The following is a 576,716-nucleotide window of genomic DNA, read 5'->3' on the forward strand; positions in this document are numbered from 1 at the left end:
CCACTACCAGTAAAACAATGCCTTGCAGCACATATTAAGATGTTTAGCCAGAGATGACATTAAGTCATCTTTGCTCTTTGTATGGTCCAGCTAGATTGAGGAAAGAAGAGAGTTTCTGGAATCAGCGTATATGTAGTTATGTATAATCACTGCCAGAGACTTGCCTATTTGGTATTATCAGAAGAGAAGGCATACAGATGAACAGTACTGTGCAGGTGCCATCGCTTGACTAACTGGCACTATAGTCAGGACAGTGCTTGTGCAGTCAGGTCTCCCTATCTCATTTACCAGACAAGATTAAAAACATCCTGTTCTGTATGTTACTACGGAAGAAAAGTTGATAGCTGTTACATGCCAGACACGATGGATACATTTTTCAATTACACATGTCATTTATTAAAAATTCATCCCAGAGAGCCAGATGATGGCTAAGGAACTATGTAGAGCCACCATCACCCAAAAGAAAATATCCGACATAAATATCCAATGAAACTGATAGTAGAAAATAGAATTTTACTGTATAACAGCTCCCTTACATACTGTTCATTACTGATTAAAAGCTACCTGTCCAAGACTAATGTTACTTTTTTGTAGAGATGATGTTGGACAGCTTTGAGGAATGTTAAGAACTGTATTATACAGTACACAGATTTATTATTTAATTCAATTTTGACTACTGATTTTGGTCAATTTCAGAGCATACATGGGTCATAAAACTTGTTCAGCTGTTTATTCCACAATTGCAATGCTTAGTCATTCTGAAATGGTCTAGTACAGTAAGTGTCATATCCAACCTGACCTAATTTGTAGAATGATGGTCCGACACCAACTGAAATTGATAGTAAAAAAATAAAGTAACTAGTACAACTGTGTTGTATAGTCGTGCTTTTAGCAATAATGACACTGACTGGAACATCAAACTCCTGTTTGTTCCTGCCTTTTCCCTCCCCTCACCCACGTACCTGTGGCTATAAATGAAACTGGAAGGACACCATCAGAAACCGACGGGAACTGCAATGCAAGGGCTGGAGGAAGTTTAGTGTAAAGGGTCCCAGGAGAGTTTCAAATGATAGAATGAATATTTGAAGAAGTGTGAGTGTGCAGTAGAAGAACACTTTGAAATATAATTTAAAATTCTGTTAATACAATACTTTGCTATTAACCAATTCCAGGAACTTTTTGACACAGACTCACTGTGACCATATTCTACAAACACACTTATGCACTTCATCTCTTAGTGTAATACGAAAGTAGAAAGCCACTGCCAATCTTTTGCAAATAAAAGTACTTCTTGAAATTCCAACAGTTTAAGCAGTGAGCAAATATTTCTGAGAAACAGAGCAAAAATGCCGAATTGAGTTAAACACAAAATTATCTAATGTCACTGTGAACATAGTATGCATAAATTTTAAGGGAAACTGCTGCATGGAGCAATAATAATTGTGGAAGTCCAAATCCAATCTTACAAAATCAAAAGCATATCATTTGTATGAGAAGTGTTGCTATTATTTTTGTACCTTAAGTCTGATAAAAAAAATGTAAGCATTTAGATTTGAGTCCATAATGACACTACTGCAACTCTCCAGAGGAAATGCACGTGTTTCAACACATTCTGCTTTTTGCTGTTGTCATAGTAATTGATTGGACAGATTAGATTAGATTAGTACTTGTTCCATAGATCATGAATACGACACTTCGTAATGATGTGGAACATGTCAGGTTAATAAAAGGTGTCTATACAAGACATTACATTACACAAAATATTACATGACACTTAATATTTTTCATATATATATATACCTAAAAACAAAGATGATGTGACTTACCAAATGAAAGCGCTGGCAGATCGACAGACACACAAACGAACACAAACATACACACAAAATTCAAGCTTTGGCAACAAACTGTTGCCTCATCAGGAAAGAGGGAAGGAGAGGGAAAGACGAAAGAATGTGGGTTTTAAGGGAGAGGGTAAGGAGTCATTCCAGTCCCGGGAGCGGAAAGACTTACCTTAGTGGGAAAAAAGGACGGGTATACACTCGCACACACACACACATATCCATCCACACATATACAGACACAAGCAGACATATTTAAAGACAAAGAGTTTGGGCTCTATATACATAATTATAATATTTGTGTGTGTGTGTGGGGGGGGGGGGGGGGGGGAATTACCCACTTACTATATCCAAAAATTCATCTAATGAGTAGAAGGAGTTGCCACTAAGAAATTCTTTTAATTTCCTTTTAAATGCTATATGGCTATCTGACAGACTTTTGATGCTATTAGGTAAGTGACCAAAGATTTTTGTGGCAGCATAATTTACCCCCTTCTGAGCCAAAGTTAGATTTAACCTTGAGTAGTGAAGAGGATCCTTTCTCCTAGTGTTGTAGCCATGTACATTGCTATTACTTTCGAATTCCTTCGGATTGTTAATAACAAATTTCATAAGTGACTATATATATTGTGAGGCTACAGTGAAGATCCCTAGCTCTTTAAGTAAATGTCTGCAGGATGATCTTGGATGAACTCCAGCAATTATTCTGATTACACGCTTTTGTGCAATGAACACTCTTTTACTCAATGATGAGTTACCCCAGAATATGATGCTGTACAAAAGCAGAGAATGAAAATAGGCGCTGTAAGCTAATTTACTGAGATGTATATCACCAAAATTTGCAATGACCCTAATAGCATAAGTAGCTGAACTCAAATGTTTCAGCAGATCCTTAGTGTGTTTTTTCCAGTACAACCCCTCATCAATGCATACACCTAGAAATTTTGAATATTCTACCTTAGCTACCAATTTCTGATCAAAGTCTATGTTTATTAATGGTGTCATTCCATTTACTGTGTGGAACTGTATATACTGTGTTTTGTCAAAGTTTAATGAGAGCCCATTTGCAGAGAACCACTTGATGATTTTCTGAAAAACATCTTTTACAATTTCACCAGTTAATTTTGTCTGTTGGGTGTGATAGCTATACTTGTATCATCGGCAAAAAGTACCAGCTTTGCATCTTTGTGAATATAGAATGGCAAGTCATTAATATATATTAAGAACAGCAGAGGTTCCAAGACCGAACCTTGCAGCAACCCATTCTTGATTGTTCCCCTGTTTGAGAACTCACCAGTTTTTTTGCATATTATGTGAACTGCTTATTTCAACTTTCTGCACTCTTCCAGTTAGATATGATTTAAACCATTTGAGCACTGTCCCATTCATACCACAGTACTTGAGCTTGTCTAGAAGTATTCCATGATTTACACTGTGGTATAGAGTCTGACATTTTAGTGTTGACTGTTTCTGACTTTTAATGTTAGATTGTATGATGTATCACAGCAAATACACTTATCTACAGACAAAAGTTCCTCATTATTCCCAAATCTTTCCAGTGTTGCTCATCAGCTGTATGAAATTTTTTCTTCATTACTGTACACATGTCCGCCGCTCGTGGTCTCGGGGTAGCGTTCTCGCTTCCCGAGCACGGGGTCCCGGGTTCGATTCCCGGCGGGGTCGGGGATTTTCCCTGCCTCGAGATGACTGGGTGTTTGTGTTGTCCTCATCATTTCATCATCATCCAGGAAAGTGGCGAAATTGGACTGAGCAAAGATTGGGTAATTGTATGGGCGCTGATAACCACGCAGTTGAGCGCCCCACAAACCAAACATCATCATCATCATTACTGTACACATCAGTGAAATTTGGTGCTACAAATCATAAAGTACAAAAATTCCAAATCTGTCAACTGTGCACTTAGCAGCTTAGTGAATTCCTTGTGAAGTATTTGTCAATGATGGTCCTCTATGTAACAGGCATCTTTCTAATTTTCTTTTTCCTTGAGTCAGCTATTGGTAAATATTGGATTGTTATGATACTGGATTATTACTTGATCAAGTAGCTTTCACATATACCATAAAAACACATGAAAATTTGCTTCCAATTTTGATGTTATGAATCTACATCTACATTTATACTCCGCAAGCCACCCAACGGTGTGTGGCGGAGGGCACTTTACGTGCCACTGTCATTATCTCCCTTTCCTGTTCCAGTCGCGTATGGTTCGCGGGAAGAACGACTGTCTGAAAGCCTCTGTGCGCACTCTAATCTCTCTAATTTTACATTCGTGATCTCCTCGGGAGGTATAAGTAGGGGGAAGCAATATATTCGATACCTCATCCAGAAACGCACCCTCTCGAAACTTGGCGAGCAAGCTACACCGCGATGCAGAGCGCCTCTCTTGCAGAGTCTGCCACTTGAGTTTGTTAAACATCTCCGTAACGCTAACACGGTTACCAAATAACCCTGTGACGAAACGCGCCGCTCTTCTTTGGATCTTCTCTATCTCCTCCGTCAACCCAATCTGGTACGGATCCCACACTGATGAGCAATACTCAAGTATAGGTCCAACGAGTGTTTTGTAAGCCACCTCCTTTGTTCCGCACGCATACTCCCAGATATTTTACAGAAGTAACTGCTACCAGTGTTTGTTCCGCTATCATATAATCATACAATAAAGGCTCCTTCTTTCTATGTATTCGCAATACATTACATTTGTCTATATTAAGGGTCAGTTGCCACTCCCTGCACCAAGTGCCTATCCACTGCAGATCTTCCTGCATTTCGCTACAATTATCTAATGCTGCAACTTCTCTGTACACTACAGCATCATCCGCGAAAAGCCGCATGGAACTTCCGACACTATCTACTAGTGTCATTTATATATATTGTGAAAAGCAATGGTCCCATAACACTCCCCTGTGGCACGCCAGAGGTTACTTTAATGTCTGTAGACGTCTCTCCGTTGATAACAACATGCTGTGTTCTGTTTGCTAAAAACTCTTCAATCCAGCCACACAGCTGGTCTGATATTCCGTAGGCTCTTACTTTGTTTATCAGGCGACAGTGTGGCACTGTATAGAACGCCTTCCGGAAGTCAAGAAAAATAGCATCTACCTGGGAGCCCGTATCTAATATTTTATGGGTCTCATGAACAAATAAAGCGAGTTGGGTTTCACACGATCGCTGTTTCCGGAATCCATGTTGATTCCTACATAGTAGATTCTGAGTTTCCAAAAACGACATGATACTCGAGCAAAAGACATGTTCTAAAATTCTACAACAGATCGACGTCAGAGATATAGGTCTATAGTTTTGCGCATCTGCTCGACGACCCTTTTTGAAGACTGGGACTACCTGTGCTCTTTTCCAATCATTTGGAACCTTCTGTTCCTCTAGAGACTTGCGGTACACAGCTGTTAGAAGGGGGGCAAGTTCTTTCGCGTACTCTGTGTAGAATCGAATTGGTATCCCGTCAGGTCCAGTGGACTTTCCTCTGTTGAGTGATTCCAGTTGCTTTTCTATTCCTTGGACACTTATTTCGATGTCAGCCATTTTTTCGTTGGTGCGAGGATTTAGAGAAGGAACTGCAGTGCGGTCTTCCTCTGTGAAACAGCTTTGGAAAAAGGTGTTTAGTATTTCAGCTTTACGCTTGTCATCCTCTGTTTCAATGCCATCATCATCCCGGAGTGTCTGGACATGATGTTTCGAGCCACTTACTGATTTAACGTAAGACCAGAACTTCCTAGGATTTTCTGTCAAGTCGGTACCTAGTATTTTACTTTCGAATTCACTGAACGCTTCACGCATAGCCCTCCTTACGCTAACTTTGACATCGTTTAGCTTCTGTTTGTCTGAGAGGTTTTGGCTGCGTTTAAACTTGGAGTGAAGCTCTCTTTGCTTTCGCAGTAGTTCCCTAACTTTGCTGTTGTACCACGGTGGGTTTTTCCCGTCCCTCACAGTTTTACTCGGCACGTACCTGTCTAAAACGCATTTTATGATTGCCTTGAACTTTTTCCATAAACACTCAACATTGTCAGTGTCGGAACAGAAATTTTCGTTTTGATCTGTTAGGTAGTCTGAAATCTGCCTTCTATTACCCTTGCTAAACAGATAAACCTTCCTCCCTTTTTTTATATTCCTATTAACTTCCATATTCAGGGATGCTGCAACGGCCTTATGATCACTGATTCCCTGCTCTGCACTTACAGAGTCGAAAAGTTCGGGTCTGTTTGTTATCAGTAGGTCCAAGATGTTATCTCCACGAGTCGGTTCTCTGTTTAATTGCTCGAGGTAATTTTCGGATAGTGCACTCAGTATAATGTCACTCGATGCTCTGTCCCTACCACCCGTCCTAAACATCTGAGTGTCCCAGTCTATAGCTGATAAATTGAAATCTCCGCCTAAGACCATACCATGCTGAGAAAATTTATGTGAAATGTATTCCAAATTTTCTCTCAGTTGTTCTGCCACTAATGCTGCTGAGTCGGGGGGTCGGTAAAAGGAGCCAATTATTAACCTAGCTCGGTTGTTGAGTGTTTGTTGAGTGTTTGAGTATTTGGGCTAATGACTATCCAAGGACAGCTAATTGTTTCTCATCATATGTATACAGCCTGGAGTTAACTGTTTTGCTGCTCAGAGCCAAGCAGTTTGTCTCCTACATGTTGTTGTTGGTAAAAGGGTTGTTGAATTTGGATAATCAGTCTTAAGCACGCACTGAAGATAGTTGATTGCCATACTGTGCCTTGAAGAGTAAGAGCAGGATTTCCTGTGAACTGCAAAACTGGTTTCTTCAATTTTATTTTTACTTCTCTCCTGAAATGTCTCACTAGGTCTGTCTACAACGTCTCACCTTTCCACTTAGTACTTGCCATGAACTGATGGGTTTAGTATGATTTATCCTAATGAAACTGTGTTAAGAGCAGAAGGATAGTTTTTCCACATACCTGTGAATTATATAAGTTTTACTATGTGTATATTTGGATATTTTTGTCTATGAAATATGTGCATGGGAAGAATTAATATACCAGCTCAACACTCCATGGAGAGTAAAAAAATATTTGGGCTAATGACTATCCAAGGACAGCTAATTGTTTCTCATCATATGTATACAGCCTGGAGTTAACTGTTTTGCTGCTCAGAGCCAAGCAGTTTGTCTCCTACATGTTGTTGTTGGTAAAAGGGTTGTTGAACTTTTATCTTTGTGTGCTACATAAACAGTGGTTTCAACAATCTTCTCCTGTCTGTGATAATTGAATACGAGAGTACATTATGATTACTTTAACTTATTTCCCAGCTAGACACCACTTGTGCATATTACAACTGGTGTGTACTAAAAAAAAAAACAAGAAATCAAAGCAGTATAATGTGGTGCCTATGCTTAAGGCAAATATGGCATGAGGAAAGACCAGCTGTTAATATAAAGTGTTTAAAAATTTTGTATTGCAAAAATACTAATGACTTGAAATTAAATTAAGAAGTGCTACTAAGTCAGTAAATTGGGATCTGCTATCTAGTAGATTATAAAATTACATAAAATATTCCAAGGTTTTTTTCTCCATTTTCACATACAAAGGAGAGCCTGGTAACTTCAGCTCACAGATTCCACAAGTCTTGAGTATAGTACCTTGAACCAAACATTGTTTGATCAAGAATTATATTGGATGTTTTCATTATTATACATTAACCCAGTATGAAGACAAACCCTCACGAGGCATGTTACTACACAACACACCATTCTGTAGACTGCACACTTTCACACATAGAACAGGGATTCACACTCTGAAATTGCATAGAACTTTGTAGTCCTGGACTTGAGGCAAGTTTACATGGCATGTTGGGAAACAGCCTGCAGAAAGAATTTAAAAAGTAACCTTTTTTCTCTTTTTTGGGAGCAGGAGGTGGAGGGTAGAGGTGAGTAGCTGGTTGATTGGGACCAAGGCAGTCCGCATTAATGTTCCCATGCTGTAAGAACTGATACACTGATTAATGTTTCTATCCTAAGCAAGCAGACTTAGAAAACTGATAAATTACTATGGGCAAAAGTCTCATTTCTTCTTTCTCCCCATTGCATCAAGTGTAAAGAATGCCTGCTTTGGTAGTTGTGCAGTCAGTGCGGCAGATTGCTAACTGAAGGGGCCCTGGTTCAGTTCTCGACTGGGTTGGAGATTTTCTTCAATTGGGGATTGGATGTTGTGCTGTCCTTACATTTGTATCATCATAACCAACAGTGCACTGTTGAGACAGCTGTAAGGGATTACCCTATAACAGTTCCTATCTAGGTACATCATGGAGTGAAGCAGTGATGAATGGAGAGAGATATACATCTCATGTATGGTGAAGTGATGTGTGATGCATCAATTGTGTGTTGTTCATTGACTCGCAAGTCGCCGATGTGGTGTCAACTAAAGAGGACTTGCAATACAGTGGCCGAACTCCCCCGCATGGGGCCTCCCGGCCAACAGTGCCATATGATCATCTCTCTGCATGTTGTTGATGGGTGGCTCACACATTGAACACATGTTGCAATCAAGTAATCTTGTTATATTCAAATTAAAGTAAATAAACCAGTAATATTAGAAGCCTGATTAGTTTTTTCATCCACTCTAACCTACCACTATTACGTAAGATTGGTTGGTTGGTTTGGGGAAGGAGACCAGACAGCGTGGTCATCGGTCTCATCGGATTAGGGTAGGATGGGGAAGGAAGTCGGCCGTGCCCTTTCAGAGGAACCATCTCGGCATTTGCCTGGAGTGATTTAGGGAAGTCACGGAAAACCTAAATCAGGATGGCCGGACGCGGGATTGAACCGTCGTCCTTCCGAATGCAAGTCCAGTGTCTAACCACTGCGCCACCTCGCTCAGTATTACGTAAGAGATTAATTATTTTTATTTTAATCAAAACGTGAAGGATGTTGTTCATGGTTTATGTCTGCCTAACTAACAGTCAACCATGTATTCACTTTCTACCAAAAAAATGTGTTTTCTGTGTGAACAGTGAGGATTAGCACTTACAACGTTGCGAACAGAGCTGGTAGTAATGAAGTAATATATTAAAATGTCACGCCTGATGTGGCAGTTCTACAGCATGTATACTGAAAATGTAGTAAGCAATAAACTTTCTTCCTTTTATCATTTTGTGGAGAGTGTTAGCGAGAAAAATTTTCATAAGGTTTTGAAATTATAAATTATGAGAAATTTGTTGTCAGTCGCTAGGTGCTCTCAATCTGAAATGATGGATGCATAAATCTGGGTATTTTTGCATGGTGGAATCTCTTTCTTTACAACTTCATATCTCCTGAACTATATATCATGCTCCTTGTGGGTGTACGGAGAACAACTCACCAAAGTTTTATGTTTGACGTATGAGTGGTTTAGGAACACATATGGGACAAACATACAAAGAACCATTCATTTTTTTTTTGTATTAATTAAGGCTCAGACTAAAATTCTGTGTCAATACAATACTAACTGCCTTGTGTGGACAGTACACACAGATTACATGTCATTGGTTTGGGCTGTATGTAATCCACTCAAATTAGTAAGTGTGTAATGATGCTCCTATGAGATTATAGGCACTGATGGAGTAATGCAATGGCAGACAGTGATGTTCTGTCATTATGTTCAATGATGGAATTTACACTCTCATTTGCCTCGCCTCACCCCCCACCCCCTCACCCCTTGCCCAGAGATTGTTGCTGTCTCCCATGTCATCATGCCATTACAGTTCTTAAACAGCTTCATTACCTTCATCCGAGTGAGGCAGCGCTGTGGTTAGCACAATGGACTCAATTCAGGAAGACGACAGTTCAAACCCGCATCTGGCCATCCAGATTTAGGTTTTCCACAATTTCCCTGAATTGCTCCATGCAAATGCCAGGATTGTTCCTTGGAAAGGGCATGGCTGATTTCCTTCCCCATCCTTGACACCAACTGTGCTTGTGCTCCATCTCTAAAGACCTCAATGCCAACAGGACATTCAACCCAATATTCCTCCCTTTCTATTCATCACAACTTGTTTCCAAAGTATTTTATCGTCTTGCATTTTCATAATCATAGTTGTAAATCACTGGTAATGGAATATTTCAAGGCATACTATGAATCATAAACTGGGCCAACTTTCACCCACTTTCCAGTTTTTCAGGACTGAAGCTTATTATGTCCATTTTATGCTTCCGAACAACTTCAGCCCATTTATCATTTTATTTTTTTGGAATTTATTTTTTGACCAGTTGATTAATATTATAAGTAGGTTCTGAAGAGGTAACGTTAATGCAGGTTCTGTAAGGTAAAGTAAGTCAGAGAAAAAGCAGTTAAAATTATGTACAGGTATACTTAACTGAATGTTTTATTCAATGAAAAAGTTATATATAGGACTGCAACACAAACAGTGGAAGTACATTTATGAGATCAGAAAAGAATGAAGTCAGCCACTTTCAAAACAGAGTAATATACTCTCCTAATTTGTATGGGTCATTTGTTTCCATTTTTATATCTGAAAAATCATAGATCATTACATCTTTCCTTTCTTCTGGCCACATCCAAAACCTCATAGTTTTCTCTATGCTCATCACTCTTACCCTTATGGGTTCCATCTTCACTGACAAAACCAACAAGTTTGGCAGGGTAGAACAGTCTGTTATAACTAATGGCAATATAGTCTTTTTCTGAATTATTTCATGATGTCTTCAGCTTCCATTCTCTTTATTTCATGTACAACTGTACAATTTCAGCCTTGCAATAACTGCTTGAAAGTGAGATGCTCCTAAGATAGTGAAAACCCTGTCTAATTTATTTTGTGAGTATAACATGCAGTCATGGGATGAAGGACGTACATGGAGTCATATACTACTAAAAAATCATTCAAAAAATACTTGAAAATGGCCCAAGGCTGTAATTGTACAATCGGACATGAAATAAAGAGAATGGCAGCTGGAGGCATCATGAAATTATTCAAAAAACTCATTGCAGCTGCAGACCCTACTGCATTGAAAATTATAGTTATTTTCTTTCAAGTCTTGTTTCTATGATTCATCATCTTTGTGAGTAGGGTTCTGATTAGTGTCACACTCCTCTTGCCCACACTCCAGGTCATTGCAGGTCAACACAGAAGCCATACTCCTCTAGTGAGCAATTTTTTCTTGTCATTTACACCTTTCTCTTCTTCTCATTTACTGATGAGTCAAGAATTTGCACTTCTAAGTCTTCAGCGGTGATTCCTTTTCCAGGCTCCACATTTATCAATTTCCTTTTTCTTCTTAAAACAGGTGTACCCTCTGCTCTCTTACTAATTACTCTTTCAAGGAATGCTTCACTGACACAGTCACAGACCTTTAAGTGCTGACAAAATTTTCAGAACTGCATTTGCATCAAAAAGATAGATACCATAACCTATAAAAACTGAAACCATATTTTATTATTTGCCTTGAAGACATTCTGTCATTAGCTTTTTAAGCAATCTTGGAAACATCCGTAGGCAAAGTCTTGGGTTCTTTTCCATTTGTAGTTTTCACATTCATATAATATTACAGGAGTAAGTGTAATTAATTGTAACTTGTGCAATTTTCATCCAGAACCAAGTTGTCCTAAATATCCTATATTACAACACAAAGTATAATTTTGAATTGTTGTATGAAAATAAACAGAAATTAAGCTATATTAAAGGAGCAATATTATTTTACACTAAATAACATAAGGGCACTGATACCTAACTTTAATATTAAAGGGTGAAATTAAGATTGTTACAATACTATACAATGACCAAAGAGGGGAAGTCCTTGTAACAATACTTCCTCCGTGAAAACACAGTTGGAAACCAGTGTGACCAGCTTAAGACTGAGACTGTACACATTAGCAAAGGGTACAGAAAACGTGGATTTCTAGCATCCTCAACATAATCTGTGGAGGAAAATAATTTATCTTTTTCCTGTATGTGGAAGAAAGTTGCCCCAAAGGGCCAAAGTTGGTACAGTTTTTGGTATTTGTTACTGCAAATATGATACGGTACAGTACATCATATGTTGTTCATATACAATTCCATACAACATTCTAATCTAATGCCTATTGCCCATAAAGCAAAAATCACCTAAAACCCTAACCAAATCTGCTTAAAAAGTAAACAGATCAATGATGCTCAAATTCCTGTATTACGAACAGCATGCACAAAACAAATGCAAATCCAAGAACTTTGGTCTCATTTCGGTCAACAGAAAGAATCCAAGAACTGAAAAGCAAGATCAAAGAAACATGAACCGAGAAGTGAGAATGGAAAACAGAGACCTCAAAAGCTAGGACCAAGAACTCTGAATTGAGAACTTCACAATTCTTGGACCACCCATCCCCAACCTGCACTTTCAGGTTACTTGCAAAGATTTTTGCTGCTTCCCATGTTGTAAGTGCTTGAAAACTTCATTATTTTTATCAGAATTTGTTTTGAATTTTCATAATATTCATGGAATATGCTACTGTGTCTACCATATTTGTTGTTGTAAATATAACATTTCATACATTTTTTAAACATCATTCAATTTGATGTTCTAATGTAACCTATTTATCAAGTGAACAAATCAAAGAGCCCAAATTCCTGTAGTAAGAGACAGCATGCACAACATGGAAACAGACCAAATCTGAGAACTTTGGTCTGGTTTTGGTCAGTGTAAACAAATACCAATCACAGAACTGTAAAATGAAAACTAGGGAACTAGAACAAAGAAGCAAGACCTAAGAAATGGGTACTGAGAAGTGAGAACTAAAAACGAGAAATGAAAACAGAACTGAAAAGCGAGCACCAAAAACTGAGAACTTAGAAGTGACAACTGAGATTGGTTCTCAAGAATGAGTTGAAATTGAGAACTTGGCAGTTCTCAGCTCTCAGATTGCTCATCACTATCAGTACCATCTAGGGTAATAGGGGTAACTACACACGAGTTGGAGAATGGGTATAAAATTTATTTCAGCTGTACCTCTACCATTACAAAGGCTGAGAATTTCTGAAATAACATAATTAAAGAAGCTATAGAGATTAAAATATATTAGAACAACATAAATAAAGATAGTGGTTTACAGCTGTTCAGAGTATGGAATGTGGCCATTGCAAGCTTAAAGTCAGTGTGGTAACTGACATGGAATGGGAACATTGCCTTATCATCCTAATGCCCAGAGGTGTTTTTCTTTACTTTTATTTAAAATATACTCTTTACGGAACTAAATACACAGAAGATACATATTACAACTACAAAAAAGTTTTTCAGTGTTTCTTTTTCCAGAATGGGTGGTGTTGTAAATTGGACTTCGAGTCTCAGGCATTGTTTTTTTAAAGTAAAATATTAAATTGCATTTTAAAATTTTTTCATGCACTAAATTTACTGTTTATGATCAGAAATATTGACAGTTAAATTTATATAGACATCCACATAAATCTCACACTTTTCTTAACATATTCCGTATTAGAATCAAAATTAATCAAAACTACTCAAATATGACATGAACATATGTTTTCATAAAAAAAAGATTACAGTATAAACTACCACTAATACAATTGCAGTTCAAATAATCTCATTCTCCAAAACAGTTTTGATACAGAACCAGACAAAGGAAAACTTTGAATATTTGTCATGGAGTTCTGGTTGTGCCTTTGCAGCCTGGCTTCCTGGGTTTAGCCTGGTCCTTTATTTCAGCTACTTCTGTCATATGATCACTTCATTTCTCCTTTTCTGTCATGTGGCAAGGGAACTGGATTACATATCTTTTTGAATGCTGGTTCTTGAAGCCCATTTTCATTTTCTGGATCACTGTTCAGTTCAAGGGAGTTTTCTTCATTACTGTAGGTAAGCATTTCCCCCTAAGAAAACTTTTCTCGTTTTATGAATCATCTTTCCAGGAACTTTTTGGCACCATTTGTCCTACCAAAGTTGCAGCCATGATTTGGCAACACTTAGGTCTAGACAGAAGATGTAACATGGTCCTAATTGTGCATTTTTCATTTCTAGCTCACATGGGGCAATAAGACATTACTCTTCTAGAAAGCCATTCTGCCCATGTTTCTATTATATCCTTATTATAATCTATCTTGTGCAAGAATCTGTGGCTTCAGCTAGTGACATCAAGGTCACAATTTCCCTATCCAGACACTTTAAAATGCAAATTTTCTCATCTTGAAAGCCAACATATCACAGAAACTTTTTCTTTCCTTTCTCATTTCTTTATCACTTTTTAGTTGCACTTTTTTCATGACCGTAAGATTTTTTGTTGCACCAGTAGATAGAAATAATTGAATCAGAAGTTCATCGACTACTTTCTCACTTGTGAAATACCAATCTTTGTAAACACCTTTACTAGATGTAAGACTTTCAGTAAGTTTGAATACAGAAGAATCTCCCAGTAAAAACACAGAAGCTGTTAATTCTGGGAAAGTTCATTCATCTTTGTGGAAAATGAAATCTAAGACAGTTACAAAAAAACAAATACTTTCAGTCCCACTGGATTTGGTTTGTTAAGAAAATATTGTTTGAGACTGCATGCACCAGAAAAAGGGACAATCATGTCACATACACATATGTATTTGTCCCTGCTTTGCATCAGACATCTATTCCTAATTCTGTCAGTTAGTGGATATTTCCAAAGGCAATCTGTTTTATGTTTATTCTGTGGAACAGTCTCATCAAACACTACTTTCCTAAGCGTTCATAGTGTTGACAATCTTGTGTATGACATTTTAACAATTACTGGAACATGCCATCTGCTCTCACAGTGTATTCTTATATTGGTATACAGTAAGCAATTTATTACTGTACCAGTTCTGATGAAAGCTTCAAGTCCTTTGAGAGTTAACTTCAGAGGGTTGTCTCACTTTAATAAATATGTGTCATTAGATTCTACAGTTATTAATTCTGGAATTTTGTCATCAACATAGGCAAATGTTCAAAAGTATTGCAAATAGCTGAACATTCCCCAGATCAATTAGCAATTATAGCATAGAGCAGTGGAGAATAATAATAAGATGATGATATTTGTTATTAGTATTATAACATATTTTTGCATGAAACTAGTATTAATGGTGACGTAACACTAGTCATTTAAGTTTTTAAATATTAAAAGCCTTATAAAATGAAACACTAAAAATCACTAGTAGCTTTTAACTACAAGAAGCCTAAAGTGCAGTATAATGGACTTTATTGTGTAGCCTGTTACCAGAGTCAATGTTTCACACATAAAAATAGTTCTGACAACTCAGAACAAGCACATACTGCTTGTAATTGTATATGGGTTACAATAACATAAAAATTTGAACTCAAAATCATATATACAAGGTGATTCACGAAGATATGCAAATATTTTAATATGTTATTGTACAAGTGAAACTAAAGAAAAAAGTTCATGTAATCATAGGTCCACAAATGTTTAGTTACAGAGCTATGGCTAATAAAAGATTTTGGCTGAAATTTAGCAGCTACGCTAATATGAAGTCATCACAAAACTGTATGAGGTTAAAGTAAAGCATGATTTCCATTTATTTTGTTGTTATTGGTCTGGCAAATCTAATAAAATATGTGCCAGGTGTGTATCTGCAGTAGTTTTCCAGAACATCAAGAGAAGCAAAGAAGTAATATTGTAAAATTTTTAATTTATTAACTACTTGGCCCAATTTGTTTTTTTAAATTACAGACAATAGCACAAAGTTTTCAACATAAATTTTAGAGAATTTAATTTTGGAAAAATGATGGTAATAACGTTAACTGGAACTGTATGAATGCATCAGATAATCCGCTTTTATGAATGCCACAGTGCATGTGTATTCACGTTAAACTGGAAAAAAACAAAGCTCATTGTTAAGGAAGTTGTACAATATACATACAATTTTACAATACATTCATAATAAATGTTCAAAAATGTCTCCACTGAGTTCAATGCATTTAGCTGCATATGTATGAACAGATTTTTTTGCTCATTTTAGTTTCACAGGGTTGTTCATAATTTCCTCTATCACATTCATAATGCAGTAAGTAATGGAAAACTACTGCAGATACCCATCTGGGACATGTTTTATTAGATTTGCCAGACCAATAAATGAAAATCGTGCTTTACTTTAACCTGATACAGTTTTGCGATGGCTTCATTTTAGCGAAGTTGCTAAACTTCATGCAGAATCTTTTATTAGCAATAGCTCCACAACTAAACATTTGCGGACCTTTGTTATATGAACTTTTTTCTTTAGTTTTACTTGTAGAATAACACATTAAAATATTTGCATACATTTGTGAATCACCCTGTATATATTTTTCTTATGTTTGTAGTATTCCCATATAAACTAGCTTTCTTGTGATGCCATTTCCATAGAATAATTGTAACAGTCCAGATTATGACTTGAAAGTTCCAAACACTTCACTCCCCAGTCATCAGATGTCAAGTGTACCTTGCCACAGAAAGAAAACAGGTTTTTGGGGCCAACAGAAATGGGGATGCTCAACTACTAAGGAATCAGATAGAGGCTCAGTTGCTAAGATGAAGAAACTAGAAAGGCAGCACTATTTTGCAAAAAGGTGTAGTTTCAGAACCAGCCCTAATAAGAGTGAGACATTCAGGAAATGTTGGTTCCACATGCAGTTCAGAACTGCGACCAGATAATGTATGAGGCCGCAAAAGTACCGAAAGTTCGATGACAAAGACTAGAGGGCACATAAACTCATCAAGAGAATCACAGGTGCCACACAAACTGCATCAATGCTATGGTCTCATCTGCCAAATGATCATTTCTCATTTTCATGCAAGACCTGCAGTCAGGTGAGCAATTCCTCATCAACATTGGACCTAAAATTGTGGGTACTTTAAGAGCAAGACTGAGAGCCAAGCAGAAACTCTGTAGCCCCTGCTGACAGTGACCAGTGATTCAAAAATTCCACATACGGGGAAACGAAACTGACCTTGCATTTGAATGATGGATTCTGCCCTATCTGGACTTTTTTAATGGCCAATGTGGGTGGTGCTATAAGTGGCACTGATTTCCTTTGACATTTTTGGCTAATGCGAGTTCCCATTAATCACTATTTAGTGCAAGAGATCTCTGTGGCATCCTCTCCTCGTCAGTCTTCTGTGCTGGGTCACATAATGTGTGAGAGGGCCATACTGCATTGCATAAAGATGTCCAACCATCTTGCGGCAAGCGCACTGGTTCAACAAGACTTGCTACCACACCCAACTCAATGAAGAATGCACATGCATGCGTTACATGAGAAGCATTCAGTATCCTGTATGTTCAAACATGCCCTGTCTGAGTCTTATCCAGAGGAACTCTCAAATTGGAGGAACACATACCATTCACTAAAAGCCAACCTCACAACAGTCAAAGTGAGGTATGATGAGGTATAGAGAAGAAAAGAATTATACAAAGAAAACATGTCCATTTGACCACAGTTGTCTGCTGCCACTAAGGAATTAGAAAGCACTATGCAGGAATTGCAACGTTTGTGCTACAAGAATGCTCTACATGAGTAAAAAAGTAGGGATCTGAATGTGCAGTCTGCTAAAGATGCTTCAGCATGTGATGACAATCCTTTTGTAGAGCTGTTACAGGAATTCCACACACTCATTCACTCTGTTGTGGTGGGTAAAACACATTGTTATTCTACACAGCATCACGTTCAGACTATGCTGAGCCAACCTGTCACTGCGTGGCCTCACAAGAGTTGCCCATGTTCATGCAGACATTATAGGCTACCATTGCCTTTTGATAATTGTTGACCATTTCTTGATGTGGCCAGAAGTGGTACCTATTACAGATATTTCTCCTGAACCAGTGTCCAGAGTGTTAGTGCAGTCATGGTTTGTGAGATTTGGCTTATCACAAACAATTACAATTGGCAGGTGCTACAGCTGTATGGCAGCACACATGTTTGCACCACTAGCTACCACCCTGCTAACAAAGGGAGAGTAGAGTGACTTCATCACACTTTAAATGTGGCTTTAATGTGTTGTGAGTGGTCATAGTTTTATACATTTCCTCTAGTACTGCTGAGGCTACGCATGGCAATTAATGAAGATACACACTATTTGCCAGCACAGATGGTGTACGGGGGGAAGCTACAGGTGCTCAATGACCTCATTAAACTTGCATCATTATTGTCAGCTTAATCAAAGGTTTATACATATTTTGTACAACAACCAAGTTCACACATGCAATATCTCAGGCTCCTAAGTCCAAAGGCACAAAAAATGGGAAGCTTTCATCCATAAGGATTTGCAAGTCTGTCAGTTTGAGTGGCTCAAAGGTAATTTTGTCTGGTCTCCACTTTCACCTCCTCCACTCCAGGCCCTACAAAGTCATTTCTAGGAGAAGAAACACTTTTGACAGTGACAAGAATGATGAGCAGGACTACATATCGATTGAATTGCTGAAGCTTGCACATACAGATGACTGAGCACTCCTCACTTTTGGCACTCCAAAACCGCCAGATTCACAGGCACTGGAACTGACAGCAGATACCTCCGAGCTTTTGCAGAGACCACCTCCTCCCACTCCTGCACATTCCCGCAGGTGAAAGGTGCTCCTCGTTTTATGATAAGGGCATCTCCTCAAGATGCTAATCCGTTTCAGCAGAGTAAGCATTCTTGCCAATGGCCAGCTGCTGGCTAGGTCCACATAAAAATTGTATGCAAAGGTGATGGTGAATTATAATAAACTGGCTTCATCTGTACACTTTGAGCATTGCTGACCCAAGTTGCTGAGAAAGAGCCCAGCTGTTTTCTACCCGTTTGGTCAGCCACAGCACAGTTCGTCATCTCCCCCAAAAAATTCCTCATGCAGGAAAGAATAAAGTGCAGTATGCATCATTTCAAGTCATTGCTTCACCATAGCTGCCTTTGCTCTTCAAAATGGGGGAGATGATATGGTGACATCGATAGATGTGTCATCACCAGTGCAATTGTCGTCGTATACTTGAACGGAATAAATTTGAGCTTTATATGACTAACTGTATCCTGTGTAATATTAGAGTGAAGCAACAAGAGCTCTGTATGTGTATAAGTAGGACCAACTTTCATTTTATCATAATACCCTGGTCTTATTGCATTTTTTCGTAGTCCCCAAACAATGTTTAATTTTTTCCTCTGTGTCAAACTCATACTCTTTTGCAACAGACTCCATGTAGACAGTTGGAACTGGCTGATTATTTTCTTCACCAACTTGCTTGGGAAGAATAATGTGGTTGGAAATTGTTAAATGGTTTCTCTGATACTTCAGAATATGAGCTATATCAGACATGAAATATACTTTCTTAACAACATCCTTGGGATTCATCTCAAATTGATCAGATGTAAAATGAAGCTAAGAAATGAAAAGAGATATTGAAATGTAATATGGTATGGAATTTCAAGCTCTTACACAACTCTATTACAAATGAAATAAACTTAAGAAGACAGTAACATTAAGCAAAGAAAGTAGGTAGAAAAATCGTATTTAGACTGAGTGAGGATCAATCTCATGAAAATTAAGTTTTTAATCCAGTGCTCTACCAGTTATGCTACAAAGGAATGCACATGTGAAATATTACATTATGTTGTATATACATTCATTTTTAAATACCAGTAATCCACAATGAGAGATATGTTTGCTTATTTCACATACTTAAGTAGACTCTTATCCAAATTCATCTTTCCTTCCAATTTAATGCAGCCATATCTTCCCTCTTTCTGTATTTCTTTTGTCTTGTGGAATTCGGTAAAACCTACTACTATGCTCTGCCCTTGAATAGCAGTTTAATGCACAACACTGCAGCACTCTTCACCACATAAAAGTTAACACATTTCATTAGGCTCTTAATTTAATATAAAATGTGTCTTTATGTTTCACATACTAAGTATGTTTCACATACTAAGATAACTGGATTTAACACCCAATCAACATTGATAACCAGTGATTAGCTCAGTTCTCCCACTAGCTGTCAGATACTGCACGGGTCCAAAATAAGTGCCTTGTACCACGTAACATTGATCTGACCAATGGCAGCAATCTGTTTTTGGCAATTCATACATAAAAGGTTGTCACTACTTTCTTTATTCAGGACATTAGCCACAGTCAGCAATGAACAGTTCATCTGGGACATCTAGCAAAAAAAAAAAAAAAAAAATGTGAAGTCCAGTACGCTGGAACATGGGCCCCATGGGGTAATACAAATATGAATAGAAGAACAACATCTCTGCCAGTGCCACAGCTATATAGGAATGAGGTTTGTAAACACATGAGAAGCTTTTATACATCATTTTTCTTTGTCTGGCAAATTTCACTCTCTGTGCATCAATAATTTTTCAGTGTTTACCATCTACTCTTATTGTTTGTTTATGTATTTAGATTCTTTGGCATCTGTTCTCATTATAGAACAATCTTGTCTCTCTGTTTAGTGATCATTTCCCCTTATTTCTGCTCGTTTTGTGTTGTTTTACTACCATTTTTCTCAGTTTAATGATCTTCTACAACCTTCTATTTTGTTTATTTGATGACTGTATCATGTAGTTATATCACCATATTTTATTATCTACTATTTTATGCATGACCTTCCATTGAGACTAAGCAGCAGAAAATTCCAAAAACCCTAGGATCCTCAGTAGGACTGACTAATGACTTCATTACACTCCTTATTCCCTTATGATGCATGCACCTGTACCTTATAACTACTTCCGAAAGTACACAAGAAAAAACAACCATCCCAGCCATTTCATTATTGCCCCTAGATCCTGCTGAAAGCATCTCAACTGTGGTAGAGTAGGAACTCCAATTTTTCACAATCAACTTTTCGTCTTATACAAAAGATGTCAACCACATCCTGGAACCTCTTATATCCATTTTAACTCCATTCCCATTTGGGATCCATCTTGTCACTATCAGTGTGACCTCTCTCTTTAAATGTAAACCATCACGTTTCCAATGTCCACCTGAAAGTCTGTCACCTTCCGTTTCTCTCCTAACATTTGTACATTCCTTCTCAAACTATATGATATTCCAAGCTACTATACCTATTCAAAGGTTCCTACCCATGAAATTATTTCCACTGTAAGACCTTATCCATGCACCCATCCACTGCCTCTTACTCCAGTCCCACCACTGGCAAATACTACAAAATGAAAAGCGAAACAAGAAGTGAAACCACATATTTTGTTTACCAGCTGCCATATATTCACTGGTCTGTTTCTTATATAGGAATGACCAAATACATGAATGGACATAGAAGAACTGTAAATTTGGGGTCATCCCGTACCTAGTTGCTGAGCATACTCTAGAGCAGGCCTGTTCAGCAATCTGCTTGTGTGAGCTGGCTCACACTCATGCCAACCAGCTGGCTTACAGGGAGTATGGGAGAGGCAGGGGAAGGAAGAGAGGAATTAGAATAAGGAAATATTGTAAGAGAAACTTTTGTCAATGAGTTTAATTCTACAGTTGTTGAAGTCATGTTCTAAGGAGATGTATCACTTTGTGGTGGCTCTTTAAGATGCTTCATGGCAAATTTAGCAGTTGTGAGAAATGACAATGAAGTGAAACTTACATTTCATTTAATATTCTGATGACATGATGATTATGGGTCAGCTAAATATGAAACATGATATTTCTTATGATTGATTTAGCCTTATGATGAATCTTGTTTTCAGATGAAGTTTAAATTGACAACTTGTATTTCATGACTATTTTATTGACACATTAAACATAAAAACACAAAATGTCAATGAACATTATTTATTTTACTTTGAACTAAAGCATCAGTATCTGCCAGGGTACTACTTTCTGAGCATAGCTAGTTTGAAGACAAGTTTTTAACTTGAAATCTGTTAATGCGATCCTGTCAGTAGATATTGTTCTCTTCACTGCAGAAGGGCTTCACAGGTATTCACTGTAGGTTTCCTATAAGTGCTAACTTAGCTCAGTTTGTGCATTATTATAAATATGTAGGCATCCTGCTCTGACATGTTCTAAAAAGATTTTGGTGTCTCTGACCTTCACTTTGAAGTTCCTTACCCTGGTTATCACTTCTTTTCATCAATTTAAAAAGAGTGACACTCTATGTTAAGCACTACACCATAATTATATATGCTGGTCTCTAAGGCTAAGGCAACATGAAAACAGCACATAATATGCACTTTCCCAGTATTTTATAATGGTCTCTGACCACCCTATTTCACCACAAGTGCTCACTTCCAAGGCCGTAAGCATGAACTAGCATTCATACTTGACTAGCTGCCTTTGAGCAGGTCTACACTATAGTGTGATTCAAGAAATTTGATTGCCTGCTACATCACATGGCTAATTTGGATCCTCCCGACCAATACTAGTTTCCCCGAACTCTAGGGATAAGAACTGTCTCCTGCCACCCACCTGGATTTATTCTCCATTAACATATACCCCTCCTCTCCCCCATTTACATTTTTTTTCATTTTTTGGCAGTATTTCTTTATGGGTTCACTGAATAATTCACTCAGTTTCTTTTTATTTTTCCATCTTCTCATTTGTCTCTTTCTCTTTTTGATTCTTCCTATCTTCTCCGCTTTCCTCCTTCTTAATAGCACCACTGATTTAACTTCTCATTTTTTTTCTGTTTACTCCGTCTTTGCCTCCCACTCTGGCCTGCTGTCATATCTGGACTGAAACTAGTTTTTTTTTTTTTTTTTTTTACCAAAACTTGATGTGCATCTTCATATTTTTGTGACACGAAGACTGTTCCATAAAAGTTTGGGCATGCAGCCACATAAATTCAACTTCTTCTTCTAATATTTTAGCTGAATACCATCCAGCCATCTTCAGAGTGAGCCGAGGTGACTGATGCTCCAGCACTTGCTCCGTCCTTTAAAACCTGAGGACCGAACCACTGCAGATGTGGCCACAGATACAGAAGGTGCCAGAGACATTGATGGTGGCAAAGAGGTATGACACGTGCATGGAATAAATCTATGGCTGCATAGATGATCCACACAGTGATATCGATGTATCACTGCAAGCTGCACCGTCACAACATCTTTGTGAGTTAATTACAGAAACTGCCAGATTCCATGATTTGTCTGAGCTGAAGCCACTATCTCTATTAATTAAATTCCCAAACTTATCCCATATTCCTCCTTGAGGAAGGGACTAACAGTTTCAAAAGTTATGACAGTTGTTTGTATTTTTACATGTGTCTGTTGTCAATACTCATAATTTTTGTAGCTGAAGGTCATTCTGTCATCTAGTAATTTTGCATTCTTTAGTTTATATCTGACTTTTTATTACTGGTCACAATACCAAGTCATTATTAGTACCTTTCATTTGTGTTAGTCTCCAAACGTTAAAAATAATCAAGATGTGAGAGCATATTTCTTGAGCAGGGTGTTAAAAGTTGTACAGAGCAAGACAAAACTTAGTTACATGGCATTTGGCATACAATGGTGTCAGCAGATGTAATTAGACAATTATGTTTACAAACACACATTATTTTTTAGTTTCAAAATCAGAAAAGTACTTCCACAACAACAAAATAATCAACAGAAGACATGGATACCCCTAGCAGCCACACATGCTTGTTAGTCTTGTGATAGACTCTCTGTGAGGTGGATTATAACTCTTACTGACAGTTGGTCTTATTCTGGTGAAAGAGCAGTTCTGAGATCCTTGGTGCAGCTGACAGGCTACACTTCCTTTCCACAGTGCAACTTAGATATGCCCTACAAGACTTATGATCCATAAAACTCAAAAACTCACTAGTCAGTCCACATGCAGGAAATTCATCCACCAGAGCAGCTCATCTGCGTACAAGAAATGTAGAGCAAATGCATCATACAAAAAGTGCAGATGTGGTTGCAGTACCTCATCTATGTACCTCTGGGTGTTGACAGTATTCCTCCAACAAGCAACAAAGATGTGAAATTCTTCATGCCCCTCTAACAGGGTACCTCTTCACACCAGTACTCCATGACCACCAAACTGGTCTTTTCATATCAGGCTCCTGAGTGTGGAGGCTAGCACTTTCCATCAAGTCAGACAAACAAAAAAAAGTCAGTCTGAAAATGGAAATGGGATTTGTTTTTACAAAAATAAATAAATAAATAAAATAAAATAAAATAAACATTCTCCATTCCTGTTACTATTTTCATATGCTACCAGATGTCTGGAATACATACTGCCATGTCACTCACTTTAAGGCCAGCAAACATTTATTGAACACAGAATTAACATTCTGGAACAACAAATGAAATTGTCCATTAACCCACAAAACCAAACAATAATAGTACCTGATTGATATTAATATAAGCCTAAGCTGTTTTGTACAAGTATTTCATTTGTGTTAAGCCCAGTTTCAGTGAAGTCTTAGATTGGTGGACACCACATGCTCATCAAATAGAAGCACTATACAGAAATATATTACCAACTTTTAGAATGCAGATAACAGGCTCAGCATTCTAGTCACATAGTAAATTGGAAAGCACAGCAGCCTCTACCTAATCACAAGTTCAGACCAATTCTAGTAAATAGCAACAGTGGTCATAGTTCACTTCAAAGAGGCATAGTCAGGTAATAGCATGTTTGTAGACATTACCAGTGTAATAATTCTTAAAAGACCCCTTGGGTTTGCTGTGGATCTGAAAACCAACATGATTCAATATTAAAATGCTCTGTCTGTCTATCATTTTCAGGGGAATGCGGCTGCTGCTGCTGAGCCCACTGAAAATGGGTGCCAAGGCTGCAAATCAATGTCTTATACAGGGTGTTACAAAAAGGTATTGCCAAACTTTCAGGAAACATTCCTCACACACAAAGAAAGAAAATATGTTATGTGGATATGTGTCCGGAAATGCTTACTTTCCATGTTAGAGCTCATTTTATTACTTCTCTTCAAATCACATTAATCATGGAATGGAAACACACAGCAACAGAACGTACCAGCATGACTTCAAACACTTTGTTACAGGAAATGTTCAAAATGTCCTCTGTTAGCGAGGATACATGCATCCACCCTCCGTCGCAGGGAATCCCTGATGCGCTGATGCAGCCGTGGAGAATGGCGTGTTGTATCACAGCCGTCCACAATACGAGCATGAAGAGTCTCTACATTTGGTACCAGGGTTGCATAGACAAGAGCTTTCAAATGCCTCCATAAATGAAAGTCAAGAGGGTTGAGGTCAGGAGAGCATAGAGGCCATGGAATTGATCTGCCTCTACCAATCCATCGGTCACTGAATCTGTTGTTGAGAAGCGTACGAACACTTTGACTGAAATGTGCAGGAGCTCCATCGTGCATGAACCACATGTTGTGTCGTACTTGTAAAGGCACATGTTCTAGCAGCACAGGTAGAGTATCCCATATGAAATCATGATAACGTGCTCCATTGAGCGCAGGTGGAAGAACATGGGGCCCAATCAAGACATCACCAACAATGCCTGCCCAAACATTCACAGAAAATCTGTGTTGATGACGTGACTGCACAATTGCGTGCGGATTCTCGTCAGCCCACACATGTTGATTGTGAAAATTTACAATTTGATCACGTTGGAATGAAGCCTCATCCGTAAAGAGAACATTTGCACTGAAATGAGGACTGACACATTGTTGGATGAACCATTCGCAGAAGTGTACCCATGGAGGCCAATCAGCTGCTGATAGTGCCTGCACATGCTGTACATGTTATGAAAACAACTGGTTCTCCTGTAGCACTGTCCATACAGTGACGTGGTCAACGTTACCTTGTACAGCAGCAACTTCTCTGACGCTGACATTAGGGTTATCTTCAACTGCACGAAGAATTGTCTCGTCCATTGCAGGTGTCCTCACCATTCTAGGTCTTCCCGAGTCGCGAGTCATAGGCTGGAATGTTCCATGCTCCATAAGATGCCAATCAATTGCTTCGAACATCTTCCTGTCAGGACACCTTTGTTCTGTAAATCTATCTCGATACAAACGTACCGCGCCACGGCTATTGCCCCGTGCTAATCCATACATCAAATGGGCATCTGCCAACCCCGCATTTGTAAACATTGCGCTTACTGCAAAATCACGTTTGTGATGAACATTAACCTGTTGATACTACATACTGATGTGCTTGATGCTAGTACTGTAGAGCAATGAATCGCATGTTAACACAAGCACTGAAGTCAACATTACCTTCCTTCAATTGGGCCAACTGGCGGTGAATCGAGGAAGTACAGTACATACTGACGAAACTCAAATGAGCTCTAACATGGAAATTAAGTGTTTCCGGACACATGTCCACATAAAATCTTTTCTTTATTTGTGTGTGAGGAATGTTTTCTGAAAGTTTGGCCGTACCTTTTTGTAACACCCCGTATAGGCCTCTGTACTGTACGAAGTGCATGCACTGCCCATTACAGCTGCTGACAACAAAGACTTGGCCGTTGGTATCGCCCTGTGAGAGACCATGCCAGTGTATGAAGGCTTACATGGACCATTCTATTTGCACAGCGCAGTGCAAATTCATGGAACACCGCCAACGTAAGAGGCTACAACAGCCAAAAAATTGCTGGTAGCATAAAAATTTCGTAAAGGAGAGCCACAGGATGAAATTTGAGGAGACTGTGATAACTGCCATCACTTACGGCTTCGGGGACGGTATTTATAAAGAGTCAATTAAAACTGGGTTGGCAGACAATTCGATTAATAGAGACAAAGGTTTTCCTCTTAGCAGGATGTGGAACCCTGTGCTATCCCACATCAAAATTCAATAGTCTTTGGTGTGGCCATCCTGAGTATTTGAAAATTGTCTTTGAATGTGGTATATTGTTGCTGCTGGTGTTCTACTAAGGGCACCAGTCTTGGAGGGCAACAATTGTGATGGGCAGCACATGAGCAATATATAGTGTGGAGGCCTATATTTGATGTCAATTTGCAGCCTTGGTGTCAGTTTTCAGTGGGGCTCAGTGGCAGCAACATTCTCCTGAAGATGGCAGACATATATATAACTGAAATATTGAATCATGTTGATTTTAAGAACCAGTAACAAACCCAAGGAGACTATCAAGAGATAATTGCAGCTAGCAAAGGAAAAACTACGAGTGGTCTTGCATTTGCCTGCTACAGAATTTTATGTGTCCAGCTTCCATCCAAAGCTTCCCCATTGGAGGAACCGTCACTGGAAGTGGGTGACATTATGCGTGTCGATACATCCATATCTTCAATTTGCACATCAACTGGGGTTCCTAGAGATAACAAAGTCTCAATGGCCTCAGCTCACCAATTCTCAACAATCTGCAAATTATGAGGCAGCTGGACATTTGGCCGACAGTTGAGTTTCAAAAGTTGTTGGACTTTATCATGAAGTTAAGTTCATATATTGATCCTACTGTGGTGTGTTTACTCTTGGTCAACCTTGTATCAGTATAGGACATATACTTTCTTTGTTTTGAAACCACTGCCAGGCCCTAAAATGGCACTTTGTGGCACATTTAACTATTCTGGATAAGTGGTCTGTGTTTGATTTGTTTTGTGGCAACCATGACTTCTACTTTGGAAAACAGCTTACAAGTGATATCTTTGTGGCATTACAATATCAGTTTCACTAAGAGACTAATCTGCTGCTTCATATGGAAAGGAAAACATGTCTGGGACATTACTGGTCTTATGCAGTGTTAACAATTATCTCTGAATTACAAATCTGCTCAAAGCAGGAACACTCCCTTCCCATACTAACAACACAATTTAATTTTGGGGGAAACTTTGACACTAGTTTACAGTGATTATTCACCTTTTCTCTTTCAGTTTTCCTCTTTTGCTAATTATGGAATACAGTTCTTCTTGAATTGATGGAATGAAGAAAGTAGATGAATAGTTCAATATAAATTCAGCGCAGAACAAAATACTAGAATATGGAGGCATTATTTAACAAAATGAAGAAAAGAATCAAGCTTTAAGGGTGGATAGCTGCTATGGGAAAACTTTTGTTCACTATATCTGAATAGTATACACTGATATCATTTCATACCATTGCATCTACAATGATTTCATTCCTATCGTCATCCAATGTGGTACACCCACCAATTGATTCATTTCATTTCAGTGCATTTAATTCATTTCATACATGTAGAGAATTCAGAATTGGCTTCCAGACTTATACTAACTTATGTCAAAAGAGACAATATTAATGTAAATGATTACTTATAGACTGTTAGATGGAGAAATTTAACATCTGAGTTCTTCTGTCAGGCAGAACTGATTGATAACATCCAGACTGCAGGAAAAGAAGGCATCAAAGGAAAAATGCAGATGATGTAGTGTTAGAGTTAATAGATGGTGAAGTAGACGATTATATTGCAGTATGTAAGACATTATTTGTTACTAAAAAACAGTTTAACAAGGAAAACATTCCAAAATAATATTTTAGATTTACCACATACCACAAATAATAAATTATGTGGCAGTTTCTATAGCTCCAGGGCATAAAATTAATGAAAAAGAGATTGGGGATATGAAAGCTACCTACAAACTAATGAAGTGGGTGGAGTTAATAATAAGCATGGTGTGGAAGATGAGGAAAAATTTGTGGCTGTAAGCAGACTTGCAGATAAATGCAACTGAATGAATTGAATGAGAGAAAAAATGAAGCTAATGAGAATGTGAATTGCCACAACTGAGTGGAGATGGATTTTGGTGGTTAAAAAGGATTCCATAACACAGTAGAGGGAGGTCTGCTGCAGATAATCTCAGAATGTACTCCATGCCACACCCTTGTGTCTGGATTCTTTGGGAGACAATAAACTTGGGTGAGGTGCTTTGATCACAGTCTATTACACTGGGATCATTTCAGCCACTTGGACCATTGCCATGAGCCAGCTTAATTTTCACACTTAGTTTCCTAGTAACACAGCAATTACACACATCACCTCAGTTACGAGAGTTCCAGAACCTGTACAGAAAACTGGAATAGAGATCAACATAAACATCAGTTCTGCCCTTTTTATTGCTCGTGAAAACCACACATTGCATGTTGTACCACCATACAGCGAGACCTTCAGAGATGATGTTCCTGATTGCTGCACACACTGGTACCTCCAATACCCAGTAGCACATCCTCTTGCACTGATGCATGCCTGTATTTGTACTATCCACAAGTTCGTCAAGGCACTGTTGGTCCAGATTGTCCCACTCCTCAACGGCGATTCGGCATAGATCCCTCAGAGTAGTTGGTGGGTCACGTTGTCCATAAACAGCTCTTTTCAGTCTATCCCAGGCATGTTCAGAAGGGTTCGTGTCTGGAGAATATGCTTGCCACTCTAGTCGAGTGATGTCATTATCCTGAAGGAAGTCATTCACAAGATGTGCACGATGGGGGTGCAAATTGTCATCCATGAAGATGAATGCTCACCAATATGCTGCCAATATGGTTGCACTATCGGTCGGAGGATAGCATTCACGTATCGTACAGCCATTCCAGTGCCTTCCATGACCACCAGTGACATACGTCGGCCCCACATAGTGCCACCCCAAAACAGCAGGGAACCTCCACCTTGCTAGACTAACTGGACAGTGTGTCTAAGGTGTTCATCCTGACCGGGTTGCCTCCAAACACGTCTCCAATGATTATCTGGTTGAAAGCATATGCGACACTCAGTGAAGAGAACATGATGCCAATCCTGAGTGGTCCATTTGGCATGTTGTTGGGTCCATCTGTACTGCACTGCATGGTGTCATGGTTGCAAAGATGAACCTTGCCATTGACGTCAAGAGTGAAGTTGCACATCATGCAGCCTATTGCGCACAGTTTGAGTCATAACACACCATCCTGTGGCTGCATGAAAAGGGAGGTAATGACAATGGCACGTAAAGTGCCCTCCGCCACACACCGTTGGGTGGCTTGCGGAGTATAAATGTAGATGTAGATTATTCAACATGGTGGTGTTGATGTCAGGGTTCCTCTGAGCCATAATCCATAAGTAGCAGTCATCCACTGCAGTCGTAGCCCTCGGGCAGCCTGAGCGAGGTATGTCATCGACAGTTCCTGTCTCTCTGTGTCTCCTCCATGTCTGAACAACATTGCTTTGGTTCCCTCTGAGACGCCTGGACACTTCCCTTGTTGAGAGCCCTTTCTGGTGCAAAGCAACAATGCAGATGTGATTGAACCATGGTTTTGACCATCTAGGCATGGTTGAACTACAGACAACATGAGCCGTGTACCTCCTTCCTGGTGGAATGACTGTAACTGATTGGCTGTTGGACCCCCTCCATCTATTTGGCTCTGCTCATGCATGGTTGTTTACATCTTTGCGTAGGTTTAGTGACATCTCAGAACAGTCAAAGGGACTGTGTCTGTGATATAATATCCACAGTCAACTTCTACCATCAGGAGTTCTGGGAACCAGGGTGATGCAAACTTTTTTCGATGTGTGTATTTTATTACAATTTAATGTTTCCAACACCCATGCAAAAAAGTAATTCTACAGTAACATTTTGCAACTGATCTGATGGAAAATCCTAAGAAGTTTAGGTTCTCATAAAACCATATATGGACCAAAATCATATATTCAACACCGCAATGACAATACTGGCACTGAAATGTAAAATGACAGCCAAAAATCTGTGCTACTGAATCTGGTCTTTGAAACTGTTTCACTTTGGAAGGTTTTCTTACTTTCAAACATTGCACAAAGATGTAAGTGACAGATAATGAGACAAGTGAGGACAGAGTAAAAAATCAACTGAAATTGCTCAGCAGAGAAAAGACACTGGAACCTGATAAAATACCAGTGTAATTCTATACAGGTAAAAGAGAAAGAACTAGTTCACATTCAGCCAGTAGCTTATATTAGGTGAATGGGACAACAAAGGGTACCAAGTGATTGGATAAAGGTGCAGGTTATTCCTATTTTTAAGCAGGATCATTAGAGAGATACATATAACTATAGGCCTACATTGCTCATGTAAATCTGTTACAGAATTATGGAACACACTTTAATCTCTTACATTATTTCCTCTATATTAATCAAAATCAGTTCTATAAACAGCGATCTTCTGAAACCTGGCTCGGTTTGTTAATCCAATAGATCCAGCATGCCGTAAACATCACCCATGTTGATTCTGTTTTCCTTGACTTCTAGAAGACATTTGATATAATTCCACACTGTTGGTGTCTGAACAATATACGAAGTTACTAAGTATCAGATCAGCACTGTAACTGCAATTAAGACTTCTCGGTGAACAGAAATCATCAGATGTAAAAGTAATTTTGGGAGTACCCAAATGGAATTTTGTAGGGATATTATTGTCCGCAATATTCAGGGTGAACATTAATAACACCAACAAACTGCAGGGACAGATTCCTGACTGGAAATGGAGGAAAAAAGGTCCTACAAACATGTGTCTGGAAATCGAGGTTGTGTGTGCGATGACAACAAATCATCCCAGAACACGGCACAGAGCTGCTTTGCATCCACATCACAACAGACGTTCAAAGTGGCCTCCATGGGATTGCAGGTGATAAGGTTAGTAGTGGTTGTCATGCAGGATACACGTAATCATGCTTCAGCTTACACTGGATCACTTGCCTGGAGCTTTTCCTAGGTTTTGTCTGAATGTACTCTAGACCCGGTTCTCCAAATCTGGGGTAAGCACAGTCCACTGACTCCCTGCACATTCATCTGTCTGGAATTGAATTGAATTTTATTTGATCCTGTAAGATTACATTGTGTACAGTAAATGTACATGTAATATAGGACATGTCAAAGTATTAACATTCTTTATCACTTATTTTTCTACACCTTTAGCTTACATTTTTACATCACTGATAATGAGTAACAATATATACAAATTTAATGGCATAAGTATTCTGCAACACTGTAAAACTCTTTTTCAATGAGATAGTCTTTAAGTTTCTTTGGAAAGTCATTATGAAGTACACTATCTTGCAGGTTTTTGGGCAGACTTCTTAGTAGTCTGATACCAGAGTACTGGGGTCCTTTTTCTAGCATTGCCAGTCGGTGGGGTATGCTCCGTACTTCATTCTTCTTTCTTGTATTGTGGGTGTTTACACTAGCATTTTTAATCTAGTCCTCACTACCTTTTGTGATGTACATTATTGTTTTGTATATATACAATGATGAAAAAGTTAAGATACCTAAATTCTTGAAACAGTTTCTGCATGTTTCAGAGTTCTTTTTTCTTAAAATGGTCCTAATTGCTTTTTTTTTGTAATGTGAACACTCGTTTTGTCTCTTGTTTGTTTGAGTTTCCCCACACAGTCACTCCATACTGTAAGTATGGTTTGAAAAGTCCATGATACACTGTACACAGAAGGTTCTTGTCTGAATACTGTGATAGCTGCATCATTAAGAATATGACAGAGCTCAGTTTCTTACAGACATTATTAATATGTTTTTTCCATTTCAGGTCATTATCCACAAGAATACCTAAGAATCTAGCAGATTCTACTTCTTCCAGCCTTGTTCCATCAACCTCTAAATCCATGTCTACAGCCTTTTCCTTGTTTTTAAACACTGCGTACATAGTCTTTTTTAGATTTATAACCAGTTCATTTTCCAACAGCCATTGAGCTGTGACATTTGCAGATATGTATGCTCTTCTCTCAAGCTGTTCCATATTTTGGTCTCTATTTAGTATTGTCATGTCATCAGCATACAATATTTTCTTTTCTTCCTCCTCAACACCTATATCATTAACAAATACATTAAATAACAATGGCCCCATTACCGAACCCTGCGGCACTCCATATTTGATGGATTTGGTTTCTGATTGGTATGAGTTTCCTAATGATACATACTGCTTGCGGTTGCACAAGTATGATTTTATCCATTCCCCTGGTTGCCCCCGAATGCCATAGTTGCCATGATCACACATATGCCCAAAATGGGCTTTAAATGTCATGTGATATAGTTGATGTTTGTGAGGGTACTTGTTTTGGTACAGCTGTGCTGCCTCTCAACTGGTTCCATCTGCTTGGCCATACACAAGCACCATCTCAGCTTGTTTCTGACATGAATACCAGACCATTCTGCTGCTTACAGTACACTGCATCAATCACACATTCTGCAACACACAAGGAACACACGGCACGTAGTCAGAGGAACTACCGTCATTCGTCAGTGCCATCTACCGTGGCAACGATGGATTTGTGGACACCTGTTCAAGGGACCTTCTTTATTTCATTTTCAATGAGAAATCTGTCCCCGCAGTTTGTCAGTTTTATTTTGTTTGTATATAAACAATATGGTTTGTTTGTTTGTATATAAACAATATGGTAGATAAGGTCACATTTTATGTGAAGCTGTTTGTGGGTAAAGTTATTGTAAACAGGAAAGCTGCAACATCAGAAAACTGTACTAGCAAGTTATAGGAAGACCAGAAGGTGTGTACAGCAACGTCAAGGAGGGGGCGCTAAAGATATCTTGACCTACCTTTACTTTTACCGCAATAAAAAGTTAGGTATGGGAAACTATTGTTACGTTATTAGTAAAAATATTGTTATGAGTCTCGTAACAATATTTTTACTGATAAATTACTAGGAATTACTATTATTAATACTTCACAATCAACAGATTACTCTCACTCTTGACTAATCTTCACACTTGCACTTGCTACAACTAGGACTTTTTACTTATTCATTCTTCAATCTTAATATTTCTGCTTCTGAATGTAAACTAGCTTCCTATTCAGTGAATAGTCCATATTTATAATGCTATGTATCGAAGGTTGTCTGTACAAGAATACAGTAGAATATTCGAGACTTTTCTCGAACAAATGCCAGACAGAATAACGTATCGAGATCACTAGAATGGCTGCGACTTTTCTCGTAGGTATCTGTTAGCTATCTATCTGCCAGACAGAAACATGCAAAATATGATGATGTGGATGCGTGTGCTACACAGGAAAGTACGACCACTCAATAACTCGATTCAGTTGATCGACTGATGAAAGAAATGAACAAATAGCGTGCGGGCTGACTGTCGAGGGTGGCGCAGGTGGCAATGCGGGCAGACCCTCTAGGGTGTGGGGAGGAGGGGGGGGGGGGCAGCCCCCCAGATGTGTCTGCCATTTCTCTCACTACTTAAGCTGCAGTTACTAAACTCTGTGACAAGACATGTATTGTTCATCAAGTCCTGTCATGGCCGCCAAGGTTGCAGTAAGGTGATAGGGAGGTGGTGGTCAGATGATGCTAGCTGGGTGAAGATGGAATAGTCTTCTGGTGTATGTTACTGTGTGTGTGAAATTAATGCACATGCAGTGAGAATGATTACATACAGTCAGTTCCACAAGAAAGTGTACACCATTATCTGTATGAAATAAAAGACACTAATATAAATATATGTTTACATGAAAATACATGTTATAATTAATTGCACAAGTACCTAATAGTTAGTCCAATCACCACTGTTATTAATTTTAGCTTGGCACATTAGCTCTCTCTCCAGTAAATCACCCATGTTTCCAACCTCTAAATATCGTTTGACCCACTTTGCAATGAATGTCTTTGGCTTTCTAAGAATTTTAGCAGCAGCTCCATATGAAAACTTTGGTCCTTTTGGATGATTTACAAGGAACACTGCCTCATGATACTTCAGATATTTTGCACTCATTTTAAAATGCAACTGACAGAGCAAAACAGTCAACTCTCACACAGTTTATCTGTACACTGTGCAAAAGCGCATTGAGTACAGATTCAACACCACTACCAGAAATGTCACTGTGGATCTTTAAAATAATGTGTACACTTTCTTGTGGAAGTGTCTGTAATGTACCTGTTGCATAAGCAATGTGAGCTTCTACAGTTACTTGCAGGATTGCAGGAGAGGTTCCTGTCCTGCAACTTTGATGGTAGTGGATTTCTTATTTACTGTAACTTGCATGAGATAAAGCATCTCCTCCCTGCCACCATTACTCAACACCATATAAAGTCATATCAACAACAGGAGAAACAAATAAAAGGAGTTTGCTGATGCATTCAGCAGTGAGAACAAGATCGAAATAGGCCTACCAGAACTGTATTCATTATATTGAAGTTAACACTTAGTTGTGGGCAAATGGTGCCTTGAAATTAAGTGGAACAATACATTGGAGCATACACACACATTTTACAGAAAATTCAGAAAAAACACATTGCCCTTCTACAGTCAGTCACTCCAAGGAATCGTTTGACAAATGCCTAACTGGAACTGAGAGGATGTAGTATCTACAAGGAAAACAATAATGAGACAGACTGACTTCATAGAAAAACTACTGGAATGTTGGAGTGACAATGTCAATATAGACAGACAGAGTGATGTGTGACATCTATAAATAATGTCAGTCTGGTGGCTTTATTGTTTAGTTGTTCAAATTTGTCCATTGAGTGACCCTATCACCACTTGGTTCAGGTTACAATCTCAGACAGGAGTGAGGTGATGGAACCACCCATAACTATTGCTTTAAACAAGCCTTGGGCAAGAATCTCCCACATTAGCAAGATAAAGTCACATAATGTAAAAAGTAGCAAATGCAACTTGTATGCTCTACCCTTGGCGCCGGGCTGTCAGGAGACCTGGTATACCTATGTCTAACAGACAAACCCATTTTACCACAGAAAGACTTTTGAAGTAGCATTTCTGCATTTATTTGCAACATTGCTGTTAATTTAAATAAATGTGCCATGGAATAGGAGGCAAACTTTTGCATGGATAGTCAGGCAGCAGTTAGAGTTGACGGTAAATTGAGCTCATGGTTCAGAGTAGTTTCAGGGGTAAGACAAGGCTGAAACCTGTCTCCACTGTTGTTCATATTATTTATGGATCATATGTTGAAAACAATAGACTGGCTGGGTGAGATTAAGATACGTGAACACACAATAAGCAGTCTTGCATATGCAGATGACTTAGTTGTGATGGCAGATTCGATTGAAAGTTTGCAAAGTAATATTTCAGAGCTCGATCAGAAATGTAAGGACTATGGTATGAAGATTAGCATCTCCAAAACGAAAGTAATGTCAGTGGGAAAGAAATATAAACGGATTGAGTGCCAAATTGGAGGAACAAAGTTAGAAAAGGTGGACGGTTTCAAGTACTTAGGATGCATATTCTCACAGGATGGCAACATAGTGAAAGAACTGGAAGCGAGGTGTAGCAAAGCTAATACAGTGAGCTCTCAGCTACGATCTACTCTCTTCTGCAAGAAGGAAGTCAGTACCAAGACTAAGTTATCTGTGCACCGTTCAATCTTTCGAGCAACTTTGTTGTATGGGAGCGGAATGGGAGATACGATACTGCGTGAAGAGTTTGACAGAGCACTGAAAGACCTGAGTCGAAACAAGGCCCCCGGAGTAGACAACATTCCATTGGAACTACTGACGGCCTTGGGAGAGCCAGTCCTGACAAAACTCTACCATCTGGTGAGCAAGATGTATGAAACAGGCGAAATACCCTCAGACTTCAAGAAGAATATAGTAATTCCAATCCCAAAGAAAGCAGGTGTTGACAGATGTGAAAATTACCGAACAATCAGTTTAATAAGCCACAGCTGCAAAATACTAACACGAATTCTTTACAGACGAATGGAAAAACTAGTAGAAGCCAATCTCGGGGAAGATCAGTTTGGATTCCGTAGAAATACTGGAACACGTGAGGCAATACTGACTTTACGACTTATCTTAGAAGAAAGATTAAGGAAAGGCAAACCTACGTTTCTAGCATTTGTAGACTTAGAGAAAGCTTTTGACAATGTTGACTGGAATACTCTCTTTCAAATTCTAAAGGTGGCAGGGGTAGAATACAGGGAGCGAAAGGCTATTTACAATTTGTACAGAAACCAGATGGCAGTTATAAGAGTTGAGGGACATGAAAGGGAAGCAGTGGTTGGGAAGGGAGTGAGACAGGGTTGTAGCCTCTCCCCAATGTTATTCAATCTGTATATTGAGCAAGCAGTAAAGGAAACAAAAGAAAAATTCGGAGTAGGTATTAAAATCCATGGAGAAGAAATAAAAACCTTGAGGTTTGCCGATGACATTGTAATTCTGTCAGAGACAGCAAAGGACCTGGAAGAACAGTTGAACGGAATGGACAGTGTCTTGAAAGGAGGATATAAGATGAACATCAACAAAAGCAAAACGAGGATAATGGAATGTAGTCGAATGAAGTCGGGTGATGCTGAGGGAATTAGATTAGGAAATGAGACACTTAAAGTAGTAAAGGAGTTTTGCTATTTGGGGAGCAAAATAACTGATGATGGACGAAGTAGAGAGGATATAAAATGTAGACTGGCAATGGCAAGGAAAGCGTTTCTGAAGAAGAGAAATTTGTTAACATCGAGTATAGATTTAAGTGTCAGGAAGTCATTTCTGAAAGTATTTGTATGGAGTGTAGCCTTGTATGGAAGTGAAACATGGACGGTAAATAGTTTGGACAAGAAGAGAATAGAAGCTTTCGAAATGTGGTGCTACAGAAGAATGCTGAAGATTAGATCGGTAGATCACATAACTAATGAGGAAGTATTGAATAGGATTGGGGAGAAGAGAAGTTTGTGGCACAACTTGACCAGAAGAAGGGATCGGTTGGTAGGACATGTTCTGAGGCATCAAGGGATCACCAATTTAATATTGGAGGGCAGCGTGGAGGGTAAAAATCGTAGGGGGAGACCAAGAGATGAATACACTAAACAGATTCAGAAGGATGTAGGTTGCAGTAGGTACTGGGAGATGAAGAAGCTTGCACAGGATAGAGTAGCATGGAGAGCTGCATCAAACCAGTCTCAGGACTGAAGACCACAACAACAACAACAACAGGTTTAACATCAGAAGAGGCACCAATGTTAGCACTGAATAGGGGATCATGGAGGAACTGTATAAGGGGGGCTATGCTCCAGACTGAACGCTGAAAGGCATAAGCAGTCGTAAATGATGATGATGATGATGATGATGGTGCCATGAATATAACACTTAATGGGGCTCAGGTAAAAGTGAGGGACAGGTTATAAGCTCTTCTGGCAATTTACAAATATTATGTTTGATTGGCTGATTTAAGTTTGGCACTAAAAGGATAAGTAATTTATTACTGATTATTTCACATGAATGAATTTGATTTATGCCAACAATTCATTCTTCCAATTGTTAATACCCTACTGCCAGAGCAAGCTGAAAAATAATGCGTCCAGATAATTTATGGGAAAACTCTCAAAGCTTTTTAAATAAGACAAACATTATTAACATATTAGACTTATGTTCTTCATGTCTACCTACTTTTAGCCCTCTGCCACTACAACCCTCTGAAATCTAGTGTGTAACATGGTGGTGTGTATAGCATTATTATTTTGGTGCATGTCAAACAGCATGCTGCAATTGAATTTCAAATTCAAAGAGTTTTTCCACACATGTAGCACCCTCTCCTCAGCATGATGATGCCAGATTACACAAGAGCCCTGCAACATCTGCAACAATCAGAAGTCTTGGGTTCACTGTCATCAATCATCTCCCATACAGTCCCAACTTTGCTCCATCTGATTTTCATCTGTTTCCTTAGCTTAAAGAACACCTTCAAGGACTTCACTTTGATAGTGATGAAGTAATGCAAGTAGTTGTGTGGTTCTGTCAATAAAGTCAAATATTCTACAATAATGGTATCAATAAACTGGTCTGTCATTGAGACAAATATGATCATTACTAGCATGGTTGTGTTGAGAAATAAATATGTAGTCATGAATAATAAAGGTGTAGAGTATTAATATTGTTTGTTTTATTTAAAAAGCTTTAAGAGCTTTTGAATAAAAATTCAGAGGTATAAATTTTCAGCACATCTTTGTAATTTGCATGTTTATATCATGTCTTTTTAAAGAAAGAAGAGCAGCTGTAGTCTCTTAAACACATTTTGGAAGTGAAGTGGAACATGATGTATCACGGAAGACAAGATTATTCATAATGTGTCACAAAAACAAGGTATGTGTTGTCAAAAGCTATTATCACCTCCAACAGTTTTTATTACTATTATTATTACATAGTTCATTATGATTAAGTTAAAGAGAATGACTTGATCATCACCTTCTCCTTTGAGTTACTTTATAAAAAAAACACAGTTGCAGGATAAATATTTATTAAAATTCTTGACCATGGTTTTGGTATATATAAATATACCTTCATCAGAAGTAAAATACCTAAAATTTCATTGTGCAATGGAGATTAATAAAACAATTGTGCCAAAGGCGTTGTCAGTAGTTAAAACATCGTCTCCATTTATACAACATGATTATGGACAGAGGGTCGATGTGAACACCTTACCTTATAAAAAAAATGGTATATAAAAATAGAAGCCATTACTGAAACTTAAAACCAGTTTGACATTGATTATAATATTCACTTTGCTAAATGTTTTATTAAAGAAGATAGAGTATATTTTTACACTCCTGGAAATGGAAAAAAGAACACATTGACACCGGTGTGTCAGACCCACCATACTTGCTCCGGACACTGCGAGAGGGCTGTACAAGCAATGATCACACGCACGGCACAGCGGACACACCAGGAACCGCGGTGTTGGCCGTCGAATGGCGCTAGCTGCGCAGCATTTGTGCACCGCCGCCGTCAGTGTCAGCCAGTTTGCCGTGGCATATAGAGCTCCATCGCAGTCTTTAACAATGGTAGCATGCCGCGACAGCATGGACGTGAACCGTATGTGCAGTTGACGGACTTTGAGCGAGGGCGTATAGTGGGCATGCGGGAGGCTGGGTGGACGTACCGCCGAATTGCTCAACACGTGGGGCGTGAGGTCTCCACAGTACATCGATGTTGTCGCCAGTGGTCAGCGGAAGGTGCACGTGCCCGTCGACCTGGGACCGGACTGCAGCGACGCACGGATGCACGCCAAGACCGTAGGATCCTACGCAGTGCCGTAGGGGACCGCACCACCACTTCCCAGCAAATTAGGGACACTGCTGCTCCTGGGGTATCGGCGAGGACCATTCGCAACCATCTCCATGAAGCTGGGCTACGGTCCCGCACACCGTTAGGCCGTCTTCCGCTCATGCCCCAACATCGTGCAGCCCGCCTCCAGTGGTGTCACGACAGGCGTGAATGGAGGGACGAATGGAGACGTGTCGTCTTCAGCGATGAGAGTCGCTTCTGCCTTGGTGCCAATGATGGTCGTATGCGTGTTTGGCGCCGTGCAGGTGAGCGCCACAATCAGGACTGCATACGACCGAGGCACACAGGGCCAACACCCGGCATCATGGTGTGGGGAGCGATCTCCTACACTGGCCGTACACCACTGGTGATCGTCGAGGGGACACTGAATAGTGCACGGTACATCCAAACCATCATCGAACCCATCGTTCTACCATTCCTAGACCGGCAAGGGAACTTGCTGTTCCAACAGGACAATGCACGTCCGCATGTATCCCGTGCCACCCAACGTGCTCTAGAAGGTGTAAGTCAACTACCCTGGCCAGCAAGATCTCCGGATCTGTCCCCCATTGAGCATGTTTGGGACTGGATGAAGCGTCGTCTCACACGGTCTGCACGTCCAGCACGAACGCTGGTCCAACTGAGGCGCCAGGTGGAAATGGCATGGCAAGCCGTTCCACAGGACTACATCCAGCATCTCTACGATCGTCTCCATGGGAGAATAGCAGCCTGCATTGCTGCGAAAGGTGGATATACACTGTACTAGTGCCGACATTGTGCATGCTCTGTTGCCTGTGTCTATGTGCCTGCGGTTCTGTCAGTGTGATCATGTGATGTATCTGACCCCAGGAATGTGTCAATAAAGTTTCCCCTTCCTGGGACAATGAATTCACGGTGTTCTTATTTCAATTTCCAGGAGTGTATATTCAAATAGAAGTTAACAAAAACCATTTAATGACAGAATCATTTGAGGATTTTAAATTTGTGTTGATGGAATCAAATGATGGATTTAGGGAGTTTTGTTTAGTAAACATATATAAAAAGATTTATGAATGTTATATGAAATTTACTTATGAAAAAAGTAATTGCAAATTTACTTTTATTGAGAAATAATATTTTGCATGTATGGAAGACCCTTGATCTTTGCATTTTCATCATCTTCATCAACCACCTAAATTTAAAGATGTCTTATAAAAATTTGTATATAAATGTATCAATTTGTATGAATGAGAAAATTAGGATTTCCGTATTTTCTATCTGTGTTATCCTTATGATGAAGATAGAGTCTCTAAATTCATAAATCAATTAACTGATGAAATTGTGAATTATTAATAGAATATCAATGTAGAAGCAATTTGTATTGTGTATGAATACTTTAAAAAACAAACCACAGGCTGATTATAAATACTTAAATTCAGTGGTCGATTTTTACAATCACTGACCTTTGTTATAATTAGAAAAGATGTATGGTGGTGGAGGGGCCGAATAGGAGCCCTCCTTTCTTTTATTAAAATGCTGATTTTTTTGAGGCGGACAAATAACAAGTTAAAATTACAACTCAGTTTGGTGAAGATTTATTATATTGTTAATCAATTGTTCTTGTGTATAGTCATCCATAATATTAAAATAATTCAGATGACAGACAATCCTCACATTTTCTTTGATTCTTTGGTATAGATTTATTGAGTTATGATCGTACTCAAGACTTAAGAATTCTTCACATTTTGAATGTCTATCTACAGTTCCACTTAACAGTCTTAGTACATCTCTTCTTTGTATTCTAATGATATAATAATCATATTCACAGTCATCATCAAAGAGTTTAAAAAAAAAACAAACATCTGTCTCAAATTAATATTTTGAGTTGGTGTAACTACATGTTGTTGTATTTCAATATTCATTTAATCTTTCTCATTGAGTTGATTTGTTAACTTTTGAATTTCTCCTCTTCTTTTCTTCAAAACTCAAATAGCTATTTTCTTATTAACCTGTAAATCTTAAATTTGCTCATGTAAATTTTCAATTGTTGACTGCAGTTTGTATCGCCCATTTTTTCTAACTGATGGTCAAACTGCTGGTAAATTTGATCCCGTAACTAGAACATATAAACTGAAGAATGATGTCATCAAAGGCTACTACTGAATTATCTAGACATTGATCTAATGGAATAATTTCTTCATTATTTTCAGTAAATGTAGTAATTTTTCCATTATGCTTAGCTTTCAATTTTTTCACATCTTTTTATAAATTGTTGATATTCTGATTGATCTAATCTTTTTGAATAAATTTACAAATGATTAATTTTACTCCAATTCAACGATCCTGGAGCTTGAATATAATTGTCGATTAATAATGTAGTTTTTCTACAAACACTTCGTCCTATGATTGCACATCGAACAGAATTTGGTAAAAGCCTATCATATTCCCTGTGAATGAGAAAAAGAAATTAAATGCACTCAACAAGGACACAGCGATTGAAATAAATATTGGTTATGGAGGCTTCATCCGAACCATGCCCTATTATACATGAACTTTAGAATTGTTATAAACAATTACGATGAATCAGAATCAGATTATTCAACAAATGACAGAAAATCCAATAAAAAATTAATAGATAATTATGTAGCAAAACTGTTTGATTTTGTGGCCATAAAAAAAGGAAATAATGTTTTTGCTAGAATCGAACATCCTTTCATTTCATCAATAGCTATGTTATGTTTGACTTTCTGTCTTACTAATAAAATAACCTTGGAAGGACATACTCTTAATAATGGAAAAATAAAGAGTAGGAAAAATGAAGTACTTTAGCCACTATCAATGCTTGGTGGATTTTTCAAAGATTGTAAAGAAAGTATGTGGGAAGGAGATTTAATAGTAATTTTTACTAGGTCTTCTAGTTCTGGAGATGCAATTCTTAAATGGCCTGATTATAATGATGCTGGAGGTGAAATTAAAGATACACTTCAAGAGGAAGGAAAAATTGTAATAGAACCATGTACCAATAGTTAAATATGAAGCAACTGATGAGTTAGAACAATGAGGAAATATTCTGAGAAATTCAAAACTTTCGATATCTTTTTATGAACTACAAATTGTAGAAGCTGCAGGATAGAGTGATAAGAAAAATTTCGAACTAGATATCACGAATGACTATAACTCACTGGAATTTGATTTGCATATTTCTTATTTGTTACATTTCAGAAAAATCGTAAAAATAATCAGTTACTTGACTCCTCATTATTCAACCACGTTAATCTACAGAACATATACTTGAAAAATGGAAGAAACGAAATTTTCCCACCAAATAATTTTCTCAAAACATGTGATGAATTCCTCGATTTTAAAAGAGTTACAATACTCAAATCAGACTCTGAGATAACTCCATATAATTTCATAATGAACCTCCTTATCTATGTGATTAACGTGGCTCATAGAAAGGATATTGTAAGTTCACAGCAAACATCTATGAAACTTTGTGCAACTTTTAATGAAAAAATTCCTAAGGATACTTTAGCGTATGTAACAATGTATGGTAAGAAAAATTTAGCTTAGAATGCACAGCACAGAATTCTTACGGAAAATATTTAACTATAAGTGAATATAAAAATTAGAAAAAGTTAAAAATCTTTACAGCATGTTTGCTTTCAATTTTGAAGTATTTTCACAAATATAGAGGGAATAAAAACTGCAAAAATTAGTATGTTAGCATTTTGAATTTTCAAAATCGGTTAATTATGGATGTTGCTGGGTTTGTAAAGAATGTAAAAATAAATACATGAAAATAAAAGTTACATGTGACAGTGGTGAACTGTAATCAAGAAATCATGAAAAAACATGAAAAATCAACAGTTCATATCAATTTAACGGCTCATCAGGAAGAAAGAATTAGGAAAATTTTGGGCATAGAATAGATTTCTTGTTTTCACCATAATTCATTTTATTTATTTTCTTATGTTCACCTTTTGCACACCTCAAAAAGTGTTTTGCATCAGCTCAGTTCTGAGAGATCCGGAACCTGTTCATAAAATTGGAATAGAGATCAACATAAACATCAGTTCTGCCCTTTTTATTGCTCATGAAAACGGCACATTGCATGTTGTACCACCATACAGTGAGACCTTCAGAGGTGGTGTTCCGGGTTGCTGCACATGGACTTCCAGTACCCAGTAGCACATCCTCTTGCACTGATGCATGTCTGTATTTCTCATGACATACTATCCACAAGTTCATAAAGGCACTGTTGGTCCAGATTGTCCCACTCCTCAACAGCGATTTGGTGTAGAGCCCTCAGAGTGGTTGGTGGGTCACGTCGTCCATAAACAGCCCCTTTCACTCTATCCCAGGCATGTTCGATAGGGTTCATGCCTGGAGAACATGGTAGCCACTTTAATCAAGCTATATCATTATCCTGAAGGAAGTCATTCACATAATGTGAACAATGAGGACACGAATTGTCGTCCACGAAGATGAATGCCTCGCCAACATGCTGCCGATATAGTTGCACTGTCAGTCGGTGGATGGCATTCACATATCGTACAGTGATTGTGGTGCCCTCCATGACCACCAGTGACGTATGTCGGTCCCACATAATGCCACCCCAAAACAGTAGGGAACCTCCACCTTGCTGCACTCGCAGGACAATGTGTCTAAGGCGTTAAGTGTGACCCTACAAACACGTCTCCGACGACTGTCTGGTTGAAAGCATATGCGACACTCATCAGTGAAGAGAACGTGATGTCAATTCTGTGCAGTCCATTGGCCATGTTGTTAGGCCCATCTGTATCGTACTGGTGTCGTGGTTGCCAAGATGGACCTCACCATGGATGTTGGGAGTGAAGTTGGGCATCATGCAGCCTGTTGTACACAGTTTGAGTCACAAAATGACGTCCTGTGGCTGCATGAAAAGCATTTTTCAACATGGTGCCATTGCTGTCAGTGTTCGTCCGAGCCATAATCCTTAGGTAATGGTCATCCACTGCAGTAGTAGCCCTTGGGTGGCCTGAGCAAGGCATGTCATCAACAGCTCCTGTCTCTCTGTATCTCCTCCATATCTGAACAACATCGCTTTGGTTCACTCTCAGATGCCTGGACACTTTCCTTGTTGAGAGCCCTTCCTGGCACAAAGTAACAATGATGACGTGATCAAACTGCAGTATTGACCGTCTAGGCATGGTTGAACTTCAGACAACATGAGCCGTGTACCTCCTTCCTGGTGGAATGACTAGAACTGATCGGCTGTCAGACCCCCTCTGTGTAATAGGCACTGCTCATGCATGGTTGTTTACATGTTTGGACAGGTTTAGTGACATCTCAGAACAGTCATAGGGACTGTGTCTGTGATACAATATCCACAGTCAACATCGATCTTGAGTTTAGAACCGGGGTTATGCAATACTTTTTTTGATGTGTGTATAAAAAAATACTAAATTTTATTTTCTTAAGTTCACCTATTGTATTAAAAAAATAATAATTTTGTAAATTAGTGAACGTAATATGAAAAAAATGATAATTTTTAATAATTTAACATGAAATAATTTAATATAAAATAGACTTTTCTAAATGAAATTATGTGTGTTAGACCTCAAAAGTGGATTATAGCATGGATTTGATTTACTGATCCACTTCATCTACAACTGCCCAATTTGCAAGAATTATTTGGATTTTTATGTTAATATTAACAATTTCATATATATATATATATATATAATTGTTACTATGCTATAAACGCAGATATAATACACAAATGTTCTTCTGTATGAGACTACATTGGGTTAAAAGATAAAAATTTATTTTGTGCATATTCATTCATTGTGTAAAAGGAGTGATCAACCAAGTGCGACTTCAATTTAGATTTGAAGTGACCAATGTTCTGTATGTGTTTAATGGTATCTTTTATTGCATTGCATAGTTTGATACCTGGATAGATAAGACTATTTTGAAATAACTTTATGTTGGCCCTTTGGATGTGTACACCCAGTTTTTGTCTTGTATCATAGCTGTGTATTGTGTGATTTTGTGTGAAGAATGGTCTCTTTGTGTTTAAGTTTTGATTTAAATACATTATATTTTCAGATGTGTGTATATATACATACAATTAAGAGGCAGGATCATCCTTTTTGAAACAATGGTCTACAAGATCTGCGATTATCTACCCCTCCATTATTCTTATACAGGGTGGTCCATTGATTAGATTAGATTAGATTAGATTTACTTTCATTCCAATTGATCCGTAGTGAGGAGATCCTCCAGGATGTGGAACATGTCAGAAAAACAACAATACATGACAAATATTTACAACTAAAACAAGTAAGCTAATGTACCATTCCACAGGTCCCAAGTGGAATGATTGTCATTTTTTTAATGAACACTAAGAGTCATTTTACAAATACTAATGCACTGAATTTAAAATAAAAAAGTTTTTTTATTTATTTATAATGTAATAAACATGTAATACAACTACTGTAATACTTATTTTCAATGAACACATTACTGCACTGAAATGGTGCAGAAGTTAGATTATACTTACACACACACACACACACACACAGACACACACACACACACACACACAAATTACCAATGAACACATTACTGCACTGAAATTGTGCAGAAGTTACGTTGTACTTATATACAAATCAGTTGGTTTTACTAAGAAATTCATCAATGGAGTAGAAGGAGTTGGCGTTCTCCACAATGAAAACTACAGAATTCGTTTTGGTAGTTGGCTGAGGGAGTCAAGATTGGTCAGAAGCACTTTCATTGCGTTTAGTAAGAACAGAAGAATTGGTGCATCCGAATTTCTTGCAACTTGGGGTGTGATAGGTAAGTGCTTTTCATATAACGTACAATTAGTATTGTGCGTGCACGTTACTCATAAGTCAGAATTTTTCTATTTCAAGATTGCAGAATAGGTAAATTTATTTTTCTTATGATCTGTTACTTCAAAAATTGACAAGTGGGCAAATAAGCACGCGTCGTTCCAATAGCTAGAATGAAAATAAAGCGAAGAAAATTGAAGTGATACGGCGATGACTAATTTGTTATCCCTTATTCCATAACCAGACACGAAAGAAGTGACACATGGAAATTACGACAGATGACGAGTGTTAGTTCTTTGAAATGAACAACTGCAGTGCTGTGAGTTAATATATTTCGACTAGCATTAGTACCCATCGATGCCCGGGTGTGTATTTATTGCATTATTATGTTACTCCATCTCCTTATTCTTCCTCTCTCCATTGTCTTCCGCCCCACCCTTTGGCCGTTTCACCTGCGTCTGTAGTGAAATTCGCCCTGAAATTCAGTTTCACGCAGCTCAGTTCTTATGACTTCATCTCCTGAACAGTGTATCCTGCAGTAATATAATTTTCCGTTTACGTGCAGTGGAATATCAGGAAATTACCTGCGAAGTGTGTTCAAAATGGCTCTGAGCACTATGGGACTTAACATCTTGTCATCAGTCCCCTAGAACTTAGAACTACTTAAACCTAACAACTAACCTAAGGACATCACACAACACCCAGTGATCACGAGGCAGAGAAAATCCCAGACCCCGCCGGGAATCGAACCCGGGCGTTGGAAGCGAGAACGCTACCGCACGACCACGAGCTGCGGACGCGAAGTGTGTAGCAGATAAAGTTCGTACACTGAGATCAACAGTTAGTTTCACATAATCGTTCTTTACAGGCTTGATCGAAACATGTCCGATGGTAGAAAAAGACTGCCTGGCAGTTAATACAGGAAAAGACGGGCGCTGAAGGAAGATGACGATAAGAAGCAAAAGGATGCACTACAGCGATATTTCAAGCCAAAGAGAGAACGACCTAGCAGCGGCGAGAGTGGAATAATAGATCCTGAAATTAGAGCAACTAGTGGAGCTACTGCAGCTACATCTTAATCTTCAGGACATGACCAGAAAGTTGACAAACACAGTACCGTGACCACCGCATACTGTAGCAATGCTGACGGTGGGCCATCCACGACATGTTCAACAGACCTCGTCTGGATTCAAGACCTGCTTTGTGACGAAAGCTCCGATATTGAAACATCAGGCAGAACTGAAATTAGGCGATCCGATTCGGAAAATACCGGAGGAACATCAGCCGAGGTACTCAGCACCAAAGAAGGGATTGAAGACGAGCCTAAACTGGAAGACACAATTGACTCAGATCCCAGAAGATAGCCGTAAATTATTACCGACTGCATTCGAACGACTTTCATCATGTGAGGTCCTCCCAAGAGCATTAAGGAAGCTGAACAATGTCCTAAAAACGCGGACAACCGGCGTGCCAGCCCTGTGCACTACAGCTATTCTTTGAAGAATTTACAAGAAGCAGATAGACTTTGGTTGGTGTACTCAAAATGGTTCAAATGGCTCTGAGCACTATGCGACTTAACTTCTGAGGTCATTAGTCGCCTAGAACTTAGAACTAACTAAACCTAACTAACCTAAGGACATCACACACATCCATGCCCGAGGCAGGATTCGAACCTGCGACCGTAACAGTCCCGCAGTTCCGAACTGCGTGCCTAGAACCACTAGACCACCGCGGCCGGCTGGTGTACTCAAAGAGCGTGGATGCTGTGTTCTGATTTTGTTGCAAACTTTTTTCGTCATCTACAGTAAAAATTGTAAAGAACGGTATAAGCGACTGGCGGCGGGTTGCTTCGTATCTCGAAAGTCACGGGACGTCTACTGAGCATTTGAATTCACATAAAAAGTGGATCGTGTTTTCCAAGGGACTGAAAAAGTCACGAACTGTCGACGCCCAACATCAAAGGCTTCTGAATACTGAAAGCGAACATTGGAAAAAATGTTCTTGAGCGCTTAATAGCAATAATTCATTTCCTGGGTCGGCAATGTCTGCCTTTGAGAGGAAGTACAGAAACACTCTTTCAGCCTGACAACGGAAACTTTTGAAACTCGTTGAATTATTCGGAAAATTATACACTGTGATGATGGAGCACCTACACAGAACAAAGCAAGGTGAGAAAAAGGGTCATCATTATCTTGGAAAAGAAACACAGAATGAAGCAATTCACCTCATTGGATCATCTATAACCAACAACATTCTATTAATGATGAAATCTGCAAAGTATTACAGTATAATTCTGGACTACTACTACTACTACTACTACTACTACTACGTGATCAGGCCCAGTGGACCGCACGCATCTACAAGTTTCCTCCTCCACTGTATTCTGTCCATTGCTGCACTGCACACCAGGTATTTCAAAAGTTGAGCAGATGACAGTTGCAGTACGTTTCGTCCAGGAGACAAGACTCGACGGGGTATACGATGTCCGAATTCGGGAGCATTTCCTGGGATTTCTTCCAGTGCCCGATACTTCAGCTCCACTTTTACGCAGGTCGTACTCAAGTTCTTGGAAGATAAAAAATTCCTATTGTGTAATATGAGAGTGGAAGGATATGACAATGGAGTAAACATTAAAGGAAAGAAGTCTTGTCTCCAGAAAAGAATTTCAGATATGAACAAGAGAGAATTTTAAGTACCATGTAGCAGTCACTCATTGAATCTTGTTGTAAATGATGCCGCTATGTCTTCTAAATATGCTGTTTCCATGTTTTCGACAGTGAAAAGCTTGTATGACTTCTTCTTGTTCCCCGTTCGACGTTGGGATGTCTTGAAGAAGTATCTGCCTAACCTGCCGCTGAAGCCACTGAGCGATACTAGGTGGGAAAGTCGCATTGATGCACTTGCTCCCCTGAGGTTTCAAACTGGAGGCATTTATGATGCACTGGTTCAGATATCAGAAGAATTCGATGGCATGACCGCTCACGAAGCAACGTCACTTCTGAATCAAATAAAAAATTACACCTTTCTCACTTCTCTGGTAATCTGGCATGATGTTCTGCTTCACATCAGTGTAGTCAGTAAGATCCCCCAGACCATTGACATAAATGTTTCTGAGGCCGTGGAAATGCTTGAAAAAACGAAAGCATATTTTGAGATCTGTTTGTGTCTTTCTTGACGGATTCCAAAGAATTGGCTTCAGAATTAGAACTAGAAGATCTAACGTTACCACAGATAAGCGTTTCCCGACGACGAGGTAAGAAGCCAATACACTTTACCTATGAAGGAAGGGATGAGACAATAGATGACCGAACAAAACGTTACAAGATTGAATTCTACTATTATCTTTTAGATATAGTAACCCCATCTTTGGATGAGAGCTTCAATCAACTGAAATCTCATTGTGATTATTTCGATTTTCTCTAAGACATCGGCGAGCTGAAGAATGCATCTTCTGACAGCATGGACACAAAGTGTAGAAACCTCGCAGCGATTTTGCAAGATAATGAGTGAAGCAACATTGATGCACTGGAGTTGAGGGAAGAACTAAAAGTGCTTTCAACATTGTTGAAACCTGGAATAGGTCCAAAAGAGACTCTGAAGTTTATAGAAAGACATAATTTTTGCCCTAATGTTAACATTGCTCTGAGAATTCTCCTAACACTCCCAGTGACAGCTGCGAGTGGAGAGAGGGGTTTCTCAAAACTGAAATTGATAAAGACATGCCTCCGATCAATGATGAGCCAAACTCGTTTGAATGATCTTGCAACAATATCGATTGAGCACGAGCTTGCAGAGTACTTAAATTACACTGATCATGTGAAAGAGTTTGCACAAGCAAAAGCCAGGAAGGTTCGATTTGTCTGGTATTTTTTTAAATTTTTATATTATGATCAGTGTCTTGGTTATTTACTGTGTCGTTTCTCATTTTGTTCAGCATTAAGTAGGTATTGTAAATATTATTGTTCAAACCAAATTATCATTAAATTGTAAATATATTTTGTTTTCCGTTGAATACATTATCTGTTCACAATCATTAAAAAATGTTTACTTACGTTAACTGTAAGTTCATGCCACGCGGTCTGCGGCGCTGCAGTCATGGACTGTGCAGCTGATCCCGGCGGAGTTTCGAGTCCTCTCTCGAGCATGGATGTGTGTGTTTGTCATTAGGATTATTTAGGTTAAGTAGCGTGTAAGCTTAGGGACTGATGACCTTAGCGTTTAAGTCCCATAAGATTTCACACACATTTGAACATTTTTGTAAATTCACAAGGCTTATTAAAATTAGCTAGATTTCCTCAGTCAGGTTTGACTGCATTTTTGAGCTGGTGTCCAGAGACTGTTTTGTACAAATCTATAGAGAATGTCAGCAATCAATCACAATTTTTGTTTCTATTTTCCAGATCTACACAGATTTCGGGACAGTGTGGATATTCTCAATGCTTTGAGTTATGTTTACATCTATACTGTCATGCCGAACGTAACTGTCAACATGACGGTAAAAAAAAAAAAAAACACGGTGGGGGGGGGGGGGGGGGGGGGGGCGGCGGCAATTTAGCAGCTCACACTTGGGCTTGCGCCGGCCCTGACCTTGACCCCCTGGCTAGAAACTAGGTGTACTAAAAAGGAAATTTCAGGTTGGGCAGACTTCACTTTGGCCAGCTTAACAGTAAACCCAGCCTTCCTAAGACACTCCAAAACCTTTCTAATATGCTCAAGATGTTGTTTGAAATTCTCAGTAAAGATCACTAGGTCATCAAGACAATGATAAATACATCTAAATTTTAACCTGTAAAAAGCATGATCTAAATTTCTGGACAGGACTGCTTCACCTCTGGAAAATCCAAATGGCACTCTGCTGTACTCATAAAGATTCCAGTTGGTAATGAAAGCTGTCACGGGTATTGGTTCTTCAGCTAATGATACCTGATAGTAAACCTGATTAAGGTTGAGAGTTGTAAAAATCTTGGCATTCTTAAACCAGCCAAAACATGTAAGCAGATCAAGTAGTGGCATTGACTGCAGCACTACCTCTTATTCAAGGCTCTGTAATCCGCTACTGGGTGTACCCCATCCTGTCCCTTGAGTACCACAAATATGGGGGTTCATAGCATGATGTAGACATCCTAATAACCCCCTCTCTCAACATTTAATCTATGCACAACTTGAGCTGCTTAATACGAGGTGGAGAAAGATGGTACATTGGGTGCCATACTGGTATGTTGCCTGTAAACTCAATCTTATATTCTTCCCCTTTCACTCCACCCAAGCAATTGGTCAATAACTGCAAAACTCATTACAGAACTGGTGCGACCCCAGTGCCTGTTCAGGGGACAGATGACCAAAATCATAACCATTCTTAACTCTTTCCATTGTAACCACTCTAGACTGATTCTCAGTACCCCTTCCTGACAGCTGCTAACAAAGAGAACTGGTCTCTTCTCCAATGAGGAATCAGACCAACATGTTGGAGCGAGTCTGCACCCACAATAGCAGAAACTGACAATTCCAAGGTATCTTCAACTTAACCCTCAACGTGAAATTTTCAATCCAGACCTTAACTGTAGGTTCCCCCAACAACAGCATCTTCTCAAAATTAGCTACTCTACACCTCTCTTCCACACCAGCACGCTGGGGAAACATATAAGGCAGCATGTGCCAAATACCAATGTTCGTTAATCATACACAAAGAACTGCCTGAATCCAAAAGCACCCGAACTGTTTCACCACTAAAACTTCCACACACAACTGGAACACTTGAAGATTGGGTTGCCACGTTCTTTCTACAAAACATCGGAAGTTGAGGTGAGGCCCCCTTCCCTTTATGTTATGTATCAGAGATGCCCCTCGGCAGCAGACAGTTCCTTGCCAAGTGCCCTTTAACCTGGCACCTATAACACCACAGATCAGACAAATGCTCTTTACTCACTGGTGCCACACTCTCGGGTGGCCATCAGACTTTTTCCTCACTCATGACTCCAGCACTATCAGCATGGCACATGGCCACAACCTCTAAGATTAACCTCTCTATCTGTCAGAAGTTCCTCAGTCTTTTGCTAAAAGTGAATCTAGACCTATCACTAGGCCACATGCCTTCCAAGATGTTACTATTTCCTGAAAAACTAAACATAAGCTTCTGATGGCATTCCTGACCCTTTTCACATATCTTTCCAATAACTTGTCATGGCCCTGCACCCCAAGGTAATGTTTCTCTATCGACTGATTATGGGCACAAGCAGACAAATAGTTTGTAAATATTTTTCATCTACATTCCACTGAACTATGCCACAGTGTGAAATCTTGCAACATACCAACTGGCAAAATCTGATCTACATTGTACTTCATGATGGAATGTGGAAACTAATGTTATGATATTTAGCAGGAGAGTATGGGGACACTGGCATATCTGAATATGTTGAACATTGGAGTATAAAAGCTTTACAGAGATTCACTGAAACCTGATAACAAATTTACAGTAAATGAACCCTGTGATTGAAATTAAAGTTAGCAAAAGGACTACCAAAACAGAATTAAGTGAGTTAGATTATACCTAACCTTAATTCCAGTGAATAGCTGTTAGACTTTGAGAGTATTCAGGATGTGTGAATATTTTGCTTCACGATCACAACTGTGCACTAACAATCCTAAACGATACTATCATTCAATAAAACTATGCTTGCATAATACTACTATTTTCAATTCTGTATTGCCAACTATTATATTTTCCCTGAAAGACAGAGAAGTGCAGCTGTGGGACCTCGAAAGCATGGGGAATGTAGCATGTAATACATGGATAAACTGCCTCTGTGCAAGAGCTGAGATGATAATTTCTCCATTCACATGACTCAAAATGTTCGAGATTGGGATTGTGAGATGATGAGCTGTGCAGAGAGATGCATGTTGATTGCTGGGAACTTGGAGCTGTCATTGTAACAGACCATATGGAAATGATAAAAGCAGCTGGCACTGTTGAAGAGTGATAGCTCCATCAAGTCAGGAAAACAGCACAGATAGAAAAAAGGACACCTCAAGCTTGTAAAAATGAAATCATAGTGACACTTTTTGAAAAGGGTTGCATGAAATGAATCCAGTATTAGGAGAGCTTCATTGGTGTGTCAGATTGCCAAGGTATTTGAGAAGATCCTGAAAAAGAGAGTAGAAGGAGGAGTAAGAAAGAAACAACATGTGTTTAGACCAAGAAGGTCGACAATGGATCTATTTTATTTTTTCCAATTTGTTTGTTTCAGGGGAGTAAAATAAAAAATTTAAACAGAAGAAGAGTACATATTTTTGAAAATAGGCCTTGCAGTTCATCAGTGCTATGGGCCTAGTGTAACCCTAAACTGTCACTGTAGATGGAATCCACTACTGGAAACAATGGTAATGCCACTGAATGAACTGAGAAAAGTTACTTAGTTTAAAATACTTTACCAGTTACCTTTCCTTTCTGTGTGACCCATTATAAATTATGATACAATCATCCAAGCCATTCCATTAGTTCAGCCAAACATCACTGTTGGGAGAAAACAGTGGAGATTTTAGACTTCTTGCTCTTCTATACACATAAACATCTCACATGGCATGCTGTAGGGATGAGTGCAGAAATGGATACTGTGTGTTTCTATTGGTCAGCAACATATGTTTCATTAACGCTATTCCCATTAGAATATTTTCTGCTAACACTGTGTCATTCAGATGCATATTAAGATCAGAAGTTCTTTTGTGAATGTGGTGTTCTTTGTTTATATTAGTTTGTATAATTAACTTCCACTATAGCGTGTAGTAGATGAAGTTTCATTATGACTCTTGTGTGCTGTCATAAGACTAGGCAGAATAACTTTGTATACCTCTGGTAGCTTAGTTACTGTTGTTGTGAGGTTACAATTAAGATGACACCAAAATTTTGCCCTGGTTGGAAGGTCGTAATGCCAAACACGAAGATGGAGCAAACAACACCACACTGATCACACATATACTGATGATTCAGAGCACAGTTGTACAAGGGGCCAAAAGGCAAAGTAAATGTTTTATAAGTCCATGAGAAACCAAGTTCTAGGAGTGAGCTATTTTTATTATTTTGTTTAACATCAGCTTTTAGTGAAAAATGACTAACATGTGTTTATGCATTAGTTTGTTGCTCATTTTGTGGCATATGTAAATGACTGTTTCTCAAAAATGTGTGAATTAGCTAACAATAAATGAGAAAGGGAGAGTTAATGCATGAAGCATGAACGGAATTTTCAAAATATCTTAGAATATGCCAGTAACAGTACAGTATTCAAGCTCTCCTTCTACCCCCCCCCCCCCCCTGCCTTCCCCTACACCCCCCCTCCAAACACACACTCCCCCACAATTTACACAAAAATAGTTGATGTAGCTGTATTTACAACTAACTGAGAAACCTGGTGTTGCCTGGATATTTATTTATTCCAATCTTCTATTAATGCATCTACACCTCCATCCTCTGTCTGTCCATCACCTCCTCTCCCTCTTCTCTGTCAATCACTCCATTATCACCCCAACCCAATGGGAGATTGGTAATTTTTACCCCCACAGTATTTCTCTCCAGATAGTAATTAATTTGCTGAAATTGATTCATGGATTTAGGAGGAGGCATTGGAAATATGCCTATGTGACATATAACAGGTGTACAAGTATGAAATGCAGATTTCAGACAACAGATGTTGCACCAATGCAGTTTGTGCTATAAACATTTGACACTGCACCATTTTGTTGTGTCATCGAGAAGTGTCATATGTGCATTAGTGATAAACTGGAAAAGCGTGTGCATAGTGTTGTGTTATTGTGTTCAATATGTTGAAATTTATACAAAAAAAGAGCATTTGCAGACAGCATTAATTTTTAGTTTTCATTTGAATAAAACTGCTGGTGAATCACACCAATTACTTCAAGAAGATCCATGCTCCATGCTCATCACAAGATACATGTGAATGATGGTTTCAGCATTTCAAAAATGGTGACTTTGATGTTGCAGACAAGTAACGTGGAAAACCACCATGAAAATATGAAGATTTGGAATCAGAATCGTTGTTGAACAAAGATGATTTGATATACAAAAACAACTCACTGAGCAATTGGGCATTAGTCAACAAACTGTTTGCAATTGGCTATGAAACATGGGAAAGATTCAGAAGATCAGTAAATGGGTAGCACATGAGTTGAATGACAGGCAAACAGAAAACTGCAAAAACACGTGCGGTTTCGCATGCTCAGTACAAAAGGAAGTCATTTTTGCATTATATAGCTACAGGGGATTACAGGTGGATTTATTTTGAGAATCCCAAGTGCAAAAAATCATGGGTAGACCAAGGCACACCATCTACACTGACTGCAAGACTGAATCGTTTTGGAAGAAAGATGATGCTTTGTGTTTGGTGGCACCAGATAGATGTGGTCTATTATGAGCAGTTAAAATGTGGAAAAATAGTTAATACTAAAAAAAAAGGCCACAATACCGAAAGAGGCAACACAAAGTGATTTTTCTTCATGGCAATGTGCCTTCAGATACAACAAAACCAGTTTGTGAGACGTTGGAGGCCCTCAGATCGGAAGTTCTACCCTATGCAGCTTACCCACCAGACTTGGCTTCTTCTGATTACCACTTGTTTGCATTGATGGCTCAAATGCTTTCTGAGCAGCACTTTTGTTCATACGAAAATGTGAAAAAATGGCTCAATGTATGGTTCGTAGCAAAAGGGGAAATTTTTAATGGCATGGTATTCATAAATTGCCTGAAAAATGGGAAAAATTATAACAAACAATGGAGCATACTTTGAATAAAGCACTATTTATCATTCTTCTGAATTTAACATTTTTTAGACAAAAAATCTGCATTTCCAACTTGTACACCAGGTATTGCACACATGTATGTCTAATACAGCAACAAAAATAATCAGTTTTTGAAAATATAATTTAATTGTATAGATAAAAAAATCTACTCACCCATGGCAGCACTATGTGGTCAAAAGTATCCCAACATGTTTCATATTAGGTGCATTGTGCTGCCACCTACTGCCAGGTTCTCTGTATCAGCAAACTCAGTAGTCATTAGACATCGTGAAAGAGTAGAATGGGGTGCTCCGCGAAACTCACGGACTTCGAATGTGGTCAGGTGGTTGGGTGTTACTTGTGTCATACGTCTGTACACGAGATTTCCACGCTCCTAAACATCCCTAGACCCACTGTTTCTGATGTGATAGTGAAGTGGAAACATGAAGGGACATGTACAGCACAAAAGCATACAGGTCAACCTCATCTGTTGACTGACAGAGACTGCCAACAGTAGAAGAGGGTCATAATGTGTAATAGGCAGACACCTATCGCATCAGGATCCACTGCATGTACTATGACAGTTAGGCAGGAGGTGAGAAAACTTGGATTTTATGGTCGAGTGGTTGCTCCTAAGCCACACATCATGCCGATAAATACTAAACGATACCTCTCTTGGTGTAAGAAGCATAAACATTGGACGATTTAACAGTGGAAAAATGTGTGGAGTGATGAATCATGGTATACAATTAGGCAATCTGATGGCAGGGTGTGGGTATGGCGAATGCCTGGTGAATGTCATCTGCCATGGTATGTGCTTCCCAGTGTTGAAAAGCAATTCAGGGATGGAAATTGCATCTTTCAACACATTCGAGCACCTGTTCGTAATACACTTCCTGTTCCAGAGTGGTTACATGACAACAACATCCCTGTAATGGACTGGCCTGCACAGAGTTCTGACCTGAATCCTATAGAACACCTCTGGGAAGTTTTGGAATGCTAACTTCGTGACAGGTCTCACCGACCAACATTGATACCTCTCCTCATTGCAGCACTCCATGAAGAATGAGCTGCCATACCTCAAGAAACCTTCCAGCACCTGATGAACATATGCCTGCAAGAATGCAAGCTGCCATCAAGGCTAAGGGTGGGCCAACACCATATTGAATTCCAGCATTACTGATGGAGGACACCGCAAACTCGTAAGTCATTTTCAGTCAGGTGTCCAGATACTTTTGATCACATAGTGTATATGTCTGATTCTTTGCACCATATGACTCCAGAGATGATGTTAAATGTACCTGTGGTATTCAGCTGTGTGGCTTGCTTTAGGTCCCAAAACACATTAACATAATTATTGGCTTGCTGCACATTCTTGTGACCTCGTTGACCCACTGAAGAGCACAAATAAGAGACTGCAAAATGATGGTCAGGTCCTGCAGAAAGTGTCATCACTTCTGTCTCTAAGCTGGTCATAGGTTGTGTTCCAAAAATGAACAGCATAGAGACAGAAGTGACGACACTTTCTGCAGGATGTGACCATCATTTTTCAGGACAATGCTCAAGCACATGTGTGCAAGCTGTTACTGATTTGTTTGACTGATGGGGCTGCTAAGTGCTATACCACCTACTGCACTCCCCTGACTTAAGCCCTCGTGAGTTCAACTCGATTTCTAAACTGAAGGAAACACTTCATGGCATTCGCTTCAGAACTGCTACAAATTAGTCGAGCAATAGACCGTGCTGCTCGAACTGTTAACTCAACTGGCTCTGCTAAGAGTATCTTACGACATCCACATCACTGGCAATGGGTTATACACAATGCTGGTGACTACTCTGAAGGTCAGTTAAACTTTGAAATACATATCTATTTTGTATGAGCTATAAATAAATAGTTGCCACTATTAAAGTTCTAACCCTCCTATCATGTCTGATGTAGCAGTACTACTGCATGATCATGAAAATCTAGCAAGTCATCAACTTTGTTCCCTTCATAATTCTTTGGGGGATGTCAGCAACAAAAAGTTTCATATTATGTGTAAAGTTTGTTACAGGTTGCTAAGTGCTCTCATTCTCAAATACTGCATGAATGTGTACTGGGTATTTGGATGTGTTACACTTCTTTTACAGCCCCACGTGCAACCCTATCCCCACAGGGCTTCTTTCCCGATAGTAAGTGAAATATGTACCAAGTTTTGATGATATCAATCCAGTAGTTTAGGAGGAATACTGAACATATATACATTTTTACAATAAGCAGAGACTAGAAATTCATCCAGATACTATATAGTCAGTTAAAAAATTACAGTTCCAATTACAAAAGTTTTAAAATGTACTTTTACAAGCCCTGTCAATGAGCCGGAATCATGGTTGACAGATACGTGATTTTAGTTTAACATCTCATTGACACTGAAGTCATTAAAGATCAAGCACAAGCTCAGGTTAGGGAAGGATGGGGAAGGAAATCAGCTTTAGCCTTTCAAAGGAACCATCCCAGAATTTGCTTTAAGCAATTTATGGAAATCACAGAAGACCTAAACCTGGAGAGGTGGACAGGGATTTGAACTGTTATCCTCCTGAATGTGAGTCCAGTTTGCTAACAGCTTTATTCAGTGCACAACTATGATTCAGTAGTAACCATGCCCAGTTTAATTTATAGGGCAGCTGGGATTTGTTATCAAATGATACGTAAGATATGTTTCACATTGACTTAAATGTAAAGGTGAACATGGGAAACTACTACATCCTAAAAAAGTTACATGGCAAATGCCCTTAGCCACTGAGAACAAAAAGTAAGATCCATAGTTGTTCTTAATATAATTATTTATTTCTGTAGCAAACACATTAAATAATTATGTGAACATACAGTTTTCATGTTGTTCCATTTCCATCTCCCAAAACTTGAAAAGCAGTTTTATGCTAACAACAATTTCTGGGTTGTCAAAATGGAACAGACATTAATTACAAATTATTCTCCTTTATTTTAAGGAAAGTATCTATTTACAAGATACATACAAATTTTACACTTTTTAATGATGGGAATCATTTAAAAAATCTGCACCATAATAGCCAATATATTTATTACAAAATGGCCTGCATCATGAATTATTTACTTGAGAACAGAACTAATCAGGTACAAATCAAGGTGTATATCATTATAAGGCTAAAAGAACACCATATACAAACACATAGATACAAACACAACAAGTTGCATACAAGCACAAAATATTTTAAGATTTACTGATGCTTCATAGGTTTACAGTCTTTGTATTTATACAAAAATGTTTCACTGCAGAAGAAAATGTATCCGTTTTGTTCCTAAAATGAACCAATATTTAATTTTATCACAGACAGTGTAAGTGAAATAACAAAAAGTTACTGCAAAGTAACCATGAGTGGCAACCAGTAAAGGGTAATTACTGTTTTCTTTCATGGCATGTTACTTATGTCCATTAAATTTTGTACAGTTGGACCTAGTTCAGTTTTCACATAGTTTGCCAGATCTTCACATTTCTTCTTGCTATTTACATCTTTTGAGCTTCCCCAAATTATGGCACCATTCATCCCAAGACTCTTTGGAATTGCGAGAGAGTTGTAAAGATCCTCCTGAAATAATTTATCATTAGCACAAATATGTCATTAATTTGTCCAACATAACTCACTCACTGACTCATGCTCTCTCTCTCTCTCTCTCTCTGTCTCTCTCTCTCTCTCTCTCTCTCACACACACAGACACACACACACACACACACAGAGCATTAGTTAACCCTTTTGAAATGGTGCCCAAGACTCACTCAGGCAGTGGCTATGCCAGTGAATGGGTAAGACTCAGGCACTGTCAGATGATAGTATGTATATTAGTTTGTAATTTTTTGGTATGGTTAGTGCCTGTAACTGTTGTATTAACAAAGATATTGAAGCAAGTATGTTGTTCTAAATGGAATAGAATGCCTTTTTAATGTAATTCAAAAATCCTTGAAGAGATAAATGTAAAGATATAGCACTCTTTAATCTTAGTGTTAAGCCTTTTTCACAGAAGTATCTGAGAAATGTGGTAAAATTATTGTGGTGTAAATGACAGGCTGCACCTTTATGTGAAGCATTTTAGCTGTTTACATGCCTACAGTACAGAACTAACAATAAATGCACAATGGGTAATGAAGCAGAATGGGACAATATTTAATGAAAAATATTATTCCAAACATTATCAGAGACTGTGATAGTACCACACAAAGTTACATAGATACAAAAGCTTGAATTGTATAACTGTATGGATGAGAATAAGTCAACTTAAGATGAATTGTGATCAATTAAGCTGAATTCTCTGTATTTTATAGAGATATTGAAATAAAAACTAGAAATATGTCAAAAATAATGTAAACAAGAGCCCAGTTTATCATTTGTGGAATTTATGTGTATAAAAGTGATAGTAATCACAATACAGCCAACTGTAACAACACAGGATTTTTTTAGGAATGAAGGTCACATTGTATTTGTAATGTAATTAACAGAAATAATAAAGACACTGTTACTGACACACATGCCACATGACTTTAGTGTGAAACCTGTTGTAGTTTAACATGCTAACTGTTTCAGAAACATTGTAATGATCTGTAAATCTAAATTCCATAACCAGTTTTGCAAAAGTGTCAAAATATTGATTGTAAATTGAAATGTTTGATTTAAGCAATGCATAATATAACTTTGTAATTGTTGGAATCTATGTTATTAGTAATGACAGTAGCCACATCAGTTCAGTGTTCTGTTAGTTTTCAGTCACAAAACCCATGTCAGTCTTGTCTGTGTTGTGACGCAAGAAACATATTTTAAAAGTATTTTGTCCATTTTGTCTATGTTATCTTTTGGTTAACACAACATAAAATTGCTTGACACATATAAAACTGGACTCTGATGTTACTATAGGTGGAGAACTTACAAGAAACCTGAGTTACTCAACTCAGTTAAATCATTTATTATCAACAAGTTAATTTATTGAAATGTAGGTATGAATCTGGATACATTTTAAGTGTATCAACCTACCTGCTGTCATATGCTACTTTCTTTCTGATTCAACATCTCTTGTGCACTGACGCCATACTAATTAAGAGCAGTTAGATATTTAACTCAAATGTCAAAGAAATCCTATCAGAACACTAAAATTGTGCAGGGATATCTACCCAAATCTTTGGTACCTGAAGTGCCAGGCACTTGCACACATTATCTGGGCACTTGTGTAATGGTCACTTTGATTGTCAGGAAGAGATAAACCCAACCAACACTACCAATGAAGGAGATTTTATGGCTATGACACTTACCAGCCTACATGGTGGTACAGGGTGTATCATCAAGGAATGTGGGATGAGTCAGATGACTGTTGTTTGCATCTTTTATCAGTATAAACTCCATACCTTTTATTATGTCAGTCACTTGAAGATAATTACTTTGAATTTTGTATAGAACTTTGTCCACATGCTTGCAGAGTACGAGAGATGATATTGTAATGCATTTTTAAATGTGTGCTCTTTACTTACGAAGCAGTTTTTACTAACCATTGTACTGTAAATTAATGTAAGATGCACTACTGGGCAACAGACGGTACTGACTGAGTTTGTCAGGTACAGCAACATTGGCTGTGGAGGATAAATGTATGGTGTAACATCATAGCAAATTTCATTGTGGGATCATATTTAATAGGTATACAACACATTTTCTTACACTCTACCCATTGTTCTAAAGAAGATAACACTGTTTTAGTGACAGTGTATAGGGTGCCAACACAATTACTGTTGAGCTTAATTTTTCTCCTGTTTTGTAACACAAATATTGCACGAATACTCCCTGACCATTGCCCAGGATGGAATGCTGTAGTAAAATGACCGTCCAGATCCACTGATTTGATTTATTTTTTTTGGGGGGGGGGGGGGGGGGGGCTCAAATGTGCAGACTAGCATGATATCCCAACAATGCCAGAGGATGTGTGTCTCCTGTTGCACATGCTGGTATATCATTAATTGAAATCATCTCATTTGTTCAGTGACAATTTCAAATATGCACTGCAGCAGATGGGAAACTTTGAGCACATATTGAAGAAAAGCAGAAACCTACATTTAATTGAGCAAAATTGTTTAGTTTGCAGAAGATAGGTAGTCACCAAATCATTTTGTATATTCATTTATATTACAGTTTCAAGTATTATCAGTTGGTACCAAGATCTGACAACAGTTCTTTACACTTCAACAGGTGATCACAGACAAGTTTCCTCCTAATTTTACTACATTTCTTAGATACTTCTGTGGAAAGTTTAAACATCAGCATTAAAAATCAGTATGTCACCATACCCATATTTTCAAGGACATTAAAGTGGCATTTAAAAAAGTACAGTTCCATCAAACAAAGCACATTTGTTTTAATATTTCAGTGTTTCAGAGTTAAAGAGTATTATCCATGCAACTGTATTACCTGCAACATTGTGTAATATCATTTGGAAAAATATATTGATATCTTGAACTAACTGCTCATCAAATAAAAGGGGTATTTATACATCTTACATGACTCACACTTTGTAGATGTATATTGTTACAATGAGGAACTCCTCAGTAGCAGGGTATTATTTACCCAAAACAGCACAAGTACTGTCTAAGGTCTGCTGATTTTAATTATTTCAGGACCACAGCAGATACTCAGTTAACAATCAGAAAAGTGAAATTTCCTCCAAAGGCAGTTCTTGTTGACAATTAAACTGCTTTAGCTGATAGAAAGTCTGTGAAGGAATATGCTACATTTCCTTTTATTCATACATTATATTAGACCACAAATTTCTCCACCACAGTCAAAAAATGCTAATTTCTATGCACATTCACTGAACATTCTGGCAAAACACCTCAAAAAAGTACAAACTATCTTTAAAGCTGCAAAACTGGAGGCACTTGTATGTTTAAAAAAATTCAAATACAAGGGGACAGATGAAAATGGTAAACGTGGTCGAAGCTTTGGGTTATTGTCATAATAATAAGAAATAGTACAAAAGTATGTGTCAGTCTACTAAAAATGTGAACTGCTGAAGAAATAAAATTGACATCTAATGGAAGAAGTCTTTGGAAGAAAATTTATGGAAGGTGGAATATAATTACATACTAAACCCTGTAGCATCCAGAATTCCTTAATTTGATAGTGTAAAAAGAAACAGAAAGTGAAAATTACACAACCAAATTAAAAATGGCTGAATCTCAAATCTGTTGACTGAAGGCATAGAAAATGAAGATATGAGTGAACAGACATCAGAGACTAGTGGTCAGAGGACTAGTCTTGATGCTTGCTGGAGAAAAGTGGCCATGTTCTATGAAGGTGGTCATCAGTAAAGAGTCAAAGAAATGATGACAAGAAGGAGAATAAAGAAAAGATGAAGGGAACATAATTAGAAACAGTGTGTGTGTGTGTGTGTGTGTGTGTGTGTGAGAGAGAGAGAGAGAGAGAGAGAGAGAGAGAGAGAGAGAGAGAGAGAGAGAGAGAGATATTTCTTCCTATCAGAGCTACTCTTGTAAATTCCTGTCAGAGCTACTCTCATAAATAGTTAAGCAGAACACATTAGTTTTACCCGGTCAAGCAAGTTCCCCTTAGTGTGAATGTCTTATATCTCAAGTAAAGACTCTATATCAAGATATGCAGTGATAATTTTGTTATTACTACATTCACCAACTATTGTTTAAAAGTTTCAGGATAATGCCAACTAACTAGCTTTAAAACAGTACAACTTTAAGGACTTTTACTTTAACTTTCATATCTGATTATTGAAGATAACTCTTACGAGGTGATCTGGTTACTCACAGCACACATCATAATTATAATGGTAGCATGTTGAATGTTCAAAGACAAAATTTTCATTGACTGGAATTAATCCTGATGAGACTGAGAGGCATGCTTTTAATTTCAGTTGGTAGATAATCAAAGTTAACTTCAGGCTGTCCCTGGACTGTCATGTCATATGACTGTTGAAACTAACGTATCTGCCATTTACCTTTGACTGGTAACCGTTTGCATCAAACATTCACAATAGTTAATTATTTATATTTGTACTTATAAGCCAGGAATATATAAGGGATTGGCCTTGGCTTTATGTAGCAAATCAACTCAGCACCTAACTGTGTCAGTGAGGGTAGTCAAAATGAGGATGTCCAGAACAGGATTTGAACTCAGATCATTTGAAATATGATTGCAGTGATTTACTAGGCAGTACAAGGGGTAGAGATCTCTTCTGAACAACACGTTACAAGGCATCCCCGATATGGTCAATAGTGTTGATGTCTGGGGAGTTCGGTGGCCAGCAGAATTGTCTAAGCTCAGTAGCAATTCTGGACGTGTGGGGTGTCGCATTGTCCTGCTGGACTTGCCCAAGTCTGTCGAAATGCATAATGGACATGAATGGATGCAGGTGATCAGACAGGATGCTTACGTACATGTCACATGTCAGAGTCATATCTAGATGTATCAGGCTCCCATACCATTCCAACTGCACATGCCGAGCACTATTACAGAGCCTCCACCAGCTTGAAATGTCCCCTGCTGAGTTGCTGGGTCCATGAATTCATAAGGTTATCTCCATATCCCTACACGTCCATCCGATCGATACAATTTGAAACGAGACTTGTCTGACCAGACAACAGGGTTCCAGTCATCAACAGTCCAGTGTTGATGTTGACTAGTCCAGGCGATGAGTAAAGCTTTGTGTTGTGTGGTCAGCAAGGGTACATGAGTGGGTCTGCAACACTGAAAGCAAATATCGATGATGTTTCAGTGATTGCTTTGCATGCTGACACTTTTTGATGGCGTAGCATTGAAATCAGTAGCAATTTGCAGAAGGATTGAACTTCCTACACGTGGAACGATTCTCTTCAGTCTTTGTTCGTCCTGTTCTTCCAGGATCTTTTTCCGGCCTCAGCGATGTCAGAGATTTGATGTTTTACCAGATTCCTGATATTCATGGTACACTCGTGAAATGGTCATACAGAAAATTCCCACTTCATTAATAACACAACATTCAAACTAACTTAAATCTTGATAACCTGCCATTGTAATATCAGTAACCAATCTAACAACTGCGCCAGACACTTGTTGTCTCATATAGGTGTTGCTGACCGCTGTGTCGTATCTGTTTACATATCTCAATATTTCGATACACATGCACCAGTTTCTCTGGCGCTTCAGTGTATGTTCTGGTACGTAACAAACTGGGTATGTTGCACAATGGCCTCCTCATTTGTCTCCTTGCACCTTAAATTCACTGACTGAAGGGGAACTGCGCTAAAACTCCTAAGAAAAGTCACAAGAATGTTGGTCAGAACTAAATCATTATTGCTAATAATGAAGGTCACTTGTTATGACTACTATTTATTTTTCATAACCTGTTAAAATGAGCAGACTCCAGTGTTCCATATATTGCATCCTAGTCACATTACAGTCACTGAATCCCTAGAGATAATTGGTGTTGTCTGCTACAAGTGGCATGAGCATTATGCACTGCACTGCCATCACAGAATTAGGGGTTCACATAGAAGAAAGCTGTGACCAGTACCGTCACAAAAAATAATGGATGCCAAAAGGGGCTGGCCCTCCCGTGTATTCGCCACTTGCTTTACAATTATGTCATACCAAATAATGTATCCACTTGCTGCCTATGTTTTTATGGTCCTTGTTTCCCCATTGTCTTCGACAAACGTTATTTGGATTTTTGGCATATACCAGTACCAGCTTTTTCTAATGAAGTACACTCTAAGACACAAAACTAATCCACCATGAAGGAATTACCCAAATGGGACAGAGACCAGTACTTGCGATGTAAATGTACATGTACCTATACAGACGAACAAATGATTACACTTTCAAAAAAACTGGATGATTTATTCGAGAGAAAGAGCTTCAGAAATTGAACAAGTCGGTAAAGCATTGGTCCACCTCTGGCCCTTATGCAAGCAGTTATTCAGGTTGGCATTGGTTGACAGAGTTGTTTGATGTTCTCCTGGAGGATGTTATGCGAACTTCTGTCCAATTGGCGCCTTAGATCATTAAAGTCTCGAGCAGGGTGGAGGGCCCAGCCCATAATCCTCCAAATATTCAGAATTGGGTAGAGATCCCACAACCTTGTTGGCCAAGGTAGGGTTTGGCAAGCACAAATTAAAGCAGTAGAAACTCTCGCCATGTGTGGGTTGGCATTATCTTGCTGAACTGTAAGCCACGAAGAGCTTGCAATGAAGGACAACAAAACTAGGTGTAGAATATCATTGATGTGCTGTAAGGGTTCCACGGATGACAACTGAAAGGGCCTTTCCGTGAAGTGAAATGTCACCCCAGGTCATCACTCCTGGTTAATGAGCCTTACAGCGCTCAATAGCCAGGTTGGTATCCCTCAGCTGTCCAGGGCATCTCCAGATACGTCTTCACTGGCCATCAGGGGTCAAATAAAAGTGGGACTCATCACTGAAGACAATTCTACTCCAATCCGTGAGATTCGAGGTCGAATGTGCCTGACAGCTCTGAAAATAGGCTTGTTGGTTTACAGAGGTCAATAGTAGTCAGTGAAAGAGGTGCCGTGAGCTCAGCCCCATTTCTGTGAGCCACCTATTAATGGCCCTTGTAATTGCTGAAGCACCAGTTGCACCTCAGATAGATGATAGTGATGAATCAGTGGCTCTGATTACCTCTCTGGTGATTACACATTCCTCTCATGTCTTCTCTCAAGTTCAATGGCATCCTTCTTGACACTGTGTTTGGTTATGGTTCAATCATTCCTTCCAACATCATCAAAAAAAGAGGCAGCGTTCCTATTCAAATGTTGAGTGGATTGCCGATTACTCCAACTGGCTTCTTTGAGCCCAAGTACACGTACTCTCTCAAATGCTAACATCTGTGTAGGTTGTTCATGCAACTGCCTGCGAGGTATAGTTACTGTTCAGCTGAGTACATGGAATGAAATTCACAAAGATTTTATGCCCTGGTATCGACGTGCCCCTGTTAACTATTCTTGCCAGCTGTGCAGTGAGATTACACTGCGGTGTCACACATTTGTCCATTGGCCACCAGAATTTACAATTTTGCATTTTCCGTTTGTGACCAAATACCACAAATCCTTCGTGGTGCATTTTTTGAGTATATTTGGTCCTAGCTTGCAACAGTCGGGCGATACTTGGACTTTGTGAGTGTGATGTCTATGTCCACATTGCAAACTAAACCCAACAGTCGAACGCTACAGTGGCATCTAGAGCACCAGTTCCATGACTTGCATGTAACATCCTCTAAATAGTAGTAATTGTTTTTCTTATTGTGGTTGACTCCATATACTTGTCTGTTATACAACCGAAGCCCATCATTCAAATTCTATAGCGTTGTCTACACCCCCATTTCGACAACTTTCGTGTAATGTCCCATAAACTGCTGCATTAGTTTTTCTTGCTGTTGTTGACATCATAGAGAGAACTGTTACGCAAACTAGGTCCATCGGTCTAATTCTTCACAGGCACAGGGTGACAGTTATTGAATATATTAAATAAAATCGTCATAACTTCTGAATGGTTTGCGTTAGGACGTTCAAACTGTACGGTTGGCCGCGGGGCACGATGGTAACTAGTATGTGCATGCACACGCGCTTTGTTGTTGTTAGCCATTTGCCCATGAGACCCTGTCGTCCAATCCCAAGCAATACTCACGTTTGAGATGCGACACTGTATCTGCAAATGGATTTGCCATGGAATACAAATTACCTTACCCAAATCGACCAATTGTGCAACACATTGTCTGTGAGATATCGCTATAGCATCACAAAAACATAGTGCTATAGCGCAAAAGCATCTATAGCGGCAATACCTCATACAGATAGGAAGGAACCAAGAGGAACGACGACAATGGTGGAACGAGCGCAAAAGGCAGTGTGGTGGTGCATGTCACTGCTGTTCTATAACGGTCACCCCCCCCCCCCCCCACCACCACCCCCCGAACCACTTCCAAGGGCGTGCTAAAAAGTAATGTCTCCGATCATTCACGTGAAAACTCTTCAAGCTTTTTAAATGAAACCAATGTTATTAACATTCTACATCTTTTCCCTTCATATTTATATACACTACTGGCCATTAAAATTGCTACACCAAGAAGAAATGCAGATGATAAACGGGTATTCATTGAACAAATATATTATACTAGAACTGACATGTTATTAGATTTTCACGCAGTTTGGGTGCATAGATCCTTACAAATCAGTACCCAGAACATCCACCAACCATCCATTACGAACGGCCTTGATACGCCTGGGCATTCAGTCAAACAGAGCTTGGATGGCGTGTACAGGTACAGCTACCCATGCAGCTCCAACACAATACCACAGTTCATCAAGAGTAGTGACTGGCGTATTGTGACGAGCCAGTTGCTCGGCCACCATTGACCAGATGTTTTCGATTGGTGAGAGATCTGGAGAATGTGCTGGCCAGGGCAGCAGTCGAACATTTTCTGTATCCACAAAGGCCCGTACAGGACCTGCAACATGCGGTCGTGCATTATCCTGCTGAATTGTAGGGTTTCGCAGGGATCGAATGAAGGTTAGAGCCACAGGTTGCAACACATCTGAAATGTAACGTCCACTGTTCAAAGTGCCGTCAATGCGAACAAGAGGTGACCGAGACGTGTAACCAGTGGCACCCCATACCATCACGTCGGGTGATACGCCAATATGACGATGACGAACACACGCTTCCAATGTGCGTTCACCGCGATGTCGCCAAACATGGATGCGACCATCATGATGCTGTAAACAGAACCTGGATTCATCCGAAAAAAATGACGTTTTGCCATTCGTGCACCCAGGTTCGTCGTTGAGTACACCTTCGCAGGCGCTCCTGTCTGTGATGCAGCGTCAAGGGTAACCGCCGCCATTGTCTCTGAGCTGATAGTCCATGCTGCTGCAAACGTCGTCGAACTGTTCGTGCAGATAGTTGTCTTGCAAACGTCCCCTTCTGTTGACTCAGGGATCGAGACGTGGCTGCACGAACCGTTACAGCCATGCGGATAAGATGCCTGTGATCTCGACTGCTAGTGATACGTGGCCGTTGGGATCCAGCACGGCGTTCCGTATTACCCTCCAGAACCCACCGATTCAATATTCTGCTAACAGTCATTGGATCTCGACCAACATGAGCAGTAATGTCGCAATACGATAAACCACAATCGCGATAGGCTACAATCTGACCTTTATCAAGTCGGAAACGTGGTGGTACGCATTTCTCCTCCTTACACGAGGCATCACAACAACGTTTCACCAGGCAATGCCGGTCAGCTGCTGTTTGTGTATGAGAAATCGGTTGGAAACTTTCCTCATGTCAGCACGTTGTAGGTGTCGCTACCGGCGCCAAGTTTGTGTGAATGCTCTGAAAAGCTAATCATTTGCATATCACAGCGTCTTCTTCCTTTCGGCTAAATTTCGCGTCTGTAGCATGTCATCTTCGTGGTGTAGCAATTTTAATGGCCAGTAATATATTTGTTTATCGACATAGTCACCCTGGCGACGAACCCATTCCTCCCAACGAGAGATCAATCTGTCGATACCGTCATTGTAGAGTGTTCATTTTGCTGACGGAGCCACAACCTAAACTCTACTTGTATTAGTTCACCACTGTCAGCGTGAAGTCTTGGGAACAGATGAAAATTGGATGGGGCCGAGTCGGTACTGTATGAAGGCTGATCGATGACAGTGAACCCAAGGCGCCGGATTGTTGCAGATTTCGCAGCGCTCGTGTGTGGTCTGGCATTGTCATGCTGAAAAATAGGGTGCTCCATGTGTGGACGAAGTCTTCAAATTCTATACCCAATTACTGTACGCTGTTTTTCACCAACCAACATAGTTACGTTAGTCAGACCACCATGTTAATGCTACAATTAGGAGCCCTTTAGCGTCAGAGGGCTGCAGTTATGTAGACATCAAGAACAAAGGTATAGAATGTTAACAACTTTTGTTTTATCTGAAAAGCTTTTGTGCGCTATGGGCTCTGGATGAGTAGCGAGCAGCATCACTGCCCTGAGAATCGGCAGAGGGACAATGTTTTGTGTTAGCCCTTAGTGCTGTCATTTTGTCTACATGTAAGTTTAGCTTAACTGAATCTCTAATTCATTTCTTAGTAGGTTTCATCTATTATAGTCTAGCTCTACATACTTTGCATATTAACGAACTGAGAGTAATTTCTCGGGGTTTGAATTTAAAAGAGTGTTTCTTTGTGATCTATAACTTTGTGATTGAGTGACATGGGGCCACGTAGGTCTATGAGTGTGATTAGTCCGTGAATTAACCGTGTAACTGGTTATGAGCAGTGCAGGCGGTTTTAACATTCGGTAGTCATGTTTAAAAAAAGCCACTGTGTTTGTGAAGATTTGAGTGAGTTTTCTTTGCCCGTTGGTTGAATACCCGTTATCACGTCTTTTTTCGTGAGATTGTACTTTTCGTATTCTATACTCATATATGAACCAGTTTTGTTTTCTTAAACAAACTCTCGTGCGCTACGGTTTGATTTTGTGACCTTTCCTCGTCGTGATTTTCATATTAATCGACGTTTCTTTGTGGTGGAAAGCCATGTGGTTACTACTGATATACCGGTACGGTGGCTCCCACCTTAGGAAGAATTGTTCACAAGACATATATACAAGACGTATCTTTGTTTCTCAACAGAAATTCCGTGTAAATTTTACTATAAATTTCCATGTAGTTTTTTGTTAAAATACGCGACCGTCGAAGATAGTCTCTCTCTAACCCAATTTAGATCTTGTTTCCATGTTGAATAATTGAATAACTTCTTTCTCTAGTCTGAACGTGTGCGTGTGTAATCCCACCACATTCCCGATTTTTAAATGACCGTATTAGTCATGTACTGATTTCCGTACGTTTTTCCAGTTATGTTCCAGCACCAACACTCGGTACTAAGTTAAGGAGTTTTTGATAATAACATGGTTGTTCTTGTACATCCTGTTAAACATCTTAATCAAAAGAATAAATGTACAGTACAACATATTCCTGATGTTTAATAATTCACCTGCTGTTTATTCAGTTCCTATCGAGCCTCTTAAAGCCCAGCTCAGATCACATGTGTATGGTTATTAGTATATTTTAAGAGCATTTCCCCAAAACCGATTCTCCTCCACAATTACTCAAGAAGTTATCTATATATACCAAGATTTCATTATTGTTCCTGAATTGAGGCCTATTCAGTAATCCTCTTGAAGCAAATGTACAGTGTGGTTAAGTGGCAGGTTCATTCAGGTGGCGACCCAAGTTAAGTTCACGTAATAATGTACCAATTTAAATTCATATAATCATGTTTCGCAGATAAGTCTAGCAAATATTTTTCCAACAGTTACGGTACACTATACCTAGGAACAAATATTCCATGTGTTCCATTATTACACTACTGCGCGCCAATAAACAGTAAGCGAAATCAAATTAAGAAGATGTATTTTTAAAAACAAATTAATTACAAGTTGAAAACTTTTTGAAATACAAGCCATTGACAACTAAATCACATCACCATTTTCAAGACTGTAAAGAACTCAGTTCATTTGCAAATATCATGTGTTGCATACTAGAAGACCTTCCGTTCCAAGGTAAAAGATGGTGCAGGACTGACGAAATACGGCTTTTGCTTGGCCGTTCCCACCTTATGTAACTAATTTTAAAGAGAAACAGAATTTTACTCGCCATAAAACTCTGTAACTGAAGAATAAACAATATCCTCCAAATAACTTCAATATTTATACAGCACTTAAAGATGGAGAACTCGTAATATCTGCAAACACAGCACATACAAAACCTCACTCACAACGACAAAAACGGTAGAAAATGCCGGAGACTTTATGGTGATCTCTAGTCCACGTTCCTGTATGTGATTATAAAATTTATCACTAATTTGAAGCACCAACCAAGTAGCATGATGTGTTGCTATGTACACTACTGGCCATTAAAATTGCTACATCGCGAAGATGACGTGCTACAGACGCGAAATTTAAACGACAGGAAGAAGCTGCTCTGATATGCAAATGATTAGCTTTTCAGAGCATTCACGCAAGGATGGAGCGGGTGGCGACACCTACAAATTGCTGACATGAGGAAAGTTTCCAACCGATTTCTCATACACAAACAGCAGTTGACCGGCGTTGCCTGGTGAAACGTTGTTGTCATGCCTCGTCTAAGGAGGAGAAATGCGTACCATCGCGTTTCCGACTTTGATAAAGGTCGGATTGTAGCCTATCGCGGTTGCGGTTTATCGTATCGCGACATTGCTGCTCGCGTTGGTCGAGATCCAATGACTGTTAGCAGAATATCGAATTGGTGGGTTCAGGAGAGAATTCGGAACGCCGTGCTGGATCCCAACGGCCTCGTATCACTAGCAGTCAAGATCACAGGCATCTTATCCGCATGGCTGTAACGGATCGTGCAGCCACGTCTCGATCCCTGAGTCAACAGATGGTGACGTAACAGTTCGACGACGTTTGCAGCAGCATGGACTATCAGCTCGGAGTCCATGGCTGCGGTTACCCTTGACGCTGCACCACAGACAGGAGCGCCTGCGATGGTGTACTCTACGACGAACCTGGGTGCACGAATGGCAAAACGTCATTTTCTCGGATGAATCCAGGTTCTGTTTACAGCATCATGATGGTCGCATCCGTGTTTGGCGACATCGCGGTGAACGCACATTGGAAGCGTGTATTCATCATCGCCATACTGGCGTATTACCCAGCGTGATGGTATGGGGGTGCCATTGGTTACACGTCTCGGTCACCTCTTGTTCGCATTGACGGCACTATGAACAGTGGACGTTACATTTCAGAAAAACTGCGAAACCCTACATTTGAACAAGATAATGCACGACCGCATGTTTCAGGTCCTGTACGGGCCTTTCTGGATACAGAAAATGTTCGACTGCTGCCCTGGTCAGCGCATTCTCCAGATCTCTCACCAATTGAAAACGTCTGGTCAATGGTGGCCGAGCAATTGGCTCGTCACAATACGCCAGTCACTACTCTTGATGAACTGTGGTATCGTGTTGAAGCTGCAAGGGCAACTGTACCTGTACACGCCATCCAAGCTTTGTTTGACTGAATGCCCAGGCGTATCAAGGCCGTTATTACGGCCAGAGGTGGTTGTTCTGGGTACTGATTTCTCAGGACCTGTGCACCCCAATTGCGTGAAAATGTAACCACATGTAAGTTCTACTATAATATATTTGTCCAATGAATACCCGTTTAACATCTGCCTTTCTTCTTGGTGTAGCAATTTTAATGGCCAGTAGTGTAAGAAGAACTACATGAACTATCGAAGCTGGCCGCAGTGGCGCAGTGGCGCTCCAGTCTGGACCCATGCGACCTCTACGGTCGCAGGTTCGAATTCTGCCTCGGGCATGGATGTGTGTGATGTCCTTAGGTTAGTTAGGTTTAAGTAATTCTAAGTTCTAGGGGACTGATGACCTCAGAAGCTAAGTCCCATAGTGCTCAGTAGTGACATTTTTTTTGAACTGTCGAACTGTCTCGGTTACAAATAATGCACGTATGATGGGCCCGCAAGATACAGGGAAAAACAGTGTAGAAAAGGTGTTACTTCCAGAGATCGCTTCTGACTTGACTTTGGGTTGGGTTGGGTTGTTTGGGGAAGGAGACCAGACAGTGAGGTCATCGGTCTTATCGGTTTAGGGAAGGATGGGGAAGGAAGTCGGCCGTGCTCTTTGAAAGGAACCATCCTGGCATTTGCCTGGAGCGATTAAGGGAAATCGCGGAAAACCTAAATCGGGATGGCCGAACGCGGGATTGAACCGTCGTCCTCCCGAATGCGAGTCCAGTGTCTAACCACTGCGCCACCTCGCTCGGTGCTCGACTTTGAATGAGGTGGCAGAAATAACTGTTCCCGCATGGTATCAATGAGAGGTTATAAGTGCACCAGGATTAATATACGCACCAGTCATTAACAAGCTAGTCAGTGGTAACTCAAGATTGACTGTAACTAACGTTGAGTTCAGGGGCGCATCATGGGCCTAAATTCTGGTTCAAAATGGCTCTGAGCACTATGGGACTTAACTGCTGTGGTCATCAGTACTCTAGAACTTAGAACTACTTAAACCTAACTAACCTAAGGACATCACACACATCCATGCCCGAGGCAGGATTCGAACCTGCGACCGTAGCGGTCGCGCGGTTCCACTAAATTCTGGAGTGACCAGGAAACATACTGAAGAATCCTCTTTCCTTCGCTTTTAATGTACGTATATCTAACGTTCCTAACGACCACTACTACTACGACTACTACTACTACTGCTAATAATAATAATAATAATAATAATAATAATAATAACGACAATCACTTTTGTTTGGAAACGAACTGGTGGAGTGGGCGTTTGAGCGTTGTTACTTGTAGAACAAGTTAACTCGACGATCCTTCCTCTTCTCGAATCTTTCGATGACGTCATCATACCATGTGCCACGGCTTCTTTCAAGTATTCGGGCAGTAATGGTTTTTCAGTTGGCGTACAAGCGAGAGCTGATAAGCGATCCTGGGCCATACTGTTCCTAAATTACGTTTTTACGCGTTAAAGCCAAGAAAAACTCCTTTCAATTGAAGCACTTGTTGCAGGAATAGCAATTATACAAAATAGTTTGAAAGCTTCTGGAAAAATTTGGTCTGTTTCATTCTCAATCATTCTTTTGATAACGTCTCCCAAACTGACAGAGTGATATGTTTTTTATGCTGATAAGAAAATACAGTCTCCAGTTCTAGACGCAACTGTGAGCGACTGAAGGACCCACCATCCGTTTGTAATAATGAATCCATTCCGCCCACAGGGAAATAATGATCATAATTGGCGAACTGGGTAGAATCGCCTAATTTAAGGAAGAGCAGTTTCCATTTGTGTTACAATATTATCCAACATCTCGAAGTACACCTGTTTGTATTGTGACATCAGTGGATTGCCAATATATTCATCCATCATTTCAGGTCTATTCATGGAAACTTAAAAAGTAGATAAATATATCTTCATTTCTTAAGTTTCTCATGTGAGACTGGACTAGGAGTATCACTTACAAAAAGGAAAACAATGGCACACTTCTTTCCGAGAGGTTGGTTGGATTCGCAAATATTCCGCACGTGGCAAGCGCCAATGAACAGTTTAGAAAAGCAAAAATATATGAATTGGATATGACTGATATATGTACAGCTATCAACAGGACATGTTTTGGTTGAGAAAACTTACGTGAGTGAGGAAGTCTGTTGAGTCATGGTACCTGTACCACACGTAAGGATAAATTCGAGGACCAACAATGCGTGGTGTCCTTTGTGCAACTCTCCGCGCTTCCAGTAGACGTCCAAGCATAAATGGTACATGTTGTGGTGTTGACTTCGATGACTTGCTCAAATACAGGGAAGGAAATAGCGCAGTGCTCTCATCGAAGAGCCACTGTATCCTGAAACACAAATATAGAAGCGAAAATAAATAATATTTACTTGTTATTTTTGGATTTAATGATTAAAATAATAATATTGTTCTAAGTTTATTTAGCAACTACTGGTAATTTCCTTACGTATCACAGATAGAATGCAACCAAGATATGGATGTATTTAGCACTTTACGCTTTGGTTTCGATGTACAAATTGAAAAATTGTGACAGTTTTTCGGAAATAGGAGAGAAATTCGGTGGCTACATTTCTTACTAAAATTCGTTTCTCAATAGCTGTTTGACTGTCAATTCTTATGGATGACACACATGGAAATGGGTTACAAAAATATTAAGGTACTTAGTCACAACAATGAACTAAAACAATTGCAACGAAATGTCGATTATATATGAAGCATTTTAAAAGCGCCTGCAAAACTTTCTCGGAACATACATTCGCACGTCTTTGCTTGTGACGTGTGAATGTATGTTGCGAGAAAGTTCTGCAGGCGCTTTTAAAATGCTACACACACATACACACACACACACACACACACACACACACACACACACACACGCACACACACGCACACGATACCCAGAACTCCTGAAGATAGCCGGCCCTTGTGGCCGAGCGGTTCTAGGCGCTACGATCTGGAACCGCGCGACTGCTGCGGTCGCAGGTTCGAATCCCGCCGCGGGCGTGGATGTGTGTGATGTCCTTAGGTTAGTTAGGTTTAAGTAGTTCTAAGTTCTAGGGGACTGATGACCTCAGATGTTAAGTCCCATAGTGCTCAGAGCCATTTGAACCATTTTGCACCATCCTGAAGATAGACGTTGACTGTGGATATTGTATCACAGACACAGTCTCTTTGGCTGTTCAGAATTAAACCCGCCCAAAGATGTAAACAAAGGGCGATGGCTCTGAGCCCTATGGGACTTAACATCTGTGGTCATCAGTCCCCTAGAACTTAGAACTACTTAAAACTAACCAACCTAAGGATATCACACACATCCATGCCCGAGGCAGGATTCTAACCGGCGACCGTAGCGGTCACGCGGTTCCAGACTGAAGCGCCTAGAACCGCACGGCCACACCGGCCGGCTAGATGTAAAAAACCGTGCATGAGTAGTGCCTATTAGACGAAGGGGTACCGGTGTGTACAGCAGTCTGGACCACCACCTCTGAAGGTGTCGCTGTATGGTGGTACAACATGCAATGTATAGTTTTCAAGAGCAATAAAAAAGGGCAGAAATGATGTTTATGTTGCTCTCTATTCCAGTTTTCTGTACAGGTTCCGGAGCTCTCGGAACCGAGGTGATGCAAACCTTTTTTTAATATCTGTGTGTGTGTGTGTGTGTGTGTGTGTGTGTGTGTGTGTGTGCGTGCGTAGCATTTTAAAAGCACCTGAAAGACTTTCTCGCAACATACATTCACACTCTTTGCTTGAAACATCATTTATCTATATCTCTTTCGATGGTAGAGTCGACAGTTCGTTGCAGTTGTTTTAGTGCATTGTTGTGACTAGGCACCTTAATATTTTTGTAAGACATTACCATGTGTGTTATCTATAAGAACTGACAGTTAAACAGCTTTTGAGAAACATATGTATAAATAATTTTATACGAGCTATGCTGGCAGCGGAGCTGAGAAATGGCCTTTGCGGAGCATTGCAGACTAGCTCTGACGTAGACGCGACAATCCGACGTCGATATGTCACTAAAGAATAGTGCGAGCGAGCAGGTTTTAGCAGCTGATAGCATCTATATCTACGACTATATGGTGACATGCTGTGTGTGAATCCAAAATCGGAGAATTCGTCTCTCCAAGATTCCAAAAACGAAATACAGATTAGAGTCATAACAATTAAATTTCTCCTCGGAGATCTTCAGGCGGTCACTTAAAAATGATAATACACCATCGGATCAAAAGCATCCGGGGACCCCAGTAAAGCAAAATTGAGCACTGGACGTCACGAGAGACGGACCCACCAGTGTAAAAGGAGGCGGGGAGTAGAGAAGCAATAACAGCAGACTGTGACGGCAGGAGAGCTCAGTGACCTCGAAGCTTCTAAAGCTGCGTGAGTGGACTGTTGCTGATGTGACTGTCAAGTGAAAATGTGAAGGAACAACCATAGCTCAACCAAGACAAGGCAGACTTCATGTACTGATGGACAGGGTCTTTCGAGCATTACGGAGAGTGGTTGGAAAAAATCGCATGAAATTAGCGGAAGGAATCACTCGTGAGTTCCAAAGTGCTACCAGCAGTCCAGCTAGCTCAGTGACTGCGAATAGGGAGTTAAAAAGAATGGGCTACAATTGTAGAACTGCCCCTCATAAGCCACATATTGCTGTAGTCAGTGTTAAGGGACGCTTGAGATGATGTAAAGAGTGACGCCACTGGGTAGCTCATGATTGGAAACTAGTATTCTGGAGTGACCAATCACGCTTTCACATTTCCATTGAAGAGTTTGCATTGTCCAAATGCCTGGAGAACGTTACCTGCCATCGTGTCTAGTGTCAAACAGTGAAGTGCAGAGGAGGTAGTATCAAGACAGGAACGCCTTTGGGGTAAGTTACAATGTCAACTTCGCTCCACACCCAGCGTTCAATATCACTACCTTCTCTGATTTCGGATCTTGAGGAAGAATGGATTGCCATTTTACTCTATGCTATCGTTTGAGCCTTGTCCCGCAGTTACACAGGGTCAGCCATCGTTAATCGGATTTGGCATCTTAATGTTTAAGGGGTGGCCGGATGCCCTTCCTGCCGCCACCCCATACCACCCCGAGACGGAATTAGTGTACCCCAACAGTCTGCGTCGAGTGTAATCCATGGAATAGTGCGAATGTGTTCAGATGTCCGCGAGCCGTGGAACTAAGGCGGAACATAGGGACCAGCCCGGTATTCACATAGCAGGATGTGGAAAACCGCCTAAAAACCACATCCAGGCTGGCCGGCACATCGGCCCTCGTCGTTAATCCGCTGGGCGGATTCGATCCGGGGCTGGCGCGCCTACCCGAGTCCAGGAAGCAGCGCGTTAGCGCTCTCGTCTACCCTGGTGGGGAAGAATGGGTTGCCATTCTTCCACAGAAATTCAGACACCTCATAAAAAGTGCTTCCAGCAGAGTTTAAGCCGCCATAAAAGCGAAGAGTGAAGGCACTCCATATTAATGTCCAGTAATAGGCGTCCGGATACTTATGATCAGAGACTTTACATCGTTTTTTAACCACGTTTCCTCTCCCATCACAGTTCTTGTAAGGAACTGATCTCCTTAATTCTCTTACTGTTTCAAAAGCTAGCTGCACACTGTCTTCCGCGTTTCGTTGTGGGCATCCGTCAAGATTCTCGGAACCCTCTTGGGAGAAACGTTTGTAGTCTTCAGCTGTCTCAATATTCTGCGCACATTCGCTTTTCTACTCGCTGTCGGATCGACAGTTCGTTCACTGTTATGCGTTTGTGAATACGTTGCACATTGTTAGCAGTCTGTGCAGTGCTCGGTCTGCCACTACGCAGAAGGTCCCGAATATTGGTGCGCCCACTTTCACCAGATAATCCGGTTGCCTAAGGAGTAAATGTACTGTGATCAACGGCGTCACCTCTATACAGATTCTTCAACCTCCTGTGCGCGCCTGTCACTGTATTGTTGTCGCAACACAGGAACTGTAGACTGATGTGACAAAAGGCATGCGATACCTCCAAATATCGTGTCGGACCTCCTTTTCCCAGGCGTAGTGGAGCAACTCCACGTGGGATGGACTCAACAAGTCATTGGAAGTCCCCTGCAGAAATACTGAGCCATGCTGCCTCTATAGCCGTCCATAACTGCGAAGTTGTTGCCAGTGAAGGATTTTGTCCGCGAACTGACCTCTCTAGTATGTCCCATAGATGTTCGATGGGATTCATGTCGGGCGATCTCCGTGGTCAGATCATTCGCTCGAACTGTCCAGAAAGTTCTTCAAATCATTCGCGAACAATTGTGACCCGGTGGCATGGCGCAATATGATCCATGAAAATTCCATCGCTGTTCGCTGCAAATGGTCTCCAAGTAGACGGTCATAACCATTTCCAGTCAATGATGGGTTCAGTTGGACCAGAGGACACAGTCCATTACATGCAAACACGACACACACCATTATAGAACCACAACCAACTTGCACAGTGCCTTATTGACAACTTGGGTCCATGGCTTCCTGGGATCTGCGCCACATTCGAACCCTACCATCAGCCTTTACCAACTGAAATCTGGACTCATGAGACCAGGTCACGAATTTCCAGTCGTCTAGGGTCCAACCGTTATGGTCACGAGACAAGGAGAGGCGCTGCAGGCGATGTGGTGCTGTTAGCAAAAGCACTCGCGTTGGTCGTTTGCTGCCATAACCCATTAGCTCCAAATTTTACCACACTGTCCTAACGGATACATTCGTCGTACGTCCCACACTGAGTTCTCCGGTTATTTCACGCAGTGCTGATTGTCAGTATGCACTGATAACTCTACGCAAACGCCGCTGCTCTCGGTCGTTAAGTGAAGGTCGTCGGCCACTGCCTTGTCCGTGGTGAGAGGTAATTCCTGAAATTTGGTACTCTCCTCACACTCTTGGCCCTGTGGATCTCAGAATATTGAATTCCCTAACGATTTTCGAAATGGAATGTCCCATACGTCTAGCTCCAACTAGCATTCCGCATTCAAAGTCTGTTAATTCCTGTCGTGCGGCCATAATGAGGCCGGAAACCTTTTCACATGACTCACCTGTGTACAAATGACAGCTTCGGCAATGCACTCGTCTTTTACAACTTTTGTACGCTATACTACCGCCATCTGTATACGTACAAATCGCTATCCGATGACATTTGTCACCTTACTGTATAATAGCACGTTGCTTCAGACGAATATCAAGTGCAGCAGCTGCCTTGAAGTGTAATGACAGTGCAACTTGCGGAAATAGGTCGAATTAAATGTGAATACAAGCTGGAAGAATGTTGCTATGATCTCTGTGAATAGCAAAAATATAGAACAGAAGTTGAATTTTTGAAAAAAAATATTGTGCATTTCTTTTGGGGTGACGCACGTATCAATGTGATGTCAAGTATGCGTAGCTGTCAATCAGTGGTGTACTGCCCACTGCTAACCTCAGGAGGAGTATTTGCAGCGAGCAGAACATGTACAGATGTACATGTGCAGAAATTCCGATTCTGAATCCACACGAGCCTGTTGTTCTCGAGAAGAATGAAGCGAACTGTTTCCAAAGTAGTGAAACAAAAGATGAAATTTCTGTTGTACCATTTCTAAACTCTAGTGTGATCCGGACATGGACGAGCTGATCAGAAAATTGATCTTCCATCACTTCACTTACAGTATCTGATCAAAAGTACCCACTGTTATGACGACGTCATCTCTGCTGGGGACATTTTTCATGAGGCGTCTAAATATCTATGGAGGAATGGCAAGCCATTCTTCCTCATGAGCCGAAACGAAAGAGGGGAATGATGTAGACCTAGAGCAAAGTCGGTGGTCTAACCCGTGCCAAAGGTGTTCCCTTAGGTTCAGGTCTGGACTCATAGCATGCCAGTCTATTTCAGGAATGTTCTTGCTCACAAACCATTGACTCGCAGATATGCTTTACGACTGGGTGCATCGTCATCCTGATACAAGCAATCATCTTCTCCAAACTGTTCGTCTACTGTAAGCAGTTCGCAGTACTGTAAAATATGTTCATAGCCTTCCGCATACACCATTTTCTTAAGCGCAGTTGGGGGGTCACATCCTAGCCACGAAAAACATCCGTACACCGTAACACTGCCTCTACCACACTTCTTTGTAGGCACGTTCTCCAGACTTTCGGGGGTTGGGGGGTTGGGTTGTCGGGGGCCAGAGACGAGACAGCGAGGTCATTGGTCTCATCGGATTAGGGAAGGAAGGGGAAGGAAGTCGGCCGAATCCTTTCAAAGGGACCATCCTGGCAGTTGCCTGGAGTGATTTAGGGATGGGTTGGGTTGTCTGGGGAAGGAGACCAGACAGCGAGGTCATCGGTCTCATCGGATTAAGGAGGGATGGGGAAGGAAGTCGACTGTGCCCTTTCAAAGGGATCATACCGGCATTTGCCTGGAGCGATTTAGGGTTGGGTTGGGTTGTCTGGGGAAAGAGACCAAACAGCGAGGTCATCGGTCTCATCGGAGTAGCGAAAGATGCGGAAGGAAGTCGGCCGTGCCCTTTCAAAGGAATCATCCCGGCGTTTGCCTGGAGTGATTTAGGGAAATCACGGAAAACCTATATCAGGATGGCCGGACGCGGGATTGGACCGTCGTCCTCCCGAATGCGAGTCCAGTGTGCTAGCCACTGTGCCACTTGGCTCGGTAGGCTTTCGGCAAATCCAAAGGGTACAGCGTGATACATCAGTCCAGATTACTCGTTTCCAGACATCCACTGTCCACTAGGGTCGCTCTTTACACCACCTCAAACGTCGCTTGGCGCTGACTCCTGAAATGTGTGTCTCCTCATGCTGCTCGACCGTTGTGGCGTACCCCATTCTTTTTAACTCCTTGCGCTTTGAATCTCTTACGATGCTGGATGCTTCATTTCTGTCAGTACAAGAGGTTTGAATGGCCCTGTATCCTTCGCATGTTCACTTCACAGTACCATCACCATTACACAAGGATGTTCGGAATTATTTTGATCACATAGTGTATACTTTACTCATACTATGTACTGTCTGTAAAAGAATGCCATGACATGCTGCAAAAATCAATAAATTAGGAACTACATTAGACGAATCTTGAAGTTCATTTAATTCGTAAAATAATGTGTCGTAAACAATACAGACGCTTCTTGACCGCCGGCCGTAGTGGCCGAGCGGTTAAAGGCGCTACAGTCTGGAACCGCACGACCGCTACGGTCGCAGGTTCGAATCCTGCCTCGGGCATGGATGTGTGTGATGTCCTTAGGTTAGTTAGGTTTAAGTAGTTCTAAGTTCTAGGGGACTTATGACCACAGCAGTTGAGTCCCATAGTGCTCAGAGCCATTTTGAACCTTTTTTTTTTTTTTTTTGCTTCTTGACCAAAGTTGTCAACATTTCTCCATACATGATTCTATTGTCGATAAAAACAACGAATTAACTTTTGTCCCTCTTCAGGAACAATATGTTGTCAGGTCCCTCTACAGATACCCTTCTGACGTGGGTGCACCTACGGTACGGTTATCTGTATTGCTGAGGCAAGAAAGTTACCGCACGCCTGTAAGATTTGTATCTCGTGGTTCCTGAGGAGAATTAAGTATACACTGAAATTAAAATTACGTTTCAGTCTAAAGAGAAATAAATTTTTACACAGTTGGTATCTGAAGTGATGAATCGTTTATATGCATTTACACTGATGAGCCAAAACATTATGACCACCTGTTTTACAGTTTGTTTGTCTGTCCTTGAAACGAAATACACCACTGATTCTCCGTATCAGAAATCCGACAGTTCGTAAGTTGGTTTGTGAAGATATGTGGCATTACATGTCAAGCGGTCCTTGATAAAGTTGATAATTACATCACTGAGTAGTGTATCAGTATCGTTACTGTGTATTACGTATTGTAATGTTATGTGGTGTATTTTATACTAATAAAATCAAGTCGTGGCACTGTAAGAACGACACGATCGATCCAATAGTACAGAGATCGTTGATGTTCGTGCTTTTGTTACGACATCTCTGGCAGTGGCCTGGATCGACAATAACTTTGTGATGATTGTTGTGCTCATTTGCTGCCGTGTCTGTCTTTATAGACTAATACCGATAACAAAAAATCGAAGTGAAAACAATTAGTGCATCATTGATAACAGGAAGAAATCTACTAGGCGTATCTAGATATACTCCAAAAAGAGGGACAGAAAGAAAAATTGTGGTTGAACGTCCCGTCGACGAAGAGGTCATTAGTGACGGAGCTACTGCAGCGTGTCACGTTACTTAATATGAAAATTAGCGTAATAATAGAAGAAAGACTGAACATATTCGTAGAAACAAGTCAGTAAAAAAAAAAAAAATGCTACCAGACCACTTTCACGAAAGCGACTGTCCAGAGCGTCCAGAGAACACAGAGACAAAGAAAACACAGTTGCAAACCAGATGAACACAAAGATGAATTTATGTGATGCAAAAAGCACAAAATTTGGACTGCTGATCAATGGAAACACATAAAATGGTATGGTGAGCTGCTTTAAAACTATTCCCTACAGCAGGAGATGTTTATGTACGGAGAACACCAAGTTTCTTTGTTACCGATACTTCCTCCTAGCCGGCCGAAGTGGCCGAGCGGTTCTAGGCGCTTCAGTCTGGGACCGCGCCACCGCTACGGTCGCAGGTTCGAATCCTGCCTCGGGCATGGATGTGTGTGATGTCCTTAGGTTAGTTAGGTTTAAGTAGTTCTAAGTTCTAGGGAACTGATGACCTCAGATGTTGAGTCCCATAGTGCTCAGAGCCATTTGAACCACTTCCTCCTATTACTGCGAAACAAATATAGGGTTATCAGAGGACTGGATATAATGGAGTATCACGGCTTATCCTGAAACGATATATTCAATTCAATGAATGGAGGTAACAGGGATGAAATCGATGGAAATGTAGTCATGAAAATATATGAGTGAAATACGCTCAGAATCTTGAATCTGCAATGTAATGGATATAATGGATATGTCGTGACTAGTGAAAATCTGTTACATGCCAGAAGCGCCTACTTATTGGGAGAAATCACTTTGGCATATTCATTACGTTGCATGGCTTGGACGTAAGATATCGTGTTTTGACTAATCATTTCACTCAGTTACCCCGTCCAAGGGTCTGCAGACCTCTCAGTCATCGGTCAGATGAACAAAGACATTCACTGAGGTGTCAGGAGTGCTAAATCTCCCATATGGACTGGATGTAGTGGCAACACAGCTCATATTAGCGAGGAACTGAGTTCAAGTTTAGACTTTTTGGGTATCTTTATTTTTTATTTAATTTTAATTCAATTGGTTACCTTAGCCAGTGACACAGTGTCATAGAACACTCCATGAGAGACATTAAACTTGTTTAAAAAGAACAAAACGAAAGTAGGAAACGTGAAACTATGAAATGTGGGAATGAAAACAATAATAATATACAACAGCATTAGTGTTGCTTCATTTTACAATTCTTAGTAATGGATAAGGAAGAGAGAAGTTGTCCCAATAGTCTATTATTAACAACAAATCCAGTGTTCACGTGCACTGATTTAGAGAAACCATAGAATCCCCAAATCAGAACTGATGAATGAAATAAACGAGCCTGTACCATCTTTTAGATGAACAATTTTCGTAGATGCCTTTGCATTTACGATTGTGAGAGCGCAAGCATTCGTTTTAATGGCGTTAGGGTATCCACGGAAAAGATAAATTTGGATGATCATGTATGAACTGGATGACCGCGGAAAGTTGTACTTAATAATTCAACCAATGTAAGCAGGGGATATTCGTCTAACTGCGAAGAAATCATTTATGGGGTCACTCCTAGATCCACTATTGTTTCTCATATAGCCTATGAAAAGACCTCCCGTCTAAAATAAAATAAGCAGTAGTTCTTTTTGCGGATGGCATTACAATTGTAAGCGAGGGAAACATACATACAGCAACAGAAGAAACGGTAAATAATGTTCTTAAAAGTATTATAGGGCGGTTTTCTGCGAATGGTCTCACTCTCAGATTAAGAAAGATACAACATATTCAGATCTTTACATGTAGAAGTACCAAACGTTGGAGGGAGACAAATAAATAAATCGACATGTTTTGAGTATTTTCATTCACTAATGGCATATGGAATAATATTCTGGGGTAACTCATCTTTAAGGCAGAAGGTTTTTGATTGCTCAGAAAAGTGCTATAATAATAACATATGATGCTCACCCATGAGCATCTTGTAGACATCTGTTTAAGGAGTCATGGAGTTCTGACTGCTGCTACACCATATATTCATAATAACAGAAGAAAAAAATGACATTCAGTACTCTGAAAAAAAAAGGGGCTCAGTACGCTACAACAAAACTTTTGATCACTTAACCAGTGATGTAAAATGGCAGACAGACAGGAAAGTGAAATTTCAAATCAAACTGAAAAATTTTATCCTTCGCAACTCCTGTTCCACAGAAAATTTGAATTTCTTATATGTGTTGAATGTAATGGGTAGTAATACTAACTCACATCTGTATTAAAAATAGAAAAAAAATTAAAGGTCTTCATGTATCCATATTTAAACATGAATATGCTATTGGGTGTAAAATGACTCATTCCACATCATTACGATTAATGCTGCTAATAATCCATGTAATATGACATTAACCAACAACTAATTTCCTTTGCTTAAGCTACCCCCGAAACCTCGCTAGCTTGTTAGAGAGTGGCTATCAAGTTTTGTAGCCACAATAAATGTAATTATAGAATTAATATCACTAATGAGTTGACTGTGATGAGATTAATCTTTTCTGCGCTATGTGTAAACAGATAGTGTATCTTACCCATCATTCTGCTTTTCCACATCACGTGAACAGTTCTGCTCTCTGTAGTTGAAGCAGTATGGGTATGCGTAATACCCCCACTGAGCCAACGGTCGCTGCTGTCTCGCCAGTTCTAGTGTTGTCTCCATAAATTCGCGAGCTCCCTTCTCAAAATCATGTCTTGCCTGCTTAAAAGAGCAAATTTTTTAAAGATTCCAGAAATTATAAATCACAGAGTTCTATCTTTAATAAAAATTATTTAGAAGATATTTTAAGAAAATGAGTGTTTGTGTTTGAAGATTACTTGAAACATAAGATCACGTACAAGAGAAGGCAATTCTTACCGCTTTTTCTACGCTTGATTTGCTCCAGAATGGATGTTGGGACCTCACTAGTTTTCTAGAAAATTCTGGATATGGTGCATAAGAACCAAACAACTGTTTCCACACTGGACGCCAAGATTCCATATCTATAACTCCAATACCTGAAAAAAGTACTGAATATGAAATTGGCTTTGATTAATATTTCAGTGTCGATTAACAATAACGATATTGCAGTGCCTGAGTTGTTCAGAAGTACGAAGCATCCCTCGGACATGAATGCGTGTCCGAAGGACCATGCACTGCGGCAACTACACCCGTTATGAAATATATGAAATGTATTCGCCGCTGCGATTATGTATGACCATCAACTGTAAAGTGGAATGACGACTATGAAAATTTGTGCCGGACCGGAACTCGAATCCATATTTCCCGGTTATGGCGAGCGGTCGCCTTATTACTAGGCTATCCGATCATGCTCCACCGTCAGATCCAAACACATCGTCAACCGTATGTCTACAACCTCTATTCGTACATTAATTACATTTAATTGAAAGTCGCTTACCTGGTGTCGGCGAATGAAAGCGGTACTGCAGTGTTTGTCCTATTCAGAACTCTGCACTGCACTATCGTATTTATTCAATTAAATGTCTGCCCTTTGCGAGAATATGCATAATACATGTAGGAATGCAGATTGTAGATACATGGTTGACGACATATGGAAGTTGGGTGTGGTTGTGAAACGTGTTGGGATAGCCCAACGGTAAGGCGACCGCTCGCGATAACCGGGAAGTCCGGGTTCGAGTACCGGTCCGGCACAAATTTTCATTGCCGTTATTCCATTGTGGAAACTTCCATACGATGGGTACGGAAACTGGCCAAAGAAGAATGGGCAGATATTTGGCGCCTAGCAATCTGTCATAAAGATCAATAGTACGCTGTCACACAACCAGTAATTAGAAACTTCACTCCTGTCGAAAATTTCAGGCAAGCAGGAAGTTGAAAATTACCTCGGTAAGAATAAGTACTAGGCATGGTTCAACTCCTTCTCACTTATATTGAACAGACATCAAAGACAACACTCATTCTGCGCCTGTTGGAAGAAAGAAGAAGGGGATGTGAATCACATGCTGTTTTCCTGGAATTTCTGTGAGGCACAGCAAAACCATTCACTGCAAAACCTCCTAAAACTGAAGATGCCCCTTCCAACAAGTGCTCCTGTTTTATTGTGCCACGAAGATCCTCAAATGTACAGAGTCCGTTTTTACTACACTACTGGAAAATGAAAAAAAGAACACCAAGAATTAGTCGACCCAGAAGAAGGAAGTTTTACTGATTCATTGTTCAGGGAGTACAAAAAAAAAAAAATAAAATAAAATAAAATAAAATAAATAAAAAATAAAATAAAAATAAACCGACAGAGTCGTACTGATCTGAGTACAATCAACAGGGCATACAAAATGTCAATTCTAGAACCCTGGACACTTTCCTTTTTTGCCGCGCGGGATTAGCCGAGCGGTCTCAGGCGCTGCAGTCATGGACTGTGCGGCTGGCCCCGGCGGAGGTTCGAGTCCTCCCTTGGGCATGGGTGCGTGTGTTTGTCCTTAGGATAATTTAGGTTAAGTAGCGTGTAAGCTTAGGGACTGATGACTTTAGCAGTTAAGTCCCATAAGATTTCACACACACTCACTTTCCTCTTTCCTTTTGCAGCAAAGCAGGCTGCAGTTCTCCCATGGAGATGATCGGAGAGGTGACGAATGTAGTCTTGCTGAAAGGTTTGCCATGCAATTTCCACCTGGTGCGTCAACTGGGCAGACTGCACAAGATGATGTTTCGTCCGGCCTCATACGTGCTAAATGGGCATCAGATCTGGGGATCGTTCTGAGCACAGTAGTTGGTATACACCTTGGGTGGCGCAGGATACATGTAGAAGTGCACTGGAGAAACACGTAGCCTTGTTTGTGCATGAACGGAAGCACAACAGGCTGAATGATGTATTGGATGTACTGTGCACTGTTCAATGTCCCCTCTACATTCAGCAGAAGAGAACAGCCATTGCCGGCCGGAGTGGCCGAGCGGTTAAAGGCGCTACAGTCTGGAACCGCACGACCGCTACGGTCGCAGGTTCGAATCCTGCCTCGGGCATGGATGTGTGTGATGTCCTTAGGTTAGTTAGGTTTAAGTAGTTCTAAGTTCTAGGGGACTTATGACCACAGCAGTTGAGTCCCATAGTGCTCAGAGCCATATGAACCATTTATTTAGAACAGCCATTGCAAGATATGGTTCCCTTCACCATGATGCTGGGTGTTGGCCCTTCATGCCACTGTCGTAGACACTCCAGAGTTGGTGCTTACCTCCACAACGGCATGCACAGAGATGATCATTACTGGCATAAAGGAAGAGGTGACTCATCACTGAAGACAAATTGTCTCCATTCATCCTTCCACCACAGCCTACCATGACACCACTGGAGGTGGGCTGTATGATGCTGGGGAATGAGAGGAAGCTGCCCTAATGGCGTGCACGATCGTAGCCCTGCTTCACAGAGACAGTTGCAAGTGGGCCTCGCTGATATTGCTGGAGCAACAGAGACCCTAATTTGTTGTTAAGTCACAGTGCAATCCAATACGGTGCTTTGCAAGATGCGACAGTCTTGGCATGAATCTGAATAGACCCAGGCTGATAAACATGTACACCACTGGCAACAACATTGATACATTGTGGACACCTCTCATTTTTTACAAAGTTCTGCAGCACGACCACCCAGTCTCCCGCATACCCGCCATACACCCTCACTCAAATTCCGCCAATCGCAAAAAGAAGTCACATCCACGCTGTTGTGGCATAACGACAATGTTGGAGGCATAGATAGAGCTCCATGTACCATATCAAACTGGCTGCTACTGGCTCTAGAGGTGAGCAACTGACGTGAAGCTTGCAACATGCCACGGCTAGTAACACAGTTCCTTGTTTGCTCCCATTGCTGCACTTTTGATCATTGCATTAACTATCCTCTCGTAGCGTCCTGTGCAAATATGAAACACCTTAGCAGCTTGAGTCAAAGTGTTCCATTTTTAATTTCCAGTAGTGTATATAGGGTGGTCCATTGATAGAGACCGGGCCAAATATCTCACGAAATAAATATCAAACGAAAAAACTACAAAGAACGAAACTCGTCTAGCTTGAAGGGGGAAACCAAATGGCGCTATGGTTGGCCCACTAGATGGCGCTGCCATAGGTCAAACAGATATCAACTACGTTTTTAAAAATAGGAACCCCTACTTTTTATGACATATTCGTGTAGTACGTAAAGGAATATGAATGTTTTAGTTGGACCACTTTTTCCGCTTAACATCTGAGGTCATCAGTCCCCTAGAACTTAGAACTACGTAAACCTAACTAACCTAAGGACATCACACACATCCATGCCCGAGGCAGGATTCGAACCTGCGACCGTAGCGGTCGCGCGGTCCCAGACTGTAGCGCCTAGAACCGCTCGGCCACACCGGCCGGCGAAATTATGTCTTTATCTTTCACAAATTAAGTACACATAATTACATCCTACACTGGTTACATAAGAAGAACTAAAATGTCCGACATGTGTCGAAAACAAAATGGAAACAATCATTCATCCCACCATTCTCGGTGCTTTTTGTTGGAGTTTGAGAGATTCAATAACGCTTAACGCTTATGCCATCCGTGAGCGTTAACCGCTGCCCTACACCTACGTGGCATGATCATTGTGAGTCTAGGGAGACCACCCGGCCTACTGCCACCATGACACATTTCACGTTAGGACCACGAAGATAAGATACGAAAAATTAGGGTTCATACGGAAGCATATAGTCAGTCGTTTTTCCCTCGCTCTTTCTGCGAGCGGAACAGGAAAGGAAGCGACTAATATTGTTACAGGGTACCCTCCGCCACACACCGCAGAATGGCTTGCAGCGTATGTAGATGTAGATGTAGCTGTATCTGTTCCCATTCTTCAATGAGAGACCATGATAGTTCTTGGAGAGTCCGCGGTGAAACAGGACGATCACGAACACGCATGTCAAGCACGTTCCATATACGCACGATGAGGCTTAGGTCGGGGCTCATCGCCGGTCGGTCTGGGTTTCGCAAGACACTCCTCACGCCCTCCACTTACGCCCTGGCATTACAACAGTGTTTCAAAAATGTGTGTGAAATCTTATGGGACTTAACTGCTAAGGTCATCAGTCCCTAAGCTTACACACTACTTAACCTAAATTATCCTATGGACAAGCACACACACACCCATGCCCGAGGGAGGATTCGAACCTTCGCCGGGACCAGCCGCACAGTCCATGACTGCAGCGCCTGAGACCGCTCGGCTAATCCCGCGCGGCAACAGTGGTTCCTGACCTTTCTGACATCTTACCCCGATTGCACTCAGATATTAGATAGTAGCAGCTCCCCCTATCCCCCACCATCGCCAATATAAGCTTCTAACTAAACTTTAGAATGAAAACAGATTTTCTTTGAAACTTCAATTTTTAAAATGACGAAAGTCAAATATTTGATTTTTCAGGTAAAGAGTCAATGAAAGAATTCGTACCGCTTATTTCTAACTACTTTCTTTTATAACTGATGAAGCAATTCTCAGTGCATCGCACCTGCAACTCCTCAGAAAGGAAAACTAACTATCCACAGTGAGGATAGACACTTGTTACAAAACATGCTTTCTCTGCACCACTCCTGTCCCTAGCGACGCTCTCTTCGCCCACACCCTGCACACCCACATAAAACCAACGAAATTAAATTGTATGTATTATACTTTGGTCTATTGTTTCTGTAAATCACTTGATTACTGGAGTCTTTACTTGTGAACCGACAGAAATTGGAAGAACTCGAGTGCCAATCCTTTGTGTCACGCTACTGTCACTAATAATAATAATAATAATAATAATAATAATAATAATAATACGATGTAAGTCCTACAGGAGTAGAGTAGCCATTAGATACTTAACTGTTGTGTTGTGCTGTCAGTTTGTTTATTTACTGTTGCGAAGTGAATGATGAAACAATTTTTGGTCTTTTCTGAAACTGCCTCTAACTGAGAGAAGGCATTTTCATGAGATACTTATGCATATGTGACGTATACGTCTCAATTTTACTATCAAAAATGCGGGGCGCAAAGTAGGTGTGGATGGACTGTGTGAGGAAGATATTCTTCATACATTCGTTTCACAAGCTGTAACGTCCACCACACTGTGTGTCATGCGTTAATGCTATTGTTTGCAAAAAAAAAAAAAATGTAGTTTGTAGTAGCTTATGAAATGAGTATTACAGTCTTACGAAATATTGATAACAGTATTGATATAGTAAAAATAAGTTAATTTCGTAACCGAAACACAACTGACCTCTTTTGTTTTCACCCCTCAGAAAATTACATTCTACCCCTCAGGGGTAATTTCCCCAGGTTGGTAACCACTGCATTAGAAGGAATTCAGGCCCACCACTGAATGATGTAGCAACCACATAGTCCAAAAGGTTCTGTTCTATGTACTGTCTGGCGGTAAGGCGACCTTGGACAACGACAAGATCCGTGTGGCGGTCAACAACGAAGCCTCCCCACAACTTTGGAAATCTGTAAATTTTCCGCACAATATTTGGCAGGTTGCGCTCACTACGGGATTGCGTCATATGATATCTGGACTCGCCTGTGAATGACACGTTTCGCCAGTGACGGAGTTTTCAGCTGACATGGGAACGACAGAACTTAAGGCGAGTTGCAAGATGTTGTCATGTAAAGCGAGGCAGTCGAAAAGGACATCTGGGTTGTTAGGTCCTATCTCGGAGCCCTTTCATTACAGTCTCAATGGACACAGCGGTCCAGTTGGTCCTTCTGGGATCGTCTTGCAGTGCTCTGGCGACATCCGTACGATGGCACAACGCAGAGATGGTCAGATATCGGTCTTCACGTGGGGCTGTATTGCGTTGGCGACCTTGTCCAGCTCGCCTTGTGTGCTGACCTGGCTCCCTGTAACGTGTCCATAACCTATGGATGACACACGGAGAGGCACTGGCATCTGAAGCAACACGACCGAAAGCCCATCTTTTTTCAATCAAACAGACCGACCTTTCAATGTGCATTGCATTAAGATGACACATTGCATATGCTTAGTAGAATACAACGTCCACGAATGACAACTGACATCTGTGTACCTCTCTAGAAAACACTGGGACACCGGTACTCACTTCTTCCTGAAGGTTCACCTCAAGCTGTAATGCATAACACAGCCAATAGGAGAAGAATGATTTTAATTGTTGCCTACATTGAAAGCGAAGGTCTAACGACATGCAATACGACCACAGGTATTGTGTGTAATGTGTATTGAACCGGGGACCTAGAAACGACGGAAAGGCTTCGTCCAACCGTAGCCCTCAGTGGTACACAAGCCCACAACAGGCCATAGCAGTCCACCCACCCTACCACCGCCCCACACCGAACCCTGGGTTATTGAGCTGACGAAGGTCACATACCAGACGAGTGTAACCCCAAATGTTTGTGGTACAGAAGTATGGTGTACGCGTATGTGGAGACAGTGGTTGCGCAGCAATCGCCGACATAGTGTAAAAGAAGCGGAATAAGGGGAACCAGCCCGCATTCACCGAGGGAGATGGAAAACCGCCTTAAAAACCATCCACAGACTGGCCGGCACACCGGACCTCGACACTAATCCGCCGGGCGAATTCGTGCCGGGGATCGGCACGCCTTCCCGTTCGGGAAGCAGTGCGTTAAACCGAGCGGCTAGCCGGAGCACAGGTGTAGTCTGTATCGAAATAGATTTAACATACCAGACGTTGATACACATGCTCCCTAAATTCTTTTGAACAGTGTAGTAACGTGTAAGTATGAAATTTGGTGTACTATTTGTCGTTGCATAAATGCTCTAAACACCAGACATACACTTCCGTGTCTCTGCTGAATTATTTTCTATATCACATTTTGTCCATACCTGTAACGTCAAAATTCATTAGCTGTAACTACTGCACTTATGCGACATAGCAAAATAATTTTATGTCATTGTTCAAACTATTTGCCGACCGAGGTGGCCGAGCGGTTCTAGGCGCTACAGTCTGGAACCGCGCGACCGCTACGGTCGCAGGTTCGAATCCTGCCTCGGGCATGGATGTGTGTGATGTCCTTAGGTTTAAGTAGTTCTAAGTTCTAGGGGACTGATGACCTCAGAAGTTAAGTCCCATAGTGCTCAGAGCCATTCGAACCATTTTTTTCAAACTATTTATATTGAAATCATATGTACATCTGATTATATATTTGTATCAAGCTGTTGACAGTATGGTTCAGTAAATCATAACCAAATTTTTAAAAAAAGTTTGTTGACGTACACAAGGTGAGTTACCGAAGTCCAGCTACTCGGCGACAGACAACCGCGCTGGCGGTGAACCGGAAAGCACGCCAGAATTACGCTCCCGTTCGCGTGCGCCACATTCCGCTGTTTACCTTGTAACAGGCCACAGCTGCTGCCTGCAATATTGACCCAGGCCGCGCACGCACTGCTACTTGGTCGTTAACCTCGGACTCGCTGAAGGCGTTTATACTGGTCTTTATGCGATACAATATTTCTCCAGCTAGTTACACTGTCGATTTGGGAGTATAAGACGCAACACGGGAAATAATACAGGAGACTTTGGCTATTCAAAATTATACAGGGTGAATCACCTGAAACTTGCACCACAAATACTGCAGAAATGGAAAGCGCTATTGATGTTCGGTTTTTACATAATGGATTGGGACTGTTGACCCTGTAGTTTGCTCCCTTTATCCCCCAAATCAACCAACCAATCAACCAGAATGGATTGTGTGGTGTGCGTACTGTAAGACCTTCGGTACACACACCATCAGATTATTTGACTTGTCGCTCTAACGAAGTAGGCGAGTGTCAGCAATATGTCTCTTGGTCATATCGTGGCGTGTTTATCTTCTGCCGTTAGGTCAGACGATAGAAATGCCACTTGCACGCTTAGAGTAGCAGATTGACGGTGACCAACTTTAAACAGAACTTGATTAATTTTCACACACATTTATTAAAATAATAAAAATTATAGACATTACGTAACTTAATTCTGGATGCTGTTTACAATATACAATCTGAAGTTCCTTTGCTCTTGGTACGTTAATCTTATTCTCACATATCTCTGATACTTGACAAAGTGTCTATACATTTCTCTTCATGGCCATGTACAGGAATATGATAATCTTATTAGGTGCAGACTGAAACTTGACTATAGATTAATGCAGACTAATGCAGACTAGTTAATCGGCGGTCTGTACACTCGTTATAATACCTCGAGCGTTCAGGTATCACTGCGCGAGTGTGATCCGCGAGGAGAAAAGGTTCTACGTTAGCACCAATCTCAGTGGCTGCGTTACATATTAATACGCGGATCGGCGGAAGCAGAATTTGGTCCGTCTTTATGGCAGCGCCATCTCGTAGAGCGGAGATGGACGGGAGGTGCGCCTGCGCTGTTGTGCTTAGCGGGGCGCGCTCTAGTGGGAAAGTTGTGTACGAGCTGACTACGCGGAACTTTGTACACAACAGATTGGTAGTCAAGGACTCGTTTTATTAGCCAATCAATAAATTGCACTAATACTTAGAAGTGTATTTTTGTGCAAACACATACTACTTTTTTAAGTTCAAATGGTTCAAATGGCTATGAGCACTATGCGACTTAACTTCTGAGGTCATCAGTCGCCTAGAACTTAGAACTAATTAAACCTAACTAACCTAAGGACATCACACACATCCATGCCCGAGGCAGGATTCTAACCTGCGACCGTAGCGGTAGCCCGGTTCCAGACTGTAGCGCCTAGAACCGCACGGCCACTCCGGGCGGCTACTTTTTTAAGTGTAATAATGTCTATCGACATTAACAAACTAAATGGAACGATGCCTATTAACATTAATAAACTTAAAGTAGGGTAAATTAGAATGTCAGTGGTGCTTGTGCAGGATTCTAGTTTACGAGGTATCGAATTTTGAAAAGTTCCCACACCGACACTTGTTTCTGCCCTTCAACCGCCGCAGTTGCTAGGTACGATGTTGTTATTTTTGCATACAACGTGCTTGTGTATTCCTTGAGTGCATTGTGACTTGCCTGTCAAGTAGTGTGTGACACTCGTGAGAGGAAGATGCGATTTACTAATGTAGAAAAAGCTAAGATGCTCATGGTGTATGTAGAGAGTAAGGAAGAATGCAGTTCGTTCTTGTATGGTGCATACAGCAAGATATCCCAATAAACGTCAACCATCTCGGCAAGTATTTATCAACATCTTCAACCAGTTACGTGAGACTGCGTACCAACTAGACAATGTAACAGAAAGAAACAAGAGGGGGAAATTAATGTTCTTGCTGCTGTTGCAGTTGATTCGCACGTTAGTTCATGCGCAATTTCACGAGGAAGTGGGATGAGTCAGGAAAGTGTCCTACGCACTCTCCACTGACATACACTATGTGATCAAAAGTATCCGGACACCCCGAAAGATATACGTTTTTCATATTAAGTGTATTGTGCTGCCACGTACTACCAGGTACTCCATATCAGCGACCTCAGTAGCTATTAGACATCGTGAGAGAGAAGAATGGGGCGCTCCGCGGAACTCACGGACTTCGAACGTTGTCAGGTAATTGGGTGTCACTTGTGTCATACATCTGTACGCGAGGTTTCCACACTCCTAAACATACCTAGATCCACTGTTTCCGATATGATAGTGAAGTAGAAACGTGAAGGGTCATGTAAAACACAAAAGCGTACAGGCCGACCTCGTCTGTTGACTGACAGAGACCGCCGACAGTTGAAGAGGGTCGCAATGTGTAATAGGCAGACATCTATCCAGACCATCACACAGGAATTCCAAACTGCATCAGGATCCACTGCAAGTACTATGACAGTTAGGCGGGAGTTGAGAAACTTGAATTTCATGGTCGAGCGGCTGCTCATAAGCCACACATCACGCCGTGAAATGCCATTCGACGACTCGCTTGATGTAAGGAGCGTAAACATTGGACGACTGAACAGTGGAAAAACGTTGTGTGGAGTGAAGAATCACGTTACACAATGCGGCGATCCGATAGCAGGGTGTGGGTATGGCGCATACCTGGTGAACGCCATCTGCTAGCGTGTGTAGTGCCAACAGTGAAATTAGGAGGCGGTTGTGTTATGGTGTGGTTGTGTTTTTTATGTAGGGGGCATGCACCCCTTGTTGTTTTTCGTGGCACTATCACAGTACAGGCCTACATTGATGTTTTAAGCACCTTCTTGCTCCCCACTGTTGAAGAGCAGTTCGTGGATGGCGACTGCATCTTTCAACACGATCAAGCACCCGTTTATAACGCACGGTCTGTGGGGGAATGGTTACACGACAATAGCATTCCTGTAATGGACTGGCCTGCACAGAGTCTTGACCTGAATCCTATAGAACACCTTTGGGATGTTTTGGAACGCCAACTTCGTGCAAGGCCTCACCGACCGAAATCGATACCTCTCCTCAGGGCAGCACTCCGTGAAGAATGGGCTGCCTTTCCCCAAGAAACCTTCCAGCACCTGACTGAACGTATACCTGCGATAATGGAAGCTGTCATCAAGACTAAGGGTGGGCCAACACCATACTGAATTCCACTACCGATGGAGGGCGCCACTAACTTGTAAGTCATTTTCACACAGGTGTCCGGATACTTTTGATCACATAGTGTAGGTTCCATCCCTATCACATCTCTCTCCATCAAGAACTGCATGGAAATGATTATGAGAATCGTGTTAACTTCTGTACATTGGCATTAAGCCAGGATACTCCAGATATATCATGTATCTTCTTTAGTAGCGAATCAACATTTACCAATGAGCGCCAGGTAAACCGCCGAAACATGCACTACTGGTCTGCTGACAATCCCCTTTGGCTTTGTCAGGTGTAACTTCAGCGTCCATGGAGTGCAAACATGTGGTGTTGGATAGTAAATCATCAGCTCATAGGCCCGTTCTTCATAGACGGAACACTGAACGCACACAAGCATCGCAGCCTCCTAACAGACCATCTTCCACAGATGCTAGAAGACGTTCCTCTGCAGACTAGGTGGAACCTGCAGTACCAACATGATGACTGTCCAGCCCACAGTGCACGAAGTACTGCAGCACGTCTTCACGAATTCTTTCCAACTCGATGGATTGGACCCAGAGGACCTGTACCTTGGCCGGCCCGTTCCCCGGGTTTGACGCCTATAGACTTTTTTCTGTGGGGATAGCTGAAAAACGCTGTCTTTCAGGACGTACCAAACACCCGATGATATGCAACTACGTATTACTGCAAGCCTGCTAGGACATCTCCGCTGCAATGCTAGCACGCGTGCAACAGTTGTTCCATACCTGACTGGAAGCGTGTATTGTCGCTGCCGGTGGTTATTCTGAACACAACCTGATGGTCAGTTGCCTCGTTACTGATCAGAATCCGCATAACTAGTGTATGCACTTGTGTTGATGAGTACCGCAGGTATTGTACATGTCTCGGTGTGGGAACTTCTCAAAATACGATATCTCGTAAACGACTCCCACTAGAATCCAGCAACGAACACCACTCACATTCTGATTTAATCTACTTTTAGTTTGTTAACGCCAGTAGCATTATTCCATTTAAAAGGGTGTATGTTTGCACAAAAAATCTACTTTCTAAGTATTATTAAAATCTGTTCATTGGCTAACGATACGAGCTCTTGACTACCAAAACATTCTCTGGAAACCGCATATCAGTAGGACTTTCATTTTCTGCAGAATTTGCGGGGCAAGATTTAGTTGTTTCACCCTGTATTCAGAGTGGGTGAAAATTGCCCTTACCCCTTATATGGAGTGCTAAGTGATTTAATTTGAATAAGCACAACTACTTATTTACGTATTAAGTTCTCTATATCGGTCTGTTCCACATCACACTGTAAAACATTTCCATACGGCTCCACGTTCTTGTTGACAAATTTTTGAACATGTTCGGTGTTATTGTGGGAAATGCGTCCACTACAGTAATGTGCAGTTCTTCGTTTGTAGCATAATGAAGTCAAATACATAAGCCTTAATGACTCCCCTTAACGTGGTGTGGCTACGACTTCTTACAAGGGAACCTCCCCATCGCACTCCCCTCAGATTTAGTTATAAGCTGGCACAGGGATAGGCCTTGAAAAACTGAACACAGATCAATCGAGAAAACAGGAAGAAGTTGTGTGGAACTATGAAAAAAATAAGCAAAATATACAAACTGAGTAGTCCATGCGCAAGATAGGCAACAACTAGGAAAGGGTCAGCTTACGAGCGCCGTGGTCCCGTGGTTAGCGTGAGCAGCTGCGGAGAGAGAGGTCTTTGGTTCAAATCTTCTCTCGAGTGAAAAGTTTAATTTTTTTATTTTCAGACAATTATTAAAGTTCAGGCACTCACACATAATCAACTTCGCTCTCCAAAATTCCAGGACATGTTAAGATTTGCTTGGACATATGCAGGATTTGACGGTCTACACACGGAAACATCTGAAAACGTAAAAAACAGATGTTTTGACAGAGCACAGGGAAAACTGTGCGACTGTGAAACTGTTGCATTAATTTGTTGCAGTTTATGTGACAAACTCCTATGTTTTCATCACTTTTTTGGGAGTGATTATCACATACACAAGAAAACCTAAAGCGGGCAAGGTAGAAGAATCTTTTTACCCATTCGCCAAGTGTGCAAGTTAGGTGGGTGGACACCATATTCCTGTCATGTGGCGCACATGCCGTCACCAGTGTCGTATAGACTATATCAGACGTGTTTTCCTGTGGAGGAATCGGTTGACCTATGACCTTGCGATCAAATGTTTTCGGTTCCTATTGGAGAGGCACGTCCTTTCGTCTACTAATCGCACGATTTTGCGGTGCGGTCGCAAAACACAGACACTAAACTTATTACAGTGAACAGAGACGTCAATGAATGAACGGACAGATCGTAACTTTGCGAAAATAAAGAAAGTAAAATTTTCACTCGAGGGAGGACTCGACCCATGGACCTCTCGTTCCCTATTTGTTCACTCTAACCACGGGACCACGGCGCTCCTCAACCCAGATTGTCCTTGATGTTGCATATGTTGCACATGGACTATTCAGTTTGTATATTTTGTTCATTTTTTTCATAGTTTCACACAACTTCTTCCTGTTTTCTCGATTGATCTGTGTTCAGTTTTTCAAGGCCTATCCACTGCGTCAATTTATAACTAAATCTGAGGGGGTGTGTGATGGGGAGGTTCCCTTGTTAGTGTCCATTTCAAGGGACTGGTGCTCCTAATGAACCACAACCTATCCACCGTCCTGGAAAGTGTTCATTTAGGAACTCGCGTAGTGCAAGAGCGTAGCGAGGAGTCGCTCCATTTCGCTGCAGCGAAATGCCGTCTTTGAAGCCCCTTTCCTTAAGCTGAGGTACTAACCATGTTTGTAACATGTGTAAATAATCTGTACCATTCACAGTCCCTTCAAAAAAGTGCAGTCCAAGCAGACGTTGTGATGTCATCACTGCCCATGTCATTACGAGAGACGGGTTCGTTTCTAGCTCGTTTTTGTAATGAGGATTCCCTTTGGCCCAAACGACAATGTTTATAGCACGTGCGCTGCGATAAATGGCGCATTAGTCTGGAAACATAATCTTGGTACGGTGCATTGCATTTTGAAGTTGATTTAACAAAGCACTGCATGCTAAAACGCGCTCATTCCGGCTGTATCCGATAACTCGTTTACGAACTCCGGTTGAAAAGGTCTGATCTTAAGATCTATTCACATGTGCTCTCACATTTTTGTCCTCGGTATACCGAGTTGCGAAGCACGTATGCGTGTCAACTTCTTAGGAGATTGTTCAATCGAAGCAAAGACTCCGGCACATTATTTCTGCTAGTGTCTTCTTCTTTCCACACCGCGGCTTTTCTTTAACACTACCAAAAGTAAATGCACGTCCTTCCCAATATAGCAGTGTTGCCTTTCGAGGTGGAGACTTGTTAAATCTTCCGTGGAATGCTGCCATAATCTGTCTCATTGCCTAAGCTGTGTGTTGTTATTGCACCAACACACTTGCCACTAAGAGCTCCTCAACAGTGTAATTATGACCGTTCACACATGCCATGGCTACAAATTAAAACTCAACTGTGAAAACACATAAATCTCAATTCCAACAGCTGATTACAACGACTGATAAGAAATAACACAGCTACCAGCTTGCATAATAACATTTGATACAAAACAGGGGTTACAGGGCTAAGGAGACTTATCGCCGAACCTGTAGTGTACCCGGTTGCGAAAAACTTGTTAAAGCTATGTGCAGACTAAGTCCAATTGTTTTAAGGAAGGAAGGGAAATTAGGGTTTAACGCCTTGTTGACAACGCGGTCATTAGCAACTGAGCACCATCTCCGATTGTTTCAACGGTTGGTAAGGAAATCTGGCTGCCATTTCAAGGCAACCATCCCGGAATTTGCATGGAGTAATTTACGGATGCGGCTGGTCCCGGAGGAGGTTCGAGTCCTCCCTCGGGCATGGGTGTGTGTGTTTGTCCTTAGGATACTTTAGGTTAAGTAATGTGTAAGCTTAGGGACTGATGACCTCAGCAGTTAAGTCCCATAAGATTTCACACACATTTGAACATTTTTTGATTTAGGGAAATCGCGAAAAACTTAGATCTCGATGGCCGGACGAGGATTTGAACCGTCGACCTCCGGAATGCGAGTCCAGGTGTTCTTAGAGATCAGACCTGATCCAAAATTGAAGGATGAAGAGTACGGTATGTGACTAAGTTTAAAACCAGGAAGAGTGAACCATTGATCTGATGGAATTAAATTTTTCTGGAGACTTATTCTATCTCATCTTTATCTTCCAGTATCGGAGAGCCTCGGCAGTGCTGACGATTTGAGAAGGGAAAAACCAAGATTGGCTGAGGCGTTAATTAAAGTTTGTGTTTGGGAAGGCGTTGGACTAGGATAATCCATGGAGGCATGGTAGCCACTATGGCAGGGTAGTGTAGTGGACAGCACATATGCTAGTAACGAGGAAACCCGTATTCAAGCCCTGGTCTTCCCACAAATTTTAATTCATTACTTCAGCTTCTACTCTTATCGAAGAAAGGGAGAAGTGCTACCAATATCTTGTTTTTAGACTGGCATAGATGACATGGAATGTGTCAGATCTTTTAGAAAAACGGTACCTGCCAGTATTTCTACACTACTGGCCATTAAAATTGCTATACCGCGAAGATGACATGCTACAGACGCGAAATTTAACCGACACGAAGAAGATGCTGTGATATGCAAATGATTAGCTTTCAGAGCATTCACACAAGGTTGGCGCCAGTGGCGACACCTACAACGTGCTCACATTAGGAAAGTTTCCAACCTATTTCTCATACACAAACACCAGTTGACCGGCGTGGCCTGGTGAAACGTTGTTGTAATGCTTCGTGTAAGGAGGAGAAGTGCGTACCATCACGTTTCCGACTTTGATAAACGTCGTCTATCGCGATTCTGGTTTATCGTATCGCGACATTGCTGCTCGCGTTGTTCGAGATCCAATGACTGTTAGCAGAATATGGAATCGGTGGGTTCACGAAGGTAATACGGAACGCCGTACTGGATTCCAACGGCCTCGTATCACTAGCAGTCGAGATGACAGGCATCTTATCCGCATGGCTGTAACGGATCGTGCAGCCACGTCTCGCACCCTGAGTCAACAGATAGAGACGACGTTTGCAAGACAACAACCATCTGCACCAACAGTTCGACGACGTTTGCAGCAGCATGGACTATCAGTTCGGAGACCATGGCTGCGGTTACCCTTGACGCTGCATCACAGACAGGAGCGCCTGCAACGGTGTACTCGACGACGAACCTGGGTGCACGAATGGAAAAACGTCATTTTTTCGGATGAATCCAGGCTCTGTTTACAGCATCATGATGGTCGGATCCGTGTTTGGCGACATCGCGGTGAATGCATATTGGAAGCGTGTATTCGTGATCGCCATACTGCCGTATCACCCGGCGTGATGGTATGGGGTGCCACTGGTTACACGTCTCGGTCACCTCTTGCTCGCATTGACGGCACTTTGAACAGTGGACGTTGCATTTCAGATGTGTCACGACCCGTGGCTCTACCCTTCATTCGATCCCTGCGAAACCCTACATTTCAGCAGGATAATGCACGACCGCATCATTTGGTGGCTCTGGAATACCTGAACCTGATGTAACTATAACCTTCGTTGTCATACTAGAGAAGATGCCACTGGGATAACTCGTATACCATCTCTCTGCAGTCTCATTTAATTATTGCAGATAGCCGGCCGGTGTGGCCGAGCGGTTCTAGGTGCGTCAGTCTGGAATCGCGCGACCGCTACGATCGCAGGTACGAATCCTGCCTCGGGCATGGATGTGTGTGATGTCCTTAGGTTAGTTAGGTTTAAGTAGTTGTAAGTTCTACGGGACTGATGATCTCAGATGTTAAGTCCCATAGTGATCAGAGCCATTTGAACCAATTATTGCAGATATTCCTCGAATGCAATAATATCTCCATTGAAAGTTGTCAGTGTTGGAGAGGGTGGTGTTGCCAGCTGTAGTCGAGTCGGTGTAAGAAGATCCCTGATACTACCCGTGGGCCAGGCAAATCAGCTTCACATGCTTACGTCAACCGATCACGTAATGCAATTTTTTAAACGTCTGTATGGCAACGCCCCAGAGTCATAGCAGCTACATAGACGACTACTGTTTTCTCCTGCAGCCGTTTGTGCTACGCAGCTGAAAGCTGGCAATAGTGCTGCCAGCTGTCAGATTTCTTCTTTCGCCGACTCGACAATAGTAAACTACACTACTGGCCATTAAAATTGCTACACCAAGAAGAAATGCAGATGACAAACGGGTATTCATTGGACACATATATCATATTAGAACTGACATGTGATTACATTTTCACGCAGTTTGGGTGCATAGATCCTGAGAAATCAGTACCCGGAACAACCACCTCTGGCCGTAATAACGGCCTTGTTACGCCTGGGCATTGAGTCAAATAGAGCTTGGATGGTGTGTACGTCCGCAGCTCGTGGTCGTGCGGTAGCGTTCTCGCTTCCCACGCCCTGGTTCCCGGGTTCGATTCCCGGCGGGGTCAGGGATTTTCCTTGCCTCCTGATGACTGGGTGTTGTGTGCTGTCATTAGGTTAGTTAGGTTTAAGTAGTTCTAAGTTCGAGGGGACTGATAACCACAGCTGTTAAGTCCCATAGTGCTGAGAGCCATTTGAACCATTTTTGATGGTGTGTACAGGTACAGCTGCCCATGCAGCTTCAACACGATACCACAGTTCATCACGAGTAGTGACTGACGTATTGTGACGAGCCAGTTGCCCGGCCACCATTGACCAGACGTTTTCAATTGGTGAGAGATCTGGAGAATGTGCAGGCCAGGGTAGCAGTCGAACATTTTCTGTATCCAGAAAGGCCCGTACAGGACCTGCAACATGCGGTCGTGCATTATCCTGCTGAAATGTAGGGTTTCGCAGGGACCGAATGAAGGGTAGAGCCACGGGTCGTAACACATCTGAAATGCAACGTCCACTGTTCAAAGTGCCGTCAATGCGAACAAGTGGTGACCGAGACGTGTAACCAATGGCACCCCATACCATCACGCCATGTGATACGCCAGTATGGCGATGACGAATACACGATTCCAATGTGCGTTCACCGCGATGTCGCGAAACATGGATGCGACCATGATGATGCTGTAAACAGAACCTGGATTCATCTGAAAAAATGACGTTTTGCCATTCGTGCACCCAGGTTCGTCGTTGAGTACACCATCGCAGGCGCTCTTGTCTGTGATGCAGCGTCAAGGGTAGCCGCAGCCATGGTCTCCGAGCTGATAGCCCATGCAGTTGCAAACGTCTTCGAAATGTTCGTGCAGATGGTTGTTGTCTTAGAAACGTCCCCCATCTGTTGACTCAGGGATCGAGACGTGGCTGCACGATCCGTTACAGCCATGCCGTAAGATGCCTGTCATCTCGACTGCTAGTGATACGAGGCGGTTGGGATCCAGCACGACGTTCCGCATTACCCTCCTGAACCCACCGATTCCATATTCTGCTAACAGTCACTGGATCTCGACCAACGCGAACAGCAATGTCGCGATACGATAAACCGCAATCGCGATAGGCTAACATCCGACCTTTATCAAAGTCGGAAACGTGATGGTACGTATTTCTCCTCCTTACAGTAGGCATCACAACAACGTTTCACCAGGCAACGCCGGTCAACTGCTGTTTGTGTATGATAAATCGGTCGGAAACTTTCCTCATGCCAGCACGTTGTAGATGTCGCCACCGGCGCTAACCTTGCGTGAATGCTTTAAAAGCCAATCATTTGCATATGACAGCATCTTCTTCCTGTCGGTGAAATTTCGCGTCTGTAGCACGTCATCTTCGTGGTGTAGCAATTTTAATGGCCAGTAGTGTATGTGCCACGTGTTTGTGCGATCAATTTAACTCGTTCCTGGTTCGGCTCTCCTCCCTTCATCCAGTGTAATCTGTCTCCCATGACAAGGTTCTACACGCATTATTTGTTCACAGCGTCCTGGACCAGGGTTCCGTAGTTCCGGAGTGGACAGAAATCGGTCGACTTGGGCATGATAATGTTTTGTGTCTGCCCGCTAGCAACAATGGCGATCTAACCCTACAGTGCATGTGCGTGTGTGTTACGATGTGTTTGATGTGTCGTGCAATGTCAAGTTATTAAGCATAATTGTAGTGCCAGCACTGTGTGACGAAAGCCCGGGTTGTTCCCTCACACCGCTTTTCACTCCTTGGCTACCCGTGTGCTGGGAGTCAGCGGGAGGAGCTTGCTTCCTACGATCCGCCCTCTTCTTCCAACCGACCCCCCCACCCCTCCCCCCACCAACCCATTCGGTCAGCACATTGTGAGCAAAATATATGGTGTATCAAAAAGAATCATCCGATTTAAAAAAGTGTTCACTATTACGATATTTGCGAATGTGCGTGAACAACTTACTGTTGGAAAGAGCAAACTCTCGAGTTTTACACGGTTTATGCTAGGTAGCAGCTGTGTGCTCCCACTTCAGTTCGAGTAAGAATGGTGTCGGGACAGCAGAAAGCGTATTGTGTTACACGTTTTGCCAGTGCGGGTCAGCAATAACTGTTCACCGTGACTTTCGTACTAGGTATGGTGTGCATCCTCCTACAGCACACAGCACTAGACGATGGCACGAACAATTCCGAGAACCAGATTGTCTGTGTAAAGGCAAATCACCGGGCCGTCCCCGAGTGCCTGACACAGACGTCGATCGCATCCTCCATAGTTTCGCGAGGAGTCTGCAGAAATCCGTTCGCCGAGCAGCTCGACAACTCAACATGCTCCCGATGTCCGTCTGGCGTGTGTTTCCAGGATGGGGCACCGCCACACTGGCATGTTGAAGTGCGGGAATTTTTAAATCAAAGGATTACTGAACGATGGATCGGTCGCACTGGACCAAATGATTCAGCCTCACATTACTGGCCTCCAAGGTCACGGAACCTGACTGTATGTGATTATTTATTGTGTGGGTTTATAAAAAAAATAAAAATAAAAAAATTGGTTCAAATGGCTCTGAGCACTATGGGACTTAACATCTCACGTCATCAGTCCCCTAGAACTTAGGACTACTTAAACCTAACTAACCTAAGGACATCACACACATCCATGCCCGAGGTAGGATTCGAACCTGCGACCGTAGCAACCGCGTTGTTCCGGAGTGAAGCGCCTAGAGCCGCTCGGCCACAGCGGACGGCTGGGGTTTATAAAAGGCTCTGTTGATGTGCCTCCGTTACCAACAACAATGAATGAACTGACACATCGCAAACAGCAGCTGTGGAAGCTGTAACTCAAGACATGCTCGCTGCAGTGTTGGAACAATTTGAATACCACGTTGACATATGCCATGCATCTCATCTATGAAAAGGTATGAAAAGTAACATGTTGAGTTTCCCGTTCACCAAAAAAAAAAAAATTCATTGTATACAGAGTGTTACGAAAAGGTACGACCAAACTTTCAGGAAACATTCCTCACACACAAAGAAGAAAATATGTTATGTGGACATGTGTCCGGAAACGCTTACTTTCCATGTTAGAGCTCATTTTATTACTTCTCTTCAAATCACATTAATTATGGAATGGAAACACACAGCAAAGAACGTACCAGCGTGACTTCAAACACTTTGTTACAGGAAATGTTCAAAATGTCCTCCGTTAGCGAGGATACATGCATCCACTCTCCGTCGCATGGTATCCCTGATGCGCTGATGCTGCCCTGGCGAATGGCGTGTTGTAATCACAGCCGTCCACAATACGAGCACGAAGAGTCTCTACATTTGGTACCGGGGTTGCGTAGACAAGAGCTTTCAAATGCCCCCATAAATGAAAGTCAAGAGGGTTGAGGTCAGGAGAGCGTGGAGGCCATGGAATAGGCACATGTTCTAGCAGCGCAGGTAGAGTATACCGTATGAAATCATGATAACGTGCTCCATTGAGCGTAGGTGGAAGAACATGGGGCCCAATCAAGACATCACCAACAATGCCTGCCCAAACGTTCAGAGAAAATCTGTTTGATGACGTGATGGCACAATTGCGCGTGGATTCTCGTCAGCCCACACATGTTGATTATGAAAATTTACAATTTGATCACGTTGGAATGAAGCCTCATCCGTAAAGAGAACATTTGCACTAAAATGAGGATTGACACATTGTTGGATGAACCATTCGCAAAAGTGTACCCGTGAAAGCCAATCAGCTGCTGATAGTGCCTCCACACGCTGTGCATGGTACGAAAACAACTGGTTCTCCCGTAGCACTCTCCATACAGTGACGTGGTCAACGGTACCTTGTACAGCAGCAACTTCTCTGACGGTGACAGTTGGGTTATCGTCAACTGTACGAAGAATTGCCTCGTCCATTGCAGGTGTCCTCGTCGTTCTAGGTCTTCCCCAGTCGCGAGTCACAGGCTGGAATGTTCCGTGCTCCCTAAGATGCCGATCAACTGCTTCGAACGTCTTCCTGTCGGGACACCTTCGTTCTGGAAATCTGTCTCGATACAAACGTACCGCGCCACGGCTATTGCCCCGTGCTAATCCGTACATCAAATGGGCATCTGCCAACTCCGCATTTGTAAACATTGCACTGACTGCAAAACCACGTTCGTGATGAACACTAACCTGTTGATGTTACGTACTGCTGTGCTTGATGCTAGTACTGTAGAGCAAAGAGTCGCATGTCAACACAAGCACCGAAGTCAACATTACCTTCCTACAATTGGGTCAACTGGCGGTGAATCGAGGAAGTACAGTACATACTGACGAATCTAAAATGAGCTCTAACATGGAAATTAAGCGTTTCCGGACGCATGTCCACATAACATATTTTCTTTATTTGTGTATGAGGAATGTTTCCTGGAAGTTTGGCCGTACCTTTTTGTAACACCCTGTAAGTTTATTAGTTTCAGAACTATAGACGTGCTAAATCGGATGATTCGTTTTGATACACCCTGTATAACTATTCGGTCTGGGTGTTCCGTTAGGTGAGGAAAGCACACTCGTATTGTGTTGTACTGACCGGCAAACTCTTGATCTGGGACGAGCTGGTCGAGCTCCGCTGAGAAGGCGGCGAGGTGCGCGGAGAGGTTTCCGGCCTGCGGCGCGCCTCCGTTGCGCGGCTGCAGCTGGCCGCTGCTGTCCTTGAGCAGCGCGGGGAACCAGCCCGGGTCGTACAGGATGGTCACCTTGTCCCCGCGGAAGTTGTCGCGCGCGTTCTGCTCGATGCCCCAGTCCTCGGTCAGCGTCGAGAACGGGTTGCTGCCTGCGCTCCAGTAGCGTCGGCACATGAAGGTAGGCACGTTCCACACCACTGAGAAGCTGCCGTCCGCTGCCGCTGACCTGTCCCAACAGTCACCCGCTGTCATGCTCGACATAAAACACCAACCAGCCGCAACGTAGTTCATTCATTACGGGCTTCGTACTGAAGAAGCCCATCTACACACGACTAACCTGCTTTAATGTTAGGGTTAGTGGCCAATGGTGAACAGAAATTATAGTTGGAACAAAAAATGGTTTGGGGTCATGCTTATTTATTAAAACATACGAGGTGTGTGAGAAAAGTAATAAGACTGGCAACATCGTGGGTGATCTGGAAATGCTGTGTTGTTCTACTTGTACAGACTCGTGTATTCATCCCTTCCAGATGCTCAGTCCGAGTTTCAGCTACGTATAGTTATCATATGATTTTTGAAAGCGCCATCAGTGAAGTTTTGTTTTTGTCGTGTGTTACGAAAATGGAACGAGGGAATTTAGAGCAACGTTATGCCATCGAGCTTTGTGTTAAACCTGGGGATTCCGCGAGTGTGGCCTTCGAAATGTTGAAACAGGCCTATGGGGAACATTTCTTATAAAGAGCACAAGTTTTTCTGGCACAAATCATTTTTTAAAGGCCCGGAACTCGTTAAAGATGAGCCTCGCTCAGGGAGACGTTTAACTTCAAAAACCGACGAAAACGTCGAAAGTGGGGTACGGGCTTTTGTGAGATCAGACTGGTGATGGGTAGCCAGTTAAACTTAAAACTTTCATCGTACGTCAAATTTCGACAGAAGTTTTCCACATGTGAAAAAAATTGTTCAGTTGCCTCTAAGCACTATGGGACTTAACATCTGAGGTCATCACTCCGCTAAACTTAGAACTACTTACACCTTAACTAACCTAAGGACATCACACACATCCATGCCCGAGGCAGGATTCGACCCTGCGATCGTAGCAGCAGCGCGGATCCGAACTGAAGCGCCTAGAACCCTAGAACCTCTCGGCCACAGCTGCCGGCGCTAGTTCTTTTTTTTTTTTAATCTTACGGGACTTAACTGCTAAGGTCATCAGTCTCTAAGCTTACACACTACTTAACCTAAATTATCCTTCACACACACACCCATGCCCGAGGGAAGACTCGAACCTCCGCCGGGACCAGCCGTACAGCGCCTAAGACCGCTCGGCTAATCCCGCGCGGCTACATTTGTTACCGGTGGGTTCAAACAACACGCAAGTATTACAGAGATGCTTCGGGAACTGAAATGGAAATCCCTGGAGGAAAGGCGACGTTCTTTTCGAGGTGCACTACTGTGAAAATTTAGAAAACCGGAATTTGAGGCTGACTGCAGAACGATTCAACTGCCGCTATGTACATTGGGTATGAGGACCGGAAGATTAGGGCTCCAACGGAGGCATATAGACAGTGAATGCGCAAATATCTATTAGGAACACTACGAATGTACGTTGTGGACAGTGGGAAATGTGGGTCTCACGGGAAGCGTGCAAGACATAAGTCCCTGCAGTCGCATTATCCTCTGTGCCCTCGGTGGATCAGATGGATAGAGCGTCCCGGTCGGGGCACACATTTTCAGCTGTCCCCATTGACGGATATCAACACCTGTCGACTAAGGGTTTCGGTTTAATTATCATTTCATTCCAGAAACGCTGCACGGTCATCAATGGTATCTGTTCTTCCGGGAAGAGATACCATCTTCATATAGACGGTCGTTCTTCCCTCGCTCTATTTGCGAGTGCAACAGGAAAGGAAATGACGAGTAGTGGTAGAGGGTACCCTCCACCACGCACCATACGGTGGCATGCGGAGATGTAGATGTAAACGGAATTCAAGGCTGGTTGGCACATAGCTACGTCAATGGCCCAGAAAAGCGTTTCCACACATTGACGTAACGTGTGGTACGTGCTGCCTGTTGGGTATGTAATCAGCTGTGTGCATTCAGGACAGTAACTGGAAAAATGTGTCCCGGATTTATTTGGCATAGCAGCTGTGCCGCAGTAAGTGGATCATTCACAGGTTAGAAAGACAGCTGGAAGATACGTGCTACAGGCTGTTATTGACAGTCAACTTGTGATATTCCTCTTAATCTGGGCTTTTATTTACTACTATTTCAACACAATAATGGGACGCTGCCGTTAATACGAATAACTAGATTTCATAAGTAGCAATATAGATCGTTACTGCAGGAAGTATGAAAGATGTTCCCACAATTGGGACTCAGCCAGAGAGACTGGCAACGACATATGGCGCTGAAACTATGCCAGTGGGGTGAGGAACTACGAGTAAACGATGAGAGTGGATCCAGTTCAGAGATGTTAAAGGGGACCCACCAACACTTAGGTGCAAAACAAAGAAATTTTCAATATCAAATATTAATTACTAAAAGCCACTTTTGGCATTTTAAATTCTAGGGGGATCCAGAGTGTCATCTAAGTTTTCTTTACCATATCCGCTATGCAGTAAACTATTTATATGAAGAAACAAATGACAGTTAATATTGTACCGACAATGCACGAATCGTTAAGAAGTTATATGAAGTGTATAAAGATTTCTTTTACGCACGAAGCACTTCAGCCGGCGTTAGGATGCAATCCGAAACTGATCTCTATGCAGACCATGATCTCAGAGAAACCATGCTCTTGAAATTAACCATGTCAAAGTGTTTAATTGTAAACTATTCTCGGTATTTTTTAACAAATGCGTTGTAATGGTATCCCATAATTATTCAAAATACACTGATGAAAAAAATCGCAACACCAAAATATAGTTAATGTAGACTAATGAAATTTCGGGAATATATTTTTCTAGGTAATATAGTTAAATGATTAACGTTACAAGATCACAGGTTAATGTAAGCGCGAGATAAGTCATTGCAAATGTGAAATGCTGGTACATTAATAACTGGAGTAACCGCCAGAATGTTGAATGCAAGCATGCAAACGTACATGCGTTGTGTCGTACTGGATACGTGCCAGTTAGTGGGATGGAGTTCAATGACTGTTCTTTATATTATTTTAAAAAAGCATTAGCAACTGTATACCAGTAAGACTGTAACAATGAGAAGTCTTCGCTAGTACACTACTGACCGTTAAAATTGCTACACCAAGAAGAAATGCAGATGATAAAAGGGCATTCATTGGACAAATATACTATACTAGAACTGGCATGTGATTACATTTTCACGCAATTTGGCTGCATAGATCCCGAGAAATCAGTACCCAGAACAACCACCTCTGGCCATAATAACGGCCTTGATACGCCTGGGCATTCAGTCAAACACAGCTTGGATGGCGTGTACAGGTCCAGCTGCCCTTGCAGCTTCAACACGATACCACAGTTCATCAAGAGTAGTGACTGGCGTATTGTGACGAGCCAGTTGCTCGGCCACCGTTGACCAGACGTTTTCAGTTCGTGAGAGATCTGGAGAATGTGCTGGCCACGGCAGCAGTCGAACATTTTCTGTATCCAGAAAGGCCCGTACAGGACCTGCAACATGCGGTCGTGCATTATCCTGCTGAAATGTAGGGTTTTTCAGGGATCGAATGAAGGGTAGAGGTGACCGACATATGTAACCAATGGCACCCCATACCATCACGCCATGTGATACGCCAGTATTGCGATGACGAATACACGCTTCCAATGGGCGTTCACCGCGATGTCGTCAAACACGGATACGACCATCATGATGCTGTAAACAGAACCTGGATTCATCCGAAAAAATGACGTTTTGCCATTCGTGCACCCAGGTTCGTCGTTGAGTACACCATCGCAGGCTCTCCTGTCTGTGATGCAGCGTCAAGAGTAATCGCAGCCATGGTCTCCGAGCTGATAGTCCATGCTGCTGCAAACGTCGTCGAACTGTTGGTGCAGATGGTTGTTGTCTTCTAAACGTCCCCATCAGTTGACTCAGGGATAGAGGCGTGGCTGCACGATCCGTTACAGACATGCTGATAAGATGCCTGTCATCTCGACTGCTAGTGATTCGAGACCGTTGGGATCCAGCACGGCGTTCCGTATTACCCTCTTGAACCACCGATTCCATATTCTGCTAACAGTCATTGGATCTCGACCAACGCAAGCAGCAATGTCGCGATACGATAAACCGCAATCGCGATAGGCTACAATCCGACCTTTATCGAAGTCAGAATCGTGGTGGTGCGCATTTCTCCTCCTTACACGAGGCATCAGAACAACGTTTCACCAGACAACGCCGGTCAACTGCTGTTTGTGTATGAGAAATAGGTTGGAAACTTTCCTCATGTGAGCACGTTGTAGATGTCGCCACTGGCGCCAATCTTGTGTGAATGCTCTGAAAAGCTAATCATTTGCATATCACAGCATCTTCTTCCTGTCGGTTAAATTTCGCGTCTGTAGCACGTCATCTTCGTGGTGTAGCAATTTTAATGGCCAGTAGTGTAGATTTAGAAGCATCCGACCCACCTTACATTTCAAGGCGGTGGGCTGCTCTGTACTGTTAATGAAATAAATAAGTCAAATAAATATGTTGCGCTTGGTCGGTCAGTACAGGGACGGTTAATGCTCGTCATAAATGATGCTGGAGTTGTCGTTCGGTGATTTCCATATGCACTCGATTGGAGACTGGATGATCAGCATGGGCAAGGTAACGTGTCGACACTCTGTAGAGCATGTTGGCTTACAACAGCTGTATGTGAGCGAGCGTTATCCTTTTGGGAAATATCCCCTGGAATGCTCTTCATGAATAGCTCCGCAACACGTCGTATCACCAGACTGACGTACAAATTTTCAGCAAGGCTGCGTGGGATGACCATGAGAGTCCTACTGCTTTCGTACGAAGTAGCACCCCAGACCATAACTCCAGAAGTATGTCCAGTGTGTCCAGCACGCAGACAGGTTGGTTGCAGGACCTCAACTGGCCTCTTTTAACCAACACACGGCCGTCACTGGCACCGAGGCAGAACCATCTTTCATCAGAAAACACAACAGATCTCCACCCCGCCCGACACCACTGAAGCCGCAAATGGAAGTGGTTGGGGGTCAGTGTAGTGCACGCTACAGAACGTCTGGCTCGGAGCTGTCCTTGAAGTAACCGATTCGTAACAGTTCTTTGTGTCACAGTGGTGCCAACTGCTGCTCAAATCGCTGCTGCAAATGCAGTACGGTGTGCCTAAGCCATACGCCGAAAAAGTTGGTCTTCCCTCTCGGTAGTGCTACGTGGCTGTCAGGAGACCGGTCTTCTTGCGACCGTACATTGCCGTGACCACCGCCGGCACCAGTCATGTACTGTGGCTACATTCCCGCCAAGTCTGTCTGCAGTATCGCGGAAGGAGCATCGAGCTTCTCGTAGCCCTATTACACGACCTCGAACTCCGTGAGGTGTTGATAATGGCGTCTTTGTCGCCTGAAAAGCATTCTTAACTAACATCAACTCAGCACGTCCAGTCTCAAAGGTAACCAACGCTCACGATCGTTACAGCGTATACTTAAAACAAACCAGTTTTGCATCCTCGTAGTGGCACTTCTAGCACTATTCTTATGCGACTGGCGCGGAAGTTGAATAGGAATCATCTTTCAAATGTAGAAACATGCCTACAAATTATCGTTGAAGTTGCACAACTCCTTGCTGTTGCGATTTCTTTTCATCAGTATAGATTAGCTAACCACACTTCAATTTATAGCCACGTGGGTAGGCTATTTGCATCTCTGAACGAATCCAGTAAGCTACGAGAACTGCTTCAAGGGACTAGATCAACGAGAGAACTGCACAGATCAAGTAGGAGGACGTCCTACACGCTGATTCATTGAGATGGTCCAACAAAGGGTTAACTTAACTTTTGCAGTCTCGAGTGGGAAGGAACAATCAGTTGTACTGTACGATATTGCAGTACTTGTGTTATTCCGAATTACGATGCAGTTTTCCTTTGGACCAATGGTGAGGCATGCATTCATGTCCAAAGGAACATTGCATCGTAATTCGGAATGACACAGGCACTGTAATATTAAATGTATCTGCAGACACCAGGAAAGTGACTTTCAAATAAAATGTCTTCCATGCATGGGGAATATACGTAATGAATGTACGAGTCAGCGGTTTCTGTGGACCCGTGGCTAGACTTAGAAACATTTATGCAGATTTAATACCACGGGGATATCTTGCAGTATGGCATCTGGTGTGGGGAAACTTTTTAAACAACTGCGTTGAGGATAGGCGATGCAATTTTGGGATAACTGTGCTGAATATGAAGAATATGATCAATGTCGCAAGTTACTAGAAAAATTTTAATTGTGGCGGGTAGCAACGTGAAGTTATAGTTTTGCGCATTGCGGAGTGTTGAAAATTGAATGTCGCAGAAAGTACTGGGTGAATCAAAAAGTAAGTATAAATTTGAAAACTGAATAAATCACGGAATAATGTAGATAGAGAGATACAAATTAACACACATGCTTGGAATGACATGGGGTTTTATTAGAACAAAAAGAAAAAAAAAATACAAAAGTTCAAAACATGTGAGACAGATGGCGCTTCATCTGATCAGAATAGCAATAATTAGCATAACAAAGTAAGACAAAGCAAAGATGATGTTCTTTACAGGAAATGCTCAATATGTCCACCATCATTCCTCAACAATAGCTGTAGTCGAGGAATAATGCTGTGAACAGCACTGTTCCAGCAGGTGTTAATCAGCCAGGCCGGGGATGATGCGATTCTATAACATATCGGCATACCTCTCACCCGTCACGGTAGCAGTTACAAAACCAGAATCACGAATTTCCTCGAAGAAAAAAGGTCCGATAACGGTAGATGTGGTAAATCCAACCCATACCGTGACTTTCTCGTCGTGCAATGGAGTTTCCACGACAGTTCTAGGATTTTCGGTAGCCCAAATTCTGCAGCTGTGGGCATTGACAGACCCTCGGAGCGTGCACAACACGTTACTCAACCAATCGTCATCTTCCGCCATCTTTTGAAACGCCCACACCTTAAATGCCCTCCGCTTCACTAAATCGCCAGGTAACGGTTCATGATGCCGATGGATTTTGTACGGATAAAAAAAAAATGGTTCAAATGGCTCTGAGCACTATGGGACTTAACAGCTGTGGTCATCAGTCCCCTAGAACTTAGAACTACTTAAACCTAACTAACCTAAGGACATCACACACATCCACGCCAGAGGCAGGATTCGAACCTGCGACCGTAGCAGTCGCGCGGTTCCGGACTGCGCGCCTAGAACCGCGAGACCACTGCGGCCGGCTTTGTACGGATAGCATCCGAGGGTGCGCCTAAGTGCCAACCAAACAGTAGTGTATGGAATGCCGGTGCGACGTGCGACTGCACGAGCGCTGACTTTCCCGTGCATAGACAAACCCGCTACAGTTTCCGTTTCTTCCTGAACTGCCTCAGCAGCATTACGCCTTGTGCTCGGTCGGCCACTACGGGGTCTATCGTCTGAAACAACCCGTGGCTTCGAACTTCGAAATCATTCTCGCCACAGCTGCATTTGTCAACGGACCTTTACCCGTTCGAATCCCCTTCCTATGGCGATAGGATCGTAACGCTGAACTAGCACATTCCTCATTCTGATAATACAGCTTCACTAAAATTACCTTTTCAGGTAACGTCAACATGCTACGACTGCTGGCGCATCTGATTTCTCTCTCTCTTTTTTTTTTTTTTTCTTTATTGTGATTTCATTCCCCTGCCCCATATGGGCAGCACAATCCGCCGCTCTTCAGCCGAGTGACACGACAACTAAAACAAGAATAAAATAATACATACATAAGGAGATAAAATAGGGGAACATAAAACAGAGTAAGGTGAGAAAATGGAGGTAAAAATACACTGACATGTAGACGTTCATTGGGAACAGTTAAAAAAGTTACCAGAAAGTTAAAAAACACAGTTGGCGATTCTTAAAACACAGAGAAGACACTGGATGCGTATGCACAGGTTAAAAGTTGGCCACAGTATTAAAAACACTACGAAACAACACACTTAAAACCCACTTGGAGCACACACGACGAAGAATAAAACTACCAGGTGGGACCTGCCGAGGGAAAGGTCAGAGAGGATGGAAAGGGAGGGGAGAGCATGGGGCAGCTGGGGAAGCGGCGGGATGAAGAGAGGTGGGGCAACCGTGGGTTCACGAAGAGGCAGGAGACACATGGGGCGGGAGAGGAAAAGGGAAGACAGGGCAGGAGGGAGCGCAGAGACACTGAAAAAAGGCGCAAGAGATGGAGGGGGAGTAGGAGGGGAAATCCGCTCAGAAGGAGGGAGGGGGATTTCTCTCTCTCATTACAGCTCCTTTTATACACGATTGTCATGTGCAGTCACTGACGTTTTGCTGTCCAGCCATCTGTCGGACATTTTGTGAACTTTGTTTATTTTGGGTCTAATAAAACCCCATGTCATTCCAAGCACGTGTGTCAATTTTTACCTCTCTATCTACATTATTCCGTGGTTTATTAAGTTTTCAAATTTATACAGACTTCTTGATCTCCCGGTAATAAGTTTGCGTCAAGGAGAAATTCAGTCCACGTCCATGGATCATGAATATTTCGCGACTGAAATATTATGAGGGCAATGCGAGTAAGAAGATGGAAGACAGCAGCAGAAAACTTGACAAGATCAGTCACATAGCTGGAGGAAGAATACATGAAACGTATTCGCAGATGCCAACACGGACAATCATCAGTTGTATAACGGAATGACGACACTGAAAATTTGTGTTATCGCAAGCGGTCGGCTTACCATTAGGCTATCCGAGTACTCTTCACGACCAGACCTAAACTCCCATATCCGTCAACCATGTGTCTACAACGTGAACTCGTACATTCATTATGTATATCCGCATACAGGGAAGATATTTTAATTGAAAGCCGCTTTTTCGGTGCTGGCTGACAAATATGATATTGCAATGCCTTTGTTCAGAGGTACGATGCAAAGTCCGAAGAAACATTGCGTCGTACATCTGCACAACACAGGCACTGCATATCGTATCGGAGGAAGAATCGCTGAAAAAAAGAAAAAAAAAGGTTCAAATGGCTCTAAGCACTATGGGACTTAAAATCTGAGGGCATCAGTCCCCTAGACTTAGAACTACTTAAACCTAATTAACCTAAGGACGTCACACATATCCATGACCGAGGCAGGATTCGAACCTGCGACCGTAGCAGCAGCGCGGTTCCGGACTGAAGCGCCTAGAACCGCTCGGCCACAGTGGCCGGCGAATCGCTGCACTCAAGGAGTGTGTTAGTTCAAGTCACAGCGGGAGTAGCGAAGAGATCCAGAATTCGCAGATTTTTTGGTTTAGCCATTTAAAAGTCAGGAAGATACGCTACTTCTAACATAACGTAGCTTTTTGTTCCGTTTCGATTTCTGTGAGGCCCACACCATCAAGATACTTGATATCGGTGAGTTCCCTCGGATCTCACCATCAGGTTGACTGATTTCGGTGTATTCTTCTGTCCAACAGCCGTAACTCCCGTGCCGATTATGGCGCCATCTACCTCGAATGGAAAAAAATTGTTTCAGATAAATCTTAGGTAATTTTCGGCGTATAATCCGAATCTCCAATAAAAAGAGGGCTTTCCCATTCGACAATAAAAAGCTGATCCCCCGATCCCACCACTGGAGGGGTGGAGGGGGGACGGGAAGGAGATGGGGGAGGTTAGTTTTAGTACAGGCAGATGTCCGCTTCAAAACATTAACTTTTCATATGGATTTTTTTTCATACGGTGCATATTTTCCGAGATATTTAGCTGTACCAAGCACTGAAAGACCTGAGTCGAAAAGCACTGAAAGACCTGAGTCGAAATAAGGCCCCGGGAGTAGACTACATTCCATTAGAATTACTGACGGCCTTGGGAGAGCCAGTCCTCACAAAACTCTACCATCTTGTGTGCAAGATGTATGAGACAGGCGAAATACCCTCAGACATCGAGAGGAATAAAATAATTTCAATCCCGAAGAAAGCAGGTGTTGACAGATGTGAAAATTACCGAACTATCAGTTTAATAAGTCACAGCTGCAAAATACTAACGCGAATTCTTTACAGACGAATGGAAAAACTGGTAGAAGTCGACCTCGGGGGAGATCAGTTTGGATTCCGTAGAAATGTTGGAACACGTGAGGCAATACTAACCTTACGCCTTATCTTAGAAGAAAGATTAAGGAAAGGCAAACCTACGTTTCTAGCATTTGTAGACTTAGAGAAAGCTATTGACAATGTTGACTGGAATACTCTCTTTCAAATTCTAAAGGTGGCAGGGGTGAAATACAGGGAGCGAAAGGCTATTTACAATTTGTACAGAAACCAGATGGCAGTTATAAGAGTCGAGGGACATGAAGGGGAAGCAGTGGTTGGGAAGGGAGTGAGACAGGGTTTTGTACCCCTCCCCAATGTTATTCAATCTGTATATTGAGCAAGCAGTAAAGGAAACGAAAGAAAAATTCGGAGTAGGTATTAAAATCCATAGAGAAGAAATAAAAACTTTGAGGTTCGCCGATGACATTGTAATTCTGTCAGAGACAGCAAAGCACTTGGGAGAGCAGTTGAACGGAATGGACAGTGTCTTGAAAGGAGGATATAAGATGAACATCAACAAGATCAAAACGAGGATCATGGAATATAGTCGAATTAAGTCAGGTGATGCTGAGGGAATTAGATTAGGAAATGAGACACTTAAAGTAGTAAAGGAGTTTTGCTGTTTGGGGAGCAAAATAACTGATGATGGTCGAAGTAGAGAGGATATAAAATGTAGACTACAATGGCAAGGAAAGCGTTTCTGAAGAAGAAAAATTTGTTAACATCGAGTATAGATTAAAGTGTCAGGAAGTCGTTTGTGAAAGTATTTGTATGAGTGTAGCCATTTATGGAAGTGAAACGTGGACGATAAATAGTTTAGACAAGAAGAGAATAGAAGCTTTCGAAATGTGGTGCTACAGAAGAATGCTAAAGATTAGATGGGTAGATCACATTACTAATGAAGAGGTATTGAATATAATTGGGGAGAAGAGGAGTTTGTGGCACAACTTGACTAGAAGAAGGGACCGGTTGTTAAGACATGTTCTGAGGCATCAAGAGATCATCAATTTAGTATTGGAGGGCAGCGTGGAGGGTAAAAATCGTAGAGGGAGACCAAGAGATGAATACACTAAGCAGATTCAGAAGGATGTAGGCTGCAGTAGGTACTGGGAGATGAAGAAGCTTGCACGGGATAGAGTAGCATGGAGATCTGCATCAAACCAGTCTCAGGACTGAAGACCACAACAACAACAACAACAAGTAAAAAATAAATAAATAACTACAAAAATCTTTATGTGACATCCGTATACGCAAGCGAAGCCGTTGGTAAGCAGTTAGTTTAGGAATAAACAGTGAACGAGTGTTGTTGCGACCGTTGACTATTATGGACAGTTTTTACCAAAATGAGCTTTTGAAATGCGTTGTTAGAGGTTGTAACTGCATCATGAAAATAAGTCGTGTGAAACTGTAATTTTTGCTATTGAGTATACTACTACTTGAGATTATTTTGAAATATTCTTTACAGAATATTTTTAATCGTGGTACGACCTGTCTTTAGCATTTATAATTAGAATCTCAGCCATAGTTTCATAAATCTGAGGCAATCAGGATGAGAAGATTAAAAAAAGCCGAACAAATGATAGATGGAACACAGGAACAGTGGGGCAATATTTAAGTATTTACCTTTCTGTCAAATAAATTCGTAACTAACCGTCTCCAGTTACAATCTGACAACCACAGCTCACTCTTTGAGTTGGACTAAACAACTCTGTAAGCGAAACCACCGACAAACTCTTCTACACTGAATGTTGTGTTTTTTACTGATATTCCCCATGTTATGTCTCACAACACGCTTCTGCAAGAGTTACGATAGCTGATAAAAAATACGTATGTCAGCTCCTTAAAGATGTGGACGGTTATGATGGTTGTGCTATTATCTCGCACAAGAATAATCACAAGGTCAAAGAAAATGCGAGTATAAACGCTTACGAAATTTCAGAAATAGTAATCGATGCTGAAAACAAGTTGCAGTGACGCTAATAACATTACTTTACATTAAAACGGCTCGTAGTGTCAAATCCGCGGCCAGAAACGAGAATGAGAAGGAAATGCTTGCACAGCGCCGTATGTCATAATGGGATGCCGGGCTTGAATGCCGCAGTAAAGGCTTTAGCATGAACGTTATCTGCTCTTGGCAGGAAAAAGGGTGGATCAGAAGCTTTAGCATGGTTCTAACATGACGTCACTTCCTCTTAAACGGTGGCACACTTTTATGAAGCAGCGTCACGTTGGCCGTGACTGTGAACTTCGCGAGATAACCTTTCCTCACTTACAGGACGTTGCATCGTCAGTAACGACGTAAATTCGACGGGGAAAATAGTTTATCACTACGGCATTCATTGATAAAATTTTGTTGTTGCGTCACGTCTGAACGAGTTCTCAAGATTTCGACGGTTTCCTCCGTCGTCATCACTAGCAACTGGCTGCCGTAGTTCACAGTTCATCTATTTAAAAAAGCTGATAAAAATGCTCTTAACGCCTTTTTAAGAGACAGTCTCCACTCCTTCCGATCTGAGCACGTAAGCGAGGAAGAGATGTGGAATGATTTCAAAGAGATAGTATCGACGGCAGTTGACAGATATATACCACATAAATTAATAAGTGATGGTACTGATTCCCGATGGTTCACAAAACGGGTCAGATCACTGTTGCAGAAGCAACGAAAAAAGCATGCTAAATTTAAAAGGACGCAAAATCCCCAAGATTGGCAAAGTTTTGCAGAATTTCGAAATATAGCGATACTTCAGTGAGAGATGCTTTTAATAATTTCCACAACAAACCTTGTCTCGGAATCTGGCACAAAACGCAAAGAGACTCTGGTCATACATAAAACACACCAGTGGCAGGACGCAATCAATATCTTCACTGTGCGATAACAACGGTGAAGTCACTGATGACAGTGCCACTAAAGCGGAGTTATTAAACACGGTTTTCCGAAATTCCTTCACCAAAGAAGACGAAGTAAATATTCCAGAATTCTAATCAAGAACAACTGGCAAAATGAGAAACATAGAAGTAGATATCCTCGATGTAGCAAAACAGTTTAAAACGCTTAATATAGACAAGGCCTCCGGTACAGATTGTATACCAGTCAGGTTCCTTTCAGAATATGCTGATACAGTAGCTCCATATTTAGTAATTATATACAACCGCTCGCTCACAGAAAGTTACGTACCTAAAGACTGGAAAATTGCTCATGTCACACCAATCCCTAAAAAGGGAAATAGGAGTAATCCGCTGAATTACAGGCCCATATCACTAACGTCGATTTGCAGTAGGGTTCTGGAACATATACTGTCTTCGAACACTATGGCCGGCTGGTGTGGCCGAGCGGTTCTAGGCGCTTCAGTCTGGAACCGCGCGACCACTATAGTCGCAGGTTCGAATCCTGCCTCGGGCATGGATGTGTGTAATGTCCTTAGGTTAATTTGGTTTAAGTAGTTCTAAGTTCTACGGAACTGATGACCTCAGCTGTTAAGTCCCATAGTGCTCAGAGCCATTTGAACCATTTTTGAACATTATGAAGAAAACGATTTATTGACACATAGTCAGCACGGATTCAGAAAACATCGGTCTTGTGAAACACAACTAGCTCTTTTGTACTCATGAAGTAATGAGTGCTATCGACAGGGGATGTCAAATTGATTCCATATTTTTGATTTCCACAAGGCTTTCGACACCGTTCCTCACAAGCGTTTTCTAACCAAACTGCGTGTCTATGGAATATCGCCTCAGTTGTGCGACTGAATTCGTGATTTCCTGTCAGAAAGATCACAGTTCGTAGTAATAGACGGAAAGTCATGGAGTAAAAGAGAAGTAATATCCGGCGTTCCCCTAGGAAGTGTTATAGGCTCTCTATTGTTCCTCATCTATATTAACGACATGGGAGGCAATCTGAGTAGCCCTATTAGATTGATTGCAGATGGTGCTATCATTTACCGTCTTGTAAAGTCATGAGATGACCAAAACTAATTGAAAAATAATTTAGATAAGATAAGATGGTGCGAAAAGTGGCAGTTGACCCTGAATAAAGAAAAGTGTGAAGTTATTCACATGAGTACTAAAAGAAATCCGCAAAGTTTTGATTACGCGATAAGTCACACAAATTTTAACGCTGACCATTCAACTATATACATAGGGATAACAATTACAAATAACATTAATTGGAAGGATCACATAGATAATGTTGTGGGTAGATCAAACCAAAGACTACGACTCATTGGCAGAACACTTAAAGGCGCAACAGGTCTACTAAAGAGACTGCTTACACCACACTTGTCCGTCATATTCTGGAGTGCGGTGTGGGATCCGCATAAGGTGGAACAGACGGATGACATCGAAAAAGTTCAAAGAAGGGCAGCTCGTTGTACTATCGCGAAATAGGGGAGACAGTGCCACAGACATGATACGTGAACTGGAGTGACAATCATAAAACAAAGGCGTTTTTCGTTGCGACGGGATCTTCTCATGAAATTTCAATCACCAGTTTTCTCCTCCGCTTGCGAAAACATTCTGTTGGCACCCACCTACATAAGAAGATATGATTATCACGATAAAATAAGAGAAATCAGGGTTTGCACAGAAAAATTTAGGAACTCGTTTTTCCCGCGCGCCGTTCGAGAGTGGAACGGTAGAGAGACACCTTGAAGGTGGTTCATTGAATCCTCTGCCAGGCACTTTATTGTGAATAGCAGAGTAATCACGTAGATGTAGATACTGTGGTGGTTTTTTATACTTAATAATAGGTTGACATACACTGTGTGATCAAAAGTATCCGGACACCCCGAAAAACATACGATTTTCGTATTAGGTGCATTGTGCTGCCACCTACTGCCAGATACTCCATATCAGCGACCTCAGCAGTCATTAGACATCGTGAGAGAGCACAATGGGGCGCTCCGCGGAATTCACGGAGTTCGAACGTGCTCAGGTGATTGGGTGTCACTTGTGTCATATGTCTGTACCCGAGATTTCCACACTCCTAAACATCCCTAGGTCCACTGTTTCCGATGTGATAGTGAGGTGGAAACGCGAAGGGACACGTACAGCACAAAAGCGTACAGGCCGACCTCGTCTGTTGATTGACAGAGACGGCCGACAGTTAAACAGGGTCGTAATGTGTAATAACTAGACATCTATCCAGACCATCACACAGGAATTCCAAACTGCATCAGGATCCACTGCTAGTACTATGACAGTTAGGCAGGAGGTGAGAAAACGTGGATTTCATGGTCGAGCGGCTGCTCATAAGCCGCACATCACGCCGGTAAATGCCAAACGACGCCTCGCTTGGTGTAAGGAGCGTAAACACTAGACGATTGAACAGTGGAAAAACGTTGTGTGGAGTGACGAATCACGGTACAAAATGTGGCGATCCCATGGCAGGGTGTGGGTATGGCGAATGCCCGGTGAACGTCATCTGCCAGTGTGTGTAGTGTCAACAGTAAAATTCGGAGGCGGTGGTGTTATGGTATGGTCGTGTTTTTCATGGAGGGGGTTTGCACCCGTTGTTGTTTTGCGTGGCACTATCACAGAATAGGCCTAAATTGATGTTTTCAGTGCTTCCCACTGTTGAAGAGCAATTCTGGAATGGCGATTGCATCTTTCAACACGATAGAGCACCTATTCTTAACGCATGGCCTGTGGCGGAGTGGTTACGCGACAATAACATCCCTGTAATGGACTGGCCTGCATAGAGTTTTGACGTGAATCCTATAGAACACCTATGGGATGTTTGGGAACGCCGCCTTCGTGCTGGGCCTCACCGACCGACATCGATACCTCTCCTCAGTGTTGCATTCCGTGAAGAATGGGCTGTCATTCCCAAGAAACCTTCCAGCAACTGATTGAACGTATGCCTGCGAGAGCGGAAGCTGTCATCGAGGCTAAGTGTGTGCCAACACGATATTGAATTCCAGCATTGTTGACGGAGGGCGCCACGAACTTGTAAGTCATTTTCAGCCAGGTGTCCGGATACTTTTGATCACATAGAGTATATCATGATGATGACATGTGAAAGGCAATAAATCTTTTTATTTACCAAGAGCAGGCATTGTCTGTTTTTTTTTAAAAAAACGGTAGTTTTGAATGCATTTTTGTACAGATATTTTTAAATATGTATTATGAAAGGTATTTTAATTTTTACAGACGTACTCGTAGTTTTTGAAAGATAAGCAAAGCAGATATGTACAGATATGGGATGCCTATATATTCGTCGATAAAAGAGGCGATTTAAGTGTAACTTTCGATTTATATAGTTGTAAATTATCTTTGGGTAAACTATAGCATGGACATTACACGTACTGTTGTACAGTCACTTTCATCTTTGGCGCTGTCAATGCCATCATTTACTACTGTACTTTAAAAGTAAATTTAAGTACTATACTACAGCCAGATTAATCTTTAGAGCTGTCAGCCAGCTTTAAAGGCAATCTTAAATGCTGTCAGCCAACTTTAGACGTAAGTCACCATACTGGAAGTAGAATATGTACTTTACATAATGTCAATGTATGTTCCGTATTATCTCAATTTGTATCTTTTACAGAGTAAATTCTGATGGTGCTCTTGTTTATTCAAAGAGCGAAACAGGTCAATAAAAAGTACAAAGTGCGGCTTGTAGCTGTTTTCAAGAACTTAAATCTACTTATGCTACCAGAGCTTGTGCCAATGTCTACTGCGATGGAGAAACGTTAGTAGCATCACCGAAACAGTAGAAAGGAAATCGATTCGTCACACTTAGACTCTCACCAGCCAATGCTCACTTCTATGCGCCAATAAAGGTATGGCAGCTATCGAGGTAAAATCTGTTGCAGCAAATTTTGGTATTTCTTGGTGACAGAATTGCAGCTGCCCGATGTTTTGTCTCATTAAACATAATTCTATGCTTGTTTGTGAGGAGCATGGTAATCACAGCATATTTTGATTGCCATCTATTTTTTTTATGGCAACAAATTTTGTGAATGCCTGTCATGTTGGCCCTTTGGTATCTAACAGTGGTCAATTTCTTTATGAACATTTCGGGAATTCCACCTTTTTCGTTGTGTTGACGATACTGGTCACATGATGTGGAAGCATTTCGGCATTTCCTAAATAATTAAAGTACTGTGAGCACTAATATCAAGATCACACTGAAATAGAAAGAAAAGGAGAGTGACCACATTTACACTACTGGCCATCAAAATTGCTACATCACGAAGATGACGTGCTACAGACGCGAAATTTAATCGACAGGAAGAAGATTCTGTGATATGCAAATAATTAGCTTTTCAGAGCTTTCATATAAGGTTGGCGCCGGTGGCGACACCTACAACGTGCTGACATGAGGAAAGTTTCCAACCGATTTCTCATACACCAACAGCAGTTGACCGGTGTTGCCTGGTGAAATGTTGTTGTGATGACCCGTGTAAGGGGGAGAAATCACGTTTCCGACTTTGATAAAGGTCGGATTGTAGCCTATCGAGATTGCGACATTGCTGCTCGCGTTGGTCGAGATCCAATGACTGTTAGCAGAATATGGAATCGGTGGGTTCAGGAGGGTAATACGGAACGTCGTGATGGATCCCTACGGCCTCGTATCACTAGCAGCCGAGATGACAGGCATCTTATCCGCATGGCTGTAACGGATCGTGCAGCCACGTCTCGATCCCTGAGTCAACAGATGGGGACGTTTGCAAGACAACAACCATCTGCACGAACAGTTCGACAACGTTTGCAGCAGCATGGACTATCAGCTCGGAGACCATGGCTGCGGTTACCCTTGACGGTGCACCACAGACAGGAGCGCCTGCGATGGTGTACTCAACGACGAACGTAATTTTTTCGGATGAATCCAGGTTCTATTTACAGCATCACGATGGTCGCAACCGTGCTTGGCGACATCGCGGGGAACGCACATTGGAAGCGTGTATTCGTTATCGCCATACTGGCGTATCACCCGACGTGATGGTATGGGGTGCCATTCAAAAATGTTTCAAATGGCTCTGAGCACTATGGGACTTAACTTCTGAGGTCATCTGTCCCCTAGAACGTAGCACTACTTAAACCTAACTAACCTAAGGACATCACACACATCCATGCCCGAGGCAGGATTCGAACCTGCGACCGTAGCGGTCGCGCGGTTCCAGACTGTAGCGCCTAGAACCGCTCGGCCACACCGGCCGGCTACAGGGCGTAGTGCAGCAGCTCGACGTCGCATTGACTCAACAAGTCGTTGGAAGTCTCTTGGAAAAATACTGAGCCATGCTGCCTCTATAGCCGTCCATAATGGCGAAAGTTGCCGGTGCAGGTTTTTGTGCACGAACTGAACTCTCGATTATGTTCCATAAATGTTCGATGGGATTCATGCCGGGCGATCTGGGTGGCCAAATCATTCGCTGGACTTGTCCAGAACATTCTTCAATCCAATCGCGAGCGGTTGTGGGCCAAGCGACTTGGCGCATTCTCATCGGTAAAAATTCTGTCCTTGTCAGGTAACTAAAGTATGCGAAAGCTTGCAAATAGCCTTCAAGTGGCCGAACATAATCATTTCCAATCAATGATCGGTTTATTTGGATGAGAGGACTCAATCAATTCCATGTAAACACAGCTCACACCATTTTGGAGCCACCACCAGCTTGCACAGTGCGTTGTTGGCAACTTGGGTCCATGGCTTCGTGGGGTACGAACCACACTCGAACCCCACCATTAGCTCTTACCAACTGAAATCGCGACTCATCTGACCAGACCATTGTTTTCCAGTCATGTGGGGTCCAACCAATATGGTCACAAGCTTAGGAGAGGTACTGCAGCCGGCCGGGGTGGTCTCGCGGTTCTAGGCGCTCAGTCCGGAACCGCGCGACTGCTACGGTCGCAGGTTCGAATCCTGCCTCGGGCATGGATGTGTGTGATGTCCTTAGATTAGTTACGTTTAAGTAGTCCTAAGTTCTATGGGACTGATGACCACAGATGTTAAGTCCCATAGTTCTCAGAGCCATTTGAAACATTTTTAGAGGTACTGCACACGATATCGTGCAGTTAACAAAGTGGCTTGCGTCGGTCGTCCGCTGACATTGCCCATTAACGCCAAATTTCGCTGTCTGTCCTCCTATAAGCAAACGCCGCTGCTCTCAGTCGTTAAATGAAGGCCGTCAGTCACTTTGTAGTCCGTCAGGAGAGATAAAGCCTGAAATTTGGTCTTCTCATCACAGTACTGACACTGTGGGTTTCGGAATACTGAATTCCCTAACGATTTCCGAAATGGAATGCCCCATGTGTCTAGCTCCAACTACCATTCCGCCTTCAAAGTCTGCTAATTCCAGTCGTGCCACCATAATCATCTCGAAAATCTTTTCACATCAATCATCTGAGTAAAAATGACAGCTCCACCAACGCACTGACCTTTCATACCCTGTGTACACCCTATTGCAGCGATTTGTATATGTGCATATCGCTATCCATGACTTTGGTCACCTCAGTGTAAATTCTTCAAAAATTCGTGTCTAAGATCGATATCCTAATCAGCCAAACATTATAGTGGCCCAGTGCTAGGGTACTAGCTTCATCTCTCAGTTCAAAACGTTTGTCATCTTCTGCTGTCATATAGTGGAAACTTAATAACTTTTTGATGGAATAGCATATCAAATAGTAACAATACACCTTTACATAGTTAAGAATGGTTTTTCTTGCTTTCAGGGCCAGCCAAATATTGTTGTGACTCCAAGATAGGGTATGAACTATATACTGCATTAGAAAAAACGTTTATCTGCTGATAATGCTAAATCATGCTGACACACAGTGGAAACTACTCGTATTGTTTTCAAACTGAATACTTTCCAGAAATTTTATACATCAGTGTTGTTCTTGGAACTTTGTGCAGTTTATTAGCACTTTTTATGGAATGCGAGCTACAGTTGGGTGTCAGCTACTGGGGGTGTCAGCTACTGTGGGTATCAGTTACAGAGAGGTCACTTTCCAGTATAAATGGGAAACGTGTATCTGGTAATGGTAAACAATAAATGGTAAATAGTAAACGTTAAAGGATAAATGGCAAAGGGCATCAGGAAATGGTAAATAGTAAGCTGCAAATGGGTAAAGGGTAACGGTAAATGGGAAACGATATACGATAAGTGGTAAATGATAGACAACAGGTAATGGTATATTGTAAACAGTAAATGGTAAATGGGTGATGGGTAATAGTAAATGGTAAATGGGTAAAGGTTAATTGGGAATGGTGTATGGTAAACAGTGAATGGGTGGCATGTCACAGTAAATGTGTAACAGCAAATGGGTAACTTAAACAGCTAGTTGAAATGCTAAATGGTAAAAGGGTAATAGGTAACAAGTAACTGTTAATGGTTAATTGTGAATGGGTAACAGGTAACAGTAAATGGTAAACAGTGAATTTGTAACATGTAACAGATAATGAGCTATGTGTAATGGGTAACCCCCAGTAGCTGACACCCAACTGTAGCTCGCATTCCATAAAAAGTGCTAATAAACTGCACAAAGTTCCAAGAACAACACTGATGTATAAAATTTCTGTAAAGTATTCAGTTTGAAAACAATACGAGTAGTTTCCACTGTAGGACAGTAAGTAGCTGATACTGGTAAATGGTTAGTGGTAAATGGTAAAAGAGTAAAGGCTAATGGGTAACAGTAAATGGTAAATGTCAGTGATAAATGGGTAACAAGTAATAGCTAATTGAAAAGTAGCAACGTGAATAGCTGCAGGGTAAAGGTTCCCAGCAAGAAGTGAAATGTCTGTGTGACCAGCGAGCTTACCATTTACCATTTAGCATTACCCATTACCCATTATGTATCCACTTACCACTACTTGTTACCTACTACATGCTACAGATTACCTGTTAGTTGTTTATGTCTCGGGAGAAACCTTTATGTTTGTGTACAATATAAAGCGACTTGAACACCTTTAGCACATGGAAACCGATTTTCCATCAACATTAAGCTTTCATCCAGTATTACTACAAGATTACTGACTGAGAAACTGAAAGGAGTTCCTGTATTACTTACAATGCTGGGTGAGAGGAATTCACCAAAAGTCAACTCATGAATCCCTTAAAAGTTCTGAAAATCGCTTGCAGTTTGGTGATCGTCATTGTAGGCGGTATGTTCTAGGTCCAGTCGTAAACAGCGTTGTGATTTTCATTAATAGTCTATAGCTACCATTCAGTTGAAGATGATCTAGAAAATGTGCTATCTGGATCGAGGTTGAGACAGTAGATTTGTATCCACAGAAGCGGGATCAAATCCTCATCCACCCACCTTGTTTAGACTTCATAAATCCTTTAAGGCGAATGCTGAGATTGTCTCTTCAAAGCGTTAATTACTTCTTGTCTAGTACGACCTGTTGTGATTGGTGTCACCAGGTCGTTAAACTGTTACTTTCGTTCCTTCCTTCCTGTCTCCATTTCTCTCACTCCTTCCGTGATGCCAAGACGATTCCCTCCTCTGTCGTTACCAATAAGATTGTGCTCTGTTTCTTACGATGGCGATGGCGACCTGTCATTAAACGCTAACCACTCTACTTTCTTGTTTAGGAAAGTCTCGTCTCACAGTGTAATGACGTATGCAGAACCTGCTTTGCATGTACCTGTACTTATATTGGCCTAGAGTCATTAGAGAAACTTAATGAAGCCCTGAATCGGGAACGCCTGCTGGGGATGGAATTAGTGGAATCTGAGTCTTCAGATTTCGCGTCCGTCGTCTTGGCAGTGCGCCACGCAGTACTGCACGAGTTCACAATGGCTGCTGAATGGAGCGCAGAACAGCTTTCTTCCTCCTTGGCGCAGTGCCCTGGCGAACAGCTGCCCACAACTACTGGCGCGACTTAATACTTGCTCTTTGCTACACGAATGGTATTATATCCAAAACAAATCTCAAGATCTATCTCTTGTGGAACGGGGTTTTGCCTTTAATTAATCAAAAGCACAGATATACGTACTGGGTGACCCAAAAGTACGTTAACATTTGAAAATTCAATATTTCACTGAATAATGTAGGTAGAGTGGTAGATATTGACATACAAGCTTGAAAAGACATGAGGCTTTACTGAAACCAAAAAGGTACTCAAAATGACAAACAGATGACGCTCAATATGACACAAAATCAATGACTAGCATAACAACTGATTTTTAGCAAAGACGATGTTATTTATGCTCACCATGTCAGCCGTCATTCATCTACAATACGTGTAGTCGAGAGACAATGTTGTGAACAGCACTGTACAGCATATCGGTAGGTGTAGCAAGAAATTGCCGTCGGATGTTTTCTTTTAGCATAATTAATGAGGTCGGACGATCGCGGTATACATGCGACTTCAAGTAACCCCACAACCAACAATAACACACATTGAGGTTTGTGGCCTGAGTGATTACGCGTAACGGAATTGACGGCTCAGTATAAAATCCTCACCAAACGATGTGCACAAGAGATCTTCACGGGTGTAGCAGTATGGGATGGAGCGCCATCCTGCATCTACATCTACATCGATACTCTGCAAATCAAATTTAAGTGCCTGGCAGACGGTTCATCGAACCACCTTCACAATTCTCTATTATTCCAATATCGTATAGCGCGCGGGAATAATGAACACCTACATCTTTCCGTACGAGCTCTGATTTCCCTTATTTTATCTTGGTGATCGTTCCTCCCTATGTAAGTCGGTGTCAGAAAAATATTTTCACATTCGCAGGAGAAAGTTGGTGATTGGAATTTAGTGAGAAGATTCCGTCGCAACGAAAAACGCCTTTCTTTTAATGATGTCCATCCCAAATCCTGTATCATTTCTGTGACACTCTCTCCCATATTTCGCGATAATACAAAACGTACTGCCTTTCTTCGAACTTTTTCGATGTACTCAATCAGTCCTATCTGGTAAGGATCCCACACCGCGCAACAGTATTCTAAAAGTGGGCGAACAAGCGTAGTGTAGGCAGTCTCCTTAGTAGGTCTGTTACATTTTCTAAGTGTCCTGCGAATAAAACGCATTCATTAGTTAGCCTTCCCCACAACATTTTCTGTTTGTTCCTTCCAATTTAAATTGTTCGTAATTGTATTACCTAGGTATTTAGTTGAATTTACGGCTTTTAGATTAGACTGATTTATCGTGTAACCTAAGTTTAACGCGTTCCTTTTAACACTCATGCGGAAGACCTCACACTTTTCGTTATTTAAGGTCAACTGCCACTTCTCGCACCTGCACTTTTCGCACCTGCATAAAGGTCGTACCTTCCAGACAAGTGAGAAATGATGCGATTCTGTAAAATATCTGTGTACCTCGCATTCGTCACGCTGACAGTTTGAAAAGCAGCACCACGCATTTCCTCGAAGAAAAAGGGTCCACTCGCGATTGATGTGGTGTATTCACACTACAACGTGATTTTCTCCTCATGCAGTGGGGTTTCCACGACAGTTATAGGATTTTCGGTAGCCCAAATTCTGCAGGTGTTGGTGTTCTCATGCGGCGTCACTGACGTGTTGCTTTTAAGTGCCATCTATTGGCCGGTTTTTGCATTCGTTTTTCCTTCCAATAAAACCCCATGTAATTTCAGGCATGATTGTTAAGTTTTACCTCTCTACCTACATTTTTCCGTAAATTACCACATTTTAAAATGTTAACGGGCTTTTGGATCACCCTGTACGTCAACATGCCAACAGCCTTGCCCCAGTGATAACAGCTCACTCATCAGATCACCGAAGTTAAGCACTCTCGGGGTGGCTAGAACTTGGATGGGTCACTGTCCGGATCTGCCGAGTGCTGTTGACAAGCGGGATGCACTCAGCCCTTGTGAGACCAATGGCGGAGCTTCACTGATAAGTAGCGACACTGGTCATGAAAACTGGCAACGGCCGGGAGAGTGGTGTGCTGACCATATGCCCCTTCGGTGCCGAATAAGGGCTGAGGTTGACACACGGCCGGTCGGTACCGTTGAGCCTTCAAGGCCTGTTCGGACCGCGTTATGTTTGTTCATCAACATAATCTTCAACCTAATATTCAGTGTATAGAGGAGTGAACTTAGTGCCATTATTATTATTATTATTATTATTACACTACTGGCCATTAAAATTGCTACACCAAAAAGGAATGTAGATAATAAACGGGTATTCATTGGACAAATATATTATACTAGAACTGACATGTGATTACATTTTTACGCAATTTGGGTGCATAGATCCTGAGAAATCAGTACCCAGAACGACCACCTCTGTCCGTAATAACGGCCTTGATACGCCTGGGCATTGAGTCAAACACGGCTTGGCTGGCGTGTACAGGTACAGCTGCCCATGCAGCTTCAACACGATACCACAGTTCATCAAGAGTAGTGACTGGCGTATTGTGACCATCCAGTTGCTCGGCCACCATTGACCAGACGTTTTCAATTGGTGAGAGATCTGGAGAATGTGCTGGCCAGGGAAGCAGTCGAACATTTTCTGTATCCAGAATGGCCCGTACAGGACCTGCAACATGCGGTCGTGCGTAATCCTGCAGAAATGTAGGGTTTCGCAGGGATCGAATCAAGGGTAGAGCCATGAGTGGTAATAAATCTGAAATGTAACGTTCACTGTTCAAAATGCCGTCAATGCGAACAAGACATGACCGAGACGTGTAACCAATGGCACCCTATACCATCACGCAGGCTCATACGCCAGTATGGCGATGACGAATACACGCTTCCAATGTGCGTTCACCGCGAGGTCGCCAAATACAGATGCGACCATCATGATGCTGTAAACAGAAACTGTATTCATCCGAAAAAATGACGTTTTGCCATTCGTGCACCCAGATTCGTCGTTGAGTACACCATCGCAGGCGCTCCTGTCTGTGATGCAGCGTCAAGGGTAACCGCAGCCATGGTCTCCGAGCTCATAGTCCAAGTTGCTCCAAACGTCGTCGAACTGTTCGTACAGATGGTTGTTGTCTGGCAAACGTCCCCATGTGTTGACTCAGGGATCGAGACGTGGCTGCACGATCCGTTACAGCCATGCGGATAAGATGCCTGTCATCTCGACTGCTGGTGATACGAGACCGTTGGGATCCAGCACGGCGTTCCGTATTACCCTCCTGAACCCACCGATTCCATATTCTGCTAACGGTCATTGGATCTCGACCAACGCGAGCAGCAATGTCGCGATACAAATGGTTCAAATGGCTCTGGGCACTATGGGACTTAACATCTATGGTCATCATTCCCCTAGAACTTAGAACTACTTAAACCTAACTAACCTAAGGACATCACACAACACCCAGTCATCACGAGGCAGAGAAAATCCCTGACCCCGCCGGGAATCGAACCCGGGAACCCGGGCGTAGGAAATGTCTCTATACGATAAACCGCAACCTCCATAGGCTGCAATCCGACCTTTATCAAAGTCGGAAACGTGGTGGTGCGCATTTCTCCTCCTTACAACGTTTCACCAGGCAACGCCGTTCAGCTGCTGTTTGTGTATGAGAAATCGGTTGGAAACTTTCCTCATGTGAGCACGTTGTAGGTGTCGCCACCGGTGCCAACCTTGTGTGAATGCTCTGAAAAGCTAATCATTTGCATATGGCAGCATCTTCTTCCTGTCGGTTAAATTTCGCGTCTGTAGCACGTCATCGTCGTGGTGCAGCAATTTTAATGGCCAGTATTATTATTATTATTCACTTCCTTTCCAATAGAACAAGCTTACGGTACGATAGAAAAATGATTCTCTGTATAGTTCTACGTGCGATGCAGTCTCTTTCATCTTGGCCATGCGTAATAGATAGAATGGAAGAAACGTAAGTTAGGGTCTAAAGTCTCGTCGATATTGAGATCATTAGATCATTTGATTAGGATTAATCGCAATATCCGCCAGAATTTGTCTGAGGTAAGCATCCGAGCGTTCACCCGAAGCGGTTTATGGAATCGGCGGATGGCTGTACGAGAATTTGAACCTCGCTGCTGCCGAATAACAGACTAGCGTTTGTTTGATATGCTGTAACCGTACTCAGCAACGTTTGACGGGAACAAACTTGCTTCCAATAATTCCAATTTAAGTTGCCGATACAGATGATCCCGTAGTTAAGGCACTGTACTCTCATTTTGGTCAAGTTCCTAGTCCAGCCACATAAATTTACATTTTCTGTGATGTTACTAAATAAATTAAGGCGACTGCCGTGATGGTTCCTTCGTAGAGGACACTGTCGATATCGTTCCCGGAGCTTGTGTTCCACCTCTAGCGAAGTCAACGTAACGGGATGCTACATCCTAACCGTCCTTCCTTCTTTTCGTGTAACTTCTATGACTAACCAAGTGGCATCTAGCGTGGACTGGACCCACTAGTTGCAAATCAAAACCCTTATCCCCCAAATCTCCCTGCCACAGAAGGTCTCTGTACACTGCCTACGTCCTTCATCAGTCTCATGGTAGGGGTAACAAATACAGCAACAGAGCTGTTGTAGATCACCTTACAGGTTTCTACGCGGTTTTCAATGACGAAGCGTCAAACTTTCTCCGAAAGCGCATAGGAATTTAATCTCTGCTCCACATATTTCGAGACTGTCACATCTACACAGCGTAAGCTCATCCCTAACCTAAAATGCAAATGTAGTGATAACTGCTTCACTATTTAAGTTAAAAAAGAAAAATTATAAATATTCTACTGATGTAAAACAAACACTCTAAGGAAAAAAAGATGCACCACGAATGAATTATCCGAATGGGACGGAAATCGGTAAATGTGATGTATATGTACACACAAATAATTGATTAGAATTTCAGAAAAAATTGAAGATTTATTCACGCGAAAGTGCTTTATAAATTGAACAAGTCGGTATTTTCCAAGAATGAGTGCCTACCGAAGTTGCGGTGTCCAAACGATACATATCGAACGTGCGATCGTATATCGATCGTGCGATTCTAGTGGCGTGCGTTGTGATCAATTATTTGTGATCGTCATTTTTATCTGTTTTCCGTCGTTCTCTTAGTTGCTCTTAATTACATACCTCCGCGAATTATTTGTGAGTTGCTAGGGAATCCCAGACGATCAATGCCGTTGGTAAGTGGGATGTCTGGTGTTCTTGACGTTTCTTCGGCGGATTCTCTCAGATGGAAAAATCTAATTCAAATGGCTCTGAGCAATATGGGACTTAACTTCTGAGGTCATCAGTCCCCTAGAACTTAGAACTACTTAAACCTAACTAACCTGAGGACATCACACACATCCATGCCCGAGGCAGGATTCGAACCTGCGACCGTAGGTCGCTCGGTTCCAGACTGTAGCGCCTAGAACCGCTCGGCCACTTCAGCCGGCTGAAAAATATAATTCAGGTTTATCCAGCGTAGAAAATTGTTCAACTTTTTGTCACAAATATGGAGTACCTCCGGACGAGGAAAGAAGGGACTATGTAGACTGTGTGGGGCGAAGTGTGTAAAACTTCGTAAGGACAGTTTCGATGCTGAAATACCGTTTACAATTTCAATGCGGGCAGTGCGGAAAACGAACGAGTATCAGGAAGAATACATGGTTTGACTCTTCCAAATTATCCATCCAGACCACCATAATGGTCTTTCGCATGATGACAACACCGATGACCAGTAAGGTAAGTCGTCTCCTTTGCAATTACAATTATTTCTGTAAGGCTCTTCTTTTGTGGTTGCTGTAGCGACCAACGTAAACATATTCATAACGCCCGTTACCAGAGTAGCATGATCGATTTACGATCGCACGTTCGATATGTATCGCTTGGACCCCACGACATCGATAGGCAATCATTCTTGGAAATTACCAACAAGTCAATAACGCGCTGGTCCACTTTTCGCAGTTATGCAGGCAGTTATTCAACTTGGCATTGATTGACAGAGTTGTCGGATGTCCTCCTGAAGGATGTTAACAACCAAAGCGGTCCTGCTATAAAAAGATATAGGACCATAGACCATCACACCAGGCTGTTGGGCCGTATGGCGGGCGGCAATCAGGTTGTTGTCACACCGCTGCCTGGGGAGGCTGCAGACACTTCTTCAGCCCCTGATCTCATTGACTGGAGTGGAATTGATCTTCAGTTATGCGTCTCGCTTCGAACTGGGCGAAGACATGTCCAGGCAGCTGTGGGATACCAACCTGACTGTCGCCAATACGGCCTGACAACCAGGAGTGATGGTCTGGGCTGTCATTTCAGTTCAGAGCAGAAACCCTCTGGTTGTCAGCCGCAGCACTCTTACAGCATAGCGGTACGTCGACGATACTCTACACCCACTTGTGTTACCTTTCAAGGAAAGCCACCGTGGTCTTACAGTTCAGCAAAATAATGCCCGCCCGCACACGACGAGAGTTTCTACTGGTTGCCATCGTGCCTGCCGAACCCTTCATTGGGCAGCGAGGCTGTAGGATCACTCTCCAATTGAGAACGTTTGGAGCATTATGGGCTGAGCCATACAACCAACTCGGGATTTTTATGATCTAACGCGACAAGTGGACAGAATTTGGAATGATATCCCACAGAACATCCGACAACCTTACCAATCAGTGCCAAGCCAAATAACTGCTTGCATAATGGCCAGAGATGGACCAGCACGTTAGTGTCTTGCTCAATTTTTGAAACTATTTCTCTCGAATAAGTCATCCAGTATTTCTGAAATTGTAATCTGTTTTTCTGTACCTGTACATCACTTTTACTAATTCTCATACTATTCGGATAATTCATTCGTGGTGCGTAATTTTGTCTTTGTATTTCCCGTATACAATCACAAGTTGACTATCTCAACAGAATGACAATCACTGTACGTATTGCTTTAAGCACTGACAGTTTACATACTTGAAATCAAAGGATGCCGCGAACTTCGGAGCATCGTAGCACTTCCCTTTCTAAAATGAGCTCGAGAGACTGCAGCTGACCTCTCTCTAACAAGACACAACGTAAATACCGTATAAAAGTTACCAGGATACTGCCAACAGGAGAATGAATTCGTTGAGTATAACATATCCGCTCAAGTGGATAATTTATTATGCACTACGAGCAATTAAAATTGCTACACCAAGAAGAAGTACAGATGATAAACGGGTATTCATTGGACAAATATATTATACTAGAACTGACATGTGATTGCATTTGCCCGCATCTCGTGGTCGTGCGGTAGCGTTCTCGCTTCCCACGCCCGGGATCCCGGGTTCGATTCCCGGCAGGGTTAGGGATTTTCTCTGCCTCGTGATGGCTGGGTGTTGTGTGCTGTCCTTAGTTTAGTTAGGTTTAAGTAGTTCTAAGTTCTAGCGGACTGATGACCATAGATGTTAGGTCCCATAGTGCTCAGAGCCATTTGAACCATTTGATTGCATTTTCACGCAATTTGGGTGCATAGATCCTGAGAAATCAATACCCAGAACAACCACCTCTGGCCGTAATAACGGCCTTGATACGCCTGGGCATTGAGTCAAACAGAGCTCGGATGGCGTGTACAGGTATAGCTGCCCATGCAGCTTCAACACGATACCACAGTTAATCAAGATTAACTGGCGTATTGTGACGAACCAGTTGCTCGGCCACCATTGACCAGACGTTTTCAATTGGTGAGAGATCTGGAGAGTGTGCTGGCCAGGGCAGCAGTCGAACATTTTCTGTATCCAGAAAGGCCCGTACAGGACCTGCAACATGCGGTCGTGAATTATCCTGCTGAAATGTAGGGTTTCACAGGGATCAAATGAAGGGTAGAACCATGTGTCGTAATACATCTGAAATGTGACGACCACGGTTCAAAGTGTCGTCAATGCGAACAAGAAGTGACTGAGACGTGTAACCAATGGCACACCATACCATCACGTCAGGTGATACGCCAGTATGGAGATGACGAATACACTCTTCCAATGTGCGTTCACCGTGATGTCGCCAAACACGGATGCGACCATCATGATGCTGTAAACAGAACCTGGATTCATCCGAAAAAATGACGTTTTGCCATTCGTGCACCCAGATTCGTCGTTGAGTACAGCATCGCAGGCGCTCCTGTCTGTGATGCAGCGTCAAGGGTAACCGCAGCCATGGTCTCCGAGTTGATAGTCCATGCTGCTCCAAACGTCGTAGAGCTGTTCGTGCAGATGGTTGTTGTCTTGCAAATGTCCCTATCTGTTGACTCAGGGATCGTGACGTGGCTGAACGATCCGTTACAGCCATGTGGATAAGATGCCTGTCATCTCGACTGCTAGTGATACGAGGCCATTGGGATCCAGCACGGCGTTCCGTATTACCCTACTGAATCCACCGATTTCATATTCGGCTAACAGTCGTTGGATCTCGACCAACACGAGCAGCAATGTCGCGATACGATAAACCACAATCACGAAAGGCTACAATCCGACCTTTATCAAAGTCGGAAACGTGATGGTACGTATTTTTGCTCCTTACACGAGTCATCACAACAACGTTTCACCAGGCAACGCCGGTCAACTGCCGTTTGTGTATGAGAAATCGGTTGGAAACTTGCCCCATGCCAGCACTTTGTAGGTGTCGCCACCGGCGCCAACCTTGTGTGAATGCTCTGAAAAGCTAATCATTTGCATATCATAGCATCTTATTCCTGTCGGTTAAATATCGCGTGTATAGCACGTCATCTTTGTAGTGTAGCAATTTTAATGGCCAGTAGTGTAAATTGTTGTGCCTAGGAATGCTGCGTAGTCAGTTCGCTGGAAAAGCAATCAAACATTTCGTATTAATTAGTTTTATTACAATTAATCAGATATAATACTTAACTTTGCCAATTATACAGATGTGTCGCAAGCAGAGGGCGAGATACGAAATAATCAGTCTTTGCAGTGGCTGCTGATCTCTAATTGACTAAAGTATGTCGTGACCTGCTATCGGGTGGCTAATCTTGAAGCAGGTATCCAAGTGGGCCGTCAGCAGTTGAGCACGGCGCTTATGTCGTCTTCATGTAGGGGCCGCTACAGTCGCGTTTTCGTCCTGGAAGGGGGTCGGTCAGGGTGCGACTGGCTAACTTCTTCTCACAGCCTTCTTTTCTTTACCGATCCCGACTGGCGTGCCGGCGCTTAGCTTTACGCCGTAACGTAAATATCTTATCCTTGTACTACCAAACTGTAATATGTCAATTCAACGTAACAACTGTAAACCGCCAGAACAGCTAGTCACCTCACTAAACTGTCCCTCACTTTTACTTTTGTGACTGCTACGGTCGCAGGTTCGAATCCTGCCTCGGGCGTGGGTGTGTGTGGTGTCCTTAGGTTAGTTAGGTTTAAGTTCAAAATGTTCAAATGGCTCTGAGCACTATGGGACATAACTTCTAAGGTCATCAGTCCCCTAGAACTTAGAACTACTTAAACCTAACTAACCTAAGGACATCACACACATCCATGCCCGAGGCAGGATTCGGACCTGCGACCGTAGCGGCCACGCGGTTCCAGACTGTAGCGCCTTTAACCGCTTGGCCACACCGGCCGGCTAGGTTTAAGTAGTTCTAAGTTCTAGGGGACTTATGACCTAAGATGTTGAGTCCCATAGTGCTCAGAGCCATTTGAACCATTTTTTTTGCTTTCGTCCTAATACGTACGACATCAATTGCACCTTTATTTAAGGTAACAGCTATGTTGCAGACACGTTGAGAAAAACTGCTACTAAAATCTTTGAGCAACAAAAATGTAGTCAGTTATGTCAATTGTGGCCGCAGGTACCAGGTTTGTCGACAGTCTGGCGCCACGGGTATAAGGCGCGTCCGCAGCTTTCAGCACTATGCGGCCGCATCCTGCCAACTGAAGTAGATAATAACTCTTGGGTTGCGCAAGGCACCAGGAGGGGCTGGTTCCTACAGGTCAAGCGGTGGGAGGGCCACTCAACCGTAAAACTTGGACGGTGAAGCTATAAAGCCGCAAGTGTATCGTTGCTTAGTGCTCAGTTACTCAGTCGCTCTCAGCCCATCTCGATGAATGCCTGGACGCCACTGCTGGCAGTTTATGAAGAGTCGCGTCAACGTGTGAGCAGCTTGTGCACTCGAGGAAAAAATGGTTCAAATGGCTCTGAGCACTATGGGACTTAACATCTGAGGTCATCAGTCCCCTAGAACTGAGAACTACTTAAACCTAACTAACCTAAGGACATCACACACATCAATGCCCGAGGCAGGATTCGAACCTGCGACCGTAACAGTCGCGCGGTTCCGGACTGAAGCGCCTAGAACCGCTCGGCCACCGCGGCTGGCTCACATTAGGAAAGCTTGTCTCGCCATTATCTTCCCTTGCTGCACACTCCACCCTCTCAACTCCGGTTTTCGTTTCTTTTTCTTTTTTTTTTTTTCAACTTACACCCTCAGTTATTTGCTAGATGTATTCCAATCTCTGTCTTCATCTACAATTTTTACCCTCTACAGCTCCCTCTAGTGCCATGGTTATTCCGTGATGTCTTAATAAATGGTCTGTCATTCTGTCCCTTCTTCTTGTCAGTGTTTTCCATATATTCCTTTCCTCGCCGTATCTGTGGGGGACCTCCTTGTTCCTTACCTTATTAGTCCACCTAATTTTCAATATTCTTCTGTAGCATCACATCTCAAATACTTCGATTCTCTTCTGTTCCGATTTTCCCACAGTCCATGTCTCATTTCCATACAATGCTATCCTCCAAACGTACATTCTCAGAAATTTCTTCTTCAGATTAAGGCCTATGTTTGAAACTAGGAGACTTATCTTGGCCAGGAATGCCCATTTTGCTAGTGTTAGTATGGTTTTTATGTCCTCCTTGGTCTGTCGGTCATGGGTTATTTTGCTGCCTATGTAGCAAAATTCCTTATCTGTATCTATTTCGTCAGCACCAGTTATAATGTCAGACTAAAATAACAGTGAAGATCGCAATAATATTTATTTTTACTGGTTTCGGCTTATGTTAAGGTCACTTAGTAGTGAATCTGCTTAAAAAAATTCGAATTGTTTCCGTCTTAAATCAAGATTTAGAGTTTTGTGAACAAAATGGTAGTTAAATGAATCGATTCGGACATCGGGAGCGTCTTTAAAAATAAATTTAAATATATGTCGGTATGCGGCAACGAGCGTGTTTCCGCTGCATTCGGATGTAAAATGGCGTCATTATTATTTTGTCACTTCGAGAAGATACACTCCGTAATCGTTTTTTGAGTTGGCAGCCCTGACGCACGCTTTCTGATGCTCCTTTGTTTTCCTTTGTATATCTATGGTTTGCGAGAGATGTTTGTGTTTAAACTTCTATACATTGTTGAGCTGTTGGTGCTGTGTCATTCTCGGAAGTAGTTATGCCTACAAAAAAGTGTTTTGGAACGGGAAAACGTAAGTTTTATGGTAATCGGTTTACTTCGTTGGAAAGTAGAGACTGTGTAATTACATTCACAAACCAACTGGATGTTATGCCGACTCCGCCAAGTGCCTCAAGACAGAAGCTAAAATATTTGAGTACCCAGAGTGACATTTCTATAAAGTATGATCAAAACACTGTAACGGAATGTGTTTCCATAATTGCTGAATGGAGTGCTTTATGTTCGCTTCTGAAGAATGCTGCTGTGTGTGCGCTTTGTGGAAAAGGTGGTATTAAAATCGTCGAAGATTTTGAAGGCAGGAAAGGTGAGGCTAGTAGGTTACAAGTGTTTTGTGATTTCTGCGGGGTAACTAAAACAGGGTAGTCCTCTGGATTGTGCAAAGGAAGAGTTTATAACACAAATATCAGACTTGCATATGGAATGAGGTGTATTGGGAAGAGTAGAAAGGCAGCTCAAAAATTTTGTGCTACCACGAATTTGCCCCCAAATACAAGATTTGAGAAGTACACACAGTTACTTCTTGAATGTCTTGGTCAAGTGAGTGCTGTGTCAATGAAGAAAGCGGTAGAAGAAACTGTGTTATGCAATGAAGGTGACACTGCTATAGCTGCAGCATGCTCTCTGCGACAGTGGTGTAGACACATGGTGTGGATACAAAGAATCAATAGCAAATGGTGAGACTGCCATTTGAAGTATTGGAAGCAATTAAGCCTATATACAGGGACCTAAGTGATACTAAACTATTGTCACGGAGCTTACATGGAAGCACACAAAATGTTAATGAATGTTTCAACCATGTGGTATGGGAACACCTGCCTAAAACTGGGTTTGTTGGTTTCACTACCATGGGATTAGGTTATTAGATGCAGTTATTTGCTTTAATGATGGGACATTTAGCAGATGTAATGTTTTAGAGTTGTTGGGACTAATTGCTGGTTTCAATATGAGACAAGAACTGTAGGCAATTGATTCCTTGAGAGTGGCCGAAGGTGAGAAATGGGTTCTTGAGGCAACTAAAGAGGCCAAAATAGCAAAGAGGAGCACAAAAAGGAAGAGAGTTCATGAGGAACACACAAACCTAGAATATTATGCAACTAGAGGGTTTTAAGAACAACAGAAGTGAGTGAACAGATGAAATGTACCTTTAAACTGAATTTCCCAAGAATCAAATTTTCTGACATGTTTATTTAATGCAAAAAAAAACTATTTGAGCTAGAGGGCTGAAATTTTTTGTGATATTTCAGGCTAACATTTGGAGAAAAGTAGACTACAGACACCAGCTTACTATCACCAGGAGGAAAAATATACCCTTATTAATTATAAAAAATTACCTTAACTTTGATTGTCTAATTTATGTATTTATAGTACAAAATTATGGATTAAAATAATTTGAGTGCAGTCTACTTTTTAGATAACAATGTCATAAATGTGTGCACAAAGTTTTAAGCATCTAAGAAAAGTAGTTAATAAGTCTATAGGCTTCAAACATAGACTGGCAGGAAAAATTTTAAATTACTGACCGACATAAATGTTTATAGAATAAAGTTTATATCAAAGCTATTCTGATTATTCTTACACCAAAATCTTCATACTTAAAACACTTTCACTGTCCTAAAATTTCTTTGTATTCAGAGTTCACATTATGTAGTTAGACCCTCATAAACTCTATGAAAATTCTTACTGTTTTTCCTGCCGTTCACTGGCAAGTTACCTTAACGCTGTCATCAGACTTTTTGGGCCCCCTGTGGCTGGTGCTCGGAGCTCCTCGGTTCTTTACGTCATACCACGATCGTACGACAGTGCACGAGGAGCCGCCAGCGCCAGCCACAGAGGGCCCAAAAAATCTGATGATAGCTATAACATAAGTCGAAACCAATAATAATAAACAAATATTATTGCAATCTCGACTGTTGTTTCAATCAAAGCTAGCACCGGATCGTTGCCTTCCAATGAAAATGTTCTTTAAATTTGTGTATTATAATGTTAAGTTTTTCGCTGTTCTCATTTCTTCTACTTCTCATGACTTTCATCTTTCTAAGATGTACTCTCGATCTACACTACTGGCCATTAAAATTGCTACACCACGAAAATGACGTGCTGCAGACGCGAAATTTAACCGACAGGAAGAAGATGCTGTGATATGCAAAGGATTAGCTTTACAGAGCATTCACACACGGTTGGCGCCGGTGGCGACACCTACAACCTGCTGACATGAGGAAAGTTTCCAACCGATTTCTCATACACAAACAGCAGTTGACCGGCGTTGCCTTGTGAAACGTTGTTGTGATGTCACGTTTCCGACTTTGATAAAGGTCGGATTGTAGCCTATCGCGATTGCGATTTATCATATCGTTCGGAGACCATGGCTGCGGTTACCCCTGACGCTGCATCACAGACAGGAGCGCCTGCGATGGTGTATTCAACGACGAACCTGGGTGCACGAATGGCAAAACGTCATTTTTTCGGATGAATCCAGGTTCTGTTTGCAACATCATGATGGTCGCATCCGTGTTTGCCGACATGACGGTGAACGCACATTGGAAGCGTGTATTCGTCATCGCCATACTGGCGTATCACCCTGCGTGATGGTATGTGGTGCCATTGGTTACCCGTCTCGCTCACCTCTTGTTCGTATTGACGGTACTTTGAACAGTGGACGTTACATTTCAGATGTGTTACGACCCGTGACTCTACCATTCATTCGATCCCTGCGAAACCCTACGTTTCAGCAGGATCATGCGCGACCGCATGTTGCAGGTCCTGTACGGTGCTTTCTGGATACAGAAAATGTTCGACTGCTGCCCTGGCCAGCACATTCTCCAGATCTCTCACCAATTGAAAACGTCTGGACAATGGTGACCGAGCAACTGGCTAGCCACAATACGCCAGTCACTACTCTTGAAGCTGCATGGGCACCTGTACCTGCACACGCCATCCAAACTCTGTTTGACTCAATGCCCAGGCGTATCAAGGCCATTATTACGGCCAGAGGTGGTTATTCTGGGTACTGATTTCTCAGGATCTATGCACCCAAATTGCTTTAAAATGTAATCACATGTCAGTTCTAGTATAATATATTTGTACAATGAATATCCGTTTATTATCTGCATTTCTTCTTGGTGTAGCAATTTTAATGGCCAGTAAGTGTATATTCTGTAGTCATAAGACTGTTCATTCCCTTCAACAAATCCTGTAATTCTTCTTCATTTCCTATGAGGATAGCAATATCATCAGCGAATCTTAACACTGATATCCTTTTATCTTGAATTTTAGTCAAGTTCTTGAATCTTTCTATTATTTCCATGATTGCTTTTTCGACGTGTAGATTGGACTGCAGGGGAGAAAGATTACATCCATGTCACACACGATTTTTTATCCGTAACTTCGTTCCTGGTCTTCCATTCCTATTATTCCCTCTTCGTTCTTGTACATAGAGTACACTGATCAACCAGAAAATTATGACCACCGACCTACTACCGATATAAATCCTTCCAGGCGATAGTAGCGTTACCTGGCGAGGAATAACTGCTAGTCAGACTCATGCAAAGTGGATGTAGTATCAGTGATTATGCTGTCTGTGTATAGAATGGGCAAGGCGCGCGACCTATCTCAGTCTGATCGAGGGCAGACTGTGATGGCTCGAAGGCTCGGCATGAGTATTTCGGAAACTGCGAGACTTGGCGGGTGTTCGAGGAGTGCTGTGGTGAGTGTCTTCAACACGTCACGAAACCAAGGTGAAACCACGTCCAGACGTCGTGGGGTTGGGGGACCACCCCTCATTACAGATGTTGGACGCTGTAGGCTGGGCAGACTGGTAAGACAGAGAACTGCGGCGGAACTTACATCAGACTTTAATTCTGAGCAGAGTACAGTGCACCGAACACTTCTAACGATGGGCCTCCTCAGCCGAGGACCCATACATATGCAAATGTTAACACCACGGCATGGGCAATTATGCCCGAAATGGGCACGTGGCCATCGGCAGTCGACGTTGCGACAGTGGCAGATCGTTGCACGGTCTGATGAATTCTGATACCTTCTTCATCGTGCCGATGGGAGGACGCAGATCCGTCGTCTTCCAAGAGAACAGCTCCTTGACACCTGTACTGCGGGACAGAGACAAGTTGGCGGCAACACCACTATGCTCTGGGGAGCATTCATGTGCGCATTCAAAGCACCATGACGTCCAAGCGTATTGTACACTCGTTATCGACCAAGTACACCTCTTCATGACGATTATGTTTCCCAACTGCCGTGAAATGTTTCAGCAAGATAATGCGCCATGTCACAAGGTCAGGAGTGTGATGGAGTGGTTCGAGGAGCACAGCGGTGAGTTCCAATTGATGTGCTGGCTCTCCATTTCGCCAGATCTGAACTCGATCGAGCACATCTAGGGTGTGATTGAAGGCGGCGTCACAGCTCATCGCACCCGTCCATTGATTTTACGGGAATTAGGTGATCTGTGGGTGTAGACGTGGTGGCAGCTCCCTTCAGTGAACTATCAAGGCCTCATTAGTTCCACGCCACGACGTGCTGCAGCTGTTTACCGTGCCAAAGGTGGGCATACCGACGCACGAGGTAGGTAGTCATAATGTTCTGGTTGATCAGTGTATAAGGCTTCCGTTTTTACTGATTTATGTGTGGAACCCTAAAAATGAAATCAAACAGTAACTAGGCCATAGTATTGCGTAAATAGTCTGGTTCAAAAATGGCTCTGAGCACTATTGGACTCAACTGCTGTGGTCATAAGTCCCCTAGAACTTAGAACTACGTAAACCTAACGAACCTAAGGACAGCACACAACACCCAGCCATCACGAGGCAGAGAAAATCTCTGACCCCGCCGGGAATCGAACCCGGGAACCCGGACGTGGGAAGCGAGAACGCTACCGCACGACCACGAGATGCGGGCGTAAATAGTCTGGAAACGAGTCATTTCCAGAAGTTGGGTTACGCCTCTAATAATGATTAAGGTAACTAATTGCTCCATAAGGCTAAGAGTTTCAAGGCAACAGTAAAGGTCCAAACAGCAATATAATAATATACTACACCAGGAACGAGGACATATCAGAATTAACGCGCGGTGAATGCTTTCGAAAACTTGACCAGGCAGAAGGATTTTTACAACTGATTTTGCTCACTGAATCACAACAAATCTTGGCAGTAAATCCGCTTTCGACTTGTTTGATTACATACGATTACCATTTCGGGTAACAAATGCCGAAGCCCATTTTAGAGATATGTGAAACAGCGAACAGCAGATATATCCTGCTGTGTTAATTACACGGATGAAATATTGGTATTATTAAGAAACTCAGGTGTAAGATCGGATCAGTGTTGAACTCCGGAAATAGGCTGCTGCAGCAATGATCTTTTTCTCAGTGTTCCAACGCTGATTCATTTATACTAGGCTGGTTCCCCTTTTCATGCTCCTGTTGAGTTAATTACAAAGCTAGAAATTAAAAGTACTGCACCAATGATGTTTGTATTAGACAGAAAAAGAGCATTGGATTAGTGTAAGTAATTTATATGCGATAAAATGTTCACTGTAGCACATTACACGCTAATTAGTTCTAAATTCCCTGTTAACACAGATGTTACAGAAGGGTGTGGAATGAAATGAACGTGTGAAAGTTGTATGGAAGCTACCCCCTCGTACCTGTGTCAGGCATCATCAGACAAGTTTGAAAGTCATTCGTGGATTTTCAGACTGTTTTAGTAACACATTTAATGCAGGCTCGGGGTTGGTTATACACATAGCAAATACACACGTTTAAATGTTTTTTTATATTTACTTTCTTTACCTTCTTTCCTGCAACGTTACTGCCGCAAATGATTAAATTTTGTCTTATTTTATGAATTTTAGTTTTCACTCAGTGTTTTGTAAGCCAGAGATTTTAAACATCATCTTAAATCTCCCGAGTCGTTACATATTTTTATAATTTTTTAACCTTTTCTAGAGATTTATCTACTTTTTCTTTTTCGAAGAGGTAGCCAAATGGAATCTGTAGGATTTACTGCTTTCTCCTTCAACTTATTTATCAGAAAGTATACGTTCCGATGTTCTTGATTTATCGAGGAAGTTAATTTGCTATGACAAATTTCGAAAGCGTATGTGGCCCAGTGCCTCTGGTTTAAACATTCCACATTTCCACTTGTTTATCAGGATTTTCCTTCCATTGTTTGATCATGTAGGCTGTGAACTGCATGATAGTTTCTCCACTTGATGTTTCTTCCATTTCATGTATTTCCATGTAGCTTCATCAATACTGTTTAGTAGACGAAGTGCCACTCCAGGACACATGCAGCAAAACAATAGGACTTTTTCTCTGACTCCGTATTCCTCCGTTAATCCCAGTTCTTCTATTTTCTTCCGCGACCATTGTCTGAAGTGAAAACTGCAACTGTGTTCATAGCTTTAACTGAAGTCATTTCAGAGTCTAACACTGCAGTTTGCGCTGACCATCCAGGCATCTTATTTTCAACACAGAAAAAATTGTTTGTGTGGATGATCGTGTTGTGCAGCCAATGGATGCCACACAATCTCATCAGGTGCTGGACCCAAATGACGGTGACGAATGCAATCTGGCAATGTTCGCTGTCCTCACAGCCCCCACAAACACATACATCCTTCATCATATTGTGCGCAGTACTGTAACTAGTCTAAAAAGACGGCATCGTGTCATTCCTGTGACCAGTGTTGTCGTTATGTGCACCAAAATTGGCACGCGTTTCTATGCTGCTGCGTCCCGGAAGTGCTTTGTGGTAAGAGTGTTCTCCAGAGGCAAGATAACTTTAGTCGGTTTGATAAAGCACTTTATACTGTCCGGTAGCAAAGTGATTACAGACGGCTTTCAATCCTACAAGACATTAAAATCAGAAGGACTCAACTACGAGTTTGTGAACCTATGTGTAGAGTTCGTGTCTTCCGATGATTCCATTGTGCACATTCAGAACTCCAGCGGCTGTGGACATCAATGAAATCTTCCATTAAAGTAGAAGGACGTCCAGGAGAACGAAACCAATTCTATTTGTTTCAGTATTTGTATTTCCATAACTTACGGTTGAAAGGAAAAGTTGACGCATGTGACACTCTTCCTATATTCTTACGTGACGTAGGCAGATTCCACCCAGGTTACGGTAGAAACGGAATGCTTTCTGTGCCATAAACATAAAGTGGAGTCTTTGATGACGGCAATGTCGATGACGACCGAGGAAAGTCATTTCCTTTGTAATTACTAATATTTTAGTCAACATTCTTCTTTCTTCGTTACTTTAGTGGCCACTGTAAACACTGCTCATAACTCCCCCCACCACGGTCACGTGGTCGATTTAGAATCTTACTTTCGATATCTATCGTTTGATGCCCGCGGCTTCAATAGGCATACATTCTTAGAAATTACCACGTTGTCCTAGACGGCGAGTGTAATCAGAGACAAGACTACCGTCAATAGTTCAAAAAATGGCTCTGAACACTACGGGACTTAACATCTCAGGTCATCAGTCCCCTAGACTTAGAACTACTTAAACCTAACTAACCTAAGGACATCAAACACATCCATGCCCGAGGCAGGATTCGAACCTGCGACCGTAGCGACCGTCAATAGTGCCCGAGGAAAATGTGGTAGGACCAAATGGCTCTGAGCACTATGGGACTTAACTTCTGAAGTCATCAGTCCCCTAGAAATTGGAACTACTTAAACCTAACTGACCTAAGGACATCACACACATCCATGCCCGAGGCAGGATTCGAACCAGCGACCGTAGCGGTCGCGCGGTTCCAGACTACAGCGCCTAGAACCGCTTGGCCATCCGGCCGGCTGTGGTAGGACCGCTATTATTTTCTGTATACCTGACTGATCTGGTGGGCAGGATGGACAGCAATCTCCGGTTGTTTGCTGATGTTGTTGTGTACGGGAAAGTGTCGTCGTTGAGTGACTGTAGGACAATGCGAGATGACTTACACAAAATTTCAAGTTGGTGTGATGAATGGCAACTAGCTGTTAACGTACAAAAGTGTAAAATGATATTGATGAGCAGGCAAAACAATTCCGTAATGTTCGAATACAACATCAGTGGTGTGCTGCTTGACGCAGTCACGTCGATTAAATATCCAGGCGTAAAGTTGCAAAGTGATATGAAATGGAACAGACATGTAAGGATTGTAGTAGGAAAGGCGAATGGCCGACTTCGGCTTATTGGGGCGAATTTTAGGAAAGTGTGGTTCATCTGTAAAGGAGACTGCATATAGGACACTTGTCCGGCCCATTCTTAAGTAATGCTTGATTATTTGCGATCTCCAGCAGGTCGGTAGGTTAAAACAGCACACAAGTATTACGGAGACCCTTTGGAAACTCAAATGAAGATCCCTGGAGAAAAGGTGGAGTTCTTTTCGAGGAACACTATTGAGAAAATTCAGAGAACCAACACCTGAAGCTGACTGTAGAACAATTCTACTGCCGGAAAAGTACATTTCGCCTAAGGATCATGAAGACGAGACTAGAGAAATCAGTGCTCGTATGGAGGCCTATAGACATTTGTTTTCCCTTCATTCCATTTACGAGTGAAACAGAAAAGGAAATTACCAGTAGTGGTACAGAGTACCCTCCGCCGCGCACCGTACGGTGGTTTGCTGAGTATGTATGTAGATGTAGATGACTCAAGGCACATGTGGCTGTATGATTCAACACAGCCGAATGAACACTATGTCTGTCCTCTTGGGTGATATTCGCGTGGGCCGCTGATATCCTGCATGGCGTTGGACAGGCACTCTTAAACTCATAGATTACGTATTTGCATCACAGTCGTGGCATCCTGACCTTCACGAGCAGCAATATCATCGAACGATAAACCGCAGTCTCGATATGTCTCGATCCTGCCGCTGTCGATTACCGACAGGTGTCGGTTGACGTTCCTGCTCACACGAGGCACAATACGATATTCTCACAAAAAAACAACATTCAAATACGATTTATGAATAAGAAACCTGTAGGTAATCTTTTATTATACACAGGCTGTAGATGTCGTTACTCCTACCTACTTTGTGCGATTGCATTAACACTAACGTAAAAAATGCGACGTATTAATGCACAGTGTACCTCCTGGCGGCAAGACAGGCGTGTATTCTCGCATACAAACGATCTTAAAGGGGACGAATGGTATACTGTCATAGACTGACTCAACTATCTTGCACCCTTTCATGCAATTCGGCATAAGTGCTTAGAGCAATTTGAACCATTTTGAACATACTAGCATCGAAGCCACGCTACGTTGCGAATACACTGGGCAACACTCTCAAACGGTAACTTTTTGATCGCCCTTATATTTGCTTGGTCTTCTGCACACTTTTGATGGGCCATCTTTACTGAGGGATATCATCCAATGGCGAAGTCAGATGGCTTTCGAAAATACGTTATTATGTTTTATCCAGTTTTATATTCGACGAACAATTTTCGGTTTTATTCATTTATTTTGCGTGGTCTGTTGAAACAATGTTCTACTTTACTCAGTTGTTAATTCACATAGAGGAGTCATAATTCTGTTCTTTCGTTTCACGCGATCTCTCAGTAAATAAGTCCATGGTAGAAAGCCATCCCACCGTCCCGCCGGAGGGTGTTTCAGTTAATTGGGAGAGAGGCCAACGCTTTTTTTTTTATTGTGGGTGGGCTTTTCGTGTACGTGCTTCAATTACGGCACTGCAGGTTTCTTAACGAGAAGCGTCTGTGCAGAGCATGCCAGCAGATGATAAAAGAAAGATGGCCAGTCTCCACGTCGCTGTGGCCTGGGAAATGACTGTTCCTGTGCTCACGAGCGCCGCGTTAGCTGTGCGTCGAGTCATCGTAGCCAGCCGTAATGCGTAAATTGTGTCGCAGTCTCGCCAGCTAGGTGAGGTCATATCAGGAGGCGTCTCAGCTGCAGCTTGCTCATCAGAGAGCAACATGGAAGCAGATGAATATTTCCCAGCCTAACAAGGGAACGTTATATTTTTAGGGACACAAAATCATTTACTTTTAAAGTAGTCCAGATGTACAGAGGTACTGAGAAATGAAATTTGACATTTACTTTTGGTAAGCATCTTACGAATACTTTATATACAGGGCGAGAAAGATACACTGCTTGACAGTTACTGAGGCACAGAGATATTGCTGGACAAGAATAATCACAGGCAGTTCTGGACGACAGGAAACATACTACATACGTAATAGAGGTGGATTGATTAGTTAATAATGAACGATGGTATAAATTTCACCAAATGTGAAAGCAGGATAAAAGATATAAATAACGTTCATGTTTGACACAGGTCAGACTCCCAACATAAAGGTCAATATCGGACTCTCAGTAAAGATTACGTCCTCCTCGGGCACTAATGCTTATTTTGCGCCTGTTATTGATGCTTACTACCAGATTCTACATCTACATCTACATCTACATCCATACTCCGAAAGCCACCTGACGGTGTGTGGCGACGGGTATTTGGGGCACCTCCATCGGTTCTCCCTTCTATTCCAGTCTCGTATTGTTCGTGGAAAGAAAAATTGTCGATATGTCTCTGTGTGGGCTCTAATCTCTCTGCTTTTATCCTCATGGTCTCTTCGCGAGATATACATAGGAGGGAGCAATATACTGCTTGACTCTTCGGTGAAGGTATGTTCTCGAAACTTCGACAAAAGCCCGTACCAAGCTACTGAGCGTCTCTCCTGCAGAGTCTTCCACTGGAGTTTATCTATCATCTCCGTAACGCTTTCGTGATTACTAAATGATCCTGTAACGAAGCGCGCTGCTCTCCGTTGGATCTTCTCTATGTCTTCTATCAGCCCTATCTGGTACTGATCCCACACTGGTGAGCAATATTTAAGCAGTGGGCGAACAAGTGTACTGTAACCTACTTCCTTTGTTTTCGGATTGCGTTTCCTTAGGATTCTTCCAATGAATCTCCTTTCTTTCTATGTATTCGCAGCATATTACACTTGTCTACATTGAGATTCAATTGCCATTCCCTGCACCATGCGTCAATTAGTTGCGGATCCTCCTGCATTTCAGTACAATTTTCCATTGTTACAACCTCTCGATATACTACAGCATCATCCGCAAAAAGCCTCAGTGAACTTCTGATGTTATCCACAAGGTCATTTATGTATATTGTGAATAGCAACGGTCCTACGACGCTCCCCTGCGGCACACCTGCAATCACTCTTATTTCGGAAGACTTCTCTCCTTTGAGAATGACATGCTGCGTTCTGTTATCTAGGAAATCTTCAATCCAATCACACAATTGGTCTGATAGTCCATATGCTCTTACTTTGTTCATTAAACGACCGTGGGGAACTGTATCGAACGCCTTGCGGAAGTCAATAAACACGGCATCTACCTGGGAACCCGTGTCAATGGCCCTCTGAGTCTCGTGGACGAATAGCGCGAGCTGGGTTTCACACGACCGTCTTTTTAGAAACCGTGCTGATTCCTACAGAGTAGATTTCTACTCTCCAGAAAAGTCATTATACTCGAACATATTACGTGTTCCAAAATTCTACAACTGTTAGAGATATAGGTCTATAGTTCTGCACATCTGTTCGACGTCCCTTCTTGAAAACGGGGATGACCTGTGCCCTTTTCCAATCCTTTGGAACGCTACGCTCTTCTAGAGACCTACGGTACACCGCTGCAAGAAGGGGGCAAGTTTCTGCTCGTACTCTGTGTAAAATCGAATTGGTATCCCGTCAGATCCAGCGACCTTTCCTCTTTCGAGCGATTTTAATTGTATCTCTATCCCTCTGTCGTCTATTTCGACATCTACCATTTTGTCATCTGTGCGACAGTCTAGAGAAGGAACTAGAGTGCAGTCTTCCTCTGTGAAACAGCTTTGGAAAAAGACATTTAGTATTTCGGCCTTTAGTCTGTCATCCTCTGTTTCAGTACCATTTTGGTCACAGAGTGTCTGGACATTCTGTTTTGATCCACCTACCGCTTTGACATAAGACCAAAATTTCTTAGCATTTTCTGCATTGGACTGTTGAGGAGTCCGTGGGGGATATTGTCCCACTCCTCTCTCAAGGTGGTTTCCAGTTCTTGCACGGTTTGGGGAGGTGTGTTCGTTGAGAAACACGTCTGACAAGAGCGTCCCAGGCACGCCTCATAGGGTTTAGGCCCGAGGAGTACGCAGGCCATTCCGTACGTTCAATATCTTCACTTTCCAGTGTGTCCAACACCTCAACGGACCTGTGTGATCGGTCGTTGTGGCACATAAACAGAAAGCCGGGACCTACCGCACCCCTAAACAGACGAACATGATCCAGAATAATCTCCCCGCAATAGCACTGTACTATAACGGTACCTCGACAAAGACATGCAGCGGTGTTCCGTCATTGTGCATAATGTCTGCCCACACCATAATGCTTAGGCCATGCCGACAACATTGATGATCATTCAGTCGTGTGTAACGTGCTGCACACTAACTGGTGGGCAAGATAACTTGCCACCATGGAGAACTTCACTCTGGACCCTTGTTGCTGACCCCATCCAACATGTGCCCTACACCAACGGACTCTTCTCTTCGGAGAACATATTTATGGATCACTGTTGCCGACCCCAAACGACATATGCCCCACATCCTCGAACCCTTTCCCGACGATGGCGTGGATGAAGTGGGATGCATTTAACAGTCTCCCGAGCATACAAACCAGCTCGATTTAGTAGCGGCGAAATGGTTCTGTCAGTCACGCGTACCGGTAGCGGTTGCAAGGTCTGCAGCAATCTGCCTAGGAGTGAGATGTCTGTTCCTGTACGCCCCTAGGGCTACGTATCGATCCTCTTGCGGTGTGATGGTCTACGATCAGCAGTATATTTCCGCATAGCACTTCTATCTTCAGGGACCTTTATTAATAGCGAGGAACCAGAGAAGCAATATTTGCTCTAAAACTAATAATAGAGAAACGACTAGATAAGAACCTGATAACATAAATAGCTTTCCTAGATGTAGAGAAAACCTTTGATAATGTTAAATGGGATAAGATGTTTGAGGTACTCCAAAAAGTAGGAATAGACTATAAAGATAGAAAAATGATATGGAACCTGTACAAAAACGAGACAGCAGTTATCCGTGGACGGACAAAACAAGAAGAGGTGCAGATACGGAAAGGTGTCCGACAAGATTGCGCACTATCCCCTGTTATCTTTAACCTATACATTGAAGAGGCGCTGAAAAAAGTAAGGGAAAATTCACAGACAGGTGTAGTAATTCATGGCCAACGAATAGATATGATAAGATATGCCGATGATATAGCTGTCCTAGCTGAAAGTGAAGAAGATCTTTTAGTCCTACTGAATAGAATGGATAAAGTTATGGGGGATGAACATAATATGAGAATTAACAAAGCAAAAACAAAAGTAATGGCACGCGACAAAAAAGATCAAGTGAAAGTCCAAGTTCATGTAGGCAATAAACTGCTTGAACAAGCTGATAAATTTACTCATCTGGGCAGTAATATTACCAGAGATGGAAGGAGCGAGACAGAAGTGAGAAGTAGAATTGCTCAAGCAAAGGCTGCTTTTAACAAGAAGAAAAACATCTTAACATCTAAGAGCATCGGCCTTGAAATCAGGGAAAGATTTTTGAAATCATATGTGTGGAGTGTGGCATGCTATGGGTGTGAAACATGGACTCTCGGGACAGAGGAAGGCCAGAAGCTAAATTCTTTTGAAATGTGGTGCTATAGACGCATACTGAAAATAAAATGTATCGACAAGGTCACAAACGAAGTGGTTCTGGAAAGAGCAGGTGAGGAGAGAAGCTTCTGGAGTTTCATTGTTAAAAGAAGAGTGCAATTTACAAGCCATCTATTAAGACATAAAGGACTCCTGAGCACAATCATAGAGGGATATGTCGAGGGAAAAAAACCAAGAGGAAGACCACGGCTGAGGTACAGGGATCAAGTCGTGAAAGATGTGGGATGTAACACCTATAAAGAAATGAAGAGAAAAGCTGAAAGACGCACAGAATGGAGACAAGCTGCCATTGTAGCTGTTGCAAACCAATCCTTGGACTGACCACTACAGAAGAAGAAGACACTCTGAGACACACCCATTAGTCTGGCCGCAGTAGTGACACTTCGACCGGCTTCGAGCCGTCCACGATTGTAAACACACAAATGACGTCTTGCAGAAATGTTGCTGTACCACACGGAATGTCGCACTAATCGGTTCCTCAACAATCTTTGTGAACCATCGTACTGCATGAAATGACGAATGCATACAGAGCATTCGTACAAAGGCTTCGCTGCAGTTAACGCGTCCATTCCTCTACCCTTCTTTTACTATCGCTGTGTGAGTGTACCGTAGCAATTGTAGCCTTGTTCCATAGCAATTGGCAGTTGTTCCTTAGCAAGTGTCACCTGTGCCTTGGTGGCTGTCAAATAGTGTAAAACTGGCCCGGGAAACATTTCATGCAAGTTAATATAAGCAAGCCTGGGGCTGGTGATGTAAGACGCCTTGCCTGCAGTAAGATGCATGAAATACACTCATGTTCAGGGAAACCAAAACGCCTTGAACGACTAGAGATAGGACGTTCATATTCACAGGACATGTACATTAGTATGTTTTGCAGAAATGATTAGTATTTCAGTCACCTCGGTTCAGCATCTGTCCTGTTGCTTTATATGCTTTGTAGGGCCCAGAGAACTTGTTCCATGCATGATGGTATCGACGCGTATAAGGCGCGAGCCATCCATGCTGCACTCACCTGATTTCGAAGTTCGCCTCTGGTGGTTGGCATTGGATCAAAGCGTCGTTTGACCATATCCCACTCACTTTCGGTTGGCAATAAGTCTCGCGATCTGGCGGGCCAGGGCAAAAGGCTGATATCCTGTGGCACCAAGAAGGCACATGTTCCTGCAGCAACACTGGTTGTGCACTGTCTTGCTGAAAACCGGCGTCTAGGGTGCTGTGCAGAAAGCGTATGGCTACAGGTCGCAGGATGTCATTACTGTAGGTCACACTGGTCACAGTGTCCTGGACACGCACCAACTGTGATTTGTTGTCGTACCCAATAGCACCCCACACCATAAGGCGTTGAGTTGGCGCCGTATGACTTGTGCGAATGCAGTCTCTATGATGCCACTTCTCCTGTGTGCGGAGAACCAAAATGCGGCCGTCATTTTCAAACAAATAGAACGCGAATTCGTCCGAAAAAACTATCTGATCCCATTCCTGTCGCCGGTCGGAGTGGCCGAGCGGTTCTAGGCGCTACAGTCTGGAACCGCGCGACCGCTACGGTCGCAGGTTCGAATCCTGCCTCGGGCATGGATGTGTGTGATGTCCTTAGGTTAGTTAGGTTTAAGTAGTTCTACGTTCTAGGGGACTGATGACCTCAGCAGTTAAGTCCCATAGTGCTCAGAGCCATTTGAACCATTCCTGTCCTCAGTGACGTCGTTCCATACACCATCGCCGTCTGGCAAGTTTCTGCACATTCGTCGAAGGAGGCGGAGAGGTTGACGACGTGTACGTAACCCATGCCGTAGTAAACGGCGACGGACCGTCACCCCTGATACTGTACGACGTGCTACTTTATTTCACTGTTGCGCCATAGCCGAGGAGGGCGCAGATATGTCCTGCAATGTCGTTCGTATGTGTCGCTCTCCTCGGGGGTGGTATGGGTGGTGCAACCTGACACATCTCGTCGTAATCAACGGCCTTCCGTCAACCATTCTGCACGCACCCGTAGCACCGTCAAAACACTTCATCCCACAAGAGCAGCAATTTTACGGATGGATGCATCACATCCTTTCATGCCACTAATGCACCCTCTTTGAATCTCACAGATTTGACTGTACGTTTCGCGCATACGTCTGCGAGGCATCATGCACGTCCTCTCAAGTCACACTAATCCATTACCTTCTGTTTATAGAGACGAGAACCGCAGGCACATTTTTATGGTAGGTGGTGTTGCACTGTGATATCGATGTTGACCTAGAACCTGCTGGCCGAACTGATTAAAATCCTAATCATTTCTGCAGAACGTACTAAACCACATATACGGTGAATATGTATGCCCTATCTCTAGTCGTTCAAGGTGTCCTATTTTTTTCTGAACATGAGTGTTTCTTCCGAGTTTTATTTTGCTCACCCTGCATATACACCGACGGAAAAAAGTAGCAACACCAAAATATAATTAATGCTAAGTAATGAAGTTGCTGGAATACATTTGTCTAGGTAATATACACTACTGGCCATTAAAATTGCTACACCACGAAGATGATCTGCTACAGACGTGAAATTTAAACGACAGGAAAAAGATGCTGTGATATGCAAACGATTAGCTTTTTAGAGCATTCACACAAGGTTGGCGCTGTTGGCGACACCTACAACGTGCTGACATGAGGAAGGTTTCCAACCGATTTCTCATACACAAACAGCAGTTGACATACGTTGCCTGGTGAAACGTTGTTGTGATGCCTCGTGTAAGGAGGAGAACTGCGTACCATCACCTTTCCGACCTTGATCAAGGTCAGATTTTAGCCTATCGCAGTTGCGGTTTATCGTATCGCAACATTGTTGATCGCATTGGTCGAGTTCCAATGATTGTTAGTAGAATATGGAATCGGTGGGTTCAGGAGGGTAATACGAAACGCCGTGCTGGATCCAAACGGCCTCGTATCACTAGCAGTCGAGATGACAGGCATCTTATCTGCATGGTTGTAGCGGATCGTGCAGCCACGTCTCGATCCCTGAGTCAACAGATGGAGACGTTTGCAAGACATAAACCATCTGCAAGAACAGTTCGACGACGTTTGCAGCAGCATGGACTATCAGCTCGGAGACCATGGCTGCGGTTACCCCTGACGCTGCATCACAGACAGGAGCGCCTGCGATGGTGTACTCAACGACGAACCTGGGTGCAAGAATGGCAAAACGTCATTTTTTCGGATGAATCCAGGTTCTGTTTACAGCATCATGATGGTCGCATCCGTGTTTGGCGACATCGCGGTGGACGCACATTGGAAGCGTGTATTCTTCATCGCCATACTGGCGTATCACTCGCGTGATGGTATGGGGTGCCATTAGTTACACGTCTCGGTCACCTCTTGTTCGCATTGACGGCACTTTGATCAGTGGACGTTACATTTCAGATGTGTTACGACCCGTGGCTCAACCCTCCATTCGATCCCTGTGAAACCCTACATTTCAGCAGGATAATGCACGACCGCATGTTGCAGGTCTTGTACGGTTCTTTCTGGATACAGAAAACGTTCGACTGCTTCCCTGGCCAGCACATTCTCCAGATCTCTCGCCTATTGAAGACGTCTGGTCAATGGTGACCGAGCAACTGGCTGGTCACAATACGCCAGTCACTACTCTTGATGAACTGTGGTATCGTGTTGAAGCTGCATGGGCAGCTGTACCCGTACACGTTATCCAAGCTCTGTTTGACTCAATGCCCAGGCGTATCAAGGCCGTTATTACGGCCAGAGGTGGTTGTTCTGGGTACTGATTTGTCAGGATCTATGCACCCAAATTGCGTGTAAATGTAATCATATGTCAGTTCTAGTATAATATATTTGTCCAATGAATGACCATTTATCATCTGCATTTCTTCTTGGTGTAGCAATTTTAATGGCCAGTAGTGTATTTAAGTGATTAACATTGCTACATCACAGGTTAATGTAGGTGCGAGATAAGCCATTGCACATGTGAAATGCTGGTACGTTAACTACAGGTGTATCCGTCAGAATGTTGAATGCAAACATGCAACCGTGCATGTATCGTGTTGTACAGCTGTCGGATGTCCGTCTGTGGGCTGGAATTTCCACGCCTGCTGCACTTGGTCGTTCAATACAAGGGCGATTAGTGCTGGTTGTGGGTGAAGTTGGTGTTGTCTACCGATGATGTCCCATAGGTGCTCTGGTGATCAAGAAGGCTAAGGCAAGACAACATGACGACACTCTGTACAGTATGTCGGGTTACAGCACAGGTATGTCGGCGAGCGTCATCCTGTTGGAAAACTGCCCTGGAATGCTGTTCATGAATGGCGGCACAACATGTCGAATCCCCAGAGTGACGTACAGATTTGCAATCAGATTGACCAGGATAACCACGAGAGTGCTCTTGCTGTCATACGAAATCGTACTCCAGATGAAAACTCCAGAAATAAGTCCAGTGTGTCTAGCACACAGATGGGTTGGTTGGAGGACCTCAACTGGCCTCCTTCTAACCAACACTCGGCCATTACTGGCACCGAGGCTAAACCGGCTTTCGTAAGAAAACACAACAGACCTCCACCCTGCCCTCCAGTGAGCTCTCGCTTGACACCACTGAAGTCGCAAATGGCGGTGCTTTAGGTTCAGTAGGATGCAGGCTACGGGGCGGCTCGGTCGAGCTGTCCTTGAAGTGAGCGATTGTAACAATTCTTTGCGTCACTGCGGTACCAACTGCTGCTCAAATTGCTGCTGAAGATGCAGTACAACGCACCAGAGCCATATGCCGAACATGATGGTCTTCCCTCTCGATAGTGTCACGTGGCCGTTCGGAGTTCGATCTTCTTGCGACCGAATGTGTATATTAATGACCTGTCATCTGTTACATTACCAGATGCCAAGTTTGTCTTATTTGTAGATGATACAAGCATTGCAATAAATAGTAAATCAAATATAAATTTAGAAAGGGCAGCTAATCAAATTTTTACTGACATTAATAAGTGGTTCATAGCCAATTCACTGTCATTAAACTTTGAAAAGACCCACTATATGCACTTTAGAACTTCCAAGCGATTTCCTTCTGGTGTGTGTATAAAATATGATGACATGGAAATAGGAGAAGTTGAGAGTGTAAAATTCTTGGGATTACAACTTGATAATAAATTTAGTTGGGAGCAACATTCTAATGAACTGCTAAAGCGCCTAAACAAGTCTGTGTTGCAATGCGAATGATGTCAGACATAGAAGATATAAATATAAAAAAACTGGCATATTTTGCTTATTTTCACTCCATTATGTCATATGGTATCATATTTTGGGGTAACTCCACAAACAGAGAAAAAATTTTTAGAGCACAGAAGCATATAATAAGAGTAATGAGTAGTGCAAATCCAAGAACATCATGTCGAAACCTATTCAAAAAATTGGCCATATTAACCACAGCTTCTCTGTATATTTATTCCTTAAAGAAGTTTGTTGTAAATAATACATCTCTTTTTCCAACTAACCGCTTCGTACACAGTATCAGTACTAGGAATAAGAACTATATACATAAAGATTTAAAATCACTTACTCTTGCCCAGATAGGAGTCCAGTATTCAGCAACGCATATTTTCAATAAGTTACCAGCAACCATTAAGAGTTTAGTTTCAGACAAGGCACAATTTAAACGTAATTTAAAAGGATTTTTGGTGGTCAACTCCTACTCCATTCGTGAGTTTCTCAAAAAGTGCAGCAGACCATTTTAATGAAAATTTATTATACTTTAATTTTTGACAATACTTGGTTGTAACAGCCAAGTAACTACCTACTGTGTGAATGATGGATGTATGGAAAGCAGATGTAAGTCTAAAGTCTGTAAATAGGGGAAGTTTAATTTTAAATCTTGTACATAAGCTGACTGCTCTTAACTGAGGATCACTGAAATGAATAATTCACTTTAATTTTTGACAATACTTGGTTGTAATAGCCAAGAAACTAGCAAATGTCTGAATGACAGGTTTAATGAAAGCAGATGTAAGTATTAAGCCTGCAAATATTAGATGTTTAAATTTATTTCATGTACATAATTTTACTGTTTATTGACTGAGGATCATTAAAATTAATGAAACTCAAGTTTTTCTAATTACATTTTTGCAATGTGTTTATCTGACATGTTCCACACCCAGGAGGATTCCCTCTTTTATGGGTCTATGGAATGAATAATTAATCTAATCTAAATGTAATCTAACATTCCCGTGCCCACCGCTGAAGGAATCAAGTACAGTCGCTACATTTTTGCCATGTCTTTCGGCAGTATCGCAGAAGGAACATCCAACTTCTCATAGCCCTATTACACGTGTCCTTCAATCTCAGATGTTGATAACGGCGTCTTTGTCGCCTTAAAGGAGTTCTTGACTAACATCAACTCACTACGTCCAGTCTCAAAGGTAACTAACGCTCAAGACCATTACAGCGTGTATTTAAATCAAACCTGATTTGCATTCTTATAGTGGAGCTACTAGCCCCGAACCTACGCGACTGGGGCGAAATTTGACTAGATGCCATCTTTCAGAAGTATAAACACGCCTACCAACTTCTGTTTATACGATCGACTCCTTCTTGGGGTTACGATTTTTTTCCCGTCAGTGCATGTGGCGTCAGAGATTTATTATGTCTGTAATCGTTGATCGGCCGAAACTTTCTCGGTGTCTTAACCACTGTGGGCACCTCTCTCTGTGGTTAACTTGAATAATATCAAGTATAGCTAAGAAGCCATTAACTGTTCGTTGGCAAACTGATAGGTTTGTTCTTTCCAGGACTCTGAGTTTTATACACTGTATAATCTGTGTGTGTAAAATTCGGTGGCTTTTTTCATGCTCAGCTTGCAGATAATGGACCAATAATACACATAAGAATGGTTAACGGCCTGTATAATATATGAATAAAGCTTTATTCATAAGGATCTGTTTCTTTAGGGGGTTTTTCTTTTTGTCGGATTCGTTTAAATCTGAAGTAATGAATTCCTCGCCTTGGGTACGCTTAATTACAGTTGCGCTTTTCTAGATAATGGTCAATAAATATCCATATCATTTGTTTGATGACTAATCTCTGACATGTTTTCAAGATACTTAACTAGATTATAATTACATGCAAATTAAGCCGGCCAGGGTGGCCGAGCGGTTCTAGGCGCTACAGTCTGGAACCGCGCAACCGCCACGGTCGCAGGTTCGAATCCTGCCTCGGGCATGGATGTGTGCGGTGTCCATAGGTTAGTTAGGTGTACTTCTAGGGGACTGATGACCTCAGAAGTTAAGTTCCATAATGCTCAGAGCCATTTGAACCAACCATGCAAATTAAAATAAAATGAGACTGTTATGTATTTGTTATCGAAAATTTGGAAATAAACTTCAACGTAATAACATGTAGTTTTTTGAAATTAACCAGATACATAATCTGTCCTATATCTGTTATTCTCACTGTTAATTAGCTCTGTGCGTTACTGATAAAAACTGTGTGTCTCCATTAACTACGTGTCTAAGTATAATATGGCTTTGGTACGCACTTTACTGCATAAACGATCATTTTATTATGCAAACTATGTGTAATACTTAGACTTAAGATTTATACTTACTGTCCTTTCAGGACTCAAACTCATCTGAAAGACATGCTTGTGTTCACCTTATCTCAACTATTAAAGCACAATCTACTGTTTTCATGTTTAACTTACTATATTTAACTTTATTTTATTATTATTTTCTAAGTCACTCTGTAATTGCAACTTCACAACTTCCAGCACTTCTTTCCCGTTTGTCTATTATGTCCTGGGTTAATAGCCCCAGACAGCAGTCACTGAGCGAACATTTGTGTCTTCCTTCCTCATAGCTGAGGTCTGTGTCTGCTATCTTCCTCATGAAGTTGAGGAGCTACGCGGATCTCCGAAAAATCTTTCCTCGTCATCCCCGAGGCTTATCTTTCGAAAATATCCTAAGCAACGTGGTGGAGTTCATGTTACTGCGACATGTTTCGGCCAGCTTGCGTCTTTATTAACAACAACTGCAGTCACTTGTCTGGTATTTTATTTGTCATAATGCTGAGCGTGTTCGTGAGATCCGTACCCATTAGCATGTGGTGAAGTGTTTTATTTCGTAGGAGGCTTTCCTCTTTATTTTACATGACTTATAAAGCCCCGCACTCCCGACCATGGCGGAAGTATGGCCGTGCCCAGTTTTGCCATTTATAGACACGAAAGGAAGACGCACATGCACAGGAGGTTCCGTTATCTAATCAAAGTGAAATAACGGAGTCCCGGCGAGCCTTAAACGAGTGTCACTTACAAGATACGGAGTTGCACGTACATGTTTTTTACGAGACCTTTGTTTAGCTTGCAACTGTCATTAGTTCCTTGCAGATACTAATTTTCACGCCCGTCGAGGCCATCTCGTAAATATCGGGCTGAAAGCAAAGGCGTTTCACATAGTACAAATAGTCTAGTTCAGTTAGCTAAGAAGAAGGCTGGTAAAAATTAACGTGTTACTCGTTCGTACGAAGAGATGTTAAGGAATATCAGGGACGTTTTAAAACTCTTCAGCGTCACAGAGATGATAAGAATGTGGCGCAGGTTGTGACTTTTGAAAGTACTACTCTTTAGATGCCTTGCTTTCAAGTCTCAGAGAATAACTTTTAGTTACCTGATTGTGACTGTCATGTAGACAATCAAGTGTTAAATTTTTGTGTGAAATTGATAAAACTGAATTATGCGATGGTATAACGTACGACGTTTTAGAAAAGGAAACCACAACGAATATAAAATAGGAGTTACATTTGGCATTAGAGGATTCACATTCACTGGTTAAAGAAGCTACTGCTAAGTTCAAGTGTGTATACTGAAGCTAATGAGCACTCAGAATACGCCTCACTGGATTTCGGTACAGGTTCATAAAACCGTACCACTTATAGCCTTTGAAAGGGTCACGAGTTCCTTGTTATTGCACACATTTAACAGGCTGTGTACGACACATTTTGTACCATGTTTTGGTGCCATTTTTGTAAGAAGAAAGGAAACGTACTTGAAGACGATATTATTCTAATAAAAATAATCAAAGATGTACAGAATGAACTTGCGCAATATTTACAGATTGTCTGCAGAGAATGATAATTCTAATTCACAAGAAAGGAGAAAGGAAAAATATAAAAAAGATTTACCTCTTAACTTCCTCTCCGTAATATACAAGATATTCCCTAAAAGTATCAGCAATTACAGAGAGTAGCATTGTATTTTAACCAAACAAAGGAACAAGCTGGGCTCAGATGTGGATGTAGCTCAACGAAACCCTTGCAAGCCATGAACGAAGTTGTTGAACTTAGAAGGTAGTATTAATTACTCCTTTCAGTGGGATTCATATACACTGGTTTAAATGGCTCTGAGCACTATGGGACTTAACTTCTGAGGTCATCAGTCCCCTAGAACTTAAAACTACTTAAGGGGGTAGGACGTCAAACGGGCCGACTTGGAGCAGGAGAGACACGACAGGACATTTTAAATTCCGCTGTCTATACTTTTACAAATAAATATATAAAACTTTGTCAGCATGACCAGGAAGAATTCAGGATTCACACTCGTAGCAGTAAAAGCTCAAAAACATAAGGAAATAATTTTTTTTGCATGTGAAATTTCATAATTTTTTCACTTACTATTGGCTTCATTTGTTGCTATAGGTACACTTTCCTTCATAAGTAAGAGAGATTCTTCCACGAATTTTGCACTGCTTGTTAAACACAAACTCCTTAATGCAAAACTCTAGAATTTTCCAAATCTATTAAAATCTATGGTAAAAGTTGAAATAAATAATTATAAAATTTGAATTTCTTCTAAACATGAAGTTTAAAATGAAACAGCTCATTCATGTTTCCATAAATTACATAAATTCTAGAGTTTCATACACCTGTAAGTATGGTTTGTATGCTGTGCAAAATTCATCGAAGAATCTCTCTTACTTATGAAGAAAAGTGTACCTATAGCAACAAATGCAGCGAACAGTAACTGAAAAAATTATGAAATTTCACTTGTAAAAAAAATTATTTGGTTATGTTTTTGAACTTTCACTGCTATGAATGTGAATCTTAAATCCTTCCTGGTCATGCTGAAAAAGTTGTAAGAATTTATTTGTGAAAGTATACACAGTGGAAATTAAAATGCCCTGTGGTGCTCTCCTGCTCCAAGTCGACCCGTTTGACGTCCTGCCCCCCTTAAACCTAACTAACCTAAGGACACCACACACATCCATGCCCGAGGCAGGATTCGAACCTGCGACCGTGGCGGTCGCGCGGTTCCAGACTGTAGCGCCTAGAACCGCTCGACCATTCCGGCCGGCTCATATACACTGATTGATAAAAAAAATGAAGCCTCCGGAAGGGGAGGTGGAAACGACGTTTGCAGCAGCATTGACTATCAGCTCAGAGACCATGACTGCGGTTACCCTTGACGCTGCATCATAGAGCGCCTGCGATGGTGTACTCAACGACGAACCTGGGTGCACGAATGGCAAAACGTTATTATTTTCGGATGAGTCCAGGTTCTGTTTACAGCATCATGATGGTTGCATCCGTGTTTGGCGACATCGCGGTGAACGCACATTGGAAGCGTGTATTCGTCATCGCCATGCTGGTGTATCACCAGGCGTGATGGTATGGAGTGCTATTGGTTACACGTCCCGGTCACCTCTTGTTAGCATTGACGGCACTTTGATCAGTGGACGTTACATTTGAGATGTGTTACGACCCGTGGCTCTACCCTTTATTCGATCCCTGCGAAACCATAAATGGCAGCAGGATAATGCACGACCGCATGTTGCAGGTCCTGTACGAGCCTTTCTGGATACAGAAAATGTTCGTCTTCAGCCCTGGCCAGCACATTCTCCAGATCTCTCACCAATTGAAAACGTCTGGTCAATGGTGACCGAGCAACTGGCTCGTCACAATACGCCAGTCACTACTCCTGATTAACTGTGGTATTGTGTTGAAGCTGCATGAGCAATTGTATCTGTACACGCCATCCAAGCTCTGTTTGACTCAATGCCCAGGCGTATCAAGGCCGTTATTACGGCCAGAGGTGGTTGTTATGGGTACTGATTTTTCAGGATCTATGCACCCAAACTGCGTGAAAATGTAATCACATGTCAGTTCTAGTGTAATATATTTGTCCAATGAATACCCGCTTATCATCTGCGTTTCTTCTTGGTGCAGCAATTTTAATGGCCAGTAGTGTATTTACAAATGACCACGTAAATTTACCCCAGCTGAAGACAGATCCAGACTGCGGTTTCTGAGGAGGAGGCTATGGGAACGTTATTGATCCACGCTTACAAAACCATCATTCGACAAATTCTTCAGTATTTTTTTGTGAATCTAGGCTCTTTAACAAGACGGATAAACGATTGCGATAGATAATATTCTAAGAAGTAGTGTGCGTTGCATCGCGAGTTTTTTTTGATCTCATGTACTGTTTAAGACAGTACACTATAGATATACGGCGTTACTCAGAGAGCACAGGTAATCTTTCTTCTCACGTATCTTTTGCGAATGGTCTGTGAAGGAGGAATGGGATGCTTCTGGTGCAAATGTACACTTTTACGCATACCATACAGTTAATATAGAGCACAAATGTAGAATTAGACAAACAACTAGCGTGGAATCAACGGAAGAAGGCAATACAACAGCGACACGTTGCGTAAGCGCTCACGTTGCCATTAGCTGCTTTCGTTGGTAAGTAGTTCACCAGGGGAGAGCGCGCTGAAACCCTAAGGCACAAGCAACCGGTTTCGCTTTATGTAATATAATGCAAATGTGTTAGTGGACGAGCGTGTAGAAGTGACGTACAGCGACGATGCAACATCAGAAACAGTTGTGCCAACCGGACCTAGGGTGGCTGGCCTTGGTTCTCGTGCTTTGCTTCTTTGCATTTTATTTTGTGTCGTGAGGAAACACACGTCTGAACAAACTGTAAGACCTTGTTCCAGGCCTCCACTTCTGATTCTGGTAGAAACGCTATGCCCTTAAAGGAATCTTCCACTCTCTCTCCTCCATTTCCAATTGCCATCGTTGGTGTTTTTGTTGTTGCTATGACCTACCATGCTTCACATGTATATCAGTAGATTTTCCGATAAGGCTACCACTTTCTTGACTTTTATCTTAAGTTTCCTTGGATTATGCTTTCTCTAGTGCATTAGTTCCTCCTCATGCAACCGAAATATGTCAGTTTCAGCATAAAGACGTTTTTCACTTTCAGAGATGGTTCATGTTTAATTTTGTGAATACTGTGGAATTATTTACTTTTAAGAAACTTCTATACTTCCTGTTGTTTTACTCAGTTGACAGAACCGCAACCATAAAGAATCACTCTTCAGAGAAAGATCGTAATTGTTGGAAGAGTCTATGGATGTGCAGAAAACGGTGATGTTATTGAGAACTGTAGCACTGTACCTACTACGTTTTAACTCAGACACCGCTACGGTGGCAGGTTCGAATCCTGCCTCGGGCATGGATGTATGTGATGTCCTTAGGTTAGTTAGGTTTAAGTAGTTCTAGGTTCTAGGGGACTGATGACCTCAGAAGTTAAGTCCCATAGTGCTCAGAGCTATTTGAACCATTTAAGTCAGACACTTGGTCTCATAGAATTCTGAAGTGACCACCGTTGAAACTAATAAGCGTTGTAGCGCTTGTTGTTGTTATAGCCTTTGCTCCGAAGTCTGGTTTGTGCAGCTCTCCGTGAAACTCAACCCTGTGCAAGCCTCTTCATCTCCAAATAACTACTGCAACTTACTTACTTCTGAATCTAATTTTTGTATTTATCTCTTGGCTACTTCTGCAATTTATAACACCCCACACTTCCTTCCAGTGCTAAATTGGTATTCCCTGATCTCTCAGAATTTGTCCTATCAACCGATCCCTTCTGTTAGTCACGATGTGTCACAAATTTCTTTTCTGCCCAATTATTTTCTGCATCTCCTCACTAGTTACGTGGTCTACCCATCTAATCTTCAGCATTCTTCTGTAGCACCACATTTCAAAAGCTTCTACTCTCATCTTGTCTGAACTGTTTATCGTCCGTGTTTCACTACCATACATAGACTATGCTCCATAAAAATACTTTAAGAAAAGTCTTCCTAACACTTAAATCCATATTCCATGTTAACAAACATCTCTTCTTCAGAAACTCCATTGCCAGGCTACATTTTATATCGTCTCAACATCGGCCATCATCAGATATTTTGCTGCCCAAATAGCAAAACTCATCTACGACTTCTAGAATCTCGTTTCCTAATCTACTTGCCTCAGCATCACCTGATTTAATTTGACTATATTTCGTTAGTCTTGTTTTTCTTTTGTTGATGTTCATTCCATAGCCTCCTTTCAAGACACTGTCCATATGCTCAACTGCTCTTCCAAGTTCTTTGCTGTCTCTGCAGAATTACAATGACATCGGCAGACCTCAAAGTTTTTATTTCTTCTCCCTGACCTTTAATACCTAGTCCAAAGACTTCTTTGGTTTACTTTACTGCTTGCTCAGCGTACAGACCGAATAAGATCGGCGATAGGCGACAACCCTGTCTGACGGCTTTCTCAACCAGTGCTTCCCTTTCATCCCCCTCGACTCTTATAACTGCCGTCTGGTTTCTGTACAAGCTGAAAATAGCCTTCCGCTCTGTGTGTTTTACCCTCGTTACCTTCAGAATTTCGAAGAGCATATCCCAGTCAACATTGTCAAAAGATTTGTCTAAGTTTACAAATGCTATAAACAAATGTTTGCATTTCCTTAACATATATTCTAAGACAAGTCGTAGTACCAGTATTGCTTCGCGTGTTCCTACATTACTTCTGAATCCCACCTGATCTTCCCCGACTGCTATCAGTTTTTCCATTCTTCTGTAAGGGATTAGTGTTAGTATTTTGCACCCATGACTTATTAACTGATAGTTTGCTAATCTTTACACCTGTCAGCACCTGCTTTCTTTGAAATTGGAATTATTAGATTCTTCTTGAAGTCTGAGGGTATTTCGCCTGTTTCATACATCTTGCACACCAGATGGAAGAGCTTTTTCTCGGCTGGCTTTCCCAAGCTCTGACGGAATGTCGTCTGCTCCAGGGGCTTGTTTGGACTTAAAGTCTTTCGGCGCTCTATACTGCTTAGTATTTAATTTTGTTCCTTCGTGCAACACAGTTCCATATTGCTAGCTTATCTTAAAAATTTAATGCCTTTCCATTTATTTTATAACTTCTTCTTCCTTGATTATCGGGTAGTGATTCATGAAATTTAGACTCGTGTAGTATTTCTGAACAGCATAGAGCTGCCACATCAGAGATTCAGTGCCTTCTGCACATCCACCTTAAAGAGTGTAGGATACAGACAGCATCCTTGTTTCTGTCCTTTAGTTCGCCTGAAGGTCTCTCTAGAAATTTATTTCTCCAGTTTCATGAAACGTTCTGCCGACTTTACGATAGCAATTGTCGAGTGGAAACAGTTTGCGTTTAGAATTGGGTAAACATAATTTTTCCCGCTGAGGGAACTGTGCACTACAGCTGAACAACGACTACTGTGCTGCGGAGCGGCGAACAAATGCACTTTACGAACTGGCGCGTCCCACTTCACGTGTTACTGACCGCCACCAAGGCACAGTAAACGCATTTGCAGTACGTATTATTCTTTAATTCGTCCTGACTTCTATAAATCCGATTGTAACGACACCGATTCTCCATTATATTACATCTCGTGTTTTGTATAATTCAGCGTCTTCGTCATGACTGTACCAACTTGGCCAAATGGAACTCAGTCAACACTCTCAGCACAGAGATATGCTTCAGTTTATGTACTGGCATACCAGCAGACATCCACCCAGTTTAAATAGGTGCTGATAGGAGCGTAACAGTTTGGTGTAGCCCATAAAAAAGTGTAACAGAAATGCTCTGGGAACTTAAATGGGAATTCTTGGAAGAAGAACGACATAGCCCTCGCGAAACCCTGTTGGGTAAATTTGGGGAACCTGCATTCAAAGAAGGCTGTGCACCGCCACAGGCGTTGGTATCATGAGAGTGAGATAAGAGAGTCTAGGGCATGTACAGAGACAAGTAGTCTCAATAGGTCAATGAAATAGGGCAGAAAGTCCTCTAGCAGGAGACGCATGCTCCTACCACGTTTTTTGACCCAACTACCGGCTAAGAAGTTATGTGGAGTGTCAATAAACAATATATGTCAGCATAGACTGATAATCTCTATAGACGAATAAGACAAAAAACTTATAATATTTGTTGGATGTACCATCCATGCACTGTGGCTTCCAGAGTGTATCTGTAGATGAAAATGTTTCTTATATGTTGTCACCTATCGAAAGCGTCATTTCGGTATCTTGAATCCAGTTGGAAGGTTGACGGCCGAATCAGCATCATATAAAACCTACCTTGCAACATTCGTTGGCTCAAAAAAGATAGACGGGGATTCTAGAAAATGTTTTCCAAATTTATCTTTCGAAACACAGTTCCTCTTACTGTATACTTGATTACATTCCTAGTAACATGACTGTAAAATACGAATAAAATACATGGTCAAAAGTGTTCACAGGCAGCCGAGAAGAGTGTCATGAGTACAGAACCGTACTCAGCCGGTTGTTGGGCCAAAACGTGGTAGGTGGTTTCTAGGAAACCTGCTTACCCAGATCGCTAGACAAACATTCAAACAAATCGTATTAATGAGTTTTATTACAAAATGAAAAGAGACAATACCTAACTTTGCAATTGCACAGATGTGTCGCAAGCAAAGGGCGACGTACAAAATAATTACTTTTCTGCAGTATAGACAATCTCAAGTTTGTGCTACATAGTGAGTACAAGCAAAGTGACTAGAGTAAACGCTGCTATGCAAGTGCCTAATCTTGAAGCTGCTATTCAACAGGCCATCACCATTTTTTTGTGTCAGTTTACTATTACACAGCGTCACCGGTTCAGATCCGGTCCAAATGTCTCGGTGGACAAGTGAGGGGATACTCAAAGCAACGGCTGAATAACAGCCGAGCATAGCAATTTGAAGGTGTGGCGGTGGTAGTACGGGGAAGGGGTGCAGTAATGCGCCAACCCTATGGTAAAGAAAGAAGTGGCTGGACGAGAACAGGCCACTGCTAGTGGCTGTACGAAAACAGACAGAAAAACGTGGTCGTATTGGGCCTATCGTCAGCCATAGCCCGAATCCGAGTCCTCCAGGATGGAGAGCGGAACGGGGAGTCGGTGCCAGCGCCGTGGAAATATAGTGCCGATGGTTTGGAGTCCTTCGACCGTGTCACGGAAGGCGTCCACTTTACTGTATAGTTGGCGAACCTTACGGCGAATGGTCGTCTTGAGAAGGGCCGTATTTGTCTCCTCATGCAGAGTGACAATCCTGGTGAGCGGAGGAGCGTCAGCTTCCGGGACTTACTAATCGTGGTCCACGCAGAGGAACCATATGTTAGTGATGATAGGACAAGGGAGTGATACAGGGTTATTACAAATGATTGAAGCGATTTCACAGCTCTACAATAAATTTATTATTTGAGATATTTTCAAAATGCTTTGCACACACATACAAAAACTCAAAAAGTTTTTTTAGGCATTCACAAATGTTCTATATGTGCCCCTTTAGTGATTCGGCAGACATCAAGCCGATAATCAAGTTCCTCCCACACTCGGCGCAGCATGTCCCCATCAATGAGTTCGAAAGCATCATTGATGCGAGCTCGCAGTTCTGGCACGTTTCTTGGTAGAGGAGGTTTAAACGCTGAATCTTTCACATAACCCCACAGAAATAAATCGCATGGGGTTAAGTCGGGAGAGCGTGGAGGCCATGACATGAATTGCTGATCATGATCTCCACCAAGACCGATCCATCGGTTTTTCCAATCTCCTGTTTAAGGAATGCCGAAAATCATGATGGAAGTGCGGTGGAGCACCATCCTGTTGAAAGATGAAGTCGGCGCTGTCGGTCTCCAATTGTGGCATGAGCCAATTTTCCGCGGGCTACGCGTGAAACTTGCCCGCACGCGTTCAACCGTTTCTTCGCTCACTGCAGGCCGACCCGTTGATTTCCCCGTACAGAGGCATCCAGAAGCTTTAAACTGCGCATACCATCGCCGAATGGAGTTAGCAGTTGGTGGATCTTTGTTGAACTTCGTCCCGAAGTGTCGTTGCACTTTTATGATTGACTGATGTGAGTGCATTTCAAGCACGACATACGCTTTCTCGGCTCCTGTCGCCATTTTGTCTCATTGCGCTCTCGAGCGCTTTGGCGGCAGAAACCTGAAGTGCGGCTTCAGCCGAACAAAACTTTATGAGTTTTTCTACGTATCTGTAGTGTGTCGTGACCATATGTCAATGAATGGAGCTACAGTGAATTTATGAAATCGCTTCAATCATTTGTAATAGCCCTGTATAGCCGAAGCTTGGTATCTATATTCAGCTCTCGGCTGGAGAAGAGCGGATACAAGGCCTTTGTCAATTTTAACCCTTTATGGGTTATGTATTCTGCGTGGCAGTGGAAGAAAAGTTTCTTATCCAACCAGACCCCGAGATACTTGGTATCTTGGGCCCACAGGACCCGGACGCCCCTGACTGAGATGTTGTGGCGGAGTATTGGACGCCGTTTAGTGAAATACACTGCCGTAGTTTTGGCGGCATTGAGGGCCATCTTATTGGAGCGACACCAGGTGGCCGTTGCGTCCACTTGCCTTTGGAGGCGAGCAATGAGTTGATCAGGATTGCGACCGGCCGTATAAAGCGCCGTGCCATCGGCGAATTGCGCAAATGGCAGTGACAGATGACGGGCATGTCATTGACTCATTGACATAGACATTAGAAAGAAGAGGGGACAGCACAGAGCCCTGAGGGGTACCCATCGACATGTGGCGTCCGCTGGAGCGCTTTCCCCGCTGAGCAACGAGGAAGGACCTCTGGTCATCACCAGTCGGTCGCGGCGCTTATGTCCTCTTCAAATTAGGGGCCGCTGCTATCGTGTAGTCGTCCTGGAGGGAGGTACGGTCAGCGTGCGATTGGCTGACTTCTTCAAAATTCAAATGGTTCAAATGGCTCTAAGGACCATGGGACTTAACATCTATGGTCATCAGCCCCCTAGACTTAGAACTACTTAAACCTAACTAACCTAAGGACATCACGCACATCCATGCCCGAGGCAGGATTCGAACCTGCGACCGTAGCAGCAGCGTGGTTCTGGACTGAAACGCCTAGAACCGCTTGGCCACAGCGGCCGGCGCTGACTTCTTCTCATAGCCTGCTCTTCCCTATCGTTTCCGACTGTCGTGCCGGCGCTTGACTTTACGCCGTAACAGTAGGAGCACGCGTCTCCTACTAGAGGACTTCCTGCCCTATTTCATTGGCCTATTGAGACTACTTGTCTCTGTTCATGCTCTAATCTCTCTTATCTTACTCTCATGATACCAACGCCAGGTATGCAGTAGTGCCAGATTGAAGGTCGCATAGTCTTCTTTGAATACAGGTTCCCTAAATTTATCCAACAGGATTTCGCGAGGACTATGTCGTCCTTCTTCCAAGAATTCCAATTTAAGTTCGTCGAGCATTTCTGTTCACTTTTATATGGGTTACACCGACCTGTTACGCTCTTATCAGCGAGTATTTGAATTGAGTGGATGTCTGTTGTTATGCCAGTACATATCCTACGTATCTGGAACTAACTGGGTGCCATCCGCACTCGCAACGAGGAAGAGCGAGAAACCAATATTTGTCGCCATGTAGGGCTCCTGGCCTTCCAGTTCGGCCTGCTGAGGTTCGTTGGTTGATTTGGGGGAGGTTAACAAACAGCGAGGTCATCAGTCCCATGAAGGATGCGGAAAGAAGTCGGTCGTGGGCTTTCAAAGGAACTATCCCGGCATTTGCCTGAAGCAGTTTAAGGAAATAACGGAAAACCTAAATGAGGATGGGCGGACGTGGGTTAGAACCGACGTCCTCCCGATGCGAGTCCAGTGTGCTAACCATTACGGCACGTCGCTCGGTCGGCCTGCCCGGTGTGATTCGTTTGCAAAAGGCTAATGTCTTGGAGAGAGGACCATTACAGTCCACAGTAACACACGTTGGTCAACTGTTTACAATTTCATCGTGAACTACGCAGTGTGTCTCAGTTCCCTTAGCACAGATCATGCGTGTGTGTTGGGCAGCAACCAGATCACAATCCGGGATAACCCGCTGTATTTGCCGGATTTGGCCCCAGCCAATTTCTGGTTGTTGCCCAAACTGAAACTGCCAATGAAAGGACACCGTTAAGATATGTTTGACACCCAAGAAAGTTGTACTACAATACTAAAAGCAGCTCCAAAAAGGGACCACAGTAAATGTTTCAAAACATTTTTCAAACTGTTTCAGCTGTGTATTGATTCAGGAGGCGACGCAGTGATTTTGTGATCATAATCCATGAATTTAATTTTTCATAGTCTCAGTCCTAATGGAAATGGGACACACTGTACGGATATGATGAAATTTGTATAACCTAAGAGACCAAGCCGAACATACGTTATAACCACCAGAGACAGTATGTGAGGTTCATAGTAAGAATTTTTTTAAACGATTCGTATTAAACTTAGTAGCAGAGCTAGATTTAATTGGGATTTTGTTGAGCGATCCCAATTAGGGTGCAGCGTTGCATTAGGACCGTTGCCGTTCAACAGTTTAGAGGTTGCAGTTTTCCTGCAGCTGACCATCTGCTGTTGGAGTTTTCAGTCAGACTAGTGTAGTATATAAAAAGCATACGATTCCATTGCAGTCTCTTTCAGAGTCATACACTGTTAATTCCTTCTTACGTTATTATATTAACGCAGTGGTACAAAATACAAATTACACACTAAGTGATTACTGCTGAGTCCATTTGAGTATGCATAATTGGATCCTGTCTGCTAAACAGTTCAGATGGCAAGCGAGTGCTAATGAGATCGCTTCTCTGTGACAGTTGGCAGCGGGATTTTGTGAATTGTTTAACCTATTACAGATTCCTAGTCAGCACTGTGATATTAATGAAACTTCTTCTGTGAGACAGCCTGACAGTTCCCTTTGTGTCACGAATTGCGATTTAATTGCAAACTTTGTGGATTAGTTTAACTGTGCTAATACAAGTCAGTGTCACTTGGAACAGTACTGCTATCGTGATAAATGTATTAATGACATCAAAATTTTTTGTGAGAGTTTTCGTTTACAAGGGGACCTTACGAACTTCCCCTTACCACTTTGATTCATACTGACAGACTGTGTAAGACACGACTAGGACTTTAACATATGTAAACAGCAAGATGCAACTCTCAGAAGTTTTCGAGCAAATCGAGTCCGAACATTTTAATGGTTCAAATGGCTCTGAGCACTATGGGACTTAACATCTGTGGTCATCAGTCCCCTAGAACTTAGAACTAATTAAACCTAACTAACCTAAGGACATCACACACATCCATGCCCGAGGCAGGATTCGAACCTGCGGCCGTAGCGGTCGCTCGGCTCCAGACTGTAGCGCCTAGAACCGCACGGCCACTCCGGCCGGCTCCCGAACATTTTACACGTGCTTACATTTGTCTTGTAGTCGCCAGTAAATAAGGGTTCCACGTCCAAGCGAGTAAGAGCTTTAATTTGGAAGTGGGAGATCTGTGGATCGAAACTCACTTGTGGTAGCCTTTTTTATGTCATTCACATATAATTCTAACAAGAGATATGCGTGGTACGTCGTGAAATTGTGTGACGACCAAGCACCGCTAACGAATGTAATCCAAGTTTGTTTTGCAAGAGACACATTGGAAAAACAACCATGACCATTCAAAGATTCAGCGTTCATTACAGATGCCGTATGTTCCAGTAATTATTGTTTCCCATGTTTCTATGATTAGTACAGTGCTCCATAGGTTCCATATTATACTTGCCACGTATGTAGATAATATAATATAAATAAAATGACTATACTGGTCCGATTCTATGGTCTACCTGGGGCCTGTGAAGCCATACGCCACACCTACAATGGGAGGTCACGAGTTTGGATCACAGATTCACTTCATACTTTGCACACCTTTAGTACGCCATTAAAACAACATAATCTGCAAGTAGTAAGGTGCACTAACCTGACAATTCCGAGAAAATCGCAAGAGAAGTTTTATGAATCTATTATGTGGGTTACATATCCGTGCGTAGGCGCTAGACGTTAAAGTTTATGGTGTTCAAGTGAAATGAAATGAAATGTCATGTGGCTAGGGCCTCCCGTCGGGTAGACCGTTCGCCTGGTGCAGGTCTTCCGAGTTGACGCCACTTCGGCGACCTGCGTGTCGATGGGGATGAAATGATGATGATTAGGACAACACAACACCCAGTCCCTGAGCGGAGAAAATCTCCGACCCAGCCGGGAATCGAACCGGGGACCTTAGGATTGACAGTATGTCACGCTGACCACTCAGCTACCGGGGCCGGACGTGTTCAAGTGAAGAGCGTTCGAGTTTCGTAAGAGGAACGTATATGAGCCGACGGTTCGACTCCTGCTCAAGCGTTAAATTGTTAATCTATTATTTTTCATGACTGGACATATTATTTAATTTATATGACATTTGAGTGACAATATAATCCAAAAAAAAACCACTTGTATTTGCACGAACTATTTGCATCAAGTTTCAGTTTATGTTTCGCATGTCTGTATGACAAATACCGTGATGTCGAGAGCGCATCCGACGAGTAATGGTACATTACACTTGTGGTCTGGCACATTGTGACTTGTTATATTACTGATTGTGAATAACGTCATTATTTATCGAGGTTTGATTTGGGCTTTCCAAGCCTGTCCCTTATCCTTGAAAACTTAATTACAAATAGTAAATATTCAAATAACATACGAAATTTACTACGACCTCATGAAAGCGCACTCGGTTTTTTTCATTATATTACCTCTCAAATGTCAAATTGAATAATGTGACCAGTGATGAAAAAAATATAGAATAAAAAATTATCTTTGGCGGGATTCAGCGCCTCGCCCACGACCGGACGCTAACTGCTTGACCACAATACTTTCTTGCGGTCGGCAATTTCACAGATTTACATCAGTTACATAATGGACGCGTAAAACTTATCTTGCGATCTTCTCGGTATTGCCAGAGTACTGTATGTTACTACTAGCACATAATGTTGTTTTAATGGACTAGTAACGGTGTAAAAATTTTGAAGTAAATCCGTGATCCCAATGTCGTGTCCTCCCCTTATTAGAATTTTTACACGGCGCCTCACACAGAGGGAGCTCCAGATCACGGCTGTTGCTGCTCACGGGCAGTCCGACCCCCGGGTATGTCACGGCGCTACTTACAACGTCTCGGTTTTGCTGGTCTTTCTCCGTATAGTGCAACATTTCATTTAGCAGTGCGATCCGACACCTTAATCCTGCATTTGATGCGGTTGATTTTAGTCGGCGCGATTTCCTTCAGTTTGGCGGAATCGTGGCGTAAGCGCTGCTTATCTTTCACTATTTGTTCGTGCTATAAACGAAGCTCACAGTTCCAGTGGCTGTTTGCGCCAAAAGAGGCAGTCTAGTGATCTACCATCGCAATCCTTTTAAAACGAATTTTAATGACCAAGGAGAAGATGAGTGTGAATCATGTGTGCTTTGGAAGTCCGATCTGGAAGCTGGAGAGATTGAATAAGAGTGCATAATCGTTCTTTCCACAAATCTGTCGTCTTCTAAAGTTGCGTCCCCAGCGCAGAAGACAGCTTGTCGGCCGTGGGATCTTCTTCGGCGGAGGCTGCTGCGCTGTCAACTAGAATCTGTGATTGTGCTTTTCATGGGATGCCACTTGCCCAGGTTACTCTCTGTATCTACAGAGGGCAAGATCTGTAGTACTGACAATGATGGTAGGCGACACCTCTCATTAACGTATCCTGTTTGTTTATACACTCCTGGAAATGGAAAAAAGAACACATTGACACCGGTGTGTCAGACCCACCATACTTGCTCCGGACACTGCGAGAGGGCTGTACAAGCAATGATCACATGCACGGCACAGCGGACACACCAGGAACCGCGGTGTTGGCCGTCGAATGGCGCTAGCTGCGCAGCATTTGTGCACCGCCGCCGTCAGTGTCAGCCAGTTTGCCGTGGCATACGGAGCTCCATCGCAGTCTTTAACACTGGTAGCATGCCGCGACAGCGTGGACGTGAACCGTATGTGCAGCTGACGGACTTTGAGCGAGGGCGTATAGTGGGCATGCGGGAGGCCGGGTGGACGTACCGCCGAATTGCTCAACACGTGGGGCGTGAGGTATCCACAGTACATCGATGTTGTCGCCAGTGGTCGGCGGAAGGTGCACGTGCCCGTCGACCCGGGACCGGACCGCAGCGACACACGGATGCACGCCAAGACCGTAGGATCCTACGCAGTGCCGTAGGGGACCGCACCGCAACTTCCCAGCAAATTAGGGACACTGTTGCTCCCGGGGTATCGGCGACGACCATTCGCAACCGTCTCCATGAAGCTGGGTTACGGTCCCGCACACCGTTAGGCCGTCTTCCGCTCACGCCCCAACATCGTGCAGCCCGCCTCCAGTGGTGTCGCGACAGGCGTGAATGGAGGGACGAATGGAGACGTGTCGTCTTCAGCGATGAGAGTCGCTTCTGCCTTGGTGCCAATAATGGTCGTATGCGTGTTTGGCGCCGTGCAGGTGAGCGCCACAATCAAGACTGCATACGACCGAGGCACTCAGGGCCAACACCCGGCATCGTGGTGTGGGGAGCGATCTCCTACACTGGCCGTACACCACTGGTGATCGTCGAGGGGACACTGAATAGTGCACGGTACATCCAAACCGTCATCGAACCCATCGTTCTACCATTCCTAGACCGGCAAGGGAACTTTCTGTTCCAACAGGACAATGCACGTCCGCATGTATCCCGTGCCACCCAACGTGCTCTAGAAGGTGTAAGTCAACTACCCTGGCCAGCAAGATCTCCGGATCTGTCCCCCATTGAGCATGTTTGGGACTGGATGAAGCGTCGTCTCACGCGGTCTGCACGACCAGCACGAACGCTGGTCCAACTGAGGCGCCAGGTGGAAATGGCATGGCAAGCCGTTCCACAGGACTACATCCAGCATCTCTACGATCGTCTCCATGGGAGAATAGCAGCCTGCATTGCTGCGAAAGGTGGATATACACTGTACTAGTGCCGACATTGTGCATGCTCTGTTGCCTGTGTCTATGTGCCTGTGGTTCTGTCAGTGTGATCATGTGATGTATCTGACCCCAGGAATGTGTCAATAAAGTTTCCCCTTCCTGGGACAATGAATTCACGGTGTTCTTATTTCAATTTCCAGGAGTGTATTTTAAATAATCACACATTTTACACTGTCTTTTACAACACTCGACAAAGCTTTCTTAACTGTACGGTAACTTTTCTAAACAACTTCCGATATAGAGTACGACATGTCCGTCACTCCAGAACCACCGAAACAGAGTTACGCGTCCGACTCTGAAACGGCTGAAAAAGTCTGACAAGTGCAACCGAAAAACTTCCTCTCCCAGGCCCACCAACGCGACCCGAAAGTGTTCGAAGCACTTCGGTTGCAATATCACTACCCTTATGTTTATCAAAACTAGTGAAATTTAGTAAAAAAAAAAGGTAGATTCGTAGAGTAACCATGGGATGTTGTCATACCAAAAACTGGGTTAAAGCTGGCCAGAGTGGCCGTGCGATTCTAGGCGCTACAGTTTGGAACCACGAGCCCGCTACGGTCACAGGTTCGAATCCTGACTCCGGCATGGATGTGTGTGATGTCCTTAGGTTAGTTAGGTTTAAGGATTTCTAAGTTCTTTGGGACTGATGACCTCAGATGTTAAGTCCCATAGTGCTCAGAGCCATTTGAACCATTTTGAACAATGAAAAGTATACAAATAATTAATTAGAGAAGTTAGGCGTTTTGGCGCCTAGCACCCGAATGTGATGACCAGCCAGAAGCAAATTCAGTACAATTGGCGGTCTCTCCCATGTGACTGGTACATACTGTACCATCTGTCGCTTGTACCTCACTCCACTTTTGTACAATATGATACTTCACGTGTATCAAGCTGCATCAAGGCGAGCTTCTAGTAAAATAAAATACTGGCGGCTACAGCCAGGAATACCACATGAGATCTCTCCATATCTATAATGTAATCACATAATCGACGTGTACCGGAGATTTGATGGATGATTTTTAGAGGATTCAATGTTGTGTACTTTAAGAAGCACTTTGTGTTAAATATGCAGGTATGGAACGCGTGTTGGAATTGGTAGTGTGAATAGTAAATTTTCTGAAGTCGCACGCATTATTACATCGTCAGTTGCAAGAGTTTTCGACGGAACTGAACGAAGAGTGTGGAGACGTTAGACAGGGAGAAGAATTATTCTCGCACTCGGACTTCGCAGCGCGATTCACCACATACTAGCGATACAAAAATGTCTCTTACAAAATTTCGTCCTGCGCATGTTTTGGACAGTAAACGGACATTAAAGACTGGCAACCTGGCAACGCTGTAATCGTGTGTATGATAAATACCTCTGGCAAGATATACCAGCATTGCAGAGCTGTTGGTGCAGTGCATAGCATTTTTGGTTAGCGAGTAGGGCGTCGAAGCTTATTTGTTTTTATTTGCTAAAAGTAGTCTGTGTGGTACAGTATCTGGCGTCTTAATCGTCATGCAGCGATTACAGCGGATCTTCTACGAAACATTTGCAGTTACGTACTACGAACACAGAAATGGAAATACAACCGTTTTCATTGGACAGCTGTTAAAGAAACCTTTTGCATGTCGTCGACGCGAATTGTTTCGCACCACTGCATCTGCTAGATTCCAAACTTGTTTTGCGTGTACCCTCACCCAGTGGTCCCATCGATTAATGCCAACTATCATTCTTGCCATGTTCAGATCCATTACATTTCGTTATGGCCTTACATCACCAATAGGACTAAGAAAGTGCTTTGTGAATAATTTCGATGGGACATTGCGGGAGCGTACACAGAAAACAGATTTGGAATCTAGTAATGCAGTGGCGCGAAACAATTCCTGCCCGCAACGGGCAAAAGGCTTCTTTAAAAGCAGACCAATGAAAGCGATTGTATTTCCATTTCTGTGTTCGTAGTGCGTAACTGCAAATGTTTTGTAGTAGACCCACAGCCATCGCTGTATCGTGATTAAGACGTCAGATGCCGCACCATAGCAAATAAAAACAAATACGCTACGACCAAGCATCGAACCCTCGATATCCTGCATGCTATCACAAGACGCTATCCTCTGCCCTAATCACACAGCACTACCTTGTTTGTTAACAGAAGTAGTTACCGTACATGTGATTACAGTGTTGCCAGATTGCCAATATTTAACGTCCGTTTCCTGCCCAAAATATGCACAGGACGATATTTTGTGAGAGACATTTTAGTATCGCTAGTGTGTGAGGAATCGCGTTGTGAAATACGAATGCACGAAGTTTTCTTCACCCTGTATATTATTGCAAAGTACGTTGATTAAGTCAAAGGAAATTCCTGAAACGAGTTTTCGATTTAAGACCCGCTACTGATGAATTTCTGAAAAAAAAGAAAGCAAGGACGAAGATTAGAAGATCCGGAATGGTTTGCAGGCCTTGCATTTTAAATAGAGCTGACTGCAGACTGCCCTCAGTAAGACACAGCAAGGTGAAAAGCAACCAATTTCTGACGTCATGACTAAAGTGGACGAAAGTAAAAAGAAAGTTGCATTGTGGAAGGTATAACTTCTGACAAGGAACACCGACCATTTCCCTAATCTCACTGGCATTAAAGGAAACGCGGATTTTGAACAATCCATTGTGGAATTGAAAGAATTACAGGAATAGCTTCCTGAACATTTGAGGGGGTTGCTAATCTTACATATGTTTTTGCCTCTTTTCGACATCTCTTGTCATTTCAGGTGAAAGCGCCCCGGTGCATCTACAGATGGACCTGGTCAGTCTGCATTGTAATTACCGCTGAAAAGACAAATAATTTTTATGTCAAAACTGTCCTGGAGCTCTAAGCTGTTTTTCTCGGGAAGCGTTTCAACATCTCTATAATGAGGCTGCAAACGTGATATCGACATTTCAATGAACATACGTGCTGAAAGGTTGTTTTTCGATTATGAAACTTAAAAAGTTACGACTACGTGAAAACCTGAGTGACGAGAAACTGCGAAACTATCTGCATCTGTCCGTATGCCGACAGTTCGTGTTTGATATATATTTTATTATATATTCAGTGCATCAAAAATAACTACCGAGCGATGTGGCGCAGTGGTTAGACACTGGACTCGCATTCGGGAGGACGACGGTTCAATCCCGCGTCCGGCCATCCTGATTTAGGTTTTCCGTGATTTCCCTAAAATCACTCCAGGCAAATACCGGGATGGTTCCTCTGAAAGGGCACGGCCGACTTCCTTCCCCATCCTTCCCTAATCCGATGAGACCGATGACCACGCTGTCTGGTCTCCTTCCCCAAACCAACCAACCAACCATCAAAAATAACTAAATAACATTACCTCGTCCTCTCCCCATTCAGGTGGCATGGCGTGGTTGAGAGGGAAGCGTGAACTTGGGCGATAGAGATTCACATGAATGCACGAGGAGAGTTCTTGGCCCTGCCTGCTCCAGATCGTGGAAAAATCTTACTGTGACAATAACGATAACGAAATATCAGCTGGTGGTACAGTGGGAAATTGAAGGAATTCGCGTAGGCAAACCAACTTAAATCAGTTGGCTGCACTTAGTTTCCAACCCGAACTTTCTGAACACAATTCCGGCCCCGCCTTGGCCGCTGGTACTGATAAACGGGCAGTTTTGGAACACTAATCAAATTTCTGCTATTTTTGGCACACTTTAAAACAAGCTTAGTCCAGAGTTCAGACTTACTTTGAGGTTAGTTACAGAGTAAAATATGTACCAATTGCTGCAATGTGATCATCTGATCCAATTCTCTGAATATGTTGAGCAAAAAGGAAGGAAAATTATAGTTTAACGTCCTGTCGACGCCGGCCGCGGTGGTCTAGCGGTTCTAGGCGCTCAGTCCGGAACCGCGAGACTACTACGGTCGCAGGTTCGAATCCTGCCTCGGGCATGGATGTGTGTGATGTCCTTACGTTAGTTAGGTTTAAGTAGTTCTAAGTTCTAGGGGACTGATGACCACAGATGTTAAGTCCCATAGTGCTCACAGCCATTTTTCGTCCTGTCGACAAAGTGGTCATTACAAATGGGATGCAAGCTCGGATTGTTTCAAGGATGCAGAAGGAAATCGGACGTGTCCTTTCAAAGGAACCATCCTAGCATTTGCCTGGAGTGATTTAGGGCAATCAGGGAACACCTATATCTGTGTGGTTCGACGCGGATTTGAACCATCATCCTCCCAAATGCGAGTCCAAATATGTTGAGCAATTTTTAAGGAAATACTCTTACTTATTAACGTTATAGTCCGCACTGAACTGGTAGATAAAGTATTTCATGTAGGTATAGTCACTTTTAGATCGGGAAAAAGGAATGATAAACAGTTGGAGTAAAAAAAGAGGGGAACTACAATTTATCTCCTAATGCACAGCCGCCGAAATTCTGGTGGTAAAATCATCAATGTAATTCGATAGGGAAACACCGAACCAAGTGACGAAGTGGGTAAAACACTGGAGACGTCATCGGGAGGAGGGCACTTCAAATCCCCGTCCGCACATCCAGATTTAGGTTGGCCGTGATTTTCCTAAATAGCTCAAGGCAAATTCCGGGATGGCTCGGTTGAATAGGAGACGACTGAATTCCTTCCCTAGTCCGAACTTGTGTTCCGTCGATAATGATCTCATCGTCGACAGGACAGTACGTTAGACCCCAAGCTTCTTTCCTTCCATACGCAAAGCTTTTTATCTATTTTTGGAGAAAATATTGAGCATTGTTTTCTTACGGATTTCTTAGAAGGTCTGTCTGAGTTTGAGTAAACAATGATCTAGTTTTCACCTTTCTGGTCATTAACAGTATGAAGAGTTCTATGGAACCATTCTGTCATTCACAAGGAGGTCCTGGCCTTGTAGTCGTTTTTCACTTAACTGGAACACACACGGTCGCTCTACTTGGCGTTATCGACTACTTTAGCTGGTTAACGGTCTTTAACTAGTATCGCTAATACGTCAGAAGGCCGCAGCAGACACTGTATTGGAAGTGTCCCTGTACTTCTTCGAGCTGATACGCATTGCGGGCAGTCTTCATACCTGTCGGCGGGTCTGTTGTGGCCATGCTCCATAGGTGGAATGTTTATTGGTATTCATTTGTCAATGATTAGGCCTAATGCAGGTTTCATGGAGGTATGTTCCGTCTATGCAACTAATTGAAGGCTGTTTGTTTACAGACATATGAGTTCCGCTTCTTTTATTTGTCAAGCATTTTCTGTGGCCTGTAATACATGTTTCTTTTTACACATATAATAAATATATTATGTGGTAGCTACAATATGTTGCTATGTTACACTTTGTCATGTTTTTCTCTTCTTTTTCAGCTTTGAATCAACTATTGTATGCCGGCCGCGGTGGTCTAGCGGTTCTAGGCGCTCAGTCCGGAACCGCGCGACCGCTACGGTCGCAGGTTCGAATCCTGCCTCGGGCATGGATGTGTGTGATGTCCTTAGGTTAGTTAGGTTTAAGTAGTTCTAAGTTCTAGGGGACTGATGACCACAGATGTTAAGTCCCATAGTGCTCAGAGCCATTTGAACCATTTTCAACTATTGTAGCACAAATTTCGTGATGTCAAATTATCTTCCGGTGTTACGATTTCCAGCCCTATTAACCCATGTGTGTGGTCCTGGCGTTGTGTTAATCAGTCTCCATGCTCCAGTTGGCCGATTACCGACGTTCTTTCACTTACATTTGTTTCAATACATCGCTTACATCACTTGCACTTTACATTTGTGTTCAACACGTGTGTGTTTACGGTGTGTAGTGTTGCCAACTGTCGCTTTGTGTTTATCTTTCGTCTTTTGTTCGTGTTGTGCGTGCGGTTTGACATTTTTCATTTGTTTTGTGTGTGTGTGTGTGTGTGTGTGTGTGTATTTTGTTGTATGTAAACGTGTCGTTCTTTTGAGAGCGTCATTTTTAAAATTTTAAATGGGTATTTGTGTGTGTGTGAGAGAGAGAGAGAGAGAGGGGGGGGGGGGGGGAGGAACATTCATTAGTTATTTATTGTGGTTGTGGTTGTGGTTCAAATGGCTCTGAGCACTATGGGACTTAACATCTATGGTCATCAGTCCCCTAGAACTTAGAACTACTTAAATCTAACTAACCTAAGGACAGCACACAACATCCAGTCATCACGAGGCAGAAAATCCCTGACCCCGCTGGGAATCGAACCCGGGAACCAGGGCGTGGGAAGCGAGAACGCTACCGCACGACCACGAGCTGCGGACATTGTGGTTGTGTTTCAGATCTCTGTTTGTTACTGTTTTTGTGGCTAACATGTATTACAGGCCATTGAAGATGCTTCACAAATAAAAGAAGAGAATCCCATACGGTTATAAACAAACTGCCTTCAATTACTTCCATGAACGAAACATATCTCCCTGAATTCTGAAGCAACTAAGGATCGACGAAAAAAAGAAAAAATGACGCTAATGTAGGATGCATCACAATTCCTATTACGGGCTTCAAGGAATTGTAAAGAAGTTCCAGTAGATGAAGTTTTAATAAGAAACCCACGTCAGGAAATGTACCGACATGGAACAAGGTTGAAGAGCGGATCACTTTGAGATCTCCAGCTTTACGATACGCACTCAAACTGAGAAGAGGGCCACGTCGTCAGTCGCCGTTGTGAACTATGACATCACATATCATTTTCGTCCAACTACAAGAACGGCTGGAAGAAACTGGTACGTCCGAACCCAGAAGGGTTGACTGTAGTGCTCCACGAACGCGCCGCACTCTTAGACTTGGAAGAGGACGCCCGTTTCCACATAGAAGAGAATCAGGTGATGAATAATTAAAACATTGCCAGTGCCATAGACTCCTGTAGACTACACAGGTCAGAGCTCACTGTCTCCGCTGCGTGCGAGCCGTTAAGGGGAGATTTGAAAGTGATCCGATCTTCAGATTTATTTTACATCCAAATGATAAATTTCTGGACATGGGTTCCTTATCAAAATTTTATCTACTAATTCCCGTCTACAGCCCCTAGAAGCCGATGATAGAAATTGTGAGGGAGGAATAACCGTTTAACGTCCCGACGAAAACGAGGTCAACAGAGACGGCAGAAATTGTGAAATACCCTGTATTTTTACAGACACTAGAGACACTGTGCGCTGATTTTGCGTAATGGAGGACGAGTTTGTAATACCATTTCCTGGTGGTAAATGTAAACAACGTGCAGCATAAATGAGTAACGCAGCATTAAAGTTTCTTTTTCTCATTTATTAAAAAAAATGGCTCTGAGCACTATGGGACTCAACATCTTAGGTCATAAGTCCCCTAGAACTTAGAACAACCTAAACCTAACTAACCTAAGGACATCACACACACCCATGCCCGAGGCAGGATTCGAACCTGCGACCGTAGCAGTCCCGCGGTTCCGGACTGCAGCGCCAGAACCGCTAGACCACCGCGGCCGGCTCTCATTTATTAACCTTTAACTTAAACTCTCAGGTTCGTACATAACTTGGTAGCGTTTTGATTTGCATGTCGGTATTGTGGTTGCTACTGGTTTATTTACCGATTGTCGTTTTTTATTTGTAGTTCACTGTTGCTATTTGAGCTTACATATTGCCAGTTTGTCATTTGGAGATAGTGAGTGGAGCAGTGGACGCTAGAAAATGGATTGCCTTGTGGAAAAACCAGAACATTTCTGATGTACTCCTCTGTTTCAGTTCAATAAAGTGGAGGTAGCCAGAAACATTTGCGCCATGTAGGGGGATAATGCCATTTAGCAGAGCATGCCAAGAAAATGGTTTTCCGTTTTAAGGAGGATCGTTTTGCCATTAGGGACTCTCCATGTTCAGGAAGACCTTCGTGGTTTGATGAACATTGTTTAAACGCATTAATCCACCATGATCCAAGTCAGTGTACTCGAGAACTTGCAAACGTGATGAATTGTAATCATTCTAGCATCTTGCGATGTTTGCATGCAATGAGTAAGGTTCAAGAATCGGTTGCATGGATACCGCATGCTCTAAGTCAAAATCACAAGAACCAGCAGGTGGCAATATGTGTATCTCTTCTTGTTCATCATCAATTGGCTCGTGAACAACACTGACTATTCATATCTTGCATCGTTACTGGTGACGAGAGATGGTGTCTTTATGCTAACAATGAAAATAAAAGAGTGGTTGAGCCCAAACAAAGCAGCAACTTGCACGTATCCGCTAAAGATAATGTTACGCATCAAGTGGAGCAGCGACGGTGTGCTGTACTACGAATTGCCTCCCTGGGGTATGGCCTTCACTGCTGACATGTACTGTCAACTGATATATCTTGCAGATGTAGTTCAAGAACAACGACCAGGAACACTGGGTGAAGTGATGTTACTCCATGATATTGCCCGCCCGTATTCTTCTGGACTTTAAAAAAAAAACAAAAAAAGAAGAAAGAAACACTATACAGGAGTTGAGTTGGGAAGTCATTCCGCACCTACCTTATTCACCTGATCTTGCGCCCTCAGATTTTCACCTTTTCCGCTCTCTATCGAACAGCCTTCAAGGAACGTCTTTTCCGGGTGAAAATGCCCTCTGAAAATGGCTCAACGAGTACTTCGCCTCAAAACAACGTGATATCTACGGTCGCAGAATTGAAAAGTTACCCCAGCGTTGGGAGACTGTAGTAAACAGTGAAAGATGGTGTGTATTATTGACGGCATGAGTATTTCTGGTGTTAAAAACGCTACAAACTTATGTGCCAACCTAATATATAGCCAGCTTATTCTTACATAAAATGTAACGAATCGATAGATCATTAATGATTCGTTTATTTCCGGCAAAACACACACACACACACACACACACACACAGTAGACAGAACTTACATAATTCCAGATAGGCAGATAAAGTAGAATTGTTATAAATTAAAAGTTGTAGAACACTTTCATTTAGCTCATTGTTTCTGAGATGATAGTCTTAGATGTAGGCACCTGCAGTAACAGTGAATCAGTACAGCGCCTTGAAAAGTCTGTAAGGTGGTGGAATAAATGAAGGTCAGTTTCACACCTTACATAAGAACTTTATACCGGGTGATCAAAAAGTCTGTATAAATTTGAAAACTGAATAAATCACGGAATAATGTAGATAGAGAGGTACAAATTGACACACATGCTTTGAATGACATGGGGTTTTATTAGAACCGAAAAAAAATACAAAAGTTCAAAAAATGTCCGACAGACGGCGCTTCATCTGATCAGAATAGCAATAATTAGCATAACAAAGTAAGACAAAGCAAAGATGATGTTCTTTACAGGAAATGCTCAATATGTCCACCACCATTCCTCAACAATAGCTGTAGTAGAGGAATAATGTTGTGAACAGCACTGTAAAGCATGTCCAGAGTTATGGTGAGGCATTGGCGTCGGATGTTGTCTTTCAGCATCCCTAGAGATGTCGGTCGATCACGATACACTTGTGACTTCAGGTAACCCCAAAGTCAATAATCGCACGGACTGAGATCTGGGGACCTGAGAGGCAAGCATGACGAAAGTGGCGGTTGAGCACACGATCATCACCAAACGATGCGTGCAAGAGATCTTTCACGCGTCTAGCAATATGGTGTGGAGCGCCATCCTAATAAAACCCCATGTCATTCCAAGCATGTGTGTCAATTTTTACCTCTCTATCTACATTATTCCGTGGTTTATTAAGTTTTCAAATTTATACTGACTTCTTGATCACCCTGTACATCGGAACGGGAAGGTGAATATGACACCTAACTTAATTCAGCAGTAATGAGCAAATTTGCCTATCTGTATGTTATGCAAAAAGGGATGACACTCAATCAACGGTACTAACACACTGATCTTATACAGGGTGTTACAAAAAGGTACGGCCAAACTTTCAGGAAACATTCCTCACACACAAAGAAAGAAAATATATTATGTGGACATGTGTCCGCAAACGCTTACTTTCCATGTTAGAGCTCATTTTATTACTTCTCTTCAAATCACATTAATCATGGAATGGAAACACACAGCAACAGAACGTACCAGCGTGACTTCAAACACTTTGTTACAGGAAATGTTCAAAATGTCCTCCGTTAGCGAGGATACATGCATCCACCCTCCGTCGCATGGAATCCCTGATGCGCTGATGCAGTCCTGGAGAATGGCGTATTGTATCACAACCGTCCACAATACGAGCACGAAGAGTCTCTACATTTGGTACCGGGGTTGCGTAGACAAGAGCTTTCAAATGCCCCTAATAAATGAAAGTCAAGAGGGTTGAGGTCAGGAGAGCGTGGAGGTCATGGAATTGGTCCGCCTCTACCAATTCATCGGTCACCGAATCTGTTGTTGAGAAGCGTACGAACACTTCGACTGAAATGTGCAGGAGCTCCATCGCGCATGAACCACACGTTGTGTCGTACTCGTAAAGGCACATGTTCTAGCAGCACAGGTAGAGTATCCCGTATGAAATCATGATAACGTGCTCCATTGAGCGTAGGTGGACGAAACTAAAATGAGCTCTAACATGGAAATTAAGCGTTTCCGGACACATGTCCACGTAACATCTTTTCTTTATTTGTGTGTGAGGAATGTTTCCTGAAAGTTTGGCCATACCTTTTTGTAACACCCTATATAATGTGTGTCTATGAGCAGAAGGTGGAATAAGCAGTGAGAGGAAACGTTTCGGTTTGGAAGCAAGGACGGGCAGAGGCGAATGCTGCGCCACAGGGGGTACCACAGAAACCACATAAGGGGCGTCCCAGGGGCGAGTCAACGACCTACCAACCAGGTGACTCGGACAGGAGAGAGAGTAAAGGGCCAGGCCACCAGGAGGAGGACAGAAAAAGCTTTATAAAACTGCATTTCAGAATTCCAAATGGATACGAACAAAACCAGTGACTCATTCGATCACGTGAACTGCAAGTGGTACACACATGATAGACACATGTAACTTTGTAGGAGTCTGGAATGGGCACAAAACGTCTGATGGTCGGACACACACTGGGAAGGAGTAAAGTGTCGAGATTTCGATGCAGTTTAATGGTAGGACCCTTACGATTAGTGGAAAGAGTTTTCACAAAATAAGAGGAACGCACCTAATGGTCTAAAAAACCTGTGACGTCGAGAACGAAAGAACCCAGGTGGGGAGACAGTTCAGCTATGAAAAAGACAAGACGGAAATTTTCAGGGACTCTTTTAACTGGCGTCTAGAGTAGAATGGGGCGCATAACGCTCTGTATGACGCAGAGGAGTAATTTGTGTGAACACTGCGTTCACAGCGGCTGACCTCCAGCTAGAAATTAGCTGTAGCATCGTTGAGCTCCAACTGTGGAGAAGCGAACCAACCAGTTACTTAATTGTTCTTGTGAGAACTGAGAGGGCATTATAATATGCACACTGCTCCAGCCATGCGCGTGTATATGGCCATAGTCTGAGACTAGGGATGAGTTCGTGTTTTCTCACATATTGGGAAACATAGGGAGAGTTTCTGCTGGAACATTCAGCAAAGGTTTAATTAGTTTTTAAGGAATTTAAGAGGGCGAGAGCAGCCAGCCAGACGACAGCTCATCGCAGCTAAGGTAAGTACCATGTGCAGTGGTGTAAACTGGTTGGTTCACCAGCTTGCGTCCACTGTAAAATCGAGCGACTTGGGTAATCTTTTGTTCAACTTGTCACAGAACTGACCATCCTCTGTAGACTTGATTTTCATCCTAAAAATAGTGTCGAACTTTGAACCGGAACCGGATGATCTATCATAGTACTTGCCAACATTGTAACGTAATTGTATGAACATCTTTGTAAAGAAACTTCCAGTTGAAATTTAATATTGTTGTGTTTAGTATTACTTAACTTTCTGAGAGTTAAAATTTAAGACTGTTATGTTTAAGATTAGTTCACTTTCAGAGTACGAGATGCGTCATTTTGACAACTGTATTAACATTGTCACATTGTAAACTGTGTAAAAGCATGTATTTCTGTGGCACAATTGCAATATTAAACAATGTCATTACAGCTTACACACTTGTGTTCAGTCATAGAATAAGAAACCACCTAACCATGACCTTTCAAGTCTGTGATCTTGTGCTCCTGAAGAAGCCTTCACACGGGTTGGGAAAGGACGATCAATGTTTACAAGTTCTTGTAAAAGAATTGCAGTACTTCTTTGTAGTCTGGGGTACTCAACGAAACGATGAACTGTGTCATCATCGTCTCTACGATGTACAGCCTGTGAAGATGTTTATGGAAACATCCATGATTAAATTTGTAAGTAGGCTGGCTGTTTAGGTTTTTGTATTGGTAACGCCTCGTAGCGCTCTGTATGAAAATCACTGGCTGTGCTGTGTGCAGTCTGTGGTTGGTTTGCATTGTTGTCTGCCGTTGTAGTGTTGGGCAGCTGGATGATAACAGCGCGTAGCGTTACGCAGTTGGAGGTGAGCCGCCAGCAGTGGTGGATGTGGGGAGAGAGATGGCGGAGTTTTGAAATTTGTAATACTGGATATCATGAAGTGCTATATACATTATGATTTTTCAACACTATTAAGGTAAATACATTGTTTGTTCTCTATTAAAATCTTTCATTTGCTAACTATGCCTATCAGTAGTTAGTGCCTTCCGTAGTTTGAATCTTTTATTTAGCTGGCAGTAGTGGCGCTCGCTGTATTGCAGTAGTTCGAGTAACGAAGATTTTTGTGAGGTAAGTGATTTGTGAAAGGTATAGGTTAATGTTAGTCAGGGCCATTCTTTTGTAGGGATTTTTAAAAGTCAGACTGCGTTGCGCTAAAAATATTGTGTGTCAGTTTAGTGTTGATCAGAATAGGAAAAGGGCGAAATGTGTGAGTACGTTCAGTTCTGCTCAGCTGTTTGAAAATCAAATAATGTAAGAGGTTTATCAGCACAGTAATTCAGAAATTTTTCTAAGGGGACGTTTCAAATTAGAGTCTGAATATTATAGAGACTAGCTGCCTAGACGCTGAATGTGTACAGGACATCGTGGAATACGAGACAGGTGGGTGAATTTGTGCACTTCTTGCTTTTGTGTCTCGTTGTTGCCTCCCAGTCCCGCTGCAGGTGTTCTATCGTTCCTCTCTGTAGTTGGGATGGCATTCAACGTAGTGTGGCTACTCACAGCAGCTCCATTGGCTCATCGGTCAACAGTTTAGTTGCCAGTGATACCACTGTGTTATTTTACGCAAGTGAAGTTCACAGTTCAAACATTTCAGTAGTCCTGTATGGCATGGATTTTTCAGTCAAAAAGGTGTTAAAATTTTTAAGTGTTGTTAGTGCTGACAGTGAGCTACCGAGCAGAGAGTATAGAGATGGTGTCATCTGCGAGCAGAAACGTAGTGCTTCTAGTACAACAACAAGTTCGGCGGTCGCAGCAGGAAAATTGAAGCCAGAGGTTAAAAACAGTCCAATAATCACAAATATACTTCTGGAGAACATTGTAAATGCTGGGCCCATATTCGCTGTCGTGCCTACACCTGATCTACCATGAACCGAGGATTGTAATCGCGTGTCACTCGCTCTTCTGTATTCAAGTGAACTTGGCAGATCAACTTTTCTCTTTGATTTCCAAATCAATGTGGACCGGGATCATTCCTTCCACAAAGCTTCGACTACTGCGTTTCCCGTCCGTATCAGACCGAAGCAGTACTTCGTCTCTACCCACCTCGTCGCTGACAAGGCGATAAAATCGAAAACCTAGTTCTTTTCCTTGCTTTCTCCCGCAAAAAAGTGATGCATCTCAGAAATATCTCTTCTGAAAGAGTCTGAGAGGGCTTCGAGTAAACTATGAAAAACACGTCGTATTTGTTGTCAGTTGGAAGAGGCTATTTCTATGAAATTCAGATACTCGAGAAAACAATCCAAAGGGCACAATTTAGCCCTATCCTACAGCTGTTCTGTGACAGACTGTATCTCAGCTTTGTAAAAGATTTCGAATAATTTAGTTGTAGCAACAGTCTTATGTTGTACACGTTGAGTATAGAAACGATTGGTTGTAGTTCTGAACTACTCACACTATCTGTCAGACCATTTATGTATACAGAGAACAGGAGCAGTCCTATTACAATTCCCTGGGCACTCTTGACAGTATCCTTGTCTCTGATGAACAGTCTCCGTCAGGGACAACTGACTGGGTTCTATTATTTAAGAAGACTTCAAGACAGTCACATATCGAGAACCTATTCCGTATTCTCGGATAATCGTTAACAGTCCGCAGTGACGCAGAAACATCGTTGCAGATGGAGTACAAACTCAGCTGGGTAAGGGGAAATATGGAGTAGTGGTTTTTTCCGCTGTTTTTTTGCATGACACATCAACAGTTCTAAAATTGGTTAAAGGAACTTCAGAGAAGGTGAATCAATATGACTGGACAGTTACTGGGATTTTGTCCTGCATGAATATGTTCAGTAGCTTAATTACTGCTGCACGTCGCTTGGTTTTAATGCTGTAAATTTTTCCTGTTACTTCAAATTAAAAAAAAAAACCATTACCACTATTTCCAACTGAATTCACGACAATCCGTCGATTTTATGTTCTTAAAAGAAAAATCCATACACGCGCCTCAAAGGGAAAGACGTGACTGGAAAGGGAGTTAAGCATAACTACAGTTAAAAAGTTTTCCACTGACTTCAGACACTTCAGTTACAACTCTTGTTTCGCAAGACGTAGAAATTCAGCAACAATTTGACTTTAGTCGACAAGCTTCCATAACGAGGATTTGCTGCGTCTCCTGACTACGTCCGTTACATCTTAACCAGTTACTCAATGTGACTCCTTGTTCAGTCACGCAGGTCAAGAGTACGTGTACGCTTCGACTATCGAGGTCGAAGCATCGAAAGCGCTGTGCGACTGATGTTAGATTTTGTGTTACTTGGGCAGTAGAAGTCAGTGATGTTGGTCGAAAGACAACGGTTGAGTATGTCGCCCTCGCCGCGGAAGGCCCTCAAAAAAAAAAAAAAAAGGTGCAAATGGCTCTGAGCACTATGGGACTTTACATCTGAGGTCATCAGTCCCCTAGAACTTAGAACTACTTAAACCTAACGACATCACACACATCCATGCCCCAGGCAGGAATCGAACCTGCGACCGTAGCGGTCACGCGGTTCCAGACTGAAGCGCCTAGAATCGCACGGCCACACCGGCCGGCTCTCAACAATAGCTTTAATTACAATGATTAATGAGAAATTACATTTTTATTAAGAGTGGATAGAAAAGAGGACTGTATAAATATTGCGTGGTTGAGGGTTACTGCAGTCCATCGCACCGGTCATTTTGGGTTGCAGTAATCTTGGATCGCAGTATTGAATATACTGTACACCGTCTGATAAAAAAATAAAGCCCCCAAATAACACGATCAGATGTAACAGAAACTTCTTACACGTCACACCAACGTGTGGTATGTAAATGATTTAGGGCTGTAACACTCTGTGACAGGTATAACGGCCACCAGAGTGCGTTAGTATTGCTCGCGTTTAGTGCTGTGGCAAGGCCTGGTAAGGTATATAAAGTATGGGAACAACGATAGATGTTGAGTAATTACTGACGAGGACACGATGATGCCGCGTACTCGTGTGAGACATCGCTATCAGCACCCGACAACGTTGGCCGGTTCGTCGAATCCTACGTCATCTACATTTCTGGGATATTCGGATGTGACAGTGGCCCGATGTTGGACTGCTTTCCCTTTACTCGCATGATACACTGCGAACTATGGATGAAGGGCAACAGATTCCATATTTCTAGAGTTCCGGAAAGCATTTGGCACTGTGCCCCATTGCAGGCTGTTAACGAAGGTGCTAGCATATGGAGTAAGTTCACAGATATGTGAGTGGCTCGGGACTGCTTAAACAATAGAACTCAGTATGTTGTCCTCGACGGTGAGTGTTCATTGGAGACAAGGGTATCGTCAGGAGTGCCACAGGGAAGAGTGATAGGACCGCTGTTGTTCTCTGTATACATAAATGACCGGGTGGGCAGCAATCTGCAGTTGTTTGCTGATGATGCCGTCGTGTACAGTACGGTGTCAAAATTGAGTGACTGTAGGAAGATACAAGAAGACTTAGACAAAATTTCCAATTGGTGTAATGAATGACAGCTAGCCCTAAACGTGGAAAAATGTAAGTTGGTGCGGATGAGTAGGAAGATCAGAGCTGTAATGTTCGGATACAGTATTACTAGCGTCCAGGTGACACAGTCACGTCGTTTAAATACGTGGGCGTAAAGTTGTAAAACGATATGAGATGGAACGAGCATGTGAGAACTGTGGTAGGGAAGGCGAATGGTCGACTTCGGTTAATTGGGAAAATTTTAGGAAAGAGTGGTTCACCTGTAAAGGAGACTGCTTATAGGACGCTGGTGCGACCTTTTCTTGAGTACTGCTCGAGTGTTTGGGATCTGTATCAGATCAGACTGAAGGAAGACGTCGAAGTAATTCAGAGGTGGGCTGCTAGATTTCTTACCGCTGGGTTCAAACAACACGGAGGTATTACGGAGATGCTTTGGGAATCCCTGGAGGGAAGGCGACGTTCTTTTCGAGAAACACTATAGAGAAAAATTAGAGAAGCGGCATTTGATGCTGACTGCCGAAGAACTCTACAGCTGCTAACGTACATGGCGTGTAAGAACCAAGAAGATAAGATACGAGAAATTACGGGTCATACGGAGGCATATAGTCAGTTTTTCTTCCCTCAAAAATGGTTCAAATGGCTCTGAGCACTATGGGACTTAACTGCAGTGGTCATCAGTCCCCTAGAACTTAGAACAACTTAAACCTAACTAACGTAAGGACATCACACACATTCATGTCGGGGCAGGATTCGAACCTGCGACCGTAGCGGTCGCGCGGTTCCAGACTGTAGCGCCTAGAACCGCTCGGCCACTCTGGCCGGCTTTCTTCCCTCGTTCTCTTTGCCAGTGGAACAGGAAAGGAAATGACTAGTGGTGGTACAGGGTACACTCCGTGACGCGCCGTACGGTGGCTTGTGGAGAATCTATGTAGATGTAGATGTAGATGTGGATGAGGGCAGGCATCTCGTCGTCAAGGTTCCAGTCGATTTCATATGGTCCATTGCAAGGGAGGATTGCGGTGTTGTACATAGAGCACATCGTACCCCCTTGACATATACACCTGCCAAATGGAAACAAATAGTGGACTCCCTGCAACATTCTGTGTCGGAGGATAGTAGCCGGGAAAGGGAACTACCGTCCTACGCGTGGGATGCGTTTGGAGAGGTGCAATGGCCAGACTGTTGATGAACGGCGTTGCATTGTGTTCAGTGCCGAATCACGTTTCTGTTGCCGGCCGCGGTGGCCGTGCGGTTCTAGGCGCTTCAGGCCGGAACCGCGAGACTGTTACGGCCGCAGGTTCGAATCCTGCCTCGGGCATGGATGTGTGTGATGTCCTTAGGTTAGTTAGGTTTAAGTAGTTCTAAGTTCTAGGGGACTGATGACCTCAGATGTTAAGTCCCATAGTGCTCAGAGCCATTTGAACCATTTGAACCATTTGAACCACGTTTCTGTTCTATTCCGGATTGCCATCGTCGGCGAATATGGCAGCGACCTGGAGATAAGGATACACTTCGGTTTCTCATAATCAGAGCGTGTCCGTAGCTCTTGGTCTACTGGCTATCGTTGCTGTCTCAGGATCACGGGGTCCCAGGTTCGATTCCCGGCTGGGATGAGGATTTTCTCTGCCCGGGGACTGAGTGTTTGTGTTATCCTCAACATTTCATCATCATCATCATCATTTGTGACAGTGGCAAGATTGGACTGTGTAAAAATTGGACTGCGTAAAAATGGGACTTTGTACGGGCGCTGATGACTGCGCAGTTGAGCGCCCCACAAACCAAATATCCTCATCAATCAGAGCGTCCAGCGTGGCTCGCGGTAATGCTTCCCATGGCTGGACATGCACCCTCTTGAGACCAGCAATGGTTCTCGGAGGCATCATTAGGACCACAGTCTATGGCCTAGAGCGTCGCTTTTAAGTCGTAGTTAACAACTCTAGACACATAGTGTCCTCACGTTGAAAAGTTCTCGTCCACCAGGCCAACACTGTATTATCCATCAAATGTAACCCGTTTCCTCATGCACTTCGAAAAACGTGCATACACAGGTGTGTAATGTCATCCCTACAGACACCTATAGTCACAGTAACCCTAATAATCAAAGGCAATAACCCTCCGAATGAAATAAGAACTCCGTCTTCAGGCCAAAAGTGGCCAATATAGACCATCCGACCGCCGTGTAATCCTCAGCTGAGGATGCGGATAGGAGGGGCGTGTGGTGAGCACATCACTGTCCCGGTCGTTACGATGGCTTTCTTTGAACGGAGTCTCTTCTGTACGGTCGAGTAGCTCCTCAATTGGCATCACGAGGCTGAGTGCACCCCGAAAAATTGCAACAGCGCATGGCGGCCCGGATGGTCACCCATCCAAGTGCCGGTCACGCCCGACAGTGCTTAACTTCCGTGATCTGACGGGAACCGGTGGGTCCACTGCGGCAAGGCCGTTGCGACGAATGAAATGCAGTGCCACATTTGTTTATAATGTGACGCAGCTCCAGATGGGAATACTGACGCTGATATAAATTCCTCATTCAAACGTTTCGGCAGTGTTGCAACGTGTTCTGCAGCACCGCAAAGGAACAGAATGCGAGAATCACTCTGCAGGCTAAACCGTGACTTTTTTACGAACACGACGCTACCTCACTGTCCCTGGGTCCACACACGGTTACGAGACAACCACATTCACGGAGTCAGTCGGTGCCGTCGTTTGAGGCAAATAAATTTGTCGGGCCTCTCTCCGTGCAGATCAAACTGTCGAAATTAACGATATGCAAACCGACGGGTGATATGTGATACAGAGGCTGCAGTACGATCCTAAGTGCAGGTGCGGTGCTGTTAGACGTCTTCACATACTGAAAGCAAGACAACGAGCCTGGGGCTGGGTTGTAACATATTTTAGATCTTGCACTTACTGCCAATGAATATTTTCATTCTCCTAGACTCTTCACAACAGCTATAAAATGACTGGCTCTACACAATCTAGTTGTTGCCATCCCAGTGCATTTGTTGTGTCATCCTGAATATATCGACCCGAAGGCACACAACAAAGAGTCTAATCCACTATATTAGAGACTTGGACCCATATGGTCAATAATAGGCATTGCAAGTTTTTCGTACCATCGTGCCATGTGTATCACGTGTTGCAGTGCTGACACTCCACAGTTCGATCCACATAATGTCGTCATAACGGAATGTTTTTCGTGGATCACTACAATTCCTTAATTGTGGGCACAAGTGTACTTCAGATCTCAAAAAAGTACAATGCTATACACTGAAAATTCTTTCTGCTGGTGAATAAAACAAGCAGAGGTCAACATGGACAATATACACTACTGGCCATTAAAATTGCTACATCAAGAAGAAATGCAGATGATAAACGGATATTCATTGGACAAATATATTATACTAGAACTGATATGTAATTACATTTTCACGCAATTTGGGTGCATAGATCGTGAGAAATCAGTACCCAGAACAACCACCTCTGGCCGTAATAACGGCCTTGATACGCCTGGGCATTGAGTCAAACACAGCTTGGGTGGCGTGTACAGGTACAGCTGCCCATGCAGCTTCAACACGATACCACAGTTCATCAAAAGTAGTGACTGGCGTATTGTGACGAGCCAGTTGCTCGGCCATCATTGACCAGACGTTTTCAAAAGGTGAGAGATCTGGAGAATGTGCTGGCCAGGGCAGCAGACGAACATTTTCTGTATCCAGAAAGGCCCGTACAGGACCTGCAACGTGCGGTCGTGCATTATCCTGCTGAAATGTACGGTTACGCAGGGATCGAATGAAGGGTAGAGCCACGGTTCGTAACACATCTGAAATGTAACGTCCACTGTTCAAACAGACGTCAATGCGAACAAGAGGTGACCGAGATGTGTAAACAATGGCACCCCATACCATCACGCCGGGTGATACGCCGGTATGGCGATGACGAATACTCGCTTCCAATGTGCGTTCACCGCGATGTCGCCAAACACGGATGCGACCATCATGATGCTGTAAACAAAACCTGGACTCGTCCGAAAATAATAACGTTTTGCCATTCGTGCACCCAGGTTCGTCGTTGAGTACACCATGCCAGGCGCTCTGTGATGCAGCATCAAGGGTAACCGCAGTCATGGTCTCTGAGCTGATAGTCAATGCTGCTGCAAACGTCGTCGACCTGTTCGTGCAGATGGTTGTTGTCTTGCAAACGTCCCCATCTGTTGACTCAGGGATCGAGACATGGCTGCACGATCCGTTACAACTATGCGGATATGATGCCTGTCATCTCGACTGCTAGTGATAAGGGGCCGTTGGGATCCAGCACGGCGTTCCGTATCACCCTCCTGAGCCCAACGATTCCATATTGTGCTAACAGTCATTGGATCTCGACCAACACGAGCAGCAATGTGGCGATACGATAAACCGCAATCGCGATAGGCTACAATCCGACCTTTATCAAAGTCGGAAACGTCATGGTGCGCATTTCTCCTCCTTACACGAGGCATCACAACATTCTACCAGGCAACGCTGGTCAACTGCTGTTTGTGTATGAGAAATCGGTTGGAAACTTTCCTCATGTCAGCCCGTTGTAGGCGTCGCCACCTGCGCCAACCTTGCGTGAATGTTCTGAAAAGCTAATCATTTGCATATTACAGCATCTTCTTCCTGTCGGTTAATTTTCACGTCTGTAGCACGTCATCTTCGTGGTGTAGCAATTTTAATGGCCAGTAGTGTAATTTAGGTATCCCGTCGTTGCTGAGCAATTCATGCACTTATATTTCGTCTTGGAAACGGCAAAGTACACGGATGATTAGTTGGAAGGAATAGATAGGGTTCTGAAATTAAACTATAAGATGAATATAAACAACAGCTGAAACGAAAGAACAATGGCCTGTAGTCAAATTAAACCAAGGAATGCTGAGGGTATTCGATCATGAAATGTGACCTTTAAAGCAGTAGACGTGTTTTACTATTTGGGTAGCAAAATAAACGACGGACGGAAGTAGAGAGGGCATAAAATTTAGACGGGTAATAGGGAGAAAAGTGTGTTTGAAAAAAGGGAAATTCGTTACTTATAATATAAATTTAAATGTTAGGAAACCTTTTCCGAAGGTATTTTATGGAGTGTATCCTTGTATGGAAGTGAAAAGTAGACGATAAACAGTTCAAATAAACAGATAATACAAACATGTGAAATGTGTTACTGCAGAAGAATGCTGCAGATTAGAATTGGGGAGAAAATAAATTTATGTCACAACTTGACTGAAATAAAGGATCGGTTAATAGGACATATCCTGATGCAACAAGGGATTGACGGTTTAGTAAGGGAGGGAGGTGTGAGTGGAAGGGAGGGAGAGGGGAGGGAAAAAGTTGTAGGTTGTAGTAGTTACGCAGGATGAAGGGGCTTGCAAAGGATAGAGTAACATGGAGATGTGCATCAAACCAGTCTTCGGACTGAAGAGAACAGCAACATGGTTTCTAAAAAATGATAGTAGTAATTTAACAAAATGCTAGAAAAACAGGAACTCTGACTTCAAGTAGTAAAAATACACTGACGGGAAAAAAATCGCAACAACAAATTATCATTCATAATGGCGAGTGGTGTTCACCTGCACACTGGGCAGATGTTGGTAAAGAGCAGCCGGTTTTGAGAGCACTTCGACGGTCTCTTCGTTCGGGACAGGAGCCATTTCGGGTGTACATTTGTTCAGGTATCATATTTAATTGATTATCATGTGCAAGATCACCGGTTAATTTAAGCACGAGATAAGCCATTGCAAATGTAAAATGCTGGTACATTAATTACCGGTGTAACTGCCAGAATGTTGAATGCAAGTATGCAAACGTGCTTGCGCTGAGCCGGACAGGTACCGGAGTTTCATGACTGTTGCGCTTTGTCAGTCAGTAAAGGGACCATAATGCTGTTTGTGGATAACGCTGGAGTTGTCGCCTGGTAATGTCCCATATGGCTGGGTTGGAGACAGCTCTGGTGATCGGCAAGGCCAAGGCAACATATCCACACTATGTAGAGCATGTTTCGTTACAACAGCGGTATGTGGACGAGCTTTATCGTGCTGGAAAACACCCTCTGGAATGTTGTTCATGAACGACAGAACAACAGGTCGAATCGCCAGACTGGCATACAGTTTTGCAGTCAGGGTGCGTGGGATAACCATGAGAGTGCTCCTGCGGTCATACGAATCGCACCCCAGACTGTAACTCCAGGTGTAGGTCCAGTGTGTCTAGCATGTAGACAGGCTGGTTGTAAGCCCTCAACTGGCCACCTTCTAACCAACACACGGCCATCACTGGCACCGAGGCAGAGCCAGCTTTAATCAGAAAACACAACAGACCTCCATCGTCCCTTCCAATGAGCTCTCGCTTGCCACCACTGAAGTCGCAAGTGCCGATAGTTTGCGGTCAGTGGAACGCACGCAACAGGGCATCTGGCTCGCGGCTATGCTTAAAGCAACCGATTTGTGACAGGTCTTCGTGTCATTGTGGTGCCGACTGCTGCTCAAATTGCTGCTGCAGATGCAGTACGACACGCCAGAGCCATACGCCGAACACGATGGTCGGCCCTCTCTGTAGTTCTACGTGGTCGTCCTGATCCTAGTCTTCTTGCGACCACACATTCCCGCGACCTTCGCTGTCAGCAATCATATACAGAGGCTACATTCTTACAAAGTTTCTCAGCACTATCGGAGAAGGAACATCAAGCTTCTCGTAGTCCTATTACGTGACCTCGTTCAAAGCCAGTGTGGTGTTGATAATGGCTTCTTTGTCGTCTGAAAGGCATTCTTGACTTTCATTAAATCGCCAAGTCCAGTCTCAAAGGTAACTGACGCTCACGACGGTTACAGCACGAATTTAAAGACAACCTGACTTGTATCCTAGCGCAACGCTCATGTGACTGGCGTGAAATCTGAATAGACATCATCTTTCAAATGTAGGAACACGCCTGCCAACTTCGGTTCATGCCGCAGAATTCCTTCTTCGTGTTGCGATATTTTCCGTCAGTGTAAGAACTATGGTACTACTAAAAGGATTTTTGCAAGACGATTACATTTCTTGTATTAGGAAATTACTTTTCCTCAGACTTTCGAGCAACTTCAAACGGCAGCTGCTTCAAGATATGTATTTCATTATGTTTATCCTACGAAAATGATTTGAAAAGTCCAGACACAAACATTTACTTCAGTGCGCGGGTCTACGTGGACTTTTCGCATGGTTTTGGAAGTGACTATGATTCTGTGTGAATTCAAAGTTTCGACTTGAAATATTTAGAATTATCCCTGTTCTACAGAACAAATTTTCCGGCAGAACATAGTACGTAAGAAATAAATTAATAAGTAGCTCCATATTCACGGATTATTGACTGTATCTTTAAAAATGGGTGCCACGCACTACATGAAACAATATTCTCTCCACTATCAACTGTAATTAATCAGAGCTTTCTTCAGTGAGTAGGAGCATAGGTCACGTCCATCTGCAGATAAAGCAGCAAAACTGCAGCACAGAACTACCGTCCCGTATCACTCGACTCTATGCGTAACAGCCTTCTAGAGTATAATGAAACACACGATAGAAATTATCTTTTCTGTGAGAACCAGCCTAAAACACGGACAAAGCGAGATACAACTCACCCTCCTCACACATCACCTCCGAAATGCCGCAGACAGGGTTAACGAGATGAATTCGATTTTTCTAGACGTTTAGATGTCTACTAAAGTAAATAGGCTCGAATGGGGATCTAGCCAAATCTTCAACAGTTTCGAAGGCTTACTGGCAAGCACAACACAACATGTTAACCTCAGTGGAGAGTCATCCACAGAAGTATAAACAATTTCAAGTTCGTCTGTGATGATGACTTCCTTGTAGATAACTCAGCAAGCTTCAAGAGATAATCTGCAAACGTCCGAAATCCCAGCCATAAAAAACTTTATTCATGGAATACAGTGGACAGTTAACGTTCATGTGATATGTACACAAGTTAGGAGATAATATTAGTTGGGAAATTGGAGTTTTCGCATATGACATTCTTATCTAAGGTTATCTACGAGGCAGTTATTAGAAGGACGTATCTCCATTCTCTGTAGCATGAGTAACTGATCAGCTTACTTAATGTTACATGGTCGATCTTTAACAACTTCTATTCACTAAAAGGAATGTTGTGCTCATCATACGGGTTAACATGACCAAAATATTTTGTCAATTTTTCAGACTGTCATTAGCTGTCTTAAGTAATAAAGTAATAGGCGGCAATATACCGCGTGAATGGAAAAAGAATACTGGCGAATCAGTGGATTTAGCTTCAACGATAAACTGAGAAGTTCTCCACCCTGCAGGGAGATGACATTGATACTAAAGAAATTTTTTCACATATTAGGACACACTTAGTCTTTATCTGAAGAATCATTTAGATTATAAGCCTTTTTAAAGTAGTTATGTTACGTCTGTGTGTGTGCTTGCGAGTTTAAGGTGCTCAACAGCGACCTCATTAGCCCCTTCTAAAATATTCTGAGACGAATGTAGTTAAATCGGGTGAAGCTAGAAGTGCATAAAACAAAAACTCACTGAAAACCGCATCACTCTCTCATCGTGTCATATTCATTCACCTACCCAGTCATAGCTAATCACGAAGAATGTAAGCACTTCAACGTTGTCAATATTAGAATGCGCTGTTAATGTCCTAACTGAATTATAGAAAAGGCTAAAAACAACTCAGAAAGTGTGACTGGTTAATCACTTAGAAAGCTACCTTGATGATACATTAAAGCCTTCTTCCTAATAATTTAAGGAACATGTCAGACATGTCACAAGAAAGTTAAAAGTCTTACTATATTCGCCTCATCATCTGCTAAAATAGAAGACAGATCAGCTTATAAATTAGCCTCTACTCTCGTGTCTGCATATAAAACACTTTCATTTACAACGTGGCTTTCTGAAATGTGTGCGCCATAAACACCACACACTGATGGGTCCTCTCGTCGGACGAAGAAGATATGCGTCATCGGACTATGCCCTATCTGTAGTTGAGTGAGGACTCCATCTAGCGTTAGTGGCCGGACGGAGTTACATCCCGGTCAAGTAGTTAACTTTACATGGCTCAGTTTATTGTCTCTCACTTCCAGTTCCCTCTTTCCACTGATGCAGGACCCTGTTGCACAACGGTCAAGATAAAACATTTGTGAGTGGGGGGGGGGGGGGGGGGGGGCCGCAGCACATTGGGTGACAGGCTTGGCCGCCTCATCATCTATTCGTTTTCCTGTATCCCTATGTCCCCGGTGTTTGAAGACGGAGAAGGGAGTCCTCGTTGTTTTTCTTTCGGTACATGTTACATGTGTTATATAGGTTTAGGGCACTCTGTGAGTCGGTGTTGACGACGGGTTTCTCATCTCAAATAATTCAGCATCAAATTTAGTACAGAGATATGGTAAATAAACCTTGCGCATGCGCTCACAGAAAACCACCCAGCAGCCGAGAGCTCTTAATTAGACTTGTCTGTAAATACAACTACATAATTATGATTTACGCTTAAAATTTGATAAGATATCGAATTAAAAGCATACATTATGTGATCAAAACTATTTGGACACCCCCAAAAACATACGTTTTTCATATAAGGTGCATTTCGCTGCCACCTAATGCCAGGTACTCCATATCAGCGACCTCATTAGTCATTAGACATCGTGAGAGAGCAGAATGGGGCGCTACGCGGAACTCACGGACTCCGAACGTGGTCACGTGACTGAGTGTCACTTGTGTCGTACATCTGTACGCGAGATTTCCACACTCCTAAACATCTCTAGATCCACTGTTTCCGATGTGATAGTCAAGTGAGAATGTGAAGGGACACGTACAGCACAAAACCGTACAGCCCGACTTCGTCTGTTGACTGACAGAGACGGCCGACAGTTGAAGAAGGTCGTAATGTGTAATAGGCTGGCATCTATCCAGACCATCACACAGGAATTCCAAACTGCATCAGGATCCACTGCAAGTACTGTGAAAGTTAGGCAGGAGGTGAGAAAACTATGATTTCTTGGTCGAGCGGCTGCTCATAAGCCACACATCACGCCGGTAAATGCCAAACGACGCCTCGCTTCATGTAAGGAGCGTAAACATTGGACGATTGAACAGTGGAAAAACGTTGTGTGGAGTGACGAATCACGGTACACAATGTGGTGAGGCGATGGCAGGGCGTGGGCGTGGCGAACGCCCAGTGAACGTCATCTGCCACAGTGTGTAGTGCCAACAGTAAAATTGGGAGGCGGTGGTGTTATGATGTGGTCGTGTTTTTCATGGAGGGGGCTTCCACCCCTTGTTGTTTTGAGTGACAATAATACAGCACAGGCCTACATTGATGTTTTAAGTACCTTCTTGCTTCCCACTGTTGAAGAGCAATTCGAGGATGGCGATTGCATCTTTTACCAAGATCGAAGACCTGTTCATAATGCAGGGCCTGTGCCGGAGTGGTTCCATGACATTAACATTCCTGTAATGGTCTGGCCTGCACAGAGTCCGGACCTGAATCCTATAGAATACCTTTGGAATGTTTTGGAACGCTGACTTCGTGCCAGGCCTCGCCGACCGACCTCGATACCTCTCCTCAGTGCAGCACTCCGTGAAGAATGGGCTGCCATTCCCCAAGAAACCTTCCAGCACCAGATTGAACGTATGCATGCGAGAGAGAAAGCTGTCATCAAGGCTAAGGATGGGCCAACACCGAATTGAATTGGGTCATTAGCGATGGAGGGCGCCACGAACTTGTAAGTCATTTTCAGCCAGGTGTCCGGATACTTTTGATCACACAATGCACTTAGGAGCACAGTTTCTCCCGGCCTAATCAATAGCCGAAGCAGAGTCGGCTCCAACGGTGGATCAGAATTGGTATTCGTTGCACGCCACAAGGTTCTACTTTTTATGGATATCAAATTCCCGGAGTTACTGTTCTCACTTCTGTTGCTATGAATCCACACGGGGGCACCACAGGTTGTTCTGCTAACTTGCAGGGTTGGACAAAAATATGGAAGGACCACGAGAAATGCATGCTTGAACATAAACGCAGATGCTATCCAAGTTGCACAGTTGTATTTGACCATGAACGGCACCTGTGCTGTGCCCTCAATACGTCGCGGTCAGAGCAGCGTACTGTGATCTTGTGAGTGCCTCACGTCGGAGATAAGTGAATTCGAAGTTGTTGGTGATCGTGTGGTGGATACTTCCGTAACCTAGGCAGCCGAAGTGTTTGGTGTTTCAAGAGGCACCGTATCGAAGATTTATAGGGAAAGCAGAAAAAACATCAACCGCTAAGTCACAACGAGGGCGAAACGGTTTGATGAGTGATCGTGACAGACGATCATTGAAGAGGACTGTAACGAAAAAAAAAGAGGACGATAGCTGCAAAAGTTACTGTAGAACTGAATGTCGCAGCCCAAAATGTTTCGAGACTGGATTAATAAAAAAACCGAGAAAAGTTAAGATGGTGGTTTTAACGGTTGGGGTGTTCTACATAGTGTTCCCCAACTTGAGTTCAAAGCGCAGAACGTTCATACAACCATATGGGACTCTCAGAAATGTCCTTCTTTAGGACGTTGTTACATTGACTTAGATATCGGTTATGTCGCCAAAGGGTTGACCCGTCATGTGAATTTCTGCACGTTGTAGTTTTTTGACAGATTGATATTGGTAACATCAAGTACTGTCACCGGTGACGATTTTTTCCAGAAGAAAATGCCCGATTTTGGCATTACAATCAAGTTGCGGCAGATGTCCACGCGTCGTTTTTCTGGTGAGTCAAAGAATGCGGGAAAGTTTGGCACACACTTTTTTGTTCTTCAAAACATTTGGAGAATATCTTGAAGACTTGATGTAGAGAAGTTACTCTACTTCGGTTTGTGACAAAACAAATTTGACTCACTACTGCTGCACGGCCACTGCTTACTGTCTGCTCGTAACTAGCCGAATGCACGTCTGTTGTTTACAGTTGTTAGTTCAAGCTGCCACTGTAGTTACTGCGCTCATGTCGCTTATACGCCAGAAATAAAATCAGTCTCGGAACTTTTGGGATGGTGGGTTTATGTTATCACATAAGTCTTGTCTATTTTTCATTACAGTTATGGTTGTATATGTGTGAATTGACTGCTATTTTTCCTTTCACACTGTGAAACATCGAGCAATACGAATAGCAGTTGCCATGCTGGGGATATCCTGCACATCACTGACAGATCCCACTAAGTTGCTCAAAAAAGTATTGCACCACTTGTGTATTTGCGAATGTGTGCGGACTTAGATTCGATGGCAGACAGGGGGCAGCAGGGAATAAAAGAATAAGGCTAATGAAACTGTAAAACAAAATCTGCTGCTGGTTAACATTCATTACTTGTTGCTCCATCACGTCCATTGTAACATGCTTTGATCCTCCTTGAAATGTCTACATTGTGGTGAAGTTGATGATTAAGACTGTCAGACTCTTCGGGGCAACACTCTGTAGCTCATCCAAGGTGTGAAGAAGGTTCCTACGATGACACATGGCAACCTGATCATGAGAATGCTCAGATGGATTCATGTAAGTGCATACCGAGTCATTTCGTCTGGGCGATTTATAGCCCCGAAAGGAAGGTGTTCTCGAGGAAGGCGTGGTGTGATTGTGCATTACCATCTCTAAAGACGAACCCAACGCCAAAATGTTGACTGTAGAGCTGGACAATAGGTTAGCGGAGCCTATGCACGGTCCTCAAATTACGCTCGATGGTGGTGAAAGGCAAACGACATCTTTTTATCCTGGCTGCCTCCACACTGTTCTGCGACGGAAGTCAGGTGTCAAGCAATCCTACACTCGTCGATGAAGACAAACGGGCGCCATCGATTTAGGTGTCATTGCAGGCGTTCCCTTGACCACTTTCTTCGTGCACTGCGGAGCTCTGAGTTTTGTGCTACGGTTCCTAATGGGCGCCTAGGGCGAAAATCATCACGTGGAGGCGGCTGTGAACTATGTGGGTCGAGACAGCCCTCTCAGTTGCCTCCAAAATCACAAAGCGTAATTCTGTGGCATCATCCTTTGAATATCTGCGATCCATAAATCGAAGGTAGTGGTAGTCAGCTGGTATTGTTGACTGTGGGCGACCATTGCGTATCAGATCTTAAGTGTTTTGTGTCTCACCATTATGGATGAATGTTCAGATATCTTCCGCAGTCAATTCTATTACATTTCGAGCTACACAATCACGCTTCTGGGTCCTTTTCATGGATCTAATTCTGATTCCACGAAGCTTCCGAACTGCAGCTAGATGACATCGACATCTTGCCACATATTTCGGCTGACAACCACTCAGCCATTGTAAAACACTCATCTAAAGATAGTTGTACGTTTGTCAGACGAAATATCGCGGCAATATGTCGACGTCATCAGGCTGCAATTTCGAAACTTCATGGAATTCTCATTACGTCGGGAAAACTTCAAGAATGAGATATAATTCTGTCAGTCCTCTGCTTAGATCTCTCGGTCGGCAAGAGTTTTTTAAGAGTACGATTCGTGCCTCAATTATGCACACAGTTTTGACCCGTCAGAAAATTTCACACGTGATGTAAGTAAGATGGCTATTTAGAAAGTAAGCTCCGATGGCGCGCGAAATGGTAACCACAATGAAAATCCGATGAAACTTTGCACAGATGTGTTGGGCAGTGTCTCTACTATTCCCGCCGATCGCATCACGTCACTCTTTTCAGTTCTGAGCACACAGTGAGAACTAAAGAGATAGTGTCTCCTGCCAAGTATGAGGGCCTGGTGAGAGATTTCGCCTGAAGTGATGCAGACCACATAACATAAGTGTCATGCGTTTCCTTCTTCATGACACTTCTAGGCCGGTCCCTGCAGTGGCAATGAAGTTGCTCCTGCAGCGTTTTCAATGGGGAGTGTTTGATCACCCACAATACAGCCCGTAATAGGCACCCCCTGAGTTTCATCTCTACTCACACGAACCGTTGGCTATGAAGACAACATTTTGGCACAGACAACGAGCTGTAGACTAGCGCAGAGAATTGATGGAAATCACAGGTGACTGCCTTCTATGACGAGGGTAATGGAAAGATGGTAAAACGTTACGACAAATACCTTAGTCGGAGAGGCGACTATGTAGAGAAGTAGTTGGAAAGTAGAGCTAACTGTTGCAAATAAAACAGTTTTGAGTTTCACAGGGGTTTCCATTTTACGACCGATCGGACCTTTCTTCCCGAATACCCTCGTGTCTTATAGATGTCACAACCAGCGAAATGTTTACTTTGAGAGAACGTGGCAGGCAGTACTTTAGAAGCACTTTACACTTGACTCATATTTGCAAGGACAGCGGTTCAAGACCGCTTCCTTCCTTTAGGATTTATGTTCCCCGTGATTTCCCTAAACTGCTAAAAGCAAATGCCGGGATGGTTCTTGTGAAAGAGCATGGTCGATTTCCTTACTCAGTCTGAGCTACTGCTCCTTATATGAGAATTTCGTTAGTGACAGAAGTTAAACCCTAATTTTCCTTCCTTCAAACGCTGTTCAAAGACTTATATGATGAAAATAAAGATTACTTGTAACACCATTAGTCACTTATGATAGAACTTTCACGTTTTCTGGTGTGTCAAACGCGGCCTTGCGGCGTTTTATCGAGTCGCGTAAAAGGAAATCTCAGTATCCAGAATCAATTTTTCATTCTGCACCGGAGCGTTCGCTGCTATGAAACTTCCTGGAAGATTAAAACGGCCCCGAGTTCGAGTCTCGGTCCGGCACACAGTTTTAATCTACCAGGAGATTTCGAAAGCTCAGTGGCTGTAGCGCTGCGAAGAATGACCGAACAAGACAAGAGACGCAGGTTTGGTTACAAGCAACACGGAGGAGAGAGTCTGGCGTAGAAACCGGTCGCTATAGCTCCGGTGCCTGATGATCAAGCCTTTTGCTGCACGTATGGTCACTTACCGACAGCCGCACATCTGACTTGTTAGAAATCTCAGCAGCTGTCCCGCAGGATAACTTGCCATGCAAACAGCTGGCTACTTCAAGCCACTGTAAGCCTACAGAAACGCACAATTTTGCCTTTAGTTATCTAGTACTAACAAGAACTTGCCTTTCTTGTTTCTTCTCAGGTCAAGGACTGAAAAATTCGATCGTCCATTCCTATACGGCAACTGAATCGACGAAATGATGTTGAATTTGTAGGTGACTAGTCCTCAAACATCACAGGTAGTTGGTACTGGCGAAAAAGCACTGTCTAAGAGCTAGATAACCCCATGAGTTTATAAATATGCTAATTATAGAATCAGACCTCTTAACTAACTATTCCTGGATTTCAACACACGGTTAAATTAACCACGGTGTATTTAATACATTTTCATTTCCGTTGCTGTTTCAGAGGCACCTCTCTGATTTCTCAAAGCATTTTTGTTTTACGTTTTTGTTTCATTGCACAGCGTTCAGTAGGTGCATGCTGAGGACGTATGCAAAAACGGAAAAGGCAGAATAGGTAGCAGATCTCCAAAGAAAGGGAGAGGAATTCAAGCTTCTGACTACAATGAAGAGTATATAGACGAAACATTAGCTTAACTTGATGTGGATAGGGATGTAATAGAGCATAGCCTGTATGAAGAAACCGTCCAAATATTGTCTTTATGTAGGAAAACGACAGAAATCTTGAATCTGGATGACTGGTCAAGCATCTGACTCTTGGTCGTACCGAGTACGAGTCCGGTGTCGGAAATAGTATGTTATTTCGCTCGGTTCATATGGACTAACGGGGTAAGGAAGACAGAACAAGAACGATGAGAGTGGGTTCTGCACATAATTCAATACTGCAGACGTGGTGAGGAGGGTACGGGAAAGATGAAGCATATAAATTTTCTTAGGCGACTACTCATTTCACCAAAGGCATACCAGCCTCCATAGCAGATGTCGTTGACGCAAGTTAAGGCGGTGACGCTAGAATAGGGAGTTAGCGATTCGAGTCCAAAGCGTGATATAAATTTTCGTCTCGTAGTACACTACTGGCCATTAAAATTGCTACATCAAGAAGAAATGCAGATGATAAATGGATATTCATTGGACAAATATATTATACTAGAACTGACATGTGATTACATTTTCACGCAATTTGGGTGCATAGATCCTGAGAAATCAGTACCCAAAACAATAACCTCTGGCCGTAATAACGGCCTTGATACGCCTTGGCATTGAGTCAAACAGAGCTTGGATGGCGTGTACAGCTACAGCTGCCCATGCAGCTTCAACACGATACCACAGTTCATCAAGAGTAGTGACTGGCGTATTGTGACCAGCCAGTTGCTCGGCCACCATTGACCAGACGTTTTCAATTGGTGAAAGATCTGGAGAATGTGCTGGCCAGGGAAGCAGTCGAACATTTTCTGTATCCAGAAAGGCCCGTACAGGACCTGCAACATGCGGTCGTGCATTATCCAGCTGAAATGTAGGGTTTCGCAGGGATCGAATGATAGGTAGAGCCAAGGGTCTGAACACATCTGAAATGTAACGTCCACTGTTCAAAGTGCCGTCAATGCGAACAAGAGGTGACCGAGACGTGTAACCAATGGCACCCCATGTGATCACGCCGGGTGATACGCCAGTATGGCGATGACGAATACACGCTTCCAATGTGCGTTCACCGCGATGTCGCAAAACACGGATGCGATCATCATGATGCTGTAAACAGACCCTGGATTCATCCGAAAAAATGACGTTTTGCCATTCTTGCACCCAAGTTCGTCGTTCAGTACACCATCGCAGGCACTCCTGTCTGTGATGCAGCGTCAAGGGTAACCACAGCCACGGTCTCCGAGCTGATAGTCCATGCTGCTGCAAACGTCGTCGAACTGTTCGTGCAGACGGTTGTTGTATCGCAAACGTCCCCATCTGTTGACTCAGGGATCGAGACGTGGCTGCACGATCCGTTACAGCCATGCGGATAACATGCCTGTCATCTCAACTGCTAGTGATACGAAGCCGTTCGGATCGAGCACGGCGTTCCGTATCACCCTCCTGAACCCACCGATTCCATATTCTGCTAACAGTCATTGGATCTCGACCAACGCGAGCAGCAATGTCGCGATACGATAAACCGTAATTGCGATAGGCTACCTTCCGACCTTTATCAAAGTCGGAAACGTGATGGTACGCATTTCTCCTCCATACACGAGGCATCACAACAACGTTTGAGCAGGCAACGCCGGTCAACTGCTGTTTGTGTACGAGAAATCGATTGGAAACTTTCCTCATGTCAGCACGTTGTAGGTGTCGCCACCGGCGCCAACCTTGTGTGAATGCTCTGAAAAGCTAATCATTAGCATATCACAGCATCTTCTTCCTGTCGGTTAAGTTTCGCGTCTGTAGCACGTCATCTTCGTGTTGTAGCAGTTTTAATGACCAGTAGTGTATCTCACCGGGCGAGAGGAGCATGGTTGATGGCCTACAGCTCTTGGTCACCAGACCAAGAATCAATATACTAAATCCAATCGATGGACCGTGCTGCGGTGTCAGGCAGTATACGACGAGACTGAATCTGAGATGGCAGGGAATGACATGGGATTAAGCAGTGTGCTAGTACCCCTGGGTACCACTGCAAATCACCTGGGCAGATTTCACGGTGTTATCAATAAAACTGTCTTTGAAGTACGCAATGTCATCTATCAAGGCGTCGGGAATATACGGATGTGCGGAAGGCGTTGGGCGTTAGTTCCTTGTCGCCGGCTCGCCAGACGCATGAGAGAAAAATTTTGAACACGTGTTCTACGTCTACGTATGTACTCTGTCAACAACTGTACAGCGAGTGGCGGGTGATACAACGTAGCAATGTTGTCGATTTTCTGTCCTATTCCATTCACGTATCGAGTGAGGGGAAATGACTGCCTATGCACTGGTGTCCAAAATAAAGCAACAAACCGCTACTTCTCCGTTCTGTATCTAATTCACGGTATAATCACACAAACTGTCAACTGCACGGAAGACAGCATTCCAGTCGATGGACAACCATCCCAACAATGACGTCAGGGCACTTATGAAATGAGGTAATGTTTGCCGGGTACCCCCGAATCCACAATCGCTGCCTACACAGTCACAGACGGTGCAGTATGGCACAGAGAAGATGCCAAGCAGACTCACTTCTGTGGAGGGTCACTGAAAGAAGGGAAGCAGGACAGTCGCAAACTAATGTGGCTCGATGGCTTAATGTGAATAGTTCCGTTGTTTCTCGGATGTGGCGTCAGTTTATAGAGACCGAAGCTGTATCCTGAAGACCAGGGCAGGGCCAATCACGTGTGACTTCACAACAGAAGACCGTCGTTTGGCTGTAAGGGCACGACAGTACCGCCTTAGTACTGCATGGCAGCTGGCAGTATGAATTGGACGTCTTGTATCGAGGCAAATGGTGTGCAGAAGGCTTCGGCATACTGGCCTTAATTGTCGGAGACCTGCTGTATGTCTACCTCTGACGCGTCTTCACAGAAGGGTAGGTGTAGAGTGGAGTCATCAACAAGGCCGCTCGGACGATCGAACAATGGGCCAATATTATTGTCACTGAGCAGTCCCGATTCAGTTTTCAGAGTGATTCTTTATGTATTCGCAACTGGAGCGAACGTGGAACACGATTCCGGTACCCAAACATTGTAGAAAGAGATCGATATCGAGGAGCATCCCTAACGGTGTGGGCAGGGATTATGTTTACCACACGAACCGCTCCTCATGAAATTGTACCGGCGAATCGGCAAGGTTTAACTGCTGTCAGGTATCGTGACGAGATCTTGGGTCCTCATTTGCGGTTGTTGCGAGGTTTTCTTGAAAATGGAAGATATTGCACTCATGGCGTCGCCTGCTCGTTCTCCAGATTTGAATCCCATAGAGGATTCTGGGATACACTATGGAGATGGTTTGCATCACGACAGCATCAACCAACCACTCTCCAAGACTGTGAACAGCTCTGCAGTAAGAATGGGCGTTATTGCCTCAGTATGAGACTGATGATATCATTGACAGCATGACCCGCCGTTGTCAGGTCCGTATTGCTGCCAGAGGTGGTCACACCCCATACTGAGCATATTAACCAGTTGTTAGAATGTGTGTGCAAATCCGTTAAGTTGGAAAAAACGAAGGACATTTTTGTCTACCGTTACGCATGTTGTAGTTGTTTACGTTTTGTATTCTTTACATTTTTCCACTGTACTATCACCTGTTTATAGTGTTTTGTGGCAAACTAAATCCAACATTGCAAAATTTTCGTTTGTTGCTTTAATTTTGGCCGCAGGTTCGAATCCTGCCTCGGGCATGGGTGTGTGTGATGTCCTTAGGTTAGTTAGGTTTAAGTAGTTCTAAGTTCTAGGGGACTTATGACCTAAGATGTTGAGTCCCATAGTGCTAAGAGCCATTTGAACCATTTTTTTCTCTCTCTCTCGTGATTTCTACTTCATATAAAGTGTGTTTAACAGTTCTCATTACACGTTTCTAGGGTTTGTCGTTGGGATTAAGTAGGTAAAACTTTGATAAAGAACCCATGTCTGGAAATGTACCGTTTGGATATTAAATAAGTTTCAAAATCGGATCACTTTCAAATCTCCAGCTTAACGGTTCTCACACAAACTGAGAAGAGGGCGTCGTTGCCACTCCCTGTGGTAATGTTGACACTCATCATCTACATGCTCCTCTATATGATTACTCACAATTCACAATTAAATGCCTGGCAGAGGGTTCGTCGAATCACCTTCAAGATATTTCTCCACCTCTCGAACAGCGAACGGGAAAAACGAACACTTAAATCTTTCTGTGCGAGCTCTGATTCCCTTATTTTATTATGATGGTCATTCCTCCCAATGTAGGTGGGCGCCAACATAATATTTTCGCCGGCCGGTGTGGCCGTGCGGTTCTAGGCGCTTCAGTCTGGAACCGCGTGACCGATACGGTCGCAGGTTCGAATCCTGCCTGGGGCATGGATGTGTGTGATGTCCTTAGGTTAGTTAGGTTTAAGTAGTTCTAAGTTCTAGGTGACTGATGACCTCAGATGTTAAGTCCCATAGTGCTCAGAGCCATAATATTTTCAGTCTCTGAAGAGAGAGTTGGTGATTGGAATTTCATGAGAAGATTCTGTCGCAACGAAAATCGTCGTTGTTTTAACGACTGCCACTCTAGTTCACGTATCATATCCGTGACGGTCTCTCCCCTATTTCGTAATAGTACAAAGAGAGCTCCCCTTCTTTGAAGTTTTTCGATGTCCTCCGTCGATCTTATCTGATGCGAATTCCACACCTGACAGCAGTACTCTAAAAGAGGGCGGACAAGCGCAGTGCAGGCAGTCTCTTTAATAGACCTGTTGCATTTTCTCAGTGTGCTGTCAATAAATCGTAGTCTTTGGTTTGCTTTACCCACATTACCTATACCATCGCTCCATCTTAAGTTATTCTTAATAGCAGTGATTAAGTATTTAGTTGAATTTACAGTCTTTAGATTTGTGTGATTTATCGTGTCACCGAAATATAGCGGTTTCCTTCTGCTACTCATGCGGATGACTTCACACTTTTCATTATTTAGAGTCAACTGCCACTTTTCGCACCATACAGTTGTCTAAATCAGTTTGCAATTTGTTTTGATCATATGATGACTTTATAAGATGGTAGATGACAGCATCATCTGCAAACACTTTAACAGTGCTGCTCAGATTGTCCCCTAATCTCCTAAATCGTTTATGTAGATCAGGAACAGCAGAAGGCCTGTAACACTTCGTTGGGGAACGCCAGATATTACTTCTGTTTTACTCGATGCCTTTCCTTCAGTTACTTCTAACTGTGAACTTTCTGACACGAAATCACTAATCCAGACGCACAACAGAGACGATAGTCCATCGGCACGCACTTACACTCCTGGAAATTGAAATAAGAACACCGTGAATTCATTGTCCCAGGAAGGGGAAACTTTATTGACACATTCCTGGGGTCAGATACATCACATCATCACACTGACAGAACCACAGGCACATAGACACAGGCAACAGAGCATGCACAATGTCGGCACTAGTACAGTGTATATCCACCTTTCGCAGCAATGCAGGCTGCTATTCTCCCATGGAGACGATCGTAGAGATGCTGGATGTAGTCCTGTGGAACGGCTTGCCATGCCATTTCCACCTGGCGCCTCAGTTGGACCAGCTTTCGTGCTGGACGTGCAGACTGCGTGAGACGACGCTTCATCCAGTCCCAAACATGCTCAATGGGGGACAGATCCGGAGATCTTGCTGGCCAGGGTAGTTGACTTACACCTTCTAGAGCACGTTGGGTGGCACGGGATACATGCGGACGTGCATTGTCCTGTTGGAACAGCAAGTTCCCTTGCCGGTCTAGGAATGGTAGAACGATGGGTTCGATGACGGTTTGGATGTACCGTGCACTATTCAGTGTCCCCTCGACGATCACCAGTGGTGTACGGCCAGTGTAGGAGATCGCTCCCCACACCATGATGCCAGGTGTTGGGCCTGTGTGCCTCGGTCGTATGCAGTCCTGATTGTGGCGCTCACCTGCACGACGCCAAACACGCATACGGCCATCATTGGCACCAAGGCAGAAGCGACTCTCATCGCTGAAGACGACACGTCTCCATTCGTCCCTCCATTCACGCCTGTCACGACACCACTGGAGGCGGTCTGCACGATGTTGGGGCGTGAGCGGAAGACGGCCTAACGGTGTGCGGGACCGTAGCCCAACTTCATGGAGACGGTTGCGAATGGTCCTCGTCGATACCCCAGGAGCAACAGTGTCCCTAATTTGCTAGGAAGTGGTGGTGCGGTCCCCTACGGCACTGCGTAGGATCCTACGGTCTTGGCGTGCATCCGTGCGTCGCTGCGGTCCGGTCCCAGGTCGACGGGCACGTGCACCTTCCGCCGACCACTGGCGACAACATCGATGTACTGTGGAGACCTCACGCCCCACGTGTTGAGCAATTCGGCGGTACGTCCACCCGGCCTCCCGCATGCCCACTATACGCCCTCGCTCAAAGTCCGTCAACTGCACATACGGTTCACGTTCACGCTGTCGCGGCATGCTACCAGTGTTAAAGACTGCGATGGAGCTCCGTATGCCACGGCAAACTGGCTGACACTGACGGCGGCGGTGCACAAATGCTGCGCAGCTAGCGCCATTCGACGGCCAACACCGCGGTTCCTGGTGTGTCCGCTGTGCCGTGCGTGTGATCATTGCTTGTACAGCCCTCTCGCAGTGTCCGGAGCAAGTATGGTGGGTCTGACACACCGGTGTCAATGTGTTCTTTTTTCCATTTCCAGGAGTGTAGATTAGAAGTCGCTTGTGAGGTACGGTGACAAAAGCCTTCTGGAAACCTAACATTATGGAATCAATTTGACATCTCCTGTCAATAGCACTCGTATCTTCGTGAGAATAAAGAGCTAGTGGTGTTTCACAGGAACGATATTTTCTGAATCCGTGTTGGCTGTTTGTCAATAAATCATTTTCATCGAGGTAACTCATAATGGTCGAACACAGAGTATGGGTTCTGCAACGTGCTCACATGGTGGCCGCAAGTTTGGTACGGTGCTGGATGGTCGTTGGTGTATGTGGACATGCTTAAACATATCTCTCCACCGCATCTCACACGTGTTCGATGGGCTTAAGTCAGAGATACGGGCAGGCTAGTCCGTTCGCCGAATATCCTCTTGTTCCAAGATCCCCTCCACATGCGCTATTCGATGAGTTCGCACATTGTCATCCATAAAAGTCATGCCAGGGCCGACTGCAGCCCTGAAAAGACGCACATGGAGAAGGAATATATTGTCGAAATACCTCTGATCGGTGAGTATACCGTGTTCATAGACTTGAAGATCAACACGCCCATGCAACATTATGGCATCTCATCCGTAATACCTGGACCGCTAAAACGATCATTTTCAACAATGTTCCCGGGTGCATTATGTCTTCCCACCCCTCTTCACATTATTTCAAGTCTAGAATCACTGCTCGGAAACGGTGCCGGCAATGTGCAGGCGTAAGCGGAACACAACGTAGTTGTGGGGCAAGGACACCACCCCCGTTCTGTCGGGGTGTCTTTGTTGAGTACGAGATTGCGTGCTTTGCAGTCCCATTGTTGGATGTGTGTCCGTTCTTGCAACGGTTGTCTGCTGCTGTAGTTGACCGTGGTCGACCATCTCTTCTCTTTCGGGTAGCAGTGCGAGTAGTTCGGAACACTCCCTGTGCACGTGACACATACTGTGAGGAATACCAAACTCCTTGGCCACACTCGTCACACACTGTCCTTCTTGCAGTTTCCTGATCATCCTTTCCCGTTTGAAGTCATGTAAATTTTGTCTCAGAGCCATGTGGTAGTGAAGAACACCATCACAGTGCACCGTAACTGCACACTAATTTACAAACTTCGTCTTTTTCCATTTCCTGCAGTGCCTCGCGTTGCGGCAGTAGCCCCATATGGCACTATAGTCACCCTGAACCCTTGCCACGCAATGTCCAACTTTTTGTGCACCTCTGAGACCTCTGGCAATATGCTCCCGCACTTTCATTCATTTCCACCAAGTAGTTCACATGTTATGTTACTTTATTTGCCTCCTCCTTAAGTTTTTTTTGCATTGCGGAATGCAGAGACGTTCACCATTAATCTTGTAATCAGATACTGTCAGCCTCTTTTTTTTTTCTCATCGTTATATGGGTTCTGGTACATTAATCCATTTTTAAAAAGAGGCTGCCATTTATTGTATCAGATGGAAATTTTATCCAAGTTTTTCTTATGTTCTTTTCGATCGTATAACGTCGGTACTTTCCTATAGACAACAGCATTATCAGAGAACCATCTTATAGTGCTGCTGATAACTATCTGATGAAGCGTTTGTGTCTATTGAGAACTTTAGAGTCTTATTACTGAGGTCTATTAACAAAATAATCGAGCCAGTCATGTTTTTCCGAAGAGACTCCTTAGAATCGTATATTGGTCAGTAGTCGACGATGTGGTGCAGTGTCAAACGTCTTTCGGTAATCTAGGAAGATGTAACCTGCCTGTTCAGCTGCGCCTGTTGTCTGGGCGATACTACACTACTGGCCATTAAAATTGCTACACCACGAAGATGACGTGCTACAGACGCGAAATTACACCGACAGGAAGAAGATGCTGTGATATGCAAATGATTAGCTTTTCAAAGCATTCACACAAGTTAGGCGCCGGTGGCGACACCTACAACGTGCTGACATGAGGAAAGTTTCCAACCGATTTCTCATACACAAACAACAGTTGACCGGCGTTGCCTGGTGAAACGTTGTTGTGATGCCTCGTGTAAGGAGGAGAAATGCGTACCATGACGTTTCCGACTTTGATAAAGGTCGGATTGTAGCCTATCGCGATTACGGTTTATCGTATCGCGACACTGCTGCTCGCGTTAGTCGAGATCCAATGACTGTTAGCAGAACATGGCATCGCTGGGTTCAGGAGGGTAATACGGAATGCCGTGCTGGATCCCAACGGCCTCGTATCACTAGTAGTCGAGATGACAGGCATCTTATCCAAAAATGGTTCAAATGGCTCTGAGCACTATGGGACTTAACTTCTGTGGTCATCAGTCCCCTAGAACTTAGAACTACTTAAACCTAACTAAGCCGGCCGGTGTGGCCGTGCGGTTAAAGGCGCTTCAGTCTGGAACCGCGTGACCGCTACGGTCGCAGGTTCGAATCCTGCCTCGGGCATGGATGTGTGTGATGTCCTTAGGTTAGTTAGCTTTAATTAGTTCTAAGTTCTAGGCGACTGATGACCTCAGAAGTTAAGTCGCATAGTGCTCAGAGCCATTTGAACCATTTTTGAAACCTAACTAACCTAAGGACATCACACACATCCATGCCCGAAGCAGGATTCGAACCTGCGACCGTAGCGGTCACGCGGTTCCAGACTGAAGCGCCTTTAACCGCACGGCCACACCGGCCGGCGCATCTTATCCGCATGGCTGTAACGGATCGTGCAGCCACGTCTCGATCCCTGAGTCAACAGGTGGGGACGTTTGCAAGACAACAACCATCTGCACGAACAGGTCGACGACGTTTGCAGCAGCATGGACGATCAGCTCGGAGACCATGGCTGCGGTTACCCTTGACGCTGCAACACAGACAGGAGCGCCTGCGATGGTGTACTCAACGACGAACCTGGGTGCACGAATGGCAAAACGTCATTTTTTGGATGAATCCAGGTTCTGTTTACAGCATCATGATGGTCGCATCCGTGTTTTGCGACATCGCGGTGAACACACATTGGAAGCGTGTATTCGTCATCGCCATACTGGCGTATCACCCGGCGTGATGGTATGGGGTGCCATTGGTTACACATCTCGGTCACCTCTTGTTCGCAATGACTATACTTTGAGCTATGGACGTTACATTTCAGATGTGTTAAGACCCGTGGCTTCACCCTTCATCCGATACCTGCGAAACCCTACATTTCAGCAGCATAATGCACGACCACCTTTCTGGATACAGAAAACGTTCGACTGCTGCCCTGGCCAGCACATTCTCCAGATCTCTCACCAATTGAAAACGTCTGGTCAGCGGTGGCCAAGCAACTGGCTCGTCACAGTAAGCCAATCACTACTCTTGATGAACTGTGGTATCGTGTTGAAGCTGCACGGGCAACTGTACCTGTACACCCCATCGGAGCTCTGTTTGACTCAATGCCCAGGCGTATGAAGGCCGTTATTACGGCCAGAGGTGGTAGTTCTGGGTACTGATTTCTCAGGATCTATGCACCCAAATTGCGTGAAAATGTAATCACTTGTCAGTTCTAGTATATTATATTTGTCCAATGAATACTCGTTTATCATCTACATTTCTTTTGGGGGAAGCATATATATGAATAAAAGAAGTTGTGTGTCGTACGAGTGGTTTTTTAGAAGTCGTGCTGAGAATCTTGTTATCCTGTAAGACAGTTATAATTCCATGGGATTCATGGGTAGTCGCTGAGGTACTGGGGATAATCTGTGCTCGAGAGTAGGTACGTTTTGCAAAGTTAGTCCGTACTCTCTGCACAGGTGTGACGTTAGTACCATCTCCGCCTAGTTCTCAGTGGCAACTGGATGGCTGTTTCATTACCATCTTTCGTGGACTAGAGGTGGCCGACACCATCGGTGGGGTAATTTTCCTGTGCTTGTTTCCAACGTGAGGTGTGGAACTGGCGTTGGACTGAATAGTGGCAGAGTGATCGCCTCCTCACAGGCAACAGTCTTCGTTGAACTACGGGCTGTGTAGTATCGAGAAGGAGCTAAAGTTCACTGAAAGTGAATGAGGGCTGCGACACTTCTGATAACGACCAATCCAACGGATGGGGACGCTTCGTTCTATGTCCACATCGTGAAATTATTTTATCAAAATGTGACCACTGTCATTCAGCCACTCATCGCGCTTGTCAAATATCATTTTATGCACACATTCTTTATTACTTACACACGACTGAGAAAGGAAATATGATATGGCCTATATGAAATAATCACCCTGGCAGTCGACTAGAGTAAATTACAGAAACCAGGGTCGGCGATGTGGCCGAGCGGTTCTAGGCGCTTCAGTTCGGAACCGCGCGACTGCTACGGTCGTAGTTTCGAATCCTGCCTCGGGCATGGATGTGTGTGACGTCCTTAGGTTAGTTAGGTTTAAGTAGTTCTAAGTTCTAGGGGACTGATGACCTCAGATGTTGAGTCCCATAGTGTTCAGAGCCATTTGAACCATTTGAGCAGAAACCAGGGAACACCTAAATCTGAAGGCTTCAGTGTTCCCAAACGCAAGTACAGTGCACCACTTGGCTCGGTCTTTCGTTGTTGTTCGAGATGAGCAGGCATCCTATGTTTTCTTCATCTTCGTTGTCTCTCTCGGCTTTATCAAAGACACAAACATGCCGCACACTCTACACTTACATGGCACATTCTCCTCCTAGAAAGAGTTACCGATGAGATACATCGCTCACACTATTCGCAAAGTAAAGGTGAGGAAGAAAACCTTTGCAATTCACGGCATTCCTTCGCTGACAACTGGATGTGACGTACATTCTCACATGGAAACATACCTACTGTCATCGTGTGCAGTCTCCCGAAAATATGTTCTGCACTTAAGTTATTAGATGGATGATGGCCTTTGGGCCGAAAATGAATATTTTCCGTTCACATAGAACAAATACAGAGATATTTATCCTAACAATGTATCAATGTGAAATTACTGTCCCGCAGCTAGTAGTTTCCGTTGTGAAGGCACAGGCCTTCGCTCGAGATGATGGCTCTCGTCACATTTACATTCCAAACCTCATGATGACCGGAAGGTTAGCTACGGGACACTATCTGAAGCTGCAGCGGACAGATGCAGTAGTACATGACACACAAATAATGGTATTGCAGTGTAGATGTATTTCATCGGGAGAGAGATTTCTACCTACTGCGATCAGAGCAGTTTTTAATTGCACTTCTGTTAGCTAACCAAGCAGGGGAGGCTAAGACTCGTGAAATTTTTCCACTAGTTATAATCAACGATCAGTTGCACTGGTGTTTCATAAGCAGCATCTCCTCTAGTAAACATTATGCACGGGAAATCCGCAGAGTCAACAGTAAATATCCCATTGTTTTTCACACAAGTGTCCATGAGTTAATACCGTGTGACGTCACTCTATTGATTAGATGATAAAATTGTATCACAAATGCAAAATGGCACGTAACATTTTCTTTGAACCAGATGGGCTTTTACATTTCATTAACGCCTAACTGTTTTTTGCATTACATTTGGCTGCAATGTTCAGTGACTTGTGAAACTGAAGCCTTTATATTAACTTACGTATTTGCTACGAGAAAATATGAAATGACCGAGGAAGCGGCTGAATAAAAATGAAAAATCATAAAGAGTGATCTTGAACGTACATTTTTTTCTATTATCAAATAAAAGTAAACTATTCTTTCATTAGTATTGTCCGCAACCATCTGTATTAAATTTTCTGGTTACAATTGGGCTAGTACTGCAAGAAATAAACACCGTTTTATTGCGGTAAAGTGTACATTTTGACCGTGGTAATTGAAGTACAAATACCAAGATCGACTGCAGTGTTTATCAATTTCGAAGCCGATGCTCGGACGCCTTATAACTTCTAAACCACGAACTGTCCAGAGCAAAAAATGTTGTTATTGCTTTAGGAAGAAAAGAAAAGTATAATCTACAGAGATTAAATGGAACAAGACGAGCACTAGCGACAAAGTACCAAACAGGCGTGCAATGCCAGCAGCTCAGTAATACATTTTTGCTGGAACACAGGCAGTGCCCGTTTCAGAATGTCCCCTTGCTCTGTACCGTACATAAGAGTAAAGTCGGTATTAGCAGACATAAGCAGCACATGATCCTATCTCCTCCTTCTCACACTTATCTTGCTTTGTTGTCAGTATCGCTAGTGACTGCAGGGACCGTTTACATCAATACACAAGAGCTATTATCTTCAGAACCTCTTTCGCTCGTTATTTCAGCAACGAAATGGAGGACACAGTTCCTGCAGAAGGATCCTCCTTTGTATGCTCTAGCGAAACAAAACAAAATATAGACTTTCGGCGAATACGGGATCTACAGTGCGGCTTGGTGGCTACGCAGGTCCTAAGATTGATATCCGGTTTGCCTTACGAGTTTTTTCCGAGCGGTAAATGGACTTTCACCCCCGGTAGCGGATTACGCACGCTAAAAAAATTTAAACTGCGCTGTGGTTGGCATTCCATGCTAAGATTTCACCATAACTGAATGGCTGAGCCTGTTCTTAGTTGGAGAAGACAATGCTTTGTAACGGAATACTTATTTAGACCAACACTCACGTCGATGGCACTTATACTTCCATAACCTACAGTTGCAAGTCAGGTGTCAATTCTTTCTATTTTATTAGAACAATATAAGTGTTCTGTAATTTTCTTAGTGTAGACCGATTTTTGTGATCTTTATATTTTTCCTGTCATTACTGATGAAAGAGAAATTTCCATATACCCAGCACGATTATTGTATCTGTTTTTGGGACAAATAATGCTGTTTCGTAACCAGCTCCGTAACAGGCCCAGTAACGAAAATTAGTGTGATGGAGGGTATGAACAAATGTTTTAATGTCCCTTTGAGGATTAGATCATTAGGGACACAGTACAAGCTCTTCATTAAACAATACGGGGAAAAAAACATGCCGTGTCCTTTTCAAAGCACTTTCTCTGCCTTAATAGATTTTTAGAAACCACGGAGAACATAAATCTGGACGACTAGAGGGGAATTTGAGTCCTATCACATCCGAATACAAGTTCATTATGTGATCTGAACGACCGTGACATCTCTAATGGGCACTGACGTGCAATCCGGAGATGGTGACGGAAGTAATGGCCCTCAATCAAAAATTAGCCTCCTACGGAATGAGAGAGATGATTCTCAATGATGTTTGCATCCATTTTCTCCGTTAAACGATAAACGTCTCCGCAGTGTCTCCTAGATCTCGGACAAGAGAAGCGTCTATCTCAAAGACAGCGATGAATTTTAGAACAACTTGATGATGGTGGTAAGTTCCTATGGGACCAAACTGCTGAGGTCATCGGTCCCTAGGTTTACATACTACTTAATCTAACTTAAACTAGCTTACGCTAAGGACAACACACATACACTCATGCCCGAGGGAGGACTCAAACCTTCGACGGGGGGAGCCACGCGAACCGTGGCAAGGCGCACCCGACCGCGCGGCTACCACGCGCGGCAGAACGACTTCACCACATGATATTCAGCACATTCTGAATGTCATTCTTGTTTATTGTTTTATATCCCTTCTACGGAAAAGAAAAGAATTTAGAATTATATATTAATACCTTCGGCTACTGACGGGCGTTGATATATATCAACGGGGATAGGTGAAAATGTGTGCCCCGACCGGGACTCGAACCCGGTATCTCCTGCTTACATGACAGACGCTCTATCCATCCTTTTTTTTTGTAATCACATTTTGTTCGTTATAGTTCGTTGCAATTGTACGTGGTGGACGTCCCCTGACGCCCGTGGAAGTTCGTTATTGATCCATTCACTCAGTTTTTTTTTATTACAGAGGGCAGCTAACCCTCTGACCCAATACACTGAGCTACCGTGCCGACATCCATCTGAGCCACCGAGGGCACAGAGGATAGTGCGACTGCAGAGACTATCTCGCGTACGCCTCCCGCGAGACCCACATTCTCACCTTGTATGTTCACATACTATATTCGTAGTGTCCCTACCCAACAGACTCATTACTCGTGGAAGACATTTTTACCAAGTCCCGTAAGAGTTCGGGTAATATGTGTGCATACGCACAGAAGAGGAAGGTCATGGCCGGTATTGCCAGAACTATATACTTGTATGGATATGGTGTCTGTTCTTTAGGACATGTCCGAAAGAACAGACACCATATATGACCTGCAGCCGTCTAGAACGATATTAGAATTATATATTAATACCTTCAGCTGCTGACCATATCCATATAAGTATAGGGAAGAATTTGGCCTGTAAAGAGCTGTAGTTGATGTTCCATTTTTCATCCGTGAATGCCTTAATAGCTCCGTTTGTTTCCTTCCGAAAGAAGTTGCTGCCCTTATCGACATCGCTTACCCGTGCTATAGAGCGAAGGGATGTGGCGTTGTCGATCATAATTGGACCATTAGGTAAGGACATTAAGATGTGTGTCAGTAAGTTGTCTGCCGTCACACGGCTTCATCCCATCTACATCTACATCTACGTGGATACTCTGCAAATCACATTTAAGTGCCTGGCAGAGGGTTCATCGAACCACCTTCACAATTCTCTATTATTCCAATCTCGTATAGCACGCGGAAAGAATGAACACCTATATCTTTCCGTACGAGCTCTGATTTCCCTTATTTTATCGTGGTGATCGTTCCACCCTATTGATGTCGGTGCCAACAAAATATTTTCGCATTCGGTGGAGAAAGTTGGTGGTTGGAATTTCGTGAGAAGATTCCATTGCAACGAAAACTGCCTTTCTTTTAATGATTTCCAGCCCAAATCCTGTATCATTTCTGTGACAATCTCTCCCATATTTCGCGATAATACAAAACGTACTGCCTTTCTTTGAACGTTTTCGATGTACTCCGTCAGTCCTACCTGGTAAGGATCCCACATCGAGCCGCAGTATTCTAAAAGAGGACGGACAGGCGAAGTGTAGGCAGTCTCCTTAGTAGGTCTGTTACATTTTCTTAGTGTCCTGCCAATAAAACGCAGCCTTTGGTTAGCCTTCCCCACAACATTTTCTGTGCGTTCTTTCCAATTTAAGTTGTTCGTAATTGTAATACCTAGTTATTTAGTTGAATTTACGGCTTTTAGATTAGACTGATTTATCGTGTAACCGAAGTTTAACGAGTTACTTTTAGTACTCATGTGGATGACCTCACACTTTTCGTTATTTAGGGTCTTTTCGCGCAATTCAGATATTTTTTCTAAATCGTTTTGCAGTTTGTTTTGATCTTTGACTTTATTAGTCGATAAACGACAGCGTCATCTGCAAACAACCGAAGATGGCTGCTCACATTGTCTCCCAAATCGTTTATATAGATAAGGAACAGCAAAGGGCCTATAACACTACCTTGGGGAACGCCTGAAATCACTTCTGTTTTACTCGATGACTTTCCGTCAATTACCACGAATTGTGACCTCTCTGACAGGAAATCATAAATCCAGTCACATAACTGAGACGATATTCCATAAGTACGCAATTTCACTACGAGCCGCCTGTGTGGTACAGCGTCAAAAGCCTTCCGGAAATCCAGGAATACGGAATCGATCTGAAATCCCTTGTCAATAGCACTCAGCACTTCATGTGAGCTAGTTGCGTGTCACAGGAACGATGTTTTCTAAACCCATGTTGACTGTGTGTCAATAGACAGTTTTCTTCGAGGTGATTCATAATGTTTGAACACAATATATGTTCTAAAATCCCGCTGCGTATCGACGTTAACGATATGGGCCTGTAATTTAGTGCATTACTCCTGGTATACAGTCTGGACCAGAAGACTTGCTTTCGTTAAGTCTTATTATTTTCGTAATCAAGAATAATAATACGACAAGAACAGTGTAGTCCACTCAACGAGAACACGCGGCATGCTGACCGTTTGACAGACGGACACACCAAGCTCTGCGGCTGGCTTACTGCTGTTGGAGGAGTATAGGCTAGGAGCCGGTGACGTAGACTTTCTGATCAAAAGTATCCAGACACCGCTATGTAATGAGCAACTGGTTATCAGATGTCACGTGAGGCACACCCACCAGCACAAAAGCTGAATGGCAGTATTGTGTTATCAGTAGAGAATGTAATAAAACTGGTTATGGTCAGATAAATGTGCTAACCGATCTCGAATCATATGAAATGACTGATACCATATTGACAACAAAAATCCAGAAATCCACTACTACATCTCTAGGCGAAAATGTTTCAATATCAACTTGTATAAACACTTAATGTAATTACAATGATGATTATGGACTTCTCAAAAAAGATAAACAATTATTTGTATTTTATTTATGAAATGCATGTTCCAAACATGATTTTGCATAAATAGATCGATATATGATAGTAATTTCTTTGCTACATGTTGTTAGAGGTAAATCTTTGTTTTAGTTATTTGTACGAGTTTGAAGTGTGACGATGGAGTACAAGTTATGTGTGTTATATTGATATGTATCGTGAAGTAATGTTGTTATTGCTATGGTCTTCAGTCCAGAGACTGGTTTGATGTACCTCTCCATGCTACTCTATCCTGTGCAAGCTTCTTCATCTCCCAATACCTACTGCAACCTACATCCTTCTGAATCTGTTTAGTGTATTCATTTCTTGGTCTCCCTCTAAGATTTTTACCCTCCACGCTGCCCTCCAATACTAAATAGGTCATCCCTTGATGCCTCAGAATACGCCCTACCAACCGATCTCTTCTTCTAGTCAATTTGTGCCACAAGTTTCTCTGCTCTCCAATTCTACTCAATACCTCCTCATTAGTTATGTGATCTACCCATCTAATCTTCATCATTCTTCTGTAGCTGTGAAGTAATAACTGAAAATGTTTGCTTTATTCACCAGAAAGTCCACCAGTGTTTACACGATTTCGTAGAAGCAACCCAAACATCCTCTATACGATCATGAAAAGTCATACAAAAAATGGATAACGAGCCTTCAACTTACAACAAAGAAGAGGAATAGAAGATGAATATTATTAATGAAACTGGTTATTCAAATTCTACCGTTGCAGTGTGTCACTATCTCAGCGTGGCAGGTGCTGTGAAAATTTGACCAAATTAGTAAATTACTTTAAAAATTAATAAAGCAGCTTTGGACAACAAGAGGGTGGTGACTGTCAGAAGAAGCAGTGTCAGCGGAATTGGTCGGTTAGAAGAACTCAGTAGCTTCGAACGTGAACTAGTCATTCGATGACTGAGCAAAAAATCCACCAGGGACATTTTAACACTTCTAAAGATTCCGCAGTCGGCTGCCGGTGACTGTGAAGTGGAAATGTGAAGGAACAACTACAGATAAACCAAAACCAGCCAGGTTTCGTGGACTGACGGACAGCGACCTTGGGGCATTGCAGAGGGTGACAGTGGAAGGTCGCAGGAAATCAGCGGGAGGAATCATTCGTGAGTTCTAAAGTGCTACCAGCAGTCCAGCTTACTGTGAATGTGTGTAGGGAGTTAAAAAGAATAGGGTAGAAGGGCCGAGCAGCCCCTCATAAGCCACGTATTTCTGTAGTCAATGCTAAGCGACGCTCGAGGTGGTGTAAAGAGGCTTGTCACTGGATGACTGGAAGCGGGTGATTTGGGGTGACGCTGTATCCTGTGGCAATCCGATGGAAGGGTTTGGGTTTGGCGAGTGCCTGGAGAACGTTACCTGGCATCATGAGCGACGCCAACAGTTAAGTACGGAGACGGTGGTGTTATGGTACGGTGGTGCTTTTTGTGGTTTGCGTGTGGTCCCTTTACTGCGCTTAAGAAAACGCTAAATTCGACGGACACACTTTACAGAATTGCGTAATGCATACAGCAGGGGAGCAGTTCGGACACGATAAGTGGAATGATCATATAAAACAATGATGTCAAATTAAACACCTTTCAGCCGTCAATTTTCAACCTTATTTTACTAAGCAACCAATTTAGGCGCTTTATTACGCCATCTCCAGGTCCCTGTTAACAGTCGGCGGGTGATGTTTGAAGTGGTCACTGTAGAGAGTAGTTATTTACTAATACCAGTATTGCTGGTCCCTGCTTCGATCACAAGCGAGGTAGATTGTCCCTACACATCGGTCAGCGGCCTGACGATGGCGTAATAAAGTGCCGAAACTGGTTACCTAATATACACTCCTGGAAATTGAAATAAGAACACCGTGAATTCATTGTCCCAGGAAGGGGAAACTTTATTGACACATTCCTGGGGTCAGATACATCACATGATCACACTGACAGAACCACAGGCACATAGACACAGGCAACAGAGCATGCACAATGTCGGCACTAGTACAGTGTATATCCACCTTTCGCAGCAATGCAGGCTGCTATTCTCCCATGGAGACGATCGTAGAGATGCTGGATGTAGTCCTGTGGAACGGCTTGCCATGCCATTTCCACCTGGCGCCTCAGTTGGACCAGCGTTCGTGCTGGACGTGCAGACCGCGTGAGACGACGCTTCATCCAGTCCCAAACATGCTCAATGGGGGACAGATCCGGAGATCTTGCTGGCCAGGGTAGTTGACTTACACCTTCTAGAGCACGTTGGGTGGCACGGGATACATGCGGACGTGCATTGTCCTGTTGGAACAGCAAGTTCCCTTGCCGGTCTAGGAATGGTAGAACGATGGGTTCGATGACGGTTTGGATGTACCGTGCACTATTAAGTGTCCCCTCGACGATCACTAGTGGTGTACGGCCAGTGTAGGAGATCGCTCCCCACACCATGATGCTGGGTGTTGGCCCTGTGTGCCTCGGTCGTATGCAGTCCTGATTGTGGCGCTCACCTGCACGGCGCCAAACACGCATACGACCATCATTGGCACCAAGGCAGAAGCGACTCTCATCGCTGAAGACGACACGTCTCCATTCGTCCCTCCATTCACGCCTGTCGCGACACCACTGGAGGCGGGCTGCACGATGTTGGGGCGTGAGCGGAAGACGGCCTAACGGTGTGCGGGACCGTAGCCCAGCTTCATGGAGACGGTTGCGAATGGTCCTCGCCGATACCCCAGGAGCAACAGTGTCCCTAATTTGCTGGGTAGTGGCGGTGCGGTCCCCTACGGCACTGCGTAGGATCCTACGGTCTTGGCATGCATCCGTGCGTCGCTGCGGTTCGGTCCCAGGTCGACGGGCACGTGCACCTTCCGCCGACCACTGGCGACAACATCGATGTACTGTGGAGACCTCACGCCCCACGTGTTGAGCAATTCGGCGGTACGTCCACCCGGCCTCCCGCATGCCCACTATACGCCCTCGCTCAAAGTCCGTCAACTGCACATACGGTTCACGTCCACGCTGTCGCGGCATGCTACCAGTGTTAAAGACTGCGATGGAGCTCCGTATGCCACGGCAAACTGGCTGACACTGACGGCGGCGGTGCACAAATGCTGCGCAGGTAGCGCCATTCGACGGCCAACACCGCGGTTCCTGGTGTGTCCGCTGTGCCGTGCGTGTGATCATTGCTTGTACAGCCCTCTCGCAGTGTCCGGAGCAAGTATGGTGGGTCTGACACACCGGTGTAAATGTGTTCTGTTTTCCATTTCCAGGAGTGTAATAAGGTTGAAAATTGAAGGTTGAAAGGTGTTTAATTTGACATCATCAATCAAACAGCCGAGTACCGCGACCATCGCTAAAAAGATGGACATACAGAGATATAAAACAATATTGAGAAAATCAGATGGCAGATTCAGATCCATAGGAAGAATCTTGAGGAACTGTAACTCATCCACGAGGGAAGTTCAAACCATTATTGAGTACTGTTGATCTGTCTGGGATCCCTATCAGATAGGACTGATAGAAAGGACATAGACGATCTACATCTACATCTACATTTACACTCCGTAAGCCACTCAACGGTGTGTGGCGGAGGGCACTTTACGTGCCACTGTCATTACATCCCTTTCCTGTTCCAGTCGCGTATGGTTCACGGGAAGGACGACTGCCGGAAAGCCTCCGTGCGTGCTCGAATCTCCCTAATTTTACATTCGTGATCTCCTCGGGAGGTATAAGTAGGGGGAAGCAATATATTCGATACCTCATCCAGAAACGCACCCTCTCAAATCCTGGACAGCAAACTACACCGCGATGCAGAGCGCCTGTCTTGCAGAGTCTGCCACTTGAGTTTGATAAACATCTATCACGCTTACCAAATAACCCTGTGACGAAACGCACCGCTCTTCTTTGGATCTTCTCTATCTCCTCTGTCAACCAGACCTGGTACGGATCCCACACTGATGAGCAATACTCAAGTATAGGTCGAACGTGTGTTTTGTAAGCCATCTCCTTTGTTGATGGACTACAATTTCTAAGGACTCTCCCAATAAATCTCAACCTGGCACCCGCCTTACCAACAATTAATTTTATGTGATCATTCCACTTCAGATCGTTCCGTATGCTTACTCCCAGATATTTTACAGAAGTAACTGCTACCAGTGTTTGTTCCGCTATCATATAATCATACAATAAAGGCAATAAAGGATCCTTCTTTCTATGTATTCGCAATGCATTACATTTGTCTATGTTAAGGGACAGTTGCCACTTCGTGCACGAAGTGCCTATCCGCTGCAGATCTTCCTGCATTTCGGTGCAATTTTCTAATGCTGCAACTTTTCTGTGTACCACAGCATCATCCGCGAAAAGCCGCATGGAACTTCCGACACTATCTACTAGGTCATTTATATGTATTGTGAAAAGCAATGGTCCCATAACACAAACCCTGTGACACGCCAGAGGTTACGTCAACGCCTGTAGACGTCTCTCCATTGAGAACAACATGCTGTGTTCTGTTTGCTAAAAGCTCTTCAATCCAACCACACAACAGGTTCAACGAAGGGCGACACGTTTCGTCACGGGGTCGTTTAATCGGCACGAGAGTGTTACGGAGATGTTTAACAAACTCCATTGGCAGACGTTACAAGAGAGGCGTTTTGCATCACGAAGAGATTTACTATTGAAATTTCGAGAGAGTGCTTTCTAGGAAGAGTCGGGTAACATATTGCTTTCCCCTACATACATTTCGCGTAATGACTAGGAGGAGAAAATTCGAGAAATTTGAGCCAATTCGAAGACTTACCGACAATCATTCTTCCCACGCGCTATTCGCGAGTGGAAAAGTGTCGAAGGGCTCAGTTAGTGATGCAAAAAGTACCCTCCGTCACACACGCCATTAGGTGGCTTGCAGAGTATGATGTAGGTGTAGACTGTTTTTATCAGTATGACAATGCACCCTGCCACAAAGCAGCATCGATTCGTGGGAAATAGCATTCCTGAATTGGAATGGTCTGCCCAGAACCTCGACCAGAACTCAGTGGAACACTTATGGGGTGTGTCAGAACGTCGACTTTGCCCCAGACCGCAACGTGCAACCTTCTCTGGTTTCGGCTCTCGAGGAAGAACGGGCTGCCATTCCTCCACAGATACTCACACACCTCATCGAAAGTGTCTCCAGCAGAGCTAAAACCGTGGACAAACCCTGTACCGATGTCCACTAATAGATGTCCTGATACTTTTGATCAGATAGTGTATTTTACCCTTTATTTTCTCTCTCAGCGACGTATGTCCACAATACAAACGCAAGACTAAAGTCTACACGTCCTCGTGCCTTTCATCGACACGGAACAGTTACAAATAAGCAACGACAATCTCGTCAAAGCAACGGTTGGCGATTAAGCACTCCTCGCCGAATCCCAGGGTCTTCCCGAGCCGAAAGTGCCGTAGAGACCTAGTAGATAGTGTCGGAAGTTCCATGCGGCTTTTCGCGGATGATGCTGTAGTATACAGAGAAGTTGTAGCATTCGAAAATTGCAGCGAAATGCAGGAAGATTTGCAGCGGATAGGCACTTGGTGCAGGGAGTGGCAACTGAGCCTTAACATAGACAAATGTAATGTATTGCGAATACATAGAAAGAAGGATCCTTTATTGTACGATTATATGATACCGGTTCAAATGGTTCAAATGGCTCTGAGCACTATTGGACTTAACTTCTGAGGTCATCAGTCCCCTAGAACTTAGAACAACTTAAACCTAACTAACCTAAGGACATCACACACATCCATGCCCGAGGCAGGATTCGAACCTGCGACCGTAGCGGTCGCGCGGTTCCAGACTGTAGCGCGTAGAACCGTTCGGCCACCCTGGCCGGCTATGATAGCGGAACAAACACTGGTAGCAGTTACTTTTGTAAAACATCTGGGAGTATGCGTACGGAACGATTTGAAGTGGAATGACCATATAAAATTAATTGTTGGTAAGGCGGGTGCCAGGTTGAGATTCATTGGGAGAGTCCTTAGAAAATGTAGTCCATCAACAAAGGAGGTGGCTTACCAAAACACTCGTTCAACCTATACTTGAGTATTGCTCATCAGTGTGGGGTCAAGGTTGGGTTGACAGGGGAGATAGAGAAGATCCAAAGAAGAGCGGCGCGTTTCGTCACAGGGTTATCTGGTAAGCGTGACAACGTTACGGAGATGTTTAGCAAACTGAAGTGGCAGACTCTGCAAGACAGGCGCTCTGCATCGCGGTGTAGCTTGCTGTCCAGGTTTCGAGAGGGTGCGTTTCTGGATGAGGTATCGAATATATTGCTTCCCCCTACTTATTTATACCTCCCGAGGAGATCACGAATGTAAAATTAGAGAGATTCGAGCACGCACGGAGGCTTTCCGGCAGTCGTTCTTCCCGCGAACCGTACGCGACTGGAACAGGAAAGGGAGGTAATGACAGTGGCACGTGAAGTGCCCTCCGCCACACACCGTTGGGTGGCTTGCGGAGTATAAATGTAGATGTAGAGGTTAACATTTTCGCCACTCGTGCACACGGCACAGTTCCAGTTCGTCGAGAAACGGGAGGAAAGCAGTGGCAACACGCCGGCTGGTGAATCGTCGGACTGGTCTGAAAAGCTTAGCGCGGCTGCGGCCGGCGTACCTGTCGGCGAGCAGCAGGAGCGGCCAGCAGCAGCAGCAGAGCCAGTAGCACAGCGCTTGCGCCCTTGCGGCATCCATGGCAGAAGGCAGTAGGCGGCAGGCAGCAGGCAGCCAGTCGCGTTATAAGCGCGTCGCCCCCTCCAGCACGCGAGTAATTGCGTCCGGAAGGCGCGCAGCTTTTGCGGTAAGCACGAGCCCCGAGCCCCCCCTCCACGCTACCCCTCTGCGCCGCCAGGCAGTTCTGCGAGCGCCAGATAAAAGCGCCGATAGTCCGTGAAAGCGCGTGCCCGCGCGGGATAACAATCGGCGTGACGGACGCCTACGTAACATGTGTCGCATTACGTCGCGCCTCCCAGTCTCGGCGGCTTCTGCGCCCGGGCACAACACGCACCTCAGGGAAGTGTGATGGGGGTCTTTCCCTCCGTATTGTACAGGGTTTATATTTGAAGAGTTCTCTGCGCATGTGGAACAAGTCGGTGGAGAAACGAAGGTAGATTCGTCACTTGCTTGGCCTTTAGGTATTCACTCCGTGTCGAGTGCGTCTCGGGAACAGACCGCATGCCGGCCGGAGTGGCCGTACGGTTCTACGCGCTACAGTCTGGAGCCGAGCGACCACTACAATCGCAGGTTCGAATCCTGCCTCGGGCATGGATGTGTGTGATGTCCTTAGGATAGTTAGGTTTAATTAGTTCTAAGTTCTAGGCGACTGATGACCTCAGAAGTTAAGTTCATAGTATCAGAGCCATTTGAACAGACTGCACTTCCTGTGTGGGAGAATTTTACAAAAACAATGATTCGGCGACTGAAGCACAGACGATATTTGGCAGTGATCGTGGATTGCGTACTCCGATACTCCAATAATCCGGAAACGGATGAAAACGTTTGAGAAGACCCGTTCGACAGTGGCCAAACCGAAATCCGACCGGCCGTGTTCATCGAGAACGGGCGAATCCGTGGTGCGTGTAAATCGGTCTGTTCGTGACGATCCTAACCTCTCCATTCGTAAGCGTCCAAGTTATTTAAATTTGCATAGATCATCACTGCAACGAATTCTGCAAAAAGACCTTAAACTGCACCCTTACCAAATAAAAATGGTGCAAAAATTAAAGCTTCAGGATGCCAGACATAGGCTAGAGTTCTTTAATGATGTGTCTGACAGGTCTTGAACGGTCACGTCAATAAGCAAAATGGAGCGAAACATATCCTAAAAAAAAGCATGAGAAACCCCTTCATTCGCCAAAAGTTACTGTATGGGCTGCGAAATCGGCTCGAGGAATAACTGGCCAGTACTGTTTCAAGGACAAGGGCGGTCATACAGTTACAGTAAATCCGGAACGTTATGTGACGTTGTTAAACGATTTTTCGATGCTTGAATTGCAAAACTTTGTACATGTGTCGCATTACGTCGCGCCTCCCAGTCGCGGTGGCTTCTGAGCCCGGGCACAACACGCACCTCAGGGAAGTGTGCTGGGACTCTTTCTGTCCGTATTGTACAGGGTGTCTCAAAAGAAAGATTATATTTGAAGAGCTCTCTGCGCACGTGTAACAAATGGGTGGAGAATCGGAGGTAGGTTCGTCACTTGCTTGGCCTTTAGGTATTCACTCCCATGTCGAGTGCTTCTCGGGAACAGACCGCACTTCCTGTGTGGGAGAATTTTACAAAAACAGTGATTCGGCGACTGAAGCACAAAGGACATTTGGCAGTGATCGTGGATTGCGTAACACAGTCTGAACGTGATCTCGGAAACACTTCGATCAGTTGTTGAACATGATGTTTCTCGATTTCAACTTGTTGCAGAAAACGGTGGACAGAATATTCAACATGTTTTGCGCCAGTCACGCGAAAATTAATAATCCGATCTGATTTTGATTCATGCTTTTTATGCGGTTTTTGGTCTCAGGAAAATTAAAAACCGATGTGATAGATGCTTTTTATGCGGCTTTTGGCCTCCGGACATTTCAAAACCGATGTGAGTGTAATGATACTCCGATAATCCGAAAACGGATGAAAACGTTTGAGAAGACCCTTTCGACAGTGGCCAAACCGAAATCCGGCCGACCGTGGTCATCGAGAACGGGCGAACCCGTGGTGCGTGTATATCGGTCTGTTCGTAACGATCCTAACCTCTCCATTCGTAAGCGTCCAAATTATTTAAATTTGCATAGATCATCAGTGCAACGAATTCTGCAAAAAGACCTTAAATTGCACCAAATCAAATGGCTCTGAGCACTATGGGACTTAACATCTGAGGTCATCAGTCCCCTAGAACTTAGAACTACTTAAACGTTACTAACCTAAGGACATCACACACATCCATGCCCGAGGCAGGATTCGAACCTGCGACCGTAGTGGTCGCGCGGTTCCAGACTGAAGCGCCTAGAACCGCACGGCCACACCGGCCGGCTAAAACTGCACCCTTACCAAATAAAACTGGTGCAAAAATTAAAGCTTCAGGATGCCAGACATAGACTAGAGTTCGTTAATGATGTGTCTGCTCTTTGAACGGTCACGTCAATACGCAAAATGGAGCGAAACGACTCCTAAGCAAAAGCATGAGAAGCCACTTCATTCGTCAAAAGTTACTGACTGTATGGGCTGCGATGTCGGCTCAAGGCATAACTGGCCCGTACTTTTTCAAGGACGAGAGTGGTCATACAGTTACAGTGAATTCGAAACGTTTTGTGACGTTGTTAAATAACTTTCCGATACCTGAACTGCAAAACTTTCATGGTTTTAGCCAAAGAACATTGTTTCAGCCAGATGGAGCTACAGTAAACACGTCCAGTGCGACTATATTGCGAATTAGTGAAATTTTCCTTGGCAAATTGATCTCCAGGAGGGGTGACATAAACTGAACATCACGCATTTTATATTTGAGCCCCGTGGATTTTTTCTAATGGGATATGACAAATCTAAAGTGTATGTCAATAATCCGACTTCTCTGGAGTAATTAAAAGAAAATATCTTTAGCGAATTGGCAGACGTCCCCGTGTCTACATGCCGAGCCATCAAGAAAAATTTTGTTCATTATTTAAATGAGTGCCGCAGGCATGCTGGTTTGCATTTAAATGAGATTATTTTTAAGAAATAAATTTCTTAACTGTATATTTCAATAATAAATAACGATTTTGTCGATATACTGCAATCTCTATTTTAGTTCGAAACATCAAAAATATACTTTCTTTTGAGGCACTCTGTATATTAATGATTGGTAGACAACATTAACAGCAACCTCAGACTTTTCGCACCTGATGCAGTTATCTTAATTGAAAAAGAAGTGTGATAGGACCTTTACTGTTTACTATGTACAGGACAATTATAATTAAAGTTAAACTTTCAAACCGCTGTAGAAATAACACCACTGGCCAGGATGATGTCAAATTGCAACGGAATATTATCGGAGAAGGGGAAAACGTATAGCAGAGGAAAAATAAATAGTTACAAAATGTAGCAACAGATGGTGCTGTAAGCATCATAATGTAATAGTGGTCGACTACAAATGACAAATGAATCACACAACAATGCCTAAGGCGTACGTTTGACGTTAAACAAACTTTACTCCTCATTGCGCATGGATGTACAGGTATGATAATGTTAGTTACACAAGCGCATCCACCACGGCGAGGTCTTCTCACATTTGATGGGAAAAAACAGTTTTTAATTGTTCTGAGGCCAAAACCCGCATAAAAAAGCATCAATCACATCGGTTTTTAGTTGTCCTGAAGCCAAAAATCGCTTAAAAAGCATCAATCAAAATCAAATCGGATTATTAATTTCCATGTGACTGGCGCAAAACATGTTCAATATTCTGTTCAAATGGTTCAAATGGCTCTGAGCACTATGGGACTCAACATCTGAGGTCATCAGTCCCCTAGAACTTAGAACTACTTAAACCTATCTAACCTAAGGGCATCAGAAACATCCATGCCCGAGGCAAGATTCGAACCTGCGACCGTAGCGGTCGTAACCTGCGACCGTAGCGGTCGCGCGGTTCCAGACTGTAGCGTCTAGAACCGATCGGCCACTACGGCCGGCCAATATTCTGTCCACCGTTTTCTGCAACAAGTTGAAATCGAGAAACATCATGTTCAACAACTGATCGAAGTGTTTCCGGGATCACGTTCGGAATGTGTTGCGCAATGCGTGCCTTTAGTGCAACTAAGTTTGCAATCGGAACACTGAACACATCTTTCAGATAGCCCCACAGCCAGAAGTCACACGGATTAAGATCAGGTGATCGGGACGGCCAGGCTGTAGAGAAATGGCGGCTAATAATTCTAGAATTTCCGAAATGGCGCTTCAGCAGCTGCTTAGCTGGATTTGCAATGTGCAGAGGTGCGCCATCTTGCAGAAAAATGACCCCATCCACACATCCACGCTGTTGGAGAGCTCGAATGACGTGGTTGCGCAAAGACACTCATAGCGTTTGCTATTGACGGTACAGGTAACAGGCCCGGAAGCACCCGTATTTTCGAAAAATATGGCCCTATGATAAATGGTGCCGTAAACCCGCACCACACAGTGACCTTTTCAGGATGAAGTGGTACTGGTTGAGTTGCGTGTGGATTTTTCGTTGCCCATATTCGACAAGTCTGTGTATGGACATGTCTTGTCAGATGAAAGTGGGCTTCGTCTGTCCACAAAATCTTCCACGGCCAGTCATTGTCCACTTCGATGCGAGCAAGAAACTCTAAAGCAAAGGTCTCTCTTGCTAGCAGGTCAACAGGAAGCAACTCGTGCACATGGGCAATTTTAAATAGATACCAAAGAAGGATGTTTCGTAGGATTTTACACTCCGTGCTCACTGGTATGTCCAGTGTTTGGGCGATTATTCGTGCACTATACGTTTGCACACCACCACTCGTCTCCCACTGCATTGCTGTGGCCACTGCTTCCACTGACGTCGAATCAATTCATTTCCTCCCTCTACCAGGTTGCACACCAAAAAAACCCGTCTTTTCGAATTTCCGAATCATTTCTCCAGACCCACGGCAGTCATCGAACCAACGCCTATTTTCAAATCCTTCAGTGTCTGTAACTTCTGCAGAGCGACGAGTGCAATACAGCTTTTCAAGCAGAGCGCGATCCTGCATTGAGACGGTCGTGGCGAACGTCGCAGGGGCGAAAGAAGGAAAAGCCGTGTACCCGACGTGTTTATAGCAACTTCAATGGGTCGCGCGCATGACAGGTGTTTTCATTTATGTATTCTGAGATATACAGCGTCAACTGTTGATCAATTTTCACACTATTTTCTTTCTTCTGCCATACGTTTCCCCCCTTCTCCGATAATATTCCGTTGCAATTTGGCGTCATTTTGACGAGGGGTGTTATTTCTACAGCGTTTTGAAAGTTTAACTCTAATTATATTTACTCTGTATATAACGATGCGTCCGAAGCACTTTAAGGCCTTTCACAAATGATGCGGTTGTCTATAACAAAGTAGCAACACCAGAAGAAAATAACGATTTGCAGGAGGACCTATGGTCCTCTATTATGCCCATCCCGCCTGGATCTCCGCCCCTCCTACCTTCTACAAGTCGCTTCAAATCCTGGAATGCCATGCGCTCCGCCTCGCCTATCGCATCTGCCTCCCTTCCCCCACGCAGATCCTCTACGACTTGATTCCTTTCCCACACCTCCTCCTCTTCCTTGAATGGATACGGATCCTTTACACATCCCGTAAACCTGATCCCCCTCACCCGCTAGTCTCTCCCATCCTTTCCCACTCCCGTCCGCTGCCGCGCCTGTACACCTGCATCCCACCCGCTCGCCATCTCTCCACTCTCCATACTCTCGCCCAAGGTCGCTTCCGCCAACTCTCCCTCCCTGATGATGCCCTCGCCCCCTCCATCTACCCCTCCATCTACCCCTCCTACCAGCTTTGATCCTCCCCTTCCTCCTCGTGTGTTTTTTCTCCAGGGCACCCACTTCCCCATCTCTACCTCCTCCCTTCCTCCCCCTCCTCTTTCCCTCCCCTCCCCCCTCCATGGGCTTCCACACACACCCCCTGCCCTCTCCCCTCCCCCACCCGTCGCTTTCTCGCTCGAGTCCGCAGAGGCTGAGTCCGTTATCAGCGCGTTACATAACGAAGGTCACGCGTTCTCTATATAAGCGGGCAGTGCACGCCAGCGGAATCATTCCGCTGTGAGCTCTATCTGCAGCAGCACTGAAGCACTACGCCTCGTCGATGTGCGTATCGTCAACGTCGCCATCGCATGCCAGTGTACAAACACATAATAAGCCTCGAGAATAAATTGGGCACAAATGGAACTGCACAAACTGTCATATAGAATGGACCCATTTTTTTCCGTGGATGTCGAGTTAATTTCAGTCTTGACGTTCCCACAGGGAGTACTGGAAGCGGATTGTTTACTCTCGCTATCGTCCGATGTGAGAATGCCTCTCAACCTGGACCCGAATCATTTGCCGACCGAGATGTCATCGCTGATGACCTCAGATGTTAAATCCCATAGTGCTCAGAACCATTTGAACCATTTCACGTATGGTGATCCGAGAGGCCAGAAACAACGGACAAGTTCTTGATGTCCACCTCTCACAATCCAGTCTATCATTTATATTGTGCTCTAGACGCCATGTTGCTACACCACTGGCCATTAAAATTGCTACACCACGAAGATGACGTACTACAGACGCGAAATTTAACCGACAGGAAGAAGATGCTGTGATATGCAAATGATTTGCTTTTCAAAGCATTCACACAAGGTTGGCGCCGGTGGCGACACCTACAACGTGGACATGAGGAAAGTTTCCAACCGATTTCTCATACGCAAACAGCAGTTGACCGGCGTTGCCTGGTGAAACGTTGTTGTGATGCCTCGTGTAAGGAGGAGAAATGCGTACCATCACGTTTCCGACTTTGATAAAGATCGGATTGTAGCCTATCGCGATTGTGGTTTATCGTATCGCCACATTGCTGCTCGCGTTGGTCGAGATCCAGTGACTGTTAGCAGAATGTGGAATCGGTGGGTTCAGGAGGGTAATACGGAACGCCGTACTGGATGCCAACGGCCTCATAACACTAGCAGTCGAGATGACAGGCATCTTATCCCCATGGCTGTAACGGATCGTGCAGCCACGTCTCGATCCCTGAGTCAACAGATGGGGACGTTAGCAAGACGACAACCATCTGCACGAACAGTTCGACGACGTTTGCAGCAGCATTGACTATCAGCTCGGAGACCATGGCTGCGGTTACCCTTGACGCTGCATCACAGATAGGAGCGCCTTTGTTGGTGTACTCAACGACGAACCAGGGTGCACCAATGGCAAAACGTCATTTTTTCAGATGAATCCAGGTTCTGTTTACAGCATCATGATGGTCGCATCCGTGTTTGGCGACATCGCGGTGAACGCACATTGGAAGCGTCTATTCGTCATCGCCATACTGGCGTATCACCCGGCGTGATGGTATGGGGTGCCATTGGTTACACGTCTCGGTCACCTCTTGTTCGCATTGACGTCTCTTTGAACAGTGGACGTTACATTTCAGATATGTTACGACCCGTGGCTCTACCCTTCATAGATCCCTGCGAAACCCTACATTTCAGCAGGATAATGCACGACCGCATGTTGCAGGTCCTGTACGGTCCTTTCGGGATACAGAAAACGTTCGATTGCTGCCCTGGGCAGCACATTCTCCAGATCTCTCACCAATTGAAAACGTCTGGTCAATGGTGGCCGAGCAAAAGGCTCGTCACAATACGCCTGTCACTACTCTTGATGAACTGTGGCCTCGTGTTGAAGCTGCATGGGCAGCTGTACCTGTACACGCCACCGAAGATCTGTTTGATTCAATGTCCAGGCGTATCAAGGCCGTTATTACGGCCAGAGGTGGTTGTTCTGAGTACTGATTTCTCAGGCTCTATGCGCCCAAGTTGCGTGAAAATGTAATCACATGTCAGTTCTAGTATACTATATTTATCCAATGAATACCCGTTTATCATCTGCATTTCTTCTTGGTGTAGCAATTTTAATGGCCAGTAGAGTAAATACCTGCATGGTCATCTAGGCATCACGTTCCTCCTGACGTTTATGAATGATACATAAGGACGGGTATTAAGCATCCATTCGCCAGTTGAGATTTAGATGTCAATGTCGTACAATCTGACTTTAAAAGAACGATCATCTGTATTAAGAGCGAATTACTTCTCACTAGTTGATTTAAGCATCGGAAATTGTAGTATCGCTCTGATTGGACTGGAGACATACAACACCAGCCCAAATATCACAGAGGTTAACACTAAACTGCATCTGGAAATTAGTGGTAAAAATGAAATTGTGGGAAACTGAACCTGGTGCATACCGTATTGACGATTTGAAAGAAGTTTTCGAATTGTCCGGTAAAGGGTTTGAGCTCCGTGTAAACATCAGTATACTTAAATCTGAAATTAGGACGGTGAATGCATCTTTTGACTTCAAGTATAAAGATTCAGTAGGACTACTACTGTGTTTCACAAAGGGACAGGTTTTGAAGACGGATCCGAGCAAATTTTACAAGTCTGATCAGACATGGATATTCTCCCTGTCAGTACAAACCGAGTTGAGTGTAACATTGCAACGAATCCATATCTCGACGAAAGAGTGTTTCATGGAATTTAGGATTATTCTCATCAGTGGGAACAGGGTATAAAATTGTTGAGACTTCTACCAACGTTATATACCTTCCTGAGACAGTTCAGCCATTGGACTACCTGGAACTGCGTATTGTGGACCAGAACAACCAACTTGTCGAATTTCGTGGTGAGGAAATCATTGTACGACTACATCTAAGACAGGATGGGCGCACAGCACAGCACTTCGCAGCAGACTGCAAGTTGATAACACGTGCGAACTACGTGTTTCTTAAATCAGGAGGCTTGAAACCTCGCATTGACGCGTCGTCAATATATTTCGCCCAGTGGAATGTGACGAGCGAATCATACGCCAGGAATACTTCTCGCATAAACCCTATGCTTCAACGACATTTAATAAGAACAATGAAATTAGGATTGTCATCCAGCACCAAGACGCTTTAACTCTTCCATGGGAGAGTTTCATATATTTGGTTGTATCATTTAAGAAACAGGATGGTAGTAATACAGTGGGATCAAAGCTTACACGTAAGGTTTTGGCATTCTTGTTCCAGGATATACGTCATGAACGTAATACTGGCATACCACCAACCCTTAAAACATATGTCTCATCATCATCACCCACGGATTTGAATGGTTTAGAAAATGGAGGATGGTTTATAGACGAGCCTGAGGGCAGAACAGCAAAAGAGTACGTCGGTTTACCGCATGCATACCTCTGGAAATGCTTATGGAGTACTTTGAGAACATGAAGCGAATTATTATGAATGCTAAAGAGGAACTTTTTCTGGTACGGAGTGTAACTGATAGCGACTCATACATTTAAGGAGCTCAAAAGGAGAATCAGATGATCATCAATAAAACTATATGGAAAATGCCACGCATCACTGTGGCAGACAAGGAGCGTTTGAAACTTTTAAAAGTTTTGTATACTGGTACATGTCTGCCAAGATAGATACTGCCTATAGGAAAATTAAAGAGACCTTTGGAGAAAAGAGAACCACTTGCATGAATATCAAGAGATCAGTTGGAAACCCAGTTCTAAGCAAAGAAGGGAAAGAAGAAAGGTGGAAGGAGTATATAGAGGGTCATTACAGGGGCGATGTTTTTGAGGACAATATGGAACTGGAAGAGGATGTAGATGAAGATGAAATGGGAGATATGATACTGCGTGAAGAGTTTGACAGAGCACTGAAAGACCTAAGTCAAAACAAGGCCCCGGGAGTAGACAACATTCCACTGGAACTACGGACGGTCTTGGGAGAGCCAGTCCTGACAAAACTCTACCATCTGGTGAGCAAGATGTATCAGACAGGCGAAATACCCTCAGACTTCAAGAAGAATATAATAATTCCAATCCCAAAGAAAGCAGGTGTTGACAGATGTGAAAATTACCGAACTATCAGTTTAATAAGTCACAGCTGCAAAACACTAACACGAATTCTTTACAGACGAATGGAAAAACTGGTAGAAGCCGACCTCGGGGAAGATCAGTTCGGATTCCGAAGATTGTTGGAACACGTGAGGCAATACTGACCTTACGACTTATCTTAGAAGAAAGATTAAGGAACGGCAAACCTACATTTCTAGCATTTGTAGACTTAGAGAAAGCTTTTGACAATGTTGACTGGAATATTCTCTTTCAAATTCTGAAGGTGGCAGGGGTAAAATACAGGGAGCGAAAGGCTATTTACAGTTTGTACAGAAACCAGATGGCAGTTATAAGAGTCAAGGGACATGAAAGGGAAGCAGTGGTTGGGAAGGGAGTGAGACAGGGTTGTAGCCTATCCCCGATGCCATTCAATCTGTATATTGAGCAAGCAGTAAAGGAAACAAAAGAAAAGTTCGGAGTAGGTATTAAAATCCATGGAGAAGAAATAAAAACTTTTAGGTTCGCCGATGACATTGTAATTCTGTCAGAGACAGCAAAAGACTTGGAAGAGCAGTTGAAGGGAATGGACAGTGTCTTAAAACGAGGGTATATCGTGAACATCAACAAAAGCAAAAAGAGGATAATGGAATGTAGTCGAATTAAGTCGGGTGATGCTTAGGGAATTAGATTAGGAAATGAGACACTTGAAGTAGTAAAGGAGTTTTGCTATTTGGGGAGCAAAATAACTGATGATGATCGAAGTAGAGAGGATATAAAATGTAGACTGGAAATGGCAAGGAAAGCGTTTTTGAAGAAGAGAAATTTGTTAACACCGGGTATTGATTTAAGTGTCAGGAAGTCGTTTGTGAAAGTATTTGTATGGAGTGTAGCCATGTATGGAAGTGAAACATGGACGATAAATAGTTTGGACAAGAAGAGAATAGAAGCTTTCGAAATGTGGTGCTACAGAAGAATGCTGAAGATGAGATGGGTAGATCACAGAACTAATGAGGAGGTATTGAATAGAATTGAGAGAAGAGGAGTTTGTGGCACAACTTGACTAGAAGAAGGGATCAGTTGGTAGGACATGTTCTGAGGCATCAAGGGATCACCAATTTAGTACTGGAGGGCAGCGTGGAGGGTAAAAATCGTAGAGGGAGACCAAGAGATGAACACACTAAGCAGATTCAGAAGGATGTAGGCAGCAGTAGGTACTGGGAGATGAAGAAGCTTGCTCAGGATAGAGTAGCATGGAGAGCTGCATCAAACCAGTCTCAGGACTGAAGACCACAACAACAACAACATGTCTGCCACTAACTTTAATGACAGCAGGCAGACAAATATTGGCTATTAAAACCTTCGTGTAGCTGGAAGCACCGGGATTCATCATACTTGCATTTTAGACCAACAGGAGGGGGAATTTAGAACATGATTCCATCGAATTTGACAATTTTAATTTAATTAATGCCAGAGTCTACTTAAATGACAATTTACTGCTACAGTGGGACCAGAATGTATATAGTCAAGCATTTGACATGTATGCAAGGTTCCGTGCTTCTTACTATGGAGAGGAAGGATGGCTACTCAGTTCACGGGAATTCAAGGAGCTGCCGCCAGTCATCGTAATAGACTGTTCTAAACAGAGTGAGATAATTAAATCAGGACCAATAGATGTACGAGTCGAATCTGATTCCTCATCAAATTTCCCAGTACATACTGCAGCGGCTGCTCTAGTTCTACATGATCGTGTGATTAACTATAGCCCACTTACTAGTGTTGTGCAGCGTGCTGTACAATTGACCAAGTGTTGTGTCATCGTTGATGATACTCATGTTTTTTATGATGACGAGTGCAGACAATTCCTGTTTAAAGATTTTGCATTCATAGCATACACAGAATACGCTGGTAAAATAGAGATATTCTTAGCAAGAATTGCATCACCTTGCCTTTCAAAGATGTGAAGTGTGCTAAAACACTGAGGAGTGCAAAGTGGTTAATATGTTTCTCCCATGGAATCCACTGAGATGATCCTGGTGTATCTTATAAAGATATGATGACTTCACTTCGAATATTCGATCATCCTGATACTATCATCTACTTCTAAGGCGAGGAAAAAATCACGTGGCTGCAGCGAATCTTCAAGTTAGCATCTATTCAAGACTTGGAATTCTACGGGTGGCCTGCTTTCCAACAGCTCGAGGAGAAGAAGATGTGTAAAAATAGTGTTGTGTCTGCTCACGAAAATCTAAAATTACTTTTAAGTTGGATTAATGAAAGTAGATGAATTTTGTACCTCACATTCTGTATTTTCTACGTAGCTTCCACTTAGATAGTATGTAGCTTTGCCAAGAACCTACGTCTGTGGCTTTGTTCAAGCGCAGATAATATAATTTCAATAGGTTTGCTTTATGTCTTTGGAAGTGGAAACGATCACGCGCCCTCTGTTTCCAAAAATTATACGTGCAGCACGATAGGCGAAATACCATGCAGTCATTACATTATTTTGTTTTCCGCCATATTATACGTCACCTCCCTCTGCTTCAAACTAATACCTTATGCATTTTGCACAGCCTTTATATACATTTGTAAGGGTACAAATTCGTGAAAAAACAACAAAAACATATGGTAAAGAATAACATTTTTTTATTCAGACGTAAATATTCACAGTAGTAATGCAGCTTTACGTATACAATGTTGTTTTTACAACACACGAAGTAACACTGCTTTTAAAGTCACAGTTCTTGTTAGTGTGTGAATATTTTTTTATTTACATTTCTTGGTTTTACTAATAATAGTACTGGGTAAAAAATGTTTTACTTTACATTCGAATACTGATTACAACTATTGCAGAGGTACAGTTTCTCTTACACTAATACTATTATTATTACTAGTGAAATTCCACCTAAGCAGAAGATTTAATTTATACGTTGAACTGGGTGACTCTAAAACATTTTCCACCTCAAGCAGCTGATCATCAATATTGGATTTTATTTATTATGGAACATCGACGCGAAATTTAAGCTGTAAGCTACACTACTGGCTGATTACCACGCAGTTCAGTACAGTTTAAACTACAAAGACAACAACGTGGCTAGGATGTAGTCACGGGAGTAAATATGTGACTTAATATACGCAATAAAGGAGCAGCAACTTTAAAAATAAGAACCATCACAACAAACATTGTCGAGCCAGGCTCTCCCGCACGTCTAACAAAGCGAAATGCATCAGGACGTCTCCAAAGAAATGCCAAACAAAATTTTTAAATGTGCGAAATCTGTCCGACGTGGAAAGTAGAGAATAAGAGAGAGCAAGAGCAGTGGAGCTGGGGCAGATGATGTAAGCATTTTAGTATTAATAGCGTATTTTATAAAACCCGATAAAATCTGCGAAAAGTGATTTTTAGTACATTTTCTCTGGTATTGTCAACTGCAGCCTATGTAGTGTTCCTCTAGCAGCAGTTCTCTGTTGAAACCATCGACTAGTCCAGAATCTCCTATTTTACGAGCGTCCATTTTTGTGAACAAAGTGTGTGGTTTACGTCCAGATACAGTCGATTACAGCCGCTGGAGAGCGTTGTAGTCGCAAAGCACGATGAGGAGCACGTTCCGTGAGATGTAACAGGACATACAGCATCTGGCGTGCTTCGCAATGAGAAACACGTCACGTGCGATGACCGCTCGAGTAAGTATGACCTACACAAGACACGTGGGGGTTACTGAACATGTACAATACTAAGCACGATGTATGGTCACAGATTTGTTTGTCTCTATGAAAATGTGTCGAGAAGACGCTGAAAACTCTGAGCTGGCAGACGACTGGAGATAGACACCAGTTACCACAAGAAGATGGTGTAGACTGAAATAATGAATTAAAATTTGTATCCGCTCCAGGATTCGATCCTGGGTCTCGTGCTTAGGAGGCAGATGCGCTAGGCAGTGTGCCACACTGGCACTATGGATACAAGGGCAGTGTGGTGCAGTGGCTAGCGTATCTGCCTCCTAAGCACGAGACCCAGGCTCGTATCCTGATGCTGGTAATAACTGTAATTTATTGCTTCAGTCTACGTGAGACTCAATATGTCTCAAGAATATCAACTATTTATAAATAGTATCCTGAGAAGGTCTATTTAAAAAGTTTCAAGAACCAGCATTACACGAGGAATCTAGAAATGTACCACAACCCTCATGTGGACCGCTCCTGCAGAGACAAAATTAGAGGAATTGCAGCGCGCACAGAGGCATTTAAGCAATCATTCTTACTGCGCTCTATTTGTGAATGGAATGGGAAGAAATGTGTGAATTCGTAAGGGACCAAACTGTTGAGCTCATCGGTCCCTAGACTTACACACTATTTAAATTAACTGCGCTCTATTTGTGAATGGAATGGGAAGAAATGTGTGAATTCGTAAGGGACCAAACTGTTGAGCTCATCGGTCCCTAGACTTACACACTATTTAAATTAACTTACGCTAAGGACAACACACACACACCCATACCGCGGGTGACTCGAACCTCTGGCGGGAGGGGCCGCGCGATTCGTGACATGGCGCCTCTAATAAAAAGGGGATAGGTCTGATGTCAACAACAACTGCCCAATCTCTCTTCTGATTACCTTATCCAAAATTCTTGAAAAAGTAATGTATTGTAGAGTAGTTTCACACCTTTGTAAAAATAAAGGTTTAACAAAATGTCAGTCTGGTTTCCAGAAGGGTTTTTCAACGGAAAGTGCTATATATACTTTCACTAATGAAATATTAAATGCTCTGAGTAACCGGAAGTCACCCGTTGGGATTTTTTGTGATCTATCAAAGGCTTTTGATTGTGTAAATCATGGAATACTTCTAGATAAGCTCAAGTACTGTGGTATGAATGGGACAGTGCTCAAATGGTTTAAATCATACCTAACTGGAAGAGTGCAGAAAGTTGAAATAAACAGTTCATATAATATGCAAAAAACTGGTGATTTCTCAAACTTGGGAACAATCAAGAATGGGTTGCCGCAAGGTTCGGTCTTGGGTCCTCTGCTGTTGTTAATATATATTAATGACTTGCCATTCTATATTCACGAAGATGCAAAGCTGGGACTTTTTGCCGATGATACAAGTATAGCTATCACACCCGACAGACAAGAATTAACTGGTGAAATGGTAAACGATGTTTTTCAGAAAATCTGCAAATGGGCTCTCATTAAAATTTGACAAAACACGGTATATACAGTTCCACACAGTAAATGGAATGACACCATTAATAAATATAGACTTCGATCAGAAATCGGTAGATAAGGTAAAATATTCAAAATTTCTGGGTGTATGCATTGATGAGGAGTTGAACTGGAAAAAACACACTGAGGATCATTGCAAATTTTGGCGATATACATCTGAGTAAATTAGCTTACCACGCCCATTGCCGGCCGCGGTGGTCTAGCGGTTCTAGGCGCTCAGTCCGGAACTGCGTGACTGCTACGGTCGCAGGTTCGAATCCTGCCTCGGGCATGGATGTGTGTGATGTCCTTAGGTTAGTAAGGTTTAAGTAGTTCTTAGGGGACTGATGACCACAGATGTTAAGTCCCATAGTGCTCAGAGCCATTTGAACCATTTGAACCACGCCCATTTTCATTCTCTGCTTTTGTATGGCATCATATTCTGGGGTAACTCATCATTGAGTAAAAGAGTGTTCATTGCACAAAAGCGTGTAATCAGAATAATTGCTGGAGCTCATCCAAGATCATCCTGCAGACATTTACTTAAAGAGCTAGAGATCTTCACTGTAGCCTCACAATATATATATTCACTTATGAAATTTGTTATTAACAATCCGAACGAATTCAAAAGTAATAGCATCGCACATGGCTACAACACTAGGAGAAAGAATGATCTTCACTACTCAAGGTTAAATCTAACTTTGGCTCAGAAGGGGGTAAATTATGTTGCCACAAAAGTCTTTGGTCACTTACCTAATAGCATAAAAAGTCTGACAGATAGCCATATAGCATTTAAAAGGAAATTAAAAGAATTTCTTAATGGCAACTCCTTCTACTCATTAGATGAATTTTTGAATGTAGTAAGCGGGTAATTTCCCCAACCCCCACAAAAAAGTCATGTAATATTTTGTGTTATGAATAGACATCTTCTATTAACCTGACATGTTCCACATCATTACGAAGTGTCGTATTCATGATCCATGGAGCAAGTACTAATCTAATCTAACCGCGCGGCGGAATGAGAAGAAGTAAGTGGTATAGTGGCAAGTATCCTCTACTGTGATCTTCAAAGTGATCCGCAGGATGTAGATGTAGATATATTGTAATGTTGTAACTCTAATTTTCTTAGCTGATGTGTAATGTTGTAACTCTAATTTGGTATGCTGAAATCGGAGCTAATAGACAATGAAAGTGGGTTAAAAGCCGTGATCTGTCTGGGGACGTTAACCGTGGATTACTGGGCAACTGTTTCATCAGATATTTAATCTAGGTTTACCAAGCAGACTAACATTAATGATAATCTTTTAATAGTCATACAAAACCGGTAATATATATATACAAAAAGGAGAATTTAAATAAAAAGAAAGAAATCAGTTTATATTTGGAAATTTATTTTAAGATTGTTCATTGAAATTTCAGCATATTATACGTGAGTTATAACTGAGCTGGTGCCTTATTTACGATTGAAAAAATGTGAGATTGTAATCTTACGGAACACATAAAATATGGAGCCAAGATTGGGAGACTGCATACAACACTGCATTCATAAAATAACACACGAAGAACATTGAAACATAAGCAAGAAGAAATTAACCACAACCAACAGATTCAGTTTCTACCCAAAGAAATTACGTTCATACCACAATCCTGTCCGTCATGTAATTACCACACACTGGTATACTAAATTCATATTAACTCTTTGTGAAGTCTTCGCAAAAAGAATAGCTGAGGGCTACTTTGATGACTACACCACATGCTTCACGTGGTCAACTTGGTTTACACAAAGCGTACAACTCCACAATAATTTTGATAATTAAAATACATTAGATCGAAAAGCAATTGACAAAAGAAAAACCTTGAACTGGTTACTAACGTCTTACTATTAACCTGATGGGTCAAACAGTTATATAAGCACGTGGTAGTGGTCTCGCAAAGTACACCCCACGTGGGCTGAACATAAAGAAAAGTTGCTATATTGAAAATATAGTCAAGACGAGACGTTATAATCACACAAGCATTCGCATTTAAGATTGATCTTAGTTAGAGTTACTGATCAACACGTAGTTCCACTTTACTCACAAAGTAGTAACAAAGCAATTACCGGAAAATAATCTGAACTTCACACGAGAATTATATTGCGCTGCAATTTAAGATAACATCGGATATTTTAGACCTAAACCCGAAATAAAGGTGATTAAATTTTCAGTTAGGCTGAACTTAAGAAATCCATTGTCCTACGGACTTAACAGACACGCGCTTAGCCGGAGATCTTACCACTTCAGACGCTCGCCACGGCCACACTGCAACTGCCCTACTGCCGAGCGTGCTTTCTGAGGGTGGCTCACAAAGACCAACGGAAGTGGCCAGAGGGGCAGCTTCCTATACCAACATGACAACGGACGGACAGGACCATACTAAGGATAGAAACCTCTTTGCTTTTAGGAAGCGTAGCTACCTGTTCCGACGTTGGTCCTACTGTTCTCTAGCAGACAGCCTTGTCTGCTACCCTCAAGCATGCAACTAGAAATACATATGCTCATTCATCCTCTCACACAAAAGGGAAGGGGGATGACAGTATCTTATCATATACAGTATATAAAAGAAAGCGGATGTAGGTTCCGTATGAGACTGTGTGACATGAATTACATATAAGAATTACCTATAAACTGTGCTTTAAAGTGTAGTAGTGTGACAGATCGTTCTTGTTTATGTGTAAAAGTAACACGTTCCACTGCTCAGTCTCCTCCCAGATAGTCAGAAACGCCACAGTACATTTAGAAGAGGAATTTATTCCATAAATGGCAACAGATTTAAGAAATTAAACATGAAAGGAATCCAACAGAGACCTTTCAATATTTTAGTTACATTTTCAAATGAGCTGTCACAGTGATTAAGACCTTGAACTCATCTTCGTCACGAATTTACTCCGAAACTCCTTTCAGCCGTCCTAATTCAGATATTCTGTGGTTTCCACAAATTCTACATGTGAATGTAAGGCTCGTTCTTCCAGTAAGGCAACAGGCAATTTTGCTGCATTTCCTGGTTTAGCTGTACTTGCAGTGTGTCTAACGATGCTAACAATAAGGTACGAACAATAGGCATAAAGTTTTAGTTACCACCACGAAAAAATCAAGCTTTGACCATTGAATTTGGTGATGGTGTTAGGCCTGCTGTCCATATTCACCCTTCAATACGATACTTTTTTTTTTTTTTTTTTTCAAACGATGAGTGACGAGGTGGAAACCTTGGTAGTGGGATAGTGCGTGTTTGGTGTCCAAGAAACGTTCCATCTCGAAAATCACCTAATTATCATTCTGGAAATGTCTGCCACACAATGGTTTCTCCATGCGAGGAAAGAAGAAGAAGTGACCTGGAGTCATGTAACAAAAATACGATGGGGGTGGGGAGAAAGAATTTGATAACGCAGAGAAGTAGCCTGTGTGACTATGTCTTGAGCGGATTGGGCTGGGGCGATGTCGTGGACCAAAAACATCCCCTTGGACAACTTCCAAAGAAATTTCCTCTTGACAGCCTCCCGTAACCTAGTCAGAAGATTTTGGTAACATGCTCTCGTAACGGTTTGCCCTTTACAAGCATAATGTCTTAGCACGATACCGTGGCAATCTCAAAAACACACAGCCTTGCCTTGTTCAGTGATGGTTTGGTATTCGACTATTTCGACAGTGGTGAATCCACATGTTTCCATTGCTCGCTCTGCTCCTTAGGCACGGGGTCATAGTAATATAACCAGCACTCACCCATTGTGATTTGTCGGCTAAGGTAGTCATCTGGATTGGCATGACGTAGCTGCATATTTGCCATTAACGCCTCGGTTCGGCAGGTATTTTGAATGGCTGTCAGCAGCCGGCTACCTTCCCGCCGACAACGTCTGTGTTCAGAACGTCGTGCACGATGTTGAAAACTGATACATGAATTATTTTTAACTTTTTCCACTATTTCAACGATTATGATACGCTGATTTTCGAGAACCAGAGCCTTCTCTAGCGATTCCAGGTTCTTCGCAGAGAGATGGTGTACCGCTTTATTCTACGTCGTTCAGATATGTTTGATCATACTGGATACTTCTGCGCCATCTAACTTCTGTATCGTATCAAGGACGCCCATATCCGTGGAAAAGTGTGTGTGGGGGAGGGGGGGGGGGTGTCTGCGGCCCCCCTTCAGATCTCATGGAAAGGAGAAAATATAGTGTAATAAGGTTTTTTCAATAATATAAGTGAAAAGTCGGTATTACGCAGTTTTATAACAGGGTCGGAAATGGAATTCTTTTTATGGCTGCTTAAAAGTCGCCATTCATCTTCCAAAATATTAAAAACACTCCATATAGTTGGGTTTTACTCCCCCACCCCTACCCCCTTACCAACTGTCGTATGGGCGCTCTTGTATCGTATGACGGTGCATTGTTGGTGTACACTGGTAGGGAAAGAAACATAAATGGATATTTAAGAGAGAAAATTGGAGCCTACGACTTACCATTTTTTGTTTTGTTTGGTTGTCTGTTTTGTACAAAATCAGAGCCGCACTGTACTCAATGTTAGGCAGTTGTGTATTTTATATCCTTACAGAATAAAAATTGCATTTTATAAGTAATAAAAATTAGTCGATCGCATAACTTTTATGTAACGCTTTTATGTAACTAAAGCCATTACTTTTGATGCAAGTACAGTTTACATGTAGACCCGCCAGGTTAGCCGTGAGTGCTAATGCGCTGCTTCCTACACTCGGGTGGGCGCGCCGGCCCCGGATCGAATCCATCCGGCGGATTGACGACGTGGGCTGGTATGTCGGCCAGCCTGCATGTGGTTTTTAGGCGGTTTTCCACATCCCGCTAGGTAAATACCGGGCTGGTCCCCACACCCCGCCTGAGTTACACGACACGCAGACATTTGTAACACTTCAGCACTATTTCATGGTTTACACGCAGACAGCTGGGGTACAACTGATTCCGTTCTGGGGGGTATGGGGTGGCGGCAGGAAGGGCATCCGGCCACCCCTTTAAATTAAGCTTGCCGAATCCGTTGTAACCACGCCGACCCTGCGAACATTGCGGGCCAAAATGGTTAAAATGGCTCTGAGGACTATGGGACTCAACATCTGAGGTCATCAGTCCCCTAGAACTTAGAACTACATCACACACATCCATGTCCGAGGCAGGATTCGAGCCTGCGACTGTAGTGGTCGCGCGGTTCCAGACTGTAGCGCCTAGAACCGCTCGGCCGCTCCGACCGGCTTATGAATAACAGAAACATGTTTTATATAAGGTCGATGAAGTATTTAAGCGATGTTTGATATATTTTGTTTTGCATTTTTTGTTATTTTATGTTTTGTTGAGAAAATAGTTTTATAGCGCTGTATCATAAATCTGTATTTATTTGCCTACAACATCCCTCTGTTTCACATTACAAATCAACAATTTTCAAGTAAAACATGAATTTAAGGTTGGAAATTTCAGTTTTGTTATAAATACTGTTTATTCTTATCTAACAGATGGAAGGGTAACTATGTAGAACAAAAATGTTCCCTAAGTTACTCAGGCCTTTATATAGCCTCACTCAGTTTCTAGACAGTTCACCGCTTCCAGTTTTTAGGGGAACCTAGTAGGACACTGATAGCGTACGTAAAAGGACAGTTATTGTGAGGTACCGCCCAACAGCTGTGCGACACACCCAACATACATGTAATGCAGGTATGACCTTAACTGAACAAACCTACTAGCAAAACTATTATAGTGTACGCTTACTTTTCGTAGTCTACAGAAGTCTACAGTGGTTTTTATCTCTAATCAGAACTGCAAACACGCACCTGCAAACAAACAAATAGTTAACTGCAGAATTTAATTATTCGGTACGATAATAAAAACTTTTTGACTACTTGGGTACGATAAACCAAAGTACGATGGATGAAGTTTTTATTTATTCATTTTATTTATTGCTTTAGCAGCCATCTGAGGACCACAGTCAGCTTACAACCATTATGAGAGTTGTTCTCATTTATTGCTGTCTTGATTTACACTAGTTGTTTTTCATCAGTGAACTGTGTCTGGCATGGCGTCCACCCGACTGTTTGGTACCAATAATCCATTCTCGTCTCGGAAAGACCTAAATGTATCTGCAGCTGTTCTGAAGATGTGTTAGTTTTCTTTTTGTGTCTTCTGGCTGCGTGCACATTTTCTCGAGATATTTTTTCGCGTTCATTTATCAGAGTATTCTTTTGAGTCAGTGATGTTGAAGATACATGGCAACGGCCTTGCCGCAGCAGAAACACCGGTTCCCGTCAGATCACCGAAGTTAAGCGCTGTCGGGCGTGGCCGGCACTTGGATGGGTGACCGTCCGGGCCGCCATGCGCTGTTGCCATTTTTCGGGGTGTACTCAGCCTCGTGATGCCAATTGAGGAGCTACTCGACAGAATAGTAGCCGCTCCGGCGGATTAGTGTCGAGGTCTGGTGTGCCGGCCAGTCTGTGTATGGTTTTTAAGGCAGTTTTCCATCTGCCTCGGCGAATGCTGGCTGGTTCCCCTTATTCTGCCTCAGTTACACTTTGTCGGCGATTGCTGCGCAAACACTTTCTCCACGTAAGCGTACACCATAATTACTCCACTACGCAAACATTGGGGTTACACTCGTCTGGTGTGAGACGTTCCCGGAGGGGTCCACTGGGGGCCGAACCGCCCAATAACCCTAGGTTCGGTGTGAGGCGGCGGTGGTGTGAGTGGACTGCTGTAGCCTGTTGTGGGATTGGGATGGCTCTGAGCACTATGGGACTTAACATCTTAGGTCATCAGTCCCCTAGAACTTAGAACTAATTAAACCTAACTAACCTAAGGCCATCACACACATCCATGCCCGAGGCAGGATTCGAACCTGCGACCGTAGCAGTCCCGCGGTTCCAGACTCCAATGTTGTGGGATTGTGTACCACTGTGGGCTCCGGCGGGGACAAAGCCTCTCCGTCTTTTCTAGGTCCCCAGTTCAATAAAATACAATTCAATTTATTTCTCAATTATTTTTTGCTATAACAGTGGGATTATAATTAGCAAAATCCACCAGTTTATTTGCGCTCGTCACAGCACTCCATTGTGGCGTTAGCATTATGTACTGGGGATGACAATAGTCATAGCAAACCTTCTAATATCGTGTCGGACCTTCTTTGCTCGGCATAGTGCCGCAAGTCGACGTGGCATGTACTCAACAAGTTGTTGGAAGCCCCTGCGGAAATGTTGAGGCATACCGCCTGTATAGCCATCCATAATTAAGAAAGTGTTGCCGGTGCATGATTTTATTCGCGCGTTGACCTCTCGTATATTTGCCATAAATGTTCGATAGGATTAATATCGGGAGATGTGGGTGGCCCAATAATTTCCCGAGTTTTCCAGGAAGTTCTTCCAACCAATCATGAACATTTGTGCCCCAGTGACACGGCGCATTGTCATCCATAAAAATTCCATTGTCGTTTGGGAAAATGATTCCATGAATGGCAGCAAATGGTCTCCAAGTAGCCTAACAGAACCATTTCCATTTCGGTTGAGGTGGACCAGAGGACCCAGTCCGTTCCATGTAAACACAGACCACGTCGTTGTGGAGCCACCACCAGCTTGCACAGTGCCTTGGCGACACATTATTGCGCCAATGGTTTCGTGAGGTCTGCGCCACACTTGAACCCTAAAATCAGCTCTGATCAACTGAAATTGGAACTCATGTGACCAGGCCATAGCTCTCCAGTCGTATGGGGTCCAACCGATGTGGTCTTGAGTTCAGGCTAGGTGCTTCAGACGATGTAGTTCTGTTAGCAAAGGCACTCGCGTCGGTCGTCTGCTGCCACAGCCCATTAACACCAATTTCGCGCATTGCCCTAACAGATACGTTCTCCGCGTGTCCCACATTGATTTCTGCGGTTATTTCACTCGTTGTTGATTTTCTGTTAGCAGTCACAACTCTACTCGAACGTCGCTGCTCTCAGTCGTTAAGTGAAGGCCGCCAGCTATTACATTGTCAGTGGTAAGACGTAATGCCTGAAATTTGGTATTCTCAGCACACATTGGCACTGTGGATCTCGGAATATTGAATTACCTAACGATTTCCGAAATAGAATGTCCATGTGTCTAGCTCCAACTACCACTTCACATTTAAAGTCTTAATTACCATATTGCAGCGACAATCACGTCGGGAACCATTCCATTTGAATCACCTGAGTGCAAATGACAGCTCCACCAATGCACTGACCTTTGCATACCTTGTGTATGCGATACTATCGCCATATGTATTGTGCATATCGCTATCCCATCACTTTTATCACCTCAGTATGGTAGTTCCCTGCATGTGTATTTTACTAATGTACTTAGCAATTGTGATAAATTAATAACGTTTATACTTAGGTTTTATTGTTATTGTCACAAACGAGGTCACACAGAAGGTCCTGCCTGAACATAGCAGCAGCAACAGTCTGTGTCGATAGTATGTCTTCCCAGCCTACTGGACCACTATGTGATAGCACTGCCGCTGCAGCAACCATTCACAACCCAAAGCACCCGTAATCCAATGCTGGCAGAACTGCTGGACCAGGATACGGTAGTGTTCCAAGAGCAACACACAGCCTTCTACATCGACTTTATTTAGGCCATCATGCAGTCAGGAGGAATATTGCATGACAATGAGTGGCTGTTATTGAAATTGTCGGTTGTAAATTAATTATGCGTATTTTTTTCCAATCCTATCAACCAAAAACTGCACACACACACACACACACATACACACACACACACACACACACACACACCGCGTCATAGCTGTGGTGCATACGTCAGTGTAACACTGGAGTTATGCTGTTATAACATACACTACTGGCCATTAAAATTGCTACACCAAGAAGAAATGCAGATGATAAACGGGTATTCGTTGGACAAATATATTATACGAGGAATGACATGTGACTACATTTTCACACAATTTGGGTGCATAGATCCTGAGAAATCAGTGCCCAGAACAAACACCTCTGGCCGTAATAACGGCCGTGATAGGCTTGGGCATTGAATCAAACAGACCTTGGATGGCGTGTACAGGTACAGCTGCCCTTGCAGCTTCAACACGATACCACAGTTCATCAAGAGTAGTGACAGGCGTATTGTGACGAGCCAGTTGCTCGGCCACCATTGACCAAACGTTTTCAGTTGGTGAGAGATCTCGGGAATGTGCTGGCCAGGGCAGCAGTCGAACATTTTCTGTATGCAGAAAGGCCCGTACAGGACCTGCAACATGCGGTCATGCATTATCCTGCTGAAATGTAGGGTTTCGCAGGGATAGAATGAAGGGTAGAGCCACGGCTCGTAAAACATCTGAAATGTAACGTCCACTGTTCCAAGTGCCGTCAATGCGAACAAGAGGCGACCGAGACGTGTAACCAATGGCACCCCATACCATCACGCCGGGTGATACGCCAATATGGCGATGACGAATACACGCTTCAAATGTGCGTTCATCGCGATGTCGCCAAACACGGATGCGACCATCATGATGCTGTAAACAGAACCTGGATTCATCCGAAAAAATGACGTTTTGCCATTCGTGCACCCAGGTTCGTCGTTGAGTACGCCAAGCAGGCGCTCCTGTCCGTGATGCAGCGTCAACGATAACCGCAGCCATGGTCTCCGAGCTGATAGTCCATGCTGCTGCAAACGTCGTCGAACAGTTCGTGCAGATAGTTTTCTTGCGAACGTCCCCATCTGTTGACTCAGGGATCGAGACGTGGCTGCACGATCCGTTACAGCGATGCGGATAAGATGCCTGTCATCTCGACTGCTAGTGATACGAGGCCGTTGGGATCCAGCACGGCATTCCGTATTACCCTCCTGAACCCACCGATTCGATATTCTGCTAACAGTCATTGGATCTCGACCAACGCGAGTAGCAATGTCGCGATACGACAAACCGCAATCGCGATAGGCTACAATCCGATCTTTATCAAAGTCGGAAACGTGATGGTACGCATTTCTTCTACTTACACGATGCATCACAACAACGTTTCACCAGCCAACTCCGGTCAACTGGTGTTTGTGTATGAGAAATCGGTTGGAAACTTTCCTCATGTCAGCACGTTGTAGGTGTCGCCACCGGCGGGCGCCTACCTTGTGTGAATGCTCTGAAAAGCTAATCATTTGCATATCACAGCATCTTCTTTCTGTCGGTTAAATTTCGCGTCTGCAGCATGCCATCTTCGTGGTGTAGCAATTTTAATGGCCAGTAGTGTTTGTGTATTTTTTTTTATTTTTCAGTGCTATCAACCAAAAGCTGCACACACACACACACACACACACACACACACACACACACGGCATAACTGTGATGTATACATCAGTGTAACTCTGGCATTGTGCTGTTATAACATACTATTCCTGCGTATTTAAGCCAACGTAACGACCTACGCTGGCATGTACACCATAGTTACGCCATACATACACAGCACGTACGTCACACTTACGAGGGGCACTCAATAAGTGATACAACAAATTTTTTTCTGAAAGCGGGTTTTTTTGTACAGGACTCCAATACACCATTGTAGTGTATAGACCTTGTCCGGTAAACAAGTATGCCAGAGCGGAAGTGATTTGCAACAGAGCCAGCCACAGACAGGCGAGATCGTTATGCATTGCAGAGCAAGCCACGCAGACGGCCATTGCGAAGCAGAGCCAGCAACAGCCGACACTGCAATACGGTAGTGGAAGGACACAAGCCTTTCCTGACTTCCCACCACGTAAGTGTTTGGAGTATGTGCCTCACGTCCTAAATGAACATAGTCTGGAGAGTATAAGTACTCAATCGCTCGTGTAAATCATTCTCTGCTCAGTACCACAGCCTACACCACGAGCCTGTGACACCCAGAGTGACATCCTGGAATGCAGTACGGGTCCGCTGTTCGATCAAGAGACGGGGCAGTCACAAGAAAGTCGGCCCCAGAGCAGGGAGCAGACCGCTCGCTGGCCGTCAGCTGCGCCGCCGCGCTGTCAGCACGGTCGCGGCCAGAGATGTCGCTGACACCGGCATTCGAGAGATGCCTCTCTCAGCTCCGCTCTTTGCGCTGTCTGGAATGCCAGCCGTTTATTGTTTCCCATGAGAGGAAACTGGGCGCTTCCACCAACCTGTTCCTGATATACTGCGGGCGAGGGCAGAATAAAGAAGTTGATTAAACTAAAGCCACTCTCGTCCTGGCGTCTTATTTCACAAACCGAGCGAGGTGGCGCAGTGGCTAGCACACTGGACTCGCATTCGGGAGGACGACGGTTCAATCCCGCGTCCGGCCATCCTGATTTAGGTTTTCCGTGATTTCCCTAAATCACTCCAGGCAAATGCCGGGATGGTTCCTTTGAAAGGGCACGGCCGACTTCGTTCTCCGTCCGTCCCTAATCCGATGAGACCGATGACCTCGCTGTTTGGTCTCTTCCCCCAAACCAACCAACCAATCTTATTTCACTTTCCACGGGTGAAGGGTTATCTAACACCATATTATTCCCCACTCTTTTAGCTACAGAATCGTATTTTTTTAAATAATCTGCGTTTAGTGCCACGACCTTTCGCCACCTTACTGGGAGAGCCGCGTCCGGCCATCCTGACGTAGATTTTCCGTGATTTCTCCAAATCGCCTCACTGGGGAACTACGACCACAACCATAGATGGAAACATAAAAGACCAAAAGACATACTTGCAAGGGCCTAACATCTATGGCCAAGCTTACGCAAACACAACGGTACAGGTGAGCCCCTGTTAATCAGACGCCATTACTGGATATCCAGCTTGAACACACTGCCGAATAACTGGCACCACGCAGGGAAGCCGTACCGTACACTGCATGCAGACAAGCTCCACACACTTCCCACACAGATGAGATGATCTATGGCCGATCTTCCACTACTATATAACGATCTTGATTGTTCCAAGAATGCTGCGGCTGCAGCAACTGAGACACATCGCCATCGCTTGCCACGGTAATGATGCATGATACCCATAATAACAAATACAACCTTGCATGAACTATCGCAGCTAGTAAGCCACTACTGCTCTTATTACCCATCCCACTGTCGCAGAGGTTTTTTTCCCACGGCACGAGCCTTGGCACTTTTTTTCCCTCTGCTCTTCAAATTGCTACCCTCATTCGCGTTTCGTCCACTATCTATCACCTGATGGACCGTGTTAATGCGCAGTCTTACCCAGACGCACGGATAACATCACAGCCCAGCATCCTGTGATCCACTTACTAGATAACTAACATGTTGACGGAGATGACAGTAGAACTTTTGGTCTGGTCACCACGTTGGTGCGGGCGTGGAGGGGCCCCATTTTATCTCCAGGCAAATGCTGGAATGGAGCCTTTGAAAGGGCACAGCCAATTTCCTTCCCCATCCTTGACACAATCCGAGCTTGTGCTCTGTCCCTAATGACCTCGTCGTGGACAGGACAGTAAACCCAATCTTCCTTCCTTCCTTTTTGCTCAGCCACTACTAGTACTTGTACTTGTCCTTCGACTGGCTTCGGGACTCCAAACTACAGCTGACACTTAGACAGTCTCCATGCCATCTATCGCTCCAGTGTGGGGCTGAGCAATTTCAGTCTCATCCAGCTGCTGGTCTGCAAGCCGCCGCCAGACATATAGGGTACAGGTTCTGAGCCAGTGTCTTCGAGTAAAGATCAACACTACGTTGTCTTTGTACACCACTCTAGGCGACTCCAAGGGTCTTTGATTCAGTGCAGGGCACTTACGTGCTTGACATGTTGTTCACGGCTGCCACCGTGTAGCCTCAACATGAGCTGGGTGCACCTTCCTTGCTTCAGCATGGACACCTCGTTGACAACAGTTCTTCTGCTGAGGCAACACCCCGCTACCTAACGTACGAGGGGCGTTCGATAAGTAATGCAACACATTTTTTATGAAAGCAGCTTAGTTTCATTTAGGAATCCAATCCACCATAATTATTCCCTACTCTTTTGACTACAGAAACCTATTTTTCAACATAACCTCCGTTCAATGCGACAGCCTTACACCACGTTACTGGGAGGTCCTGTATTCCTCCATGATACCATTCTACTTGTCGACGTCAGAGCCAATGTCTTGCTGCATTAATAACTTCCACATCATGCATGTACTGCTTCCCACAGAGTGCATCCATCTTCGGGCCAAACGGATGAAAAACGGAAGGTGTGAAATCCGGTCTGTAGGGTGGATGAGGAACAACAGTCCAGCGAAGTTTTGTGAGCTCCTATCAGGTGCTGAGAATTCTGTGAGGCCTTGCTTTGTCATGGAGAAGGAGAAGTTCGTTTGCATTTTTGTGGCGACAAACACGCTGAAGTCGTTTCATCGATTTCATGATGGCAACACAACACAATTCACAATTGATCGTTGCACCATAAGGGATGACATGAAACAGAACAACCATTCCAGAGTCCCAGAAGATCGTCGCTGTAACTTTAGGGGCCTGTGACGATGTTCGACAAAAAAATTGTCATGATCGGCCTCGTAACGCGCTAGCAATCACGTACAGATCGTTCTTCGTTGCTTTCTGTGCCATTCTGTCAGGAGGAACCCAGCGGATACACACTTTTGAGTACCCCAAATGGTGCACGAGTGTGCCAGCAGTACCAACAGAGTCAACTGCGTAGAAAAGTGTTTCATTGTGATCCGTTGATCGCGTCGAATGAACGTGTCCGCAGGTTACAACATCGCAGGAGCCACAACTATGTGAGGCCGGCCGGCAAACGGGAGATCGGACAGGTTTGCGCGACCCTTGTTGCGATGGGGACAGACGCCTCGCCCAACGACCTACCGTGCTTTTGTGCATTGACAGGCCTCCGTAGTCATTCTGCGAGCGACTCTGATTATCTGCAATGCTCTGGATTTCCGTCCAAAGGAACTCTAATACACACACCACAAAAATTATCACGGGAAAATATGATGGAAGCCTATTTTTTACTGTGGGGGCGATAAAGCAGTCCAGTGTTTACATATACACACATCAAAAAACGTTTTGCATAACCTCGGTTCCCAGAGTTCCGGAACTTGTACAGACAATTGGAACAGAGATCGACATAAACATCATTTCCCCCTTTTTATTGCTCGTGAAAACCAAACATTGCATGTTGTACCACCATATAGCGAGACCTTCAGAGGTGTTGGTCCAAACTGCTGTACGCACCGGTACCTCTAATACCCAGAACATGTCCTATTGCATTTATGTATGTCTGTATTCGTGGTCGCACACTATCCACAAGTTCATCAAGGCACTGTTAGTCCAGATTGTCTCACTCCTCAACGGCGATTCGGCGTAGGTCCCTACCCAGTAGCACGTCCTGTTGCATTGATGCATGCCTGTATTCGTCGTGGCATACTATCCACAAATTCATCAAGGCACTGTTGGTCCTGATTTTCCCACTCCTCCACGGCGATTCGGCGTAAATCCCTCAGAGTGCTTGGTGGGTCACGTCGTCCATAAGCAGCCCTTTGCAATCTGTCCCACGCATGTTCGATAGGGTTCATGTCTGGAGAACATGTTGGCCACTCAGTCGAGCGATTTCGTTATCCTGAAGGAAGTCATTCACAAGATGTGCACGATGGGGGGCGCGTATTGTCGTCCATGAAAACGAATACCTCGCCAATATGCTGCCGATATGGTTGCACTATCGGTCCGAGGATGCCATTCTCGTATCGCACAGCCGTTTCGGCGCTTTCCCTGACCACCAGCGGCGTATATCGGCCCCACATAATACAACCCCAAAACAGCAGGGAATCTCCACCTTGCTGCACTCGCTGGATAGTGTGTCTAAGGCGTTCAGCCTGACCAGGTTGCCTCGAAACACGTCTCCGACGTTTGTCTGGTTGAAGGCATATGCGACACTCAACGGTGAAGAGAACGTGATGCCAATCCTGAGCGGTCCATTCGGCGTGTTGTTAGGTCCATCTGTACCACGCTGCATGGTGTCGTGTTTGCAAAGATGGACCTCGCCATGGACGTCGGGAGTGAAGTTGCACATCATGCATTCTATTGCGCACAGTTTGAGTCGTAACACGACGTCCTGTGGCTGCACGAAAAGCATTATTCAACATGGTGGCGTTGCTGTCAGGGTTCCTTCGAGCCATAATCCGTAGGTAGCGGTTATCCACTGCAGTAGTAGCCCTTGGGCGGCCTGAGTGAGGCATGTCATCGACAGTTCCTGTTTCTCTGTATCTCCTCCATGTCCGAACAACATCGCTTTGGTTCACTCCAACACGCCTGGACACTTCCCTAGTTGAGAGCCCTTCCTGGCACAAAGTAAGAATGCGGACGCGATCCAACCGCGGTGTTGACCGTCTATGCATGGTTGAACTACAGACAACACGAGCCGTGTACCTCCTTCCCGGTGGAATGACTGGAACTGATCGGCTGTCGGACCCCCTCCGTCTAATAGGCGCTGCTGACGCATGGTTTTTCACATCTTTTGGCGGGTTTAGTGACATCTCTGAACAGTCAAAGGGACTGTGTCTGCGATACAATATCCACAGTCAACGTCTATCTTCAGGACTTCTGGGAATCAGGGTGATGCAAAACTGTTTTTGATGTGTGTAGCTCTCTGCTCTGCCATTTTGAAGACTGCACATAGCGCCTCTACCTACTGGAACTTTATAAAAGTATAGGGGCTGAAGCGGGAATATTCCAGCGATGTCCACGACAAATAACACAATGTTTCAGTCGAAAAGTTGAGAGACTCCACAGATGGAAGCTGATAGTTAAATTGTTAGGATACGCCAAAAGGCAGATATACCAGCCCACTAAAGAAAAGGGCCGAGTACTTTGCGCAGATGTGTGTCTATCTGCCTATTGCGTAGATGCAGATAGAAGACATGCCTCCAGTGTAAATAATTAACCGCTTAGCGTTAAGCGCAGGTCTTCGTCCAAACAGCACCCGAGTATGAGAGAATTACAATGTCACAACGTAAGTATCTGAGTTAGTTATCTATCATGCACTGGCCGGCCGGAGTGGCCGAGTGGTTAAAGGCGCTACAGTCTGGAACCGCACGACCGCTACGGTCACAGGTTCGAATCCTGCCTCGGGCATGGATGTGTGTGCTGTCCTTAGGTTGGTTAGGTTTAAGTAGTTCTAAGTTCTAGGGGACTTATGACCACAACAGTTAAGTCCCATAGTGCTCAGAGCCATTTGAACCATTTTTATCATGCGCTGTTGCTCTCAGCAAAGGATTAGGGTGTGGTTCTCGAGATCGAAACATTTTTAAGGGGAAACACGTCTTGCACTGTCTCTCAGCGCATCTACATTAAATATTCGACTGAACTCTCATTTCTGCAAGTCTCAGCCAGCCCCTACACACATGCATTTCTATTGAGTTAGTGACTGATAAAAGTATTGACTGGTTCGTTGGTTGGTTTGTGGGGTTGAAGGGACCAGACTACAAAGGCCGTCAAGTATTGACTGTTATGGGACTTGTGAAGATGGTGAGATACGAAATTACGTACATGGGAAAGGCAGCACCGCTGGAATAACATCGCTTGTGAGTATCGTGGTAAAAGTACACTTCTCCTGTTTTAAGTAGCACTTCTGTGTCGTATTTGTTGGAGTCAGTGTACTATATTAAAGCTATATGCAGAAAAAACAGCTAAAAATAATAATCCTGGCTATCTTGCTCGCTTACCTTCACATCATTAGACAAACCGCAGAGCGTTGCTAAACACTGTATAGCACCTGTTCTGTAAGTTAATCGTTAGCTGACACCACATGGAAACATGTAGTAAATACCGTTTGTTAGCATTAAAACAAAGCACCTATACATCCCGGCACAGATTCAAACACGTGCCTACCAATAACATTGTTCGCTCTTGGTCTTTTGATTTGACGTATGAATCCATACTACTATATGAAGTCATAGTTCAAGGTTATTACCAAAAATTTAGAAAAATTCTTGGCTAACTTACTTCAGATCTTTACACGTTAAAGGGGGAAAGGTTTTCAGCAAGAATCTCGAGAAGTAAGATTTACTTCAAACTGTTACACGATGCTCTAAGAAACTTTGTGGTATATCATAATACTGTTACCGAAAATCTAGAAGAGTTCTGACCGATTTACTTCAAATTTTACGTGATACTCTATTCAACGTTCAGACAGAAATAGATTATATATGGAATCATATAAGATATTATCAGCTTGTATTCTTGAAAGAGAACTACAACTGCTAGAATCCAACATCTTAGATTTCCACGCTGGTTTCAGGCCAAACAGATCCTGCCAAGACCAAGTTTTAAGCCTAGAATAAGGAAGGTGCTAGGAAAGCCTACAATATATGTCTTTGTCGACTTCAAAAAGACCTATGACTCAATCCACAGACAAACTATTTAAGATTCTTGAAGAAAAAGGACTGGATCGGAAAATACAGAAAATCATTCAGCAGACATTAACAAATACAATATCTAAAGTGAAATTTATGGGAGAACTTTCAAAACCATTCGACATAAAAACTGGGATTAGACAAGGTGTTGGGTTATCGCCATTGCTGTTCAATGTACTTCTAGATAGAGTCATGGAAGAATGGGAAAAGAAACTTGAAGAAGGAAATTGCTGAAAACCAATTTCATTAGGAAAAAAAAACAACGAATCCCCTACTTAGCCTTGGCGGACGATCTCACGATAACGGAAGATTCTTGTGAGATGGCTATAAAACAGATATAAACTCTAAAAGAATGCGCAGAGAAAGTCAGTCTGTAGATGTCATTTGAAAATACAGTGTTTACAACATCAATTTTAGAAATTCTCAAATTACAAACCAAATATGGAGAAATTAACAGAGTATCACACTTTAAATACCTAGATGAAATTATCTCTGAGAAATATGCACAACAAGAAAGAATACGAAAAGTTCGTAAAGGCTTAGGATTAGTGCAAAACCTCTATAATAAAAAAATGTTTATCTTTAAATGCCAAAATTAGACATTACGGAACAGTAATTAATCCATCAATGTTATATGCCAGCAAAACCTTGGAACTAAACAGGAAAACTAATATAGAAAATCTAAAGGAAGAGGAAAGAAAAATAATTAGAAAAATTTTGGGACCAAGATGGACCGAGAATGGATATAGACTACAGAAAACGTCCAGAACTGAAGAACATTCTAACATAGAGACATACATGAGGAAAAGAAGCCTCAAATTCTATGGCCACATAATGAGGCTTCCCGAACACAGACTAACAGAAAGAATAGTAAAATACGTAGATTCCCTCGCTAATGGAGGCAAATCGATCCAAAATGTTAAAAAAAAGACTTGGAATTAGCCAAAATCACCAAAGAAGAAGTAGACGTAAGGAGCAATTTTAGAATAAAAGTAAAAAAATGGGAGATTAAACCAGAGACAAAAGCCCGAAGAACCGGAACAAAATGGAGCGAAGAAAGAAGAGCTAAATTCTCGCAAAGAATGGAAAACTGGTGGGCAAATAAAAAGAACCAGAAGAACAAGAAGAACGGAACAAGAAAAACGGAAACTTAGCGTCTTCCACTCTGGGGGCTTTGCGACTAATAATAATAATAATAATAATAATAATAAATGGAATCAAATTGAACAGTACTTTGGCCAGCTGAAAAATAAGAGATCGTCACGTAAAGACGGTTTATTAGCTGAGATGTGGAAAATGGGAGGGAAGCGGGCAGCTGAAACCATTTATGAGTTTATTAAAGAACGCTGGGAGAAATAAAGAATACCGGACGACTAGAAAAAAATGGCTCTGAGCACTATGACACTTAACATCTGATGTCATCAGTCCCCTAGAACTTAGAACTACTTAAACCTAACTAACCTAAGGACGTCACACACATCCATGCCCGAGGCAGGATTCGAACCTGCGGTCGTAGCAGTCGCGCGGTTCCGGACTGCGCGCCTAGAACCGCTAGATCACCGCGGCTGGCTGACTAGAAACAAGCCACAATCCACACGCAACATAAGAAGGGTGACAGGACGGACACCAACAATTACCAAGGCATATCTCTACTCCCAGTCACCTTCAAAGTTATGTTCAAAGCTCTACTGAATAAGATTGAAGTGTTCAAATATGTGTGAATTCCTATGGGACCAAACTGCTCAGGTCATCGGTCTCTAGACTTACACACTACTTAAACTAACTTACGCTAAGAACAACACACACACCCATGGCCGAGGGAGAAATCTCCGGCGGGAGGGGCCGCACAATCCGTGACATGGCGCCTCAAACCGCGCGGTCACTCCATGTGGCATATGATAGGAGATCAAGCAGAACACATAATTGGCGATTACCAAGAAGGATTCAGAACAAATAGATTGTGTCCAGAGCAAATTTTTAACTTGAAAACTTTCCTCAGGATCAGAACAAGGCGGAACCTTAACACAATCGTTACAGTTATAGATTTAAAAGGAGCATACAATTCTGTAGACGGAGAGACCGACAGTATTTCTAACACTGGAAGAAGAAGGTATCGACAAAACCACCAGACAATTAATTGAACAGACACTTACTGATACAATTTCAAAAATTAAATTTCTAGGAGAAGTTTCTGAACCCTCCAGAATTTAACAGGTGTTTGGCAGGGCAGTGGGCTCTCACCGATTGTCTTCAATCGGGTCTCAGACGAGGTCATGATAGAGTGGGATAAAGAACTACAAGAAACAAATATCGAAGGAATCCATCGGGGACAAGGAAGAGGAAGATTTGAGATGAAATGCCTCGCTTTTGCTGATTATATTGCGGTAGTTTCTAAGAACATAACAAATGCGGAGATAGTGATAGAAGCACTTCACAAAGCTGCAGCTAAAAGCGGATTACTAAGATCGTATCAGAAAACGATATACATTGAACATCAACATAACAGAGAGAAAGTATCCAAACGCAATACGGAAACGTCAAAAGAGTTGATAAGTTTAAGTACGAGGGCAGTTCAATAAGTAATGCAACACATTTTTTTTCTCGGCCAATTTTGGTTGAAAAAACCGGAAATTTCTTGTGGAATATTTTCAAACATTCCCGCTTCGTCTCGTATAGTTTCATTGACTTCCGATAGGTGGCAGCGCTGTACGGAGCTGCTGAAATGGCGTCTGTAACGGATGTGCGTTGCAAACAACGGGCAGTGATCGAGTTTCTTTTGGCGGAAAACCAGGGCATCTCAGATATTCATAGGCGCTTGCAGAATGTCTACGGTGATCTGGCAGTGGACAAAAGCACGGTGAGTCGTTGGGCAAAGCGTGTGTCATCATCGCCGCAAGGTCAAGCAAGACTGTCTGATCTCCCGCGTGCGGGCCGGCCGTGCACAGCTGTGACTCCTGCAATGGCGGAGCGTGCGAACACACTCGTTCGAGATGATCGACGGATCACCATCAAACAACTCAGTGCTCAACTTGACATCTCTGTTGGTAGTGCTGTCACAATTGTTCACCAGTTGGGATATTCAAAGGTTTGTTCCCGCTGGGTCCCTCGTTGTCTAACCGAACACCATAAAGAGCAAAGGAGAACCATCTGTGCGGAATTGCTTGCTCGTCATGTGGCTGAGGGTGACAATTTCTTGTCAAAGATTGTTACAGGCGATGAAACATAGGTTCATCACTTCGAACCTGAAACAAAACGGCAATCAATGGAGTGGCGCCACACCCACTCCCCTACCAAGAAAAAGTTTAAAGCCATACCCTCAGCCGGTAAAGTCACGGTTACAGTCTTCTGGGACGCTGAAGGGGTTATTCTGTTCGATGTCCTTCCCCATGGTCAAACGATCAACTCTGAAGTGTATTGTGCTACTCTTCAGAAATTGAAGAAATGACTTCAGCGTGTGTGTAGGCACAAAAATCTGAACGAACTTCTCCTTCTTCATGACAACGCAAGACCTCACACAAGTCTTCGCACCCGTGAGGAGCTCACAAAACTTCGGTGGACTGTTCTTCCTCATGCACCCTACAGCCCCGATCTCGCACCGTCGGATTTCCGTATGTTTGGCCCAATGAAGGACGCAATCCGTGGGAGGCACTACGCGGATGATGAAGAAGTTATTGATGCTGTACGACGTTGGCTCCGACATCGACCAGTGGAAAGGTACCGTGCAGGCATACAGGCCCTCATTTCAAGGTGGCGTAAGGCCGTAGCATTGAATGGAGATTACGTAGAAAAATAGTGTTGTGTAGCTAAAAGATTGGGGAATAACCTGGTGTATTTCAATGCTGAATAAAACAACCCCTGTTTCAGAAAAAAATGTGTTGCATTACTTATTGAACTGCCCTCGTATTTAGGAGAATGGATACAATCAAATGTGCTATGGAACACCACAAGTAAGGAAAGATCGAAGAAAATGGAATTATCGTACAAACTCACCCAAAACCGGTATAATAAAAGATCGGTATGATTCCAGGCAAAAATTAAACACTACGCAACAGTAATTAAACAGGAAGCACTTAAGGGGTCCGAATGCCTAACACTGAATAAAAGAGGTGAACAAGAAGAACTCGAAAAGAAAGAAAGGAAAATACTCAGAAAAATTTCAGGTCACAAAAGAACAACGAAAACAACTGGGTGAAGAGGAGGAATGAAGACCTATATAGAAAAACAGAAAAAATCACAGACACAATAAGAAAAAGGAGATTAAAATTTTACCACCATAAGTACAGAATGAATGACAATAGGCTAACGAAGACAATTTTTAACTTCATTTCCAAATTAGAAAACACCACGAGATGCCTGGAAGAGGACTTAAGAAAACTTGACGTTGCAGAAAACACCATACACAACAGGGAAAATTTCAGGCTACTGATCTAGGCTGCCAAATTCCCTGGCGAACGACGAAATTCACATCCTAGGAAGGTGATGTCAAATGAACAGCCATTAGCCAAGGCATGAGGAAGTTCTGGAAAAGATTGTACCTTTGTCTTAGGTTCTAAGCGATCTATAATTGCCCAAATTCTGCAAAATAAATAAATAAATAGAAAAGTTTGTTAACAAAAATCTCGAAAAGTTCTTCGCTGATCTACTTCAAATTTTTACATGATGCTCTACTAAACGTTCAGATGGACAGAGGCTACATATTTCTTAAACATATGTTGCGTATTAATATATATGTAATGTGTAAGGAGGAAACACTGTCAGAAAAAATTTCGAAAAGTTCCTTACCTATTTATTTCAAATTTTCACACAATACTGTAATAAAATTTGTTCGGCTATAGACTACATATTTTTTAAAATAAATGTCGTTTTTAAATATATAAAACTTACATTGCGAAGACCTCGTTTGCAGAAATCTCGAAAAGTTCTTGATCGATTTACTTCAATTTTTTGCGCAGTACTCTAATAAAAACTCCGATGGACATACGCTACATACACTCCTGGAAATGGAAAAAAGAACACATTGACACCGGTGTGTCAGACCCACCATACTTGCTCCGGACACTGCGAGAGGGCTGTACAAGCAATGATCACACGCACGGCACAGCGGACACACCAGGAACCGCGGTGTTGGCCGTCGAATGGCGCTAGCTGCGCAGCATTTGTGCACCGCCGCCGTCAGTGTCAGCCAGTTTGCCGTGGCATACGGAGCTCCATCGCAGTCTTTAACACTGGTAGCATGCCGCGACAGCGTGGACGTGACCCGTATGTGCAGTTGACGGACTTTGAGCGAGGGCGTATAGTGGGCATGCGGGAGGCCGGGTGGACGTACCGCCGAATTGCTCAACACGTGGGGCGTGAGGTTTCCACAGTACATCGATGTTGTCGCCAGTGGTCGGCGGAAGGTGCACGTGCCCGTCGACCTGGGACCGGACCGCAGCGACGCACGGATGCACGCCAAGACCGTAGGATCCTACGCAGTGCCGTAGGGGACCGCACCGCCACTTCCCAGCAAATTAGGGACACTGTTGCTCCTGAGGTATCGGCGAGGACCATTCGCAACCGTCTCCATGAAGCTGGGCTACGGTCCCGCACACCGTTAGGCCGTCTTCCGCTCACGCCCCAACATCGTGCAGCCCGCCTCCAGTGGTGTCGCGACAGGCGTGAATGGAGGGACGAATGGAGACGTGTCGTCTTCAGCGATGAGAGTCGCTTCTGCCTTGGTGCCAATGATGGTCGTATGCGTGTTTGGCGCCGTGCAGGTGAGCGCCACAATCAGGACTGCATACGACCGAGGCACACAGGGTCAACACCCGGCATCATGGTGTGCGGAGCGATCTCCTACACTGGCCGTACACCACTGGTGATCGTCGAGGGGACACTGAATAGTGCACGGTACATCCAAACCGTCATCGAACCCATCGTTCTACCATTCCTAGACCGGCAAGGGAACTTGCTGTTCCAACAGGACAATGCACGTCCGCATGTATCCCGTGCCACCCAACGTGCTCTAGAAGGTGTAACTCAACTACCCTGGCCAGCAAGATCTCCGGATCTGTCCCCCATTGAGCATGTTTGGGACTGGATGAAGCGTCGTCTCACGCGGTCTGCACGTCCAGCACGAACGCTGGTCCAACTGAGGCGCCAGGTGGAAATGGCATGGCAAGCCGTTCCACAGGACTACATCCAGCATCTCTACGATCGTCTCCATGGGAGAATAGCAGCCTGCATTGCTGCGAAAGGTGGATATACACTGTACTAGTGCCGACATTGTGCATGCTCTGTTGCCTGTGTCTATGTGCCTGTGGTTCTGTCAGTGTGATCATGTGATGTATCTGACCCCAGGAATGTGTCAATAAAGTTGCCCCTTCCTGGGACAATGAATTCACGGTGTTCTTATTTCAATTTCCAGGAGTGTATTTTTTTAAAATACGATGTCAGGGCATTTAAACCATTCGAGAAATTTCTTTTCCTATACATTTTATTTCTCCTTATACACTATGTGATCAAAAGTATCCGGACACCTGGCTGAATGGCTCTGAGCACTATTGCACTTAACTGCTGAGGTCATCAGTCCCCTAGAACTTAGAACTACTTAAACCTTACTAACCTAAGGACATCACACACATCCATGCCCGAGGCATGATTCGAACCTGCGACCGTAGCGGTCGCGTGGCTCCAGACTGTAGCGCCTAGATCCGCTCGGCCACTCCGGCCGGCTCACCTGGCTGAAAATAACTTACAAGTTCGTGGCGCCCTCCGACGGTAATGCTGGAATTCAATACGGTGTTGACCCACCCTTAGCCTTGATGACAGTTTTCACTCTCGCAGGCATACGTTCAATCAGGTGCTGGAATGTGTCTTGGGGAATGGCTGCCCATTCTTCACTGAAGCAAGGAGGTGCGTAAAATATCAATGTAGGCCTGTGCTGTGATAATTACAAGCAAAACAACAAGGGGTGCAAGTCCCTTCCATGAAAAACACGACCATAGCATAACACCACCGCCTCAGAATTTTACTGTTGGCACAACACACGCTGGCAGATGACGTTCACTGATCATTCGCCATAACCACACCCTGCCATCGCATCCCCACATGATTCGTCACTCCACACAACGTTTTTCCACTGTTCAATCGTCCAATGTTTACGCTCCTTACACCAAGCGAGGCGTCGTTTGGCATTTACCGGCGTGATGAGTGGCTTATGAGCAGCCGTTCGACCATGAAATACAAGTTTTCTCACCTCCCGCATAACTGTCATAGTACTTGCAGTGGATCCTGCTGCAGTTTGGAATTCCCGTGTGATGGTCTGGGTCGATGTCTGCCTATTACACATTGCGAGCCTCTTCAACTGTCGGCGGTCTCTGTCAGTCAACAGACAAGGTCGGCCTGTACGCTTTTGTACTGTAGGTGTCCCTTCACGTTTCCACTTCACTATCACATCGGAAACAATGGACCTAGGGATGTTTAGGAGTGTGGAAATCTCCCGTACAGACGTATGACACAAGTGACACTCGATCACCTGACCACGTTCGAAGTTCGTGAGTTCCGCGGAGCGCCACATTCTGCCCTCTCACAATGTCTAATGACTGCTGAGGTCGCTGATTTGGAGTACCTGGCAATAGGTGGCAGCACAATGCACCTAATATGAGAAACGTATTTCATTGGTGGTGTCTGGATACTTTTGATCACATAGTGTATATAATTTTAAACAAAGTTTGGGTATACAGGAATGTGCTGTTTCTTTTTATTCCTCGCAGCCTGTTGTAACGGAAACCATGAATGTTGTATTTACGGCTTATCGGCTTGTGATTAGAAGGCTATTATGAATTCTGAATCATCAGAAAGTTCGTAATCCTACCCGTTTGCCCATTAAAAACATACGAAATACTGTCGTTGAAGCCCTCACGAAACTATAGTTCGATTCTTTTATCTTGGCGGTTCGCGCATGCCCGCCTAGACGTGGGAGATTGCTGCGTTGACAGTTGCACGCGCCAAGAGAAGCATCGCCATAGTATAGTTCGCAAACTTCGTTTATGGGCGAGCGCGCAATTTATGAAGTAAAGCTACCACGGCCGCATTAACTCTTTCGCTGCTACACAGACGTGCTCCCCGCATTCCGCGCGATTTTGTCATCACTGCACTGCTCGCCTGTGGAGACACATGGTGTTTCGACTGGTTTGACAGACTTTATCATTCGATTTCATAAAATCTATTTGGCCCAATTATTTGATTTTTATACATCTTTTTGACTGATACCTTCCCCCTCCCCCCATAAATGACTTAATTTTGTTTCGATTTCAACGCGGTTATTGTGCAGCATTAGATGTAGTAAACCATTGAACGAAATTTTGAAGAGTTTACAGAGGTAAAAGTCCATAGCGTATACTTTTCCGTATAGTCGATTTTAGTTGCCACTAGAAATTTCAAAAAATTACATTCAAACAAGTAAAATTCATGAAGTACGACACTTCGATATTATTTTAAATAACGAAAATATTAAGCGCCATGCAAGGTTTGAACTCAGAACCTTTCGCTTAGCAGCCAAACACTTTAACCATTTCCCTAACGCAGCACATCATTCTACAGCCCTTTTGAAGGTGTTTAACATATCACGCAAAATACTGACAAACACTGTTGGTATGACTATGAATTACTCACGTTTCGTCGAAGTACAATAGGAAATAAACAATTACCGCTGTTCTTTATTGCGAAAAAGCGGTTAGTGAGAATGATACAAACACCTTTCCTTGCTATCGCCTGAATTAGGATGCTTATTGCTTGTTTGGTTTAATTAATTAATAGAATATGAAGCAATTGGTATAAAGTATGCTTTTTCGAAACATTCTTTAAAAGAAAGTGTGCCATCAAGACATTGCTTTTGTTCAATTACTTTATTTATGACTGAACGTTTCTAAAACTGAAGACACTCGTCCATGCTCTGCACTGCAGTCGAGCTCTAGCAACGTCGTTCTCTGTTCATAGGCTGACTGTGTTTTGTGACGTCAGATGCGCAGAACGAACCTAAACTCGGCCGCCGTCGTAAATGACGCGCACTTTAGTAGCTGGAGAGGTCTCTATCATATTCCACATACCAATGATCCCAACCAGTTTACCCATTCATTTTAAGTTACTTCAGCGACTTCAATTTCAAAACAAGATTTTCATTGCAACACCAACGAACAAGACTCATAGTCAGAGAGAGGATGAAGACAAAGTGGATAGAGTGGGGGGGGGGGGGGAATGAACATAGAGGAGGAAGGAGGGGATGGACAGGTAGAGGGGGTTGGGAAGAAGGACAGGGAGAGGGAGGAAGAGGTGATTTACTGAGAGCGACGGGAGGAAGAGGAGGAGGAGGAGGAGGAGGTGGAGATGAACAAAGAGATGGGGGAGGAGGGGACAGACAGTGAGAGAAGGGAGGAGACGGAGATTAGGACGTGCATCCAGTTCCCATACATGTTTATCAACTGCGAAGCTTTGCCTGGTTCGACACTTTATTACGTATTATTACTCTAAAATTCGATATCATCCACATTAAAAAATAAGTACCGACTGTTTTATCGTTATTTACACATTGCTGTTGTGAGAAGGTTGGGATTTGTGTGTACAGCTATACATAAAACTGATTGAACTGGAAAGCCTTCCACATTCATATTATATCACCAGCAGTAAATTAAGTGGGGGTACAGACCAAAATGCTAGCATAAAATAAAATGATAGAATTAGCTGCCCAACGTTTAGATAATGCAATTAGAAGCACTGCCTCCATTATAAAGAAAGACAAATTTTTACTACGCACCCAAGGGTCGATGCATTGTCTGTAAGCACGACCATCGTCTGGCTTTTACATCCTAAACCAGCAAACCGATACCTGCAGTAAAAAGAAAAAAAAAGTTACATGTATCCACAACTTGACGCATACCTGTAAATTAATATGGAGAGAGACCATACAGCGCCAGGATGTTATGTCCTCCGCCTGAACTATCAACCCGCCAGCTGCACCGCACACGCACAAAGATGTCATTAGCCTTGACGATGCGTGTCAGATAACACGCGCGGTTGCACGCCTTGACACAGTGCGTTCTCGTTCCAGTTTATCGATATACAAATCACATAAACTATAAGTATCAGGTCATTTATATGAGAGCTAAATCTATTGCTCGAATCGGAAAGCCTTCGATACGCAAGTAAGTGCTGAATAATAGTTCGTAGTATGCCCGACGGATTAGTGTCGAGTTCCGGTGTGCCAGCCAGCCTATGGATGGTTTTTAAGGCGGTATTCCATCTGCCTCAGCGAATGCGGGCTGGTTCCTCTTATTCCGCCTCAGTTACACTATGTCGGCGATTGCTGCGCAAACACTGTCCTCACGTACGCGTACACCATGATTACTCTACCACGCAAACATTTAGGGTTACACTCGTCTAGTATGAGATGTTCCCGGGGGGAAGGGGCCGGGTGTCCACTGGGGGTCGAACCGCACAATAACCCTGGGTTCGGCGTGGGGCGGAGGTGGGATGGGTGGACTGTTTTGGCCTGTTGTGGGTTTGCGAACGGCTGAGAGCTACGGCGGGAAGAAGCCTCTCCGTCGTTTCTAGGTCCCCGATTTAATACGCAATACTCAATGCTTCTGTGATGCCGCTGCATCCCAATACACACAAACCAAGGTGTGCAGAATTAGCTGGCGTTTAAGTCTGATTGTTGTTCAAACATACGTATATGTAAACACTGGACTGGTTTATCGCCCCCACAGTCAAAAATAGGGTTCCATCATATTTTCCCGTGATAATTATACTTCACATCTATTAATACATGGCCATTATTACTATGATTAATGCCTTTTCTAGCTAGCAGCAATGTACTGGAGATTTTCTGTAGTCACTCTTCAAGAAAATGGCTCTAAGCACTACAGGACTTAACATCTGAGGTCACCAGTCCCCTAGAACTTAGAACTACTTAAACCTAACTAACCTAAGGACATCACACATATCCATGCCCGAGACAGGATTCGAACCTGCGACCGTAGCGGTCGCGCGGTTCCAGACTGTAGCGCCTAGAACCGCTCGGCCACCCCGGCCGGCGTCACTCTTCAAATACAGAGACTGTGTACCTCATTTCCATTGAATATTCGATAATGATGATGATAATCGGTTTGTGGGGCGCTCATACATAGTCCCAGTTTTTACACAGTCCATTCTAGCCACTGTCACAAATGATGATGATGATGATGATGATGATGAAATAATGAGGACAACATAAACACCCAATCCCAGGGCAGAGAAAATCCCCAACCCGGCCAGGAATCGAAACTGGGATCCCGTGATCCAGAGGCAGCAACGCTAGCCACTAGACCACGAGCAGCGGACTTAGATATTCGTGTGCTGTGAATATGGTTGGTTGGTTTGTTGGTTGGTTGATTCGGGGGAGCGGACCAAACAGCTAGGTCATCGGTCCCATCGAATTAGGGAGGATAGGAAAGGAAGTCGGCCGTGGCCTTGGAAAGGAATTATCCTGGCATTTGCCTGAAGCGATTTAGGGAAATCACGGAAAACCTAAATCAGGATGGCCGGACGTGGGTTTGGATCGTCGAATTCCCGATTGCGAGTCCCTTATGCTAACCACTACGTCAGCTCGCTAGCTGTGAATATGCGTTAGTGATCGCGTATGTCAGAGTATTGATTCGACGCAATTTCTCCATTAGGTAGCTTGCATTTTCGTAGTCTCCACACACACTGACTTCTATGAAGTCGGTGATTGCTAAAAGTCACTCAACCAGGTACTTTTGCAAGCCCCAGCTTGTCAGTACAAACATTCCTTCTACTGGTCGAATCGGATGTCGTGTGTGCCCGTGCCACTACCCCAGTGTTACATTAAACCGGCAGGAGGAACGTTTTTTCCCCACAGAACCATAACCAATGTAACTGCGTAGTTTTTAAGAAAAAAGTGCCAGTATATCAATCGCAAACTGCCTATAGTATTAATTTATAACTACAGCACTTACCCTAGAAATAAGAGGAAAAAAATTCTACACTACTGCAGTGCCGGTGCACCGAAAAAAGAAATGGCATATCCACGTGTCGCCCTTGTCAAGCCTAACCACCGAGCGAGGTGGCGCAGTGGTTACAACACTGGACTCGTATTCTGGAGGACGACTGTTGAAACCCGCGTCCGGCCATCCTGATTTGCGTTTTATGTGATTTCCCTAAATAGCTTCAGGTAAATGTCGGGACGGTTCCTTTGAAAGGGCACGGCAGATTTCCTTTCCCTTCCCTCCCTAATCCGATGAGAACGATGACCTCGTTGTTTGGTTCCCTCCCCCAAATCAACGAACCAACCAATCAAGCGCAGCCAGCTTCAAAAAATGGTAGAATGGATGAAACTGCAAGCTTAAAACATGGTAGAATTATCAGCTTGACTTGAAGATAACAAAAGTCCTATTAAGTAATACCATGGCTGCCTTTTCCAGGATTAAGGTCATTATCTCCACTAGAAAGAAAGACACACCGCGTGTCATCCCGAACACAATGTGACACCATTTATAAGCAGTCCATGCTCCCCAGTCATGGCACCACTCCAAACGGGACTCTATTCATGTGGTTGCTTATTTCTTAGTCCGGCTGCTGCTAGTCTCCGACGAATGGTACAGGCTGTTGCGTAGAGCCATCACTTATTCTCGGAAAGTAGGACCCGATTCCAAGGGGTTACGATGTGCTTGGTGCACAATACGGCGATTCTCCCTTATGGTGGTCGGCGTTGTCGACCGCGATATTGACGACGAGCCCATAATGATGCCCCTCTCAAACGATCAGACGCTGTCTCGCACGAATATGTGGCATCTCCGTTTACTTCACAGTGATCACTGATCGTCTGACACTGTTATTGTTCCCGTATACAGGGTGGTCCATTGATAGTGACCGGGCCAAATATTCACGAAATAAGCATCAAAAGAAAATAAACTACAAAGAACGAAACTCGTCTAGCTTGAAGGGAGAAACCAGATGGCGCTATGGTTGGCCCGCTAGATGGCGCTGCCATAGGTCAAACGGATAACAACTGCGGTTTTCTTTAAATAGTAACCCCCATTTTTACTACATATTCGTGTAGTACTTAAAGTGTCCGCAGCTCGTGGTCGTGCGGTAGCGTTCTCGCTTCCCGCGCCCAGGTTCCCGGGTTCGATTCCCGGCGGGTTCAGGGATATTCTCTGCCTTGTGATGACTGGGTGTTGTGTGCTGTCCTTAGGTTATTTAGGTTTAAGTAGTTCTAAGTTCTAGGGGACTGATGACCATAGATGTTAAGTCCCATAGTGCTCAGAGCCATTTTGGTAGTACTTAAAGAAATATGAATGTTTTAGTTGGATCACTTTTTTCGCTTTGTGATAGATGGCGCTGTAATAGTCACAAGCGTATAAATACGTGGTAGCTCGTAACATTCCGCCAGTGCGGGCGGTATTTGCTTCGTGATACGTTACCTGTGTTAAAATGGAACTTTACCAGTTGCGGAAAAGGTCGATATCGTATTGATGTATGGCTATTGTGATCAAAATGCCCAACGGGCGTGTGCTATGTATGTTGCTCGGTATCCTGGACGACATCATCCAAGTGTCCGGACCGTTCGCCGGATAGTTACGTTATTTAAGGAAACAGGAAGTGTTCAGCCACATGTCAAACGTCAACCACGACCTGCAACAAGTGATGATGGCCAAAGACGTGTTTTAGCTGCTGTCGCTGCTAATCCGCACATCAGTAGCAGACAAATTGCGCGAGAATCGGGAATCTCAAAAACGTCGGTACTGAGAATGCTACATCAACATCGATTGCACCCGTACCAAACTTCTATGGACCAGGAATTGCATGGCGACGACTTTGAACGTCGTGTACAGTTCTGCCACTGGACACAAGAGAAGTTACTGGACGATGACAGATTTTTTGCACGCGTTCTATTTAACGACGAAGAGTCATTCACCAACAGCGGTAACGTAAACCGGCATAATATGCACTATTGGGCAACGGAAAATCCACGATAGCTGCGACAAGTAGCCCATCAGCGAGCTTGGCGGGTTAATGTATGGTGCGGCGTTGTGGGAGGCAGGATAATTGGCCCCAATTTTATCGATGGCAACCTAAATTGTGCAGTGTATGCTGATTTCCTACGTTATGTTCTACCGATGTTACTACAAGATGTTTCACTGCATGATAGAATGGCGATGTACTTCCAACATGATGGATGTCCAGCACATAGCTCGCGTGCGGTTGAAGCGGTATCGAATATCATATTTCATGACAGGTGGATTGGTCGTCGATGCACCATACCATGGCCCGCACGTTCACCGGATCTGATGTCCACGGATTTCTTTCTGTAGGGAAAGTTGAAGGATATTTGTTATCGTGATCCACCGACAACGCCTGACAACATGCGTCAGCGCATTGTCAATGCATGTGCGGACATTACGGAAGGCGAACTGCTCGCTGTTGAGAGGAATGTTACATGTATTGCCAAATGCATTGAGGTTGACGGACATAATTTTTAGCATTTATTGCATTAATGTGGTATTTACAGGTAATCACGCTGTAACAGCATGCGTTCTCGGAAATTATAAGTTCACGAAGGTACATGTATCACATTGGAACAACAGAAATAAAATGTTCAAACGTAGCTGCGTTCTGTATTTTAATTTAAAGAACCTACCCGTTACCAACTGTTCGTCTAAAATTGTGAGCCAGTACAGGACCTGCAACATGCGGTCGTGCATTATCCTGCTGAAATGTAGGTTTTCGCAGGGATCGAATGAAGGGTAGAGCCACGGGTCGTAACATATCTGAAAAGTAATATCCACTGTTCAAAGTGCCGTCAATGCGAACAAGAAGTGACCGAGACGTGTAACCAATGGCACCCCATACCATCACGCCGGGTGATACGCCGGTATGGCGATGACGAATACACGCTTCCAATGTGTGTTCACCGCAATGTCGCCAAACACGGATGCGGCCATCATGATGCTGTAAACAGAACCTGGATTCATCCGAGAAAATGACGTTTTGCCATTGGTGCACCCAGGTTCGTCGTTGAGTACACCATCGCAGGCGCTCCTGTCTGTGATGCAGCGTCAAGGGTAACCGCAGCCATGGTCTCCGAGCTGATAGTCCATGCTGCTGCAAACGTCGTCGAACTGTTCGTGCAGATGGTTGTTGTCTTGCAAACGTCCCCATCTGTTGACTCAGGGATCGAGATGTGGCTGCACGATCTGTTACAGCCATGCGGATAAGATGCCTGTCATCTCGACTGCTAGTGATACGAGGCCGTTGGGATCCAGCACGGCGTTCCGTATTACCCTCCTGAACCCACCGATTCCATATTCTGCTAACAGTCACTGGATCTCGACCAACGCGAGCAGCAATGTGGCGATACGATAAACCACAATCGCGATAGGCTACAATCCAATCTTTATCAAAGTCGGAAACGTGATGGTACGCATTTCGCCTCCTTACACGAGCCATCACAACAACGTTTCACCAGGCAACGCCGGTCAACTGCTGTTTGCGCATGAGAAATCGGTTCGAAAGTTTCCTCATGTCAGCACGTTGTAGGTGTCGCCACCGGCGCCAACCTTGTGTGAATGCTCTGAACAGCTAATCATTTGCATATCACAGCATCTTCTTCCTGTCGGTTAAATTTCGCGTCTGTAGCACGTCATCTTCGTGGTGTAGCAGTTTGAATGGTCATTAGTGTAACTTATACTAAGAACAACACACAAACACCCATGCCCGAGGGAGGACTCGAACCTCCGGCGGGAGGGGTATACCAAAACAAGTGCCCTCACGGACATCAACTACGTCACAAAACATTTCCAGACGTTTTTGGGTGTTTGTGTGATCATGGGTCGTGTCAGACAGACGAACGTGCATGTAGGCATGCGGCGGACTGCGCGTACTTCAGATTTGGAGGACCGGGTTCCACGGGATATTGAGACTAACCTCTGGACAAGCTCCTGGAAAGTGGCCCACCAACATGGTGTAAGCCAAAGTACGACTATGTGTATCCTGCATGACAACAGCATTCCATGGAGTCCACTTTGAACATCTTTTGTGACGTGGATGCGCTGCAGTTCAGGATTGTGTTCCAGGACAATCTGGCGGGGTGGTTGGTTTTTGGGGGGAGGGGACCAAACAGCGAGGTCATCTGTCCCATCGGATTAGGGAACGATGGGGAAGGAAGTTGGTCATGCCCTTTCAAAGGAACCATTCCGGCATTTGGTTGAAGCGATTTAGGGCAATCACGGAAAACCTAAATCAGGACGTCCAGACACAGGTTTGAACCTAAGTCCGGTACGATTTGTTGTTGCACGCACACCGTCTGTTTGGGGATAAATGTTCATAGGGTTGTAGGGAAAGCGACTGGTCGACTTCGTTTCATTGGCAGAATTTTGAGAAAGTGTAGCTCATCTATAAACGAGACGGCGAACAGAACACCAGTGCGACCCATCCCTGAGCACTGCTCGAGTGTTTGGGATCCTCATCAGGTCGAACTGAAGGAAGACATCGAAGCAGTTCTGAGGTATGCTTCTTTGCCACCAATACACATTTCGTGTAAGGACCACGAAGATAAGGTAAAAGAAATTAGGTCTCGTACGGAGACTTATACTGTAGATAGTCGTTTTTCCCTTGCTATATTTGCGAGTGGAACAGGGAAGGAAACGACTAGTGATGGTACGTCGTTTCCTTGTCTACGCATCGTACGGCGGTTTGCGGAAAATGTGTGTAGATGTAGCAAGGTACATTGGCATCCTTCTTATTTTCTGGGTCCTTCACTTTTTTTGTCGGACAGTGTATGAAACTGTGAAACACTAGAAGTAAAGTTACAAACGACTCGTGTGTTGGATAAATTTAGTATCAGATTTTCATTAGGAGCGGACGTAGATACAAAATATCTGTTCCACGAATTGCTATATCTGGGAAAGGATGTACATTTACCACAGAATCATACCCCTTTAAAATATGTAGCATGAAGCTTATAGCACTATTCATTTTCCGTGGATGTAATGTGAAGGAGATAATTTTTTCACATCGTCACAGCCCGCATCTCGTGGTCGTGCGGTAGCGTTCTCGCTTCCCACGCCCGGGTTCCCGGGTTCGATTCCCGGCGGGGTCAGGGATTTTCTCTGCCTCGTGATGGCTGGGTGTTGTGTGCTGTCCTTAGGTTAGTTAGGTTTAAGTAGTTCTAAGTTCTAGGGGACTTATGACCACAGCAGTTGAGTCCCATAGTGCTCAGAGCCATTTGAACCATTTGAACATCGTCACAACACACTTTTGCGCAGACAAGAAAAATAAAACTGTTCTCTTTCTCGGTGCACTTCATCCAGATATAGAAATTGGATTCGATGCGAAACATCTTCCAAAAACTGAATGGTTTTATAATAAAGTGAAATATTGCAAGGATATATTGGACAACATGGCTAAAAAAAAATTCAGTGACAGCAACTGAGCAGAGACGGCCAGCTCAGGTGTTTCACAGTGTTATGGACTTCACCAGAATAAATACATCGATACTTTACGGTGCAGATACAAGGAATGTTATCAGTCGTTAGCTGCTTCTGAAGTATCTTAGTGAAGAACTAAGATGTCAACACGTGAAAAATAGGAGCAAAAGTGTATTTCCTGTAATCAGCAGTGGGCCACATAATGAAGTACCCACGAGTAAAGAACGTATATAGCAGCGGAGAGCATCAAAAAGAAAGAACAAAGAGATTGACATCTATGAAAAATGTATCAACATGTGGAAAATGAACTAAGGTATTCACGAAGCAATTTTCAGAACTCATGGTTCTAAGAAAACACAATTTTGTTTTCTATTGTACTCTCATCCCAAAATGAATCAAACCATAAATAAAAATGACAGCTACAAATAAAAATAATATACGACTTCAGTTAGATAAGATTTTTGCAGTTAACAATGCACTGGATTAGAAGAAAAGGGTGCATTTGCTAAAGCGGGCGCCGTTTTAAGTATGTAAAAAGTGCTGCAATTCTACTAATAAGGAGCGTATCGGAATAGTTCATTTGAAAAGGGTACGGGCAATTTCCTTCACTATCCCCTGTATCATCCGAGCTTGCGCCCTTGGCATCCACGATACTACAAATAGTCTTCTTCCTTCTTCTGAGATTTTGGGATAAACCTTTGTTTGTATCAAGCACAACTACAACATTCCCTAGAAGTGACGTTTTGGTCAGGATTATCTCTCAAATACTTAACTGAATGATAAATAGTATCTTTGAAATGAAAGAAATGAAATGATCGTATGGCATTGTTGGCCGGGAGGCCCATCCGGGGCAGTTCGGTCACCGAATGCAAGTCTAATTTCAGTCGAAGCCACACTGGGCGGCTTGAGTGCCGGTGATGAGGATGAAATGATGATGAGGACAACATAACACCCAGTCCACGAGCGAAGAAAATCTCCAACCCAAGCGGGTATCGAACCCGGGCCCGCTTGCATGGGAGGCGAGCACGTTACCTCCCAGCTAATCATGCGGACACCTTTGAAATAACTTCTCACCTTACTACAAACTTACGCACTTTATGTTTCATACAAGGTGGAACTCAGTCACACCATGCTCTGGCTGTTATTATCTCTGTTGAGAATACTTCTGTAACCAGGTCACTATTTTGTACTATTCTGAGTTTACTTGAACAACACTGTACTCGAGTCAATACTCGTCTGACCCTATTACGTCCTACATCTTTTATAGCACACTGGTTTTCCTACTAATCCTACAACACTTATTGAGTTTGAAGACCCCATTTCCGTTGTCACACGCCAGCTGGTTATTGGCAAAGCCATTGTTCGTTTGCGTCATCTGATTGTTATACAGGAGCTAGTTTTGAATTGCTTTTGATATGAGCGCAAGGGAGGCATGCACAATCATTTACTTCGTGTTCGATGGTAAAAGCCTCCAGCATTACTTGTTGTTGTGTTGATCTTCAGTCCGAAGACTGGTTTGATAGAGCTCGCCATGCTAGTCTATCCTAGGCCAGCCTCTTACACTGAGGTGACGAAGATCATGGGATAGCGACATGGCGGTGACATCGCGTACACAAGGTATAAAAGGCCAGTGCATTGGCGAAGCTGTCATTTTTACTCGCGTGATTCATGTGAAAAGGTCTCCGACGTCATTGTGGCCGCACAACGGGAATTAATAGACCTTGAACGCGGAATGGTGGTTGGAGCTAGACGCATGGAACATTCCATTTCGATATTTCGAGATTCACAGTGTCAAGAGTGTGCCGAGAATACCAGACTTCAGGCATTACCTCTCACCACGGACAACACAGTGGCCGACAGCCTTCACTTAACGACCGAGATTAGCAGCGTTTGGGTAGAGTCGTCAGTGTTAACAGACGAGCAAGACTGTGTGAAATAACTTCAGAAATCAATGTGGGACGTACGAGGAATGTATTTGTTGGGAAGAAGACGACTGGAAAGCCGTAGGTTCGTCAGATGAGTCCCGGTTTCAGTTGGTGAGAACTGATAGCAAGGATCGAGTGCGACGCAGACCCCTCAAAGCCATGGACCACAGTCGTCAACAAGGCACTGTGCAATCTGGAGGTGAAGCCGTGATGGTTTGGCTCAAATGGCTCTGAGCACTATGGGACTTAACATCTGAGGTCATCAGTCCCCTAGAACTTAGAACTACTTAAACCTAACTAACCTAAGGACATCAAACACATCCATGCCCGAGGCAGGATTCGAACCTGCGACCGTAGCGGTCGCGCGGTGCCAGACTGAAGCGCCTAGAACCGCTCGGCCACACCGGCCGGCCGTGAAGGTTTGGGGTATGTTTACAGGGAATGAACTGGGTCATATTATCCAACTGAACCAATCATTGACAGGAAGTGGCTTATTCGGCTACTTGGAAACCATATGCAGCCTTTCAGGGACTTCATGTTCCCAAACATTCAGGGAATTTTTATTGATGAAATGCGCCATGTTACTGGGCCACAGTTGTTCCCAACTGGTTGAAGAACTTTCTGAACAATTCTAGCGGATGACTTGGCCACCCATATCGCTCGACATGAATCCCATCAAACATTTATGTGACGTTAGTGAGAGATCGGTTCGTGTAAAACATCCTGCAACGGCAACACTTTTGCAGTTATGGTCAGCTAAAGACGCAGCGTGGCTCGTTGTTTCTGTAGGGGTCTTCCAATAACTTGTTGAGACAATGCCACGTCAAGCTGTTGCACTATGACGTGCAAAAGGAGGTCCGACACGTTATTAGGAGGTATCCTATGACTTTGTCAACTCAGTGTAATCTCTGCATCACTACCGCAACCTACACTACGGCCCATTAAAGTTGCTACGCCAAGAAGAAATGCAGGTGATAAACGGGTATTCATTGGACAAATATATTATACTAGAACTGACATGTGATTACATTTTCACGCAATTTGGGTGCATAGATCCTGAGAAGTCAGTACCCAGAACCACCACCTCACGCCTGGGCATTGAGTCAAAAAGAGCTTGGATGGCGTGAACAGGTACAGCTGCCCATGCAGCTTCAACACGATACCACAGTTCATCAAGAGTAGTGACTGGCGTATTGTGACGAGCCAGTTGCTCGGCCACCATTGACCAGCCGTTTTCAATTGGTGAGAGATCTGGAAAATGTGCTGGCCAGGACAGCAGTCGAACATTTTCTGAATCCAGAAAGGTCTGTACAGGACCTGCAATATGGGGTCGGGCGTTATCCTGCTGAAATGTAGGGTTTCGCAGGGATCGAATGAAGGGTAGAGCCACGACTCGTAACACATCTGAAATGTAACGTCCACTGTTCAAAGTGCCGTCAATGCGAACAACAGGTTACCGAGACGTGTAACAAATGGCACCCCATACCATCATGCCGGGTGATACACCAGTATGGCGATGACGAATACACGCTTCCAATGTGCGTTCACCGCGATGTAGCCAAACTCGGATGCGACCATCATGATGCTGTAAACAGAACTTGGGTTCATCCGAAATAAATGACGTTTTGCCATTCGTGCATCCAGGTTCGTCGTTGAGTCCACCATCGCAAGGGCTCCTGTCTGTGATGTAGCGTCAAGGGTAACCGCAGCCATGGTCTCCGAGCTGATAGTCCATGCTGCTGCAAACGTCGCCAAACTGTTCGTGCAGATGGTTGTTGTCCTACAGACGTCCCCATCTGTTGACTCAGGGATCGAGACGTGGCTGCACGAGCCGTTACAGCCATGCGGATAAGATGCCTGTCATCTCGACCGCTAGTGATACGAGGCCGTTGGGATCCAGTACGGCGTTCCGTATTACCCTTCTGAACCCACCGATTGTATATTCTGCTAACAGTCCTTGGATCTCGTGCATCCAGGTTTGCGGTTGGGTACACTAACGCAGGCGCTCCTGCAGATGGCTGTTGTCTCGCAAACGTCCCCATCTGTTGACTCAGGTATCGAGACGTGGCTACACGAGCCGTTACAGCCGTGCGGATAAGATGCCTGTCATCTCTACTGCTAGTGATACGAGGCCGTTTGGATCCAGCACGGCGTTCCGTATTACGCTCCTGAACCCACTGATTCCATATTCTGCTAACAGTCATTGCATCTCGACCAACGCGAGCAGCAATGTCGCGATACGATAAACCGAAATCGCGATAGGCTACAATCCGACCTTTATAAGAGTCGGAAACGTGATGGTACGCATTGCTCCTCCTTACACGAGGCATCACAACAACGTTTCACTAGGAAACGCCGGTCAACTGCTGTTTGTGTATGAGAAATCGGTTGGAAACTTTCCTCATGTCAGCACGTTGTAGGTGTCGCCACTGGCGCCTAACTTGTGTGACTGGTCTGAAAAGCTAATCATTTGCATATCACAGCATCTTCTTCCTGTCGGTTAAATTTCGCGTCTGTAGCACGTTATCTTCGTGGTGTAGCAATTTTAATGGCGAGTAGTGTATTACCAGTCTGCGTTTTACACCTTCCCTACTTCGGCCATTATCCGTTATTTTGCTGCCCAAACAAAAAAATCGTCTACTACTTTTACTGTGACCTCCTAATCTATGTTCTTCAGCGTAGTCTGGTTTACTTCTCCTATACTGATCAGCCAGAACACTATGTTCACCTACGTAATAACCAGTACGTGGATTTTCGCACGAAAATCACTGGCGACACATCCTGGCATGGAAGCAGTGAGGCCGTGTTAGGTCACTGAAGGAAGTTGGCAGTACATCTGCACTCACAAGTCACCTAGTTTCCGTAAATTCCTGAGAGGAGGGGGGGGGGGGGGGAGGGCGATGAGCTCTGACGTCACGTTCAATCACATACCAGGGGTATTCGATCGGGTTCAGATATGGCGAGTTGGGGGCCAACACTTCAATTGGAATTCGCCACTGTGTTCCTCGAACTACTCCATCACACTCCTCGCCTTTTAACATGCAGCATTATCATGTTGAGAAATGACACTGCCTTCGGGAAACATGATCGTCATGAAGGTGTGTACGTGGTCTGTAAGCAGTGTACGATACACCTTGGCCATCATGGTTCCTTGTACGAGCTTCACTGCACCCATGGATACCCACGTGAATGTTCCCCACAGCATAAACGAGCCGCCGCCAACTTGTTTCCGTCCCGCAGTACACGTATCAAGGAACTGTTCCCACGGAAGAAGACGGATTCGTCCTTCTCATCGGCATGGTAAAAAAGATATCGGAACTCATCAGACCATGGAACACTCTGCCATTGCGGTACCGTCCAGTGCCGGTGGTCACGTGCCCATTTCAGTCGTAGTTGCCGATGTGGTAGTGTTAACATTGGCACATGCATGGGTTGTCGGCTGCAGAGGCTCATTGTTAGGAGTGTTCGGTGCACAGTGTGTTCAGAAACAGTTGTACTCTGCCCAGCAGTAAACTCTGATGTTACTTCAGCCACAGTTCACCGCCTGTCCTGTTTTACCGATGTCCCCAGCCTACGACGTCCGACATCTGTAATGAGGGGTACCCGCTCAACCCCACGTCGCCACGTGTGGAAGTCACTCACCACGGCACTCCTCGAACACCCGACAAGTCGTGCACTTTCTCAAATGCTCGTGCCGAGCCTCCAGGTCACCACAATCTGCCCTCGGTCAAACTCAGAGAGATCGCACGCTTTCCCCATTATACATGGACCGCACGCTCGCTGATACTACACTCCTGGAAATTGAAATAAGAACACCGTGAATTCATTGTCCCAGGAAGGGGAAACTTTATTGACACATTCCTGGGGTCACATACATCACATGATCACACTGACAGAACCACAGGCACATAGACACAGGCAACAGAGCATGCACAATGTCGGCACTAGTACAGTGTATATCCACCATTCGCAGCAATGCAGGCTGCTATTCTCCCATGGAGACGATCGTAGAGATGCTGCATGTAGTCCTGTGGAACGGCTTGCCATGCCATTTCCACCTGGCGCCTCAGTTGGACCAGCGTTCGTGCTGGACGTGCAGACCGCGTGAGACGACGCTTCATCCAGTCCCAAACATGCTCAATGGGGGACAGATCCGGAGATCTTGCTGGCCAGGGTAGTTGACTTACACCTTGTAGAGCACGTTGGGTGGCACGGGATACATGCGGACGTGCATTGTCCTGTTGGAATAGCAAGTTCCCTTGCCGGTCTAGGAATGGTAGAACGATGGGTTCGATGACGGTTTGGATGTACCGTGCACTATTCAGTGTCCCCTCGACGATCACCAGTGGTGTACGGCCAGTGTAGGAGATCGCTCCCCACGCCATGATGCCGGGTGTTGGCCCTGTGTGCCTCGGTCGTATGCAGTCCTGATTGTGGCGCTCACCTGCACGGCGCCAAACACGCATACGACCATCATTGGCACCAAGGCAGAAGCGACTCTCATCGCTGAAGACGACACGTCTCCATTCGTCCCTCCATTCACGCCTGTCGCGACACCACTGGAGGCGGGCTGCACGATGTTGGGGCGTCAGTGGAAGACGGCCTAACGGTGTGCGGGACCGTAGCCCAGCTTCATGGAGACGGTTGCGAATGGTCCTCGCCGATACCCCAGGAGCAACAGTGTCCCTAATTTGCTGGGAAGTGGCGGTGCGGTCCCCTACGGCACTGCGTAGGATCCTACGGTCTTGGCGTGCATCCGTGCGTCGCTGCGGTCCGGTCCCAGGTCGACGGGCACGTGCACCTTCCGCCGACCACTGGCGACAACATCGATGTACTGTGGAGACCTCACGCCCCACGTGTTGAGCAATTCGGCGGTACGTCCACCCGGCCTCCCGCATGCCCACTATACGCCCTCGCTCAAAGTCCGTCAACTGCACATACGGTTCACGTCCACGCTGTCGCGGCATGCTACCAGTGTTAAAGACTGCGATGGAGCTCCGTATGCCACGGCAAACTGGCTGACACTGACGGCGGCGGTGCACAAATGCTGCGCAGCTAGCGCCATTCGACGGCCAACACCGCGGTTCCTGGTGTGTCCGCTGTGCCGTGCGTGTGATCATTGCTTGTACAGCCCTCTCGCAGTGTCCGGAGCAAGTATGGTGGGTCTGACACACCGGTGTCAATGTGTTCTTTTTTCCATTTCCAGGAGTGTACATACACCGTGCGTGTGTCTGACTAACGGTCATTCCGCGCCAGTTGACGCTGCTATCGCCTGGACAGGTTTATATCGATAATAAGTCGGTTGTCATTATTTTCTGGCTGATGAGTGTATATTCCATTACCCTTATTTTACTTTTATAGATGTTCATCTCATAACCTCTTTTCATAACATTATCCACTCCTTTCAAGTGCTCTTCCAAATCCTTAGCACCTTTCACAAAATTACGCCATAGTCAAACTGCAAAATTTTTAATTGTTTTCCTTAGACTTTATTTTATTTCTTTGTGTTTCCTCCACGGCTTGCTCAACGTACAGATTGAATAACATCGGGGACAGGCGACAACCCTGTCTTGCTCCCTACTCATCAATGACTTCCGTTTCATGACGTTCGGCTCTTGTAACTGCCGTCTGGTTTTGGTACATTACTATATGACATGTTGCTTCCTGCATTTTATCGTTGTTAATTTCAACATTTCAAAGAGTCTAGCCCACTACTAACTGTCAAAAGTTTTCTCTGAATCTAAGTAAAGCGGTCATCAATCTGAAGATTGTTTTGACCTCCACAGTGCTTCACTAGGCATGGTCCTGTTGGAGGTGGTATGACGTTCGCTCCTCCGACCTTTGAATGACTTACCCAGCCTCAGAGAAATTAACTACTTGCAGAAACACTTTTTCCAGTCACGTAGCCTTCACTCTTCCCGAATTTTATTTTATTTCAAAGTTAGTGAACCCTTTGTGAAACCCTCACTGCTCTTGGCTGTCCCAGGAGAAATTCGTATCAAATCTGTGCAGATCAATGTAATGCACGAGGCCATACATGTCTCTTAAATTGTTTATATGGGTAAGGAACAGCAGAGGGCCTTTCACTTTCCGTCAGGTACTACGAACTGTGACTCTCTCACAGGTTCAAATGGTTCAAATGGCTCTGAGCACTATGGGACTTAACATCTGAGGTCATCAGTCCCCTAGAACTTAGAACTACTTAAACCTAACTAACCTAAGGACATCACACGCATCCATCCCCGAGGCAGGATTCGAACCTGCGACTGTAGCAGTCACGGGATCCCGGACTGAAGCGTCTAGAACCGCTCGGCCACCGCGGCCGGCCTCTGAGAGGAAATCAATAATCCATTCGCATAACTGAGACGATATTCCATAAGCACGTAATTTGATTATAAGCCGCTTGTGAGGAACGGTGTGAAAAGCCTTCTGGAAATCTAGAAATACGGAATCAGTTTGAAATTCCTTGATACTTTTGATCAGCTAGTGCACATTGCACTTGTGAAAGAAAGTTTAAAGAAAGTACGGACTATAATTAGTTCTTTCAATTTTAATATTTTCGAATCAAAAGAACATTTTTTTTTCTTAACCGGCTGACAGTATATAGAAACTTTCGATAATTTTACTGAATGTTTAGTTCTTAATAATGAATGTGTATTTATTAGATGTTATGCACTGTTGGCCATTAACTCCTCAACGTCATGCAGGCGACATGCAACAAATATAAAATTGACATATGCTTGGATGTGCAAATTATTATCCTTTCAGCGGAACCGCACAAATTAACCCAAGGTAATGCTATCTACATGTTTGTACATGGGGGGAGAACTTGAAATGGCTTTCTCATTCAGAAATCAGATTTGTTGGTTATTTGTGAATAGATGGTTGGTTGTTTGATTCCGAGGTGCAGACCAAGCAGCGCGGTCATCTGTCCCATCGGAGTAGGAAGAATGGGGAAGGAAGTCGGCCGTGCCCTTTCCCGGCCTTTCCCTGAAACGATTTATGGAAATCAAGGAAAATCTAAATCAGGACGGCCGGACTCGGATTTGAACCGCCGTCCTCCCGAATGCGAGTCCAGTATGCTAGCCATGGCACCACTTCGCTCGGTTGGTGAGAAGATGACGTTTTGCCTTTTGTAAGGATAAACGTCTGCCAGCATGTGTCGGAATTCGAAAGCTGCAGGATCATGGCCTATTGAGACTGTGGTTTATCTTTAGGCGACACTGCTGCTCTCGTATACACGACTATCTTGGGAATATGAAATTTATGGGCACTGGAGGGCCATATTCAGTGCCATACATGGCATCAGCGGCCCCGCGCGAATAGCGCGTGGGTGGACAGATGTAAATGGTGGTCAGAAACAGTTTCAAAACCTTGTAAGGGTGTTTGTTACAGGATAGGACTACTGAGGAATAATTATTAAGAAAAATCGATACGTTGTGCCTTTTCCGAGTTAAATAGCGCTGAAAAACGCCAATCAGGCTGTTGCCAGCAAATTGAAGCGCCACGCCAGAGACAGTCTCAAAAATGGTTCAAATGGCTCTGAGCACTATGGGACTTAACATCTGAGGTCATCAGTCCCCTACAACTTAGAACTACTTAAATCTAACTAACCTAAGGACATCACACACATTCATGCCCGAGGCAGGATTCGAACCAGCGACCGTAGCGGTCACGCGGTTACAGACTGAAGCGCCTACAACCGCTCGGCCACAGCACCCGGCGAGACAGTCTCGCCAAAATTGTTTTTCGTTTGCTTTCCCAAAACCAAACTTTCCCAAAACCAAACATGAGGGTGATACAAAAATTAGACATGTGACGATAGAAACTGACACTAATTGCACGAAGGGCGTTCAATAAGTAATGCATAACCTTTTTTCTCGTCCAATTTCAGTTGAAAAAACGCGAAATGGAAAACGTGGAATATTCCCGCTTCAGCCCCTACAGTATCATAAAGTTCCTGTGTTTGGCGGCGTTATGCGTAGCCTTGGAAATGACGTTTGTAACGGAGGTGCGTTACAAGCACAGAGCTGTCACTGAGTTTCGTCTGGTGGAAAACCAGAGAATCGCAGACAATCATAGGCACTTGCAGAATGTCTACAGAGAATCAACATGGATTCCGGAAACAGCGATCGTGTGAGACCCAACTCCCTTTATTTGTTCATGAGACTCAGAAAATGTTAGATACTGGCTCCCAGGTAGATGCCATTTTCCTTGACTTCCGGAAGGCGTTCGAAATAGTTCCGCACTGTCGCCTGATAAACAAAGTAAGAGCCTACGGAATATCAGATCAGCTGTGTGGCTGGATTGAAGAGTTTTTAGCAAACAGGACACAGCATGTTGTTCTCAATGGAGAGACGTCTACAGACGATAAATTAACCTCTGGCGTGCCGCAGAGGAGTGTTATGGGACCACTGCTTTTCACAATGTATATTTAAATGACCTAGTAGATAGTGTCGGAAGTTCCATGCGGCTTTTCGCGGATGATGCTGTAGTATACAGAGAAGTTGCAGCATTAGAAAATTGCAGTGAAATGCAGGAAGATCTGCAGCGGATAGGCACTTGGTGCAGAGAGTGGCAACTGACCCTTAACATAGACAAATGCAATGTATTGCGAATACATAGAAAGAAGGATCCTTTATTGTATGATTATATGATAGCGGAACAAACACTGGTAGCAGTTACTTCTGTAAAATATCTGGGAGTATACGTGCGGATCGATTTGAAGTGGAATGATCATATAAAATTAATTGTTGGTAAGGCGGGTGCCAGGTTGAGATTCATTGAGAGAGTCCTTAGAAAATGTAGTCCATCAGCAAAGGAGGTGGCTTGCAAAACACTCGTTCGACCTATACTTGAGTATTGCTCATCAGTGTGAGATCTGTGCCAGGTCGGGTTGACGGAGGAGATAGAGAAGATCCAAAGAAGAGCGGCGCGTTTCGTCACAGGGTTGTTTGGTAAGCGTGACAGCGTTACGGAGATGTTTAGCAAGTTCAAGTCGCAGACTATGCCAGAGAGGCGCTCTGCATCACGGTGTAGTTTGCTGTCCAGGTTTTGAGAGGGTGCGTTTCTGGATGAGGTATCGAATATATTGCTTCCCCCTACTTATACCTCCCGAGGAGATCACGAATATAAAATTAGAGAGATTCGAGCGCGCACGGAGGCTTTCCGGCAGTCGTTTTTCCCGCGAACCATACGCGACTGGAACGGGAAAGGGAGGTAATGATAGTGGCACGTAAAGTGCCCTCCGCCACACACCGTTGGGTGGCTTGCGGAGTATAAATGTAAATGTAGATGTAGATGTAGACTTGGCAGCGAACAAAAGCGAGACATCTGTCACCATCGCAACAAGGTCGCACAAACCTCTACGATTTCGCGCGTGGCTGGCAGCCGCAAACAGCTGTGACCTCTGCAGTGTTGGAACGTACGGGCACTCATTCGAGGTGTACGACGGATCACAATCAAACGTCTCACTGCTCAATTGGACGTTTGTGTTGGTAATGCTGACACACTTATCCACCAGTTGGGGTACGCGAAAGTGTGTACCTGTCGGGTTCATCGCCGCCTAGCAGAAGACCATAAAGATCATCGAAGGATGATCTGTGCGGAATCCCTTGCGCGTTACGAGGCTGATCGTGACAATTTTTTGTCGAACATAATGGCTGGCTATGAAACAAAACGGCAGTCTATGGAGTGGACCACACCACCTATTCTTCGAAGAAGAAGTTGAAAGCCACAGCCTCAACCGGTAAAATCGTGGCGACTGTCTTCTGGGACTCTGACTGGGTTATTGTGTTTGATTTCCACCCTCATGGGACAACGACCAACTCTGAAGTGTATTGCGCTACCCTCAGAAAATTGAAGAAACGACCTCGGCGCGTTCATCGCCGCAAAAATGCAAACGTGCTTCTCCTTCTCCATGACAATGCAAGGCCTCACACAAGCCTGCACGCCCGAGAAAGTTCACAAACCTTCAATGGATTATTCTTATTCATCTATCCTACAGCCATGATGTCGCACCTCTTTCGACTTCCTTCTTTTTGCCTCAATGAAGGATGCACTCCGCAGCAAGCAATACATGGATGTTGTGGAGGTTATTGATGCAACAAGACGTTGGCTCTGACTTGGACCAATACAGTGGCGCCGGCCGAAGTGGCCGTGCGGTTAAAGGCGCTGCAGTCTGGAACCGCAAGACCGCTACGGTCGCAGGTTCGAGTCCTGCCTCGGGCATGGATGTTTGTGATGTCCTTAGGTTAGTTAGGTTTAACTAGTTCTAAGTTCTAGGGGACTAATGACCTCAGCAGTTGAGTCCCATAGTGCTCAGAGCCAATAGAGTGGCACCATGCTGGTGCACAGGCCCTCCCAGTAAGGTGGCGTAAGGTCGTCACGCTGAACGGAGATTATGTTCAAAAACAGGGTTTCGTAGCCAGAAGAGTGGGAATAATATTGTGTATTGGAATCCTGAATAAAACCAAACTCTTTATAGAAAAAAAAAGTTTTGCATTACTTATAGAACGCCTCTCGTATCTGGCGAGCCGCTTAAATTTGCGAACAGGATGGTCTGATTGGGTAACTTCAGTGCTCGTTAGTTCGGAAACGGCACACTGTAGCGAATTTTCTCCTTTCCAGTTATTTCTAGGCACAGTCGACCCTGCAACATCCTTACAAGTTTTTTCGACTATTTCTGACCACTGCGTACAGTACGGTGCAGAATCGTGACGCCAGCCTTAAGTCAGGAAACGGAGAAGACCAGTTCAACAATGTTCAAATGTGTGTGAAATCTTATGGGACTTAACTGCTAAGGTCATCAGTCCCTAAGCTTACACACTACTTAACCTAAATTATCCTAAGGACAAACACACCCATGCCCTAGGGAGGACTCGAATCACCGCCGGGATCGGCCACACAGTCCATGACTACAGCGCCTAAGACCGCTCGGCTAATCCCGCGGGGCGAGAAGACCAGTGTCCTCACTGCTGGTGCCTGGAGCATCAAAGACTGTCGCCACTATGGCTGTTATTGCGTCTTAGCTTGACCCGGCAGAAACAAAGAGGCGAGCCGACGGTGTTGCCCATTGGAAACAGGAGAGGCACCACGTTGTCTTTCCAGACGAGTCCCAGTTCTGCAGACAGCATCACAGTAGATACCTCGGTGGAGGCTCTGATCACAACGAATGTTGCCGGATTGCATTCATCATCGTCATACAGGCGTGATGGTATGGGGGTATAGTTGCAAAACTACTGTAGGTTACCATAGATCACAGTCAGTAAGCATAGTCTACGGTAATTTCCCTAGTAGCTTTCCTCAGTTATGACCCTGCCCGCATTACCTGTACATTAGGTGTGTTGCATACCTATCAGGCGTTACCTCATTTTGACCGGTTTTTATGGACATGCATTAGTTTCTTACTAGATTCCCCTAAAAACCGGAATCGGTGAAGCGTCTAGGTACTGAGTGAGAATATGTACAGGGTGAAGCGAAATTCGGGCACTTGGTCTTCGCAGTGCGACTCCGCACATGTCACCGATAAAAAAAAAGTCTCTCCCAAAATTTCGTCCGGCGATTAGATCCGGCAGAAAAGTACGTAAAAGACTGACAATCTGGCAACACACAACAGGATAGAAGAGCTACACAGTAACATCAACACAGTACACCCACAAATCCACTTCACAATGGAAATAGAAAGCAACAAGAAACTAAATTTCTTGGATCTTAACAATCACAAGAAACAACCACCAACATGAATTCTCCATTACAGAAAACCCACATCCACAAGCGCTGTTATCCACAGCTCATCCAACCACCCGACAGTACATAAATATGCCAGTTTCACACACATGCTCCACAGGATAAACAGAATACCTCTTAAACTAGAAACCTACATACAGGAACTAAATATAATCAAACAAGTTGATGTTGAAAACGACTACAAAACAGACATCATAAACAAACTCAACAACAAGGTAAAACGGAAACATGCAGTACACACAGACAACACAGCAGACCACACCACTTCAGAAAAAGGAGAGAGATGGTACACAGTAACATACAATAACAAAATAGCACATAGAATAGGAAACATCTTGAAAAAGCTAGGGATACCAGTAACATTCATAACAAACAATGCAGTTCAGAAAAGACTAATACCAGTCAGAAAAACCTCAGACAAATTCAGCAACGCCGGAATATATCAACTCACTTGCAACTCCTGTCAGGTCCAATACATAGGGCAAACAAGCAGAAATTTCCGAACGAGGTACACAGAGCACAGAGCTCTAAAAAGTGACAGCACACATTCAACTTTTGCAGAACATCTAATGAACGAAAACCATAACCCCACTAATATCGAAAACGATCTATACATTCTGAGAAACAGCAACAGTCTATACCGACAACTAACGATAGAAGAAAATTACTACATACAAAAGGCTATAGTCGAAGGGAAAAATGTAATAAATAAAAACACAACACTTTGCAACAACACCCACTCTTTACCGCTCTGAGAGAACTGACCAAGGACACAGAACACAAAGCACACACACGCAAAAGAACCACTTTCCCATCACACACACAGACATAAATAATGAACAGAAGTCGTCGTAATTCGCGCTACAGTTTTCATAGCCTTTCTCGCCACATGCGACACACCTCTCGCGACACGCGCGAACAGCAAGATGGGGTAACATTCTGGATTAGAAACAAAGTGCGAAAGTTTTGTTTTTCTGGGTACAAAAGCAGCCAGATACCATCCAACGAACGTGAGTACAAGTATAGCTAAGTAACAGCTCAGTACACACCAAATAATTGGTTTCCACAACACTACCACAATCCCAAGTATATATTGCTGACATGCGAAGTTCATCTTTTAGTATTTTGTTTACTAACAGCCGCTCACATGGTTGCAGATGACATGATGTTCGCTAAGTAAAAAACGGCAACAGAAAAAAAGAGCACAGAAAACATGTCGCAAACAGCGCCATTAATTGCTTAAAACATGCTGTAACATACAATAAATAAGGTAGTATGAAAATATCTATAGAAAACTATATTTCAAAAGATGAATAGTAAAAATGTAATAATGTTTTACTGTGCTTGTATAACAATGCTATTTTCTACATGTTTTAGATTTAAAAACTCCACTAATGATGGTGATATTTGTCGCCGAAACTAGTTTGGGATAATAAAGAAATAAACGAATAACAAGGTGTTTTACACCAAGGCGGACTCAATTCCTGATACTACTGTTTTACTATGCAAACACGGACCAAAATGGAAGAGTTCCAAGATAAAATCATTATTTATTAATAGTAACAGAGTTTGAACATTATTCCTAAAGCACGTTGCTAGTCCTACTGGTAACGTAAGGCCCTAACGAAATGTAATGGACCTGAACGAGGCAAGAATAATAGTTGGTATTAATCTATGGGACCATTGAAGGAGGGTACAAAGAAAATAGGTTTCGCATCTAGCAGATGAAGTGGTGCGAATAAATTCACGCCCACGACATGGAAAGGGCTTCTTTCAAAGCTGACCATTCTTCCATTTCTACGCTTGTAGTATGTAAGTGGTAATGTTTTCTAGAGGACCCGCTGCGGCAGCTGTTGACTATAGGTCAGTTCAGGGAGACAGAAGAAGTGTCAGTGATCCTGCAGTATATTCAGAAAGTAAGGTAAATAGTAACCGTAGGGAAAGAGTGTCTCCGAGAGCTGCAGACGAGAGTACGAATATTCGCAGTGTTTCAATAATTACTCCATGCGAGACATTATTCTATATAGCTATACAGTATTTCAGTCAGAAGACCAAGGCAGGGGTACAGGAATCGAGAGTAGATGTGAATAGATTCATTCCGGGTCATTGTAGAACATTCCAGAACACTCTCTAATGTTGTGTAATGTTTTGGAACATTGTGAAGCATTCGAAGCCTTCTTGGTATGGTCTAGAATTTTCCACTGGTGAGGCTAAACATTGGTAGGGGTATATACAGCTAGACCCGTCGTGGGTTCGAACGTTAGTTTCTTACCAGTGACGAAGGCAGGAACGGAAAAAGTACTGCAGTGAGTGAATAAAAACAAACAATGAAGTGTGGGTAGTCAAACTATACAGTGATTGAATATAAATCGAAAATTAAGTTTGAAAAGAGTGTAAAGTGTACTTAGTGAATTTGTTAGTAAAAAGTTGATTTGATTTATATTTTAGACAATACCCAAACGTAAAAGAGGACTAGTAGTAATCCAAACGTGTTATGAGTGTGTGTGTGTGTGTGTGTGTGTGTACACATCTCCTCCCAAACTACTGGGCTGAAAAACTTGGTACACATAAAGGGGAGCCGGCCGGAGTGGCCGTGCGGTTCTAGGCGCTACAGTCTGGAGCAGAGCGACCGCTACGGTCGCAGGTTCGAATCCTGCCTCGGGCATGGATGTGTGTGATGTCCTTAGGTTAGTTAGGTTTAATTAGTTCTAAGTTCTAGGCGACTGATGACCTCAGAAGTAGTCGCATAGTGCTCAGAGCCATTTGAACCATTTGAACCATAAAGGGGAGGGAGGGGGGCGGGGCGTGAAAGGAGAAAAAGGAGTGTAGCCCGCGACACGTGAATTCTCAGTTTTATTCATCCAGTGTTTGAGAATGACAGCACTTAGCCACTTCCAAAATTTCAAATCTTTACAAAGTTTTTTCTCGCTGGCAACTCCTGTTACAAAATAACGAAAGGAAAAACGTTCATCGCTGCTCAGGCGGTAAAAGTAGCGCATGAGACATGGTGTTATAATTTTTTAATTCGTTACAACTAACTGTATGCATGATACATTTTGCACTGTATGCACATATGCCACTGAATGTAAGTCCAAGATCATACCATTGTACACTACTGGCCATTAAAATTGCTACACCAAGAAGAAATGCAGATGATAAACGGGTATTCATTGGACAAATATACACTCCTGCAAATGGAAAAAAGAACACATTGACACCGGTGTGTCAGACCCACCATACTTGCTCCGGACACTGCGAGAGGGCTGTACAAGCAATGATCACACGCACGGCACAGCGGACACACCAGGAACCGCGGTGTTGGCCGTCGAATGGCGCTAGCTGCGCAGCATTTGTGCACCGCCGCCGTCAGTGTCAGCCAGTTTGCCGTGGCATACGGAGCTCCATCGCAGTCTTTAACACTGGTAGCATGCCGCGACAGCGTGGACGTGAACCGTATGTGCAGTTGACGGACTTTGAGCGAGGGCGTATTGTGGGCATGCGGGAGGCCGGGTGGACGTACCGCCGAATTGCTCAACACGTGGGGCGTGAGGTCTCCACAGTACATCGATGTTGTCGCCAGTGGTCGGCGGAAGGTGCACGTGCCCGTCGACCTGGGACCGGACCGCAGCGACGCACGGATGCACGCCAAGACCGTAGGATCCTACGCAGTGCCGTAGGGGACCGCACCGCCACTTCCCAGCAAATTAGGGACACTGTTGCTCCTGGGGTATCGGCGAGGACCATTCGCAACCGTCTCCATGAAGCTGGGCTACGGTCCCGCACACCGTTAGGCCGTCTTCCGCTCACGCCCCAACATCGTGCAGCCCGCCTCCAGTGGTGTCACGACAGGCGTGAATGGAGGGACGAATGGAGACGTGTCGTCTTCAGCGATGAGAGTCGCTTCTGCCTTGGTGCCAATGATGGTCGTATGCGTGTTTGGCGCCGTGCAGGTGAGCGCCACAATCAGGACTGCATACGACCGAGGCACACAGGGCCAACACCCGGCATCATGGTGTGGGGAGCGATCTCCTACACTGGCCGTACACCACTGGTGATCGTCGATCGTCGAGGGGACACTGAATAGTGCACGGTACATCCAAACCGTCATCGAACCCATCGTTCTACCATTCCTAGACCGGCAAGGGAACTTGCTGTTCCAACAGGACAATGCACGTCCGCATGTATCCCGTGCCACCCAACGTGCTCTAGATGGTGTAAGTCAACTACCCTGGCCAGCAAGATCTCCGGATCTGTCCCCCATTGAGCATGTTTGGGACTGGATGAAGCGTCGTCTCACGCGGTCTGCACGTCCAGCACGAACGCTGGTCCAACTGAGGCGCCAGGTGGAAATGGCATGGCAAGCCGTTCCACAGGACTACATCCAGCATCTCTACGATCGTCTCCATGGGAGAATAGCAGCCTGCATTGCTGCGAAAGGTGGATATACACTGTACTAGTGCCGACATTGTGCATGCTCTGTTGCCTGTGTCTATGTGCCTGTGGTTCTGTCAGTGTGATCATGTGATGTATGTGACCCCAGGAATGTGTCAATAAAGTTTCCCCTTCCTGGGACAATGAATTCACGGTGTTCTTATTTCAATTTCCAGGAGTGTATTATACTAGAACTGACATGTGATTACATGTTCACGCAATTTCGGTGCACAGATCCTGAGAAATTTGTACCCAGAACAACCACCTCTAACCGTAATAACGGCCTTCATACGCCTGGGCACTGAGTCAAACGGATGGCGTGTACAGATACAGCTGCCCATGCAGCTTCAACACGATACCACAGTTCATCAAGAGTAGAGACTGGGGTATTGAGACGAGCCAGTTGCTCGGCCAGCATTGACCAGACCTGTTCAGTTGGTGAGAGATCTGGAGAATGTGCTGGCCAGGGCAGCAGTCGAACATTTTCTGTATCCAGAAAGGCCCGTACAGGACCTGCAACTTGCGGTCGTGCATTATCCTGCTGAAATGTAGGGTTTCGCAGGGGTCGAATGAAGGGTAGAGTCACGGGTCGTAACATATCTGAAATGTAACGTCCACTGTTCAAAGTGTCGTCAATGCGACGTGTAACAAATGGCACGCCATACCATCACGTCGAGTGATACGCCATTATGGCGATGACGAATACACGCTTCCAATGTGCGTTCACCGCGATGTCGCCAAACTCGGATGCGACCATCATGATGCTGGAAACAGAACCTGAATTCATCCGAAAAAATGACGTTTTGCCATTCGTGCATCGAGGTTTGTCGTTGAGTACACCATCGTAGGCGCTCCTGTCTGTGATGCAACGTCAAGGGTAACCGCAGCCATGGTCTCCGAGCTGATAGTCCATGCTGCTGCATACGTCGTCGAACTGTTCGTGCAGATGGTTGTTGTCTTGCAAACGTCCCCATCTGTTGACTCAGGGATCGAGACGTGGCTGCACGATCCGTTACAGCCGTGCGGATAAGATGCCTGTCATCTCGACTGCTTGTGATACGAGGCCGTTGGGATCCAGCACAGCGTTCCGTATTACCCTCCTGAACCCACCGATTACATATTCTGCTAACAGTCATTGGATCTCGACCAGCGCGAGCAGAAATGTCGCGATACGATAAACAGCAATCGCGATAGGCTACAATCTGACCTTTATCAAAGTCGGAAACGTGATGGTACGCATTTCTCCTCCTTACACGAGTTATCACAACAACGTTTCACCAGGCAAGGCCGGTCAACTGCTGTTTGTGTATGAGAAATCTGTTGGAAACTTTCCTCATGTCAGCACGTTGTAGGTGTCGCCATCGGCGTCTACCTTGTGTGAATGCTCTGAAAAGGTAACCATTTGCATATGACAGCATCTTCTTCCTGTCGGTTAAATTTCGCGTCTGTAGCACGTCATCTTCGTGGTGTAGCAATTTTAATGGGCAGTAGTGTAATACACTTAGTTTAGCAGATATGATGTCACGAACAATGAGATCCATGAAGAAACGCCGCATAATGCATGACGTTTAAGTTTATTACTTCTTTGTTACTAACATTTTTCGCAATAAATTTTGCAGTGTTCACATATACTGCTGTATGAGGCTACAACATTATATCGTTCTACGACATATAGTTCAGGAGATTTAACGTCATAAACAGTAAGATGTGTGAAAAACTGCCGCATTCAACATGACTTTAAATTTATTATTTTGTTGCTACTAGTTCCATTCGCAGTATATTTTGCAGACAGTATCCATATATGTCACTGAATGTTACTATAAAATTATATCACTGTACAATACATATCTCAGGAGATACGACATCATAAACATTAAGGACAAAGCCAGACGCTGCGTGTGTGCCGAGTTTCTCCGCTAGTAATTAAAAAAACAATATATGTCTTAATGACAATATAATGACAAGCCATTGCTGACTTGACATACATCACAGCGCTTTACCGCAGCTGTAAAAATAACCATTTGGGGTGAAATGTTCAATAAACTGACGTCTGCTCTCTCGCATCTGGCCGAAGTACAACTTTCGACAACCACTTGTATAGTCTGCCAGTGTGTCACGCTCCGTGCCAGTTTAATTAAATGCCTCAAAAATATTAGTAGGCTTCTAAATCTGAGAGACGGGCACAATTAATTCACATATTATAAAGCAAGTTAATCACACAAGGATTAACATTACTATCCCGCCCAGCCGAGCAAATGGCTGCAGCTGACAGTGTAATTTAAAAAACAATTAAACTGTCTCAACAAAATTGGTTAGCAGCTCAAGAAACAAACAGAAGACAGTTTAATGCTGACAGGGCACATGCTGGAACCTAAATCTTCGTAGAGTGCAATATGCAAGAGTGAGCTTCAATTAGAGGTCCAAATACGAGGTGCATTCAAGTTCTAAGGCCTACGATTTTTTTTCTAATTAACTACTCACCCGAAATCGATGAAACTGGCGTTACTTCTCGACGTAATCGCCTTGCAGACGTACACATTTTTCACAACGCTGACGCCATGATTCCATGGCAGCGGCGAAGGCTTCTTTAGGAGTCTGTTTTGACCACTGGAAAATCGCTGAGGCAATAGCAGCACGGCTGGTGACTGTGCGGCCACGGAGAGTGTGTTTCATTGTTGGAAAAAGCCAAAAGTCGCTAGGAGCCAGGTCAGGTGAGTAGGGAGCATGAGGAATCACTTCAAAGTTGTTATCACGAAGAAACTGTTGCGTAACGTTAGCTCGATGTGCGGGTGCGTTGTCTTGGTGAAACAGCACACGCGCAGTCCTTCCCGGACGTTTTTGTTGCAGTGCAGGAAGGAATTTGTTCTTCAAAACATTTTCGTAGGATGCACCTGTTACCGTAGTGCCATTTGGAACGCAATGGGTAAGGATTACGCCCTCGCTGTCCCAGAACATGGACACCATCATTTTTTCAGCACTGGCGGTTAGCCGAAATATTTTTGGTGGCGGTGAATCTGTGTGCTTCCATTGAGCTGACTGGCGCTTTGTTTCTGGATTGAAAAATGGCATCCACGTCTCATCCATTGTCACAACCGACGAAACGAAAGTCCCATTCATGCTGTCGTTGCGCGTCAACATTGCTTGGCAACATGCCACACGGTCGTCTGTCAGCATTCGTGGCACCCACCTGGATGACACTTTTCGCATTTTCCGGTCATGCAGGATTGTGTGCACAGAACCCACAGAAATGCCAACTCTGGAGGCGATCTGTTCAACAGTCATTCAGCGATCCCCCAAAACAATTCTCTCCACTTTCTCGATCATGTCGTCAGACCGGCTTGTGCGAGCCTGAAGTTGTTTCGGTTTGTTGTCACACGATGTTCTGCCTTCATTAAACTGTCGCACCCACGAACGCACTTTCGACACATCCATAACTCCATCACATGTCTCCTTCAACTGTCGATGAATTTCAATTTGTTTCACACCACGCAAATTCAGAAAACGTATGATAGCATGCTGTTCAAGTAAGGAAAACGTCGCCAATTTAAGTATTTAAAACAGTTCTCATTCTCGCCGCTGGCGGTAAAATTCCATCTGCCATACGGTGCTGCCATCTCTGGGACGTATTGACAATGAACGCGGTCTCATTTTAAAACAATGTGCATGTTTCTATCTCTTTCCAGTCCGGAGAAAAAAAATCGGAGGCCTTAGACCTTGAATGCACCTCGTAATGACCTGTCTTTCATCACTGATACCCGATGCAATAATCACCAAGTGAATATAAGGGTTCAGCAGGCTTGAAGAAACCTAACCTGGCTGTAGTGTCCAGCAAACTATTCCTGTTCATCAGACGTCAAGGCCGAGAGTGGAACTTCAGCGTAATGTGCACAGCGGCTTGCACACCTCGCAACACGGCCGTTTGGTCCACCCACAACCTGCTGCTCTCTCTCTCTCTGTCTCTCTCTCTTCTTCCTCGCGTGTCTTCCGGACGGCGGTCCAGCAACCTGTCGGTCTTGGGCGTAAACACCAGCACGTGAGCACGAGCGCTGGCTTTCTCCTCCTCTCCAGCATACGCTCCGTTCGCTCTCAACAGGCAATATCATGTTTCGCACTTGCGTACTAATTTAGGGGACCACACCGTGGTTCAGGTCGAAAAAAATCGATTTTCGTTTTTCATCATATTTCGATAGTTTAAGGTTGCATTTAAGTACTCTGAAAAAGATTTTGCTGTTTTTTTTTCCGAGCATTAAAGAGCATTTTCCTACCACGTGTGTTAATGTGCCACGCCCACTTTTCTGTCACTCACTTCAATGCATATATTTTAGATCTTTATATCCCCTACATTGCACGTTAGGGATTTTTTAACGGTCGGTATTCTTTTGTTTCTCCTGTTTTTAAGCAACACGCTTTCAAACACGCAGTTAGTTTTGTTCAAGTGTGATAGCGAGTAGTTGTTATACTTACGTTTGCAGTGCTTGTTTACAAATGTACTCACCTCTTTCACAGCTATTTATATAGAAGCTCCTGCAAGTTAAGCCTATACCTAACGTCCTTTGCTGATGATAACCCATGTCATGGATTGTGTCCATCAGGAGAAAATTCGTGGTGCAAATACAATAGGGCTCAGGCAGCTGGAGAATCTTATTCTCACCAGCATTCTCTTCCTGCTGCTGTTATTACAGGAATTAAACCTATTTTCTGAGACTTGGCTCATCCTGACCTTCTAAGGAAATGTCTGCATGAGCAGACACAGATCCCAAGTGAATGTTTCAACAGCATAATTTGGAACCACCTTCCTAAAACTGTATTTGTAGGCATGCATACAATGAAACTAGGAGTTCATGATGCTGTTATTACATTCAATTGTGGTAATATTGGAAAGTGTTGGGTACTGAAAAAGCTGGGAATTAATCCTGGTGAAAATAGATCACTGGGCTTCAACATTGCGATAAAATGAGAATAGCCGATGCAGAGAGGTCTGCACCTTATATGGCCAAGAAAGCAAGACAAACATCCAGGAAGGTGAAAAAGAAGATGAAAGACCCGCTAGAGGCCAAAGAAGGGCCATCATATGCAGCAGGACAATTTTAATTAACTGTAAGTAACAAATTTCATAAGTTTTTTCTTTAAAGTCAATTTCTCGTAAACTAAAATTTTCAGTACATATGCCCCATTATATCAGAAACTGTCATGGATAAATGAATGAAATTTACAGAGACTCTGCATAACATAAAAAGCCATCTCTGGTACTACATTCATTAATATTGCCCCATTAGAAAGTTCACAAAAATATTTTCTGCAGAAAAACTTAATACTTTTCGTAAATAAATTTAAAAAAGTATTTCTTAAAAACTATAAACTGGATAAAGTAGATTTTAGTACAGTTGACTCTATTAGCATCATGTAACATACAGTAAAACAAACAGTAAATCAAACAGTTTTTCAGAAATGGGTCAAATACTTGCCTAAATTAACATGGGTTAGATAGGCACGGTGTGGTCCCCTTAAAAGTTCTCCCCAAACAGCGGCCCACGTCCTATCATCCGCACGAGAAGGATCAGCGATCCCTTATGCCGACGAAACCGATCCTGGGAGTAATCGATACATACGTTTCAACTCCCCCCCAAGATGAAGATTTGGGGGGGGGGGGGTTAGAGACATCTCCATCCAGCTTCACGGCATTATTCCTGGTCCATCCCCTCAGTGCTCCCCGACATGACTAAAATTAGCTCAGATCTTCCTGTGCATTTGCTGCATCTCAGTCAAGAAGCTTACTGCGGACGGAATCTTCACAGCCCTGCATCGACCCACAAAATGCGGAAGCATCTTCCCGGTGATCCTTCGAGCGGCATCATTCAGATACCAGATATTTCTTCTAAAACTACGTCACCCACTGCCACCGACGCCACATATTGTTCCCGGTTAGAATTCCGGGCTTCTCTCTGGTGTGCGAGGATAATAATTTTCCTCGCTGCTTCCCACTAGACCCTCAGATCCTCTGGCCCGACATGTTCCGGCAGTAAGTCATTAACTTACCCGGAGTTAACGGGGAATTAATCTCAAATGCAAACATTAACTTTGCTGGGGTTGTCCAGTGTGCTTCGTGGCAAGCGGTGTTGAGCGCCGAGCTAAGCCAGTTGAAAGAGCAATCCCGCCTTTTTTGGGACCTTGTAATGATAGATTATTAAAGCGGACTTAAAGATTCTATTTAAGCGTTCTGCAAAGGAGGGTTTGGGGCAATAAGACGTAGTTGTTAAATGCCTGATACCATTGATAAACCAGAACCTCTGAAACTCCCGTGAAACGAACACAGGTGCGTTGTCGCTATCATACTGGGTGACCAAAACTCGCAAAGGTAGTGGACAAATGGTGAATACTCAAGCCAATTTTGGCCCCTTTGCTAGAATAAGCCACAAGAATATTATAAAGGCTTCCACGACTTCACAAACTAAACGATACCCGCCTTTCATAGGCCGAAACTTCCTATTGGAATGCAAGAAACCCTTTTGGTCTTACTATCCCGTTTCCCTTGCTTGCATTCCTGGCAGCTACGCCCAGTTTCTGTAATTGCACGTTAGGTGTTCTCTAATTTTCATTTTGGTTTCGTGGAGCCCCAAGTGCCCGCTGCATAATGATTGATGGAAGTAACTAAAGTGGCTGGTACCAGACTCCTGGGGAGGCAGATTTTTAACTTCCCATCATATCTAGTTCTAGAACATAACACGCCCATTTCTAAAGAATCACAGGACATTCCTCTTCTAACTCCCTTTGGATACCCCTTAACTCTTCATCCGTTCTCTGCTCCTCCTCAAGTGACAATACAAGGACGTAATCTCAGCTAGGTTGGTGCCAACTACTTGGGATTCCGGCACCTCTGCACCACCCACAGATGTCGATGCTTCTTGGCTGCGTTCCAACGTTTCCTCCCATCCCTGACTAAAGCCGTCCGCACACGGACCGTGCTGTCGAACGTTAACGTTGAGCGTGCCAAGTTCAACGTGCTGCTGAACGCTCAGGAGCGATGCGACTTGTGCTTACGGTACGTGGACCCCAACGTGGTATACGCGATCGCAACGCACTCCAGCTGTGGTGTCACCGCCAGACACCACACTTGCTAGGTGGTAGCCTTTAAATCGGCCGCGGTTCGTTAGTATACGTCGGACCCGCGTGTCGCCACTATCAGTGATTGCAGACCGAGCGCCGCCACACGGCAGGTCTAGAGAGACTTCCTAGCACTCGCCCCAGTTGTACTACCGACTTTGCTAGCGATGATTCACTGACAAAATACGCTCTCATTTGCCAAGACGATAGTTAGCATAGCCTTCAGCTACGTCATTTGCTACGACCTAGCAAGGTGCCATTACTAGTTACTATTGATATTATGAATAATGTACCATCAAGAGCGACGTTCACCATTAATGGATTAAAGTTAAGTATTCCACAAGCTAGCCCGCATCTCGTGGTCGTGCGGTAGCGTTCTCGCTTCCCACGCCCGGGTTCCCGGGTTCGATTCCCGGCGGGGTCAGGGATTTTCTCTGCCTCGTGATGGCTGGGTGTTGTGTGCTGTCCTTAGGTTAGTTAGGTTTAAGTAGTTCTAAGTTCTAGGGGACTTATGACCACAGTAGTTGAGTCCCATAGTGCTCAGAGCCATTCCACAAGCTACGTCCGCTTTTCTAAAGTCTAATTTCTTTGTCCTGTTCCAGACCTCACGCCAGCCTGCGTGAGCTAAAACGCGTGCCTTTTGGCTTCCTGTAGTACCTGGTGTTGGCTCTCCTGCCAACCCACAACATTGGCGACGAGGCAACACCGCGTTCGTAACTATACTGCACTGATTTACTTGTGTAATGGCTTCGCCACCATCTCCAGATGTATTGTCCGAATTTTATCGCTTACAGAATCAGCAGACGCAGGCCTTACTGGATGCCCTTGGACAGCTCATCCAGGGTCAATGTGCAATGTAAAACGATGCGGCAGCCGCCGCTCCACCGCTAACGCATCCACAACACGCAGTTGCACCAACTTTTCATCCTTTTGATGCTGCACTGGAAAGCTGAACGGAGTGGTCACGCCAATTTGAATTCCATCTCGCCGCCTACAGAATTCAAGGTAACGAGCGGCAACCTTTTTTATTATCCTCCGTAAGGGTGCACACATACCGTGTGATAGTCAAATTATTTCCCCGACGCGACATAGCTACTCTGTCCTACGACGAAATTTTGTCTGCATTAGATGCATATTTCAAAGAATCAGTCAACGTAGCTGCCAAACGGTATACCTTCTTTCGTACAAAACGTACGGCCGGTCAGACTAATTGGGAGTGGGTTGCAACCTTGCAAGACCTTACTAGGGATTGTGCTTTTGAGTGTCAATGTGGACTCCCTTATTCAGATACTATAGTGCGTGATGCAATTGCACAGAACGTTTCTGATGTTCGTATACGGGAACAGATTTTGAAAGTAGTCAGTCCCTCCCTTCAACAAGTGATGGACATATTGGATTGGCAGGACACATTTGACTTTGCTCAGGAATCATTTGAAACTTCCCCACCCGTGTGTCAGGTTAACCGGCCCACCGGGCGAGCTGCACGGAACAGTAAACAGTCCTCGCGCCCGACCGCGCCACTGCCGCCAGGCTCTCAGCCACGTGTACCGCGCCGGCAAGCAAATGCAGTGCTAAAATAATGCCCGCAGTGTGCTACTAGACATTCGATTGAGAATTGCCCGTCACGCCAAGCTATTTGCTTTTACTGTAATAAAAAAGGACATGTTCAAAGTGTTTGCCAGAAAAAGCTCAGATTGGAAACTCAAAATCATTCCAGGCCCTTTGCTTCGCACCGGAATCGGAATCGAACCAAGGATACTCAGGCTCACAACACTTCGCCCATGGAAATTCATATAGTTCATTCCACTCCGCCCAGTGCCACTCTCTCTAACAGTGACTGTGTTCGTTCCAAAAATAGTGTGCGTCGACATCGCCGGAACTCCCGTCAAGTCGCAAGTGATTTTGTACCAGTGTCAGTCCACGTTGCACGAGACAGTCGCTCTTGTCGTCAGCAGGACAATAAACTTTTTGTGGACTTGGACATTAACGGCAAAGTGATACCATTCCAGCTCGATACCGGGGCTGCAGTTTCACTGATCAATCAAGACACTTACAAACTGCTGGGCACACCTCCGTTGCATGCCGCAACTGTTAAGTTAACTAGCTATTCGGCTCACCAGATCCCTGTGTTAGGACAGTGCAGCCTTCTTGCAACATACGAGGGTCAAACAAAACTTGTGTCATTTTACGTCCTTCGTTCTTCATCTGCAGTGAACTTGTTTGGTTTCGATTTATTTCAGTTGTTTAACTTGTCTATAGTAAATCAGGTCCTATCAGTGAACCAGACTGTGTCTTCAGACAGCGTTTCTCGTCTCTGTGAAGAATTTGCAGACTTTTTGCACCGGGCCTTGGTTGCGCTAAGAACTATAAACCACATTTGGAACTGAAAGTAAACGCGCAACCGAAATTTTTCAGAGCGCGCAATGTTCCCCACGCATTGCGTGATGAGGTCGCAAAAACATTACACGATTTGGAATCACAAGGTGTAATTGAACGTGTGCAGGCTTCTCTCTGGGCATCACCTTTAGTAATTTTGCCAAAACCTTCCGGAAAATTGAGACTTTGTGTGGACTTCAAGGCAACAGTGAATCCACAACTAGTGACTGCAACTTTTCCTTTACCCCGCCCAGAAGATCTTTTTGACAAACTGTGCCCGGGTAAATATTTTTCGAAGTTGGACCTAGCGGATGCGTACTTGCAAATACCGGTGGACGAAAAATCCCAGCGCGTTTTGGTGGTTAACACGCATCTTGGTTTGTATCGATTCAAACGACTGCCATTCGGGCGTACATCCGCCCCTGCATTGTTTCAGCAATATCTACAAACTGTTTGTGCGTCGGTCCCTACTGCAGCAAACTATCTGGACGATATTGTGATCTCCGGAAAGACGGAAGAAGAACATTTAGCCAATCTCAGAACATTATTTCAGGTCTTGCGACAAAATGGTCTTCGCTTGCGGAAGGACAAATGTGTCTTTTTTGCTCGTGACTTACCATGATTTCTTGTATGGTTGTCACTTTACCATCATCACAGACCACAAACCTTTGACATCGCTTTTTCATCCGTCCAAGCCTGTACCTCCACGTACAGCGCAGAAATTCATTCGCTGGTCTATTTACCTCTCGCAGTACCGCTACGATATCTTGTATCGGTCCACTGCTAAGCACGGAAAGCCGATGCGTTGTCCCGTTTGCCTGTTGCTGAGGATAGAGCATTCGATTCCTCCGAACTTGCTTGCATGTTCATTGATTCGGAAACCGATGACGTGGTCGAATCGTTTCCGACTGATTTTCGTCGTGTCGCTACAGCCACAGCTGCCGACCCTGTCCTTGCTACCGTTCTGCGTTTCGTTGCTACTCAATGGCCCTTGTCAAAGTCACGGTTCGGGGATCCGTTGGTTCGCCGATTTTTTGCTCACAAGGAGAGACTTTTTGTACGACGTGGTGTTTTGCTGTTGCGTTCTGATAATGATCAGTCCAGGGTCGTGGTCCCACGTTCGTTACAGTCCTCTGTCTTACAGCTTCTCCACCACGGACATTGGGGTATAGTGAGAACGAAACAACTTGCTCGTCATCACTGTACTTGGTTCGGAATCGATGCCGCGATTACGAATATGTGCTCTTCTTGCATGGTGTGTGCCGAACAACAATCAGCACCACCGCGGAAATTCTTTGCAGGGCCAAAAGCCACTTCCCCTTGGCAACGCTTACACATCGATTTTGCTGGTCCATTCTGGAATGCTCGATGGTTGGTTGTGGTAGATTCATTCAGTAATTTTCCTTTTGTTGTCCGGATGTCTTCCACGACGTCATCTGCCACCATCCAAGCGTTATCCGCTATCTTTTGCATTGAAGGTCTTCCACAGACTATTGTTTCCGACAATGGCCCACAATTCATGTCCGCAGAATTTCAGTCATTCTGCAAGGCTAATTCAAATCAACATCTGACGTCCGCGCCGTTTTCGCCACAGTCAAACGGTGCCGCTGAACGATTGGTCAGTACTTTCAAGTCACAGATGTTGAAGTTGAAAGAGTCGCATTATCGGGAGGACGCGTTATTGCTCTTTTTGTCCTCGTATCGCTCTCAGCCCCGAGATGGTCGCTCGCCGGCTGAGTTGCTCCATGGTCGCCCTCATAGAACCTTGATGTCTTTGCTACATCCGCCGCATCAGGTTCCTGTGCAGCGGCAGACACCTGCTTTTTCCCCAGGCGATGTTGTCTACTACCGCCACTATCGAGGTTCACGGCATTGGCTCGAAGGGCGCATTCTTCGCTGCCTCGGCCGCGCTATGTATCTGGTTTTGGGGGCCTCTGGTAAGGTGCGTCGGCATCTCAATCAGCTGCGCCTCTGTCGTCGCACGGGATCTGCCGCTCCCCGTCTGCTTTCAGCGACGGTGCCGTCCGGTCAGCGCCCTGGGGACCCATCTACTGGCTCGCCTCAGCCCCAGGTGTTACCGAAGCTGCCTTCCATTTTGCCCCATGGCGACGCAACGCCGCCGCCTGTTCTCCCGCCGGCGACGCCCGCAGTGGACGCGTCGCTGCAACCGCCGGGCGCCTCCCTGGGTCACGCGCCGCCGATCGCTTCCCGTGACCAGTTGTCCTCCGACATGGATCTCTTGCCCGCTCCGTACCATATGTCGTCTTCGCCCGTCGGGTGCCCCGGCCCGATGGAGGTCGACTCTTCGGCCCCTCCTGTCTCTCTGCGGGCGCATACATCGCATGTTGGCGTGCACCCTGGAGCAAGTTTTCAGGCGTTTCCTAGCTCCCCGCGGTCCGAATGGCAGGGTGCGGGTGGCACAGCCTCGCCTGTTGTTAGGCTCCCCACCTCGTCGCATACGTCGACATGGGGTCCTCCCCACGGCGGGCGGAAGCCTTATGTCACAACCGTACGCCGATTTGCGGGGGAGGAATGTGGTGTCACCGCCAGACACCACACTTGCTAGGTGGTAGCCTTTAAATCGGCCGCGGTTCGTTAGTATACGTTGGACCCGCGTGTCGCCACTATCAGTGATTGCAGACCGAGTGCCGCCACACGGCAGGTCTAGAGAGACTTCCTAGCACTCGCCCCAGTTGTACAACCGACTTTGCTAGCGATGGTTCACTGACAAAATACGCTCTCATTTGCCGAGACGATAGTTAGCATAGCCTTCAGCTACGTCATTTGCTACGACCTAGCAAGGTGCCATTACCAGTTACTATTGATATTATGAATAATGTACCGTCAAGAGCGACGTTCACCATTAATGGATTGAAGTTAAGTATTCCACAAGCTACGTCCGTTTTTCTAAAGTCTAATTTCCTTGTCCTGTTCCAGACCTCACGCCAGCCTGCGTGAGCTATAACGCGTGCCTTTCGGCTTCCTCTAGTACCCGGTGTTGGCTCTCCTGCCAACCCACAACACCAGCAACAGTTGAGGGATGTTTCTAGTTCGTAAATCACACTGTTTACTCAACGGGCGCGCGTAAAATTCCCACGTTAGCTCTATTAAAACGTACATTTCTTCCGTCGTCCACGAAAAGGAAAGTACCATGTCCAATCAATAAGGACACAGGCTTATAAAAGTTCCATTACAAACAGTGCGTTACAAATTTGGAATACTTCTCCGCGTAAGATAAACATTATTTCATAATTCCCACATTTTAGTAAAACCCCAAGGTCAGTCTTACTTGATCACTGTTCCTACCCAGTAGCACTACCCAGTAGCAGAATCTTTGCAACATGTGAATTACGAATCGTTAAAGAAGAAGGAGCAAAATATCTTTATAAAAGTAGCGCAAGCTGTCTTTTATATTAAGCCAATCCAACAGTCACCCCTCAAACAAAGGTGTAATTGTATTAAATAACATCGAATATTATAGTCTATACTTATATTAAACTAATAATAAAGTATCAGAACCTAATAAAAACGCAAATGTTAGGAAAAAACAATTGGTTGTGTGAGGACGCGAACCACCGCCCCAACAAAAAAACTCTTTGTAAGACAGTGACGCTATTCATTACGCTAAAGCAACATTACGTCTTATGTCTCTAATCATAGTATCTTACCACTTGCTAAAAACCTTAATCGTAGGTACGTTACTAACTGAAACTTAATTATAACAAATTGTACCAAGAACAATGCGTTTTGGGTGGATCTTCGTGTGTCGCTGCCTTCAAATAGCCTACTCTCATTATACGCAAGTTACAATAATTCTTTTGCCACGAATATACTATTTCTCATTGTTTTATTGTAACGAATCACACAGTTAACAACGGGTTTTGCAGTGATTTTCAATTTGCTGGAGCTCGGAACGGCATATATACATATAGGCTTGAAGTGAATGGCAATATACGGCTGAACACCCGGTTCAGAGCATGAGCCACTTGATTCTGCGGCGCCTTTATATGTATGACATCGAACTGGAAGGCTGAAATACACGTTATCCAGCAAGCTATCCCGTCTGCTTTGCATGGCCGGGCCAAGACCCAACTTATGGCCTGATTATCTGTTTCTGTTTAAACCTCCTGTGTTCCAGATAAAATCTGAATCACTCTAGAGCAAATAGCACAGTCAGAGCTATGAGTACGTATACAGAATAATGAACCTTGGGTCCAGACGGTGCTCTTAAAGTGTAGGCCAAGGGTTAGCACTCGCCTTCCTTTTCTTGGAGTAACAGAGCCGCAAAGCCTGAATTAAAGGCGTTCATCTGAACCACGAAAGATTCTAAAGATGGTCTTGTAAGCCATAAGCCGGTTAACACAATGAAAGTAATACTGTAGAACAAAAGCAAACTATTGCTTTTCATTTATCACGAAAGGTGGATTAAAATATAGATCGCTAGAACCAGGGCGTTACAAAGTGCACGATCAAGGGAATCGAAAATGTCTTGTTGGGAATCACCCTACCTACATTTCTCCTTTCCCTGCTGTAGCTGGTTAAGTGGAGCCACTAGCTGCACAAAGTTGGCCACAAACTTTCTAAAAAATTCACTGTTCCCATACCACGTGCTGTCACTTTTATTTCAGGTTTCAGGAAATTTATAAATGGCGCGGTTCCTCGAATGATCAATGCTGATCCCTCTTGCTGACAACCGCGAGGGGTAGCCGCGCGGTCTGGGGCGCCTTGTCACGGTCCGCGCGGCTCCCCTCTAGTCAGAGGTTCGAGTCCTCCCTCGGGCATGGGTGTGTGTGTTGTCCTTAGCGTCAGTTAGTTAAAGTTAGATTAAGTAGTGCGTAAGCCCAGGGACCGATGACCTCAGCAGTTTGGTCCCATAAGACCTTACCACAAATTTCCAATTTTCTTGCTGCCACAGGAACGATATTTCACTCTGAGTGAGTGTCACCTTGGTCGGTTTGACTGTCAAGCTTGCCTTTCTCAGGCATTTAAGCCCCTTCCTCTGGTGTTCCTCAAAACTGGCACTCCAAACGATCATTTCATCGAGAAAATGGTGCATACACTTGAATTTCAGGTCTCCTAACATTGAGTCCAAATGTTTTTTTGTAGCCGGTGGAGCATAAACTGAATGCTATAAATCATATTTTGCGTGTAACTTTCATTTTACTTTTATGTGATACCATTCACCGATTTTTTTAGAAGCATCTTATGTCCTCGTCTGACTGAGTAATAAACAGCTACTGCCTGATTTCAATGTAATTATTTTTCTCACTTCCGTTAAAGCATGATGATACTGTCCACTTATAACATTCGGCCCCTCAGCTAATGATTTGAAACCAGTTAAAAGAGCAGAATAATAGTTATTCAGTAATTTTCAGGTTTCGTGTTGTCTGTCTGCTATACAAATCCCACAGGGAAACGCAACTGATACGGCAACGGTGGTGTTACGTGACGTTTCCACCAAGAAACTTTATGCTGTTGAAGTAACGCAGCAACTACTATTTCTGGGTTCGTATTCGCTGGAAGCGGAATTTGAATCCCCTTGCGACCATCCAGGTGCATCTTTCCATCGTTTTCGTAAATCATATCAAGCTACTGATTCGGTAAGGTCAATGCCTTCCCCACCATTATACGTATGAAATGACCTCAATATCGACGGTACATTAAAATAGTTACCTTTTTCCTGCGACCTGCAGAAGATGTGGACATTGGTTCTTTATTTCTCTCCAAGCGCCACCAACGTTGGGACTTTCTCCGGTTGTCCAAGTAGGGATAATAAGGTGGCAGCCACCGGTTACACACGTGCAGAAAGTTTTCTCCTGGTCACTTGACGAAGAAAATCCTCCACAGCTGTTCAGGAAGTTTTCTCCTTGTGGCTTGGCCTCTTTACATAGTAGAATTAATTCTGCCTATTACTTACCTCGCAGTTCGCGTTATAACTAACTTAAAGCAGTTATTCGCCTAAACCAATGCATCAGGTGAATTAGGGACGAAATATTGCCAGAAATATTTCCATTGTTATAGTAAACGCACTGTCGCGTTACAATGATCACGCATTTTTAGCTAGAGAGAGGGCGCAGTGGTAAGACACGAGAAGACGGCAGTTCATATCCACGTCTGGTCCTCCACATTTAGGTTTTCCGTGCTTTCCCTGCATCGTTCATTGTAAGTGTTAAGAAGGTTCCTTTGAAAATGACACACAACCGGTTCCTTCTCGATCCTTCAGCAATACGAATTTGCTCTCCGTCTCTAATGACCTTGCTATCGAAGGGACGTTAAACCCTGGTCTTCATTCTTTTTACGGACATACGCAGTAACTAGAGTTGGGTTCTACATAAACTAGGGTCTGGTAGTTTTGGTACAGTACATAAATGATGTACTAAATGGTAGGACTGCCGGCAGTATTGGTAGCATTGTTGTTACAGAAAGGAAGACAAATGAGTGTGAGAGAGAGAAACTGAGAGTCAACGGTTTCTCTTTGCTTTTTCTTTCTATGTTTACTTGTTTTGTATATAATTAGAATCATAGTTCGTTCAGTGTTAGTCCATTGTGTATTTTATATCCTTGCAAAATATAAATTCATTTTATAAGTAATAAAAATTAGTTGATAGCGTAACTTCTTCGCTTTTATGTAACCAAAACAATTACTTCTGATGCAAATGCAGTTTACATGTTCAAACATAAAAATCTACATCATTATTGTTGTTATTTTGTACTCAGTAGAACCTTCTTCATCGTGATCAAACGCAAGAGTGTCCTGGTATTATTAATAAGTGTGAAAGTTGTTTATGAATAACGGAGATACGTTTTATATAATCTCTATCAAGTAATGATGCGATGTTATGTTTTTGTTTTGTGTCTCTTCTTTTTAATTTTTTTAGGAATTTGCGTTTGTGGCATTATATGAAAAATCTCTATTGCTTTTTTTATTTTTACTACAACATCCCTCTGTTTGACGTTAAAAATTATCGAATGAAAACTGAATTAGACATTAACAGTTTTAATTTTGCTATAAATACCGTTTATTTTCAAGTAACAGACGGGAGGATAACTGTAGAACAAAATGTTCTTTATGTTACGTGGCCCTTCAGTTTGCAGACGGTTCACTGGTTCCGCTTTGTAGCGGAATCTAATAAAACGCTGATCGCATATGCACCCATAAGTATCGAAAAGAGGTAACGCCCGACAGGTATCCAACACACCTATCATACAGGTAATGCGGTACGATCTTACCTGACCAAGGCTGCTAGGAAAATGACCGTAATCTACGCTTAATGATTATAGTCTACAGTAGCCTACTGTAGTTTACAGTTCTAATAGTAATGCATTCCAGCATAGCTTGTTTCATAGAAGTACCGATATAGATTCTTAATGTTACACTTCTCTGTCGATCTATTTTTTCCTAGCAGAGATTACTGGATTTTACCGACCGATCGCAATCCTTCTATTCCCATCTGGAAAGTGCAATGTTGTTAACGCAAGACAGGTATACACCTAAAATGAAATATACTTTTCAAGAAATTAGATGCGCATTCAAGATTGTGAGCCAGAGGTTCTTTTGTGTTCTCCTACTTTCAAAATGATTCAAATAATCTATTTATATTTATTTAGTGTTTGATGTTCACAAGTACAAGAGGTAGTTGTCGACGTCGTGGTGGCGTGTGTGGGGAATCCAGGCAGCGGTTCCTACCGCACCATAAATCCTGGCAGCGTGCTTGACCCGGGCCAACGCATATGTACGAGGGGCATTCAATAAGCAATGCAACACATTTTTTCTCGGCCGAATTCGTTTGTAGAACTGCCTTATTTGTTGTGTGACATCATGGAATATCCCCGCTTCTGCTCCTATAGTTACTTGAAGTTCCGATTGGTGACAGTGCTATATGTAGCCTTCAAAATTGCATGTGTAACGGATGTGCGTTCCAAACAGAGATGTCATTGAATTTCTTTTGGCTTAAAACCAGAGCATCGCACATATTCATAGGCGCTTGCAGAATGTCTATGGAGACCCGACAGAGAACAAAAGCAAGGTGAGTCGTTCGGTGAGGTATCTGTCATCATCGCAACAAGGTCGCGCAAAACTGTTTGATCTCTCTCGTGCCAACCAGCCTCACACAGCTGTGACCCTTGCAATGTTAGAACGTGCGAACATTCTCATTCAAGTTGATCGATGGATCGCAACCAAGCACCTCACTGCTCCACTGGACGTCTCTGTCTCATCTACCAGTTGGAGTACCCAGAGGTGTGTGTCCGCTTGGTTCATCGCCGGCTAACACAGAAACATACAGAAGCTCGCCCCACAGGGTCACATCTCCAGCAGAGCTGTTGCACAGTCGGAAAATGAGGACCCTTCTTACTCTCAGAGTACCTCGTCAGTGGAGCAACACCGTCACCAGAGGATTCGACAACAGAAAACGGCATTTTGAGATTGACTTCTTAAGTAATAGAATCCAGTACGTTGTCCTCGATGGTGAGTGTTCATCGGAGGTGAGGGTATCATCTGGAGTGCCCCAGGGAAGTGTGGTAGGTCCACTGTTGTTTTCTATCTACATAAATGATCTTTTGGATAGGGTGGATAGCAATGTGCTGCTGTTTGCTGATGATGCTGTGGTGTACGGGAAGGTGTCGTCGTTGAGTGACTGTAGGAGGATACAAGATGACAGAATTTGTAATTGGTGTAAAGAATGGCAGCTAACTCTAAATATAGATAAATGTAAATTAATGCAAATGAATAGGAAAATGAATCCTGTAACGTTTGAATACTACATTAGTAGTGTAGTGCTTGACTCAGTCACGTCGATTAAATATTTGGGCGTAACATTGCAGAGCGATATGAAGTGGGACAAGCATGTAATGGCAGCTGTGGGGAAGGCGGATAGTCGCCTTCGGTTGATTGGTAGAATTTTGAGAAGATGCGGTTCATCTGCAAAGGAGACCGCTTATAAAACACTAATACGACCTATTCTTGAGTCCTGCTCGAGTGACTGGGATCCCTATCAGGTCGGATTGAGGGAGGACATAGAAGCAATTCAGAGGCGGGCTCCTAGATTTTTTACTGGTAGGTTTGATCATCACGCGAGTGTTACGGAAATGCTTCAGGAACTCGGGTGGGAGTCTCTAGAGCAGAGGAGGCGTTCTTTTCGTGAATCGCTACTGAGGAAATTTAGAGAACCAGCATTTGAGGCCGACTGCAGTACAATTTTACTGCCGCCAACTTACATTTCGCAGAAAGACCACAAAGACAAGATAAGAGAGATTAGGGCTCGTACAGAGGCATATAGGCAGTCATTTTTCCCTCGTTCTGTTTGGGAGTAGAACAGGGAGAGATGCTAGTTGTGGTACGAGGTACCCTCCGCCACGCACTGTATGGTGGATTGCGGAGTATGTATGTAGATGTAGATGTAGATGTCTCATATTCAAAAGTACAGTGTGGCGAAAAAGGAATGTTGTCCGAGAACGAAGGTTTGTCCTCTTGTCAACGCCATGTACGTAGCATTGACAGCAGATGGAGACACATGACGGAATCATGTCCACGAGCTCCAACCATTTCTCTCTTCAGGGTATTATAACCCTGTTTCAGTTCCAGGTGACGACAATGTGTCTACCCTCGAAGAGGAAGGGGGAGCATCAGCACCATAGCAGCCTACCAACGCCGATCCGCTGCCACCACTAGAGCCGATGGACACACAGCCCAGCAGAGACGGTATGTATTGGGATGGAGGTGGACTTCGCCCGTCACAGCACAGTAGCAACCTCCTTCCCTTGCGGTAGGGGGAAGGGTGGATTTTGTAACTTACGTAGCCACCCCTAGCATGTAGTCCACTCCTTTATTATAGTGGTTTGTTGGTGTGTCTACTTCGAGGTGATGCCAATAGTGGCAAGGACTTCAGCGGTTGTCGCCAAATGTTGGCAGCGGTGACCACATTATTTCTCCACGCCGCGTTATATGCACCAATTGCGCCTAACAGTGGCGTCGCCCTGTTTGTAGAGCCAACTAATGGGGCACACATTATCGCCTGCAGCACCAGCCAATCACACGGATTTAGGATAGGAATCCGCGCGGCTTTGTAGCTAGCAACCCAGTGAGGCAGCTATAATTCACTGGTAGAGTTCATCGGGAGTTCAGCAGAGTACATCAATGGCAGAGCAAAGGGTTCATCATTCCTCGACATCCAGCAGTTATCGTCTTCAGCCAGGATTCTACCTGCTCTTAGTCAGATGGCATCGGGTACGCGGCCTAGAGCTCGCGATAGCAGCAGTCGGAAGTGAAATGGTGACAGCCTGGCTGAGAACTACCACAGCCTCAGCAGTGACATGGTAACTGGCTTCAACTCGGAACGGATGTTTACTTCTGGAAGTCACTGTTCTTTATGGAACTTAGATCTTAGCCTGGACAGATTCATTTGCGTTAATCCGAACTGGATATATGTTTGTGTTAATGCTGCAATAAACAATTGTTTTTGTACTTGCAGTAATTATTTGTGTGTAGCGGTGTTGCAGATGACATACAACAATTTGAATACCCAAGGCAGTAGTACACATCATACCAATGATATATTTGATATATGCTACCTTCGTGATATTGAAATTTTAATGGCTTTCTGTGATCTGCGGACTTGACAGTACCTGCGTGGCCCCTTGTGTCACCATGACCTGCCGCGCGGGATTAGCCGAGCGGTCTTAGGCCCTGCAGTCATGGGCTGTGCGTCTGGTCCCGGCGGAGGTTCGAGTCCTCCCTCGGGCATGGGTGTGTGTGTTTCTCCTTAAGATAATTTAGGTTAAGTAGTGTGTAAGTTTAAGGACTAATAATCTTAGCAGTTAAATCCCGTAAGATTTCACACACATTTGAACATCACCATGACCTCAGTCCTACTAAATTCGTCTTGAGCCCCATAGAGACACATATGCGCGTCTACAAACCAACTACGACCAATTTCCGTAGGTTATGCGCGGCGATTGAGCGCTCACAGACCAGCATGGCTTCGCAAAAGTTTCGGTGTTTCACGGAGTCCACCCCACGTATCTTAGCGCTGACATTAGGGTGAAAAGTACTTCATGCTACTAGGTAGGTGTCTCTGATTGCTCAAGAGTGTTTTGTGCAGCACACCAACTGCTCATATACATACTCCATTAAGGGCGCAGTTAAAGAATTTTATCGCAGTATCAACCGTTTGTCTCTGTGATCAGTCAGGAAAATCGACACCGAGCCTGAGTACAGCCTGCCAATATCTAGACGACGTCCGGCAGTCTATCATATACAACACGCCCTCGATCGGAAGCTCAAGACGTACTTAAAATTTTCGGTGGAAACATGAACCAGCGTGTGCAAAGTAAGAGATTGGGTCAGTGGCCCGGATATACAGAGCGTATCAAAAGAATCATCCGATTTTTAAAAAAATCGTAAGTAGTATGTTAGTTGAGTTACATGCGTGAACAACGTACTGTTGGAAAGAGCAAACTCTCGAGTTTTACATGGATCCCGCTAGATAGTAGCAGTGTGCTCCCACTTCATTTCTAGCAAAAATGGTGTTGGGACAACAGAAAGCGTTTTGTGTTCTACGTTTTGCGCAGAGCGAGTCAGTAATAGCTGTTCAGCGTGACTTTCGTACTAGGTATGGTGTGCATCCTCCTTCAGCACAGAGCATTATACGTTGGCATGAACAATTGCGAGAAGCAGGGTGTTTGTGTAAAGGCAAATCGCCGGGCCGTCCCAGAGTGTCTGGCAGACGTCGAACGCATCCGCCATAGTTTCACAAGTAGTTCGCAGAAATCCGTTCGCCGTGCAGCCCGACAGCTAAACATGCCCCCGATGTCCGTCTGGCGTTTCTTGCGTCGACGTTTACACATAAAACCATACAAAATTCAGCTACTGTAAGCTATTCGTGAAGGTGACAAAAAACAACTTGTAGAGTTGTGTAATTTCGTTCTTGGCACGATGGAGAATGACAGTTTTCTTCCACGTTTAGTGTTTAGTGACGAGGCACAATTCCATTTAAATGGAAAGGTTAACAGTCATAAAGTGAGGATATGTGGTGCGGAACAGTCACATGAAGTTGTACAACATGAGAGGGACTCTTCACAATTTAATGTGTTTTGTGCAGTTTCACGGGAAAAGGTGTATGGTCCATTTTCCTTTGCTGAGAGCACTGTTATGCTTGAGAACTTTCTTTTCCCACAGTTGAAGACTGATTCGAACGACTTCATTTACCAACAGGATGGGGTATCGCCTCATGTCACCTGGAAGTGCGGGAATTTTTTAATCAAAGGATTACTGAACGATGTATTGGTCGCACTGGACCAAATGATTCAGCCTTACATTACTGGCCCCCAAGGTCACTGGACCTGACTGTATGTGATTACTTCTTGTGGGGGTTTATAAAAGACTCTGCTTATGTTCCTCCATTACCAACAACAATGAATGAACTGAGGCACCGCGTAACAGCAGCTGTGGAAGCTGTAATTAAAGACATGCTCGCTGCAGTGTGGGAACGATTTGAATTCCGCATTCACATATGCCGGGCAACTCAAGGGGGCATATTGGACACCTATGGAAATGTATGAAAAAAACTTTTTGAGTTTCCCGTTCATCAAAAAACAAAATGCATTGTATATGTTTATAGTTTCAGAAATAGAGACGTACCAAATCGGATGAATCTTTTTGATATAGTTCATCCTCTTCCTTTTGATACGGAAGTACACTCCTGGAAATTGAAATAAGAACACCGTGAATTCATTGTCCCAGGAAGGGGAAACTTTATTGACACATTCCTGGGGTCAGATACATCACATGATCACACCGACAGAACCACAGGCATATAGACACAGGCAACAGAGCATGCACAATGTCGGCACTAGTACAGTGTATATCCACCTTTCGCAGCAATGCAGGCTGCTATTCTCCCATGGAGACGATCGTAGAGATGCTGGATGTAGTCCTGTGGAACGGCTTGCTATGCCATTTCCACCTGGCGCCTCAGTTGGACCAGCGTTCGTGCTGGACGTGCAGACCGCGTGAGACGACGCTTCATACAGTCCCAAACATGCTCAATGGGGGACAGATCCGGAGATCTTGCTGGCCAGGGTAGTTGACTTACACCTTCTAGAGCACGTTGGGTGGCACGGGATACATGCGGACGTGCATTGTCCTGTTGGAACAGCAAGTTCCCTTGCCGGTCTAGGAATGGTAGAACGATGGGTTCGATGACGGTTTGGATGTACCGTGCACTATTCAGTGTCCCCTCGACGATCACCAGTGGTGTACGGCCAGTGTAGGAGATCGCTCCCCACACCATGATGCCGGGTGTTGGCCCTGTGTGCCTCGGTCGTATGCAGTCCTGATTGTGGCGCTCACCTGCACGGCGCCAAACACGCATACGACCATCATTGGCACCAAGGCAGAAGCGACTCTCATCGCTGAAGACGACACGTCTCCATTCGTCCCTCCATTCGCGCCTGTCGCGACACCACTGGAGGCGGGCTGCACGATGTTGGGGCGTGAGCGGAAGACGGCCTAACGGTGTGCGGGACCGTAGCCCAGCTTCATGGAGACGGTTGCGAATGGTCCTCGCCGATACCCCAGGAGCAACAGTGTCCCTAATTTGCTGGGAAGTGGCGGTGCGGTCCCCTACGGCACTGCGTAGGATCCTACGGTCTTGGCGTGCATCCGTGTGTCGCTGCGGTCCGGTCCCAGGTCGACGGGCACGTGCACCTTCCGCCGACCACTGGCGACAACATCGATGTACTGTGGAGACCTCACGCCCCACGTGCTGAGCAATTCGGCGGTACGTCCACCCGGCCTCCCGCATGCCCACTATACGCCCTCGCTCAAAGTCCGTCAACTGCACATACGGTTCACGTCCACGCTGTCGCGGCGTGCTACCAGTTTTAAAGACTGCGATGGAGCTCCGTATGCCACGGCAAACTGGCTGACACTGACGGCGGCGGTGCACAAATGCTGCGCAGCTAGCGCCATTCGACGGCCAACACCGCGGTACCTGGTGTGTCCGCTGTGCCGTGCGTGTGATCATTGCTTGTACAGCCCTCTCGCAGTGTCCGGAGCAAGTATGGTGGGTCTGACACACCGGTGTCAATGTGTTCTTTTTTCCATTTCCAGGAGTGTAGATAATTTGTGGAATATTGAAACACGCTAATCTACATGCATAGCACCTCTAGATTTAGAGAAACATTTTGACAGTTTTCAGCAGAATACGGTTTTGACGTCTGAAGGGAGCAGGAATAAAATGCGAGGAGAGGAAAGTTACCTACAACTTATACAGTAACCAACATGCAGTCGAAGAACATTAAAGGGAAGCAGTTGTTGAGAAATTAGTGAGGTAGGTTGTAGTCTATCCACTATGTTACTGTAAGTGCAGAATGAGGAAGCTGTGAAGGAAACCTGGGGGAGATTTGGAAAGGGAATTAAAGTTCAGGGAAATGAAAGAAAATCTTTGAGGTCAATGACTTTGTAATTTGTTAGAGACAGCAAAGAACATGCAAGAGCAGTTGAATGGAATCGGTAGTCTCTGGAAAATACACTATAAGATGAATATCAAACACAGGTGTAATAGAATCAGACAATGCTAAGAGAATTAGATTAGGAAATAAGGCACTAAAGGAATATTTGATGATGCCCGAAATAGAAGATGTAAAATGCAGACTGGCAATTGCAAGAAAAGCGTTCCTAAGAAACAGAATTTTGTACACACTGAATACTAATCTAAGTGATTAGAAATCTTAACTGGAATTCTTTGTCTCGTGTGTGGCCTTGTATAGAAGTGAAACGAGGATGATTAACAGTTGTACCAAGAAGGAAAAAAATGGTTCAAATGGCTCTGAGCACTATGGGACTCAACTGCTGTGGTCATAAGTCCCCTAGAACTTAGAACTACTTAAACCTAACTAACCTAAGGACATCACACACATCCATGCCCGAGGCAGGATTCGAACCTGCGAGCGTAGTAGTCGTGCGGTTCCATACTGTAGCGCCTTTAACCGCTCGGCCACTCCGGCCGGCCTGTACCAAGAAGAGGACAGAAGTTTTTGAACTGTGCTGTTGCAAAAGAATGAAGAAAATTTGATGACCAGGTCAAATAACTGTTAATTGGATACATCCCTAGAAGTCGAGGAGTCGTTATTGTGGTATAATACCTGTAGATGCAGACCAAGGCTTGGCGATGGTAAATAGGTTTGCAGAATTATGATGTTTGCATAGGATACACTAGCGTGGACAGCTGCATCAAATCACTCTTCCGACTGAAGGTCCTGACAACAACCATAAAACGTGTCATAGTGTATTTGTCAGATCAAAGTACTTTTGTGTAGTCCCATATTCAGGTTAATGCAATTAGTTAAACTTTCCAAATAAGAATAATTCATCCCTGAAGATGAATGATGTAAGATCCTCCTCAATCCCTTCATTCAACTCCACAGTGTTGAAGGCAAAAATTTCTTTTAATATAAGAATACGTGGAAGACAAAGGATATCTAACCTGATGTTTCAAAAATTGTACTCATATGCGTTCATCTACTGAAAGACGATATTTCTCTTTTGCAGTCCAGAACACCTATCTAGTTTTATTCTCAGCAGTTTGTTCCAGGCGATTTGCATGGTATTCTCCAATTACTGTTTTGCTCTTTTCAAGTAAATTAAGGAAAATCCCTTTAGCGTCTTATAACACACTGACCTTAACATTTCTGGCAGATGAAATGGACTCCGAGAGTTTTAATGCTGGGCTACACGATTGGCAGCCTGATCTGATTACGGTTTAGTTTTATAATATCAAATTGTACACCAACTCATGATTACGGGGTAGAAACTGCGCAAGTGATCGTAAGAAATCAGCGGCTCTCGCAGTTTAGATACTGTCCTTTGGTTATTGCCCGAAGTTGCGACTGCCATTAAGAGGTCGTTAACTGGAATGAGTACAGTCAAGGACGTGCGAAATGGCAGTGGGCCATCTTATCAGGTCTGTTTTTCTTCAGCTTGTCAAAACACGGTATCATACGAATTGAACTGCTTCATCGATATCAGACCACCGACAGTGATTTTATCCGTTACAGGAACAAACTCTAATATAGACGTAGCTTTAAACTGTGACTATCTGCTTCGTCGAATTACAAATGACAAATCGCTGCCGTTTAAATTTTGCGGAATAACAGCGATTTCATGTAATGTGGACGGAGTAATGTGGACGGGGATTTCAACGGTAATTCTCCAAATTACTGAAGCACAATCTGACGAAATGTTACTACGTAAATTTTTCAGTCATATCTTAACTTTGAGGCGATTTTTTTTTTTACCAGAAAAACTCTTTCTCGTGCCGCTCGAATTTTCATAACAGTGAGCATATTTCCTTTCGTGGCTTCCGCTTATACCCATCATCAATGAAAAAATATCTCGTTCTGCTGTTAGTGCGTCAAAATATTCGCTATTCGTCAGAGAGTAAATCAGCCGCCCCCGGTAGCTGAATCGTCAGCGCGACAGAATGTCAATCCTAAGGGCCCGGGTTCGACTTCAGGCGATTTTCTCCGCTCGGGGACTAGATGTTGTGTTGTCCTGATCATCGTCATTTCATTCCCATCCACGACAAAGTGGCGTCGAATCGACATAGGTCAAACGAATATCAATTGCGTTTTTTTAAATAGGAATCCCCATTTTTTATTATTATTCGTGTAGTACGTAAAGGAATATGAATGTTTTAGTTGGGCCGCCGCGCGGGATTAGCGGAGCGGTCTAAGGCGCTGCAGTCATGGACTGTGCGGCTGGTCCCGGCGGAGGTTCGAGTCCTCCCTCAGGAATGGGTGCGTGTGTTTGTCCTTAGGATAGTTTACGTTCAGTAGTGTGTAAGCATAGGGATTGATGACTTAGCAGCTAAGTCCCATAAGGTTTCACACACACTTGAACATATTTCTTGGTTGGACCACTTTTTTCGCTTTGTGATAGATGGCGCTGTAATAGTCACAAAGGTATAAGTACGTGGTATCACGTAACATTCCGCCAGTGCGGACGGTATTTGCTTCGTGAACCTTGTTAAAATGGACCGTTTACCAATTGCGGAAAAGGTCGATATCGTATTGATGTATGGATATTGTGATCAAAATGCCCAACGGGCGTGTGCTATGTATGCTGCTCGGTATCCTGGACGACATCATCCCAGTATTCGGACTGTTCGCCGGATAGTTACGTTATTTAAGGGAACAGGAAGTGTTCAGCCACATGTGAAACGTCAACCACGACCTGCAACAAATGAGGATGCCCAAGTAAGTGTTTTAGCTGCTGTCGCGGCTAATCCGCACATCAGTAGCAGACAAATTGTGCGAGAATCGGGAATCTCAAAAACGTCGTGTAAGTAGGCTGTTTAGGTTTTCTTATTGGTAACGTCACGTAGCTCTCTGTATGAAAATCACTGGCTGTGCTGTGTGCAGTCTGCCTTCCGTAGTTTGAATCTTTTATTTAGCTGGCAGTAGCGGCGCTCGCTGTTTTCCTGTAGCTTGAGTAACGAAGATTTTTGTGAGGTAAGTGATTTGTGAAAGGTATAGGTTAATGTTAGTCAGGGCCATTCTTTTGTAGGGATTTTTGAAAGTCAGATTGCGTTGCGCTAAAAATATTGTATGTCAGTTTAAGCACAGTCATGTATAAATTTTTCTAAGGGGACGTTTCATATGTCGACCCTACCAGGATACCTCACTGGAATCTTCTGATTTTTTTCTTGTAGTTTGTGTAATTAGTGTAGATTTTGTTTATTGCTAGCGCGTAATTGTAGAGAGAATCTCCTTTGTAGTTGCAGCCTTTCATTGTTGTAAAGTAAAACAGTTGTGGCATGCATGTAGATTTGCACCAAGTATTTCGCAGCTGCGCTTGCAATTAACGAGATATTATTTTCAGTGCTATGTTAATGTGTTCTCTTATTGTTGCTCTTCAAATTGTGTTTTTCTGTGTTATCGTGTGAAATATTGTGACAATAATGGCGTGTGAAAAACGTAATACTAGACTCCAAAGTAAACTGAGAAATGACAGTGAAGACGAAAGCAATGTTTTAGCGCCACCATGTAATGAATTGACTAATGTTCAAAGTAGTAATTTGGTAACTGTGCATAGGGAAATGGAGCGGGCGTCAAATAATGGTGTAGACAGTGAAACAGGTAGTGAACAGGGAAGCATTATCGATCGATCGGTCGGCAACAGATCGCCTCAGGAATCGGGAATGACAGAACACAATATTGCAACTACTGTAGACTCAGGTTTTGGGTTCTCACCGTTTTCTCAAATGAGTCGAGACACATTTTCCGCTAGTCAAAATGTGAATGTTGCCGGTGCAAATTCACTGCCGAAAAGCACTGAGGAACATGTTTCAGACACCAGTGCATTGTTATTACAATTAATGCAACAAATGGGACAAAAGCTTCAAAAGTTAGACACAATGGAACTAAATCTTCAAAAGTTAGACACAATGGAACAAAATCAGAGACAAACACAGCAACAGTTAGACACAATGGAACAAAATCAGAGACAAACACAGCAAAAGCTTCAAAAGTTAGACACAATGGAACAAAAGCTTCAAAAGTTAGACTCAGTGGAACATACGCTTGAACAAACACGTGAAGATTTAACTACTGAGTTACATAAAATCGAATCGAAATGGTAAGTACATTGACTTCTGCAGAACTTAGCTTTCGGAGGACAATAACTACGACACTTCCACAGAGATTATCTTACAGCAAGACGCACATTTAGCGCTACAGGACACGTATTTGAGTGATTAATTTTGTACTTAAATCATTTATTTTTAAAGATATTTGAAGTACAATGATACAAAGGTTTTCCGTAATACATTTCATTCCATTGTTCTAATCTGTAATACCTGAGGGTATAATTACATTAATCCTCAGGGGGGTGCACGCTTACTTTGTGTACCATGTGTTTGGCAAGCACAAGAAGCCGTAGCTACTATGGTATTTGCTTATACAACTTTACACATCGGTACCATATTTCTCTAACACAGAATTACACAGCTATCTGATCATTTAACTGAGAGAGACAAACATTTATTTTACTACATCAGTGCCAGATGTTTATGTAATTACACCATTGGGTAACTTCACACTTAAGAAATTGTATTTTGTCTGTACTTTGTGAACTGTTCATATTTTTTTGGACACATTGTGATATTATGAGAGCTTTGAATGATATATTTGGTATGGGATCACGATTTTTAAAGTACGTTTGAGGCAGATGACACTTTTGACATGAGCAGAGAATTTTTTTTTAGGTTTTGAAATTATTGGAGGAAGCTACGACGATTTTGAGAGTTGACTGAGGTGTTATGATGTTATTATTACGACGACGATGTGTATTTTGCTGTTGAGGTATGTTTATGATCAATAAGCCGATGTTATATGAGGAATCTGATTATGCTATGTATTTATTATGATGAAATATTGAAGTGTCGACGAATATATATATATATATGTGTAATAAGGTAAGGAGTAATGAATAGTGGTTAGGGACTCTGACTTGTGAAAAGGATGTTGGAAACCAAGAATCGTACTTTAAGAGTTATGAAATGTATGTAAATGCGTGAATGTATTACAATACCGACGAAAATTTTTTGGACAATGTTATATTCATAAGATTTTGTTTCTACACATTTGCAACGCAAATTCTCGACCCGTGAGCCGCCAGCAGTGGTGGATGTGGGTAGAGAAATGGCGGAGTTTTGAAATTTGTAAAAATGGATGTCATGAACTGCTATGTATATTATGACTTTTGATGAATATTAAGGTAAATACATTGTTTGTTCTCTATTAAAATCTTTCATTTGCTAACTATGCCTACTAGTAGTTAGTGCCTTCCGTAGTTTGAATCTTTTATTTAGCTGGCAGTAGTGGCGCTCACTGTTTTGCTGTAGCTTGAGTAACGAAGATTTTTGTGAGGTAAGTGATTTGTGAAAGGTATAGGTTAATGTTAGTCAGGGCCATTCTTTTGTAGGGATTTTTGAAAGTCAGATTGCGTTGCGCTAAAAATATTGTATGTCAGTTTAAGCACAGTCATGTATAAATTTTTCTAAGGGGACGTTTCAGTTGGTGTTGAGAATGCTACATCAACATCGATTGAATGGCGACGTCTTTGAACGTCGTGTACAGTTCTGCTACCGGGCACAAGAGAAATTACGGGACGATGACAGATTTTTTGCACGCGCTCTATTTAGCGACGAAGCGTCATTCACCAACAACGGTAACGTAAACCGGCGTAATATTCACTATTAGGCAACGGAAAATCCACAATGGCTGCGACAAGTGGAACATCAGCGAGCTTGGCGAGTTAATGTATGGTGCGGCATTATGAGAGGAAGGATAATTGGCCCCCATTTTATCGATGGCAATCTAAATGGTGCAATGTATGCTGATTTCCTCAGTAATGTTCTACCGATGTTACTATAAGATGTTTCACTGCATGACAGCATGGCGATGTACTTCCAACATGATGGATGTCCGGCACATAGCTCACGCGCGGTTGAAGAGGTACTGAATAGCATATTTTATGACAGGTGGATTGATCGCCGAAGCACCATACCATGGCCCGCACGTTCACCGGATCTGACGTCCCCCGTTTTCTTTCTGTGGGGAAAGTTTAAGGATATTTGCTATCGTGATCCACCGACAACGCCTGACAGCATGCGTCAGCGCATTGTCATTGCATGTGCGAACATTACGGAAGGCGAACTAGTCGCTGTTGACAGGAATGTCGTTACACGTATTGCCAAATGCATTGAGGTTGACGGACATCATTTTGAGCATTTATTGCATTAATGTGGTATTTACAGGTAATCACGCTGTAACAGCATGCGTTCTCAGAAATGATAAGTTCACAAAGGTACATGTATCACATTGGAAGAACAGAAATAAAATGTTCAAACGTACCTACGTTCTGTATTTTAATTTAAAAAACCTACGTGTTACCACTGTTCGTCAAAAATTGTGAGCCATATGTTTGTGGCTATTACAGCGCCATCTGTCACAAAGCGAAAAAAGTGGTCCAACTAAAACATTCATATTTCTTTAAGTACTACACGAATATGTAATAAAAACTGGGGGTTCCTATTTAAAAAAAAAGACGCTGTTGATATCCGTTTGACCTATGGCAGCACCAACCATAGCGCCATCTGGATTCCCCCTTCAAGCTAGATAAGTTTCGTTCTTTGTAGTTTTTTCGTTTGACGCTTATTTCGTGAGATATTTGGCCCAGTCACGATCAATGGACCACCCTGTAGATTTCCTTCCTCCGACCTTTGTTCACTACACGATCGGAAGTCTCCAACACCCATTCCTGTTCATCCTGGAGATTTACAACCAGCTTGTCCAGTCATTTAACTAACCTCGTGTAGTACTACCTTTCGCTAAAGTATGACTTCTAATCTTCGAAAATAGTTTCCACATAGTTATGATACATTATAGTCCAGAATTCGTATGTACACTCCTGGAAATGGAAAAAAGAACACATTGACACCGGTGTGTCAGACCCACCATACTTGCTCCGGACACTACGAGAGGGCTGTACAAGCAATGATCACACGCACGGCACAGCGGACACACCAGGAACCGCGGTGTTGGCCGTCGAATGGCGCTAGCTGCGCAGCATTTGTGCACCGCCGCCGTCAGTGTCAGCCAGTTTGCCGTGGCATACGGAGCTCCATCGCAGTCTTTAACACTGGTAGCATGCCGCGACAGCGTGGACGTGAACCGTATGTGCAGTTGACGGACTATGAGCGAGGGCATATAGTTGGCATGCGGGAGGCCGGGTGGACGTACCGCCGAATTGCTCAACACGTGGGGTGTGAGGTCTCCACAGTACATCGATGTTGTCGCCAGTGGTCGGCGGAAGGTGCACGTGCCCGTCGACCTGGGACCGGACCGCAGCGACGCACGGATGCACGCCAAGACCGTAGGATCCTACGCAGTGCCGTAGGGGACCGCACCGCCACTTCCCAGCAAATTAGGGACACTGTTGCTCCTGGGGTATGGGCGAGGACCATTCGCAACCGTCTCCATGAAGCTGGGCTACGGTCCCGCACACCGTTAGGCCGTCTTCCGCTCACGCCCCAACATCGTGCAGCCCGCCTCCAGTGGTGTCGCGACAGGCGTGAATGGAGGGACGAATGGAGACGTGTCGTCTTCAGCGTTGAGAGTCGCTTCTGCCTTGGTGCCAATGATGGTCGTATGCGTGTTTGGCGCCGTGCAGGTGAGCGCCACAATCAGGACTGCATACGACCGAGGCACACAGGGCCAACACCCAGCATCATGGTGTGGGGAGCGATCTCCTACACTGGCCGTACACCACTGGTGATCGTCGAGGGGACACTGAATAGTGCACGGTACATCCAAACCGTCACCGAACCCATCGTTCTACCATTCCTAGACCGGCAAGGGAACTTGCTGTTCCAACAGGACAATGCACGTCCGCATGTATCCCGTGCCACCCAACGTGCTCTAGAAGGTGTAAGTCAACTACCCTGGCCAGCAAGATCTCCGGATCTGTCCCCCATTGAGCATGTTTGGGACTGTATGAAGCGTCGTCTCACGCGGTCTGCACGTCCAGCACGAACGCTGGTCCAACTGAGGCGCCAGGTGGAAATGGCATAGCAAGCCGTTCCACAGGACTACATCCAGCATCTCTACGATCGTCTCCATGGGAGAATAGCAGCCTGCATTGCTGCGAAAGGTGGATATACACTGTACTAGTGCCGACATTGTGCATGGTCTGTTGCCTGTGTCTATGTGCCTGTGGTTCTGTCAGTGTGATCATGTGATGTATCTGACCCCAGGAATGTGTCAATAAAGTTTCCCCTTCCTGGGACAATGAATTCACGGTGTTCTTATTTCAATTTCCAGGAGTGTATTTATCCCGAAAAATTAGTAGCTGTTGCCAGATTTTTGCATGAACTATTTGGATACACAGACAACATTGTTGTACATCCAATGACATTCTGTCGATTTTAGGATTGATTTGAATACGTTAGCCCACCAGGATTATTGTCTTCGAACCACAATGCACTGGTTACTGCATTGCAGGATAAAAAAAATATTAAGCTCACACAGTGACACCAACGTGTTAGCATATTGTGCAAAATGTGTTTGTTTTTGTTATGATCCTCAGCCCTAAAACCTATTCGATGCACCTCTTGATGCTATCTCCTCTGCTAGCGTCTTCATCTATACAAAAATATTGCAGCCTACATCCATTTGACTTGGACAACCCGCCAGGTTAGCCGAGAGCGCTAATGTTCTGCTTCCTGGACTCGGGTAGGTGCGCCTGCGTCGGATCGAATGCGTCTGGCCGATTAACGACGAGGACCTGTGTGCTGGCCAGCCTGGATGAGATTTTTAGGCGGTTTTCCACATCCCCCTATGTGAATACCAGGCTGGTACCCACGTCCCGCTTCAGTTACACGACTCGCAAACATTTCAAACACGTTTGTACTATTTCATGATTTACACTAGACGCAGACAGCTGGGGTACACTGATTCCATCCCAGGGGGTACAGGGTGGCGGCAGGAAGGGCATTCGACCACCCCTTTCGAAATAACAATGCTAAATCCGATTGTAACAGTGACGACCCTGCTCAAATTGCGGGACAAAGGCTCAAGCAATAGATAGATAGATCCATTTGAATTTGCTTACTATAGTCAAGCCTTAGCCTCCCTCTACAATTTTACTCCCCCCCCCCCCAAAAAAAAACGAAGATTCCTTGATGCATTAGGATGTGTCCCATCGACTGATCCCTTCTTTTAGTTGTGTTGTCCCCTAAATCATAAATTTATGTTCTCCCCATTTCGATTCAGTACCTGCTCACGAGTTATCCAAACTATCCATTAATCTTCAACATTCTTCTACAGCACCAAATTTCAAACGCCTCTTTTCTCTTTCTCTCTCAACCATTTTTTTCCAGGTGTCACTTCCACTTCTGTGCAGTGCTACACTCCAGAGAAACATCTTCAGGAAAGACTTTGTAACACTTAAACCTATCTTTTTTCAGAAACGCTTTTCTTGCTGTTGCATGTCCTCGCTTTGTACCCTCTCTGTTTCAACCATCATCAGTTATTTTGATGGCCAGACACCAAAACTCCTCTACTACTTTTGATATCTCATTTCCTAACCTAATTCCGTCAGCATTGCCTGATTAAATTCCTCTACTCTTATGCTAGTTTTGTTGATATTTCTCCTGCAACTTTTTTTCAAGACATTGTCCATTGCGTTCAGTTGAGTTTCCCCTCCGCTCTTCTATTAGATCATCTGAAAAAAATTCAGTGTTTCAGTTATCCAGTTAAAAGAATTAATCCAGTGTCAAAATTGTCCCTTTATTTGTTCTTACATTCCTGTGTCACACTACTCAGTTTTGTTATATTTTCGTTATTTGGAATATGTAAAGTCGAGTATGCCTCTGTGGTGAAAGTAGAGAATTACATCTGGAAATAATAATAATAATAGTAATATTTGATCTGCTTTTAAAGGATTCTGCACAGTCCTCAATCTCATTTCTGAAATATGTAACGTGGAGAGTAAAAATTGTCAGCAAATAGTCTTGTCGTCTTTTTGCAGCTGTACGGCGTAAATCCACAAATGGTCCATCTCTCTGCTTCTTTCTTTCTTATGAAAACTTCATCTTTCCTCTTTACATATCTAAGTAACGTTACATCTTGCAATAATTTAGCCCCTCTATTCCAAAACAGTTTTCAGTATTGCTTTTGCTCATCATAGTCAGTAGTCCAAAAATACCTGAAAAGATTACATGTACGAAATTACCATTAATATGTATTTTTACCCTTACTATTGCATATGGAGACTAGTAAAATACAGAAACAATTTTACCTTTGTCTGCAGTATTTGTCGGCTTTCGAGAACCTCTTCTTTTCCACTTCATTTCCAATCGTAAGAGAAAGTAACTTTTCCGGCGGTTTCTGTACGTTTTGCGATACTTCTTTTCCAAGCCCCAACGTCTCTTTTCCATTTTCTACGTTTACATAAAGGTTCACAAATTTCAACACCTGTGTCTTCCTTTTTACTGCAGTTAACTGAATCACCTTCACTTGGGGAGGATTCTGAGTAATTATTTATTACACTTACATCTGCAGACATCTCACATACCGCTGCCATGTTCTCCAACTAACGTTACTAATGCGACATTGTTTGGTTCCGTGAAATAATAGTGGCACGCACAGCTGTCAGCTTCGTAAGCTCATGACCTCTAGGAGAGGTATACAGAACTAAGACCCTGATTGCTGGATAGCGGATACTGAGTGTATTTCAAGAAAGATGGCACTGCAATAATAGCGTAAATAGATTTACGCTGTTGTTGTTTCCAGGTCCTCAATATCATCACATGCTCCATGCCTGCAAATTTAGCACAAAGTGCTGTCTGTAGTAATTTTTTGCTCGTTCTTCGTCAGTTAAATCTTTAAATTCTTTCTTCCTGGTGTTCTAATGTCATTCCATAGTAAATTTGCGGTATCCCTCGATTATACGACTGTATACTGCGTAACAGATATCGAGAATTCTTATACTTTTCTTTTGTTTTAGCCATTCATTTCCAAGGCACGTGACAATATATCGCTAGACTGCCTCTGTTATGTGCTAACTTCAACGTGACCTGTGAACTTATTTAATATCCTGAACAAGTAGCGAATAGTACACAGCACTGACACTACGATTCTGCCGGTCGAACCGATCGAAAACTACCGCACCGCAATGCTAAATGAAGTGCAGAGGAAAACCGAGACAGTTCGGGCCGAGCGAGTCTCGGTCTGCATGCAGCCTGCACATCGTGTCTGCGTGCAGTTTGACGCACAATGGCCGACCTTGTTCCCGGTAGAGATCAGAAAAAAGTTCCGTACACTCGCCTGAAATTCTCCAGCGAGTCCTGTAACTTCATCTCCGAACTCGTTTCTCCGTGTGATCGCTGCAGACCACTAGTCACCTGAATATGTTGTCGGGTACAAATGGACACGACTCGCTCAGAAAGAAGAGCGAGTACACGAGTTCGCAAGTATATCCCCGAACTCGCACGAATTGCCGCTAAATATGCAACCATTTTGAAGGAAATTTCTAACATTGAACTATAAATTACTGTTCATTTATTTCAGAGAATCATGATTTCGGGTTTATAGCCATTCTCAAACGCAAACTGAAATGTCAGAAAATGCCCTAGGTGCCCAAATAACGGAGGCAACCACTGAGCATGACGATTATTACACTACTGGCCATTAAAATTGCTACACCACGAAGATTACGTGCTGCAGACGAGAAATTTAACCGATAGGAAGAAGATGCTGTGATATGCAAATTATTAGCTTTCCAGAGCATTCACACAAGGTTGGCGCCGGTGGCGACACCTACAACTTGCTGACATGAGGAAAGTTTCCAACCGATTTCTCATACACAAAAACCAGTTGACCGGCGTTGCCTGGTTAAACGTTGTTGTGATGCCTCGTGTAAGGAGGCGAAATGCGTACCATCACTTTTCCGACTTTGATAAAGGTCGAATTGTAGTCTACCGCGATTGCGGTTTATCGTATCGTGACATTGCTGCTCGCGTTGGTCGAGATCCAAAGACTGTTAGTAGAATACGGAATCGGTAGGTTCTGGAGGGTAATACGGAACGCCGTGCTGGATCCCAACGGCCTCGTATCACTAGCAGTCGAGATGACTGGCATCTTATCCACATGGCTGTAACGGATCGTGCAGCCACGTCTAGATCCCTGAGTCAACAGATGGGGACGTTCCCAAGACAACAACCATCTGCACGAACAGTTCGACAACGTTTGCAGCAGCATGGACTATCAGCCCGGAGACCACGGCTGCGGTTAACCTTGACGCTGCATCACAGACAGGAGCGCCTGCGATGGTGTACTCAACGACGAACCTGGGTGCACGAATGGCAAAACGTCATTTTTTCGGATGAATCCAGATTCTGTTTACAGCATCATGATGGTCGCATCCGTGTTTGGCGACATCGCAGTGAACGCACATTGAAAGCGTGTATTCGTCATCGCCATACTGGTGTATCACCCGGCGTGATGGTATGGGGTGGCATTGGTTACACTTCTCGGTCACCTCTTGTTCGCAATGACGTCACTTTGAACAGTGGACGGTACATTTCAGATGTGTTACGACCCGTGGCTCTACCCTTCATTCGATCCTTGCAAAACCCGACATTTCAGCAGCATAATGCGCGAACGCATGTTGCAGGTCCTGTACGGGTCTTTCTGGATACAGAAAATGTTCGACTGCTACCCTGGCCAGCACATTCTCCAGATCTCTCACCAATTGAAAACGCCTGGTCAATGGTGGCCGAGCAACTGGCTCGTCCCAATACGCCAGTCACTACTCTTGATGAACTGTGGTATTGTGTTGAAGCTGTATGGGCAGCTGTACCTGTACACGCCATCCAAGCTCTGTTTGACTCAATGCCCAGGCGTATCAAGGCCGTTATTACGGCCAGAGGTGGTTGTTCTGGGTACTGATTTCTCAGGATCTATGCACCCAAATTGCGTGAAAATGTAATCACATGTCAGTTCTAGTATAATATATTTGTCCAATGAATACCCGTTTATCATCGGCATTTTTTCTTGGTGTAGCACTTTTAATGGCCAGTAGTGTACATACCAATATAATGGCTGATCGGTCACCTGTGAAAATTTTACTGTTTCTTCTTCACCTCCTGCTTTTGCTTTTACGGCTTCATTGGAGCACTTCAGTAAATCATTTTCTGCCCATCTTCCTCAATAGATTTTCTTTCCAAATTTCCCAGCCTTTTCATTTGTTCTCATCTTTTTTGTCGTTTGTCATCTGTGAATACCCTTTTTAATGCTTGTCGTTTGTCTATTTTTGGTTGAAATCTTATTTTTATGTTTTCTCAGTTTCTGAAACATTTTAAGTTTTGTTTTGCAAATCGTCCATGGTTAATTCTAGCTCTTTCAAATTTTCCCAGATTTCCCTTTTCCATCCGACTTGTTGCATCATGTTCGAAAGTTTCTCTATATTTTTTTTTTAGTGATCTTGTTTCTGGCGTCCTCATTGTGTGACCCAAAAATAGTATCTGTAATAGGCGCCTATTCACTGTGCACTACCTCATTTGGCACTAACCGCCACTGTCCAAGTTTTGGATATTTCTTATTTATGCATTTTTAACTATTCTTCTCTCTAGTTTTAGGATTCTGTCGACTCCATTTTTCTGGGTGACTTTGAAAACATTTTCCCTTCCGTATGTAATGTCTGGTTGACCACCGTTACTAATTTAGCTCTGACTGATAGAATTTTATACTGTATTTAAACCATGTTAATTTTTAAGCTTTTATCATTTTGTCAGATCTTTTTTGCCATGCACGCTTCTCGTCCAAGCTGTATGTTGTAATTCATCCTAGGTATTTTAATTGTTTCCCTGTTTTTACTCTCCTGTTATTTACTGTTATGTGGTTGATTATTAGTGTATCTGTCACCATTATCTCAGTCTTTTCGAATCATATCTCTTGTCCAATTTTTTGTACTGTATTTTGTAGGCTTGTTATTTGATTTCTGGACTCTTGAATGTTATTAGCTAGTAAAGCTAAGTCATGTGTGAAACTGTTTATACATACATTTATATAGGTAAAAAAATTTCAAAACCTACTGTAAATGTATTTTAATATTTAATATTTATTCAGAAAATGTCTGACAATTAAGTTCGCATACGCACACTTTTGAGGCGTTATCAGCCCTGTAACGGCAGTACCAGAAAATATGCGTGAGAATGAAGTGTGATCTCTAGATGGTGATTATTTATTAAAATATATTACATAAATGATTGATAAGCTATACAACTCGCTGTTAGCTTATAAACGCAAGTTGCAGTGACCAAATGAATACAGAAATAAGGCGCTCTTTGGGTCAGGGATAAAATAGTGCCTTTGCTCTGTGCAGAGTTTTCTTTGACTCTGCACATATTCTTTCTCGTAGTGAAGGTGGAATAAACAAGGATACAATCATTTTGTTTGCATTGGACCAACTTTGTATCTTTTCCATCTGAAGCGTGGACTATAGCATGAAACTTATTCCAGACATCACTCCTCTAAAGGAACGCATTTGCAATTGCGTAATTAGCATCAACTGATTTTCGTCTTACAGCCTCCATAGTCTCACAAGACACAGCTTCGCTAAAGGTCATCTAATGCCGACAATTTTTTCAGTGCTACTTTCATGTAGCCAGATCATGTACTCATCTTCCATACTAATAGTAAGTCACGACTAGCCTTACACTGTTGTATTCCTCACTAAGAGAGAACGAGTCGACAAGTATGAAGCAACCTTAGTACAACAGCTCTGACTCGTCATCCTACCTCAACTATAGTGGAAACGATGGAAGCCCGTTAGCAATGCCTCGATTTGTGAAAAATGCAACTGATAATATTAGACTCATACTCGTTGTGTTTCTGATCTCTAGTTCTAGCTGTTATGCTGTCTTTGACAATATTACAATGTCATCGATAACCTCAAAGTTTTTATTTGTTCTCCCTGAACTTCATTTTCCTTTTCAAATTTCTCCTTCATTTTCTTTAACGTTTGCTCAGTGTACAGTTTGAATATCATCAGGGATAGGCTACAGTCTTGTCGCACTCCCATCTTAATTACTGCTTCCCTATCACGTCTTTCGGCTCTTTATAAGTGCTGTGTAGATTCTGAGAGAAACGTAGTGGAGGAGAGCGTTGTGCACATGGCCTAGACGGGCACATTGTGGTGCAGTCAGTTGATGGCTGCGACCTCAGCACTCTGACATGGAGTACGGCCTTAAATGGCTGACGACACATGGTGGTGAATTTTGAGACTGTCGATGGGGTTCTCTCCCTTGTGGTGTTTATCTGAACAAAGACATAAACATTTCTATCCTTTCCCAACAGTGGATGCAGTTGTCTAACCATAGCGTAAGTGGACTCTACCATCACATGAAATGATTTTTTAATATCCCACCAGAATAGGATTCAGTACTTAGAACATATGAAATATGACAACCATATATGCTGTGCCAGTATAATCAGGTCACCCATTTTGGATTGCCATCTTGAACTCTGACATCAGAGGGCAGGATCAGTATCCCAGCGTCCACTATGTTGGATCACCATCATGAATTCTGGTGTCATAGGTCTGAGTCAGCATTCCAAGTCAGCCATTGGCATTCTGTCATCATAAGTCTGTGCAAGTATTCCAGGTCAGCAATCTTAGAGTACCTTTTACAATTATGATGTTATAGGGCTTGGTCAGTATCCCGAGTCAGCGATCTTGGATCGCTATCTTAAACTATCACGTCATAGGGCTGACTAAGCAGTGGGATCATGGCGGTGCTGGTGCACGTTTCATATCAAATTGATTTGCAAATTAATTAAATTGAGCAATTAATTATCTCCCACCTGGTCACCCACTCTGGGTCACGTCATTTGTTTTGCCCTGCAAGCACGTGGGTCCCCGCCCCTCCCCCTCCCAATACCTCCCCCTCCTCCACATACCCTATTGCCAGGAAATTCTAAATTTGGTGGGAAATTCAAAAAAATGATGGTAATTTTAAAAATAGCAGGAATTTCATTGTTCTAGGGCTGTGCTGACATCCCACCTCAACCACTCCCACAGAAATTGACGGCAAATTCAAAATAACGATGCCTTTCCGAGACTCAAAACTAGTCCTTCTGGATGGAAAGTCCAAGTGCACACACAGACACATGGAAACTGTCCAGACGCAGGAGAGGAAGGTTAGGTTACTGTAGTTCATTTATTTTGGTTGGCAAACTGAAGTAAAGATGGTCTTAATTATGTAATTAACCATTAAGATTGGACCTAATTAAACAACTATATGCGTAGTGCTCTTTACAAGGAACACCTAAAATCGCAATACAGCTCAAAAGTTAATGATGTCATAAAACTGCAGGGAAAAAAATTCACACTGCCACACGAAACCAGTAGCAGACGTACTCAAACTCTACATAGGACGATCCCCTCACCTACAAGGCAGTGGGAAAGAGGCAGAAGTGGAAGGTACTATCTTCATTTTTGGTTGAAATTGTGCGCAACTGACGAGATGCTGGTGTTGGACAGAGAGAAGTTTGATAAGTTTATTATCTGTATGCATACAGCTGTGGATTGTATCTATCGCTGTCTGATGTCAGAGTTCGCTATAGACACCTCCCGCTGCATTGCTCAACAATCATCCTGCAGCTCAGGTGATCGAAATTCAGGATGCCAATACACATTACCAAAAACGAAGGAAAATGCTTTACTGTTCTAATTACACATCGAAATGGTCGTGAAAAAAAACAGCACTCATAAACAATGGGTCATAATGCAACACATGTACCTGTGATTGGGAAAAATCAGCGTCCCAAAATATTGCACCAGGAGAGAGGGGCGGCAGATGTACATGTGTTCTCCTTCATGTGCGGTAATGAAGCAACCAGCTTAGAGCCAATCTTACCTCCCCCCTACCATCTATCTTCCCTCCCTCTCCCCACCATGGGTAGGGGATATAGGCCTGTTCTATCTTCTCACTGATGGTCGAGAAAGAGATCCATCTGGCGGCAGTGACATACTGTCTCTGGTCTGCGGCAGTCAGTCACAGATGAATGCCTCCTGCAATCTGTTAAAGATATTTTTCAGAAAGATTGTTCCCCATCTGGAACAACAACGAAATTCTGGAAAACTCTCCATATTACTTTCTTCAAATGGAGAGCTGCTACTGATTCTGCATGCCTGAAGCACCTGTCTCAGCAGATAGATGCGGCAGGCCATAGCCAGACGTCAAGGCAGTCGGTCCGTGCTGATGATGCCGACATACACAATAGGCTGCGAAGCTGGTGGGCCACAGACAAAAGCGAGATAAATGATGGATACTCCAGCTATGAGCTGTTTGCCCAAACTGCAACCGCATGCCACCTACGCCCCCGGCATACCATCCCCACAGGGGCTCACCATTCTATGAGAAAAACGCTTCATTGTAACAATTGTATTACATGTCATTACACCTCTTATAAGCGAGCATCTATTAAAAAGGAAAAAGAAAACACAATCGCAATGATAATAAATGTCATGTTGCCATGAAAATAGGTACGGTCCATTTCCTTTTACTTTCATGAGCAAAATCGGTATATTCTGACAGATTCATCATGTTCAAATTATAAATTGTTGTGCACAACATTACAATCTTTTCAGACAGTTGAATTATCAATGTACCAGTCATTCTTTTACATTCGACTGCAGGATACAATTCACATCTCTGTCTTCTCCTTTCTACAGCACTGCTGCCAATTACAGACGACCGAACTGCAGAGGTCAGTGCTATACATCTGACAGAAGTATCAATCTAGCTCACATCTCCTATACATGTCTACCCTGCGTAAAATCGAAAAAAAAACTTCCACTATTTTGCTACAAAGGCAATGGATCACTGCAGAATGCACACATTATTTCGAAACTGTCATCAGAGTAAAAAAAGCAAGAATGTAAACTCCGATGAAGAAAAAACACAGTAAAACGATTTCTTTCAGTTTGATGAGCTAACTTACATGACTTCAGAGCGTCCCTTGCGTTAAAACGAATGTCTGTAAATAAATTTCCATGCACGTATTTATTATAAACATTTCAGAATGTGAAATAATATTACAAAATACAGCCTTTCACTTCATTTGGTTCCATGTCACAAAAAATGAAATCCTTTTACGTTCGACAACGACAAGCTATACTTCAAGAGGACATTATTGTTTTGTACACTATGGCAGGTCACGTTTTACCAGTGCATTGCTATCTCCCAATGGCATTTACAAAACGTAAAGAAAAAAAAATCGTGAGAGCATGCCTTGTAATAAAACCTATTAACGTCACCTAGTAGAGAACTCTGTAAGATTTCACCAATACATCGAAAAAAATACCATATGCAGGCTGACGTCTGACTTTTTTGCTCCATAGCTCGCCTCTGGCTACCTGTGTATAAAGACCATCATTCGCAATAGCGGCAGATTCTTGTGTTGTTGTTTCATAAGCAATTTGCTCGTCACAGACCAGCCTGTTTCACACAATCTACACACATGTCGGGAAAAGCACTATCATTTCTAAGTTCCACAAGGAGCTATAATTCAAGTGGTGGCTACATTATTAGAGATTATGAAGTATGAAATAAAGTGGGATTTGCGGAAATACATATTTTTTAACACACAATACTTACAATAATAATAAAAACAGTCTTGCTTCCACGAGAATAGATACAGTCGACTTCTCTTAGTTTTATAAGCAAAATCAGTGTTGTTTGAGATCATTCTACATGGTCAAATTATAAACTATCATGCATGAGGATATTACTTTCATTGGAGATGTATGAAGTACCGATACAAATCAACGTCTATACAGTCATATATTACATTCAAGAGCACTACTTACCATTATTTTGTAACATCCAGAGTAGGTAAAAAAAGCTGCAAAATATCTGCACCCAAACTTTAACCAGTCATATCATTCCTTGTAATAGAACCTCCTTCTTTACAGACGAATGGAAAAACTGGTAGAAGCCGACCTTGGCGAAGATCAGTTTGGATTCCGTAGAAATGTTGGAACACGTGAGGCAATACTGACCCTACGACTTATCTTAGAAAATAGATTAAGGAAAGGCAAACCTACATTTCTAGCATTTGTAGACTTAGAGAAAGCTTTTGACAATGTTGACTGGAATACTCTCTTTCAAATTCTAAAGGTGGCAGGGGTAAAATACAGGGAGCGAAAGGCTATTTACAATCTGTACAGAAACCAGATGGCAGTTATAAGAGTCGAGGGACATGAAAGGGAAGCAGTGGTTGAGAAGGGAGTGAGACAGGGTTGTAGCCTGTCCCCGATGTTATTCAATCTGTATATTGAGCAAGCAGTAAAGGAAACAAAAGAAAAGTTCGGAGTAGGTACTAAAGTCCACGGAGAAGAAATAAAAACGTTGAGGTTCGCCGATGACATTGTAATTCTGTCAGAGACAGCAAAGGACTTGGAAGAGCAGTTGAACGGAATGGACAGTGTCTTGAAAGGAGGATATAAGATGAACATCAACAAAACCAAAACGAGGATAATGGAATGTAGTCGAATTAAGTTGGGTGATGCTGAGGGAATTAGATTAGGAAATGACACACTTAAAGTAGTAAAGGAGTTTTGCTATTTGGGGAGCAAAATAACTGATGATGGTCGAAGTAGAGAGGATATAAAATGTAGACTGGAAATGGCAAGGAAAGAGTTTCTGAAGAAGAGAAATTTTTTAACATCGAGTATAGATTTAAGTGCCAGGAAGTCGTTTCTGAAAGTATTTGTATGGAGTGTAGCCATGTATGGAAGTGAAACATGGACGATAAATAGTTTGGACAAGAAGAGAATAGAAGCCTTCGAAATGTGGCGCTACAGAAGAATGCTGAAGATTAGACGGGTAGATCACAGAACTAATGAGGAGGTATTGAATAGAATTGGGGAGAAGAGGAATTTGTGGCACAACTTGACAAGAAGAAGGGACCGGTTGGTAAGACATGTTCTGAGGCATCAAGGGATCACAAATTTAGCATTGTAGGGCAGCGTGGAGGGTAAAAATCGTAGAGGGAGACCAAGAGATGAATACACTAAGCAGATTCAGAAGGATGTAAGTTGCAGTAAGTACTGGAAGATGAAGGAGCTTGCACAGGATAGAGTAGCATGGAGAGCTGCATCAAACCAGTCTCAGGACTGAAGACAACAACAACAACAATAACAATTTACCACATTTCTCTCTTCTGATATATCGAAAAACAAATACTGTCTGCGTGTTGACATCGAACATATTACATATACACTCCTGGAAATGGAAAAAAGAACACATTGACACCGGTGTGTCAGACCCACCATACTTGCTCCGGACACTGCGAGAGGGCTGTACAAGCAATGATCACACGCACGGCACAGCGGACACACCAGGAACCGCGGTGTTGGCCGTCGAATGGCGCTAGCTGCGCAGCATTTGTGCACCGCCGCCGTCAGTGTCAGCCAGTTTGCCGTGGCATACGGAGCTCCATCGCAGTCTTTAACACTGGTAGCATGCTGCGACAGCGTGGACGTGAACCGTATGTGCAGCTGACGGACTTTGAGCGAGGACGTATAGTGGGCATGCGGGAGGCCGGGTGGACGTACCGCCGAATTGCTCAACACGTGGGGCGTGAGGTCTCCACAGTACATCGATGTTGTCGCCAGTGGTCGGCGGAAGGTGCACGTGCCCGTCGACCTGGGACCGGACCGCAGCGACGCACGGATGCACGCCAAGACCGTAGGATCCTACGCAGTGCCGTAGGGGACCGCACCGCCACTTCCCAGCAAATTAGGGACACTGTTGCTCCTGGGGTATCGGCGAGGACCATTCGCAACCGTCTCCATGAAGCTGGGCTACGGTCCCGCACACCGTTAGGCCGTCTTCCGCTCACGCCCCAACATCGTGCAGCCCGCCTCCAGTGGCGTCGCGACAGGCGTGAATGGAGGGACGAATGGAGACGTGTCGTCTTCAGCGATGAGAGTCGCTTCTGCCTTGGTGCCAATGATGGTCGTATGCGTGTTTGACGCCGTGCAGGTGAGCGCCACAATCAGGACTGCATACGACCGAGGCACACAGGGCCAACACCCGGCATCATGGTGTGGGGAGCGATCTCCTACACTGGCCGTACACCACTGGTGATCGTCGAGGGGACACTGAATAGTGCACGGTACATCCAAACCGTCATCGAACCCATCGTTCTACCATTCCTAGACCGGCAAGGGAACTTGCTGTTCCAACAGGACAATGCACGTCCGCATGTATCCCGTGCCACCCAACGTGCTCTAGAAGGTGTAAGTCAACTACCCTGGCCAGCAAGCTCTCCGGATCTGTCCCCCATTGAGCATGTTTGGGACTGGATGAAGCGTCGTCTCACGCGGTCTCCACGTCCAGCACGAACGCTGGTCCAACTGAGGCGCCAGGTGGAAATGGCATGGCAAGCCGTTCCACAGGACTACATCCAGCATCTCTACGATCGTCTCCATGGGAGAATAGCAGCCTGCATTGCTGCGAAAGGTGGATATACACTGTACTAGTGCCGACATTGTGCATGCTCTGTTGCCTGTGTCTATGTGCCTGTGGTTCTGTCAGTGTGATCATGTGATGTATCTGACCCCAGGAATGTGTCAATAAAGTTTCCCCTTCCTGGGACAATAAATTCACGGTGTTCTTATTTCAATTTCCAGGAGTGTACATGTACTGGGAAATTAGAGGTGACCAGTGATTGAATCGCTTGCACAGACCTGTGTAAAGTTTTGTCGCCTGTACTGGAGGAAGACCATATCCCACAAACTATCAATCACAAGAGAGGGGTCCTGTGTTGTTCTTTCATAAGCAGTTTCATACATTGTTTTTCAGCTGTAACACATCCAAGCAGTGTATGACTACAGTTTCGTACATTGCCATACATTTTGCTTTTTACTATGACTTGGCCCATGTCAGGTGCTAAACCGACATTAACACATTTCAATCCATTGACTCTCACAGAAAGCTGGACAGTGCTTGGTGTAAACTAAGCTGCTCCCACAACAAACGGGATGGTAGGAATAAAACACATAGGCGATGGCTCTTATTGATAAAAATGTGGAAGACATCGTAACATATGGAAACTGGAGTAGTTCTTGGCATTGTGGAGCATTTACAACCAGTTGTCTGAAGGTGATGACCTATACATTTAATCTCATCTTCCACAGTGACAGGGTAGCAGACGCCTCACTGTTCCATTTTGAAGAGACCATGAGCATTGTTACCTCATTTTGCAGTCATGTACATGATCACTGTTCCAGTGTTGACTACTGCTGAAGGGTGCTGTTCACAACATGCATGTGGTAGTAGAAATGAAAAAGGTACTGTCATCTTATTGGTGAAAAAATTGTGGAGGGCATTGCAGCATGTGGAAATAGGATGTGTCTGCAGCATTGAGGATTGTCTACGTTTAGACCCATGTTCCACAGTGACAAGTAGCAGATGTCCAGTGCTCATCCAAGGCACTGTTACGGAAACAAATGTGTCAAATGTGGATACCAAATTTGGTATAGTACCTGTGGGACGAGATAAACAGGAAACAGTAATGCAGAAAATAGAACCAGGAAGTATGCAAGAAATGTTTGCAGCGTTAATGGGTTGTATAAAAGATGGACATACTAATTTGGCTGAAACAATTGGTCAGAAAATTTAAAAGGAAACTAGTGATTTTAATCAGAAAATCAGTAAACATGATGAAAAACTTAAAAAGCAAACTAGTAATTTTAATGAAAAATTGAAAAGCAGACTGTTGTTTTAAAAGAAATGTGGAAAAATGATTGGAATTCGTTAGAAAGTAAAGTGGATGGAAAAATTTCTCAGGTTCAGAATAACTACCAACACGCCGGCCGCGGTGGCTGAGCGGTTCTAGGCGCCTAGTCGGGAACCACGCGACTGCTACGGTCGCAGGTTCGAATCCTGCCTCGGGCATGGATGTGTGTGATGTCCTTAGGTTATTAGGTTTAAGTAGTTCTAAGTTCTAGGGGACTGATGACAGCAGCTGTTAAGTCCTATAGTGCTCAGAGCCATTTGAACCATTTAACTACCAACACTCCACTAAAACTGTATAAAGTGAATTAACAGATGCTTTGAAAAAAGTTGCTATTAGAAAGAAACAAAGGGTAGATTTGATAAGAGAAAGTGCATACAAAGTAGAGGTCAAAATAGCGGCGGAGAGTCTATGTATGTAAATGATCACAAATTGTTAAACAGTAAAATCAGTTCTGAAAAATTCAAATGTATGAATGAAGTAAAAATGTGTGTCTGACTGAGTGGGCGTGTCTGAAGAAAATGTTCTTCAGCTCACGAACCAGGCAGAAAAGGTTGAAAATAAATTGCATGAGCATAGCAGTAGGTTATGCCAAGTTGAAACTAACCTCAGACATGGAACTAACATTAGTAGGTGTAGTTTTGTAGCAGAATCGTGTGAAATATCATATGTCGCTAACAGGCAGTATTTACGTTTTGATCCAACAGGAAATGTACGTCCAATAGAATTTTGGAATGGCTTTGAATATGTTCAACCTATTTTGTGGTCAGGCAGACAAAAAATAGGGTTTATTACGTCTAAATTCTTGGGAAAGGCTAGAATTTTGGGGATTATAGCTACTGGACAGTACCATACTGGCTAAATGAATTTACAGAGGTGGTTTTTAAAGAATATTGGGGCAAGCAAAAGCAAATGGAGTTGTTAAATAGCTTCTGGGCTGGGGAAAAGTTTAATCCCAGAATCCGTTAAACTAAATTACGTCTGGTGAAAGGGAAGTAGTAATTTTAACCCGCTGGCAAAACCCTTTGTATGTGTTAGAACTAAACCAACAGGGATTATAACTGAGGAGCAGAAGAAGGTAGTAACAACAGACGGAACGAGCTACATAAAAATATGTTTAATGAAGGTTTAGGGGAGTTTTTGGACAGACACAAACAACATAAGCACTGTATTGCAGATGAAATGGGTGTTGTATTAGCAGAAAATGTGACAGAACCTGATTGCCAGAAAGTCTTTAGCAACAATGTTGAAGTCGAGTCATTTTCTGGGGAGGGAGAAAGTACAGAAGCTGCAGAATTACAGGAGATTAGTGATGTCAGTGTAGAAGAAATACTAGTGTCTATAAATGATGACGTTTGTGAGGTTATAAGGGAAAGGCAGGAAAATGGTGACCAAAATGGGGGCCAGCCAACTAATTGTGGAAAAAAAGAAGAGAGAGAGGAAAGGGAGAATGGCGAAACGCCGAAAAAAAATGTTGAGTTGTCATTAGTGGACAGAATAGTTAGTTTGGGGGAGAAAATGATGAGAGTAATTCTACAAAAATCTGTGTAATTTCTGGAAATAGGGAGGTTTCGGTAGGAGGGCGGTGGTGAACGATTTATTGGAGGAGGGTTCCGACGCTAGCAACGAAAGGAAGGTGCTGAGTCAGCCAGTAATTAATCTGCAAGTGTGTAAATAAGAAGTGCAGTGTTTAGCAGATAGTGGCAGTGATTTATGTGCTGTCAGTAAAAGTTGGTTTGAAGTGTTGCCAAATAGAAATGAACTTGTAATAATGCCAGTAATTGGGGTGCAGATAGTGGTAGACATAGGAAAAGTTAAAAAACCTGTTAAACATGAAGTTCTGTTGCAAGTGAAAATAAATGGAGTGCAGCTACTCCATAACTTACTTATAATGCCTGATCTATGCATAAAAATGCTAATTGGGTTAGATTACTTCAACCACTACAAAGGGAGATCAAATTTTAATGGAAATGTTGTAATTTTTTAAATAAATTGGAACGATGTGGTTGTACCATTTTTTCGGAAAAATAATTTGACCAAAGAAGAAGTAGCCAGTATACCAATTATGTATTGTAGAAGGATGGATGATTTAGAAGGCTACAATGAGTATGGGAATGATGTGGGGGTGGACCCTGAGGAAATGAAACCATTGCGCTTAAGAAATATCATCGATCTGAAAAGCTACATTAGCCCAGAGTTACATGTGAGCTAAGCATGGAGATATCAGAGGTTGTTGCAACCTATGCAATGCCAGGTGTTTGACGAACACAAGGTGCTCGTGTTATTGACAATACTACTTCAGTTTCTTTTTGTATTGTCAATCTTCCTCCTCTGTCGTTGTGAGCTGAATGTATCATCTTTACGTTTCTTCTCTATCAGTGTAGGTAAAGCGTTTGAGAGCCTCAGACGGTGTTATGGTTTCTTATGACGAAATAAGTTTTATGGTGAGAGAAATGGGGGTCAAATTGTAATGAAGTGAAGTGACGACATAAGTATGTTAATGTAGGGAAATGAAAGTAACCGGATGTGACAAGTGCAGTTAATAAAGGAAATTTTGATAATGAACACGAAAGTGTAATGGTCAGAAAAAGGCATGTTGTAATGGTGAAAAGTGGTATACAGTGGCCACATAGTTAAAGGAAGTTTAACAAATATGAGGGAAAATATACGTGTATAAAGCTGAAGAACATTTACTAGGAAAGGAATATGAATGAATGAGGAATATATATATATATATATATATATATATATATATATATATATATATATATATATTGTAAATAAATTTTGTTATTTCTGTTCAATAGTGGTAAAAAATAAGAAGTGATGCAAAGATACACTGCATAAAAGTGGTAACTATGTATTATAAAATGTTTGTAAATAATTGCTTTGTGTGAAATGTGTTTCTCACAATTAAATTTCCTCCAGTTGAGTTAAAGCAAAGAAAAAGTTTAAGATTTACTTTCAATAGAAACTTATTTTTAAAAAAATGAAACTTATTAAGTCTTCTAAAGGAAATAAATGTTTGAAAAAATTTTGTAGTAGATCCTGCTGCTTAATGTAAAAAAAAGGAGTAGTCTGTTAATCTGTTTTCATTTGAAGTCAAGTTAAATGAAATATAAAATTTGTAAATAATTTCTTGTAATAATATGTGATTGTGTATTAGGATATATGAAAAGAAAGTAGTCAGATGGAAGTATGGTTTCAGGGAGAACGTTGCATGTAAACCCTGGATGGACAGATAAGTGGAGAATGGAGGAATGTTATGGATGTTACAATGCAAAACAATGAAAAACCTGGGAAAAGTATGTGACAATTATAGTGATATGCTTGTGCTAAGGTAGGATAAAATACCATTATTAAATGGGAGGACACTTTTAAAAAAGTGAAAAAAGGTAACTTAAAATGACTTTCATGAAAAAGTTATTAAAATGTTGGAAAATTGTCTTGAAAATTTGTGTTAATTTTGTCAAGTAATAAATGAGTTTTCATAAAGAAATTAAAAGATTAGGCTAGGTTAGTTGTGGACTGCATTGCCCAGAGTAAGAAATTTGTAATTTTAGCTTATAAGAATGACAATTTTTGAAAGATTTAAAGTTTGAAGTAGGGACTGATAATTTTGTATAATCCTAAAATTTTTGAAAAAAAGCTTTACAATCAGAGGGGGGGGGGGGTACCTTTATATCGGTCCCATCTGGAACCTGCGTATCAGGAGAACGACTTATGCATGCACAGTTACAGATAGTCTGAAGCGGGTTCAGTCGAGTACATAATTCTAATTTTCATCCACCAGAGTACAGTAGCAGACAGAGACGTTCAAGAAACAGGTCAAGAGAATGTTCTTTTTTTTGTGAATTGTTCTGTTTATTTCCGACCCGCCAGGTTAGCCGAGAGTGCTAATGCGCTGCTTCCTGGACGCGGGTAGGCTCTCCAGCCCCGGATCGAATCCGTCTGGTGAATTAACGACAAGGGCTCATGTGCTGGCCAGCCTGGATGTGGTTTTTAGGCGGTTTTCCACATCCCCCTAGGTGAATACTGGCCTGGTCCCCGCGTCCCGCCTCAGTTACATGACTCGCAGACATTTAGAAATGTTCGCACTATTTCATGGTTTACACTAGACGCAGACAGCTGGGGTATATTAATTCTGTCCTGGGGGGTAGGGGGTGGCGACAGGAAGGGCATCCAGCCACTCTCTGACAATAACATCACAAAATCCATAGTAACAAGGCTGACCCCCATTGAAGTGAGACAAATGCCCAAAGAAAATGATGATGATATTCTGTTTATTTCTTGAAGGCTTTTTTGTTTATTCATGTTTGTACAGTTTTGTATATGTTTTTAATAGTGTGAATGATGCGTGAATGTGATCTAAAGTAAATATGTATATCATTGTTATACTGACAAACGCTGTACGAACTAGCGTGAGAATCTTTTAAGACACTGTGAATGCAGACGACGGGGTATTTTGTATCATAATATCTTAAGTAAGTTTGTGGTAAAAGGAAAGCTAATTCTAGTGCAAATGAAAATAGCTAATAATGTAAACTATAAATAAAATATCACAATGTTAAACATTTATTTCGGGAAAAAGTACAATTCGAAAGTGTGTTATTTGTTGATGGGTTAGTCATGATAAGCGCGGACTAACGCGGGAGAATAATATTTTTCCATTGGCATTACAGAAAACTAACCAATCAGAATGGAGTATCCTTTGTGCATCTGTTCTCTTGGAGATAGAGAATGCTTACAGCAATCTAAAGTGGTCGGAGCACAGCCTTTCAATGGTACGGTCATGTGTAGTATGAGCTCCGTAGGAAGTTATAGTTTGCCGGTTTTAGTTGTGCTGCATACCTCAAAAGTGCTTTAAATTGAAGGCATATTTATTCCGGTGTGTTTTTTTTAGAAAGTACAGTGTGAGAAAAGACTGTAATTTCGCATGGCATATTGAGCAGATTGGTGACTAAAACCCTGAGTGCATTAAGCACTGATGTACTTAATAGTATGGTGAACGTTTTCATTTAAGAACAATCCGTGCTTAGTAGCTTTTCAGATTTCGGGAAATACATTACCATAAACTTGCTAACATGAGTGAAAGGGTTTGTGCATGTGTTAGGTTTAGCATGGGCCTATCAGTGAACGTGTAACTCTTGACTTCATCATATACCGAAGTTTTGCCAGTATTTCCACCTTTCATTCTAAATTAAGACCTTTTCCCGATTTTTAGAATAGTTATATTGTACGCAGCCTGGTGTGAGTCGCAGTATGGTAGGTTTCTGCTCGGCTTTCCTACCGGTGATCTGCTGTGTAGAGTTCACAGATAGGTGCTGGTAAAAAAAAAAAAAAAAAAAAAATACAGAAAGGCATCGCACCGCCGCAATGTTAACACCCCTTATCGGTATACAGTAGACATGAGAGTGTCATGGCGGTATAATGAACAGTTAAGAAAAAACGTGTGGTTTATACATGATGGAGTTTGAAACATTTTACCTAAATTAACTGTGTTATCAATTCTGGAGTATTATTCCAGTGTCTGGTTTCTGTACTTGTACGAGAGAAATGGTCATTAAGCATAAACATACTCGAATGGCTACACAGTTCTGCGCTTAAAACGCTATGATGTTAAACCCATTTGGTTTCCAAAGTATTAGTCGTGTAGAATGTAATGCTCTTAATACTCTAATGTAGGACATATATGTCCACCGCCTGACATACAACCACCATGCATGTGCAAGTTTTCTACATCAATTACTATGGTGACAAAGTTCAAGATGATAAAATTACTTCCTTCTACACTATTCTGATGTCCTAGGAAGCGACCGAGCTGTTCCTTACTATGATGTCATCGTTGACGTATATCCGGTACTCGAGCTACTTACAAACCAACTATAATGAAGGTGGGAGACTGCTGCTCTTTCTCTTACGAAACTGGTGGATTTTATATGCCTTTTTATGTCTGAAGCGTACGTATCCTCAATCACATTTCGCATGTGAGACATGGTTATTAGTAGTAGCAGTGGTTTTGACAGATGCAGCTATGCCACACTAGGAAATAGAGCGAGGGAAAAACGACATGAATATTTCCGATAGTTTATACATCGAGTTACAGCCAACGCCCAGCTCCTCGAAAATGCATATGAAGAAACACTGACTTCTTAGGATGGAGTAAGCACAATCAGTAGCCAAAGGAGATGTAACAATCTAATTGCTGTTTACAGTAGCATTATCATAGCCCTTGTAGCATTCCTCATGCACACAGAAGTACTGATCTGATGTTAGGTAGTGTGTGGAATCAATACACTCCCCTACAGAATATGCTAAGAAATGGCTTATGTCTGATAAACACATTGATTCTTCTCCTTAATGCTTATGGAATAACATTGGTTGTGAGAACCGACTGTAATCTGGTAATACCTATATTCGACTGCATGAGTGTAGACACAGTCCTGGATTTGGATGTATATGATTCCCCTGTTTCAACATAGCATTTCTGTATAATACTAATATTGCCTTTGTTGAAGTATTTGTTACGAAGACTCACGTAGTTTGCAGGGGGAGGAGGAGGGTTGAAAGTGAATGCAGTCAGAGCATAATTTTTAATGGGAGGGGGGTGGGGGAGGAGGGAGGAAGAGAGAGAGAGAAAGGGAGAGAGAGATGCGAATTGTATCCTGTAGACGAACGTACAAGAATGACTGTATAGATGCCGTTCTATATTGATAATTCAAGCATATGAAAAGAATGTAATGCCCTCATGCATGCCAATTTATAATTTGAACACTATGAATGCTCTCAAACTATACCGATATTACTCATAAACAGTAAAAGAAAATTTTCGTGGAAACAGGACATTATTATCGTCCCGATTGTGTGTTCTTTTTCTCTCTTTTTAATAGATGCTCGCTTATAAGAGGTGTCTTGACATTAAGAGGTGTGTTGACTTTAAATACACTTGTTACTATGAAGTTTTTTTTTTCGCGGGCGCTTGCGGGGACGATATGCTGGTGGCATGGGGGCGTGTAGCTGCAGTTCAGATGAACATCTAGCAGTCGAAGCAGCTGTTCGATTGAAAGAGCAATATGGGGGGTTTTTCCGGAATTTCGTTGTTGTTCCACAAGGGGTACAGTCTTTCTGAGAAATATCTTTAATAGATTGCAGGAGTCGTCCATCTGTGACTGAGTTCCGCAGACCAGAGACAGTATGTCACTGCCACCACAGGATCTCTTTCTGGACCATCAGTGATAAGATAGAACAGGCCTGTATTCCTACCTGTGGTGGGGAGAGGGAGGGATGAGGGGTGGTACGGGGGAGGAAGGTTGTCTCTAAATTGGTAAGTTCATGACCGCTCATTGAGGAGAACACATGTGCAACTGCTGCCCCTCTCTCCTGGTGAAATCATTTGGGACGATGATTTTTCCCAGTCGCAGGTACATGTGTTGCATTATGACCCATTGCTTATGGATGATGGTTTTTTTCATGACAATTTCGATGTGTAATTAGAACAGTAAAGCATTTTCCTTCATATCTGGTAGTGTGCACTGGCATCCTGAATTTCGATCACCTGAACTGCAGGATGATTGTTGAGCAATGCAGCGGGAGACATATGTAGCGAACTCTGACGCCGAACAGCGATAGACACAGCCCTCAGCTGTACGGTTACAGATAATACACTTATTAAACTTCTCTCCGTCCAACACAAGTGCTCTACCAACTGAGCTACCCAAGCACGATTCACGCCCCGTCCTCACAGCTTTACTTCTGCCAGTACCTCGTCTCCTGCCTTCCAAACTTAACAGAAGTTCTTCTGCGAACCTTCCAGAACTAGCACTTCTGAAAGAAAGGATATTGTGGAGACATGTTTTAGCCACAGCCTGAAGGATGTTTCCAGAATGATATTTTCACTCTGCAGCGGAGTGTGCCCTGATATTAAACTTCCTGGCAGATTAAAACTGTGTGCTTGGGTAGCTCAGTTGGTAGAGCATTTGCCCGCGAAAGGCAAGGGTCCCGATTTCGAGTCTCGGTCCGGCACACAGTTTTAATCTGCCAGGAAGTTACATATCAGCGCACACTCCACTGCAGAGTGAAAATCTCATTCTGGAAACATCCTTCAGGCTGTGGCTAAAACATGTCTCCGCAATATCCTTTCTTTCAGGAGTTCTAGTTCCGCAAGGTTCGCGGGAGAGGTTCTGCTAAGTTTGGAAGGTAGGAGACGAGGTACTGGCAGAAGTAAAGCTGTGAGGACGGGGGGTGCGTCGTGCTTGGGTAGCGCAGTTGGTAGAACACTTGCCCGTGAAAGGCAAAGGTCCTGAGTTCGAGTCTCGGTCCGGCACACAGTTTTAATTGTCCAGGAAGTTAGCGGATGATGTTTTCCCACTTTCCCTGTATGCAGTGTAAATCATCGGTACCGTGCCTCTTGAAACACCAAACACTGCGCCTACCTTGGTTACGGAAGCAGCCACCACATCAGCACCAAGAGTTTGCACACATTCGAATTCACTTAGTTTTGACATGGTGCACTCACAGCTACACAGAAAACTATTCTGTCTACGACTGGCGCTTGCAGCGTATTGAGAGTATTGCACAGGTACCGTTCGTGGACAAATGCAACATCAGCACCAGAAGGCTTGGCTAGCATCTACATTTATGTTCAAGCATGCATTTCTTGTGGTGTTTCCATGCTTTCGTCCAACCCTTGTAAATATCATTCCTATCCTCGTGTCTTAAACATTATCCTTTTACGTTCTTAAATTTTTCATATTTAAATTATAAATTACATAATACAATGGCTGACTTGGTCGTTGCGAGTCCACCCCCAGAAAGCTGAATAACGGTTAAATTTTTTAAAAATGAGACCTTTTTGTAATAGTCACCATTTCAAATTCTGAAACTGAATAGTTTTCCCCAATTTTACAGCTCTTTCTCATCAAGTTACTTACACTACTGGCCATTAAAATTGCTACACCACGAAGATGACGTGCTAAAGATGCGAAAATTAACCGACAGAAAGAAGATGCTGTGATATGCAAATGATTAGCTTGTCAAAGCATTCACACAAGGTTGGCGCCGGTGGCGACACCTACAACGTGCTGACATGAGGAAAGTTTCCAACCGATTTCTCATATACAAACAGCAGTTGACCGGCGTTGCCTGGTCAAACGTTGTTGTGATGCTTCGTGCAAGGAGGAGAAATGCGTACCATCACGTTTTCGACTTCGATAAAGGTCGGATTGTAGCCTATCGCGATTGCGGTTTATCGTATCGCTACATTGCTGCTCGCGTTGGTCGAGATCCAATGACTGTTAGTAGAATACGGAATAGGTGGGTTCATGAGGATAATACAGAACATCGTGCTGGATCCCAACGGCCTCGTATCACTAGCAGTCGAGATGACTGGCATCTTATCCGCATGGCTGTAACGTATCGTGCAGCCACGTCTCGATCCCTGAGTCAACAGATGGGGACGTTTGCAAGACAACAAACATCTGCACGAACAGTTCGACGACGTTTGCAGCAGCATGGACTATCAGCTCGGAGACCATGGCTGCGGTTACCCTTGACGCTGCATCACAGACAAGAGCGCCTGACGGTGTACTCAACGACGAACCTGGGTGCCCCAATGGCAAAACGTCAGTTTTTCGGATGAATCGAGGTTCTGTTTACAGCATCATGATGGTCGCATCCGTGTTTGGCGACATCGCGGTGAACGTACATTGGAAGCGTGTATTCGTCATCGTCATACTGGCGTATCACCCGACATGACGGTATGAGGTGCCATTGGTTACACGTCTCGGTCACCTCTTGTTAGTATTGACGGCACTTTGAACAGTGGCAGTTACATTTCAAATGTATTACGACCCATGGCTCTACCCTTCATTCGATCTCTGCCAAACCGTACATTTCAGCAGGGTAATGCACGACCGCATGTTGCAGGTCCTGTACGGGCCTTTCTATATACAGAAAATGTTCGACTGCTACCCTGGCCAGCACATTCTCCAGATCTCTCACCAACTGAAAACGTCTGGTCAATGGTGGCCAAGCAACTGGCTCGTCACAATACGCCAGTCACTACTCTGGAAGAACTGTGGTATCGTGTTGAAGCTGCAAGGGCAGCTGTACCAGTACACGCCATCCAAGCTCTGTTTGACTCAATGTCCAGGCGTATCAAGGCTGTTATTACGGCCAGAGGTGGTTGTCCTGGGTACCGTACTGATTTCTCAGGATCTATGCACCCAAATTGCGTGAATGTAATTACATGTCAGTTCTAGTATAATATATTTGTCCAATGAATACCCGTTTATCACCTGCATTTCTTCTTGCTGTAGCAATTTTAATGGCCAGTAGTGTAAATTCCATTTTAGCCGAAAAAGATCGGACTCATCGTCTGCGCAAAAAAATGTCGCGTGGTAAGTCTGAAGCACGGAAACGTGGAAGCCTTCTTCAAAGGACGACATGTAGCACTACTTCCCTGGATTGCACGTTCCCGTGACATGCCATCCATCAAACGCATTTGGAAAATGATTGGTTGGTATCTTGTTGATCATGGTCCTGCATCCACAGTTGCTTATGATTTGTGGACCCGCGTTTCAACAGCTAGTTAGAAAATACCCCCTAAAATATTCATACCCGCCTTTCGCGTCATACCACGAACTGTAGAGACTCAGACAGTAATGTCGGATAATCAGAGTTTACGTACAGTTCTTTAATCTTACAATCGAATTACTAATCTATTGTAATGTACATAATACCTTGTATAAAATTAATCTTAGTTACATGTTTTCTTTTCTGTGTTGCAGTTTTTAGGAGCGATTCTGGTGGCGGTGCGCAGTCTGCGTGTCACTGATAAAGTCGCGATCTTCCAGTTCCGCCGCTTACCTTCCGTTACGTCACGCCGTCACTTACCTTGTTCTTGTTGTCCTCGTGTACAGCATAGCGCTCGGTTTCCTACGTCAGAACATATTTCCGCGATGTTTCTTATCTGAATACCCGAGCGACGACGTATTCAAAAGATTTCATTGTGATTCACTCGAGGACTAGACTTGGCTGCGCACACTGTCTTTGCAGCGAAGGAATTCGTTGCTAATCTCAGCGGCTTCTTTGCACTGCACTTCTTTTCTCAGTATTTTTCCTCGCTAAGTATTGTTTCTGGTAGAAATGTGCTTTTAACATTCCGTCCCGCTGCGTGAATAAAACGCTATCCAGCGAGGTGGCACAATGATTAAGTTACTGGATCCGCTTAATCTGACGAAGAACTTGTGAGAATATGCGTTTAGGACACAGCATTGTATAGTAGTGAATCATGATCGGTGGGAACCGGAACAGAAGAGAATCGAGCTATAGAAAGATGTTGAAAATCAGGTCCCCAGATATGAGAGGCTCGAATGCTTTTTAGGTAATAGAACCCAGTACGTTAGTAGTGGGGCAAAAAGAGTACCACCCCAATTTTGATACCAAATTGGTATGACATCATGGGTTTTCCCCAGCTGGCACGTGGGTCCCCACCCCCTCCCCTTCCCTTACCCCTCCCTCTCCCCTACCTGTCGTATTGCTAGGAATTTCGAATTTTAGCGGAAAATCTTAAAAAATGATGAGGATTTCAAAATGCCGGGAATTTCTTTGTTCCAAGGCTGAGATGACGTCACACCCCACGCTCTCTCCAGAAATTGACAGGAAACTCAACTTTATGTGGGAATTTTTTTTCTCAACTCACGTGACCAGAATTGGTGGCAAAAGTTCAGTCTATGCTGAGCTGTCATTGTGGAAGCACCTCAATGTGCTTGATCAATGAGATGAATACGAAAGATAGAGTGGCTTTCGATAGTTGTATTACATGTACACATTCGAAGGAGGACTGTAGTCATAGCTCACAGTACAGGGGGAGGGGGGAGGGGGGGAGGGGTGGAAGGCAATGATAATAGAAGAGTGTAGGAGAAAGAGACAGAAGTATTCTGTTCAACAGATTGTGGCAATGCAGCAGGGTGGAACCAAGATGCATGTTGCAGCCAATCCATGCTCATTCACATGCACAAACTGTTTATATATCCCACATGAAGCATTCACTCTTCCAAAACTGAAGAGGCAGGCAGTTGATGCTAATTCGCTACAGTGGAAGCATAAACATATATGTAATACACATCACTGAAGAGCATCCAATGCCCAGCTCCATCCACTTCGCCCTCCACCAATCCATCCTCGGCGCTGTGTGGAATGTGTTCCATCGAAGAGCTGTTGGTGTCTGACCAGGAGTACTTTAACAGCCATGTTACCTATAAACATACAGCCGAGGACTGCGCTCATAGGCTCCTACATGGGTATGTAAAGTACTTATACTGGATGAGTGCCTGCAGAAGAAGAGGAATACTGTCCAGCAGATGATGGCTCTGCAGCAGAATGGTATCAAGATGCATTCTGCACATCACACAGACCGATGCTGTTGTTGTAACTGCTTGCAATTTTTGAAACTCACAATCACTGTTATTCTCGGCTGGAGACACACAGCCAGTCCCTGACTCGCAAAATTGCACCAGGGATAGTAAACAGCATGACGCAAATCGTCATATACGCCATCGCAGAATATTCCCATGATACTGCATGGACAAAGTGAGGATATAGAGGATCAGAAGATACCAATTTTACGCCCTGTGCACTGCTACTGCTCACTTCAGTGTATAATTTATCTGCTAGGGGTTCGAAGCGTTTACATATTAGTATTGAAGCAACCACAGGCAGAGACTGTTGTGTTGTGACAGAGATCGAGAATGCAGCTAAAAGTGTTAAAGTGTGGTATACGGAGATGTAATGGGATGAACTGTGTCGTGGAAAAGCATAGGTCAAGCAGCAGTTGACAACCGAGTATCATCCGAGACGTCGCTCGCTGGACATTTACTGTGCTGCTCTAAACCTGTCCTTTAGAACAATGTATGATGACTAGGTGTGAAATCGTGCGACACATTCATTTATCCCAGCACTCTACGGTAAAAAAATTGATCGGTCTATAGATGGTTGGAAAGACTGAACAGATGGCTGAAATCAAAATGTGTATTACCGTGTATGTATTTTATTTCTACTTCTCATTTAATTGCAAGAACTAAAGCTATTGCTACCAGTATTTTCAGTGCAATCATGCAACAGCAGACAATTATATCATATAACTAAATTCTCTGTCAAAGCCCATTGCTCGCCCATAGCTGACATAGTCGGCATCATGACAGGAGGTAGTGTTCTTTATTTTTCTATAAAAACCCATTGCACGCCAGTACCTGACATAAACGTTATCATGGCAGGGTGGGCGAAGCATCAAGGCTTAATTGTAAACGACTGGAGCTATGACGGCGCGCAAGAAGACTGGAAGAAGAGTGGCGTACTCCTTCCCGACAATATATGTACAGTAATCGTAGGTTTCTCCAACTGTAGCACGACAAATGTTCTCACGTCGATGCTAACATGTCATGATGAAGTAGGCTTTGAGCATGTATGTGTATTTTCAAAAAAAACTGTTTCAGCCCAAATACCAACGATTACAGGAGATACTGCAGGGTGTCGATGGTGTGACGTACACGACATTCAGTGGAGCATTCATATCCATCCATTGGAAAAAGTAAAACCAAACGGTGTCCATATTTGACAATGATCCTGTAAAAACCAAGATCAAATTCGACAATATTTCTGTTTAGGTCACCATATGGCTGTTGACGTATTTTATCTGAGTCAGATATATTCCAGAATCCCAAAACAGCTGGTGACGAATAATACAAACCTAATTATAACATTCAAATAGAACAGTCTGAATTTAAAACACATTTACCACGATTGAGTAGGAACTAATATGTCATTCAATGATTTTCTGAAGATATGTGCAGATAGCTGCAATGACTGACACTATGGGTTTGTTGTTATTGATAAAACAAAGAAACTGAATGATGGCAGGTACAGACGGAACTTCCAGGAGTTCCTAAATATATATCGATATGGAAAAAGGTGAGTATGTCAGTATATGCATCACCATGGATAAATTCGCACACATGTCGGGCGCTCTGTGTGATAAGATGGGTGTTCACAGCAAAATATTCACTTCAGCATGGATGCGAAAATTCAAACTCTCGAATGTAAAGTTGGAGGCATATGTAAGGAATTGGAGATGTATTGTCATACCCTTCTGAGAATGAACAATAGACTGAATAATCGGGTTACTGCAACCAAAAAGGAAGTAAACAACTTAAATAAAGGGGAAACAGCCATTATTGAAAAGAGGACATCTTATGAATAGTTTAATGCAGTTGAAAATAAAGTATGCGACTTAACTGAAGGGAAAATACCTGTTACCAACAAGGGGGAGCAGCATAAGAAGAAGAAGAAGAGGGGAAACATGAAGCCTCACGCAGCACAGTTGTCCGATTAGAATACAATGAGATGTCAACTAAACATAAAGTCATCCAGACATGGAAGGCTGTTCGAGGGAAACTATAGCTGCTAAGCTTAGGGCATTTGAAGCGGAAGTAAACACTAAGAGAAACCTTTAACGTGCTTACAGATTCTCTCCGTCAACCCCCAGCAGAATTATACAATGACTATGATGCTATTGCCGAGAGTCACAATGATGCTACGATAGACAAAGTATTCAGTGTCAGCAGAGTAAAACTATACATGCTAGGCACACACCTTAAAAGTCTAACTGAGAAGACAACACAAACTGGTAAAAGTTTCAGGGAACACGCAGTCTACTGAATTGATTTTCTTAAGACCCACAGAAAATCTATATTATTCGCCTAAAGATCTGGAAATGAATCATGAAATATTGCATTTTACTGATAGTAGATACCTTTTGTATGTTCTGGCTCACTAGCTCAATTTTGTAAAAAATAAAAAATTGCTCATTAACACTCACAGTTTTGTTATTTTCCATAAAATTAACATAATTATCCAGAACATACAAAATGTATCTACTTACTTTACTTGTTAAGTAGAACCTTTACTAAGTACTTTACTAAGTAAAATCATTTTAGTAAAGTACTAAAAATCACTTATTTTACATATATTTCCCATAGGTGAATCTAATACATATATAATATATAATAAATTAAAAGTATATACTTACTTTACTTGTTAAGTAGAACCTTTACTAAGTACTTTACTAAGTAAAATCATTTTAGTAAAGTACTAAAAATCACTTATTTTACATATATTTCCCATAGGTGAATCTAATACATATGTAATATATAATAAATTAAATATAAAAATTATTTACTTTCTGCTTATAGTGGCCATTACATTATTATGATTTGTTGTTTTTAAATGTTTTTGAGTTAATACTTATTTACAGTTCTACCACATTCATCTACCTAGTTTCAGCTACTTTTTGAAGACAATTAATTTTTATGTAAGTAAGTTAATTAAAATACATTAGTCAACAAAAGTAAATTAGATTAAAATTAAACAGACAACAGGAAATGGACAACAATAAATAAGTAAATAAAATGAGTTACTTAAGAAAGTACATAAATTTAAAAATCGCATTGTGAATGTAAGTAAATAATTAATATGTATTAGTTAACAAAAGTAAATAATTAAAATAAATTAGTTATCAAAAGTAAGTTATTTTTAGCAATCGCTTTATATTTTTGATATATTACTTAAAATGCTTTAGAAAGTCTATAAACATAAAGCTAAGATTTTTATAAATATTTTAAGTATTTCGTTCATTTATATAGAAGCCAATGTTATTAATTTAAAAATTTTCAGTAAGTATTCTATGTTGTGCATCATATGTAAGATTCTTTTTACCATACATAATTACATAAGGAAGTGTATCATTTAGAATTTTGCACAAAGTTTCATAGTTGTTTTTTGTGCAGTTACAGCACTCTTTCTACATGTCATATTGATTACATAAATAGGATAATTGTTTATAAAACTAAATGGACTAATATCAATATCTGATTTTAGTAAAGTAATTCTTTTAAAATCAAGAAATGCATCATATGCTTTTAGAAAATTATTTGGTGGATTAATATTCCACATCTCTTGAGGAAAAATTCATTTCTACCTTCTTTAAATAAATATTCTGTAGTTTAGCATGATCAAATAATGATGAATCAACTAACTGATCATTTTTACGATTTGTTTAAAATACAACAAATACAAAATATGGCATATCAAATTCTGTGGAGTTATAGTAATGTGTAAGACCTAGTTCAAAACTGTTTTTATTAGATAAACCAGCAACTTCATCAGTTTGAAGTTCATAAACAGAAACAGGAATTTTAGAATTTTTAAAAATATTCTCACGGTGTTCAAGTTCGTAATTTGTTTCATATTTAACAACAGGTACATGTATTCCCATAGATTCTATAACAATTTTACCTTCTTTCGGAAGTGTATCTTTTATTTCAATTCCAGCATCGTTTGTATCAAACCAACATAGAATTACATCTCCAGAAGATGAAATACGTGCAAAAACTACAGTTAAGTCTCCTTCAAACTTAATTTCTTTATAATCTTTAAAATACCACCAAGTAATGATAATGGATAAAGTACTTCATTTCTTCTACTATTTCTTTTTCCTGTATTTAGAATTCATCCTTCTAAACTTATATTATCACTGACAGATGAAGTTAAATGTAATCAAGCTGTTGATGAAATAAAAGAATGTTCAATTCTAGATAATATATTATTTCCTTTTTTATTGTTACAAAGTCAAACAATTTAGCCACATAATTATCAATTAATTTTTTATTTGATTTTCCATCATAAGCTGGATAATTTGTACCATCATTCCCAATTACACTAAAATTCATGTATAATTGTGCATGATTTGGATGTAGCCAAACATCACCAATATTTATTTCAATTTCTGTATCTTTATTAGGAATATTTAAATTTTTTTTAGTTTTCTCATTCACAAGAATTAGTAAAACTGATAACTTCCAATTTTATTCATGATTGTTTAGCAATTACTTACACATTAAGTAAAAAATTTATTAATATATTAAGATATTTCTGAAGTAACTGTTACTGTAGCACCATTAAAATCAATTAAATTACCATTTTCATCTGTTATAGTAAATTCTAAATTTTGAATTGTATTAAAAATACGAACATTTACAGGGTACTTTGGTTCATAAATTATTGGTTCACCAAATTCTGCAATATGTTTAAACGAAGCAACAATATTAGTTTCTTTATGAAAATGATCATTATGTTTTACATACATTCCGTCAGCAAGATTAAAATTTATATTTATTAGTTCAAAAGGAATTATTGTAGGAACATCGTTAACTACAGCTTCTTCATTGGGTAAAACAACTTCATTATTAAAACCAAGTGAACTTACAAAAATATTATTTTATATTCATAAACAATTTTACATCACTTTCAGTAACAATTCTGTTTAAAATCTAATCTACCTTAATGTCTATAATAGGTTTTTTAAAGGAATATTTTTTTAAAAACTGTATTGACCTACAAGAATATCTATGGTTTCACCATCACAATAATGTTTATTATTTTTTGTTGTAATATTTTATGATAAAAAAAGTAGAATAAAAGCCAACTAATGAAACATTAGTATAATTATCATTTATTGGAACAGTTAATCTTTTTCTAACTACAGACGATTTATCACTAAGTTGAAATAGGCAACAGCCAAAGCAGTCTTTAGAACTGCATCAGGCGGCACATTCCCTATTGCAAAATTATTAACAAATACAAAAATTATAAATAAATGAAAAATATAAATAAATGTAAAATATAAATAAATGAAAAAGTTAAATGAAAAATATAAATGAAAAATATAAATATATGAAAAATATAAATAAATGAAAAATTATAAATAAATAAAAATTATTAAGTAAATGATCAAAAGAGATTGGGAGCCTAAAGTAAGAATTCCACAATATAATTTAAAAAACACGCATGGTAAACATTTACCCAATTCTATAAGATGTGCAATAATTGGATCAAGTGGTTTTGGAAAAACAACATTAATGATTGATAATTAAAATTTAGCTCCAGGATAGTTAATTGGAATAAAATTAAACCTTTGTATATTTATTCAAAGAGTTTTGAACAACCAAAGTATCAAGACTTTATGAAACCATGTAAAAAATTAAATATAAAATTAATGGAAAAAAGGTTAGTTTTATTGAAAATAATGAAGAAATTTGTCCTTTAGAAGAATATGAATATAATTCAGTTGTTGAATTTGATGATGTCATTTTAGGAAATCGAGATATTGTTCGAGATTATTATACTAGAGGCAGACACAAAGGTGTAGATTATTTTTATTCAGCTCAAAGATATTGAAAAATACCTAAACAGTTAGTTATAGACAATTCAAATTTTTTAAATATATTTGGACAAGATGATACAACTTTAAATCATATTTATCATGATTTTGTTGGTGGAGATTTAAAGTTTGATGTTTTTAAGGAAACGTGTTTTAAATGTTGGAATGATGACCTTGGTTTTGAACAATAGATATGTCTAGAAAATTAAGTGAAGGTAAATTTAGAAATAAAATGCAACATTTTTTAACAACATAAACATTAAAACATTAACTTTAACATTAATATTAAATATTAAAGCAAAACAAAAGCATAAGACATAAACTTATAACATAAACATAAAACATAAACAAAAACATAATTAATGTTTTTTCTTCCTTAATAAGTGTTTTAACTGAAACACGAATTACTATGGAAGATTTAAATAAAAAGTTTGATGCTATAGATTTATCAAATTATACAGATATATTATTTAATTCAGGGGAATTATATTCTGTTAATAATACAAATAAAGTAAGATCAAGTTGAGGTAATAAATATTATTACTTAATAAAAGAAATTGTTGATGTTTATTTTCCAAATTTAAGAAAACAACCATTAGATTCTTCCATTAATAGTTCTCCAGAATGAAAAGGTAAAGGTTTAATTAAAAGATAAGCAGATAAATCAATTGAATATGTTTGGGTAAATGATGTTAGACAATTAATTGACAGATGAGCAGTAATTCATGGTGAAGAACTAGCTGGAAATAAGAATTATCATAATGAAATAGTTAGTATTGCACAAATGTTAACAAATAAATTTAGAGATTTTACAGCTGATAATCCAGAAGGAATTCCATATTTGATTAGATGTTAAAATAATCTTCCACATACATTTTGGAAAAGTGATAAATATGGAAAAGGATTAGTAAATACTTTAATTAATAAATTACAATTTGAATTGCATCTCCCAGGTTATAATTGTTGTGGTTATAGAAAATTAGAGGAAAAATTGGGCAAAGGTGATAAGGGTATAAATCCTTTAGATGAAGCTTATAAAAAACATGATGTAGCTTATAGAGATAATAAAGGTTTAGAAAGAAGACATATAGCTGATAAAGAACTTAAATTACCTGCAAAAGTAAGAATTCATGCAAATAATGCTACATTTGCTGAAAAAGTAGCAGCAACAGCAGACAGAGGAGTTATGTATGGTACACGAAAATTAGGTTTGGGACTTAATGTTGATGAATATGGTTGAGGATTATAAAATTTTAAAATATATACAAAGTATTTATTAATTTTTAAACTATATAAATTTTTAACTATATAAAAACTTTATTAAATTTTTAACAATATAAATGAATAACTTTACAATTGATGATACCTAGTGGCAAAAGAAAACCAAAATCAATTAAATTAAAGTTAAATAATGAACAGTTAAATGTAATTGAACCACTTTTAACTGAACCACAAAAATGTAAAAAAAGATAAAACACAGGTGAAAATATATTATTATATTAGGTATAACTATTTTTACAAAAAAATGTTAAGTATTTAACAAAAAAGAAAGAAGGTAATGGACTAACACAATATGAAGATGGATTTTTACCATTATTATTAGCTGCTTTACCATATTTAGCAACAGTTGGTTCTTTAGCTGGTGGTTCTGCAGCAATTGCAAATGCAGTATTATATAAAAAGCAAAATTATAAAGAATTAGAAGAACAAAAAAGACATAACTTAGAAATGGAAAAGAAAGCTACTGGCGCTGGAATAATGAAACCAAAAGAAATATCAAAAAATAATTACTAAATATCCTAATGCATTGAGTAATTTTGATATATAAACCATGGTGTATACATGATTGATGAAGTCCTATAACTTCTTCAGCTGTCTATTTAAAATTGAATGTGGCATAGTTAATTTAGATACATCTGATAATCCTGGTTACTCATTGGATTTGTTATTATAAAAATAATGAGCAACAGCTAAAGCAGTCTTCAGACTGAAACTATAAAAATTGTTTTTGATTCATTTGGTGGTAATATACCAAAACAATTAATTAATTATTTAGGAAAAACTGAAATATACCACAATACAGAAAGAATACAAAATTTTGATGTAGTAATATGTTTATTTGTTCTAAAATTGCTATGTGAGAAATATAATTTTAATGACATTTTAGATTTAGTAAATGGGCATTTTTGGAAAGAAGATGCATCTAATTTAAAAAAATGAACAAGCACTTAATACATCTAAATTAAAACTAGAAAATATTTAAAAAATATTAAACAACTACAAGAATCAATAGATCCAAAAATAACTAATGCAATTAAAGAAATTCAAAAAGAATTTAATGATATTTTTAAAATAACTAAAGGGTATAGTGGTTATAAAAAAAGAACACTTGGTAATGAAAATGATCCAGTTGATTTAAAAGATGTAGTTAATAAACAATTCTCAGAAAAAGAATAGGTTACAAACCAGAATACACAAGCAATTTTACACAATTTAAGAATAATATTACTAGAAAAGAAGTAGAAAAAGCAGATTTCACTCAATACTCAAATAAGTTAAGTAATCATAAAGATAAAGTATGTTATAAACAAATAATTGAATTTACTTTTATGACAGGTGGTGAACAAAAAATTAAAATTTTGAATATGACTTCATACTTAAAAGGATTATTATTGTAGGTAAAATTATAAACAAAGATTTAAAATTTGATGATTTTGATATAACAGCATATCACATAAATAATAATAACCAATCAATAATGGTAAGCAAATCCAATTTTATAACCTTAACATTGAACGATTCTGTTAAAACTGTACCAGTAGATGTAAATATAATTATATTTGGTGAAATAATTTCATATTTAATAAATTTTTTATCTATATAAATGAATAATCACAATTCACATTTAGTTCTTAAAGATGTCATATTTATAGTTTAAAATGTAAAAACTTTACAGAAACACTTAATCCACATAGTGTAACAACTAAAAATGGAAGACAAATTATTGAAGATATTTGTACAATTCGTAAATCTAAGAAAAGTACGTTTGTTAAAACTTATTTTGTAAATGGTGAAGGTTTAAATATTACTAATATTCGTGAAAATGTAATTAATGAATTACATAAACCAAATACAAAGAATTTTAAAAGAAGGAATGTTGTTACTTTTAATAAAGATGATTTATGGCTAGCTGATTTAGTTAAAATGGATTCTGGACATATAAAAGGAATTTCAAAAATAAACAAACCTTGTAAATATTTATTAACAATAACTGATTTTTTCAAAATATGCATTTCCTGTTCCTATTAAATAGGAAACAAGTAAGAATGTAGTTGACACTCTACAAAAAAATTTATAGATAGAAAGCCAAATAATTTACAAACACATAGGTAAAGAATTCTATTATGAAGAATTTAAAGAATTAATGAAGTAATATAACATCAATCATTATTGAACTTTTTCAGCATTAAAACTATCTGTTCTTGGACATTTTGACAGAACACTTAAGGAAAAGATGTAGAAGAAATTTTCTTTACAGGGTAATTATAAATGGTTAAATTTAAGGTTTATAATTTATAAAAAAAACTGCTACCAGCCACATGTATCGTTTAAAAAGGTTTATTATCTTCAGACCATGACCGGTTTCGGATTTTTCTTTACAAATCCATCTTCAGACGGCAGTTACAAGCATTCTAAGTTGGACCTAGTTTTGTTTTTGTTATTCGTTTGCTGCACTGAGAAAGAATAGAAATATTTTTGTTGTCATATCGGTAATGGTACTTTTACAAAAGATTTACTGCTTTTACAAAATCTAATTGCTCATGAGATAGTTTTCTTTTTGAAACTTAGTAAACATGCAGGTTATTGTACTTACGAGCTATGTAGTTCTGCCTGACAAAATATTCGTGCGTTTATGTTTTCGAGTGCAAGCTTAATACACTTTTCAATATGCACTATGTCAGTGCTATTCCAGTCAATGGACGTCACTTTCAACCTCATCATCTTAATTACACACGCAGCACATACGAATAACGTTTACAAAACGTGGCCCAGCTTCATATTACAAACGATAACAATATTTGCAAAGAGCTTACAGTCATAACGATGTTAACTAACAGTTGCTGTATAATCGATATGGGTACAGTAAAATATCTCTTTGCTATTTTATGAGATTAATCTAAAATGGAATAAATAAAATTACATACAAATAAGATTACAAACATTATATGTAGTACAGAAATACTGTGTGATACTAATTAGTTGTTACAATTTTAGGAGATAAATTCTAATATATGACATGATAAGCAATGCACATGTTTACATTATGCAATGTTTCAATGACATATAAGCAGTTTTTGGGGGCCTATATACTGAATGTTTTTAATGGAATATTAGGCTTAAGTTATTTTAAAAAAGTGAAAGCTTCTTCAAAGTTGTTTAGGAAGGGGGTGTTAACTGACTCTGTCTGTTCATTCAGAATGAGATCAGGGAACCTGTTTTTATGTGTATGAATCTGAATCTCCTCTAAGAGATTAAATATGAAACCCTTGTCTTTGAGGTGTAATATCTGCAGGTTGTTTTCTGTATTCTCAGCTGTATGATTATTTTCTGCAAGATGGGTGGTAAAAGCAGATTTGCTTAGGTTTTTCAGACATAGGGCATCAAGGTGTTCCTTGAATCTTGTTTCAAAAGCTCTACCTGTATGGCCAATGCAGAATTTAGGACAGTTGTTACACTTAAGTTTATAAATTCCAGATCTTTTATGGGGTATGCTATTGTGTGGGAGTGAGTGTATGACTCTTTGTTGGAGTTTGTTATTGGTAGAGAGACTGATTTTGACATTCTTCTTCTTGAATAGGTTGGAAATTTTGTATGAAAGTGGGCCTATATATGGTAGGGCTACATATTTTACTGATTTTTTGTCTTTCATAGTTACTGTGGCTGTTGCTTGTTGCAAAGACTTATTGCTAGCAAGTTTTTCTTTTGTTTTTTGAGAGAGTGTGTCTATGATTGAAGCATCATAGCCATTATTTTGGGCAATTGATTTGATTATGGTGATTTCTTTGTGCTGTTCAGTGGGGGTGAGGGGGACTTTATGCATACGATGTAGCATTGACCGGAAATTAGCCATCTTATGTTGGTTCGGGTGGCAGGATGTGTTATTGATGGTAACATCTGTGGTTGTTGGTTTTCAAAAGATACCAAAATGGTGTTTGTTATTTATGTTTGATATTTTGAGATCCAGAAAATTGATGCTACTATTTATTCTATGCTCCACTGTGAATTTGATGTTGTTGTGTAATTTTCTCAGATCTTCAGCTAAGGTGTCAATTTCGCTGCTGTTACCATCAAAAAGTAATAGAGAGTCATCTACGTATCGCTTGTAGTAAATTATTTTACTGTTCGTTTGGTTATTGGATGAGAAGAACTTTTGCTCAAGATGGTTAATGTAAATATCAGCTAATAATCCAGCAAGACTGCTACCCATTGCAAGGCCATCATTTTGTTTATAGACATTATTATTGAAGGTGAAGTAATTATTAGACAAGACGAGTGTGAGGATCTCTATTAACTCATATATATCTGGTAGATTGATCTTTCTGGGTTTTAAGAGGTTGCTTTGTATTATGTTAATTGTTTCATCTACTGGGATGTTAGTGTATAGGTTTACAATATCTAGTGAGGCAAATCTAGCTGTTGGTGGTATGTGGATGTCTTTGATATGTTCTAAAAGGTCCACTGTGTTTTTAACTGTATAACTATGTTCGAACATGTAGTAGGTGGTAAGGAGATCCTTCAATTTTTTTCCTATGTAGTATGCTGGGCTGCTTCTTGAGTTCACAACAGGGCGTATGGGGGAATTTTCTTTGTGGATCTTAGGCTGTGACCGAAGTTTCAGTGCAGTTGGATTCATGGTAATGCAGTCCCAAATTTCATGTTTATTTAAGAGGAATTCAAAACTGTTGAGTAATTTACGAAGTTGAGCTTGAAATTTTGCTGTGGGGTCTGATTCTAGTTCTGTGAAGTTATTGGAATGAAAACATTCTAGAGTTTTTTCAATGTATTCTGATTCATACAAAACAACAACTGGATTTCCTTTATCAGCCTTTACCATGAGAGCTTTGTTAGCAGTAAGTTTATCATTGATATCTTTAAGAATTTTTTGTTCATTATTAATTATATTATTTTTTGAAAGCATGTGTCGGTAATGGTATTTTTACAAAAGATTTACTTCTTTTACAAAATCTAATTGCTCATGAGATAGTCTTCTGTTTTAAACTTAGTAAACGTGCTGGTTATTGTACTTACGAGCTATGTAGTTCTGCCTGACGAAATATTCGTGTGTTTATGTTTTCGAGTGCAAGCTTAATACACTTTTCAATATGCACTATGTGAGTGCTATTCCAGTCAATGGACGTCACTTTCAACCTCATCATCTTAATTAAACATGCAGCACACACGAATAACGTTTACAATACGTGGTCCAGCTTCATATTACAAACGAGAACAATATTTGCAAAGAGCTTACAGTCATAACGATGTTAACTAACAGTTGCTGTATAGTCGATATAGGTACAGTAAAATATCTCTTTGCTATTTTATGAGATTAATCTAAAACAGAATAAATAAAATTACATACAAACATGATATGTAGTACAGAAATACTGTGTGATACTAATTAGTTGTTACAATTTTAGAAGATAAATTCTAATATATGACATGATAAGCAATACACATGTTTACATTATGCAATGTTTCAATGACATATAAGCACGTTTACTAAGTTTAAAACGGAAAACAATCTAATGAGCAATTAGATTTTGTAAAAGAAGTAAATCTTTTGTAAAAATACCATTACCGATATGACAACAAAAATATTTCTTTTCTTTCTCAGTGCAGCAACGAATAACAAAAACAAAACTAGGTCCAACTTAGAATGCTTGTAACTGCCATCTGAAGATGGATTTGTAAAGAAAAATCAGAAACCGGTCATGGTCTGAAGAAAATAAAACTTTTTAAACCATACATATGGCTGGTAGTTGTTTTTTATAAATTATAAACCTTAGTACAACAGCCACATTTCTCAACATGTCGACTTTCGACAAAATAGCATATGGTTAAATTTTGATAAAAATCTAATTGATGAATACAATAATACAAAACATTCTACAATACATGAAACCAATAGAAGTAAATGAAGAGAATTTAAAAATGAGTAATATTATATCTAATGAAGAACTAAGTTGCAGACTGAAGTCAGCTTTAGCTCTCGCTAAATTAAATAAAGGTGATAAAGTTAGAATTAGTAAATTTAAATATCTTTTTGAAAAAGGATTCAATGGTCAACAGAAATATTTGAAATTCAAGATGTTATTCATTCCAATATACTTACTTATAAATTTAGACATATAAAAGGAAATTTTTATGAACAAGAACTAAATATCCAGATGTATACACAGTTGCAAAAACATTAACATAATAAGGTTTATGTTAAATTGTTACAATTTGTTCATACACACAACAGTTGGGTAAATAGAGATAACGTAATTTTATAAAGACATTGTCTGAAGACAGCTTTTTGCTATCGCAAAGAATTTGTTGATCAATCAATTATGATTTAAAAAATGAGTATCAAGCATTTCTATCAAATTTTGAATTTGAAAATCTTTTGAATTAATTATTTCATGTTTTATTTTAATTCTTTCATATTTACTTTAATACTTTCATCCTTCATTTTAATTCTATCGTCTTTTATTTCATTGTTTAATTTAGTTAATCTTTGTAGTTTTTGTATACAATAATCTTTATATTTTATTTGACTTTCGTAAATGTCATATCTTTTGTAAAAAGAGTTCATTTATATAAAAAAATTATTCATACATTTTTTTATTAATTTTATGTAGAAATAATTTTATTAATTTAATAACTGTTAATTACCATATGGTAATATATCTATTTTATTTTCCTATATATATCTTTTGCTATCATGACGACTTAATGCTTTCTTATTTACTTGATTTTTTATGTATTACACGTTTTTCACTTTTAATTAATTAAATTTTCTATATTGTTCTATATTGTTAAACAATCTTCATAATCTTCTAAACTTATACCATTTTTAAGAACACATTTTTTAATTCCTTTAAGTTTCTTTTCAATTTTGTCACCAACTTTATAAGCATACATCTTTGCTCTAAACAACAAAATTCTTCCATTATTTTTCCATTACATTCATCTTTCATTTTACCAACACCTTTCTTGTTTACTTGTGGAAAACCATATATATTATCTGTTGGATAATCGCATGTATCAAAGTAATCAATCATCGTTTTCATATCTTCATAGAAATCTTAAGTTTTAATATTATAAATATAATTAACAGTATCTTGATAACACAATTCAATATTTTCTTCATATCTAAATTCCATAACCCTATAGTGAAAATCATACATTAATTCTTTAGATATATCAAGTATAATTAATCAACTATAAATAGGTTAATTAAATATTATTTTAGTTTTATATGTATGAACAGAACTATCAGTTTCATAAGTCACAGCTGAAAAATACTAACGCGAATTCTTTACAGACGAATGGAAAAACTGGTAGAAGCCGACCTTGGCGAAGATCAGTTTGGATTCCGTAGAAATGTTGGAACACGTGAGGCAATACTGACCCTACGACTTATCTTAGAAAATAGATTAAGGAAAGGCAAACCTACATTTCTAGCATTTGTAGACTTAGAGAAAGCTTTTGACAATGTTGACTGGAATACTCTCTTTCAAATTCTAAAGGTGGCAGGGGTAAAATACAGGGAGCGAAAGGCTATTTACAATCTGTACAGAAACCAGATGGCAGTTATAAGAGTCGAGGGACATGAAAGGGAAGCAGTGGTTGAGAAGGGAGTGAGACAGGGTTGTAGCCTGTCCCCGATGTTATTCAATCTGTATATTGAGCAAGCAGTAAAGGAAACAAAAGAAAAGTTCGGAGTAGGTACTAAAGTCCACGGAGAAGAAATAAAAACGTTGAGGTTCGCCGATGACATTGTAATTCTGTCAGAGACAGCAAAGGACTTGGAAGAGCAGTTGAACGGAATGGACAGTGTCTTGAAAGGAGGATATAAGATGAACATCAACAAAACCAAAACGAGGATAATGGAATGTAGTCGAATTAAGTTGGGTGATGCTGAGGGAATTAGATTAGGAAATGCGACACTTAAAGTAGTAAAGGAGTTTTGCTATTTGGGGAGCAAAATAACTGATGATGGTCGAAGTAGAGAGGATATAAAATGTAGACTGGAAATGGCAAGGAAAGAGTTTCTGAAGAAGAGAAATTTTTTAACATCGAGTATAGATTTAAGTGCCAGGAAGTCATTTCTGAAAGTATTTGTATGGAGTGTAGCCATGTATGGAAGTGAAACATGGACGATAAATAGTTTGGACAAGAAGAGAATAGAAGCCTTCGAAATGTGGCGCTACAGAAGAATGCTGAAGATTAGACGGGTAGATCACAGAACTAATGAGGAGGTATTGAATAGAATTGGGGAGAAGAGGAATTTGTGGCACAACTTGACAAGAAGAAGGGACCGGTTGGTAAGACATGTTCTGAGGCATCAAGGGATCACAAATTTAGCATTGTAGGGCAGCGTGGAGGGTAAAAATCGTAGAGGAAGACCAAGAGATGAATACACTAAGCAGATTCAGAAGGATGTAGATTGCAGTAAGTACTGGGAGATGAAGAAGCTTGCACAGGACAGAGTAGCATGGAGAGCTGCATCAAACCAGTCTCAGGACTCAAGACAACAACAACAACATGTATGAATAGCAGCAAGATTTTCATTAAATATAGTTCTATTTTTAAAGTTTGTCACATATTTTACTATTTGAAACAACTTTTATATCTTGTTTGTTTCTTATATTTTCCATTGTTTATCCAAATACAGTATTATTCATTAATTTACACATATCTTTTTCAAAATCATTTGTGGCTTTAGTTCTTAAGTGTGTATTTAAATGTATATGATTATTTAACCATTTAGATTGTTTAAATTTTAAAACTTTATTTATTTTTGTGTGTTGCATTCCTAAAGATAAATAATGTTAAACATTTCTGTAATGTACTACATAATTACACTTTTTATCTAAAGTAGTTATTAATTTACTTTCATTTCTACCTGAAACAAGTTTTGATCCAGGAGTAAATGGTAAATCTTTATGTTAATCATATAATTCTTTTGGATATTCTAGATCTACTTCAAATATATAACCTTTTTCACAATTGTTTGAAATTTCATTTATTGTTGTACAATTAAAATTTCTTGGTTCTTCCCATTTAAATCCACCATATAGAAAATATTGGTTCATAGCATAACCATAAAAGTTTTGCATCTAGATACATTATACGATTTGATATATTTTTATTGTTGTAATCTTTTAAATATTTTTTATTTCTTTTTCCATATCTTTTACAACATTGTGAAATTCCACCTCTTATTCCTTTTTCAACTATTAGAAGCATGTCATAATAATATAATAATTCAAGTTTTTGTTCAGTAGTTTTTAACATTACATCCCAAGCTAAACCTGGTGCTGTAATATAGCAAGAAGGATCTAAATTATATTTATTTAAACATGTTTCTCTAAAATTTTCAAAACCATCATTTAACAGTAATACATTAGTTTTAAGATATAAATCATGATATTCACCAAGATTTTTTATATTGAATGCTCCCCAAACTAATTTTGCATGTTTATAATCTTTACCAGTCATATCACAATCATTTAAGTTACTATAAAGTTTTTCTTTTGTTGGTAATTGTATTTCTTCAAATTTATTCCAAGAATAGATATAATCATGTGGATAAATACCTTTTCTAATTACTAAATTAAACAATTCTGAATAAAATAGCTTTTAATATTTATTAATTAATTTTTCTTTAAATGAGATGGAAGTTAAATCTAAATGTATCAACCAATCTCATTTATAAGTTTTTGAAATGTTTGCCAAAAGTAATATATGTAGTTCATTATTTGGTATTAGTTTTATTTCTTTATAATCAAAACCGACTTCTTTTACAAAAATATGTCAATCATAACCAGATAAATTATGTAAGTAAATAGGTACAAAATCGGCTTGTTTTAGTTTTAAATTACAATTATTCCATAATGGAGCAATATATTTTCCAGATAAATGTTCATGATATGAACTTTTTATTCATTTTTGTATAATAATGTTTACATAATGTACAATATTTAGAATTATTATGTATTTTATATTCTTCTTGTTTAGTAGTTTCATTTCTTCGATTTCAGAATATATTTTTCCAAAGTCTTCAGCTTCTTGTTTAAGACATTCTATAAATTTTTATGACAATTTGGTCCTCTATAAACAACTGGATCCTTATAATTTCCATATATACAAGGTGTTACAAAAAGGTACGGCCAAACTTTCAGGAAACATTCCTCACACACGAATAAAGAAAAGATCTTATGTGTACATGTGTCCGGAAATGCTTAATTTCCATGTTAGAGCTCATTTTAGTTTCGTCAGTATGTACTGTACTTCCTCGATTCACTGCCAGTTTGCCCAATTGAAGAAAGGTAATGTTGACTTTGGCGCTTGTGTTGACATGCGACTCATTGCTCTACAGTACTATCATCAAGCACATCAGTACGTAGCATCAACAGGTTAGTGTTCATCACAAACGTGGTTTTGCACTCTGTGCAATGTTTACAAATGCAGAGTTGGCAGATGCCCATTTGATGTATGGATTAGCATGGGGCAATAGCCGTGGCGCTCTACGATTGTATCGAGACAGATTTCCAAAACGAAGGTGTCCCGACAGGAAGACGATCGAAGCAATTGATCGGCGTCTTAGGGGGCATGGAACATTCCAGCCTATGACTCACGACTGGGGATGACCTAGAACGACGAGGACACCAGCAATGGACGAGACAGTTCTTCGTGCAGTTGACGATAACCCTAACGTCAGCGTCAGAGAAGTTGCTGCTGTACAAGGTAACGTTGACCACGTCTCTGTATGGAGAGTGCTACGGGAAAACCAGTTGTTTCAGTACCATGCACAGCGTGTGCAGGCACTATCAGCAGCCGATTGGCCTCACGGGTACACTTCTGTGTATGGTTCATCCAACAATGTGTCAATCCTCATTTCATTGCAAATGTTCTCTTTACCGATGAGGCTTCATTCCAACGTGATCAAATTGTAAATTTTCACAATCGACATGTGTGGGCTGACGAGAATCCGCACGCAATTGTGCAATCACGTCATCAACACAGATTTTCTGCAATGTTTGGGCAGGCATTGTTGGTGATGTCTTGATTGGGCCCCATGTTCTTCCACCTACGCTCAATCTAGCACGTTATCATGATTTCATATGGGATACTCTACCTGTTCTGCTAGAACATGTGCCTTTACAAGTACGACACCACATGTGGTTCATGCACGATGAAGCTCCTGCACATTTCAGTCAAAGTGTTCGTACGCTTCTCAACAACAGATACAGTGACCGATGGATTAGTAGAGACGGACCAATTCCATGGCCTCCACGCTCTCCTGTCCTCAACCCTCTTCACTTTCATTTATGGGGGCATTTGAAAGCTCTTGTCTACACAACCCCGGTACCTGTGATAGAGACTCTTCGCGCTCGTATTGTGGATACAATACGCCATTCTCTGGGGCTGCATCAGCGCATCAGGGATTCCATGCAACGGAGGGTGGATGCATGTATCCTCAACATTTTGAACATTTCCTGTAACACAGTGTTTGAAGTCACGCTGGTATGTTCTTTGCTGTGTGTTTCCATTCCATGATTAATGTGATTTGAAGAGAAGTAATAAAATGAGCTCTAACATGGAAAGTAAGCGTTTCCAGACACATGTTCACATAACATATTTTCTTTCCTTGTGTGTGAGGAATGTTTTTTGAATGTTTGGCTGTACTTTTTTTTACTCCCTGTATATATTTAATATAACAACTAAATCCACTTGATTCATGTTTTTTATAATTCTTTGTATGTGGATTTTCTGGATTTGGTTCACAATTGTCTATATTTAAAAGTAAACTTTCAAAATCGGCATAAATAACAAATGCAACTTTTTGTGTAAATTGATAATTTTTAAAATAAACATATTCTCTTTCACCTTGCATCTCAAATTTTAATGGTTTGTTAGTTAAACAATTTGGTGTATGATTACCTAATTTTTCTTTACTATTAAAATGTAATAAACATAAATCACAAATAACTCTTACTTCAGTATGTTTAGTCATTTGACTTGATACAAGTCCAGATAAATTTTATTATATAATGGTAATTTGAATTATTATCTTTCTTGAAATAAAGTAGATTTACATGTTTCCCTTTTTTTGATTTTGTAATTTTTAATGGGTACACTTGATATTTTCCATCATCATCATCAAACGAATAAACATTAATAGATACATTAATTATATTTTCTAGTTTTGGAATATGATCGACTAATATAGGAAATCCAATATTTTCAAGTTTTTTATCAAGATCAAGACCAACATATTCATATTTTGTTATTCTTTCTGCGTTTTTATCTACAGGAAACATAGCTGATTTTATAGCCCACAAAAAACATTTTTGATCTTATTTTTTCACATTGACACATCCTTTTTCATTTTTAATATTATCTGGAAAATCAATATAAGATGATCCTTTTAGTTTAATATACTTATTAATTTCTAATTGTAAACCAATAATTCTGTTTAGTGACCATGCTGTTAGTGGTGCTTGAAAATTCGATATCCTTTCTAAAATATGTCTTTTACCATATTCAATTTTTTTATTAAAATCTTTTTCTGTTAAAATAATGTAGCTTGGTGTTTGTAGCCCAAAATCTTGAACTTTTTCATCTATTTCACCTGATTTTAGTATATATTCACAATATAAATTGAAATTTATCTTTACACCATGATGAACTTTCAAATATTCTTCCACAGTTTTAAAAATTTTTGTTTTCACTGTGTTTAAGAAATGTTTAGGACCAAGTACATCTATACTATTTTCTAAAATTATAGTTTGTAATCTTTTTTCAAATGCTTTATCAACTAAGTAATCTTTAACTTTTTTCTATCCTTTGGTTTTACAAATATATTTGTAGAAAATGGAAATATCCTTAATAATGGTTTATCCTCTTCAGTTAGAAAAACATCATATATATATATATATATATATATATATATATATATATATATATAATCATAAATATTAAAGTAGTGAAAATCTTTGGAAAAAGTCATATATATATATATATATATATATATATATATATATATATATATATTATTTAATAAATATTTAATCAAAAAGAGGATTAGTATATTCTTTTGTTTAACAATCAGTTAGTTTTGAAACAATTAAATTATTATTTAGTTTAACATTCAATTAGTTTTCAAACAATTAGTTTTTATTCATTTTAACAATCATTTACTTTGCTCTTCTAATTATTACAAAAAATCATTAAATTTGTAAAAATTACTTTTATTAATAAAATGATTATTATTTAATAGATAGGTAAGTAATACTATGTAATAGATAATCAATCATAAAGGATTAAAGGATTATTGTTTAATAAATAATAATTCATAAACTTAAAGCTTTTTTATTCTTAATATATTCTAAAGTACATTTCTTACATTTATTATTATGTTTATCTTTATGTGACGGATTTATACAAAAACAATGTAAATCTTTAATTTCTTGACAAATTTTACATTTCTTTGCAGATGTTTGTTCAGTTAAAACTTCTTCATTATTCATTTTAGTTTTAGCTTTTTCTTCATTATCCATTGTTAATAAAAGTTTTGTGTGTTCTTCACTTGGATTTCGTCTTAAGTGTTCTTTAAAATAATAGATAGCAACACTTTTCCCACATACACAAGGAATTCGGATTTTATTGTAATTTTGTACATGATATTTATTTATACATGGTCTATATATAGTTCTATAACGTCCTTTTGTAAATTTTTGTGAAGTAAAACTATCAAATGATTTCTCTGTATTACAATATTTACAAAATTTAGTTTTCACACAACAATCTTGTTAAACTTGAACTTCCTGTAATTGTTTAACATTGTATAAATTGTTTAAACAGTTTTCCACACTGTAAATAAACAACAACAATATTCCAAAACCAGTATCAGTTTTCAGGTGTTAACTGATTTTAGAAATATACAATATTCTACACATTGTGTAAATTGTCGAAACACGAGCATCAGTTTCGGGGTGTTTTGTGATTTCAGAACTAAATAAATAATATTCTTAAACAAATGCACGCTATATTAGCCTATCATCATGAGGTGTCCTCCGAGTCCAACACCCCAACACAGACTGAGCGAATTTTCCCACCATTTCCAGGGGCAAGGGGGTGACATCAGAGGAGACAGGGGAGGATTTCCCATAGGAGTGGTCATGGAGGGGACACATGCTAGTCAGATAAAACACACGACATCATCAACATGTGGGGGCAATTAATTGATATGAAAATTGGAGTGGTACCTTCTTTGCTCCACTACGTACATTCTCCTCAATGATGAATGTTCCTGATGGACGAGAGTGTCGTTAAAAGTTTGGAATATCAAAGATTTGAATACAATGAATTCTTATAGTACATCCATTGAGGTTTGTAGAGCCTTCCGAAAACAAGAACGATTTTGGTTGGTTACAAAAAATTTATAAAACAAAGCAGGCTCTCTCCTAAGTGTATATCTTGAAACAAAACAGTGAAAATATTTTTTCGTGATGATGATTATCAGTATTTAGTAGAGAGTCTGTCCTCCCTGCACACAGGTGAGTTCTTGCACTATGGGAGGCATACTCTGGATGAGATCATCAAGTTTATATTGGGGTATGAGGTGCCACCCTCAATGGCAAGTTCAGTGAGGTCTTGAAGATTCTCAGGTGGATTGAGACACTGTGCAATAGCTACCTTCAACAAGTCTCATGCATGCTCAGTTGCATTCATGTCTGGGAACTGAGCTGGCAGTGCATTCGGTTGATGTTGCATCTTTGAACATACCGAGACACTGTTAGAGTACAGTGCTGTCTTGCATTGTCATCGACTATGATGAAGTTGTCACCGACACCATGTCTGCAGGGTCTTCCACTTGTTTTCAGAACCTCTTGGCAGTATCGGAGACCAGTGATATTGCCTTATATGGAAATTAGAGGGGTTCACCATCCCATCATTATTGTCGCCCAGAACACTAAACTTGCACCTGCAGACAGGTGGATCTTCTGAACGTATCGGCGTTCCTGATATCGTCTAGCGCTTCTCAAACCCTAACACGTCTAGTTTCCAGTCGCCAACAAATTTTTGTCTCGTCAGCTAACATGACGTTACTCCATTTTGCAGTGGTCCAATGTTGATGTGCAAGAGCCCAGGTCCTTCGACTGCGTCGGTTCAGTTGGTTCAGTGCAAAAATTGGTCTTCTGCAATGAAGATCACCCTGATGCAATCTTCTGCGCATTGTCTAGTCTGAGATACGAATCTCTCTTGCCCGGGAGCAGTCATTTCCAATATCTCTGGCATCTGATGTTGGGCGCTTGCGAGCCCCCAGCTGGAGGAAACGATAATGCATTGCTGTTGTCATACAAGGACGACCACTGCGGGATCTATCTTTCACATTTCCAGTCTCTCTGTACTTTCTCCACACCTTGCATACACCACTCTGAGTGACATGTAGCCGATCGGCAAACACCTTGCTGTGTATGACCTGCTGAAAGTGGTACTGCAGTGCTAAACACGAACTGAATGAAGCTGTTGTTGATACTAGACTGCTCGCGGTGTACCACTGCTCCATCGGTATGTTTACGTGACCGAGAATTGGCCACAAAGCATGCCACTAGTAAACACCGTCCAGTAATGGACTCTAACTGGATAATGCATGATGTGCCTAGGTCAATGAAGTCTGTAGTATCGCAGACTAAATTTTACAATAGTATTCCAAAATTTTATTGAGAAGTGTACAAAATAATCTGATGGACAGAGTGAGCAGCAAGTTACGGTTTCGAACCTGCGACCGTAGCAGCAGCGCGGTTCCGCACTGAAGCGCCTAGAACCGCTCGGCCACAGAGGCCGGCGAGCAAGTTACGGCTGTTTGCTGACGACTGACGACGTTGTGGTGTACGGAAAGGTGTCGTCTTTCAGTGACTGTAGGAGAATACAACTTTACTGAGACAAAATTTCTAGATGGTGTGATAAATGTCAGCTTGCTCTAAATATAATAGAATGAAAGATAATGCGAATGAGTCACAAAACAGTCCTGTAACATTTGAATACAGCATTAGTAATGTACTGCTTGACACAATCACATATACAGACATAACGTTGCAAAGCGATATGAAATGGAAGGTGCATGTAAGGATTATAGTAGGGAAGGCGAACTGTCGACTTCGGTTTATTGGGAGAATTTGAGGAAAGTGTGGTTAATCTGTAAAGGAGACTGCATATAGGGCACTAGCACGACCCATTCTTGAGTGCTGCTCAAGTGTTTGGCGTTCCCACCAGGTAGGATTAAAGGAAAACATCGAAGAAGTTCGATGGCGTGCTGCTGGATTTGTTAACGGTAGTTTCGATCAGCTCGCAAGTATTACGAGGATGCTTCGTGGACTCAAATTGGAATCCCTGGAGGGGAGACGACACTCTTTTCGCAAGGCGCTAATGTAAAAATTTAGAAACCCGGCATTTGAGACCGACTGCAGCACAATTCTACTGCCGCCAAAGTACAATACGGGGAAGGATCACGAAGATAAGGAACGAGAGATTAGGGCTCGTACGGAGGCAATAGAGAGTCATTTTTCTCTCGCTCTGTTTGCGAGTGGAACGGGAAAGGAAATGAACAACAGTGGCACGTGTACCCACTGCCATGCACTTAACAATGGCTTGCGGTGTATGCATATACACTCCTGGCCATTAAAATTGCTACACCAAGAAGAAATGCAGATGATAAACGGGTATTCATTGGACAAATATATTATTCTAGAACTGACATGTGATTACATGTTCACGCAATTTCGGTGCACAGATCCTGAGAAATTTGTACCCAGAACAACCACCTCCAACCGTAATAACGGCCTTCATACGCCTGGACACTGAGTCAAACGGATGGCGTGTACAGATACAGCTGCCCATGCAGCTTCAACACGATACCACAGTTCATCAAGAGTAGTGACTGGCGTATTGTGACGAGCCAGTTGCTTGGCCACCATTGACCAGACGTTTTCAGTTGGTAAGAGATCTGGAGAATGTGCTGGCCAGGGCAGCAGTCGAACATTTTCTGTATCCAGAAAGGCCCGTACAGGACCTGCAAAACGCGGTCGTGCATTATCCTGCTGAAATGTAAGGTTTCGCAGGGATCGAGTGAAGGGTAGAGCCATGGGTCGTAACACATCTGAAATGTAACGTCCACTATTCAAAGTCTCGTTAATGCGAACAAGAGGTGACCGAGACGTGTAACCAATGGCACCCCATACCATCACGCCGGGTGATACGTCAGTACGGCGATGACGAATACACGCTTCCAATGTGCGTTCACCGCGATGTCGCCAAACACGGATGCGACCATCATGATGCTGTAAACAGAACCTGGATTCATCCGAAAAAATGACGTTTTGCCATTCGTGCACCCAGGTTCGTCGTTGAGTACACCATCGCAGGTGTCATCACAACAACGTTTCACCAGGCAACGCCGGTCAACTACTGTTTGTGTATGAGAAATCGGTTGGAAAGTTTCCTCATGCCAGCTCGTTGTAGATGTCGCCACAGGCGCCAACCTTGTGTGAATGCTCTGAAAAGCTAATCATTTGCTTTTCACAGCATCTTCTTCCCGTCGGTTAATTTTCGCGTCTGTAGCACGTCATCTTCGTGGTGTAGCAATTTTATTGGCCAGTAGTGTAGATGTAGACTGATAAGGTAAGTAATGAGGATCTTCTCCACAGGAACATAAAACAAAGGAACGTATGGAGAACACTGACTATGAGAATGGGCAGCATGTCAAGGTGTGTGTTAAGGCATCAGGGAATAACCGCCACTTTACTAGAGGGAGCGATACCCAGATCATGCAATACTATTTGGACGCGACAACAACCTACCGAGTATACACTGGGATTGTTCTGGATTCATTGCTGGGGGTACAGACAGGCCGTCGTGCGAAGTACTTTCGAACAGGTTTTCTGAAATCTGTCTCGAGCAGTTAGTTCGGTAACCCACACGCAGTGGAAATATGCTAGACCTCGTTACTACAAACTGGCTGGAAGCTATCGATAACGTCAGTATAGAAATGGGGATTAGCGATCATGATGTCATTATAGCAACTACGGTTACGATAGTTAATAAATCAATCAAGACCGAGCGAGGTGGCACAGTGGTAGCACACTGGACTCGCATTTGGGAGGACGACGGTTCAATCCCGTCTCCAGCCATCCTGATTTAGGTTTTCCGTGATTTCCCTAAATCGTTTCAGGCAAATGCCGGGATGGTTCCTTTGAAAGGGCACGGCCGATTTCCTTCCCAATCCTTCCCTATCCCGAGCTTGCGCTCCGTCTCTAATGGCCTCGTTGTCGACGGGACGTTAAACATTAACCTAACCTAACCTAAAATCAATCAAGAGGTCAGGGAGAGAATTTCTTCTAGAAAGAGCAGATAATCGGTTGTTGACATCTCACTTAGACACTGAACTAACATCACTTAGTTCCAGTAAGAAGGACGTAAAGGAATTATGGGCAAAATTTAAGCAGATTGTAAATCGTAGTGTGGAGAGTTATGTGCCTAGTAAGTGGATTAAGGATAGAAAAGATCCACAATGGTTTAATAACGAAATTCGGAAAAATGCTGAGGAAGCAAATGCTGAGGAAGCAGAGGTTGTTACACTTACGATTCAAAAGAGAACGCATAAATGACGACAAGCAAAGGTTAATAGAGATTAGTTCGTCTGTGAAAAACCACCGTTATACCTTAGCAAAAGATGCTCAGACGGTTCTGCGAACGTCTAGGCTGCAGGTTCCTCGACTTGCGCCAAAGGGTGGTTGGATTTCGGGTTCCGCTGAAAAGATCAGGTGTCCACTATACGTAGGATGCGGCTACACGGGTAGCAGGGGCTGTGTGGCGTGGACTGGGCGGTTTTTTAGGTTAGAGGGTCTCGGGAAAACACAAGAAGGGCTTCGGTCACAAAGGGTGCAGGCCGAACACAGGAAGAACGTAGATACAGGAAACATTGGTGTAACAGTTGTAAATTGTCGTAGCTCTGATGTGAAAGTACCAGAACTCTAAGCGCTAATAGAAAGCACCGATGCTCAAATCTTTATAGGAACTGAAAGCTTGCTAAAGCCGGATATTAGCTCAGTCGAAATTTTTGCGAAGAACCTAACAGTGTTCCGAAAGGATAGGCTAAACACGGTTGGCAGTGGTGCTTAGAAGTAGTTTATCTTGTCGCGAAATTGAAGTAGATAGTTCCTGTGAGTCAGTATGGGCAGAGGTTATTATTGGCAACAGGATTAAAATAATAATTGGATCCTTTTACCGACCTCCCAAGTCAGATGACCTCCCAAGTCAGATGATACAGTTGCTGAAAGATTCAAAGGAAACTTCAGTTTTATTTCAAACACGTACCCGACTCATACGATTATACACTCCTGGAAATGGAAAAAAGAACACATTGACACCGGTGTGTCAGACCCACCATACTTGCTCCGGTCACTGCGAGAGGGCTGTACAAGCAATGATCACACGCACGGCACAGCGGACACACCAGGAACCGCGGTGTTGGCCGTCGAATGGCGCTAGCTGCGCAGCATTTGTGCACCGCCGCCGTCAGTGTCAGCCAGTTTGCCGTGGCATACGGAGCTCCATCGCAGTCTTTAACACTGGTAGCATGCCGCGACAGCGTGGACGTGAACCGTATGTGCAGTTGACGGACTTTGAGCGAGGGCGTATAGTGGGCATGCGGGAGGCCGGGTGGACGTACCGCCGAATTGCTCAACACGTGGGGCGTGAGGTCTCCACAGTACATCGATGTTGTCGCCAGTGGTCGGCGGAAGGTGCACGTGCCCATCGACCTGGGACCGGACCGCAGCGACGCACGGATGCACGCCAAGACCGTAGGATCCTACGCAGTGCCGTAGGGGACCGCACCGCCACTTCCCAGCAAATTAGGGACACTGTTGCTCCTGGGGTATCGGCGAGGACCATTCGCAACCGTCTCCATGAAGCTGGGCTACGGTCCCGCACACCGTTAGGCCGTCTTCCGCTCACGCCCCAACATCGTGCAGCCCGCCTCCAGTGGTGTCGCGACAGGCGTGAATGGAGGGACGAATGGAGACGTGTCGTCTTCAGCGATAAGAGTCGCTTCTGCCTTGGTGCCAATGATGGTCGTATGCGTGTTTGACGCCGTGCAGGTGAGCGCCACAATCAGGACTGCATACGACCGAGGCACACAGGGCCAACACCCGGCATCATGGTGTGGGGAGCGATCTCCTACACTGGCCGTACACCACTGGTGATCGTCGAGGGGACACTGAATAGTGCACGGTACATCCAAACCGTCATCGAACCCATCGTTCTACCATTCCTAGACCGGCAAGGGAACTTGCTGTTCCAACAGGACAATGCACGTCCGCATGTATCCCGTGCCACCCAACGTGCTCTAGAAGGTGTAAGTCAACTACCCTGGCCAGCAAGATCTCCGGATCTGTCCCCCATTGAGCATGTTTGGGACTGGATGAAGCGTCGTCTCACGCGGTCTGCACGTCCAGCACGAACGCTGGTCCAACTGAGGCGCCAGGTGGAAATGGCATGGCAAGCCGTTCCACAGGACTACATCCAGCATCTCTACGATCGTCTCCATGGGAGAATAGCAGCCTGCATTGCTGCGAAAGGTGGATATGCACTGTACTAGTGCCGACATTGTGCATGCTCTGTTGCCTGCGTCTATGTGCCTGTGGTTCTGTCAGTGTGATCATGTGATGTATCTGACCCCAGGAATGTGTCAATAAAGTTTCCCCTTCCTGGGACAATGAATTCACGGTGTTCTTATTTCAATTTCCAGGAGTGTAGTTGGTGGTGACTTTAATTTACCCTCGATATGTTGGCGAAATTACATGTTTAATTACGGAGCTACGCATAAAACATCATCCGAAATTGTGCTAAACGCATTCTCTGAAAATTATTTCGAGCAGTTAGTACACCAGCACACGTGAGTAGTAAACGGTTGTGAAAACACACTTGACCAACTAGCAACAAATAATCTTGAGTTAGTAACGAGCATCAAAACGGTTACAGGGATTAGTGAACACAGGATTGTAGTAGCGAGATTGAATATTGTAACCCCCAAATCCTCCAAAAGTAAACGAAAAATATTCCTATTCAAAAAAGCAGATAAAAATTCACTTGACGCCTTCCTGAGAGACAATCTCCACTCCTTCCAGATTAATAATATAGTTGTAGACCAGATGTGGCTTGAATTCAAAGAAATAGTATTGGCAGAAATTGAGAGATTTATGCCAAATAAATTAACAAACGACGGAGCTGATCCTCCTTGGTACACAAGACGGGTTAGAAGACTGTTGCAGAAACAACGAAACAAACATGCCAAATTTAAACAGATGCAAAATCCCCAAGACTGGTGATCATTTACAGAAGCTAGAAATTTAGTGCGGACTTCAATGCGAGATACTTATAACAGTTTCCACAACGAAACTTTGTCGCGAAACCTGCTAGAAAATCCGACGAGATTCTGGTCGTAGGTGAAGTACGTTAGCGGCAAGAAACAATCAATGCCTTCTCTGCGCGATAGCAATACAGATACCAACGAAGACAGTGCTGCCAAAGCAGAGTTACTAAATACAGCCTTCCGAAATGCCTTTGCAAAAGACGACGAAGTAAATACTCCAGAATTCGAATCTAGAATAGCTGCTAAGATGAGTAACGTAGAAATAAATATCCTCCCAGTAGTGAAGCAACTTAAATCACTTCTGGTCCAGACTGTATACCGACTAGGTTCCTTTCAGAGTATGCTGATACAATAGCTCCATACTTAACAATCATATACAACCGTTCGCTCGACGAAAGATCCGTACCCAAAGACTGGAAAGTTATATAGGTCACGCCATTATTCTAGAAGGGCAGTAGGAGTAATCCACTTAATTACAGACTCATATCGTTAGCGTCGATATGCAGCAGGATTCTGGAACATTATTGTGTTCGAACATTATGAACTACCTCGAAGAAAACGATCTATTGACACACAGTAAACATAAGTTTAGAAAACATCGTTCCTGTGAAACACAGATAGCTCTTTATTCGCATGAAGTGTTGAGTGCTATTGACAAGGGATTTCAGATCGAGTCCGTATTTCTCGATTTCCGGAAGGCTTTTGACACTGTACCACACAAGCGGCTTGCAGTGAAATTACGTGCTTATGCAATATCGTCTGAGTTATGTGACTGGATTTTTTATTTTTTTGTCAGAGAGGTCACAGTTCGTAGTAATTGACAGAAAGTCATCGAGTAAAACAGAAGTCTTTTCTAGCGTTCCCCAAGGCAGTCGTATTGGCCCTTTTCTGTTTCTTATTTATATAAACGATTTTGGAGACAATATGAGCAGCCATCTTAGGTTGTTTGCAGATGACGCTGTCGTTTATCGAGCAATAAAGTCATCAGAAGATCAAAACAAATTGCAAAACGATTTAGGAAAGATATCTGAATTGCGTGAAAATTTGAAGTTGACCCTAAATAAGGAAAAGTGTGAGGTCATTCACATGAGTGCTAAAAGGAATTCATTAAACTTCGATTACACGATAAATGAGTCAAGTCTAACGGCAGTAAATTCAACTAAATACCTAGGAATTATAATTACCAACAACTTAAATTGGAAGGAACACATAGAAAATATTGTGGGGAAGGCTAACCAAAGACTGCCTTTTATTTGCAGGACACTTAGAAAAGTAACAAATCTACTAAGGAGACTGCCTACAGTACGCTTGTCCATAGTCTTTTAGAATACTGCTGCGCGGTGTGGGATCCTTACTAGATAGGAGTGATGGAGTACATCGAAAAAGTTAAAAGAAGGGCAGTACGTTTTGTATTATCGCGAAGTATGGGAGAGAGTGTCACTGAAATGGTACGGGATTTCGGCTAGACATCATTAAAAGAAACGCGTTTTTCGTTGCAACAGAATCTTCTTACGAAATTCCAATCACCAACTATCTTCTCCACATGCGAAAATATTTTGTTGACACCGACCTAAAAAAGGGGGCAACTTCCTTTCTTTCTTCCTTTCTCGGGGCCTGTGTCCCGCTCCAACGCGGGGTCGGCCTTGTTATTGCGGATTTGGCAGTGTTAGATGCAGAGGTGGCAGGGGTAAAATACAGGGAGCGAAAGGCTATTTGCAATTTGTGCAGAAACCAGATGGCAGTTATAAGAGTCGAGGGGCATGAAAGGGAAGCAGTGGTTTGGAAGGGAGTGAGACAGGATTGTAGCCTCTCCCCAGTGTTATTCAATCTGTATATTGAGCAAGCAGTAAAGGAAACAAAAGAAAAATTTGGAGTAGGTATTAAGATCAGGGAGAAGAAATAAAAACTTTGAGGTTGGCCGATGACATTGTAATTCTGTCAGAGACAGCAAAGGATTTGGAAGAGCAGTTGAATGGAATGGACAGTGTCTTGAAAGGAGGATATAAGATGAACATCAACAAAACCAAAACAAGGATAATGGAATGCAGTCGAATTAAGTCGGGTGATGCTGAGGGAATTAGATTAGGAAATGAGACACTTAAAGTAGTAAAGGAGTTTTTCTATTTGGGGAGCAAAATAACTGATGATGGTCGAAGTAGAGTGGATATAAAATGTAGACTGGCAATGGCAAGGAAAGCGTTTCTGAAGAAGAGAAATTTGTTAACATCGAGTATAGGTTTAAGTGTCAGGAAGTCGTTTCTGAAAGTATTTGTATGGAGTGTAGCCATGTATGGAAATGAAACATGGACAATAAATAGTTTGGACAAGAAGAGAATAGAAGCTTTCGAAACGTGGTGCTACAGAAGAATGTTGAAGATTAGGTGGGTAGATCACGTAACTAATGAGGAGGTATTGAATAGGATTGGGGAGAAGAGAAGTTTGTGGCACAACTTGACTAGAAGAAGGGATCGGTTGGTAGGACATGTCCTGAGGCATCAAGGGATCACAAATTTAGCATTGGAGGGCAGCGTGGAGGGTAAAAATCGTAGAGGGATCCAAGAGATGAATACACTAAGCAGATTCAGAAGGATGCAGGTTGCAGTAGGTACTGGGAGAGGAAGGAGCTTGCATAGGATAGATTAGCATGGAGAGCTGCAGCAAACCAGTCTCAGGACTGAAGACCACAACAACAACAACAACAGATGCAGAGGGTGGCTGGACGCCCTTCCTGCCGCCACCCCGAACGCCCCTGGTCGTAATTAGTGTACCCCAACTGCCTGCGTCTAGTGTAAGCCTTGCAAGACTGTAAACATCTGCAAATGTCTGTGAGTCGTGTATCTGAGGCGGAACGTGGGGACCAGCCCGGCATTCACCAAGTGGGATGTGGAAAACCACCTAAAACCACGTCCGGGCTGGCTGGCACACTGGCTCTCGTCGTTAATCTGCTGGGCGGATTCGATCCGGGGCCGGTGCTCCTACCCGAGTCCAGGAAGCTGCACATTAGCACTTAGGGAGAAATGATCACCACGATAGAATAAGGGAAATCAGAGCTCGTACGGAAAGATATAGGTATTTGTTCTTTCCGTGCGCTATACGAGATTAGAATAATAGAGAATTGTGAAGGTGGTTCTATGAACCATCTACCAAGCACTTAAATGTGATTTGCAGAGTATCCATGTAGATGTAGATGCAGGTGTAGATCTGGCAGAGAGCTCGAGACAATTTTGGTTCTGTGTAAAATCACTAAGCAGGTGTAAGGTTTCCATCCTGTACCTTGTTGATCAGTCTTATGTGGCAAAAATCGTTCACGTACGAGAGTGGTACAAACATATCATCATTTGACCACCGGACAGACTCCTCTATGGACGAAATAGTAATAAGCTTCCCTGACGTTCAGGAACAACTGAAAGCTTTGAAAGCAAATACGTCACCAGGTTCGGATGGAATCCCAAATCGGTTTTACAAAGAATACAGTGTGGCATTTTCCCCTTACCTAGCTTGCATTTATCGCGAATCTGTCGCCCAACGCATAGTCCCAAGCGACTGGAAAAGAAAAGGGCAGATGACTCCTGTAAATAAGAAGAATAAAAGAACGGACCTTCAAAATTACAGGCAAATATCCCTAGCTTCGGTTTCCTGCAGAATCCTTGAACATATTCTGAGTTCGAGTATAATAAATTTCCTTAACCCCGAAAATCTTATGTCCACGAATCAACATGGTTTTAAAAAGCATTGTTCGGGCGAATCTCACCCGCCCTTTTCTCACATGATATACTGCGAACTATGAAAGAAGGACAACAGGTAAATTCAGTACTTCTAAATTTCCATAAGCATACGGAATAGGTTCACAGATACAAATATGTGAGTGTCTCGACGTCTTTTTCAGTTGTAGAACCCAATATATTGTCCTCGAGTGTTCATCAGAGACAAGGTTATCGTCAGGAGTACCCAGGGAAGTGTGATAGGATCGCTGTTGTTCTCTATATACATAAATGATATTGTTAACAGGATGGGCATCAACCTGCGGATGTTTGCTGAGATGCTGTGATGTACGGTAAGGTGTCGAAGTTGAACACTTGCAGATTACATAAATAAAGAGACATTGGCGATTAAAAGCAAATGAAAAGAAACCAAAACCGTTAACTATTGCATCATTATTATTAGTAACTATCGTTTGGAACAATGACTGTATAGGAAATTAATGGGTTTGTAAAGTTATTATGGTTATGAAAAGAAATAATTAAATGAGTGAAGCCAAGTTTAGCTACTGTTCTGTATGTTTTTGATAATAAAGCTGAATAGTACAGTAACAGTTAACACGAATCCGAAGGGACCGAAAAATCAGGAGTTCGTGTTAAAAACATTCGTATTAAGTGAAAAACACAGATTTTAATATGTATACATGTAAAGCAGTACACTAATGTGTAATACACTACACTATCAATCACGTTATTGTAGACTTATAACACTATAAAGTGATTGTAAATGTACAAGTACTCACAAATTATGTACGTTACTGTCTTGGAAAAAATTCGGTCATGGTTCGCTGACGTTCATGGGAACGATAATATTTTGTAATTTCACAACCAATTGTAATGATTGCGTCCGTAAACCCAGCAGTGACGTCGGATGTTGAAGCGAACCGTTCTAAACAGTCCACGGCTGTAAACATCTCCTGACGGGTAGGTGGAATGGTATCTGTAATCTCTTCCTCTTCACTTTCTTCTGATGGCCCTTCTTGCACCTCGTTCACAGCTTTTGGCACATCCGATTCTATAGCAGCACATACGTCAACATCGTCGTCTACACTAATGAATTCTTCGAAACTAATCCCAGCGTTCGCAACGTCCTGCAGAACTGTCCATTCATCAGGTGAATTGGCATCTTCTAATTCGTGGACATCTTCGGTGTTGCTATGTCTCCAAGCTCTGTTGAAGCATTTCCCTCACTTACCTATATGATGTGGCGATACTGAGTTCCAGGCTGCTGCGATGGCTTTTATTGCGTCAAGCAGATTCCAATTTGGGGTTGCACTATTGTTTCCAGCAGCACGAACTGCAGCTCTTACAAGTCGCTTACGATAAGCTTTGTTTATGAGAGAGATTATACCTTGGTCCAAAGGCTGAAGGTGGCTTGTGGCGTTGGGTGGAAACAACTGAACCTTCACGTTGGATAGGTACAGATCATGAACGTTATGGGCAGTACATCTGTCCACTGTAAGAAGAACATGTCTATTTTGAGCAACCATTCGACTGTTGAAACGAAGAAGCCACTTGCAAAATGATGTGCCATCGATCCAAACTTTCTTGTGGTGAGAATAGATGCAAGGTAAAGTGTCCATATTTATGTTTTTAAAACAACGTGGTTTCTCGGATTTACCGATAACCAAGGGACGAAACTTCTCACTGCCGTCAGCATTACAGCACAGTACAACAGTCACACGTTGTTTGCTTCGTGCTCCACCGTGACACTTATCTCCTTTTATCCCCAGGGTGTGATTTGGAAAAAGATTGTAGAAAAATCCAGTTTCATCCATATTAAACACATCACACGAGGCATACTTTTCCCTCACTCGGTTGAATTCATGCAACCAGTTCTTCGCACTTTCTTCATCAACTTTATTTGCTTCACCACAAATTTGTACAGATGAAATTGAATGTCTGTTTTGGAACCGATGCAACCAACCAGCAGAACAACGGAAGTCTTCAATGCCCATATCTTTAGCGATATCAAACTTCCTGGCAGATTAAAACTGTGTGCCCGACCGAGACTCGAACTCGGGTCCTTTGCCTTTCGCGGGCAAGTGCTCTACCAACTGAGCTACCGAAGCACGACTCACGTCCGGTACTCACAGCTTTACTTCTGCCAGTACCTCGTCTCCTACCTTCCAAACTTTACAGAAGCTCTCCTGCGAACCTTGCAGAACCTTTAGCGATATCATTTGCTTTTGACTGAATCACAGGGCCAATTAAAGGTATGTTGGATGCACGCATATGATTGAACCATTTTAGCAGTAACGTCTCGATGTCTTCATACTTGGTGGTACGAAGTCGTTTAGATTCGTTTCCAGAACCTGATGCCGCAGCATTAATAATTTTTTCTCGATTCTTAACAATCGTAGATAAAGTAGATTTAGGTATTCCAAACTGCTCTGCAATTGCTGTTTTCTTGGTACCACGGTCCACTTCATCTAGAATCTTAAGCTTTAACTGTGCATTTAGACCAGTCTGTTTCCTCTTTGCCATTTTCGCGTGCTACGGTACCGGTTGTAGCTGTAGTTTTTATGCAGTATTCCAACTCGATACGGCTATGACTAACAGAACACCTGTCAAATCTGGCACTGAGTACGTTCCTAAATGCTGCTGCACACTTTATTGAATGTCTTATAATGTACAGCATACGCTGATTGTTGAGGTGATAATCGCGGCTACCGACCTCCAATACGTTAAAAACGAGTCAACAATAAGTATAATTACCTCTGTAGCTACATTTCCAACATTCATTTCGGAAAAAAATTACCCTTTAGAATACTCTAAAGTCGGAAGTTTGTGTTACAGCGAAATTTAATTACGCTAGGAACTGAAACAGAGTTCGTAATTCGCCTTAACCGAAATTCGTGTTAACCGATAAAACATACCATAAGAACTAATGTATTTCTGGAGGGATCAATATTTATCACGTTAACCGCGAGTTCGTCTTATGCGAGTCCGCGCTAACGAGGTTATACTGTATTACAATATTACAATTTACAATTACGTAAACTGAATGACAAAGAAATGTTATTGTTGTTCCTATACAGAGAGTTTTTACATCGCTGATTTGAATGATGTAGTTCGCATTGTCTCTTAGCCAACGTTCCTTCAAAACGGTTTCCATTAAGCTGATGCTGCCGGCGAGCCGTCGACATCTTCGTCGTTAGTCTATGAAGCTTGAGCGTCTATAGGTCGCGCAGGATTCGCTGGCCGATGCGCAGTGAGCAGTTTTCGTCTAAGTGGGCGAGTTCATTTGTTTGTTTTGAAGGGGAGGCCGATAAGTGTTTTCCACCTTACGGCCGGTCACCGATAACAGAATCGAGTCGCTCACCCTACATTTCTGAAACGATTTTACAGAAATTACTCGGTAAAAAAAATTCATTTCTGATTTACTTATAGCTTTATTCGTCAGGTTCATGACGATGTGCCCATTAATTCGTTAATGGTCATAGTTATTGTGATATTTACGTGAAAGTAGCACACAGTGCGAAATTCGGAAAAGTGTGCAATGAAAAATAGAGGTCGCTATGATTTTGCTTGGTGCATATAACATAATATGTTGTTGCAAATGAAATTTGGCAAACATATTAAATTTTTCTTTAGATTAGATTAGATTAGATTTACTTTCATTCCAATTGATCCATAGTGAGGAGGTACTCCAGGATGTGGAACATGTCAGGAAAACAACAATACATGACAAATATTTACATCTAAAACAAATAAGCTAATGTACCATTCCACAGGTCCCAAGTGGAATGACCGTCATTTTTTAATGAACACTGTATGAAAGAGTCATTTTACAAATACTAATGCACTGAATTTAAAATAAAAATGTTTATTTATTTATTTATAAGGTAATAAACATGTAATACAACTACTATAATACTTATTTACAATGAACACATTACTGCACTGAAATGGTGCAAAAGTTAGATTGTACTTACACACACACACACACACACACACACACACTCGAAACATTCCTCGTACACAAAGAAAGAAAATATGTTATGTGGACATGTGTCTGGAAATGATTACTTTCCATGTTAGAGCTCATTTTATTACTTCTCTTCAAATCAAATTAATCATGGAATGGAAACACACAGCAACAGAACGTACCAGCGTGACTTCAAACACTTTGTTACAGGAAATGTTCAAAATGACCTCCGTTAGCGAGGATACATGCATCCACCCTCCGTCGCATGGAATCCCTGACGCACTGATGCAGCCCTGGAGAATGGCGTATTGTATCACAGCCGTCCACAATACGAGCACGAAGAGTCTCTACATTTGGTACCGGGGTTGCGTAGACAAGAGCTTTCAAATGCACCCATAAATGAAAGTGAAGAGGGTTGAGGTCCAATCCATCGGTCACCGAATCTGTTGTTGAGAAGCGTACGAACACTCCGACTGAAATGTGCAGGAGCTCCATCGTGCATGAACCACATGTGGTGTCGTACTTGTAAAGGCACAAGTGTTAGCAGCACAGGTAGAGTATCCCGTATGAAATCATGATAACGTGCTCCATTGAGCATAGGTGGTAGAACATGGGGACCAATCAAGACGTCACCAACAATGGCCGGCCGGTGTGGCCAAGCGGTTAAAGGTTCTACAGTCTGGAACTGCGTGACCGCTACGGTCGCAGGTTCGAATCCTGCCTCGGGCATGGATGTGTGTGATGTCCTTAGGTTAGTTAGGTTTAAGTAGTTCTAAGTTCTAAGGGACTGATGACCTTAGAAGTTAAGTCCCATAGTGCTCAGAGCCATTTGAACCACCAACAATGCCTGTCCAAACGTTCACAAAAATCTTTGTTGATGACGTGATTGCACAATTGCGTGCGGATTCTCGTAAGCCCACACATGTTGATTGTGAAAATTTACAATTTGATCACGTTGGAATGAAACCTCATCCTTAAAGAGAACACTTGCACTAAAATGAGGATTGACACATTGTCGATGAACCATTCGCAGAAGTGTATCTGTGGAGGCCAATCAGCTGCTGATGGTGCCTGCACATGCTGTGCATGGTACGGAAACAACTGGTTCTCCCGTAGCACTCTCCATACATAGACGTGGTCTACGTTACCTTGTACAGCAGCAACTTCTCTGACGCTGACATTAGGGTTATCGTCAACTGCACGAAGAATTACCTCGTCCATTGCTGGTGTCCTCGTCGTTCTATGTCATCCCCAGTCGTGAGTCATAGGCTGGAATGTTACGTGCTCCCTAAGACGCCGATCAATTGCTTCGAACGTCTTCCTGTCGGGACACCTTCGTTCTGGAAATCTGTCTCGATACAAACGTACCGTGCCACGGCTATTTCCCCATGCTAATCCATACATCAAATGGGCATCTGCCAACTCCGCAGCCGGTCGGAGTGGCCGAGCGGTTCTAGGCGCTACAGTCTGGAACCGAGCGACCGCTACGGTCGCAGGTTAGAATCCTGCCTCGGGCATGGATGTGTGTGATGTCCTTAGGTTAGTTAGGTTTAATTAGTTCTAAGTTCTAGGCGACTGATGACCTCAGAAGTTAAGTCGCCCAGTGCTCAGAGCCAACAAACTCCGCATTTGTAAACATTGCACTGACTGCAAAACCACGTTCGTGATGAACACTACCCTGTTGATGCTACGTACTGATTTGCTTGATGCTAGTACTGTAGAGCAATGAGTCGCATGTCAACACAAGCACCGAAGTCAACATTACCTTCCTCAATTGGGCCAACTGGCAGTGAATCGAGGAAGTACAGTACATACTGACGAAACTAAAATGAGCTCTAACAGGGAAATTAAGCGTTTCCGGAAACATGTCCACATAACATCTTTTCTTTATTTGTGTGTGAGGAATGTTTCCTGAAAGTTCGGCCATATCTTTTTGTAACACCCTGTATATACACAAATCAGCTGGTTTTACTGAGAAATTCATCAATGGAGTAGGAGTTGGCCACCAATAAATCCTTTAGGTTTCTCTTAAACTGAATTTCATTGGTTGTTAAGCTTTTTATGGTTGCTGGCAAGTTATTGAAAATGTGTGTTCCTGAATAATGCACGCCTTTTTGTACAAGACCAAGTGACTTTAAATCCTTGTGAAGATTATTCTTATTTCTAGTATTGATTCCATGAATTGTGCTGTTGGTTTGAAAAAGTGATATATTTTAACGACAAATTTCATTAAGGAATAAATATATTGGGAAGCAGTAGTTAGTATCCCTAGTTCCCTAAACAGGCTTCTGCAGGATGTTCTTGAGTTCACACCACATATAACTCTTACTGCACGTTTTTGTGCCCGGAAAACTTTAGCTTGGCTTGATGAATTACCCCAAAAAATAATCCCATATGACATTATGGAATGAAAGTAAGCATAGTATGCCAGCTTTTTCATTTTTATATCCCCTATGTCTGACAAAATTCGCATTGCAAACAGAGATTTGTTAAGACGCTTCAGCAGTTCTGTGCTGTGCTCCTCCCAGTTGAATTTATTATCAAGCTGTAATCCCAAGAATTTAACACTGTCCACTTCTTCTATCTTCTTGTCATCATATGTGAAACATATACTTGTGGGACACCCCTTACAAGGTCTGAACTGCATGTGGTGTGTTTTTACAAAGTTTAGTGACAAAGAATTGGTTAGGAACCAGTGATTAATGGCCACAAATATTTTATTAGCTGATCTTTCTAAGACTACACTTGATTTGCTATTTATTGCAATGTTTGTATCATCGGCAAACAAAACGAACTTGGTATCTGGTAACGTTACTGATGAAAGGACATTGATATACACAAGAAAAAGTAAGGGCCCCAAAATGGAACCTTGTGGGACACCACATGTAATTAGTTCCCAGTTGGATGATGCCTGATAGCTTGATACATGTCTCTTTCCTAATAACACCCTTTGTTTCCTGCCAGAGATATAAGACTTGAACCATTTTGCAGCATTTCCTGTTACACTATAATATTCTAATTTACTTAAAAGGATATTGTGATTTACACAGTCAAATGCCATTGACAGATCACAAAATATACCAGTTGCCTGCAATTTTTTGTCTAATGAATTAAGCACATTTTCACTGTAAGTGTAGATAGCCTTCTCAATATCAAACCTTTTAGAAATCCAAACTGTGACTTTGACAGTATGTTATTTGAGATAAGTTGGTTAAAATGCCGACTGTACATTACTTTTTCTAAAATTTTTGAGTATGCTGGCAACAGTGAAATTGGACGGAAATTTGATGCTATTTCTTTATCTCCCTCCTTAAGCAGTGGCTTAACTTCAGCATGTTTCAACCATTCAGGAAATATTCCACTGATAAACGACTGCTTACACAGATAGCTTAATATGTTACTTAGCTCAGAATCACATTCTTTAATTAACTTTGTTGATATTTCATCATTCCCACTAGATGTTTTTGATTTTAAAGATTTTATGATGGACATTATTTCTGTTCGGGTAGTGAGGGTCAAATTCATATTATGGAAGTTACTTGAAATGTCTGGTCTGAGGTATTCCATAGCAGCATCAACCGAACCTGACAACCCTATCTTTTCAGTAACAGTTATAAAATGTTTGTTAAAAAGTTCTGCAACACTATACACACCTGTCACCAATGTATCATTTACTCTTAATGCTATTTGTTCCTCTTCATGTCTGGTTCTATCGGTCTCCTCCTTCACTATATCCCATATTGTCTTTATTTTTTTATTTGATATGACTACGTTTTCCTTGTAATATATTTGTTTTGACATCCATATTACAGTCTTTAATATTTTTCAGTATTTCTTGTAATGTGCTATAGCATCAACATCGGAAGTGTCACTGTCACTGTCACCAGTCTCAAGAAAATTGATCTGATGTTGCACACTCATTTGCGATCGCGCAGCGCCAGCGATAAAGCAAGAGTGAAATATCCACAACATTCCTCATATTTCATAAACGATTTCACATATCGAAACGAGATTTTGGTAAATAATAGTTCGCAAAGAGGAGAGTATTTGACCATATCGTTATCATGAAAAACTTTATTATCCACCTTGTTATTCCAATAACTACAGACGTTTTCCGTGAAAGAATGTAATTCTTAAGGTCCGTCGATAACTGGCGAAACGAGAAATGCCATGTGTTTTCGAACAACATATGTGAAGACTTTACAGGTTTTTTTTCTTTTTTTCTTTCTTTTTCCGAGGATATGCTTCCTCAGAAGCTACTGACTTTACTTCTCCTCAGTTCCTGGCTTAATAAACTTAATAAACCACTGTCTCAGAATTCTCTCGCACTCGCGTCTGCACAACACGTTAGTGAAGTGAGACAGTGTATACTCCGCGCCGCCCGTGTGGCCGAACGGTTCTAGGCGCTTCAGTCTGGAACCGCGCGACCGCTACGGTCGCAGGTTCGAGTCCTGCCTCGGGCATGGATGTGTGTGGTGTCCTTAGGTTAGTTACGTTTAAGTAGTTCTAAGTTCTAGGGGACAGATGACCTCAGATGTTAAGTCCCATAGCGCTCAGAGCCATTTGAACATTTTTTTGTAAACTCCGCTGTTTTGGCAAAAGAAACGAATTTTGACATGACAACCAGAGACAAGTATAGGTTTTACTCAAAATTCGCCACTCATTACGATTTTCTGAAAATTGCAAATGGTTAACAAGCCAGGTGAAAATAAATCGCTGCATTTTCGGCGGAATTCTTTTTAGATATTAACCAAAGCAGAGGTGACAGTACATCTTCCTCAATGGTCCACGCAAGTGTGGGCGTGGAGTGGTCCACTTAATATTCACAAAAACTGTGAGTGAAGGCTTCAGTTTAGAACGGCATTTCCCCTGCAACGTTCTGAGCGACCACCTACCCTCATCCCTCCGCCCCTTCCCCCCGCCCCCCACCACCAGTGCCGTTCTCCACACGTTTCCCCAGCCGACTGCGCATCTAGCGGTCACGACATTTTGTGCGCACTATAATCCAGTAATTGGTGTTGTCTCGCTGATCTCCTTGCTCGTGAGTGCCAGTTGTGAATGTAATAGGGACGCTCGGCGTTTCCAGAATTAATTCCACTCTGCCTACCTTTATACAACGACGAAAATAAAACACGCTTCTTTTCATTAATGCGTGACGTAATCTGATATTATAATGTTTGTTACACAGTTTAGCCACAGTTTTCAGATATATGGTTTTAAAATCGCGGCGCAGCACTTTTCACAGTATATCTGCCCGCACTATAAAAGTAAATAAGGTCGATCATAGTGTAAATCATTAGTCCTTGGTTTAAACCGAATAATAAGAGCCGTGCACAACTGTCTACGTTATCACTTCAATTACGCGACAATCAGCACATCGTACATTGGCAGTTAAAGTTCTTCGTTCAAATGGCTCTGAGCACTATTGGATTTAACTTCTGAGGTCATCAGTCCCCTAGAACTTAGAACTACTTAAACCTAACGAACCTAAGGACATCACACATACCCATGCCTGAGGCAGGATTCGAACCTGCGACCGTAGCGGTCGCGCGGTTCCAGACTGTAGCGCCTAGAACCGCCTGGCCACCCCGGCCGGCAAATTTCTTCGTTTCAATATACGACACGAAAATGTGTTACTATATTTTCTCCTCCATTCCACAGTCTGTGGCTTGCATTAAACATTTTGTGCTGTCTACAATCGAAAACAGTATCTTTACGGCGTGCACATAGCTTACCGGTCTGCATAGCAAAGTTTTTATGCTTAATGAGTCAAAACTCAGGTCCGGCAAATGAGCAACAAGACAGGTAAAGTCACTAGTTCTTTAATCACGGTACGCACCGAGATCATAAATTTAGCGCTGCGCAAACAATGACTCTTTCACTGGGCACGAACACAATGGGCCAGCCGCTGTGGCCGAGCGGTTCTAGGCGTTTCAGTCCGGAACCGCGCTGCTGCTACGGTTGCAGGTTCGAATCCTGCCTCGGGTATGGTTGTGTGTGATGTCCTTAGGTTAGTTAGGTTTAAGTAGTTCTAAGTTTAGGGGACTGACGACCTCAGATGTTAAGTCCCATAGTGCTTGGAGCCATTTGAACCATTTGAACGAATGTATAGCAGTGCACCTGCAGCGCGACAATCACCCCTACTCCTTTCTGATCGCTCCCGACTCTTTGTTGATCCAGAATGTCAAATGAAACACCTTCCAGCAGTGTAATTTGCAAACTGTTATTTTATTGGGCTACCGGTTTCGGCGACATATTACGCCATATTCAGGCCCTTTGACCGACGTGTAGTAAGATTCCAACCTCGGGTACGGTCAAAACAATGGCCAGCATTCAAAGACTGATATCTGTAGATTTCTGCTTAATGCAGTCATCACTTCAAACGTCATCTACAGACAGTCTTTGAATTCTGACCCCTATTTTGACCAGAACCGAGTTTGTAATCTTCCGACACGTCGGTCCGAGGGCCTGAAGATGGCGTAATATATCGCCGAAACTGATAGCCCAATAAAATAACAGTTTGCAAATTAGACGGCTGAAAGGTGTTTCATTTGACATTCTGTACAGAACAGCCGAGTCCCAAAATCATCTCTGGAAAGATGGAAATACAGAGACTTTGTTGACGCCTCCTCTATCTATGATTCCACATAGCCCATACACCTCGCTTCACATAGCACTTTGAAAAATTATGACTAGATCGATTTGCAGTTTTATACAAAATCACAATTTGATATTACTCTTCCATAGAGAATGAATCCAAATAACATGTTAACAATAAGAAAGTATACATCAAAATAATTGTAAATGGCAGTCATATTCATAACAAGTACGTTATGTAAATGGCTCTGAGCACTATGGGACTTAACATTTGTGGTCATCAGTCCCCTAGAACTTAGAACTACTTAAACCTAACTAACCTAAGGACATCACACACATCCATGCCCGAGGCAGGATTCGAACCTGCGACCGTAGCAGTCCCGCGGTTCCGGACTCTGCGCCTAGAACCGCTAGACCACCGCGGCCGGCTACGTTATGTAAACAGAAGCCTAATTATACCAAGAATTTTGAAATAATCCTTTCAATGTATGACGAAAATAAAGCTGGAAAGAAGTAAAATAAAATATAGTAAAAGTGAAAAAATTGTACATCAGCCTGTAGTGTAATCTTCACAGACGATACAAGATAACATAGACAAAATTTCTAACCGGTGGGGTGAATGGCAGATAGCTCTAAATGTAGTAAAATGTAAGTTAATGAGGATGAATCGGGAAAAAAACCCTTAATGTTCGGATACTGCGTTATCAGTGTACTGCTTGACTCAGTCGCGTCGTCTAAATATCTGAACGAAAAGTTGTAAAGTTATACGAAATGCAACGAGCGTGTAAGGACTGTGGTAGGGAAGACGAATGGACGACTTCGGTTTATTGGGTGAATTTTAGGAAGAAGACCGCATACAGGACGTTGGTGTGACGTATTCTCGAGTATTTGGGATCCGTACCCTATCGGATTAAAGGAAGACATCGAAGCAACAGAGAGGTGGGCTGCTAGATTTGCTACCGGTAGGTTGGAAATCACGTAAATATTACGGAAATGCTTCAAGAATTAAAATGGGAATCCCTGGAGGGAAAGCAACGTTCTTTTGGAAGAATGCTATTGAAAAAATTTAGAGAACCGGTATTTGAAGCTGACTGCCGAACGATTCTACTGCCGCGAACATACATTGCTCTTAAGGACCACGAAGTAAGATACGAGAAATTAGTGCTTGTACGGACGCATATAGATAGCCGTTTTTCCTGAGCTCTACTTGCGAGTGGAACAGGAAAGGTACAGGGTACCCTCCGCCAAGCACGGTGTGGTAGCTTGCGAAGTATGTATGTAGACGTAGGACGTAGAGTGCATGTGCTACTCTGAAACGAAGAGGTGGTGCACAGTACAACGCAACTCAACACTACGCATTTCAAGGCATCACAGCTTGATGACGTACACGAATGCTATAATTAAATTATGACTTACATAAGCGTTCGGGTCGACACATTCAACATATTCAAGCAATACATATTAATTTAACAAGCAATTAAGGACCAAAAACAACCTCGATGATCAAGCGAGACTGACAACGAAATCAAATTGCTAATGAATAAATAATGCTATAAAGTTCAATGGCAGTAAATTAAGCCCGTTTTGAAATAATAACTTGAATTGATGCTGGCGATTTCTCGGTGTTTATCAACACTAGTACACTACTGGCCAAGAAATGCATGTAATACACGGGTATTCATTGGACACATATACAGGGTGAGTCACCTAACATTACCGCTGGATATATTTCTTAAACCACATCAAATACTGACGAATCGATTCCACAGACCGAACGTGAGGAGAGGGGCTAGTGTAATTGGTTAATACAAACCATAAAAAATGCACGGAAGTATGTTTTTTAACACAAACCTACGTTTTTAAATGGAACCCCATTAGTTTTGTTAGCACATCTGAACATATAAACAAATACGTAATCAGTTCCGTTTGTTGCATTGTCAAATGTTAATTACATCCGGAGATATTGTAACCTAAAGTTGACGCTTGAGTACCACTCCTCCGCTGTTCGATCGTGTGTATCGGAGAGCACCGAATTACGTAGGGATCCAAAGGGAACGGTGATGGAGCTTAGGTACAGAAGAGACTGGAACAGCACATTACGTCCACATGCTAACACCTTTTTATTGGTCTTTTTCACTGACGCACATGTACACTACCATGAGGGGTGAGGTACACGTTTGACGTTTACGAAATATATCCAGCGGTAATGTTAGGTGACTCGCCCTGTATATGTGTATAAAGCCCTTCCCTCTAAAATCTCTCTCCTTCAAACCGCATCTGTGTTACCACAGATGACGTGTCACTGTCTCATTTGCACTAAGACTGCAGTACATTCGAGGTGCCTATTTGCTTCCACCGCCCTGAGTGGAGTGCATAAGATCTAATTAATGTTCCACCAACTTGGATTCTTCTGTAGTTGTTGTCTCCTGCGTAGAAAACAGCACGTATGTCGTGAATCCGTTATCTTGAAGCTGTAATAAACTCTTAGCGAGGAACAAATATTTTACCAATAGTTAAATTTCTTATTAGTTTGTTTATTTGGGATGCTACTCGCTTTTTATTAGTAAAACACGAGAAGCTGCACAGTTGCATTCCACTTTAGAGTCACAAATAATTTCCATTCTTCAACAAAATAATGAACTGCGTATTTCCCTAATTACTATCACACTTGTCTCAATAATATGCCCAAATAACCAAAGTTTGCTAATAAAGTATTGACACCGTCTGTCCTCCCAGACTGCCAGTCCAGCTCCTACATTAATAAACCATAGATTGCTAATAAAGTCTTAACCGACACTGATTGCTGCAGAGATGTCTCTCCTCCGACACTGCCGAACCAGCTATGATCTTACAGCCGAACCACTCCGCCCGCCATCCAAGTTAGGCGCGATCCGTAGATCGCCGAAGTGCTTCGTTTGTCTTTTCGTTTAGCAGTTGTTTATTATTCTGCTGGTTGTTAACACTTTTGAAGTAACGGAATGATAGTACTCTAATGAGAGATGTTTTAATATGAAATGCAAGTAAATAAGTTGTTTAATTTTGCTAATGTTAATAACAGAAGTTTATCATTTTGGCTCGGAACTTCCGAAAGCAGCAGCCAATCGCGGAGAAGGGTCACAATTTAGGCGGTGTTTCTCACGATACCCGTACCCAACAAATCATCTGTCATCGGTATCTCACACCAAAATACGTCAGCTTTCTACTTCTGCCTGCTGAACTGCTCTAAGAAAAGCTTCTTGTAACCGAGTACGATAGCTGTAAGGCCAGAAATATTACAATATGTTCTCAATTTACTCGAAATATTAGACGATCGTCTCACAATCAACGTCCAAAAGCTATTTTTGAACCATCTGTATAATACTTTTACATACAGACTGCAGATGACGTTACTGCTACCTGCTTTGTGTGGTAGTGCTCGCTGATACACTGATATTTGCATATCCAAGCATGTAGTACATTTCATGCTAGTAGTCAGTTTGTTAACTGCCTTCATGGTGTTGCAATTTTAATGGCAATCATTGTCTTTTTGGTATTAATTAGATCTAAAAAATGAGTATGTGAAACATTTAAAAGGATCTAAAGCTGTCTAGTGTGGTGGCCTAAACTAATGAGACAATGATTTCGGCTAAGGCTGGCTGAATTTCTGGGCACTATTACGATCTCGAGATGTTAACTACGTTAAAACACACAAACAATTAAGAAGCATAACTCAACATGGTCAAATAAACAGTAACAGTTCACTTCAACATAGAATCATCTAATAAAACGACTGAACTAAACGTCCTGCATATTGCTCACACTGGCTACTTCTCATTAATCAATGACTCGAGCACTCTGCGTGCATGCATCACATACTAACAACGACCATGGATACTCACTATAAATTATAAGAAATGTATGCACAAAATGAATTGTTCTGCACTCTTCGTCCGTAGGTCGCGTATTAACAATGACCAAATCTAAAACGAATTGGAAAAAATGAAGAAGATGTATATGTATACGCATACGCTGACGACATAGCCGTAGGTTCAACAGATATACAGAAGCTGCAGAAAATCATTGAGAAAATAGACAAATGATGCAGTGAAGACAAACTAAACATAAACATAACAAAGACAGAAATAGTGATTTTCAGAAAAGGAGGCAAAACATCCAAGAAAGCGGAAATCAACATCAGAGGACAAAAAATAAAAATCCCATCAGACTTTAAATACCTAGGGGTTGTGATGTTACAAAATAGAAGTGATGTTGTTATTCAATGGAAAGTTGGAAATTGAGATTTAACTAACTGTTTTATCAATCACAATTGGCGTAAGAATCATGGATTGACCATTGTCATAAAATATTGCATTATGAGATGTGAATAGTTTTTTACTTGCGGTTTCGCGTGGCTTGAGGCAGTCACAACTAGCGTGCTATTGATTAAGAAGTTGCGTTATCGTCTTTCTAATTACTTCATGATCGTAGATACGGTCATACCCGGTTGTGAAGTTATTGTTATGACAAAACAATTTCCTAAGGGACCAGAAAGTTCTTAAGGGCGCAAAAACAACTGTAACATCACACAAAAGGGAAATTCAATATTAAAGCTGATGCAAGAAGACGATAAAACAGTTTTCTTTTTATCAATGTAACACGCACATTGGACTGCTGATCTTGGAGTCTGTAATATTAGCAAAATGCATAATTAAAATGAAAATAATACTGAGGAGATAATAGAAATGAGCACTGCTAAATGATTCAGTATTCCCAGAACAAATATTTATTATAACTAAAACATATATCGTACCTTAAGCTTAATACTACAATGACGGTAGATTTTTATGTCCATATCATGTCCATTGAGCGCTCTTTTATATAGCCATTGTCCTCTTGAGTCGCTCGTGCTTCGTCACGGTAAGTTACCACAGTTCTTCTTCCTACACTTCACTCAAAACTTAGACGGAACACGTTTTTATTTATTTAGTAAAAATAATTAGATCGGACCGCCACAAATCTGCGTCCGTCTTACTCGAGAAAAACAGTAAAAGTCTTTTTAGCGCTCAAGGCTTCATTTGTTCTCCAGCGAACAAAATAGTGAAGGATCGCATACCTATCCGTATTTTCCTGTTTATATTGCCGCCCAAAGACGACAAATTACATTATTTAGAAAATTCCACCGTCGCTATGCGACGCCTTATTATATATTAATCATTCTTTATAAACAAGTATTTGCCTTCTGGCTGAATTTGCTATTTTAATTAAGCCAAAAATAGCGAATATCACATTGCCTCCCATGAGGAGAGAGGGAATGCCGAAGGATTACCTCGATCCTCATGTCCTCATGAGATATTCGTGATTTTTGGTGTGACATTTACATAATGTTACTGGCGTACAAAGTACATAAATTGAAATTACATTTATAAACATATATCAGATATTTATCATTTTTCAAAATAAAGTTTTTCATTCTTTGTTCATCAGTCACTTCATTCCATAATACCAAGATTAACATTTATGTGCATATTTAAGTTTGGTCCATATTTGCTTATAACAATAAGTGAACGTTCATTTCGCACTTCAGGGGATAGAATTCAGAAATTACTTTCTCTTGAGCTTAACAACTAATACATGAGTACAGTGAGTGCTTATTTTCACTAAACTAGAGTGGACAATGTTCGAGCATCTGTTGACTCCTTGTGGTTCAATTACAGTTTTATAACGTAGCACTACACTTCGTGATGCTTTCACTTTCTGTGTCAGCTGTCTACGGCGTTCATCATGCAGTACATCTGTCCTTTCCACTGTGGTGCCAGGAATTCAAGTGGCTTCCCGGGTTTTTATTTACAATATGAAACAGAAGAAGTGGAAAATTATTAGTATAACTTACAACCTATTGGATACATTTGTTAAGGATCGGGACTGGTCTGGAGTTTAGGGTCTTCCTATAGTGCACATTCATTTTCTTTGTCCATCAAGGGACAGGATTATAATTCATTTTAGCAGTGTTCAGGAGTGCCGGTATTAATGGCTTTAAGGCCTGAGTAATCTAACAATCTACTTCTCACTCATCTTAACTTCAACTCAAGAAAATTGCTTAATTTACATATGAAAATGTAGTCACACAAGTGTACAAATGTCTTTCCTCCAGTATGTACGATTGAAGTCATGGCGGTTAGCAGTTTAAAGTTTGGATTGTTTCGTCACCCACACGTCAGCCACTCACAGCGGCTGCACAGTGTTGCGTGAGCTCCAATACTTAGTATCCGTTCGCGCTCAGGCTGTAACAGAGCTGCTGGTCGTCGATTGCTCCCCTTTTTTTTTTTGTGAACTTCGTATCACACGAGTGCATCGATACAAACACCTCGCGCGCGTTTTCCATCGGAGGAGCCGAACACTGAAGCTGCCTCCACACTTCCCTGTCAACTGCCTCCCATGAGGCTCACAGGTAAGTGACGACGAATGTTTTAGCTGTCGCTGCACTTAGAACAACACTGAACTTTGCGTTGCACCTGTTGTCGTAGCCTTGACTTCTTTTTACACTTGCAGTACAACACTACCACTAGTATACAGTGAACAGTTATTTTTATTATGCACGTCGCACTTTAGTGTGCATCTTCACACAGCATTCGTGCTTAGTTCCTTCGCCGATAGAGTTCATTTACAAAACAATCAATTTTGCAGGTTTCCTCCACTGGTATAGAAAGACTTATATTCTACTATTTACAAAAGATCACTTACGAGCTAATATTTACAATTAATGGTCACTCCTTTTGTTAAGTCCAGTGAACAACTGCTTTATGAATGGACTCCTTATATCTCAAGGTTTACTTTCACTAGTGAACCTAAAAATATTCTTTCAAACTTTCTTTTAAGTGCTCATCTCCTCATTATGAAAACTACAGGTTTCGCAACACTCGTTGCATTTATTCTTTAGTGCACCCAAGATCATTTTCTACTGCCACGCAGCATATCTACTACTTAACGAGTACACATTTAACGCTGAATCTTTTTTTTGTGCTTTCCTTTGTGCTTGCCAATTTTTTTTTATATTTGAGGGCAGACTGGATAACAATAAGTCTCCCTCTTCGCTTCATGTACTCAGCAATCGTTCTCTGTTAAAAAAAAAAAAATAGGGTAACGCGTGTCTACTATTTTTCGCATGAATGGAACTACCGACAGTTCATTGGGTTTACGCAACCGGTCCATAACAAACATTACCAAAGCTAGCGAAGTTCATCACGCTACGTGTCTCATTTCTCATAAGCACTGCTTTGCTTCGAAGCACACGTGCCTTTTACAAGTCGACCCTTGGTCTGGGTTAATGAACCAGAATCAAAAGGAACGGGCACAAGGAAAATGGCTTTCATAAGAGGAGTGTCTTAGGAGACATTTTTGCAATAAAATCTGCATGTAAATAAAATTATCATAATAAACATAGGCACATATATAAATTTCAACCTCTTTCATTACAGCATGCTTTGCTACTTCTACGTCTTACTCTGGTTATAGTCAATATTAAGTTTAAATATCACTGCATTGCTTGTTCTTTAGATTAGCCTTCAATTAGGGTATTGAATGGTCACTAGATTACTCTACAAATCTTCTGAAGATCTTTACTTGGACTTATTTATGATACAGGGGGCTTGCTGTGTAGTTATTTAGTACCTTGATTCTACTGAAATCAATTCGTCAGCTAACATTCCTCATATACTCTTTACATTGGGCTCAGATCACAGGGAAATAGTTTACTTTCATAGCAATTAGTGGCCTCGTGGAGTACTTACGCTACTTTATTGATGCTTCATGGTTTGCCTCTATTTGTACTGTATTTCACCTAACTTAGTTTACTACAGCTTATTGTCTCCTTGCGTGAACACATGTGGGTTACCACTTGTTTTTCCATTTAACAGCACGCTTTAACTGAACTTTAAGCTATTTCTTCTACTCCTGTCCACTGTCTGGACTGTTTGAACATGTACCTTTTTTTTAAGCAGGTAATTTGGGCTTTTACAACAGAACTTCAAGTACTTACATTACTAAAAATAAATCTATAAATATTCTTGTACCTTGAGAGAAGTGCTTATTTACGCATCCTCCTCCATTTCTCACCTTTACATATTTTATTTAGCTCCGGGCAATCACCTCGCAAGCACTTTTTTTTTTCTTAATACTAACTTAAAATTAAATTGAAATTCTTGGTGCAACCTCAATTTCCTGCTTCAGCTTGTTGAAGAAATATCAGTTCATGTTCATCACTATAAACAATTTTTCCATACATAGCATTTAATACTTAAAGATGACATGTAGTAGCCGTTACCATGTAGTCAGTGCGCTGTTCAACACAATACTTATCATTAACAGTTCACACAAGGGAATTTCCAGTAAGCAAGAATTCATTTCCACGACAGTATTTAACCACTACCATTATAAAATTTCTTTAAGTCTTGGTGGTGAAATAAGCCTTTTACTCTCCCCGTAGCCGGGTCAGTTAATAAATAACTCCCTATGTGCGGTTTCCTTAAAATAAGGTAAGGACCTTGGTACATGTGTTGCCACTTGCGATTTTTTTTACATATTAAGGATGGCTTGAAATGAGTCTTAAGTAATACCTTTTCACCTACATGGTAATTTACAACTTTGTTTACTTTTTTATCATAGACTTTCTTCCTTAACTGAGCATTGGTGGTAATGGAACTTAAAGCTTCTCGAATTTTGACATCTAGATCTATCTCAGGGCTAGGTATCTTGGGAAGAGGGTCAACCCACTCATTCTGTTCCTTCTTTCGAGATATCAGCTCGTGTGGAGTAAAACCTGTGGAAGTGTGTGGCAAATTATTAACTATCTCCTCAAAAGGTGTCACAAAATCAACCCAACGTGTTTGCTTGTCTGGAATGTACGTCCGAACAAATCTGTTAAACTCCTTGAAGATCCGCTCAGTCAAATTCGACTGAGGCCTAAAACGTGATATTAAGATCTGCTTGACATTGTGATGGGCCAAAAACTCACGCCATTTGCGGCAAGTAAAGTTGGATGCATTATCTGAAAGTATAGATTCGGGGACTCCGAATCGAGGGAAATAGTCATTTTCAAGACAGCGTATAATAGGCGGAGCACAAGATGTCTTCATAACATACATTCGAACGTATTTTGTGAAGTTGTCGAGAACAGCAACGAGGTATTTGACACCTCCCCTACCCATCGGTAGAGGGCCAGCCAGGTCAATGCTAATGAGCTGATTAGGTCTTTCTGCGATGATCGGATTCAATGGAATTAAAGTAGGAATATTCAGAGCTTTCGCCTTTTGGCAGATGACACAGAATTTTAGCAATTTGTGTATGCGACGATGTAGGTTGGGCACATAACAGTAAGTAGCAATCTTCTTTTTACACTTCTCTGGACCATAGTGGCCCCAAGAAATGTGGGTATACCACAAAAGATGTTCGACAAAGCTGCTAGGTATACAAACAAGCCAGTTGTCTGATGACACAGAGGTACGATGAAATAATACCTGATTATGAATCTTGAAGAATTTGGACAACTTATGGTTTGGATTTTCTTGAAGAAGTCTGATTATTTTTCCCCACTTGGGATCTGTGCTCTGTAGTGTCTGGATTTGCTTGCACAGTTCCAAGAAATATTTTCTATGAATGGGATCCTGCATAAGAAGAACTTTGTAATTCGACATCTGTTCTACCAACTCACTTGTCTCAGGCAGACCTTCTGGTGAACGAGAAAGTGCGTCTGCAATAATGTTATCCTTGCCCTTTATATACACAATATCAAAGTCGTATTCTTGCAAAAATAAACACCACCTGGTCAGGCGCGGATGTTGTAATTTACAGGTCAAAAGATACGAAAGTGCTTGATGGTCCGTAAATACTTTTATCTTTCTGCCAAAAATGTAATAATTAAACCTCTTGAAGGCCCAAATAACTGCAAGTGCCTCCAGCTCAGTAACTGAGTAGGACTTTTCACATTCTGTTAAGACCCTACTCGCAAAACTAATCACTCTGATCTGCTCTGTTTCGTCTACTAATTCAATCTGAAACAAACAAGATCCAATTCCAACAAACGAAGCGTCTGAGGTGATACAAAATTCTTTGTCCATTTGTGGATGACAGAGAATGTTATTGCTTAAAAGACCATCTTTAATTGCCTGAAAAGCTTTCTGACACTCTGGTGTCTAAATCCAATGCGTACTTTTCTTGAGAAGATTGTGCAAAGCGGGATTGTTCATTACTTGACCAGACAGAAATCGTCGAAAGAAAGACGAAAGACCGAGAAATCCTCTTAGTTGCCTCTTAGTTACCGGTGTAGGGAAATTCTTAATCGCAGACAACTTTTCCGGGTCGGGTTTAATCCCTTCAGGTGTAATCACATGACCTAAAAACTTTACCTCACCTTTTCCAAATTTTGACTTTTTCAGATTTGCTGTAACACCATGTTCTTGAAATCTCTGAAACACCCTTCGTAGAATAGCTAAATGATCTTCCCAGTTCTTAGTGGCTATCAACACGTCATCTACATAAACAGTTACCTCATCCAGAAGTTCAGGTCCTAACACAAAATCGAGAGCAGAAATAAATATTCCCGAGCTCACATTTAAACCAAAAGGCATGACCTTAAACTGATATGAGCGGCCGGCAAATATAAAAGCAGTATATTTTCTGGATTCCTTGGCTAATTTCACCTGCCAATAGCTACTTCTTAAATCAAGTGTACTCAAAAATCTAACGCCATGAAATTTTTGCAAGTGCTCCTCAAGTGCTTCAGGACGAGTCCTTCTCGGTACAATTATTTTGTTTATTGATCTGGCGTCCAGTACTAGTCTGACACTACCGTCCTGTTTAAGTACGGACAACAAGGGACTTGAGTACGGCGAATTCGATAACTCGATAACATCCCAACACAGCATTTTCCTAATCTCATGCTTTACAGCTTCTCGTCGGGCGTAGGGTACTGAATAGCTTGCTTTGCAGAACGTTGAGTGGGGAAGCACTTCCATTTTATACTCGAACCCTTTTATTACTCCTGGTTTCTTTGAAAAGATTTTCTTGTAACTTACTAATAAATGGAACAACTCATATTTCTGCTCCCCCCTGAGTTCAGTCGATTCCTTGGCTTTAGCATCGATCTCGTCTTTGTCAGGAAGTAAGTCTTCATACTCATTGTCATTTATGTCATCCCATTTAGTCAGGTCATTTGTCTGATCAAAGCACGGTTTGCCTGTCCTCTGTCGTCTCCAAACCTGATGCAATGTCAACACTGCCTTCACCTTACTCCTTAACAAGTTAACAACAACTTGTTGTTGATTTACGATAAAGGTACACACTCCAGATTCAATATCTATCACTGCTTTTGTTTGTCGAAGAAACTCCATCCCCAAGAGACATGGAACTGACAAGTTCTTTACTATTAGAAAGTGGCAAAAAACCAAAACAGATTCTATCTGCAGTTGAAGCTGCGTCTGTAAACTAACTCTCTGTTTCAATGGACCAATCGCTCCCGATATGGAGCAACCCTGAATCGGCAATGATAAAACTTTTGAAACAGAAGACACCTGTCTGAAAAGACATGATGACATTACATTGATGTTTGCTCCAGTATCAACAATGGCTGTGACAGGAATGTTAGCAATAGAAATCTTAATCGAAGCCTGGACCTGTTCATCATAAATGTCATTAATGTCTTGAGCTTCTAGGTCAGGTGCAAGGTCATCTCGTAAGTCGGTCTCATGGTCGTACCGTATCGCATTAACATACTCAGAGTATTCGTTAGTACCCCCACTGGAACCGGCAGCGACCTCTAGGAGGCTGAAAGGCGCTGCCTCTAATTTTCCGCAGGATGTTTAACCTGTTTGTCATTCATGGCCTTAAGTGTTTGTTCCGTTTCATATTGGTGCTGGTTATGTGGTACAAATGCCGGTGTAAAGGGGTCAAATCCACTGGGTGCATTCACTTGTGAATAGAATACTTGAGAAGGCTGATGTCGCCCGATCTTTTGGTTGCCGGCAAAACCATTTCCTTGTGAAGGAAAGTTCGCATTTGGTGCCATTTGAAAATTGTTCCGCGGTCCTCTATCCTGTGAAAAGTTGTTCTTATGTTGTGCTGGGTGGCCTCCGCCTCGCCCATGCCACTTGCTATTTTTCGACCTATAACTTTGATTGTACACTGGCCCATTTGAAAAATTACCACTAGTTTGTGGAGAATTTCCATACTGCTCAGGCGCAGAATTAAAGGGTGGGTTTCCGTACTGATGTTGTACCTGGTGGTTGTAAATTGGGTGGTATCTCTGCTGATTACTGTAATTGGTTTTCTGCTTCCGTTTAAAGTTATTGCCGTTTGCGTTTTGATAACCGCTGGCAGGTTGGTAACAGCGGTCGCAGTAGCTCGCTCTCTCCTTCGGCGCATTGTTGTCCGCGTGCGATGCATTCTGCTGGCTGCCAGGGAAGAATTTGCCGCTGCCAACCTTGGAGCGCACATCCTCGCTAATTAAATCTAAGGAATCTAGCACAGAAAGGAATACATCCGTGTCTTCTTCGGACACATTTACTAGTTTCTCTCTAATAGACACAGGGAGTTTGCTTTTGAGAATCATAATTACGTCCTTGGAAGAAATCGGAGAATCCCAGAATTTAATTTTTGCTAGATACTTCTCGAAGTATCGCCGGAGACTTCCATGCTTCTCATTGAAAATTTCCGCACCATACACCTCCTTCCTTAATCTTTGCTGTACCCCATTACTCCAAAATTTTGCCAAGAACATTTTCTCAAACTCTTCATAATTCCTACACGTGTCTACCATTTCCGTTCCCCATAATGCTGCATCACCAGAAATAAAGCCAGTGACGAACTGAATACGCTGTCTGTCTGTCCAGCTCCTGGGAAATATGCCGGAAAAATTCTTTAGGAACACGATGGGGTGTATTTCTCGTTTCTGCGGATGAAAAACAGGAAAAGTGCGATGCTTGATCACACTTTCCTCTTGCATTAAACTCACAATTGTGGGCTGATCATTTAGTTTCCGCACTAGTGGCTCAACAGGACTGTTGTTCTGCATGCAATCAGGTGGTGAACCGTAAGGAGTTGACTGACATTCGTCACCGTCTAAAGAGTTGTTCCCTATAGTTTGCGTATGTGTGTGCGGATTTTCTACCCAGTTTCTCAGCATTCTGACTTCGTCCACTACTTGCTGCTTCCACTCGGGAAGATCCCGTGTAAGTGTCCTCCGAATCTGTCCCAATTCAGAAACCACTGTGTCTCCCGACTTACCAGGAGCAGCTAAGATTTCATAAGTTACATCCTTGACAGTCTCCCTAAGCTCCTCCCTGACCTTCTTTTCGATAAAAATATCTTTACCCTTTATCCATTCATCGTAGTGTTCCGACAATGCCTCTGTGTGTGCTTTCACGGTGCTCTTAACCTGTTCTTCAATATTGATTGAGTCTATCTGCCTCGACAGATCCTCTACTACACCTTCAATGTCAGATACTGCATTTCTAACTGAGTTTATTTCTTTGGTAGCTGCCTGAATTTTTGTGTTTAATGTTCCAGATACTTCAGCTATTTCACTTTTCACCTGTTTCTGCATTTTCTGAATTTGATCACTGATCTTAGTTTGCACCTCACCCAAATGGGTATTTAATTCAGCCGTAATTTCTTTATGCAGATCTGTTTTGATTGTGCCTAGCTCTGTTTTTAATGATTCGCTTACAGCATCTAGTCGGGCGTTAACAGTCTCATTTTGTGTTTTTACTGACTCGCTTACAGCATCTAATCGGGCGTTAACAGTCTCATTTTGTGTTTTTATAGTCTCATTTTGTGTTTTTATATTCTCATTTACTGCGTCAAACTGTTGTTTCAGCATTTCCATTAACGCACCGAGGTCATTTGTAGCTGCAGCGGGAAGAGTTTGGACTTTAGGGTCACTTTCCCCTGTTACAGACATGGTTAGTTCAGTTTCCACACGGGAACCTACCGTTCGCGATCGTAAAGGGTATGGAATACTATTAACGTCTTCACTCCCGTCTCCTGTTGTCACCTGTCTCTGTTTACTATCTGCCATTTTCGTCAGTAAATCAGGTGCTACGCAAGGCTTTCGTCGTTTGTCAGTGACGTGGTGAGTCCGCTAAGAGCACCGCTCTCGCGTGAGCAACAAATGAAATTCTATCTGGCAAGAAGACAAGATGGAACCTAACCGTTTCAGACAAATGAATGAAGATGCTCTTCACTGCAAATTGCGCACACTATCCACCATGTTGAAAATGCAATACAGGTATACTAACAATGGGGAGAAATAATTTCTATTATCAGACTACGAAGAATTTTACTTTGAAAGATAAACTAAAGCAGATTTTCTATAGCGGGAGGAGATAGAAAGGATGTGGATCGACTTGGAAAAGCAACGTTGCTACTGAAGCACTACACTGCGTGTGCAAAATTCTGACTTACTTTTTGATGGCTTGATTACCGCTATGTTGTCTCAGCAAATTCACGTCTCTTTTCTTTTCTTTTCTCTCGGTAATTAAACTGCGTTATTGACCGTTATTCTCACAGAGAGACGATGTGTACATGAAACGACAGAACATTTATTAACACAAGCACATAGAAAATTTTCCAAGAATTTGAACTAATTTTTGGTCAAGTCCCTGTTCGGGCGCCAAGTGTGATGTTACAAAATAGAAGTGATGTTGTTATTCAATGGAAAGTTGGAAATTGAGATTTAACTAACTGTTTTATCAATCACAATTGGCGTAAGAATCATGGATTGACCATTGTCATAAAATATTGCATTATGAGATGTGAATAGTTTTTTACTTGCGGTTTCGCGTGGCTTGAGGCAGTCACAACTAGCGTGCTATTGATTAAGAAGTTGCGTTATCGTCTTTCTAATTACTTCATGATCGTAGATACGATCATACCCGGTTGTGAAGTTATTGTTATGACAAAACAATTTCCTAAGGGACCAGAAAGTTCTTAAGGGCGCAAAAACAACTGTAACATCACACAAAAGGGAAATTCAATATTAAAGCTGATGCAAGAAGACGATAAAACAGTTTTCTTTTTATCAATGTAACACGCACATTGGACTGCTGATCTTGGAGTCTGTAATATTAGCAAAATGCATAATTAAAATGAAAATAATACTGAGGAGATAATAGAAATGAGCACTGCTAAATGATTCAGTATTCCCAGAACAAATATTTATTATAACTAAAACATATATCGTACCTTAAGCTTAATACTACAATGACGGTAGATTTTTATGTCCATATCATGTCCATTGAGCGCTCTTTTATATAGCCATTGTCCTCTTGAGTCGCTCGTGCTTCGTCACGGTAAGTTACCACAGTTCTTCTTCCTACACTTCACTCAAAACTTAGACGGAACACGTTTTTATTTATTTAGTAAAAATAATTAGATCGGACCGCCACAAATCTGCGTCCGTCTTACTCGAGAAAAACAGTAAAAGTCTTTTTAGCGCTCAAGGCTTCATTTGTTCTCCAGCGAACAAAATAGTGAAGGATCGCATACCTATCCGTATTTTCCTGTTTATATTGCCGCCCAAAGACGACAAATTACATTATTTAGAAAATTCCACCGTCGCTATGCGACGCCTTATTATATATTAATCATTCTTTATAAACAAGTATTTGCCTTCTGGCTGAATTTGCTATTTTAATTAAGCCAAAAATAGCGAATATCACAGGGTGACATTGCAACCAACAGCCAAATGCTTCACAAAACATACAACAGAACGTGCAGTCCAAGCAATAATAGCAATACAGGACATCAAAAACATCCGCCTATTCAGTCTAGAAACAGCCATGAAATTATTCAATGTAAAAATCTTGCCAATCCTGGCCTATGGGATGGAGGTTATATGGGACCACCTGACAGAAAAAAATCTAGAAACACTAGAAAAGGTGAAATCGACTTATCTAAAAAGAGCACTAGGTCTCTCAAAGACAACAAAATCTCGGCTAGTGTGCCTGCTAGCGAGAGAGACATTCCTAATTGAAGACATCAAACTTCGATATATGATGCCACACACCAGGGCTTCCGGAAAGCAACTGAAGATCGTGGAGGACAAACGAGAAAAAGTATGGCCGGAGTTCTATGGCACCGAAGCAATGACGAACCGCTCATGGACAGCACCAAACTTCGAGCTGCCACATGTCGTAACTAGACTTTCTATTCACGGCTTTCATCACCTAATTTGCAAAAACAAAACTTATCACGACCCAACCACAACATTTGTATGTGAACTGTGTAACGAAGATTGTGAACGATATCACATAGAACTGTGCAGTAAAAGAGTGAAATCGATAAATGAATATGCAAAAATGTAAAATGTAAATATAAATGTAAAATATTAAGCAAAGTAACTGTATATGGCTATTTGGCTGCAATTTTATTAAATAAAATAAAAAAACGAATACATTAAAAAAATTATACAGTGTGACTCTTACTAACGTTTAAAAACTCCTGAAGCGACGTAGATGACGCCGTGATAAGTAATTTAGTATAAGACACATGAAGTCGTAAATGTCGAGGTAAACCCCAAAAGTTGGAGTCAAACGTTGACGTCACCAGATGACGTACCTCGCCGCACGCACAGCAGTGGAGCCTGTCGTCTCTCGTACCTAATCATCCCAAGCTAAGTATTTTGGTCAGTGTGGCTCCAGGCCTACGTGCTTGTCTTTGGCGCATGGGGTTCGGGGTTCAAGTCTTACGTCTGGCAGGCAGTATTTTTTGCATTGCGTTAGACAATTATGTGTTTACATCGAGGCTGCGAGGTGCCGGGGTTAAGAAGTGTTTTGCGGACACTTTAATTCTAAAGAATCTGCATATGGCTTGATCACGCACTCACCCCCCCCTTTCTATCACGATAATTAAAGCACCATGATAAATACATGCGGAAACAATTAGTGAAGTGATCCTGTAAATTATAATTACCGAGAGTTGCACACAGGCGATAATTAAATTAAATTATGAAGGAATTAGTTTCCTTAGTACTCACTAATCAATATGTGAGGAAATGGCAGCTATTAATTTACTACTGAATGACAAACACTTTAAGTATAACAAAGTGAGGTATTGAGCTAAGAACATGGAAAAGTATACTATACATTACAATGAATCCTAGTAAGGGCACAGCGATTGGAATATCGAACAAAGAGGTGGCCGCGTACTTGAAGGGGCTCCTACTCTCAAATAACTTGAACAGTGATCTAATCAACCACCCGAGTCCGCACATTAAAAGCTAGATCGTGACCCTCTAACAGTATGGCGATCGGTAGTGAGAACTCTAATTAGAACAAAATAGAAAATTTGGGTGGTATTGGTGACACCGAGAATATGTGCTGCTGAGGGCTTCAGTGCAAGAACTTGTACAAAGTTCCTATAATGGCAGAGTAGTCAAGATACTTTACCACAAACGTCTGCAGCTGTAAGAAGTCGGAAAATAGCAAACAGGTGGTGCAGTCGCTGAGATCTGGGACATCGACACTTCTAATATGTCATCTTTGGTATTAATAACAGATTCAGCTGTAGTTAGTTCTTTATTATTGGATCACTACCGGTGACCATGTGACCATGTGACAAAAACATACGTTCACCTGATGATGTGGTTTTTAATACCACGAAACCGGTAGTGATCCGATAATAATGGACTAAATACAGGTGAATCGGTTATTAATACCCAAGATGACTACTCATAACTGTGGCTGCCCACCTACATGGTTGTCGGCACTTCTAATATGCTCCGACGGTGAAGAAAAACCCGACACGAATTACTTCTGTCCGGGTGCACTTACTAGCTCGTGGTAAAGTGTCTCCAGTAGGAGACACAGAGAGGGACGCTTAACATGAAACCGGACGATACCGAGGCTAGATCCAGAATGACCTCACTAACGAGCACCACGCCCACACATTCCAAGTCGAGCCCTCCGTGACCCTCACCACTGTCGAAAGTCCCCAGTAGACAGCGCCCGCAGGAGCATGCTGTAATTGTAAGATTCAAGGTGCAGTTGGAAATTCCACTAAACTGGCGAGTGACATATACCCGTCCAATGGAGGCTTCTCCCGCCAATTTCAGGACGAGGCTCTCTGACGTCATAGAGCGTCATCGCGAGCTGCCCAATCGATTTCCTACATCTGTGCTGGGACGGGAAAATATCCCGCCCACCGCTACACACGTAAGACCAAAAACTCATCGATCTGCCGGGCGCCCAAGAGTCGCACCCAGAGGGTCGTTTAGCGTCCGCTTCTGGGGAGATCGAAATACATTACTCGTTGTTAGCGTCGGCTAGAGTGTCGTACAACGATTACACCTGCGCCAGGCCGTCACCTTCCCAGTCGCTTCACAGTGTGTACACTAGCGTGGACTGTTACTCTGGTCACACGCGCAGGAGGACGGGCCGGTCGCTGTTGTCCGCGTACACTCAAGCCGGGTACATACACGCAACAAAAGTGTCGCCACGGCTAGTGCCATACTGCAGTTACACTGCAGTGGCATGTATGAACTCCCAGTTTTTAACCGCGCAACTTAAGAGACACGGTTTTTGTCACGCCACAAAAAGTTCAGCTTGGTCGCACTTTGTTGCGCCACGTTCCTACTACCACTGCTCCCTGGTGGCAGTCTTTCGAAACACGAGCATTCTGTCGCAGTTATCGTGATGTAATTGCTGCTGTACGCCTTTCGATTTCAGTGTTTTTGTTTGTTTTTTTTTAATTTTATTTCTGAAAAAAGTGAAACCAATGGTGGGTAAGTACCCTTTCGGAGCTTCTAGAACTACAACAATGGCAAGCCATGTTTGATTTTCTGCAGCAGTGTGTGTGTGTGTGTGTGTGTGTGTGTGTGTGTGTGGGTGGGTGTGTGTGTGTGTGTGCAATATTTACAAACCAATGGTATGTGTCTTCCTCCAACATCCGTCTGATTTTTTCCCATAGTCGGCTCGTTCCATTAAGACGGCAGAATTGCCCTTGGCAGCTGGTAGAACGATGGTGAGAGCATCATTCCGGAGAGCACGGAGGCCACTGCGTTCAGCTCTAGTCATGTTTGAAGCTGGTGGTTTGGATTTTAAAAGAATTCGGCTCGTTTCTCTGGTGCAGAGGTAAGTCCCTTCTTAAGTGCTGAGATGGCACCTGCGTCGATGTTTCTTGCTGTCATGTTGATCATAGCACGTTCCGTAACTTTATGTTCTGCTCCATGGTGTTGCAGCGAAAGCCTACTGAATTTCCATTTGTCCTCAGCTCGTGGTCGTGCGGTAGCGTTCTCGCTTCCCGCGCCCGGGGTCCCGGGTTCGATTCCCGGCGGGGTCAGGGATTTTCTCTGGCTCGTGATGACTGGGTGTTGTGTGATGTCCTTAGGTTAGTTAGGTTTCAGTAGTTCTAAGTTCTAGGGGACTGATGACCATAGATGTTCAGTTCCATAGTGCTCAGAGCAATTTGAAATTTGAATTTCCATTTCTGCTTCACCGTTGCTCTCTGTCTCGATTATGTTTGCTGTGCAACTGTTGCTGTACCGTACTTGAACCATAGTATCAGCTCTTATCAACGAAAAACAGGACTCGTCTGATCAGGCCACAGTTTTCTTGTCGTCTAGGGTCCAACCGATATCACGAGCCCAGGATGCAGGTGATGTCTGGGAAAGGCACCCGCGTCGGTCATCTGCTGCGATATCCCATTAACGCCAAATTTGGTTCCGGGGAGAAACGAGCCTGTCTTTGCACATCAGTTCTGAGAGAGTGACTTCGGTTCGCTGATGTAAAGGGGATGATCTGGTATGCTGGGGGATATGAATTGCATGTTTACTAGATCGAGACAGCACTCGGTGATATATTCCCTGGTTGGAGATCGGGTTGACGCTCCAATATTATTGCTAGTATCGTATGTATTTGATGACCTGTAGACAACTTTGCGATGTTTAGTTGTCTGTGCAAAATGGTTATCAGTGTAAAACAGTTTATTACCACTGAGTGTAGCGTCTGTAGAAAGAAAGAACAGGTTGGGGGTGTATAGATTGAGGGAACTGTCGGAGCAATTTAGCAATCTTTGCAAATTAACGACAGAAAGCCCCAGAAAGAAAATGCTTGATTGATTGTGGTGGAATATAGGAGCGGTGAGAGCAGGAAGGCTATCACGTTATGTCCGGGGAGGAAGTCTGGATTCAGCGATATATTGGTAAACAGGTTCTGTTAGGGCAGGGATTTTGGCGCATACAAGCTGAGACAACAAGAAAGCGAGCGTTACCTATTTCTGGGGTGCTATAGAATTTAGTAGAGTTAGACTTGGTTACTATTTTAGATAGCAATGTGACTTGAGTATAAGATTGATAACGTTGCTAGATGCGTTTGCGATGGTATGTAGGTACGCGCGGTGAAGCGTGTGTCAAACGTGACGTCTGGTCCATTAGAATCGCTAAGGAGAAAGCAGGTTCTGCTATTGTGGAACGGAATTCTGCAGCGTCTTCGCCGGACCGAACGTAGAGTGAGGATAGCGAGGAATGCCGAATGCGCTCGGCTCTGCTTGGAGTGCGCGCTCTGTAAATCAACCCTGGGTCATTAACGGCGCCTACATACAACTTTGGCCTGTGTTCGGCTGCAGGTCGCGGTTGCACTCCCACCCGATCACGTCAGCACGTGTGTGTAGGTGAACACGTATTTGGATAGGAATTTCTCAGGTGTTACGTATGAATGGGGGTGCCGCCACCTCATGCTTGGGGGGCCCTGGCGCGGGGCCTGTGCATGGATTGACAGCTGACAGCTGCACCACGAGGTTGGGCTGTGGACAGGGTGTGGTGGAGTGTGCTTGCGTGAGTTGATTGCATTATTTTGCAAGCGTGTCTGTAGGCCATGCTATGAGTTATTTGAACAGTTTACGAGTACTGAGCATGTCTACACATCAGTGTGAAGAATTATTTAGGAGCAGTTTGCTATTGTGTAATGAAATTACGAGTTGGTTGCGTATCTGTGGGCTGTGCAACATGGCCCCAGGCACATCAGGGTGGATCTTTTGTATCAGTGTGATAGATATACTCTATCGTTAAGTAAGTTGTTTCAAAATAAATGGAGTGCAGTCAATCCTTACTCTCCCCAGCAGCCCAGAGTAGGCTGAGTGGTTTTGCCTCCATTTTCCTTAACCATCTTGGCTTACATCAGGAAACAGGCGACAGCGTCCTCTGCTGGTGGTACTGAGTACTAGACCTCACGGAGAACACACTGTTTGCCGCCATCGTGGATAACTGTACTTGCATCATCAGTTGATGTCACGGTGGCATCCTCTGGCGGCGACGAAATGTACTACACCAGTTGGGGTCTGGAGCTCATGGTGAACCCACTAGGTGGCGCCATCTTAGATTACGGTACTTGCGTCATCACCTGACGTCACTACAGTGTCCTCTAGTGGCATCGATATGAACTAAGTCAGTTGGGCTACGGACTCAGTGGCGAATATCCTTGGTGGTGGTGCTGCCTCTAGTTGTTTAAATAAAGACTGGTGTATGATTTCGACAGTTGACGATTAGCAAGCAGAGTCTTTTAGATGGGTTATTATTTTGACAATTTAGCAGTTGTTTGGCTATCTGGACGTAAATGTATTGCATTATTTATGAGTGGTTCACATGTCTGTAGGTTGTGAAATGAGTTATTTTTGATGGTTTACAATTAGCAAGAGTGTGTGTAGAGCCTTATATATGGGTCTGTAGGAGTAGTTTGGAGGCCTGTATGCTGTGGGGCATGTCAGAGCTTGTGTTCTGTGATACATATACTCCATCCCTATATGAACTGCTCCCAAATAAATAACGTACACTCCTTCCTCTCATCATCAGCCTAGTGTGGGCTGAGTCCTTTTACCAGCAACCCCTAGGAAGAGGTTGCGCACTGGAGGCTTAGGTTAGTGGTGGTGAGCTTCGTTTGCAACAGTTTTCTTAGGTTGGTAGTGAAAGCCCAAGTGACCTTTCTTTACTGCCAGAATTCAAACTCGGCGGCGGTTTCTAGGAAGAGGTGGTGGTCTGGACCTCAAAAAATAGTTGAAAATAGGTAGTTGAAAGTATAGTGAACACCTTTTCCTACTTATATGAAGTCGAATCACGTGACTAATGCAGTAGCCATGAATTCTAATCACGTGACTAATGCAGTAGCCATGAAGTCGACTCACGTGACTAATGCAATAGCCAATAGGAGGGGTGGGGATTGGGGATGATAGGTCATGAATGAACACCGCACTGATAGTGGGAAAGTGTAGAGCTTCTCATTTGATCATTGTATACTGAAATTTAAATTCAGTTATTGAATATGATTAAAATTGAAATGGAATTAATTACTTAGGTAATTGATAGGTTAGATGTGCAATGTGGGTGTTACTTTAGTTAACATATTTACAGAAGACTGTGCCAGTGCATGTATGGATATGGCGGCCGAGGGTGTGTGACGTAAACGGTCGGACGCCCACGGGCTTGTGGCGCAGTGCATGTCCGGATATAACACGCACGCTCGAGAGAGAGCAGACGATCTTGTGTCATCACGTGACTTCACAGTAGCGCCCTCTGGTGGGCATGATATGAACTAAGTCAGTTGGACTATGGATCTCGTGGTGAACACAGTGTATACCGTCATATTGAATACCTGTACCTGTATCATGATCTGACGTCAGGAAAGCGCCCTCTGGTGGCACTGATATGAACTAAGCCAGTTGGGCTCTGGAGCTCGCGATGAACACACTGAGTACAGCCATCTTGAACGACAGTACTTGTGTCATCAGCTGACATCAGGAGAGCGCCCTCTGGTGGCACTGATATGAACTAAGCCAGTTGGAATCAAGACCCAGTGGCGAACACACATGCTTGAAACTGGTTAAATAATAAAGACCAGTTCTTTTTTCCCACCATTTTCTTTGCTAGGTAGAGATAACTGGGGTGTGATGCATTATCATGTTGGAATTTGAAATTCGTGCTATTTTTCTGGGCTAGGGGGGCGTGGCAATTTCCTGCCAAAATTCAAACTTCCCACCAAAATCCGCCATCTTGATTTACGTCATCGCCACCATCTTGGATTACGGTACTTTGCGCTAGAACCTGCCTTGTTCCAATACTAGCATACGTTAGACAAACATGCAGACTGTGCTGTTGTATCTGACCACAACCTGCATCTGTGCAATGTCCTCAACACGTTGGAACTGTCAGCTGTTATCAGAACAGTGTTCTGTGTAGTTGTGAATGAATTATATCGAAGCTAAGTGAATTCACAAGTGGGCAAATTGTTGGTGCTCGTATGGTGGGTGCTTCCATGACCAACGTAGCCAAAGTGTTCGGTGTTTCGAGATGCAACGTGTCGAAGATTTATGCTGTATACAAGGAAAGAGGTAGAACGTCATCCGCTAAGTCACAACGCAGACGAAAGTATGCGTTGAGTGATAGAGAAAGACAGTCATTCAAGTGGACAATGATGAAGAGTAAAAGGATGAAAATACAAAAGTCACTTTCGAACTGAATGTCGCACTCGCCAACCCTGTCAGCACCGAAACAACAGGAAGGGAAATCCCTCCATAAGCAGGGAATTGCAGGGCTAGCTGGAATTTCAGAACTGCTCATCAGTGATGCAAATGCTCGTAATAGAAATATATGATGCCGAGGCTATAAAAACTGAACTATGTAGCAATGGAAGGAAGTCATTTAGTCGGACAAGTCTTGTTTCACATTGTTTCTAACTTCGGACAGAGTTTATGTTCCGAAAGTGTGGGGTTCACTTATGAATTTGGGCAGCCATAATATGGGTATTCCATGGGTTCCACAGTTACTCTGCAATGTCGCGTTACTGCCGAAGCTTATATTAGCATTTTGGATCATCAGGTTCATCCCATGATACAACGTTTGTTCCCCAGAGGTTATGCTGTGTTCCAGCACGACAAAGTCCCTGTTAACACAGCTCGCCCCGTCCAGGACTTGTTTTGTGAGGCACAATAATAAACTGTCACATCTCCCCTGCCCACCACAGTCACCAGACCTCAATATTACTGAGACTACACTATGTGATCAAAAGTATCCGGACACCCCCAAAAACATACGTCTTTCATATTAGGTGCATTGTGCTGCCACATACTGTCAGGTACTCCATATCAGCAACCTCAGTAGTCATTAGACATCGTGAGCGAGCAGAATCGGGCGCTCCGAGGAACTCACGAACTTCGAATGTGGTCAGGTGATTGGGCGCCATTTGTGTCATACGTCTATACGGGACATTTCCACACTCCTAAACATCCCTAGGTCCACTGTTGCCTATGTGATAGTGAAGTGGAAACGTGAAGGGACACGTAAAGCACAAAAGCGTACAGGCCGACCTCGTCTGTTGACTGACAGAGACCGCTGACCGTTAAAGAGAGTCGTAATGTGTAATAGACAGACGTCTATCCAGACCATCACACAGGAATTCCAAACTGCAACAGGGCCCACTGCAAATACTATGACAGTTAGGCGAGAGGTGAGAAAACTTGGATTTCATGGTCGAGCGGCTGCTCATAAGCCACACATCACGCCTCTAAATTGACAAACGACTCTTCGGTTGGTGTAAGGAGCGTACACACTGGACGACTGAACATGGGAAACACTTTGTGTAGAGTGACGAATCACGGTACACAATGATGCAATCTGATGGCAGGGTGTGGGTATGGCGAATACCCGGTGAACGTCATCTGCCAGCGTGTGTACAGTCCATTACATCCCTTTAATGGACTGGCCTGCACAGTGTCCTGGCCTGAATCCTATAGAACACCTTTGGGATGTTTTGTAACGCCGAATTCGTGCCAGGCCTCACCGACCGACATCGATACCTCTCCTCAGTGCAGCACTCCGTGAAGAAGGGGCTGCCATTCCCCAAGAAACCTTCCAGCACCTAATTGAACGTATTCCTGCAAAAGTGGAAACTGTTATGAAGACTAAGGGTGGGTCAACACCATATTGAATTCCAGCATTACCGATTGAACACGCCACGAACTCGTAAGTCATTTTCAGCTAGGTGTCCGGATACTTTTGATCACATAGTGTGTGTGGTCTACTTTGGAGAGAAGGTTGCTTGATCACTATCCATCTCCATCATCGTTATGTTATCGTGCCACTATTTTGCAGGAATAATAGCACAAGATTCCGTCGAAACCCATACAGGACCTGTATTTATCCATTCCGAGACGACTGGAAGTTTTTTCGAACGCCAACGCTTTACCTACACCGAATTAGGCACGATAAAATGTTTTGTTGGTGGTGTTGCCATATTTTCGTCCACTGCATTTATGCAGACGTAAAAAGAATGTTACCAGAAAATTCTGAAGCAGCATACAAAGCCACTAAGTGCAAACATATTTCGATTAATTACGATGTCGAATATTTTAATGAATATTGGATGATTTGTAAGATTTTTATCTCACTGCATTATGACTGCAACATCTAAATCGTCACAGGAGGTACAAGTCACATTTACGGTACGACAAACTGGAGAAATTTGGAACTAGCTGACGTCATCTAACGGCCGTTGACATGTTTGCTTCAGAAAATAACAGAACCAAAATGTAGGTTTCCTGCTAAGCAATGCAGCTGATATACTGTGAACACGTTGCATAACTCACAGGAAAGCTCTTGACACAATATTTCAGTCTAAGCTGACATCAGGCCGGAAATGCCCAGTGAAAGTAGTTATCAGCTAAAAACTTACCTCTGGAAGGAACGATATTTAAATATCTTTCGAGACAATGGGACTAGAGTATATGCTAAAGCTGCACAATGTTTCTGCTTGCAGCCCACTCTTGTAGTATATCGTCCTTTTCAACAGAAGTTAAGGAAATTTTAATTTATCTTCATCCTTCTGTAGCCAACAGTATCGTCAGCGAATATCCTCACAGAACCTACAGCGTTATTCACTAGATCACCTTTCCTCAACCTTTTTGAATATGCTACCCTTTAATCGGGCAGGTAGGTTAGAAAATTTAAAAAGGGAAATGGATAGGTTAAAGTTAGATATAGTGGGAATTAGTGAAGTTCGGTGGCAGGAGGAACAAGACTTTTGGTCAGGTGAATACAGGGTTACAAATACAAAATAAAATAGGGGTAATGAAGGAGTAGGTTTAATAATGAACAAAAAAAAATAGGAGTGCGGGTAAGCTACTACAAACAGCATAGTGAACGCATTATTGTGGCCAAGATAGACACGAAGCCCATGCGCACTACAGTAGTACAAGTCTATTTGCCAACTAGCTCTGCAGATGATGAAGAAATTGATGAAATGTATGGTGAGATAAAAGAAATTATTCAGGTAGTGAAGGGAGATGAAAATTTAATAGTCATGGGCGACTGGAATTCGAGAGTAGGAAAAGGGAGAGAAGGAAACGTAGTAGGTGAATATGGATTAGGGGAAAGAAATGAAAGAGGAAGCCGTCTGGTAGAATTTTGCACAGAGCATAACTTAATCATAGCTAACACATGGTTCAAGAATCATGATAGAAGGTTGTACACATGGAAGAATCCTGGAGATACTAGAAGATATCAGATAGATTATATAATGGTAAGACAGAGATTTAGGAACCAGGTTTTAAATTGTAAGACATTTCCAGCGGCAGATGTGGACTCTGACCACAATCTATTGGTTATGAACTGTAGATTAAAACTGAAGAAACTGCAAAAAGGTGGGAATTTAAGGAGATGGGACCTGGATAAACTGAAAGAACCAGAGGTTGTACAGAGTTTCAGGGAGAGCATAAGGGAACGATTGACAGGCAAAACGGAATACAAACGTCTCAAAAATGAGATCGACAGGAAGTGCAAAATGGCTAAGCAGGGATGGCTAGTGGACAGATGTAAGGATGTAGAGGCTTATCTCACTAAGGGTAAGATAGATACTGCCTACAGGAAAATTAAAGAAACCTTTGGAGAAAAGACAGCCACTTGTATGAATATCAAGAGCTCAGACGGAAACCCAGTTCTAAGCAGAGAAGGGAAAGCAGAAAGGTGGAAGGAGTATATAGAGGGTCTATACAAGGGCGATGTACTTGAGGAAAATATTATGGAAATGGAAGAGGAGGTAGATGAAGATGAAATGGGAGATACGATACTGCATGAAGAGTTTGACAGAGCACTGAAAGACCTAAGTCAAAACAAGGCCCCGGGAGTAGACAACATTCCACTGGAACTACTGACGGTCTTGGGAGAGCCAGTCCTGACAAAACTCTACCATCTGGTGAGCAAGATGTATCAGACAGGCGAAATACCCTCAGACTTCAAGAAGAATATAATAATTCCAATCCCAAAGATGTGAAAATTACCGAACTATCAGTTTAATAAGTCACAGCTGCAAAACACTAACACGAATTCTTTACAGACGAATGGAAAAACTGGTAGAAGCCGACCTCGGGGAAGATCAGTTCGGATTCCGAAGATTGTTGGAACACGTGAGGCAATACTGACCTTACGACTTATCTTAGAAGAAAGATTAAGGAACGGCAAACCTACATTTCTAGCATTTGTAGACTTAGAGAAAGCTTTTGACAATGTTGACTGGAATATTCTCTTTCAAATTCTGAAGGTGGCAGGGGTAAGACACAGGGAGCGAAAGGCTATATACAATTCGTACAGAAACCAGATGGCAGTTATAAGAGTCGAGGGGCACGAAAGGGAAGCAGTGGTTGGGAAGGGAGTGAGACAGGGTTGTAGCCTCTCCCCGATGTTATTCAATCTGTACATTGAGCAAGCAGTGAAAGAAACAAAAGAAAAGTTCGGAGTAGGTACTAAAGTCCACGGAGAAGAAATAAAAACGTTGAGGTTCGCCGATGACATTGTAATTCTGTCAGAGACAGCAAAGGACTTGGAAGAGCAGTTGAATGGAATGGACAGTGTCTTGAAAGGAGGATATAAGATGAACATCAACAAAAGCAAAACGAGGATAATGGAATGTAGTCGAATTAAGTCGGGTGATGCTGAGGGAATTAGATTAGGAAATGAGACACTTGAAGTAGTAAAGGAAAAATGTAGACTGACAATGGCAAGGGAAGTGTTTCTGAAGAAGAGAAATTTGTTAACATCGAGTATAGATTTAAGTGTCAGGAAGTCATTTCTGAAAGTATTTGTATGGAGTGTAGCCATGTATGGAAGTGAAACATGGACGATAAATAGTTTGGACAAGAAGAGAATAGAAGCCTTCGAAATGTGGCGCTACAGAAGAATGCTGAAGATTAGATGGGTAGATCACAGAACTAATGAGGAGGTATTGAATAGAATTGGGGAGAAGAGGAGTTTGTGGCACAACTTGACTAGAAGAAGGGATCGGTTGGTAGGACATGTTCTCAGGCATCAGGGGATCACAAATTTAGCATTGGAGGGCAGCGTGGAGGGTAAAAATGGTAGATGGAGACCAAGAGATGAATACACTAAGCAGATTCAGAAGGATGTAGATTGCAGTAGGTACTGGGAGATGAAGAAGCTAGCACAGGATAGAGTAGCATGGAGAGCTGCATCAAACCAGTCTCTGGACTGAAGACCACAACAACAACCCCTTTCCCAGTAAAAAAACTTCTGGCAATCAGCCAGAGCCGTAATAAAACTATGCCAGTGATTCCAAAGGCGAAGTATTTCATGTTCTTTCTATTTATACTATACAGATCGAGAGATCAAGTGCACTGTGCAAGATAGGCACAGCGCTCTTCGGGCATATATATATCGTGATTATTGTCTCTTTACGTCTGCTCCGAGCGAGCATAAAATGGAGAAGTTTCTCAAATGACCTGCGCAGCCCTTCGCTTTTCGTACGGGTGGCAGTGGTGGTAGGGCATCAAAATCGAAAAAACAGGCTTTTTAATTACAGTTATTTAAAGTATTGTTTTACTGCCGTGAATAATAAACCTCGATGTGGAATCTGCGACGAAGTATTGTCACGTGACAGTTTGAAACTATCAAACTTGATGCGTCACTCTCAATCAAACATTCTAAGGAATGTGATAAAGTTTTGGATTTCTTCAAAAGGAACTGAAACCCGTAATCAGCAGCAAACTGCTATCATTCAGGTAAAGAAATATTATATTATTGTTTATTTATTTATTTTTTGCTTTAACAACTTTTTTATCTGATTTTCGGTATCCAGTGTTAGAGAGAAACATTATTAGCCAGCTACAGAGTCGCATATCGAGTCGCTCACCGAATCGCTAAAGCAGGGAAGCCGCAAACAGATGCCGAGAATCTTATATTGTCAGCAAACCTGAATCTGGCTGAAATTATATTAGGTAAGTACGAGGCAAACAAACTAAAAAGCATACAACTTCTTGATAACACCACTCAACGAGGATTAACGATATGGCCGGTGACATTCGAGAACAATAAGTCGAAACATTAAAGAAGAGTCCAGATTTTACTTTGCTGTTTGATGAATCTACTGAAGTTTCAAATTGTGCGCAATTTATGGTATTTGTGCACTTTGAAGCAGATGAAAGTATCATGGAAGACATTTTATTCTGCAAAGCACTTCCTGCGAACACTATGGCCAGTGTTTGTACATGTTTTTAGAAAGCATTCGTCACTGCGAGATTGATAAGACAAAACGTGTCGCCATTTGTAGTGATGGTGCTGAAGCTGTGACTGGCGATAATAGTGGGCTCGTTGCGAAATTAAAATCAATAATGCCAAATCTTTCATGGTCACATTGTTTTCTTCATGGACGAACTCTGGCAGCGACGGTTCACCTTCTGATTTAAGTGGTGTGCTTAAAAAATGATGAAACTTGTGTATTCTGTTAAAGGTAAAGCGTTGCAAACTCGGCTGTTACGAATCATTTGTGCAGACATGGGTTTGCTCCATCAAAATCTCCTTTATCACACAGAAGTCAGGAGGCTTTCCACAGAAAAGGTATTGGCACGATCTCTGGAACTAAAGGCTGAAATGTTAATGTTCTCACAAGATACTAAATTTGTACATGCGATTTATTTTTGTGCCCCTGTTTGGTTATTAAAATTAGCATTTCTCCTTGGTGTAGCAATTTTAATGGCCAGTAGTGTACGATGTCAATATCGCCTCTTTCAAAAGTAAACTCTGGGGTTGGTGTTAATTTCATTGACTGGTTCGTCTTTATCTGCGTTATTCTGTTTTTTCTGTCAACTGTCGCTCTTCTTTATGAAATTCTCTCAGTCTGCGTTTATCCCGGGCAAAGTACAATATTGTTTTACCCGCTCATATGTCCTCCCCATCCCCTAATGTCCGCTGATAGGGGATATGTGCATTTGCTTTAGCGCTGCCGGCTTTTCTTCGGTACTCATCACATTCTCCTACGTCACTGGCTTGTTCCTCAGTGCTCGATGTCGGAGCCGTTATCGCTGCTCCAGCTGACTCGGCTGCATCTCCGCGCACGTGGCCTCGGCCGGCTTATCTTTACACTTGTCATTGTTCCTTGCTGGCTCCTCAGCACTCTGTTTCTTTTGTGCGTCCCCGTCTAACACGCTGCGGATGCGGGTAAGCGCATCGGCTACTCCATTCTGTTTACCTTCTTCGCACAGTATCTGGTAGTCGTACTCCTCTAGCTTTAGGCGGAATTTTAACAACAACGACGGATCAGATATATAGCCCAACCACACCAGTGGTTTAAGGTCTATGATTATCTTGAATTTTCGTTTGAATAAGTACGGCTGAAAATATTTGACAGCCAATACTATTGCCAGCAACTCACGCTCTACTGTACTGTAATTTCTCTGTTTTGTTTAGTGTCCTCCATATGTATGCGACTGGCGAGTCTCTTCCCATCGGCCCCCAGCTAATATAAACGTCCAAAGAGTGACTGCATCTGTCATGACAAAAAAGTCCTTGTCGATACCCGGATATGGGAAGATGGGAGGACTGAGCACTTTCTCCTTCAACTGCTGCAAACGCTTCTTCTTGCGCTCCACCCCGTTCATAGAGAACCCCTCTTGTTAGTAGCTCGTGCAAAGGTTTAGCAATTTTACTGAAATTGCTCACGAAACAACTATAATAACCGATCATCTCTAAAAAACTTTTTAATTCAGTCGTTGTCTTTGGTTATGGATATTTTTCTGTTGACTGCACCTTGGTGGGATCAGGTTTTAACCCTTCGTCAGTTAGGAATATCACTTACTTGGGGAGGAACTCACATTTATCTATTTGTAGCTTTAAGTATCCCATTTGCAAACGCTTGAACACTTCTTCCAGAGGAGCATTGTGCTCTCCTAGCGATGCGCCCACTACTATAACATCATCAAGATATACACTACTGGACATTAAATTGCTACACCAAGAAGAAATGCAGATGATAAACGGGTATTCACTGGACAAATATATTATACTAGAACTGACATGTGATTACATTTTCACGCAATTTGGGTGCATGGATCCTGAGAAATCAGTACCCAGAACAACCACCTCTGGCCGTAACAACGGCCTTGATACTCCTGGGCATTGAGTCAAACAGAGCTTGGATGACGTGTACAGGTACAGCTGCCCACGCAGCTTCAACACGATACCACAGTTCATCAAGAGTAGTGACTGGCGTATTGTGATGAGCCAGTTGCTCGGCTACCATTGACCAGACGTTTTCAGTTAGTGAGAGATCTGGAGAATGTGCTGGCCAGGGCAACAGTCGAACATTTTCTGTATCCAGAAAGGCCCGTACAGGACCTGCAACATGCGGTCGTGCATTATCCTGCTGTAATGTAGGGTTTCGCAGGGATCGAATGAAGGGTAGAGCCACGGGTCGTAACACATCTGAAATGTAACGTCCACTGTTCAAAGTGCCGTCAATGCGAACAAGAGGTGACCGAGACGTGTAACCAATGGCACCCCATACCATCACGCCGGGTGATACGCTTGTATGGCGATGACGAATACACGCTTCCAATGTGCGTTCACAGCGATGTCGCCAAACACGGATGCGACCATCATGATGCTGTAAACAGAACCTGGATTCATCCGAAAAAATGACGTTTTGCCATTCGTGTACCCAGGTTCGTCGTTGAGTACACCATCGCAAGCACTCCTGTCTATGATGCAGCGTCAAGGGTAACCGCAGCCATGGTCTCCGAGCTGATAGTCCATGCTGCTGCAAACATTGTCGAACTGTTCGTGTAGATGGTTGTTGTCTTGCAAACGTCCCCATCTGTTGACTCAGGGATCGAGGCGTGGCTGCACGCTCCGTTACAGCCATGCGGATAAGATGTCTATCATATTGACTGCTAGTGATACGAGGCCGTTGGGATCCAGCACGGCGTTCCGTATTACCCTCCTGAACCCACCGATTCCATATTCTGCTAATAGTCATTGGATCTCGTCCAACGCGGGCAGCAATATCGCGATACGATAAACCGCAATGACGATAGGCTACAATCCGACCTTTATCATAGTCGGAAACGTGATGGTACGCATTTCTCCTCCTTACACGAGGCATCACATCAACGTTTCACCAGGCAACGCCGGCCAACTGCTGTTTGTGTATGAGAAATCGGTATGAAACTTTCCTCATGTCAGCACGTTGTAGGTGTAGCCACCGGCGCCAACCTTGTGTGAATGCTCTGAAAAGCTAATCAGTTGCATATCACAGTATCTTCTTCCTGTCGGTTAAATTTCGCGTCTGTAGCACGTCATCTTCGTGGTGTAGCAATTTTAATGGCCAGTAGTGTATGAATGACTTGTTTCCTTGTATACCCATCAGCACTGGGTTCACCAGTCGCTGAAACGTAGATGGAGCCGTCTTCAGTTCCATCGTCATCTTGTTATATTCATAATGGCCCATTGGTGTATTGAACACAGTCTTCTCCCGGTCTTTTTCGATTGTCAGTACTTGGCAGCATTCCTTGGCAAGGTCTAGTGTGGAGAAGTACCTCGCCTTTCCTAGGCTGTCTAGTATCTCTTCTATTCTGGGCAATGGATATACCATATTTATTCATACATCATTTAGTTTCCTGTAGTCTGCCACTACCCGCCATTTCTGTTTGCCGCTCGCATCTGACTGTTTTGGTAAAACGATGAGAGGAAAATTCCAAGCACTGGTGCTGGGCGCTATTATGCTCTCAGCTAACATCCCCTCTGTTTCGGTTTGTAAGGCGCCCTTCTGTCCCTGTGGTATCCTGTAGAGCCTCTGGTTTATTATGGTTCCTGTAAGGTAGCAGTATTTTGCACCTTACTGTAATATAATAATTGTTGCAAAGACGAGTTAGATATCGGTTATTATGTTATTTATCAGGCAATCAGCCTATTGAAATTAATATAGGGAGTATCAGACGGCATAAGACGCGTATTAACTTTAAGAAATTCGCATGTTGCATGAAGTCGGGGCTTTCTAAGAAACGCGGTTAAGCTAGTGCAATGACCTTTTCCCGCGCGAGGGCGAACAGAGAGACACGATTGGTGGGTTCAATTTTGAACGGAGTTTCAGTTTGTTCCAGAACATTCTAGGCGCAGTAAGGCGCAGAATGTTGTAATTGGCTGGAAGAAGCCAGGAAATAATAGTGGGAGCGAACTGTTCTGGTCTAGAGCCACGGGATTGGCCAGCTCGAAAAATAGCGTGGGGGTGCTGATTTTTGCAGAGGGAAGCTTTTGGAGCTATTATCGAGGAGAAGCGTCTTAGCTCATGTAGCGAGCGGACGTCGTGCTTTCGGCTCTGCTGTAGGAGAGTAAATTCTTTTCAGTGTTCTGTGCAGGACTTTGAATAAGTCTGCCAGCTGTAACTGAAACTAGTATTCAGTTAGGGGTACTGTCATGTTTTACTGTTAGAGACAGGCTGATTCCGCTAATTACGGTTGGGAATACTGTCTCACAGGAAGCTGACAGGAGCAGAGCAATGTCCTTGAGCCACACTTTATTGGCTCAAATGGTTCAAATAGCTCTGAGTACTATGCGGCTTAACTGCTGAAGTCATCAGTCGCCTAGAACTTAGAACGAATTAAACCTAACTAACCTAAGAACATCACACACATCGATGCCCGAGGCAGGATTCGAACCTGCGACCGCAGCGGTCGCTCGCCTTCAGACTGTAGCGCCCAGAACCGCACGGCCACTCCGGCCGGCACACACTTTATTAAAGACGTTACTGGATTCCGCCTTTGGGCTGGTGAGTCCCGTCTTAACGAGTGCGAGACGATTGGAAAGAAAGCAGAATTAGCTTTTGAATAGGAGTTTACGAACAGGAAGCCTGTTCGCGAAAATAAATTCATTTGTTGCAATTGAGGCTCCGCGACGATGCAGACGCCATCGGCAGCTTGCTGACCTGTCCACGATGGTGCATTTGGTAATGTGATGCTCAGTTTCGGCATTTAATCCGATATTACGCACGCCTGTGATTACCAGAGCTCACTTTTCCAGCCACGCTCGTATTGAGAATTTGTTAATTGCAGTAGGTTTGTCTGACGTATTTTATGTCGTCTGCAAAGGGGAGAGAGTAGAAAATAACAAGTACAGATTCGTTATCCGACCTTAAGAGTTAGTTTTGGAATTTAAGGGCCATTGGCATTACTAGGTTAATTTTATCACTTATAAAGGTATGTCATTGTTCAGTTTGATGTTGGGAAGATTGTTGTTCAATAAATGTGTTCAATGCTATCCTTGTTTGTTTAATAGTGATCAGTTCCCTGAACACTATTTAGTTATTAAATATTAATGAAAATTAGTGAAGGGGTAGTTTTAATTAAGAGGTTGGGTCTCATAACAGGCCTTCAGCCAGAGCCAACGACACCAATCCAGTAGGCAAAGTGAACAAGTAAAAGCATTCTTGTTAAACCCTCCCCTCCCCCCCCCCTCCCCCGACATTTGGCTGACCCGCCTAGGGTCCCTTATCATCAACCATTGAAAAAAAATCCTTCCAAGCATATTTCCTTTTAGCAAACCCTGCCGTGATTTTACTTTCTCTTTCAGCGCAGGCGGGTGTGTCGGACTTTATAACTGCTCGGAGATGGAACATTCTCCGCAAACATTTCAGGTGTGGGAAACCGTACAGCCTGTTCTCTGGTGTTCATTATACTTGTGGTACACATCCCGTCCTTGACTGTTACTAGTGCTTCCGGTGTATAGACCCCTGGTCTAATTTCTTGGCTCGGAATTATTACCTCTGAGCCTAGTCGGCGTGTAGCCCAGACTTTTAGAATCTTTTCTTCCCATGCTCCAATAGCTATTTCGGGTTGAGTCTGGTCATTCCATGGCCCATTAGTTCTCGGCCCCTGTTTGGATAATTTCTTGTCGCTTCCGGAGCGCTTAGCCTGTTGGCAGCTCCCTATTCTCGGCTCACGCGAGACGGCGGGCGATAGTAACTTCTGTGATTGATCTGTTACGAGACTCACTTGCTTGCCTTTAACTCAGGCTCCCGGAGCGTCGTTATCTGTGAGCAGCTGAGCTGCTATCGCTTCGGGTTCTGTGTGTCTCCTGTGACTCGCCTTTACTTTGGGAGACTCCGGCGTACTTTCATTAGTTTTTCGTTAGGACTGAAGACTTTGGTTGTTCGCCCCCCCCCCCCCCGGTTTCTGTTAGTTTGCTCTATAGTTTGACCAATAGTCGCATCTTCCCTGGCTTCCCTTAATGTGCCCGCATCTCGTGGTCGTGCGGTAGCGTTCTCGCTTCCCGCGCCCGGGTTCCCGGGTTCGATTCCCGGCGGGGTCAGGGATTTTCTCTGCCTCGTGATGGCTGGGTGTTGTGTGCTGTCCTTAGGTTAGTTAGGTTTAAGTAGTTCTAAGTTCTAGGGGACTTATGACCACAGCAGTTGAGTCCCATAGTGCTCAGAGCCATTATTCCCTTAATGTGATTCGTTCTCTACGTATCGCGGAATGCATAATTTTGTATGACCTTGTTCTTTTTCAGAATTCTCCCCCCAGCAGTCTGTCAAATAGTAAATCAAGCCGAGCATCTACTGCTTGGAACTGAGATCCATTCGACCCCTGTCTTGGTCTGCAGCCGTATGGATACCTGCCCTTCTCTTCGGAATTCTTCGTTTGTTATACATTTTATAGTTACTGCCTTCCTGGTGTCTCATTGTACGTGCTTTTCCAAGACACTCGCCTTTGTGAGATTCACATGAGCATCGCTATCAGTTAATACACTACTGGCCATTAAAATTGCTACACCACGAAGATGACGTGCTACAGACGCCAAATTTGACCGACAGGAAGAAGATACTGTGATATGCAACTGATTAGCTTTTCAGAGCATTCACACAAGGTTGGCGCCGGTGGCGACACCTACAACGTGCTGACATGAGGAAAGTTTCATACCGATTTCTCATACACAAACAGCAGTTGACCGGCGTTGCCTGGTGAAACGTTGTTTTGATGCCTCGTGTAAGGAGGAGAAATGCGCACCATCACAGTTCCGACTTTGATAAACGTCGGATAGTAGCCTATCGCGATTGCGTTTTATCGTATCGCGACATTGCTGCTCGCGTTGGTCGAGATCCAACGACTGTTAACAGAATGTGGAATCGGTAGGTTCGGGATGGTAATACGGAACGCCGTGCTGGATCCCAACGGCCTCGTATCACTAGCAGTCGAGATGACAGGCATCTTATCCGCACGGCTGTAACGGATCGTGCAGCCACGTCTCGATCCCTGAGTCAACAGATGGGGACTTTGCAAGACAAAAACCATCTGCACGAACAGTTCGACTACGTGTCAGCAGCATGGACTATCAGCTCGGAGACCATGGCTGCGGTTACACTTGACGCTGCATCACAGTCAGGAGCGTCTGCGATGGTGTACTCAACGACAAACCTGGTTGCACGAATGGCAAAACGACCTTTTTTCGGATGAATCCAGGTTCTGTTTACAGCATCATGATGGTCGCATCCGTGTTTGGCGACATCGCGGTGAACGCACATTGGAAGCGTGTATTCATCATCGCCATACCGGCGTATCACCCGGCGTGATGGCATGGGGTGCCATTGGTTACACGTCTCGGTCACCACTTGTTCACACTGACGGCACTTTGAAGAGTGGACGTTACATTTCAGATGTGTTACGACCCGTAGCTCTACCCTTCATTCGTTCCCTGCGAAACCCTACATTACAGCAGGATAATGGACGACCGCATGTTGCAGGCCCTGTATGGGCCTTTCTGGATACAGAAAATGTTCGCCGCGCGGGATTAGCCGAGCGGTCGAAGGCGCTGCAGTCATGGACAGTGCGGCTGATCCCGGCGGAGGTTCGAGTCCTCCCTCGGGCATGAGTGTGTGCGTTTGTCGTTACGATAATTTAGGTTAAGCTTAGGGTCTGATGAAGTTACAAGTTAAATCCCATAAGATTTCACACATATTTGAACATTTTTGAACAGGAAATGTTCGACTGCTGCCTTGGCCAGCACATTCTCCAGATCTCTAACCAATTGAAAACGTCTGGTCAATGGTGGCCGAGCAACTGGCACGTCACAATACGCCAGTCACTACTCATGATGAGCTGTGGTATCGTGTTGAAGCTGCATGGGCAGCTGTACCTGCACACGCCATCCAAGCTCTGTTTGACTCAATGCCCAGGCGTATCAAGGCCGTTATTACGCCCAGAGGTGGTTTATCTGGGTACTGATTTCTCAGGATCTATGCACCCAAATTGCGTGAAAATGTAATCACATGTCAGTTCTAGTATAATATATTTGTTCAAGGAATACCCGTTTATCATCTGCATTTCTTCTTGGTGTAGCAATATTAATGACAAGTAGTGTAGCTTGGTTTTGTTCCATTCACACCTCTACTTTGCAAACACACAATGTTCTTTCCAGTGCAGTCAGCAGTTCGTACTACCCCTGATGCAGCATAATGAAACTGCTGCATTACGCCTGTTTCGCGTTTCCCGACTCGTTCCTCCTCCGTATATTTGCCCACTTACTCTCCTGGCATTCCCGGGCGAAATGTCCGAACCGGTGACATGTGAGCCATGTCACAGACTTTTGCCTTTAGGCACGGTGCAGAGTGCTTGTCAGATCACTATGTGAACATTGTACCGGCGGAGGAGAATGGGACCGTGACCCGTTACCCTTGAATTCTTTAACATCTATCTCTTTAATTGGCAGCGTATCATAGTCGGGTCTGTGTGGAGCTTCTTTTACTGTGTCTGCCTTACGAACAGTATACCTCTGTCTACAGTCTTGTGCTACGTTCGCTGTCATGCCGCAACTGAAACATTTAGCAGCTACTTTTCGTTCTAGCTGGGACATGTCCACGAACCGGTGCTTCTCCCTGTCAGACAGAATTGCGCATTCTTCTGGCGCCATTAAATCAATGACCTCCGACAGAGTCAACTTTTTGCTTGAGACCTTATTACCGTCTCTATCTTGTCATATAATCCTTGAACAAAGACTGCCCTGCCTAGTTTCCCAATTAAGGCATTACTGCCTACCATTCCCTCGTCCTTTATTACTCCTTTTGCCGTCTCACTGAAATGGAACTGCATTGTGTCCACGCAAGAGCCCAACCGAACCACACTTTCCTCTTTTAATTGCCAGCCATTAAACATTTGACATTCAAAGGAATCGATAGAACGTTTCTTCTCATAATTCTCCAATAACACAGCCCGCACTTGGGACCAAGTTTATGTGTGATCTCTCACTAAGATGTTATTGCGGGCTGAGCCCATTGTCTGTCCAGTGATATATTTTAAGAATACTGTCCTAGCATTAGGCTCTATTAAACTACAGGCATTATCACAGTTGTCTATAAATTCGAATAATTGGTCCCTATCTTCATTAAATTTTCATGGAAGTAATTTAGCTACTTCACTGTAACTCAGGTACACCTGACCCCTCTTGGCTGCTGCAGCGCTATCTCTCTATATCTGAATCCCGCTCCAGCTACTGCCTGGTCTGGGTGCTGACGAGTTCTCTCCATTTGGCTCGGTCCTCCCACCACTTTTCTTCCTCCACTTGCTGCCAGGTCATACCTCTCCTTTCTACAGATATTCTCACTCACATTTTCCACCGTGATCTTGGGCGCCCTCTAGGTCTTTTCCCATCCATCTTTAGTTCTTCCATAATTTTGGGGAGTCTCTGCCTATGCATCCTTTCAACATGCCCATACCATCTTAATCTCTTTTTTTCAATTTCTTCTCTCATACTTTGCTGGCCGGAGTGGCCGTGCGGTTCTAGGCGCTACAGTCTGGAGCCGAGCGGCCGCTACGGTCGTAGGTTAGAATCCTGCCTCGGGCAGGGATGTGTGTGATGTCCTTACGTTAGCTAGGTTTAATTAGCTCTAAGTTCTAGGCGGCTGATGACCTCAGAAGTTAAGTCGCATAGTTTTCAGAGCCATTTGAACCAATAGTTCTTTTACATAAGGAGTTTTGCTTTTTCTGAAACTTCCGTATTCCAAATCAGGAGTTTTATTGTTTAGTACAAATTGCCTCCTGTCTGTAACCTCCTATTAATTTCGTTAGTTATTCTTCCATCCCTAGATATTTCACTCCCTAAATAAGTGAAAATTTCTACCACTTTGAGGGTTTCTCCATTCAAAGTAATATTTTCGTTCATCCCTTTCTCTCTTCCAAATACCATTACTTCACTATTATCTTTATTTATTTTTAATCCATACCTTTTCATTATTTCCTTCCACACATCAAGCTGTAACTGTACATCTACCTCTTTATCACCCCATATTACAATATCATCTGCAAAAATCATCTTCTTGTCTTTTTCTTTTACTATATCTCAAACTGTCCTGTTCATTCCCTCCATCACATCCTTCTGACCTATGCTGCAAACACGCTCGGTGACATCCCTATCGATACCACAATGGAGTGTTGTTGAAGCACTATCGAGAGCATTTTCGTCTGTCACTTCCCTGCCAGGTGTACTACTGGGATTACCGCTGTCTTCCATTGTCACTAACCTTGTCGATTGTGGTGGGCGCGGTGGACTCAGGGCTCGCAATGCTGGTGCGACGTGTGCCCTCTGCTGTGGAGATCCGCCTGCTCACAGTCGTGAGGCAGTGCCGGGTGAAGCGATGCCCCGGCGACAGCGAGGAATGGCCGACTCTCAGAGCTGTGCTGGCATGCTGCAGCGCCCCTGTGGCTCAGCGATGGCGCGTTGCTGTGCTCTGCTGACCTGTGCTGCAAGGACACTCAGTGACATCCCTATCGATACCACAATGGAGTGTTGTTGAAGCACTATCAAGAGCATTTTCGTCTGTCACTTCCCTGCCAGGTGTACTACTGGGATTATCACTGCCTTCCATTCTCACTAACCTTGACGATTGTGGTTGGCGCGGTGGACTCATGGCTGGAAATGATAGTGCGACGTGTGTCCTCTGCTGTGGTGGTCCGCCTGCTCACGGTCGTGTGGCAGTGCCGGGTGAAGCGATGCCCCGGCGACAGCGTGGTGTGGCCGCCTCTCAGAGTAGTGCTGGCATGCTGCAGCGCCCCTGTGGCTCAGCCATAGAGCGTTGCTGTGCTCTGCTGACCTGCGCTGCAAGGACACTCGGTGACATCCCTATCGATTCCACAATGGAGTGTTGCTGAAGCACTATCAAGAGCATTTCCGTCTGTCACTTCCCTGCTAGCTGTACTACTGGGATTATCACTCCCTTCCATTGTCAATAACCTTGTCTATTGTGGTTGGCGCGGTGGACTCAGGGCTCGCAATGCTGGTGCGACGTGTGCCCTCTGCTGCGGTGATCTGCCTGCTCACGGTCGTGTGGCAGTGCCGGGTGAAGCGATGCCCCGGCGACAGTGCGGTGTGGCCGCCTCTCAGAGCTGTGCTGGCATGCTGCTGCGCCCCTGTGGCTCAGTGATGGCGCGTTGCTGTGCTCTGCTGACCTGTGCTGCAAGGACACTCGGTGACATCCCTATTGATACCACAATGGAGTGTTGCTGAAGCACAATCAAGAGCATTTCCGTCTGTCACTTCCCTGCCATGTGTCTACTCGGATTATCACTCCATTCGATTGTCACTAACCTTGTCTATTGTGGTTGGAGCGGTGGACTCAGGGCTCGCAATGCTGGTGCGACGTGTGCCCTCTGCTATGATGATCCGCATGCTCATGGTCGTGTGGCAGTGCTGGGTGATGCGATGCCCCGACGCCAGTGCAGTGTCGCCGCCTCTCAGAGCTGTGCTGGCATGCTGCAGCACCTCTGTGGCACAGCCATGGCGCATTGCTCTGCTCTGCTGACCTGTGCTGCAAGGACACTCGGTGACATCCCTATCGATACCACAATGGAGTGTTGCTGAAGCACTATCAAGAGCATTTTCTTCTGTCACTTCCCTGCCAGGTGTACTACTGGGATTATCACCGTCTTCCATTGTCACTAACCTTGTTGATTGTGGTTGGCGCGGTAGACTCAGTGTCACAATGCTGGTGCGACGTGTGCCCTCTGCTGTGGTGATCCGCCTGCACATGGTCGTGTGGCAGTGTCGGGTGAAGCGATGCCCCAGCGACAGCTTAGTGTGGCCGCCTCTCAGAGCTGAGCGGCCTTGCTGCAGCGCCCCTGTGACCCAGCCATGGCGCGTTGATGTGCTCTGCTGACCTGTGCTGCAAGGACAGTCAGTGACATCCCTATCGATACCACAATGGAGTGCTGCTGAAGTACTATCAAGAGCATTTTCGTCTGTCACTTCCCTGCTAGGTGGACTGCATATATTATCACTGCAATCCATTGTCACTAACCTTGTCGATTGTGGTTGGCCCGGTGGAATCAAGGCTCGCAATGCCGGTGCGACGGGTGCCCTCTGTTGTGGTGATCCGCCTGCTCATGGTCGTGTGGCAGTGCTGGGTGAAGCGATGCCCCGGCGCCAGCGAAGTGTCGCCGCCAATCAGAGCTGTGCTGACATGCTGCAGCGCCCCTGTGGCTCGGCCGTGGCGCGTTGCTGTGCTCTGCTGACCTGTGCTGCAAGGACAATCAGTGACATCCCTATCGATACCACAATGCAGTGTTGCTGAAGCACTATCAAGAGCATTTCCGTCTGTCACTTCCCTGCTAAGTGTACTACTGGGATTATCACTGCCTTCCATTGTCACTAACCTTATCGATTGTGGTTGGCGCGGTGGACTCAGGGCTCGCATTGCTGATGTGACGGGTGCCCTCTGCTATGGAGATCCGCCTGCTCATGGTCGTGTGGCAGTGCCAGGTGAAGCGATGCCCCGGCGACAGCGTGGTGTGGCTGTCTCTCAGAGCTGTGCTGGCATGCTGCAGCGCCCTGTGGCTCAGCCATGGCGCGTTGCTGTGCTCTGCTGACCTGTGCTGCAAGGACACTCGGGGACGTACCTATCGATACCACAATGGAGTGTTGCTGAGGCACTACCAAGAGCATCTCCGTCTGTCACTTACCTGCCAGGTGTACTACTGGGATTATCACTGTCTTCCATTGTTACTAACCTTGTCGATTTTGGTTGACGCGGTGGACTCAGGGCTCAGAATGCTGGTGCGACGTGTGCCCTCTGCTGTGGTGATCCGCCTAGTCACGGTCGTGTGGCAGTGCCGGGTGAAGCGATGCCCTGGCGACAGCGCAGTGTGGCCGCCTCTCAGAGCTGTGCTGGTATGCTGCAGCGCCCCTGTGGCTGACCCATGGCGCGTTGCTGTGCTCTGCTGACCTGTGCTGCAAGGACACTCGGGGACATCTCTATCGATACCACAATGGAGTGTTGCTGAAGATCTATCAAGAGCATCTCCGTCTGACACTTCCCTGCCAGGTGTACTACTGGGATTATCACCGTCTTCCATTGTCACTAACCTTGTCGATTGTGGTTGGCGCGGTGGACTCAAGGGATCGCACGCCGGTGCAACGGGAGCCCTCTGCTGTGGTGATCCATCTGCTCACGGTCGTTTGGCAGTTCCGGGTGAAGCGATGCCCCGTCGACAGCGCGGTGTGGCCGCCTCTCAGAGCTGTGCTGCCTTGCTACAGCGCCTCTGTGGCTCGGTGATGGCGCGTTGCTGTGCACTGCTGACCTGTGCTGCAAGGACACTCGGTGACATCCCTATCGATACCAAAATGGAGTGTTGCTGAAGCACTATCAAGAGCATTTCTGTCTGTCACTTCCCTGCTAGCTGTACTACTGGGATTATCACTGCCTTCCATTGTCAATAACCTTGTCGATTGTGGTTAACGCGGTGGACTCAAGGCTCGCATTGCTGATGCGACGAGTGCCCTCTGCTGTGGAGATCAGCCTGCTCACGGTCGTTTGGGAGTGCCAGGTGAAGCGATGCCCCGGCGACAGCGTGGTATGGCCGTCTCTCAGAGCTGTGCTGGCATGCTGCAGCGCCCTGTGGCTCAGTGATGGCGCGTTGCTGTGCTCTGCTGACCTGTGCTGCAAGGACACTCGGTGACATCCCCATTGATACCACAACGGAGTGTTGCTGAAGCACTATCAAGAGCATTTTCGTCTGTCACTTCCCTGCCAGGTGTACTACTGGGTTTATAACAGTCTTCCATTGTCACTAACGTTGTCGATTATCGTTGGCGCGGTGGACTCAGGGCTCGCAATGCTGGTGCGACGTGTGCCCTCTGCTATGGTGATCCCGCTTCTCACGTTCGTGTGGCAGTGCCGGGTGAAGCGACGCCCCGGCGACAGCGCGGTGTGGCCGCCTCTCAGAGATGTGCTGGCATGCTGCAGCGCCCCTGTGGCTCAGTGATGGCGCGTTGCTGTGCTCTGCTGACCTGTGCTGCAAGGACACTCGGTGACATCCCTATTGATACCACAACGGAGTGTTGCTGAAGCACTATCAAGAGCATTTTCGTCTGTCACTTCCCTGCCAGGTGTACTACTGGGATTATAACAGTCTTCCATTGTCACTAACCTTGTCGATTGTGGTTGGTGCGGTGGACTCGAGGGCTTGCAATGCCAGTGCGACGTGTGCCCTCTGCTGTGGTGATCCGCCTGCTCACGGTCGTGTGGCAGTGCCGGGTGAAGTGATGCCCCGGCGACAGTGCGGTGTGGCTGCCTCTCAGAGCTGTGCTGGCATGCTGCAGCGCCCTGTGTCTCAGTGATGGCGCGTTGCTGTGCTCTGCTGACCTGTGCTGCAAGGACACTCGGTGACATACCTATTGATACCACAATGGAGTGTTGCTGAAGATCTATCAAGAGCATTTTCGTCTGTCACTTCCCTGCCAGTTGGTCTACTGGGATTATCGCTGCCTTTCATTGTCACTAATCTAGCCAAATGTGGTTGGCATGGTGGACTCAGAGCTTGCAATGGTGGTGCAACGTGTGCCCTCTGCTGTGGTGATCTGCCTGCTCACGGGCGTATGGCAGTGCCGGGTGGAGCGATGCCCCGGCCACAGCGTGGTGTGCCCGCCTCTCAGAGCTGTGCTGGCATGCTGCAGTGCCCCTGTGGCTCAGCAATGGCACGTTGTTGTGCTCTGCTGACCTGTGCTGCAAGGACACTCGGTGATATCCCTATCGATACCACAATGGAGTGTTGCTGAAGCACTATCAAGATCATTTTCGTCTGTCACTTCCCTGCCAGGTGTACTACTGGGATTATCGCTGTCATCCATTGTCACTAACCTTGTCAATTGTGGTTGGCACGGTGGACCCAGGGCTCACAATGCTGGTGCGACCTGTGCCCTCTGCTGTGGTGATTCACCTGCTCACGGTCGTGTGGCAGTGCCAGGTGAAGCGATGACCCAGCGAAAGCGCGGAATGGCCGCCTCTCAGAGCTGTGCTGGCATACTGCAGCGCCCCTGTGGCTCAGTGATGGCGCGTTGTTGTGCTCTCTGACTTGTGCTGCAAGAACACTCGGTGACATCCCTATCGATACCACAATGGAGTGTTGCTGAAGCACTATCATTAGCATTTTCGTTTGTCACTTCCCTGCCAGGTGTAATACTGGTATTATCGCTGGCTTCCATTGTCACTAACCTTGTCGATTGTGGTTGGCGCAGTGGACTCAGTGCTCGCAATGCTGGTGCGACGTGTGCCCTCTGCTGTGGTGATCCGCCTGCTCACGGTCGTGTGGCAGTGCCAGGTGAAGCGATGCCCTGGCGACAGCGCGGTGTTGCCGCCTCTCAGAGCTGTGCTGGCATGCTGCAGCGCCCCTGTGGTTCAGTGATGGCGCGTTGCGGTGCTCCTTCTCACCTGTGCTGCAAAGACGCTCGCTGACATCCCTATCGATACGACAACGGAGTATTGCGGCACCCCCTTTCTACCTATTCCTCCACTCTGAATTGCCACTATTATCCCCACACCTGGCACTAAACTTTTCATATCCCCTGCCGTGTCCTGAGAGGAGATAAGACTGACACTCGCTGCGCGAGGCAGAGGAAGTTACCTCAGTCGGCAGTTCTGGTGAGGCACTGCCAGTGAGCTGTCTACTGTAGCTGCGACCTTGTAGACTATTGACTAGTGTAGAGTGTAGAAATCGGTAGGAATCTGGTCAATTAGATGATGTGTCATCCACTCGAAGACAAGTAGTTACTTTCCTTGGTAGTTCCCCTTGGCACATTCCCTAAATATACAGGGTGGTCCTTTGATCGTGATTGGGGCAAATATCTCACAAAGTAAGTCCCCAACGAAAAAACTACAAAGAACGAAACTTGTCTAGCTTGAAGGGGAACCGGATGGCGCTATGGTTGGGCCGCTAGTTGGCGCTGCCATTGGTCAAACGGATATCAACTGCGTTAAACAAGAACCCCCATTTTTATTACACATTCATGTAGTACGTAAAGAAAGATGAATGTTTTAGTTGAACCACTTTTTTCGCTTTATGATAGATGGCGCTCTAATAGTCACAAAAATATGGCTCACAATTTTAGATGAACAGTTGGTAACAGGTAGGTTTTTTAAAATTGAAATACAGAACGTAGGTACGTTTGGAAATTTTATTTCTGTTGTTCCAATGTGACACATGTACCTTTGTGAACTTTGCATTTCTGAGAACGCATGCTGTTACAGCGTGATTACCTATAAATACCATTGTAATGCAACAACTGCTCAAAAATGATGTCCGTCAACCTCACTGCATTTGGCGATAGGTGTAACGACATTCCTCTCAACAGCCAGTAGTTCGTAGAATACAGGACACATGTACTTTCAAATATTTATCCGTCAAAAAGTTTAGATTTCACAGCATACATCTATTATCAGCTTAGACAGACTCGGAACTGAAATACGGTGCACAAACGACAAGCTCTTGTAAGATTCGGCAGTCGCCAGAAATCGCAATGTACGAGGGCAGTTCAATAAGTAATGCAACACATTTTTTTTCTGAAACAGGGGTTGTTTTATTCAGCATTGAAATACACCAGGTTATTCCCCAATCTTTTAGCTACACAACACTATTTTTCAACGTAATCTCCATTCAATGCTACGGCCTTACGCCACCTTGAAATGAGGGCCTGTATGCCTGCACGGTACCATTCCACTGGTCGATGTCGGAGCCAACGTCGTACTGCATCAATAACTTCTTCATCATCCGCGTAGTGCCTCCCACGGATTGCGTCCTTCATTGGGCCAAACATATGGAAATCCGACGGTGCGAGATCGTGGCTGTAGGGTGCATGAGGAAGAACAGTCCACTGAAGTTTTGTGAGCTCCTCTCGGGTGCGAAGGCTTGTGTGAGGGCTTGCGTTGTCATGAAGAAGGAGAAGTTCGTTCAGATTTTTGTGCCTACGAACACGCTGAAGTCGTTTCTTCAATTTCTGAAGAGTAGCACAATACACTTCAGAGTTGATCGTTTGACCATGGGGAAGGACATCGAACAGAATAACCCCTTCAGCGTCCCAGAAGACTGTAACCATGACTTTACCGGCTGAGGGTATGGCTTTAAACACTTTCTTGGTAGGGGAGTGGGTGTGGCGCCACTCCATTGATTGCCGTTTTGTTTCAGGTTCGAAGTGATGAACCCATGTTTCATCGCCTGTAACAATCTTTGACAAGAAATTGTCACCCTCAGCCACATGACGAGCAAGCAATTCCGCACAGATGGTTCTCCTTTGCTCTTTATGGTGTTCGGTTAGACAACGAGGGACCCAGCGGGAACAAACCTTTGAATATTCCAACTGGTGAACAATTGTGACAGCACTACCAACAGAGATGTCAAGTTGAGCACTGAGTTGTTTGATGGTGATCCGTCGATCATCTCGAACGAGTGTGTTCGCACGCTCCGCCATTGCAGGAGTCACAGCTGTACACGGCCGGCCCGCACGCAGGAGATCAGACAGTCTTGCTTGACCTTGCGGCGATGATGACACACGCTTTGCCCAACGACTCACCGTGCTTTTGTCCACTGCCAGATCACCGTAGACATTCTGCAAGCGCCTATGAATATCTGAGATGCCCTGGTTTTCCGCCAAAAGAAACTCGATCACTGCCCATTGTTTGCAACGCACATCCGTTACAGACGCCATTTTAACAGCTCCGTACAGCGCTGCCACCTGTCGGAAGTCAATGAAACTACACGAGACGAAGCGGGAATGTTTGAAAATATTCCACAAGAAATTCCCGGTTTTTTCAACCAAAATTAGCCGAGAAAAAAAAATGTGTTGCATTACTTATTGAACTGCCCTCGTAACTGTTGACCTGGGAAGCAACAAAATAAGACAGTTTTCAGCTAATATAGTTGAACAAATAATCATATGAAAAATATACACACAAAATTAAAGTCTTGCCTTCTGCTTGGCAAAATTGCTTCCCTCATAACGGTGTCTCTCAGGCAAATATTAGGCTCAATGTAGGGTAACAACTTGTCGAAACAAGCTGCATCCATTCTCAAAACATTTTTAAACTATAGTGGATCCTCCAGCCTCATCTGCTTCATCAATAAGGAATAATGGCCCTTTTACTGCTCCCTTCTTTGAAGCCAGGGTTGAACCCAGCAGCTCTTATTTTTGCCGCTTCTTTCTTCCGATTTTTCTTTATGATGAAAGCTGCAGCTATAGTAATAACAGCCAAAGCAATATTTTCTTCCATCCTACAGAGCCTTGTCTTCTGGAAGTATTTAAACGGATTTTATTATGACCGCGTTTACACATGTGAGCGGCTTACTGTTTTATATAAACTGCATGAAAACAATTGAACGCAGCATCATGGTAAAACTCTAAAGTACAAATAAATGTACTTCCCTTAGAAAAAGATGCGAAATACCTGATAATCTATAAAGTGAACCAAAGACGTCGATTCAAGTGCTGGAAGTTGTCAACAAACGCAGCAAACACGTAGAGCAGACAGCTAAACACACTTGTGTCGTATGAACGCTTTTTATGGTTGGACGGTCCATAGCATGGAGCGCTACAATAGAGACGACTTTCTTGAGAGAGTCGCACGTCTAGTGTAAAACGGACTTTAGGGAAAACTACCAGAACGTTCCCACCCCATTTCACCTATCCCTCCGACCAGGGAGCACTTTCTCGCTACTGGAATTTCAACTTTTTCACCGTCGATGACAAACATGCCCATTTCTGTAACAACTTCCTCTCCAAAACATGAGCTGCACTCAGATCAATTTTGAGTCAAATCTTTATTTTGGAGGAATTTCTCTCATTTATTTTAAAAACTGTACTCTCTGTTTTTTGGAGGTCTAAAACTTTCTCTGTAACCGGTTCTGTACACTGGAACTAACAGGCGTGCTTTTTTCTTCTGCTCAGTCAAATACGAGTAACTAGAAGTCCTAACCAGAGACTGCAACTCGTCAGAGTTTCTCACACAACACCCTAAGAAAACTCACAAAATATGCGCACAAAATATTTCGTCCTACAAAGCAGAAACGCGTCACATTGAGTCCGAAGCGACAGTGCTGCTCGTATTTCGCGGACACGTCACCTGGCCTATGCTACCTGTGCTAACGTGCGGGGTGTCAGCACACTTTCTCTTCCACTCGCTATGGACTACTAAAAAGTGAAGCCGACGTATGATACTCGCAGTGGCGAATCACAAACGTAAACAGTGCACACTAACGCCGTGCGGCTGGTCCACGAGGCTCTGTCAACATCCGAATGGAGAATATTGTCAAAACGTCAATACTTGACCTCACACGTTCACGAAATATTGACAATACTGAGAATCCAGAATGAGATTTTCACTCTGCAGCGGAGTGTGCGCTGATATGAAACTTCCTGGCAGATTAAAACTGTGTGTCCGACCGAGACTTGAACTCGGGACCTTTGCCTTTCGCGGGCAAGTGCTCTACCAACCGAGCTACCGAAGCACGACTCAGGCCCGGTACTCACAGCTGTACTTCTGCCAGTATCTCGTCTCCTACCTTCCAAACTTTACAGAAGCTCTCCTGCGGACCTTGCAGAACTACTTGCCCGCGAAAGGCAAAGGTCCCGAGTTCGAGTCTCGGTCGGGCACACAGTTTTAATCTGCCAGGAAGTTTCAATACTGAGAATATTTTGAGGGCCATCAATACTGCTCGTCAATATTTTTAGTGCTGGCAATACATCAGTACGTTTCCTCAGACAGTCAATACATGATTGCTTGACAATGTTAATGAGTGTGTGAGGGCCCTTAAGTTCTCAGCAAGGAGGTAAAAATCTAACATCTTTGGTTGTCAGTTTGTAATTTGTTTGGATTTGTGTTCCGAAGAGCGTGTGAGTGTTCCTTTGAAAAATGCTTGTTGTATTATTGGTTAGATGAAATACAAGGGTTGGAACTTAAATAGTGGCAACTATTCATTCTCAACCGATAGAAAAGAGTGACATATTTGCATCTGTTACTGTCCTTCAAAGTAGTCACCAGGGTTGTGTAGAACCCGCTGCCAGCGACGTGGAAGGCATAGTACGAGAGATGAAGGAATCACTCCGCGGTATTAGCTTCAGAACTGTTCCAGAGATTCGACAGGCAGTAGACCGCTCCATTCGTACCATCGACAGAACAGGCTCTGCTAACGGTATACTACGCCTTCCACATCGCTGGCAACGGGTTCTACAAAACGCTGGTGACTACTTTGAAGGACAGTAAAAGGTGCAAACATGTAACTCTTTTGTATCGGTTGTGAGTAAATAAGTGCCACTGTTTAAGTTACAACCCTCGAAGAAGACTCAATTTTTTGTTTGTAAATATTACAAACGATTATCCGGCGATAATAAATGAACTGCAGACTCCGACTGCGACAAAGTTGAAGGCTGAGAGATTACAAGAAATTTACCGTCGTTACATGGCAATGTTCGGAAAAGGAATTAATTATGCGCAACTACTTAAAGAAGAGAATATACAGTATGAAGTAATGCAGTAAGTCGAAGACTGATTATGAAAATAGTGGGAACTTCAGGCTTCAAGAATTTGTAACTAAAAGTCTAAGAAGCCGACCTTGCTTAGGGTATTGGACGGGTCACAGGTGGCGGATAGTGAAGGTTCCATCAGATATGATGGACAGCTGCGAATACAGAATAAGCAGTCCCGGACCAAAGCAAAATAAAATAAAATCTACTCTGCGTCTGTCTTGTAGCAAGCGGCAAAGTGGTCAGTGTCCGTTCCCCTGCGATGTGGCTGAAATTTATATTCTGGAACTAACCCTTCCAGTCTTAACACTCTGAGTTAACTCAATGAGTCTACTCAACCCCACGTGATTCCAGGTACAATCATCATGGAGTATTTTGGTAATCACAATATTGCCCCCAGGTGGTCAACGGACCGCCAGTATTACAGGTATTTCGGATTCTGGGGCGGCCAGGTTAAAATGCAATTTTATTCAACAGAGGAAGTCGGAGTCCTCTGGCCAACTTGAAACAAAAACAAATACATTTTTTGCAACACTTAATATACATACACTTTTGCAACCAGGTATACTTCCTAAATAGGGAGGTACATTAAAAGAACAGAAAATTCAAATTTTGGCACTTCAAGGAACACTGTGGTGTTATTTTGGATTTAGGCTATAATTCTGTGCGTCTGGTCAACAACCTTAGAGCTACTTTAATAGGCAGAGATACTTGCATGAAATATATAAGTTATTCACATCCAAGTGCAGGATTTAATAGTCATAGATCAGTGGGTTAAATGTTCCTTTTATTCCACAACTATTCGCCTTAGCATATCTATAGACATAATGGCAAAGTCCTCAACGGAATCACACACAAAAAATAACACATCGACACCAGTTAATCTTTTCAGCCCAAAATTTTTGCTACAGAACATTGTATCATATATTAATCCAATCGCATTGTTCGATGCACCCAAATCTAGGAAGTTAGATTCTCGCCACACTCGATGCATATCTTCACATTTTTCGTCAGCTATGGCATCGCCTTGGGAAACCGAAAATATGGTCGATAGCGTGATTTCGAAGAGTTTCTCCCGCCAATCCAGATATTCATACGTCAAAATACTTCCGTATATAATGAGTTGGAAGCTTGAACCACCGGATGTGCAGCACGGGAGAAATGATCAACCTCCTGACACAAAGCCTCACCCAGTTTATGAAGTGGTGCCTGCTAGAATCTGCTCGAATCTAAGAACTGTATCAAATATTTTTTGTTGATCTTCGTCGAAAAATGAAGGTATCATTCTGCGCTGACGGGCAGCACACTACTCCGATCATTGCACAAATCCATATTGTAAAGTATCATTTGTGCTAGAGTGGCCGTCATGAAAATAGACACCTCAAGGTCACACTCGCTCCCGGCAGTCCGTAGGCGCTAAGCGCTATGATTCGCCCGCCTCATTGCTGTGTTGCGGCATGTACACTGTTAAGAGATAGTAAGTCAGCGTCATCAAATGCTGTGTTTCTGTGTGATGTCGGGTGTACTTGTGTGGTTGCAGTCTTCCATAAAACAGTGCATTGTCAAATTCGGTAAGGAGGGAGATGCAGGAGGAAGGGCCTACATGTAGTGCTACAAAGCTGTCGTATCCGAGGTTAATGAAGATTTTTTAATGATCTGACCAACAGTGAAGAGACCAGGAATAATATAAGTCTTGCACAAGTTCATAAAATGGTAGCAAAATCTTGTCGTATTCCGGAATCGACTGTATTCCGTATTAGCAGTGCAATAACATCGGTAGACTCTCTAGATGTGAGCGCGTGTTTTGATTCACCAAATAACGGATATATATGAAAATTCATCGATATTGACAAACGTTAGTGCGTAGAAATATACTTCAACACAACGGCTAGAAAAATACAGAATGATCTCCATGAAAAAATTAATTAATCTGGTTCAGAGATCTCCGCTCACTCGGTTTTTGATTCGGAAAGTATGATGACGGATGAAAAATATTAATGGAACGCAGACACATTGCAGAAGCAAGAACGAAGTTTTGTGTGAAATACACTCACTGTTTGATGAGGACAATAGTCCTGTAGTATACTTCGATAAAACTTGGGTTTCATAAAACCACACGCAAGAATATATTTTGTTCCAGTTCAACGGACATGTAGGCCTGGAAGCACCTACAGTTCATTTTGTATAGCGTATATCGGCGATTTGGGTGAACTGCAAATGAAAAACTTCTAGAGGTGGGGAATATTCTCCGTCGTTTTGTGACGAGGTGTCACGGAACTAAAATCCTGGAGGTGGCATACAAGTACTCGTGCACTGATGCGCACTCAGTCGCATGTCAATAAAATGCAATAACGATGTCTGAGATGTTACCAAAATTAATTTCATAGTTTTCTTAACAACTTTCTCTCTGATAGTTTCTACAAAGTGCAACGGAATGCAAATTTTTCAGCAACGACAGTTTTTGTTACACAGGCGGAACACTTTCACACCTCTTACGGTATTTAATTTTTCATCTCGGAATACTTATATGTTTTCAAGATAAAATAGATATCCTATGCATCTTCAACATCTGAGAATGTTCGTTAACTATTTTCGGTCCAAATATGTCAAAGATTCTGCTTTTTTCCACAAGTTGAAGTAAAAAAAAATATTTTTCCTCAATACTTCTTGTAATGCTAGTTATTATTTTTTTCGTAGCAGCTGGCAAGGATTTTTGTTTGGAAAGTACTCCACCATATTCTACACTAAAAATAGAGATGTCTAATATTCTTTGCAGAATTTTTACTAACATCTGAAATTATCATTAACTGGCAATGCTGGAGGGAGGTCATATAACCCGAGGTTCCTATTTTCATGACGGCCACTATAGCTTGTTCGCCTTCGTAGTAGCTCCAGGCAATATCCTGTTCACAGAGGGAAGGGGTTTTTTCCTCAACCAGGAGCTGATGAGCTTTCGCTAATCCTTCTATATGGGTAGGCCGGAATCTACAATGCAGGCTTGGCGACAGCTTTCCTCATGGCAGCGAATGCAGTTGAGTGGCTCTGAGCATTATGGGACTTAATTTGAGGTCATCAGCCCCTAGAACTTAGAACTACTTAAACCTAACTAACCTAAGGACATCACACACATCCATGCCCGAGGCAGGATTCGAACCTGCGACCGTAGCAGTTGCGCGGTTCCAGACTGTAGCGCCTAGAAACGCTCGGCCACCCGGCCGGCCACTGACCTATGCTCTTGTCTAGTTGTTAGGATACATGTTAACAGCAATTGCTAATAAGCAGCTGAAGTTGATTTATTGAGCTGTTAATGCCCTGCCAGGAGTCATCAGATAAAAGAAGTGCTGTAATCAATCGCAGGGAAATGGCCAATAACGATGCATACTTTTCGCTCTTTTTTTCTGATTGGCTGAAAGTCTATACTCGAAACATTTTCGTGAAACGGTGAGGAGCTCGTACAATCATGGCTTTCGGCCGGCAGAGAAATCGTGTGCCCTCTGGGACGGAGGTGTTGTTTCACGTTACGTATTTTCTCGAGTCGCAAGATCCTTTGTGATCAACCAAGTGACTGAATGCAATGCATAAGACAGAAAATCCCAAGCGCGCGGGCGTCGATCTCCACTAAGACACCGTTTTTGTTTCTCTCGGGGAGTGCTGCGTAATAGTGAGTAATGAGTTGGTAAAAAGAGAGATCTTAGTGCCTTCCGTGGAGCCAATAGCTGTTTGGGGGGTTTTGGTTTTAGTTAACTTGATACACCCGGCTGGGATTATTTCTCGTCAACAAATTTCACTGTTTTATGTGCAAATCTGAGTGTGATTTGTTTGAGAGACCGTTCCCCTGTTGACAGTGAATTGTGCTCCCATCTTGTTGTTAGGATACATATCAACAGCAATTGCTAATAGCTAATTGCAAGTGATTTATTGAACTGTTAGCGGTGAATATTTTCAATCTAGCGGTCGGATCTAGGAATCTTACTGAAAGTAGTTGGGTAGCAACAGGGCTTATAACTGAGGTGATGTATTCTGGAACAGAATCTCATCATAGCAACAGTAATATCCTCAGCAAATCACAGTTTTGGTTTCAGAAGAGTTACTCTACTGAGAATACAATTTACATGTTCACTCACCAAATTTTACAAGTATTAAACAACAAAATAGCGCCAGCTGGTATTTTCTGCAACCTCTCTAAGGCATTTGACTGTGTGAAACACACTATTATTCTAGATAAATTGAAGTTAAATGGGATTGACGGTACAGCCAACCAATGTATAATGTTATATCAATCACAAGTTGTACTCAGTAATTCAACCAACCAATATAGTCCGGGAACGTAATTCTGACTGGGGAGAAATAAAATATGGGATTCCCCAATGCTCAAATGTAGGCCTACGTTTGTTCTTCATATATGTAAACGACCTTCCGTCCGATATACAACAAGCAGAAATACTTCTTTTTGCGGATGACACTAGAGATGTAATCAATCCAAGCATACATAAAGAAACAGAAGAAATGGGACACATTGTTTTTAAAAGTATCAATGGCTCGTTTTCTGCGAATGGTTTCATCCTCAGTTTTAAAAAGACACAACATATTCCTTTCTGCACATCTAGGGGTACTATACGAACGGTAAGTGTAGCACATGTTGAGTAACTAATAAAGCACTCCGTCATCAGGCCACAAGTGGCCCATCGGGACCATCCGACCGCCGTGTCATCCTCAGCTGAGGATGCCGATAGGAGGGGCGTGTGGTGAGCACACCACTCTCCCGGTCGTTACAATGGTTTTCTTTGACCGGAGCCGCTACTATTCGGTCGAGTAGCTCCTCAATTAGCATCACGAGGCTGAGTGCACCCCGAAAAATGGCAACAGCACATGGCGGCCCGGATGGTCACCCATCCAAGTGCCGGCCACGCCCGACAGGGCTTAACTTCGGTGTCTGACGGGAACCGATGTATCCACTGCGGCAAGGCCGTTGCCGAGACTGGGTTAAAACTTAACAACTCTTAGGTATCCATATTGACGACAATTTAAACTGGAAAAAGCACACTTTGAAATTTCCAAAACAAGTTAGTTCAGCCACATTTGCACTTATAACCATTGAAAAAATTGGGAAGAAGGAAATCAGTAAGTTGATATATCTAGCATATTTTCATTCAGTAATGTCACAACCAATACCTCATCCTTAAGAAATAAAGTCTTGATTGTTCAAAAACTTGACGTAAGGATAGAATGTCCTGCTCACCCACGATCGTCTTGAATACATCCGAGGAGTTGGGCATTCTAACAACAGCCTCATGAAGATTGTTGTAAATAATCCACTACAGTTCAAAAGGAACAATGATGTACGACATTACAATACCAGAAGGAAAAATGACATTCGTTCCTCGACGTTAAGCTTGTTTTTATCACAAAAAGGGGTGCACAATGCTGCTACTAATAGTTTTGATCAGTTACTCAGTGATACAAAATGTCTGACAGACAGCAAAGTAAAATTTGAAAACAAACTGAAAAAATTTCGTCTTCATGGCTCCTATTCCGTAGAAGAATTTTTATTCTTATAGTGTGTAAAAGATGGTGGGTAGAAATTACTAGCTCAAATCTGTATACTTAAAAAATATTCTTATAAATGTTCATCATGTAGGCAAATTTACAAATTAAGTTGCGTTGTGAATATAAAATGACTCGTTCCACATCATTACGATTTATCGTGCAAAATGATCCATTCAACATGAAACTAATTAACCTATTACAGACTGTGGAGTTGAAGAAGAATAGCCCTGTCTCGCCTGTCAAAGGGAAGGTAGCGACCTCTGTATAATCTGATTGGATAATTTGACATAGTAGACAATTAATTCGGGTCCTTCAAAAACATTTCTGATTTAATCCACGGAGCAATACGCCGCGTCATCAATCCCGCTCGCGTAACGTAGCGAAGAGTGCGTGGATTATGACTTCGTGCGACGCCACGGAAGCTTCTATGACAGAAGAAACAGAACGTTTCAATATTTGCGAAGTCTTCAGCTGTCAAACGCGTGTCGTACACGGATAGTGTACATACAGAGTGTACAGCAAATAGTTTCATGAAATTCCGAAATGTGGTGGCGCTGTAAGTAGCCTTCAAAATGGCCTCCATAATGGAGGTGCGTTCCAAGCAGAGCCTTGTTGAGTTTCTTTTGGCAGAAAACCAGAGCATCGCAGATATTCATAGACGCTTGCAATATATCTACGGAGACGTGGCACTGGACAAAAGGACGGTGAATCGTTGGGCGAGGCGTCTGTCATCATTGTATCAAGCTCGCGCAATCCTGTCCGATCTCCCGCGTGCCGTCTGACAACACACAGTTCTTACTCTTGCAATGTTGGAACGTGCGGACACTCTCACAAGAGATGATCGAGGGATCGCAATCAAACATTTCACTTCACAACAGGACGTCCCTGTCGGTAGTGCTGACTCACTCATACACCAGTTGCGGTATTCAAAGACGTGTCTTCACCGCGTAACAGGATACAGTAAAGAGCAACGAAGGACATTCTCTGTTGTACTGCCTGCGCGTTAGAAGGCTGATGGTGACAATTTTTGCCGAACATCGTCACGGGCGATGAAGCATGGGTTCATCACTTCGAACCGGAAACAAATGGTTCAAATGGCTCTGAGCACTATGGGACTCAACTGCTGAGGTCATTAGTCCCCTAGAACTTAGAACTAGTTAAACCTAACTAACCTAAGGACATCACAAACATCCATGCCCGAGGCAGGATTCGAATCTGCGACCGTAGCGGTCTTGCGGTTCCAGACTGCAGCGCCTTTAACCGCACGGCCACTTCGACCGGCGAACCGGAAACAAAGCTGCAGTCCATGGAGTGACACTACGCCATTACTCCTCTGAAGAAAAAGTTCAAAGACGAATCCTCAGCCAATAAAAACACGGCGACGGTCTTCTGGGACTCTGAAGTGGCTATTCTGCTTGATATCCTACCTCGTGCTGGAATTATCAACTCTGAATCATATTGTGCTACCCTCAGGAAATTGAAGAAACGACTTCGTGTGTTCATCGCCACAAAAATGCTAATGAACTTCTTCTTCTCCATGACAACGCAATGCCAGGAAGTACTGCGTGTGTGATGAGGAGGTTACTGACGCAGGAAGACGTTGGCTCCGACTGCGATAAGTAGAATGGTATCATGTTGGCATACGGGCCTTCCCAGTGAGGTGGCGTAAAGCCGTCGCATTGAACGGAGATTATGTTGAAAAATAAGGTTCCGTAGCCAAAAGAGTGGGGAATAATATGGTGTATTGGAATCTTGAATAAAACTAACCTCTTTTCAGAAAAAAAACATGTGTTGCATTACTTGTTGAACGCCCCTCCGCAAGTTAACATCAGAGAGCAACCAATCTCATGCGAGGCTCGTCGTCATGTGACTTCTACCGATTTTGGTTTATATCATACGAGCGGAGTACTTAATTTACCGCGGCAAGCTTTCTGGATACCTACACTGCCTGATACAGAAACGAGAAGACATTATAAGTTTACTCGGGTACGGACGGCACACATTCCTTGTCTAGAAAATACTTTTTCTGTATCGCTGGACATATCGACACGTTACTTACACTACTGGCCATTAAAATTGCTTCACCAAGAAAAAATGCAGATGATAAACGGGTATTCATTGGACAATTGCATTATACTAGAATTGACATGTGATAACATTTTCACGCAATTTGGGTGCATAGATCCTAAGAAATCAGTACCCAGAACAACCACCTCTGGCCGTAATAACGGCCTTGATACGCCTGGGCATTGAGTCAAACACAGCATGGATGGCATGTACAGGTACAGCTGCCCATGCAGCTTCAACACGATACTACAGTTCATCAAGAGTAGTGACTGGCGTATTCTGACGAGCCAGTTGCTCGACCACCATTGACCAGACGTTTTCAATTGGTGAGACATCTGGAGAATGTGCTGGCCAGGGCAGCAGCCGAACATTTTCTGTATCCAGAAAGGCCCGTACAGAACCTGCAACATGCGGTCGTGCATTATCCTGCTGAAATGTAAGGTTTCGCAGGGATCGAATGAAGGGTAGAGCCACGGATCGTAATACATCTGAAATGTAACGTCCACTGTTCAAAGTGCCGTCAATGCGAACTAGAGGTGACCGAGACGTGTAACCAATGGCACCCCATACCATCACGCCGGGTAATACGCCAGTATGGCGATGACGAATACACGCTTCCAATGTGCGTTCACCGCTATGTCGCCAAACACGGATGCGACCATCATGATGCTGTAAACAGAACCTCGATTCATCCGAAAAAATGACATTTTGCCATTCGTGCACCCAGGTTCGTTGTCGAGTACACCGTCGCAGGCGCTCCTGTCTCTGATACAGTGTCAAGGGTAACCGCAGCCATGGTCTCCGAGCTGATAGTTCATGCTGCTGCAAACGTCGTCGAACTGTTCGTGCAGATAATTGTTGTCTTGCAAACGTCCCCATCTGTTGACTCAGGGATCGAGGCGTGGTTGCACGCTCCATTACAGCCATTCGGATAAGATGCCTGTCATCTCGACTGCTAGTGATACGAGGCCGCTGGGATCCAGTACGGTGTTCCGTATTACCCTCCTGAACCCACCGTTTCCATATTCTGCTAACAGTCATTGGATCTCGACCAACGCGAGCAGCAATGTCGCGATACGATAAACCGCAATCGCGATAAGCTACAATCCGACCTTTATCAAAGTCGGAAACGTGATGGTACACGTTTCTCCTCCTTACACGAGGCATCACATCAACGTTTCACCAGGCAACGCCGGTCAACTGCTGTAGCTCATCTTCGTGGTGTAGCAATTTTAATGGCCAGTAGTGTAAATAAAGTAAGAAAATCTAATTCACTGCTCGTGGCAATATTTGACGGCCATCAGTTGCTTGTAATTTCTAACTTTCGACAGTAATATTTTCATTTACCTGTTGTTGAAGAAAGGTTTAATAAGAAACGCGAATATAAAATACAAAGAAGTAAATAAATGCGAAACGTATAGGTTAGAACGTAGTGTTCGCTTCTTACCTCGTATACCACTTAGGCTGCAATACCCTCTATCTGTATTTTGAGATTTTAACTGCACTTAGTACTTTACGTAAGCACGTTAAGCAGGAGGCAATAAGTAAATCACAACTGAAGGCGTCAATGAGAAATATGTTTGTCGTTTCGGAAAGTACGTTTAGAAAAGCCATCTTGTAGGACGAGTAGAGATAATGGACTACCGCAGTGGTCACCGTTATTATCTATGCCAATGCAATATACAAATTATCCAGTTAATAAATACTTAAAAGCAAATATATGAAAAGGGAATCTCTTATTCTTGATTAATAAGTTAACTTCGTTAAAATATAGGTATGAAGCTTGCTATCCGTGAGGTGTCTTTTTGCTTAGGATAGTTGAAAGTCTCTTTTACGTTAAAATTTTCCACAAATACTAGATTTCAGCGCAAAATCGGTATCAAATGTCAGAACCCGTTTAAAAAAATCCTTCTAACGATACCTCCTCATTCATCCTTGTACGATTAGTAAGTGATGAGAATGGATGTTGACTTGAGAAATAACATACATGAATGATCATTCCTATGTATAAAACACTTTGGTGTTACTTTCTATAAAGCTCGCACTGTGAACCATAAATCGTATAATCGCATAGACGTAGAATGATGTTATTACTAATCCCCACGTTGCTTAAACAGACACCTCCAGCACGTTTAAATATGAGGTACGGATCGTTTCGGGACTAAAAATATTCCTGTTCGTGAAATGCGTCCCCCCCCCCCCCCCCCAAATTTGATCCTACGTAACATCAAACATGGAAAGTTTTAACATTCCACTTCACCTTTTCTTAATATCTAACAATCAAGAGAGCACGTCCGTTTTGTAGCCCTCGCACCGCAAATTCATGAGACATACTCGATCCCCCTACGTGATGTTATTGCGCCCCTGTCGGCCAAGGAACTGTTAAATGGCGGACCCAGATCAACTGTATGGTAATATCCGCGACACAACGTTAAAAAGTCGCACGTCTGACAAAACTGACATTTCCCTGTAGTAATGCATTTGCGCTCGATAAACTTCCAAGATCTCACCACTAAACAGGGACGATACAGTGCTGATAATCATAGTTAAGACTTCACGAAATTTTTGGCAACTTCGGCAAAGAAAATTTTCGGCATATCAGTTTAAAGAAGTGAAGTTCAGAAAGTCATACCAAAATCAAACAGTCCAATTTCCCTGCAAAAAAATAAACGTTGTCAAACCCTTTCCTCGACCAGCACATCGTCCAGCTACCCATTAGCTTTCTGTTACAACGCAAAACTGTCGCCGAGTAAATCATCGTCACAAATGCCTATCTGCTTTTATTATGGCACAACTCTTACGGTAAAAATCACTTACGCCTGCGCTAAAATGATAAAACTTCAACTCTGGACACCTGATAGAAACGTTTAATTGGTGTAGAACCGCGTAATGTTAATAAAAATAGCTGCCACCGATGGTTAGGTCTCGGTTAAAGTAGTCTTCCCGGTGGCTCTACACCCAGAACACCTTTAGGATATCTGAGTGTGGCTGCGAAAGCCTGTTCACTCACATCCGTCAATGAAATTCAGAAATTCCGATAACAGCCAGCGTCCAGGTGCCGCTGGACCTGCCTTCTATCCTCCACGAGACTGCGCGACCAACTCCCAGATTTCGCTAGTTCCAAGTGACTCCCCTCAATTTGCTGAACATTAAGGCTTCTTACAAGGGGACGCCACAACGTTCGGATCACGGATTTACTTTAAATTTTGTACACTTTTAGCAATCCATTAGGACAACATAATGTGCAAGTACACTATCCACCATTAAAATTGCTACACCACGATGATGACGTGCTACAGACGCGAAATTTAACCGACAGGAAGAAGATGCTGTCATATGCAAATGATTAGCTTTTCAGAGCATTCACACAAGATTGGCGGCGGTGGCGACACCTACAACGTGCTGGCATGAGGAAAGTTTCCAACCGATTTGTCATACACAAACAGCAGTTGACCGGCGTTGCCTGGTGAAACGTTGTTGTGATGCCTCGTGTAAGGAGGAGAAATGCGCACCATCACAGTTCCGGCTTTGATAAACGTCGGATAGTAGCCTATCGCGATTGCGTTTTATCGTATCGCGACATTGCTGCTCGCGTTGGTCGAGATCCAACGACTGTTAACAGAATATGGAATCGGTAGGTCGGGATGGTAATACGGAACGCCGTGCTGGATCCCAACGGCCTCGTATCGCTAGCAATCGGGATGACAGGCATCTTATCCGCATGGCTGTAACGGATCGTGCAGCCACGTCTCGATCCCCGAGTAAACAGATGGGGACGTTTGCAAGACAACAACCATCTGCACGAACAGTTCGACGACGTTTGCAGCAGAATGGACTATCAGCTCGGAGACAATGGCTGCAGTTACCCTTCACGCTGCATCGCAGACATGAGCGCCTGCGATAGTGTACTCAAAGACGAACCTGGGTGCACGAATGGCAAAACGTCATTCTTTCGGATGAACCTAGGTTCTGTTTATAACATCATGATGGTCGCATCCGTGTTTGGCGACATCGCGGTGAACGCACATTGGAAGCGTGTATTCGTCATCGCCATACTGGCGTATCACCCGGCGTGTTGGTATGGGGTGCCATTGGTTACACGTCTCGGTCACCTCTTGTTCGCATTGAAGACACTTTGAACAGTGGACGTTACATTTCAGATGTGTTACGACCTGTGGCTTTACCCTTCATTCGATCCATGCGAAACCCATTTCAACAGGATAATGCACGACCGCACGTTGCAGATCCTGTACGGGCCTTCCTGGATACAGAAAATGTTCGACTGCTGACCTGGCCAGCACATTCTCCAGATCTCTCACCAATTGAAAACGTCTGGTCAATGGTGGCCGAGCAACTGGCTCGTCACAATACGCCAGTCACTACCCTTGGTGAACTGTGGTATCGTGTTCAAGCTGCATGGGCAGCTGTACCTGTACACACCATCCAAGCTCTGTTTGACTCAATGCCCAGGCGTATCAAGGCCGTTATTACGGACAGTCTGGTCTGGGTACTGATTTCTCAGGGTCTGTGCACCCAAATTGCGTGAAAATGTTATCACATGACAGTTCTAGTATCATATATTTGTCCAGTGAATACCCGTTTATCATCTGCGTTTCTTCTTGGTGTAGCAATTTTAATGGACAGTAGTGTAGTAAGGCGTACTACTTTCGAGAAAATCGCAAGTGAAGATTTACGCGTCGAACGTATACCGATGCTTTGCGACCGTGAACACGAGATGGCTTTGGTCAAGTGTTTAGCTTTTGCCTTCCGTAACCGATGAATAACTGGATCGAGTCACACTTATCTTTACGTTTTCTTTTTTTAAATGTGTTTTTTCAACACTGGGCATATAGTTTGATATGTATATTTGAAAGTAACAGAATAAAAAACACATGCATTTGCACGAAATTTTATTGAATTTCCAATGGTATTCGACTAATTTTTATTATTACAGCCAATATTTTATTTATAATTATCGAGAAGTAATGGACCAAACGCATAAAGTTTTCCTGGAAATGTACACCTGTCGTGATCTACGAAATCCCTTCTGCCTGCAATCGGGTAAGATACCCAGAAGTGCGTTGCACCTGGATGCTTCGACCTGCAGACGCAGAGGCCGGCCTGATCCCGTAGTTAACTTGCGTAGGGGTGAGACCTTGCTAAAGGAACAAGAACGAATAGTGTAAGTGCGAATTTTTAAAAAATCATAAAAATTACATTTTTACTGCAAAAAAGAAGATGACGCCCTATTTCTAGGCTACTGCGGAAGATGAATGGCATGAACATTCAATGCATAATGCAGCTGCAAATCGATATTTAAAAGTTGCGTTTGTGCACTGTGATACTCCCCTAGAAGAGGACGTTGAAAGGCAACGCTGTAAATATAAATATTATTGGGAATGTATGCAAAATCTAGTTTACTGACAACATTTATTTTCCCAAAAGAAAGACAGACCTAAATTATGCTACACAAGTTATAATTCAATATCGCAAACAACTAACAGGTGGTTTAGGACCACAATGGACAAGGATCCTGGGTGGCAGACGTGAGTCAAGTACTCTGGCCCTAAAAATGTGGATAACACAATCTGAATTGATCTGACGCTGAGCAGACTTTGCTTGCTCAAATCTACAGAAGTTAATGTAGGTGCAGCTGAGAGCAAGTGGCGATTGAGATCTGTAATCCCTGAGAAGAGGCCGGAGCAGCAGTACGCTCCCCTGTTTTCTTCATGGTTCAAATGGCTCTGAGCACTATGGGACTTAACTTCTGAGGTCATCAGTCCCCTAGAACTTAGAACTACTTAAACCTAACTAACCTAAGGACAACACACACAACCATGCCCGAGGCAGGATTCGAACCTGCGACCGTAGCGGTCGCACGGTTCCATACTGTAGCGCCTAGAACCGCTCGGCCACTCTGGCCGGCCTGTTTTCTTCATGCGGCGATGTAACTTGCAGCTGGCGAGATGTGTGCGGCGGAGGCGACGCGTGAGGCGGCACCTGTGAATCTATCGCGGCCACGAAATAAATGCAAAATCTCACGGTCTAGCGATCAGGGAGACAGATCGCAATTTACTCTCTACTAGAGGCCTGAAATCATGATAGATTTCAGTGTGTGACACACTCGTTCACTGGTCGTACCAAGGACCAATTTGGCTCACTTACATGACAGAGTGCACAATGATACCAAACGTCACGACTGGTAAACCAAAAACGAATAAGTGTGCCCTCAGCAAACGAGTAATCCGAGATGTTTGAAGTCACACTGTCGGTACAGTAAGAACTTCACTACAGGCTCCACAGTCTAAACTACTCGTAAGTGAAGTCAGTCTCAGGACAGGTCCCAAGTACCATCCGCACTTGCCAGAGCATCGACCAGAAGTCCTTTTCCAGACCAATGTCAAGAACCAGAGTGCCTCGCACCTCTCCAGATAAAAAAATTCCGTTTTCCCGCAAAGTGCAAGAATTGCACCGCCTATACCCTGTCTTGAGCCAATCACAGGGCTTTAGAGGCGCTAAATTTTCCCTCCTACATGACAGCACAAACTCATGTCAAACCAGCGCAAGAGTTAAGAAGCCTGCGTCTCTGGAAAAAAAGAAACCACCAATTACTGGCTTTTTTAAAATTTCGCGGAGGGAGAAGATGTTTTCCTCCGAAGTCGCGTTGCTCCCCGCGGCAACAAGCAAACAGGTACAATCTTAAAGATCTTTGTTTAAATCGCCTGTGCCTTGGAGCATGTTAGTCCTAGCTATGAGGTGTAATAAAGATCCTATCTCTAAATGTTTCTCAGACCCCATAGTTTCTTATACAACCGAGGCGGCCGATGGAAGTGAGTCATAGGCCTAATTGCAGTATCGGCGAACAGGAAAACTTGTGAATTTTTATTACGCGTGGCTCTGCACACAATGCCTGGTTTACAACTCCACTGTGTAGACGTCGACTGGTGCCAATGCAGATATAGTGGCATTGTTGTGCTGGAGACCTGTCTCAACTCGGGGCTGCTCTGTCTGCCCTGTACAGCTATGGGCCTGTCCGGTAAGATTTACTGAGGAATGGGCTCCCTGCCAATTGCTTTCAACTTCCACCATGCTGTTTCTGTGAACTAAGAACCATCAAAATACCTCATGCTTTTAGGGCCCTACCAGGCTCCATCAACATCTGCTCAGGCCGTTAACTTTCTAGACTCTCACTCCAGGTGTGTAAGGTTGTAACAAAATCTTTAATAATTTTCCATATACGAAAAATAGGTGAGAGAGTAACTTGTCCTCTCTCATTGCCCTCCACCTGGCGTTGATTTCTGCATGGATAGTGTCTCACTTCAATATTGGCTAGTGTGACACGAACCAGAGGAAATCATTGAAGCCGGCCGGTGTGGCCGAGCGGTTCTAAGCGCTTCAGTCTGGAACCGCGCGACCGCTACGGTCACAGTTTCGAATCCTGCCTCGGGCATGGGTGTGTGTGATATCCTTAGGCTACTTAGGTTTAAGTAGTTCTAAGGTCTAGGGGACTGATGACCTCAGATTAAGTCCCATAGTGTTCAGAGCCATTTGAATAATTTTGAAATCATTGAAAGTAGTAGGAGAATCTCATCTTTATAACCGATATATATGTGTGAAAAAGGTAACTTTGCCAATCAGGGTGGCCCATGGCTAAAACACATCCTACCTTGACCTCATTCATTCCAGGGGTCATTCACTCACATTAAACTGCAAGCCAGCAAGAGTACACGAAAAGTTTGCTGTGAGTAGTATGAATTATGTTAGACCCAGGGGTCATTGCTACATCACAGACTTCTCATAAACATTTGATAGCCGGTTAAAAGACCTTGCAGCAAAGAAATATACCCATTCACACCATACCCTGAGGTCAGAGATGTCTAATGTCTCTAGTCATTTACAAAGTCGTGGAGTATGAACTGTTCTCTGCTCATTGTTTTATCCCTGCTCTATCACTCATTTGGTCACATTCATCAAACACATAGATTCTTAAATTCTCAGTGAACAAGGAAATCACATGTGTAATATGTTTGTCTTATTACCTAAGTTGTGTAACTTCTGTATTATTTTCTACGACATGAAAACAAGTACAGGCACATAATCAGAGCGTTAATAAATGTGCAGAACAACAGATACATCACAATCAGGACAGTTCAATTGATACATACAAAAACACAAAAAGATATTACATAATGATATTACAGAAAGGTATCCTATCGCTCCATTCACAAGGATCCCTGGGGAGACAAAATTTACAATTGAAAACGTCACACAAATTGAAAACATGTCACTTATGCACACGCACCAACTGTGACTGGTAGGGCTGAAGAACAGCAATTTGTGCCCGAGTGGAATGGCCTCTCACTCAGTGAATGGCTTGGCAGAAGTGGCGGCAGACGTCTCTGGCGTTCCCTATCGTCTCGCCGCATTTGGTGTCTGCGCAGCAACTGGCATCTTTGGGCAGCTTACAGTCCACAGCTGGGCCTTTGGCGTCATCCTGGTCAGGCAGCAGTTAGCCACAGCGACTTCTGTGACAGCGTTGAATTTGACGTGCAACCCACCCCCGGCGTAGAACCTCTGCATCGGAACACGCCTGCCGGCACGGGACATCGGATTAGCTCGCCTTTTGTCAACGGGACACGTCCCTCTCGGCATCCCGCTGAGTTGGCTAGGCCCAGCACGCACGTAGACTGTGGTGCCACGCGACTTGCTTGTCCCTCCAATAGCGGTCTGGCGGGTTGTTGGCCGCTAGGGGGTGGCCGCCAGCGCGTGGTGGCGCCCCGCTGTCTGTGCTGGCTTGTGATGCCCTGCTGTCTGCACCAGTAGACATCCGGGCTGCGTGACGTAGGCGCGTCAGCTGGCTGGGTGGTGTGAATGGCGTGGGCTGTCCCTTCCAGCTAACTAATACAATAAAATACCTTGGACTAACCTTCGGCCAACAACTAACACAGAAAACTCACCTATTAACCATCCAACAGAAAGCTCGCAATAGACTAAAACAACTAACCAGCTGAATATGGGGACTCTGCCCCTCCACTATCTTTCACATGTACAAATCCTTGATCTGCTCCATAATTTACTATGCAGATGTTGCATAGATCTCTGCCCCTCCAAAGTTCTATAAATCTCTCCAGATCCTCGACCACCATGCCCTCCGCCTCGCTTTCCGCATGTGTTTTCCTTCCCCCATAGGGAACCTTTACCAACTCATCAAATTCCAACCTCTCATCACTCACACCGAACACCTCTGAACAACCTACAGCGTCTGTAAACGCGGTTCCAACAATCCTATTGTGTCCCCTCTCCTTTACAATCTTAGTGTGCTGCAGCAATTCTACCTACACATCCCACCAACCCTTCACCTGCACACCCTCCACATCCTCTCCCAAAGAAATGTCAACTGTCTCCCTTTCCCAGATCACAAACTCTGCCCCAGCATATGCCTGTCCTGCCAACTCTAAATCCATCATATGATACCACCCCCAAAGGGCTTCCTCCTCCTCATCTCCCTGTACCACATCTCATCCTTTTCCCCTTCCCTGCTGTCCCTGTCCCCTTTTTATCTCAAATCTACAGCTCCCAGTAAAAATTGTCCCTCTCTACTTGCCCCACATAGCCACCTCTGTCTTTTCACCACCCTTTCCAGTTCGCCATCCTCATCACCACCACTCCCCTAGTTCCCTCTTTAGCCACCCTTCTTTTCATGTACAATGCACCGTCCAAGGCAGGTCCTTTTCCAGTTATAGTGAAAGTGGTCATTGTATCTTCTGCCATGTTCATTGCTTTTCCAGTGTTTTTTCTAATGTTTAGTGTCCAAGCATTTCTCAAGTGTTTCAAATGTGCTGTCTGTCCACATTTTTATCACTGTTTGTAAACATTTCATGCCACCAGCATTATATATTTACATTTCTCCCAGTCATGTCACCTTTTTAATTATTTTAAATTCGTAGTATGTGTGTCTCCTTGTTTCTAGCATATAAGTTAGTGTTAAGTTCTACTGGTTGAAGAGCGGATTATTTGTACCACTGCTATTCCACGTTCTCCCTCCCCCTCCCCGCCTACATTGGACGAGGGGTAATGAAATAACAATAAAGAATTAAAATCAGACCTCATAATTTAAATTTTATTGAGTTAGAAACTTAGTGTACGATCATGATCACATTTTAATAAAATATAGCCTGTCACATTCTCGATATGTTTCGTGAGCTACAATTTCCTGTGGCAGTTAATGGAATGGATTTGTGAAATTTTCTGCGTAAGATTTGCACAACATCAGGACATCAAATATACGTGGGTTACCGTATATATTATACATAAAGTGGAATATATAAATTATTTATCGAATGTACGTTAATTTACCATAATGTTGAACCGTGTTAACTTGCTGCACTTCTGAATGTAACAAGAGTTGCGCTGTGTGCTTGCCAATATGTTTAGGGGGGAATGTTGATAGATTCACAGATTTTTTACGGAACATTATTTGTGATATATGTGAAAAGCAGAATCCTACAAGAGCGTTCGGGTTGCTTTATTGTACATTGCGGTGGCTGCAAAAGTGCCAAACGAAACGGGAATAACTCAGATATAAGGCAGCTGCTAGTACTATGAAAACATGATACAATTGTACGGAAAACCACGCATAGAGGCATATCTAGCCTTTGCGAGCGGTAACAATGCATCTACCCTCCCATGGCATTGAAGCCTATTTAGTGGCGCTATATCACAAATGGGAAGCAGTTGTGACTTAAAACAATAATAATTATTATTATTACCGATCACATGTGAAGCAAATAGATGAAAATCTTAATGCTACCAATGTCCTTCGAACTGTATCTACCAAGCAATTACTGACGGAACTCTAAAGTGTTAAGCAATGAACACCTTGGCCGAATGCTACCAAACTCGCACTCTAGTATTTCCATAGCTGTGGGGTAAGTTCATAAAAATTTCTTCCTTATGTGAGCTTATTTTCAGCACAGAAAACAGCCATTCCTAAAGATTAGTCGTGGTGTGACTAAATCATAGCTACTGGATGTGTCTAAAGTAAGTGGATCTTTCCAGATGAAGATGGCAACACAACATGAACAAAGAACGTGCACATTCAGCTTATCGCCATCTTTCGGACTGCAAATAGGGTCGAATCATTGCCGTGAGAGACATAAGAGTATCATAAAGACAGATCGTACAGACGTTTGACTCTAGTGCAAAGACTGGGGAACGAATATGACACGATGGACTCAGGACAACAGTGTAGGAAGCAGAGTAGGCACTGGTCTTTAGAGAGGGGCTGCACTACGAATGGCGGACAGTGGTGGGCTCGCGCGTGCCTGGCCGAAAGGCGAAGGTGGGATCTGGCCGCGTGGCAGCTGCCTTACCCCTTTCCAACAGGTACGGGGTGCTTCCTAGTGGTGATGACATCGTTTCCGAGCCACCACAGGATGCCTCGCCTGTTGGGCCAGTGGCCGATTCTCCGGCAAGGTCCCGACAGTCACAGAGGGCGGGCCTATTAGTTATAGGGAGCTCCAACGTTAGGCGGGTTATGGAGCCCCTCAGGAAAATAGCGGGTAGGTCGGGGAAGAATGCCAGTGTGCACTCGGTGTGCTTGCCGGGGGGTCTCGTCCGTAATGTGGAGGAGGCCCTTCCGGCAGCTATTGAACGCACTGGGTGTGACCGGCTGCAGATAGTAGCACATGTCGGAACGAATGACGCCTGCCGCTTGGGTTCTGAGGCCATCCTTGGTTCCTTCCGGCGGCTGGCTGATTTGGTGAAGACAACCAGCATCGCACGCGGAGTGCAAGCTGAGCTTAATATCTGCAGCATAGTGCCCAGAGTCGATCGCGGTCCTCTGGTTTGGAGCCGTGTGGAGGGTCTAAACCAGAGGCTCAGACGACTCTGCGACTATAATGGTTGCAAATTCATCGACCTCCGTTATTGGGTGGAGAACTGTAGGGCCCCCCTAGACAGGTCAGGCGTGCACTACACACCGGAAGCAGCTACTAGGGTAGCAGAGTACGTGTGGCGTGCACACGGGGGTTTTTTAGGTTAGAGGGACCCCCCCTTGGGCGAAACGATAAAATACCTGACGACTTACCAGAGAGGACATTATCATCGTTGACAAAGAACGTCCGTCCTCAGAGACCAAAAACAGGAAAAGTTAACGTAATATTGGTAAACTGCAGGAGTATCCAGGGCAAGGTTCCTGAATTAGTATCTCTTATTGAAGGAAATAGTGCGCATATAGTATTAGGAACGGAAAGCTGGTTAAAACCGGAAGTGAACAGTAACGAAATCCTAGACACAGAATGGAATATATACCGCAAGGATAGGATAAACGCCAATGGTGGAGGAGTATTTATAGCAGTAAAGAATTCAATAATATCCAGTGAAGTTATTAGCGAATGCGAATGTGAAATAATCTGGGTTAAGCTAAGTATCAAAGGTGGGTCAGATATGATAGTCGGATGCTTCTATAGACCACCTGCATCAGCAACCGTAGTAGTTGAGCGCCTCAGAGAGAACCTGCAGAACGTCGTGAAGAAGTTTCGTGATCATACTATTGTAATAGGGGGAGACTTCAATCTACCAGGTATAGAATGGGATAGTCACACAATCAGAACTGGAGCCAGGGACAGAGACTCTTGTGACATTATCCTGACTGCCTTGTCCGAGAATTACTTCGAGCAGATAGTTAGAGAACCAACTCGTGAAGCTAACGTTTTAGACCTCATAGCAACAAATAGACCGGAACTTTTCGACTCCGTGAATGTAGAAGAGGGTATCAGTGATCATAAGTCAGTGGTTGCATCAATGACTACAAGTGTAATAAGAAATGCCAAGAAAGGAAGGAAAATATATTTGCTTAACAAGAGTGATAGGGCACAAATCGCAGAATATCTGAGTGACCACCATCAAACGTTCATTTCTGAGGAAGAGGATGTGGAACAAAAATGGAAAAAATTCAGAAACATCGTCCAGTACGCCTTAGATAAGTTCGTACCGACTAAGGTCCAAAGCGAGGGGAAAGATCCACCGTGGTATAACAATCATGTACGAAAGGTACTACGGAAACAAAGAAAGCTTCATCATAGGTTTAAGAGTAGTCGAATCATAGCTGATAAGGAAAAGCTGAACGAAGCGAAAAAGAGCGTAAAGAGAGCAATGAGAGAAGCATTCAACGAATTCGAACATAAAACATTGGCAAACAATCTAAACAAGAACCCTAAAAAGTTTTGGTCATATGTAAAATCGGTAAGCGGATCTAAATCCCCTATTCAGTCACTCGTTGACCACGATGGCACCGAAACAGAGGACGACCGAAGAAAGGCAGAAATACTGAATTCAGTGTTCCGAAACTGTTTCACTGCGGAAAATCGTAACACGGTCCCTGACTTCAGCCGTCGCACGGACGCCAAAATGGAAAATATTGAAATAAACGATATCGGAATTGAAAAACAACTGCTATCACTTAGTAGCGGAAAAGCATCCGGACCAGACGAGATACCCTTAAGATTCTACAGTGATTATGCTAAAGAACTTGCCCCCTTTCTATCAGCAATTTATCGTAGATCGCTGGAAGAACGTAAAGTACCTAGCGACTGGAAGAAAGCGCAGGTCGTTCCCATTTTCAAGAAGGGTCATAAATCAGATGCGAATAATTATAGGCCTATTTCGCTTACGTCAGTCTGTTGTAGAATAATGGAACATGTTTTGTGTTCTCGTATTATGACGTTCTTAGATAATACAAATCTCCTTCATCATAACCAACATGGATTCCGCAAACAGAGATCATGTGAAACTCAGCTCGCCCTATTTGCCCAAGAAATTCACAGTGCCGTAGACACTGGCGAGCAGATTGATGCCGTATTCCTGGACTTCAGGAAGGCATTTGATACGGTTCCGCACTTACGTTTAGTGAAAAAAATACGAGCTTACGGAATATCGGACCAGGTTTGTGATTGGATTCAGGATTTCCTAGAAGAAAGAACACAACACGTCATTCTTAACGGTTCAAAATCTGCAGATGTAGAGGTAATTTCGGGAGTACCGCAGGGAAGCGTGATAGGACCTTTATTGTTTACAATATACATAAATGACTTAGTTGACAACATCGGTAGCTCCGTGAGGCTATTTGCAGATGACACGGTTGTCTACAAGAAAGTAGCAACATCAGAAGACTCGTACGTACTCCAGGAGGACCTGCAGAGGATCAATGCATGGTGCGACAGCTGGCAGCTTTCCCTAAACGTAGATAAATGTAATATAATGCGCATACATAGGGGCAGAAATCCATTCCAGTACGATTATGCCATAGGTGGTAAATCATTGGAAGCGGTAACGACCGTAAAATACTTAGGAGTTACTATCCGGAGCGATCTGAAGTGGAATGATCACATAAAACAAATAGTGGGAAAAGCAGGCGCCAGGTTGAGATTCATAGGAAGAATTCTAAGAAAATGTGACTCATCGACGAAAGAAGTAGCTTACAAAGCGCTTGTTCGTCCGATTCTTGAGTATTGCTCATCAGTATGGGACCCTTACCAGGTTGGATTAATAGAAGAGATAGACATGATCCAGCGAAAAGCAGCGCGATTCGTCATGGGGACATTTAGTCAGCGCGAGAGCGTTACGGAGATGCTGAACAAGCTCCAGTGGCGGACACTTCAAGAAAGGCGTTACGCAATACGGAGAGGTTTATTGTCGAAATTACGAGAGAGCACATTCCGGGAAGAGATGGGCAACATATTACTACCGCCCACATATATCTCGCGTAATGATCACAACGAAAAGATCCGAGAAATTAGAGCAAATACGGAGACTTACAAGCAGTCGTTCTTCCCACGCACAATTCGTGAATGGAACAGGGAAGGGGGGATCAGATAGTGGTACAATAAGTACCCTCCGCCACACACCGTAAGGTGGCTCGCGGAGTATAGATGTAGATGTAGATGTAGAAAGTATCGTAGGATTGTTCGAATGGCTCTGACGAAGAGACATATGACAATGGCTAAAATTCGAGCAGAGATTACCGGCAGAGGTTCACCACGAATCGTGGGAAACAGATTAGTGGATGCTGTGTTGAGAGCTCGAGCTATCATACATCGTTTACCGCTGACACAGTATCAAAGACAACAGAGTTTTGCACTGTGTAGAACAGATGCCGCCAAATTTTTTTCGCAGCGGGCTGGATAACTGACAAAACTGACTAATGCGGGTCGCATCATCAGACTAAATTACTTGCAAGCCATAAGGAAAGCTCTGGGGAAAAATACGGAAAGTTCAACGTTCCCTGTTAATAACTGGTGAGGGGCATACAATACATGAAAAACAAGGACAACCGATATATTTATTTCATAAAAAAGTTATCAAAGAAGGCGATGTTAGCAAAAAGATAGTTACATCAGGCCTACTGTCCACATATCCGAATCTCACAAACTAATGAGCAATAAACGTTAGTGAGATTTGTGAAACTGATGTTTGGCTTTCAAGATACCATGCATCCAATCAAGAGAATAGCTCTCAGATGTTCCTCAGTCGATTTCGATCGGTGTGCTGGCTTAGCAAACCTCATTTCCTAAAATGTTTGCCCGCAGATATAATGCCATACGAACAGCAAATTTCTTCAGTTTCAGAAGCTCAACATCAGCTAAGCAGCGGTAAAAGTCAACAAGTTTTCCCTTCTGTGCTTCTCTTTCAACAAGTCATTTGATTCCAAATCAGTGAGCTCCAACTGTAGTCCAGTTGGCACGTGAGTCAATGTTACAATCGGACGGATTCTGGAAAGAAGAATATAGATCTCTCTTCTTTCGAGATCCGAAGATCTCTCCAAATTATGTTTGTTCAAGTCATGAGACTAGGCGCTCAGTCCGGAGCCGCGCGACTGCTACGGTCGCAGGTTCGAATCCTGCCTCGGGCATGGATGTGTGTGATGTCCTTAGGTTAGTTAGGTTTAAGTAGTTCTAAGTTCTAGGGGACTGATGACCATAGATGTTAAGTCCCATAGTGCTCAGAGCCATTTGAACCAAGTCATGAGATTTTAGCACAAAACTCTTTGAAACAGTGAAAATGAAAAAAAGTGTTGTCCTTCCAGTTGTGCTTCAAACAGTGACAACTTTCTCCGAAACACTTTGATGATTCTGTAGAGGTCAGAGACGAGGTTATACTTTTCCAGAAGTTTAAAGTTCAGTTCATTCACGTGGGATGTGATGTCGAGCAAAAATGACAACTTTGACAACCAGGTTGAATCTCACAATTGTGGATCAGCTCTATCTTTTTCAGTTAGAAAAATATGCATTTCGTTTCGGAGTTTGAAAAACAAAAACAGTACTTTACCTCAGCTGAGCCACTTCAGTGCTGTGTGATGAGGCAAGTCACAGAATTCATAATCACTTTCTCCACGAAAAGTATGGAACTGACGGCGATTGAGTGCATGTCCTCGAATGATGTTCACAGCGGAAACGATTGGTTTCAGTACACAAGAAATATCTAAGGCACATAGCAACCAGGAGGTCTCCACATACATGAAGGTCTCCTATTGTACTAACATCTCGAGTTCCACACGTTTTCAAGCAGATTCAAGTACCGCCGGCGGACCGGATGAACTAACGCCGCGGGCCGTAGTTAGGTCACCCCTGGTGTAGAGCCAGAGGCAACCGGGTCATTGATTGGCATTCCGTGTCGTTCAACAATGTGTTTCGCTTCTGTTTGTGGCGGTCGGATCGACGCGACGCATCTGTAGACGACCAGGTGAAAGATCACTGCAAACAGAGGCCCATACCTCTCCAGTTCCTGGAATCAAGGTGTGGGGAGCTACTGTTACAACAGGACTAATTTTGTAGTTGTTGAAGGTAGGCTGATGAATCGCCAGTAAGTGGCAAGAATGGTAAATCCTGTCAAGATTCTCTTCATAACGGGGGTACCAACTGCCATATCGGCCCGCCCGGCTAGCCGCGCAGTCTAACGCGCTGCTTCCCGAGCAGGAAGGAGTGCCGGTCCCCGGCACGAATCCGCCCGGCTGATTAGTGTCGAGGTCCCGTGTGCCGGCCAGTCTGTGGATGGTTTTTAAAGCGGTTTTCCATATACCTCGGCGAATGCAGGCTGGTTCCCCTTATTCTGCCCCAGTTACACTATGTCGACGATTGTGGCGCAAACACTGTCTCCACGTACGCGTACACAATAATTACTCTACCACGCAAACATTTGGGGTTACACTCGTCTGGTGTGAGACTTTGTCCACTGGGACCCGAACTGGACGATAACCCCGGGTTCTTCGGTATGACCGAGCGGGATGGCGCAGTGGTTAGACACTGGACTCGCATTCGGGAGGACGACGGTTCAATCCCGCGTCCGGCCATCCTGATTTAGGTTTTCCGTGATTTCCCTAGATCACTCCAGGCAAATGCCGGGATGGTTCCTCTGAAAGGGCACGGCCGACTTCCTTCCCAATCCTTCCCTAATCCGATGAGACCGATGACCACGCTGTCTGGTCTCCTTCCCCAAACCAACCAACCAACCAACCAACCTTCGGTATGGGGCGGCGGTGGGGTGAGTGGACTGCTGTGGCCTGTTGTGAACCACTGAAGGCTATCGCTGGGATGAAGCCTCTCCGTCGTTTCTAGGTTCCCGGTTCCATACTATATAATACAAACTGCCATATTCCAGCAGGATACTCCAAGACCCCACTACAGTTCTCAACACAAACGCCTTGAGGAATGCACGGATCCTTGACTATCCCGTCCTGTCCCCTGACTTGTCATCCAAAGAGCATGTCTGGTATGTGATGGGAAGACGCAGGGCGGTTGCTAGGTGTTCTGTCGCCCTAGACTAGAGTTCAAAAAAAAAGTTCAAATGTGTGTGAAATCTTATGGGACTTAACTGCTAAGGTAATCAGTCCCTAAGCTTACACACTACTTAACCTAAATTATCCTAAGGACACACACACCCATGCCCGAGGGAGGACTCGAACCTCCGCCGGGACCAGCCGCACAGTCAGAACATGACTGCAGCGCCTGAGACCGCTCGGCTGATCCCGCGCGGCTGGACTAGTGTTCAAAAATGACTTTCCCCGGTATGACCCCTCAACTGCCACCAACATCCAACGCCACAACCGTGCAAATCTCCTATCACACTTTTAATTATTAAACTAAGACGTCCTCATTTTCTGGGAACACTCCTCAATTTCATCCTTTGTCCTCGACTTCTTTAAAACTGATTGAGGAGAACAAATGTCCTCAGTTTCTTATTTTTTTGTCCTCCATTTTTGAAATTTCCCAAAATAATTTATGTAGGAAGAATGTGCTGAACAGTTTAAACCAAAACTCAATTGAATATAATAGTGCGATCAAATGGTTCGAATGCCTATGTACACTATGGGACTTAACTTCTGAGGTCATCAGTCCCCTAGAACTTAGTACTACTTAAACCTAAGTAACCTAAGGACATCACACACACCCATGCCTGAGGTAGGATTCGAACCTGCGACCGTAGCGGTTTTGATCTGTTATTATTTTTATATTGTAATTTAATGTACTGACGGGTTCCATGACCTTAGAAGTCTGCTCCTCAATTTGGTCCTATTGAACTTGACGTGTAAATAAATAAATAAATAAAATAAAAAATGATGATGATTGCAACACAACATCCAGTCCCTGAGCTGTTAAAATCTCCAACCCGCCCAGGAATTCAAACCCGGGTCCCTTCCATGGCAGTTACCCGCGCTGACCACTTTTTTAGCCAAATATGAGCACTTTTTTTTAGACAGGGAATTCTCCCAGGGGCAAAGTGGGCAGGATTAATTTTACGAGGCCTGTCCACAATGCCTCCGTCACCAAACAAAGAAATAGAAGGGTTAAATGGCCATAGGAGACTACTCATTTATTTATTGACAAAAACTAAATCCGCTTCTTCGTGACGTTCTCTGTCGCCAAGATTTTAAAAGAAGAAGGGATACGTGCTAATTGTGTGAAAAAAAAGAAAACAAACACAAGGTAATACTTCTGGGACACGCACATACGGCGTCAATACTCCGCGGTTGCCACAGCCCCATTTCATAGCATTTCTTCTCGTTATGTTGTGTACGAAGCTTTGTGTGTTCAATCTTATACGTGTGGATGTATCAAATTCGTCTCCTGTCATGAAAGATCCGGCTGTGGGGCGTATCGTGGAAAATGCTCCTCAAGAAATTCGAAAAGTGTTGGCTGCTCAAAAATGGCTCTGAGCACTATGGGACTTAACATCTATGGTCATCAGTCCCCTAGAACTTAGAACTACTTAAACCTAACTAACCTAAGGACAGCACACAACACCCAGCCATCAGGAGGCAGAGAAAATCCCTGACTCCGCCGGGAATCGAACCCGGGAACCCAGGCGTGGGAAGCGAGAACGCTACCGCACAACCACGAGATGCGGGCGTGTTGGCTGCATTTAGGGTTCTTCTCAATAACACAATGACGATCCTTTAAATAGTTCCAAAACTCAATGAGTCGTAAGACACGACCTCCAAACAAATAATGAATCGCGTGGCTTCTGGTCCACGTGACACCGTTGTGTTTCGTCATCGGTTTATAAACAGCATCCGGGTGCAGGAGAGAGCGTGAATCGACATAAGCGGTCGACAACCGTAAAAAGAAAGCCAAAATTTGACGTACATAGTACCAGATCTCTTCCAGCGGCCCACAATGTAGCCAGTGTTCGTCTATATCCTGAACATTGCAGTTAACACATAAAAGCGAATCGGCGAGATGGAACCTATGGAGTGTCTCTCGAGTAATCTGGTTTTTGTTCACTGTCACGTGCCAGGTCGACCACAAGTCTGAATCTAGCATTACCGCTTTGACAGTGCGCCGTAGGACTTTCCAGTGAATGGTAGGGTATGTCAGTACGATGACATTAGGCGACGGGTGGCGAAGTAGGGTGCGATAGATGTCACTGGCGGTTGGTAAGCGAGAGACAGAGAGGACGTGTCATAGGGAGCTATACTCCAGGTAAAACCTCCCAAAATAGGAAAATGGCACCGTCATCTCAGTAAGCGCCACCAGAAAGTCAAAGGAAGACGTTGCCAGAGCCTCCATCAGTAAACCCGCGAGACTGGTCGGGCAACGCCTCCAAGGCTTTAGGTGCATACCAGCATGTAGAGACCTTATCAAGGAACAAGAGCGGCAAGATGTTTATAGCGCTGATTCAGTAGACGATAAATACACTCCTGGAAATTGAAATAAGAACACCGTGAATTCATTGTCCCAGGAAGGGGAAACTTTATTGACACATTCCTGGGGTCAGATACATCACATGATCACACTGACAGAACCACAGGCACATAGACACAGGCAACAGAGCATGCACAATGTCGGCACTAGTACAGTGTATATCCACCTTTCGCAGCAATGTAGGCTGCTATTCTCCCATGGAGACGATCGTAGAGATGCTGGATGTAGTCCTGTGGAACGGCTTGCCATGCCATTTCCACCTGGCGCCTCAGTTGGACCAGTGTTCGTGCTGGACGTGCAGACCGCGTGAGACGACGCTTCATCCAGTCCCAAACATGCTCAATGGGGGACAGATCCGGAGATCTTGCTGGCCAGGGTAGTTGACTTACACCTTCTAGAGCACGTTGGGTGGCACGGGATACATGCGGACGTGCATTGTCCTGTTGGAACAGCAAGTTCCCTTGCCGGTCTAGGAATGGTAGAACGATGGGTTCGATGACGGTTTGGATGTACCGTGCACTATTCAGTGTCCCCTCGACGATCACCAGTGGTGTACGGCCAGTGTAGGAGATCGCTCCCCACACCATGATGCCGGGTGTTGGCCCTGTGTGCCTCGGTCGTATGCAGTCCTGATTGTGGCGCTCACCTGCATGGCGCCAAACACGCATACGACCATCATTGGCACCAAGGCAGAAGCGACTCTCATCGCTGAAGACGACACGTCTCCATTCGTCCCTCCATTCACGCCTGTCGCGACACCACTGGAGGCGGGCTGCACGATGTTGGGGCGTGAGCGGAAGACGGCCTAACGGTGTGTGGGACCGTAGCCCAGCTTCATGGAGACGGTTGCGAATGGTCCTCGCCGATACCCCAGGAGCAACAGTGTCCCTAATTTGCTGGGAAGTGGCGGTGCGGTCCCCTACGGCACTGCGTAGGATCCTACGGTCTTGGCGTGCATCCGTGCGTCGCTGCGGTCCGGTCCCAGGTCGACGGGCACGTGCACCTTCCGCCGACCACTGGCGACAACTTCGATGTACTGTGGAGACCTCACGTCCCACGTGTTGAGCAATTCCGCGGTACGTCCACCCGGCCTCCCGCATGCCCACTATACGCCCTCGCTCAAAGTCCGTCAACTGCACATACGGTTCACGTGCACGCTGTCGCGGCATGCTACCAGTGTTAAAGACTGCGATGGAGCTCAGATGCCACGGAAAACTGGCTGACACTGACGGCGGCGGTGCACAAATGCTGCGCAGCTAGCGCCATTCGACGGCCAACACCGCGGTTCCTGGTGTGTTCGCTGTGCCGTGCGTGTGATCATTGCTTGTACAGCCCTCTCGCAGTGTCCGGAGCAAGTATGGTGGGTCTGACACACCGGTGTCAATGTGTTCTTTTTTCCATTTCCAGGAGTGTATAATGCTTTTCTCAAGACTTTTCTCGTGCTCTTTCAAAGTTGCCTTCCGTTAGAACGTTCAAAACAGGGTACTAGCACAAACAGGCAGCCTGGGTGGCAGACTAGAGGGATAAGAATATCTTGTAGAACAAAGTGGCAATTATATCAAAACGTTAGAAACAGTCAAAATCTAAATCCAGCAGCCCATTACAAACAGTATTGTAAGGTGCTTAAAAATGTTATTAGGAAGGCTAAAAGTATGTGGTATGCAGATAGAATAGCTAAGTCTCAGGATAAAATTAAAACCGTATGGTCAGTCGTAAAGGAAGTGGCTGGTCTGCAGAGACAGGTCGAGGATATAGACTCAGTGCGTAGTGGGAATGTCCGTGTTACTGATAAGTCGCATATATGTACAGTATTTAATAATCACTTTCTGAATATAGCAGGTGAACTAAATAGAAACCTACTCCCAACAGGGAATCATTTAGCGCTCTTAGAAAAAAGTATTCCGAGACTGTTACCTGAAATGCTCCTCCATGATACTGACAAGAGGGAGATTGAGTTAATAATTAAATCACTAAAGACCAAGAACTCTCATGGATATGACGGGGTATCTAGCAGAATACTGAAGTATTGTTCTATGTATGTTAGCCCAGTACTTAGCCATATATGTAACTTTTCCTTTAGGAGTGGTCGGTTTCCTGACCGATTAAAGTACTCGGTAGTGAAGCCACTTTATAAAAAGGGAGACAATTATAGACCTATTTCTATGCCATCGGTGTTTGCTAAAGTTATCGAGAAGGTTGTATATGCAAGGTTACTGGAGCATTTAAATTCACATAATTTCCTGTCAAATGTTCAGTTTGGTTTTAGAAATGGTTTAACAGCTGAAAATGCTATATTCTCTTTTCTCTGTGAGGTTTTGGACGGATTAAATAAAAGGTTGCGAACGCTAGGTGTTTTCTTTTATTTAACGAAGGCTTTTGACTGTGTTGACCACAAAATGTTACTGCAGAAGTTGGACCATTATGGAGTAAGGGGAGTAGCTTACAATTGGTTCGCCTCTTACCTTAAGAACAGAAAGCAGAAGGTAATTCTCCGCAATATTGAGAGTGGTAGTTATGTTCAGTCCCAATGGGGCACTGTTAAGTGGGGCGTTCCCCAAGGGTCGGTGCTGCGGCCACTGCTGTTTCTTATTTATATAAATGATATGCCTTCTAGTATTATAGGTGCTTCAAAAATATTTCTGTTTGCTGATGACACCAGCTTGATAGTGAAGGATCTTGTGTGTAATATTGAAACAGTATCAAATAATGCAGTTCATGAAATAAGTTCGTGGCTTGTGGAAAATAATTTGATGCTAAATCACAGTAAGACTCAGTTTTTACAGTTTCTAACACACAATTCAACAAGAACCGATATTTTGATCAGACAGAATGGGCATATTATAAGCGAGACGGAACAGTTCAAGTTCCTAGGCATACGGATAGATAGTAAGCTGTTGTGGAAAGCCCATGTTCAGGATCTTGTTCAGAAACTAAATGCTGCTTTATTTACCATTAGAACAGTATCTGAAATAAGTGACACTTCAACACGAAAAGTAGTCTACTTCGCATATTTCCATACGCTTATGTCGTATTGTATTATTTTTTGGGGTAATTCTTCTGATTCAAAAAGGGTATTTTTGGCTCAAAAACGGGCTGTTCGAGCTATATGTGGTGTAAGTTCGAGAACCTCTTGTCGACCCCTATTCAATAGTCTGGGAATTCTGACATTGCCCTCACAGTATATATGTTCTTTAATGTCGTTTATAGTTAGCAATATTAGCCTATTCCCAAGAGTTAGCAGCTTTCACTCGGTTAATACTAGGCAGAAATCCAATCTGCGTGTGGAATGCACTTCCTTGACTCTTGTGCAGAAAGGAGTGCAGTATTCTGCTGCATCCATTTTCAATAAGCTACCACAAGAACTCAAAAATCTTAGCAGTACCCCAAACACTTTTAAGTCTAAAATGAAGAGTTTCCTCATGGCTCACTCCTTCTATTCTGTCGAGGAGTTCCTGGAAGAGCTAAAAAATTAAGCAAATTCCAGTGTTACATTGTTGATTTTCTTTATTTAAACTTACGACTTGTCACCTGAATATGTTTTTTTATATTTCATTTTATCTGTTTCTAATATCGTGTTATAATTTCGTGTTATAATATCGTGTTATGTATTGACTCGTTCCATGACCATGGAGACTTCTCCTTAATTTGGTCCCACGGAACAATATATAAATAAATAAAGTAAATAAATCATGAATACTGACAAGGCTAAGTTCGCCGTGTTCTTTACGAAGAGTGAGGGAGTCGTATCGAAACTGAAGCATTATACTAGCGCTGACAAGTGAACCGAACGTCACCATGAGGCCCCGAGCTGTGTGTTTTGGCGATGGTAGCGATTGCGCAACATGCAGAATTTGTGTTGCCTGATAGACATTAATAAATTCAGTCCGTTGATGAAGGCCCAAAGCACGGAGATGATGATCTACAAGTCCAGCACGAACATGTTGAAGAGGCTCCGATAATTGAGGGTCGTCGAACGTGAAATATCGCCCGTGAAGTCGATACCAGTCTGAGTGGGACCACTCAGCTACGAACTTCTCACTGAAGTAGCATGTCAGCCGGCTTCACGAAGCTAAGTGCACCTCCTTCCAGTTTTCTCACCAAAGAAAATCTTTCGCATTGCAGCCAGACACCCTGACCAGTTCTCTCTTTTTTTCTTTTTTACCACTGAACTACAAAAGGCGGACCGTCAATCTAGTAAACTATTTTTATCTTTATTTATAGAGCTTTGTTACTGAAAAGGAAACTCTTCTCAGGATTTACACGGATTAGGAAAGAACTTGGTCACTTCGGGCATTATGTACGGCGATTTAATACAACCATGAAAGAGCCTAATCGGCCAGGCAGTCAAACCGCGGCCGTCTTTAACAGAGCATGGTAATGCCAGCGTTCTACCTCACCAGTTATGAATTATGCTTAGTTCAAAAATTGTTCAAATGGCTCTGAGCACTACGGGACATAACTTCGAGGTCATCAGTCCCCTAGAACTTAGAACTACTTAAACCTAACTAACCTAAGGACATCACACACATCCGTGCCCAAGGCAGGATTCGAACCTGCGACCGTAGCGGTCGCGAGGTTCCAGACTGTAGCGCCTAGAACCGCTCGGCCACCTCGGCCGGCTATGCTTAGTTAGTCACATAACTGTGTCACGTCGAAGTGACCATTTTGTAGGCAATCTGTATCATTTAGTGCCTTATCGAGACCAGCTGACCGCCTTTACACAATATTCCTACTTGTTTACGCGTGTACTCAGTTCCACACGCTGTTTATGTCATTAGTTATTTATTAGCAGCAGTATTACTCCACTGCTTTTGTAACTGTCCGCTGCAAACTGTGGCTTCTTATCAGTTTTTCAGCTGACGTGAACTACTCTGAAACATATTTCAAAGCTTTTGTCACAACTTGTTTTCTAGGCCTGTGTTTTTCCTGTGTCCTTTTCACCCGGCGTTCGATGCCTCACTGAAGTTTATCTTGTCAGATTCGTGACACTGATTTGGTAGTTTTAAGTAAAATTTTCCGCGCCACTTGTAACGTCAGGCAAGAATTTTTAGAGACACCTTATTACGAATGTGTAGTACACCATAATTCCTCATTTTCGGGCACTCACAATCCGTTACGAAAATGAGAAGTGTAATATTTTCCTCGAATTGTGATAGTAACAGTATATCTATTCCTTTTAAAATTTACATTATTTTCCAAAACTGCGGATCACATTGGAGCATAATAGCTTCATTTTGTAAAGAGACTGTACATATGCAAAGTTACTATGCGCATCACAATAAAGTGTGTGATAGAGGTTACGTTTTATTATGTCGGTTCACAAATTCGTAGCGTTTTTATTTTGCATATTGGAATTCCTGTTACCATTGGTTTATTTATGATTGTCAGTTTTACTTCGCAGTTCACTGATGCTGTTTGAGTTTACATATTATCATTTTGTCATCTGGAGATAGTGAGTGGAGCCTTGGACGCTAGAAATTGGTGTGCCAAGCGCAGAAATCGGAACAATAATTTGTGGTAAGGACTATGGGACCAAACTGCTGAGGTGATCGATCCCTAGGCTTACGCACTACTTAATCTAATTTAAACTAGCTTACGCTAAGGACAACACACACACCCATGCCCGAGGGAGGACTCGAACCTCCGACGGGGGCAGCCGCGAAATTGGAATATAACCAATATATTCTTCTTTTTGAGTTCAGTAGAGGGGTGACAGCAACAGAGGCAATTAGAAACATTTGCGCCGCCTAAGTGGATAATGCCACTGACAGAGCACGGCAAGAAAATGGTTTTCTCATTTTAAGGTGGATCATTTTGCCATTAGTGACTCTCTACTTTCAGGAAGACATTCGGGGTTTTATGAAGATGGTTTAAACACATTAATCCACAATGATCCATGTCAGTGTACTCGAAAACTGGCAATGTGATGAACTGAGGTCATTCCACTATCTTGCGACATTTGCTTGCAATGAGGAAGGTTCAAAAATTGGGTGTATGGGTACAGCATGCTCCAAGCCAAAATCACAAAAATCGGCAGGTGGCCATATATGCATCTCTGTTGCTCGTGAACAACACCAACCATACCTATCCTGTATCGTTACTGATGACGAGAAATGCTGTTTCTACGCTAACACAAGAACAAGAAAGGAATGGTTGCGTCTAAGCAAAGCAGCAACTCCCTGGACAAAGACCTATGCACATCCACAGAAGATAGTGTTACACATTTGGTGGAACAGCGACGGGATGGAGTACTACGAATAGCTACCCTGAGGTGTAACCATCACTCCTGATATTTATCGTCGACCACTGAGAAGTCTTGCAGACGCAATACAAGGACAACATCCAGGAAGACTGCGTAAAGTGATGCTACTCCTTGGAAAAGACTACTAGACTGACAAAAACATTATACTAGAGTTGAGTTGGGAAGTCATTTCGCATCCAAATTATTGACCTGATCTTGAGACCTCAGATTTTCACCTTTTCCACTCGATACCGAACACTCTTGGGCGACAAGGAAGGAGCCTCCCCGAAGAACGTGCTAAACTTCATAATCACATTTGGGCGTACCCTGGGCAACAGTGGTTCACCGGCTAATCCTTCCAACCGGTGCTGCAACTCAGCAAACTTGTTCACTACAACACTAAATTCAAATGGTCTTCCTCAAGACACTAAAATTTTGACAATGGGCACAACCGTGAAGATCTGTGACCTAAATATCGAAGGAATCTCTAAAAGCAAATGTCAATATTTCTCACGTCTGTTCTATGAGAACAATGTGGACATAACTACTCTGCAAAAAATACACACAAGAGACGACAGTGATATCGAAACCAGAGGAATCCTGGGAGATATAGATTGGTAGATGATCTTCACGACGAACACCATGTGTACGGAATAGTAACATACACTGAAGCGCCAAAGAAACGGGTATAGGCATGCGTATCCAAATACAGAGATATGTAAACAAGCAGAATACGGAGCTGGGGTCGGCAACGCCTATACAAGGCAACAAGTGTCTGGCGCAGTTGTTAGATCGGTTACTGCTGCTACAGTGGCAAGTTATCATGATTTAACTGAGTTTGAACATGGTATTATAGTTGGTGCTCGAGCGCTGGGACACAGCATCTCCGAGGTAGCGATCAAGTGGGGATTTTCCCGTACGACCATTTCACGAGTGTACCGTGAATATCAGCAATCCGGTAAAACTTCATATCTCCGACATCGCCGCGGCAGGAAAAAGATGCAGCAAGAACGGGACCAACAACGACTGAAGAGAATCGTTCAACGTGACAGAAGTGCAACCATAACCCAAATAGCTGCAGATTTCGATACTGGGCCATCAACAAGTGTTATTGTGCAAACCATTCAACGAAACATCAACGATAATGGCTATCGGAGCCGAAGGCCCACTCCTGTACTCTTAATGACTGCCCGAAACAAAGCTTTACGCCTCGCCTGGGCCCGTCAACACCGACATTGGACTGTTGATGACTGGAAACATGTCGTCAGGTCGGACGAGTCTCGTTTCAAATTGCATCGTGTGGACGGATGTGTACAGGTATGGAAGCAACCTCATGAATCCATGGAACCTGCATGTCAGCAGGGGACTGTTCAAGCTGAACTTTTAAGTGTTACAGGGTTTAGGTTAGCATCTCACTTTTGTAGATCAGAAATGGAGAAAGGAGGAGTTGCCACATTCATCAGGAACTGTCATAAATTTAAGAACATAGACATTCATAAATTTTGCCTAGAACAGCATATGGAAGCATGTGCAACAGAATTAGATTTTCACAAAAAATCTTTCATAATATTAAGTGTATATCGAGCACCTGCAGGTAACTTTAATCTGTTTGTAAACCACCTTGAAGCTGTACTGGCCCATTTAACAACCAAAAACAAAGAAATAGTGGTTGCTGGTGATTTCAATGTAGATTTCCTTAAAGACTCTCCCAATAAGAACTTATATGAGTTAGTAACACTATCATTCAACAGTAAAGTTCCCCACTAGGATAGCCACTTGCTCACAAACAGCCATTGATAATATCTTTATAGAAAAGTCCAATGAACAAAATTATATTACAAAACCAATAGTCAATGGCCTCTCAGACCATGACATGCAGTTCCTTCTGTTAAATGTTAATACTGAACAGGATATAAAATCTGTTAAATCTGAGCTCAAGAGGGTAATCAGTAATCCAAAAATTGATTATTTTAGGACACTCCTCAGAGACATTCACTGGACTGATGTTTACAGTGCTCATGGCATGAATGAAAAATATAACATTTTTGCTAATAAAGTGCTTACCTTATTTGAACACTGCTTTCCCCCAAAACTTACCAAGGTTAGAGCAAAGTCTACAAAGAAGCCATGGATTACTCGAGGAATAGGGGTATCTTGTAAAACAAAAAGAAAACTGTATCTGTCAATCCGAAACATTTCCAATGTTGATGCTGTAGCACATTATAAGAAATACTGCAAAATATTAAAGACTGTAATACGGATGTCAAAGCAAATATATTACAAGGAAAAGATAGTCATATCAGATAACAAAATAAAGACAATATGGGAGATAGTGAAGGAGGAGACTTGTAGAACCAGACATGAAGAGGAACAAATAGCATTAAGATAAATGATACATTGGTGACAGATGTGTATAGTGTTGCAGAACTTTTTAACAAACATTTTATAACTGTTACTGAAAAGATGGGGTTGTCAGGTTCGGTAGATGCTGCTATGGATTACCTTAGACCAGACATTTCAAGTAACTTCCATAATATGAATTTGACCCTCACTACCCCAACAGAAATAATGTCCATCATAAAATCTTTAAAATCAAAAACATCTAGTGGGTATGATGAAATATCAACAAAGTTAATTAAAGAATGTGATTCTGAGCTAAGTAACATATTAAGCTATCTGTGTAACCAGTCGTTTATCAGTGGAATATTTCCTGAGTGGCTGAAATATGCTGAAGTTAAGCCACTGTTTAAGAAGGGAGATAAAGAAATAGCATCAAATTTCCGTCCAATTTCACTGTTGCCAGCATTCTCAAAAATTTTCGAAAAAGTAATGTACAGTCGTCTTTATAACCATCTTATCTCAAATAACATACTGTCAAAGTCACAGTTTGGATTTCTAAAAGGTTCTGATATTGAGAAGGCTATCTTCACTTACAGTGAAAATGTGCTTAATTCATTAGACAAAAAATTGCAGGCAACTGGTATATTTTGTGATCTGTCAAAGGCATTTGACTGTGTAAATCACAATATCCTTTTAAGTAAACTAGAATATTATAGTGTAACAGGAAATGCTGCAAAATGGTTCAAATCTTATATCTCTGGCAGGAAACAAAGGGTGTTATTAGGAAAGAGACATGTATCAAGCTATCAGGCATCATCCAACTGGGAACTAATTACATGTGGGGTCCCACAAGGTTCCATTTTGGGGCCCTTACTTTTTCTTGTGTATATCAATGACCTTTCATCAGTAACATTACCAGATGCCAAGTTTGTTTTGTTTGCTGATGATACAAACATTGCAATAAATAGCAAATCAAGTGTAGTCTTAGAAAGATCAGCCAATAAAATATTTGTGGACATTAATCACTGGTTCCTAGCCAATTCTTTGTCACTAAACTTTGAAAAAACACACTACATGCAGTTCAGAACTTGTAACGGGTGTCCCAAGAGTATATGTCTAACATACGATGACAAGAAGATAGAAGAAGTGGACAGTGTTAAATTCTTGGGATTACAGCTTGATAATAAATTCAACTGGGAGGAGCACACCACAGAACTGCTGAAGCGTCTTAACAAATCTCTGTTTGCAATGCGAATTTTATCAGACGTAGGGGATATAAAAATGAAAAAGCTGGCATACTATGCTTACTTTCATTCCATAATGTCATATGGGATTATTTTTTGGGGTAATTCATCAAGCCAAGCTAAAGTTTTCCGGGCACAAAAACGTGCAGTAAGAATTATATGTGGTGTGAACTCAAGAACATCCTGCAGAAGCCTGTTTAGGGAACTAGGGATACTGACTACAGCTTCCCAATATATTTATTCCTTAATGAAATTTGTCATTAAAAATATATCACTTTTTCAAACCAACAGCTCAATTCATGGAATCAATACTAGAAATAAGAATAATCTTTACAAGGATTTAAAGTCACTTAGTCTTGTACAAAAAGGTGTGCATTATTCAGGAACACACATTTTCAATAACTTGCCAGCAGCCATAAAAAGCTTAACAACCAATGAAATTCAGTTTAAGAGAAGCCTAAAGGATTTATTGGTGGCCAACTCCTTCTACTCTATTGATGAATTTCTTAGTAAAACCAACTGATTTGTATATAAGTACAACATAACTTCTGCACAATTTCAGTGCAGTGATGTGTTCACTGAAAATTTGTGTGTGTGTGTGTGTGTGTGTGTGTGTGTGTGTGTGTAAGTTTAATCTAACTTCTGCACCATTTCAGTGCAGTAATGTGTTCATTGTAAATAAGTATTACAGTAGTTGTATTACATGTTTATTACCTTATAAATAAATAAAAACTTTTTTATTTTAAATTCAGTGCATTAGTATTTGTAAAATGACTCTTAGTGTTCATTAAAAAATGACGATCATTCCACTTGGGACCTGTGGAATGGTACATTAGCTTATTTGTTTTAGTTGTAAATATTTGTCATGTGGTGTTGTTTTTCTGACATGTTCCACATCCTGGAGGACCTCCTCACTACGGATCAATTGGAATGAAAGTAAATCTAATCTAAAATCTAATCTGATGGAGGCTCTGTAATGGTGTGGGGCGTGTGCAGCTGGAGTGATATGGGACCCCTGATTCGTCTAGATACGACTCTGGCAGGTGACGCGTACGTAAGCATCCTGTGCGAACACGTACATCCATTCATGTCCACTGTGCATTCCGACGGACTTCGGCAATTGCAGCAGAGCCATGCGACACCCCACACGCCCATAATTGCTACAGAGTGCCTCCAGGAACACTCATTTGAGTTTAAACACTTCCGGTATTGAGCATAACTGGGATGCCTTGCAACGTGCTATTCAGAAGAGATCTCTACCCCCTCGTACTCTTGCGGATTGATGGACGGCCCCGCAGGATTCATGGTTTCAATTCGCTCCAGCACTACTTCAGACATTAGTCGAGTCCATGCCACGTCTTGTTGAGGCACTTCTTTGTGTTCACAGGGGCCCTACACGATATTAGGCAGGTGTACCAGTTTCTTTGGCTCTTCAGTGTATGTTAGGATGGACATAGCTGATTACCGATTGGTTTCCAAGGACGCTACAGACAATATTTTTATCTTGGCAGTGATGACATACGGGACTACTATTATCGACATCTACAAACCTCGAATAGTGATCTGGCCCACTCCCCCATTCAGACTTTTTACTGATCTAGCCATCTTCGTTGGAGACTTTAATGGCTACCGTTATGCTTCGATCATATAAGGAGAATGATACAAATAGGAACATCTTACATGATTGGCTGCCCTCGAATAACTTGTATTTGGTGTTTAGTGCAAAGGACAAAAGAACGTTCCGATCGGCAAGATGGCAGAAAGACTCTTCGTCAGACCTATGCTACCGGTGTAGCTAATGGAAATTAAATGGCAAAAAGGAAAATTATAGACTCTGTTCCACACAGCCAGCATAGGCCCATTGTCACTGATTAAGGCATCCAGATAGTGTTAGTAAATTCAACTGCTAAAGCTCGTTAGAATTTTAAAAAATGCGAACTGGCAACAATATGCTGAAAAATTCGACGAGATTGTTGATTTATTCCTGTGCAAATTATGAGCTATGACAGATTTACGAAAGCTGTCAGAGAACACAGGATACAATACTGTTTTTTTTTTTAATGCTTCTATGGGACCAAACTGCTGAGGTACACACTACTTAATCTAACTTAAACTAACTTACGCTAAGAACAACACCCACAACCATGCCCGAGGGGGGACTGGAACCTCCGACGGGGGGAGCCGCGCGAACCGAGCTATACGAAAATATCAACTTACACATTCAAATAAAACAGTAGACGACTTTGTTCAAGTTCTGAATGACCACAGAAAGAAATCGCAAGAAGCTACACACAGCCTTGATTTCACCCATTCGAGACGTAAAGCTTGGCACTGGCGCTAAAAAGATACAAGCTGCTGACCATCTGGCATTAGCTTATCAAACAAGAAAACTGGAAGAGTGTGAAGCATCTTTTACCACAGATTTACACATATTTGGTGACTATTTCAAGAACTGGTGATTGAAGCGAAATCCATCTAACACTTAACATCCTAATAACCGTGAGACAAATCGCAAACTGAATGTGGTCTTCGACAATGTCCCCCTGGAACATAACCCATATCCAAAAGACTGGAGGGTCATTTTAGGTCGCGCTGTTACCTTTAAGAACCTTTTAGAAAATGTAGAAAAAGAGGTGAACACCAGAACTGATATTGTCAGAAAAGTGGCTGGGTCAGGATGGGGTGCAAATGCAGATACACTTCATACCGCTGCATAAGCATTAATTTACTCCACGGCAAATTACTGTGCTCCAGTATGGAAAAATAGTGCATATGTACGCACGCTTGACGTCCAATTGCATCAAACAATGAGAATAATCAGTGGCGCTAGTCAATCTACATTACTTCCATGACTGTCTGAATTGTATAATATTGCACCTCCATCAATAAGATGAGGAACAGTAGCAATAAGACAGTTCCAAATGGGTTTCAGTCACCAGAACTAAATTCTATATAATCAGCTACAGAATACACCCGCCAGCAGACTCAAATCTAGCCGGCCGGTGTGGCCGAGCGGTTCTAGGCGCTTCAGTCTGGAACCGCGCGACCGCTACGGCCTCAGGTTCGAATCCTGCCTCGCGCATGGATGTCTGTGATGTCCTTAGGATAGTTAGGTTTAAGTAGTTCTAAGTTCTCGGGGACAGATGGCCTCAGATGTTAAGTCCCATAGTGCTCAGAGCCCTTTGAATCAGACTCAAATCTAGAAAACCACCCTGGCCAACCCAAGACGTGCCTCTTGGATATGGTGTCTATCAAGAATGGAAAGAGGGTTGGCAGAAGTTTTCTCCGACTAATTCTTATCTTACAACTGAAAAATGGTTCAAATGGCTCAGAGCACTATGGGACTTAACTTCTGAGGTCATCAGTCCCCTAGAATTAAGAACAACTTAAACCTAACTAACCTAAGGACATCACACATCCATGCCCGAGACGGGATTCGAACCTGCGACCGTAGCGGTCGCGTGGTTCCAGACTGTAGCGCCTAGAACCGCTCGGCCACACCAGCCGGCTCTTACAACTGATCCTAACAAAAGTATGAATGGATTTGGACTTTCCAGAAAACTGTGGACATCTCTGAATCGATTCCGTGCAGGGCATGGAAGATGTGGTGCCTGTTTGTGTGAATGAGGGTGCAAAGATGCTACAACGTGTGGCTGTGGTGATTCTGTGCAAACTATGTAGCACCTGATAAGAGTGTATACTACGAACATTTCCTGGTGGACTCAGCGATCTGCATTTGGTGGCACAAAGAGCTGTAGAGTGGTTAAGAGGCCTAGATGTTCAGTCATAATATTTTCCTGGATTGTTTGTTTGCTTGTTAATGTTACGTATATTTTTCTGTATATTTAACCTTATATATGTGAAGTCCTTAAATAAGACTGTAAAATGACCATGTAAACACTACGAATAAATATATAAAATCTAACAACCTTCGAAACGCTTCCTTTCCGGATTAAAATGCGCTCCGAACATGGCTCAACGAGTTCTTCACCTCAAAACCACATGATTTCTACAGTCGTGGAATCGGAAAGTTACCCCAGCGTTGGCAAATGGTTCAAATGGCTCTGAGCACTATGGGACTTAACATCTGAGGTCATCAGTCCGCTAGAACTTAGAACTACTTTAACCTAACTAACCTAAAGACATCACACACATCCATGCCCGAGGCAGGATTCGAACCTGCGACCGTAGCGGTCGTGCGGGTCCAGACTGAAGCACCTAGAACCGCTCGGCCACTCCGGCCGGCCCAGCGTTGCAGACTTGTAAATAATGAAGGAGAACTTATTATTGATGACTTAAGTCTCTGTTATGTTTATCTGTTGTGTTTATTAAACTTATGAAAAAAAAGCTACCAACTTATGCACCAACTCAGTATTTTACATTTATTAAGGTACCTTCCCCTTCCATTCACAGATGGTACGTGAGCAAAATATCTAGCTCTACACTTCTATACTGCTATTTGCCTAATTTTCTTTGCGTTATATCTGCAGTATCGATAGGTAGAGGATTTAAAAATATTCATAGTTTCTGTCCTGAAATAAGACTCTTAGTGTTTACTAAGCAGCTCCTCGCGAGGTGTACGAGGGATCTTAAAAAAGTAAGTTGCATATGCCGAGCGAAATAACTTTTGCTAATTGCTGCACTGCATTTCAAAGCAATGCAGATACATGACACTGTTTTTCAACATAATCTCCAAGTCTCTGCAGACAATGGTCGGAGCGTTCTACCAATCGTTCAATTCCTTGACGATAGAAATCCGCTCCTTGATAACGGAGCTATTCAAGAACCACTTTGTGTACGTCCTAATCATTGGAAAAATCTCGCAACCCCCCCCCCTCCCCTCCCCAGACGTTCTATCAGCCTTCCGAAAAGACGGAAATCGCTTGGTGCAAGATCAAGAGTTCCAGATCAGCATCCACGTCTGCGCTACCTCGGTCAAATTGACTCGCACCGGGGAGGGCAACGGTTCGAACCGTGTCGGGCCATCCACATTTAGGTCTTGCGTAATTTCCCTAAATCGCTCCCCAGGCAAATGTTGGGATGCTTCCTTTGAAAGAGCATGGCCGATTCCCTTCCTCATCCTTGACAATATCCGAACTTACGCTCCGTCTCTAATGACCTCGCAGTCGACGGGATGTTAAACCCAATCTTACTTCCTTTTTTGGTAAAACTGTTGATACCATTTCACTACGGCTGCACTCAACATCGCAGTTGGTCCATGTGCCGCCAGAATTTGACGGTAAATCTGTGTGCAACTTAGACGTTCTTCCCACAAGAATCGTACTGTTCCGCGGACTTCACCTTTGGAGTACGATCCCAGCTGCCACATCTTTTCAATGGTATACTGTGACACACATGTTCACCATACCACAGCTAATCTCTGTCTGCAGGAAACCCAGAACATGAACTCTTTTCTGATAATGCGCTACTCATGTTGCGCAATGGACTTAAAAGGTGACCGTACGAACCTCCCCTCACCAACTTGATTGATATTGACAGTGTGTGTAGGCGACGACTAGGACTTTAACATATGTAAACAGGAAGACACAACTCTTAACCGTTTCTGAGGAAATCGAGTTTGAAAATGGTTGGCGCAATCATGTTGTCTGCTTTGTATCATCGATTGTGTTCACAGAGTCAAATGGTTCAAATGGCTCTGAGCACTATGGGACTTAACATCTGAGGTCATTAGTCTCCTAGAACTTAGAACTACTCAAACCTAACTAACCTAAGGACATCAGACACATCCATGCCCAAGGCAGGATTCGAACCTGCGACCGTAGCGGTCGCGCGGTTCCAGACTGAAGCGCCTAGAACCGCTCGGCCACATCGGCCGGCCTGTTCACAGAGTCCGTAGCTGATCAAGTAAGCGCTTTATTTCATAAGCACGAGGTCTCTAGATCGAATATTGCTACGTTTTTTTTCCATTCCCATGTAATTACAACAGATTTATTATGACCGTGAAAAGTATCAATATTTAATAATTCATCTGCTATTTTTCTAATCTTTAATATAAAAATGGAGGAAAAGTTTTTGTTTTTAATTGGAAATGAAGAAAGGATCAATCAAATCGGTGTAGTTATTTCACTTATATTATTCTATCTACACCTGTGACAAGTACAGGGTTATTACAAATGATTGAAGCGATTTCACAGCTCTACAATAACTTTATTATTTGAGATATTTTCACAATGCTTTGCACACACATCCACAACATCAAAAAGTTTTTTAGGCCTTCACGAATGTTCGATATGTGCCCCTTTAGTGATTCGGCAGACATCAAGCCGATAATGAAGTTCCTCCCACACTCGGCGCAGCATGTCCCCATCAATGAGTTCGAAAGCATCGTTGATGCGAGCTCGCAGTTCTGGCACGTTTCTTGGTAGAGGAGGTTTAAACACTGAATCTTTCACATAACCCCACAGAAAGAAATCGCATGGGGTTAAGTCGGGAGAGTGTGGAGACCATGACATGAATTGCTGATAATGATCTCCACCACGACCGACCCATCGGTTTTCCAATCTCCTGTTTAACAAATGCCGAACATCATGATGGAAGTGCGGTGGAGCACCATCCTGTTGAAAAATGAAGTCGGCGCTGTCGGTCTCCAGCTGTGGCATGAGCCAATTTTCCAGCATGTCCAGATACACGTGTCCTGTAACGTTTTTTTTTTTTGCACAAGAAAAAGGGGCTGTAAACTTTAAACTGTGAGATTGCACAAAACACATTAACTTTTGGTGAATTGCGATTTTGCTGCATGAATGCGTGAGGATTCTCTACCGCCCAGATTCGCACATTGTGTCTGTTCACTTCACCATTAAGAAAAAATGTTGCTTCATCACTGAAAACAAGTTTCGCACTGAATGCATCCTCTTCCATGAGCTGTTGCAACCGCGCCGAAAATTCAAAGCGTTTGACTTTGTCATCGGGTGTCAGGGCTTGTAGCAATTGTAAACGGTAAGGCTTCTGCTTTAGCCTTTTCCGTAAGATTTTCCAAACCGTCGGCTGTGGTACGTTTAGCTCCCTGCTTGCTTTATTAGCCGACTTACGCGGGCTACGCGTGAAACTTGCCTGCACACATTCAACTGTTTCTTCGCTCACTGCAGGCCGACCCGTAGATTTCCCCTTACAGAGGCATCCAGAAGCTTTAAACTGTGCATACGATCGCCGAATGGAGTTAGCAGTTGGTGGATCTTCGTTGAACTTCGTCCTGAAGTGTCGTTGCACTGTTATGACTGACTGATTTGAGTGCATTTCAAGCACGACATACGCTTTCTCGGCTCCTGTCGCCATTTTGTCTCACTGCGCTCTCGAGCGCTCTGGCGGTAGAAACCTGAAGTGCGGCTTCAGCCGAACAAAACTTTCTGAGTTTCTCTACGTATCTGTAGTGTGTCGTGACCATATGTCAATGAATGGAGCTACAGTGAATTTACGAAATCGCTTCAATCATTTGTAATAGCCCCGTATAATGTGTAGCCTATGCAGCATTGCACGAATCAGGATGATACTGATAAACAAGGAAAACAATATTTAAAGCGACGTGTGTCTATTGCAACACAAACTTGCATTACAATCATACGCGGTTCTCAGTCGTCACACAATATCGAAGCATAGCACCGAATATTGATGTAAGTAACTCACAAAAAGAAGTAGTAATGGCAGTGAGATTCGATCCAGAGACCTCGAAACTATGAAACTAACAAGGGGAACTCCCCATCGCATCCCCATTAGATTTAGGGGTAAAGTGGCCAAGTGGATAGCCCGTCAAAAACTGAACATAAAAAAAATGTTCAAATGTGTGTGAAATCTTATGGGACTTAACTTCTAAGGTCATCAGTCCCTAAGCTTACACACGACTTAACCTAAATTATCCTAAGGACAAACACACACACACCCATGCCCCAGGGAGGACTCGAACCTCCACCGGGATCAGCCGCACAGTCCACGACTGCAGCGCCCTAGACCGCTCGGCTAATCCCGCGCGGCTAACTGAACATAGATCAAGCATGAAAAAAGGGAGAAGGTATACTGAACTGTGAAAAAAGAAGCAAAATAGAAACAGTGCAGGATTGAAGCTCAAGACATACAACACTGAGCGAATACTGGGAAACACGCCGTCGTGGTTGTGTGGTTGTGGTGTGGGACTGCTGAAGAGTGAGGTCCGGGTTCACATCTCCCTAATGCTCGCCTTTTTTTCACAAAATTATGACATTTCCGTCCGCTCACTGACGTGTCTGTTCTCCTTCTGTAGTCTTCGCAATTGTCATACTAAAAACTGGTTATACAATATGAGTCATACAGTAAGAATATACCGGGTGATCAAAATGTCAGTATAAATTTGAAAACTTAATAAACCACGGAATAATGTAGATAGAGAAGTAAAAATTGACACATATGCTTGGAATGACATGGGGTTTTATTAGAACAAAAAAAAAACACAAAGTTCACAAAATGTCCGACAGATGGCGCGTCGTTTGGTGATGATCGTGTGCTCAGCCGCCTCTTTCGTCATGCTTGGCCTCCCAGGTCCACAGACCTCAGTCCGTGCGATTATTGGCTTTGGGGTTACCGGAAGTCGCAAGTGTATCGTGATCGACCGACATCCCTAGCGATGCTGGAAGACAACATCCGACGCCAATGCCTCACCATAACTCCGGACATGCTTTACAGTGCTGTTCACAACATTATTCCTCGACTACAGCTATTGTTGAGGAATGATGGGGGACATATTGAGCATTTCCTGTAAGGAACATCATCTTTGCTTTGTCTTACTTTGTTATGCTAATTATTGCTATTCTGATCATATGAAGCGCCATCTGTAGGGGCATTTTTTGAACTTTTGTATTTTTTTGGTGCTAATAAAACCCCATGTCATTCCAAGCATGTGTGTCAATTTGTACCTCTCTATCTACATTATTCCGTGATTTATTCAGTTTTCAAATTTATACTGACTTTTTGATCACTCGGTATTACCGTCGAAAGTAAATGTGATGAATAGTGAGAGCAGGCGAGATCACGTATAGACCTCTTGCAGAAATGAAGAAATAAACGGGTGTGAACGATGTTGCAACATAGAAATTCAGGAGTCAAAACTTCCAAACCTGAACGCAAGAGTCATAACATGTGGTACTTGTGTACGACAAATACGAGGCACGTACGTGTGGAAGTCCCTTCCGTACACCTCGCAGCTGCAAACGGACGTTACCACCACGACACAGACACAAATATGAACACGACGAACCGACACGTCAATGACAGGACGGACAGTTCATAATTTTGTGAAAAAAATTGGGTACGAGGAAGATTTGAACACGGATTTCCACATTGGAGCCCAACAGTGTGTTTTAATACGCTCCACTCTTCACTGTTTCTATTTTGCTTCTTTCTTTCACAGTTCAGTACACTTTCTTCCTGTTTTTATGGTTGATCTGTGTTCAGTTTTTGACGGGCCATCCACCAGGCCAACCTACCACTAAATATGCGGAAGATGCGATGGGGAGTTTCCCTTCTAAGTGCTTACTAGCTCGGATGCTGACTGCGGGAACAATAGCATCCCTATTAAGCATATAGCATAAGAAGCCTATAATTTTCAAATTCGATTTTCTCAAAAACGGTTGAGAGTTGAGTCTTTCTGTTTACACGTGTTGAAGTCCTAGTCGTGCCCTACACACCCTATCAATACGAATCAAATCGGTGAGGGGAGGTTCATACGGTTCCCTTGTTACCGTGGAACGAGATTGGGTTCTTCGAATAGCTAAGAGTTCAGATTTTTCAACATTTCTGTGACACCCATTCGTCAGTCGCACCGCTCAATACTTGCATGATGTCCCCAGCCAATATGATCTGATATGAGGTGTGGTATCGATAGCAACGTTGCCACGGCTTAGGTGCAAGTTATTAAGTTGGCACTACGACAGACACCGACGACAGCGCCCTCTAGCCGGTGCTGTCGAGGTCTACGAGCTCCGCAACAGATTCTGCCCATTTGATCAAGAGAAGACGGCCGGGACACTTCGCTTCAGCTTCGCACCTACGTACTAAGTTATTTATGCCTCTGTAAATATTCATGCACCCGTAAACCACTTTTAATCACTCGCAGTACCGACGTGTTTTACCTCACCTGCTCCTACTCGCTTCCTTCATTCGGCCAACCTTTCAGATTTCAGGAGCAGACCCACGCGCCACCTTCCACTCGGGATACAAAATGAGGTACACAGACTTCAGCAGTATGCAAGTGTGGGCTGTAGGAGTGTTTTGAATGCAACCTCTTTTGTAGGCAAACTGCAGCTTCCTAGTACAGTACCACTGAATCGAAACCTACAATTTCTTTAACCTACAATTTTATTTAACCTACAGCACAGCTTATGTGGTCGTTCCACTTGATATCTCAACATATTGTTACTCCCAAATACAGGGCTATTCCGTAGTAACTAAGCGAAACGCTTTTTAGCCTTGTTTCACAAATTTTATTATTACTTAACAGCATAGGTTTTGGGATATAAGCCCATTTTATGGTACATAACTGATCCCGAAGATGACAACCAAGCGAAGGTAAACATGTCAACTTTTTAAAATACTGCAAAAGTTATCTCTGTTGACAATTTTGACAAAAGACATATGGATTTAAAAAATTCATTAGGACAGGGTTTACAATAACTATGACTAAACATATTTACAAAATTCTTAGGGCAGCATTTGCAATACCTACAATTAAACATGCATTGGGGCAGAGATATGCACAGGAATGGTGAATAAAGGCACCAGATTTTTCTTCTATGTAGGTGTTGCAATATGTCCAAAAGAGGTGAATAATTGAATTGAGTTTGTTAATTCAGTAATACATGAGAGGATACATATATCTGTTTCTTAATTTCTAAAATTTCTAATTGAGTGATCTTCGTGCCCTCTCCCTCTATGTGGAGGACTTCTGTGTCTATGACGTATCGGAAGCTTCCATTCATGCAACATTCGGCAAAGGATCAATCTAGCTTCTTTAACGTGCAATTTCTATAGTTTTTTCTGAGCCTAGTTGCAAGCTAACATTCCAAAGATGTTTGGGCCCACATGCGCTTTCGCCTCGTCGAAATGTCTTGGCTCAACCTCGTCTAGAGTTTGAAGTGGACGCGTCGCATTACGAGTACATGCCCTAAATTAGACACTTGTGACTCTTTGGTTAAATTGTCTGGCTGATGGCAAGTTTGCGAAATTGTATGAGTCATTCAAAGTTAATATAACATATAACAACAGTAATAATAATATCGGGAGCTAATTTAACGACCCATAAATGTTGTAGGCCACACAGTTGCAATTTGGTTAGAATAATGTTTATTCAGAAAGCAAACTAATAGTGAAAGTGGTCGTATTTAGAGTTACTGTTACACTCGAGCGCATATCCATTTGACACAGTTCGATCAGTCACCATCTCATCGCGAAACACAAGTCCAGTACCCCACCTCGATATTTACACGAAAAGTTCAAGAGTTCACACCAGACGCGCAGCTGCTCACCGGTGAGACTCAAGTACCGCGATACCACACAACGCGAAATTTTCTAAGTCGTCTCACTTCCTAACTGCCTAAAGACCGACTGTCCGCTTTCGCGTCTCAATCCGAACTGTACCCTTTGGTGTCTAGACCAGAACTGTCTCTCTGCCCGTCTCCAGCCGCGTCTCCCGCGTGCCAAACATCGTCGCTCAACTGACTATTGCAGTTCCCTTTCCTGAAGCGGTCCATCTGATTGGCTACAGCTTATTTTACATTATTTTACATTTTAACATGTTTAAATAATCAAAGCTTGACCACTTTCACGTTCTAAATAAAGTAATAATAATATCCATTACATAATAAACGTTAAATTATTTTACATAAACCAGTACAATTCCCTTCTTAACTTTGAATTTCACGGCCAGTAGCCTTGTACCAATATGCTTTCTGACAAATAAATAAAAACAAGAGTAGCTATTATACACTAAAGTTTACAACGAATATTCTATTACCTAATGATTCAATAAGGTGTCATGCTGTCATCGTTCAATGTGTTTTGTGTGGAGGAAATGATGATCTGATGCTTAACTGAAAATACTGATAATTTAAATTCACTATATCTTTTAAAAAATAAAGCTACAGAGTCGATATTTACAACATTTGTTACTTTAATGATGCACTTCTATATGAAATATCGATCGTTAAGTTCGACCAAAGCGTTCAGATTTTAGCTTTCAGGATTTGTTACAAAACTTGTTAATTTCACTTTAACAGTAAATCCTAAACTATTATAGATATGGTTCAAACGGATCTAAGCACTATGGGACTTAACACCTGAGGTCGTAAGTCCCCTAGACTTAGAAACTACTTAAATCTTACTAACCTAAGGACATCAAACACATCCATGCCTGCGGCAGGATTCGAACCTGTGACCGCAGCAGTAACGCGGTTCCTGACTGAAGTGCCTAGAACCGCTCGGCCACAACGGCCGGCCTATTATAGATATGATCAATATTCAAGTTTTATTGGAATCACAATGAAAATTTATGAAGGATGGTAGACTAAAATTACTGGAGCTTCATTCCATGAATTACTACAGAATTAAATAGTTTTCCTAAATGTTTCCTTTTATGGCCGATCTTAGGTCCGCCATATTTAACACTGCTACGTCTCCCTGGCTACAAACGGCTTCTACAGGGTTTCCCTATGACGTAGATTCTCGTGGAGGAGGAGGAGGAGGAGATTAAAGTTTAACGTCTCGTCGACAACGAGGTCATTAGGGACGGAGCGCAAGCTCGGGTGAGGGAAGGATGGGGAAGGAAATCGGTCGTGCCCTTTCAAAGGAACCATACCGGCATTTGCCTGAAGCGATTTAGGGAAATCACGGAAAACCTAAATCAGGATTGCCGGAGACGGGATTGAACCGTCGTCCTCCCGAATGAGAGTCCAGTGTGCTAACCACTGCGCAACCTCGATTAGATTAGATTAATACTAGTTCCATGGATCATGAATATGATATTTCGTAATGATGTGGAAGGAGTCAAATTTTCCAATACATGACATAATTAAGTTAATTTAACAACATAATTAAGTTAATATAACAACTTTTTATTTTTTTGTTTTTTAATTTCTTTTTAAAATTTTTTGTTTTTTTTCTTTTTTTCTTAATTTATATCTAAAAATTCCTCTATGGAGTAGAAGGAGTTGTCATTCAGAAATTCTTTTAATTTCTTCTTAAATACTTGTTGGTTATCTATCAGACTTTTGATACTATTTGGTAAGTGACCAAAGACTTTAGTGGCAGTATAATTCACCCCTTTCTGTGCCAAAGTTAGATTTAATCTTGAATAGTGAAGATCATCCTTTCTCCTAGTATTGTAGTTATGCACACTGTTATTACTTTTGAATTGGATTTGGTTGTTAATAACAAATTTCATAAGAGAGTATATATACTGAGAAGCTACTGTGGATATCCCTAGATCCTTAAATAAATGTCTGCAGGATGATCTTGGGTGGACTCCAGCTATTATTCTGATTACACGCTTTTGTGCAATAAATACTTTATTCCTCAGTGATGAATTACCCCAAAATATGATGCCATATGCAAGCAATGAGTGAAAATAGGCGTAGTAAGCTAATTTACTAAGATGTTTATCACCAAAATTTGCAATGACCCTTATTGCATAAGTAGCTGAACTCAAACGTTTCAGTAGATCATCAATGTGTTCCTTCCAATTTAATCTCTCATCAATGGACACACCTAAAAATTTTGAATATTCTACCTTAGCTATATCCTTCTGATTAAGGTCTATATTTTTTAATGGTGTCATACATTTACTGTACGGAACTGTATGTACTGTGTCTTATCAAAATTCAGTGAGAGTCCGTTTACAAGGAACCACTTAGTAATTTTCTGAAAGACATTATTGACAATTTCATCAGTTAATTCTTGTTTGTCAGGTGTGATTACTATACTTGTATCATCAGCAAAGAGAATTAACTTTGCCTCTTCATGAATATAGAGTGGCAAGTCATTAATATATATTTAGAACAACAAAGGACCCAAGACCGACCCTTGTGGAACCCCATTCTTGATAGTTCCTCAGTTTGAGGAATGTGCTGATCTTTGCATATTATGAGAACTGCTTATTTCAACTTTATGCACTCTTCCAGTTAGGTACGAATTAAACCATTTGTGCACTGTCCCACTCATGCCACAATACTTGAGCTTGTCTAGCAGAATTTCATGATTTACACAACCAAAAGCCTTTGAGAGATCACAAAAAATCCCAATGGGTGGTGTTCGGTTATTCAGATCATTCAAAATTTGATTGGTGAAAGCATATATGGCATTTTCTGTTGGAAAACCTTTCTGGAAACCAAACTGACATTTTGTTAGTACTTCATTTTTACAGATTCTCGTCTGTCTCACTCGCACACTAAAGCTCTTAGGACTCATTCAGCACAATCGACGCCTGTGAATTTCCCATCTCGAGACGAATTTGCGCTCGTTGTCGCACACGGTCCTGGACGACAGGGTTCGTTTCACAATTCCTGAAGGTTGACTCTTTCGGCCATATACTTAAATGAGGGCGAAATGCTCGTTTACTCACATAGTGCTGATTGACCTCCCAGTCTGTTGAATATTAGAAAACTGCCACACTCGCGTGAACTTCTATACTACCATATAAAGACAAGTCATTGTTTAACCTTGATATCAAAAATCTCGAAAAGTCCGTGACCAGTTTACTTTATACTTTTACACGATTCTCTAATAAATGTTCGGACAGACACGGCTACATGTCTGTTCATATATATATGACACTACTAAGTAATGACAAGTTGTTGCCTAACGTTGTTCTGAAAAATCTCTAAAAGTTCTTAACCAGTTTACTTTAAATATTACTGAACACTCCAATTAAATATCGAACGGACACAAGTTATATATATATATATATATATATATATATATATATATATATATATATATATATATATATATATATATATACAGGGTGAGTCACCTAACGTTACCGCTGGATATATTTCGTAAACCACATCAAATACTGACGAACCGATTCCACAGACCGAACGTGAGGAGAGGGGCTAGTGTAATTGTTTAATACAAACCATACAAAAATGCACGGAAGTATGTTTTTTAACACAAACCTACCTTTTTTTAAATGGAACCACGTTAGTTTTGTTAGCACATCTGAACATATAAACAAATACGTAATCAATGCCGTTTGTTGCATTGTAAAATGTTAATTACATCCGGATATCTTGTAACCTAAAGTTGACGCTTGAAACCTCCGACGTTCAGTTGCGTATTGTAACAAACACGGGCCACGGTCGGCGAGCAGCATCTGCAGGGACATGTTTACGATGACGACCGTGTTTACGAGTGTGGCTGTAGTGCACTGTTGTGGTTTGGTCTAGCTGTCGCAGTGTCCGCATGTAGCGCTTGCTGCTATTGTTATGCTGCATTCGTCTCCGCACGCAGACCAACTGTAGTACACAGTTTTACCAGACGTCTGTGATAGTGTAGTGTTGTAGGAACTGTGACCATGATGTATTCGAACTCTGAAAAGGCGGAGATGATACTTATCTATGGCGAGTGTCGACGAAATGCAGCTGAAGCCTGCAGGGTGTATGCAGAACGGTACCCGGACAGAGAGCATCCAACGTGCCGCACATTGAAAAACATCTACCGCCAACTGTATGCAACAGGTATGGTCGTAGCACGCAAACGGGTCCGTAACAGGCCCGTCACAGGAGAAGCGGGTGCAGTTGGTGTGTTAGCTGCTGTTGTCATGAACCCACACATGAGTACATGGGACATTGCGAGAGCCGGTGAACTGAGTCAAAGTAGTTCATGCGCATACTGCATCGTCACCGCTTTCACCCGTTTCATGTGTCGCTACATCAGCAATTACATGGTGATGACTTTAATGGTTCAAATGGCTCTGAGCACTATGGGACTCAACATCTTAGGTCATAAGTCCCCTAGAACTTAGAACTACTTAAACCTAACTAACCTAAGGACATCACACACACCCATGCCCGAGGCAGGATTCGAACCTGCGACCGTAGCAGTCCCGCGGTTCCGGGCTGCAGCGCCAGAACCGCTAGACCACCGCGGCCGGCGATGACTTTAATCATCGAGTGCAATTCTGTCAATGGGCGTTAACAGAGAATGGGTTGTAGTTCTACCTGTTTACCGATGAAGCGGGTTTCACTAACCACGGCGCAGTGAATCTACGGAACGTGCATTACAGGTCCGAGGACAATCCTCGCTGACTAAGACAGGTAGAGCGACAGCGACCGTGGACTGTAAATGAACATGCATTACTGGTCCGACCGTGGACTGTAAATGTATGGTGCGGAATCATTGGCGACCACATCATTGGTCCTCACTTCATTGCAGGAGCCCAAACAGCTGCAACATACATCGCGTTTCTACAGAATGATCTGCCAACGTTGCTCGAAAATGTCCCACTGGAAACGCGTCGACGTATGTGGTATCAGCATGATGGTGCACCTGCACATTCCGCAATTAACACTACGCTGACCCTTGACAGGATGTTCGATGGGCGTGTCATAGGACGTGGAGGACGCATAAATTGGCCAGCCCGTTCTCCTGATCTTACACCTCTGGGGTTCTTTCTGTGGGGTACGTTAAAGGAGAATGTGTACCGTGATGTGCCTACAACCCCAGAGGATATGAAACAACGTATTGTGGCAGCCTGCGGCGACATTACACCAGATGTACTGCGGCGTGTACGACATTCATTACGCCAGAGATTGCAATTGTGTGCAGCAAATGATGGCCACCACATTGAACATCTATTGGCCTGACATGTCGGGACACACTCTATTCCACTCCGTAATTGAAAACGGAAACCACGTGTGTACGTGTACCTCACCCCTCATGGTAATGTACAAGTGCATCAGTGAAAAAGACCAATAAAAAGGTGTTAGCATGTGGACGTAATGTGCTGTTCCAGCCTCTTCTGTACCTAAGGTCCATCACCGTTCCCTTTGGATGCCTACGTAATTCGGTGCTCTCCGATACACACGATCGAACAGCGGAGGAGTGGTACTCAAGCGTCAACTTTAGGTTACAATATCTCCGGATGTAATTAACATTTTACAATGCAACAAACGGCACTGATTACGTATTTGTTTATATGTTCAGATGTGCTAACAAAACTAACGGGGTTCCATTTAAAAAAACGTAGGTTTGTGTTAAAAAACATACTTCCGTGCATTTTTTTATGGTTTGTATTAACCATTTACACTAGCCCCTCTCCTCACGTTCGGTCTGTGGAATCGATTCGTCAGTATTTGATGTGGTTTACGAAATATATCCAGCGGTAATGTTAGGTGACTCACCCTGTATATAGGGGAACCATTGTTACCAAAAAACTCCAAAAGTTCTTGAATGATTTACTTCAAAATGCTTGGACAGACATAGGGTATATATTTTTTAATATAAATGAAACATAACTGTATACATATTATATAAAGGGGGAATGTTGTCAGCAAATGTCTACAGGAGCTCTTGACCGATTTACATCAATTTTTTACAGGATACTCAAATAAACTTCTAGTCAGACATAAGCAAAACACACACACACACACGCGTATATACACTACTGGCCATTAAAATTGCTACATCACGAAGATGACGTGCTACAGACGTGAAATTTAACCGACAGGAAGAAGATGCTGTGATGTGCAAATGATTAGCTTTTCAGAGCATTCACACAAGGTTGGCGCCGGTGGCGACACCTACAACGTGCTGACATGAGGAAAATTTCCAACCGATTTCTCATACACAAACAGCAGTTGACCGGCGTTGCCTGGTGAAACGTTGTTGTGATGCCTCGTGTAAGGAGGATAAATGCGTACCAACACGTTTCCGACCTTGATAAAGGTCGGATTGTAGCCTATCTCAATTGCGGTTTATCGTATCGCAACATTGCTGCTCGCGATGGTCGAGATCCAATGACTGTTAGCAGAATATGGAATCGGTGGGTTCAGGAGGGTAATACGGAACGCCGTGCTGGATCCCAATGCTACTTACCCTATTTGAATTTTTAGTTATGAAAGGTAAACTGCAACATTTTCTTTTCGGTCTTTCTATGTTGTTTACAGGGTACAATAGGAATTCAGTTTTTTATTGAGAATTTGTTAATAATGTTGGAATCAAATTCATTATTTGTGGCATTTGTTTTTATTGTATTGAGTTCCTGCTCATACTCTTCTTTGGAACTGAAAGAACACGATGGATCATGTGGTGGAATACTGCATGTTTGTAGGATGTTGAGAGGAAGCTAGGTTTAATGTGTCTGTAAAGGATTCTTTTCGGTTAATTTTAAATTTGTGGTTACTGTTTTCTATCTTTAAGCAGATGTCTATGAAATTAATGTTGAAACCTCCTACCTCTAACTGACCTTTAAGCTAGTATGCCATTGATGCAAATTTTCCATGAACTTGTAGAGCTGTCTATTGGAACCATTCCACATACAGAGAATATCACGAACATATCTGTACTGATACACAACATTGTTTGCCAATGGTTTACTCTTAAGAAAATCTGTCTCTCACTTATCAACGAAAATTTCTGGTAGCAAGGAGGATAAGGGTGAGTCCACTGCCAGACAGTCTGTTCGCTTATAACAGCTCCCTTGAAAGGGTTATTCGTAAGAATCTTCGGGGTATCAGAAGACGACTGCGTAAAAACTATAAGACGTACAGAAAAATGGCACATTTCAGTGGATAAAGGATATATTCAGGATTCGATTTTCAATACGCTCTGTGGCGTAGTTACACCAGGGGGAAGGCATGCAGGACATGTAGACAGATCATCCTGTCTGTATTGTCACACAGAATTAGTTCGCACCTGCATACAGGCGCCCCAGTGAACAGATTTCCAAAGCAGGCAGTTCTCACGCCTTCCTGGGCACTTTGTGTCAGTGACTTCAATTAACTGAACCACCTATTGACTTTTGCTGCATCACAAATAGTGCCCATATTAAGCAACTGTAATGTGAGTATAAGACCTGGAGAGGTACTCTATGCACTAATACGTGTTTGTTTTCTGTATGTCTTGTAGTTTTCACGCAGTCGTCTTCTAAAACCCCAGAGGTACTTATGAATAACTTGTCTTTGTATGAGATGCCTGACTCTACTTGCAACTAACTGATCCGGCTGTCAAAAGACAGAACACGTCTACGTTTCGCGAAGTGCATAACTTTGCATTTCTCTATGTTATGACCAAGTTGCCAGTCTTTGCACAACGCTGATATACTGTGAACAGCTGACTAGTTATTACTACCATTTCTACTGGACAGAATTTGCTCACAGATAACAAATTCATATGCAGAAAAATCTGAGAGTGTAACTTATAGTACCCAATTACTGTTTACAGCTGATAGAGATGTGAAACATGTTTTATATTCGAATTACCAATGCGTTGGATGTTTAGTTCATATCTGCCGGATATTGCTGAATTTCTAAGGCGATTTGGCGCACACCAATAGACGAATTTGAGACTGGCATTCAGTTTCTGGAAGTCCTTCTTGTAATGAAGTAAATTGCGCCCTGTTGCAAACATGTTGTTTGGATTATTATTTCACACCAAGGTTTTGCGAAGAAGGATTATTTGCCGTTAGTTCATAGGGAGCCTACAATGACACAAAACGATCTTAACTTTTCGAATCATGTTCATTATTATAAGTAGCACTAATTGATATATTAATATTCCGTTTTAAATTAATATCTTTGTGTACGAGTCCACAACCGCAGTAAGCTTATTGAAATCAAAATCGTTTGCTCTCTACGTCTGTTCAAAAATGTTTGTTTCTTATTCCATCATTCACTTTGTAGTGCTTTACAACATCACTTTTGCCACGTCTATGAAATATGGTGAAGGAAGTTATATAATGTAATTTTACGCAGATTAATAACTTAGAGACAGGCAGGAACTAATATTATAGATTTATCTGAAAAAGGTGGAGAGAGTGAGGGCGTCTAGAGGAAGACAGAAAGGAGATTGAAAACATTGTAGTGGAGAAGGTAAAAGCTAGTGATATCTTTAAAAAACTTTATCTAATATCGTCTGCATTGAAAAAGGCAGCAGGTCGAGAGAAAAGTTAAATTATCAACCAGGGACACATTGAGAGATTCTTAAGTGCTTAGAACAATCCATTGCCGTGGTTAGAAAATCGTGAACGAATGTATCTCTCATACTAACGTTCGTGCTGTCTACCAAGTCACTGAAATGGTGAAAGACAGATCTAATAGTATTGAGGAGATATTAGTGAAATTAGATGTTAAATATATAAGCTAAATGGACTTAATGGCAGGATTTCCACTAGTGCCTTTGCACTATACTTCTACACCAGCTACTGCTTTTCTTTTCTAAGGCAGACCATATCAATTAAAAGTCATCTCATGTGATTTAAATGTGTCTATGAATGTAGTCATATCAGCCTTGAGCCAAGCCCTAGCACCAAACTTATGACATAAATTAATATTGTAAATCTATGACATAATGATTGCACCTAAAATGTGGCCTGAATACGCTGAACCATAAAGAGAAGTGTTAAAAAAATTTGAGAAAGTATTACAGTGAAATTAACCGAATATCCGTCAAGAGCGAAAGACGTAAAGTACTTAGGACATATTGTAAATGCTGAAGGGATAAGACCTGACTCAAGTAAAGTAAAGGCTGTTGCAAAACACCCATGACCTAGGGGTAGGAAACAACTTAAGTTTTTTCTAAAAGATACTTACCTGGGTTAAATATTGTACATCTGAATATAGTGAGCTTATTAAAACAAAGGGCGAAATGACAATGGAGTGATCGGAAAAGTAAGAAATTTGACGAGAAAGAAAAGGAATTACTTAATTTTAATTTGTTACACCATCCTTGGTTGGAAGCAGTGTTTAAAATGTCCACCGATGCCTCAGTATATGAAATTGGCTGCGAGATTTTTGGATGTGATTTTAAGAACAACCATATAAATCATAGAGGTGCAGCTTTCGCCAACAGACAAACATGAAATAAATTAATCTGTTACAGAAAAGGAAGCATTGGCCATTGTGTGAGGATTTAAAAGATTCCTTCATTTATTGGCATGGAGAAAAACTATAGTTTATACTGACCACAAGATTCATTCTCGCATATATAATGAACAACAAATCCTCAATTGATGAGATGGGTTTTGTTTCTACAGGAATTTAATTTTGAAATCCGTAACGTGGAAGATTGCAAAAACATTATACCAGACGTCTTATAGAGATTATCAGTAGGTTTAGACGATGAACCTGTTACTGATTGAACAGGAAGGGAATTTCACATTTATTTTTTTAAATGAAATACTATGAGTGTAAATGAAAAATCGTTAAAACTGACCATTATGACTGAGGAAACTGAAGATCATTATTTAGAAAGTATAATAAACATTATGGAGAATAATAACTGCCCTAAAGAGATGAGACCTACTGGTTAAGGTATGAAGGGATGATTTGTTGGAGATGAGCTTGGAAGGTACTAGCTGGAGGATATCTGTGCCTAAATATGTAACAGGGCATTTTGTTACACACACCCATAATGGATATGGTCATTTTGGAATAAAAATGTTTCACCCATACGAACAATTTCTGTTATTGCAAAAATATGGGTAAACTGGTGAGAGCTAAATTACGAGTCGTGTGATTTGTCAGCAAGCAAAACAAATGAACTTGCAGTGTAAATTTAAAACGTATCCCATAATATACAAAAGGACTGTGGAACCTCATTACTATTGAATTTTGTGGACCTTTACCCAAAGGAAAACGGTGTCTTGCACACATTTTAGTAGTAGTGGAATATTGGTCCAAATGCGTGCAATTGTATCATTTAGAAGCCGCTACAACAAGAAGTGCAATTAAGTGCCTAAAGAAAGAGTATTTCCTTAAGTTTCAAGTTTCGGGAATTTGTTTACCAGAACATTGTGCAGAGCGATCTTAGAGGAGTATGATGTTAAAAATATAAAGGTTTCTAGACCCACAGGAAGGGTCATAAGGAGTTATGTTGGTTGTGTAGAACGTATTGTGTAAGTCATCATAACCCAGTGGGTAGAAAAGCTGTGGGAGTTTGCCACCATCAAAAGTATTGAGAAGAAAAGTACTTGCCCTAGAATTAATGTGAAGTGGATTTTACATCTTTGTAAATTACTTACTTGTGATTTATTGATTTATTTATTTAGTTATTAGTTATTAAGCGGTAATTTAGAATAGAATGCCCAGCTGTTGAAACTTCCTGGCACATTAAAACTGTGTGCCGGACCGAGACTCGAACTCGGGACCTTTGCCTTTCGCGGGCAAGTGCTCTACCACCTGAGCTACCCAAGCACGGCTCACGCCCCGTCCTCACAGCTTCACTTCTGCCAGTATCTCGTATCCTACCTTCCACACTTTACAGAAGCTCTCCTGCGAACCTTGCAGAACTAGGACTCCTGAAAGAAAGAATATTGCGGAGACATGGCTTAGCCACAGCCTGGGGGATGTTTCTAGAATGAGATTTTCACTTTGCAGCAGAGCGTGCGCTGATATGAAACTTCCAAGTAGATTAAAACTGTGTGCCGGACCGAGACTCGAACTCGGGACCAGAGTGAAAATCTCATTCTGGAAACATCCCCCAGGCTGTGGCTAAGCCATGCCTCCGCAATATTCTTTCTTTCAGGAGTCCTAGTTCTGCAAGGTTCGCAGGAGAGATTAAGTAAAGTTTGTAAAGTAGCAGACGAGATACTGGCAGAAGTGAAGATTTGAGGACGGGGCGTGAGTCGTGCTTGGGTAGCTCAGATGGTAGAGAACTTGCCCGCGAAAGGCATAGGTCCCAAGTTCGAGTGTCGGTCCGGCACACATTTTAATCTCCCAGGAAGTTTCATTACAGCGCACACTCCGCTGCAGAGTGAAAATCTCATACTGCTCTGCAGTTGTCAGGCTGCGAATCACAATCTATGGATAAACACTCAGGATTATGGAATACTCACTGGCGAGACAACTATAACAGATACATGACCTTTTAGCCTAAATGTAATTGTCTACTGCATTAACAAGGAGTTATGAAACCGTTAAGATCGGATAAGTAGGCTATCTGTATATAGAAACTAGTATATTGTTGGGAGAAGGTGCTATGTAGCTGGTGCAGAGGCAATGCTTACCTGGAAGATGTGATGAAGATATAGAATTTAATAGTGGGGTAATTTGAATTGGACCTTTCTTGGTGATAAAGCAGAATACTATACTATATTTGTCTAAGTCATGAGCACTGTGGGAATGCAATATGATAGAAATAGCAGATAGTACGTTTTGTTAGGCTAGGCAAGAAAAAGGTTCTCATTGTAGTGATGTAGTAAAAGTTATTGGGGATTTAGCAGGATAAGCAAACCACATGACATCACTTGCAGAAGCAATCTGTCCAAGGACCAAATGTCCTCAATTTAAGAGCAGTTGGGGCTGGTAAAACACAGTTGTGATACTTGTTGGAAGAAGCATACATAAGTAAAATTTAGGCTTGTAACCTGTGTAAATTGTTCATACATGTCATAAAGGAAAAATTGTTGTGCCAAATCAATAACCAGTGAACAACAAAACCCCATAACCTTAAGCAGAAATACAATGGTGTGAACTCCAACACCTAATTCGAGGTGCTAGTTTGCCATGTTAGATTCTACTGAGTTCAAGTACTTTTACGAGAAATGTAATACATTAATATCTGAAATTAAAATAAGTAGACTGACATACCGGTACTAAAAGAAAAAGAGTAATTTAATGTGAATACAGAAATATGGCAGAAGCAATGTATTCTGAACATATTGACCAAAAGTGTCTCTCTTGCAATCATCGTTAGACGAAGTATAAGTTTTTATATAAAAAGAGCGTTTAGTACTTTTGAAATATACTGAATGGTATTATGGTTGAGCTTACATAATTTTACATGGGTGGCAAGCCTAACTGTAACAATACTAATCTAACTGAAGCTTATTTTGTGAGGCTGTAGGTGTGTAAAGGGACGTTGATTATATTAAAATCGTTTGAATAAAACAGTCTAGATCGCCTGTGTGGTTAACCAATTAGTCCAGTTTGTAAAAATAAGATTTGAAAGGAAGCTGTTATGAGCATTATCTCATACTTCATAGGTTTTCCGAAACCTTTTTCACTGGCATGTCAGCGTGACAGCAGTGTTCACATAGATTATGATCGATAAACAATAGTATAGCGCTAAAGTGAATTACATCTCAGAGAGTACGATCACTAATCATTATAAGCGAACAACTAATCAATTAATTGAGAACCTTGCAGTCGGATTATGCGTCAGTAGTCGATAATTAGCTCATAGCTATAAGAGAAGGAAGTAAAGCGAATCTAATTCTGCCAATTTCATGATACGAATCAGTCTTGTACGCCGTCCTCAAGACAAATTTTTGCATCTTTTGTGGCTCAGATCACGAATATAATAAAACTTCACGAGTCGCCTTTAGAGAATAAAAATAAGAAGGTCTATTTGTACGACGTATAATGTAAAAATGCAGCTAGTGATGCCTTGTAAATGAACAGCAGTTTAAAGACACCTTTTTTGTAACAATGCATCGAAAGAAAAAATCTTGTATGAAGTGAGAGTCAATGGGCTTTATGATTCTATTTATAATCTAATAACTGTTAAAAGACAGACGCTTGCAGTGATTCTTTATAATAGACAAAAATAATTCAGAGCTGAATATGAATGAAACAGCAGAGGTTGGACAAAAATATCGAAACACCGAGAGAAACGCGTGCTTGAACATAAATGCAGATCCAAGCCAAGCCTGCAGGTTGCCCTGTTGTATTTGACCGCGAACGGCACCTTTGCAATGTCCTCAATGCGTTGCAAGTGTCAGACGTGGTCAGAATAGTGATCTGTGTAGATGTGAGTGCATTTTGTCGGAGTTAAGTGAATTCGAATGCGGGCAAACTGCAGGTGCTCGTTTGTGGAGGAGGGGGGGGGGGGCGCCGTGCTTCCCTAAGGCCGGTATTACACTATAAAATATCTTTGTCCAGTACCTTTGTCAAAGATATTTGATGGTGTAATAGGGAACTTTGTCAAATGTCGTCCAATATTTGATCAAATCTAGGGCCTCGCTGTAGATTTGAGCAAAGAAGTCGCTTGTCTTCTGTTCACTGCAATGTGACATATTACCACATGAAGCGCTAGTGTCGCTGCAGCATTCTGTCGTCTGTAGTGTTTTTATAAACATTGCCGGTAAATACAATTTGTGTGTGCCGACAATTACAAAATTAATAGATGTATGAAGCTGATGAGGCGCTTTACAACGTGAAACACGCTGAATACAAAAATAGATTAAGAAGATTGGAGACCTGTCATGTCCTGACCTGACCTAACCTAACCTAACCTAACCTAACCCTCTCCTGTAGCAAGGAATCGGAGTGTTACAGTGAGCCTGTCTTCAGCAGATGTAGCCGTTCTTAAGTGAATATTGTGCTTTGTGATATTAGGATACACTTCATTGAGCACATTCGGAAATGTATTCTCATCCATTCTTCCCCCCCCCCCCCTCCCGCTTCTCTTCCACATGTGCACACAGTGCAATTGTGGTACATGCAACTGCTGCAGTTAATAACAAGTTGTTGTCAGCCATCTTGAACTTTGACGAAAAATATGATGACAGTGTAATACCCCTTCTAGAGCTACGTCAAAGATCTTTGTCAAATATATTTGACGGAATGTTTGATCATATCTTTGATCAAATCTGTGACAAAGAAATTTGATACCGGCCTAACCAAGATAGCTGTAGTGGATGTGTTTCAAAAGGCACCATATCGAAGATTTATACCGCATACAGGGAAAGAGGAGAAACATCATACGCCATGTCAAAATGCAAACCAAAATGTGTGTTGAGTAATCGTGACAGACAGTCACTGAAGACGATTGTGCCGAAAAAATAAGAGGACGACTAAGTAACTGAATGTCTCACTCGCGAACCCTGTCAGCACTAAAACGACACAGAGAAAGCTCCGTAAGCAGGCAATTGCAAGACGTGCTGGAATTCCAAAACCACTCATCAGTGAAGCAAATGCCCGTAACTGGAAAACGTGGCCATAAACCTGAACTATGGAGCAGCAGAAGAAAGTCATTTGATCCGATGAATATTGTAGCCCACTGTTTCCAACTTCTGGCCGTATTTACATTCAAAGAGTGAAATATGGCGGGGGTCGGTGGTGAAATGGGCAACCATATCGTGGTATTCCATTCCTCCATGGTTACTATGCGAGTTCGCGTTACTGCCTAGGATTGTGTTATCATTTTGGCTGAACAGGTCCATTCCACGGTACAACGTTTGTTCCCCCATGGTGATGCTGTGTTCCAGGACGACGGGGCCGCTATTCACACAGTTTGCACCGTCCAGGACTGTTTTGGGCAGCACGAGGATGAATTGTTGCTCATTCTCTGGCCACCACACTCACCAAATCTCAAAAATATTGAGCTTTTGTGGTCTAGTTTGGAGAGAAGTGCACGTGATCGCTATCCACCACCATCATTGTTACTTGAACGTTCCAATATTTTGCAGAAATAATGGTATAAGATCCCTTTGAAAACCATACAGGACCTGTATTTATCCATTCTAATACGACTGCAAGTTGTTTTGAATACCAGCGGCTTTCCTGCATCGTACACATGGTAATGTGTTGTATTTTCGGTGTTTCTATGCTTTCGTCCACCCTTGAATGTAACACGTAATCTCAATCATGTTCTAATATTCTAAAAAGACACGTAGTAGTATTGGAATAGGATTAAGGTAATGATATCTAATTATGAAACAACTTTGTCCTAATGAGTCGGTTAAAAGTAGAATATGGCCATAGAAAGGCAAATAAAACATTGTGCTGTCATAAGTGGTGATTTATAACAGAGCAGGTGTGATAGGTACCTCAAAACAGAAACTAAAGACTAAACTCCTCGCCGGCCGCAGTGACCGAGCGGTTCTAGGCGCTACAGTCTGGAACCGCGCGACCGCTCCGGTCGCAGCTTCGAATCCTGCCTCGGGCATGGATGTGTGTGTTGTCCTCAGGTCAGTTAGGATTAAGTAGTACTAAGTTCTAGGGGACTGATGACCTCAGCAGTTAAGTCCCATAGTGCTCAGAGCCATTTGAACCATTTGAACTAAACTCCTTCCGAACAGGCCATGAAGGCCCAACGGTACCGACCGGCCGCCGTGTCATCCTCAGACCATAGGCGTCACTGGACGCGGATATGGAATGGCACGTGGCCACCACACCGCTCTCCCGGCAGTAGGTCAGTTTCCAAGACCGAAGCAGCTACTTCTCAATGAAGTAGCTCCTCAAATGGTTCAAATGGCTCTGATCACTATGGGACTTGACTTCTGAGGTCATCAGTCCCCTAGAACTTAGAACTACTTAAACCTAACTAACCTAATGACATCACACACATCCATGCCCGAGGCAGGATTCGAACCTGCGACCGTAGCGGTCGCGCCGTTCCAGACTGTAGCGCCTGGAACCGCTCGGCCACCCCGGCCGGCAGTAGCTCCTCAGTTTGCCTCACAAGGGCTGAGTGCTCCCAGCTTGCCAACAGCGCTCGGCAGACCGGATGGTCACCCATCCAAGTGCTAGCCCAGCCCAACAGCGCTTAATTTCGGTGATCTGACGGGAACCGGTGTTACCACTGCAGGAAGGCCGTTGGCTAAAATGGAAACTAGTTACGTGAAATGTGTACTAACTTTAAACTGTCAAGGAGTTAAAATGATATAGTATGATTCTGCGTATAACTGTTAATAAATAAACATGTGCTGAAGTTATATGTGAGGAACTTATTGACAAATTTAATCTTTAAAAACATTAAAGTGCAAGACAGTACATAGTGCAGACATCAAGTATGAAGGGATACAAGTAGTTCGCAGCTGTCAGCGTGTCTTCGATTACTACCACAGGCACCATACAAGCGCAGGAGAATGTCTTCGTAGCATAATACTGCTCCCACCACCCTGCGTCCGTGGTGCGCTGCATGTTTCGAACCGCCGTTCACCTCGATGAGGACGTTTGTGGAGACGATCAGCGACCTAGTGTAGCAAAAATATGATTCACCCGAAGAGCCGACAGATTTCCATTGATCGACCGTGCCAAACTGCAATCGCAACTGACGATGTCGCAGGGTCATCATGTAAACACGTAGGGGTGCTCTTGTCGGAGATCCATGTTTAACAATTTACTATGAATGGTGTGCTTCGAAACACTTGTGTGTGCACTAGCTTTGTGCTCTTTCGGTAGAGATACCACAAATCACCATCTATCCTGCTTTACAGAGCAGACAAGCCTCCGAACCCCAGGTTCTGTGAAGACTCGTGGTCACCCAACCATTTGGCGCCTAGTGGTAGTTCATGGTAGTTCTACCTCTTTCCATAGATGCTCACGACAGTAGCACGCGAACATTCGACCAGATTCGCCATTTTCGAAATACTCATTCACAGGCTCTGCGTAATGATAATCTGCCCATTGTCAAAGTCGCTTATCTCAATGGATTTTCCCATTTGCAGCCCATATGTTCGCTAGGGCGATACCCCGTCCGTGGCTGCTCCGCTTGCATGCTTTTGTTCCGCGTCACGTGCCCGCAACGCCACCAGGCGGCATCCAACGCGTTGGGCAGTCGTCATAAGGTTTGGGCTTCTCAGTGTGTATCGCGAATCTAGCGAGGAGGCTACGTAGTGATATAGCGTCTGAAGCTGCAAAACAATGAGTTTTACCGCTTCCATGAAGATTAGATGGGTAGATCACATAACTAATGAGGAGGTATTGAATAGAATTGGGGAGAAGAGGAGTTTGTGGCACAACTTGACTAGGAGAAGGGATGGGTTGGTAGGACATGTTCTGAGGCATCAAGGGGTCACCAATTTAGTACTGGGGGCAGCGTGGAGGGTAAAAATCGTAGAGGGAGACCAAGAGATGAATACACTAAGCAGATTCAGAAGGATGTAGGCTGCAGTAGGTACTGGGAGATGAAGAAGCTTGCACAGGATAGAGTAGCATGGAGAGCTGCATCAAACCAGTCTCAGGACTGAAGAGTACAACAACAATAACAACATGATATATTAAGTATGTTATATAATCCACAAGGTGAGTCTGGAAATTTCGGTGAATGTTCTCAGAAAACAAACGAAGCAAGAGTTGTAAACGAACTACCTTTACTGTCCTTCAAAGTAATTACCTCATCCAAAAAGAAGTCGGCTGACAAAATTCAACACCAAAGCGATCTAGATCGCCATTTCCGATAGCAAAGGCTTGATCCATCATGGATTTCTATCTGTGGGAGCTGGGGAAGACGATGAACACCATGCCATTGACTGTCGCTTGGTCTTGTAACACCGAAAATGCAGGTAAGTACCTTCTGCACCACCCAAAATTTGTCGCCGTTTAATATCCATTGATAACTTGTACTGTACTTCTGATTCTGCGCGCTTTATTACAGAAACTATATTTAATACGTAATCGATGTAATAGTGTATTTATTTGTGAACGCATATACTGTATTTGATTGTAATTATAATGTAAATATTATAAATTTCTGGGTAATAGCCAAGGGAACTTTATTTTAATATCGAGAGCAACAACGAAGTGGCAGTAGCTGCGCCTTGTTTACCTTTGCAGATGGAGAGAGGAAGCAGAGCATCTTGGGTCATGAAAGTGTGCCGATGTGTTTGTTTTGCTCTCCCGCAGACGGGGTATGTAACTATGATGGCGCCAGTGTAGCCGCACTTACTTCGTTAACCCGCGAGTACTAAGGGCAAGGTAGGCGTGAACAGGCGGTGGAAAACTGCAATTCTAACTACTGGTTCAAATGGTGCTAAGCACTATGGCACTTAACATCTGAGGTCATCAATACCCTAGACTTAGAACTACTTAAACCTAACTAACCTAAGGACATCACACACATCCATGCCCGAGGCAGGATTCGAACCTGCGACCGTAGCAACCGCGTTGTTCCGGAGTGACGCGGCCAGAGCCGCTCGGCCACAGCGGCCAGCTCTAACTATTGCCTGTGCTATAATTATCCATGGCTCTGGAGACGACTCGTGGTTCTCAACCAGCAGCAGCAACAGTAGCAGCTCAGCGTTGTCGTCGGCTACATTCTTCGCCGTCCGCACAGCTACAACATTGTAAGACTGTTAAGTGATAAAGTATAACTAATAGTGTAGGGGCATTACCCAGTAGCATTTCTTTCACAATTTTCGACTAACTTACATGAATAATAACCTGAAGTACAACATCAAAAAAAGTTTTGCTTCAACCAGGTTCCCAGAACCCCTGAAGACAGACGTTGACTGTGGATATTTTATCACAGACATCATCCCTTTGACTCTTCAGAGATGTCACTAAACCTGCCCAAAGATGTAAACAACTATGCAAGATCAGCGCCTATTAGACGGAGGGGGTCCGGCAGCCGATCAGCTCCAGACATTCAATCAGGAAGGAAGTACACGGCTCATGTTCTCTGTAGTTCAACCATGCCTAGACGGTCAATACCACAGTCCGATTGCATCTGCATTGTTACTTTGTGCCAGGAAGGGCTCTCAACAAGGGAAGTGTCCAGGTGTCTCAGAGTGAACCAAAGCGATGTTGTTTGAACATGGAGGAGGTACAGAGAGACACGAATTGTGGATGACATGCCTCGCTTAGGCCGCCCAAGGGCTACTACTGCAGTGTATGACCGCTACTTATGGATTACGGCTCGGAGGAACCCTGACAGTAACGCCACCATGTTGAATAATGCTTTTCGTGCAGCCACAGGACGCCGTGTTACGACTCAAACTGTGTGCAATACGCTGCATGACGCGCAGCTTCACTCCCAACGTCCATGGTGAGGTCCATTTTTGCAACCACGACACCATGCAGCGCGATACAGATGGGCCCAACAACATGCCGAATGGACCGCTCAGGATTGGCATCACGTTCTCTTCACCGATGAGTGTCGCATATGCCTTCAACCAGACAATCGTCGGAAACGTGTCTGGAGGCTACCCAGTCAGGCTGAACGCCTTGGACACGCTCTCCAGCGAGTGCAGCAAGGTGGAGGTTCCCTGATGTTTTGGGGTGGCATTATGGGGGGCCGGCGTACGCCGCTGGTGGTCATGGAAGGCACCGTAATGGCTGTACGATACGTTAATGCTATCCTCCGACCGATAGTGCAATCATATGGGCAGCATACTCGCGAGGCATTCGTCTTCATGGACGACAATTGCCGTCCCCATTGTGCACATCTTGTGAATGACTTCCTTCAGGATAACGACATCGCTCGACTTGAGTGGCCAGCATGTTCTCAAGACATGAAACCTATCGGAGGTGCCTGGAATAGATTGAAAAGGGTTGTTTATGGATGACGTGAACCAACACACTCTGAGGGATGTACGCCGAATCGCCGTTGAGGAGTGGGACAATCTGGACCAACAGTGCCTTGATGAACTTATGGATAGTATGCCGCGACAAATACAGGCATGCATCAATGCAAGAGGACGTGCTACTGGGTATTAGAGGTACCGGTGTGTACAGCAACCTGGACCACCACCTCTGAAGGTCTCGCTGTATGGTGGTACAACATGAATGTGTGGTTTTCGTGAGCAATAAAAAAGGCGGAAACGATGTTTATGTTGATCTCTATTCTAATTTTCTGTACAGGTTCCGGAACTCTCGGAAGTGAGGTGATGCAAAACTTTTTTGAGGTGTATAGTTAAAGCTTGTAAAGCACCTGTGTTGTCATTGTCTTCAGACATTATTACCAGGTAGGGTCGCTCTCCTTGCCATGCAATCACCGAGTGTCGTCTGCTCCATGCAGTCACCAAGTGTCGTAAAAATACGAAAACTGATTTACTATTTACTGCCAGTTTTGTTTGTTTGCTAATGACCAGTTTCAGTCTAAATTTTGTTGCTTCAGCAATTGTTCAGTCTTGAATTCCGCAACAGAGGATTAACTAATTACAATTTTGATTATCAACTTCAATCACTTAAAGTAACGTAAAATTTCGCTGGCAAAAGTAATATCTAAAGATACAGCACAAATTAAGAGTGCACAATCTTTTAACATTACTTTCAAAATTTAGTAGTTCAGAATAAGCGACAGCAAACGCAGTGCTTTTTGATTCATCTACTTTCTTATGGACTGTTGTGTTGTGGAAAAGCGTGACAAAGTTCTGTTGCCATGCCAGTGATTATTTGTTTAATTTTCTTTGCCGTTATCTTACTTAGGATTTTGGACATTCATTGCCCTAGTAGGCTGGCGACCGTTTAATTATCCTTTTTTTGCTTATCAGTATTTCCTTTGTATTAAGTATTACGTGGTACTCCTTTCCCCCCTGTATGGTTCGTGACGAATGCACTAAATTTCCAACCATTTCAAATTATAATCAGTATTTAGATTTGGTTTAGAATAGATTCTTCCTTCAGAAGGGTCTGTTGTACACTTTCCTCCTACTAACGGGTAGTATTTTCCTTCGGCAGCAACAGCCTTACTCACTGTAAAATTTCATTTGGCATACGCGATCACGGTCAGTTATATCGCAGTCCAATAGTCCGATTAGGAAAGGGGAGGTTACAGTCTCCGGATCGTAAAGGCAGCGCCGCGTCTCATCTCCTGCAATGATGCGGATATCCAACAATGCGTGGCCATGGTGCTTCCACTGATTGCACACGAAGCGTTTGCTAACAGTTCCTAGTACCTTTACAGCCGCTTTCAGAAGTGTCCTGATACTAACAGCGATTACTTTGAAGGCCAGTGACGGTATTTTGTTTGTAACTCTTCTTTCCTATATTTTCTGAACCATTCGCAGAACTTTGCAGGCGCACATTCTATTTCTTAGCATGTTGATAAATTTTATTTTATAACTTGTATTCACAAAAGCTTTCAAAACGTTTGTCGGTGTCTTCTATTTCTTTCAAGCTCGACTTGGAGACTTGGTTTATACTGACGGATCTTTTGGGCATGGTGCAATAATGTCGTGAAGTTGCTGGATCGCATTATCTCCGAGCCGACAGCGGATCATCGCTAGAAGAAATGTGAAGCTTTGCCAAGAACTCCGTTCTCTGTTAATGGCATACTAAAAGAAAACATATTAATGATAACTTTCTAACAGTTCTGTTTTGGGCATGGCTGCTTGCACATACATGCTGAGTAACTTAAATTTGTATTGCCCGGCAATGACTTGTACATTGCGATCTGCAATAAATGAATTTAAAGTGTCGAAAATAAAAATGCGTTCGTGTAGCGCATTTTATTAAAGATGTTTTCCTTGAAATTGTTTTGCACTATGTCTATGGGTAAATAATTTAAAAAAATGGAAATGAGCGTTTGGCGTCATTGGCCGGGAGGCCCCTTGCGGGGCAGGTTCGGCCGCCTTGGTGCGACGCCACATTGGGCGACCTGCACGCCGGATGGGGATGAAATGATGATGAAGACATCACAACACCCAGTCCCTGAGCGGAGAAAATCCCCCACCCATCCGGGAATCGATCCCGGGCCCGCAGGACGGCAATCCGTCACGCTGACCACTCAGCTATCGGGGTGGAAAATAATTCAAAAGGTACTCACTATCCAAAATTAAAACTTAAATGCAAGTACGAGGTAAAGCTATCACAGTTGACTGATCTCTGGTGTGTGTGTGTTGGGGTTTATGGGCGCTCAACATCGAGGTCATCAGCGCCCTGATCTCTGGTCTTTAGATATTACGACGAAGTAAACTTATGACAGATTATTTTGATATTTCTGAAAGGTAAGGAACTGTAAGTTGTCTGTCAGTGAAAAGTACGATACTTAATGACCTGGAAAGTGATCACGGTGACAACTGATCTTAAAAAAACTATTTGAATTTATTTAAAAATAATTAATGTGTATCCAAAGATTAATGCATGTTGATGCGACGTTCTATTGTCACATATCTAGTTCACCTAACAACTCACAAAACAACAGCGCTAATACTGCGAAAGGCTTGAACTGGAATTTTTGCTTGGTAAACATAAAATCCATTGCGTTACTATTCTTTTTTAAAATTTTGAGACGAAGCCGCAATAAGATTCTTCGAAAACGAAGTGTTACATTGATATCAAAATAGTCAGGCAACTTCATTTTGAGTTTCGAATGCAAATTTGCTACAACTACGCTTGCGCTACGTACGCAGGTCATAGTACTTTAAGTTGTACACCATCGGATGCTCTTGCGTGCGGGCATTATGCAGGGCTTCAAAAATCTAAGCTACACTTTCACCTGACAGCAGTTGAAACAACATGGGAGAGGGAACAAAATTACATACGTGCTGCATCACCCGCTATACAACTGAAGACAGCATCAGAACAGGTGCAGGCACACCCCATGTTATCAGTGAAGAAATGGTCATCTTGTTCTGATGTCGCTTCAACGTATAAAGCGGTTATGCAGCACATGTTGGTTGTTTGGTTGCTTTGGCGGAAGGAGACCAAACAGCAAGGTCATCGGTCCCATCGGATTAGGGAAGGATGGCGAAGGAAGTCGGCCGTGCCCATTCAAAGGAACTATCCCGGAATTTGCTTGAAGAGATTTAGGGAAATCATGGAAAACCTAAATCAAAATCAGGATGGCAGGACGGGAGTTTGAGCCGTCATCCCACCGAATGCGAGTCCAGTGCGCCAACCAGTGCTCGGTGTGTAGCATATGTATGGGAGAGTTTCGATTCTACTTCCGTATTGTTTCAATGACTGTGAAACACAGATGGAGCTTTGATTTTAAAGCACTTGACAAAGATCACATTCTGACATAAGCATATACTGCTCAAGTAAATGATGAAATAAAGAAATGTGTATCCTAAAAACTCTGAACAGCTGTAGGTGTCAAAATGACTTATACCTTAAATTAATTTCAAATTATTTCTAAGGCCGTCAACAAGGTGGTGTTTTCAAGATAGTCATGCCCCCCTGGGGGTTCACAACTCTTGAGAGTACCTCACTACTGTTGCTGATCCTGTACGCGTTGCTGAATGACCTTCCAAGTTACACTACATACATCTAGTAGGTACTATCCAATCCTGTCCCCCATTACCTCTAAAGTCTGACAAATCCACCAGTACCTTATTTTTAACAAAATTCACCTTAGAAAAAGAATGTAGTCTAGCTTCTTTTCCATGAAAAAGACACTTTGACAACAGCAGTTAAATTTATTGACTCACCATAATGTAGGCTATAGGTTCAGATGTGCTAAAAAGGCGACGCCAGTACCCTGACACCAGTGTGAGCAGTTTATTGGAGATGGGTTGGTGGGAGGGGGAAGACGACCCGCAGCACCAGCTCAACAGCATCTAATTCCAATTGCTTCATTACAGCCCGCACCATGTGATCTTGTGCGTTGTGGCACAGCTCACGCACCCCATGCTGTCCAGAGAGGAGCATGCCAGAGACGTAATGGTAGTGCCCCACTGCCCCTAGTCAACGGCTGGCGAGTTGCTTCCCAAGGCCGGTGATGTCCAGTTTTAGCGGTAGCACCAGGTCCCGTGGTCTCAGGGTAGAGTGACCTGATACAGCGTCGGACTGTGGTTCACGAACAGGATTCCAGATGGCGGCCAAGCGACACAGCTCGGTGATGACAGAGCTGTAATACTAACAGAGGTGACTTTAGTATAAATGGCTAGGTATTTAGATGCTTCTGAGCTGTGCTTCTTTGGGCTTTGCTGTGCCTTGCAGCACGTACAATAAACATTTCTATGGCCGCTGGTTTGGAAAGGCTTAGGGCATTTAAATCTTGGGTGCTGCTGTGTCAAGTGTTTCCACACCCTGCCAGGCTGACTCACCTCGCAACACTGCGAAGACTGTGTTATATTTTGTAAACCATAACGTACGCACTACGGTTCTATTGAACCCAAAAAGATCACATATTCTTGTCCAGCAAGATTACGACTCCTTACTGATTTACACTGACGGAAAAAATCGCAGCTCCAAAAAATAATTAATGTAGACTGACGAAATTTCGGGAATACATTTGTCTGGGCGACATATTTAAATGATTAACATTGAAAGATCACAGGTTAATGTAATCGTAAGATAAGCCATTGCAAATGTGAAATGCTGGCCTATTAATAACCGGCGCAACCACCAGAATGTTGAACGCGAGCACGCAAACGTTCATGCACTGTGTTGTACAGGTGCCGGATGTCAGTTCGTCGTATGGAGTTATATGCCTGTTGAATTTAGTCGGTCAATTCAGAGAGAGTTAACGCTGTTTGTGGATGAGGCTAGAGTTGTATCCGATGACATGTCCCATATGTGCACGATTGGAGACAGATCTGGTGATCCAGCAGGCCAAGGCAACATGACACCCAATAGAGACGTTAGGTTACAACAGCGGTATGTGAACGAGCCTTGTCCTGTGGGAAAACACTTCCTATAATGCTGTTCGTGAATGATAGCACAACAGGTCGAATCCCCATATTGACGTACAGATTTGCAGTCAGGGTGCGTGGGATAACCACGAAAGTGCTCCTGCTTTCATACGAAATTGCACCCCAGACCATAACTCCAGGTGTAGGTCCAGTGTGTGTAGCACACAGACAGGTTGAGTTCAGGTCCTCAACTGGCCTCCTCCTCTGCAACACAAGGCTACCACTGACCCAAACAGAATCAGATTTCGTAAGAAAACTCAAAAGACCTCCATCATTATCCCCAATGAGCTCTCGTATGACACCACTTAAGTCCCAAATGGTGATTATTTGGGGTCAGTAGAATACACGCTACAGGGCGTCTGGCTCGGAACTGTCCTTGATGTATCCGATTTGTAACAGTGTGGTGCCGACTCTTGTTAACATTGCTGCTGCAAATGCAGTAGGATGCGACAAAGCGATACGCTGAACACGATGGTCAACCCTCTCCTTAGTGCCACGTGGCCATCTGGAGCCCGGTCTTCTTGCGACCGTTCATTCTCGTGACCACGGCTGTCAGCATTCATGCACACTGTCTATATTCCTGCCAAGTCTTTCTGTAATAACGCAGAAGCAACATCCAGCTTCTCATAGCCTTATTACACGACCTCGTTCAAACTCACTGAGGTATTGATAATGACGCCTTTGTCGCCTTAAAGGCATTCTTGACTAACATTAACTCATTGCGTCCAGTCTCAAAGGTAGTTCGTAGACAGTGAATCTGGTGTAGCGTTATGACATCTTTGAAAAACTCAGTACATTAAATATATCCCTCCACGATAATGAGACTAATATTCTTCAACTGTCAGACAAAATTTCAGCTTTCAGAAACAAACTACTCCTGTGGAAGAAAAAGTTGAATGATAAAGATATTCACTACGCTTACTCTGCCCTTCACACAGGTTTAGCAGACAATGAATCTTCTGAGTGAAGAATTAAGGTCTGTGTGGATCATTTAACTGGACTCAATGATTACTTTCCAAAGTGCTTTCTAGAACAAGTTAATCAACAAAACTTGATCAAAGATTCTTTCAGTACAGAACTTCTATCCACACTTACCACTGAAGAACATCAATTTATCGATACTGATATAATCCACATTGAAATCGAAGTTCGTTTCCTCATTACTGCTCGAGTTTTGGAGCTTGGTGAAGCAGGAGCAGCCGTAAGTAGATAACAAGGTCCTACGAGTTTTGATACCCTTTGTAACATCCTATTTACGAGGTAGGTTTTTCAGCACTGGCAGTCATCAACACGAAATATAGATGTGAATAAATGTGAGGCAGGAGATGGCCAGTCGCAGTTTCCAGTCTTGTGCCGAGATTTGAAAAACTGATGATAAAGAAGCAAGCTTATCCTTCCCACTGATTTCGTTGCAAGAATAATTAAAAGCTGATTAAAATGCGTTATGTCATCAGCTGAAGAAATAAATACTATTATTCATTTGTTTCGAAACTTACGGTTATTTACTCCACACTTCGAGTCGTATGTCATGTGTGAAAGGAGCCGCGGGTGTTTACGTTCAGGTCAATGGAGCTGTTGGTAAAAACCACGGCAATAATTCATTATTAAAAACATTGTAATGATCCGACGCACCGGAGTTGCAGAACTAAATGAGGCCCCTGATCTGCTTAGAAACTGATGTATTTGTTATGTACATTTTGTGAACACGGAATATTATGAATGTAATGACCAACAAAAGAATTAACTATTTATAAGATGTGTACTCTAGGCTCTAGTAATCGTAATATACACTGATCAGCCAGAACATTATGACCAGCGAGCTACTATAAACCCGTCCAGGCGATAGCAGCGTCACCTGCCGAGGAATGACTGCTAGTCAGACGCATGCACGGTGCATGCAGTAGCAGCGAGCGTGCTGTCCGGGTGTACAATGGGGAAGGCGCGCGATCTATCTGAATCTGACCGAGGGCAGATTGTGATGGCCCGGAGGCTCGGCTCAGGCGTATCGGAAACTGCACGCTTTGTCGGGTGTTCGAGGAGTGCTGTGTTGAGTGTCTTCAACATGGACGAAACCAAAGCGAAACCTTTGTTTCAAAGTACTGCACTGAAAAGGTGTTTGAATGTTGTGCAGGTGTGGTTAAATTTAATGGAGCTAAACTCCTAACTGTTGTTACTTATAGATCCCCAGACTCTGATTTCACAACATTTTTGTTAAAGCTAGAGGAGGTTTTTGGTTCACTTTACAGGAAATACAAAAAGTTGGTTATATGTGGTGACTTCAACATTAATTGTATAAGTGATTGTGCAAGGAAAAGGATGCTGGTAGACTTACTTAATTCATATAATCTTATGCAAACCGTATTCTTTCCAACGAGAGTGCAAGGGAACAGTAGAACATCCATAGACAACATTTTTGTTCATTCCTAATTACTAGAAGGGCATTCTGTTAGCAAAAAGGTGAATGGACTTTCAGATAATGATGCACAAATTTTAACTCTAAAAGATTTTTGTGCTGCAACACATGTTAAATATAGTTATCAACTGTTTAGGAAAGCTGATCCACTTGCTGTAGAGACCTTTGTAAACCTTATCAAGGAACAAGAGTGGCAAGATGTTTATAGCGCTGATACAGTAGATGATAAATATAATGCTTTTCTCAAGACTTTTCTCGTGCTCTTTCAAAGTTGCTTTCCGTTAGAACGTTCAAAACAGGGTACTAGCACAAACAGGCAGCCTCGGTGGCAGACTAGAGGGATAAGAATATCTTGTAGAACAAAGTGGCAATTACATCAAAACGTTAGAAACAGTCAGAATCTAAATGCAGCAGCCCATTACAAACAGTATTGTAAGGTGCTTAAAAATGTTATTAGGAAGGCTAAAAGTATGTGGTATGCAGATAGAATAGCTAAGTCTCAGGATAAAATTAAAACCATATGGTCAGTCGTAAAGGAAGTGGCTGGTCTGCAGAGACAGGTCGAGGATATAGAATCAGTGCGTAGTGGGAATGTCCGTGTTACTGATAAGTCGCATATATGTACAGTATTTAATAATCACTTTCTGAATATAGCAGGTGAACTAAATAAAAACCTAGTCCCAACAGGGAATCATATAGCGCTCTTAGAAAAAAGTATTCCGAGACTGTTACCTGAAATGCTCCTCCATGATACTGACAAGACGGAGATTGAGTTAATAATTAAATCACTAAAGAACAAGAACTCTCATGGATATGACGGTGTATCTAGCAGAATACTGAAGTATTGTTCTATGTATGTTAGCCCAGTACTTAGCCATATCTGTGACTTTTCCTTTAGGAGTGGTCGGTTTCCTGACCGATTAAAGTACTCGGTAGTGAAGTCACTTTATAAAAAGGGAGACAGGGATAATGTTGACAATTTTAGACCTATTTCTATGCCATCGGTGTTTGCTAAAGTTATCGAGAAGGTTGTATATACAAGGTTACTGGAGCATTTAAATTCACATAACTTGCTGTCAAATGTACAGTTTTGTTTTAGAAATGGTTTAACAACTGAAAATGCTATATTCTCTTTCCTCTGTGAGGTTTTGGACGGATTAAATAAAAGGTTGCGAACGCTAGGTGTTTTCTTTCATTTAACGAAGGCTTTCGACTGTGATGACCACAAAATATTACTGCAGAAGTTGGACCATTATGGAGTAAGAGGAGTAGCTTACAATTGGTTCGCCTCTTATTTTAAGAACAGAAAGCAGAAGGTAATTCTCCGCAATATTGAGAGTGGTAGTGATGTTCAGTCCCAATTGGGCACTGTTAAGTGGGGCGTTCCCCAAGGGTCGGTGCTGGGGCCACTGCTGTTTCTTATTTATATAAATGATATGCCTTCTAGTATAACAGGTGATTCAAAAATATTTCTGTTTGCTGATGACACCAGCTTGGTAGTGAAGGATCTTGTGTGTAATATTGAAACGATAATCAAATAATGTAGTTCATGAAATAAGTTCATGGCTTGTGGAAAATAATTTGATGCTAAGTCACAGTAAGACTCAGTTTTTACAGTTTCTACCTCACAATTCAACAAGAACCGATATTTTGATCAGACAGAATGGGCATATTATAAGCGAGACGGAACAGTTCAAGTTCCTAGGCATACGGATAGATACTAGGCTGTTGTGGAAAGCCCATGTCCAGGCTCTTGTTCAGAAACTAAATGCTGCTTTATTTACCATTAGAACAGTATCTGAAATAAGTGACAGTTCAATACGAAAAGTAGTCTACTTCGCATATTTTCATACGCTTATGTCGTATGGTATTATTTTCTGGGGTAATTCTTCTGATTCAAAAAGGGTATTTTTGGCTCAAAAACGGGCTGTTCGAGCTATATGTGGTGTAAGTTCGAGAACCTCTTGTCGACCCCTATTCAATAGTCTGGGAATTCTGACATTGCCCTCACAGTATATATTTTCTTTAATGTCGTTTGTTGCTAGCAATATTAGCCTATTCCCAAGAGTTAGCAGCTTTCACTCAGTTAATACTAGGCAGAAATCCAATCTGCATGTGGAATGCACTTCCTTGACTCTTGTGCAGAAAGGAGTGCAGTATTCTGCTGCATCCATTTTCAATAAGCTACCACAAGAACTCAACAATCTTAGCAGTAGTCCAAACTCTTTTAAGCCCAAACTGAAGAGTTTCCTCATGGCTCACTCCTTCTATTCCGTCGAGGAGCTCCTGGAAGAGCTAAAAAATTAAGCAAATTCCAGTGTTACATTGTTTATTTTCTTTATTTAAACTTACGACTTGTCGCCTGAATATGTTTTTTATATTTCATTTCATCTGTTTCTACTACCGTGTTATAATTTCATGTATTGACTCATTCCATGACCATGGAGACTTCTCCTTCATTTGGTAACACGGGACAATAAATAAATAAAAAATAAATCCAGAAGCCGTGGGTTTGGGCGGCCACCTCTCATTACAGATGTCGGACTTCGTAGGCTAGCCTGACTGGTAAAACAGGACAGGAGGTGAACTGTGGCGGAACTAACATCAGACTTTAATGCTGGGCAGAGTACAAGTGTGTCTGAATACACATAGCACCGAACACACCTAAGAATGGGATCCCGCAGCCGACGATCCATGTATTTGCCAATGTTAACAACATGACAAAGACAACTACGACTGAAATGGGCACGTGGCCATTGGCACTAGACGTTGGCGCAGTGGCAGAGCGTTGCATGATCTGATGAATCCAGATACCTTCTTCATGCGGCTCCATTATGCTCTGGGAAACATGGACATGGGCATCCATGGGTCCAGTGAAGTTCGCACAAGACACCATGACGGCCAAGGAGTATCGTACACTGGTTGCAGACCACGTATACCCATTCATGACGATCATGTTTCCCGACGGTAGTGACATTCTTCAACAAGATTATGCGCTATGTCACAAAGCCAGGAGTGTGATGGAGTGGTTCGAGGACCACAGTGGACACTTCCAGTTGATGTGGTGCCCTCCAACTCTCCAGATCTAAACCCGATGGAACATATCTGGCATGTGATTGAACGTGGCGTCAGATTTCAACGCCCCCTCCCCGGAATTTACAGGGATTAGGTGATACGTGTGTGCAGATGTGGTGCCAAACGCTCTCCAGCGACCTACCAAGGCCTCATTGCTTCCATGCCACCACGCTGTTATCCGTACCAAAGATGGACATACCGCCTATTACGTAGGTGGTCATAATGTTCTAGCTGATGAGTGTACATACTTAAATATATAGGTGAAAAACTTAGAATACGAGTCATTATTTAGCACAGCAACTATCAGGTGGAGTGCAAAGAAATAATAAAGAATAGAATAAGAAAATTACCTTGTATTTTAAACCTTTAGAAACAAAGCTTGTTCAATTATAATATTACTTAGTTTCATAACTTATGTACGAGACAGTGGTTATTATTGATATTACTGTAGTTCATGTTTTCGTGCCTTTTTTACCGAAATTCTTAATAACGTCATCGAAATCTATTTCATCTGAAATTTTCTTTTAATTGATGAAATGGACAGACTGGCTAGTCGTTGTTGTTCATATGCCTTAGGCAAGTATGTTCCGAGCAAGGTCTTAGGGGATGGGAGAGATCCACAGTGGTTTAATAGCTGTATTGGAAAACTGCTACGTAAACAAAGAGAGCTTCATCACACATTCAAGAGAAGTCAGAACCAGCTGACAAACAAACGCTGAACAGAGTGAAAATGAGAGCACTTGAGATAAGCGTTAAATGACTTTGAAACTAAAACTTTGTCAATCGATCTGACTATAAACCCTATGAGGCTCTGGTCTTGCATAAAATCACTAAGTGGAGCTTGTACTAGGGTTCGTCTCAACATCCTTTTGAATCTGGTCCTAAAATCTGGTGTACGCACAGCCTGACGGCTCCCTGTACGTTCGTCTGTGTGAAAGGACCCCATATCACAGAAACGCCCAAAAAGGACTTGAAATATTGTGTGACGTGGTTGATGCCTGTGAGAGCAAACACCATCCCGGCTGGTTAGCGATATGAATACCGGACCATTCTACTGATTACAGCCGGCCGGTGTGGCCGAGCGGTTCTAGGCGCTTCAGTCTGGAATCGCGCGACCGCTAAGGTCGCAGGTTCGAATCCTGCCTCGGGCATGGATGTGTGTGATGTCCTTAGGCTAGTTAGGTTTAAGTAGTTCTAAGTTCTAGGGGGCTGATGACCTCAGATGTTAAGTCCCATAGTGCTCAGAGCCATTTGAACCATTTTTTTGCTGCTTACAGTACGCTGCGTTAATCAACACAGCCTGCAACACACAAGGAACACACAGCACGTGGTCAGAGGAACTGTCGTTCGCCAGCGCCATCTACCGGGGCAACGGTGCTTTTCCGGGCACGTGTTTATAGGGCTTTTCTTTTACTCCATTTCTACTCATGAATCCGTCCCTCCAGTTTGTCAGTTTTATTAATGTTCACCCAGTATAAATGATCTACTTGAAAGCGTCGGAAGCCCTTTAAGACCTACAAGAAATTAGCAAAGCCAGAAGATAGCATCGATTTGCAAAATGACCTACATATGATTGATGAATGGTGCAGGATCTGTCAGTTGACCCTGCACATCAATAAACGTCACATGTTGCCATACGTTGGAAAAGAAATCTATCACTGCACAACTACACTACCGATGACAAATTGCTGGAAACAATATCTACCGTAAAAAATCTAGGAGTAACTATATAAAGCTACCTTAAGTGGAACGTCCACATAAAACAGATAGCAGGAAAAGCAGATGCCAGACAGATTCACAGCAAGAATATTAAGGAAATGTAACTCATTCACGAAAGAAGTGACTTGCAAGGCACTTGTTCGGTTGATTCTTGAATACTGGTCTACATCTACATCTACATGATTACTCTGCAGTTCACATTTAAGTGCTTGGCAGAGGGTTCATCGAACCACAATCATACTATCTCCCTACCATTCCACTCCCGAACTGCGTGCGGGAAAAACGAACACCTAAACCTTTCTGTTCGAGCACTGATTTCTCTTATTTTATTCTGATGATAATTCCTGCCTACGTAGGTTGCGCTCAACAAAATATTTTCGCATTCGGAAGAGAAAGTTGGTGACTGAAATTTCGTAAATAGATCTCGCCGCGACGAAAAACGTCTTTGCTTTAATGACTTCCATCCCAACTCGCGTATCATATCTGCCACACTCTCTCCCCTATTACGTGATAATACAAAACGAGCTGCCCTTTTTTGCACCCTTTCGATGTCCTCCGCCAATACCACCTGGTAAGGATCCCACACCGCGCAACAATATTCTAACAGAGGACGAACGAGTGTAGTGTAAGCTGTCCCTTTAGTGGACTTGTTGCATCTTCTAAGTGTCCTGCCACTGAAACGCAACCTTTGGCTCGCCCTCCCCACAATCAACCTGAGACCCTTACCAGGTGGGACTGATAGAAGAGTTAGAGAAGATGCAACGAAAAGCGATGCGTTTAATCATGGGATCGTTTGGTCGGCGTGAGAGCGTTACAGAGATGTTCAACGAACTCCAGTAGCAGACGCTAGGCCGGCCGCTGTAGCGGAGCGGTTCTAGAAGCTTCAGTCCGGAACCATGTTGCTGCTACGGTCGCAAATTCGAATCCTGCCTCAGGCATGAATGTGTGTGATGTCCTTAGGTTAGTTAGGTTTAAGTAGTTCTAAGTCTAGGGGACTGATGACCTCAGATGTTAAGTCCCATAGTGCTTAGAGCCATTAGAACCATTTTCGAGCAGACGCTACAAGAGAGGCGTTGCACATCACGGAGACGTTTACTACTGAAATTTCGAGTGAGTACTTTCTGGGAAGAGTCGGACAGCAAATTGCTTACTCCCACATACGTATCGCGAAATGATACAACGAGAAAATTCGAGCTCATACAGGGGCTTGCCAACAATCATTCTTCCCACGCGCCACTCGCAAGTGCAACAGGAAACGGGGACTCACTTCGTAGCACCGTAAGTACCCTACGCCACACGCCGTCAGGTGGCTTACGGAGTATTGATGTAGTACGAAGATAATTGTTTATTAGTTTCAGTTTAGAAAAACGTCTCCTAGTCAATGATTCACTGAAGTTCCATTTACTTGGAAACTGAATGATTTGTTGGGCTGTCCATCTAGCAACAACGTCCACACTCGCATTGGATTCTCGTAGATGCCTACGATATCTCTTTATTATTTTCTGCATCCACTCCCGTCCGCCTGCTTAGCTGGGTGGTACCGTGCTCGCCTCCCATGCAAGCTGGCCTGGGTTCGATTCCCTGCGGTCTTGGAGATTTTCTCCGCTCGGGGATTTGGTTTTGTGCTGTCATCATCATCATTTCATCCTCATCATCGACACGCCAGTCGCCCAATGTGGCGTTGACTGAAATTAGACTTGCACTTGGGGGCCGAACTTCCTCAGACGGGGCCTCCTGGCCAACGATGCTATACGCTCATTTCCATTTTATGCACCCACTCCTTATCAAATATATCGTAAATTTCTGCAAGGTTCTCCATTGTTTCAGCCAGAACGTCAGCGAAAGCTTCAGGTATAAATTTTGTTTCAACGATTTGGAGAATTCTGGTGATTTTTTCCATGGCTGTGCGTCATTGTAACAATTCTTGTAGAAATCTCTCTATGCATTCAAACATTGATCAGTAAACTCCTTGAATCGATAATCCAGCGTCATGCGATACTTCATCAGGTGTTGTTTTATTTACTTCTTTATTCCTCGTCGGTCAATGTTAATGACCACTGCATTTTTACTGTCAAAAGAAACAGTACTGTCTATTATTGTTGTTGGTCCATCATTAAAAATTCATTCAGGGTTTTTAATTTCGCTAGTCCTTTATCCAAAGTAATTTTTGAAGACTGTAGATATTGTTGGACTAAATTTAGTTCCTCTAGCATCGTGTACCAAAAGTTTATGTACCTCAAAAAGGTAAAATCGCGTACAGCTGGAAGAAGCAAGCTTGATGCAGATCTAGTATCACGGTTTGCCTCAGATGAATCTTGCGTGTGTTCCTAAGTGCCCACAATTGTTCTATGACGTAACTGAATTGTAGTGAGCACTCCAGCGAGTATCAGGCAATCGTTTCAAACTTTTTCCTGTTTTTTCTTTCCCCTACAAGTACTTTCCATCAATACATATGTAAAAGACGAGAAGAATGAATATAATTTCTCTAAGGTTCCAAAACAGGTGACGTTAGAGGGAACACATGAGAATACATGAACTCCACAAAGATTTATGGAACTTTTAACATAGCGACTGAGTAGAGGTTTTGTATTGACTTCTCTTAGTTTTCGTTACTCTCCATGTACACTTGACCTTGACGCGGCATTGACATAACCTAGAGCCCTCCATTTCAATAGCCAGCCCATCTTTTTTCAGCTGTTGTTGAATATCTTCTAACATATCCTTGCAGTCTTTCCTAACATAGAAAAAAGTTGCAAAACTTTTTTACAATTAGATCCGGCGTATAAAATCTACATGACTTTAGTGTTGATCTTAATGTCTACCGTTATTAGAAACCGTTGCTTAAACCTAGATGACTTTATGAAAAGGTTTTCAGATCAGCATCGATTTGGTTTGTGTTATCGTGTGAAGTTTGTGAACAATGATGGAGAAATTCAAGAGAGCTATGGAAATAGCGATACCTCATAACATCAGAAGAATAACGCCACGCTACAATAACAAAGTGAGTGATTGTTTTACAAAAATTCTCATGTGAACAACAGATCAATACACAAAGTGACGTCGCCTCGTACTAGGTTATGCTCCTCTCTCCTCATTTCTACAGAATAAGCACAAGTAATGTAAAGAAACTTTAATATCTATATACACTTACGTTAAATGTTTTTGTAATGCCAATACAGTTTGATGATGAGCTATCACCCCGACAAATTTCGCTAACTAAATAATTTACTAGTCAACAAATTTTGTGAGTGGTGGTGGTATCCGAAAACCTTTTCATATTTTTGAAACCGTCCTGGTCGATTAATGGTCAATATGGCTTTAAATTAGATGACTCTACTCTATTTCATCTAGTTGGATTTTCATATTCCTAAAATAAACTATATAATAATTATGTATAACTATTCATTAACTAATTTTCAGAATGTAATAATTTAGTTATTGATCAGTCACTGGTAAGCTCTTCACTGCACTTACGCGCGCATTTTTAACTGGACTTGTAGTACACCTGCACAGATAGCATAGGTATCGAGGAACGTTTCATGTAGAATAACTGCGTCTAGCAGACAACTGGTTACCAATCTACAGTTTTTAAGTTTCATACAATGTTTTACAAAAATTCTAAAGATTCTAAACACACCCATTGACAACTGTCATGGAACGATAATAGGTAAGTTGGTACCTATGTTTATATTTTGCATACGTACAGGGCCTAGAACTCCAAGCTGTCTCTTACTTACTGCACATATTTTGCATTGTTTGGAAATTGATTAATGGTCTGGTCCTGGGCGGGGGGCGGGGGGAGGCCCGTGGCGAATCACCCTCTTACTCCGCCACTGATAAGACTCTACGTCTGGAATGACTCATGTAGTTTCCTCGGGAGTAAATACCAGGATCAAAAGAACCGAAAGAATTCTTAGAAATTATAACTCATTTACAGAGTTGATGCCTTACAGAGCTCTGATCTATGTCGTTCTTCAGAACTGCTCATTTGCATAGTATTCTTGCCAAACAGAATTAACAGCAGAGATAAAGAAGATTTCAAGATTAGCCGCAGTTTGTCATGGGTCTGACATTTGTCATAGGTTGAGTAAGAGTGAGCGCGTCAAAGGTAAGCTACATAAACTGTAATTGGAGGCAGAGACAAAAGGTATTGGGCTCAGCGAAAAGGAATATTGTAAAAAATCCAAGAAGCCATATTTCCGGCACAGTCGAGGAACGTATACGATGACTAAGGCCCGGATTTTTAAGACCTCAAACGCAGCGAAATAGGCAAGCATTTATGAGCTAAAACTTATATATGTATAACCCTCAAAAATTACATATTCAAAAATATTCTTGTTGATTTTTTGTACACCATGTAACACAAAATTCACTTCCAAACAATTTTAGTATAGTACTTACTTTTTGCAGCGTTTGAAACTAACTAGCACTTATTTTTGAAATTTCGGCATTTGTCTGATAAAAACAGGAAGTATAGTCAAAACAATAACACCTATCCAAACAATAAAACCGTGTTTTTACTATTGCACACAACTTATTTAAAGTACCAGAAATTATTTAACACATCCTGTCAATCTTCAGTTTCTGCAGAGTTGCACTGAATCATAAGATGCATACTCAGGTTATCCATTTTCAAGGAACCACGGTTGTCGCTGTTTTGTTCTTGGAAAAGCTCCTCTTCACAACCCAGGGCTTCAGAGGAGTGTATCTCACAAGGTGGTGAGGTCACTGCAGGCCAGCTTTGGTCCATTGTATTCAAATGTTGTGACATCCACAGAGAAACGGTCACTAGTTTTGCACATTGCAGAATATCCACTATTCCGCTGGAGAATATTTTACAATTTGTTGTTCACTTTGTCAGCCACATGACCACGAGTTCGATCCGACTGACTCTGCACATGTTTCACAATATCCAGGGCGTCACAACATTTGAGTACGAGCAGCTTCAAGTCATCTGACGGCTTTTCATATCACTGAAAAGTTGGCGTCGATTAATGCCAAGTTTCGAGACAAATTGTCCGCAGCTCGTGGTCTAGTGGCTAGCGTTGCTGCCTCTGGATCACGGGGTCCCGGGTACGATTCCCGGCCGGGTTGGAGATTTTCTCTGCCCGGGGACTGGGTGTTTGTGTTGTCCTCATCATTTCATCATCAACATCTTTCGTGACAGTGGCTAGATTGGACTGTGTAAAAAATGGGGCTATGTAAAAATTGGGACTTTATATGGGCGCTGATGACAGCGCAGTTGAGTGCCTCGTAAACCAAATATCATCATCATCGAGACAAGTTACCTCTAAAGACCTCTTTCACAGTTTTGATAGCGCTTGATTCATTGCTATCATGCTCATAAAAGTGTTATTTTGGTGTAGTTGGTGCAGGAATACTCAGCAGCATTAAGCCAAGAATACCATCTTGTAAGAACAGCCTGACGGGGGAGGAGCAGTGAAGGTGTTTGTTCCTCGAATTTCTGTACCCGTAACGGAGCTTTCACATAGATTTTCCTACAACAGGAAATAAATTTGTCCACATTAGGGTAATTTGATCGCACCACTTCTGCAACTCTGTACAATGCATGTGCAAGGCAAGTGACGTACACACTAAAGGAGTAGAGAATGTGAAGCCTCTTGACTGCTTTAGTCATGTATGAAGCACCAACTGTTTCTCCCAGCAAACGTTTTCTCTGTTCACACCATCAGGCTACAGTAGCTTCGTAGAGTTATGAAACAAAACGTTGATCGTCGAGTTGTTTACTCTTCCGAGAGCTTTACTCATTCGGGAGAACATTTGTCCAAGCCCTTCAACTATTAGAACTCCAACAACAACATTTGCTACATAGTGCCCATCCACATAGGTAGTTTCATCTATGGAAACCTAGACCCTTTGACCAGCAACAGTAATTTGTATTTTGTTGAGCACCTCATAGCACACGCATAAATAGTTTTTTCAGAATGTAGATTCATCTGGAACTGGATGTGTTGTGTACTTCTCCAAGAACTGTCTGAAAAGGGGATTCTTCAAATTCTCCAAGGGGATGTTGCAGGTCACCATTATTTCAAACAAGTTCTAGAAGAATGATTGCACAGTTAACGATGGACCTGTCTGCTCAAATAATACCGTTTGTCAGCACTCATTTTCAGCATTTCTCTTCATACAGCTACTGTGTTTGGTGGAAATACAATGTTGTTGTACATTAAAGTGTTTGTCAGGACTACCTTTAACTTCACATACACTGTGTGATCAAAAGTATCCGGAAACCTGGGTGAAAATGACTTACAAGTTCGTGGCGCCCTCCATCGGTAATGCTGGATTCAGTATGGTGTTGGTCCACCCGTAGCCTTGATGACAGCTTCCACTCTCGCAGGCATACGTTCAGTCAGGTGTTGGAAGGTTTCTTGGGGAATGGCAGCCCATTCTCCACGGAGTGCTACACTGAGGAGAGGTATCGATGTCCATCGGTGAGGCCTGGCACGAAGTCGGCGTTCCAAAACATCCCAAAGGTGTTCTATAGGATTGAGGTTAGGACTCTGTGCAGGCCAGTCCATTACAGGGATGTTATTGTCGTGTAACCACTCCACTACAGGCCGTTCATTATGAACAGTTGCTCGATCGTGTTGAAAGATGCAGTCACCGTCCCCGAATTCCTTTTCAACAGTGGAAAGCAACAAAGTGCTTAAAACATCAATGTAGGCCTGTGCTGTGATAGTGCCACGCAAAACAACAAGGGGTGCAAACCCCCTCCATGAAAAACACGACCACACCATAACACCACCGCCTCCAAATTTTACTGTTGTCACTACACACACTGGCAGATGAAGTTCACCGGGCATTCGCCATACCCACACCCTGCCATCGGATCGCCACATTGTGTACCGTGATTCTTACTTCACACAACGTTTACCCACTGTTCAATCGTCCAATGTTTACGCTCCTTACACCAAGTGAGACGTCTTTTGTCATTTACCGGCGTGATGTGCAGCTTATGAGCAGCCGCTCACCTCCCGCCTAACTGTCATAGTACTTGCAGTGGATCCTGATCCAGTTTGGAATTCCTTTGTGATGGTCTGGATAGATGTCTGCCTATTACACATTACGACCCTCTTCAACTGTCGGTGGTCTCTGTCAGTCAACAGACGAGGTCGACCTGTACGCTTTTGTGCTGTACACGTCCCTTCACGTTTCCACTTCACTGTCACATCGGAAACAGTGGATCTAGGGATGCTTAAGATTGTGGAAATCTCGCGTACAGACGTATGACGCAAGTAACACCCAATCACGTGACCACGTTCGAATTCCGTGAGTTCTGCGGAGCAGCCCATTCTGCTTTCTCACGATGTATAATGACTACTGAGGTCGCTGATAAGGAGTACCTGGCAGTAGGTGACAGCACAATGCAACTAATATGAAAAACGTATGTTTTTGGGGGTGTCCGGATACTTTTGATCAAATAGTGTAGTTTACAAAACAATATTTCCCCGTCGGTGCTGAAGAACTGCTCTCCAAAATCACTAAAAAAACTTCGTAAGTTCATGCTGTTAGAACACTTTACTTCCAGCACGTTGAATCAGATTGATAAGTGAATAGTCCAACCCGACATGTCGAAACCTATCCTGAAATTTTTCACACAGTTATATTACACAAAAATAAATGCACTGTCAAAATCTAGCTGCTAAGGAACACTGGAAGTATTTTTCTTAAAAAATGTTAAAAATTACTCAAGTTTGCCGCACGAACAACCGCTCCTGACAGCAGTTTGTACAGCCCTGCCAATCTATCGTCGAATAGGTGAATAAGCAGACGCAGCCGTGACAAGAGCACTAGTGCCGCGTAGAGCGAAGACCACAGTGGCCACAAGCGAACTGTAAGCACTTAACCATGCCAAAAATGCTGTAACTCTTAGTTTTTTGAATAATTCGCTGTTACTATCGACAGCTAAACTGTTACACATGTAATTGTTACACGCAGTGTATGATGTTACATTACAGATGACTTCCATCAATCAGAACTTTAATTTGTTGACATTAAATATTTTATAACAGTTTCTGTAGCACAGTTATTACGATAATTTTTGAATAATGTGCATTTTGCTAACAATGAAGCAGTTCCTTGCTTATTCCTTGTAGTCGTCACAACAATGCGAAGTGTCTACTGGACAAACATTTTCCTTGCACCAGGCACACCTGATAAAAGAAAAACTGAGGCCCTGCACAGTCATTAGCAGTTTTGTTTAGACAGAACTTGAATGGTGTAAGAAACAGTCATACCTGTTCTTCTGAATATTGTGCTGCATGCCAGGCATACGTCATCAAATTCCTAAAATGTGAAGATGCAAACTGCCAAGGCAGAAATGTGTCATAACCCCTTCATATGACCAGGGCTGGATTGAGGAAGGGTGTGGGGGGCGGCCCTAGATCCGGGCCTCCAGGTGACCGGCTTTCCAACTGGCTGTCTAATAAGAATCTTTCATGATACAATCATCATACCAAAAGTATGAAGCAAATTTCTTCGTTTTTCGCATCCACCATCTCAATAAATTAGCATAAATCAGTTTTAAAAATGAAGAACGAACATAATGCATCATAATTATGATTCGTATTTTCTCGTTGAACAGAATTGTTCTGCCGTCTCATGTACTTATAGAACACCTAGTCCCAATCCAGCGAAAAATTAAGTCCCTGTGTAGTTCCGCAATAGGATATATTCCTTTCACGTTAACAACTTCCGTCTATTTATGAACTCCGTGTGCGTGGAGTGAGATAGACTTTTTTGACAACAATAGGTGGGTTACTTCAAACACTTTAGCGCGCTGTGGAATACACTCACCCCTCGCACCTTCCTTGTTTTCTTCGCTGCTTTTATCACATGTCTGTTGTTGTAGATCTAAACTGTTAATTCTTGTGCCAATGTACAGTACATATGCAGATTGGCTGTTGTTAGTACGTGGGGTAACATCGCTTATTCTAATCAGTTAGAGTGTGACTCATGTTTGAGTTTCATTTCTGGTTTTCGGGACTCGATATGAAATCTCATAGCGTGAGGAGGTTTTTCAGTGGTGCCAGAAAAGAAGAGCACAGAAAGAAGCAGCTAAATTTGTGAAGAAACAGCCAGTACGAAGAAAGATTACGCCATTGGTAACGTTAGTGATATTTGTGCTGCACGAGAACCTCCTGCACCTGTGTGTACTTCTTCTAAGGATTGTTTGACAACTTCCTGCGAATTTGAAATTTTTGTGGAGCAGTGTTTTGTGAATGAGGCGGTGATGAATGCGAATGTTGAACCAGACGATCATAAAACCGAAACCGGTGACAATACTGACAGTGAACTGGTGAAGTCCTCAACAATGGAGAAAGATCCGGCGAAATGACAAAAACGTGAAAGACGAATCCGTGGAATCATGTTTAGCGAAAGGTTTAGCCTACTTTAAGAAGAATTTTGATGATCTAAGTAAATCTGAACGTGCCCGCAAATCACAAAAAAGGTACACATACAAAAACTTGTTCTTTAGAAAACTGCTGAATGGAGAGAAAATTGAAAGAAAATGGCTGTTGTATTTCGAATCTACAGTAAATGTATTTTGTATTTGCTGTAAATTAATCAGTGACAGCATAGACTTCGACAACATGCGTACTGCATTTGCTACGAGCATCTGTGGTTTTCCTGGCTGGAAGAAGAGGGAAGTAAAAGTGACGTCTCATGAAAACAGCGCTGATCATCGCAAAAATTCAGTGACGTGATGTCTGCGGTCAAAGAGCTATGGGCATATCGACAGTGAACTGCATACGATTAAAACAGAGGAAAATTATTGACAAGAAGTGCTTCGGCGCGTCGTACAAGTAGTTAAACATGTGGCAATAATAGGACTTGCTTTTCGTGATGGTAATGAAATTTTTGGAGCCCCAAATAATGGTATCTAATTAGGTTCTCATGAAATAATTGCTCATTTTGACCCATTTTTTAAACAAAAAATCCAAGATCATGGCTCTAAGGATCGTGGCCATCAGTCGTATTTGTCGAAGATTATTTGTGAAGAATTTACTGGCTTTATGGGAAGCAAGGTATTGAGTAAAATAATTCTCAAAATTCAGACAGCAAAATATTACTGACTAGTTATAGATTCAACGGTGGACACCGCACATGAAAATCAAATAGCCGTTGTAGTAAGGCACTGTTTCGAGGGAAGAGTTCGTGACGGACTTTTGTGTTTTGTTCCCATACACAGTCATACGGGAGAAAGTCTTAGGAAGGTTATTCTAGATCTCTTCGGAGAATAAAATATTAGGTCAGAAGCTGTCGTTCGCAATCCTATGACAGTGCCAGTAACGTGAGTGGGAAATATTCAGATTTAGGTGCAAAGCTAACTGAATTAAATTCATTATCTTTTATGTGCCCTGTGTTGCGCACTCGTTAAGCTTCGTGGTCCAAAACAGGGCATAGGAATCGTTAGAACCAGTTTTTTCTCCAAGTTTTACCACGACTATATGACTTTTTTGTACATTCTACTCGTCGTTGGCACATTCTTGCGAAGAATAATGGGCGATTTCAGACACTGTCTAATACTAGATGTTCGTGCCGTGAGGAATCACTATCAGCTGTTCGACAGAATTTCGATGCCGTTTACGTGTCACTTGAAGAAATTGTCGAGAACAAAGAAGAAAAGGCAGCGACAAGAAATGCGGCAGAATCGCTGCGGAAAAAACTAAAAGAACTGGAGACAGCAATATTGGTACTTTTCGCGGATGGAGTGTTAACTCGAATGGATAAAAAGCACTCCGTCTTCAGGCCACAAGTGGCCCATCGGGACCATCCGACCGCCGTGCCATCCTCATTTGAGGATGCGGATAGGAGGGGCGTGTGGCCAGTACACCGCTCTCCCGGTCGTTACGATGGTTTTCTTTGACCAGAGTCGCTACTATTCGGTCGAGTAGCTCCTCAATTTACATCACGAGGCTGAGTGCACCCCGAAAAATGGCAACAGCACACGGCGGCACGGATGGTCACCCATCCAAGTGCCGACCACGACCACAGCGCTTAACCTCAGTGGTCTGACGGGAACCGGTGTATCCACTGCAGCAAGCCCGTTTCCCCGAATGGATAAAACTAACAAATATTTCGAAAATCCTGGGCTGGACTTGGTTAGAGAGTGTCAAGCGTTGCGATCATCGATTCCGTTTTTCAGCAGTGCTAGGGGAAGTTTTGCTAAACATCAAACCCAAGCTAGGAGCTTAAGTAAGCATTGTGTATCAAGAATATAGCGACGAAGGGAAACCAAAATAAGATTTCCTGATGGAGAAAAATCAAAGGTACTGAGTGGACGTGATTAATTTCGTATGGAACTTACTGCGGTTGTTGATAAACTACATGCAGAGCTAAAAAAGAGAGAAGAAAAGTAATGCTAAGTGGTAGATCTTTTCCTGCCTGTAGTAAACAATATAGTGAAGCAAGATACTAAAGAACTCTTCACAGAAACGTCAAAACTTTTTGAAAAATATCGGGGTGATCTCGATGAAGAAAGTTTCCATTGTGAAATTCCTAGTTTTAGTGAATATTTCAAGTGTTTCCTCAAAGAAAAGGCTGCTAAACGTTTCACCAGTGGAATTGTATGAATTGATGATTGGAAATGATCTTGGTGATGTTTTTCCAAATGTGATGATTGCTTACCGAATTTTTCTCTCAGTACCAATTGCGACTGGTGAAGACTCCCCAAACTAGCCCTTATCAAGAACAAATTACGTGCTACAACGCATCTCCGCTCTCGCTTTGTTATTAACTGAACGTGGGGTGACTAGTTCTCTTAACATCCTGGATGTCATAGATTATTTCGCTAGGACGATGCGAGGAAAAGAAATTTTTGACGTACTCATTTTTTATTTATTACATTTATACAATAGGGTAACTTTGTGCGTTTTTTAAAATGAAACTGGAAAGTTCCATTAGGATAATATCATCTAAGGCAGGGCCTCCCAACCTTTTCAGCTGGCGGACCCTTTCTTCAGTCGAAAATCCATGGCGGACCCCTCGTCAGTCAAGAGCACAGTAACTTTAAATTTCAGAGCAAAACCCATGGGAACTGATAGCTTCTTAATGCAAGAAGTTCCCAATGAGCCCCCCCCCCCCCCCCCCGAAGTATCAATAGTCTTTGGTTTAGAGATGAATGAAAACAACTTGAAATTAACGATCCAATTTGAATTCCCACTGTATCCAGACACTTACTAGTGGATTTACTCCCTTTGTTCAACGCACTATAGCCTGATTAATATTACTTGGTAATTGACATTTCACGCGTTGGAGCTGCCTTCCTCCAAGAGCAATCGACGTCACGTCCAAACTGTTAGCTGTTGACAAGCTACCGCCTGTGGTCTGTTTACTTCCACTGTTTGGCAACTGTTGTGTAAGGAGCAGGCATATTACTTAACAGTCGCGCGCGCGGACCCCTCGTCAGTCAAGAGCACAGTAACTTTAAATTTCAGAGCAAAACCCATGGGAACTGATAGCTTCTTAATGCAAGAAGTTCCCAATGAGCCCCCCCCCCCCCCCCCCCGAAGTATCAATAGTCTTTGGTTTAGAGATGAATGAAAACAACTTGAAATTAACGATCCAATTTGAATTCCCACTGTATCCAGACACTTACTAGTGGATTTACTCCCTTTGTTCAACGCACTATAGCCTGATTAATATTACTTGGTAATTGACATTTCACGCGTTGGAGCTGCCTTCCTCCAAGAGCAATCGACGTCACGTCCAAACTGTTAGCTGTTGACAAGCTACCGCCTGTGGTCTGTTTACTTCCACTGTTTGGCAACTGTTGTGTAAGGAGCAGGCATATTACTTAACAGTCGCGCGCGCGCGCGTGTGTGTGTGTGTGTGTGTGTGTGTGTGTGTGTGTGTGTGTGTGTGTGTGTGGTTTTTCGTGAAATCCGAAGAAAATGTTCAAATGTATGTAAAGTCTATGGGACTTAACTGCTGAGGTCATCAGTCCCTAGTCTCACACACTATTAACCTAAGTTTAACTTCCGCTAAGGACTACACACACACACACACACACACACACACACACACACACACACACACACACGCCCGAGGGAGGACTCGAACCTCCGACAGCGGGAGCCGCACCAATGTTTTGGTTTGTGTTGCCGACTGTCAAATATTATTGCCAAAGATCGAATGTTATTCCCAACTTTCGTGTGCTATACACATGATTTTCAAAGAAAAAGAAATGAATTTGATTTTCACATTTATATTCAATAATTTTACTCATTATTTTACACGATCTGGTGAAAGGTGCCCGCGGTCCCCTAGAAAGAGCTGGCGGACCCCTAAGGGGTCCGCGGACCACACGTTGGGAAGCCCTGATCTAAGGCATGGCATGGTTGATGTCGCAGAAGTACGTGTATTTTCTTTCCTTTCCTATTATACTTTTTCATAAATGTATTAGGCCTACATGAGGTAAGCAGGGATCACACATCATTTCTAGCCCTGGGCCTCCACATGGGTTAACCCAGTCCTGCATTTGACTTAAAACGTTTCCGCAAATGTTTCTATGTATTAGTGGCAGTAAGCGGGTCGCACCGTTGATAACACACCTTTCTAGACAGGTGCAGTGAGCATAATTTTTAATTTTTGCAGTACTGGTCTGATGTCACAGTATTTTTCCATCCAGTTAGTCCAGCAGACTGTTCATAATATTCGTCAGTTATTACTTTACTGTCTTCGATAGAATCAGTGAGAAGAATCCCTTTGAATCTTAGAGAAAAATGGCTATAACCTTTCCGGTTGTTGAAATGGACGTATTTTCTTTCTTTTTTTCTTTTTGTGGGGCTACCAAAATCCAGAGCTTATAAATTGTTCAGAGGACCATCCACTGTGGAGAATAGCCTGCTATGTTTCTACCAAGGAGGAAAAAAGTAAGCAGCTGTAAACTGAGAGAAAAATCTCATTCAGGGAGGCTAACAAAACCTGTACGGCAATGCAGCCTCTATTATTTGCAAGGTTGTGACCACATGCCCTCCATATCCGCATCCAGTGACGCCTGTCGGCTGAGGACGAGACTGCGGTAGGTCGATACCGTTGGGTCTTCCGAGGCCTCTTCGAACGGAGAGAGAGAGAGAGAGAGAGAGAGAGAGAGAGAGAAAAAGAGAGCGTAGTACAACCTTAAACATCCCAGTCGGACACACATATACCTATTTGCTGCAGCATATGCAAATAGAAAATATCTCTTGAACCAAAACTTTCCTGGAAGATTAAGGCTGTGTGCCAGACCGAGATTCGAACTCAGGACCTCTGCCATTCTCGGATTCTTTCTTTGAACCGTCATCTGTTTGGAAGGCAGTGGAGAGTGGAACCAACAACTCATCCAAACAACAACATTCCAAATCAAGCACATAGCCTGTCAGAATCCTTGTCTACACAGATGCCACCACCTCCAAATAAGCCTAATAAAATCGGAACACAGTCATCGTATCACCGAGAACTTCAGTTTTCCAATTGCAAAGTCAATGTTGTGGATTTCGATGTCCCGCGGAGAAACCAAGAAGTCCTACTACTGAACTGTTCAAAATAGTTCTGCGTCATTATTTGCAGAGTTTGTGATTTTTTGATGGGAAACCTCTTTCTCAATACTCTTTCGACCTTACGTATAGCCATGTGTCCAATGGAGGTAAAAGTGAAGTTGACCAAAGCAGAAGTGAAGGTGGAGCAAAACTGTTTTTGAGAATTTTGTATCAATGGGGCACCGTCACAACAGCGTTGCTTACGTGGAAATCCGCGTGCGATTGTATTTAGCAAGGGAGCTGACAACTATGCTGCTGAGCGCCCTACAGTCAATAATATTCTCATCATTTCAATGAATTGCTAACTTGTGGCCGAATACCGACGCGACATTCTTGAAACACAGCCAAAATTGAGTAGGAACGCAATGGAAAATTTCGTCAAAAGAATTAGTGCGTGTTAATGGAGTTGTGAAGGACATATGACGATTATTTGGTCCATTTTTGGTCACCCTGCCTTATTGCCTCTCAGATATAATTCGCATCTCGTACAGAAACACGCAGTTGTCCTGCCTGTGGCGCAACAGTATAGAAAAGCGAACTGGCATTACTGCAACTCTCTGCCGACGACAAGCTGTGGCTTGCAGAGTACAACTGCAGATCAGAAGCACATGTAGATATCTACTAGTCTGAGGTATTTAAACATTCGATTGCGAAATACGTGAGCAGACTTAGATGCGTACTCTAACTCGACGCATGATAATTCCACCTGCCTAGCAGTATGGTAGTTGTCATCTTACTCGCACTTCCGAACGAATATTGATAAAGCAGGCACGCTAGATAAAAACATAGGCTGTAAATGGACGCCGTCTTCTGTTGGTAAACAAGCGTTAAACCCGTTTCGACGCAATCAGTGAGAAATGTGTCAGTAAAGCCATTTACACATAATAAAAAAAGGGTCAGCTGTTTGATAAAGTATCACTTATCACTGCAGGTTTTTTCCTCTTCGGCAGTTTTTAGAAATGGCTTCTGCTGGTTTTAACTTACTCTGTAGGACAATGAAAATAAATGTGGTTGGAGGTTTCATCATTTCGGGTTTCCTTAGAAGCAAGTTCGTGTTTTAAAAATATCTCTAGGCCGTTCAAAGTGAAAGTAGGCCTTAACACAAGACCCACCGTACGCGTTTGCTTCGGCCTTTGGGATACAACGGCTTGTAAATTGCAACTACAAAAGCAGACTTGATAAAATCTTCGGCATGCGACCCGTTAGAACTTTTGTATGATTGCCTGTGCGGATATGTATTACTGCACAACTAGCTAAGTGCTATATGTAGCGGATCAGCAATCCCATGTTTCAAGTCTTGTAGCATATAACAAAATTTCAACAGTTTCCGAAATAATCTATTTAATGTTTTACTTACATTGGCACAGTAAAAAGAAAACTGTCTCTGTTGTGGACGTGAAGCGCAAAAAGAGAAACATCTGTCAACGATACATTACACAGGGTGTTCCAGGAAGAATGATCAGTATTGAGGGATATTATAGAAATGATCATTCGAAGCAAAAAAGCCTAGTAAACATGGCATTTAAAATGCGATCCTTATGAACTAAGAGCACTTCTTCATCTTTGCTGCTGTGAAACACAAATCACATAGCTCTTAACGTAGTGTCCGTGTGTCCTAGACTTTTTTGCTTTGAATGATCGTTCCTGTGATAACTCGATTATTGACCATTCCTACTGGGACACCCTGTATGTGTTACTCGATTAACCCTTTAAGTAAGAGACGGATCACATGACGGGCCAACCAGAATGTGCCCTCACTAAGAGGCTTTTTATATTACGGACTAATGAAAGCATTCTCTCGTAATGAGACCCGTCGTAAGATGGACCAATGAGAGAGTGCCCTCACTAAGAGACAAAACAACATTTTTAAGTTGTGTGGTATTATAAACGTAGAGTTATAAAATATACCCCAGCCAATCAAAGTTTCAATCCCTTCCTTCCTTTATTTCTTTATTTTCATTCTGACTGAAGTAATATAGAAACATATCTTTACTGAAATGATCAATTCCTGTTATATTTTTTAAAACTTTCTTTCTGTTTCTATTCTGTCGATAGATAATGAAACGAAGTAATAAATTTATAGCTACAACAAATCGTACTATAATTAATGACAATTTTATTTACGAATGTGAGTCAAATGAAAACCTTAAATTGGTAATAACAAATCGAAATTTCACGCCGTTATCCTGTAAATTATTAAACGTGCTACAAACAGCGTGCAGAATGACCTGTAGGTGGCAGCAAAGTGCAGATGCACAGTATCAGCATAAAGATGGCCGCCCCACTTGCGACTTGCACCAGGGAACAGCGTTCTGTTATTCGGTTTTTGCGTAGTGAAGGTGTGAAACCTATTGAAATTCAACAACGAATGAAGATTCAGTTCGGTGACGCATATTTGTCACAGCAGCAAGTCTACGAATGGAGTAGGAAGTTCGCAAATGGTGTGACTTCAGTGGAAGATGCTCCTCGTCCAGCACAGGCACGAGTTGTGACTCCACAGAACATTGCAACAGATGAAGCCATAGTGAAGGAAAACCGCCGAGTGACACTGAATGACATTGCAATATGTTTACAGATTAGTCATGGGTCAGCACACCACATTGTGCATGATGTGCTCCAGTTTCACAAAGTGTCTTCAAGATGGGTGCCATGGCAGCTGACTCCTGAAACGAGAGACCGACGTGTTGATGCTTGTGAAGAACTTCTTCGGCACTTTGAACGAGAAGGTGATGGCTTCCTTGCAAGAATCGTTACTGGGGACGAAACCTGGGTTCACTTCCACCAACCAGAAACGAAGAGAGCGAGCAAGGAATGGAGCCATTCCTTATCACCAAAACCAAAGAAGTTTCGAACAGAACCAACAGCAGGGAAGGTTATGCTGACTCTCTTTTGGGACGAAAAAGGCGTCATTTTGGAGCATTACATGCCTAGAGGGACCACTGTCATCAGTGAATCATACACACATCTGCTAAAAAATCATCTGCGGCCTGCAATCAAATCAAAGCGATGTGGATTGCTGTCAGCAGGTGTCCTTTTGCAACATGACAATGCAAGGCCCCACACTGCCCGTACAACAGTTGCAACAATCACAGACCTGCATTCTGAGTGTCTTCCTCATCCACCATACTCACCAGACCTTGTCCCAAGTGATTTCCATATGTTTGGACCACTCAAAGACGCAATAGGAGGAAAGAAGTCCCATTCTGATGAAGAGGTACGCCACGCGGTGCATGAGTGGTTGCGCGGACTACCAAAAGAATTTTTTTTCTAAAGGAATTTATGCACTTTGTAACTGCTGGAGGACTTGCATTGAGCATGGGGGAGATTATGTTGAAAAGTGATACAGCTTTGTACCACTTCTGAACAATAAATAATATTTAAAACAACATTTAAGGTTTTCATTTGACTCACCCTTGTAGTTTATGAATACCTATACTAATGCAGAAAAAAATTATGAATACACCATTCTTCACATAATATGGAAAATACACACATCAAAAAAAGATTTGCATCACCTCCATTCCCAGAACTCTTGAAGATAGACGTTGACTGTGGATACTGTATCACAGACACAGTCCGTTTGACTGTTCAGAGATGTCACTAAACCTACCCAAAGATGTAAACCACCATGCATGAGCAGCGCCTATTACATGGAGGTGGTCCAACATCCGATGAGTTCCAGTCATTCCACCACGAAGACTCATGTTGTCTGTAGTTCAACCATGCTTAGACGGTCAATACGGCGGTTCAATCGTGTACACATTGTTACTTTGGGCCAGGAAGGGCTCTCAACAAGGGAAGTGTCCTGGCGTCTCGGAGTGAACCAAAGTGATGTTGTTCAGACGTGGAGGAGATACAGAGAGAGAGGAACTGTCAATGATTTGCCTCGCTCAGGTCACCGAAGGGCTACTACTTCTGTGGATGACCGCTACCTACGGATTATAGCTCGAAGGAACCCTGACAACAATGCCACCATGTTTAATAATGCTTTTCGTGCAGCCACAGGACGTCGTGTTACGACTCAAACATTGCACAATAGGCTGTATGATGCGCAACTTCACTCCCAACATCCATGGCGAGGTCCATCTTTGCAACCACAACACCATGCAGCGTGTTACAGATGGGCCCAACAACATGCCAAATGGACTGCTCAGGACAGGCATCACAATCTCTTCATCAATGAGTGTCGCATATGCCTTCGTCAGAGACGTGTTTCGAGGCAAACCGGTCAAGCCAAATGCCTGAAACACACTGTCCAATGAGTGGAGCAAGGTGGATGTTCCCTGCTCTTTTGGAATAGCATTATGTGAAGCCGACGTATGCCGCTCGTGGTCAAGGAAGGTGCCATAATGGCTGTACGATACGTGAATGCCATCCTTCGACCAATAGTGCAACCACGTCGGCAGCATATTGTCGAGGCATTCGTCTTCATGGACAACAATTCGTGCCCCCATCATGCACATCTTATAAATGATTTCCTTCCGGATAATGAAATTGCTCCACTAGAGTGGCCAGCATGTTCTCCAGGCATGAACCCTATAGTACATGCTTGGGATAGATTGTAAAGGGCTGTTTATGGACGACGTGACCCACCAACCACTCTGAGCAATCTACGCTGAATCGCAGTTGAGAAGTGGGACAATCTGGACCAACAGTGCCTTGATGAACTTGTGGATAGTATGCCATGATGAATGCTGGAATGCATCAATGCAAGAGGACATGCTACTGGGTATTAGAGGTACCTGTGTGTACAGCAATCTGGACCACCATCTTTGAAGGTCTCGCTGTATGGTGATACAACATGCAATGTGTGGTTTTCATGAGCAATAAAAAGGGCGGAAATGATGTTTATGTTGATCTCTATTCCACTTTTCTGTACAGGTTCCAGAACTCTCAGAACCAAGGTCATGGAACTTTTATTGATGTGTGTATTATTTATTGTTTAGCTTAGATGAATGTAACATGGACTGCCATTTGTCACGTAAAATTCATCTTATATTTCATGCGAGAAAAATAATACTGCAGCGTCGCTACCTAGTCTTAAGTGAAACTTGTAAGAATTTGTTAGAAACCTCTGTGGAGTGGTGCATTAGCTACCGTTGGCCGATTTGCACAGTGTGGTGATATATGCATTATAGCGACATGTATGCTAAAAGATTGAGAAAGGTTAGTCGTGCTCTGTGAAACTTCCATCGCACAGCAGTAATAGCCAGAGCAGGCAGGACGGTGTCACCATACTAGGGCTGGAAACATGTTATGAGTTACATGACTGTGTGCTGGGCAATATTGCAACAAATGCGTCCCGGAGCAGTATAAATAATTGTGAATTTTGAGATAGATGCATTTGAAGCCCAGCAGTAATATGACGACACCAGAGCTACACCAGACGACGAGATGACTGGCCGCTGCCAGTTGCAGTCATGTGTTCGAGATCAGGGCAGGGTAGCCACCTCCCGCACTTAAGGACTATGTACCACAATGCAACGGACTTGCCATCTGCACCAGCCAACGCCAGACTTCTGCCATGAGGCAGAGGGTTATGTCTCAAGGATGGCAGTCTTCCCTCAGCACCACGGAAGTTGCGAGCAGTGCCTGAGTCACCTCAGCATGGGCATTCAACAGCAGAAGGCAGATGCAGCAACAAGAAGTTCTCCATTGACATCAGGATCTTGGCTTACTAAAGGACCGCCGGCATCCTGCCCAGTTGACGTCAGCATCACAGAGTGCAGATGCCTGTGCCGTGCCACTGGGTGGAGACTGCCCTTCTTCTGACGATCGCCAGCTCGTGCCTAATTTACATTGATGACGGAGAATTGTTTAATTCAAAAGCAATAAAATGTTTTTCTTGACCACTGTGTATCATTATGAGGTGTGACAATAAACTGATGGGACTGATTTCTTTTTCCTCCCTAGGGTGGCCATCCTGCAGCCTACCACCACAGGGGTGTGCGACCTTAGCCTTTCCCCACCTCAACTGCAAGTGGTGTGTACTTAGTGTTTATCAGGAGTAATAGATTGAAGAGAGAAGTCCTGTGTTTTTTCCTCATCACTACAATGGAATCTCAAAACACAGTGCAGCAGAATACCAACTCTTTTTGCGTTTCTGTGAGAATAGCACCGTAACATAGTGGAAGCTTCAGTAGGCTTTTGGGAACAAGGTTTGACCAAGAACACAAGTGTTTCGTTGGCAAAAAATGTTTTCTGAAGGCAGAACCGATGTCGAAGCTAAACACCGTAACCATCAACAGCACAAACTGATGGAAACACAGCCAGGGTGAGTGAACTTGTGCGAGCTGATCAAAAATTAACTGTGAAAATTACTACAAATGATGTGAACATTAATTGGGGAAACTGTTCATCCGATACTGACTGCAAATTTGTGAATGAGAAAACTTTGTGCCAAAATAGTTCCCAGAAATCTCACAAAGCAACAAAAAGATCACCTGAGTACTATAACTGCTGATCCATTGGAACAAGTGGAACTGAACCCAAACTTATTAAACAGAGCTACTATTAGTGATGGAAATTGGTTTTTCCAGCATCATCCTGAGACAAAATGTCAAAGTTTGCAATGGTATTTGAAGGAATTGCCAAGACCAAAAAAAGCACACATGTCGTAGTCAAAGGTGAAATAGATACTTGCGTGTTTCCTTGATTCCATGGGTCTTATGCACAAAGAGTAGTTACCTCCAGGTGAGACAGTAAACCAATACAACTACCAGGAAATTCTGAACAGACTTCGAAAACATGTATGCCATGTTCATCCAGAGATTGTTAACAACTGGATCCTGCATCAAGATAACACACCATCTGATACTGCATTGACTGTTGTTCAGTTTTTTACATTAAAGTGCATCACAGTGCTACCACAACCTCCTTATTCATCTAACATGGTAGAGTGTGCTTTTCTTTTTTCTTTTTGTTGGCAAAAATGAAGTCATTCATTAAAGGACATGATTTTTTAACTCTACAGGGCATCCAAACAAGTTATTAAATGTTTGATTTGTTGAACTGCATACAGAGTGACTGCCACAGTTATAAAAAACTGTTGGTATACAGTTAACATGAATGAGATGGACTCAGCCTTTCACAATTACTGTGAAATCCTTACTGTCAGGCTGGAGACAAGTGATTGAAAAGTTGTACATAAAGTTAAAAAGTTAATAAACTCTTTTAATGCAAGTGAACAACATTTAATGATAACTAATCTCAGCTGGTTATACAGCCATCTTCAGATCTGGAATAACAACAGAAAATTGCACTAAGGTAGAGTGCCAGAAGGGTTCACACAAGCTGTAATAATAAAAGCAAAAGGTCAATAACATATCAGTTATAAAAATGTGTACCATTTGCTGAAAAAAAAGAGGCTAAGAAACAATGTCTGAATTACAGCGGATCCTCATATAAGAGACAGATCTCAATAAAATAATCGTGTATACCACTGAGATAAAATATTAGGTATTCAAGTCCTAAATTAACAGAGATGCCAGTACAAAGTAAATATAACAAATACAATAAACCATGCAAAAATATGCAAAGTACAAACACATCTTAACAGTCCACATTGATATAAAATATTTATTCACTGGTACTCTTGGCACTTTAAAGACATGTTTAAAAAATGTTTAACTTTATGTGAAACTTTCACAATTAAATTGCAGACAGTTTACAATAATTTTTACTATTAACTTACAATTTTACTTTGATAGTTTACTAGTTAGGTGCCCTAAGAATATTATCATTATTATGACTGTTATTATTTTTAGTACTTAAGCTCCAGTTTGTTCCCTCTGAACACTACTCAAAATTTTATTTAGTCCTTTGTTTCAATGTTACTTATGGTATGGGTAGCAGCCATCAGATTAACAATTTTGTTATTCATATCAAAATTTTAGGGATAATAGTGTAGTTCAGTATATGGTCAGAGATATATTTTGCATTGTATCTGGGTAGTAAATGCACCCTCAAGTAGCTGGGATGTGATGTCAGGCAAGGAGAGCAGGGAGGGGTCCCAAGAGCAAGGAGTGAGCACTCTGTGTTTGGTGGCCATGAGGGCAACATCTGTTTTATAAAAATGTACCTATGAGTTCAATGAATGTGTTCACTTGTTGTGGAACTTTTATTTCAACCAATCATGACTAGTCTTCAGATATTTAACAGTTTTTAAAATAATGAAAAGATGTTTGAGAGTTGTGGCACAGTCAGTAGGGTAGTATAGAGCTATCATGGCAAACTCTACATCCTACTGAAGAAACTGTAGCTCAGTATTATGACGCATTCTGTGCATCAATATGCACAAGTATCTATGGGTGTAGCACACTATAAGTAACCACAGAACTGTTTTCTTATTTAAGCAAGTTTATATTCCAAATGTAATAGTTTATAAATACACCAAGTATTAAGTGTGTATGTTTTTACTGAATTCCAAACATGTTAATGTAACCACATAGTCATCACCCTGATTGGATGGATGCTACATCCTCTTCATAAGGACTTTGTACTCACTGACTAGTCCAAGAATACTGCATAAAAACAGAAGAAAAAGAAGAAAAAAGTGGGCATACCTGCCTGACAATATGCTATTAATAATTGTAGGTCCATCAACACATGGCAAGATGAATGTTATTATATCATTGCTAATGCACTCAGATTGAGTTCATTTCAGAAGTTCATACACATTATGAAAAACATAATTCCAGCCCAAATATCGGTTATTTCTTTGTGTTTTACTGTTCCTGTTAATAGATATTGATTGAATGAGTATCACACTACACTAACTTGGACCACTCTCTCGCATGGGCATATAAATTTCCAGTTTAAAAATCATTCTGCTTGTAATAGGAAACAAACTGACAGTTTACATGGACACTGGTTGTCACATGAAACATCAGATTAGTAGTATTAGTTTGGGTTGACTCCATTCACATATTGCAAAAATCTGCTAAAACATGAGAGAAAATGTACCTGATGACTCTTAGGAGAGACACACTGTATATAATGAAAAAAATTAGATATATTAAACCATTCCATCTGTCTGTACTGTGACACAAAAAGTGCGACACTCAGTGATACTATCATAACCGTATCATGAAAATTCAAATGTTTAACAGAAGTCCTAACTGGCATACCACAAAAATTGAAACACTCAAAAAAAGTCTCAGGGATGTAAATGCTGGAGAGTAAACCCATTCTCTGACAATTTTGAGATTAAATAAAGTGTTAGTTACAAGCATTGATGTTGTTGAAGAAATGAGAGTGTATAAATTGTATACTATCTCAAAATCTGTGCATAACAGCAAGTCAACAAAACATAGTCATTGATGTGTGCAAGGCTGTCTGGGAAAAACTACTATTGCTAAAGTTAGGGCATTTGAAAGAGATCAGTCTCTCAGAGAAACATTTAGACTTGTTACTGGATCTCTTGAACAACTCTTGGAAGCAAATAATCACTGTGAAGAAGAAGAAGAAGAAGAAGAAGAAGAAGAAGAAGAAGAAGAAAATGTAGTAGGTGGTTTCATTAAAAATCACAGTGATAGTAGGATACATAGAATATACGAAGTAAGCAGAGAAAAACTGTATATGCTATGTCTGCAACCAATAAGCTTAACGAAGCATGCAATGCAGGTTGAGGATAAAGAATCTGAAACAATGCCATGTTTACTGAATTCTTAAGGACTTCAAACCTTGACAAGTATTTTCAAAAAGATATGCATGCTCAAATATTGCATATGGCTGACAATAAGTAGGTCAATGGAGGAACAAAAAGCCCAAACAGTGTGAAATACAAAAAAATATTATTAAACCAGCAATACATAGTTGTCTTGGCAGTTCCAGTATCAATATTCAGCATAAAACAATGAACAATTGATCTGTGTAATGTATGTCTTACAACAATCGCAATAAAATAGTTGAATGATTAAGACTGCTCACTGAATTGATTTAAAAAAATCACTTCAAAGCTTTCAGAAATATGTATTATCCGCTAATAATTATGAAAACAGTAGTTGAAGAACTCCACAAATCAACACACAAGACATTCCAGCATGATTCATATTCCAAATTCGCTTGGGCCTTAGCTGTGAAAACAAAGAAGGGTAAGGCACAGATGATTGATCAGATGCTGCTGACAGGAAGGATTCACTGCCCAGATGATCTTCAAACTGACCATAACTCTGTGTTTTATGATACATATTTCAAGACAGTACCTTCCAAATGAAGGTTAGTATCACAGAACATTTTAACAGAACAATAAAAATATGCATTTAAGCTTCAAGTATTATACAAACCAGCTGATATTCTCCTGCAAGTGTAACCAAACCATACATCAAACAATAACAATAAAATCAATTAATGTTCATCAAAATAAGCTTAAAAACACCTTATACATTCATATTAAATTTCTAAGAACAATACTGTATTCAAAAAATCATACCTACCAAACTGGTCAGCCAAGAAATTATAGTGCTGAAAATTCAGCAGAGGAATCCCAGAATTTAAATTGTAAATGATATCAGAAGTAGTCGAGTAGCCAATAGTTTTGACACTGAAGAATAACAGGGGACTGAAGCAAGCATGTTTCTCACGGACGGTATCATAAAGCACCAATGGTACAAAACCTTGGTTCAGTGGCTTTCTTTCCTTCATCACATGAAATTTGGATGGACATAAATTATTTGGTATAGAACATGACGCAGTAGCTTAACATGCATTATAGGAAAGGTACAAGATATACTATCATTCTCAACAAGCTACCTATACAATTACACATTCCCATATATAACTATTTAAGACCAGAAACAAAGCTGGAAAAATAGCTAGCAGCAATGATGAAGGTATCAGTCTGCTGGACGGGGCTTGCAAGGAACACAATATTGCATATGCAGCAAATAAAGATTGTCATACTGCAGATGAAATTGATATAGCCAAGCAAATACATGCAACGAGACATATTTGTATAGGTCAGCATACTGTGGCCCTTGTCATTGATAAATCAATGCATGCCAAACTCGTTGTGAGGTTAAACTTACGGCAAATTATAAACACTACTCGTCATCCACTGAAGAAGAATACGATATAAAACCAGCGATAAAATTGATGCACACAGTGAGGGTGAAACCCAAAAAACTACACTCATGCACGCACTCCCACTTGACTCACATTCACTCACACAATCACTCTGTCTTACATGCCTTAACACAATGGAGAAACGGTGGAAACTGCTAGTACAGGGATTAAAACACAAGTAAAATGATGTAAGACATAAAACAATGGCACAGGCAAATGTGATTGGTGGACCACTTACAAGAACACATGAGTGAGCCAGTCAGCCTGTTAACACATTAAGACCATCTCCCTAAAATCTTGGTGAAAATTCACAAAGCCTTGAAACTCTATCCATAATCGTTGTGAAGTCACTTAAAATAGAGGGCAGATATGTCAGTGAATCTGCTGCTGCCTACTGGTTTGAAAATAAAATGCACTGTAATAAAATGTGGTGCACAGTGTGATCTGTACGCCACAAGCGCCACGCACTGGAGGGTCCATTCACTGGAGCAAAAAGCTAAGCATCATACGGTTGTGGCCTATGCAAAGACGAGTAAGAAGGACCTCATTCCATCAATGTGTCTGGAAGGAGGTACACCAAAGCCACATTATGGATGTTACTAGATGGGGCTTGTTGCCTGTCACTTCCAGTCACTCATCTTCCCATAGACCCATGACTCTGTACTTCATCAGCGAGGTGATAGCATATAGGAGGGATGGCACACTTAAATGGATGAGGATTGCAACATGTCTCCTTGGCTACTGTATCTGCCCTTTCATTCCAAGAAATACCATTGAGCCCAGGCAGCTAGCAGAGAAACACCTCCTACCCCAGCCATTGTAGCTGTAGGAGGGTGTCCTGGATATTCTGGACTACTTTATCTGTTGGGAACAAGTATCGTAGAGAGTGCAGGGCACTAAGAGAATCAGAACAGACAAGGAATTTAGTATTTGAATCACATCTCATCTGCTCCTGTGCTGATAAGGTCACATATAATTCCACGTCAACGACAGTCAATGGCCTTGTTGCTCGTGGATGACTGGAGAAAAGGCATTCCAGAGGTGGACAAGTAACAGTATGGTAAATAGGTGAATTTGGAACTGTGAGGAACTTACACATCTGATGTGCCATGAGGAGTTGCAGTTGAATTGTAAGTGGCGACCACCAGCCTCAGCACAGAAACTGGGTATGGGGCTAGTCCTATAAGCACCAATGGCTTGCCTAATCCCCTCATGGTGGATAGCATCAATGATCTCCATTTAAGATGGCCTCACTGATCCATATACTATGCCCCCACAGTCTAGCCATTAACACAAGAAAGCCCTATAAAATTGGAGCAGATGCACCTTGTCTGCTCCCCAAGCCCTGGAGCTAAGGAACTTCAGGATATTCAATGCCTTCTGGGTTCTGGCTTTCAGGTCTCTTGGATGTGGCATGACAATTTGAAGTCAAAAATGCAGAAACCTTACCACGACTTTAAAATGTAGAAAGGTATCCCTCAGATGCAAGTCAGGTAAATTAAAAATACAACAAAAATGAGTAAAAAAATGAGTAAAATCAACACTCCCCCCCCCCTACCACCACCACCACCACCACCACCAACACACACACACACACACACACACACACACACACACACACACCTGCAGAAAACTGAAAACTTGTGTTTGCAGCCCACTCCTTTAACCTCCACACAGTAATTTGCAACTGATGAGTCACTGCTGCGACACTGAAGGAGGAACAGAAAACAGAAAAATCATCTACAAATAGGGAGCATTGTACAGGGCTCCTTACTATAGATGTAATATTGTTTATGGCTATGGCAAAGAGGGTAACATTTAAAACACTGCCCTGAGGGACTCCATTCTCCCGCTCAAATCGATTCAACAGTGTATCACCAATGCGGGACCTAAAAAACCGCTTATACAGGAAAGACAGCATGAAGATGGGCAGGTGGCCACAAAGGCCCTATTGACGAAATTGCTCTTGAATACTTTGTCTCTAAGTAGTGTCAGGCACCTTAACGATATCAAAGACGATACCAAGACAGTGATATTTACGTAGGAAGGCCTGCTGAATAGCTGCCTCTAGCAGGGTCAGGTTGTCGACAGAGGACTGAAATCTTTGGAATCCACACTGAGAGTGGTTAAGGAGTTGTCTAACCAGATAACAGTTAACCATTCACTCCAGGGTCTTTCCAACACAGCTCATTAAGGTTGAGTTATTCTGGTAACTACTGGGGCATGTCTGGTTCGTTCCTGATTTGAGGAGTGGAATCAAAATTGCCTCTCTCCAAGAGTTGGGAAAGTAACTTGCCTGCCATATGAAATTCAAACAATAAAGGAAAATTTCCTTTGATGCTGTAGGTAAATGAAGCGCGTGGTACTGGATATGGTCATGACCAGCTGCAGTATTGCGGGTCTCAGACAGAGTCAATTCCAGCTCTCACAAGAAGGTAGGGTAGTCATAAGACTCAAAATAGTTGGATCTGAATACAAATTTGCACCTCTCTACAGTCACACAGCAGTAGTGAAACATTGGGTCCTGACTGGCATCAGCAGTAATTGCTGCTAAATGCTCTGCCATTGTCTGAGCGATTTCTCCGGGCGTTGTTTGGAGACACCCCTGTTTCAGCACTGCTGCTATCCATAAATGACAGTGTTTATTGGAAATCCTCCTGATGGCTTCCCATACATTTGTAGAAGTAGTGGAGCAGTTGATGGGGTACAGGAACACTTACCATGACCTTTTCTTGGTCTCTTTAATTACGTGTTGAGCCTTGGCTCTTGCGATCCAAAAGGCTGTGAAGTTGTCTAGTGTTGGGTGGCAGTTAAACCATTGAAGAGCCGCATGCCTGTTCCAGGTTGCTGAGCGGCGCTCACTGGACCACCAAACTACAGGTCACCTCCAAAGAGGACCTGAACACTTTGGGATGGATAAGTCAGCAGCAGGATGGAAGACTTGTGTGATGGGTACACCCATTTCTGGACACTGTTGCGGTGTTCAAACACAGCCAGCTGGCTAAACAGCATCCAGTTAGCCCTGCTGACTACACATTTTGGTGGCTTCTGTTCAGGTGATGCTACATCCAGTAGGTGAATGCAAAGTGGGAAGCGGTCACTGGAATGAAAGTCATCAATAACTTCCCACTAAACAGAGTCCGAAGGGCTGTAAGACAGAAAGACATGTTGATGGCTTACAATGACCCAGTAGCAGCACAGAAATGAGTGGGAGTACCTGTGTTAATGATGCACAATTCATGAGACACCATGAGGCTCTCCAAACCCTGACCACAACAGCAAGTAAAGGTTGAGCCCCCCCAAGACATGATGAGCATTAAAGTCTCCCAGTACGAGATATGGCCAGGGGAGTTGTTCTATAAGATCTGTGAGAGCCTCAGTCTATTGCATCTTGCAGAGGTAAATATAGTGAGTGAATAGTGATCCTCCAACACACATGAATTTAAACTGTGACTGCTTGCAAGTCAGTAGGCAGGAGGAAAGCAGAGGAGTGGTGCGTGTTATTGACAAACATAGTGACCCCTCCCCTGGCTCTTTCCCCAGTCAGGTCATCCTTTTGGTGGAGGTATAGCTCTCTAGCACAGGGGCATCAGTATCTTTAAAATGTGTTTCTTGTAAAGACAAGCACAAGGGGCATGCCTGAGATAGAGGTTTAATCTTTGCACCAGGGAGGTGATGCACATGTACAGCAAGGGCTATTGGAGGGGCTGCCAGGGTCCAGTGACAAGGCATCTAACTCCATGATGTCCTCCTCATCAGTCAGACATGTCAGAAGGACATCTGATGGCGGCCGGGACAGCTTTTGACATGGACATCATGAACCTTTCCCTAACCCCTGTCCCTTCAAGGATGATAGGGAAAGGGGGATTGAGAGGCACTCTGCTTTTTCTGTGCCTTTTGATGCTCACTGCGGAACTGTTGCTGATCTCTCTTGTTGTAGTTGCTTGGATTGCTATGTCTTTACTCGCTTTGCTTTGAAACATACAGTTGCAAGTACAGGCGCCTGAGGTGGATAGTGGTATGCTGGATGTTGTCTGCACCAAAGCATCCACCTTGGGAACACACATCTGCACCATGGAAGTATACAAAGTGGCAAAGACAGGGGGTTTTGTTGCCTTATATTCTTTTTTGACTTCAGCATTGGGGAACCATCTGGTCACTTATTTCCTGAATTTCGCATTCTTCAGCATAAACAGGGCAGCCTTGGCTTCAGACTGGGTGGCTCTCTGAACAGTGATGCACATTGCCCGAGACAATCAGTCCCAGCGTCATGGGCTGCCTTTCCACACTTCCCACAGGTAGCTTCACCTCTACAACTCATTGTTGTATGGCCAAACTGCTAGCATTTATAGCACTGCATAGGGTTAGGCATGTAAGTCCTAACTGTAAGGCAGAGGGACTCTGCCATAATATGTTCATGCAGCATTGGAAAATTAAAGGTGACAATGTGGGGGTCTTCTCAGTTTTTCCATTATTCCTTCATGTTCTTTGCTCCACATCCACCATCCCTTGTAATGTCCATTCTTGTTTCGACTCCACTACATCTATCTCCATGATATCATGGCATGTGACCACACTCTTGCTTGAGTTGAGAGAGGTGTGCATCTCAACAACAATATCATAGCCACCCAACTTGTATGAATTCTTAAGAAGTTCCACCTGCTTTGACCAGTTAGTTTCAACTGAAAGGGAACCATCGTGCAACTACCTGATGTATTTTAAGTGCCAGCAAATCCTTATAAGCCTTCATGGATACAGAATGGGGACACTTTTTCAAACATCCTTCCTTCCTCTTGATCAACAGAAACATGTTTTGATTTATGATTCCTTGAGCTCTGTTACTAATGTCAAACTTATTCTGATTATTAGGAGCACTACCCCCCACCTCATTTGTTTGGATGAATGGGTGAGGGTACTCCCAGGTGGTGCACCCATCACACTGGGAGGCGAAGAAGAAGATTTTGAGGGTTCCATCTTGGTCCCAGGAGCAGCTACGGAAACAAGTGTCCATCCAGACACAACCCCATGAACCTGAGTAAGCCATATACAACCGAGGTGTGGCAGGTTCCCCAGAAGTTGACCGCAAATGACTGTTTCACCTCAACAGCCACGCATCTCATCAGCATGCAGCACATCTTGAGATTGAGCATTTTTTTTAATAAAGATTCTACCATCCTCACAATCTGGGCAGTTCCCAGTTCCCTTTGATACACAATTTCCACTGCTGCACTGCACGAAGGTCGCTGAAGCATGTCCAGAGCTTACAGTGACGGGGGACTGGTGGTACTCACCACTCCCCAGCTCAGGAAGCCCCATGCCCAGCAAATGAATGCGGAGTTCCTGAGGGAATGGCAAATGAATTACATGTTAACAATACTTCCTCGCACTAGTCTTCATAACAACAATGACATTATGATTGTGATTCAACACCAGGATGTATTAACCATTCCAAGCAACAGTTTTCTCTAACTGGAGGGCAAATTTGCGAAAAAAGTGAATGGAGGTGCCACAAGCAAAATCACACATTACATAGTGCATTTGCATTCCTGTTTCAGTAAATAAGACAACAAACTGTATGGGGTTGAAATTGACTGTACACAGAATGTAGGAATCACATTGACCTTAAATACATATATTTCCACATCAAACGCAGACTTCCTTGGTTAAGAAAATGAAGAATGGTTTGTGGAAAAACAGACAGCAGCTGAATAATACAATTTAGTGAACATGTAACTCTCAAGATGCCACTGGGGTATTTTGAAGACATGAAACATATTCACGCCGATGTAAATCACCGACTCATTCTGGTATGAAGCAGACTGGGTGGTAACACTTGTTTCCAAAGAGCAGCTGACCCTGAAGAGAATAAGATAGTGTTTGACAAATTAATGTGGAAACTGCCTCATATCTCTGTAACTGATGAGGAATGCTCATAGCTTTTAAAAATGTGCTGGTATTTAATTGTCTTTAAATTTTCGTTCATGGCAGCTGTTCAAACACACTGTACCACCAAATGCCTCTTCACTATCATGGGCTAATAATAGAACATTGGTTCGGTTAGAAACATCTCAATTCATTACACTCACTCTTCAAACCACCAGAAAGGGGAACTTGAAACTTCACTCAAGTGAATTTGGCAACTGTACATTAACAAACGCTGAAGTTTACCTTAATTCGGAGTTCTACCTGTGTGACAGTTTATAGCGTGATTAGAGTAATAATGTTTACAGCTTGCTGTTCAATGTGTACACAAGGTTTTATCCTGCAAAACAGAATGAAACTGTAAAAACAGGCCCCATTGTTATCCATTAATATTACATGATAATGTGATTAATTACTCTCCACTCACCAGAATTATACAGTGTCATATATAAATTAATATATGCACTATCATATCTAAAGCATTTCATGACAGCACCTCAAAGTGTGAGCCTTATAATACACATTCAAGGCTTCCTCAATAATGCAAGCAATTTGTATTGCCCTCGCAAATGATGGACACGTTATCATGACATTCTACATCGCAAAAACCTGTCAGAGACATTAAATGCACGAAGACATGTAAAAGTGCGCTATTGTTAACATGTTGATTCCTGCAATGCTGCCAGCAGTCACACCAGAGCCTAACACCAGTTACTGTGTGCTTAATGGCTACCACAAGCTTCAGTCTGTTCAGTACAGTATGCCTTTGAATGGAGTGTTTGTAATATTCATAGTCACATGTGAATTGCTGATAACATACGTACTGTGGATGAACATTGCCTGAAAATATGATCTTGTGTTAGTAAGGTATTATCACTTGAGCCCTAGTCCCAGGTGTGGCTTCCTACGGTTCTTCTTTGTGCAGAACAGCATATTAATTTGTATTCCTTGACTGAGTTGATGCTGGTGTACAGGAAATCAGATACAGTAACGGCTGCTTTTTATTTTGTTTTTTGCATTTCTACCTCCTACCGAACTTTTTTTTTACTAATTATTAAGAAATTTCAACATCAATCAACATCCATTATAAATTTGAATGCCAATTTATATTTTGTTATGAATGTGAGATATGCTTTATCATATAATATGAGCTCGAATAGATCCCATATCTTCAACGAATGGGACATCATGACATTGGAAAGGTTTTGTATAAAATATACAGCAGGTGAAACAATTGCAATAAATGAAACTGTGGTACTTTTTATAGGACAATTTTCATTTTTAAAGTACCGGGTGATCAAAAAGTCAGTATAAATTTGAAAAATGAATAAATCACAGAATAATGTACAGGGTGTTTAAAAAATGACCGGTATATTTGAAACGGCAATAAAAACTAAACGAGCAGCGATAGAAATACACCGTTTGTTGCAATATGCTTGGGACAACAGTACATTTTCATGCGGACAAACTTTCGAAATTACAGTAGTTACAATTTTCAACAACAGATGGCGCTGCAAGTGATGTGAAAGATATAGAAGACAACGCAGTCTGTGGGTGCGCCATTCTGTACGTCGTCTTTCTGCTGTAAGCGTGTGCTGTTCACAACGTGCAAGTGTGCTGTAGACAACATGGTTTATTCCTTAGAACACATTGAATTCTGTTTACCTATACACTCAATTCTATTCACCTATTCCATCAACTGTACGTTGTATACATGTTCATTTCCTTTCTTTTGGTTTATTGTTTACATATTGTTTAAAACTAGTTTTTGTTTACAATTCTCATCGTCCAGTAACTGACCTGCAGCAATTGGCCTCCACAAAGTACTTTAAGCTTACACTGAGATGCCATGTGTTGGCATATGTCCCAGATTCTTTCTGTTTACAAATTAATGACATACAAGGGACAGCTGTTAAACGAGTATAGAGTAAAATAACTTTATTTTATGAGCTTTCTAACTTTTTGTTAACATGAACTGAACTGGCTTGGTGATGAAACTTCTATCACTATGTGTCTGGCAGTCAACATGTAATTATAATGGAACACATTGGAATGATCCTGGAATGACATGAGAAGATATGATATCATTTTCAACTTTTGATCATGATTTGATTGTCTATGTGAAAGGCAGTGACAAATTATTATGCTTACATGATATTTACAAGAATGCTGCAATTAGAAATCTAGAATTGTAAGGATGTCCACCACTAAACCACCTACACACAAAAAGGAAAGATTCTGTCCCCCCCCCCCCCCCCCTCCCTTTTTTGTGCATTAGATACTCTGAAAGTGCTAATAAGTTGGATGAAAAATAAATGATTTTTTAAAACAATCTCTTGTATTATTATTTCTCTCTATGCTCACTGAGGGCTGTACTGCATGCACATACCTCCATCACCACTACACCTATGCATTCCCACAGCGCACGTCCGTCCTATGTGAATGCTCTCTCTCACTTGTGCAGGTTTCTTACCCCTATCCCTACTACACTTCCCCCAGCTAGGGCAATACAAGGTCACACCTAGGATTTATATCACTGTTCATCGTGGCACCATGATGCAGCTTTGATCATGACTATTTCAGATAATGCTGATTGCAGCAAACTGTCCCTGTTGATGGAGCAGATAGCCACTCTGGAAATGGGTGGTTGATGGGCATTGCTTAGCCAACAGAAATTACTCACATGTAGCGTACGCATAAGTATCAGTATTTTATGCATGATTCTTATGGACTGTCATTTTTTCTACAAATACTGGATGATAATGTAATCCAAATGACAACACTGAGCTCACAGGTCTGCCGACACAATGTGGAAGGATGTCTAAGTATTTCACATGATGATTTGGCGGTGTAGGCACAATGTCAGGGACTAGATGCGTATACTCAATCACGTGATGGATGGATGTGCATCACATACAGAGTGGTACGAGATGGCAGCTCAGTATTTGCATCAGCATCATTTTCTAAATGCGGGGTGTTTCAAAAATGACCGGTATATTTGAAACGGCAATAAAAACTAAACGAGCAGCAATAGGAATACACCGTTTGTTGCAATATGCCTGGGACAACAGTACATTTTCAGGTGGACAAACTTTCGAAATTACAGTAGTTACAATTTTCAACAACAGATGGCGCTGCAAGTGATGTGAAAGATATAGAAGACAACGCAGTCTGTGGGTGCGCCATTCTGTACGTCGTCTTTCTGCTGTAAGCGTGTGCTGTTCACAACGTGCAAGTGTGCTGTAGACAACATGGTTTATTCCTTAGAACAGAGGATTTTTCTGGTGTTGGAATTCCACCGCCTAGAACACAGTGTTGTTGCAACAAGACGAAGTTTTCAACGGAGGTTTAATGTAACCAAAGGACCGAAAAGCGATACAATAAAGGATCTGTTTGAAAAATTTCAACGGACTGGGAACGTGACGGATGAACGTGCTGGAAAGGTAGGGCGACCGCGTACGGCAACCACAGAGGGCAACGCGCAGCTAGTGCAGCAGGTGATCCAACAGCGGCCTCAGGTTTCCGTTCGCCGTGTTGCAGCTGCGGTCCAAATGATGCCAACGTCCACGTATCGTCTCATGCGCCAGAGTTTACACCTCTATCCATACAAAATTCAAACGCGGCAACCCCTCAGCGCCGCTACCATTGCTGCACGAGAGACATTCGCTAACGATATAGTGCACAGGATTGATGACGCCGATATGCATGTGGGCAGCATTTGGTTTACTGACGAAGCTTATTTTTACCTGGACGGCTTCGTCAATAAACAGAACTGGCGCATATGGGGAACCGAAAAGCCCCATGTTGCAGTCCCATCGTCCCTGCATCCTCAAAAAGTACTGGTCTGGGCCGCCATTTCTTCCAAAGGAATCATTGGCCCATTTTTCAGATCCGAAACGATTACTGCATCACGCTATCTGGACATTCTTCGTGAATTTGTGGCGGTACAAACTGCCTTAGACGACACTGCGAACACCTCGTGGTTTATGCAAGATGGTGCCCAGCCACATTGCACGGCCGACGTCTTTAATTTCCTGAATGAATATTTCGATGATCGTGTGATTGCTTTGGGCTATCCGAAACATACAGGAGGCGGCGTGGATTGGCATCCCTATTCGCCAGACATGAACCCCTGTGACTTCTTTCTGTGGGGACACTTGAAAGACCAGGTGTACCGCCAGAATCCAGAAACAATTGAACAGCTGAAGCAGTACATCTCATCTGCATGTGAAGCCATTCCGCCACACACGTTGTCAAAGGTTTCGGGTAATTTCATTCAGAGACTACGCCATATTATTGCTACGCATGGTGGATATGTGGAAAATATCGTACTATAGAGTTTCCCAGACCGCAGCGCCATCTGTTGTTGAAAATTGTAACTACTGTAATTTCGAAAGTTTGTCTGCCTGAAAATGTACTGTTGTCCCAAGCATATTGCAACAAACGGTGTATTTCTATCGCTGCTCGTTTAGTTTTCATTACCGTTTCAAATATACCGGTCATTTTTGAAACACCCTGTATTTTTTCTGTGCTTACACACATACACAATACTCATATGCCATGGTTTTTTCCCCCTTGAGCCGTAACAGGAATAGTAATGTTCCGTCAGTCAGTAGTAGTTTCTCCACTGGTTGTTTTAACAAGGCACATGAGGCATGTTGTGCCACAGTACTGCCATATTCAGTGATTTGGGGTGCACTTGGGAACAGAATATTATTTGCTTGGGCTGAGAATTTGGATGGATATTGTGATTCGATCCTATTCCTGAATGCATGCTACCAGATTTGAAAACTTGTCGAGTGGTTTGAGAGATCTATCACAATATGAACACCGACCCAGTTCTTTGAATTTCAGGAAAAAGATTCCAGGAAAGCCCTAAATGGAATCCCGTATTTTGACGATCATGCATATTTATGATCCATTACATAGATGGTCTCCATCTATCCTCTTCCAAAGGATATAAGTAATATGAAAGGCATCATTAATGTCAAAAATTACAGTAACTATTTAATTGTGTAGTCCCTCCTGGCTTGCAAGACAAATTTTAAGATATGTCATTAGTGAACAAGTCAATAGCATATGTATGACATTCCTGGGCATTATAAAAATGATGGTACTGAATTCCCCATCAAGCACCACGAGATTGCAGAATTTGAGAGGCAGATTTCTCACACATGGATTAATGCATATGGCCTGGAGAACAGCAAGCCTGACAAGCAAGATCATATACCGAAGAAGAGCACTGAGCATAAAGCTGTTTGGCTCCCTCCACTTTTCCCTTTTGCTGATTTGTTGCTTATCTCTGAGGGGATTAAGCAATGTTACTGCTGGAGCAAGATCATGTCCTGCCTTGCTGTAAATAAGGAAGAGAAATTACATATTTGTTCTAAGTGTCTTAACCTATTTTATTTGCACGAGATATTAACAGTTGCGTGAGATATTAACAGAGCACCAGTGGGATTGCCTTACCCAGAACCCGATAATTGTAGAGATGCCTTCCAAAGAAAAAACCATATTGTAGTTTTAAGAATTTTTCTACACAAGGAGAAGTACACTTTTGTCTGCAGTAGTGTTATAAGTTGTACATTCAAACATCTTGAGTCATAATTATTTTAAATTGTATAATGGGGAAGATCCTGCGAGATGGTCTCTGAGCTTCAAGCACCTGCAGAGGAAGTTAATAAGCTTTATCATGCCAACATTCCTCTATCAGGCAGGAAACTGAATCATTGTATGAGAAACAGTTAACTTCTGTATTTGTGGGCTACCATTAGCAAATATCAGCAAAAAATCACTTACTGGTTACTGCCATCTAATCAGTAAATTTTGCAGGGCAGTCCACTAAGTCACATACCTGTTTCCGCCCCCCCCCCTCCCCCCCATTCACACACACTATTTGAGTGGCTATTATGCTACTTCATTATTGAGCACTTGATTGGTTTCAATCTGGGCAGAGATCATGTTAGTGTCCTAGATGAGAGCACACAGAAATATATATCACTTTCCAATGGCCTATTATGAGCTGCGCATCCCAATGACATTAAGTTTCAACTTGTAACAAAGAAAGGGATCCTGTCATATGAACATCTGAATTCAATGAAGGAACTATGAAACCGCAACCTAACATATCTGCATATTCCATTAAACTTACAATAAATGTATTCACAATTGCGAATATGGACAACCATCACCTGTCGAATGGAATGCCAGCAATGAAAATTTGTCCCAGACCAGGAATCAAACCCGAATTTCCTGCTTATCGTGAACAGTCACCATACCCTTTGGTTATCTGTGCGTGACACATGGTCAGACCCAAACTTGTATATATCGTCAACCACGTGTCGACAACCTGTATGTGTACATCCATTATGTATATGCCCATACAGGCAAGACATTTTACTTGAAAGTAGCTTGCTCAGTGTTGGCAGATAAATATGATATTGCAATTCATGTGTTATTCTGGTATGATTAATGGCATGGCAGCAATAATGAAACTAACCTAGCAGCTTGAAAATTGCAAAGATATAACAACAAATAAACAAAGCATGCACCACCAGCGTAAAATGACAGTACTACCGAAATAAGCAAAAATATAACTAAATTGTGGAAAACAACTGACTTACCCTCGTAAATGTGAACTGGGTGTACTGCAGTTTAAACCACCTATACATGTCATGCACTGTAACCCAGGAAAGCAAGAAATCACTGTACACATCACTACTACGACGGGTTATATTGTATGGTTGAGAGAAATGGGCAAGTACACAGACAATGGATGCGTGCATCTGTGCATTTGAGAGGAAGATTTTAAGGTAAATTTATGGTCTGGTATACAGTGCGGAAACTGGAAGATAACAAATACACAATGAAGATCTTTATCAGTTTAAGAAACCTGATATTGGGAGAGTGAGTGCAAGAAGGAGACTGCAGTAGGCAGGAAATGTTCTCCAAACAAAGGGTACTCTTCTCCTTCACAAAGTATAAACCACAGCCAACTGGTAGATGTCCAAGAGGTTGTCTGTGAATGAAGTGGAGAGACAGAACTTTAATGACCCTGACAGAACCAGAGAAAACTGACAGCATTGAGGATGTCCAAGATAGAAGTAAATGGACAAACAAATATTCTAATTAGTCATAATTCATAGACTGGATGTGTTGATCATTTCATTATGTTTCATGGTCATGTATTTGTATATTTTTATCTTCTGACATGGACCTAAATGGCCTGTTATGTGCCCCAAATGATGGCAATCATGAAATTATGCATAAGCAAGACTTGGAGGTCAGGTACAATGAAACATAGTTTACAGACAATCATGTATTCACTTAATGTGAATTCATACAGTTTGATACACAAAAAAGAACAAATACGCTCATAACTGTGCACCCACATTGACGCTGATGTATAGCTACCGAGCTACAGACGACGTTGTCAGTAATCACCCAGCCCGTCACGCTATATTTTAGACATTTTCTATTCCTAAACAAAGAAGATCTATTTAATCGATCATATACTTATTTTTATTTTCGTACTAAAATTAATCAAAATTATTACTTTTCAGTGAAGAACAGTTCTTCAGCCTCAATGCCACTCACACTTCCAATGAATGTGATGGGGTTCTGCAGTTGATGATCCCCCCTGCCCCATCCCCACTTTACTTCTTTCTGCTGCCTCCAACATACATTCATTTCTGACTCTATTGTAGGCAAATTAGACTTTTGCTGGTCTATAAAAAAGCACAAGCTGAATATAAAATCAACATCAGGCATCCCAAATGACAGTTAAATTAGTGTGCAATGGTTTCTGGCTTTTGCTAAACTCTTTAGGGCTGAAAATCCACGGAATTTTTGGACATTTTTCAATTTTTCACATACAACTAAAAAATTACACATGCCACAGAAAATTTCTAAGACACCAAAGTGAAAGAGCCTTAAAAGTTAAAATCAGTTCAGCCATTTAGCCACAGTCGATCGAAAAAGACTGGAATATTCCTAAGCACGAAACTTGAAAACGGTTACTCCAAATGAACAATGTCATGCACGAACGTTGTAGAGCATCATATTCTGCGCAAAAAGAGCTGCTACATTTTATAATTCACTCACTGCTTTGCATAAATACAAGTAAAAATTTGAAAGCTTTCATAGCTCTAAATTCCTGCTACGACTTTTTGTGAAGTCAAATTACTTTTGAACTCTGAATCATCTATATTCATCCAAATATTCAAATTTAAGGGAAATTTAGTTGGGTATCGACCTAGCTAGGTAGTTAACTTTATGTATTAATATTAATTAATTACCACGCCAGACCAATATGGTGACAAATGGATTTAAAAAATATTTTTAGGTCTTATTAATGCACAAATACTTAAATTATTAGGTCTACAACTTTGCTTCTGCCGTTTCGCAATAGACAGCAATAGTGGAAAGTAGTGGTGCAAGTCGTTCGTCGTAAGTGTCATACAATAAGCTTAGGCATTTGAGAACATAACACCATCAAAATATCAGTCGATTCTTGATTGCATCTAAAGTTATTCTCAACTGAATACGTCAACTTATGATCCCGATTCTCGTCCCTTGCTGGAAGTTTTAATTTTCTGCTTTGATATGAAGAAATCTGCGGCTGAGGCTCATAAAAAAAACTGGGTAAGACTTATGATGAGATGCCTGTTAGTGACAGAACTTTGCAGAAAATGGTTTCCATGTTTCAATAATGGTGATTTTGACATTTAAGACCAGCATGGTTGTGAAAGAGAGAAAGCTTTCGATGCTACTGCAACCGACAGGAACAATCACAGGAGATCGCTATTGAAAAC

General features: G+C 42.8%; 1 protein-coding gene and 4 pseudogenes across 2 annotated transcripts; 1 reads left to right on the forward strand and 4 right to left on the reverse strand.

Moving 5' to 3' along the window:
- Positions 1 to 59,146: 59,146 nt before the first annotated feature.
- LOC126183441 (hyaluronidase-like) lies at positions 59,147 to 328,111 on the reverse strand. Of its 2 annotated transcripts, none has more exons than XM_049925429.1 (6): positions 328,065 to 328,111; positions 108,176 to 108,495; positions 86,540 to 86,679; positions 86,217 to 86,380; positions 75,528 to 75,738; positions 59,147 to 59,871 (listed from the first exon to the last, which is right to left on the reverse strand). In XM_049925429.1, the coding sequence occupies exons 1-6, from the start codon at positions 328,070 to 328,072 to the stop codon at positions 59,695 to 59,697; spliced, it is 1,020 nt and encodes a 339-aa protein (XP_049781386.1). In that variant the 5' UTR covers positions 328,073 to 328,111; the 3' UTR covers positions 59,147 to 59,694. The 2 variants fall into 2 exon arrangements, with proteins under 2 accessions (XP_049781386.1, XP_049781385.1); XM_049925428.1 differs by lacking the exon at positions 328,065 to 328,111 and adding an exon at positions 234,811 to 234,944.
- LOC126185986 (5S ribosomal RNA) lies at positions 197,979 to 198,096 on the reverse strand (annotated as a pseudogene).
- LOC126185485 (5S ribosomal RNA) lies at positions 256,227 to 256,344 on the forward strand (annotated as a pseudogene).
- A 131,837-nt stretch (positions 328,112 to 459,948) lies between the features above and the next one.
- LOC126186061 (5S ribosomal RNA) lies at positions 459,949 to 460,065 on the reverse strand (annotated as a pseudogene).
- Positions 460,066 to 520,349: 60,284 nt separating this feature from the next.
- LOC126185658 (5S ribosomal RNA) lies at positions 520,350 to 520,467 on the reverse strand (annotated as a pseudogene).
- Positions 520,468 to 576,716: the final 56,249 nt, after the last annotated feature.

Source organism: Schistocerca cancellata, chromosome 4 (assembly GCF_023864275.1).
Source record: "Schistocerca cancellata isolate TAMUIC-IGC-003103 chromosome 4, iqSchCanc2.1, whole genome shotgun sequence".
Taxonomy (NCBI): domain Eukaryota; kingdom Metazoa; phylum Arthropoda; class Insecta; order Orthoptera; family Acrididae; genus Schistocerca; species Schistocerca cancellata.

What these genes read in the sequence shown, in the direction of transcription:
- LOC126183441 (XM_049925428.1), bottom strand. Translation starts at nt 234,887, where the DNA reads ATGGATGCCGCAAGGGCGCAAGCGCTGTGCTACTGGCTCTGCTGCTGC. An exon ending in CTCCTGCTGCTCGCCGACAG is followed by an intron (nt 108,496 to 234,810) that starts GTACGCCGGCCG and finishes CTGTTGGGACAG; the next exon opens with GTCAGCGGCAGCGGACGGCA. An exon ending in AATCAAGCGTAGAAAAAGCG is followed by an intron (nt 86,381 to 86,539) that starts GTAAGAATTGCC and finishes TCTTTTAAGCAG; the next exon opens with GCAAGACATGATTTTGAGAA.